This window comes from Odocoileus virginianus, chromosome 26 (assembly GCF_023699985.2).
Source record: "Odocoileus virginianus isolate 20LAN1187 ecotype Illinois chromosome 26, Ovbor_1.2, whole genome shotgun sequence".
NCBI lineage: Eukaryota > Metazoa > Chordata > Mammalia > Artiodactyla > Cervidae > Odocoileus > Odocoileus virginianus.
The window spans coordinates 10,941,751-11,518,466 of record NC_069699.1 but is presented as its reverse complement, the minus strand read 5'-3'; the positions used below and the strand labels follow the sequence as shown (position 1 = coordinate 11,518,466).

General features: G+C 43.7%; 7 protein-coding genes, 3 long non-coding RNA genes, 2 other non-coding genes and 1 pseudogene across 32 annotated transcripts; 5 read left to right on the top strand and 8 right to left on the bottom strand.

Moving 5' to 3' along the window:
- Positions 1-92,657: 92,657 nt before the first annotated feature.
- On the bottom strand, positions 92,658-197,499 carry LOC110140559 (zinc finger protein 621). Of its 9 annotated transcripts, XM_070455476.1 has the most exons (6): positions 177,024-177,109; positions 129,321-129,404; positions 121,989-122,115; positions 121,387-121,494; positions 119,538-120,244; positions 92,658-94,187 (listed from the first exon to the last, which is right to left on the bottom strand). In XM_070455476.1, the coding sequence occupies exons 2-6, from the start codon at positions 129,342-129,344 to the stop codon at positions 94,164-94,166; spliced, it is 990 nt and encodes a 329-aa protein (XP_070311577.1). In that variant the 5' UTR covers positions 129,345-129,404; positions 177,024-177,109; the 3' UTR covers positions 92,658-94,163. The 9 variants fall into 9 exon arrangements, with proteins under 9 accessions (XP_070311577.1, XP_070311573.1, XP_070311570.1 ...); XM_070455472.1 differs by lacking the exons at positions 92,658-94,187; positions 177,024-177,109 and adding an exon at positions 197,410-197,499 and having other exon boundaries at positions 116,514-120,244; XM_070455469.1 differs by lacking the exons at positions 92,658-94,187; positions 177,024-177,109 and adding an exon at positions 177,265-177,349 and having other exon boundaries at positions 116,514-120,244.
- LOC110123990 (uncharacterized) lies at positions 130,286-155,575 on the top strand. Its single transcript, XR_002309645.2, has 2 exons — positions 130,286-130,404; positions 155,196-155,575. It is a non-coding gene; the product is annotated as an uncharacterized lncRNA (long non-coding RNA).
- On the top strand, positions 150,697-151,491 carry LOC139031209 (selenoprotein W-like; annotated as a pseudogene).
- Positions 151,348-197,492, bottom strand: LOC139031208 (zinc finger protein 621-like). Of its 5 annotated transcripts, none has more exons than XM_070455479.1 (5): positions 197,410-197,492; positions 176,448-176,531; positions 158,635-158,761; positions 158,033-158,140; positions 151,348-156,662 (listed from the first exon to the last, which is right to left on the bottom strand). In XM_070455479.1, exons 2-5 carry the CDS (start codon positions 176,469-176,471, stop codon positions 155,656-155,658), a joined length of 1,266 nt encoding a protein of 421 aa, XP_070311580.1. In that variant the 5' UTR covers positions 176,472-176,531; positions 197,410-197,492; the 3' UTR covers positions 151,348-155,655. The 5 variants fall into 5 exon arrangements, with proteins under 5 accessions (XP_070311580.1, XP_070311581.1, XP_070311579.1 ...); XM_070455480.1 differs by lacking the exon at positions 197,410-197,492 and adding an exon at positions 191,651-191,737; XM_070455478.1 differs by lacking the exon at positions 197,410-197,492 and adding an exon at positions 177,265-177,349.
- Positions 184,427-205,994, bottom strand: ZNF619 (zinc finger protein 619). The gene is made up of 5 exons (XM_070455467.1): positions 205,790-205,994; positions 205,223-205,305; positions 198,489-198,689; positions 197,410-197,526; positions 184,427-193,188 (listed from the first exon to the last, which is right to left on the bottom strand). The coding sequence occupies exons 2-5, from the start codon at positions 205,263-205,265 to the stop codon at positions 191,945-191,947; spliced, it is 1,605 nt and encodes a 534-aa protein (XP_070311568.1). The 5' UTR covers positions 205,266-205,305; positions 205,790-205,994; the 3' UTR covers positions 184,427-191,944.
- Positions 205,995-208,924: 2,930 nt separating this feature from the next.
- On the bottom strand, positions 208,925-212,443 carry RPL14 (ribosomal protein L14). The gene is made up of 6 exons (XM_020894560.2): positions 212,312-212,443; positions 211,676-211,777; positions 210,768-210,862; positions 209,624-209,723; positions 209,479-209,532; positions 208,925-209,270 (listed from the first exon to the last, which is right to left on the bottom strand). Exons 1-6 carry the CDS (start codon positions 212,312-212,314, stop codon positions 208,983-208,985), a joined length of 642 nt encoding a protein of 213 aa, XP_020750219.1. The 5' UTR covers positions 212,315-212,443; the 3' UTR covers positions 208,925-208,982.
- Positions 212,444-240,012: 27,569 nt separating this feature from the next.
- Positions 240,013-274,471, bottom strand: ENTPD3 (ectonucleoside triphosphate diphosphohydrolase 3). 5 transcript variants are annotated; one of them, XM_020894562.2, is made up of 11 exons: positions 274,266-274,471; positions 273,413-273,464; positions 269,585-269,712; positions 261,385-261,502; positions 253,024-253,174; positions 250,518-250,677; positions 249,312-249,545; positions 244,386-244,658; positions 244,131-244,241; positions 243,138-243,275; positions 240,013-241,368 (listed from the first exon to the last, which is right to left on the bottom strand). In XM_020894562.2, exons 2-11 carry the CDS (start codon positions 273,450-273,452, stop codon positions 241,132-241,134), a joined length of 1,590 nt encoding a protein of 529 aa, XP_020750221.2. In that variant the 5' UTR covers positions 273,453-273,464; positions 274,266-274,471; the 3' UTR covers positions 240,013-241,131. The 5 variants fall into 5 exon arrangements, with proteins under 5 accessions (XP_020750221.2, XP_070311564.1, XP_070311567.1 ...); XM_070455463.1 differs by lacking the exon at positions 274,266-274,471 and adding an exon at positions 273,768-274,198; XM_070455466.1 differs by lacking the exon at positions 244,386-244,658 and having other exon boundaries at positions 274,266-274,470.
- A 49,078-nt stretch (positions 274,472-323,549) lies between these two features.
- EIF1B (eukaryotic translation initiation factor 1B) lies at positions 323,550-326,095 on the bottom strand. The gene is made up of 4 exons (XM_020894578.2): positions 325,793-326,095; positions 324,706-324,869; positions 324,369-324,470; positions 323,550-324,000 (listed from the first exon to the last, which is right to left on the bottom strand). The coding sequence occupies exons 1-4, from the start codon at positions 325,821-325,823 to the stop codon at positions 323,956-323,958; spliced, it is 342 nt and encodes a 113-aa protein (XP_020750237.1). The 5' UTR covers positions 325,824-326,095; the 3' UTR covers positions 323,550-323,955.
- Positions 326,096-348,568: 22,473 nt separating this feature from the next.
- MYRIP (myosin VIIA and Rab interacting protein) lies at positions 348,569-564,307 on the bottom strand. Of its 5 annotated transcripts, none has more exons than XM_020894565.2 (17): positions 563,857-564,307; positions 535,057-535,200; positions 465,723-465,944; positions 427,290-427,426; positions 420,639-420,719; positions 416,749-416,846; positions 416,443-416,523; positions 415,257-415,400; positions 407,117-407,264; positions 404,734-405,362; positions 390,969-391,208; positions 370,612-370,806; positions 362,057-362,218; positions 355,447-355,551; positions 355,274-355,334; positions 353,773-353,891; positions 348,569-350,719 (listed from the first exon to the last, which is right to left on the bottom strand). In XM_020894565.2, the coding sequence occupies exons 2-17, from the start codon at positions 535,164-535,166 to the stop codon at positions 350,687-350,689; spliced, it is 2,565 nt and encodes an 854-aa protein (XP_020750224.2). In that variant the 5' UTR covers positions 535,167-535,200; positions 563,857-564,307; the 3' UTR covers positions 348,569-350,686. The 5 variants fall into 5 exon arrangements, with proteins under 5 accessions (XP_020750224.2, XP_020750226.2, XP_020750225.2 ...); XM_020894567.2 differs by lacking the exon at positions 563,857-564,307 and adding an exon at positions 563,511-563,649; XM_020894566.2 differs by lacking the exon at positions 563,857-564,307 and adding an exon at positions 547,330-547,441.
- TRNAG-UCC (transfer RNA glycine (anticodon UCC)) lies at positions 380,106-380,178 on the bottom strand. The gene has a single exon. It is a non-coding gene; the product is annotated as a tRNA-Gly (tRNA).
- Positions 382,727-385,052, top strand: LOC139031207 (uncharacterized). Its single transcript, XR_011483614.1, has 3 exons — positions 382,727-382,934; positions 383,100-383,281; positions 384,766-385,052. It is a non-coding gene; the product is annotated as an uncharacterized lncRNA (long non-coding RNA).
- TRNAE-UUC (transfer RNA glutamic acid (anticodon UUC)) lies at positions 495,103-495,175 on the top strand. Its single transcript has one exon. It is a non-coding gene; the product is annotated as a tRNA-Glu (tRNA).
- LOC139031206 (uncharacterized) lies at positions 518,425-535,476 on the top strand. Its single transcript, XR_011483613.1, has 3 exons — positions 518,425-522,960; positions 523,053-523,188; positions 534,444-535,476. It is a non-coding gene; the product is annotated as an uncharacterized lncRNA (long non-coding RNA).
- Positions 564,308-576,716: the final 12,409 nt, after the last annotated feature.

Genomic DNA, 576,716 nt, shown 5'->3' with positions numbered 1-576,716 from the left:
AGGTCCCCTGGAGAAGGGCATGGCAACCCACCCCAGTATTCTTGCCTGGAGAATCCCATGGACAGAGAAGCCTGGCAGACTACCGTCCATGGGGTGACAAAGAGTCAGACACCGCTGAGCAACTGAGCACACACATAGCACGTGCTATTTAGGACACACCAGAGAAAAAGGAAAGGAAGAAAACGTCTTCATTCTGTTAAAGACACTGACATTGTGCTGATGGAATTTGTCCATGATATTTTTTTTTTAAAAATCACTCCAATATTTATAGATATATATATATGTATGAAAAGTCAGAATATAATAGCAATAGACTCTTAGGATATTTTAGAAATTAATTCAAATGGGATTTATTCCAGGAAGGTAAGCACAATACAAAATTAGGAAATCTAATATTGTATCTCTTCATATTAATGAATCACAGGAAATCATGTGATAATCCTGAGAGGTTTCCAAAAAGCACAACATCCAAATTTTTTTAGAAGTTCAATAGAATTAATGACATATATATACACAAAGCCAATAACTTATATCCTGCTTAATAGTGAAATAAGTATCTGATAAAAGGTCTTGAACAGATAAACATACTAAACAATAAAAAAAAAAGCATTAATATTCTAAATGAGAAACCACCTTTCCCACTATTTGTATAACTGTCATTGCATTCCTCAAAAACACAAGAAAATCAATTGAAAAACTTTTGGAAATAACGAGCAAATCCAATAAAGCGATTGACTATAAAATAAGTGCAGAAAATCAGTGAGCTTCTTTTTCACCAAGAAAAAAATTCACTTAGAAATCACAAATATAAAAACAGATCCCATCACATTAATGTAAAGTACATATGAGTAAATCCCAAAAACCAGTACATGACCTATCAGATTAAAACTATAAAATTGTATTAAAGGATCTTAAAAAAAAACATAGGAATATGGAGAGGGATGTTATGTTCTTATATAGGAAGATTAAAAGATTTTAAATGTCACTTTTCCACATCTATAATTGAACTACTGCTCAATCAAAATTCCTAGATAACTTTTCTAGAAACTTGATAAAAATGATTATAAAGTTCATCTGGAAAAACAAAGGTGTAAGGATAGCCAGAATATTCCCAAAATGACAATAATGAAGGGGATTAATTCCATCATATTAAATGTGCTATATAAATCTACAGTTATTAAAACAATGATGAACGGAAACAAAGCATTAGTTATATATTTAAAGGATGGAATTTCAAATCAGTGAGGCACTGAGGAAAATAAATATATATAACTGCATCTCTTCTTACATAAAAACAATCTTTTTCCTAAATCTGCTCCCTAATAAATCATTTCACATGAATCCTCAACCCAGAGTCTGTTACTGGAGAATTCAATCGAATCTGCATTTAATTTAATCGAACCTGTATTTAATTCTCAAATACAAACATATAAAGCAGGTTTTATTCTATTTTACAAATAAAGAAAACTGAAACTTAGAATGTTAAGAAACATGGCCAAGTTAAGTAGAAGACCTAGGAATAAAAGCCAGGTCGGGGAAGTTCCAAAGCTTATTTCTTTGGCCATTTTAAAGGCCCATTCCCATCCCAGTCTCTCACCAGCCCCACAAGGTCGAGGTCTGGAATACCCCTTCTGAAGGCTGATCCCAGTGAGTAAGGCTGGTGTGTCATGGACAAAGACAAGTCATTGCTTAACCATTGCTCCAAGAGTCACAAAGAGTATAAAAATACCTGAAATATTCACAAGTTCTGCTCACTATAAAGCAGTCTATCACCACATCACACCATTTTCAAAGAGCACCACCTATAAAATTCTCTCTGATTACACATTCTACACCTGAGAATGTCCGGTGTATTCAACTGAAAATATTTCTATTTGTCCTCTCTGCCTACCCCCACTCACCCAGTGACTCACCACTGAGCAAATGGGACAAGTTCAGAGTTCTTGATTCCACCCAAGAACCTTCCAAGAAATCTTTAAAGATTATACCACCAAGCCCTATCATATGTACACACCCCATAACAGTGTACTAGTCACCCTAATTTCTAAGGGTCTTTCTCCCTGTTTACGTATGGACTTTCTGAAAACAGAAACTCACTCATATCCCTAAAACCTACAAAGGTGCCTGACATTTAGTACATATTTAATGTTCATTTCATGAGTGAACGATGGACGGATGATGAATGATGATTGACAAGTCGATAAAGGCATTCCTCTTCAGACTAGATCAGAACAAATCTCAGAGAGGACACTGATGGTCTGACTGTGTGTGGGGCCACTTGTCTAAGGTACTTTTTTGTTCTGAGAATCTTGGTTAAACTGATTGAAAAGGGGGTTGCCATGGTGGATCTGGCCCAGGTAACATGTTGTTTAGTCGCTAAGTCATGTTTGACTCTTTGCAACCCTATGGACTGCAGCCTGCCAAGCCCCTCTATCCATGGGATTTCTCAAGCAAGAATACGGAAGTGTGTTGCCATTTTTTCCTCCAGGGGATCTTCCCAACCCAGGAGTCAAACCTGCGGCTCCTGCATTAGTAGGCGGGTTCTTTACTCAGAACATACTCAAAATATAACTTGTGTCCCATTGGTCATTTGGGATTGCAGTCAACAAAGGAAATAATGCTGTGCTGAAAGGAAAAACAAATTAAAAGGAAACAAAGCTTAAGCGTGCAACCTAGCTGCAAGCCAAGAATACTTCCTTCTTAAGCAGGAAGCTGGAGCAACAGGCATGACCCCAAACTTCGGAGGCTGCAGATGCTGTATCAGAGTGGCCATCTGGAAGGAGAGTTCTTCATTTCAAACTCAGCTGTCAGTCAGAGGAGGCCAGAGAGTTCAACCAGAAGCTGGGAGACAATTATTATTGAGCCTCTAGGAGAAATTCAACATTGTAATTACAGTAACTATTGCTATTATTTAATCTTAAGAGGTCTAACACTGTCCTAGGTCATTTTTAGTCCTTTGAGAAACACAGTCTTCCTTTGTTAATAATAACCTAAGACATTTGTGGAATTTATATGTAGTTATATTCTATTCACATTTTTCTTTATCTGCATAAAATTCCCCAAGAAATTCATTAACCAGAATTTTTTATTATAACAAACTAACCCATATTTTAAAAAAATAAACCCAAGGAAAGGTTACCCCTAGACTTTTCTCTGTAACCTGGGAAGCAGGTAACAACTTAAGACAGTCTCAAGAAATCCTTGTTCATAAATAATTTAAATCCCTTGTATCAGATAGAAAGTCCTTTGGAACAGATTCAACCCCAAACTACCAGAGTCCACTCACTTCATCTGCAGTAGCAATGAAGATGAGTCTGCACCCAAACCAATGTCAACATGACTTGATATGTACAAGGCTATTTGTGTGAATAAACACACACACACTTTTTCTATCACCATAATATTATCAATTTGCTCTAAAGGTTTTTTCTTCTAATACCTGCTACTACTGGATCTTTTAACATTTTATAGGTATTTTTCAATTCACTGATCAGCATAAATCTCCCCTAAACAAGTTCTCCTTAAGCCTATAACTACAAAATCTGACACTGAAGAATAACCAAACCATTTGCTACGGTAACAAATACAAAGGGAGAGGCAAGATCACTGGATATTTACCAACTCGAGATTTTTATCAATACTTTGAAAACATGTTAAATATTTACTCATACCGACCATCAGCTCTAAGTGTCTCCTCCCCAGGGCATGAGATATCACCATAAATGAAATTGTGTCTTAATCTCTTGTCTAATATGAGCGCTGACTCTTTTTTTCTACTAGTACTTTCACTGAACAATTTTGGATCCATCTTTCTTCGCCAAGATATATGAAAATGAGTAAGACGTTGACTTTCCACTACAGAAGTCAAAGAGGGAGAAGTGAAGTGCCGTGAAAGTCACTCAGTCACGTCCTACTCATTGCAACCCCGTCGACTATACAGTCCATGGACTTCTCCAGGCCAGAATACTAGAGTGGGTAGCCTTTCCCTTCTCCAGAGGATCTTCCCAACCCAGGGATCGAACCCAGGTTTCCCGCATTGCAGGCGGATTCTTTACCAGCTGAGCCACAAGGTAAGCCCCAAAGGAGGGGGAGAACAGATATGCAAATAAAGATTAAATGCTGTACTATGAAAAGCAACAATTACCATTAGTATTTACTATATGCTGGTCATAAAGCTAAATATATCTCCTACAGTCTTCCGCCACAGTCCTACAAGGCAGACCCTAGAGTTATTCCCATCTCACAGATGAGGGGCTGAGGCTTAGAGACACCAATCACATACTCAGAGTCCTGTAACTACACAGTGGGAAGACAGAAGAGGCAGCTCAGGCTTGGCAATGCACATCAGACTTCAAGGAGCAGGAAGTCCCCAGGTTGAGTCTTTTATATTTCGTCCTACCTTCTTTCGTAGACAATGGGCTGCTTTTCTGGGCGCCTGATGTCTTCTGCTAGCGGTCAGAAGTTGTTTTGTGACATTTGTTCAGCGTTCAAATGTTCTTTTGATGAATTTGTAGGGGAGAAAGTGGTCTCCCCGTCCTATTCCTCCACCATCTTAGCTCCCCCCAACCCCAGGTTGAGTCTTGAAGAATGAGTGGAAGGAAGGAAGGATGAGAGGGAGGAAGGAAGAGAAAAATAAAGGGAAAGAAGGATAGAGAAAGAGGAAGGAAGAAATATATATGCATATATAAAAGTCACTTTGCTGTACACCTAAAACTAACACAACATTGTAAACCAACTGTGGGGGTGGTTTAGTGGCTCAGCTGTGCCCAACTCTTGTGACCCCAAGGTCTGTAGCCCACCAGGCTCCTCTGTCCACGAGACTCTCCAGGTAAGAACACTGGAGTGGGTTGCCATGTCCGTCTCCAGGGGATCTTCCCAATCCAGGGATCGAACCTGGGTCTTCTGCACTGCAGGCAGATTCTTTACCAACTGAGCTGCCAGGGCAATTTGCCTTGTAGCAAATCAACTATATTTATATTTTTAAAAAATGAGGAGGAGGCTTCTGGGTCAACAATTGCCTGGCTACGGATTTAAAATAGACAATGTTGTAGGAGGTCAAATTTCTAAAAGGGCTTATAGAGTCAGCAACTGAAATTTCTTTTTGGTTTCCCATTTAACCAAACAAAACAACAAGATCACTAAAAAACTGAATGGTGTGAAATGGGGTATACACAGAAGATCCTCTTCTAACTCCCTCTACCCAACTTGATCTTCCTCTCTTCCTAAGACATTAAGATCAGAGATTCCTTCTTTTGGGTTAAGATGTCTTGTCTGTTCTCTAGCAGTTCCCTATTAAATGCACAGATTAGACACATGCTACTTACTACCCATTAACACTCTAGCATGAACCAGTATATCAGATCAATGTTAGCCCTGGGATGTGATTGCCAGTTACTGACTGCATAGGTGACCTTGGGCAACTCTCTGAAATATGAGGATAATTTTTCTACCAAATAGGGTTATTGCAAGGATAGGAGATGATACATGCAAAGCACTTAATACAGTGCCTAGTATACTGTAAGCACTGAATAAATGTTAGCTCACCTAATAATTAACAAGACCTCAAGGAAGGGTGGATTAGAGGGGGTAGTCTCTAGATGAGGGGAAGACCAGTTAGGGCAGATTTGGAAGAGAACATTACGGTCTCCAGAGGGTTAGCTCCACAGAGATACAGAGGAACAAGAAGTCAGAGACTGGGCAAGGGGACTCAGAGACTCAAGGGTCCCCTCCACAGTAAGGAACTGGTTAAGTCTCATATGGTTGCACTTTGGGTTCCCCAGGAAACTTATCAATCTTATTCATCACTGTATCCTCAGCACCCAGTACCTCCCAAGTGCTCAACAAGTGTTGAATGACGAAATGACTGAATGAGGAATTATCTTTTGTATTTAAAAAGACATAGAACATGCACAGAACAAAGGTAGGAGGGACACACTCTAAAATGTTCATTGTAGTTACATTCACAAGATTACAGATGACTATCTTTTCCTTTGTACTTCTCCCTTTTGTTTCAAATTTTCTGCATCCATCTTTAGTTTTCTAATTTGGAGGTGGGCAGAAATACTAACTGTCCTCAGTTTTATGCACTATTCAAGGTAAGATTGCTCATACTTTTCCCTCATAAAGGAGAGAACTTGATGAAACAGAGCTTCTCAAGCTCTTATGTGTGTGTTAGTCGCTCAGTTGTGTCCGACTCTTGCAATCTGATGGACTGTGGCCTGGCCAGGCTCCTCTGTCCATGGGTATCTCCAGACAAGAATACTGGAGTGGGTGGCCGTTTCCTCCTCCAGGGGATCTTCCCCACCCTAGGACTGAACCCAGGTCTCCCACATTGCAGGCAGATTCTCTACCATCTGAGCCACCAAGGAGGCCCTCTCAAGCTCTAATGTGCTTACATATCGTCTGGAATCTGGTTAAAATGTAGATTCAAATTCAGCAGGTGTTGGGCTGTGCCTGAGAGTCTGCATTTCTAACAGCTCTCAGGGGATGCTGCTAATGTTGGTCTGTTGACCACGGTGAGACAAGACAGGTTAGAGTCTCATGTAAAACAAACCCCTCCCCAAGCATATTCACAAAGAAAACAAAAGCAGAAGAGAAGATGCGTCCACAGCAGATGGCATCTCCTCCTGAAACCATGGCGACTTCAGGACGTTTTTCTCTTAGACTGTGCCTTCTTCAGGATTCTGTTTTGCTCACTTGGTCTGTTTGGAGGCCGTATTGTTCAAAAGAAGGGATTAGAGTCTATGAAAGCCCTGGGGATACTCATATTTTCTCAACAAAAGGAAGTGCTGTGGCAGGCCTGGCTCATTTGTTCACTCTGTCTTCCATTAAACACCACCACTGTTGCTGTCAGTCGAGTTCTCTTTAGATTAATGTCTCAGAAATTAATTTTGTGTTCAATAAACCTCCATAAATATGTTTGTTCAGCAGACCAAATTGGACCCGTTGATTTAACTAAGGCTGAGAGCACAGCCACACAACACTCGTCCCCATTCACATGCCGTTGGCCCTGTTCTTTCATTAGTCACCGTCACCAGTGGTATTCACTGGTCCCTGCTAAGCTCCTCCACATAATCAAATATTGCTTCTATTGAAATATAATCCTCCCTGAGTACAGAGAGGCATTTCCTAAATTGGCTGAAGAGGATTACAAAGCATTGGAGAAGAAAATAAGGAAAAGTGGAAGCAACCCTTAATTTAAAATTCCCTGACAGCAGTGAATCTTCACTTTCCTTTTAATCCTCATTTTCTCATAGAAATCTTAATACAATCCCCTCCAACCCACCTTGTCCCATTCCATTGCCACAGTCTGCTCCCACCCTTCTAAATCCTAATATTATAGACTCTGGAGTTGGTTCAAACTCCTCAGTGTACAGATGAGGAGTCTGAAGCCCAGGGAGGCTGGACAACTTTCCCAAACTCTCCAGTTTTTAATCCCAGACACCAGGGCTTCCTCCAGGACATCTGCTGTGGTCCTGACTTTAATTGCTTAAGACCATAGACTGGAGTGAACAAACCAGGTTTGCTGTTGTTTTGCCAGCAGAATATTCCTGGTAAACAACCTCAAAAGTCAAGTGGTGGGACTTCCCTGGCGGTCCAATGGCTGAGACTCTGTGCTCCCCACGCAGGAGGCCAGGTCCAATTCCTAGTCAGGGAACTAGATCTCATACGGCACAGCTTAAAAAAAAAAAAAAAAAAAAAACACCTGACTCCTGCAACTAAAGACTCCATATGCCGAAGATTCCACAAGCCTAAACTCGGTGCAGTCAAACAAATAAACAAACATATATATGTATGTGTGTATGAGTGCTCAGTCACTTCAGTAATGTCCAACTCTTTGTGACCCCACAGACCATTCCACCAGGCTCCTCTGTCCATGGGATTTTCCAGGCAAGAATACTGGAGTGGGTTGCCATGTCCTCCTCCAGGGGATCTTCCCAACCCAGGATGCAAACCTCGGTCTCCTGCACTGGAGGCAGGTTCTTCACCTGCTGAGCCAGCAGGGAAGCCACATGTGCACATGTGTATATAAATATAAAATTCAAGTGGTGCTTCCCTCTGTGGTTTTCAACCTTCTCACTTTATTGAGGCTTTCAATGTCTAAGTCAAAGATTTCTCTTGGTAAATGTCACATTGCACTTGAAAATATGTGAGTTATTTTCAAATATCTTTTGATATTAGTTTCTAACATAATTATACTGAAGGAGGAAACAGAACAGGCTCGATCTTGAAAGAGGGACTCCATCTTGGGCCGGGCTGTGGACTTTGAGCTCTAGGCCCAGTATCTATGGAAACGACATTCAGACTGGAAAACCAGGCCCCCCGGAAGGGAGAGCCCCAGGGCTCTCCTAAGCCTAAAAGAGTACCGTAATTATCTGTGTAACCGAAAAGAATCATACATTCTATTATGCTTATTGGGATATGACCACAGGCCTATTGATAATTGTTCACTGTTAACTACCAAGGCTTAAGGCATATGATCATGAATTAACTTTGACTGTATCTTTCTTTTTCCTTTGTTCAGACTAGTTTCAGGGAACCTAATACTTAGGGTATATAAGGTTTTCACAAAAACTGGTCGGGGTCCTTGGCTAAGAGGAGACTCTGCCTTTGGCCTGCCAGTGCAATAAACTGCACTCCACGATCTGCATTGTCCTTCTGAGTGAGTTTGTTTCCCGGAATGCATGGCTACAACAAGACAATAAGAGAACAGATTTTGTAAGATTTCAATTCCTTTAGACCATGAAATTTTTGCACCTTGCTTTATGCCCTGGATATGTTCCAGTGTCTCCTAGTTTATAGTCTAAAGGAACTTGAATAGAATTTGTATCCTACTGTTGTGGGAAAATTGTATAAATCCTAGTTATGCTGAATTGGTTCATAGTGGTTTTCAGATCTACTACATCCTTTTACTTTTCTGTATACTCATTCTATTAAGTTTTGAGAGTTTGATACTGAAACTTCAACTAAAAATCTTAATTTATTGACATAAAAATAATTGCAATATATAGTGTAACTATATGTAACTTTGTTCTATATTTTCTAAGTCTCCTGTAAATGTGTTATCATACTTTCATAATTTAAAAAATAAAAAGAGGAAAAAATAGCCAAGTGGTGCTTTAATAATAATAGTAATTTAAAGTGACCCTTGGTTTTATAATTTTTAATTAGAGACATTTTCAAACATACACAAAAATAGAATGGTATGATGAATCTCCAAGTACTTGTTATACAGTTTCAAGGATTATTGACATTTGGTCATTCTTATTTCATCTATCTCCCATTGTATCATTTATATATTTATTTCTGTTCAAGCAATCATCTTTAACATCTTGGGTTATTTTTTACTGCTATGCCTCCAAATGATACACATTTGCTGTTCTCTCCAGATTTATCAATTTTAGATATCACCTACTGATTTCCTGTTAAGGCAAATCAAGACACAGCTGTCTTTCCCAGCCCCTCATCTTATCCCCTCTGATTCAGTTTCTCCGAAGATTAAATTCTAGGTCCCTTGCAGAAATGGGATGAGAATCAAATACCTAACTGCTTCTTACATCAACTTTCAAATGACCACTGTCTCCAGTGTCCCAACTCACCCAGCATTTTGGGGGAATGGGGGGACCACACGACGCTACTTGAGGGATCCCTGTTCAATCAGGGATTGAACCTAAGCAGTGGAAATTCGGAGTCTGACCTACTAGACCGCCAGGGAAGTCCCCTCATGGAGCATTTTGAGGCTCTTGTGCTATCCATATCTGAGTCTTTCCTGTATTCTGCATGACAAAAGCAAGCAGCAGAGCTATGTGCAGACTCAAATGCACACTCATCCAAATGCTCACACACAACTTGCACTCACTCAGTTTTGAGCTTCATCCTCTTGGCAAAGCCATGAATCATTTTTCTAGATTCCAAATGCTTCATAATTCCCTATTTCTTGTTCTCTCTGTTGATAATAATTGGAGAAACTGGATAATATATGGAGAAAAGTACCAGGAAACACCTTCACTCCATCATCCTGCAGAATATTCTACTGACCAATTTTTGAAGCTGGCTCCATCACTTATTAGCTATTGCATTTTGAGAGAGTTTCTGAATCTCAGTTTTCTCAGCTTTCCCAATAATCTTCTCTTCCTGGGATGTAGGGATAGAATGAGCATGATGCCTGGGACACACAGGAGTCTTGTTACATCAAGAGACGGATAATGGGAAATTCCTTGCGGTGGTCCAGTGGTTAAGACTCCAGGCTGCTACTGCAGAGGGCATGGTTCAATCCCTGGTCAGAGAACTAAGATCTCTTAAGGTGCATGGCATGGCCCAGAGAGAGAGAGAGACGGATAGTGGCTGGTAAAAAAAGTGCTAGAACTTCAATGGGGCTGGAGAGGAGAACAGGTCCTATCCCACTACCCTGAGGAAGAACCTAGAGATCAAAATTCATGGTCGTCCTCTCAAAATTGAAATTCTGCTTTCCATTTCAGTGTTTAATCCGTGCATCTATAAAAATTATGATTTGGCCCAGCAATCGCACTTGTACAAATTTATCCCAGAGACACACTGGGAAAAATAAGGAAAGATATGTTCATATGACCATTTGCTGCCGTGTTATCTGTAACAGTAGAAAACGAGAAAAAATTTAAATGCCCATGAGTAGAAAATGATTGAATAAAGAATGGTATATCCACACATTGGAGTGCTGTACATCTGTCAAAATAAGTATTGTGTCAGGAAGTAGTTGCCAGGAGAAACAGCTAAGTAAAGATTTCGATGTGGTGAAGTTTGTATACAGCTCTTAAAAGGGGTAGATATGAAGATATGCATGTATATGCAAATACATATTTTAAAACAGAAGAACGAACCATACAATTTTTTAATGGTTACCTATAAACAGAGGGAAATAGAATAAAATCCAGGCTTCTCTGAATATACCCAGTTTTGATGACTTTACATGAAATGATGCAAATAATTTACATAAATTCAAAATGAAATTAAATTTTTAAAATGCAATCCCTAAAATCAAAAACAAAGTTAAGCAAGTGAACATAAATGTTTACATCCTTTGGCAGCCTAGTCCCAAGGCAAAGTATTCTAAGAGATTCTAAAATAATTATCTGTACATCCCTAGAAAGACACACATTGAAGATGGAAATTCAAAATTCTTGTTTCAATAATCACATTGATGGGAGTGTTGGTTTTAATATCCAAGAGTTTGTTAGATGTGCACTATTTTTTAAAAATGTGCACTTGTGATGGTGTCATTGAGAATAAGGTTACTCAGTGTGAGGAAAAAGACAGATGTCAGATCAATGAGGTTTGCTCTGTAATCCTAAATCTGAATCAACTGCATCAACACAAACATATAAGGTTTTTTAACTTCTTTTGGTTTTTATCATTCTTTTAACTTTTTATTTTGAAATAATTAAAAATTTGCAGGAACTTGCAGAAATAGAGAGATCTTGTGAATCCTTCCAGTTCCCCCCAATAGCTACTTGCCATTTGTAACTATAGTACAATACTAAAGCCAGGAAGCTGACATTGATACAATGTGTGTATATAGCTCTATGTCATTTTATCACATGTATGAATGTTTGTTAACCACCACTACACTCAAAATACAAAATCACTGTCATTACAAAAATCTCCCTCATGCTAATCCTTCATGATTGTACTGACCTCCTCCCATTCATCCCTAACTCCTGGCAAACACTAATCCATTTTCCATTATCTATAATTTTGGCATGTCAAAAATGCTATATAAATGGAATCAGGCAGTATGCGACCTTTTGACATTGGCTTTTTTCATTCAGCACAATGCCTCTGAGAGTCACCGTTATATCAATTGTTTGTTCCTTTCTATTGATCCGGAGTAATGCAGGAGACCCAGATCGGATCCCTGGGTCTGAAAGATCCCCTGGAGAAGGAAGTGGCAACCTACTCCAGTAGTCTTGCCTGGAGAATCCCATGGACAGAGAAACCTGGCGGGCTACAGTCCATGGAGTCACAAAGAGTCAGACACAGTTGAGTGACTAAACATTCATTCCACAGTATGGATGTACCCCAGTTTGTTTAGCCATTCACCCACTTGAAAAATACTTCGGTTCCTATTTTGAGCTATTACAAAAAAAAGCTGCCCTAAACATTCACATTATGGTTTCTGTATGGACATAAGATTCAGTTCTCTGGGGCAAATGGTCAGGAGTATGGTTGCTGGGTTGTCATATAAGTGTATGCTTCATTTGTAAGACAGTGCCAAACCACTTCCTGGAGTGGGAATTTTAAATTCCCGCCAGTAATTTATGGAAGAACCAGATTCTCTGCATCCCTGTCAGTGTTTGGTATAGTCACTATTTTTTTATTTTAGCTATTCAACAATAAGACAGTGATATCTCTTCGTGGTCTTAATTTGCATTTCCCTAGCAGCTAGTGATATTGAATGTCTTTTCAGGTGTCTATTTTCCATTTGTATATATCTTTTAGTAAAATATCTCTTCATGTTTTTGCCCATTTTCTAATTGGATTGTGATTTTGCCATTGAGTGTTGAGACTTCTTTTGCATCCTCGATTCATATCCTTTGTCATATATATTATTTGCAAAACTTTTCTCCAAGTATACAACTTGTCTTTTCATCCTCTTAACGGGGTCTTTTGCAGAGCAAAAGCTTAAATTGTGATGAAGTCAAATTTATCAGCTTTTTTCTTTTGTGAATCACATATTGGGTATTTTGTCTAAGAACTTTTCACCCAGCTACAAGTCCCAAATATTTTCTCCAGTGCTGTTCAGTCTCCAAATCATGTCCGACACCTCGCAGTCCCAAGGACTGCCGTGCATCAGGCTTCCCTGTCCCTCACCATCTCCCGGAGTTTGCAAAGCTCATGTCCACTGAATCTGTGATGCCATCCAACAATCTCATCTTTATCCCCCTCTTCTCCTTCTGCCTTTACTCTTCCCCAGCATCGGGGCCTTTTCCAATGAGTCAGCTGTTCACAACACATGGCCTAAGTACTGGAGCTCCAGCTTCAGCTTCGGTCCTTCCAAAGAGTACTCAGGGTTGATTTCCTTTAAGATTGACTGGTTTGATCTCCTTGCTTTCCAAGAGACTCTCAAGAGTGTTCTCCCACACCACAGTTCAAAAGCATCCATTCTTCAGCACTCTGCCTTCTTTACTGTCCAGCTCTCACATCAGTACAGAAGAGGCGGCAAGAATACACAGAAGAACTGTACAAAAAAGATCTTCATGACCCAGATAATCATGATGGTGTGATCACTCACCTAGAGCCAGACATCCTTGAATGTGAAGTCAAGTGGGCCTTAGAAAGCATCATTACAAACAAAGCTAGTGGAGGTAATGGAATTCCAGTTGAGCTATTTCAAATCCTGAAAGATTATGCTGTGAAAGTGCTACACTCAATATGCCAGCAAATTTGGAAGACAAAGCAGTGGCCACAGGACTGGAAAAGGTCAGTTTTCATCCCAATTCCAAAGAAAGGCAATCCCAAAGAATGCTCGAACTACCACACTTGCACTCATCTCACATGCTAATAAAGTAATGCTCAAAATTCTCCAAGCCAGACTTCAGCAATACGTGAACCATGAACTTCCAGATGTTCAAGCTAGTTTTAGAAAAGGCGGAAGAACCAGAGATCAAATTGCCAACATCGGCTGGATCATCGAAAAAGCAAGAGAGTTCCAGAAAAACATCTATTTCTGCTTTATTGACTATGCCAAAGCCTTCGACTGTGTGGATCACAATAAACTGTGGAAAATTCTGAAAGAGATGGGAATACCAGAACACCTGACCTGCCTCTTGAGAAACCTGTATGCAGGTCAGGAAGCAACAGTTAGAACTGGACATGGAACAACAGACTGGTTCCAAACAGGAAAAGAAGTACATTAAGGCTGTATATTGTCACCCTGCTTATTTAACTTATATGCAGAGTACATCATGAGAAACGCTGGGCTGGAAGAAGCACAAGCTGGAATCAAGATTGCCAGGACAAATAGCAATAACCTCAGATATGCAGATGACACCACCCTTATGGCAGAAAGTGAAGAGGAACTAAAAAGCCTCTTTATGAGAGAGGAGAGTGAAAAAGCTGATTTGAAACTCAACATTCAGAAAACTAAGGTCATGGCATCTGGTCCCATCACTTCATTGGAAATAGATGGGGAAACAGTGGAAACAGTGTCAGACTTTATTTTTTGCGGCTCCAAAATCACTGCAGGTGGTGACTGCAGCCATGAAATTAAAAGACGTTAATTCCTTGGAAGGAAAGATATGACCAACCTAGACAGCATATTAAAAAGCAGAGACAGTACTTTGCCAACAAAGGTCCATCTAGTCAAGGCTATGGTTTTTCCAGTGGTCATGTATGGATGTGAGAGTTGGACAGTGAAGAAAGCTGAGCACTGAAGAATTGATGCTTTTGAACTGTGGTGTTGGAGAAGACTCTTGAGAGTCCCTTGGACTGCAAGGAGATCCAACCAGTCCATCCTAAAGGAGATCAGTCCTGGGTGTTCATTGGAAGAACGGATGCTGAGGCTGAAACTCCAATATTTTGGCCACCTGATGCAAAGAGTTGACTCATTGGAAAAGACCCTGATGCTGGGAGGGATTGGGGGGCAGGAGGAGAAGGGGACGACAGAGGATGAGGTGGCTGGATGGCATCACCAACTCAATGCACATGAGTTTGGGTGAACTCTGGGAGTTGGTGATGCACAGGGAGGCCTGGTGTGCTGTGATTCATGGGATCGCAGAGTCGGACATGACTGAGCAACTGAACTGACTGAACAGACCACAACCTTGACTATAAGGACCTTTGTCAGCAAAGTGATGTCTTTGCTTTTTAACACACTGTCTAGGTTTGTCATAGCTTCCCACTTGCTGTTCAGAGCCCTTGGGACTCACCAACCCCTCTCTGTCTCACCAGGTCAGTGAAAAAATGATCAGAGTGGCAGTATTTCAATGGTGGCCTGCAAGGCCGGGGGACCCCACTGCACTCCCTCACAGTTGGCAGGGGGGCATTGGGAGACCGCTGAGGTTTCTCCTTTATCTTCTTCTAAAAATGGTATAGTTTAGCCATATTGTGTCTTAAAATCAGGTGTATTAGATGGCTAACAAACACATGAAAAGATGCTCAACATCACTCATTATCAGAGAAATGCAAATCAAAACCACAATGAGGTACCATTATATCCCAGTCAGGATGGCTGCTATCCAAAAGTCTACAAGCAATAAATGCTGGAGAGGGTGTGGAGAAAAGGGAACCCTCTTACACTGTTGGTGGGAATGCAAATTAGTACAGCCACTATGGAAAACAGTGTGGAGATTTCTTAAAAAGCTGGAAATAGAACTGCCATATGACCCAGCAATCCCACTTCTGGGCATGCACACCAAGGAAACCAGATCTGGGACACGTGCACCCCAATGTTCATTGTCCTGTTTATAATAGCCAGGACATGGAAGCAACCTAGATGCCCATCAGCAGACGAATGGATGAGGAAGCTGTGGTACATATACACCATGGAATATTACTCAGCCATTAAAAAGAATTCATTTGAATCAGTTCTAATGAGATGGATGAAACTGGAGCCCATTATACAGAGTAAAGTAAGCCAGAAAGATAAAGACCATTATAGTATACTAACACATATATATGGAATTTAGAAAGATGGTAACGATAACCCTATATGCAAAACAGAAAAAGAGACTCAGATGTATAGAACAGACTTGTGGACTCTGGGAGAAGGCGAGGGTGGGATGTTTCAGGAGAACAGCATCGAAACATGTATATTATCTAGGGTGAAACAGATCACCAGCCCAGGTTGGGTGCATGAGACAAGTGCTCGGGCCTGGTGCACTGGGAAGACCCAGAGGGATCGGGTGGAGAGGGAGGTGGGGGGGGGAACCGGGATGGGGAATACATGTAAATCCATGGCTAATTCATTTCAATGTATGACAAAAACTACTGCAATGATGTAAAGTAATTAGCCTCCAACTAATAAAAATAAATGGAAAAATAAAATAAAATTAACTAGAGACCCCCCCCCCAAAAAAAAAATCAGGGGTATTGATTCCTCTCACTTTTTTTAAAGATTTCTTTAGCTATTCTTATTTCATTATCTTTCCATAAAAATTTTAGAATAAACTTGTCTATTTCTACAAAAAAATCTTGCTGGGATTTAAATAGGAATCATGTTGACTTACACATAGATAAATTTGGGGAGAAATTAATTTTCTGTTTAGTCTTTCAATCCATGAACATGGTATATATATCTCTCCACTTACTTAGATCTTCAATTTCTTTCATTAAAATTTTGCAGTTTTCAGCATACGATTTCTGTACGAGTTCTGCTGGATTTATAACTAAATATTTTTAAGTGATCATAAATGGTATGTTTATTATTTCAGTTTCCATGCATACATTGCTACTGTATAGAAATATAATTTTCTTTTTCATGTTGATCTTTTATCCTGCAAATTTATTCAGCTCACATATTAGTTCTAGAAGTTTTTTGGTAGATTTATGGTGATTTTCTATATGGGTTATCATGTCCTCTATGAATACTTTTATTCTTTTCTAATCTATATACCTTTTCTTTTCTTTTCTTGCCTATTGCACTATAACCTTCAACTACTATGCTGAATAAGACTGGTGAGAATACTAGGTGAGTTACTCTGAGTGGGGTCTCAGCTCCCCACTCAGCCATTGCTGATGGGGATAAGGAAAATGTATGTCTAGTTTAACTGGATTAGATAATAATCTGTAATAATCATAAAATCATTTTTTTATCCTTCCAAGCTGTAACTTTCATGGTTTTTTGGCTAAAGAGAGGCTTTTCTTGCCCTATTTTTGCCTTTACCCATCAACATTTCTGGATTGCCAGCTTCTGGAAAGGTGGACTGGGTTGTATCCAGTCTGGGATATAAGGAGGCAAAAAGAAAGACCAGGGAACTAACAACGGTGCGGTTCCTCAAGCTCTGAAGTTTCTGGCTGATCCACTTCTTCATACCTTCCAGAATCTTCTGTTTATAATGTCCATTTTTCTATTAAGTAGGAAGAGTAAGAAGAAATGCATCTACTCCGTCTCATTTGGAACAGGAAGTACACGATATTTTCAAGTAGATACAAGTATTTCCAATTTTCCTTCTTTGAAAAACTCATAGAAAGGTTTTCTGAATATGTTCCTTGATTGATATGTCAATTGGTAGTCTTCAGTTGCAGTCCATAGGGTCGCAAAGAGTTGGACATGACTGAATGACTGAACTGAACTGAACTGAGTCTTCAGCTGAAAACACAGAAAGGAAAAGTCTCAGACCTACAAACAGGTGCTCCATCAAATAGAATTCTTCTCCCTGACAGAAAGAGGGCTCTGGCATATCTTCATAGGCTTTCAGAAATTCAATATCGCTCTTTAGAGAGTCACTAACACAAAGGAAACAGTTGTACCAGAGACATCTAATATAGGCAGCTGGTGAGTAAGTGCTGGAGCATACTATTCTCCTTCAGGTCTCTGGAATTCCCTCAATCCAATTCATGGCCATTGAATCACTCTGTGATTTTATGCTGAAATCCTCAATAAGATCCAGAAAGATGATCTGTAAGATTAAAATGTAAACCCCAATCTTCATTCTAACCCCTTCCCACATAATAGTTTTATTCTCTTCTATATACAGATCTCAGAAGTCTCTCAGTCCTCAGAGAACTACAAAGGTAGAAAGAGGGGGAGGAAAATCAAAAGTCAATCTCCTGGGACCTGGGCTTTAACTCCTTTACCCGATTGATGTCTCCTCATGTATCCTGAAGACTCATGGCAATTGTCTCCTCTATAGGAAGAATAATGATAAAACAGAGGAGCCCAACTGCACAAAAGAAATAAAAATGGACTCAAAGCCCACTAAGTTTTTCCAGAAAAAGGAGATGGGTGTCCATCACCTAACGCACACTGCTGCCTCAGGCAATGGGCACTGAGATGCATGATGTATTCTGCACACATTCCAGAATGGGTGCTGTATTCCAGAGTTCTACAGATGTGCACTGTATTCTACAAGGGGATGGAGCAGTCACAAAGGGCCCACCCCTGCCACTCAGCCGAAGAGGCTCACCACTCCTGGGCCTCTAGATCCCTCTCTTCTCTGGGACTTTCTATGTCAGCCCAGTCCTCTCATCATATCACATCTATACCTTAGTGTGATTTTTTACTTATTCTACCTATAATCCAGACAAGCTGGAAATCTCCTTACCCCTTGGAGATTTGGCTTGGACACTGCCAATTCCATAACCTTTGAGAGTCTGGAGTTTTCCCAGGAATTTTACTAATTTATAGGTACTAATAAAAAGAAGACACCATTCTAAGGGTGTGACACAGATGGAGAAAATGCACACAACTTTAGCACACAGCTCCATGAGCTTCTGCAATCTGAACATATCTATGAAATCAGCACCCAGGTCAGGAAATAAGTTATTCCCATGGCTAGTGATTAGCAGAGCTGAGACTCAACACAGCTATCTGGCTCCAAAGCCACAGTCCAGAACCACTAAACTGTGCTGCCAAAAACATGAGGACTGGAAAAAGAGTCTAAATCAAAGTTCCAAAGAATCACTTCCACGTGGCTCTTTGAATGTAACTTCCATGTGCTCTTTTGTTCACATCTTCTCACTTGCTGTTCAGAGCCCAGAGAGAGGGTATGAAGCATAGAGCCACAGGAGCTAGGCCCAAAGGCCACAGTTGGAAGGGCAGAGCTGGGTTTGAGTCCAGACTAAATCAATGTCTTCTCACTTCACATGGGGGAAATTGAGGCCTGGAGAGGTTGAGTTACCTTGCCCCTTCCTTCCGTAAACCTGGCACAGGATTTTGCTCATGGGTGGGGTTGATTTGTCTTTAGAGTCCATGTCTAGGTTGAATGATAAGGTCACTTGACCCTTCAGACTCCCCGGTAGAGCCTGGAACCTTGGCTGCGCTTGTGTAAGTGACAGGAGATCACTAGATACTTAGGCATAAGCTATAGTTGGAAGACAGGAAGATAAGAAGATTTGTGCAACACAGGGTGAGCAGGGCAGAGGCCTCTGCACATTAGGGGCCCAGCAGGGATGACCTGTGGGCTTGACAAACAGGGACAGCCCGTAAAAGCCTTGGCACTTACCATACTTTCCCATCATATACTTATCACACATCATTGTGGGTGCAAAAAGCTTGAACAAAGACACAGTGATGGCCATCATCTGTTCCTCCTCTGAGCCTTCAGTGCAGCCTTGAGCAGCAGTGGATAAACTATGTCCTTCCAGAAGTGGTAAGTGGCCAAGTGTCCCAGAGGCAATTCCTTGCTAGATCTACCACAAGAGGCACCATGAGCACTGAATTCCCTCAGGAACAAAGACACAGTCACTGGGGCTTGAGCAGAGAGATTTTTCTCCAAATGAAATATAATTTTAATTTGCACAATATGCACATTTATAATAATAATAGCTTTATGGGAAGTGCAATAATAAGTCCCTAATGCTAACCTGGGGCAAAAATCTAATACAAACTAAACTGGCTCTGTTCCTAGGAATTTTAGTATATTGCATGGTGATTTTTTTAGCCAAAATTGTGTAGAGTGTAGCTGATTAATATTCTAATTAAAATCAGAATGGGACAATACCAAGTTGTTGGTATTTCCCCAGTAATGAACAAACAAATGCCTTCCCAATAAAAGTAGGCTTCCAACAGACATTGAATGGACGACGCTCTATCTTCTGCAGAACCAGGGAGTAGGCCTACCCAGAAGGCTGTGAAGCCTTGAAATGCTGATGTCTCCAAAATCTACCCCATGAATTCCCTTTTGACTACAGAAGCATTTTTGGCCTTTGAAGGAAACCTAGGTAAGTGTAATCATTTTCTTCTCTATTATATCACAACATGGAGAAACTCTCCCACTCACAGTCCTGAACAGGCCACCAACTATAAGATTGTGCCTTTGGTCATAGATGGTCGAAACAGATATGGATACCTGTGCCAAAATGGGTCAATCCTAAGAGGACATGAGCCTAGGGAGCTGAGCCAGGAGGACAAGTGGTCCCTGGGTCTGAGGGAACGTGAGGGCAGCCATGATGCTCACTGAACCTTGGTGGATGAGCAGAACTGCAAGCTTGCAGGGCTGGCAACTGTAACAGGCACCACAGCAGAAGTCAGAAACCTTGAGGACCCAAATGGCAGAGAGAAATCAAAGCACATAACATCTCCCAAATGCCAAAATAAACCCTCCTTTTTGTAATCTAGTTCGAGCCATTTCCTATCCTTTGCTATCCAACAACTCCAAGAGAAAAGGAGGTAGCAGAATCGGCCATGTGATTTCTCGCCAAGATTCTTACCTTCACTCCCAGTTAAGAACTGTACCGATGCCTTGGATGAGGACAGAAGTGAGTGACAGCCTGAGGGAAACTGGAGAATGTGAAGGTGATGGGATCAAGATGAAGAATCAGTAGCCAAATAACTGGAAATACAACAAATCTAATAGGAAAACGATCAGTATGGGTGAAGGTAAAGACCCATGCTTGGACTGGAGAAAAGGAAAAGAGCTAAGCAGACAGTTCAGAATGAGTAGTAGAAGTAGACAACCGATGTAAGAGGAATGCGCATTGAAATTAACTGAGGGGGTTTAGTCAAAAAACATGTCTAACATGTTCAGGCTCATGAATTCAGCAACCACTATACACACCTACTGTATTAGGTGCTATACAGCCATACATCAAAATTTTATTATGGCCTTCCTAATATCTAGTAAACAGAGAAGCCCTCCCTTTCAGCCAAGCGCGCCACAACTGTGCTCTTTGGGCTTGGTGTAAGGATCAAAAAAGGGGCTGATTCTTTTATAGCAAGCAGAAGATGGCAGAATCTGGAGTCTAAGAGAAAGGAAGAGGATAGACAGTGCCCTGTATAAAGGTCTTGCCACCACGTGGCAGGAGAAACATGTCTGGCAGAATCCTAATGTGTATCTATTCACTAAACATGCACCAGGGGATTTCCCTGGTGGTCCAGTGGCTAAGACTCCACACATTCCCAATGCAGGGTGCCCAGGTTTGATCCCTGACCAGGGAACTAGATTCTGCATCCCACAACTAAGAGTTTGCCTGTCCCGACTAAAGATCCCATGTGCCAAACTAAGACCCGGAGCAGGCAAATCAACATTTTTTAAGTAAAATAAAACATGCACACAAGTGTCCCAGGGTCTGACCATCTAAAACTCCCTTCACGGCAGCAAATTCTAAGAAGACCATTCATTTTCTATGACCCAGTTAGTCAACAGGGCCCTGAGATGTTGAAAAAGTTGGATGAAAGTGAAATTCTTTGTTTCTTCATAAAGCCCAGGACTTCATTCTCTTTCACAGTTGAAAACAGAGAATTATGACAAACTCATTCACAATAAGGGAAGTACATGGTTTTATAGGAGAGGCAAGGGGCTTTCTAGGAGGATCAGTGGTAAAGAATCCTTCTGCCAATGTAGAAGCCACAGGAGGTGAGGTTCAATCCCTGAGTCGGGAAGATTCCCCTGGGAAAGGAAATGGAAACTCACTCCAGTATTCTTGCCTGGGAAATCCCATGAAGACAGGAGCCTGGAGGCCACAGTCCATGGGGTCACAAGAGTCAAACGCAACTGAGCACGTGTACATAACACCTAACAAGAAGCTCAGAACTAGATGGAAAATCAGAGATGAACTAGTGCACCCCCTTTATTAGACCCTAAGCCATCCAGACTCAAAGTACACAGCCTAGAATTGTTGAGCTGGCTCCAGGATACTCTAGACTATGTCTCCTGCTTGTCACTCTTCATCCCCCAACCCCCTAGCTTCTCCTTCACCATGTCCACCCCATACAACATACCTTCCATTACTCACAGAGAAGCCTAGAACAAGGGTATGAAACTCTAATGGCCGAGGGGCCAAGCAGAGGAGATCCATGAATAAAGGGGGCCAAATTGGGGCTATGCGGTTCCAGGGAAGGGTCCCCCTACATGGGAGAAGGTATCACTCAAGCAATTCTACCACACAGGTGTGCAGTCTACTGTGGCCAGATGTTCTTCAAGAGACACCCTTTTTAGGCGAAATGTCCTGGCTTGTAAATGAAGCAAATTAACTTGGATTCTTTTTAAACACCACATATAAAGCAAAGCCAGATCTGGCCCACAGCCTGAGTCTCTGCCTTGGGTGACAGACCCCATGAAGGAATGATAAGACCCCCTATCACTCACCACTGGATGGTCTGATGAGTCAGTGTCTCTGAGCCTTGGCTTCTTCATTTATAAAAAGGCTCTTGTAAGAACTAAGTTTATGTTAAGCATATAGCACAGTGGCTGGCCCAGGCAATTCTCGGTGAGAGACAGCTGCTCACTTCCCTACGCCATGGAGACACCTGCATGTGGGTGTTGGGAGAATTCTGTAATGTCTTCCACCTGCCCCTTCCCTACTGTTATGAAAAAGTGCCCACTGCTCAAGGCAGTGGCGGCAGGAGGGTGTCTTTAATTGGACATCTTTATCCTAAATCAGGATTTTTGTAAATAAAATTGTTGGTTTTACGTGTTTCTTGGCCTAAGGACAATAAGAATAAACAAATACATGATAAAAATAAACAAATAAAATTCTATCCTTACAAGTAGCATTTAAACAGAAAACATCATAGCTTTGGACAATGAAGGCAAAGTGCTCACTTCAGGCCACAGCTGCAGAAGGTCATGCTAGAACACATGTGCTCAGATCCAATTTACCACGTCCTGCTGGGTGGCCGAGGGCAGAAAGCAGCTGGAAGCTGAGAACACACTCATGTCTCCTATGCAAAGGTGAGTGGGTCACTGCCTTCAAAAGGACTGAGCGGGGCTGCATCTAGCTGTTGACAACGTAATAGCAGGAAGTGGGGCTAGGGCTTAGGGTGAGGTCAGAGGCCACTGGAACTGGGGGAGTTCTTGGAGCATCAGGCTTGTTCACAGGCGCCCTGCCTGTCCCCGCCCCAGTCGTTATGTGGGGTGTTTGACAGCCGTGGGATGCCTGAGGTCAGATTCAGGCCCAGCTTATGATTGCTCAAATTGTGTGTTTCATTCTCATTTACATTTGGTGATGATTTTCATGCCTGAATCATAATAGACAGAAGATACTCAAAGCTACATTTTCTAAAGTTAGTAAGAGTTCTGGTGCAAAGTCAAACAACTGGGGACATCTCAATTCGTGCTGGGTGAAAACACTGTCTAATTTAAAATTTAATAAATGATACAGAGAACTGATGACCCTTATAGGCCCACAAGCCCCAAGCACTAGGTCTTCACACAGTAAGCTCTCTCTCCATAGTGGTTACTGAATAAAACTCTTGACCAGAGAAAATAATGACCCATGAAATATTAATAGAACCAAAAGTAGAATGAAAATTGAAACTCTTCAAAAGCATGAATTTACTCCCATATTCTATTTCTTATTCATCAATGGTCTTTCTCCATTGGCTCATTCACTCATTCATTTACTCAGTACATGTTTACCTTGAATACTATCCTTCAAGCACACTGTTAACACCTTAGTATAAAAAGATAACCTTCTACCTGCACCCCAACATTCACTGCCAAACAATTCACAGTTGCCAAGACAAGGAAGTCACCAAAATGTCCATCAACAGATGAAGGATAAAGAAGATGCAGTATAGATACACAATGGAATACCACTCAGCCTTAAAAAAGAATGAAATAATGCCATTTGCAGCAACATGGATGGAACCTAGGGATGACCACACTAAGTCAGAGAGAGAAAGATAAATATCGTTTGGTATCACATAGATATGGAACCTAAAAAGATGATATAAATAAACTTATTTACAAAACAGAAATGGATTCACAGACATAGAGAACAAATTTATGGTTACCCAAGAGAACAGTAGGTTTGGGAGAGAGAAATTAGGTGTTTGAGATTAACAGATACACACTACTATATAAAAAATAGATCAATGACAAGGATCTAATGTATAGCACAGGGAACTATATTCAGAATACTGCAATAACCTATAATGGAAAAGAATCTGAAAAACAATATATAGAGAGATCCATATATATGCATAACTGAATCACTTTGCTGAACACCTGAAACTAACAAAACACTGTAAATTAGCTATACTTCAATTTTCAAAATAGTTTAAAAAATGTTGATTGGGAGAAAGAAAAGATGATCCTTAATTACATCATTATAGCTACTATGTGAAAACGACGAGGCATCAGAATGTAATGGCAGCCAGATCATCCACTGTGGACATCAATCCATAAAGTCCATCTGTTTAAAGCAGCAGATGAGAAACTGTCCTGCTCCCAGTTTTCCTCTGCACTGACACAGCAGAAACATCACTTGGTACGGCCAAACTGAAAAATAGCTTATAAGAGGGAGGGAGCATTTGTTTATGAATTTATCATTCTTTTGGATTACGAGTTTATTTCACATCTGAGCTGATAACTCTTGAACCAAAAGTCTTCACGTGAAATACACCAATATTGTCCCAGATCAGTTTGTCATCATGAAGAATGAATCAGAGGAGCAAATGTGACAAACACGAGGAACTTTCAGGTGTACCATAAATATCACTGAACCACAGCTCGCATAAAGAGAGTTACAGTTAGAAGAACCAATAACGCTTGCTGACTCATACAGATCAATGAACACTTACATTTACCTGGAGCACTTTGTGCCATTCACTGTGATAACTATTTTCTTTATATTATCTTTTATAATCCCCGTAACAACTTTTTCATTACCTCTCCCACTTTATAGCTGAGGAAACTAAGGTCTTTCCAAGGGACTAAACACCTGCCCAGGGTCACAAAGTTAAGAAAAGATGAAGCCAGAAATCCAAGCCCAAATGGTCTCAGTCTAGAGCCCCAGTTCTGAAGCTCACAGTTTCTGAAGCTCTGCCATATACATCACTTCCCTTGAGAGTCACTACCCATCCACGTCAGTCAGAAAGCCTCTATTCCCACAGGGAATGACAACTCAGATCTCACAGCTCTCATGCATACTGCGTTATAAGAGAACAGAGCACAGACACACCACGTTTGGCTGGCAGAGACTTGAGGACTCTGGAAAGACCATCGCTCCTACCTTGAGGAGTTCTAAGATACTGCAACCAAGATTGAGCTCTGGTCACAGACTCTGTTTAACCGAGTGCTTTGCCTGGTGGTGGCAACCTCTGGAAAAATTAAATACCAAGCACTAACTTGAATGTGCATTGGACCTTCCCAGGAACCAGATTCAAATATCTGCAGGAGCAGATATCCATGAAAATTATAAATGCATTTTACATCCTGACCAAATAATCCCATTTTTAAACATGAGTCCTACTGATATTCCTGCACTCAAGAAAAGATTACTCTTTGTTCACTGTCTGTAACAAGAAGGGTGGAAACAATTCAAGCATCCATCAAGAAGGAACAGGTTAAATTAATTATGACAAAGTCATTTGATGGAATACTACATATCTCTGAAAAAAATGAAGAAGTCATGCATTGATATGAAAAGATGTCTTAGGTTTATTGTTAAACAAAGAATATAAAATGAAGCAATCTGCATATACATGCTTATACTTATATACTAAATACACTTATTTATATAATCATAAATAAAATTTATGTTCATATAAACTCGAGAAGAATACAAAAGAAGTTAACAAAAATAGTGACCCCTTTGTGTGTTAAACGAGGTACAGATACAGGATAGAGAGGGCAAAGCTGAGATGCAGCACTGTGTGTCTTTTCATAACATTTTACTTTTTGAACCATGTGACTGGATTACCTACTCAAAAAGGATGAGCACATTGAGCCCAATGAAAGACTATTTAGATGGTTTTGGAGATTCAGCTGCTGAGTCTGGTCGTGAACAACAGTGTGCCAAAATCTATGCACACAGATTCGGGAGCATCTTTGACCGTCTCCTCTGCCCTGCCACTGCTCTGGCTCAGACTGGGAGTATTCTGTTTCTCAGTGTAAACCCAGCGGCTGTGATAAAGAGATCTATACGTGTAATGTTCTGACACGGTAAAAGTTTGTGTTGCGCACGAACCCAGAAAGGCGTTCGAAGTCTGCCGGTGGCTCCCCTCTCCGTGGTCATTCAGACACCAGGAACTTTTCCACGTGCCGCATTCCCTGAGGCCTCAGCATCACACACATCCAACTGGCAGAAGGGGATCAGTGTGGAGGGGGCACACGTGCACCCATGCTTCTTTTATTAAAAGCCTTGGCCCGGCAGCAACAAATATCACTTCCTCTCATACTCTATTGGTGAGAGCAAGTCACATGACTACAAATGAGTACAAGGTGGGCTGGGAAATACTCTATCTGGGCAACCTCTTTCCAACTCAACATCTTCCCATGGCAGTGGAGAGTAGACCATAATGCATCTTGGACACTATCTCTTTCTCCATTACTAAAGGGATTCTGAGAGAGTTCCTAGATGTCATTCACCCTGCAAAACTTTCGCAGGAACCCCTGCTTCAGTCCTGCTGATAAAAAGATAACTTTGATAGGGCTTATGGAGATGAAGAAGCTTGTCTGCAGTCAGAATGGTGAAGACAGCCCCAAGAACTAGTTGGAGACCCCACTTACCCTGAGCCTCTACATGGCACGGTATAGAAACCAGAGTCACTGTCTTTTCCTGCATCCTGCATCCCTGATTCTCTCATCAGTGTCTTCCTGCTCCCCTCAGACTTCTTCTGCTTAGTTTTTCACCTACTTGATGGCAGGAGGATCCTTCAATGACCAGCTGTGTGTTATTTTTCTTGATCCACCTGACTCATTTCCAGCAGAGTGGCTTCTTTGTTTTCCAGGAGATGCCCCTCCCAGCCCTGTCTGCCATGCCTGACACATGCCTACAAGCATGTGCACACACGTGCATGCACTGAGGCTGGGAGACAGCTGTTACTGTGACACCCAGCCCCAAGGAAGCAAAAGCAAGATGGCCCAGGGGATAACACGACCCACAGCCTGTAGAAAGGAAGAGAGAGAAACATATTGACAGGCACTTAATGGATTTTGAGCTGAAACACCTCTGCCAAGAACCTAAAGTAACACAGGTGTGATCCAGTCCATGGAATTCAGCAGGTGGAAGCAACAGATGCAGACTGTGAAGGCTGCTGCATTAAAACCAGAGCAAATGAAAGCAAAATTCAACCAGATCATGCATCTCTAGGAGTTACTCACTTTTCCACCACCAAGGGCCCATTTAATTATTTCTCTACATCACATGAGCTCATGTTTGCAAAGATTTTTTTCCTCCCAGAGAAATTACATTTATTAGAGAAAGAGGTCTTCCTTTCCCCTGTGTCTTATTAAGCAAAGACATATGCAACTACTGAGCAGGGTTTCTGATCATTCATTTGTTCATTCAACAAATATTTACTAAAACTTCACCGGATGCCAGGCACTGGGGATACAGTTGAGAACACAGCAGACAAGGTCCCTGCCTTCCGATTCTTACCGCAGGGGCAAATGTTCACCAAATAATCACATACAAGTACAAATTAGAAAGGAGAATAAAGGAGGCCAGGAGAGAGCATGAGGTGAGATTTGCATGACGTGGGGCTTCAGAGAAGGCATCTCTGCCTAAGGGACACGGGAGTTGGGACCAAGATGTGTGATTACCCTAAATTCAGTAATTCCCTCTAAAAGAGATGAAAACACAACATCAAAAGGAAGCTGATACTACATATCTACACATGGTCTACATATCTCCTCTGTGCCAGATACCGGGCTGGGCTATTTCTCAGCACTATTTCATCTCCTTCTCTGCCGAGTGCGTTCAGGTAGGTGAACTGCTCCCTAATTTTTACAGATTAAGAACCAAGACTCCAAAATTTCAGTATCCTGACTGCATCTCCTGGTTAGTAGGAGGCCAATAGAGAGGCCACTCTGGATCCAAAGTTCTGAGGAAGCAGTGAGGAGGTATGTTTAAGGGGACTCCGCTCCAGTACTGGAAGGAAAGACATAAAGAGTCACCTGCATCTCCTATGAGGAAGGGTGCAAGCTCTCAGGTAACACTCAAGTATTTAAATCCCTAGAGGGGGCATGTCACGAAACCATAACCACACAGGCTCTTGGCACCACCACATCTCATTCCCAGGCTCTGCAAACGGGTCCCCCATGAGAACAGCCCTGCCGATAAGACAGGGTCGTCCTTTTGTACAGATTTCTACAAATGAAATCTGTGATTTGACAGAATTTGACCTCTCAAGCTGAGTCTTTTACAGGGTCCCATCGTCGTTCCTGGCAGGACTCCCAATCTCCCATAAAAAGGAACGTGTGACCTATTTTAAAATTCCTCCAGGGAAAGAGTCAGCATGTTGCCTTGGCAACTGAGGCGGACTCCTGGAACCCTCCAGGAGTCCTGCGTGGTTCTTCCTTCAGTCTAACCTACTTCCGCCCTGATGTAACTCAAAGCCCACTCACCCTGTGCTGGACTCCCGGGAGAGGGAGGAGCAGACAGAAGGATTCCCACCAAAACAACCTCCCCACCTCTGCCCTGCTCTGGGAGAGTTTTGGGGGGGACAGAGAAGAAAGGAGTATGGAAAGGAGGGGGACTGGATGACCATAGGAGGGCCCTCTCACGCGGAAATGGAGGCTCTCTGAGTTTTGCTAACCCTGTCCTTCTGCCTTCCCCTCCACAGACCACTCTCAGCCCCGGACCCAACAGCGTTAAGAAGCCTGCCTCTCTACCAGCTGCTCTACCCTTCACGAGCTCCTACAACCCTGACTGTCTATGTCTCCCCGCAGGGCCTGTCTTCAGCTTTACCTGTACATGCATCTGTCGCCCTTTCCCAAAACCAAAGTTCCTGGAAGAGAGGATCAAGAGGGAGGGGACATATATACACCTATGGCTAATTCATGTTGATATGTGGCAGAAATCAAGCCAATATTATAAAGCAAATATCCTTCAATTAAAAATAAATATTGTTTTAAAAAACCCAAAGTTCCTGGAGTCAACAGCCCATATCTGAGGTCTCTCTGCAGTCACCACATCCTGGCATGTATTAATAACATATATTTCTAGTGACTTCAAAGACAGTTCCAAGACTTCTTTCCCCTGGTCCAGGCTCCCGAGCACACAGCCAACTCCCCTTCACCCACTGTCCACATGGAGAAGAAATTACAGCACCTATAGGTATCAGGACCTTAGTGGGACCCCCCATAAGGCAAAGTCCTCTGTCCTGGCTCTATTTAGAAGGTGGGAAGTAGATCTTTGGTGGAAGGAATAAGGAACTGGCACAATTGCTTTCCAGGACTACTTTGGCTGCCGATGACAAAAGCCCAAGTCAAAGTGGGTAAAGCGAAAACAGGGGAGGAGAGAAGAAACAGATTCACTTCATTGAAAATGCTGGATCCAGGAGCTCCAGCAATGCGATCTCCATCTCTTCACTTCATCCTATTTGGGCTGCATGCCCAGTAGGTCTTCCCCACATGATGACTACGAGGACCACCAAGAGAACCGGGTGTCTACCCTACTAGGCTTGTGATTTCAGCAGAAAGAAATGAAAATGAAAAAGAAAAAAAAAAAAAAAAAGAAATGCCACCTTGCCAGATTTTCAACCAAGTCCCAGGACTGATGCTCCCAAGGTTATGTTGCGGTACTGAACTATCCCCCCAGGCCAAGCCTGAGTCCTGTGTCTGCGCCCGGCAACTGGGTGGAATCACCCTCACAAGCCTTGTCACCTTGAGCAGGGGAGTGGTGGTATCCCAATGCAAACTCAAAGTGCTGTTAGCAGAAGAAGGGGACATGGAGGCGGGACTGACTAGCATAGCAGAAGTCCGCTGCCATATGCACATTCTTTTTTCATCTTTTGTCACGTTCAGAATAGTAAGACATGGAGTTGAAGTATCTACCCCTAAAGTAACATCTTTGGTTCTGAAGGAGTGGGCAGAGCCGGAGAAGAGCAGAACTGAGGGGGGGGGAAAAGTGAGTCACCTAAAATTGGCACTGACCCTAAGTTTACAGGGAAAGGAGTGAATGGGCATCTCATTTGTTCATTTTCTCATTGAAATCCCCAGTTCTGCTCCACCTGGAGACCCGTCTCACTGGCTGTTCACTGCCAGCCGGACTTCGCAGCCATCAGAATGTTTTTCTCAATTATATGTCTGTATTTAAAGAACAAATCATGGTGCTTATCATGCTGCCTGCACACGGGGACCTGGATGAGTCAGCTGACACAAAGCAGTTTCTAAGCAACTTGTAGAGCTGGTGCCTAATGCAACAGCCACAAGATTCAGAGGAAAAAGAAAATAAAGCCCAAGGAAACTCAACATGGAACTGACTGTGACTGGTTCTTCAAGGCTGCACAAGGTCCTAGGAGAGATTAATTCCATCTCAGGATGATGGAAAGGGGTTTGTTTTCACAGACACGGGACCTCTCTGGTGTGGGATGCTTGATAAGCAGGCTTCTGGAAGATTCCAATAAGCACTCTGTCCCAGTGAGACCTGATGCTAATAATGTGTGCTGATGTTCAGATCTATGAGAGGCTCTGGGCATTGTAGGCAACTCCAGGGAAGAGGCGAGGAAAGGGAGGGGGGTCAGGTCAAGGCTTCCAGAGCCTCTGCTGCCCTTCTCCTCGTGTGGCATCACTGCCCCGAAGAGGGGCTGTGCATTCCGACTGAAAGAAGTAAAGGTTCCCACCTACTGAACTGACCTGATGGCATACAAAGAGAGTGGACAATCGCAAGCAAACTGGTGTCTTGAAAAAGATCATGGGCTTTCACATCAATGAGGTCACCATCTGCAAATGGCTACAACACTCACCATCTGAATGACTCTGGAAGAGTCATTTAACTCCTCTTTGTCTAACCTGTTTCGCTTTTCCAATGGGAATCCTAAGAGGATCACCAAGAGGATCAAACGAAATAATGATGACAAAGCTCCCTGTTCCATGGAGGTGCTTAGCAGACACCTGTTTGTTCCCTTTGGGTCTTTCCCAGTACAGACTCACTCTGTGTGTCCTCCATCTGCCTCTTGTCTATAGAAAAACTTTAACCTCCCAGGCCTTCCTTGAGTTCCAAAGAGTAAATTTAATCAGAAGAGAGACAATGCACAATGCAAGGAAAACAGTCAAGCAAGACAAAATAATAGTAGTTTAGCCATTAAATAAAGTCAAGGACCTTTAGGTCCTCCTCAAAGACTTTAGATAATATTCTGAGCCATGTCCTTTGAGCCATTTTGCAGACACTGAAACCCCCACCTGATGGAAGAAGTGAAGTGTGTGCTGCCCACACGCACATAGATCCTGACTGGATCAGGATCCATAGTTGGAACCAGAAGGTTAATGGTGGGTGACTCCCAATTATCTCACCACCAACCAATCAGAAGAACGTCTATGAGCTGATCACACACCCTGCAACCCTCCTCCCTCGCCCTGTCTTTAAAAGCCTTTCCCTGAAAGCCTTCAGGGAGTTTGGTCTTTTGAACACTAGCTGCCTGGACTCCTTGCTTGGCACCCTGCAATAAATGTTGCACCTTCCTTCACTGCAACTCAGTGTCAGTAGATTGCTTTAGTGCATGTGAGCAAGCAGACTCAAGTATGGTTTGGTAAGAGTAGATGCTTAGCAAATACCTATTTCTTCCCTTTCCCTCAAAATCTTCTCTAACCTGCTCCTGATGCTTTCCTTTCCATCATTTAAATCCATGTGTCCATTCTATAGGCAGCACTTGAGGGCCAGTAGCACACCAGGTGCCAGGGCTGTGCATACAGAAGCCACATGGGCCTTCCTGGCCCTAGAGGTGCTCACAGCAGCTGGAGTGACCCGGAGACCAGATGAAGTGGTCAGAGAATCAGAGGTTGATGGATGAGTACCAGCAGGCCAGACAGCACAATGTCAGGCATGTGAGGGCAGTGAAGGGGTGAATGGGGGCAACAGGAGCATCAGGTTTGAAACTTGCAGGGCTAGGGGGCACTTGTGAACCACCAACCTGGAGAGCTGGAGCACCCCGGAGCTTGTGAGCCTTGCTAAGAGGTTGGTGCTTTATCTTACGTATAGAAAAGTGAATGGATCAGATTTTCATTTTACAAAGGTCACTCTGGCTGTTGGGAGGAAAATGAGTTAGAGGAATGGGGTAGGTCAGATTGGACACAAGGCTACAGTAGAAATGGCTGGAGTAGATATCAGTGCCCTCACTGAAAAACCTGGAGCACCCACTGGCTGTCTCTCCACTGCCAAATTTGGCCTCTCTTTGCCAGAGGACCTTCCTTGTCCTGGTTTTGACCCTACTTTGCAAACTCCGCAGTAAGTCAAAAGTGACGACTGGCTGGAGTTAGGTTATGGACTCTGGCTTTCTCACCCTGTGGGTAGGATAAGCTCTGAGATGTGTCTACTGTGGCTTCTTCAATGGGGCGAAGAGCCAGGTTCCCGCAGCAGTAGCTGGAGTGTGTCACACTCTATGTTGGCCTCCTCCCTCTCTTTGACCCACTTTCCCTCTTGCCCATCTCACCTTCCAAATAAATAGCTTATATATGAATCCTTGTCTCAGAGTCAGCTGCTGGAGAAACCCAAACCAAGGTTACCAACAGCAAAACATTTCCTAAGAAGTGATTTTGACGTTGGGAAAGAGAAAAAAGGCACTGGCATTCACAGGAGAACAGGCTTGGGGGATAAAGTTTGCCTGTACCTCCTGTCTCACTCCATTCCGCTACAGTAATATGAAGGACCAAGTGGGAATTGAGAGGCTACATCTTGGACACCACACACATCATCATCTAGCTCTACATGGAATCCCAAAGCCCTGGGATGGCGGGGAGGGTCTTTGGCTCTTCCTTACGCATCCCCTGGCATTCTCCTCCAGCTGATGTAACAGAAGAATACTTAATGCCTATTTTACCAACACCCAAGACCCTGCCATGGAACCATCTGCAGAAGCAGAAACCAAGTTCTGGAAGGAATTCAGTGTCAGAAAAAAAAAAAAAAGCTCCAGCATTTGGCAATCATTCATTTGTTAATTATAAATTCAGTAAATATTTATTAAGCACTTCTTGTGTGCCAGCCCTTATGGTAGGTTCTATGGATATGACCTTGAACAAAGATAGAGTTTCCTTTGCTCTCCTTGTGACCAGATGGATTGTCAATGGTTACTTTCCTGTCTGAGCGCTCTGAGTTATATGCTCAGTTGAGGGTAGTAAAGACAGATTCCCTCTACTTCTCAACATGAGTGTAATCTATTCCAACAACTCAAAGTAATGGAAAAACACCAATTACCCAATAGCATATAAAAATGCACAAATGACAGCACAGTTCACCAAAACAAAGTCCATAACTCTTAAACACATGAAAAGACTCACAATGTACTCACAATCATCAGCTCATCAAAGATCAAAACATTGATTATCATACTATATTGGAAACAATGTCGAACAACAGGCATTTCATATATTGCTGATAGAGGCATAAACTATAAAATCTCTGTGAAGGAAAGTTGGAAACCTCCTGCAATAATACAAATGCATAATGCTATTTCATTCTAATTCATTTTTCCTTAAGGCAAACTCACACTTTTGTGAGCAATGGCATATGTGTAAGGACGGGGTCATTGCAGCATCTGACAAAATGGTAATCAACTTAAATTAATTATAATGTGTCCATCAATGTAATAGTACACAGTTGGGGAAAAAAGAAGCTGTTTGTGTACTATAAAGAAAGTTCTCCAAAATTCAGTGTTAAACTTTTTAAAATAAGGAAACGATATGCAAAATATGCTACCATTTGCAAAATACATATGTATATATGTATATACTAGACATTTGGAATATATATATGCACTTATTTGCCCATGCACACAATAGTTCTGAAGGAAACATAGGAACTATCTAACACTGCCTTGAAAGAAAAGATTCAATGGCTAGATAATAGATGAAAATAAGTTTTTTTTTTTCATTCCAAATCTTATTATATCTTTTTAATTTTGAAGCATGTAGATGTAGTATCTAATTTTAATTTATATTGTAGTATTTACAACAAATAATATAATGAATCTCTTGAAAACAAATTTCATCAGAGCACTAAAGCATTTACTGTGCCTTGTCTCTGACTAGGTATTAGTCAGGGTAAACAATGCCAGCTGCTGTAACAAACAATTCCAAACCTCAGTAGCTTCAAAAAACATAAAATGACTTACATCAAAGTTGGATACCGCTGAGGCATCCTGTTCAAAGCAGTCTGATTCCATCTCACGGTCTTTGATGTCGCCCTGGCTTCATCCAGCTGGCAAATGAAGTAAAGAAAGACTCTGAGGAAAGTACACTGAATACTCAACGGCTCCAGTGCAGAAACGACACTCATTACTTCTGCTCACATTACATTTGGAAGGAGACTGGGAGATTCAGTACCCCTGTATGGCCAGGAAGAAAATGAAATGGTTTACAGAGCACAAAGCATTCTCTCTGCCACAAAGGGTCATACTGAGCCTCCACGGCAACTACGCTAGATTCTGGGGATTCTACTGGTCATTTCCCTAACCAACTCTTTTTATCTGTTAATTTAAAAAAAATAAAAGACTTTTCTTTTAGGGCGGTTATACATTTACACCAAAACTGAGAGAAAGGTACAGTGATTTCCCATATACTTCCTGCCCCTACGCATGCACAGACTCTCCCATTATTAACATCCTCCACCAAAGTGATACAGTCATTGCAACTGGCGAACCTACAGCAACAAGTCACAATCGACCAAAGTGCATGTTTTCTAGCAGTGTTTACTCCTGGCCTTGTACAGTCTACAGATTTTATCTGTTGACTTCTGCTATGAAACGAATCATCAAAAATGTAACAACTTAAAATGCCCATGATTCTTTGTTTTAAGGGATACATGTAAATCCATGGCTGATTCATGTCAATGTATGACAAAAAACCACTACAATATTGTAAAGTAATTAGCCTCCAACTAATAAAAATAAATGAAAAAAAAAAAAAAAAGGATTTGAACTGGTCTCAGACGATGGTTCTTCTGGTCTCACCTCATCCACGCCTCTGAAGACAGCTGCCAGGTCAGCTGGGAACTGACACAACAGCCTCAGCTAAGACGGCCTGTCTCCATTCAACATGACTGTCATTCTCTAGCTTGCTAGCCTGGGTTGTCACATGATGGCTGATCATGCACAAAACAGGCGCTGTGTCCCTGCCACCACTTTGCAGTGGTCAAATTAAGTTACAGAGCCGTCTCAGACCGAGAGTGTAAGTAAATGAACTCCACATCATGATGAGAGGAGTTGCAAAGTCACATTGTAAATATGGGAAGGAGAGTACCATGGCCATGTTTGCCATCTACCACAGTTCTGTTCAGAGCTTTCCTGGAGGCTCAGATGATAAAGAATCTGCCTGCAATGTGGGAAAGCCAGGTTCGTTCAATCCCTGGGTCAAGAAGAGCCCCTGGAGAAGGGAATGGAAACCCACTCCAGTATTCTTGCCTGGAAAATTCCACGGACAGAGAAGCCTCGCAGGCTCCAGTCCAAGAGGTTGCAAACAGTCAGACACGACTGAGCGACTAACACTTTCACCTTCACTTTTATAGTTCTGTACAAAGACCTCTGAGGATAAAAAAAGGAAAAAACAGTTGGTTCACATCCATGCCAAGGCCTTCCTGGGAATAGTTCTTGCTGAAGTTGTCAACCAAGGACAGTCTTCTGCTAGAAAAGGGCATGGAACTGCCCTTACATAACCCCTGACATCAAAGCCTACATAGGTATCTACAGAGTTAAACCATAGGAGCTAAAGTAAATCAAGGAGACCTCAGAGATGACAAAAACACAGGATAATTTATGGAGAAATTTGCTACTAATACAAATCATTCACTCAGAGTTAGAATTGGCCTTAGAGATCATTTATCCTGTTGTTTTTTTAAAATGTATGACATGAAACCAAGGGAGTTCCAAAAAGGTGATTCACAAGTTCACTGAGGAGAAAATCAAATACCAAATGGGACTGGAAAGGCACTCTCTTTGCACCCCTACTTTTACAAGGGTGACCATGATTTTTATCATGAAGAAGCCATTAGCATACTTATTGCAAAGATCCTTCTACTCACTATACAGATGTTCACCTAGAATTACCCTGAGGTTATTTGGATTCATTTGATTTTTACTACACAACATCTTTTGAGGAGCCAATATATGTTGAAGGCCTATTACACACAAAGCATTGTGTCAGATCCAATATCAAGTTCAATATCAAGTCTGTTTCTCTCTGCCTTAAGACTTGAGAGTCTTTCAAATGCCTTCTCTATGTCTGTTTTTATTCTAGGCAGATGCCTGTCAATTCACCTTCCGAGTCAAGCCTTTATTCCAAGCCAAGCTTCCAGCCTCCCTCACAGTCCCATCCAAGGGTCCTTTCCTGCTATAGTGAACATCAACCTGATTTTTTATATATAAATGCTATTTATTTCTGGTTTGGCTGTGCTGGGTCTTTGTTGCTGCCAGTGGGCTTTCTCCAGTTGCGGTGGAGGGGGGCTGCTCTCCAGGTACAGTGTGGGCTGCTCAAAGCGGCGGCTCCTCCTGCTGCAGAGTATGGGCTATAGAGCTACAGGCTCAGTAACTGCACCACACAGGGGCCCAAGGGATCTTCCTCAACCAGGGACCAAAGGAGATTCTTAACCACTGGACCACCACGGAAGTCTTCAACCTGCTTGTTATATCCAAGCACCACCCGGTTTGACGCTGCCTTTAGTCAGCTCTAGCCCACCCACATCTCCAACTGCTCTCTCAGTCTGAGTAGGAGCAGGTCCTCACTAGTCCCCCACACTCCCACTTTCCATCTATAGCCATGGCCCTTCTTTGAAAACACCTGCTTCATGTCAATCTGGTATTGAAATCATACAGCAAACCAGGAATCATTTTTCTACTTCTCTTCAAGCCTGGTCCTCTTCGACTCACATGATATCACCTCATTTCTGCAAACTCCACTGCTACATGATAAATAATAAAAAGATTAATAGGAAATGACTGAAATCTTGATTGTGAAATAAGAATCCCACACTGCAACAAGAGGTCAGTTGCTATGAGACAAATCTCTGACATCTGATCACGTAAAAATTCTATTCTTGGCCCTGCCATCTATTCTTGGCCCAGCCAGGAGAATTAATTGAGTCACTCTATCTCTCTGGGCCTTTTTTTCCTTCTCTCCCTCCTGTTGGTGAGAGGGCCACTGACTGCCTACCATCTCCCTAAATTTCCAGCTCCCAGAACAGCTGGTTGGAAGTGCTGGTGAAAAGGATGCTAAGAGTTAATGGGAATGTCCCCATCCCAAGAAAATTCTGGGACTGCTTGGCTAGCTCCATCTGTTGAGGCTCCATAAATGTCAGAAGTTAGCAGGAGAAGCTGTGTCCAGCTGGTCCATGAATTGGGATTTCCTGTGTGCATCAGAAGTACACCATTTAGGAAGTAAATTAAGAATATCTACCTCCAGGCTTCCCTGGAGGCTCAGCTGGTAAAGAATCTGCCTGCAATGTGGGAGACCTGGGTTCAATTCCTAGGTTGGGAAGATCCCCTGGAGAAGGGAACAGCTACCCACTCCAGTATTCCGGCCTGGAGAATTCCATGGACTGTATAGTCCATGGGGTCCCAAAGAGTTGGACATGACTGAGCGACTTTTTCACTTTCCTAAATGGTACAACCACCATGGAAAACAATATGAAAGTGACTGAATGCAAGTCTATGTGTCCAAAGCACACGGAGACCAAACAATAGTGAAATGTCACAGTCTGAAGCAGAGAAAGGTTTGTTGTGGGGCCATGCAAGGAGATGGGTGGCTCATGCCTTAAAATCTCTGAACTCTGAAGGCTTTCAGCAAAGCCCTTTTATAGGTGAGGGAGGGAAGTGGTTAGTTGTCACAAACTTCTTTGTGTGGAACCTTTTGTTCACAATGTTCCTTTAAACTTCAACTTCCATCAAAACAAATGTTATTCTCTGTTCTGCAACTTTTTATCTAAAGGTGTAATATTCTTAAAGTTCATAGCCTTGAGAATTATACAAATAAGGAAAAGGGAGGCACTGAATTCCATCTCCATTCCCCCTTGTGACTTTTAACACTTAACAAATCTGTAAGCAAGGTGACATCATTACCTCCCATTTCACTTGTTCAAGGTCCCAAGACTCAGCTTTCACCCTCCCAGGCCCAGGCCCAGGCCCTGGCTAAGAGGAGGGGTCCCCATGCAGGCCAGTCACCCTGCCCAAGAGCGCTGCTCCAGCCCCTAGCCTGGGTCCTCCCGCCAGTGCCCAGCCCAGCTGAGGAGGCAGATCTCAGCCCAAGACGCCCTTAGAACCAGGCCCCCAGGCCCCATCTGGCCATCATCACTGAGGGAGCCAGGCACCCAGCACCCAGCAGACCTCAGGCTCCTCGGGCTGAGCAAATGGGCCACAGCAATGCTGACCACTGGTGAAGTGGTATCTGCCAGGTGTTAACGGGCCTGTGCCCACCCCACCCCTACTACAGAAGTTCCTCAAAAAACTTAGCACTACCACATATAATCCAACAATCCCTCTTCTGTGTATTTATCGAAGAGAACTGAAATCAGGATCTCAAAAAGCTATTTGGACTCCTATGTTTACTGTGGCCCTAGTCACAATAACCAAAAGATGGAAACTACCTAAATGGTCCATCAGTAGAATGAATAAAGAAAATGTGGCATATACATACAATGGAAAATTATTCAACCATAAAAAATAATCCAGTCACAGAAGGACAAACGCATGAATCCGATTAGATGAAGTATCTAAAGTAGTCAAACTCATAGAAACACAAAGTAGAACCTGCTTGACAGAGTGTGGGGAGAGGGACATGGGGAACTGCTCAATGGGTATAGAGTGAAAAGTTCTAGAGAAATTCTACACAACATTGTGTCCACAGCTGACAATATTACACTGTGTACTTAAAACTCTGTGAAGAGGGTATACTTATGTTATATGGTCTTTACCACAATAAAAAAAAATGATAATAGTAATATCTATCCCCTACCTTCCTATTGGTCAGCGACAGAAAAATTAAAAATGGTCAGAAGTGGGAAAGAGCTATACAAATGTAAGAGATCATGGCTTTGGTTATTACCCCATCTTTTTTTTTTTTCTATTTCAGAATGCAAGATTATTCTCTAATTAAGTCTAAATTGGTGTTTTACGCCCGATCCACCAGGAGTCCTCTGGTGCCAAAGACCAGACAGGGCAGCAACATAAATGAGCTGAAGCCAGCAAGATTCCTTAACCACAGACAGAGCGGGGCTGGACAGTGTGGAGCTGAGAAAACACTGCCTTACAGAGCTTTCCTCAGCTCACGTGTATACCCAAAGGCAGAGCTGTGCTCTTCAACCAGGAAAGCAAGGGTGTTTTTCATACCCTGGTCAGAGATGTTTCAGAGTCCTGGAGAGTCAGAGGCAGGATCACACAAATAAAAATGCCACTGCATCCCCAGCTTAGAAGGAAAAAAATACCAATTTATCTTCAGAAGCTAGCAGAGAGCATAGTATTCATCAGTCTAAGTACACAGAAAATATTGGTTGTATGGGGGATGGATGGATGAATGGATGGATAGAAAAGGGGAGTGGGAATGAATGAACAAGCAAAAAAATGTTTTCAAGTTGGGCTTCTATCTTTAGGAAGAGATGTCTCTCTGCCAAAATGATCTTAAACTGCTATTTCAACAAATACCCAGGCAGGCTTCGCTCATGAAAAGCTTTTCATGACATGATGTTCATGTAGACTTAAACGGTGACTTTTTATAAAATTATAAAAAGTATTCCTTCTTATCATACACCATGACCAAGGGGATGTATTGCAGAGATGCAAGGATGGCTCATATTCTGCAAATCGGTGTGATACACCACATGAACAAAAGGAAGGATAAAAATCATATGCTCATCTCAATAGATGCAGAAAAGTACAAAATGCACTTGACAAAATTCAACATTCATTTATGATTAAAAACTCTCAATAGAGTGGTATAGAGGAAACATACTGTAACATAATGAAGGCCATATATGACAAACCAATAACTAAAATCATTCTCCATGTGGAAAAGCTGAAAGCTTTTCCTCTCAGGTCAAAAACAAGACAAGGATGCCCACTTTCACCATTCTCGTTCAACATATTATTGGAAGTCCTGAGACAGGAGATAGATGGGCTCCAGGGTGAACAGCTGGACCCATACTCCAAGATGAAGATTACAGGAGAAGAACAGGAGAGGCTGAGCCTGCCCAGATAAGAGATTAAAGACCACATATTCCCCATTCCCAAAGTCAAGAAGACCTTCCTGACTAATAAGACCCTTGGAGGTCAAGAGTGGAATGATATCAACCTTCCTATAGGCCTCTTCACTAGACTCCAACTTGGCTGAGAGATGTGCACGCACATATTGGAGGACCCCAATATATACCAAACACAGATTCATAACCAGCTAAATCAAAATGATTGGCCAAAGGAAACCCACAAGATACACTGTGTTGAACTATTTAATATCACAAAAGTGCAACTCTCTGAGCCCACCCCTGTGTCTATCCACATACTGTACTCTTTTCCTTCCAAGAAACACTTTGTTTAACTACTTTCTGTCTTTGTGGGAATTCTTTTCTGCAAAGCTGAAGGGCCAGGGCCTTATCACTGACCAATGGTCTAGAAGCTAGGATTCAGCACTCTCTGCTGCGGCCCAACCTTAATCTCTGGCCAGGAACTGAAAGCCTGCTTCAAGCTGAGGCCACCTGAGATCAGTCCCAATCATGATAAATAGGCAAGAAAAAGAAATATTAATACAAATTGAAAAAGAAGAAGTAAACCTATCACTGTTTACAGATACTATGATGCTCTGTAGAGAAAACCCTGACTAGACCAAGAAATTAAGAACTAATCACGGAATTCAGTCAAGTTACAGGACACAAAATCATATAGTACGTTCTCCTTTTTGTCTGGCTTCTTTAACTAACATAATGTGTTTAAAATTAGTCTGTTATTGTGAACAGCAGAAGCTCATTCCTTTGGGCGCTGAGGAAGATATTCCAATGGCCAGATTACATAGGGAAAAGTGTTCAAAGTCACTGATTGTCAAGGGAAGGAAAATCAGAACCACAATGCAAGACGTCTACAGACTCACTAGAACGGCTACCAACAAATGCGGACACCACCAGTATCAGTGAGGATAAGTGGGAAATGGAACTCCTGGACACCATGGCGAAGGAGTGTCAACTAGGAAAGTCACTGAGGAAGACCACTTGGCTTTCCAGTGAAATTGAAACACTCACCTCTTCCATGCACTAGCGATCTCACCCCTTGATATTTATTTACTCAAGAGAAATGAAAACATAAATCCCCAAGACCTGTACAAGAATATTCATAGCAGCTTTATTTATAAAAGTCCCAAGTGGAAACAGCTTTGTGTGTGAGTTGCTCAGTGGTGCCTGACTCTTTGAGACCTCATGAACTGACACCCTCCAGGCTCCTCTGTCCATGGGATTCTCCAGGCAAGAATACTGGAGTGGGCTGCCATTCCCTACTCCAAGGGATCCTCCTGACCCAGGGATAGAACCTGGGTCTCCCGCATTGTGGGCAAATTCTTTGCCATCTGAGCCACCAGGGAAGACTATCCAGGGGAAGAGCTTTAATATCTACCAATCAGAAAGTGGATAAATAAATTGCAGTATATCTATACAATGGGCATAAGGCTCTGGGGCTTCAGTTTATAGAAAGAATAAAGTTTATCCCTCTAACAATTTTGTGTATGGCATAATGGGGACACTGGCTTACAAATATAGGATTTTTGTTTCTGTTGTTACATAAATAAGAAACATATTAAAAAGCAGAGACATTACTTTGCCAACAAAGGTCCATCTAGCCAAGGCTATGGTTTTTCCAGTAGTCATGTATGGATGTGAGAGTTGGACAGTGAAGAAAGCTGAGCGCCGAAGAATTGATGCTTTTGAACTGTGGTGCTGGAGAAGACTCTTGAGAGTCCCTTGGACTGCAAGGAGATCCAACCAGTCTATCCTAAAGGAAATCAGTCCTGGGTATTCATTGGTAGGACTGATGTTGAAGCTGAAACTCCAATTCTTTGGCCACCTGATGTGAAGAACTGACTCATTTGAAAAGACCCTGATGCTGGGAAGGATTGAGGGTGGGAGGAGAAGGGGACGACAGAGGATGAGATGGCATCACCGACTCGATGGGTATGAGTTTGGGTGGACTCCAGGAGTTGGTGATGGACAGGGAGGCCTGGCGTGCTGCGATTTATGGGGTCGCAAAGAGTCAGACACAACTGAGCAACTGAACTGAACTAAGAAACAAACAAAAGTAGATGAAAAAAGACACAAATCAACATGCTGACTACCAACTCCTAAGCCTACTTAAATTTCTCATCTCCCTGGATCTAGCTGCCATTACTCTGACTTACTACAAGTGGGAAGTAGTCAGGAAACAAAACCATTTTTGAAAAAAAAAAAAGAAAGGTAACCATAAATCTTTGTTTTAGAGCCTTAACTTTCAAGAAAGAGCCAAATTTCCTGTTCAACTCAGACATCTTAAAGTACCTACTTCCGCATCCTTTCCGTAATCTTTATTCCATTTTATTAGCAAATGATTCATTTCCTATTCGGTTTTCATCTTCAAACCACCTCAAAACTCTGTGGAAAGAATCAGGAAAATAATCACATGCACTCATAAAGAAACACAGATGCTTATACACACACACGCACTCAAATACAGACATGCACACATGTTGCCTTCACCTACGTACCTACGGAAGTCTTCATGTTTTCTACACGGATGTACAGTAAGCATCATATCAAACAATGAGCCACTTTATAGCAAATATGCCAGATCATACATCCGAGTGAGGTTCCCTGAAGGGCAGTCTCTCTATCCTGATGCTGACAATGCTGTTCTTGCTCAAAACATTTTTGGATTTTTGGAAGCTACACAACATAGCGAAGAAATGCAAAAATATTATAGCAGAGCCTGAAGGACAAAACCTACCCTCATATATCTGAAGAGCCACTGTTCAAAAGAAGAATTACATTTATCATCTCCAATTTACAGATAAGGAAACGGAAGCTACATCACTTGCCCAAGGTCACTTGCCAATAAGGGGTGATGTCCAGTCTGTCCGTAATCTGCTTTATCACTGGCCCCCTTAGAACAGAATGGGACAGACTAGTCATGAAGAATGATAAGGAACCCCAGATGCTTCCCACTCTAGTGGGAGATTACTGGTGTACAGTGGATGCTTCAAGGGGAAAATGTTCAATCAAGCCCAGGGTGGGGGAGGGGGGAGTGGTAGAAATCAGGAAGGACTTCACAGAAGAGCTACTACTCACAGGAAGGGGCTTTAAAAAGCTGATTCAGCTCTTTGCATACTAATGGGTTTTTATTTTCTCACCTTTTTCCAAGGTCATTTCAGAGAAAAGCCAGGAGGGACTTGGAACACCCTTAATACAATTGTCTGGTCCTCAGAGGGTGTCTGACCCCTCTTGCGTGGACAGGACAATGAGACAGGCTTGGAAAATGGGACCACTATGGGGATTTAGGGCTCAGAGGGTAAAGAATCTGCTTGCAATGCAGGAGACTTGGGCTCAATCCCTGGGGCAGGAAGATCTCCTGGAAGAGGTCATGGCAACCCACTCCAGTATTCTTGCCTAGAGAATCCCATGGACAGAGGAGTCTGGCAGGCTACAGTCCATGAGGGCGCAAAGACTTGGACATGACTGAGCAACTAACACTTTCACACTTTCACAGGGATTTAAGCGGGCTCGATGCCTTCTCCCCTCTGCCTCTCGGACTCCAGAACTCCATGCTCAGATCTTCTTTAGCAGCCATGTGGCAGTCCAAGAAGTGTAGGTGTGCGCGTGCACACGTGCATGTATGTATGCTGGGCGGGCGGGGGAAAGGGGCCAAGGCCAGGGGCTGTCTCTTCCTCAGCTCAGAGCATCCAGTTCCCGCACACAAGAAGCTGAAGCTGCCTGGCCCTTTGATCGGGACCCCATGCTGTGCCTGGTTCAGGGAATTTTCAAATTCTCTTTCATTTTATTGAGCGGCTTCCCTCCCCACCTCCCATCCCCGAGCCAGGTCTCAAGATTATTGGGTCCTTCTTCTCATTGATTTGTTTTTCTGACCTTTGTAGTAGATACAGAAATATACGGATGGAAGAAGAAAGGAAGGAAGAAAGAGAAGGGGAGGAAGCCGAGGCAGCCTCCAAAAGGGAGGGCGCGTGGCGAGGGCCTTGCGTCTGCCCACATTTCACAGAAAAGAGGCAAGCAGGATGGCAGTGCCTGGTATCCAGGAAGGGGGAGCTCTGGCTCGTGGGGGCAGCCGCTGAAGACCAGGCAAGGCCACCACTCCGTGTCCCCCACAGCACCAGAGACTGACACCGACCTCTGTTTCTCTGTATACCTGCTTCCTGTTGAAAAGGCTCCTGAGCCTGCTCCGTGAGCACCCACTGCATGCAAAACTGCACTAGGAGCAGGAATGCACCTGTTCTTTCCTTTCCCTCCCTCCAAGAGTCCTGTTTTTGCATTAAACCCACGTCCTCTGGCCAACCACACCAGTGCATGTCCCATCCCTGACACTGAGGAGGAGGAAAGTGAGGATTTGTGGAGTATAAGTTGGGTCGGCACTGAGAAAGGGGTTTTATTTATATGATCAGGTGCTGGACAAGACTGTTCCTCCAGAAACAGAAGCTGGGGCCCACGGTGCAGCCACAACTGGAAGGCCATGCTGGATATAAGTGTGATTCCTCCCCCTGACCTCTCCTCAAAGCCAAGGAAGAAGGCTTCAAGATAGGGATCTGGGATTCCTACGAGAGGGTTCCTACAAGTCTGGCCCCTCAAGTCCCAGGCACGAGCTGTGCCTACGTTAGCAGGGACACGCCTAGAGAGGTGGCACATGACAGGAGCGGAGCGCCTGGGCAGCCTGTCTGCTGAGGACAGTGCTGTTAAGTCCCCCACAGGTCAAGCAGACATCACAGACTGGACTGGACTCGTCTTTCTGGGCTGTATGCCAGGCAGGGGAGGGCAGGCAGCAGGAGGCTGAGAGGTAGGCTCCACGGTGAAAGCTGAGTGGGGTGTGGGAGCAGTCGGTCTCCATCAGGGAATGACCACAGGGCCTTTCCAGACCTAAATCCCTCACAAGCAAGCCTCGCCTTTGGACTCGGGTCACAGACAGCATCAATAACCAGTCAGAGTCAGCCCAAGAAACACCATCACTGGGACTTACCTGGTGGTCCAGAGGCTAAGACTTTCTGCTCCCAATGCTGGGGGCCCAGGTTCTATCCCTGGTCAAGGAACTAGATCCCACATGCTGCAATTAAGACCTGGCACAACAAAATAAGTAAATAAAAATAAATTTCTTTTTTTTTAAAAAAGAAGCACCAATGCCCATCAAAGGGAGCACCCAAGAGGGGACTCTCCCTTTTACCAGGGACAACATCCTGCAGGAACCAGGCTCTAAAAAGAAAGTAAGGGGCTCCAAGCTTGCCTGGGGGAATGGAAGTAATAGACATGAGATTTCAATTGAGCTTGAGAGTTAGCAGGCTGTGGGAAACCCCCTGACTCCTACCTCCTTACCTCTACCTTTGGGTACACATAGGCTTGACTTCCAACTGCCAGAACCTGCATCTCTATACCTGCAGGCTTCCTCTGCACTAAACACCTCTCTGCCCTCAGGGGGTGAATCAACACCCCTGGGAAGCAGCCCGCATCCACTGACAGGTGGGCATCTCTCATTTGGGCAGCATAGACTCTGAGTCACTTGTTCTACACTGTATTCATTATCTTTGAGTGCATAAGAATTTACTCCCAAAACCTAGCAGCTTGAGATTGGCCGGTCTGGCCCCAGGTTACTCATGAGCTTGTAACCAAGACGTCGGCAGGGGCTGTGGTCAGTCCCAGGCTTGACAGGGACTGCATGACCTGTTCCCAAGGTGGCTCATCCACATATCTGGCCATTGGCAGGAGGCCTCAGTCTATCATCGCACGCACTTGCCCACATGACTTCTTGAGTGTCCTCACAATCTGCGGCTAGCTTTCCCCAGGGCTGTAATCCAAGAGAGACCAAAGTATAAACAGTAAAGCCTGTTATGACCTTGCCTCAAAAATCAGACGCTGTGTTAATCATCTACAGCTGCATAAATAATGACCCCAAGATTTATAAGCTTAAAAATGTATTAAGTCACAGCTTCTATGGGTCAGGAATCTGGGAACAGCTTAGTGAAGAGAAGGGGGTACCTTTTGGTGCCTCTGACTCGGAGCCTCTCTCAAGGCTGCAGCCAGGGCTGAAGTCATCACAAAGCTCGACTGGGGAAGGATCCCCTTCCAGGTTCCCTTGCAGGGCTAGTGGCGGATCACAGGGCCTTGGGGGCTGTTTTCTGGAGACACTAGTTCCTCACCACGTGGGTCTCTCCATAGGGCAGCTCACGGCATGGGGGCTGGTTTGTTCTCAGAGTCAGTGGAGAAAAGAGCAAGGCAAAAGCCAGAGTCTTTCTGGGACCTAATCTTGGGAAGTGAGAACTGCCGCCTTTGTTACAGTCTTTTGGTCAGAACAGTTACTTCTTCCTGGTTACAAGTGGCACTCCTCCAGGAAAAGGACTTCCACAGGGCGTGGCCTCAGGAGGGGGAGATAACTGAGGCCATCTCGGAGGCTGCCCATCATGGATGTCATCACTCCTTTCTGCCATTTCTTTCCGGACACATGGGCCACATGCATAGCTCACTGTGGGAGGGGGTTACACAGGGGACATGAACTTGGGGGGCCAGGATCACTGGGGGCCAACTTGAAGATGGCTCCCACAAAAACTGTTGCCAGAGAGCCTGAGTCAGATTAAGCATCTCTTGATAATACATTCTCAAACGTCTTTCTTCCTTTCCCTGGTCATTTCCCCACTCCCCTGCTGGTCTTTCCTGGCATCATCTCCCAAATAAACCACCTGCACATGAACCCTTATCTTGAGGTCTACTTTTGGGGGAACCCAGGTTAAGACAAAGAATGAAACTTTAAACTCATATAAAACCATGTCTCTGTGTGTGTATGCTAGGAACTGATGCAAAATTGATTTCTTATTATGGAACACAGCAAACACTTTGAAAGCCATTGCAGTAAGTACAAGATTTCTGAGCATGAGAGGCTTCATTTAACCCTGATGAAATCTAGAGAACTAGGCCTTAGAGAAGATTCAAAGCTGATAGAGAGAAGGTGAAGAAATACGAGAAGTCGGAAAGTACACTGAATATTCAGAAACAGTAACACGTGAAACGGGAGTATTCCCTCTTGAGCTCATCTCCCCTTGTGCTTTGGAGTTATATCTCATGTCTACCTGCTCATCACCTTCCTTCAACAGGGGCCTTGTGTCAAGGTGTCCATATTCTGCTTGGGCTCCAGTCAAGCCTTGTGCCCAGCAAATATTTCATACATTCATGAGGGAGACTTGCTCGGTAACCAAAAGATGTAAGGATGAAATGCAAAACACTTCAGAGCATGTTGGGGGATGGGTGGGGGGGGGTGGGGGGAGTTTCCCAGGAGTCAGCTAAGTCACTTGAAACCACTGTACGTTTTCATACATTTTTCAAAACTCACTTTGAGACTGACTGTAGATAGACAGGTATCAAATGACTCTTGACCTCTAAGTACCCAAAAAGTGCCCAGGAGAAATCAAGGCCTTCCGAAGCACTCAGTCGTGGTTCTATCAAGGGCTGGCTGGAGGAGCTTAAATCCAAATTAATTACCCAGACGTCTCTAGTTCAGAAGTTGGGCCACAGACAAACTCATCAGCATGCAACGGCAGCACCATTCCCACGGTGAGAAGAAAAGGGAGCAGGATAATGAGGGCAGCAGATGAAAGGCAGGCCACGGAGGAGGATCTTAATTGTATCTTAATTGAGTCACACACTTTCTCCTTCAGGCAGATCTCAGCCCTCAAGTCAAAAAAAGAGAGTGGCCTTTCTGCTGGGGTGCTTCCTGTGTCCCAGCCACATCCAGTGTCCAAGGTCAACATACTGTGGCATTCCATCAGGAGACAAGCGAATCCGTGAACTGTTGCTGCAGTTAATGCCAGACAGCAAACCACCTCAAGTCTTAGCAATGATCACACATTTCCCCTCACGCTTCAGTGGGTCCCCAGGTCATCTGGGGGCTGGCAGATCCAGGCTGGGTTTGGCTGAGTGTTTCTGCCTCAAGCTTTGGCCCTCCTTGAGGTTTGGCTCATCTCTGCTCCACATGTGTTCATTCCAGGGCCCACACTCAGTGGGATGCAGATACCGAGAAGGTCTTCTCTGAGCCTAAGAGAAAGATCTGACGCATCTGAGACCTCTCCAGGCCTGGGCTTAGAAGTGGTACCCACGCATTTCTGTCAGTAGACCATCAGCCCAAGGAAGTCATATGGCCAAGCCCAAATTCAAGGGGTGGAGACAACATCCCACCCACGATGGGTGAGGGTGAGAGTATCAGGCAGTTTGAGGGTGCACACTGATAATGCCATCTGTCAAAGCCTGAGTCTTCCTCCGCACTGGAGTTCCAATCATCCTGTGGTATTTCTGGTAATCAGGAAGTATGAAGGTGAGCATGGCATGCGCACACAGCTGGCCCCCACAAATCCTGGAGGACACCCCCTCTTCACTTGCACTGCAGGACTGGTTAGGGTAGACCATGGCACTCGGGAGACTGTACTGTCAGAACTGGCTATCACTGTTGTCCAGAGAGTATGACGTGGCCTCTGACTTTGGAATGTGAGGGTAATTGCGGGTTGGGCGGTTGTTCCCAGGGAAAGAAGAAGAAGGCCTTTCTTCAAAGACAGATGGGCTACTCTACAATTATGAATGTTCTGCAACCATATCGTCCCTTTTACACTGGGTTTGGCCTATGTGGTTGGCTGGCAAGGCTATTTCTGGGAAAGAAAAGGCTTCATTTATTTTCTGAAGGTAGGGTCAAAAAAGGGGGGAAAAAAATACACTTTTTTTGGCTTGGATTGACAACTACAGAAAACTACCCCCAGACTGCCCCACCCTGCATAGCTTGACAACAGTGCTTCCTCAGGTCCTGTGAGCCACCCCCGGGAATGCCCAGGGTCACAAGGCACAGACCCGCAGGCTGACTTGGCTCTAGGGTGCCTGCCCAGGGAGTGAGTGGGGACTGGATTCCAGCCCATCCTCCACACTTGGCAAGCCAACCCCCCAGACTAGGGCTGTACCATCCCGCAGGAAGGAGTACCTTTGATTGTCCATCTGCTCACAAGGGGCATCTTCTGGTAATTCACAGAAAGACAACTCGTCACCAAAGGGGCACGAATCTCCTTGGAAGTCAGATGTTCGGCAGATGGCCCAGGGCTGCCTGGCACAAGGTGGTAGACCGGACTACTGCTTCCTACTCTTCAGCACCCCCACCACAGCATTATGCACCCACATCCTTTGCCACATGACTCTGCAGGGCCCCCCCACCAGGCAAGGAGGGCCGCACACCTCCACCCACTCACAGGGGTCTTGGCTGTACGACTCGCTTTGCTTGGTGGAACGTCAGTGGAGGTGTGGTGAGCAGTGGCTTTCAGTGCACTTGCTTCATCAAACTCGGCCCCCTGAGCCTCCGCCACCTGCCATGGGAAGGGCCTGCTCCCAAGAGCCACTGGTACTAGGTGAAGGAGCCCCGTGGAGACCCACAGCCTGAAGCAGAGCCACCTTCGAGGCCCCACAGGTCAATAAGCAAAAGTAATAGATGTGTGCTCTTTGATATGCTGCACTATTGCAATAAAAACTGACTAATACACACGGTGATTCACCCAGTGAGATAAACGCCCTCAGGGCAAAAAGCCTGGGTAGTGCAGCTAAGAGAAAGCATCCAGGGGTGAAAAGAAAACAGAAAAACCAAGTTGATATTCTGCCAAAGGACTGAGCAGGGAGGCCGACTCCAGCTGGAATGGAAACTGAGGACATCAGATGAAAGCTAATGAATTCAAAAGAGGAGCTGGAAGTGACACCCTGCCAGATTCAGCAACTGAACTCCTGGGACCTCACAGAAGCACTGAGGCTTCCACTGTGACTGAGGAGGGGCTACCAAGAGTTCTGAGTGTGCTCAGATATCTATGACGTTAATCAAGGTGGCCCCAAAGTGAGTGCCACCCATCGGAGCAAAGGCTCACCATGCTGGGCACCATGGGGGTGGGGAGACAAGGATGCCCAGAACACCCTGCTTTCAGCACAAGGGCTACCCCGCACTCCAGCAGCCCTTCTGAGGACGGCAGACATTGTGTCTGCAAGAGTCTTTCCACTGACTCAGCCAGCTTTTAATGAGGGCCGAACACCAGGCGGTGCAGCCACCTCACTGCCCATTTTTTCCGCCCTGATCACAGCTCCAACCAGCTGCAGTCGATTTGGCTTCTGCTGATACAGATGCACGTCTCACCACTTGCAGCAGCGAACTACGGAACATTCAGGTTTTACTGGCTTGTGGGGACAGATGCTGGAAAGGAGAAAGGAAGGGAATTCCTCTGCTACAACGGCTTCCAAGCCAGAAACAAATACCCAAGTCAAATGCTTAATAGCCAAAGGTCATCCGGGAAAACAAGCCCAAGTGTAACGTGCGTCATACTTGGACAGAAAGGACACAGTGGCCACCCTCCAAGTGTCCTGCTTCCCTGGTACGACTGTGCCAGACTCCAGGGCCATGAGGACAATGACACTGTGGTTCACTCCTTACACTGTTTACAACAGTCCCCAGCAACAACAGCTTTGCTAAGAACTGTTTCAATAACAAGGAGATTCTAGTAGACAAACAGCAAGTAAAGGAGATTTAATAAAATGTAAATCTGCAAACTACTTTCATGTAAAACTGAGCTTTAGTAAAATGATACCTATTGAAAACCAATAACTGGGGCTTTCACATGAGCCACTGTTAATCCCCTCAAAACCTCCAAGCTAAATGTCATCATGCCCGTTTTGACACACGCAGGAATGAAGGTTAGAACAGTAACACGACCAACCGACGGTTACCCAGTGATAGGACCTGAATTCGAATCCACTGCTGATCTGACTCTAAAAGTTATTTTCTTTCCATTATACTAGACTGACATTAACCCTATATTTCACATAAAAGCAGATATAAATAAAATCTCAGTCTACTAACACACATGTCTAACAGATGTAATTTTCTAGAGTTTTCTAGTACCCAACTTAATGTCTCTCTCCAGTTCATTCCACCAGGGCGATGGTAACCCAAACTCAGGCAACTGCTGGCCCCTGTCCTCCCCAGGCTGCATAGTGGGCACTCGGGATGCTCCACATCACGTCTCCCCAGACACATGGCTTTAGCCCAGTGGCGGATGATAGGGCCACAAGGGTCCACATATGCTGCCAGAGCCCAAGCCTAGCAGGAGCCGCCACAGCTCTCTGTTCTGCTGCTTCAGTGGGGATGCCCTGGCCCCCAGGTCATCAAGGAAGACCATGCTGAGACCCGGCCATCCCAGGGTCCCCAGAGAAATGGAGCCCCAGCTCCTGGAGGGCTAACCTGCTCATTACTGCCCCTTCCACTGGCTTCTCCTCCTCCCCTGGCTCACTCCCCTGACCCCCTCACTTCCACTTCCTGGAATCTCCTCTGAGACAAGCTACTTACTTTCCCTGATGGCTCAGGCAGTAAAGAATCCACCTGCAATGCAGGAGCTACGAGAGACGTGAGTTCCATCCCTGAGTCAGGAAGATCCCCTAGAAGAGGTCATGGCAACCCACTCCAGTATCCTTGCCTGGAGAATCCCATGGACAGAGGAGCCTGGTGGGCTACAGTCCACAAGGTCATACACAGAGTTAGACATGACTGAAGCGACTTAGCACGCATGCACAGGTGAATCCTTGTCTCGGGATCTGTTTCCAGAGAAACTCACAGTAACGTGGTTTAAGTCCAGGTTCCCGGGGATTTCTGCAGGGTAAAGGCAGAGCAAGGACAGATGGATGGAGATGCTGTAACCAGTGGGCCCATCACTTGCCCCCTGAGGAGTCAGCAGGGACATCCCCAGCCCAACATCCCGGCCACCAGGCTACAGAGTTGTGGCTGAGCCGCCCCGTGTTCCTGGCCTCTGGCTCCGTCAGGCCCTCTTTCTATTTCTGTGCCAGGCCACACGGGGGTTACAGAATCCTCGGAAACATTCCATATTCCCACCTCCCCAGGGCTCCACCCAGGGAAGAACACAGAAGCCTCCTCTCAGGTCTCATAGACCTGTGCTGGCTTTGGCTGCTTCCCCAATGCTACACCGAGAAACCAGAGCTGGGGCCCCTCTCTCTAGGACCACCAGAGCCCACCCTTTCATCACTTTCCTTCTGGCTCCCTTTACCCCCTCCCAGGGAGAAGCCATCTCCCCTCAAACATCCCCCTTCCTCATGCCAGGTTCCCTAGCATTTTGTCTATGCCCAAGTCCCCTCCATCCCCTGAGGGCCCCGATTTGTGAGCTTCCAAAGTCAGGAAGAAACTGGCAGGCTATGTTCTGCTTTCTGCTTGTCACTTCTGTCCCTGAAACAATTATTTCAGGTTGGCCCCCTAGACCCTTGGAAGGTTTGGGTGTAGAAGGGAGACCACTGTGGTAAAAATGAGGGAACTAAAAATACAAATATCCATTTCTATTGTTTTAATATCATCCTTCCACCTTTATGGGCTTCCCAGGTAGCTCAGATGGTAAAGAATCCACCTGCAACTCAGGAGACCTGAGTTCGATCCCTGGGTCAGGAAGATCCCCTGGAGAAGGGAATGGCAACCCACTCCAGTACTTTTGCCTGGAGAATTCCACGGACGGAGGAGCCTAGTGGGCATGGGGTCACAACGAACCGGACACGACTGAGTGACTAATACTTTCTTCACTTCTTTTCCACCTTTATGAGACACCTTAAAAATAATCCCTAGTACAAAGCAGTCCTAGTGCGAAATCCCACTGTTTCTTCCCCAAGTGACTGGAGGAGACTCCTTCATTTCCTCCCGATCTTTCCTGTGTCCCCGCCTTCCGGACTGGCTTCCTCGTTTCCTGACACCAGGGTTTCTGCACTTCGAGAAGGGCTGCCCAGACCCTCCGCTCACACTCTGAGTTCAGGCCTGACTACAGTTTGGGAGACACTGGCGCTCCTTCTCGTCAGCCTTTCTGTAGGATGGCTACTGTAACTGGCAGTTGCCCAAGACCGCTCCTGCTTTTCTGTCCCGCCCCCCACAGTGGCGTTGTGCTGGGAAAAGCACTTTCTCTTCCTGTGGCATCTGACCCCACACCCACCAAGTCCCTGCCTCATCCAGGTCCAGTGAGGGCATGGCTGTCCCAAGTTTGTGCCCAAACCCAGGAGACAACCATGCCATCAGCTCTCAGAGAAAATGCGGTATAGTTCCTGACAGAAATGGTTTCTGACACTCACAGAATCAACACAAGGCCCACGTTTTTGACTGTCTCAGAAAGGAGAATCCCCTGGTCAGAAGGGAACAACCCTCTGCCCTTCCCCAAGTGGCCTGACCTTTCCGCCCAATGGGGGTCTCAGTGGGGTCTTGTGGCTACCACTTTGAAATATCAGCTCAAACTCTTTAAGAACCATTTCTAACTCTGGTTTTGAGACAAGAAATATCACCAAACCCATAAAACTTGCTACGTTCCATACAAAAAGTACTGGACCACCATTTTTTTTTTAATTTTTCTTTTTTTCATTTTTTTAAATGAGGAAGATCTCAATATGTTGATATGAAACCATAGCCAAGATACATCGCATGGGGAAGCAAGCAAGTGACAGAACAATGTATTAAGGATTTTAAAGCAGTTTATATAAATATTTACTGCTTCCCTGCTGGATCAGTGGTAAAGAATCCTCCTATCAATGCAGGAGACATGGGTTCGATCCCTAGGTTGGGATGATCCCCTGGAGGAGGGCATGGTAAGCACTCCAGTATTTTCACCTGGTAAATCCCACAGACAGAGGAGCTGGTGAGTACAGTCCATGAGGTCGCAGAGAGTCAGACGCGACTTATCGACTAAACAACAACAATAATATAACAATATGTAAAGAATGTCTCTTAAAAGATGTATTTTAAAAAACCAAAAATGTTAGGAGTTCCTGAGGAGGGAGGCTGGCAACTCAGGATGAATTCTCCTTTTCATCGAACCAGCTTCACCATCTCCCTATACTACGTTTAAAAGGAGGGAAAGAAAAAGGAAACGCACTGTTAAATTAAACAGAGGCTCATAAAAAACAATCTATGGGCGTCGTATTTACTCAAGGAACTTGTTGAAAATGGCAAATCCAGTTGGTCAGGGAACTCTAGGATCTGCATTTCTAATCAGACCCTGGGTGAGCCTCACATCATCGGTGGACTGTGCTCTGAAAAAACCTGCCACAAAATGCTAGCCTCGCAGGGCTGCAGGGCAGGCTGCTGAAGGCTCTGGAAGAACTGGTGGACAGGAGACAGGCAGTGCTGAGGGCACCTGGGCATCCCGAGGGCTGTCCCTGGGAGGGCAGCAACTCTGCTCACCATGACCCGACAGCGAGTAAAGTTAAGGGACACGCCGCTCCCTTTCTGCACTCACCTCTTAGATGCATGACAACCATCTCACCGGACGGTGTACTTGGCAGCAGCTTACTTTGTTTGCTTGCTCCTTTTTCTTTGTAGAAAATGCTCCCCTAACCTACCTGGTGAGCAAAATTAAAAGCAGCATAATTATACAAGAAAAGGGAAGCTGAGATTCACAAGTAGCATGAAATCTAAACTCGAACCCAACAGACCTTTGTAACAATCTACCAAAAAAAAACAAAAAACAAAACCAGAAACAAAGAAAGCAGAGGCAAACAATTCCAAAATGATTTAAAATTAACTGACACATGGTTATAAAGCAAAGAGTCATCAGGCACCCAAACCTGAGGTGATGGTGGACTTCTAATGAATCTTAAAAATTTACAAAATTGCAGTGACCACTGGGAAGTAAAGAAGTCCCCACTAAATGGTGGTGGGGTAATACAAAAAGCATTAGCTGGTCCTTTAGGTTGGTTTCCTGGGGCTGTGAAGGCAAGAGAAACAGGTGCAGAAGAAAAGCAGAGCAATCAGTTGTTTGCACGCCAATCTGGAATTTTAATTCACACAGGCTCCAGGTGCCTGGGCCAACACAGTTCTCAGCTGCTCTTAAGTGCTTCACAAACTACAGCAGGCGCTGATGATGGAACGAGCCCTGCCTAGTCCCCACATCCTGCATCTGTCCCGGAGAAGAGCAGGGAAGAAGGACAGGGTAATCAAACAAAAGATGCGTGCTGGGACTCCATGATCCAGCATGGAGCTGAACCTGGGGACCCCGTTGGACCCTAGACCCCCACCCCAGAGAAAAGGAGAGAAAAGCCTATTTTGCCTCAACCTGATAATGAGGCAGCTTCATTATAAGATTAGCTGCTGGGATGAACAACACTCTCTTAATAATGCACACATTGCTATGACAACCATCCACTTCGGTACCTAAAGATAACTTCATGGTATGGCCATGCTTCTGAGACAGGAAGGAAGGGGGCAGGGCACAACCATTAAAAGTATGACACAACCATGAAAGACCAGATACAACAGAAATCGGTTAGGACCTACTAGGCCCAAGATGGCAGAAGACTTGACTTCTGGGAGACTTTGAGCCTTATTATGTGCTCACTGTGTTATATTAGCATACACTGAACGGCACATCCCTGGGCGCCATGACAGATCCAAGGCCCACCATAAAAGGCCCAAAAGGGGGCTGCGGCCCAACTCCTAGAATCCCCTCTGCTTCTCCAAAGAGCTATAACATTCCTCCCATTCCTTAGCCTATGAAATTATCCAGCCCCTAAAAATTAGCCACCCCCACACCTTAGGGCCTCTTCTCACCTTTGAGACAGTGTGAACTCTGTCTGTGGAGCGAGTATCTCCCAGGGCCGCTCTCGCCTTCTGAGAGGACCCACACTCCGCCAGTGTCTCTCTCTAAATAAATATGTTTCACTTTACTACCACTTGCTCTTGAACGCTTTCCTGCCCAAAGCCAAGGACCCTGCCTTGGCGACTGTCTAGGCACTCAAGGAAACCTGAGACTTGACCATCCTCTTGAGCGCCATTTTCTTCCTACAATACGGCCTACTTTGAGAAGAAACGCGGTTTCTCGTGGGCTCCATCATTCTGCTCCTCACAGGTGGCTCCTGCTCCGTGCAGAGCCTGTGCCTGGAAGTGCCGAACAAGCCGGCGCGCGTGCACGGGGTGTGCGTGCGCCAAGGGGTAAGCACGGAGCTCAGGCCTTCGCGGGGGTCCTGGGCGCAGGGATACCGTCCAGTGCTCAAAGTTGTCGCATTTCTGTTGGGCCCAGACACCCGAGCGCGTTGACACCATTATTCAGGAAGACAAGCTTGGCCAGGATTAATACTGTGATTAATTACGGCGGGAGCACCAACAAGCGAGGGCGTGCAAGGGAGGGACGTGACAGCCCCCGGCGAGCTAGCCAGCTCGCCGACAGGACGGCCGAGGAGAGTGTTGAGTGGGGAGCCGCATGGGCCTGACTGTAATGAGAAATGAGAAAAGTGCTGAAAAATTGATGGCGCCTGCAGATCGCACAGGCTGGCGCGCAGCGGGGTCCCTGCAGCCCGCGCCGGGCTCCGTATGCTAATGCGGGCGCCAGGGCCGCAGCCGGGGAGGAAGAAAAGCCGCACAAAAGAGAGAAATGCAAATGACAGACGCGGAGATCAGTGCCGAGAATCCGGGATTAACTGCGTGGAGCTGGTGCTCGCCTGAGTTTAACTCTTTCTGGACTGTATTGGGGCTTCAGAGGGTGGGGTGGTGCTGCTGGGAGCTCGGGTGTGGACCTAGGTCCAGGCCGAAGTGGAGGTGCAGGAAAATGGAGATGGGAAGAACTAAGAAGCCGGCTGGTTCTTCGAGGGCGGTGACTTCTTTGGAGAAGGTCGGGGGTGCGGGTGGAGGTGGTGAGGGAGTGACCCCTGGGGTAAGAAATGCACTGGCCCAGCTATTCGCTGCCTGGTACAGTTGGCCCCACAGGCAGCCAGAAGAGATTCTCCGATGTAGGCAGTGGAAACAGAGGCCAAGAGGTGATAGCACCCAGGAGGCTGCTATGCTGGCGCCTCCACCTGGGCAGTGGATATACCGATGGTTCCAACATCAGTTATGTGTTATTGTAAATATCAGATGTGTGCACTTTCCTGCATCGCTGTTATACTCCAACCAAAAATGAAACGAGGAAGAAAAAAAAAACCGAGGCCTGAGCAGAAGAGCAGAGATCTGGTTTAAAGCTTTGCAGACTTGCCTTCTCTGGGAGAGGACAGCAGAGGAAATATTTCATGGATAGTGGGAGGCTCGAAACACAAGTCAGGGTTGTAGCGATGTGGGTGCCCTCCTAATGTGGGATATGGCAACCCACTCCAGTATTCTTGCCTGGAAAAATCCCATGGACAGAGAAGCCTGGAGGGCTACAGCCCACGGGGTTGCAAAGAGTCAGACACGACTTAGCAAGTAAATAACACCTCTATCATTGTGGTCAGTACTCAGGGAGAAGAAAACATGCTACCACAGAGACAGACTCATTCCAGCCCTCCTTCCTGGGAAAATCTGTTAGGATGAGAAGTTAGCAAGAATGACCCAAGCAGTCCGAAGGTGTGTGACATCAGGTCCTTAGACCAGCTAGGAGGGAAAAGGGGGTCCAGAATTCCAAACAACAGAATTCCATGTAAATACAGGCAGACCTGGAAAGATGATGGTGATGCAGGGTCACACAGACATCAATATATATGTTTAAAGAGAGAACAGAATCAGAGATTACATATATGTAATAGAATTTAAGTTACATTTCTATATTTTTCATGTTTTTAGGTCTGTACGAGTATATATCCATCCATTAATAGTATTTCCCTCCATGGGATAGAAGGACTTGGACTTTCTCTGTAGTGTTTGAATTTTTCATACTCTTTTAGTATTGGGAGGAAATGCATAAATGTAGTTTCATTTTGAAAGGAAAAATGGCAAAGCCAGTGGGAATCGTGGGAGTAATAAGCTCCACCTTTCCGGTGGCCTCATTCCCTGAGCTAGGCTTCTGGGTGAAGTCTTCCCTAGATTCTTCCCATTCATGAGCAGCGCAGCTGAAGTCCCTGCCTGTGAGTCTAGGGAATTCCCATCTGCTTCCCCAGGAAGCACTGCCCTTGATCCCCACCATTTTACAGATGGAGGCACAGAACTGCAGGTCCAGAGGAGATTTGGGGGAGTGCCACTGTGGGAGATGGGGGTGAGTTTACTGCCTGCCCATTGGATGCCCACACTGCACAGGACGCTGTCACACAGGACTTTTGCAAGTGTACCCTGTCGTTTTCCTGATGAGAAAACCCTTTGTGAGTAACTTGCCTTGCCTCAATAAAGTCCCTCGGGGGAGAGTGTGGAAATGACTATCCACCCCGAGATGTGGCCACACTCTTTGTGTCTAGCCCAGGGTCCGGAATAGCAGAGGGCTCACAGCTGTGTTGAGAAAGAAATGAAATCTACAGCCAAGGAGAGGTAGGCGAATGTATACACATACCAGGAAAGGAGACCACTTTGGATGTTGGTTATATTTTTTCCCCTGGGACAATCAAAATAAGGCAAATTGTCTGTGCCAGAGTTTCTTTGAACCAGAAATTACAATCTTTGCTTGAAGAGACAAGAGGATTCCAAAGCAGTTTAAATGTCCTCCTTTTTCTCCTTTTACTGCAAAGCTCCAATGAACTCCAAGCCCAGGGGTATTCACTGGAACACGACAAATTAACCAAATAGGACTGGAGAACCATTAGGGATCTTTTTTTCCTTTAATTCAAGCCCCCGTGTGAGGACAGGGCTGGGGAGGGGAGGGGAGTTTGGGGAGGACACCTTTGCTAAGGCAGACACGGCTTTGCTGGGCAGAGCAATTATTCTAAAAACATCTGGAGCATGAAATTTTAAAATGCCCAAATGACAGTGGGTCGAGCTGGTGCTAAGGGTATTCTTTCTGAGATGCCACTGGAGGGGGCGGGAAGCTTTCCTGGGAGGTGAGACCTGTTCCCTTTCTCTACCTGTCCTGAAGCAGAGGCTTGGGATTTGAATCTGTCAGTGCAGGACTCTCCATGTCCTACTGGTTCTCAAACAGGAAGGAATCCGGACATCACAGTGGATTGCTTATGTATGAGCCACATGGAAGGGTAGCCAGGTGTCTTTTTGCTTTATGTTTCTTTCATGGTGGCTCTGATGGTGAAGAATCTGCCTGCAATTCAGGAGACATGGGTTCAATCCCTGGGTCAGGCAGGTCCCCTGGAGAAGAGAATAGCTACCCACTCCAGTATTCTTACCTGGAGAATCCCATGGACAGAGGAGCCTGGTAAGCTACAGTCCATAGGGTCACAAAAGAGTAGGACAGGACTGAGTAATTAACACTTTCACTTTCACAAATATAATGCATTCTACTGACATTTAAAAACAAAACAGCCGAAAAAAGACCTGACCTGTGATTCTTTCACCAACGCCTTATTCTGAAAGTTGTTAGAAGAATTAAGCAACCGTCTGCTTTTCAGGAGTAGCAGTTTACACCTAATGATGATTTTTTTTTTAATCTTCTTTACAGAAGAAAGCCAGCTAAAATAACCAGTTTGCAGCCCTGAATGAAATGATTCAGACAATGATCAATCAATGAGAGTTAAAGCCATTAGGAGTTAGAATAGAATGAAGAGTCATTTTTAGTTATGTGAAAGTGAGAAAATTTACTTCCCATCTGTTCTTTTTAGGAATTCACTAAGATGTGAGTCCCCCAAATAAGGGAGTGGACATGGCCCCCACAAAACATAGAGCAGAAAGGGTGAGGGGAAGTCAGAGAGATGGGCAAGCAGCTAAGACAGCAACAGAGGTTAGAAGGCTGGAGTCTGAAGGTGAGATTTAAAGAGATCGTTTACCACCCAGAATTTGGACCGAAGGCAAGTAATTTAAAAACAAAAGAAAAGATCTTTTAAACTCTAGGAAAATATAAAAGCAGCCTGTTCAAGGAAGGTGCCGTGATCACAACACACTAGTTGTTTCTGCAAGGAACAGTGTTTACGTAGTCACAACAGTGCAATCACTGTTTAATGATTTTCCACTTAAAAAATTTACCTAGAGTCAAGCAAGAAGACTCAGGACGAAAGAATACAACATACACATCTTCGACCTTGACGATGTGGACATTTAAGTACAGATAATGAAGTGGAAATGGGGTAGGAGATCTGTAGGGATGTTAACACCTTCATCTCACCAAATGAGGAGGCAGAAGACGCTATTACTGGCCTAACAAGCAAGTTTTGGGAGTTGCCTGGTGGTCTAGTGGTTAGTCCTTTCGCTGCTGATTGTCCCACTTTCAATCCATGGTCAGGGAACTGAGATCCCACAGCTGAGTGATGCAGCCAAGAAAAATGTGTAAGCCTATTTCCGAAAGTGATAAATGTAACCCATAGAAACCATAAAGAGTGATATAATTATATTAGGCCATTGGAGAGAGATGGAGAGGTAGTAGAAGGGAACCAAGTCCCCATGTGCAGGAGGTCAACAATGAATGTCCAAAACTGATCAGTATCTATTTTAAAATATGAAGTAACTTTCAAAAGAAGTAGCTAAACATATTAATAAGATTCATCTCAGAAGAGTGGGGGTTGGTGGGAAGGATGAAGTAAGAAACAGTTTACAAACCTTTCTGTACAATTTGATTTTTTAATCAAGAACACATATTAACTCTCTTATAAGATCCATATTAAAAATATAGGGAATCCCCTGGTGGTCTGGTGGTTAGGACTCAGCACTTTGACTGCCATGGGCCTAGGTTCAATCCCTGGTCAGGGAAATAAGATCCCACAGGTACACAGTGTGGCCAAAGGGGAAAATACATATATACATATATACACACACACACATGTATATATATTTTAAAGAGGTGTATGAAACCACTAATTTGGAAATTACTGCCATCCCATGCATAAGTATTATATCAATTTAAAAAACATACTGACATAGAATTAACAGAATTGCAACTCAGCAATTATTATGGGAATTACTGACATCCATAATTATTAGGTCTTCCCACTCTTAAGTTGGTATGCCTCTTAAATTATTCATGCTTTTATGTCTCTGAGTAAAACTTTTGTCCTCTGTTTATATATTGTTTCTGTGTTTTTCTTGGTTGAGTTTATCCCTAAGATTTTTATATTTGTATTCCTATTTTGAATGGGATTTTTAAGGTAAAATCTATAAGTGATTATTGCCGACATAGAAAAATAATCAATTCTGCTATTTTAAAATATGACCCTCATACTGTAATCTTATATTATCCTAAATGATTTTTCAGTTGAGTCTGTTTGGTTTTTCTTTTAATAGGTGATAATAATATCTGTAATGATGAGCTCAGTCTTAATTCTGTTTATTCCTTTGCTCTATTTCCTCTATTTCGTAAGTTGTTAAGTAACAGTAGCAATGTTGAGCATCCTTGTTTCCTCCCTGATGGTAACGGGAGCCCATCTAATCGTTCTACCCGAGCAAGTTTTGAGCTGGCTGCAATGGAAAGGTAACAGTTCATAGTAGTCAAGGGGATGGGATTTCAGATCAGACTACCTGGGTCCTGGGTCAGATTGGATCCAATGTTTACTTAGTATCAGCTCAGTTCTGTCCCTCAGTCGTGTCCGACTCTTTGCGACCCCATGAACCGCAGCATGCCAGGCCTCCCTGTCCATCACCAACTCCAAGAGTTTACCCAAACTCATGTCCATTGAGTCGGTGATGCCATCCAACCATCTCATCCTCTGTCATCCCCTTCTCCTCCTGCCTTCAATCTTTCCCAGCATCAGGGTCTTTTCAAATGAGTCAGCTCTTCTTAGTGGTGTGATCTTAATCAATTACTTACCCTCTCTACACCTAGGTTGTTTTTTGGTTTTTTGACTATAAATGGTATAACAGTGTCTACTTCATTGGATGTGTGCATGCATGCTCAGTCATTAAGTCATGTCCAACTTTTTGCCACCCCATGGATTGCAGCCTACCAGGCTCCTCTGTCCGTGGTATTTTCCAGGGAAGAACACTGGAGTGGGTTGCCATTTCCTTCACCAGAGGATCTTCACAACCCAGGGATCTAACCTGAGTCTCCAGCATTGGCAGGCAGATTCTTCACCACTGAACCACCTGGGAAGCCCCTCATTGGGTAGCACTGCTCATTAAGTGAGATCTTATGTGTAAAGTGCCCACAATGCATGAGCTGGTCTAGTCCACGGTACTCGCAGGAATCTAATATATAACACTTGTGCTATATCATCTTGTTAGATCTGGCCTTTTATGAGTACTTTGAGGTTATTTGGGGCCCAACTCTGCCCTTAGTTTTCATGGTTTCCATTGGTTCAGCAGTTTGAATCTTGCTTATCATTCCCTGGGAATATAGTGGAACTTTGAAGTGCTGTATCCATTTTACACAAGGAATCCTCATTGACACTCTAGTTGCCTGTGGATCTTGTCCTCTCTCTTTTCATCTGATTGAGAAAAGAGCATGGGCTTTAATATCAGACAGCCCTGCGGGGAGATCACAGCTCTGGACTCACTGTGAGGTCCTAGACAGGGTATTAGCATCTGTCGATTTCCAGATCCTTGTCTCTAGTGGAATGAAAGTCTCCCTCAAGGGGCTATTTTGAAAATTAAAGAGCAAAAGCTCACACCTAGCATGGCGCATGGACCAACACACCCTCTTCATGGCTTTCCATTTCTCCATCCACGACCTCTTTGTCCACAATTGGAAGTAGTGAGTGGCCTGGGAAGGTGGGAGGAAACGGAGCTCCCAGGGATGATGCCCAGCTCCACCTCAGGTGAACGCATCAGCAGTTCGGTCTTTCCCGGCTCAGCTCTGGCTGAAAGGGCATGAGAGGCCTCTCCCTTGACCAGCAGCAGCTCTGAAACCCTCCACCAAGGGACTTGGTGTGCGGCACAGAGACACAGCTTCTTCCCCGGCAGAGATCGGTTCTCCCTCAGCCAGAGCCTGCTCAAAGCCCTTAGACCTCCCAGAAAGGCTCCCAGCAGCTCGATGCAAAATATTTATTAATATTTGGACAAGACAAAGGAATGCATTACCATGCAGCCACATCAGCAAGCAGCAAAGAGACGTTCGAATCGCTCTGAGTCACCCCAAGCAAATGCCACAAAACACAAAGGCCCTCCTGCTGCCTGTCTCAGTTGACAGAATACCAATTATCAGCATCTGTGGGCTCGTCCACTTGGCACCCGTGTGAGCCTCTGCCATGTCCTGTTTGCCAAGCCATCTTCACCAAGGATGCAGAGAGGAGCACAGAGATTCTGAGCGACAGTGATGCTTCAGCCTCAAATCCAGATTTTCATGAAAGCCACCCTTGGGAGGTTTTCCTGAGTGGCATCTGGATCCATCAGACCCCTGCCATGTGTTCGACATCATAGAGTTGGTTCTTCCTCCTGCCTTTCCTGTCTCTCTGGCTCTAGGCACTCACCCAAACCAGAGACCCGGTGACACCCTGGAGTCCCTCTCTGTCACCCCACTATCCAGTTGGTCACCAAGCCCTGTTGATTTGATTTCCTAAATCAAACCCAAATATCTCCATCTCTCTTCCCCTTCCTCATGACTGTTGGCTGAATTACTGCACGGCCTTCTCCTTGGTCTCAGGGCTCCAGTCTCTCCCTCTTCAATCCACTTTCCACAAAGCAGCTAAGTTGATTGTGAGTTTCCATGCCACCACTAAGGGCTTGCGGTTGGATAAGTCCCAAGCCCTTAGCATGGCATACAAGGCCCTGTGGGGCCTGCCTCCACCCACCTCTCCCTGCCCTCCAGTGCACCTGGGGCCACACCCCAGCCAGGGTGAACATGGTCTGGTTCTGTGGCGCTCATCATCTCCTCCCTGACTGTCCCCACTGCCTCTGCCCACCTCCTCCTGGCTAGCTCCCTTTCCCCCTCAGACTCAGCACCGATGTCCTGGCCTCAGGATACCTTTCTTGGTCCCACTCACACTGACCTCGCTGCCCTCCACCAAGCTCCACAGAGTGCTGGGCTGGCATACCTAATAACACTTATTGCACATCCTTGGTCACATCTCATTGTCCCTGGTTAGACAGTGAGCTCCACACTGACCCCTAACACTGGGTTCTGCAATAGGGGATGCTCAGTGAACATTTCCTGAAAATATTAATTCATTCTTCAAAGCAAGGCACTGGTGAAGCACCCGGCTCCTCCCACCCATTTGAAGAATACGTTACTGTTGACAGAGCACATCCACTGCCTTTTTTCACATGAGGCACAAAATAACCAACCAGGGGCCAGAAGAGGGAAGGTGGTACAGTTTCCATTTTGCGGGTAAGAGCAGCCATACTCCTTGATTCAAAAACTGAAACTCAAGGAAATTATCCAAGACCATTGATGAACACACCAGTGTGGAAGTAACGATGCTGGTAATGGCGCCAAAGGTGGCTACTGTTTATTCAGCAACAGCTACATGCCAGGCTCTGGCTAAGTCCCTCACAGGTAGAATTTTGTTTATTCTTTTGAACTCTAGTCCAGTGTTCTTACTACAAATCTACTGAATCTGTTTCAGTCATCCAGAAACATCTTTTGGAATGACAAACATCATAAGGATATTTTTCTGAATATAATTCACCCACTGCTACAGTGTCAAGGGTCTACCCATAGATCCATTTCAAGTTAAAAATACAGAATTTCCATGTTAAGATAGAATAGTAGCTCACAGATCCATTTCGCCCACGGTAGCATAGCACACAGCAGGCCAGCCACTTAGTTAGCTTTAGTTGGTAGCCTGTTAGACCCCAAAAGACAAGGACAAAGGAGTTGGTGGTGAGCCATGCCAGTGCTGCTAGGGTGAGGGGAGAGGCCCATCTGGAGACATGATGGTCATGACAGATTCTATCATCTTTAAGGTCAACTGAGCCCATAAATAAGAGGTGAGTGAATACCAGAAACTGTGCACATCACAGCCTTCCTCACTCTAAAGAGTAGTTTGTTCCTTCTCCTCCTCTGGAATACAGAAGGAAAGCCTGGAGCAACTGCAACTATATTAGCACCATGAGGGAAGCCCATCTGAGGATAAAGCCCACATAGAGAAAGATCTAGCCAGAGTTATCTCAGAGACACAGTACCAAAGCCACCATGAGGATACATACCTTCCTCTCTGATACCCACCTCCTCTGGACTGTTGTCCGAGAGTGTGAGGCAACATATTTCCTGATGACTTGAGTTAGCTGAGACCTGACTAAGGTATTTGCTGCAGAGAGCATTCCAACAGATATAATCCCTTTACCAAGTCAAGGATTGGGAATGTCATGGGGTCCCAAACATGAGAGAAACACAATGAAACCTTCACATCTTGGTTAAAGACATTGACTCAAACTGTATTCAAATCCAGGATATGATGTTCGCCAGCTCTGCTGCTGGACACATTGCTTAACCTTTTGAAATTTCAACTGTTTCATTTGAGAAATAGGGATAATAAGTCTTACCTCGTTGCATAGTTTGGAAGATAAAATGAGATAATGCACAAAAAAAGAAGTTTGCACTGTGCCTGGTGCATAGTAACAATAGTAAGAGTAGTAGAAGGTGAGTGGTAGAGATGGTGGAGAGTAGGAATAATTATTCCATTTAGGTAAAGTGCCCCATGAGACTTTCAGAGTCATCCCCTGCATGGCTTTGCCCCAGAGGTGCTGATGAAATTTAGAGTGTCTGTGACTCAGAGTTGGAGCTCATTGCACCTAACTGTTGAAAATTCAGCTCTTCACAAATAGATATTAATCTCTAATGAAATATTGGAGAGCTTTAATTAAGGTGATCGAGCTGATTAATGATTCCCTCCAGGCAAATGCTGAGGCACCTAGAAGTGGGGCAAAGGCTTTCTGAATCACAGGCAGAGCAAATCCATCCACCAATTTACAGTTTACTCTTCTCAGGCTGTGGGGTCTCAGGCTGTACCCCCATCCAGGATTCCTGTGGCTACTTTCACAGAGGTAAACACTCCTGCCCATCAAAAGGAAAGACTGGGTCACCCAGCCTGGGTTAGGCTTTTTACAATTCTACTCTTAATACTTCTCTGCAAGAATTGAATACACCAAGATGAGCAGTGGCTGTGGAGCTTTGGGGTAAGAAACTCCAGATTCTTGCTCCATTCCACTGCTAACTTGAATTAGATAAAGACCCAAGACATACATTGTGCTCCTACTACAGGGGCATGGGTTTGATCCCTTGGTGAGGAACTAAAGGTTCAGATGGTTCAGATGGCAAAGAATCCACCTGCAATGCAGGGGACCCAGGTCTGATCCCTGGATTGGGAAGATCCCCTGGAGGAGGAAATGACAACCCACTCCAGTATTCTCACCTGGGAAATCCCTTGGACAGAGGAGCCTCCAGGGCTACAGTCCATGGGGTCAAAAAGAGCTGGACACAACTGAGCAGCTAACACTTTCACTACTTACGCTTTTGGGGAACTAAAATCCCACACGCTTCACGTGGCCAAATAAATAAAAATGTTTTAAAGCTGTGGGAATATTTATTTCATATTCTGTATGGATCTGATAATTCTGACCTCTGAAGTTTTACTGCATCTTTTTCTAAAGTATAGTATGATGATATTGCTATTTATAAGAAATATATTTAGCTTTTATCCCTTCCTAGCACAGAATTCCTAAAGCCCTTTGAATGTCCTCAGCGATAAGAATTAGCTTCAAGTATCTTTTGTTGTTGTTTAACAAGTCCCTTTCAACCACACCCAAGTTTATGTTAATGGAATGACTTTTAGAAAGCCTGGAGGATGGGAGCAGGATGCCAGAGGAACCACGAGACCAAAAGGTTGGCACTTTCATGTATATCCCCTCTCCTCTCTTCCTGACCTCCAACCTCCAGGGAGGGGAGAGGAATTGAATTAGTCGCCCACGGCCATGATTTAGTCAATCATGACTATGCAATGAGGCCTCAACAGAAAACCCTCACCAAGGCGTCCCTGGTGGCTCAGTGGTAAAGAATCTGCCTGCCAAGGCAAGAGATCCAGGTTTGATCCCTGGTCGGGGAAGTTCCCACATGTCACCGAGCAGGGCTAAGCCCATGAGCCACAGCTGTCGAGCCTATGTTCTAGAGCCCATGCGCCTCAACTACTGAAGCCCATGCACCCCAGAGCCCGCGCTCCACAGCAAGAGAAGCCACCACAATGAGGCGCTCACGCAGCGCAACAAAGAATAGCCCCTGCTCACTGCAACTAAGAAAGCCCACACAGCAACAAAGAGCCAGCACGGCCAAAAATAAATGAATAATTTTAAAAAGAAAGACAGAAAGAAAAGAAAACCCTCACCAAAGGAGCAGGAGAGCACTTCTGGGATGGTGAACATGTGGAGGTTCTTCTGGAAGGTGGTGCCCCTGGAGAGGGCATGGATATACCACACCCCCCTCCATTCCCCTGACCCGAGGCACCCCTTCCATCTTGCTGGTGCTGAGTCCTACTCTTTGGTAATAAACCAGTGATGGCGTGAGTAGCCTGTTCTGAGTTCTGTTCTCCTGACTTCTCCCGAGCCACTCTAACACTTTCCTGAAGCCAAGGAGGGGGTTGTGGGAACCTCCAATTCATAGTCCGACTGTCGGAAGCACAGGGGACAGCCTGCACTTGTGTTTGGCAGCTGAAGTGGGGCCGGTCTTGTGGGACTGAGCCCTTCACTTGTGGGATCTGATGCTGTCTCCAAGTAATAGGGTTAGAATTGAGTTAAACTGTAGGACACCCAGGTGGTGTCAGAGAATTGCTAAGTAGAGGGGGGGAAACACATCTGATAACCAGAAGTGAAGTACTGGAGCACTAACAGTGCAGAGAAACAGAAGAGGTTTTCCCGGACAGTGGTGTCTATTGACTGTCTCAAGCTGCCTTGTTTCCTGCTAAGTTTTATAATACATGTGTGTGTGAGCCCTTAGTCATTAGAATTCCATCAGAGGGACTTCTCTGAGTTTAGAAAGGATTTCCATTTGTTTCTTCAAAGTATCAGGAGGGATAGCCATCCTGGGCCCACATTAAATTAAAATTCTCAGCTCGTTTATTTCAAATGTTGCAAATAACCAACCCCTCCCAAGGGCCAGCCTGGGTCCATAGATTCCCAGAGGGTAATTTTCCCCTCTTACTCAGAATCAAGATGATGCTGAGACAGATGCATTTCCTTGCATTTTTTCTTGGCAAGGAGGGTTTTTCCTGGTTTACTTTCTTACTAAAAGTGTAGCCCCGGTACTTTCCTGGTGGTCCGGTGGCTAAGACTCCACATTCCCAATGCAGGGGGCCCAGGGTTCAATCCCTGGTTGGGGAACTAGATCCCATGTGCCACCACTAAGAGTTTGCATGCCACAACTAAAGGTCCAACGAGCTGCAACTCAAGCTAAGACTCCGCGCAGACAAATAATTTTTTTTTTTTAAGTGTAGCCCTTTGTGAATCCTAACTGTACTGAGTGGAGAGAAGACCCTCTGACTCTTTCCAGGCCTGAAGTCTCTGTGGCTGCAGGGACCTCCGGGCAGCCAGTAATGTCACCTGCCACTCACACCCCTGCCCTCCCTCCCACATCTACTTCATCCCTGGTCTCTGATAACTTCCTTCCTTTTCTTACAAGGTCACCCATGCGTGTAAAATCGTGTTCCTTACATAAGCATTTTTAGCTAGTATTTTCAGTTGTTTCATAAGAGAAGGGTTTTAGAATTTCTAATCTTCCATTTTGCCAGAAACAGAAATCTCATCTTTTGCTGAACTCACAATGCTTAGTAAAGATGATAAAGTATCACATACAGCCCACAGCAAGCAAACTAGCAAGATGGTTTACCTCTTGAAAGGGAATAAGAGGTTGGATATTATCCACATTACAGTGTCTTGGGAATAATATTGCTCTGGAGGGCTTCGCCAATAAACACCTGCAGGAAAACCGCCTCATTAGGGAAAGATTCCATAAACTACACTCCTGGGAGAGTTTTCTCCTTGGAACAGTGACAAGAACTTGCATCCAACTGTCAGGGGGAGATTTCTCTATATACTCTATTGGAGATGAAGAAAGATGCTCAAAGGGCAATGTAATGATAGTCACTGTTACAACAGCTTGAAGTTTTTTGAAGGGCATTGTTTAACAAACTCCTTCTATGATAATTAGTATGTGCTCTTCTTGACAGATGTTCCAAAAAGGCCCGCGGGTTAAGGAGCTGTAGGTAGGAGCACTGGGGCACCTCCTTTGGGGTCAGAAACCCCTCACCAACAGTAAATGAAGCCTTTTTGAGGAAGGCTTTGACAAGCCACCTGGAATCCAAAAAGCCCCACCTTCTTCCTTCCTTGGGTTTAGCTGCATCATGTACATTGAGCTCTATATATGGGAAGATTGGGACCCTTTCGGGGTCACTGGTATCTGCTAACGTCAGAGTCCCCATGGTCCTGACCACCCAGTATATCAGCAGAAGTCCATCGGAGTTCAGGTTCTACATCTTTCTACTCCCAATAACAGCCCATCCCCCAGGTTCTTACAGCAGAAGCAGGTGGTCAGGAGACATAATCCAACAGGGAATGCTGTGAACCTCCCCCAACCCCACCATGATCCCACCCACCAGTGGGGGACTTTTCAAACTGCAGGCTCTCCACAGCCACGACGCCTCTGGTGCGGGGACAATGGCCTTGCTGGATGAAGGTCTAGCTGAAGGCAGAGTGAGGTACTTGGCCACCAGTGGCCTCCACTGTTGCTCTTTCTGAGTAGGGCAAAAGCAGAGGGAGGAGTTTGGGTTGAATCAGGAATTGCAAGATTGCTGAGAATGATCTATGATGCTGCATGTTCCACATGGCATGGGATCTTTTTTTTTTTTTAATTAAAGTACGTCTGTATGCTAAGTCACTTCAGTCGTGACTGACTCTTTGCAACTCTATGGACTGTAGGCCACTGGCTCCTCTGTCCATGAGATTCTCCACACAAGAATACTGGAGTGGGTTGTCATGCCCTCTTCCAGGGGATCTTCCCAACCCAGAGATCAAATCCGCATCTCTTATGTCTCCTGCATTGGCAGGTGGGTTCTTTACCACTAGCGCCACCTGGGAAGCTCAAACTGAAGTATACGTGATTTATAATGTGTTAGTTTCTGGTGTACATCAAAGTGATTCCGTTACACATATTCTTTTCCATTCTGGTTTATCACAGGATAGTGAATATAGTTCCCTGTGCTATACAGTAGGACCTTGTTGCTTATCCATTCCACATATAATAGTTTGCATATACTAACCCTAAACTCCCAACCCATCCCTCCCCCCAACACACTCCCCCTTGACAGCCACAACTCTGTTCTCTGTGTTTGTGAATCTGTTGTATGTTTCTGTTTTGTATATAGGTTCATTTTGTGTCATAATTTAGATTTCACATATAAGTGATATGCTATGGTAATTGTCTTTCTTTTTCTGACTTACTTTGCTTAATCTGATCATCTCTAGGTCTATCCATGTTGCTGTAAATGGCATTATTGCATTCTTTTTTATGGCTAAGTAGTATTCCATTGTATATATACACCACATCTTCTTTATCCATTCATCTGTTGATGGACATGTAGGTTGCTTCCATGTCTTGGCTATTGTGAATAATGCTGCTATGAACAATGAGGTACATGTATCTTTTTGAATTAAAGTTTTCTCCACATATATGTCCAGGAATTATCAGGATTGTTGGATCACATGGTAACTATTTTTAGCTTTTTTAGGATCTTTATTCCTTCAATGCTCTGATTCTTGACATCAAAAATGAGACATTCATTTATCTTGTTTTCTTAAAAATCTTCACTTCTTCTCAATCCTGCCCAGTATAATAAAATCTCGGGGAAGTTTTTCCGTTTTTCCTGATACCCTGACGTGATCCAGAGGTGGATACAATCCAAGACATGATTATAAATGATCATTTAAAAATTTGATGTTCAGTTCTTATTTACTTTCTAAAATCACAATTCCAGTTTTGAAAAGAACACAAATATTGCAAAAAGTGAGGCATATACAAAAAGTAAGAAAACCAACAGATACACACTACTGTATATAAAATAGGAAAGTAAAAAAGATTACTCTATAGCACAGGGAAATATATTCAGTATCCTATAACTTATAATGGAAAAGAACCTGAAAACATGTATACACAAACATACATCAGTTCAGTTCAGTCACTCAGTCGTGTCCGACTCTGCGACCCCATCGACTGCAGCATGCCCCTCCCTGTCCATCACCAAATCCTGGAGTTTACTCAAACTCATGTCCCTTGAGTCAGTGATGCCATCCAACCATCTCATCCTCTGTCATCCCCTTCTCCTCCCGCCTTCAATCTTTCCCAGCATCAGGGTATTTTCCAATGAGTCAGTTCTTCCCAACAGGTGGCCAGAGTATTGGAGTTTCAGCTTCAGCATCAGTCCTTCCAATGAATATTCAGGACTGATTTCCTTTAGGATGGACTGGTTGAATCTCCTCGCAACCCAAGAGACTCTCAAGAGTCTTCTCCAACACCATAGTTCAAAAGCATCAATTCTTCAGTGATCAGCTTTCTTTATAGTCCGACTCTCACATCCATACATGACTACTAGAAAAACCATAGCTTTGACTAGATAGACCTTTGTTGACAAAGTAATGTCTCTGCTTTTTAATAAGCTGTCTAGGTTGGTCATAACTTTCCTTCCAAGGAACAAGCATCTTTTAATTTCATGGCTGCAGTCACCATCTGCAGTGATTTTGGAGCCCCAAAAAATAAAGTCTGTCACTGTTTCCATTGCTTCTCCATCTATTTTTCATAAAGTGAAGGGACAAGATGCCATGATCTTAGTTTTCTGAATACTGAGTTTTAAGCCAACTTAAAACTTTCACTTTCATCAAGAGGTTCTTTAGTTCTTCTTTTGCTTTCTGCCATAAGGGTGGTATCATCTGCATATCTGAGGTTATTGATATTTATCCCGGCAATCTGATTCCAGCTTGTGCTTCCAGCATTTCTCCTGATGTACTCTGCATATAAGTTAAATAAGCAGGGTGACAATATACAGCCTTGACGTACTCCTTTCCCAATTTGGAACCAGTCTGTTGTTCTATGTCCAGTTCTAACTGTTGCTTCTTGACTTGCATACAGATTTCTCAGGAAGCAGGTAGGGTGGTATGGTTTTCCCATCTCTTGAAGAATTTTCCACAGTTTGTGGTGATCCACACAGTCAAAGACTTTGGCATAGTCAATAAAACAGAAGTAGATGTGTTTCTGGAACTCTCTTGCTTTTTTGATGATCCATCAGATGTTGGCAATTTGATCTCTGGTTCCTCTGCCTTTTCTAAATCCAGCTTGAATATCTTGAAATTCACCATTCACGTACTGTTGAAGCCTGGCTTGGAGAATTTTGATCATTACTTTGCTAGTGTGTGAGATGAGTGCAATTGTGCAGTAGTTTGAACATTCTTTAGCATTGCCTTTCTTTGAGATTGGAATGAAAATTGCCCTTTTCCAGTCCTGTGGCCACTGCTGAGTTTTCCAAATTTGCTGGCATATTGAGTGCAGCACTTTCACAGCATCATCTTTTAGGATTTGAAATAGCTCAGCTGGAATTCCATCACCTCCACTAGCTTTGTTCGTAGTGATGCTTCCTAAGGCCCACTTGACTTCACATTCCAGGATGTCTGGCTCTAGGTGAGTGAGCACACCATCGTGATTATCTGGGTTGTGAAGATCTTTTTTATATAGTTCTTCTGTGTATTCTTGCCACCTCTTCTTAATATCTTCTGCTTCTGTTAGGTCCATACCATTTCTGTCCTTTATTGTGCCCGTCTTTTATATATCTGAACCACTTTGCTATACACTTGAAACTAACACAATGTTGTAAATCAACTATACTTCAACTCAAAAAGACAGGAATAAAGTGAAACCAACCTAAATGTCCACCAACTCATGAATGACTAAATGAAATATGGTATATCCATACAATGGAATGCTACCCAGCAATGAAAAGGAATAAAGTACTGATACACACTATAGCATGGACGAAACCTGAAAACTTTATGCTAAATGAAATAACCACATATTCTATGGTTCCATTTATATGACATGTACAGAATAGACAATGAGACAGAAAACGGTTGTGGCTCTAGTGGTTGCCTAGAGCCAGGGGATGGGGGAGGGTAGGAGTGGGGAGTGACTGCTAACCAGTCTTTTCTTCGGGGGATGGTGAAAATGATATAAATTATATTATGATGATGATTGTGCAACTCTTAAATATACTTAAAACCATTAAACTGTGCACATTAAATAGATGAATTTTATGGTATGTAAATTATATCTCAATAAAGCTGTTCAAAAACAAAAAAGTTTTTTTTTTTTTTAAGTAAGCAAACCAAGATCTTTTACACATATGAGGAAACTGGGGCTCAAGGCAGGTAAGTAATTTATTCCAGGTCACAAGGCCACACAGCCCCAGAGTCACAGGTCAGGACACAAACTCAGGCCAACTGTACTCAAAGTCTCTACTTTGCCAGTACAGCATGCTGCTATCTCACTTTGGGTAACCCAGTTCTTTCATATAACTTCACCCTTCGAGGAAAAATGACCCTGATCTAACCGTCATGGATAGTTTGGAAAGGCCAAGATTTTACCATGATGCAATAGCTGGGGTTAACATCGAGTTTATCAGAAGAAAGAAGAGATGCATGCGTGGGGGCAGAGGAGAGGTCTCTCTGTGGAGTGATTGTTTGATTGATTTTTCTTTTGGAGTTTTTCACCTTGCAGACCTCCTATTAATCTATATTAAGACACACACACACACAGAGAACTGAATAATGTAAGAGAAATGTGTCCTATGGAGGCCAGAGAAGCTGCTCTAAGCAGAGCCACAGCCTCTCAGGGGTCAGTGCCTGTTCTGCGGGGCATGTGGGAGAGACACAGGAAGCCCCGCTGAGGACTCCGTCCAGATAGACTCATGGCCCATATAAGTAGGGGCAAAGAGCCGATTCATTAGAGAAGACCCTGATGCTGGGAAAGATTGAAGGCAGGAGAAGCGGACAACAGAGGACGAGATGACGTTGGGTGGCATCACTGACTCAATGGACATGAGTTTGAGCAAGCTCCGGGAGATGGTGAAGGACAGGGAGGCCTGGCGGGCTGCAGTCCATGGGGTCACAGAGAGTCAGCATGACTGAGCGACTGAACAACAACAGGATGTTCCCTGCACTCAGCTGCCTCCCCCAGGCAAGGTGGCCATGGGTCAGAGAACAAAACCCACACCTGTCCCCGGGTTCATCTGGCTCCCCAGCCACCCAGGCAATGGCTTATCAAGAATCAGGCCCTTTAGTTAGACTGAGTCTCTTCCATAGCTAAGCTGGTAAAGAATCTGTCCGCAGTGCAGGAGACCCTGGTTCGATTCCTCGGTCAGGAAGATCCACTGGAGAAGGGATAGGCTACCCACTCCAATATTCTTGGGCTTCCCTTGTGGCTCAGCTGGTAAACAGTCAGCCCGCAGGAATATTCTAGCCTGGTGAATTCCATGGACTGTATAGGACTCAGGGAGTCAGACACGACTGAGCGACGTTCACTTCACTTCCTCGACCTGGAGCCAAGAATTCCACTCCCCACCCTCCACTGACTCATCACAGGGACTCCTCCCTCTGTCTCCCTTCTCCACAGCCCTCCCAGAAGGTAGAGGTGTGCCCAGGGGCCTTCCTCACAGGGCCACAATCAGGCATGTGATAAAAATAAAAGAAATGGCTGACATTTATGAAGACCTACTGTGTGCCATATTCTTCGCAATCATGGTCTTAGCCTGCCAGTAAGTCTCCAAGGTAGCTAGCTATTACCTTCTCTGCATGACGCAGGAAGCTAAGGCTCAGGGAGACTTGCCCCTGGCCACACAGGTGGCAAGCAGGAAGGCTTGGATTTGAACCCAGGTGTGTTTGACTCAGAAAGCTTCTATGTATTCCCACTTTCCTCACATCAGCCTCGCTCCCCAGAGAAGAGCTGCTGCTCCGCTGGCGGCTGGCTTTCTCCCTTTTCTCTCCTTTTCTCTCCTCTCCTCACCCCTCCACCCCTCCCCCCACTAGTGGGCTTTTAATGTTGGAATCCGGGGTTGAGACCCAAATGAGAGAGTCAAGCCCATCAGTCCCTCGTTCATCCCACTGTGAGTCTGGGAGATCATGTGATTATTTATTTTTCAGGTGACACCCGTGTTCTCTGCAGAGGCACAGACTGAAAAGAATTCCTAAGAGGATTTTCAGAGCGTGTGTTTGTGATGGGTTTGGTTGTATGCACAGCGTGCAGAATTTATGAGCATTTAAGAAATCAGCCCCCACTGCAAAGCACCTTCAGTGCTTCTCCCAGATGCCAGTTCCCCGTGATGCCAAGGTGCCTCTGCCAAATCAGAGGACGTTTAGAACAAACACTCCGTGGAATATCTGCAGAATAATGTGATAGGAAGAGGAGCAGCCTAGCCTCTGCCGCTGAATGCAGAGTCCAGCTTGCCTGCTGTGCCCTCTCTTCCTCTCCTTTTCCGAGTCTGGCTACTGAGATCTTTCTCGTGCGCGCTCAGGGATCCTGGAGGGTAAGTCAGGCCCATGTGTCAGTGGCGCCATTTGTACAAAACTCAGAATATCCAAGACACACAGAGCCTCCCACTTTTGAGACTCAGAGACTTGAGTATAAATTCTGGTAAATTCTGGGAACTTTCTGGGTGGGGCAGTGGTTAAGACTCTGGGCTTCCAATGCACAGGGGGGTGAGTTCAGTCCTTGAAAGGGAACTAAGACCCTACATGCTACACAGCTAAAAATAAATAAATAGCTAAATTCTAGTAGGTTCAATGAGACAAAGTGGCTCAATGTATTCTTATGGCTGCACCATCCCTTTTATTGGGTTTGGCCTGAATGGAACCTGCCTTGGAACCCAGGACATTTTCGGAAAATAAATAGTGCTTAGGGAAGGTCTAAATCTTTGAGGGGTATAACTACAAAGAGCCTCTAAAGGTTTGTGGCAGGGTGAAAAGACTTCTTTTACCTCTGTCCTACCCTCTCACCATCCCATTCAACCCACCAGGAGAAAAACCTAGGGATTACAGAACACTTATCTGGTGCTGAGACCCTACATTGTCAATTAATTCCAGAAATCTCCAGAGTGCAGCTTGGAACAAGAAGGGATGGAATCCTAAGAATAGAATTGTAATATACAAGAAATAAAGGCAGCATTTTGTTTATGTGAGGAATAGTCATCTGTTCACGTAAAACTGAAGGAAATGAAGTCTCACTGTGGGGAAGCGTATTTGTTCTTAAGCTGCCTTAGAAGGACACCAGCAACAACGCAGGTGAAGCCCTTCCCCCGCTAACATTCTGCACTAGTCAGAGAAACAGAACCAATGGGGTGTGTGTGTACACAGAGAGAGAGTTAACAAATTAGGTCATGCACATATTAATATATACAATGGAATATTACTCAGCCTCTAAAAGGAATGAAATAGGGTCATTTGTAGACACATGGATGGACGTAGAGTCTGCCACACAGAATGAGGTAAGTCAGAAAAACAAACATTATGTATTAACGTATATACATGGAATCGAGAAAAATGGTACAGATGAACCTATTTCCAAAGCAGGAGTAGAGATGCAGACGTAGAGAACAGACAAGTGGACACAGTGGGGGAAGGAGAGAGTGAGACGAATTGCGAAATTAGGATTGACGTGTAAAATAAATAGCTAGTGGGAACCTGCTATAAAGCACAGGCAGCTTGCTTGGTGCTCTGTGATGACCCAGAGGGAAGAGATGAGGGTTCAGGAAGGGGTTGGGAGGGAAGTCCAAGAAGGAAGGGATGTATGTATACATATGACTGATTCACGTCATTGTTCAGCAGAAACTAACATAGCAGTGTAAAGCAATTATACTCCAATAATAAGAAAGAAAGAAACTGGTTTGTGCAGTTGTGGAGGCTTGGAAAGTCCAGAATCTGCAGGGTGGGCCGGCAGGCTGGAGACCCAGGGAAGAGCTGCCGTCTGAGCGCAGACGTGGTCAGGGACAGGAACCCCTCTCCCCGGGCAGCTCAGCCTTCTTCTGTCCAGGTCAACATCACTACTTCCGTTTTTCTGCCCCACCACGCGGTTCACGCGGACCAGACCACATTCCCACCTTTGACAGAGCCAAGGGACCTGGGAGAAGCGGAAGTCCGTACTGAGCGAGCGGACGTCTGAGACTAGAGTGCCGGGGGTGGGTCATCAGGGGACGAGGCACCCAGAGAACAACAGGACACGTGGCTCTTAGGGGGACATGGCCCCCCATAAGCCTAGCAGTGAGGGCTCGTGCATGAGCGGCATCCGGACAGAGCACACCACCCAATACACACTATGCTTTACATTCATGGGATCACACACTGTGGCTCTCTAACCATACAGTCAAAATTCATCTAGATCAGTTGACAGCTAACCAAACCCTCACACAGTGAGTGAGCCCAGCTAACGCCAGCACAGCCACCCAGCCAACCACCCCAGATGCAGAACAACAAACGCTCAGTGTGATAGAGGCCACCGCAGTTCTGTGACTGTGATGCTCGTGATGCCGCATTTTCTGGCAACAGATAACTGATACACCTGCTTTCCAAGTCAAGGGATGGGCTGACAGATCAAACACTGACAGGGAAAGGCAGGTTCTATAATCCAGTGAGAGGTAGAGTGGAGTTTGTATTAAACTAGGAACCACACGCCCATCTAATGTGGACAGATGGACTCAGTCCCAGCCAGTCACCCCAGCTGGAAATGTTGATTTGGTGCAGCTGCATTAACTTTTTTTAAGAAAGAAGGAGATTAGGGTTTTTATGAAATGTATTACTTTACATGTTACCAATACATTGTATTTTCCTCCAAAAAGTTGGGCAATAATAACAGAAATGCAAATTATACTGAGATACAATTTCTCACCTCTCCAAAAGATGAGCAAAAATAAAAAAGTTCAACAGTACACTCTGTTGATGAGGCTTTGGAAGAACCAGCACCTTTACATATTGCTAGAAGGAACGTAAATGGAATAACCCCTACGGGAGAGAATTTGAAGGTATTTAGCGAGATTACATATTCATTTACTCTTTGATCTAATAATCATACTTCTTGGAATCTATTTCAAATATATACTGGCAAAACTATAAAACAAGATATATGGGGCTTCCCTGGTGGCTCAGTGGTAAAGAACCCACCTACCAGTGCAGGGGACACAGGTTCGATCCCTGGTCTGGGAGGATCCCACACGCCACAGGACAACTAAGCCTGTGTGCCACAGCTACTGGGCCAGCATTCTAGACTGGGGGCCGCAACCACAAGCCCGCGCACCCTAGAGCCTGGGCTCGGCAACAAGGGAAACCACCGCAATGAGAGGTCTGCACGCTGTAACTAGGGAGTAGCCCCTGCTCACCGCAACTAGACAAAGTCCCTGCGCAGCAACAAAGAACCAGCGAAGCCCAAATAAATAAATCTTAAAAAAATCCCAGGGCAGTTGTAAATAAATATCAAAAAGAGAGAGAGAGATGTCCAAGGACACAAATTATAATAGCTAAGACAGAAAACAACTAAAATGCCACAGTCTGGGACTGGTTGGATAAATTATATACATCCTTATGGTAGAGTAATAGAGTAATACATAACTATATTGTAATAATGAGGAACGTCTCTATCCCCTACTATGAAGTAATTTCCAAGATACATTGTTAAACTGATTTTTAAGTGCAGAAAAATGCCATGTTCTTCTATTTCTATAATAAAGAGATATATAGATATAAATATATTTGGATTTAATTCTACTTTTCCATGGACAAATAAACCACAAAGATATTTTTTAGGGCTCTCTATAGGATAAAGAAAGGCATAAAGTAAATGAGACAGGGATAGATAGAAGCTAGATTTACTTACACATATTTTGCTTTTTAGATACGTCTTTGATGCTGTGTAATTCTTTTACATCTATTAAGACAACATTAAAATTTAAAATATGAATCCCAAAACATAAAAAATGAACTAAATGAATCTAACTGTGTATCCATTTTGGTAGCAAAACTACACAGAGGTAAGCTATAAGCATTTCACTGCACACTCCCAGGGGGATGCATCCTAAGTACAAAAAGGACTGTAGATGGTACTGATGAACCTATATTCAGGGCAGCAGTGGAGACACAGACGAGGAACAGAATTGTGGACACAGTGGGGGAAGGAGAGGGTGGGACAAATTGAGAGAGTAGCATGGAAACATACACATAACCATATGTAAAATAGATAGCAAGTGGGGATTTGGTGTACGATGCAGGGAGCTCAAATCAGGTGCTCTGCGACAACCTACAAGGTTGGGATGGGTGGGAGGTGGGAGGAAGGTTCAAGAGGAAGGGGTCATATGTATGCCTGTGGCTGCTTCATGTTGATGTATGTCAGAGACCAATACAATATTGTAAAGCAGTTATCCTCCAATGAAACATAAATTTAAAAAAAACAGCAACAAAGTAACTGCTTTCAGTAACGATATTACTGTGGTTCTGCTATTTTAGACCTGTCATATGGGTAATGCAATGTCAGATAAAGCTATTGAATAATCATATGATATTCTCTCATTCATGTTGTTTTTGAGAACAAAGATTCTGGGTGTGGGAAGAAGGAAATGCAACTATTAGAAGAACTGAGTAAAAACCATATAATCCAGAAACTGAAAGGAAGCATTGGTTCAAACTCATCATGTATCTCATGACTGACTAGATAGGTAGACAGATACAGACAGACAGGTACTTCCCATGCTTCCTAGTTCTGTCCACTGGAAACTGACAGTGCTGATGGCAGCGAGCACCCGTAGCACTCATATCAGGCTCTCCAGGGGCCACTGCTCATGAAAAGGAACCCGTGCTGCATGGAGAAATAGCTAATTCTGGGTCGGGAACAGGAAAGAAGTAAGAGGAGCCTAAATATCAAATTGCATCAGAAAGAAACTTATCAAAGCCTACTGGGTTTATGCCAACTTGAAAAAACTCCCACTAGCCAAAGATGGGACAATCTGAGCATGGGTAATAATAATATTAAAGATAAATAATAAAATGTATCATAATAATCTTTGCAAATGAATTCAAACATGTCAGCTAGGATTAAATCCATGGACTCATAATGATGCTTTAATAAGACAATTGGGAAAATGTGAATTTTGATGGCTATTCCATAATGTTAAGGAATCTAAGAGCAATGATGGTAACTGGGGTTATGTTTTTAAAAGAGTTCTTATATTTTAGAGATGCATACAGCCAATCTTTAATATTCATAGGTTTTATATTTGTGGGTTTCTGTACTCACTAAAATTTGTTAGTAACCCCAAAATCAATACCCTCAGTGTTCTTGTGGTCATGCACAGACGTGTGAAGAATGGCAAGAGCCTTGAGTCGCCCACCCTGCATATTCCTAGACGAGGTTGATCAAGGGGACTCTGCCTTCTTTATTCATCCTTCAGCCTATGCACAAGTGCCCTTTCTGTGGTCTGTCTAATGTCACTCTGTTCACACTTTTGTGCCACGTTTTGTTGGTAATTTCACTGCTTAGGATGGCTCCGGAGTTATGTCCTGAAGTGCAATCTAGTGTTCCTAAGAGCAAGAAGGCTGTGATGCATCTTATGGAGAAAATACATCTATTAGATAAACTTTGTTCAGGCATGAGTTATGATACTGTTGGCTGTGAGTTCAGTATTAATGAACCAATAATGCATATTAAATAATTTGTCTCTAAACAAAGCACACACAAAACAAAGCTATGAATTTACTGGTTGACAAAACTGGCTCACAGAAACCTACTCCTGTATTTTTCCTGAGAATAATTTTCCCTAATTTGGTGTTCATAGTGACTTTATGGAAACTAACTACCACAGATAACAAGAATAGACTCTACTAAAACAGTTGCAGATTATATGGAGCAAAAATACTGTGCAACGTGAATAGAAAGTGTCTGCTGGCCTGGATTTGGTTCACAGGATCCACTTTTCAGATGCTGGTCTGTTTCATTCCCTTGAACTATTGCACAGGCATCTGGTCTGTTTCACTCTCTTGAACTACTGCACAGGACAAAAATGTTTTCAGTCACATTCCCCGATTGATGGACATTTGAGCTACTTTCGGTTTTGCACTCAAGATTGGTGCTGCAGTGAACGTCTGCACACGTGCAACAGTTTCTCTTGAGAAGATGTGGAGAACTGTGACTGCTGAATCACAGGGTATGCACACTTTACATGATAACAGATGCTGCCAAACTGCCTCCAAAGTAGCTGTACCAATTAATACCCCTACCAACAGTGTGTGCAAGTCTAGATTTCCCACCCTCTTGCCAATGCTTAATTCCACAAGTATTTTTGGAATCTGGATCCTGTGCAAAGCACTAATGAGGTGATGGGGTATGGAGAAGAAGCAAAGGAAGATGTGAGCTTCATAAGACACGGCATCAGCCCAAAGGCAAGGCGCTCATCCCCTCCAGGGAGTCAACAGAGATTCACAGGACCCGATGGTGGGAATAAACAGCAAGCAGAGGATTTTCCAACCTCATCCAGGGCCTCACTTCTCTTAAACAAGAATCCATAAAAATGAACTAATTAGCTTTGGAGTGTTAATGTGTGCTATGTCTAGCCTAAGACTGTATCAAGGGCAAATCTGTTTTGTTTTTAAAGTAAATTACATTTTTTCTTATTGTATGTGGATATCTATTTGGCTATGTGTATCCAAAAATAAAGGGGGGGATGGAGAATCCTTTAAACATGCATGCTCCTTAGCCAAGTAATTCTTTTTTGCATATATCTTAGGGAAATTATCTGAAAAATTGCAAAAATTTAAGTGCAAGGATGTTCACTCATAGTATTGTTTAATATCCTCCCAAGATACAAACTGGGCTTCCCTGGTGACTCAGTGGTAAAGAATCAGCCTGATAATAAGGGGGACATGTGATCAATCCCTGGGTTGGGAAGATCCCCTGGAGAAGGAAATGGCAACCCACTCCAGTATTCTTGCCTGGGAAGATCTCATGGACAGGGGAGCCTGGCGGGCTATAGTCCATGGGGTCACAAAGATGATGGACATGACTGAACAAATAAATGAAAACAAAGATATAAACTATCCAACTGTTCAAAAACAGGGAATTCAATAGTTAAATATGTCAAACACTATTGAACTGTCAGTTCAATCAAGTGTTAAATGGACCTGTTAGGAGCTATTATGCAGCCAGTAGAAATGATTTCTTTGTCGGCATGGAAAGACATTTGGAAAGTAATATTTTTTTGTTTTGTTTTTTTAAAAAAAGCCACCAACATGCACCCATTTGTTCATTCACTCACCAGGAGTGTGCTGAGCACCTACTGTGTGTCAGGCTGGGTGCTGGACACAAAGTTATAATACGCGCAGGCAGAGTCCTTGCTCTTGGGAGACAAGCTGCCTGGTTCTTCCTGCCTGTCCTGTGAACTACACAGATCGGCTTCACCAGCCTGGTCTGAACACACAACGAATTCTTTGCTATTAAGCTCTTTGTCATTTCATGAGCACTGATGGTTTGCTTGTAATTCTTACACGATGTATATATAACTGTGCCCCACTTGCTTTAAGTTTCTCCTTTCCAATATCAAGGTACTTGGACTCGAGGCAAGATGGGCTATCTTAACTACAGAACCAGAAGAGCACACATCCCTTTTCCGACACCATTCTCCAAGGGTGCATACATACTAAGTTGCTTCAGTCAAGTCTGGTTCTTTGCAACCCCACGCATGGACTGTAGTCCACCAGACTCTTCTGTCTACGGGATTCTCCAGGCAAGAATCCTGGAGTGGGTTGCTGTGCCCTCCCCCAGGGGATCTTCCCAACCCAGGGATCAAACCCGTCTCTTACACCTCCTGCATTGGCAGGTAGGTTCTTCACCACTAGCACCACCTGGGAAGCCCATTCTCTGAGAGAAAGCATCTAAAATAGTGACAATACCATGGCTGAGGGGTGAAAACAGTCCAGGCTCAGAATTTCTATCTTGATTTCTCGGCACCTGACTTAACATCTCCTTATCTCTGAGTCTGTCCATCCGTAAGAGGAGCAGGTGGGGTTCATGTTAAATGAATCCCAACCACACAGGGCTAAGATGTTGCCTAACACACAGTAGTTAATCTCCAGATATGAGCCCTCTTTTCACCTTCTATTTTCCCATCAAAGACTGGTTTCATCCACAGGAATCATGAGTATGAAAAGCAGATGCAGCATTTCAGATGCAATGTTCTTTTCTTTCTCTCTCATGACTTTGAGGAAAATGGTGGCCTGGCTTACCCACAGATTCTCTGAAAAATGGGTCACCAATACTGTCTGATGGTAATTAGCAAGTCTGCTCTAGAGGGACAGGTACATTCAAGGCTTCTCCCTTCTACAAACAGACATCAGCAGATTGACACAGGAAAGTGTCTGCCGTCGTTTACTTCCAAAACACCAGTCCCTGGTCCCTGCTTCTGATCCCCCAGTGTATGAGGTGCTGCGGGTGGGAGAAGGAGAGGAGGAGTGGGTGAAGAAGACCTTCTCCTCCAGAGAACCACAGGCAGCTGACTCAGGGACCGGGCAATCAGGCCATTCCATCCATCTGGCCTCAGTGCTGCCTCAGAGACTGCAAGCCAGACCAGTGGTCCTCAGTTCTGAGATTTGCCTGGGGGACTTGCCTGGTGGTCCCCACTCGGAATGCAGGGAGCCTGGGTTCCATCCCTGGTTGGGGAACTAGATCTCACATGTCCCAACTAAAGAGCCCACATGCCACAGTGAAGATCAAAGATCCCACCTGCTACATCTGAGACCCAGTGCAGCCAAATTAAATAAATAAGTAAATAAAGATAAGATTTGCTAGCAGTTTCTTCTTTCTGCTAGGGTGGTTTAGTTGGGAGAATATAAGCCTGCTGGGAACCAGCATGTTGAGAAATTCTGCCTGGGAAGCAAGCAGAACCAAGTAAAGGGAGGAGAGAGAGCAAGTTCTAATGAGCCTCTGGATCCTACCCTTCCTGAAGCCAAATCTACGCCTGGGCTCCAGTTATACGAGGCTGAATCAATCTCTCTCCTTCAGTTGAGGCGCCTTCTAAAAGGATGCATATGCAAAGAGTTTATTTCACAGTCATCCCAGAACACATCACTAGGAGACTGGGGAAGTCAGACAAGGAAAAGAAGATACATTACTGAGCAGGTAACTGCTAAAGGCCAGCTTGAGCTCAGGCCCATCCAGGCACTGTGGGGGACCTTGCGGAGTACACACTTCAGAGCCATCCTGCTCGAGGGGCAAGAGAGCTGAGGTGCTGACCCACCCCTCTTCCTGTTGCTGCGTCAGGCTGCTCCTTGGAGGGGCGTGGTACCCTTCACTGCTGGCCCACCACAAGAATGGGCAAAGCAGGCTCCTTGAGCAGCTTTAGGGGCTGGTGGTCAAGACAGTCAAGACGTCTGTCCTGCACCAAGGGGATATGGGCAGAATCCTCTTGTTTTATTTCAGATCATTTTTGGCATATGGCAAGGAAAAGCAGGTTAAGCTAGGCTTTCTGCCCCTTACAAAGGAAAATCATCCTGACTAATGTATGTAACGGGCTTCCCTGGAGGCTCAGCAGTAAAGAATCTGCCTGCCGATGCAGGAGACAAGGGTTCGATCCCTGGGTTGGGAGGATCCCCTGGAGGAGGAAATTGACAACACATTCCAGTACTCTTGCCTGGAAAATCCCACGGACGGAGGAGCCTGGCGGGCTAATGTCCATGGGGTAGCAAAGAGTCAGACACAGCTTACCGACTAAGCAACAACAACAGTGTGTGTAACACTTCCACCCAAGTGAAAAATTGGCTTAGGGTGTTCCTGGGATTTCTCCTTGACCTCACTCCATCCCAGACAAGACACCAGTCTGGTTCCAGGAAGAACTCTTTCCAATGATGACTTTTGTGCCCCGCACCTATGGTGGCACAGCCAGCTTGATCGCTGAGACCTCCCTGAGTGGGAGCAGCGGTCAGCCCTCTTCCTGTCTAAGTCAACCACCCTCCAGGAAGCAGCACCACTCCAGTGGCCCCCTGGTCCAGGCCAGGCCCTGGGCTTCGGTGACCACACACGGTGACCACAACGGGCAACCAGCAGGCCAGCCGCCCTTTGGCAGCTGCCCAGAGCAGCTGTCATGAGCTTATATCTTCAAAATGCCTCTGAGAGACAAAAACCTCCCACCAAGAGAGCCAAGGAAACGCTGACCCGCTATGCTCTGAGAGGTGGGGGCCAGGAATCTGAGCTCATAGTTATATAACAATTGTCTTTCCCACCACGGTGGGGTGGCTGGGACAGAGAGACGAAGGTTCAGGATGTGTGTCTTCTCCTACAAGTTTGCTTCAAAGTGATAAATATTTTTTGTTTCTGCTGTGAGCGAGATCTTTCTTTTCCATTATTTTTTTCTGAGTAGTTATTGTGGGAAATAGGAAAGCTATTGATTTTTGTACATTTATTTTGTGACTGGCTTCCTTACTGAACTCTCATTATTTCTAACAGTTTTTCAGTTCAATACTACCCAAGGAAAAAAAAATTAGGCTGTGTGACAAAACTGACCAAAAAACATGTGAAATCAGCCACCATTCTATTTGTTCTGAAATGGATTTTAAAAAAAAGTTGGAAACAAAATCCTACTCAAGTTACCTGCGATTAGCCTGTTCTCACCCACCCTGCCCCAAAGCTTCCATGCCCCTCCCCTCAGACCACCCCTGGGAAAAGACTACTCCTATGTGCTGTGTGTGTGCACTCACACGCGCGTGTGTTTCGGCTGCATCACGCAGCATGCAAGATCTCAGTTCCTTGACCAGGAATTGAACCCACGCCCTCTGCAGTGGAAGCCTGGTACCTTAACCACTAGGCCCCTCCCTTGTGTTGTGAAGAAAGTCTTTGAGACCCACATTCACAATAGTCCTTTGTTTTGGTGACCGGTCAATCCCTAAGCTTTTCTGGACTGTCAGGCTCAGGGCAGGGGCCCTAGCCGTGAGGACAGCCGTGACCCTCCACGCCTGACCCAGCCCGTCACCCATCACTCCAGCTCTTCTGCACGCAGCCCTGAGGCCTAACTGGGCACCTACTGTGTGCCAGGGCCGGGAACGTGAGAATCCAAAGGCATAGATCCTTCCTCCTAGACTGAGCCTTGCACGCTTGGGTAAACATTCTGTTGTCGTCTCAGACTTCTCCACACAGGCGACGCCCTGCCCAGGCCCCCTCCAATGCCTTTCTCAGCTGCTGCACGATCCCCTATTTATGATGCCTGCACCTCCCATCAAGGACCGCCTTCAGCGACTAGAGCTGCTTTGCCTGCACCTGTAGAAACTGGAAATGCCTGGGAGGTGACGTCCCCCAAGGCAGCCTTGAGCCAGTGACTGACGGGTGCCAGCGTCCCAGACCCCAGGAGGGAACCCTCAGCCCAGCGCTCCCTGCAGGGTGAAGCCACCTGCTGCGGGTCCACGCCTGAGCTCTCATCCTGCCCCTGCAGACTCCCTGACCTGTCCCCCAGCAAGCCCGTCTTCAGCACATCACCAGCACCTAAGTCTTCATCTCAAGGTCTGCTTCTGGAAAATCCAACCAAAGACCCAGAGCAAGCATCTGACCCTCCACAGCTGTGGGTTCCCCATCTGTCAGGGAGGCATAATTAGAAAGTCTCCTGAGCAAAGGGTTAGAATTGTTATAGACTGAACTGTGTCTCCCCAGAATTCATATGTCTAAGTCCCAACCCCAAAGTGACTGTGGTTTGGAGATGCAGCCTATAAGCAGGTAGTTAAGGTTAAAGGAGGTCATGACTACAGCCTAGATCCAAGAGGATTAGTGAACTTGTAAGAGACACCAGACCCCCTCCCCTCCCCTCCATGCCCACACTCCGAGGAAGGGGCGTGTGAGGACCGAGCGAGATAGTGGCCTCAAAGCCAACAGGACAGGCCTCAGAAACTGAATTTGTGAGCATCTTGACTTTGGCCTTCCAGCCTCCAGAACTGTGAGAAGATAAATATCTGTGGTTGAAGCGCCTAGCCTGTGAGTATTTGTTACAGCTGCCTGGCCTGACTAATACTGATTCCTTCACCTGCTTTCTGGCCAGGATCCCAGAAGAGCTTCTTCTGCCTCATTCAAATGACCCATCACCGCAAAACAAAAGGACTGTGCCTTTGGGAACAACTCTGCCTCACTCTGGGGAAAATAAAATAAAATTGAAGCCACGGAAGCTGGAGAATTTTTTCTGTAAAGAGCCAGATAGTAAATATCTTAGGCTTAGAGGGCCACGCGGCCTCTGTCACAACGACTCAGTTCTGCTGTTGCCTTGCAAAAGCAGCCCAGACGGTATGGAAATGATGGGCTTGGCTGTGGGCCCATTAAGCCTTCCTGAGAAAAACAGGCCACTGTGGGCAGTCGTGCCCTAACCCCTGCCACAGGCTCTTGGACCTGGGAGTTTAGCAAACATCAGATCCGACCCCGGGTGGCAAGGACGAGGACTAGCTCAGAGGGTGGAGGGGACTTGCCTGAGGTTCCCTGGGGAGCTGGTGGCAGTCAGACTAGAAGTGGATAGCCCACTTCTTGTTTCTGCCCCGTGGTTCAGAGGCGAATCCCATACGAGTAGAGCTGGATCCTGAAGGCTTCTCTGACTGCCGACAGCAGAGGGTGCCATGTTGCCCCAGGAGGAGAAGGCAAGGGGAGAAGTCAGCCAAGAGCCAGGCGTGGAGATGACCGTCAGCCTGCCCCTCTGGGGTCCGCCTCTGAGGGGGCACAGCGAAGGGGCAACCCTAAGGCAGAGGATGATGCTGACCCATGAGTTCTGGGCCCCTGTTGCTCTTCAAGGGAAGATGGAAGGCCGGTCCCTCCCATTGCCGAGGTCAAGGTGAGGGGCTGAGGGAGGAGGCGTCCCAGGGGCTCAGAGTGCCGAGACCAGCTGAGGAGAGACCCCGGGTTCACACCTCCATGTCTGGACTGCTTACCTGCACGGGGGTGACCCAATCCCTGCTCTCACAGGCCTCTGCTTTAGGAACGAAGCCTATTTTGAGCCTTTTAATTTTTTAATTTTTTTTGGCCTCCCCCCAAGGCATGTGGGATCTTAGCTCCCTGATCAGGGATCAAACCCTGGCCCCTGGCAGTGGAAGCATGGAGTCCTAACCACTGGGCCACCAGGGGAGTCCCACACTGTGAGCCTATTCTGAGACACGCCAGCTCACATACTCTGACCCGTGGCTTCAGCTTTCACAGAGGCTGCCTCCAGGGAAAATGTAGGCCCACCGGTCCCAGGAGAAGATAAAGGGAACCTGGAGTCGTCAGGACCTGTGGCCTCCCCTCTCTCTCTCTGTCCCCCTCTGTCTCAATTCTGCTGCCACAGACCACTGGGCTCAGATGGAGGCCTCTCAGCATATGCAGGGAAGAGGGGACCTGGCTCACCGCAGTGACCTTCTGAGAGCAGGGAGATCCCTCCAGCCCCAGAGGCTCCCGTGAGCTGTGCTGAGCTTCGTCACTCAGTCGTGCCTGACTCCTTGCGACTCCGTGGACTGCAGCCCACCAGGCTCCTCTGTCCATGGGGATTCTCCAAGCAAGAACACTGGAGTGGGTTACCTTACCCTCCTCCAGGGCATCTTCCCAACCCAGGGATCGAACCCAGGTCTCCCACATTGCAGGCGGAGTCTTTACCATCTGAGCCACCAGGGGCTCCTTAAGAGCCCCTCAGAACCCAGGGCCTGCTCAACCCATATAGTCTCCCAGGTCAAAGTCTCAGGTTTTCAAGAAAGAAATGTTCAGGTTTGGAAAAAAGGCCATGGGGATTGTCGGGCCCTCGAGAGGATTAATTCTGTTTGGAATCCTGTGACCACCTCCAGGCTGAGTGAGGAAAAGGGACCCAAGCATGTCACCAAGACCCGAGAGACAGACTTTTTTTTAACTCTTGGTATCAACAAAATTTCCATCTTCAGTTATCTCAAATTAAATAAAACCTAAGCAGCAGGAGTTACTGGAGATACATAGGGGTAAAGAGAGAATGGGGAAAAGAGAGCTTTGCATCACGTGAATTTTTCTTTTTTTTTTGTCTTTTTTTTTATGCAGAAACTTAATGAGAAACACACCACATTTCCAGAACCCTCTTTCTAGTCAGGGCTCCCGCTGAGATAAAAGGTCACAAGAAGAGAAGGCGGGAGCGCAGGGGGGTGGCTGGGGCTGGGAGCAGGCAGGCACTTTTACTGGAAAACAGGCCCAAATGTCATACAAGCTGCTATCAGCCTGAGAGTCTAGACTGATGATTTTCTTTGGATGCCAGATGTGAAGGGCTTTCACAAAGGAATCTCAAACGTCACCCATTTAAAAACAAATCGACCCAAGCTGCATTCACTGATGCAATTGGAGAACTTTCTATCCCAGACGGCAAGGAGAACATTGCCTGATGGGGGAAGAGGCCTGAATGCGGCTGCGTGTCCCGTTGCTGCCCTCTGCAGGCCATGAGCGGCAGGGCACGCGGGAAGCCGGCCAAGCCTGGGGACCCTAAGGCGCAGCCAGGCTTCTTCTGCCAGCCGCTGGAGACTTTCTGACCACCTGGCCCAAGGTGGCTGGAGAATAGTCCTCTGTGAGGTGCCAGATCGTGGCTGGAAGGACTCCACTGGGCCTGCGCCTCAGCGTTATACACATCGTCTCATTCAATCCCTAACCCTGCAAGGTGGAGATGTTGCCTCTATAAACTACAGGTTCCAAGAAGCTGAGTGATTTGCCCAGTGGATGCAACTGGCTTATTCAGTATCAGCATTTGACACCGCTGCCCCTTCCCTGATCCTGTGTGCTGTGGCCATCACTGCCGGAATGCCCCTTCTCGGGAAAGATGAAATGATGTAACCGGACCTGCATTATCCACACCAGACCAGACCAGCAACGAGGAAGCCCTGCCTGTGAGGCCCACAGGGCCAGGCTGGGAGTGGCTGGGACTCAGGAAGGCTATTTCTGCTGTAAGGTTGGGGGAGGGGGTGTCTCCTTAATCCCCTCGCCCCACTGCCAGGGCTCTGGGAGGCTTGGTAGAGCAAGGAGCATCCTGGCCACCCTGGAATCTTCTGACAGCGTTTCTCCTCCTCCTATGGCCGTCTTGGGCTGTGACCCCCTCACACACACACACACACACACAGAGGAACCGACTCTGTAAACATCACACCAAGATGACCCCTGACCAGAGACATCCCACTTGGCTGCGGCTACAGATCACAGTGCCAGCCACTCTGGATCAGTGACCTTTAGAAGGGGCCGGGCGTGGCAAGGACCCGACGAGCGATTCATGTTTAATGGAGTGTGAAGGGACCTCTGCCCCCACCGCCCCAGGCAGCCTAGCCCTGCTCCACGCCCTCTGGCCTGCTTGCTCCCCCAGGTCACAGGGACTAGATGGGATGCTCTGGACAGCATTTGGTTTTCTGTCTGTGCTGTTGACTTAATCTAGGGCGGGGCGAGGGGGGGCAGGGTGGGGGGAACCACACCACGAGGCATGGGATCCTAGTTCCCGAATCAGGGATTGAACCCATGCCCCCTGCATTGGAAGCATGAAGTCATAACCACTGGGGCACCAGGCAAGTCCCTGGCGCTGTTGACTTCAGATGCTGTGTGTACCCCTGGGCATGCCTTCCTTTCCTGAATGTCCCTAAAGTGGCTCACTTACCTCTCAGGCTCCACCTCTCCGCAGGGTTGCTTCTGTCAAAGGCAGGGCTGTTTGCCTGGGCTTGCATAAGCAGCTCCTCTGCCTGGAAGCCCTTCTAGTCTTCATCACCTGCCTAACTCAAACTTGTCACCAAGCATCAACCTTCCCAAGATGGTTCTTCCCTTGTCTCCTCCCCCGACCCCTCAGGCGGGGTACCCCCTGCTCTGAGTTCCACCGCACTGCCCACCCTCGCCTTCCTCTGCCGGCAACAACACGTAGTCACCTGACCGCTGGTTCATCTTCCTGCCTAGAGTCCATCTGGAAAGCCCTTAGAAAATATGTGGTTGATTCCCTAACCTCTTGGCACCTGGATGTCACTGCCCTTATGCTCAGGGGCCAACTTGCTGAATTGGAAACTGGGACTTGGGACCTAACCAGGGGCTAAATATTGGCCTTTGGAGTTGTCCTGGGAGGAGAAGAGGTTTTCTTCCCAGTCCACTCCCTCGCCTGGTTATCCCGGTGACAGGGAGAGGGGTCAACTTTCCTGTACCACTTGGCCAGAGGTGCCCGTGGGGCCCCAGGGGGAGCAGCCATGTGAGGGAGGGGTCCCTGAGCCAGGGTTCCAGGCTGGCTGACCCTCTCAAGCCACCTCCTCCCAGAAGGAGGCTGGGTTACTACAGTACACGGCGGGGAGCTGGGGGAGAAATCTCCCACAGCGGTGCAACTCCTTGTGTTCACTTCTGGAAGTGCTGTCTGGAGAATGTGGCTGAAAGAGGCCTTGTTCATAGTCCCTGGGTAAAATCTAACGATTGTTGTATAACGTATCAGTCATTTACACCTTAATGAAAACAAATGAATGTGATCCGGTCATTGAATCCCAGAACCTTAGGATGAAAGGGGCGTTTACCACCAGCATCCTTTCGGTCCTGTTGCCTGCCGTCCCATCCTCAACCCTGCTGCCATAACTTGAGACGCTTACAAAACACATCCCCTTCCCTCCTTGGGCTTCCCTGGTAGCTCAGACTGTAAAGAAATCTGCCTGCAATGCAGGAGACCCCAGTTTGATCCCTGAGTGGAAAGATTCCCGGGAGAAGGGAATGGCAACCCACCCCAGTATTCTTGCCTGGGAAATCCCACAGACAGAGGGGCCTGGCAGGCTACAGTCCATGGAGTTGCAAAGACTCAGACATGTCTGGGCTACTAATACCCCTCACACCCCTTACTCTTTCTTAATGAATTTAAAATTCAGATGCTGACCAGGATCATTGTTAACACAGACATCCCTCCATGAAACTACAAACTCTGAAAAGGTACCAGGTCCAATGCCCACCTGGTACAAATACTCCCTCATCTCCTAGATGAAGCCCTGGGACCTGGGAGGCTCCCAGACACCCTGGGGCCTTTCAGAGAAGAGAAAAGCAGGAAGTAACAGCTCTAAGGTGGTGAGGAGACTGTCAGCCTCAGGAAGAATGTCCTGTATCTTCCAATTCTCTGTTCTCAGTGTGACTCCAGTCAACAGGATCTAAACAGGTCACTGAGAACATACCTGGAAATATCATTGTCGCTAAGGAAGCCAGGTGGTGCCTGGGGTGGGGAGACCCCTCCCCTCATCCACTCTCCTGCAGTGGGACATACCCAGAGCAGGGCTCTCCATCCTGCCTTTCCGGACCTCCCACCACCCTCCTCTCTTCCACTCCACCCCAGGAGGGAGAAGCTGATGGGACTGAAGTACCACTGAGCCAAAGAGGAGCCTTGAGGATGCAGTTGTATAGCCACAGAAAGGAAAGGACTTAGCAGATGGGGAAGCCTCCATCTGCTAATAAATGAAAATGTGGACAATAAAACACATTGTCTCCCACTGCAGCAATATCTCTTTGATTGGAAGAGGCCATCTCAGATATTGGGGAGGGGGCTAAGTCTTGAAGCCACAGCCTGGGTTCGAAGCTTCCTTCTGCTACTAACTAGCCGGCTGGGAGTCTAGAGGTACTGTGTGGAGGTTTCTGAATGATGAAACATTCTGCATTGTGCCTGGCACATGACTGATGCTATCCCAGAGGAGGGAGAGAAGTAAATAGCATAACAGGAGGCTTGGGACTATAGGTGGAGCCGCAGTAAGCACTTATAGCCAAAGTGTTCTTGGTTCTATTCTTTCACATGATGCTCCAGGAGGCTTGAGCTGTAATCATGCCCACATCACAGAGGAAAAAACTGAGGTTTCAAAGTGCCAAGAGCCTTGCTTGTCATCCACATGGATTGCCCAATGCTTGGTAAGCCAGGAACATCAGAAAAGGAGAGGAGGTCTGAGAAGGCCCACCAGAATTGCACCATCAGAAAACCTAGAGACACTCCTTGGTGATCTGCACCATGCTCATTTGGGGTCTTGCAGGCACAGGGCTGTGTTTACACTTGTGGGGAAGGGGAGGGGTGCCATGAGCTCTCCAGAGTCCACACCCAGCTGTGTGCCCCCTCCCTTGGGTAAATGCAGACAGGGCGGGGTTTCCTTGCTAGTCTCAGGGCATTCAGATCTCATGAGGCCGAAGGCCAGATCCTGGAAGGGCCGCACATAGATGCCATCATCTTCCACGTGTTCAGTTCTCCACGCCCGTTTCACACTTTCACATTTTCGGTCAGAGATCCCACTACATTCGTGTGCCCTCTGCGCAGGTGTAGCCACCGCCGAGTTGCCCGTTTATGCCTGAAGCTGGGCGCCACCTAGTGGCATCTTTGGGCATGGCGTCCGCGTGTGCATTTTCTTCCAGGGCCGCCTGCCTACCCCGAGTCATCACATGGGAAATGGACACTTTGGACTCAGCACACCTGTGGCCCTGGTCTTCTGTGAACTTGTCCATATATCCTGCCCTGTGCCAATTCCTCAGCTTTAACCATGCCGGGAAGCCTGAAGGCACTAACTGCCTAATTCTAAACCCAGCTCAAGACTGCCCAGAGCATCTTTCCTCTGGTTCATAAAGCCCACAGGACTCTCTAACGTCTGGAGGGCTTGGCCGGAGCTGAACCGGCAGTCACCTCGTGTGGCAAAGAGTATAAAAGTAATCAACCAAATACCTGAATTCAAATTTCACCGTCTCCACCTAGATGGACTCAGTAAGTCACCCAAGTTCTCCAAATCGGCCTGCCCACCTGTGTAACCAGGATAAGACCCAGCCTCAACATCACATCTCATCTGTCACAGTGAATGTGCTGCACAGATAAACATGTGATATTTCTCTGCAAGAATCCAATGAACAAGCCACGCAAATTTCTACATGTTTTGAAGCAATAGGTGGCAATCCTTACGCCCTGTTTTTCCTTGCCTTTGTTGATGCTGGGTTCTCAGCCTGGCACGCTCTTTGCCTCATTCCTCCTGGCTAACCCCTCCCTCATACACCCCTCACCTCCTCCAGGAAGGCCCTCCTCCTCACTCCCCTGGACTGGACTGGGTGCTCCATATCTGACTCACACAGCACACTGCTGCGGCTCCTGTCATACTTCGCTGGCATCCTGTTTCTTTTCATGCGGCGAAACTGTGTGCTCTTTCAGAGAGGGGACTGTCTTCTTTATTCTTGTGTCCCTGCTGCTCAGCACCGAGTCCAGAATACAGTAAGTTCTCAATCCCTATTTGTGTTGAATGGCTGAAAAAACAGAACAGAATAAACAAATGGGTCATGAGGATGTTCTCTGTAATCTTCCAGAAGCCTTTCTGTTCTGGATCTGAAATTCACCTGCATTTTGTGTATACATGAGGCAGGGGTAAAGCTAGACTCTTTCCCCATGTAGTTATGCAGCTAACCCAAGACTTTTATTCAAAAGACCATTTGGGGGGACTTCCCTGGTGGTCCAGTGGCTAAGACTCCACTCTCCCAATGCAGGGGACCCAGGGTTTGATCCCTGGTCAGGGAACTATATCCCACATGCTGCAACTAAGACCCGGTGCAGTCAAATAAACAAATAAAAACAAAACAAAATAGACCATTTTGTTCCCACTATATCACAGGGTCACCTCTGTCATAAATCAGAGGACTATGAGTGGGTCAGACTCTATTCTGTCCCATTGGTCAGTTATTCATTCAGCTTCCTGAAGCTAGGATACCATTTCAGACATTTTCTAAGCAAATAAATAACAAAGTTTAGGCCAATAAAAGTTTTCAGCAGTGCCAAGCCCACTTGGGAGCCCAAGGGGTGGACAGAGCCAAAGGAAGTGGCCAGGTTATGAGCTGAGGGAAGGTTGCAGCCATCTCTAGGAGCCTATGCACCTCGTGGGGCCAAACAAGGGGTGGATTGTCCCTTAACAAGAGCAGAAGCAGAAAGGCAAGCCAGGGCCCCAAGACTGAAGGAGCCAGGCATCGCCTGAGGTCCGTGAGAGGAGCCAAGCCAAGGGAATGTGTGCACACTGCCCAGGGCCAAGTCCACCGGTGCCTGCTGCTCTGGCATCTGGCTCCCAGCCCTGCAGGCAGCTCTTAGGGAGGCTCCCCTACAGAGCAACGACTCCCCTACGACTCAACGGACACGAGTTTGAGCAAACTCTGGGAGACAGTGAATGACAAGGAGGCCTGGCGTGCTGCAGTCCATGGGGTCGCAAAGAGTCGGACACGACTGAGCAACTAAACAACCACCACCACCTACAGGGTAGCTCAGTGCATCAAGAGGGTTCTGACAGCTGGGGCTGGGAAGGCGGTATAGAGCCGGGGAGGGAAGGATGTCGAGAAAGGCCCCAGTTCCTCTTTGTCTTCACTTGGGAATCTCAAAGGAGTGACGAGGCTCTGGGCAGGGGCGGGTGGGGGATTGCAAGCTGCAGAAGGGACGTGTCCAGTGACAGGACACGTGGCTTTCCTCAAGGGGCAGCCGCTGCTCCACCAAGTGCTGCCACAGGGGAAGGGCACCAGAGTTGCCAGCTCTTCCAGTTTTCCAAGAAAGGCTGCAAATTCAAACCTGTATGTCAGACTTTTAAGTATTGGCAGCTAACTATGTTTAGTTGTAAACCCGTGAGCCACATAAAACACCCCTGCAAGCTGTATTTGACTGCATTTGATTGGTATCTGATTGGTTTCTTTGAAATCAATATAGGAAGTCGTAAATCATCTTATCCTTGAGTCCTGGGTATTGTTCAGCTGTCAGGAAGAGAGTATGGAGGCAGTGTCCCTGCACACTGAGAAAATTTACTGTGAAAATGAGAAAAAATAAATAAACGTGGCCCCCTGCTGGGTTACTTTTTCAAGTATAATTGCATTTTAAAAATCTGGGGCTAATTCTGAAGGTATTAATGGTTTGATTCTCACATTGGGTTTGTGTTGATTATTTTGGAAAATGTGTTGAAGCATATTTTATTTTCTGATTTTGTACCACTTTAATGAAAATTCATTTCCAACAGAGCTTTCTAAATTGGAAAGGGAGAAATTTAATATACATATCTGTATATAAATAAACAGGTATGCTAAAGAGATAAATTCCTCTTTTAAAGTTGGAATCACATCGCTTTAAGGTTTGTTTATTTATTTATCTATGGCTGTGTCAGCTCAGTAGTTGTGGTGCCCAGGTTTAGCTGCCCCACAGCATGTGAGATCCTAGTTCCCCAATCAGGGCTTGAAACCTGTATCCCCTGCAATGGAAGGTGGATTCTTTATCACTGGACCACCAGGGAAGTCCTTAAATAAATTCTTTGTACATGAAGTATCTGGCCCATACTGATGAAATACAAATAAGGGAATACTCCAGCCTCAGAACCGAAAACTACGGCAAGTATCATTTGGGACAGCTATGTTATAAGAGACAAAGCATTAGAACCATAAGATGTGGTTTAAGTTTAGATTCTGCCCTTCTGGATAAACTAACTTCTGGATTATAAGATCATATATTCTTGCCCTGTTGGCCAATAAAAAGAGCAGAAGTGAGTCCATCTACATGTGAGTAATGCTTCAAGAGCTTGTGCAAGTTTCACTGTGCTGTCCTCTCCCTCTGAGACAGTGATCAGGAACATCCCGGGTGGTGAATACTCTGTCTCCAGAGTTCTGTCATGAAAACAATGATGCGGAACAATCTCAGAGCAATCCACCATGGGCTTGAATATGAGCAAAAAAAAATTACCCTTCACTGTCTGAAGCCACTGAAAGAGGGTGAGCTGCCTGTTACTGCAGAGCAGCCTGTTGTTGTTGACTCACTAAGTCCTGTCTGACTCTTGGCGACCCCGGGGACTGTAGCCCGCCAGGCTCCTCTGTCCATGGGATTTCCCAGGCAAGCATACTGGAGTGGGTTGCCATTTTTCCTCCAAGGGATCTTCCCAACCCAGGAATCGAACCTGAGTTCAATCTCTAAAGGAACTCTGTGAATGTACACCTTTAAAGGACTCCTTTAAAGGAGCCCTTTAAAGGTGTACATTCCTTTCTTTAGAGGAAGTTTAAAAATACCTACCTTAGAGCATAGTGATGCATGTTACCTCACCCCACAAGGAGTAGGCTGAATTATTCATTTTTCTACATATACCACATACCACATCCATGTCCTCTATTCCCCATTATATATTTTGCATATAATTATATGCTGATATTTTCGTGATATTATATTTCCTGAAGACAGGAATCCTGTCTTTTCAACTATATATCTCAAATAACAACAACAGAAAATCAAGCCATTTCAAGTTAGCATGGGCTTTTGCACCCAAAGCAAAATCCATCATTCAGGGCACCATAAGAAAGACATCCTAAGCTCATCTTCCTGCTACAGAAAGAGACGGCATTTGGCAGGGACTGGAAAGAGTCCAATCGCTGAACGGTCCAACCGCAATGCAGAACCGCAGCCCAGCTGGAAGGGCCAGATGCGAAGGGAAGACCAAAATGAAAGCTATCAACAGGATAAAAGAACACACAGGCAGGAAAACAGCAGGAGGGCTGCAGAGAGAGAGCTAGGCGCAGGGAAATAGACCAAAAACATGAAATGTGCTGTCACTGATTTGCATGTTGGATTGGACCAATACACACCATTTTTGGAATAGAAAATTAAAATGGGAGAGCATGGTTTTTAATGAACAAGAAAAGAGAGTATGCAGGCAGATTCACGATAACCTGGGAACGGGACCAACCTCTTCTAGCCAAAATCAAATCCCTGCAAGAAGAGGGGGTGGGTTATGTGAATAAAGACCCATTCTAAACAAAGAGAAGAAAAGGTATTTGGGGTTGAGAGATACTGTGTGTCTGAAGGCAGGCTCGTTGAATCTTTAAGCATAATAAACACACATAAGAAGAAAAAATGTTTCTTAAGGTATATGGCTCAGAGGCTAGGAATCCAAAACTAAAAGGCAGAATGAGTAGAAAACAGGGCATTTGGTCATCCCAGGTCACTGACGTTGCCAATCATTTATTCCACGTACATTTAGCAAGCCCGGAGCCTCCAGTGTTCATGACCCAACCTGGACCATGTGATGACATCACCCCCTCATTCTTTGTGCCTTTTTCTTCCCCAGACCTCACTAAAGGCTCATGAATGCTTTCCTTCCACTCTGCACCCCTCTGCCCTGAGCAAGTCCCACCCCCCCCCCAACTCCCTGTGTTCCTGATCCAGCCTGAATCACAACCCTCAACATTCCCCACCCCCCAGACAGAGGTTCAGAAGTATGTCAGAGCATCTGTGCTGATTTCTTTTAGATGTGATAATATAGGGTTTGAAAAACTACCTATCTTTTAAAGTTACCTACTGAGACATTTATGAATGGGATGATGTATTTGGAATTTGCTTTAACATAATGTTGGAGACTACTATATAGCAATTTTTAAAAACAAACAAATGGATGAGTCTCACAGACAATGTTAAGAACCTAGACCCCAAAAGAGTACATACAGGGGACTTCCCTGGTGGCTCAGTGGTTAGGATTCTGCACTTCCACTGCAGAGGATTGGGGTTCAATCCCTGGTTAGTGAACTAATATCCCATATGCCTTGTGGTACAGCCAAAAAAAAAAAGAAAATCCCCAAAGAGTATGGTTCTCTTTACATGAAGATTAAAAACAGGCAAAACAAACCATTTGAGAAACAAGTTAAAATAGTGGTTAGAATGCCTTGCAGGGAGAGATGGTGATAGAAATTAGAATATACCTGCCTCTGTTGACTGGAAGGGGACAGGAGGAAACGTTCTGAGATGACTGAGATGTTCTACATCTTGTCTTGCTGAAGACACACAGGTGTATACACATAACTGCCCAAACTCATCAAATGCTCCAGATATGTACATGTTATTGTATCCTAGTTATATTTCAATAAAAGTAGGCTTTAGTCTCTTGCCATAACAGTTGTTTTTTAGCTTAAAGAACTCTATCACTTTTCTTCATGACTAATGCTATGGATATTCTCTTTGTATATGAATCTCCATGCAAGCCCATAAGGCCTTAGTTTTCCTTGCCAGTGAAGAAGTGAATGAAAATAACTGTACTGTTATGTAGCTATGACAATAATTCCATCCTGGGGTCATGGATACTTAGGAAAATCCAGCATCAGTTTATCACTAACAAATCACCCCACTAGGGATCTTCATTCTGAATTATCATTTTTTTCTTAGGAGGTATGTCAAGGGCCCATACCACACATGACCAGTGAATATAAAATGAAAGTTCTCACTGGAGAGGCCAAAAGGCACCATATCAATGAAATGAATATGGTGAAGCCAGAAATGCCCAAATGAAGCCAGAAAAGCCCAAAGCCAGAAGTCCAAGTGAAGGCAGGGGACCTCTCTGCCCTTCACTGCCAAGTATTGGAGGGTGTCAGGGTGGAGGTGACCTCTACACACCCCTCACAGGTTTAAAGGTTCTTCATGAAGAGGAGAAGCTTCTCTTCAGGAAAGAACTTGAGCCTTTGAAACGAAGTACATGTTGAAAATAAACAGCAACACAGCAGAGAGATGGAGGGTCTTCCCAGGCATAAGAATACTGTGGGATCACCTAGAGGGTCATCTTAGCCAAGGTTCGCCTGGCTCTGAGTAGCAGGACGATTGTGACCTGAAGACTTAGGAGCTCCAGTCTCAACCTGAATTTATTCTTTCTTCCCCTGGGGTTGTTTATAGCTCTGTTTGAAAATACCTGGCAGCTTTCACCTGATTGGCATTTTTGTCAGTCTACTGAATTAATAGTCTGAAGTCTGCTGGCATTGTACCTGCCAAGGATAATTCAGTAGAATTATAAAACTTGATTCATGTTCTGTCTTTTGTTCCACAGATTATATACATAGAGAGATTAAAAATCAGGGAGATGATACAGACAAGAAAGGAAAAGGATATTTACATAAACCCTGAGCATCTCCTGCAAAAGTACTTACTAACTACAAAAGAAAAAAGAGGAATTTAATGGTGGAAAAAGCTGATGGACACCAGCTTCACCAAATGATCAACATTCACAGCATCCAGTGAAGTCAACCCACGGTTACACTGAGAAGGATGTAATATCATTTCTAGGCTATTCTTGGCCAAAATGTATATAATCTGAACCTAATAATGAGGAAACATTATAGAAACCAAAGTTACATAAGGTAAAGGTCACAAAAGATAAAGAAAGGCTGAGGAACTGTTCCAAATTACAGGACCACAGAGAGACATGAAGACTAAACACAATGTGTCATCCTGGCTTAGGATAAAAATAGCTATGAACAACATTAATGGGATAATTGGCAATATTGGAATGTAGAGTATAAACTAGAAAATAGTATTGGATCAATGTTAAATTTCCTGAATCTGACAACTAGGTTGACATTACAGAAGAAAATATATTTGCTCTTGGATCTACCCATGGAAGTGTTTAAGAGTGAAAGGACATGAGGCATGCAACTACTCTCAAACGATTCAGGAAAAAAAAAGTGTATATATATATATATGTATATGCATATACATACACAGGTATATACATTTATGTATGTGTGTGCATAGTGTATATATGGAGAGAGAGAGGATGATAAATGAAATACAGAAACTGTTAACATATGACTGGTGAATCTTTTTTCAAATGGGATAAAAATGAGGGTGGAGATCTGAACAGGGTTCATCCCTTCTCTGGATCATTCTCATACCAGAAAAGTCAGAAGTCTCAGTTGATCCCAATATAACCAAATTGAACTGGTTTTTGGGTCTATGTGCACCCAGCTAAGAGGACCTAAAATGACTCAGGATTTCATTTTATTCACTTCGTATTCTATGGCTAACACTGTGCTTTCTCAGACCACTTTTTCTTAGAAATATTACCAGTTTTTCTTAGAAATATCACTTGCTTAAAATCTAGGCACAAATAAAATAAAGTTGTAAACAGTCCTAATTTTGCCCCCTTCCTCATCAATAAGGAAAGACTAAACACGCCACTTCCTATGTTGTTCATTTGCCTTTTGCTAATAACAAGCACTTATCTATGTGAAAGTAAAATTTAGTTGCTCAGTCATGTCCAACTCTTTGTGACCCCATGAACTGTAGCCTGCCAGGCCCCTCAGTTCATGGAATTCTCCAGGCATGAATACTGGAGTTGGTTGCCATTCCCTTCTCCAGGGGATCTTCCCAACCCAGGGATCAAACCCAGGTCTCCTGCATTGCAGGCACATTCTTTACCATCTGAGCTACCAGGGAAGCCCATCTACAAATGTACATTTGCTTAATGTTTTAAGAAAATCTTTTCTGCATGTCCTTAAAGTAATCCTATCATTGTGGGAGCAGCTTGTTCAATTTATAAACAAACTAGGATCCATAGATATTATTTGTCTGTATTTTAGTATGTAGTGAAGGCTGTTTTACAATTTATAGTTCATGAATCCCTATATATTTACTGCTTAGTCTTTTGGTGACATTAAGTTATAGCATGAATTATGATGAAGGCAATAACTACTTACACAAAGATGCTTTTGTAATTTATTTCTTCAAAAAGCATTTATTGAAAGCCTTCAATGTGTCAGGCACTCTGTCAGTTATTTGGAATGGGAGAGCTGTATGCATTAGACATGTCAGTCAACCATAGATTATTTACTCTTTTCGTATTCTAAAAAAAAAAACAAAACAAAAAACACCATCAAAAAACCACCACAATGGCTACAAGTTCAAATGAGAACCAACAACTGATGACTGTTGATTACCATCTTTCAGCACCAAGATTACAGAGATCTACCTTATCATTCAGGTTGGGTTTCTGCATGAAGAGAGAGTTGGAAAGCCAGAAAAAGGTCCAACAGCCCCACAGCCATGAACTAGACTAGATGTACCAACCTCAGCCTCGGACAATTCATGCCCAAGCTAACTCAAGACACTCGGCTCCCACCTCTCAGTTTCCAAATACTGTTCCCCAAACCAGGGCTCCTTGGAGAAATGGTTTCTTTCAGGGCTGGGGATGGGAATTATCAGCCAGAAAACACAAAAATGATCAAGGACTAATTGGAGATAATTTAAGAATAATAAGAGGAAGAAATACGATTACAAAAAAGCATGAGTCCACAACAATACTTAAGAGTAAAAAAGGATAAAAAGATTATCATTGTTATTATTTTTTTGGCTATGCTACACAGTTGGAGGATCTTAGTTCCCTAACAGGGATTGAACCCAGGCCATGGCTATGAAAGCATGACGTCCTAACCACTGGATCACCAGGGAATTCCCTAAAAAGATTGTCTTTACACTGGCTAAATAACATAGAAGAAATAACAGAACTGGAAAAATACCCTCCTGCAATTTCTAATGAACTATTCAGGAAAAAAATCATTAATGGATTCTAAAACAATAAGACAAAAGGTTATTGGGGGATAAAAAGTTAGCATAATGTTAAAGTATCATGACATTATTGATTTCAAAGAGAAACAGGTACCTTTACAATGGAAAGATTGCGTGATTACCACTTTAACCAAGTTATCAAACTTAGCTTGTTAATAGGAAGGTGCACGTGTACATGCTAAGTCGCTTCAGTCATGTCTGAGTCTTTGCAACCCTATGGAGTGTAGCCCGCCAGGCTCCTCTGCCCATGGAATTCTCCAGGCAAGAATACTGGAGCGGGGTTGCCATGCCCTCCTCCAGGGAATCTTCCCAACCCAGGGATTGAACTCGCATCTCCTACATTGCAGGCAGATTCTTTACCACGGAGCCACTGGGGAAGCCCTAATAGGAAGGTATCTTAGCATAAAGCCTCCTGAAAGATACTGCATCACCATTACATGTTTTTGCCAGAATCTAAACAAATCTCTTGACAAACTTAAGGATACGGAGAAGAGAGGAACAAGTCAGTACCCAGAGGAAGTAACCATACATATCAAGACTGGGGGACATTTTACAAGGAAACATTTTTTAAAATTAACTATCCTTTTATTACCACAAACAAACCAACCCATCAGCCCCAGAGCCCAGAATAAATTAAGACACAGGGCCCTAGCCCTGCACAGCACAAACTTCCTGACCAAACTCCCAGGGAGGCGGAGGGCTGGAGGGTGCTGGGGGGCTTGTCCTTTGAGGTGAGGGAAATGGAACAAGGTGGGAATCCAAGAAGGGCCCTGTGGACGTGAGGACACTGGATCCTGCCTGGTGGCATCTTCCGGCCATCCCACCAGAGGCTCATTTCCACAAACGGGGCCCTTGATGGTGCAGTAGATAAAGCTCATGTTAGACTCCAGGACTGGTGACAGGAATCCCGGCAGGAAGAAGGTGGTGCTGGAGGCACATGGAGCAGGGCCATCTGCAGCCCCACAGGATCAGCACCCAGTAGCACTCTTACTTGTGACCTCACAAGGAGATAGGAAACCTCCTAGGGACATGCTTAAAGCAGACACTGGTCCTCTCCTGTTCCCCAGCCCCAGCAGCAGGAGCAGAAAGGAGGCCAGAACCTCTGGAGGCTCCCCCTGCATCAAAGGGGATTGAGGTTTGTCTCTGAAAAAATAGCAATCATATTAAATTTGGGTTTGCTGGTATTTCCTCTGCCGGCTTGTTTCTCAATGTCTCGATAACAGACCTGGGTTTGGGGGTGGGTAGAAAATCAAACAGAATGAGCATGCAATCTTTAAGGGAGGATATTTGTTGTAAAGAACATGATAAATCAGTCAAGGACAAAGCAGAAGACATTCTGCAAAGGTTCATCTGATGACCTACCAGAGCTTACTACAGCAGCTGTCACATGGGAGATGTGGCAGGGTGACTAAGAAAGTGGCTTGTGATTTGGGTTTTTGTTTTGTTTTTTTTGATTCTACTACTGTCAATCATCCAAGAGTGATGACAATTTTTTTCCTCTCCCAGGAGAGTAGCCAGATATCTCAGAAAGTAAAATCTGGATTTCCCTCTCCCTACGGGGGCAGTTAATAAGGGTTTGTGTTTCATTTCTTAAAAAAAAAAAAAAAAAAAGAACTGTAAATCAGAGTCTAGCATGAAAACAATATCTAAAAACAGGCATTTGCTACATTCTCATAAAGATGCACCAATGAGCATATTTAATACCAAGCTATGGACCTCCAGTTGTCTACTTCCCAGCGATGGCCTTGCCAGTCAGATCCATCATGGGATCTTGCTGAGAGTCAGGCCTTAACTCTCAAGAAATTAAGAGATTATTAGTGATATAACTGGGCTTCCCAGGTGGCTCAGTGGTAAAGAATCCACCTGCAAGGCAGGAGACTCGGGAGACTCCAGGCTCGGGAAGATCCCCTGGAGGAGGAAATGGCAACCCACTCCAATATTCTTGCCTGGGGAATCCCATGGCCAGAGGAGCCTGGTGGGCTGCAGTCCATGGGGCTGCAGAGAGTCGGACACGACTGAGCACAGCAGAGCGCAGGATATAATTATCATTCTAAAGATCTCTTTCAAGCCAAAAAACGTAAAAAATAAAACCAGGCATTTGCTATTAGAAACAAATTTCTTGAGGACATTAACCAGACTGGGAAGAAGATGCAATGCTTTGTGTTTTTCTGGTTGGGAGGGGAACCTAGAATGAAGACAGTTGTGTTCCCAGGATTGGAAAGGGAAATGGGAGGGATGTGGATGTGAATTGGGGGTATTCAGAGGGTCTGAGGTGGCAGGACTGCAGGTGAGTTTGTCCACCGGTTCCTGGAAGGACTGAGCTGTAAGCCCTGAAGTGTGGCAATTTCTATGGAGCGCATCGGGTAATCTGTGCTTATGGAGTCTTCTGGATCATTCTTAAGCATGTTCAAGTTTGAGAACTGGTCTCTTGAAGGATCCCATTGTGGGTTTAAAAAATTGTGTGTGAGTACATGTACACACACACGCACGCATATATATACATACACATATTTAAAAATCATACACATTCATAAACATATGCAAAGGCCAGAATAACAGACTCCATTCACAGTAACGTATGGATGAAAGATTCACTTGCTATGTGTCTCTTTTGTTAAGAGTGAAAAATGTACTCCTTGAAACTTCTGAGAAGTTCTCCCTAGCGTGTCATCAGCTAGAGCTAGAGCACACTGCCGTGCCTTGGCTGGTAAAAAGAGGGGTATAGGCCCAGCATGACCAACTTGGACCAAGCAGGGCTTACCCCTTGGAGATGCCCCTGCTACACATGGACAGCTGAAGGAGGGAATGCTGAAAACTGGGTAGAATGAAGAAAAAGATAGGCTGTTCGGTAGGCAATCAACAGTAGCTGCCACATGTTTATATTGCTTTTCACAGAGTAATTAATTTTAGACAGAATCCATTTTCTGGTCGTGATCATTAGGATGTAATTTTTTACATCTCACTATACTCCATCATTCTCCCAATATATCACAAATGTTGGTTGTAAGATATGTAGTGCTTGCTGTTTATAATAGCCAGAACATGGAAGCAACCTAGATGCCCATCAGCAGACGAATGGATAAGGAAGCTGTGGTACATAGACACCATGGAATATTACTCAGCCATTAAAAAGAATTCATTTGAATCAGTTCTAATGAGATGGGTGAAACTGGAGCCCATTATACAGAGTGAAGTAAGCCAGAAAGATAAACACCAATACAGTATACTAACGCATATATATGGAATTTAGAAAGATGGTAACGATAACCCTATATGCAAAACAGAAAAAGAGACACAGAGGTACAGAACAGACTTTTGGACTCTGTGGGAGAGGCGAGGGTGGGATGTTCCGAGAGAACAGCATCGAAACATGTATATTATCAAGGGTGAAACAGATCACCAGCCCAGGCTGGATGCATGAGACAAGTGCTTGGGGCTGGTGCACTGGGAAGACCCAGAGGGATCGGGTGGAGAGGGAGGTGGGAGAGGGGATCGGGATGGGAAATACATGTAAATCCATGGCTCATTCATGTCAACGTATGGCAAAAACCACTACAATATTGTAAAGTAATTAGCCTCCAACTAATAAAAATAAATGGAAAAAAAGATATGTAGCTTGCTTATCATGGTTTTAAATAGTTATTTGATAAGCCAAGGTATGTTTTATGATTACATGTTTCTTATTCAACTTTTTAATTTTCCTGTACCTCATAGTTGCCTAGATTTTTCTTTTGTAATTTGCTTTGTTTTGTACAGCCCCTTAATATCCTTTCCAAATTCTCCCATAGATCTGTGAAACATTTTTTTCTGAACAGTCAAACACTTCAGGTCATCTATCAGTTTCATTTTTGTTTTTTCAGATCTCTCTCCTTCTATTCCAGTCTGGACTGGTTACTGTTGCCGTCTTGAAGCTTCCTTTCTTCTTCTCCTGTGCTGGATTTCCAATATACCAGATCTTCTGTACTTTTTTCTACATAACTTTTTCTGAAGCACACATATTCTTGTAACATGATGATTAAATTACTTAGTCCTTAGATGTCTGAAAATACATTTTATACTGCTTTTAAATTTCAAACCTGTAGAACAGTTCTAAGACTAATTCCATGAAAGTCATGTTATCTCTTACCCACATTCACCTATTACTAATATTCTGCTCCATTTTCTTTAGTATTTCCTTTTTCTTTCTCTCCTTCTCTTTCTCTCTCATGGATGGATGGAGGGATAGATGGAAGGAGACAGAGTAATCTGCACACATCATGGCCCTTTATCCATAAATACTTCAGTGTGTATATTTCCTTTGAATATTCTCTTATGTAATGACAATACTATTATGTTAAGTAAATTTAATACCAATTTTAAACTAATTTTTATCCAAATTTTACCTAATTGTCTATATTTTAATGTTGTATGTCAGCCCAATAATGTCCTTTATAGCAGTTTATTTTTCCTTCAATAGAGCATCCACTCAAGTATTGCATTTAGCATCCTATCTCTACAGTCACACTTAATCTGGAATACCTTCTCAGTCTCTGTCTTTTATGACAATTATGTTTTAGAAAGAACATGGAAACTCCTTTTTGAATAGAAATACACCATACTAGGCTTGCCTGGTGATTCCCCGTGATCAGATTCCAGATAATCATCCCTTACTAGGATACTCACAAGTGACGTGCTTTTCTCAGGTCATCAAGTATGAAGGATACAATCTCCAAATGCCCCTCATTGGTGGTGTTAAGTTTGATAACCTAGTCAAAATGCTGTACAATTTGTAGAGTTTGTGATTAGTCTTGCAGCTAATAAGCTTTCCACGGGTAGACATTGAAGGTTATACAAATACTCTAATTCTCATTAAATTTCCCCCTATACCCAGCATCCATTGATGACTCTTATCTGAACCAATCTTTATTATAATGGTCACAAAGTGATGATTTTTCTAGTTTCAGCACTCTCAGTACATCTATAGTTAGCACTTGGCATTCTACTTGCATTAATGTAGAATCTACTTGCATTAATTCTACTTGATGGATAGTTTAGCTACTCAGATAGTAAATAATCCGCCTAAAATGCAGGAGACCTGAGCTCAATCCCTGGATTGGGAAAATTCCCTAGAGGAGAGCATGGCAACCCATTCCAGTATTCTTGCCTGGAAAATCCCACGGACAGAGGAGCCTGTTAAGCTATAGTCCATGGGGTCGCAAAGTGTCAGACACTACTGAGTGACTAACACTTTGGCTAGGAATTAAATTCAAGTTTGAAAATAATTTTCTTTAGTAATTTTAAGGCACTGTCTATTCTCTTGGAGCATCCCATGATGCTACTGAGAAGTCTTGTGTCATTCCAATTTCAGTTCCTTGATGTATGTGATCTGTTCCCCACTCCCACACGCCCTTTTTTATCTTTGGTGTTCTGACGGTGCATCATGATGTGCCTGGAATTAGAACGCTGTCCTCTTGGCCTAACCCCCACAGTACTTCATCGTCCTGCTCCAGTCCAAACAGGCTGCTGCCTAGGACCGGTGTACAGCTCTCCTCCCATCCCTCCACTACCCTGTGAATACTGGAGCCTTTGTTTCCTCAGCTTTGAACATTTCTCCTTTTTGGTTTACTCCCTTATTTTGCTGAATCCTCTAGTAATACACCTCAAGCACAATGTTAATGAGGGAACATGTTGCTGAGTAACAGGGGAGAGACTAATAAACCCACAGAGATGAGAGAGAACCAGCATACAACGTTGCACACAGTGTAAGTGTCTCCAGTGTTCCTGGGGCAGTCACACCAACACCAACTTTTCAATGTGAAAAGCAGTGCCACTTATTATTTATAGATTAGCTCTGGAAAAATAGTAAGAGTGAAACAAAAGAATAAAAGGTGTAATAGGGATGGGTCCCCAAGGCCTACTGGCATTGCAATGAGCCCTCCCACTTCACTTTGTAAAAGGAGCCCAAATTCTGACTGGAGGAACATGGTTCTTTGACACAAGACACCAGTCTGCTAGGCCCACTTCCTGGCCTGCTGGCTTTCCAGTTAAAGTCATTATTCCTTGCCCCAACAACTCATCTCCCAGTTTATTGGCCTGTCCTGCAGGGAGCAGGATGAGCTTGGGCTGGGTATCAAAGGGGCCCTTAGTTTAACAGAAATATTCCATTTCTTTTATTTAAAGAAAACTGGAGAGATGAACTAAAAAAAAAATAATAAAAGAAAACCGTAACTGTGTCAATCATGTATGTATTAGATGTTCATCAGAGTATTTAAGGAGATTCAAAATGGAAATATCCTAACTGTTCAATAATAAGAGACTGGTTCCAGGAAGAAGAGAAATCTGTGCACTGCAACTTTATGTAGCTATTAACATGATATCACAGATGATTTGCCAACTAGGACAGGTACATGGTATTCTGCTAACTAGATAAAGTTTATGACAGAGTATGTACAATTATAATTAATGGATGCATGCACATTCACTTTGTGTGTTTGTGTGGTCACCAAAGTATTAAAAGTGGTGAAATTCAGGCCTAGGTACTTCCAGGCAAGATTTTTGCTCCAAAGCATGTATTTCTAATTAGAAAAAAAGAAACTTAAGAAATTAAAAGTCGCTTTATATGGTCAAGAGACTGAAAGTGGAAATAATATAGATACCTCTTCTTAATTACTTATACAATAATTAGGTATCTTGTTTATAGAAATGAGAGAGCTGAGAAGGTACAATAAAACTGCCCTGTTCCCAGCACAACAGTGCTATAAAAAGATCCTCCTTCTCAGGAATAGATAGAATTTGTCTAGACACTTATGCTGCCTATACATTTGAGACTCATAATTTGCACTTTTATTGATACAATCTAATGAACGTCACTCCTTCCATAGTTAACCAATTTGCTAGTAGTCGCTGAAGAAAAAATTACAACTAAGCTGTTAAGACTGCATGCAAAACAAGGGCAAGAAAAAAATTCATCTATCCCATGTAAGTAATTATTCGATACACTGAAAATGCCTGCTATACTGGAAACTGTTTTTCTTAGAAAGTAAAAATTAAAGCTGAAAGTGGGCATTGAAATACTTCAGTTCTACCAAGGAAACCAGAATTGAAAGAGACACATGTACCCCAATGTTCATTGCAGCACTGTTACAATAGCTAGGACATGGACGCAACCTAGATGTCCATCGGCAGATGAACACATAAGGAAGTTGTGGTACATATACACAATGGAATATTACTCAGCTATAATAAGGAATGCATCTGAGTCAGTTCTAATGAGGTGAGGTGGATGAAACTGGACACTATTATACAGAGTGAAGTAAGTCAGAAAGAGAAACACCAATACAGTATATTAATGCATGTACATGGAATTTAGAAAGACAGTAACGATGACCCTATATGCAAGAAAGCAGAAGAGACAGAGATGTAAAGAACATACTATGTGAGAGAAGGCAAAGGTGGGATGATTTGAGAGAATAGCATTGAAACACGTATATTAACATATGTAAAATAGATGACCAGTGCAAGTTTGATGTATGAGGCAGGACACTCAAAGCCAGTGCTCTGGGACAACCCTGAGGGATGGGGTGAGCAGGAAGGTGGGAGGGGGGCTCATGATGGGGGGGAGACGAGTGCACCCGTGGCTGATTCATGTCAATGTATGGCAAAAACCACCACAATACTGTAAAGTAATTATCTTCCAATGTAAATAAATTAATTTTAAAAAAATAAAGAACTCAAATCTAAAAAAAAAAAAAAGAAATACTTCAGTTCTGTCTCTAGTTGCTGGGTCCTTAAGCAAGGTCACTTACCATTTCTGCAGTTTCTTTTTATACAAACCTGACATAGAGAAATATAGCTTTCAGTGCATTGTGCTTAAATATTACATGGTAAATAGCACCAGGAAAGTAGACACTTTTATCATTATTAAAATTCAAGGGGAATTCCCTGATGGTCCAGGGGTTAGGAATCCCCATTTCCACTGCAGGGGGCCCAGGACCAAGCCCTGGTTGGGGAACTAAGATCCCACAAGCCAAGTGTTACAACCAAAAAAAATTAAAGGTGCTCTTGAGAAGGTGTTTTTCAAAACAAAACAAAACAAAACAAAACAACACCTGGCCACCTGCAGTGGAAAAGAAAAAATTAAAGGTCTTCTTGAAGAAAGTAGGGAAAACCACTAAACCATTCAGGTATGACCTAAATCAAATCCCTTACGATTATACAGTGGCAGTGACAAACAGATTCAAGGGATTTGATCTGATAGACAGAGTGCCTGAAGAACTATGGAAGGAGGTTCGTGACATTGTACAGGAGGCAGTGATCAAGACCATCCCCAAGAAAAAGAAATGCAAAAAGGCAAAATGGTTGTCTGAGGAGGCCTTACAAATAGCTAAGAAAAGAACAGACGCTAAAGGCAAAGGAGAAAAGGAAAGATATACCCATCTGAATGCAGAGTTCCAAAAAATAGCAAGGAGAGATAAGAAACCCTTTCTGAGGGATCAATGCAAAGACATAGAGGAAAAGAATAGAATGGGAAAGACAAGAAATCTCTTCAAGAAAAGTAGAGATACCAAGGGAACATTTCATGCAAAGGTGGACACAATAAAGAACAGAAATGGTATGGACCTAACAGAAGCAGAAGATATTAAGAAGAGGTGGCAAGAATATACAGAAGAACCATACAAAAAAGGTCTTCACTACCTAGATAATCACAATGGTGTGATCACTCACCTAGAGCCAGACCTCCTGGAATGTGAAGTCAAGTGGGCCTTAGGAAGCATCACTATGAACAACGCTAGTGGAGGTGATGGAATTCCAACTGAGCTATTTTAAGTCATAAAAGGTGATGCAGTGAAAGTGCTGCATTCAATATGCCAGCAAATTTGGAAAACTCAGCAGTGCCCACAGGACTGGAAAAGGTCAGTTTTCACTCCAATCCCAAAGAAAGGCAATGCCAAACAATGTTCAAACTACCACACAAGTACACTCATCTCACACGCTAGTAAAGTAATGCTCAAAATTCTCCAAGCCAGGCTTCAACTGCACATGAACCGAGAACTTCCAGATGTTCAAGCTGGATTTAGAAAAGGCAGAGGAACCAGAGATCAAATTGCCAACATCCAATGGATGACAGAAAAAGCAAGATAATTCCAGAAAAACATCTACTTCTATTTTATTGACTATACCAAAGCCTTTGACTGTGTGGATCACAACAAACTTTGGAAAATTTTTATAAAGAGATGGGAATACCAGACCACTTACCTGCCTCCTGAGAAATCTGTATGCAGGTCAAGAAGAAACAGTTAGAACCAGACATGGAACAATGGACTGGTTCAAAACTGGGAAAGGAATCAAGATTGCCAGGAGAAATATCAATAGCCTCAGATATGCAGATGACACTACCCTTACGGCAGAAAGCTAAGAACTAAACAGCCTCTTGATGAAAGTGAAAGAGGAGGGTGAAAAAGCTGGCTTAAAAAAACTCCACATTCAAAAAACTAGGATCATGGCATCTGGTCCCATCACTTCATGGCAAATAGATGGGGAAACAGTGGAAACAGTGGCTGATTTTATTTTTCTGGGCTCCAAAATCACCAGATGGTGATTGCTGCCATGAAATTAAAAGACGCTTACTCCTTGGAAGAAAAGTTATGACCAACCTAGACAGCATATTAAAAACTAGCGACATTACTTTGCCATCAAAGGTCCATCTAGTCAGAGCTATGGTTTTTCCAGTAATCCATGAGAGTTGGACTATAAATAAAGTTGAGAGTCAAAGAATTGATGCTTTTGAACTGTGGTGTTGGAGAAGACTCTTGAGAGTCCCTTGGACTGCAAGGAGATCAAACCAGTCCATCCTAAAGGAAATCAGTCCTGAATATTCATTGGAAGGACTGATACTGAAGCTGAAACTCCAATACTTTGGCCACCTGATGGGAAGAACTGACTCATTGGAAAAGACCCTGATGGAAGATAGAAGGCAGGAGGAGAAGGCGATAACAAAAGATGAGATGGTTGGATGGCATCACCAACTCAACGGACATGAATCAGAGCAAACTCTGGGAGCTGGTGATGGACAGGGAAGCCTGGCATTCTGCAGTCCACGGGGTCGCAAAGAGTTGGACGTGACTGAGCGACAGAACTGAACTGAGAAGGTGGCAAAGGTGTAAAATGAAAATTGTGACCAACTGAAATTTCCTTTAACAGCACAAATCTATTGTAACTAGTGAGGAGACTGGTAGATATAACAATCATTACTGATTCATTTATGAGAAATACAAGAGCCAGTCTTATAATTGGGCTTCATGTAATTAAAGTGTCAAAATGTTTTCTTTAAGAATATATTTTTTTTATATAATATCTAGCTTTTAACACAGTATGATTTGGGGGCTTCCCTGGTGGTGCAGCGGTTAAAAATCCACCTGCTAATGAAGAGGACACAGGTTTGATCCCTGCTCTGGGAAGATCCCACATGCCACATGGCAACTAAGCCTACACATCACAATTACAGAGCCAGTGCTCTAGAGCCTGTGAGCTGCAACTACTGAAGTTGCAGAGCCTATAGCCCCGGCTCCACCCCGATGAGGTTGCCGCAATGCAATGAACCCGCGCACTGCAACGAAGAGTAACCTCGACTTGCTGTAACTAGACAAAAGTCTGAACACAACAACAAAGACCCAGCACAGCTAAAAATAAATAAGTAAATTTAAAAAAAAAATATGATTCTTAGGTTAAAACAAATCATGACTTCTTTCTGGACAGCCATGAAATAGCTATTTGTACTGATCTACTTACAGGGGTTTTCAAAGACCCACATTTCGTAAAATACTTTGAGAATCATTAATTCAAGATATTTTTGAAAACAAAATCCACGATTGTTTTCAGAAAACAAGTAGAGCAAAGGTTGGGAGTCAACGTTTGGGACTGGGTTTCTGGAATGGAGGACGGAATGAGAGAAGCAGCATCAGTAAGAGAATGGAGGAAGGAGAGGAGAGGACAGTATCTTTCCCCAGGCTGCACCACTGGTGCTGATCGCTCTAAACGTAATTTCTGTAAAATTCTGCTCTTTGTATAAATGTGCACAACTAGGGCTTCCCTCATAGCTCAGTTGGTAAAGAATCTGCCTGCAATGCAGGAGATCCTGGTTCGATTCCTGGGTCAGGAAGATCCCCTGGAGAAGGGAAAGACTACCCACTCCAGTATTCTGGCCTGGACTGTAGAGTCCATGGAGTTCTCACTACTTCACTACTTGTATAAAATGCATCTATTTCTAAACACTCTATTGTTGTTTTAACGCATATAAACCATATTACAGTGTATATTAGGTTGTGGGGTGTGGTTTTGTTTTTGCTTTTGTTCTGTTTTTGATTATCAATATATTTAATGTTTATCTGGTAGCACAAATATCTCCCATCTTCTTCAAAAATGGCTTGGCTGTTCTTTGTCCTTTGCTCTTCTGTATAAATTCTAGAATCAATCTGTAAGGCTGCTGGTGTGCGCGCACATGCGCGCGCGCACACACACACACACACACACAACCCCCTCCTCTAGTAATTTTGACTGGAATTGCTTTTAACATATAAATTCATTTGGTAAAAATTGAAATCTGGATATTCACCTTCCCTACCCATGAATATAGCACATTCATCAGAGATTTCAGTCATTTTCTATGCCTGTAAAGAGTATTTGATATTTTGTAGCTGCCCAAAATATTTTTTAAAATCCTTTCTCCTTTCTCCACATTATAAATCTCACTTTCTGAGAATGAATCCAAAAATTATTTCCCTGGAGTCCTTGCTATTTAGATGTACACATACAACCAATTTCCACTGAGCAGGTACAACTTCTTGGAAGGTGGAAATAAAGGTCATGAGACCGTATAGTCAGGATCCTACCAAAATGGATGTGGATGCACTTGGTTTTTCTCACAACAGGTAGCAAACCTCCTGGAGGTCTAGCCCCTCTCTTTGGTGCGGTGAGGGTGCCAGTCCAGTAGCAGGCACCAGCAGCTGCTGGGTTTCCACTGGAGCCTCTTGGTAGTGTCCTTGGTCCCTTTTCTGGGCATCTGCATATGTGAGAGCCCAGCTTGGTTCCTTTTTGGGAATTCTGTAAGCTGTCTAGTGGTTTGTAGCAAATCCCTCTGTGCTTAAACGTGTTGAAATGGATTCTGGGGAATTCCCTGATGGTCCAATGGACAAGACTTTATGCTTTCACTACTATGGGCCCAGGTTCAATTCCTGGTTGGGGAACTAAGATCCTATAAGCCACAGGGTGTGGCCAAAAAAAAAAAAAACCCAAAAAAAGATTCTGTTGTCTGAAACTGCACACTGACCGAGAATTAGGAAGTAGAAGCGAGTTGCTGATTGTGACAGAACTGCCTTAGTACATGAGATGAGAATTGGGTGGTAGAAGATTAGATATTGCAAGTTGAAAAGTGGAAGAGATGAGGTAGGGCCCATCTGTGTCTTCTCACTCTGGCACCAGGGATGAAGCCACAGGCACTCCCTGGAGCTCAGTTATCCCAGCAGAGAGCAGAATGTATCAGCTGAGGCTGGTGAGGACTGGGCAGGAGGTACTGGGAGGAGGTGCAGAGCAGCAGCCCAGGAACATGAAGGGAACCCTGGAGATACAGTATGACTATAGGAGGCACTCAGGGCCTACTTGAAGTTACTTGTCATGAGCCTCAAGCAGGATAATTCCACAGGACAATGTGCTTTCTCCTGACCACTTCTGGTAGCATGGATGCAGGCACAAAGAAGGCAAAGAACTGCATTCAGTCAGAGATGGGGTCCTGCCAAATGAGTATATACCAAAGCCAGAAAAGGACAAGGCCATTAAAGGGGAATGTGGAGGAACTGCTGTAATAACTGACCATGGACTTTAAGCAGGATAAAGAAAGAACAGGCATGAAGGAAGCGAAGGGCAGTGAAAGCGGGAAACAGGGGGAGCTGAGGGACTGTTAGCATCAAGATTCTAAAAGGAAGAAACTGGAGAGACAGGTCACAGAGCAAGACATTTAAAGTGCTGAGGTTACAGAGGGGTGAAGTTTTAAAATGGTAAGGTCTAGGACACAATCAAAGGAGTGGTTCAGGTAAAATGAAAGGGTAAGAAGGAAAATGAGAGGTGAGCTGCTGGCAGACTCATCCACTGAAAACACCAAGAATTAAGACTAATGCTGAACAGAGTGAGAGCAGGTGATGCACTAACACCTTCAAGGAACAAAGGGCACGTGACCCAGAGGTTCCAGCCTGATGACAGGATTCAAAGGTGGAGGTGGTTTGGGGGCTAAGTGAGAGGTAAAGAATGGCCTGAAACTGACAAAGAGAACCCAGAATATGTGATGTGAGGGATAGTGCTGGGGAAGCAGCATCCTCAAGAAGTGAGGAGGTTTTGGTCAGAGCAGGAAGGACTTAACATTCAGTGTGGTTCCCTGACACCCAAAATTCCTGCTACACTGCTAGCGAGGAGAGAAAAGTGGGGAGGTGACCCAGAATCTAAGTCTTTAAGAAAGACTTTAAGCCAATTTTCCTGTTCTTTGCCCCATTAGCATCCCCATACATTTCCAGAAGTCATCTGAGTCTTTCCTAAGCTTTTCTGCCACATGAGGGCACTGCTCAGCTCCCTGCAATGTGGCTTAGGATTTACTTTTCTCAGCTCTGCTCCAAGTCACAACTCTTTCATCTGATTTCGAGCTTCCAAAGTGTTATCATCAGCTTATTTTCACTGTCCTTCTGAGTTTATGTCTTTTAACTTTTAATTCATTTTTCTTAATGGGGTTTCAGGAGGGTGTGAATGTCAACATGTTCAACCACCATCTTTACGAAACTACACTGTGCATCTTATTTCCACAAAGTTTACTGGAGGAGGAGGAGTCTATTTGTTTGGTTTTAGTTTCTGGTTAATTTTTTTGGCTCCCACCACTACCACCAGCCCAAATTTTCTGAACTGCAAGCCTTCAAACTAGTTTTCTAAAGAATGCATCCAAGACTGTAAACCTTGCTCTTTGTTCCACCTTCTGCCACATCGCATAGACCCCGCTAAGTATCCTGACTACTGTTGTTCATTTCTAAACCATCTGCAGCATCCACTTTGTGCTCTCTTTAACTCAGGAGCTATTTTAAAGTGTATTAATTTATGTAAGAAAAAAAATGTTCTTTCAGCCAATATGCAAGTAAACAACAAAAACAGCAAAACCCAGCCACAGTCCACCTCAGGAACTTCCAGGCAGGGGAGAACTCAAGGACTCCATAGGCCACATCAGATCTCTTTCCCCTTCCTTCTTCCCTACAGACCAATTCCACTTGCTGTTCTCTCTCCTTCTAAACTGACACCACCCAAACCACTGAGAAACAGGGCAAGCCCTTTATCAATGTACACCCCCAGACAGCTTCTGCTCAAGGCAGTCTCTCAAAGTGTGGTCCACATGCAAGGGCTGGGCATCACCATGGATATCCACAATCAGACACCTTGCTTAGAGCAGAAACTAACACAACGCTGTAAATCAATTAAATTCCAATAAGAAGTGTTTATAAAATCAATCTCTGAGAGGCCAGAAAATTACTCATTTTACACCAGGTTATTCAGACATATGGCAAAATTTAAGCAGCACTGATTGCAAGGTAGAAACATGTAGATAGAAAAGCAATTTTCCATGAACATTTAAGGATTTACTTTAAGTTTGTGTTAATAAAGGCATACCTTGGAGATACTGTGGGTTGGGTTCCAGACCACCATGATAAAGCAAATACAGCAAGAAAGCAAGTCACATGAATTTTCTGGTTTCCCAGTGCATATAAAAGTTGTTTACACTATAGTCTATGATGTGTATAACAGTATTACGTCAGGGAAAAAAAAAGGAAAAACTTTAATTAAAAAATACTTTATTGCTAAAATATCTTAGCCATTATATGATAATGCAGTGCTGCCACAAACCTTCCATTTGTAAAAATTACAGTATCTGCGAAACAGATACAATGAAGCACAATAAAATAAGCTGTGCCTGTAATGCATAACTCAAGTTCTTTTCCCAGAAATTACTTCACATAGTCCTTTGCATAGTTATAAAAGACCTCATTTAAGGTCAAAAGCAAGACCAATCTAAAACTGTACTTCACTAACCTGTCACAACCTCTTGAGAGTCCCTTGGACTGCAAGGTGATCAAATCAGTCAATCCTAAAGGAAATCAGTCCTGAATATTCACTGGAAGGGAATTCACTGATGCTGGGAAAGCTTGAAGGCAAAATGAAAAGGGGGCAGCAGACGATGAAATGTTTAGATAGCATCACTGATCAGTGGACATGTATTGAGCTAACTTCAGGAGACAGTGCGGGATAGAGGAGTCTGGTGGGTTACAGGTTTGATCCCTGGTCTGGGAGGATTCTACATACCATGGGGCAACTAAGGCCATGTGTCACCATGAATCAAAGCATCCTAGAGCCCATGTTCTGCAACAAGAGAAACCACTGAAGTGGGAAGCCCACACACAACTAGATGAAGCCCACGTGCAGCAACAAAGACCCAATGCAAACAAAAATAAATAAAAATTATTTTAAAAATATTCCACAGGCATATTCAGATTTTCCCCAGATCGCCTGCTCCTATTTCTTTAGTAATTTGCCAAACTCATATTTATAATTTATGCTATCTGGAGAAAAGTGCAGAAACCAGCACTGCTTGCAAATAGGAAGCCAAAATGCCCACTAAGAAAAATTTACACAACGGATGGAGCAAAGATTAATGTCTTGGTGTACACGTACTAAAGAAACCAAATTTAAAAGGAAACGACCAGGGACTTTCCAAAGTGGTCCAGTGACTAAGACTCCGAGCTCCCAATGCAAAGGGGCCTGGGTTCAATCTCTGGTCATGGAACTAAGATCCCACATACCACGGGGCAACTACACCCATGTGTCACAGCTATAGAAGCGCCTGTGCACAGTGAAGACCTGGAATGGCCAAATAAATTTTTAAAAAGTTCATTTGCTTAAAAAAAAAAAAAAAAGAAACAACTAGGTATCAAGAGCAAAACTAAAGATAAAAAACAAGTTCATGTTTCAAGACCTGATTGCTCTCAATCATATAAATGATTGTCATCACTGCACACATTTAGTACTATTATTATTTACTTGGTTTTGACTGTGCTGGGTTTTCACTGCTGCACGGGCTCTTCTCTAGCTGCAGCAAGTGGGGGCTACTCTCCAGCTGCAGTACATGGGCTTCTCACTGCAGTGGCTTCTCTTGCTGATGCTCTAGGGCTCGCAGGCTCTAGAGAGCAGGCTCAGGAGTTGTGACGCTTGGGCTTAGTTGCCCCGCGGCATGTGGGAATCTTCCCGGACCAGGGATCAAACCCACGTCTCCTGCATTGGCAGGGGGATTCCTTACCACTGAGCCACCAGGGAAGCCACATATGGTTTCTAACTGGTTATTTCACATGATTTTTAGCAGAGACGTACAAGAGCCTCAACGGTCTGTGTCTAGGACAACCCAACTTCACCTGCATGAATACACCACACCTTCAGCCACTGAACCACCTGCATTTATTTTTAAAGGCCCTGGTTGGAAGCTGATGCCACTTCTAAACTCTGACAGATCTTACATGCCTGTTTCTCACAGGCAGCTTCTCTCACATCACAGGGGGCTTATATGGGGATGTCCTATCTCAAAGGTGACTAATTCACCACGGCGTCCTACCAGCACTTCTCAAACCAGCAGCCCCAGGATACAGATATGGCCATTACTGTTCAAGTCTGAAAGGGACCAATATGAAAGTCAAGTGTTTCCATTTTCTACCCAGAAGAAAAAAGAATATATTATACAAACACAGTCTTTAAATATATCTCAGTTACAATGGAGTTTATGCTGAGATAGTAGGAATACAGGTACAGTGTAAAAGCTACAGATTAAGCTGAAGGTAGGTTAGAGATCTGCTGTAACAGCCAGAGAAGTGCTAAGACAGAGGTCACGGAGGGTGAGGAGAAGAGGTCAGAATAACTGGGGAAGGCTTCACAGTGGGAGGAAGACCCTGGAAGACACGAACTACTTGGACAGGGGACGAAAGAACCCCAGAGGCGGGCAGCAGCATGAACACGGGCCCAGAGGCAGGAATGAGGACGGCATGTGGCAAGGCCACGGCCACAGCAGGAGCAGAGCCCGGGCCCTGGAGACACCCAGGAGCTAAGGGTGCAGAGGGGCCCTGGGGACGCAGCAGGGGTGGCCCGAGAGCCTTGATGGGCTTCTTCTCCACGGGGTGCACTTTCTGATGCTGAACAAAGCTGCCGTACCACTTGAAGGCTTTCCCACACACCTTACACTCATAGGGCTTCTCTCCGGTGTGAACTCTCTGATGCTGAATGCAGGCGATCTTCTGGCTGAACGCCTTCCCACACTCCTTACACTGGTAGGGTTTCTCCCCGGTGTGGATGCGTTGGTGGACGATAAAAAGTGACCTACACCCAAAGCCTTTCCAACACTCCTTACATTTATAGAGTTTCTCCCCTGTGTGTAGCCTGTGGTGCTGCAGGTAGGCGGCGCTCCGACGGAAAGCCTTGCCACACTCCTTACATGTGTAGGGCTTCTCCCCCGTGTGGATCCTCTGGTGCTGGGTCAAGGCAGTGTTGGAACTCAGACCTTTGCCACACTCCTTACATTCATAGGGTCCTTGACCAATGTGATTTTTCTCGTGTACGATACAGTCGTAGCTGGACTTGAAAGCTTTGCCACACTCCTTGCACCTGAAGGGCTTTTCCCCAGTGTGGCTCCTCTGATGCCGAAGGAGCTTTGAGTTGTATCGGAAGATCTTCCCACATTCTTTACATTTGTAGAACTTCATGCCGCCTCGGAGTATCAGATTGGGATTCAGACTGAAAGTCTGCCACACTGCCTTGCTTTCAAAATCCAAGTGCTGAGACACGTTCGTGAGAAACCCTCCCACGGGCCTGCCGTGGGCCTCTGTGCCCGCAGAGGCGTGCTGCTCTACCGCCGGCTCTTCTGTCTTGATGTCCCTCTCACCACCTGACCAAAGAAACCACAAGTTTCCTCATTACTGAACTGGAAGGGAAACGGGTTCCAGCAGTCCTGGTTTTTTCTTACAGGATGTGATACTTCAAAAATATACCATGAGATGGTTATGAGTTTCCATAAAGGAGGATGAGAGAGATAAGCAAAAACAACAGCATAAACTGGACAAGTGATGACACTGCAGTCCAGGAAGTGCCTCTTATAAGGAAGGGCTGGGGAATGAACCAGGGAAGGTGAGGTGGGCAAATGAGAACTTCAAGAGTGGGAAGGAAAGGAAGCAGGAGGGGAAAAAAGAATGGCAGAGATAAGAGGGAGCAGAAAGAAATTCAAACAGGCTTTAAAAGAGAGAGAGAGGGAGACCCTCAAGGAGGGAAAAGACATCCTTGAGATGAAGGGGAGCAGCTAGCAGTCCGGAAACACCAACAGAGAAACAATGGATCCCAATGCCCCACCTGGAAGCCAGGAAACCACCCCCAATTCTGAATTCTAAGTAACAGCCAGATGATTCTACTTTAAACATTTCACATAATATTCTGGGATAAAAGATTCTTTCTTTTAGGAAGTCAGAGGGAACATAAGGTGATTGGAGAACTGTAGGCCACTGTGGTGTCACCACTAAAAGAATCACTTTTTACAACATTACAGTCTGTGTGAGAAGTGAGACCTGAAAAGTTTCTTCCTAAAGTAAAGAAAACCCAAGTAATTAAAACCTTCCAGGACTGATGGGTAAGCAGACTCTGGAAATTTTAGGATGGGTGGATGTGTCTTGAGAGTGTGGTACTGGAGGAATAGTCTTGCCCTTTCTTCTATGGCCCCATTTAAAACAAATTCATGGTAAACCACAACATTATGGAACTTTAAAATGCTAAAAATGATATAAACACTAAAAAGGCAAATAAAATCATAGCTATGGTACAAATCAATCAGTCTGATGCACAGAATCACACTTTCCTTAAAGTATGGCTGAAACCTTACCACCCCACCATGAAAACCATTCTTACAGGTTCAGGATGGGAACTCAACACAGGTGAGCGAGTGTACAGTCAGCTACAGGGAGCTTTGCTCTCCAACGCAGAATAAACACTTCCAGTAAACCAGGAAGGCGAAACCAGAAGGTGCTAAGTCCCCTTACTCACCTGGACAGATGCCTCTCAAATCCTCTGCTTCCCAGGGATTGGGGTCCCATGGAGCTTCCCCTCTCTCTAGCTGGGAGATCAGATCAGGTCTGGGGAATGGAGACACTACTCCAGCAAGAAAGAGAGACAGACAGGTTGAGGGGAGACATCCAGAGCTGTTACTGAGATCCCTCTGCCCACCCCAAGGCAGGCAAGTTGAGCTGGGGGGAGAAGGGGGCTTCCTGGGGGACCAATGAGCCACACAGGGGTTCTGAGGAAGGGCTCCAAACTACACTCCGTGGAAAGATCAGGGAGACAGTGATTCTCCCCAGGGAGAAAGTGCAAGCTCACCCTGACTCAGAAGAAAGGACATCCCCTCAGGAAGGATGAGTGTACTGAGATCCTGGGAGGCTCCTGCACACAGGAGAGGGCCCACATCCACAACACTGCAAGGACGGAGGCACTGAGGCCTCCTGGGGGCACCCCAAGAGTCCTTTCCTTCAAAGCCAGAAGGAACCTGGGATTTCCCCACCCAGCATCTCCACAGAACCCTAAGGACTACTAGAACCTCCAAGACAATTGAGGAGGACGTCAACTATCAGAGCACCACTGAGAGACCTTACCCAGGGAAGCCACGTTTGCATAATTCTCCAGCATCACCTCCCTGTACAGGGCCCTCTGCGCAGAGTCCAGGCTGGCCCATTGGTTCTGGGTGAAGTACACAGCCACGTCCTCAAAGGTCACTGGCTCCTGAAACAACAGGTTCCTGCTCAAGCTCTGAGTGAGGGCGAGAGGGGGCCAGTGTGAGCTTCTGGGAAGAGGTGGACCTGCCAAGGTCTGTGACTGAGCCCCGTGGAAGGCCTGTTCTATGGACAAGAGCACTGGCTCCCACCTTCAAATGTGGAACGCCAAGGCTGTCCCGCCTGCTCAGCTCTGCGGCTTCAAACTGTCATCCCAACCTCACAGCCTGGCATCCGGGGCTCTCCAGGCTGTGACTGTATCAACCGCTTATGTCCCTGTCTCCATGGAGCTGTCTCTCTAGGACCCACTGCCCTGAGGTACCCATAACCTGTCACCTTATTCTCTCTACCCCAACTACTCTCCCCGTCTCCTCTCAGCCAAAGCACATGTACACCACCGCACGCATTCCCTGATCCAGTTTCTCCTTGGCCTTCCCCACCAGCTTCCACTACACACAGAGAAGCCACTCCTTAGAAATAGCCCCAGTACAGCTACACATTAAAAATAAAAAAATGAAATCAGAACATTCTCTGACATGATGTATAACAACAAAATCAAAATAGATTAAAGATCTAAAGGAAAACATAGTTCCGTTTCGTCTGAACTATGTTTTTTTTTTCAGTTCGTCTCCCAGAGTAATGAAAAGAAAAACAAAAATAGACAAACGGAATCTAATCACACTCAAAAGCCTTTACACAGCAAAAACCCAAAGTGAGAGAAAATATCTGTAAACAATACGACTGACAAGGGATTAATCTTCCAAATTTACAAACAGCTTATGCAGTCAATAAAAAAAAAATCCAATCAAAAATGGGCAGAAGATACAAACAGACATTTCTCCAAAAAAGACATGCACATGGCCAAGAGGCATGTGAAAAGATGCTCAGCATCTTTAGAGAGACTATTAGAGAAATGCAAGTCAAAACTGCAATGAGGCATCACACTGTTCAGAACAGCCATCACCTAAATATCTACAAACAATAAATGCTGGAGAGGGTATGGAGAAAAGTGAACCTCCCTACACTGTTGATGGGAATGTACACTGGTACAGCCTCTGTGGAGAAGAGTACAGAGATTCCTTATAAAACAAAAACAGAGCTACCAAATGATTTAGCAATCCCACTGCTGGGCATATATCCAGAGAAAACCGTAATTCAAAAAGATACATGTACCCCAGTGTTCACTGCAGCACTGTTTACAACAGTCAGGACACGGAAGCAACCTAGATGTCATCAGTGGAGGAGTGGTACATATATACAGCGGAATATTGTTGCTGATGTTTAGTAATTCAGTCATGTCTGACTCTCCTGCGACCCCAAGGGCTGTAGTCCACCAGGCTCCTCTGTGCATGGGGTTTACCAGGCAAGAATACTGGACTGGTTGCCATTTTCTCCTCCAGGCAGTTCTCCTGCGTCTCCTCCATTGGCAGGCGGATTCTGTACCACTGAGCCACCTGGGAAGCCCACAATGGAATATACTTGGCCATAAAAAAAGAATAAGATAATGCCATCTGCAGGAACACGGATGGACCTAGAGACGGTCATATTGAGTTAAGTCAGTCAGACGGAGAGAGAGAATCATATGATATAGCCTATATGCAGAATCTTTAAAAAGAAAAACAAGATACAAAAGAACTAAACAGAAACAGACTCACAGACTTAGAGGAGGAATTTGTGGTTACCAGAGGGGAAGGTCAGTGGGGAGGAAAGAGTGGGAGTTTGGGACTGACATGTGTACACTGCTATGTTTAAAAGAGATAACTGACAAAGGCCCACTGCACGGCACAGGGAACTCTGCTGTATATTCTGCAATAACCAATATAGGGAAAGAATCTGAAAAAGAATAGATACTTGAATACGTATAACTGAACTGCTGTGCTGTGTACCTGAAGCTAACACATTGTTGATCAACTATATCACAATATGAAATAAACATTTCTTAAAAAACACTCCTAATATTTCACAAATTCCTTTTCAGTCCTTCTTACCATATTAGAAAGCCAGCTCTCTTGAAGGAAACCTGCAGCCTGCCTATTCTGGCCTCTTCTCTGAACCACACATCTTCAGAGAGGGCTGGCTGTGTGCTGTCTCTAGGCACGGGTACATCCCCTGCCCCGTGTCTTGCGCTTCATCCCACTCGTGAAAGTTCACTCCTCTCTGTCTTCCCGGGCCACCTCCATCATCCCAAGAGTGACGAGAACTCATATTCATAGACTAGACCCTAGGCACCAGGCTCTTGGGTGGGTACTTCTAAATCTTGTCTGTCATTTACTCTTTACAACACAATATGAAGTCAGAGTTATTTACCCCCATTTTTCAAAGAATGAAATTAAAGTTCAGAAAAATTCACTACTTTGCCCCAAATCACACAGCCAGGAAGTGACAGAGCTGTGACTTCAACCCAAACTTGTCAAACAGCAAACCTGGGCTCCTCCCACATAGCGAGCTGCCTCTGACACAGGGTTCATGAACTTCTCCAAACACAGAGCCAACCCCTGAACCTCCTCATAACCTGGTGTCGCCCCTGTCTGGACAAGATCTTTTCACACCCACAACTTTCAAAATCAACAGTCAATCTATCTTTATCATGCTCCCTCCAGGCCACATGGGGCCCCTCCCCCAATCTAGACTGAGGGATCAGCTATTTCAGAACAGCACACACCATTCTAGAAGCCAGAGCCTCTGCATCTTCTGAGACACAAGAACAGTCTCTAATGGCGTCCACTGGCTACCCTCTTTGCTTCTATGGACAGACTGCCCCATGCAGACCACAGAGACTGGACTTCCAACCTAGAAGAGGTTTCCAGACTTCTACACCTTCTCACCTTGATGACCCCACAGATGATTCCACCTCCTGGGAGTCTCACTACCCTATGCAGTCAGCATTCTTTTCAGCCGATGAAAACGAAAACACCTACCCACTGGGGCTCAGTTAAGCCCCTGATTCTCTGAGTGTCCCAATCTCTCCCGGCAGCCCCCAGAGCAGCCTGTGCTCTGGAGACAGCACAGGGGACAGGGAGAAGGGAACACTCTCACAACAGCTGCTGGAGGAAGCAGGGAAGAAACACATCCCCAGGATAAATGCTGGTAACTGCTCCTAGCTACTGTCCTCGCTCTAAACTCAGGTCCTTACGAGGGGGTCCTTTTCAAACCAGAACTAGGGAATTCAAAAGGAGAGAGAGAAAGAAAAAGAACATATAAGAACAAATTTAGAAACTTCTCAAAAGAGAGCTGACCCTAAACTGGGCAATGACAAAGTCCACAGGGTCCCTGAAATACTTGAGCCCAAAATCCAAACATCAGATAGAACCACGATGTCCTGTGAGTAATCACCGATTCAGCAACAAGGCATTAAGGGCTTCTGAGGACAGCGGCCAAAGTCTGGTAGGAAAACCGAACTTCACTCTGCTTCCCGGAAGTCAAGTCTCACTCCCTCACATCTCCAGAGCTGCTCTCACAGCCTTCCCCACCCAGTACCATCTTCCTTGACATGCTGTTCTTCCCATCTGCTTTCAAATATTCCCAGGTATCATGAGTCCAAAAAAATGCCCATTATTAAAGGGGAACTTGGGCTTCCCTGGTGGTCGAGGTTTTAAGAATCTGCCTTGCAATGCAGCGGACACTGTTCAATTCCTGGTCTGGGAAGATTCCACATGCCGTGGAGCAACTAAGCCATTGTGCCGCAACTACTGAAGCCTGCGTGCCTGGAGACCATGCTCCACGACAAGAGAAGCCACTGCAACACAGAAGCCCTCAAACCGCAAAGAGAGAGCAGTCCCCGCTCACAACCAGAGAGAGCACCACAGCAGCAAAGACCAGTGCAACCAGAAACAAGCAAAGCATGTTCTTTTAAATAAAGGGGAACTTACTATTTTAAGACAGTTAGGTTATTGATATAATTTTCCTCCTCCTGTGGATGGTCCCTGTGCACCTCACTTATTTTTCTCCACTGTATTTTTTCATCATCTGACAAATTACACTTTTATCGGGTATCTCCCTCTCACCAGAATGTAAGCCATGAGGCAAGGATTCTGCTTTCTTCATTATTGCTTTCCTAGTGCACAGTAGGTTTTCTTAGTAGCTTTCCCTAGTGCCTGGCAATAGGTAAAAGCTAGTAGTAGCTTTTCCTAGTGTCTGGCAGATCCAAGATGATTAATATGAATTGGGGGAAAGAATTAATTTCAAAAATGATTCGATCACAAATAGAATTTTTACGCTTATGAAGAAGGTCAGAAAAGAACAGCAAATACCACTTTCACAGTGAAATGCCAGGGCACATCCATTAAAGCTGATGGCTGATAATTCACCATGCGCTGAGGTTCTACTTTTGGTAAGACTGGACAAGCAGCATAAATACAGCTAACGAAGTAACATAAATATCTTTGCTTGCAGATGAAATGGCTATCTGCCTAAAAAATATCCGAGACCCAAGAAAATAAATGAAAAACATTTAAAACTGACAAGATAATTCATTAAGTTAGCCAGATATAGGATACATGAACCAAAATGATTAGCTTTATTAAATATCACTATGAACAATTAAAAGACAAAATGGGAGAAAATAAGATGCCATTCATATGAAAAGAGCCAAGAGGAAACCCAACAAAAACCTGCAAAACCAAGATGAAGAAAACAAAATGAATCTTAAAATAAATAAAACAGGAAATGAATAAATTAGAATATACAGTGTTTCTAAATGGGAAGAATTAAACTTGTAAAGAAGTCAATTATCCCCAATTTTGCCTATGATTCCAATAAAATCAACTTCTCCACCAAAAAAAAATCAATGGGATGAATGCAGAGGCTGGGGCTCATTTAAAGTCATCTGCGAAAAGCAAGTGTGACAGACTACCTGAGAAGGTTTTGAAGGAAATACATTTTTGAAAGAAAAGATGGGAGGGAATTGAACCCTACCTGAAAAGGACAATACTTCAAGCAAATGAAAATAAAGGCCATAGATAGTGAGAAAACATTTAAAGAGACACACATAATAAAGGACTATTATCCCAAGTACACAAAGAACTCTAAAAACTCAACAGAAAAATGAAGAACCTGATTGAAAAATGGGCAAAAGACCCAAACAGAAATCTCACCCAAGAAGTTATACAGATGGCAAACAGGTATACGAAAAGATACTCTACAGCATATGTGTTCAGGGAAATGCAAATTAAAACAATGAGATACCACAACACAACTAGTAGAATGACCAAAATCAGAAACACTGACACCACCAAATACTGGTGAGGATGTGAAGCAACACGAACTCTCAGTCACTGCTGGTGAAAATACAAACTGGTGCAGTCACTTTGGAAGACAGTTTAACAGCTTTTACAAAACAAGAATAAACACATTCTAACCATATGATCCAATAATCATACTTCTTGGTATCTCCCCAATGAGCTAAAAACGTATGTCCACACAAAAACAAGCACAAGGATGTTTACAATAGTTTTATTCATAATTGCCAAACCTTGGAAACAAGGAAATGGCCCTTCAGTAGGTGAATAAACTGTGGTACAGTCAATGGGATATTATACAGCACTTTAAAAAGCTATCAAGCCACGAAAAGTCACACAAGAACCTGAAATGAATACTACTAAGTGAATGAAACCAACATAAAAAGGTAGGATACCAACTACACAGTTTTCTGGAAAAAGCAAAAAGATCGACAGTTGGCAGGAAAGGAGGGCAGGACACAGGATTTTTAGAGCCTGTGAAAAGCCTCTGTATGATACAACAATAGTAAATACACGTCATTATACATGTGTAACCCATAGAATGTACAACACCGAGAGTGAACCCTAGTGCAAGCTATGGACTCTGGGTGACTATGATGTGTCAATGGAGGCTCATCAATTTGAACTAATGTACCACTCTGACAATGGGCTATGCATGTATGGTGCCAGAAAGCATATGGGAACTCTGTGCTATTTGTTTAATTATGCTATGAACCTAAAAAAAAAAAGTCTACTAAGAAAAGAAAAGGGAGGGAGCTGAGAGAGCAATACTTAATCTCTTACCCAGATTGTAATATCCTCCAAAATGACTCATGTTCTTTTGCAACCAACTCACCACTATGGGCCAAAATCTCTTTAATATATAAATCCATCCCTTTCACATGCCCTGCTTAAAATCCTTTAGCATCTTCCTACTGAACTCAGAAGTGAAACCTGAGTCTTCATAGTGACCTCCGAGACTAGTTCTGCCTAGTTTGTCCCACCTCACAATGAACTACTTCCTCTAACCTCTCTCTACCCCTAGAATACACCCAGCTTTCTCTCCTACCTCAGGGCTGATGCATTTTCTATACTCTGGAAAGCTCAGCTTTGGCTCTCTCTCCAGTAGTTCTCCATCCTATTTCTACCTCATCCTTGAGGTCTCAAGCTCACGTGACCACCTCCATGAGGGATTCCCTGACAATCACCTTCAAAAGGAGCTTCTTTGAAGCTTCTCAAATTTGAGAGGGTGCATGAGAATCACCCACATAACTTGCTACAACAGATTCCTGACCTGACCTACCCTCCTCCCCAGTATAATTACTGATCTAGGGTGGCACCTAGCAAATTGCAATTTTAATAAGCACCCAAGTGATCCTGATGTTGCCCATCTGTGGACCTCACTGTTAGGAAGCACTGTACTTGAGCAACAGGTACTTACGATATCAACTTACTTGTTTTTGGTAAAAGTACCTTCCATGAGAAAGGAGAACTTGTCTGCATTATTCAGCCCTATGTGCCTAGCGTCTGAAAGCACATATGGAAGGAACAATGCAGGTCTCTCTGGGATACCCCTACTATTTGAGGAATAATCTCTTCAATTAAGAATTTGTCTCAAGCTGTTTCTCACCTAGCAACCTTATCTTTTTTGCTAACCCCATATTTGTAATTTATCCCCCACCCTCAATGTGTTTCCCTCTAGATAAGGTTGTTTTCTATATCTGTGCACACAACTTTTATTTGTACAACATGATCTGGATTTTCACATTCTGAGGGAATTTCTTGACCTGGGTCCCCCCTTTTCTACTAAAATCTATATATACAAACTCTTCACTCTACACACAAGACTCTAAACTCATCCACCACGTATTTACAACCTTAGCCCGGTGGATGGACTCAAGAGGGAAACCACAGCCTGGCCAAGTGAGGCCTTTTTGGTCCCTTCCTAATGACTTGATAGCTAATGTGACTTTTAAGACTGAAATGAAGGTAGGCTCACCTGAGGCCAAGTGATTTGGAGCATGGCTGATGTCCCCTGATTCTGTGCACTCTTCCCGGTTTGGAAAAGCAAGAACCTTAAAAGCTAAGAGAAGAAGAGCCATGAGCGCAATGGTCCCTTTTCTACATCATCACCCACAACCGCCCAGTCTTCCATCTCATTTCCAGCATCGGCAGGAGTCTCTACCAGCCCTCCACTGGCTGATCGCTGCCATCTTCTCATGAATTGCTCTAGCGGATATTCGGGACAATCCACCATCTGTCTCCTCTGCCCAAGAGCGCTACTGGGCCCATTCACACCGAGTGGACCGAGACACACATGACGAATTCGGCCCCTACAGTGCTGGGTCTGAACAAACTTAAAAACCTAAAAAAGTGCTTATGGGGACCATGTCACTGACTCCCAAAAGTGCCTACAGAGAGGAGACAAGGGTGGCTGGATTTGGACTGAGTGAAATATTCATGGTCATATTAGCTATCAGGGCACGGGAGACCCCAAGAGGCTCTCCACCCAAGCAAGCAGGAGACCCCAAACATCAGAAACTTCAATACCGGCCACAAGGGACTGTTGGGTCAACTTCTTTTAGACAAAAAAAAGGATCCCGCCTCGGTAGGCAAGGGACTGGACCAGGGCTCTGGGCCCGCAGCCACCTCGGCGGCTTCTGTGAGGCCCAGACGCCGGGGCATCCAGTCAGAGGGAGGCGAGTTCAGGGGCAGCGTGCTGACGAGGCGCTAAGGAAAACGAGGAAACCGGCGCCTAACGGGACTGACAAGAAGAGCTCGCCAGAATTTACCCTCTTTCCCCCATAACCCCTAAAGTGGTTCTCTCAAAGATCATGCAGAACCGAGCGCGGGTGTCCACCATCCCTCTAGGCCGCCCATCTCGGTGGTTCCGGCGGCGCGACCTCACGTAACCCGAAGGGGCTGGGCTCCGGACAGGCGCTTGCCCGTGACGTCATTGGTGGGCGCGGTAACACAGAACTAGAAGCTGGTCGCTCCGCCCTTGTGCTCCATCCGCTGAGTCAACTAGAGTTTGGGTTTCGCGGCACCCCTTAATCTACTCAGATCGCGGCCTCTGGGCCCAGGTATGTGCTATGTGCTAAGGCTCTTCAGTAGTGTCCGACTCTGCGACCCCATGGCTCCTCTGTCCATGGAATTTTCCAGGTAAGAACACTGGAGTGAGTAGTCATTTCCTCCTCCGGGGGATCGTCCAGACCCAAGGATCGAACCCGCGTCTCCTACATTTGCTGGAGAACCTGGCTGAGCCACTCAAAATAACTGGGGATCAGCAGCAGTTGCTTTGCTTGATTCACTGTCTGTTATATGGGTATGATGGGGGTACCCCCACAAAGGGCTGTTGAAGTTTAATCATTAAATGAATTCACAGATTGGCACAGTGTTTACGGTGGTGCCTGGCACGAAATAAGTGCTTGTGAGTCTGTTCTGTTTCGTAACTGTATTGTTTTTAGAGATACAAGCCCTGCTGGGACTCCAACCTGTGACAGAGTTTAGGGAAACAGCGATTAGCATTTATTCTTAGAGCCCTTTCCCACCATACACCTGTATGTGTGTTCCAGGCCCAACTTGGAGAAATTCAGCACCTCTGTCCAGAAAGGTTTTAATTACAAAGGCATCTTCAGTTTGTGCAACGACAGAGGGCCAGGATAGTAACTGAACCAGGAATGGCTTCTCTCCTGTGGCCGCAGGTACTGTGGTACCCAGGGACTTCTCCTCTGCTGTTTCAGATGCCCTGTGATGGAACCTTTAGCGCTCAGTTGCTCAGTCATGTCTGACTTTGCAACCCCATGGACTGTAGCCTGCCAGGTTCCTCTGTCCATGGGATTTTCCAGGCAAGAATACTAGAGTGGGTTGCCATTTCCTCTTCCAGGAAATCTTCCCGACCCAGAGATCAAACCCATGTCTCTTATGTCTCCTGCACTGGCAGGCAGATTCTTTACCACTAATGCCACCTAGGAAGCCCTATGATGGGGGCCTTTCACACACTGTATACTCAAATTCTCCTGCAGTTAAGCATTTGCTTCACATTGCTCCAGCCCAGCTCCCTTTTGTAATTACACATATAAATAGATACTGAAATCAAACAGAAACAGCTAGATAGCAATAGCAATCCAAAGGGAAAAACTAATATGTGTGAAAACATATGAATTTGTTGCAATCAATTCATATTCATTGTTGTGTTGCACTAGTCACTTAAACGGCCTTTGTATAATAACTAAGATTTATGAGACCTTAATATGTCGTAGAAACTGTGCTAAGGCTTTATAAGTAAGCAGCACTGCTTTTCATCTTCATTTCTTAGGTAGGTACTGTTATGTTCCCCATTTTACAAGTGAGAATACTGAACCTCAAGAAGTTTAGATGTAATATGAGGCCACAGAGCTAGAAAAGCCTATTAACCAACATCTGTACAGTTTCTCCTCGGAGCTGAAAAGCATTTTAAACACCATGGAAACATGACAGAGAATCCCCTGCCCACAGCCTCTGCTGCACTGCTCAGTCCTCCTGTGTTTCCCCAGCAATTGTCTGAACTGCCTGATGTCGTATTTGCAGTCCTCCTCCTGTCCCTCCTAGATTTATGCTCTACTCATCCTACTATCCCAACAGTGTCTTCCAAAATCTCCTAAATCCCACGGCCCCCAAAGACAGGTGTGAATAATTGGCACAGGAGACCTACCTGTTTGTAGACTTTGTCTGTAGAAACTGATGTGGGTTTCTAGCCCCCAGAAAATTGTATTGACAGGTGCTTCCACTTGATGCAATTAAATGGATCTTCTGAAAATCATGTCCTCTCTGTAGACAAAGGTATCTCCCGCTGGGATAATCTCATCTCACCTCAAACCACATTTCCTCAAACACACCCCCACCTGGGTGGACACACATCCATCCACACCTGCCATAACTGCTTGTCAAAGGGGAAGCCAAGTCAGGCCTGAGTCTGGCACTGACTTCTCTGAGCGCTCATCTAAGAAAAGCTGTCAGGAAGCTAGCATTCCTGCAGACCCACTGTGTGCCGTATTCTTCACAATCATGATCTTAGCCTGCCAGCAGCTCTTCAAGGTAGTTAGCTCTTACCCTCTTTGTACACGTAAGGGAGCTAAGGCTCAGGGCTTTGGGTGACTTGCCTCTGGTCATGCAGCTGGTAAGCAGTAGGAATTGGATTTGGACCCAGATATATTTGACTCAAAAACCTCTATGCTGTGGTAGATGTATTTCCCCACCTTCCTCACATCAGTCTTTCCCCAGAGAAGAGCTGTGGCTCCACTGGTGACTGGCTGTTTCCCTTTTCTCTCCCTTCTCTCCCCTTCCTCCCTTCACCCCTCCATCCCCACTAGTGAGTTGTAATGTTGGAACCTGGGGATTGAGAGTTTCCATATATGGGGAGTCAAGCCCATCAGTCCCTCGTTCATCCCACTGTGAGTCTGGGAGATCATGTGATTATTTTTCAGATGACACCCGTGTTCTCTGCAGAGGCACAGACTGAAAAGAATTCATAAGAGGATTTTCAGAGCGTGTGTTTGTGATGGGTTTGGTTGTATGCACAGCGTGCAGAATTTATGAGCATTTAAGAAATCAGCCCCCACTGCAAAGCACCTTCAGTGCTTCTCCCAGATGCCAGTTCCCCGTGATGCCAAGGTGCCTCTGCCAAATCAGAGGACGTTTAGAAAAAACACTGCATGGAATATCTGCAGAATAATGTGATAGGAAGAGGAGCAGCCTAGCCTCTGCCACTGAACGCAGAGTCCAGCTTGCCTGCTGTGCCCTCTCTTCCTCTCTTTTTCCGAGTCTGGCTACTGAAATCTTTCTCGTGCGCACTCAGGAATCCTGGAGGATGAGTGAGGCCCATGTGTGAGTGGTGCCATTTGTACAAAACTCAGAATATCCAAGACACACAGAGCCTCCCAGTTTTAAGACTCAGAGACTTGAGTATAAATCCTCCTAGGTTCAGTGGGATTTCCCTGGTGGTTCAGTGGTTAAAACTCTGGGCTTCCAATGCACAGGGGGTGGGTTCAGTCCTTGAAAGGGAACTAAGATCCTGCATGCCACACAGCTAAAAATAAGTAACCAAATCCTAGTAGGTTCCATGAGACAAAATGGCTCAATGTATTCTTATGGCTGCACCATCCCTTTTATTGGGTTTGGCCTGAATGGAACCTGCCTTGGAACCCAGGACATTTTCGGAAAATAAATAGCGCTTAGGGAAGGTCTAAATCTTTGACGGGTATAACTACAAAGAGCCTTTAAAGGTTTATGGCAGGCTGAAAAGACTTCTTTTACATCAGTCTTACTCTCTGACCACCCCATTCAACCTGCCAGGAGAAAAACCTCGGGATTACAGAACACTTATCTGGTGCTTAGACCACACATTGTCAGTTAATTCCAGAAATCTCCAGAGTGCAACATGGGACGAGAAGGGATGGAATCCTAAGGACAGAACTGTAATAGACAAGAAATAAAGGCAGCATTTTGTTTATGTGAGGAATAGTCATCTGTTCACGTAAAACTGAAGGAAATGAAGTCTCACTGTGGGGAAGTGTATTTGCTCTTAAACTGCCTTAGAAGGACACCAGCAACAACGCAGGTGAAGCCCTTCCCCCGCTAACATTCTGCACTAGTCAGAGAAACAGAACCAACGGGGTGTGTGTGCACAGAGAGACTAAGAAATTAGCTCATGCAGGGACTTCCCTGGCGGCCCAGTGTATAAGAATCTGCTTGCCGAGGCAGGGGACGCAGGTTCAGTCCCTGGTCTGGGAAGATTTCACATGCTGCAGAGCAACCAAGCCTGTGCGCCACGATTTCCGAAGTCCGTCCTCACGCCTGGAGCCCGTGCTCCACAACAGAAGCCACTGCAGTGAGAGCCCTCCCGCCACAACAGAGAGCAGCCCCTGTCAGCCACAGCTGGGACAAAGACCCAGTGCGGCCAAAAATTAATAAATAAAAACCACGTCTTTAAAAAGTTTTAAAGAAATAAGCTCATTCGCGCGTGTGTGTGTGTGTGTGTGTGTGTGTGTGTGAAAGTTGCTCAGTCGTGTCTGATTCTTTGCAGCCCCATGGACTGTACAGTCCACAGAATTCTCCAGGCCAGAATACTGGCATGGGTAGCTGTTCCCTTCTCCAGGGGTCTTCCCAACCCAGGGATTGAACCCAGGTGTCCCACATTGCAGGCGGATTCTTTACCAGCTGAGCTACCAGGGAAGCCAATGGAATATTACTCAGCCAGTGAAAGGAGTGAAATAGGATGATTTGTAGATACATAGATGAACCTAGAGTCAGTGATACAGAGTGAAATCAGAAAGAAAAACAAATATTGCATATTATTGCTTTTATGTAGGATCTAAAATATGGTACAGATTAACTTATTTCCAAGGCAGGAATAGAGATGCAGACATAGAGAATAGACATTTGGACATGGGGCGGGGGTGAGGGGGGGCGGGAGACTGAGATGAATTGAGAGATTAGGATTGACATATATATACACTACCATGTGTAAAATAAATAGCTAGTGGGGACTTGCTATTAATATAAAGCACAGGAAGCTCAGCTCAGTGCTCTGGGATGACCCTAAAGGTGTGGGATGTGGGAGGTGGGGAGGGATATATGTATACATATGACTGATTCACGTCATTGTTCAGCAGAAACACAGCATTGTAAAGCAATTATACTCCAATAATAAGAAAGAAAGAAATTGGTTCGTGGAGGCTTGGAAAGTCCAGAATCTGCAGGGCGGGCCGGCAGGCTGGAGACCCAGGGAAGAGCTGCCGTCTGAGCGCAGACGTGGTCAGGGACAGGAACCCCTCTCCCCGGGCAGCTCAGCCTTCTGTCCAGGTCAACATCACTGCTTCCGTGTTTCTGCCCCACCACGCGGCTCACGCGGACCAGACCACATTCCCACCTTTGACAGAGCCAAGGGACCTGGGAGAAGCGAATGTCCTTACTGAGAGAGCGGACGTCTGAGACTAGAGTGCCGGGGGTGGGTCATCAGGGGACGAGGCACCCAGAGAACAACAGGACGCGTGGCTCTTAGGGGGACATGGCCCCCCATAAGCCTAGTAGTGAGGGCTCGTGCGTGAGCGGCATCCAGACAGAGCACACCACCCAATACACACTATGCTTTACATTCATGGGATCACACACTGTGGCTCTCTAACCATACAGTCAAAATTCATCTAGATCAGTTGACAGCTAACCAAACCCTCACACAGTGAGTGAGCCCAGCTAACGCCAGCACAGCCACCCAGCCAACCACCCCAGATGCAGAACAACAAACGCTCAGTGTGATAGAGGCCACCGCAGTTCTGTGACTGTGATGCTCGTGATGCCGCATTTTCTGGCAACAGATAACTGATACACCTACTTTCCAAGTCAAGGGATGGGCTGACAGATCAAACACTGACAAGGAAAGGCAGGCCCTCCGTAAGGGCAGAGTGGAGTTTGTATTAAACTAGGAACCACACACCCATCTAACATGGACAACTGGACTCAGTCCCAGCCAGTCACCCCAGCTGGAAATGTTGATTTGGTGCAGCTGCATTAACTTTTTAAGAAAGGAGATACGGGTTTCTGTGAAATGTATTATTTTATATGTTACCAATACATTGTATTTTCCTCAAAAAGTTGGGCAATAATAACAAATGCAAATTACACTGATACAATTTCTCGCCTTTCCAAAAGATTAGCAAAAATCAAAAAGTTCAACAGTACACTCTTATTAAAATTCTTTGTAAGAACCAGCATCTTTACACATCACTAGAAGGAATACAGGGGGTTTACCTGGTGGCTCAGTGCGTACGGGATCTGCCTGCAATGCAGGAGATGCCTGTTTGGTTCCTGGGTCAGGAAGATGCCCTGGAGGAGGGCATGGCAACCCGTGCCAGTGTTTTTGCCCCAGAGACAGAGCAGCCTGGTGGACTACAGTCCCTCGGGTGGCAAAGAGTTGGAGGCAACTGAAGTGACTGAACACACAGGCTTGCACACAGAAGGCATACAAATAGAATAACCTGGATGGAAGAGAATTTGAAGATACTTAGCAAAATTATATATTCTTTTACCCTTTGATTCAGTAGTCATCCTTCTTGAAATCTATTTCAAATATATACTTGCAAATATAAAAGATATATGGAGCTTCCCTGGTGGCCCAGAGGTAAAGAATCCACCTGCCAATGCAGGCGACATGGGTTTGATCCCTGGTCCGGGAAGATCTCATATGCCAAGGGACATCTAAGCATGTGCACCACAGCTACTAAACCAGTGCTCCAGAGCTGTGAGCTGAAATTAATGAAGCCCACGGTTCCTAGAGCCCATGCTCTGCAACAAGAGAAACCACTGCAATGAGAAGTCTGGACACCATAACTAAAGAGTAGCCTCTGCTCACTGCAACTAAAGAAAGCCCATGCACAGCAATGAAGACCCAGCACAGCCGTAAAGAAGCTTTTAAAAGTCACACTGCAGTTATAAACAAATAAATAAATCTTTAGAAAGAGAGAGGTGTACAAGGACACTCATTATAATAGCTAAGACAGAAAACAATTAAAATGCCACAATCCGGGACTGGTTGAATAAACTATGTACATCCTTATGACAGACTAGTATATAACTATATTGCAATAATGAGTATCTCCATCTACTATGGAGTAATTTCCAAAATACATTGTTAAAGTGATTTTTTTAAAGTGCAGAAAAATGTGTATACTACTATTTCTATAATAAAGGATATAAATATATACAGATTTAATTCTATTTTTCCATGGACAAGTAAACCACAAAAAGGTTTTAAGGTTTTCTATAGGATAAAGAAAGGTATAGAGTGGATGAGACAGGGATAGATAGAAGCTAGCCTTGCATATATTTTGGTTTCTAGATATGTCTTTGATGCTATGTGATTCTTTTACATCTATTAAGACAACATTACACTTTAAAATATTAATCCCAAAATATAAAAAATGAAATAAATGACCCTAGCTGTGTATCCATTTTGGTAGCGAAACTACAGAGATAAGCTATAAGTATTAGACTGCATACTCCCAGTGGGATGCATCCTAAGTACAAAAAGGACTGTAGATGGTACTGATGAATCTCTTTGCAGGGCAGCAGTGGAGATACAGACAGAGAACAGAATTGTGGACACAGTGGCGGAAGGAGAGGGTGGAACAAATTGAGAGAGTAGCATGGAAATACATAACCATATATAGAACAGAGCCAGTGGGAATTTGGTGTATGATGCAGGGAGCTCACATCAGATGCTCTGTGACAACCTAGAAGGGTGGGACAGAGTGGGAGGTGGGAGGAAGGTTCAAGAGAGAGGGGACATATGTATGCCTGTGGCTGATTCATGTTGATGTATGGCAGAGACCAATACAATATTGTAAAGCAATTATCCTCCAATTTTAAAAAACAGCAACAAAGTAACTTTTCAATAATGATATTACTGTGGTTCTGCTATTTTAGACCTGTCACATGGGTAATGCAATGTCAGATAAAACTGCTGAATAATTACATGATGTTTTATCATTCACGTTGTTTTTGAGGACAAAGATTCTGGGTGTGGGAAGTAGGAAATACAAATATTAGAAGAACTGAGTAAAAATCATATAATCCAGAACCTTAAAAGGAAGCACAGGTTCAAATTCATGATGTATTTTATGATTAATTAGATAGGTAGACAGATACATAGATAGACAGGTACTTCCTATATTTCCCAGTTCTATCCACTGGAAACTGACAGTGCTGATAGCAGTGAGCACCCATAGCAGGATCTCTGCAGCCCATTTCTCATGAAGAGGAACCAATGCTGCCTGGACAAATAGAACTCCCACTGGCCAAAGATGGGACAGTCTGAGCATGGGTGATAATAATATTGAAGATAAATAATAATATGAATCATAATAATCTTTGCAAATGAATTCAAACATGTCAGCTATGATTAAATCCATGGATTCATAAAGATGCTTTAAGAAGACAGTTGGGAAAATGTGAATTTTGATGGCTACTCCATAATGTTAAGGAATTCAGGAGCAAAAATGTTAACTGAAGCTATGTTTTAAAATAATTCTTATATTTAAGAGATGCATACAGCCAATCCTTAATATTCACAGGTTCTATATTTGTGGATTTCTATACTCACTAAAATTCACTAGTAACCCCAAAATCAATACCCTCAGTGTTTTTGTGGTCATTCACAGACATGTGAAGAATGGTTAAAAACCTTGAGTCACACACCCTGCATATTCCTAGATGAGGTTGATCAAGGGGACTCTGCCTTCTTGATTCATCCTTCAGACTATACACAAATGCCCTTTTGTAGTCTATTTAATGTCATTCTGTTCGCACTTCTGTGCCACTTTTTGTTGGTAATTTCACTGCTTAGGATGGCTCCGGAGTTATGTCCTGAAATGCAATCCAGTGTTCCTAAGAGCAAGAAGGCTGTGATGTGCCTTATGGAGAATATACGTCTGTTAGATAAACTTCATTCAGGCATGCATTATGATACTGTTGGCCATGAGTTCAGTATTAATGAATCAATGATGTATATTAAACAACTTGTCTCTAAAATAAAACGCACATTGAGTAAGGTCATGTTTTTATTAGTTGATGAAACTATGGCCAGAGTCTCACAAACTTACTCCTATACTTCCCTTGAGAGAAAGGGTTGTTCTAAATTTGCTAATTCAGTGTTCACAGTTACTTTATGGAACCTAACTATCACAGATCACTTCATGGCAAATAGATGGGGAAAAAATGCAAACAGTGGCAGACTTTATTTTCTTGGGCTTCAGAATCATTGTGGATAGTGACTGCAGCCATGAAATTAAAAGACACTTGCTCCTTGGAAGAAAAACTATGACAAACCTAGACAGTATATTAAAAAGCAGAGACATCACACTCTGCTGACAAAGGTCCATATAGTCAAAGCTGTGGCTTTTCCAGTAGGCATGTATGGATGTGAGAGCTGGGCTATATAGAAAGCTGAGTGCCAAAGAATTGATGCTTTTGAACTGTGGTGTTAGATAAGACTCTTGAGAGTCCCTTGGACTGCAAGGAGATCCAACCAGTCCATCCTAAAAGAAATCAGTCCTGAATATTCATTGGAAGGACTGATGCTGAAGCTGAAACTCCAATATTTTGGCCACCTGAAGGGAAGAACTGACTCATTTGAAAAGACCCTGATGCTGGGAAAGATTGAAGGTGGGAGGAGAAGGGGACGGACAGAGGATGAGATGGTTGGATGGCATCACCGACTCAATGGACATGAGTTTGAGTAAACTCCGGGAGTTGGTTATGGACAGGGAGACTTGGCATGCTGCAGTCCGTGGGGTCACAAAGAGTCGGACACGACTGAGCAACTGAACTGAACTGATATTCTCCCAATGAGATGGACCAATGAGCATATTTAACCTAAGCTATGGACCTCCAGTTGTCTATATATATACCAGCAATGGCCTTGCCAGACAGAGCCATCCATGGGCTCTTCACTAAGAGCCAGGCCTTAACCTTCAAATATGTGCCTCTTTTACCCATGTGAAGTACCTCCAAGAGGAAATACAAGTTTATCTTGATTCTTCACCTACTAAATTTTGCCCAAGAAATTAAAAGGAACTACTAATGATACAAATGGGCTTCCCAGGAGACTCGGTGATAAAGAACTCACCAGCACTGCAGGAGACTCAGGAGACTCAGGTTCTGTCTCTGGATTGGGAAGACTTCTGGAGGAGGAAATGGCAACCCACTCCAGTATTCTTGCCTGGAGAATTCCATGGACAGAGGAGCCTGATGGGCTATAATGAGGTTGCAAAGAGTTGAACACAACTCAGCACAGCACAGCAGTGATATAATTATCTTGTCATTATAAAAATCTCTTTGAAGTGAAAAGAAAAATTTTTTAATAGGCATTTGGTATTAATATACCACTTGGGGGCCCTCCTACACTGAAGGGTATTGAGGATTGTCTCTAAAAAACAGCCTTTTCAATTCGGGTCAGCTGGTGTTCCCTGAAGATCTCTGCCAGCTTGTTTCTCAATGTCTCCATAAAGTACCTGCATTTGGAAGTAGGTAGCAAGTCAAACAAGGAGGACATTAACTAGACTAGGGAGAAGATGCAGTGCAGGCTTTGTGCTTTTCTGGTTGGAACGGAAACCCAGAATGAAGACATTTGTGTTTCCAGGATTGGAAAGAAATGGGAGGGATGGGAACATGAATCGGGAGTATTCAGAGGATCTCACATGGCAGGACTGCAGGTGAGTTTGTCCACTGGTTCCTAGAAGGACTGAGGTGTAAGCCCTCAAGTGAGGCAGTTTCTGCAGATGGCATCAGGTAATCTGTGTTTATGGAGTCCTCAGGATCATTCTTAAGCACGTTCAAGTTTGAGAAGAACTGGTCTCTTGGAGGATCCCATTGTGGGTTTAAAGAATTGTGTGTGTGTACATGTATATAAACACACACATATGAACATATATTAAAAATCAAACACATGCATAAACATATGCAAAAGGCCAGAATAACATATACTCTGTTCACAGTAACATATAGATGAAAGATTCAGATGGTGAAGACTACAATTTTTTGTCTTTAATTGTATATTATTGTATGTTGATTGTATCATGTTTTTTTTTTGGCTGTGCGCAAGGCTTGTTATCTGAGTTCCCTGACCAGAGGTTGAACCAGAGCCCTAAGAAGTGAAAGCAGTCCTAATCACTGGACCACTAGGGAACTCCCTTGATTGTATCTTTACAAGATACTTTCAAAGGAAAGAGAGGCTGTAGTGTGACCAGGGCTCCCTTCCTCTAGGATCTGGGCTCTGCCCTCTGCCATCTTGTCTGGCTCCCCTCAGGCTCACAAGATGACTCAGGAGCTCTGAACACCACTCCAGAAATGACAATGCCTAAAGGCCACTTGCTATGTATTTCTTAAGATTGTAAAATGTACTCCTTGAAACCCCTGAGAAGCCCTCCCTAGCGTGTCATCAGCTAGAACTACAGCAGACTGCCGTGCCCTGGCTGGTAAAAAGAGAGGTATAGGCCCAGCATGATCAACTTGGACCAAGAGCATTTCCCCTTTGGGGATGCCCCTGCTACACATGGCCAGTGGAAGAAGGGAAATGCTGAACAAAATCCGGAAGGAGGAACAAAGGGCTTGGCTGTTTTGTAGGCAAACAACAGCAGCTGCCACATACATTTACATTGCTCTTCACAGGGTTGTTTAGAATCTGTTGAGCTCTGATGGTGATTATTGAGGATGTAATTTTTTACTTCTCACTATACTCCATCATTCTCCCAATATATCACAAATTTTGATTATAAAAATGCAGTGTTTACTTATCATGACTGTAAATGTCATTACCTGATAAGTCATGGTGTGTTTTATGATTACCTTTTCTTTCTAAGTTTTTGGCTTTTCCTGTACTTCATAGTTGCCTGAATTTTTTTTTCTTTTGAAATTTGCTTTGTTTTGTATTGCCCCTTATTTTTTTTTTTCAAATTCTCCTACAGATTTGTGAAACAATAATTTTCTGAACACTCAAACTCTTCCAAGTAATTTATCAGTCCCATTTTTTTTTTTCCAGATCTCTCTCCCACCATGCTTTATCCTTCTGTTCCAATCTGGACTGATTACTGTTGCCTTCTCGGGGCTTCCTTTCTCCTTCTCTCCCGTGCTGGATTTCCAATTCCCTAGATCATCTGTAGTTTTTTCTGAAGCACATATTCTTATAACATGATGGTTGAACTATATGGTCCTTGGATGTCTGAAAACATGTTTATATTACCTTTTTTATATTTACAACTTAGAGAATAGTTCTAAGAATAGTTACATGAAACATGTGTTGGCTTTTACACACATTCACCTGTTGCTAGCATTTTGTTCCGTTTTAATATCTGCTTTTTCTTTTTCTGTCTCTCCTCTTTCTCTCTCACGGATGGATGGAGGGAGGGAGGGAGGGGTAGATGGGTGGGGACAGATGATCATTTTCTCTGAAATATTTAAGAGTAATGTTCATACAGTGTGGACATTCCTTTAAAAACTTGAAATAGAACTGCCATACGATGAAGAAATCCCACTGCTGGGCATACACACCGAGGAAACCAGAATTGAAAGAGACACGTGTACCCCAATGTTCATCGCAGCACTGTTTACAGTAGCTAGGACATGGAAGCAACCTTGATGCCCATCGGCAGACAAATGGATAGGAAAGCTGTGGTACATATACACAATGGAATACTACTCAGCTATTAAAAAGAACACATTTGAATTGGTTCTAATGAGGTGGATGAAACTGGGCCTATTACACAGTGAAGTAACTCAGAAAGAAAAAGACCAATACAGTATATTAACACATATATATGGAATTTAGAAAGATGGTAATGATGACCATATATGCGAGACAACAAAAGAGACACAGATATAAAGAACAGACTTTTGGACTCTGGGAGAAGGTGAGGGTGGGACGATTTGACAGAATAGCATTGAAACATGTGTATTATCATATGTGAACTAGATCACTCGTCCAAGCTTGATGCATGAAACAGGGCACTCAAAGCCAGTGCACTGGGATGACCCTGGGGGATGGGATGGGGAGGAAAGTGGGAGGGGGTTCAGGGTGGGGGACACGTGTCCACCCATGGCTGATTCACGTCAGTGTATGGCAAAAACCACTACAGTATTTCAAAGTAACTAGCCTCCAGTTAAAATTAATAATTAAAAATAAAAAAGTAATGTTCATACCTCATGTCCCTTTATCCATAAATACTTCAGTGTGTATCTTTCCTCAGAATATTCTTACATAATAACAATACTTTACCCTTTAGTAAATTTAATATTGATCCAATTTGTACCTAATCTATTGTCTATATTTTAATGTTGTATGTCAGCCCAGTACTGTCCTTTATAGCAGTTTATTTTTCCTTCAACAGAACATCCCCTCAAGTATTGCATTTAGCATCATATCTCTACAGTCACACTTAATCTGGAATACCTTCTCAGTCTTTGTCTTTTATAACACATTTTTAAAAGAACACAGAATCGCCTTTTGGATAGAAATACACCATACTGGGTTTGCCTGGTGATTCCCTGTGATTAGATTCGGGATAATCATCCCTTACTAGGATACTCACAAGTGACGTGCTTTTCTCAGGTCATCAGGTATGAAGGATACAATCTCCAAATGCCCCTCTTTGGTGGTGTTAACTTTGATAATCCAGTCAAGGTGCTGTGCAATTTGTAGATACTTTGTGATTTCTCTTGCAACTAATGAGCTTCCGTGGGAGACACTGAAGATGATACAAATATTCTGATCCTCATTAAATTTCCCCCTATACTGAGCATCCATTGATGATTCTTACTTGAACCAGTCTTTATTATAATGGTCACAAAGTGATTTACAGTTTCAGTACTCTCAGTACATTTATAGTTAGTACTTAGCATTCTACTTGCATTAATTTACTTTTGATGGACAGTTTGGCTAGGGATGGAATCCTAGGCTGAAAATAATTTTCTTCAGAATTTTTAAGGCACTGTCCATCCTCTTGGAGCATCCCATGATGCTACTGAGAAGTCTCGTGTCATTCCAATTCCAGTTCCTTGATGTATGTGACCTGTTCCCCACTCCCACACACCCGCAAAAGCTCTTAGTTTCTTGTAATTCTTGGTGTTCTGACAGTGCATAATGATGTGCCTGGAGTTATAATACTGTTGTCCTTTTTTCCTGGAGGCCTAACCCCCACAGTACTTCATCGTCCTGCTCCAGTCCAAACGGGCTGCTGCCTAGGACCGGTGTACAGCTCTCCTCCCATCCCTCCACTACCCTGTGAATGCCGGGGCCTTGGTTTCCTCAGCTCTAAATATTTCTTTCTGGTTTACTCCCTTACTTTCCTGAGTCCTCTAGTAATACACCTCAAGCATAATGTTAATGGGGAGCATGTTGCTGAGTGACAAGGGAGAGACTAATAACCCACCAAGACGAACAGAGGACCGGCACACAGGGTTACACAGGGCATAACTCTGCAGCGTCCCTAGGATAGTCGCGCCAACACTGACTTTTTCAACATGAAAAGCAGTGCCATTTGTTATTTATAGAGTAGCTCTGGAAAAATAATAAGCGAAGTAGAAGAACAAAAGGTGTAATAGGGGTGGGTCCCCCTGGCCCATTGGCATTGCAGTGAGCCCTCCCCCTTCCCTGTGTAAAAGGAGCCCAAATTCTGACTGAAGAAAGATGGTAATTTGTGATAAGACACTAGTCTGCCATCTTCCTGGCCTGCTGGCTTTCCAGTTAAAGTCATTATTTCTTGTTCCAACAACTCATCTCCTAATTTATTGGCCTGTTGTGCAGTAAGCAGGATGAGCTTGGGCTGGGTATCAAAGAGGCCCTTAGTTTAACAGAAATATTCCACTTCTTTTAAATGGAATGAGGTAAAAAATAATGATAAATCATAACTGTGTCAATCATATGTACTGGCTGTTCATCTAAGTATTCAGAGAGATTCAAAATGGAAATATCCTAAACATTCAATAATAAGAAATTAGTTCCAGGAAGAAGAGAAATCCATGCAGTGCAATATCATGCAGCTATTAAACATATTATAGATCGTTTGTTTACTAGGACACCTACATTGTATTCTGCTAACTTAAAAGAACTCTATGACAGAGTATGCATAATTATAATTCATGGATGCATCCACATTCACTGTGTGTTTGTATATTCACCAAAGAATTAAACATGGTGAAATTCAGGCCTAGGTATTTTTCCAGGCAAAATTTTTGCTCCAAAGCATGTTATTTCTAATCAGAAAAAAAAAAAAAAAAGAAATTTAAAAGCCACTTTATATGGCCAAGAGATTAAAAGTGGAGATAATGTAGACACCTCTTCTTAATTGCTTATAAAATAATTAGGTATCAGGACTTGCCTGGTGGTCCAGTGGTTAAGAATCCGTCTTGCAGTGGTTCACAGATTCAACCCCTGTGGTCAGGGAACTATGATCCCACATGTCTCAGAGTGACTAAGCCCTCAAGCTGCAAGTAGAGATTCTGTGCCCCACAGTGAAAGATCCCACAGGAAGCAATGAAGATCGTTGTAGTATGCCTCAACTAAGACTCCATGCAGTCAAATAAATAAATATTTAAAAAATAATAATCGGGCATCTTGTTTATGGAAAATGAGAGAGCTGAAAAGGTACAAGAAAACTGCTCTGTTCCCAGAACAGTGGCTATAAAGAAGACCTCGTTCTTAGGAACAGACACAATTTGGCTTCACATTTGTGCTCCCTATACATTTGAGACTCATTATTTGCACTTTTACTGACAGAATCTAACGAACATCACTCCTTCCTTAGATAACCAATTTGCTAGTAGTAACTGAAGAACAAATTATAACTTAACTGCTAAGATTGCTGGCAAAACAAGGGCAAGAAAAAATTCATCTATCCCACATAATTGTTTGATACACTGAGAACTGCTATATCTGAGACTGCTTTTCTTAGAAAGTAAAGATTAGAGCTGAAAGTGGCCATTGATACACTTCAGTTCTGTCTCTAGTCACTGTCCTGAAGCAAGATCATTTACCGTTCCTGGAGTTTTTTAAAATACAAACCTGATACAGAAATATCTAACTTTCAGTGGCATTGTGCTTAAATGTTAAATGGTAAACAGCGCCAGTAAAGTAGATATTTTTATCATTATTAAAATCCAAGGGGAATTCCCTGGTGGTCCAGTGGTTAGGACTCTCCACTTCCACTGCTAGGGGCCCGGGTTCGATCCCAGGTTGGGAAACTAAATCCCATAAGCCACAGGTCATGACTAAAACAATTCAAGGTGTCCTCAAGAAGGTGGTAATGGGGTAAATTGAAAATTGTGGCCAACTGAAATTTCCTGTAACAGTCCTGGTAGCTCAGACAGTAAAGAGTCTGCCTACAATGTAGGAGACGTGGGTTTGATCCCTGGGTCAGGAAGATCCCTTGCACAAGGAAATGGAAACCCACCCCAGTATTGTTGCCTGGAAAATCTCATGGACAGAGGAGTCTGGAGGGTTACACCCCATGGAGTCACAAAGAGTCAGACAAGACTGAGCAACTAACACACATTGTAACTAGTGAGGAGATCGTAGAAATAACAATCATTACTGATTCATTTATGAGAAATAGATGAGCCAGCCCTACAACTGGGCTTCATGTAATAGAAGTTTCAAAATATTTTCTTTAAGCAACATTCTTTTATATATTATCTAGCTTTTAAGATAATGTGACTTAGGGGCTTCCCTGGTGGCGCAGTGGTTAAGCATCTACCTGCTAATGAAGAGGACACAGTTTTGATACCTGCTTTGGGAAGATCTGCAGATGCTGCATGGCAACCAAGCCCATACATCACAACTATAGAGCCAGCGCTCTAGAGCCTGCGAGCTGCAGCTACTGAAGTCTGCAAGCCTATAGCCCGTCCCCATCCCAATGAGGCCACTGAATGAGAAGCCTGCATGCCACAACAAAGAGTAGCCTCCACTCGCTGCAACTAGAGAAAAGCCAGAGTACAGCAATGAAGACCTAGCATAGCTATAAACAAATCTTTAAAAAATTAATAAAACAATATGATTTTTACCTTAAAGCAATTCAGAAAACTAAGATCATGGCATCTGGTCCCATCGCTTCATGGCAAATAGATGGGGAAATGGTGGAAACAGTGGCTGACTTTATTTTGGGGGGCTCCAAAATCACTGCAGATGGTGACTGCAGCCATGAAATTAAAAGACGCTTACTCCTTGGAAGGAAACTTATGACCAAACTAGACAGCATATTAAAAAGCAGAGACATTACTTTGCCAACAAAGGTCCAACAAGGCTATGGCTTTTCCAGTAGTCACGTATGAATGTGAGAGTTGGGACTATAAAGAAAGCTGAGTGCCGAAGAATTGATGCTTTTGAACTGTGGTGTTGGAGAAGACTCTTGAGAGTCCCTTGGACTGCAAGGAGAGCCAACCAGTCCATCCTAAAGGAGATCAGTCCTGGGTATTCATTGGAAGGACTGATGCTGGAGCTGAAACTCCAATACTTTGGCCACCTGATGCAAAGAGCTGATTCATTGAAAAGACCCTGATGCTGGAAAAGATTGAGGGCAGGAGGAGAAGGGGACAACAGAGGATGAGATGGTTGGATGGCATCACCAACTCAATGAACATGGGTTTGGGTAGACTCCAGGAGTTGGTGATGGACAGGGAGGCCTGAAGTGCTGTGGTTCATGGGGTTGCAAAGAGTCGGACACGACTGAGCAACTGAATTGAACTGAAATCATATAACTTCTTTCTGGACAGCCGTAAAATAAGCTTTTTGTACCGATCTACTTACAGAGGAGTAAAAAGATCACATTTTATAAAGCACTTTGAGAATCTTTAATTCAAGATAGTTTAGAAACAAAATGTGTACTATTGCTTTCAGAAAAGGAATAGGGCAAAGGTGTGGAGTGTTGGACCCTTGAGGGGCAGCATTTGAGACTGGGTTCCTGCAATGTGGGACAGAATGAAAGAAGTAAGAGGAGAACAGAGGAGCAAGAAGAGGAGAGGAGGTGTATTTTCTCAGCCTGTACCACTGATGCTGATCACTCTATACTTTCTCTATAATTCTGTACTTTGTTTTTTTTTTTTCCCATTTATTTTTATTAGTTGGAGGTTAATTACTTTACATCATTACAGTAGTTTTTGTTATACATTGAAATGAATTAGCCATGGATTTACATGTATTCCCCATCCCAGTCCCCCCTCCCACCTCCCTCTCCACCCGATCCCTCTGGGTCTTCCCAGTGCACCAGGCCCTAGCACTTGTCTCATGTACCCAACCTGGGCTGGTTATCTGTTTCACCCTAGATAATATACATGTTTCAATGCTGTTCTCTTGAAACATCCCACCCTCGCCTCCTCCCAGAGTCCACAAGTCTGTTCTATACATCTGAGTCTCTTTTTCTGTTTTGCATATAGGGTTATCATTACCATCTTTCTAAAGTCCATATATATGTGTTAGTATACTGTAATGGTCTTTATCTTTCTGGCTTACTTCGCTCTGTATAATGGGCTCCAGTTTCATCCATCTCATTAGAACTGATTCAAATGAATTCTTTTTAATGGCTGAGTAATATTCCATGGTGTATATGTACCACAGCTTCCTCATCCATTCGTCTGCTGATGGGCATCTGGGTTGCTTCCATGTCCTGGCTATTATAAACAGTGCTGCGATGAACATTGGGGTGCACGTGTCTCTTTCAGATCTGGTTTCCTTGGTGTGTATGCCCAGAAGTGGGATTGCTGGGTCATATGGCAGTTCTATTTCCAGCTTTTTAAGAAAAAAGCTTTATACTTTGTATAAAGGTATATAACTGTGTATAAAATGTATCTATTTCTAAAGACTCCTTTGCTGTTTTAACTCACATAAATCATATTACAGTGTATGTTAAGGTTAAGGAGGCTTTGTTTTTGCTTTTGTTGCTTTTGATTATCAATATATTTAATATCTGGTAGCACAAAAATCAGCCAACTTCTTAAAAAATGTCTTAGCTATTCTTTGTCCTTTTCTCTTCTGTATAAATTCTAGAATCAATTTGTGAGTTTCCACACGTATACACGTGCACGCACACACAGACAACTTCCCTTGTAAATTTTGATTGGAATTACTTTTAACATAAAAATTCACTTGGCAAAAACTGGAATCTGGATATTGACCTTCCCTACCCATGAATATCATGTATTCTTCAGAAATTTTGGTCATTTTCTATATCTGAAAAGAATATTTGATATTTTATAAAAGCTGTCCAAAATGTTTTGAAAATCCTTTCTGTTTTAGGACTGCTCCACATTATAAATCTCACTTTCTGAGGCAGAATTCAAAAACTATTTCCCAGAAGCCCTTGCTCTTTAGATGTACAGATACCACCAATTTTCATTGAGCAGGTACAACTTGGAAGATGGAAATAAAGGTCATGAGACCGTATAGTCAGGATCCTTCTCAAGTGGATGTGGATGACTTGGTTTTTCTCAGAACAGGTAGCAAACCTCCTGGAGGTCTAGCCCCTCTCTTCGGTGCGGTGAGGGTGCCAGTCTAGTAGCAGGCACCAGCAGCTGCTGGGTTTCCACTGGAGCCTCTTGGTACTGTCCTTGCTCCCTTTTCTGACCATCTGCCTATGTGAAAGTCCAGCTTAGTTCCTTTTTGGGAATTCTGTAAGCTACCTAGTGGTTTGTAGCAAATCCATTTCTGCTTAAACATGTTAAAATAGATTCTGGGGAATTCGCTGATGGTCCAGTGGACAGGACTTTGCACTTTCCCTGCTGTGGGCCCAGGTTCAGTTCCTGCTTGGGGAACTGAGATCCTATAAACTGCACAGTGTGACCAAAGGAAAAAAAGATAATGTTGTCTGCAACTACACACAGACACAGAATTAGGAAGTAGAAGTGGGTTGCTGAATGTGACAGAACTGCCTTAGTATATAAGAATGAGAACTGAGTATTGCAAGTTGAAAAGGAGGTAGAAGAGATGAGGTAGGGCCCATCTGTGTCTTCTCACTCTGGCACCAGGGCTAAAGGCACAGCCACTCCCTGGAGTTCAGTTATCCCAGCAGAGAGCAGAATGTATCAGCTGAGGCTGGTGAGGACTGGGCAGGAGGTACTGGGAGGTTTGTGAGAGGAGGTGCAGAGCAGCAGTCAGGAACATGAAGGGAACTCTAGAGATATAGTATCATGAAGAGGTCTAGGACACTATCAAAGGAGTGGTTCAGGTAAAATGAAAGGGTAAGAAGGAAAATGAGAGGTGAGCTGTTGGCAGGCTCGTCCACTGAAAACAGCAAGAATTAAGAGAAGATTAATGCTGAGCATAGTGAGAGCAGGTGATGAGCTGACATCTTCAAGGAACAAAAGGCACGGGACCCAGAGGTTCCAGCCTGACGACAGGATTCAAAGGTGGAGGTTTTGGGGGAAAGTCAGAGGTGAAGAATGGCCTGAAACTTTCACAGAGAAAGAACCCAGAATATGTGATGTGAGGGATGGTGCTGGGGAAGCAGCATCCTCAAGAGATGAGGAAGTTTTGGTTACAGGGAGAACGACTTAACATCCATTGTTCCCCAACACCCAAAATTCCTGCTACCAAGGAGAGAGGGGTGGGGAAGTGACATGGAATCTCAGTGTTTCTTGAAGACTTTTAGTTTATTTTCCTGTTCTTCACCCCACCAGCATCACCTACACTTCCAGAAAAGAGAAAGTGTTAGTCGCATAGTCATATCCGAACTGTAGCCCTCCAGGCTCCTTTGTCCATCGGATTTTTCACTCAAGAATACTGGAGTGAAGACGTCGCCCTGCCTCGCCCGGGTTCGGATCGTGAGTCCGCGCTGCAGCGGGCACCGCGGTCCGGAGCGATGGCGGTAGTCATCCGAGTGGTTTATTGTGGCGCTTGAGGCTACAAGCCCAAGTATCTTCAGGTCAAGAAGAAGTTAGAAGATGAGTTCCCTAGCCGTCTGGACATCTGCGGTGAGGGGACTCCCCAGGTCACCGGCTTCTTTGAAGTGTTCGTAGCAGGAAAGCTGGTTCACTCCAAGAAGGGAGGCGATGGCTACGTGGACACGGAGAGCAAGTTTCTGAAGCTGGTGGCCGCCATCAAAGCTGCTTTGGCTCAGGCCTGATGTGCCCTGAAGGCAACGGTGAGGGGGCCCCTGCCCGAGGCCACAGACCTGACCTCTGGTTCCCAATGGATTCCAAACCCAAGGACTAGTTTCCAGCCCAGTACATTCCAGAACAGACCAGTAACTGTGGCCCAGCCCCTCCCGGCAGACGCTTCATGACAGGAAGGACTGAAATGTCTCTTGGACGCCTGGTCCTTCCCTGATGTTCTCCCGGCCGCCGGTTGGAGCAGAGATGGACACCCCTGGTCTTTGCCTGTGTGTGTGTGTGTGGGGAGTGCGTGTGTGTCCCCGCACGCTGGTCCTGCTGCCTTCCCCGTCCCTCATCTCCCTGCATCTCCCCTCACCCCCCACCCGGCCCTTGTCTTCCTTTCTACCCTATGGTGTTTGGGGTGGTCCTTCTCCAGGCTTCCTTTTCAAGGGGAAGCCGAGAGGAGGATCAGGATGAGTGAGTCTCAGATTTCAGCAGTGATGGCAACAGTTCACAGCTCAATAAATGGTGATGCGGTTAACAAAAAAAAAAAAAAAAAAGAATACTGGAGTGGGTTGCCATTTCCTTGTCCAGGGGACCTTCCTGACCCAGGAATCAAACCCAGGTCTCCTGCTTTGTAGGCAGATATTTTACTGCTAATCCACCTAGGAAGTTTGAAGTCTTGTAGTTCAGAGTTGGGGATGGTGGTAGTAGTGGGAACCAAAATAATTACCCAAAAACTAAAAACAAATATAGACCCTTTCCCCCAGTAAACTTAGCAGAAATAAGATACAACGGACTCTGTTAAAGACGGCCATTGAACATAGCATTCACACCCTCCTGAAACCCCATTGAGAGATTAAAAATTGAAAGGCATAAACTCAGAAGGACAGTGAAAATAAGCTAATTATAACAGTTTGGAAAATCGAAATTAGGTGAAGGAGTACTCGACTTTGAGTAGAGCTAAGAAAATCCTAAAGCATGTTGCGGGAAGCTGAACAGCACCTCCATGTGGCAGAAAAGGTTAGGAAAGATTCAGGTAACTTCTGAAGTCTGCTGACAATGCAGGAGACCTGGGTTGGATCCCAGGCTGGGGAAGATCCCCTGGAGAAGGGAATGGCTACCAACTCGTGTTCTTGTCTGGACATCCTATGGACCGAGGAGCCTGGCAGACTATACAGTTCATGGGGTCGCAAAGAGTCAGAACCCGACCGAGTGACTTTTCACACAAAGAATGCATCCAAGACTATAAACCTTATTCCAAGCCCCACCTTCTGTCACATCCCATAGACCCGGCTACATCTCATTCTTACTGTTGTTCAGTTCCATTCATCTGCAGCATCCACTCTGTGCTCTCTTTAACCCAAGTGTATTAACTTTATATAAGCAAAAAAATTTTCTCACTCTTTCAGTCAACATGCAAGTAAGCCACAAAAACAGCAAAAAATAGCCACTGTCCACCTCAGGGACTTCCTGGTGGTTGAGAACTCAAGGACTCTCCCTAGGCCACATCAGATCTCTTTCCCCTTCCCTTTTCTTCCCTACGGACCAATTCCACTTCCTTTTCTCTCTCCTTCTAAAGTGACACCACCCAAACTATTTTTAGAGGTCTCTTTCCTGAAGACCACTGAGTTAACAGTGCAAGCCCTTTATCAGTGTACGCCCCCAGACATCTTCTGCTCAAGGCAGTCTCTCAAAGCGTGGTCCACACGCAAGGGCTGGACATCACCATGGATATCCACAATCAGACACCTTGCTTAGAGCAGAAACTAACACAACATTGTAAATCAACTATACTCTCATAAAACATTGTTTTAAAAATCAAGAATCTCTGAGAGTTAGGCCAGAAAATTACTCTTTCTATACCAGGCTGTTGAGACATATGGTGAAGTTTAAAAAGCACTAATTGCAACGGAGAAACATGTAGATAGAAAAGCAACTTTAAAAAACGTATGGCCCCTTCCATAAACATTTAAGGATTTACTTTAAATTTGTGCTAATACTTTACCAGCTTCCATGGTAGCTCAGCTGGGAAAGAGGTTGCAATGCAATGCAATCGCTTGCAATGCAGGAGACCCCAGTTCAATTCCTGGGTCGGGAAGATCCCCTGCAGAAGGGAAAGGCTATCTACTCCAGTATTCTTGGGCTCCCTGGTTGCTCAGATGGTAAACAATTTGCCTGCAATGCGGGAGACTTAGGTTTGATCGCTGAGTTAGGAAGATCCCCTGGAGGAGGACATGGCAACCCATTCCAGTATTCTTGCTTGGAGAACCCCCATGGACAGAGGAGCCTGGCAGGCTACTGTCCATGAGGTCGCAAAGAGTCAGACACAACTGAGTGATGAAGCACAGCACAACAGTGCTAGTAAGGCATGGGTTGGAGATACTGTGGGTTGATTCCAGAGCACCATGATAAAGCAAATACAGCAAGAAAGCAAGTCACATGAATTTTTTGGTTTCCCAGTGCATATAAAAGTTATTTACACTACAATCTGTGAAGTGTGTAATAGTATTATGTAAAAAAAAAAGAGAGAAACAGCTTTAATTAAAAATTATTTTATTGCTAAAATAGCCATTTTCCAATAATGCAGTATTGTCACAAACCTTCAATTTGTAAAAAACACAGTATATGCAAAACAGATATAATGAAGCGCAATAAAATAAGATGTGCCTGTAATGCATAACTCAAGTTCTTTTCCCAGGAATTACTTCACATAGTCCTTTGCATAGTTATAAAAGACCTCATCTAAAGTCAAAAGCAAGAGCAGTCCAAAGTTCTACTTCACTAACCTGTCACAACCTCTTGAGGGTCCCTTGACCTGCAAGGAGATCAAACCAGCCAATCTAAAGGATATCAACCCTGAGTATTCACTGGAGGGACTGATGCTGAAGCTGAAGCTCCAATAATTTAGCTACCTGATATAAAGTTGACTCACTGGAAAAGACCCTGATGCTAGGAAAGACTGAAGGCAAAAGGAGAAGGCAGAGGATTAGATGGTTAACTAGCTTCACCGATCAACGGATAAGAATTTGAGCTAACTCCAAGAGACAGTGGAGGACAGAGGAGCCTGGTAGACTGCAAGTTTGATCCCAGGTCTGGGAAGACTTCACATAATATGGGGCAACTAAGGCTATGTGCCAAAACTACTGAGCCCACACACCTTAGAGCCCATGCTCCACAACAAGAGAAGCCACTGCAATGCGAAGCCCACACACCACATGTAGAGAAAGCCCATGTGCAGCAATGAAGACCCAGTGCCAACAAAAATTAATAAATAAATAATTATTTTAAAAACATGACACAGGCATATTCAGATTTCCCCCAAATCATCTGCTCCTATTTCTTTAGTAATTTGCCAAACTCATAATTTATGCTATCTGGAGAAAAGGAAATGCAGAAACCAACGCTTGTAAACAGCAAACCAGAACCACCACCAAGAAAAATGTTCACAATGGGTGGAGCAAAGACGAATGCGTTGGTGTATGTGTGCTCAGGAAACCAAAATTAAAAGGAAACAACTACATGTCAAGAGCAAAACTAAAGATTAAAAAAGAACCTTGACGACATGATCGCTATCATCGTATAAGTAACCGCTCTCACTGTGTACACGCATTGCTCTCACTGTGTACACGCATTGCTCCCACTGTGTACACGCATTGCTCCCACTGTGTACACGCATTGCTCCCACTGTGTACACGCATTGCTCCCACTGTGTACACGCATTGCTCCCACTGTGTACACGCATTGCTCTCACTGTGTACACGCATTGCTCTCACTGTGTACACGCATTGCTCTCACTGTGTACACGCATTGCTCCCACTGTGTACACGCATTGCTCCCACTGTGTACACGCATTGCTCCCACTGTGTACACGCATTGCTCTCACTGTGTACACGCATTGCTCTCACTGTGTACACGCATTGCTCTCACTGTGTACACGCATTGCTCTCACTGTGTACACGCATTGCTCTCACTGTATACACGCATTGCTCTCACTGTGTACACGCATTGCTGGGCGTGCGGGGCCTCCCTGCACAGTGGCCTCTGCCGCGGGAGTCGGGGCTGTGCTCCAGCTGCAGGGCACGGGCTCTCGGGCAGGCGGCCCAGCGGCGGAGGCACAGGGGCTGTTTCTCCGGAGCAGGTGGGCTCTCCCGGACCGGGGATTGAACCCATTTCTCTTGCATTGGGGGTGAATTCTTTACCCCAGAGCCACCAGGGGAGCCCAATACATGTTTTTAACTGGTTATTTCACATGATTTTTTTGCAGATGTACGAGATCCTCAATGATCTGTGTCAAAGATAACCCAACTTCAACTGCATGAAAACACCATGAACCTTCAACCACTGAACCACCTGCATTAATTTCTAGAGGCCCTGGTTGGAAACTCAGGCCAATTCTAAACTCTGACAGATCTCACATGCCTCCTGTTTCTCCCAGGCAGCTTCTCTCACATCACAGGGACCTGACATGAGGATATCTTCTCTCAAATGTCCGTAATTCACCACAGCGTCCTACCAGCACTTCACCCACGAGCAGCCCCATGATGCAGATACGGTCATTACTGTTCAAGTCTGAAAGGGATCAATATGAAAGTCAAGTGTTTCCATTTTCTACCCAGAAGAGAATATATTGTATATAACACAGTCTTTAAGTATATCTCGATTACAATGGGGTTTATGCTCAAATAGCTGGAACACATGTACAGTATAATCAAGCTGAAGGTAGGTTAGAGATCTGCTGTAACAGCAAGAGAAGTGCCAAGACAGAGGTCACGGGGGTGAGGAGCAGGGGTCAGAATAACTGGGGAAGGCTTCACAGCGGGAGGAAGACCCTGGAAGACACGAACTACTTGGACAGGGGACGAAAGAACCCCAGAGGCGGGCAGCAGCATGAACACGGGCCCGGAGGCAGGAATGAGGACGGCATGTGGCAAGGCCACGGCCACAGCAGGAGCAGAGCCCGGGCCCTGGAGACACCCGGGAGCTAAGGGTGCAGATGGGCCCTGGGGAAGCAGCAGGGGCAGCCCGAGAGCCTTGATGGGCTTCTCCACAGGGTGCACTTTCTGATGCTGAAGAAAGCTGGGGTACCACTTGAAGGCTTTTCCACACACCTTACACTCATAGGGCTTCTCTCTGGTGTGAACTCTCTGATGCTGAATGCAGGCGATCTTCTGGGTGAACGCCTTCCCACACTCCTTACACTTATAGAGCTTCTCCCCAGTGTGGAGCCTCTGGTGCTGGGTCAAGGAGGTTTTGGAACTCAGACCTTTGCCACACTCCTTACATTTATAGACCTTCTCTCCCGTGTGGATCCTCTGGTGCTGGGTCAAGGAGGTTTTGGAACTCAGACCTTTGCCACACTCCTTACATTCATAGGGTCCTTGACCAATGTGATTTTTCTCGTGTACGATACAGTTCTGGCTGGACTTGAAAGCTTTGCCACACTCCTTGCACTTGAAGGGCTTTTCCCCAATGTGGCTCCTCTGATGCCGAAGGAACTTTGAGTTGTATCGGAAGATCTTCCCACATTCTTTACATTTGTAGAACTTCATGCCGCCTCGGAGTATCAGATTGGGATTCAGACTGAAAGTCTGCCACACTGCCTTGCTTTCAAAATCCAAGTGCTGAGACACGTTCGTGAGAAGCCCTCCCACGGGCCTGCTGTGGGCCTCTGTGCCCGCAGAGGCGTGCTGCTCTGCCGCCGGCTCTTCTGTCTTGATGCCCCTCTCACCACCTGACCAAAGAAACCACAAGTTTCCTCATTACTGAACTGGAAGGGAAACGGGTTCCAGCAGTCCTGGAACCATCCAGCATCTCTTCTAGGATGCGATATTTTAAAGATATACCATGAGATGGTTATGAGCTTCCAAAGGAGGATAAGAAAGAAAAAGAAAAACAACAGCATAAACTGGACAAGTGATGACACTGCAGTCCAGGAAGTGCCTCTTATAAGGAAGGGCTGGGGAATGAACCAGGGAAGGTGAGGTGGGCAAATGAGAACTGAGTGGGAAGGAAAGGAAGCAAGAGGGGAAAAAAAGAGTGGGCGAGGTAAGACAGACCAGCACGAAATGCAAACAGGCTTCAAAAGAGAGAGAGGGAGACCCCCACGGAGGGACGAGACATCGGTGAGATGAAGGGGAGCAGCTGAGAAGCCCAGAAACACAAACAGAGAAATGATGGATCCCAATGCCCCACCTGGAAGCCAGGAAACCACCCCCAATTTTGAATTCTAAATAACAATGCAACAATTCTACTTTTAAATATTTCATATAATATTCTGGGATAAAACATTATTTATTTCAGAAAGTCAGTGGGAATACAAGTTGATTGGAGAACTGTAGGCCACCATGGTTTTACTGCTAAAGAAACCACTTTTTACAATATCACAATATGTGTGAGAAGTGAGGCCTGGAAAGTTTCTTCCTAAAGCAAAGAAAAGTGAAGTCGCTCAGTCGCGTCCAACTCTTTATGACCCCATGGACTGTAGCCTGCCAGGCTCCTCCATCCATGGGACTTTCCAGGCAAGAATACTGGAGTGGGTTGCCATTTCCTTCTCCAGGGGATCTTCCCAACAGAGGGATTAAACCTAGGTTTCCCACATTGCAGGCAGATTCTTTACCATCTGAGCCACCTGGGAATGAGCAAAGAAAACCCAAATAATTAAAACCTCCCAGGATTAACTCATCAGCAAAGATTCCAGGAAATTTTAGGGTGAGTGGGTGTGTGTATTCAGTGTGGAAATGGGGCAGTATTCTTGCCCTTTCCTCTATGGCCCCATTTAAAACAAATTCATTGTAAACTACAACATTCTAGCATCAGGAACTTTAAAATACTAAAAATGATATAAACACTGAAAAGGCAAATAAAATCATAGCTATGGTACAAATCAATCAGTCTGATGCACAGAATCACACTTTCCTTAAAGTATGGCTGACACCCTACCACCCCGCCATGAAAACCATCCTTACAGGTTAGGAACAGGAACTCAATACGGGTCAGTGAGTGACCGAGTCAGCTACAGGGAGTTTTGCTCTCCACTGCAGAAGAAACATTTCCAGTAAACCAGGAAGGCGAAACCAGAAGGTGCTAAGTCCCCTTACTCACCTGGACAGATGCCTCTCAAATCCTCTGCTTCCCAGGGATTGGGGTCCCATGGAGCTTCCCCTCTCTCCAGCTGGGAGATCAGATCGGGTCTGGGGAATGGAGACACTACTCCAGCAAGAAAGAGAGACAGACAGGTTGAGGGGAGACATCCAGAGCTGTTACTGAGATCCCTCTGCCCACCCCAAGGCAGGCAAGTTGAGCTGGGGGGAGAAGGGGGCTTCCTGGGGGACCAATGAGCCACACAGGGGTTCTGAGGAAGGGCTCCAAACTACACTCCGTGGAAAGATCAGGGAGACAGTGATTCTCCCCAGGGAGAAAGTGCAAGCTCACCCTGACTCAGAAGAAAGGACATCCCCTCAGGAAGGATGAATGTACTGAGATCCTGGGAGGCTCCTGCACACAGGAGAGGGCCCACATCCACAACACTGCAAGGACGGAGGCACTGAGGCCTCCTGGGGGCACCCCAAGAGTCCTTTCCTTCAAAGCCAGAAGGAACCTGGGATTTCCCCACCCAGCATCTCCACAGAACCCTAAGGACTACTAGAACCTCCAAGACAATTGAGGAGGACGTCAACTATCAGAGCACCACTGAAAGACCTTACCCAGGGAAGCCACGTTTGCATAATTCTCCAGCATCACCTCCCTGTACAGGGCCCTCTGCGCAGAGTCCAGGCTGGCCCATTGGTTCTGGGTGAAGTACACAGCCACATCCTCAAAGGTCACTGGCTCCTGAAACAACAGGTTCCTGCTCAAGCTCTGAGTGAGGGCGAGAGGGGGCCAGTGTGAGCTTCTGGGAAGAGGTGGACCTGCCAAGGTCTGTGACTGAGCCCCGTGGAAGGCCTGTTCTATGGACAAGAGCACTGGCTCCCACCTTCAAATGTGGAACGCCAAGGCTGTCCCGCCTGCTCAGCTCTGCGGCTCCAAACTGTCATCCCAGCCTCACAGCCTGGCATCCGGGGCTCTCCAGGCTGTGACTGTATCAACCGCTTATGTCCCTGTCTCCATGGAGCTGTCTCTCTAGCATCTGCTGCCCTGACACACCACAGTAAAAGTCGCTCAGTTGTGTCTTTGCAACACCGTGGACTGTAGCCTGCCAGGCTCTCTGTCCATGGAATTCTCCAAGCCAGAATACTGGAGTTGTAGCCATTCCCTTCTCCAGGGGATCTTCTCAACCCAGAGATCAAGGCCAGGTCTCTTGCATTATAGGTGGATTGTTTACCATCTGAGCCCCGAGGGAAGCCCAAGAAAACTGGAGTGGGTAGCCTATTCTTTCTTCATCAGATCTTCCCAAGCCAGGAATCAAACCAGGGTCTCCTGCATCGCAGGCAGATTCTTTACCAGCTGAGCTACCAGGGAAGTCTGAGGTACCCATAACCTGTCACCTTATTCTCTGTACACCAGCTACTCTCCCCATCTCTGCTCAGCGAAAATACACATGCACAACCGCATGTTTTCCTCGCCCTAGTTTCTCTCTAGCCTTCCCCACCAGCTTCCACTACACACAGAGAAGCTACTCCTTTGAAATAGTCCCACTACAGCTACCCATTAAAAAAAATGAAATGAGAACTTTCTTTAACACCATCTACAAAAAGAAATTCAAAATAGATTAAATAACTAAATGTAAGACCAGATACTATAAAACAGGAAAACATAGGCAGAACACTCTGACATAAATCGCGGCAGTATCTTTAAGTTCATCGCCCAGAGTAGTGGAAAGAAGAAAATGAGACCTAATTGCACTCAAAAGCCTTTGCACAGAAAAAACCCACAGAGTGGGAGAAAATATCTGCAAGCCATATTACCAATAAGGGATTAATCTCCCAAGTTTACAAATAGCTCATGTATTCAATTAAAAAAAAAAAACCCAAATCACAAATGAGCAGAACTAAACAGACATCTCCAAGGAAGACACACACATGGTCAAGAAGTGCACGAAAAGATGCAAATCAAAACTACAGTGAGGTATCACACTGATCAGAAGAGCCATCATCCAAAAATCTACCAATATAAATGCTGGAGAGGGTGTGGCGAAAAGAAAACCTCCCTACACTGCTGATGGGAAAGTAAACTGATACAGACTCTGTGGAAAAGAGTACAGAGGTTCCTTAAAAAAAATAGGCATGTTCCGGATATCCAAGATGGTGGAGGCATAGGTGGACAAACAGTACTTCTCTCTCCATGGATTCATCAGGAATACACCTTCAGACACAGACGATCTTGCAGAACACCAGCTGAGAGTGAGCAGCAGTACCTGATCACCAGAAAAGAATATACAGAACCATGCAAACTCTGTAGGATGAAAGAAGTAGGGGGGGAAAGAGGAGTGTGAAGAGGACTGCACCTGGGGGTGAACTGAAGCAGGGGTGAGATCCCACATTGAAACAACCATTTGGGACAGAGGAGAAGCACTTGAGGCTGTTGGACAGTGAGGCAACTGATCTGTGACTGTCTGAATGGAATGAGAATCACACAGACAATCCTTGCTGCAGCCATACGTACCCTGAACAGGGATACTGTATGACTTCAGGGGCTCAGTTGATCCAAAATTTTGTGACCCCACGGACTACAGCATGCCAGGCTTCCCCATCCATCACCAACTCCCAGAGCTTACTCAAACTCATATCCATCGAGTTGGTGATGCCATCCAACCATCCCGTCCCCTTCTCCTCCTGCCTTCAATCCTTCCCAGCATCAGGGTCTTTTCCAATGGGTCAGTTCTTCCCATCACGTGGCCAAAGTATTGGAGCCTCAGCTTGAGCATCAGTCCCTGCTTCATCTTCTATCCCGAAGTCAAAGTTGCCTGTTATTCCTGGTATCTCTTGACTTCCTACTTTTGCATTCTAGTCCCCTGTGATGAAAAAGGACAACTTTTTTGGTGTTACTTCTAGAAGATCTTGTAGGTCTTCCTGGAACCATTCAACTTCAGCTTCTTTGGCATTACTGGTTGGGGCACAGGCTTGGATAATGGTTTGCCTTGGAAACAAACAGAGATCATTCTGTCATTTTTGAGACTGCATCCAAGTACTGCATTTCGGACTGTTTTGTTGACTGTGAGGGCTACTCCATTTCTTCTAAGGGATTCTTGCCCACAGTAGTAGTTATAATGGTCATCTGAGTTAAATTCACCCATTGCAGTCCATTTTAATTCACTGATTCCTAAAATGTCGATGTTCCTCTAGCCATGTCCTGTCTGACTACTTCCAATTTACCTTGATTCATGGACCTAACATTCCAGGTTCCTATAGAATACTATTTCTTTACATCATCTGATTTTACTTCCACCACCAGTCACATCCACAACTAAGCATTGTTTTCGCTTTGGCTCAAACTCTTCATTCTTTCTGGAGTTTCTCCTTGGACAGGGACAGAAGTCCCCTAAAAAGCATAGCAGCTGGGAGCCGGAGCTTAGCGATTTCAGAGCAATCCCAAGGCAAGGTCTACTACTGACTGCAGGGAGACAGCTGGAGTGGACATGAGGAAGGAGACTGCAGTGGGAAATGCATGTGAAGGAAAGCCAGGCAAACATGGAGGCAGGGGATACTGCTGAGTCACACATGGTGGGGAGCCATCTCTATAGCCTCTCTCTCCCCACACATTCAACACTGGACAGATGAAAGACCCCAGACAGGGTAGCCCTTGAAGCTCCTGACGCTCTGAGAAACAGAGAAGGATCCCACCAGGGTGGCCCTTTGGTGCCTGATGTACCAAACAACAGAGAAGGACCCCAGCGAGGGTGGCCCTTTAAGTGTCTGATGTGCCGAAAAACAGAAATGAACCCCAACTGGTGGATCCTGTGAGTGCCTGACATGCCAAAAACCAGAGAAGGACCCTAATGTAAAGGTCCTGTAAGTGTCTGAACAGGCCAAGCAAGAAAAGAACCAGCCAGAGGCCCTTGATCACCAGCTGCCAGAGGCTAGGAGACTGATAGGACCATAGCTCTTTCGTCTGAGGCAGCTGGTGTCCCTGAATACACAGCGCTGCCAGAATTCCCATGATCTAAGCAAGCAGCTGTGCCACCTACATGCTCAATCCTCACTGGAGTAGAGCTGCCAGAAGCTAGAAAAAGCATTACTAGCACCATGCCTCCTGTGACAATTGCCGTCGGCACCCCTGCGTATCTGGCATTGCCAGGGTCCCCGTGATGCAAGCTCTCTTGCCACCTCCTCATGCGATCCCCACTGGGACAGAGCAGCCAGAGGCTAGAGAAACCCTGAGTAAGTGAAGTTGCTCAGTTGTGTCCGACTCTTTGCGACCCCATGGACTGTAGCCCACCAGGCTCCTCCATCCATGGGATTCTCCATGCAAGAATACTGGAGTGGGTTGCCATTTCCTTCTCCAGGGGCTCTTCCTGACCCAGGGACCGAACCCAGGTCTCCCGCATTGCAGGCAGACGCTTTAACCTCTGAGCCACCAGGGAAGCCCAGAAAAACCCTAAGAGCACCATATTTCCTGCTGTCCCAGACAGTGGCTCCCCTGAGTACCTGAGACTGCCAGGGCTCCTGCGATCCAAGCAGCTACACCACCTCCACACAGAGTCCTCCCTGGGGAAGATCCAATTTCTCCAGGGCAGCCTTGGGAGCAAACCCCTGGGGATGACTCATGCAGAGGTGGAGATAAAACCACAACTGAAACCCAGGGGCAGTGTGGCTAAGAAAAAGAACCCAAAACCTTCCCACCAGTGGTACAAGCTGCAAATTAAATCCACACAATCAACTAGTCAGATTTTGTGTCTATGGAATATAGAAAAGGTCAATGAGACCCGCAAAAGAAAACACACTAGCATTGGCAGTTACAGACAATGGAGGCAAGAACACACCATTGGAGGACCAGATTAGAGTCTGAGCTGCCCCCAAACAGATCCAGAGACCAGCCCAGCATTGGAGGGCATCCTAGGAAAACGAGATGGACTGTGACTCACAGGAAGGGAAAAGACACTGACAATTGAGATCCAAGAAAAAATTTATTATTTTTATATTTTAATTTATATGGTAGTTGCCTTTGGATTTTTTTTTTCTTTTCCTCTGTTGCTATAGTTGTTGATTTTATTAGTAGTATTTTTTTTAACCCCGCCGCCGCCCCTCTCCTTATTAGTACTATTAAATCTATTCATGCTTTTGAGAATTTTTTATTTCCTTTAAATACATCTGACTTTATGTTGGCCTTTTGCAGTTTTGAGTGGGTTCTTCCCTTTTAAAACAAACTTTTTGAATTTATTATCATTTTTCTACATACACTTTTGTCTGCTTTTCTTATTCTTTTCCTGTTGTTATTTTTAATATATATAGATCTCCTTTAGCTACCTCTATTTAACTTTGCTTTTCTAGTCTTTTCTTCCTTTCTCTCTTTTCCTCACCATGTTTATTAGCCTGTTTTGTTTTTGTTGCATTATTCCCAAGTTGGCACAGTGCTTTGGTTTTTTTTTTCCAGTTTATGCTTTAGTTAGTTTTGTTTTTAACTAGTTGATATCATTTTTGCTTTCCTTTGCTTGACGGGTGAATATCTTCTTCTTTCTTTCTTTTTTTTGGACTGCTTTGGTTTTGTTTATGGGTGTATATGTGTGTGTGTATGTATTCCATTATTGTAGTTACCATTTGCCTGATTTTGCATTTGCCATTTGTCTGGGGTTTGCATTTTTTTTTTCTTGTTTTAGTGTGCTTGTTTTAATACTCTTTAATGCCAAAACAAACCACCTGTGGAATTTCAGTTCCTAGGTCAGTACTAGGTGAAGTACTGAAAGAAAATGTCTACAACCAAACTTGCTCTAACCAGCAAGAATCTCATTCTAAATTGATGGAGAAATCAAATGCTTTACAAAGAAGAAAAGTTAAGAGAATTTAGCTTCACCAAACCAGCTTTACAAAAAATATTAAAGAGACATATATAGGCAATAAATACAAGAGAAAGGAAAGACCTATGAAAACAAACCAAAAACAAACAAATGTTTTAATTGACATTAAAAAAATGTCAATAGGAACATATATTTCAATAATTACTTTAAATGTAAATGGATTAAACACTCCAACCAAAAGACACAGACTGGTTGAATGGATACAAAAACAAGACCCATATATATGCTGTCTATAATAGACCCACTTCAGACCTAGAGATACATATAGACTGAAAGTAAAACAATAGAAGGGCTTCCCTGATAGCTCAGTTGGTAAAGGATCCGCCTGCAATGCAGGAGACCCCGATTCGATCCCTGTGTTGGGAAGATCTACTGCAGAAGGGAGAAAGCTACCATCTGGCCTTCAGAACTAGTCCAGGGCGTCACATGACATCAGACAGGACGGTGTGTGCATGCGCTGTCTCGCGAAGCGAAGCGTAGGGGGGAATTAAAAAAAAAAATGGAAAAAGATACTCGATGCAAATGGAAATCAAAAGAAAGCTGGAGTAGCAATGCTCAATGTCAGGCAAAACATACATTAAAATAAAGAATATTACAAGAGGTAAAGAAGGACACTACATAATGACCAAGGGATCAATCCAAGAAACCCAAGAAGACATAAAGATTGTATATATCCAACATGAGTGTCTTGCCCATGAGTGTACAGGTGTCTCCAGTGGAGGCATGGGTCAGTAGTGGCCCACTGCATGGTTGGGGGCACTGAGTGTGCCTGCACAAGACCTTTTGAAGGAGGTCCCCATCATCTTCATTACCTCCATCATAGTTTGGCCTCAGGTGAAACAACAGGGAGGGAACACAGCCCCGCCTAGGGACAAAAATTGGACTAAATTTGCTGAGCAGGGCCCCAGCCATCAGGGCAAGACCCAGTTTCCCACTCAGTCGGTTCCTCCCATGAATATTCCATAAGCCTCTTATACTTATCCATCAGAGGAAAGTTCAGTTCAGTCTCAGTCCTGTCTGACTTTTTGCAAATCCATGGACTGCAGCACACCAGGCTTCCCTGTTCATCACCAACTCCTGGAGCTTACTCAAACTCATGTCCATCAAGTTGGTGATGCCATCCAACCATCTCGTCCTGTCTTCCCCTTCTCCTCCTGCCTTCAATCTATCCCAGCATCAGGGTCTTTTCCAATGAGTCAGCTCTTTGCATCAGGTAACCAAAGTATTGGACCTTCAGCTTCAGCATCAGTCCTTCCAATGAATAATCAGGAATGATTTCCTTTAGGATTTATTGGTTTGATCTTGCAGTCCAAAGAACTCTCAAGAGTCTTCTCCAACACCACAGTTCCTGGGTCTGGAAGATGCCCTGGAGAAGGAAATGGCAACCTACTCCAGTATTCTTGCCTGGAGAATCCATGGACAGAGGAGCCTGACAGGCTACAGTCCATGGATCGCAAGAGTTGGACACAGCTTAGCGACTAAACCACCACCACCACAGTTCAAAAGCATCAATTCTTCAGTGCTCAGTTTTCTTCATGGTCCAACTCTCACAACCATACATAACTACCAGAAAAACCATAGCTTTGACTAGACAGATCTTTGTTGGCAAAGTAATGTCTCTGCTTTTTAATATGCTGTCTAGGTTGGTCATAGCTTTTCCTCCAAGGAGTGAGCATCTTTTAATTGCATGGCTGTAGTCACCATCTGCAGTGATTCTAGAGTGCACAAAAATAAAATCTCTCACTGTTTCCATTGTTTCCCCATCTACCTGCCATGAAGTGGTGGGACAGGATGCCACATCAGAGGGCAGACAGAATGAAAACCACAGTCACAGAAAACTCATCAAACTGATCACACGGATCACAGCCTTGTCTAATTCAACAAAACTATGAGCTATGCTGTGTAGGGTCACCCAAGATGGACGGGTCATGGTGGAGAGTTCTGACAAAACGTGGTCCACTGGAGAAGAGAATGGCAAACCACTTCATATTCCTTGCCTTGAGAACCCCATGAACAGTATGAAAAAGCAAAAAGATAGGACACTGAAAGATGAACTCCCCAGCTGGGCAGGTGCCCAATATGCTACTGGAGAACAGTAGAGAAACAACTCCAGAAAGAATGAAGACATGGCGCCAAAGCAAAAACAACACCCAGTCGTGGATAGGACTGGTGATAGAAGCAAAGTCTGATGCTGTAAAGAGCAATATGGTATAGGAACCTGGAATGTTAAGTCCAAGAATCAAGGTCAACTGGAAGTGGTCAAACAGGAGACAGTAAGAGTGAACATCAAAATTTTAGGAATCAGTGAACCAAAATGGACTGGAATGAGTGAGTTTAACTCAGATGACCATTATATCTACTACTGTGGGCAAGAATCCTGTAGAAGAAATGGAGTGGCCCTCATAGTCAACAAAAGAGTCCAAAATGCAGTACTTGGATGCAACCTCAAAATGACAGAATGATCTCTGTTCATTTCCAAGGCAAACCATTCAATATCACAGCAATCCAAGTCTGTGCTCCAACCAGTAATGCCAAAGAAGCTGAAGTTGAATGGTTCCAGGAAGACCTACAAGGCCTTCTAGAAGTAACACCAAAAAAAGTTGTTCTTTTCATCACAGGGGACACGTGCACCCCAGTGTTCATCGCAGCACTGTTTATAATAGCCAGGACATGGAAGCAACCTAGATGCCCATCAGCAGACGAATGGATAAGGAAGCTGTGGTACATATACACCATGGAATATTACTCAGCCATTAAAAAGAATTCATTTGAATCAGTTCTAATGAGATGGATGAAACTGGAGCCCATTATACAGAGTGAAGTAAGCCAGAAAGATAAAGACCATTACAGTATACTAACACATATATATGGAATTTAGAAAGATGCTAATGATAACCCTATATGCAAAACAGAAAAAGAGACACAGATGTACAGAACAGACTTTTGGACTCTGTGGGAGAAGGCAAGGGTAGGATGTTTCAAGAAAACAGCATGGAAACATGTATATTATCTAGGGTGAAACAAATCACCAGCCCAGGTTGGATGGATGAGACAAGTGCTCGGACCTGGTGCACTGGGAAGACCCAGAGGGATCGGGTGGAGAGGGAGGTGAGAGGGGGGATCGGGATGGGGAACACATGTAAATCCATGGCTGATTCATGTCAATGTATGACAAAAACCACTACAATACTGTAAAGTAATTAGCCTCCAACTAATAAAAATAAATGAAAAAAACAAAACAACAAAAAAAAGTTGTACTTTTCATCACAGGGGACTAGAATGCAAAAGTAGGAAGTCAAGAGATACCAGGAGTAACAGGCAACTTTGACTTTGGGATAGAAAATGAAGCAAGGCAAAGGCTAACAGTTTTGCCAAGAGAACACATTGGTCATAGAAAACACCCTCTTCCAATAACACAGGAAATGACTCTGTACATGGACATCACCAGATGGTCAGTACTGAAATCAGATTGATTATATTTGTTGCAGCAAAGATGGAGAAGCTGTATACAATCAGCAAAAACAAGACCAGGAGCTGACTATGGCTCAGATCATGAACTCCTTGTTGCAAAATTCAGACTTAAATTGAAGAAAGTAGAGTAAACCACCAGGCCATTCACGTATGACCTAAACCAAATCCCTGACGATTATACAGTGAAACTGACAAACAGATTCAAAGGATTAGATCTGACAGAGTGCCTGAAAAACTATGGAAGGAGGTTCGTGACATTGTAGAGGAGGCAGTAATCAAGACTGTATGTACCCAAGAAAAAGAAATGCAAAAAAGCAAAATGGTTGTCTGAGGAGGTCTTACAAATAGCCAAGAAAAGGAGAGAGCCTAAAGGCAAAGGAGAATAGGAAAGATATACCCATTTGAATGCAGAGTTCCAAAGAATAGCAAGGAGAGATAAGAAAGCCTTCCTCAGTGATCAATGCAAAGAAACAGAGGAAAACAACAGAATGGGAAAGACTAGAGATCTCTCCAAGAAAATTAGAGATACCAAGGGAACATTTCATGCAAAGATGGGCACAATAAAGGACAGAAATGATATGGACTTAACAGAAGCAGAAGATATTAAGAAGAGGTGGCAAGAATACACAGAAGAACTATACAAAAAAGATCTTCATGACTGAGACAATCACGATGGTGTGATCACTCACCTAGAGCCAGACATCCTGGAATGCGAAGTCAAGCGGGCCTTAGGAAGCATCACTACGAAGAAAGCTAGTGGAGGTGAAGGAGTTCCAGGTGAGCTATTTCAAATCCTAAAAGATGATGCTGTCAAAGTGCTGCACTCAATACGCCAGTAAATTTGGAAAAGTCAGCAGTGGCCACAGGACTGGAAAAGGTCAGTTTTCATCCCAATTGCAAAGAAAGGCAATGCCAAAGAATGTTCAAACTACTACACAAGTGTATTAATCTCACACGTTAGCAAAGTAATGCTCAAAATTCTCCAAGCTAGGCTTCAACAGTACATGAACTGTGGATTTCCAGATATTCAAGCTGGATTTACAAAAGGCAGAGGAATCAGAGATCAAATTGCCAACATACGCTGGATCATCCAAAAATAAAGAGAGTTCCAGAAAAACACCTACTTCTGTGTTATTGACTAAGCCAAGTTTCTGACTGTGTGGATCACAACAAACTGGAAAATTCTTAAAGAGATGGGAATACCATACTAGCTTACCTGCCTCCTGAAAAACCTGTATACAAGTCAAGAAGCAATGGTTAAAACTGGACAATGAACAACAGACTGGTTCCAAATCGGGAAAGGATTACATCAAAGCTGTATACTGTCACCCTGCTTATTTAGCTTATATGTGGAGAACATCATGCAAAATGCTGGGTTAGATGAAGCACAAGCTGGAATCAAGATTGCCAGGAGAAATATCAATAACCTCAGATACGAAGATGACACCACCCTTATGGCAGAAAGCGAAGAAGAACTAAAGAACCTCCTGATGAAAGTGAAAGAGGAGTGTAAAAAAGTTGCCTTAAAACTCAACATTCAGAAGACTAAGATCATGGCATCCGGTCTAATCACTTCAGGCAAATAGATGGGGAAACAATGGAAACAGTGACAGACTTTATTTTTAGGGGCTCCAAAATCACTGCAGATGATGACTGCAGCCATGAAATTAAAAGATACTTTCTCCTTGGAAGAAAAGCTATGACCAACCTAAACAGCATATTAAAAAGCAGAGACATTACTTTGTTGACAAAGTTCCATCTAGTCAAAGCTGTGGTTTTTCCAGTAATCATGTATGGATGTGAGAGTTGGACTATAAATAAAGCTGAGCGCCGAAGAATTGATGCTTTTGAACTGTGGAGTTGCAGACTTTTGAGAGTTCCCTGGGCAGCAAGGAGATCCAACCAGTCCATCCTAACGGAAATCAGTCCTGAATATTCACTGGACGGACTGATGCTGAAGCTGAAACTCCAATACTTTGGCCACCTGATGCAAAGAACTGACTGACTGGAAAAGACCCTGATGCTGGGAAAGATTGAAGGGGAGAGAAGGGGATGACAAAGGATGAGATGGTTGGATGGCATCACTGACTGAATAGACATGAGTTCAAGTAAACTCCAGGAGTTGGTGATTGACAGGAAAGCCTGGCGAGCTGCAGTCCATAGGGTGGCAAATGTTGGACACAACTAGCAACTGAACTGAACTGAACCCAATATAGGAGCACCTCAATACATAAGGCAAATACTAACAGACATAAAGGGAAATTGATAGCAACAGTAATAGTAGGGCACTTTTAACACCCTCTTACACCAATGGACAGATCATCAAAACAGAAAATAAGGAAACACAAACCTTACATGAAATATTAGACTAAATGAACCTAACTGATATCTTCAGAACTTTCCACCCAAATGCAAAGAATACACTTTCTTCTCAAGTGCACTTGGAACATTCCCCAAGAGAGGAAACATCTTGGGTTCCAGATCAAACCTCAGTAAATTCCAAAAAATTGAAATCATATCAAGCATCTTTTCTGACCAAACTCTATGAGACTAGATATTAATTACAGGGGGAAAAAACCTGTTAAAAAAACACAAATACATGGAGATTAAACAATCAGTTTCTATATAACAAGCAGGTTACTGAAGAAATAAAAAAATTCCTAGAAACAAATGACAATGAAAACACAACAACTCAAAACCTACGGAATACAGCAAAAGCAGTTCTAAAAGGGACTTTTATAGCAATACAATCCTACCTCAAGAAACAGTAAAACATTAAATAGACAATCTAACTTTACACCTAAAACAACTGGAAAAAGAACAACAACAAAAAAAAAACCCAAAGTTAGTAGAAGGAAAGAAATCTTTATGATTTTATGATCTTTATGATTGGAGCAGAAATAAATGAAAAAAATGAAGGAAATAATAGTAAAGATTAATAAAACTAAAAGCTGGTTCTTTGAGAAAATAAGCAAAATTAACAAACCATTAGCCAGACTCACCAAGAAAAAAAGGGAGAAGAATCAACAAAATTAGAAATGAAAAAAGTAAAGGTTACAACAAACACAGACACACAAAGGATCATAAGAGACTATTATGAGCAACTATATATGCCAATGAGGGCTTCCCTTGTGACTCAGCTGGTAAAGAATCCACCTGCAATGTGGGAGACCTGGGTTTGATCCCTGGGTTGGGAAGATCCCCTGGAGAAGGGAAAGGCTACCCACTCTAGTTTTCTGGCTTGGAGAGTTCCATGGACTGTATAGTCCATGAGGTTGCAAATATTCGGACATAACTGAAAGACTCTCACTTAGCTTCACTTCATATACCAATAAAATGGACAACCTGGAAGAAATGGATAGATTCTTAGAAAAGTTCAATCTTTGAAGACTGAACCAGGAAGAAGTAGAAATTATGAACAAGCCTATTACAAGCACTAAAATAGAAACTGTAACAAAAAATCTCCCCCAAAACAAAAGCCCAGGGCCAGATGGCTTCACAGGTGAATCCTACCAAACATTTAAAGAAGAACTAATCCCTATCCTTCTAAAATTCTTCCAAAAATTGCAGAGGAAGGAACACTTCCAAACTCATCCTACAAGTTCACCCTTACCCTGATACCAAAAACAAGACAAAGAAAACCCAAAAAAGGAAAATTATAGGCCAATATCACTGATGAATATAGATGCAAAATTCTAGCAAAGAGAATTCAACACCACATTTAAAAGATCATACACCATGATAAGTCAGGTTTATCCCAGCGATGCAAGGGTTCTTTAATATATGCAAAGTAATCAATGTGATACACCATATTAACAAATTGAAAGATAAAAACCTTAAGATAATCTCAATAGATGCAGAAAAAGCTCTTGACAAAATTCAACACCCATTTATGATGAAAAAAAAAAAACTCTTCAAAAAATGGGCATGGAAGGGACCTATCTGAACATAAAGGCCATGTATGATAAACCCATAGCAAAAATTATTCTCAATGGTGAAAAAATGAAAGCATTCCCTCTAAGATCAGGAACAAAACAACAGTGCCCACTCTTACCACTATTACTCAACATTGTTTTGGAAGTGCTAGCTAAGGCAATCAGAGAAGAAAAAGAAATAAAAAGAATCCAGATTGGAAAAGAAGAAGTAAAACTCTCACTGTTTGCAGATGACATGGTCCTCTACATAGAAAACCCTAAAGATACTATCAGTGAACTTAATAAAATGGCAGGATAAAAAATCAATACACAGAAATCACTTGCATTTATACATACTGACAAAGAAATATCAGACAAAGAAATTAAGGAATCAATCCCAGTTATCATTGCAACAAGAAGAATAAAATACGTAGGGACAAACCTACCTAAGGAGACAAAAGAACTATATAAAGAAAACCATAAGACACTGAGGAAAGAAATCAAAGATGACATAAACAGATGGAGAGATATTCCATGTTCCTGGGTCAGAAGAATCAATATTGTGAAAATGATTATACTACCAGATGTAACCTACAGATGCAAAGCAATCCCTCTCAAATTATCAATGGCATTTTTTCCCACTAGAACAAAAAATCTCACAATTCACACAGAAACACAAATGATTCTAAACATCCAAAGCAATCTGGAGAAAGAAGAATGGAGCTGGAGGAATCACCCTTCCTGACTTCAGACTATACTGTAAAGCTACAGTCATCAGGGCAGTATGGCACTGTCACAAAAACAGGAATAGAGACCAATGGAACAAGATAGAAAGCCCAGAGATAAGCCTATGCACCTATGGATAGCTTATTTTTGACAAAGGAGGCAAGAATATACAATGGGGCAAGGGCAGTCTCTTCAATAAGTGCTGCTGGGAAAACTGGACAGCTATGTGTAAAAGAATGAAACTAGAAAACTTCCTAACACCATACACAAAGATAAACTCAAAATGGATTAAAGACCTAAATGTAAGACTAGAAACTATAAAACTCCTGGAGGAAAACACAGGCAGGACACTCTATGACATAAATCACAGCAAAATCCTCTATGACCCATCTCCTAGAGTAACGGAAATAAAAACAAAAATAAACAAGTGGGACCGAATTAAACTTAAAAGCTTTTGCACAGCAAAGGAAACAATAAACACGGTGAAAAGACAACACTCAAAATGGGAGAAAAAAAATAGCAAATGCAACAACTGTCAAAAGATTAATTTCCAAAATATACAAGCAGCTTATACCACTCAATACCAGAAAAACAAATAACCCAATGAAAACGTGAGCAAAAGACCTAAACAGACATTTCTCCAAAGAAGATATACAGATGGCTAATAAACACATGAAAAGGTGCTCAACATGGCTCATTATTAGAGAAATACAAATCAAAACTACAATGAGTTATCATTTCACACCGGTCAGAATGGTTATCATCAAAAAATCAACAAACAATAAATGCTGGAAAGGTGTGGAGAAAAGGGAACCCTCTTGCACTGTTGGTGGGAATGCAAACTGATACAATCAATATGGAGAACAGTATGAAGATTCCTTACAAAACTAGAAATAAAATTATCATGTGACCCAGCAATCCCAATACTAGGCATATATCCTGAGGAAACCAAAACTGAAAAAGACACATGTAACCCAATGTTCATTGCAGCTCTGTTTACAAGAGCTAGGACATGGAAGCAATCTAGATGTCCATCAACAGGTGAATGGATAAAGAAGCTGTGCTACATATATACAGTGGTTTATTACTCAGTTATAAATAGGAACATATTTGAGTCAGTCCTAATGAGGTGGATAAACCTCGAGCCTATTATACAAAGTAAGGCAGAAAGAGAAAAACAATTACCATATACTAATGCTCAAATATGGAATCTAGAAAGATGGTACTGATAAAACTATTTGCAGAGAAGCAATGGAGACACAGACATTGAGAACAGACTTATGGACATGGCTGGGGGTAGGGAGGAGGAGAGGCTGGGAGGCATGGAGGGAGTCATACGGAAACATACACTACCACATGTAAAACATAGAGCCAACGGGAATCTGCTGCATGACTCAGAGAACTAAACTCTGACAACCTAGAGGTGCGGGATGAGGAGGGGGGTGGGAGGGATGGTCAAGTAGGAGCGAACACGGGTAAACCTATGGCTGACTCATGTTGATGTTTGGCAGAAAGCAATGCAATATTGTAAAGCAATTATCCTTCAATTAAAAATAAATAAATTTTTTAAAAAGACTGGAGAAGGTACATAAATATAGAAAAGCAACATAAATATCTTTGCTTGCAGATGAAATAGCTATCTTTTTAAAAAATATCCAAGACCAAAGACAATGAAAAACATTTTAAACTGACAGAATAATTCATTAAGTTACCTAGATATAGGATAAATGAACCAAAATGATTAGTTTTCCTAAATATCACCATAAACAGTTAAAAGACAAAATGGGAGAAAATAAGATGCCATTCATATGAAAAGAGCTAAGAAGAGACCCAACAAAAACCTATAAAACCAAGATGAAGAAAACTAAATGTCTATTAAAATAAATAAAAGAGGAACTGAATAAATTACAATATACAGTGCTTCTAAATGGGAAAAATCAAACTTGTAAAGAAGTCAATCCCCAATTTTGCCAAGGATTCCAATAAAATCAACTTCTGCACCAAAAAAAGAAAATCAATGAGATTTATGCAGCAGTTGAGGTTCATTTAAAGTCATTTGAAAAAAAAGTAGTCATCTTAGAGCTGAGAAAGTTTTGAAGGAAGTACATTTTTGAACGAAGAGACGAGGGGGAATTAAACACTACTTTAAAAGGACAATACTTCAAGCAAATGAGAATACAAGTCACAGATAGTGAGAAAACACTTAAAGGGACAAACATAATAAAGGACTATTATCCCAAGTACACAAAGAACTCTAAAAACTCAACAGAAAAATGAAGAACCTGATCAAAAAATGGGCAAAAGACCCAAACAGAAATCTCACCAAAGAAGTTATACAGATGGCAAACAGATATATAAAAAGATACTCTACAACTTATGTGTTCAGGGAAATGCAAATTAAAACAATGAGATACCACAACATACCTAGCAGAATGACCAAAATCCAAAACACTGACACCACCAAATACTGGTGAGGATGTGGAGCAACATGAACCCTCAGTCACTGCTGGTGAAAATACAAACTGGTGCAGTCACTTTGGAAGACAGTTTAACAGCTCCTTACAAAACTAAACACATTCTTACCATATGATCCAGCAATCATACTCCTTGGTATCTTCCCAATGAGCTAAAAACTTATGGCCACACAAAAACAAGCACAAAGATGTTTACAGTAGCTTTATTCACAACTGCCAAAACTTGGAAGCAAACAAATGGTCCTTCAGTAGGTGAATAAATTGTGGTATAATCAATGGAGTATTATAGAGCACTAAAAAGAAAATAAGCTATCAAGCCATGAAAAGTCACACAGGAACCTGAAATGAATACTACTAAGTGAATGAAACCAACATGAAAAGGTAGGATACCAACTACACAATATTCTGGAAAAAGCAAAAAGATCAACAGTTGCCAGGAAGGGAGGGCAGGACAAAGGATTTTTAGAGCCTGTGAAAAGACAGTGTATGATACGATAGTAGTAAACATACATCATTTATACATGTGTAACTCACAGAACGTACAACACCAAGAATGAACCCTAGTACACGTTATGGACTCTAGGTGACTATGGTATGTCAATGTAGGTTCATCAGTTGAATTAATGTACCACTCTGACAATAGGCTATCCATGTATGGGGCCAGAAAGCATTTGGGGACTCTGTTCTTTTTACGCAATTATGCAATGAACCTAAAATTTCTCTCTGGAAAAAAAAAAAAAAAGAGTCTACTAAAAAAAGAAAGATGAGGGTGCAGGGAGAGCAATACTTAATCTCTTACCTGGACTAAAACATCCTCCTAATTGACTCACACTCTTGCAACCAACTCACCACTGTGGGCCAAAAATATTTTTAATATGTAAATCCATCCCTTTCACATGCCCTGCTTAAAATCCTTCAGGGTCTTCCTACTGAACTCAGAAGTGAAACCAAAATCTTCATAGTGACCTCCAAAACACATGCCTAATTGTCCCACCTCACAATGAACTACTTCCTCTAACCTCTCTCTATCTCTAGAATACACCCAGCTTTCTCTCCTACCTCAAGGCTGACACATTTGCTATACTCTCTGGGAAGTTTGGCTTTGGCTCTCTCCAGTAGTTCTCCATCCTATTTTTACCCCTTTCATGATGTCTCAAGCTCATGTGACCACCTCCACAAGGGCTTCCCTGACAACCACCTTGAAAGGAAGCTTCTTTGAGGCTTCTCAAATTTGAGAGGATGCGTAAGAATCACCCACAGAATTTACTACAGCAGATTCCTAACCCAACCTACCCTCCTCCCCAGTATGATTACTGATCTAGGGTGGCACCTAGCAATTTGCAATTTTAATAAGCACCCAGGTGATCCTGATGCTGCCCAGCTGTGGACCTCACTGTTAGGAAGCACTGTACTTGAGCAACAGGTACTTATGATATCAACTTACTTGTTTTTGGTAAAAGTACCTTCCATGAGAAAGAACTTGTCTGCATTATTCAGCCCTATGTGCCTAGCGTCTGAAAGCACATATGGAAGGAAAAATTCAGGTCTCTCTGGGATACCCCTAGATTTGTGGAGCAATCTCTTCAATTAAGAATTTTTCTCACCTAGCAACCTTATTTATTTTTTTGCTAACCCCATATTCCTAACTTATCCTCCACCCCCAACATGCTTCCCTTTAGGCAAAGTTGTTTTCTATATCTGTGCAAACAACTTTTATTTGTAGAATATCTCAAATGATCTCAATTTTCATGGTCTGGGGAATTTCTTGACATGGGTCCCCCCTTTTCTACTTAAATCTATATATACAAACTCTTCACTCTACACACAAGACTCTAAACTCATCCACCACGTATTTACAACCTTAGCCCGGGGCATGGACTCAAGAGGGAAACCACAGCCTGGCCAAGTGAGGCCTTTTTGGTCCCTTCCTAATGACCTGATAGCTAATGTGACTTTTAAGACTGAAATGAAGGTAGGCTCACCTGAGGCCAAGTGATTTGGAGCATGGCTGATGTCCCCTGGCTCTGTGCACTCTTCCCGGTTTGGAAAAGCAAGAACCCTAAAAGCTAAGAGAAGAAGAGCCATGAGCGCAATGGTCCCTTTTCTACATCATCACCCACAACCGCCCAGTCTTCCATCTCATTTCCAGCATCGGCAGGAGTCTCTACCAGCCCTCCACTGGCTGACCGCCCCCACCTCTTCATGAATCGCTCTTAGGGACAAACCACCACCTGTCTCCTCTGCCTAAGAGCCCAGTAGGGCCCATTCACACCGAGTGGACCGAGACACGCATGACGAACCCGGGCCCTACAGTGCTGGGTCTGAACAAACTTAAAAACCTAAAAAAGTGCTTATGGGGACCACGTCACTGACTCCCCAAAGTGCCTATAGACAGGAGACAAGGGTGGCTGGATTTGGACTGAGTGAAATATTTATGGTCATATTAGCTATCAGGGCACGGGAGACCCCAAGAGACTCTCCACCCAAGCAAGCGGGAGACCCCAAGAGGCTCTCCACCCAAGCAAGCAGGAGACCCCAAACATCAGAAACTTCAGTACCGGCCACGGGGGGCTGTTGGGCCAACTTCTTTTAAACAAACAGGATCACGCCTCGGTGGCAAGGGACTGGACCGGGGCTCTAGGAGGCCCCGCAGCCACCTCTGCGGCTTCTGTGAGGCCCAGACGCCGGGGCATCCGGTCAGAGAGAAGCGAGTTCAGGGGCAGCGTGCTGACGAGGCGCTAAGAAAACCAGGAAGCCGGCGCCGGACAAGACTGGCATGAAAAACTCGCCAGAACCTACCCTCTTCCCCTCCGAACCCCAAGAGGCACTCTCACAGCCCACACAGAAGCGAGCGCTGGCGCCCACCGTACTCCTAAGCAGCGCATTTCGGTGGTCCAGGCTGGGCGACCTGACGTGACCCGAAGGGGCGGGCTTCTGGCCGTCACTTGGCCGTGACGTCACTAGTGGGCGCCGTTATGCAGCGCTAGGGGCTGATCCATCCTCCCTTGTGCTCCAAAGGCTGAGCCTATTAGGGGCGGCGTGTTGCGCACTGTTGACCCCTTAATCTACTTAGACCTCCGCCTCTGGGCTCATGTGGGGCCGCAGTTAACGGACAGCTTCATCAGCTGTTTGCCTCATTTTCTTTGTGGGGCATCTGGAGCTTGGGCTGTGCAGTTTGGGGAGAATGACTCCTGCTGTGTCATCTCTCAGAGGCCCACGCCTAGGGAGCCTGCTTGTGTCCTAGGCTGGGCAGCCCTTAGGAAACCATGGTTTCCACCTTTTTAAAGCCCTCTCCCTTCCTAGGACCTAGACGTGTGTGGGACGTTTTAGGGTAGAACTAGACCGCCTCATATTTGAACAACGGTGTACCAGTCCACCAGGCTCATCTGTCCATGGGATTCTCCAGGCAAGAATACTGAAGTGAGTAGCCATTTGCTCCTCAAGGGGGATCTTCCAGACCCAGGGATCAAACCCGCATCTCCTGCATTTGCAGGCTGATTCTTCACCACTGATCTGCCTGGGAATCCGGTTCAAACCGCTGAATGGTTTCAGTCCTGAGGACTACCCAGCGTTCTCTGGTCTATGCCAATTGTGGTTGCCATTCAAGGTAACTGAGGTACATTGCTCTAAATGTGCCCAGGCGACCTAGGTCCTGTGTCCACACCACTGTGGGAGAATTGGAAATGGGAAGAGTAGTGCCCACCATTTCAGTGGCCAAATGTTTATGGGTTGAGAGCATCAACTAGCTAGTTCCAGAAACCCTGCGGTAAAAAAGAAAGAAAAGAAACCTGGCGGTACCACTTAATAACTGGGGGATCAGCAGCAAGTTGCTTTGCCTGTTTCATTGTCTGTTATATGGGTATGATGGGGGTACCCCCCACAAAGGGCTGTTAATAATAAATGAAGGTTAATAATTAAATGAATTCACAGATTAGCAAAGTATTTACGGTGGTGCCTGGCACAAAATAAGTCCTTGAGAGTCTGTTGTTTTATAACTGTATTGTTTTTAGAGATACAAGTCCTGCTGGGGCTCCAGCCTGTAGCACAGTTTAGGGAAACAGTGATTAGCATTTATGCTTAGAACCCTTTCCCTCCATATAACGGTATGTGTGTTCCAGGCTCAACTTGGAGAAATTCAGCACCACTATCCAGAAAGGTTTAATTACAAAGGCACCTTCAGTTAGTGCAACTACATGACAGAGGCCCTGAATAGAAACTGAAACAGGAACGGCTTCTCTTCTGTAACCACAGGTATTGCAGTATCAGGGACTTCTCTGCTGTTTCAAATGCCACATGATGGGACCTTTTGTGCTCAGCTGTGCAGTCATGTCTGACTCTTTGCGACCCTATGGACTTAGCCCGCCAGCTTCCTCTGTCCACGGGATTCTCCAGGCAAGAATACTAGAATGGGCTGCCGTTTCCTCCTCCAGGGCATCTTCCCAACCCAGGGATCAAACCCATGTCTCTTCTGTCTCCTGCACTGGCAGGCAGATTCTTTACCACTAATGCCACCTAGGAAGCCCTATGATGGGGGCCTTTCACACACTGTATACTCAAATTCTCCTGCAATTAAGCATCTGCTTCACATTGCTCCAGCCCAGCTCCCCTTTTGTAATTATACATATAGATACTAAAACCAAACAGAAACAGCTAGATAGCAACAGCAATCCAAAAGGAAAAACTAATATGTTTGAAAACATGAATTTGTTGCAATCAATTCATATTCATTGTTGTGTTGCACTAGTCACTTAAACGGCCTTTGTATAATAACTAAGATTTATGAGACCTTAATATGTGCTAGAAACTATGCTAAGGCTTTATAAGCATCATTGCTTTTCATCTTCATTTCTTAGGTAGGTACTGTTATGTTCCCCATTTTACAAGTGAGAATACTGAACCTCAAGAAGTTTAGATGTAATATGAGGCCACAGAGCTAGAAAAGCCTATTAACCAACATCTGTACAGTTTCTCCTGGGAGCCGAAAAGCATTTTAAACACCATGGAAACATGACAGAGAACCCCCTGCCCACAGCCTCTGCTGCACTGCTCAGTCCTCCTGTGTTTCCCCAGCAATTGTCTGAACTGCCTGATGTCATGGTATTTGCAGTCCTCCTCCTGTCCCTCCTAGATTCATGCTCTACTCATCCTACTATCCCAACGGTGTCTTCCAAAATCTCCTAAATCCCACGGCCCCCAAAGACAGGTGTGAATAATTGGCACAGGAGACCTACCTGTTTGTAGACTTTGTCTGTAGAAACTGATGTGGGTTTCTAGCCCCCACATTACTACATTACCCCTACCATGGTTTGGCCTCAGGCCAAACAACAGGGAGGGACCATAGCCTCACCCATCAACAAAAATTGGATTAAAGATTTACTGAGGATGGCCCCGCCCATCAGAACAAGACACAGATTCCCACACAGCCAGTCTCTTCCATCAGGAAGCTCACACAAGCCTCTTAGACTTCTCCATCAGAGGGCAGAAAGAATGGAAACCAAAATTACAGAAAACTAACCAGACTTATCACATGAATCACAGCCATGTCTAACTTGATGAAACTATGAGCCATGCTGTGTAGGGCCACCAAGACATCATGGTGGAGACTTCTGACCAAACGTGGTCCACTAGAGAAGAAATGGCAAACCACTTCATATGCTTGCCTTGAGAACCCCATGAACAGTATGAAAAGGCAAAAAGATAGGACACTGAAAGATGAACTCCCCAGGTCAGTAGGTGCCCAATATTCTACTGGAGAACAGTGGAGAAATAACTTCAAAAAGAATAAAGAGATGGAGTCAAAGCAGAACAACTCCCAGTTGTGGATGTGACTGCTGAGGGAAGTAAAGTCTGATGCTGTAAAGAACAATATTGCACAGGAACCTGGAATGTTAGGTCCATGAAAGAAAAAGTGAAAGTGAAGTTGCTCAGTCATGTCCGTCTCTTTGCAACCCCATGGACTGTAGCCTACCAGGCTTCTCTGTCCATGGAATTTTCCAGGCAAGAGTACTGGAGTGTGTTGCCATTTCCTTCTCCAGGGGATCTTCCTGACCCAGGGATTGAACCCAGGTCTCCCGCATTGCAGTCAGACGTTTTACCGTCTGAGCCACCATGAATCAAGGTAAACTAGAAGTGATCAAACAGGAGGTGGCAAGAATGGACATCAACATTTTAGGAATCAGTGAACTAAAATGGACCAGAATGGGTGAATTTAACTCAGATGACCATTATAGCTACTACTGTGGGCAAGAATCCCTTAGAAGAAATGGAGTAGCCCTCATAGTCAACAAAAACAGTCTGAAATGCAGTACTTGGATGTATCTCAGAAATGACAGAATAATCTCTGTTAATTTCCAAGGCAAACCATTCAATATCACAGTAATCCAAGTCTGTGCCCCAACAACTAATGCCAAAGAAGCTGCTTTTGAACAGTTCTATGATGACCTACAAGGCCTTCTAGAATACCAAAAAAACAAAACAAACAAAAAAAAAGTCCTTTTCATCATAGGGGACTGGAATACAAAAATAGGAAGTCAAGAGATACATGGAGTAGCAGGCAAGTTTGGCCTTGGAGTAAAATATGAAGCAAGGGAAAGGTTAACAAGAGTTTTGCCAAGAGAACACACTGGTCATAGCAAACACCCTCTTCCAACAACACAAGACTCCACACATGGATATCACCAGGTGGTCAATACCAAAATCAGATTGATTATATTCTTTTCAGCTGAAGATGGAGACACTCTATACAGTCAGCAAAAACAAGACTGGGAGCTGACTGGCTCAGATCATGCACTCCTTATTGCAAAATTCAGACTTAAATTGAAGAAAGTAGGGAAAACAAACCACTAGACCATTCAGGTATGACTTAAATCAAATCCCATGTAATTATACAGTGGAAGTGACAAATAGATTCAAGGAGTTAGATCTGATAGACAGAGTGCCTGAAGAACTATAGAAGGAGGTTCGTGACACTATATACAAGGTGGCGATCAAAACCACGCCCAAGAAAAAGAAATCAAAAAGGGAAAATGGTTGTCTGAGGAGGCCTTACAAATAGCTGAGAAAAGAAGAGACGTGAAAGGTAAAGGAGAAAAGGAAATATATACCCATGTGAATGCAGAGTTCCAAAGAATAGCAAGGAGAGATAAGAAAGCCTTCTTCAGGGATCAATGCAAAGAAAGAGAGGAAAACGATAGACTGGGAAAGACTAGAGATCTCTTCAAGAAAATTAGAGATACCAAGGGAACATTTCATGCAAAGATGGGCACAACAAAGGACAGAAACAGTATGGACATAACAGAAGCAGAAGAGATTAAGAAGAGGTGGTAAGAATTCACAAAACTGTACAAAAAAGGTCTTAATAACCCAGATAACCATGATGGTGTGATCACTCACTTAGAGCCAGACATTCTGGAATGTGAAGTCAAGTGGGCCTTAGGAAGCATCACTATGAACAAGGCTAGTGGAGGTGTTGGAATTTCAGCTGAGCTATTTCAAATCCTAAAAGATGATGCTGTTAAAGTGCTGCACTCAATATGCCAGTGAATTTGGAAAATTCAGCAGTGGCCATAGGACTGGAAAAGGTCAGTTTTCATTCCAATCCTAAAGAAAGGCCATGCCAAAGAATGTTCAAACTACCACACAAGTGCACTCATCCCACACGCTACCAAAGTAATGCTCAAAATGCTCCAAGCTAGGCTTCAACAGCACATGAACCAAGAACTTCCAGATGTTCAAGCTGGATTTAGAAAAGGCAGAAGAACTGGAGATCAAATTGCCAACATGTGTTGGACCATTGAAAAAGCGAGAGAATTCCAGAAAAACATCTACTTTATTGATTATACCAAAGCCTTTGACTGAGTGGATCACAACAAACTTTGGAAAATTTTTAAAGAAATGGGAATAGCAGACCACCTGACCTGCCTCCTGAGAAATCTGTATGCAGGTCAAGAAGCAACAGTTACAATTGGACACGGAACAATGGTCTGGTTCAAAACTGGGAAAGGAGTACATCAAGGCTGTATATTATCACCCTGCTTATTTAACTTATATGCCGAGTACATCATGTGAAATGCTGGGCTGGATGAAGCACAAGCTGGAATCAAGATTGCCGGGAGAAATGTCAATAACCTCAGATATGCGATGACACCACCCTTATGGCAGAAAGTGAAGAGGAGCTAAAGGGTCTCCTGATGATAGTGAAAGAGACTGAAAAAGCTGGCTTAAAACTCAACATTCAAAAAACAAAGATCATGGCATCTGGTCCCATGACTTCATAGCAAATAGATGGGGAAACAATGGAAACAGTGACAGGCTTTATTTTCTTGGACTTTTCTTGCAATTAAAAAGCATAGACATTACTGTTCCGAAAGTAGTCCATGTTGTCAAAGCTGTAGTTTTTCCAGTAGTCATGTATGGATGTGAGAGTTGGACCATAAAGAAAGCTGAGCACTGAAGAACTGATGCTTCTGAATAGGGTGTTGGAGAAGACTCTTGAGAGTCCCTTGGACTGCAAGGAGATCCAGTAAGTCAATCCTAAAGGAAATCAGTCCTGAATATTCATTGGAAGGACTGATGCTGAAGCTGAAACTCCAATACTTTGGCCACCTGATGCGAAGAAGTGACTCATTTGAAAAGACCCTGATGCTGGGAAAGATTGAAGGCAGGAGAAGGAGATGACAGAGGATGAGATGGTTGGATGGCCTCACTGACTCAATGGACATGAGTTTGAGCAGGCTCCAGGAGTTGGAGATGGACAAGGGAAGCCTGGTGTGCTGCAGTCCATAGGTCCCAAAGAGTCAGACACAACTGACCAACTGAACTGTAGACAAAGGCTATCTGCCACTGGGATAATCTCATCTCACTTTAAACCACACTTCCCCAAACACAACCCCACCTGGGTGGACACACATCCACACCTGCCATAACTGCTGTTCAAAGGGAAGCCAAGGCAGGCCTGAGTCTGGTACTGACTTCTCTGAGCGCTCATCTAAGAAAAGCTGTCAAGAAGCCAGATCGCCTCTGACCACGCCTTCTGAAGTATGGCCGGAGTTCCCTGGCTTCCTGCACCTGCACAGCTCTCAGACTTGAGAAAAGGAAGTCTCAGGTCTAAGTAAGGAGAAAAGAGCCCCGAGTGAAACCGCCCCTCTCTTGCAGTCCACGTGAGCATCACTCCCCTTCACATCTCTCACCACCATCCCTGGGCTCCCTTAACTCTTAGAACAGTGACTGCTCTACCACTCCATGGCAGCCTGGCCCTCACCCATGGACTTTTAACTGCTCTGTCCACTTACTGGCAGGGCACAAGGCTTCTCAAAATTTACAACACCCCATTATCCAGAACTGAGTCTCGGCTAAAGGAGGGTCCTAGCCTCAGTGACTGCTTGGGTTGGAATAGAAAGTAATTTTTACTGAATGTGTCTGTAAGGCGAGTGCAAAGAAAAACACAGCAAATTGGGCAATCAGGCAAGAAAAGGGAAATTTATTAGAGGGAAACAAGAGGGTGACTGGCCCTTAAGGAGAACCAGTGTCCTCCCTTTCTTACAGGGTCTTTCTTATACCCCACCAATGAAAAATTCTCTGAAGGGACAGTTAATTTTTATCCTGTGGTCACGTAGCAGGAGGTCTGGAATCTGGTGGTCATGTAGCTTTGAGAAGGTAGGCGCCAGTGAGAAAACAGAATGTCGTTTGGGCAATTTGCTCAGTCTCAAGGATCACTGTGATTTTATTCTTTGTTTTCGAGCTCAACATAATGAGCCATCTTAACAATGAGATGCCATGTGGGCCCTATCCGTGTCCAGTGACCATAACCATTGATAAAGATTCTGTCCTTGACCAAACTCTAGCCAGGCTCCTCTAAGCCCTTTCTCGGCTAGGCCTTTGAACTGTCACCTATAAATGTTAAGGAACTCCAAGTCCATGTGCCAAATGCATAGTGAAGCCAAACAATACCAAAATCTCAAAGTCTGGAACAGAGAAAGGTTTATTGCACAGCCAAGCAAGGAGATGAGTGGCCCATGCCTTAAAAACCCCAAGCTCCCCAAAAGCTCTCAGCAAAGCCCTTTTATAGGAAAGGTAAGGGAGGGGCGTGGTTAGTTGCTGCAAACTTCTTGATGTCAAATTCTTTGTTCTAGAAGGCAGGTCATGATCAGGTGAAGATGTTCCTGTAAATCTCTACCAGATGAATGTTATTCGCGGGAAATACTCTCTCAGAGGCCTATTCCTTTCAGAGGCAAGGCAGTGGAAGCTACTGTAAGGGAGAAATCATGCCGCTATTTGTTTTTCTTATCAGCAACCCAGCTTCCACATTGGAATGACTGTGAAAAGAGAAGGAAAAGCAGAAGAACTATAAGCAGAAATGAACAAGATGGAGAGCTATAACCAGAGAGTCAGCCTTGCCACTGCTGAGTTAATTACACACATACATCCCAAAGAAAAAGATCTAAGAGCAACAGAGCCTCCCTCAATCCATGGCCAGAAGTACTGGTTTACCCCAAACATAGAGCACAGAAGAAATCATTGGCAGCATATCCCCGCTTCACATAAGTGAAAGTCACTCAGTCATGTCCAACTCTTTGCAACCCCATGAACTATACAGTCCACGGAATTCTCCAGGCCAGAATACTGGAGTGGGTAGCCTTTCCCTTCTCCAGGGGATCTTCCCAACCCAGGGATCACACCCAGGTCTCCTGCATTACGGACAGATTATTTACCAGCTAAGCTATAAGGGAAGCCACTTCACATGCCACTTCACATAAGCCCACCAGCAAATCTACCCCAATCCTGGTCAGCCACAAGCCATCAAAAAGGAGAATCTGAATGCACAGACTGAGCTCACTGTGAGCCAGGAAATGTTAACGGAGGAAGGTCAGTGCGTCTGGTGGAAGACTATCAAAGATAAATTGCCCAAAGCTTCCCTCCAGTAGGGGAAAAAAATCCTGAAGTTATCTTTGTTGCTAGGAGACATGGAGCTATAGGAATGACAGGAAGATTGTAGGGAATTCCTGGTGGTCCAGTGGTTAGGACTCCATGCTTTCACAGGCCTGGGTTCAATCCCTGGTTGGAAAGTAAGATCCCACAAGTTGCATGGCACAACAAAAGAAGAAAACACCAGATGGCCATCAGAGAAGTCGGCCACAGATGTCTTTTGGGTACTTGCTCCCTTTCCACAGGGTGGGGCCCCAGCAGCCTCACTGCACTGTGTGAACCACCCTACCCTCAGAGGAGAGTAGGCCAGAAGTCAGCACTTAAACTGGACAGTTCAGATTGTCTTTCCTAAGAATATGGAATCAAGCCTGGGAGATGATGATTGGGCTGGTCCCTAGAATGGAGTTATAAATGTGGGACCTGTAGCAAATTCTGCCCCGTGCCTGGGGATGAAGAAAACAGGAATTCAAAGAGGGGAGAAGAGATGGAAGGTGCAAAGCCTGCTTAGACCGAGCCTGAGTACTGCATGAGGTTCTGACTGGGTTTCCAGACTCCAGACCCCTCTGCTATAATTTCACCCTTGGGTGCCAGGATACACACAGGAGTCATAATAAATTAAGTATATCTGAGTTAATTCAAGTAGGTCTCTGCTATTCTTAAACAGATCCTAAATAACATACTTAGCAAGTCATCAGTCAATGCAAATGTCTCAGAACTGAACAACTCAGGTAAAATGATGCCCACATACCTTTCTTGGGGGAAGCAGGCAGTCCTCAAGCAAATCAGTGGGGGTGGGGGAGGTCAACTGATTATACTGTTATTTCACTTTCAGAAAAAAATGCAAAGTTGTGAAAGAACACTATGTGTAAGTGTATTTTTACACATCTATCCGTTCTGTGAGCTACATTATGCCCTTTTCAAAGAACTCCTGAACATCTATCTAATGAAGTGCCAGACACCTGACGACCCTGAGCCCTGAGTTAGAGAGAGTGGCCCATTACTCACCCTTCAGCACCTAGCAGGTGCTGAATAATAATAATAATGTTCAATTAACAACAGGGGCAAACCCTAAATGCCTGTTGAATTAACGAATAAAGGAGGAACTAAATGGGAAAACAGAAGTTACCAAAAGTCAGAAAATCATAACTCTCTTGGCTGGGAGGACTCAAAAGCCACTTCCAGCCCAGAGCAGATCTGTTTACTTTTTCCTACACTTCTTGCTTTCCTCTCATGGTATAATCTGTTTAGAAGTTCCTCTTTTCCGCTGCCTAGTTAAGAGTCCTTAGTCCCACCCTTCCTTGTTATAATCCTCTCAGGTGCCTTGAGCCCCTTCTTGCTAAATGGTGTTTTGGGGAAATAAATAGGACAAAATTTATGTACATATACATACACACACATACACATGCATATTACATATAAATATGTTATTTCCAACACACACATATATATAGGTGTGCACATGAAGAGGAAAAGTTAAAATTTTACATAACCTCCTGCTCCTTCGCGCCTCTGTAACTAAGCTTGCTCCTTGCAAAGTCTGGATCATGTAGGTCATGTAGTCTCAGAAAGTGGGGATTTACAATACTAGGAACTGGAGTTTAACTCTCACCCTTGTCCTGCTCTTTGCAAATGCCCAGCCCCTGCAAACCTGCTTGATCATGCCTGTCCATGTAAAGGTGAGGCATCCCCCTCCCCATCTTGACTGCTATTCCTGTGTGTGAAACCCCTTAGTTTAAACCAGCCTATTAACAGCTAGTGTTGCCCACTACAGTCTGTCTATAAAATCTCTGTAACCACTTTGTTCAGGGCTCAGAGCCTGGAGTGTTAACTCCTCTGGGCCCGCCGGCATAGTAAACCTGAGTTCTCCCAACTCTCTTGAGCATGGTGCTTGGTTTCTCGAGTACTGGTTTCTGCAACACATGTGTCAGGAATAGGATAATGAAACCATAGTTACTGTCATTTCCCTACATTTTGACTTTTTCTTTACAATGATTCTGGATAAGGCATCTTTGCATATTGTGGAAGCTCTGACCACAGTTCGGTAAATTAAGTTTGATTTGTGCCTGTTAGTCTCTTGTATTACATAAACCTTATCAAGAAATGAGAATAAAGAAAAAAATCCTTAACACCCTACCAACCTTTTAAATTTCTCCTGTGCTGAGGGAACTTTTTGGGGTAATAGAAATTTTCTATGTCTCAATTATATAACTATATTCATTTGTCAAAACTCGCCAAACTATATATTTAAAAGTACCAATTAACTGTCTATAAAGTATATCTCAATAAGCCTAACCAAAATCCAAACTCCATCTTTATGCCCAATGTACATATCATTTTCTTAGTATCTATCTCCATGTAATTATTTAAAAGTAACTTCTATATTGCTACACTGTCTGAAGCTGTGATTCTGAGAAAGGACAGGATGAAAACTGTGATCAAGCCAGTGAGATCATAACATCTGGTCAGATCAGCATTCTTTAAACTCTTGTGTTATCAAAATCGTTAATTAGAAAATTAATTCAAAAGCACCCCACACCCTGGACTTCCCTAGTGGTCCAGCAGTTAAGTCTCTGCACTGCCAATGAAGGAGGCTCAGGTTCAATCACTGGTCAGGGAACTAAGATCCCATATGCTGCCCAGCTTGGCCAAAACATAAGATGACAATGACAATAATCAAATTAAATATAAAAAAGCACCATCCCTTACAAACGACTGATAGGGGACATGGAGCAGCTGTGAACACGCTGAGGGCAGGCATGGTAACTGATCAGGAACAGGCTCTCTTCTAATTCAGGAGCTACAGCAAGTCACTGTTGGGCTTCTCTTCTTCCCTCCAGTGTTTCCCAGTGTGATGCCAACAAGATCACCCCATGTCTAATTTACAGACACACCCAGAGACCTGCTCTCAAAGGCACAAGCTCAAGTCACTTCTGTACCTACATACTTAAGTAGGCACTAAAGTTAAATAGTGACATGGATGGGAATAGCAAAGAAACCCAAACAGAAAAGCCACATCCCCTTTCAATCATGTTCTTGTCACTGATTATTTTCCTGCTGTATAGCTTGGTTACACAAGATCCTGATAATGGTCACTATCGAGGTAATAGAAATCCAAGGCTAGATGCCCCACAGTGAACTTTGCTACTGGCCCCACCAAAAGGCCCTCCTGAAATTCTGAAAGTAATCATTGGATACTTTTCATGGTTACTTCCTCCCACAGATTTTGCATTTCCTCTACTTTTTGAATTACGATAGCCCTTCTTGTAATGCCATCCTCCTAAAACCAAAATATTCTACCAATTCTTCCAACTCTAGTATCCCTAGAAGGCAGGAGTGGACTGACGGTAGGCCAAAACTGGGCATGATAAAGAGCAAATACTGGGACTTCCCTGGTGATCCAGTGGCTAAGACTCCGTGCTCCCAGTGCAGGGGGCCCAGGTTCAATCCTTGGTCAGGGAGCTAGATCTCACATGCTGCAACTGAGAGTTCACATGCTGCAACAAACGCTCAAAGCAGCCAGAAAAAAATAAATAAAAAAGGAACAAATACTACTGGGGTTCCCTAGTGGCCCATTGGTTAGGATTCTAGGCTTTCACTACCTTGGCCTGCGATCAGTCCCTGGTCAGGGAACTGAGATCCAGTAAGCACCATGGTGCAGTCAAAAAAAGAAAAAGAAAAAGGAACAAACACTACCATTTCATACCAGGGGAAAGTGAAGGTGTTAATTGCTTAGTCATGTCCAACTCTTTGTGTGACCCCAGGAATCTATACATGGACATCAGCAGATGGCCAGTACCAAAATCAGATTATATTCTTTGCAGCCAAAGATGGAGAAGCTCTATACACTCAGCAAAAATAAGACCAGGAGCTAACTATGGCTCAGATCATGAACTCCATATTGCCAAATTCAGACTTAAAATTAAAGAAAGAGGGCAAACCACTAGACCATTCAGGTGTGACCTAAACCACATACCTTATGATTATACAGTAGAAGTGACAAACAGATTCAAGGGATTAGATTTGATAGAGTGCCTGAAGAACTATGGATGGAGGTTCATGACATTGTATAGGAGGCAGTGATCAAGACCATCCCCAAGAAAAAGAAATGCAAAATGGCAAAATGGTTGCCTGAGGAGGCCTTACAAAGAGCTGAGAAAAGAGATGTCAAAGGCAAAGGAGAAAAGGAAAGATGTGCCCATTTAAATGCAGAGTTCCAAAGCATAGCAAGGAGAGATAAGAAAGCCTTGCTCAGTGATCAATGCAAAGAAATAGAGGAAAACAACAGAATGGGAAAGACTAGAGATCTCTTCAAGAAAATTACAGATACCAAGGAAACATTTCATGCAAAGATGGGCACAATAAAGGACAGAAATGGTATGAACCTAACAGAAGCAGAAGATATTAAGAAGAGGTGGCAAGAATACACAGAAGAACTATACAAAAAAAATCTTCATGACCCAGACAATCATGATGGTGTGATCACTCACCTAGAGCCAGACATCCTGGAATGCGAAGACAAGTGGGCCTTAGGAATCATCATTATGAATAAAGTTAATGGAGGTGATGGAATTCCAGTTGAGCTATTTCAAATCCTAAAAGATGATGCTGTGAAAGTGCTGCACTCAATATGCCAGCAAATTTGGAAAACTCAGCAGTGGCCACAGGGCTGGAAAAGGTCAGTTTTCATTCCAACCCCAAAGAAAGGCAATGCTAAAGAATGTTCAAACTACTGCACAATTGTACTCATCTCAAACTCTAGCAGAGTAATGCTCAAAATTCTCCAAACCAGGCTTCAGCAGTACATGAACCATGAAATTCCAGATATTCAAGCTGGATTTAGAAAAGGTAGAGGAACCAGAGATCAAATCACCAACATCTGCTAGATCATTGAAAAAACGAAAGAGTTCCAGAAAAACATCTATTTCTGTCTTATTGACTATGCTAAAGCCTTTGATTGTGTGGAACACAACAAACTGTGGAAAATTTTTAAAGAGATGGGAATACCAGACTACCTGAACTTCCTCCTGAGAAATCTATGCAGGTAAAGAAGTAACAGAACTGGACATGGAACAACAGACTGGTTCCAAATTAGGAAAGGAGTATGTCAAGGCTGTATATTGTCACCCTGCTTATTTAACTTATATGCAGAGTACATAATGAGGAATGTTGGACTGGATGAAGCATAAGCTGGAATCAAGATTGCCAGGTGAAATATCAATAACCTTAGATACAAAGATGATACCTCACTTAAGGCAGAAAGCAAAGAACTAAACAGCCTCTTGATGAAAGTGAAAGAGGAGAGTGAAAAAGTTGAACTAAAACTCAACATTCAGAAAACTAAGATCATGGCATCTGGTCCCATCACTTCATGGCAAATAGATGGGGAAAGAATGGAAACAGTGAGAGACTTTATTTTTTTGGGCTCCAAAATCACTGCAGATGGTGACTGCAGCCATGAAATTAAAAGACACTTGCTCCTTGGAAGAAAAGCTATGACAAACCTAGACAGCGTATTAAAAAGCAGAAACATTACTTTGCCAACAAAGGTCTGTCTTAGTCAAAGCTATGATTTTTTCAGTAGTCATGTATGGATGTGAAAGTTGGACCATAAAGAAAGCTGAGCACATAAGAATTGATGCTTTTGAACTGTAGTGTTGGAGAAGACTCTTGAGAGTCCCTTGGGCAGCAAGGAGATCCAACCAGTCCATCCTAAAGGAAATCAGCCCGGAATATTCATTGGAAAGGCTGATGCTGAAGCTGAAACTCAATACTTTGGTCACCTGATGTGAAGAACTGACTCACTGGAACTGACTCCCTGATGCTGGGAAAGATTGAAGGCAGGAGGAGAAAGGGATGAAAGAGGATGGAATGGTTAGATGGCCTCACTGACTCAATGGACATGGGTTTGAGTAAGCTCTGGGAGTTGGTAATGGACAGGGAAGCCTGGTGTGCTGCAGTCCATAGGGTCGCAAATAGTTGGGACACAACTGCACAACTGAACTGAACTGAACTGCTGGACTGTAGGCCACTAGACTCTGCTGTCCATGTAATTCTCCAGGCAAGAATACTCGAGTGCGTAGCCATTCCCTTCTCCAGGGAATGTTCCCAACCCAGGGGTCGAACTCAGGTCTCCTGCACTGCAGACAGATTCTTTACCGTCTGAGCCACCAGGGAAGCCCTGCCAGGGGACAGAAGAGGGTGATCAAACTTGGTCCTTAAGTACGCGAGCTTAAATGGAGCTGGGAGAACAATAATGACTTACTTATAGGGGACCAGAAGAGTATCATCAAAGACATGATGGAAGCCCAGAGGAGTCTGCCACACTAGGGAAGACGGAGCTGGAAACATGCAGGAGCTCACAGGGAATGAGGTAAAGGGTTCAAGCTCCGAGTAGATGACTTCCGAGGAGAAGCATGATTCTGAAAGAAATGCACAACTTGGACAGGTGAAGACTTGGCCATTTCCGATGAGGGGAACAACAGAAGAGAGGCACAGCAGCAGGAAGCAGCAGTGCCCGTGAACAAGACAGGGGAGCCCCTGGCGTGGCTGGGGCAGGTCACGCATGTTGGGGAGACAGAGAGGACAGGACTGAAGTGGGGCAGCAGGGCTTCACCGGGGATGGCCTTGTAACTTGGTCGGGTTTCTTCCTGGTGTGCACTTTCTGATGGTGAATGAAACTCGCGCTCCATTTGAAGGATTTCCCACACACTTTACACTCATAAGGTTTCTCCTCAGTGTGAACTCGCTGGTGCTGAACCAGGGTGAATTTCTGGTTGAACGCCTTCCCACACTCCTGGCATTCATAAGGTTTCTCCCCAGTGTGGATTCTCTGATGTACTATAAAGCGTGAGCTACAAATGAAAGTTTTCCAACATTCGTTACATTTATAGAGCTTTTCCCCAGTGTGGAACCTCTGGTGCTGGAGAAACAGCGAACTCCGGCGGAAAGCCTTGCTGCACTCTTTACATTTGTAAGGTTTCTCCCCGGTGTGGATCCTCTGATGCTGAATCAGAACTGAATTTGATCTGAAGCTTTTCCCACACTCCTTACATCCATACGGCTTCTCCCCAGTGTGAATTCGCTCATGGATGACGCGGTCATAGTTACACCGGAAGGCCTTCCCACATTCCTTACACTTAAAAGGTTTCTCCCCAGTGTGGATTCGCTGATGCCGGATAAGTTTCGAGTTGTAGTCGAAAGTTTTCCCACAGTCCTTACATTTGTAGGGCTTCTCTCCCCTGTGGAGTTTCTGATGCTGAAGGAGGTGTGAGTTTTGACTGAAGGCTTTTCCACATTCCTGGCAAGGGTATGGTTTCTCCCCAGTATGGATCTTCTGGTGCCGTGACAGTTTTGAGTTACATCTAAAGGCTTTGCCACATTCTTTGCATTTGTAGGGCTTTTCGTCCATGTGAATTCTCTGATGCTGGTGAAGGTCTAAATGTTGGTTGAAATATCTGCCGCACTCACCACAATTATAAAATACCTGTTCTCTAGGGAGGCCCTGCTTAGTAATAAGATGCATGCAGACACCACAGCTTCCTTGCAATTGTCTGGCTGTCTCTTCTCTTTCAGCAGTGGAGGATGGATGACCCTGTATGGGCAAATCTGTGAAACTGCCGTTCTTTGAGTATTTTTTCTTCCCTGGGTGATACAGCTGCAGCTTCTCTAAGCTGTTCTCAAAGTGAGGGTGCCTGGGAACATCCACCAGCGGCACCTCCGTTATCAACTTGTGAAACTCTGGTCCCTTCGAAATGCTCAGCTCTGTAGTCTGCCCTCTGTTCTCAGTCTTGACTTTACCACCTAGCATGATGAAAACATAACATAATATCACTGAATCACTCTGCTGTACATCTGAAACACAACACTGTTAATCAACTGTATTCTAATATGAAATAAAAGTTTAAAATAAGTAATAAAGACACACAAACACTGAAAGTGAAGGGATAGGAAAAGATATTCCATGGAAATGGAAATAAAAAGAAAGCTGGAGTAGCAATACTCAAACCAGACACAATACAGTTTAAAACAAAGACTGTAACAACAAAAAAAAATGGGTATTATATAATGATAAAGGTATCCAAAAAAAAAAAAGAAATAAAAGAAAACATAACAGTCACCTAGTTATGCTGAAAGGAGAAAGGGATTAAGCAGTACTATTAATGCCATGACCAGGACATGTACTTTTTGGAGAGAGACATAGCCTCCTGATGATACCCTGAAGGAAAAGTAAAAATACCGGAGGTAGAGAAAGCAAGCAATGCCATTAGGACAACAAAATCAGTAGAGACAGCAAAAACTATTAATGGAGACAAATGAAAGAAGAAAAAACAGAATAGGGTGGAGAAAATGCTGAATGGGAAACAATTAAGAAAAGCAGAGGGAGGGAATTCCCAGGCAATCCAATGGTTAGGACTTAGCATTTTCATTTCTGTGGCCCTGGGTTCAATCCCTGGTTGAGAACTAAGATCCCACAAATCCAAGGTGTGGCAAAAATTAAAAAAAAAAAAGAAAGCAGATGGAGCTGAGGTTGAAGAAGATCTTTAAACTGGAGCAAAAAGAGCTGAGTAAGCAGCTCTCACACCACACAGCATCCAGAGGGCTGGAAGATGCTGTCTCTAACAGCAGACCTCAAGGTCCCCATCAAGGCAAGAAACTGTCCGAATGCTTTAGAATATTCTGTAATGTTTAAAGAGATGTTTTATATTGCAAGCCTGACTGGGGAAAGGACAGTTTGTAACACTGCGGGTTGTGAGGGGTTCATAAAAGGACCGTAATTGCAAAACTCGTGTGCTGTCCAGTGGGAGAGAGACTTAGCTGTGGAAGGAAAAAAGACATGGCTGGTTCAGACCCTTCTAAGACTGGAGATGGCCACTGGTGGAGAAAGGGGACCCACACTCTTACTGGTGGTACTACAACAGAGAAGCCATATTTGCCTTTCCAGACACCAAAGATTTGACAAGTGAAACTTTTAGCTTAGTGTTTCTCAAGTTTTTTTGACCAGGACTCACCATTTAGATCCCATGGAAACAAGAGTTTTAAAGAACACTACCCTTAATAAGAATGATGAATATATGATGGATTTTATACTAGTTTGGTCTATTTTATTTAAGTCAAGCCCAAACTAGTCTAATTTTTAAATGGTGAGCACAACTCACTAATGAGTTGCAACCCAGAATTTTGAAGCCACAGTTCAAGATTCTCAGGAACAGAGGTCTTCAAAGTGTGGTCCCAGGATCATCATGGTCTGGAAACTTGTTAGAAATGCAGATTCTCAGGCCCCACCCCAGTCTACCAAATTAGAATTTCTGGAGGTGGCGTCCAGCACCACAAGTGATTTAACAAGCACTGCACACTAGGGTTTGACAGCCACTGATCTAGAAATTAAAAGAAGCAGCTGGAGGCTGTGTTTAAAATTGGTTTAGGTTGCATTGCCTGATTAGGTGGCCATTAACCACATGTGGCTATTTAATTAAAATGGAACAAAGTTAAAAATTCAGTTCCTCAGTTGTATCACCAACATTTCAAGTGCACATGTGGCTAATGCCTCCCATATTGGACAGTGCAGATACATAACATTTTCATCACTGTAGAAAAGTCCTACTGGCCAAAGCTATTGACAGGCTAAACGGACAATGTGCAGCTATGGCAAAGGGATTCACTGACAAGTGCAGGTGGGCCCCTGGGAAAGCTTTTTCCATCAAGGTGGGCTCAAGTGCTGGAGTCAGTCTAAAGGGGCTGGATGCAGACAGAGTCAGGGTGAGTAAGATAGAGGCGTTTGGTTTACAGAGGTTCTGAATAGCATTAGGGATTGAGGGGGTATAAGAACAGGGCGACTGCATGAGAAAGACTATCCACCAAATCTGTGGATGGTTCTTCACATTTAACTTCAATTCATTGTCTTTCAAGAAAGGGGAAGTCCCTGGCAGCCCAGTGGTTAGGACTCCGTGCTTCCACTGCAGCAGGGCAAAGGTTTTTCTATTCCCTGGTCGAGGAACTACGATCCCTCAGGCAAAAGGCAAAAAAGGAAACCACTCATTCCCAATAAATAAACGTGCTTTCCACAAGTCAATTGATATGAAACTTCATATGAATAGAATGAAAGAAAAGAATCAGATGATCATCTCAATAGGTAAAGGCTTCCCTGAAAGGTCAGTTGGTAAAGAATGTGCCTGCAATGCAGGAGACCCCAGTTTGATTCCTAGGTCGGGAAGATCTGCTGGAGAAGAGATAGGCTACCCACGCCAGTATTCTTGCCCTGTGCGCTTCCCACTCCAAAAATTTCAGCTGGTAAAGAATCCGCCTGCAATGCAGGAGACCTGGGTTCCATCCCTGGGTTGGGAAGATCCCCTGGAGAAGGAAAAGGCTACCCACTCCAGTATTCTGGCCTAGAGAATTTCATAGACCGTACAGTCCATGGGGTTGCAAAGAATTGGACACAACTGAGCGACTTTCACTTTCAATAGGTAAAGAAAAGAATTTCACAAAACTCAACATTCATTCACCATAAAAATTTAACAAATTAGGTAGAGAAGGAACATGGGCTTCCCTTGTAGCTCAGTTGGTAAAGAATCTGCCTGCAATGCAGGAGTTCCTAGTTTGATTCGAGGTTGAGAAGATCCCCTGGAGGAGGAAATGGCAACCCACTCCAGTATTCTTCCCTGGAGAATCCCATGGACAGAGGAGCCAGGCAGGCTATCATCCATGGGGTCATAAGAGTTGGACATGACTTGGCAACTAAACCACTGCCACAGGGAAGGAACATATCTCAACATAAAAAAGGCCATAAATGAAATGCCCACAGCTAACATCATACTCAAGAGTGAAAGGTTGAAAGTTTCTCCTCTAAGATTAGGTACAAGAGTGTCTACTCTCACCACTCCAATTTAACACAATGCTGAAAATCCTAGCTAAAGCAAACAGGCAAAAAAAAAAAAAAGGAAAGAAAAGGTACCAGAATTAGGAAGGAAGAAATACAATTTGTTCTATTTGCAGATAATAAGATTTAAAATACAGAAAATTCTTAAGACTCAACAAAAAGAACTGTTAAATCTAAATAGTGAATTCAGTAAAGCTGCAGGATATACAATTAACATACAAAAATCTGAATACTAACAATGAGTTTTCTGAGAAATAAAGAAATTGATCCCATTTATAACACCATTTATAACAGCATCAAAAACACTAAAATACTTAGAAATAAATTTTACCGAGGGGTTGAAAGATCTCTACTCTGAAAACTACAAGACATGGATGAAAACAACCAAAGAAGACACAAATAAATGGAAAAATATTCCATGTTTGTGAACTGGGAGAATTAATACTGTTAAAATGTCAATACTGAACTTCCCTGGTAGTCCAGTGGTTAAGAATCCACTTGCCAATGCCAGGAACATGGGTTCAATCCCTGTTCCAGGAAGATCCCACATGCCTCGGAGCAACTAAGCCTGTAGGCCACAACTACTGAGCCTGTGCTCTAGACCCCCTGTTCCGCAAGAAGACACTGCAACAAAAACCCTTGTACCACAAGGAAGAGTAGCCTCTGCCCGTCATAACAGAGAAAACCTGAAAACATCAAGGAAGACCCAGCACAGCCATAAATAAATCAATCTTAAAAAAAAGGTCAATACTGCCGAAAGTCATCTATAGAGTCAATGCAACCTCTATCAAGATGCCAACGGCATTTTTTAAACAAAAGTAGAAAAACACTCCCCAAAATAAACAGGATTTCTTTCAAAAGCTACTTTCTAATTTAGTGTTTAGGAACTTATAAAAAGTCCATTCTCCTGCTACAGTTTCTCTCTCTCACACACACACAAACACATACAAATGTCCTTACAGAAACAAGTTGTCTGTTTTGTGTATATTCTTATGTTAATCAACAGAAGTCTACCTCACTACTAAAGGTTTGAAATCCTTTAGCTTTACAAGGAAGAATGATGGAAAATAAAAGGCCTGGACTAGTCTTTTCCAGCTTGGGGCTGAAGCTCTATGGAGGAGAGAATGGCAGGTTCTCCTGCTTACCTCTGCAGATGCCTCTCAGGTCCTCTCCCCCGACCAGTGTCCAGGGATCCAGGCACCCTGGTTCTTCCCCTCGCTCCAGCCAGAAGATCAGATCTGGTTTGGGGAGTGGAAATGCTGCTGAAGGACACAGAAGAGGAACAGAAAGTTGAGGAGAGTCTCCTCGGACCCCTCTCAGTCTACCCCCCACTTTGCCAGGTGGAAAAAGCTGTGACATCCCAGGAGATGAAGGGAGGCCAGGGTGGAGAGACTCGGGGATGAAATGAGGGCACAAACTGTTTGGCCCAGGAAGATTATTCTGGCTCAGGAAGTCCACACTGTCACTGGAAGAGTGTACAGAAGGCCTTAGGAGACTCTCACACAGAGAAGATGGGGCCACAGTCTCCTCCAGGGAACTGAAAGAGTGAAGGAATGAATATGGAACCTTCTCAGTGCTCTGACCCCAGGGCAAAGCCCCTCCCAGGAGAATTCCCAAGGGGAAAGAAGGAAGTCTTTTCTTTTTTTGGCCACACTGCTCAACCTCTGGGATCTTAGTTCCCCAATCAAGGATTGAGCCCACACCCTTGGCAGTGTTGGAGAAGGCAATGGCAACCCACTCCAGTACTCTTGCTTGGAAAATCCCATGGACGGAGGAGCCTGGTGGGCTGCAGTCCATGGGGTCGCTGAGAGTTGGACACGACTGAGCGGCTTCCCTTTCCCTTTTCACTTTCATGCATTGGAGAAGGAAATGGCAACCCACTTCAGTGTTCTTGCCTGGAGAATCCCAGGGACGGCGGAGCCTGGTGGGCTGCCGTCTATGGCGTCGCACAGAGTCGGACACGACTGAAGTGACTTAGCAGCAGCAGCAGCTTGGCAGTGTGGAGTCCTAACCACTGGACTGCCAGGGAATATCGGGGAAGTCCTGTTTAAAACTGAAATGAACCCAGATCTTTCTCCAGTAGTTAGTTACTGCAACTGAGGATCGGGGAGCTCAGCTCATGGAGCATCAATTCTGGTCGTATTAGAGATCCCAGATACATTACAGAGCAAGCCAGGAGCCCCCAAGGGCAGAAGCTGAGTTTTAGGAAGGAAAGAGGACTCACCCAAGGAGGTTATGTTTGCATAATTCTCCAGCATCACCTCCCTGTACAGGGCCCTCTGCGCAGAGTCCAGGCTGGCCCATTGGTTCTGGGTGAAGTACACAGCCACGTCCTCAAAGGTCACTGGCTCCTGAAACAACAGGCTTCTTCTCCAGCCCAGGACGGAGGCAAAGGGAGGGGCCTGACCTTCCGGGAGGGCGTGTCCTGGAAAAAAGAGACACCAAAGGAGAAGCTGGGGACTTACAGCCATCACTATAAAGATGCGAAATCCAGGAGGAAATGTTGATAAGCAGGATATCTGCCTGATTTTAAATGTTTCCCTCGCTCCAGCCCGGGGCCGCCAGCCGGGGTGCTCTAGGTGCGGCACGGAGACCCCCTGCACCCGTGTGAACACGGCGCCGCAAGCGGTGCGGAGCGTGCGGGTGCGGTCGGCAGCCCGCGCGCCCTGCTCGCCGCGGCCCTGGGGACTGCGGGCGGGTGCCGTCCGGGCGCTGCGCACCGGCCCTGCGCTGCTGTCGGTGCGGAAATTCACAGAAAAACACGAATGGGTAACAACAGAAAACGGTGTGGGAGCAGTGGGAATCAGCAATTTTGCACAGGAAGCGTTGGGAGATGTTGTGTACTGTAGTCTGCCTGAAGTTGGGACAAAGTTGAACAAACAAGAGGAGTTTGGTGCTTTAGAAAGTGTGAAAGCCGCTAGTGAACTCTATTCCCCTCTCTCAGGAGAAGTAACTGAAATTAATCAAGCTCTAGCAGAAAATCCAGGACTTGTCAACAAGTCTTGTAATGAAGATGGTTGGCTGATCAAGATGACATTCAGTAACCCTTCAGAATTAGATGAACTAATGAATGAAGAAGCATATGAGAAATACATAAAATCTATAGAGGAATGAAAATGGAACCCCTAAATAAATTACTTTGAAACAACTTGATCTAGCATAGTTGTCTTAAATTAGTGGTGGATAGATATTTCAAAAGCAACTTTGAGCAAAAGAAACTACTTGTAACAATGTTTCCTGAAGAAAATACCCCTTAACTTTCTAATGCCTTCAGATAAACACTGTGCATCTTTTCCACAGCATCTTGTTATTTTTAGGCTAGGCTCCAGTTATAATATTCAGAATTCCTAAAATTATCTCTGGTAAAACTAATTACAAAAATTATGTAATTCAAGGATAACATGGTTATCTTATACCTTATATGACATTGTAACTTGCTTACAGCTATCCTTGGATGTGGGTCAAAATGATCTTCCCACTAGAAATAACTGCCAGTGGAGAAAAGTTTATTAGTTGTATACTGTCCAGTGAAGAATATTACTGTCTTAATTTTGCAATATACTGTGTTTGCTGGTGCTATTTTTATACAGTGAAGCAACAGCCTTGCAGGAGAATAAACAATTTAATAATAAAATATTCAACTTCTTAATCATGTAAGAAAAAAAAAGCTTCCCAATAGATTTCTAATCAGTTTCAGGGGAAAAATAATAACTATACAGTGAAGAAATCAGATAACACTTTGACCAGGAAATCTAAAGTTGGCTAGTGTGACTGATGAACTGGATTTCTCATTTTAACTCATTTTAATTTAAATAGGCACCTGTAGCTAGTGGCTCCCATACCGAACAGTGGAGAACAGACACTTGGCTGACCCTGAATGTTAATATTCTGCCTCTACTTCCTTGCGAGTCAGCAGCTGAGAACACAGTCCTGACCATCTTCCCTCACTTGAGGGCTTCCACCCTCCACACCTCTCTAATTACTTATGTGTCCTTTGTTCTTTGTGCTCCGCAACATGCAGATTCTCAACATCCAGCTCCATCTCTCATCATTCTGCTTCATGCCTTTGCTGACACTTCCTCCCTCTCCATTATTAAATTAACAGGGGACTTTCCTCGTGGTCCAGGGATTAAGAATCTGCCTGCTAATGCAGGGGACTGGGCTTCAAGCCCTGGTCCAGAAAGATTTCTCATGGCGGGGGGAAACTAACCCCGTACACCACAACTCCTGAGCCTGAGCTCTAGAGCCCATGCTCTGCAACAAGAGAAGCCACGGCACGAGAAGCCCACGCCACAACCAGGAGCAGCTCCCACCCCCTGCAACTAGAGAAAACCTGTCCCATCAGCAGACGAATGGATAAGGAAGCTGTGGTACATATACACCATGGAATATTACTCAGCCATTAAAAAGAATTCATTTGAATCAGTTCTAATGAGATGGATGAAACTGGAGCCCATTATACAGAGTGAAGTAAGCCAGAAAGCTAAAGAACATTACAGCATACTAACACATATATATGGAATTTAGAAAGATGGTAATGATAACCTTATATGCAAAACAGAAAAAGAGACACAGATGTACAGAACAGACTTTTGGACTCTGTGGGAGAAGACGAGGGTGGGATGTTTCAAGAGAACAGCATCGAAACATGTATATTATCTAGGGTGAAACAGATCACCAGCCCAGGTTGGGTGCATGAGACAAGTGCTCAGGCCTGGTGCACTGGGAAGACCCAGAGGGATCGGGTGGAGAGGGAGGTGGGAGGGGGGATTGGGATGGGGAACACATGTAAACCCATGGCTGATTCATGTCAATGTATGACAAAAACCACTACAATACTGTGAAGTAATTAGCCTCCAACTAATAAAAATAAATGAAAAAAAAAAAGAGAGAGAAAACCTGTGTGCAGCAACGAAGACCCAGCAAAGCCCCAAATAAATACAGTTTTGAAAAATCAATAGGGCTGTTGATTCCCCTACATGGGAAGTGGGTTTCAGAGGCAGCACAGATTCATGGCAAACAGCAGAGACTTTAGAGTAGAGCTGTGGTTCTCAATGGGGGGGCAACTGTGCTCAGGGAATATGTGGCAATGTCTGGAGATGGTTTTAGTTGCCACAACCTCCGGATGGGGGTGAAGCTACTGACACCTAGTGGTTAGAGGTCATGGATGCAAGTTGCTTAACATCCTAGAGAGCACAGAAGGGTCCCCAACAAAGGGTTACCTGGCCCCAAACATCAGCAGTGCTGAGGCTGACAAACCCAGCTGTACAGTCACACTCCGGAGGTCCAGATTCCACCGCTCTAGCCATTAGCTGTATGAACTTAGATAAGACACTAAATTTTTTGTGCCTCAATTTCTTCATCTAAAATACTGTGATACTAGCAATACGAAGCTAATGAGGCTCTTCTAAGGATGGAATGAATTAGTATGTGTAAAGCAAACATCACCTGGCACATGATAATATATAAATCTCTGCACTTATTACAACAACAGATGAGATTGGGGGAACTTCCTAGATGATTCCAAATAGCAAATGTTTCTCATAGAGATTGTAGCAAAGACTGACAGTTCTTAATATATCTATCCATCCATCTATCTCACTTCTAAGAGGTTTCTAAAAGAGAACAGCTGAGAGGTTTGCATTTTTAGCATCTCCACTTCTAGCTGGAATGCACGATAGTTGGAGATCAAGCAGTTGCCTTAGACTGTGAAGTACCCTTGGGCAGGAAAGCCAGTGCTAGGATGGTGGAGCAGAAAGATAGAAAGAACCTGGATGTGTGATAATAGTGGAGCCATCACACTCGCCCTAGACTGCCTCTCCCAGACTTCTCTGGTGTAAGAGAGAAGCTTTTTTCCTGTTTAAGCCACGTTTAAGTCACTGTTACTTGGGTTTGTTTGTTTGGCCACACCACAGAGCATGGAGGATCTCAGTTCCCTGCTCAGGGATTAAACGCACACCCACTGCAGTGGAAGCCCTGAGTCCTAACCACTGGACTACCAGGGGATTCGTCAGTTGGGGGGTTTCTTAGTGGAACATAATCCCCCATGACTACCATACTTTAGGCAAAGCCCCTGGAGAGAAAAGACTGACCCCAAAGATGTTAAAATTTTTCCGAACATGAAACTGATGTTGGCTTAAGTGCTGAAACAGAAGTGGATGATCCAAGGTCCAGAAAAATGAACCAAATACACACTGCTCTTAAGTTTCTGGGATGGAGCTTTCTCATTTTATGATACATCCATTACATGACACACCAGCTTTCTCACTGCATGGTCTAGGAATCTAGAGAGAAATTCACCGAAATCATCCTCTATCAGTAAGAAAACTCCAGAGGGAAAACTTCCTTCAATGCTGCATGAATTTGTGCCAACAATGAATACAGCCTTTTAACACAGATTAAACTGAAGTTTTTGCATTGGACTTAGAGGCACTGGCTTCAGTTCCAAACTCAGCACTCCTTCAAGAATTCACCTCTCTCATCAATCCACACCCTCCAATGCTCCCAATTTGGGTTTCATTGCACCCTGACTCTGTGGTCTGCAGAGCAAACTCCTTCTGGAGGTATGCCTGTTTAATCTCAGGAGGTGGCCTTCCTCTGTGTATTGCCACACAGACGCAGTTCAGTTCAGTTCAGTCGCTCAGTCGTGTCCGACTCTTTACGACCCCAGGGAAATTGCAGCATGCCAGGCCTCCCTGTCCATCACCAACTCCCGGAGTATACTCAAACTCATGTCCATCGAGTCGGTGATGCCATCCAGCCATCTCATCCTCTGTCGTCCCCTTCTCCTCCTGCCCTCAATACCTCCCAGCATCAGGGTCTTTTCCAGTGAGTCAGCTCTTCACATGAGGTGGCCAAAGTATTGGAGTTTCAGCTTCAGCATTAGTCCTTCCAATGAACACCCAGGACTGATCTCCTTCAGGATGGACTGGTTGGATCTCCTTGCAGTCCAAGGGACTCTCAAGAGTCTTCTCCAACACCACAGTTCAAAAGCATCAATTTTTCGGCACTCAGCTTTCTTCACAGTCCAACTCTCACATCCATACATGACCACTGGAAAAACCATAGCCTTGACTAGATGAACCTTTGTGGGCAAAGTAATGTCTCTGCTTTTTAATACACTATCTAGGTTTGTCATAGCTTTTCTTCCAAGGAACAAGCATCTTCTAATTTCATGGCTGCAGTCACCATCTGCAGTGATTTTGGAGCCCAGAAAAATAAAGTCTGACACTGTTTCCACTGTTTCCCCATCTATTTGCCATGAAGTGATGGGATCAGATGGCATGTTCTTAGTTTTCTGAATGTTGAGTTTTAAGCCAACGTTTTCACTCTCCTCTTTCAAGAGGTTCTTTAGTTCCTCTTCATTTTCTGCCATAAGGGTGGTGTTGTCTGCATATCTGAGGTTATTGGTATTTTTCCCGGCAATCTTGATTCCAACTAGTGCTTCTTCCAGCCCAGCGTTTTTCATGATGTACTCTGCATATGTTAAATAAGCAGGGTGACAATATACAGGCTTGATATACTCCTTTTCCTATTTGGAACCAGTCTGTTGTTCCATGTCCAGTTCTAACTGTTGCTTCCTGACCTGCATATAGGTTTCTCAAGAGGCAGGTCAGGTGGTCTGGTATGCCCATCTCTTTCAGAATTTTCCACAGTTTATTGTGATCTACACAGTCAAAGGCTTGGCATAGTCAAGAAAGCAGAAATAGATGTTATTCTGGAACTCTCTTGCTTTTTTGATGATCCAGCGGATATTGGCAATTTGATCTCTGATTCCTCTCCCTTTTCTAAAACCAGCTTGAACATCTGGAAGTTCACAGTTCATGTATTGCTGAAGCCTGGCTTGAATAATTTTGAGCATTACTTTACTAGCGTGTGAGATGACTGCAATTGTGTAGTAGTTTGAGCATTCTTTGGGATTGCCTTTCTTTGGGACTGGAATGAAAACTGACCTCTTCCAGTCCCATGGCCACTGCTGAGTTTTCCAAATTTGCTGGCATATTGAGTGCAGCACCTTCACAGCATCATCTTTCAGGATTTGAAATAGCTCAACTGGAATTCCATCACCTCCACTAGCTTTGTTCGTAGTGATGCTTTCTAAGGCCCACTTGACGTCACATTCCAGGATGTCTGGCTCTAGGTGAGTGATCACACCATCGTGATTATCTGGGTGGTGAAGATCTTTTTTAGTATAGTTCTTCTGTGTATTCTTGCCACCTCTTCTTAATATCTTCTGCTTCTGTGAGGTCCATACCATTTCTGTTCTTTATCGAACTCATCTTTGCATGAAAAGTTCCCTTGGTATCTCTAATTTTCTTGAAGAGATCTCTAGTCTTTCCCATTCTGTTGTTTTCCTCTATTTCTTTGCATTGATCGCTGAGGAAGGCTATCTTATCTCTCCTTGCTATTCTTCGGAACTCCGTAGTCAAATGGGTATATCTTTCCCTTTCTCCTTTGCTTTTCGCTTCTCTTCTTTTCACAGCTATTTGTAAGGCCTCCTCTGACAACCATTTTGCCTTTTTGCATTTCTTTTCCATGGGGATGGTCTTGATCCCTGTCTCCTGTAGAATGTCATGAACCTCCACAGACTAGTGCTCCCCAAATTTTAACCTGTCCATTAATTCCCCAGATATTGTACAAATGTAGATTCTGATTCAGTGGATGAGGTTCTGCCTTTCTAATGAGCCCTCTGGTCAGGCCAAACCTGTTCATCTGTGCACCATCCTCACGGTCTGCCTGGATGTAGATTCTCACTTTCTAGAATTTCTAGGCTGGTGCTTCCCTCTTCCCACACCTGATCCTTCCAAATTTATTCTACTCTCCCTCATTAACTCCCCTAACACACTCCTTTGCCATACTCTTTGATGGATGCAAAGCTAAGCACACGACTGGCCAAGGCACGTCCTGTAATGCCCTTGCATATCTGTTCTGAATGTGAAAAGCTGGGAAAAAGCTCACCTGAGACCATGTCTGGAGAATGGCTGATGACCCCTGGCTTCATGCACTGCCCTCTCTGTTTGGAAAAGCAAGAACCTGGAGAGCTAAGAGGAGAAAGAACCACAATGAGGCTGACCCTGTCTTGTTTCTCACACTCGCCACCTCTTCCTCCCTCAGTCTCCTCACCACCATCCTAGGAAAGATACTCTACAAATTTACCCGATGAGGACAGAAATTCCTAGAAAGACTCTCTGAAGCAAGAGTCAAGGACTGCAGAACATTTGACTTGTAAGAAAATCCCTGGCCCGCTTTGAATGCATCACTATGTAGTCTGCGCCGAATGCTTCTACTGACCACGGTTGGCAAAAATCCCAAACAAGCTTTCGCAGAAAAAGTAGGGTAATAGAGGCCTCTGGACCTCTGCAAGGCTGCAGAACAAAATGCAAGCGGAGTTCTGGCCCCGGGAGGAAAGGGTAAAATGTTTAACGTCCTAGTTGGGCTAAGAGGACCGAAGCCCGCTTCCGGATCTGAACACTCCACCCTGGGAAACAGGCGACTCTAAACGTCACCGGCCCGCACCCTGAGTACCGCGAGTCGGAGGAAGGAGGTCGAGCCGGCTCTTCAGGGCAGAAAAGTCGATTGCTCCTCTCCAGCAGAGGGCTGTGCCCAGGCTCGCAGAGCTTCGGAGGCCTCTGCTCGGCGAGCTCCGGGATGAGGAGGGCTGCGCCACGAGGGAATGGGATCCCGGAAATCCGGGTAGCTCGGTGAGCGCGAGCGCCAGCAGGTCCGCCGCACCTAGCTAAGGCGGAAGCGCTCCCAACTGGCGCTCTCGGCGCCTCTCTAGGAAGCCCGGAGGCTGGCCTTTCTCTATGGTTCCCCCCAAGCCAGATGCCGGATGACTGCTCGCGCATTAGCTCGTATCTGTGGCTGCTTACGCCAAGTTGACACTTCCTCAAGGACAGAGATTCCTCATTATACTTGTGATACTTTAAGTTCTGTCGCTTACACTTAATGTGTGTACTTAGTTGCTCAGTCCTGTCCCACTCTTTGTGACCCCCGGACCGTAGCCCGCCAGGCTCCTCTGTCCATGCGGATTCTCCAGGCAAGAATACTGGAGTGGGTTGCCATGCCTTCCTCCAGGGGATCTTCCTAACCCAAGGATCGAGCACACAGTCTTTCACATTGCAGGCGGATTCTTACCGCCTGAGCCACCAGGGAAGCCCCACGCTTGCCAGCAGCAATCTAACCTAATGATATAGCCCATCTCCCCGGCTTACTAGCTGATGGCCTGGACCGTGACCTAAAATCATTAAGTCTGGGATCTGACTAGGTTCGAATTGTCTTCACTGTATGGCCTTGGGCAAATTACTAAACTCTTCCTCAGTTTCTCAACTGAGAATGGAAATAGTTTCAAACTCATAAATTCAACGGATTAACTGAGTCGATTCATAAACTGCAAATTATCAGAGATACAGTGTGTAATACTGTGACTTAAAAATTACGTCTTTGGTATTCCCGTCCAGTTCTTGGCACAAGAAGCCTCTAAAATTCTTGGGAGTCTCCAGAGTGGTAGAACTGTCCTTTTTGACTGAGATGACCAGTGGCTAGGGTCTCCTAACTTCAGGATGGGGACTGGGGGGCTGCTCATCAGAGGAACCACCAGGACTGTGACCATCGTGGGTGACCTGGTCACCATCACCACCACCACCACCCCCCGACCTGCCTGGAGCAGAAGGGCTGGGGATCTAACTAATCACCAATAGCCAATGATTTAATCAAACATGCCTACCTAACGAAATTCCATAGAAACTCTAAAGGGGTAGGGGGCTCTAAACAGAAGGCAGCTTCCAGGATGAACATAAAGGTGCTGGGAGGGTAGCAAGCTAGAAAGGGCATGTAAGCCATGTGCCCCTTCCCTCACAACTTAACTCATGCATTTCCATTTGGCTGTTCTGAGTTACCTTTTGTGACAGGCCTGTAACAAATGTTTCTGAGTTCCTTCTCCAGATCTTCCCGAACCAGGCACAGAACCTGCAGGGATAGTCTGCTTGGCAGGCAGATTCTTTAACACTGAGCCACCTGGGAAGCCTGCAGCATGCCTTAGTTCTAGTAACAAAGGAGGCAGTCATGGGAACTCCCAATTACAGCTGCATCATGAGAAATACAAGAGGCCTGAGAGCCTTGCAGTTGGCATTTGAAGTCAGGGCAGACCCCTCTGGGGCTTCTCTGGTGGCTCAGCTGTAAAGAATCCAACTGCAATGCGGAAGCAGGAGAGAGAATGGGTTCATTTCTGGGTCAGTCAGATCCCCTGAAGGAGGGTATGGGAACCCACTCCAGTATTCGTGCCTTAGAGGATCCCATGAACAGAGAAGCCTGGTAGGTTACGGTCCATGGGGTCACACACAGACACGACTGAAGTGAATGACCATGAACAGACCCGCTTACCTGTGTTGTCCGTGGCTCACCTGGGCAGTTTCTATCAGATGTGCTTAAGTAAAAATTCTTGAGAGGGAAATAACTACTTTCAGACAAGCAAAGTGAAAACTGAAAGTGAAGTCACTTAGCTGTCTGACTGTGACCCCGTGGACTGTAACCTATCAGGCTCCTCCAACTATGGGATTTTCCAGGCAAGAATGCTGGAGTGGCTTGCAATTTCCTTGTCCAGGGATCTTCCCAACCCAGGGATTGAACTGGAGGCAGACGCTTTACCATCTGAGCCACCAGGAAGCCCAAAATATACATGTCCATGGACCATACAGTCCATGGAACTCTCCAGGCCAGAACACTGGAGTGGATAGCCTATCCCTTCTCCAGCAGATCTTCCCAACCCAGGAGTCGAACTAGAGTCTCCTGCATTGCAGGTGGATTCTTTACCAACTGAGCTAGCTATCAATGATGGTTTCAGACAAAAAAGCACTCATAAATTTTTATACTCATGAATGCTAACTGGAATACTAGAAGATGCAGTTCATGAACCTCAACACAATTTCACCAGTGACACCTTGGACCTTTACAGGTTAAGGAGTACTGCCAAGCTTGAAACCACCTGACCTTCCCAACTCTTCCTGTCCCATGTTTCAGTTCATTCAACAGGACACAATCTAACATCACTCTATTCAGAAAGGACTCTATGGCTTTCTATATACTATCCACCCACCACAGAGCCAACACCTGGCTTCCTAGTCCTGTGGTCTCTGGCAAGTCTTCTACAAGCCTGAGATTCGTACCTCCCTTCCCCCCACACCATGTTCTGGGTGGAAATTTAAGATCCCACTTTAGACAACCCCCCCTTGTACTTGTTAGAAGGACAAGTAATCCAAAATTCCTCTATCACAGCAACTATCACACTGTATCACTTGCCTATTAATGCCACTAAACAAAAATGAGAAATGACTGTGAACTGGAAAACCTATCCAAATGTAGTATTTGTTTACCTACAGTGTATTTTTATAAGAAAATTTACTCTTGAGCATAAGAAGCATCTGGGATTTTAGTTATTTATGAGATGTATATTTGTACAAGGGAACAAAATTAACCCAGTGGTCTATTATCATGATTTCCCATAAGAACATTACTTAGGACTTTGTGTGATGACTTGATAGTATCTTGAGTCTGGACAGAGTGGGACTCAGGAATTCCTTCTCCAATGAGGACAGTAACAATCCTACCATCAATCTGCCTCATAAACCCAGCCCCAGCAACAAGACTAATCCACAGATTAAATAATTTGCCAGCACATCAAAAAGAACCTTTATTCTGATTTGAATAGCCTCTTATGGACTCATGCTTTCTTGCCAGATGCCTTTGGAGCAGGTGCTTTCTGGGATGGAGCTTTCTGACCCTTCTGAGTTTTAGCAGGAGGTGCGGCCTTCTGGCCTGCAGCTTTCTGGGCAGGAACCTTCTGGGCTGGAGCCTTCTTACCCCCAGTGGTGATCTTTTTCGCTGGAACCTTGGCAGCGGCAGCAGCTGCTGCAGCTGCCCCCTTAGCAGCAAGGGCTTTCTTGGGAGAGGCTTTCAGGAGAGCTGCCTTTTGAAGTTTCTTAACTTCAATTTTGATTAGTCTGTTCCTCTGAAAAATTTCAATAAAAATGTTCATTATATATGCACACAAAACTCTTACCCATCCTATATGTATGGATATATAGGTAGAAACAGGAGACCACCCTTATAATGGCTAAGAATTCCATGAAGTCAACTTTATGGTCAATACACTTAGGCAAAAAGAATTACCGGACAAATAAATTCAGGGCTGGAATACAACAATCACAAAAACTTACCATTTTCCTTGCCTTCATGACTTTGTAACGATCAAAATCTGTCATCTTGGCTTTCTGTGTTTAAAAAAAAAAGAACTTTGTCAAACCACCTTCTAATCCTCCAAAATCAGAACATGTCCAAATTCAAATATCTCTAAATCATTACCTTTTCTCTGGCTTCAATCTTCTTGGCCCACCTTGTGGCTGCCCACTTTGCATTGATATCTGCCTTCTCCCAGGCTTTCCGGACATACTTCTGGCGGGCACTAGAAAGAACCAAGAACAAAGATTTAAGAAATCAGCTCTGACGTCACACAGATTCAAGGACAGCTTTTCATCCTCTGAAAAAGCACAAGAAAAATGCCGCAAGAACCCTTGCATTTTCTACTTCCAGTTGCAGTCGGTCTCCACAGAACACAGCACAAGGCACAATGTTATCTTCTACTTGTTCCAACAGTGTTCACTAAGCCAGGATGTCTTATATCCCCAAAACACACAATTTTTAAAATAAAAATATGCAAACCACTCCTCTTTCAGAGTTTAAAAATCACCTCTAATAATGTGCATATATCACTCAAATAGTGGATGAGTAGAAAGCAATTTCCTGTTCATAAATAACATAGTTGTCCCTTATGGTTTGCTTTATTCTGTACAGTAATGCTTAAAGATTTGTGTTCAAATGCCATAAAATGGAATTATAACCACTTTAGAATTTCTTTCAAACATCAAAATCCAGTATGCTTAGAAAGTAAACCAGTCATAGCACAGGTTACATTGCAAACAATCGTCACCACACAGCAACACACCAGTTTTTAACTTCTATAACCTACATCATGTTAAAAATCACAGAATGACTGCCTTAATTGCTTAATAGCCAGGAATAGAACCTCTTTGGTGGCTGTCATAAGGAGATGACGGTATGTTAAGTATTAGATGACACATATGAAAATTTCAACTGATGATAGTATTTTTTGTCCTAAAGCTAAAATTGACTAACACATGTTCAGGGAACCACACATATAGGAAGTTCTCTGTTGAGTGAATCCTGAAAGAAAGGGGTACAAGAGAAAAAGAATACGAAATCTGGACAAAGGCAAAGTCAGAGAACCACCGGATTGCAAGGCATTTTATTAGTAAATAATGTCTACTTTTACAATGCAAATCTCTCTTCTAAATGGCTCTCACTCTCACACTGCTTACTATATTCTCAAGAGAAAAAAAAAACAACCAACAACATTTTTAAATGAAATTAAGCAAATATTTACTAGTATTAATAAAACTATGGAAGGGGGTGATAGTTGGATAGTTACCTGTGCGGGAACTTGAGGATGAAGTCAGTGAGCTGCATGCATTTGAAAGGCATAGCTTGTCTCCTTACTTGAGTGCAAGGTCCATCCACCAAAGCCTAGAAGAGGTAAGATCAAGGATTTCAGTATAAAAATGTAACAGCATTCAAAATGCAGATATCCTACATAATATTAGTCTTTTCAGAATCATCACATTCTTATATTTAAAATCTTTCTTAAAGGTTAAAAAAGGACTTAGCAGTAATAGTTAAGCATAGAACCCAACATATAGTTTTGTCTTTACTTCTTCCACTTCCCACCAAAAAAACTATCTTTGCTCAATCCCTTAGTTTGTGGTACTCAAGTAGTGACAACAGGAAACAAGGGCTTTCTATGGGACTGGCTTTGTTCCAAATTCGCTTTGAACATAATAAATGATTTACATCTCGCCAATGTTTTAGCCCACCTTTAGTTTAAAACTGCCTAGTATCACTGAAACATGCATATTATCAAATGTGAAACGGATCGCCAGTCCAGGTTTGATGCATGGGACAGGGTGCTCGGGGTTGATGCACTGGGATGACCCAGAGGGATGGGGTAGGGAGGGGGGTTCAGGATAAGGAACACATGTACACCCGTAGTGATTCATGTCAATGTATAGGAAAACCACTACAATATTGTAAAGTAATTAAAGTGAATAAATTTATTTTAAAAAAAAGAAAACTGCCTAGTTTAAAAGACAGAAGTATTACTCAAACCCAGCAATACAGGTCAATTCAAGCCTCTGCTCTGTAACCCCTATCTGCGCTGGCTGTTTAACTAAAACTACCACCCATAGTACTATCTTAAAGAGGGCCGTTGAAACCATTACCTCTGTCGTCTACACTGCCTCCAGTGCCATGTGAAGCCGTGACACTTTTCCTTACACTTACCCTGTTCTGATCAATAACATCTACAATCGCGACCAGCTTCCCAGCATGAGGCCCAAAGGAGACGTAGGCCACCCGGCCAACCTCTACGAAGCGCCTGAACACCTAAAATTGGGAGGCGGGGGGAGAGAGAAGAGCGAGACTGATTAAAAATACGATCCAGTTTGCCGTCTTTGTAACTTAAATATAGTATGGCTAAAAACAGGAAAAAAGAACGTTGAGGAAAACACGCCGAAGTGCCATGGGACAACCAGGATGGAAGAAATCCACAGAGGGAACGGTGGCAAGTCCGGCTCCCGCTGGCCTCCAGGTCCACGAAGCCAGCACGGCCAGACCACCATGCCCCACTCTGCTTCGGCCACGGCGGGCTGGCTAGGCGACTGGCCGCCGCAACGATGCGGTGAAGGCGGCCAGAGAGCGCACGCGTGACCCAGCGAGCGCCCGGCATGCCGGGCCCTCCACGCGCTCCTCGAGCTCACATCCTGAAAGCTCCCAACTCTTGTGTCTTGCCCACCCGGGGAACCTCACTGCACAATACCTAAGATCCGCTGAGCGCCGCTGCTCGCCTCCGGCCCCCAGCCCAGGCAAAGCTGGAGCGGTATAGGGGTCAGACATGGAGCCCGCGCCGGCGATACTCACCATGTTGGCGGCGTTCGGCGAGAAGGAAGAAGGCCCGCCCAACCTTGCGCATGTGTAGAAGGCCGTCCCACCCTGGTAGTGAACGAGTCGCCGACGTGGGCACCGATTGGTTGGGACGTACGCACGTACGCGCACACATGCTCACTGGGAAAACATGGCGGAGTCTGCTGGAGCTCGGCTATGCTTTCGTGGTTGGGTTTCGTGGGTTTGGCTTAGTCGACACCGCGCGTGAGCAGCTGTTTCTTAAGACTTCAGGGTGCAGGAGAGCACAGAAGCTGTGCTTTCCTTTGTGACTGTTTGCAGTCCTTTCGACTTCATCTTTTAACGTTCTTCCATCTTTTCTTCCACTACTCGTCTAAATGTTACTGATGTCTTAGTACGATTTTTTTCTCTCCGTAAGTGACCCCATTAATTTTATTAACCTTTCTTCTTAAAAGAATTCAAACTTTACAGAAAAGTTACAAAACAAGTATAAGTAATCCCCCTAAACATGTCACTTCGAGTTCCCAAATGTTAACATTATCCTGTTGCTTCATTTTTTTTGACCCATTTGAGAAGAAACTGCAGACATGATGTTCCTTTACACTTAAATGTGATGTTTCTTTTTTTTTTTTTAATGTGATGTTTCTTAGAAACAAGGGCATGACTTTATATAATCTGTACAATAGTCAAATTCAGTAAGTTAATAATAGTCATATGTATGTGTGTATATATACACACACACTTATGTATGTACATGTATGTATGTATGTATTATTTTGGCTGTGCCTCAAGGCTTGCAGGATCCTAGTTCCCAGACCAAGGGTCCAGACTCGACCCAGAGTAAAAGCCCAAGATCCTCACCACTGGATCACCAGGGAATTCCCACCTAATTTATTAATTTGCACTCTTTATTTAACTATTAGCAATTGTTCCATTTATGTTATTGCCAGCAAATGAAAAAAGTCTTGAGGGTTTATAATCTTGTGAAGGGTTACAACCTGCATTTAGTTACGTCTGATCTTTTAAAATCTGTAATAAACCTGTCTGTATCGTTCATATTACTGGCATTTAAAAATACAGGCTAGTTGTTTTATAGGTCTCAAGTATATGCTCTGTAATTTCATTTATAGAAAATTCAAATCAGGCAAACTAATCTATGTTAGTAGTCATTTTTACCCCTGGTGCAGGCAGCAGTGGCTTGGAGGGGGAAGCGGGGTTTTTGAGCTGCTGGTGAGTTTCATCTGGATGTTGGTTACACGAGTGTGTTCCGCTTGTGAACATTCAAATCTCTACCTTTATGATTTGTGCATTTCTTTCCCCCAAACACATTTCCTAGCTCTACAGTCAGAGAATCTTGATCTGCAGGTCTGCAGAGGAGCAAGAATTTGCATTTAATAAACAAGCTCCCCAAGTCGTTCACTGAATACTTTGGGAAAGACTGGGATTGCCCAGTTATTTTTCTAGAGTTCACTAAATGATTATGTCACACTTGTTTTAAGTACTCCAAAAGTCCATTTTTCACCACATAATCCAGGGGTCCCCAATTCCCTGCAACCAGAACTCACAGCAGGAGGGGAGCGGTTATCTTCCTCGAAACTGGTCGCTGGTGCCAAAAAGACTGGGGACCGCTGACCCAATATACAGGATAAAGCCCTAACTCCCCAGCATTTCAAGGCCTCCACAGTCTAATCCCAACCCCTTGCTAGGTTTTTTCTCTCTGGGCATTCTGCCTCCTTTACCCCTAATATCACAAGTTTCGGGACTTTTCATGTAATCAGCCCCCTCTCTTGCTAGAATGTGGTCCCCATCTTTCTCTTTGAAAAATGGCAACGCATCCTTTTAAGTATTTTAAGACGCCTTCCCAAACAGCCCCAGGCAGTTTTCAGGTTTTTCGGAGCTCCATTAAAATGCAAGATAACTCTCCAAGCAAGCCTTTTCTGCATCGCGACGTCAGGGTCGTCCAGGAATGAGCAAGAGCATTTTATATAGTTACACCCTTGAAACAAGGGAAAAGAAAACGCACGTTCCCAGGTCTGGTTGGCTGGTTACGTCCCTTCCGGGACACCTAACCGGCTCGTCCGATCACCAGGAGGAAGGGCAACTCGAGGAGGATGCCAGGATCCAAGATGGCGTCCTGGCCCCATCCGGTAGTTTCCTTAGCCTCTCCCTGCGGAGCCACGCCCCTGCCGTACGCCGTTCATACTCGTCCAATCACTGAGAGGAAAGGCGGGTCAAAGCCGGCGCCCGCGAGAAACATGGCGACCGTAGAGCGTTGTAGAGCTCAGGTGTTTCGTCAGCGTGTAGTGTCTTGGAAACTATGTTTCCTTTTAAGCCGCGCGCCCTAGTGCCTATTTGTGACAAGAAGTGGTGAATGTTAAAGGCGAGGCGGGCGCCCTGCTTCGGGTTTCAGTTTGAGGCTGAGAGCAGAGGAGTGCGCTGGTCCTGGATCGAGGCCGCGGATTGCGGGGGTGGTGCAGCAGCTTGTCCCCTTCCCCCCAGTTTCCACAATACCTGCTAATGTCAACGTAGCCAGAGCTGTCTACCTGTACAGCTTCAGCTGAGTAAACGTGTCTCGAGTTTTTTATTCCTCTCAGTCATGAGGAATGGAAGCATCAGTTTAGCAGAGGAAATGTTTGGGACTAAAAAGAGGGGAAAAAAAAAATCTAAGCTTGTTCCAAGAAATGAAGTAAAAGCCACCGAGTACCGTGACAACCTTGTTCCTGTACCCTTTCTGGGATATGAACTCATCCCAATTATAATGAAACTGGCATGGTAGACTATAATATACCTACCTGGTATATTATATTTAGGGATGACAAATGCATATGACAGTCAAGTGAAAAAAACTACCAACTAACAGTTGAGAATTATGTTGTATTTGGTGGCTTTTCTGAGGACTTAAGATGGGAAGAGAGCCTCTCAGATCTCTCTGAGGGACTACTGAAGAGGTAAGGGAGGAGCTAGGATACGCAGGAGTTTTGTAATAAAACCGGCGAAGTTCATGAATTTAGTGCTTTTTTATGTATGGGAAAATGCAAGAGTGTGGGCTTTTTGCAATTATCTCTTTGATAATGGGCTCCCATGGTGTCTCAGACCATGGAGAATCTGCCTGCAATGTGGGAGACCGGGTTCGATCCTTGGGTTGGAAAGATTCCCTGGAGAAGGGAATGGCACCCCACTTTAGTATTCTTACCTGGAAAATTCTATCGGTAGAGGAACCTGGTGGGCTGCAAGTCCATGGGACCGCAAAGAGTTGGACATGACTGAGCAATAATTTAGCTATTACAGCTATAGTCCTTCTAGGGCTGTCTAGAAACGATATGCTGTTCTTTTCTCCTTCGTGATTCCCCTCTGGGGGCATAGTTGGGGTAGTTACAGTAATTGATGGCTGCAACATCCTTTGTTACTGATATGGCAGCATTTTTCTTTCACACAACTGTTTAAAAATTTTTCGTGTTTGGACCCTGGAAGCTGAACAAGACAGGGTCCAAGCCCCATCAACCTAAGACCACCAGGAATAAACCTGTAGTACAGCAAAGCCAGATCTCTTGATAAAATTATAATGAAGGACACTGCATGCCAAAGACGTTATGGGACATATAACCGAACAAAAGAATGAGGTAGGGTTGTAGGATTGTGGGGACGTGAAGTTTAGATGAAATACAAATGAAATACTGCTTTGACAAAGCAGAGCAGAATTTTCTAAAGTGATCAATATCAGCCCTAAGACAACAAGCCCATGGTCTTGTTTTTATTAAAATGTTGTCCAGAAACACCCTTTCTGAAGCTTTATCCCTGGAAGGTGAATTGAAATTGTTTCATTCTTACTGATAAAATGTAAAGCACAAGGTTTTCCAGAGGCTCTGATTTTAGACAACAGAGTTTCTCAGTAAGAAAGCAGTAGTCACTTAAAGAAGAAAGTTGACATGACTCTTCACAGATGTAGCGTTCATTGGCAGAAATATTGTTTTCCTATTTACTTTATTTGTATCTGATTTTCCTGCACAGTGAATAGTCATGCAGATCTTACTTTCTGAGACAGAGCTAATTTTTAATTAACAGAAATGTTGATGATATACAGGAAGATATCCTGAGGGTTTCATCCATGGGGAAGTTTTAAATCTTTTCTGTTGCAAAGCAGGAGGTAAACTCACAAACCACAGGAAATTACACATCCATGGATGAATAAAATGTCCATCATGAAGAGGACATTGGCCTATTAAATCACAAGAACCTAAGTCATATCAAATGAAGCTTACTTACTAACCCAGTGGTTCCTCACTTCTGAATTCCAGTTCACAAAGAAGCTGACAAGCTCTGAAGTGGGTCATGACTCTTGGGATGTAATGCCCAGTTTTGTGTTTTAGTAGTACAAGTTCGTCCAATACTCCAAATGCCTAGATGGAATATTTTTGGTCTGTCCTGTTTAACAACCAAGGAGGTAGTGTTGATTTCTGTGCCAATACAGACTGGTCCAGTGTCAAGAAATTGCTTGGGAAAATGTGATTGACAGATCAAGGGGATTGACATTTGCAAACTATTATACATAGAATGGGTAAATAATAAGCACCTACTGTATAACACAGGGAACTACATTCAATATCCTGTGGTAAGCTATAATCTATAATGATATATATATTCTTTCATTTCTAATATTTTAGTATAGTTTATTATATAAACTATATGAAGAATAGATGTCATAGTTTACCACAGGATATTGAAAAAAATGTATGTTTTTTTTTCCATTATAGTTTGCCAAAGGATATTAAATATAGTTCCCTGTGCTATACGGTAGGACCTTATTATTATACATACACACACACATACATACAAACACATATGTATAACAGAATTGCTTTGCTGTGCAGCAGAAATTAACACTAAATCAACTATATGTAAATTTCAAAAAAAAAAAAAAAAATACTTGGGAAACAGATCTATACTTGGGGAAACATATCAGAACATAGTAAGGCCACAGCAAAGCTGGAGGATTTTGTTGCCCCTGAGTATTAGAAGTTGTTGACAAAAGGTGTCAAGATCTAAAGTAGACCATTAAACTCACTTTCTGTGGGAGATAGAATATTTTGTCACATAGAAGGCTCACTAACACCAGGATTAAATATGCACTCTTACATTATATTACAGGATTGGACCCAGTATTGAAAGAGAACATTAGCTATGTACTGCATGGTGCTCTGGAAATAACTGAATAAATACAGAATGAACTGATAAGCTAGTAACCCTTCAAATCCAGAACAAGCTCCTGGAGGAGGTAAAAGCAGCTGAATTCTTGAATGTGACCGTAGATGGGAACGCTGGTATTTCTTCCAAAGAAAATCTCCCCCTCTTTGTGTGCTGTTTTCACCAGAGTAAGGAAGGTAAGTGGAGCTTTGTTAATATCTAATTGACTTTGTAGAGGCTGTTGACATGACAGAATCTCCCAACCTAACGCTTCTTGTAGAGAACAGCAGCCTGGGGTTTACCAAAGGAATTATTGTGGGGTTTTGATGATCAGAAGGTGATCTCATGAGTGGCCAGCTGGAAGAATTTGTTCTTGGCTTCTAAGCTACAGGAGCTGGACTCAGCTATTATTTGGTCCTGTGCAGTGGAGTCAGTCACCAACTTCTAGACACTATGGCCAAAGTCATCATGGTACCACTAAAAGCATTGTCAAAGCACTTTGCATCTCACCTGGGTTTGATGCAGGCATCCCTGAATGAATGGGGTGAATACTGGGAGGAGGAAGAGAAGTGGGACGTTGTAATTTATAAGGAAAATATTTATTTGGTCATTCGGATGGCTAAAACTTGGAATTTCCTAAATGTTGAGAGTGATGAAGGTGTCTCTTTTTTTTTTTCTTTTTAACTCAGCTGTATTTGTTACAACTTTTAAAGGTGTCTCTTGTTATGTTAATAAGGTGATTTTTAAAAGTAGTATAGGGGCTGGTTGCCTGGAGAACCAACTCTATGATTAGAGGGTCGGAACTTTCAGTCCCATCCTTTGATTTTCAGGAAGAGGGGGAAAGGGTATGAGATTGAATTAGTTGCCATCGTTTCCTATGCCAGCATTAATGCAACCTTCTTCATTATGGTCACTATTTTAGCCACTTTACCTGTCCATGTCCCACCTGGGGGTGGAAAGGATCAGAATCTGTCAGAGGCATTCTGGAAGGAAGCAAGAGCTTCAACTGCCCCTCACAGGTATTCCTCAGGAAACTTAATATGCATAAGGTCTTGGATGACTTTGACATATATTTACACTGACAGTTCAGTTCAGTTCAGTTGCTCAGTTGTGTCTGACTCTTTGCGACCCCATGAACCGCAACACTCCAGGCCTCCCTTTCCAGCACCAACCCCTCTAGTTTACTCAGACTCGTGTCTGTTGAGTCGGTGATGCCATCCAGCCATCTCATCCTCTATCATCCCCTTCTCCTCCTGCCTTCAGTCTTTCCCAACATCAGGGTCTTTTGAAATGAGTCAGCTCTTCGAACCAGGTGGCCAAAGTACTGGATTTCCAGCTTCAGCATCAGTCCTTCCAATGAATATTCAGGACTGATTTCCTTTAGGATGGACTGGTTGGATCTCCTTGCAGTCCAAGGGACTCTCAAGAGTCTTCTCCAATATCACAGTTCCAAAGCATCAATTTTTCAGCGTTCGGCTTTCTTTATAGTCCAACTCTCTCATCCACACATAACTACTGGAAAAACCATAGCTTTGACTAGATGTATTTTTGTTGACAAAGTAATGTCTCTGTTTTTTAATAAGCTGTCTAGGTTGGTCATAACTTTTCTTCCAAGGAGTAAGTGTCTTTTAATTTCATGGCTGCAGTCACCATCTGCAGTGATTTTGGAGCCCAAGAAAATAAAGTCTGTTTGCACTGTTTCCCCATCTATTTGCCATGAAGTAATGGGACCAGATGCCATGATCTTAGCTTTCTGAATGTTGAGTTTTAAGCCAACTTTTTCACTCTCCTCTTTCACCTTCATCAAGAGGCTCTTTAGTTCTTCTTTGCTTTCTGCCATTAGGGTGGTATCATCTGCATATCTGAGGTTACTGATACTTCTCCTGGCAATCTTGATTCCAGTTTGTGCTTCATCCAGCACAACATTTCGCATGAGGTACTCTGCATATAAGTTAAGTAAGCAGGGTGATGGTATACAGCCTTGACGTATTCCTTTCCCGATTTAGAACCAGTCTGTTGTTTCATGTCCAGTTCTAACTGTTGCTTCTTGACCTGCATGCAGATTTCTCAGGAGGCAGGTAAGGTGATCTGGTATTCCCATCTCTTGAAGAGTTTTCCACAGTTTGTTGTGATCCCCACATCGAAAAAGCAAGAGAGTTGCAGAAAAACATTTACTTCTGCTTTATTGACACTGACAGTGGCTGGAATGTTTTCTGAGTTGCTGAAATATATGGGTACTTGGAACTTGCCTCAGGGCAAATGTGTCTGCTGAGCAAGTTTCTGAGATTTGCTTGGTTTTATAAGATTGTTTTAGGAAATTCCCTGTGTCTAGTGTTTAAGGCTCAGCACTTTCACTACTGTGGCTGAGTTCAATCCCTGGTCAGGGATCTAAGATCTCACAAGCTACATAGTGCAACCAGGAGAAAAAAAAAATTGTTTTAAAAAGAATTTCCAGTGTAAATGGAGTTTGTACTTGTACCAGAAGAGGTAGTGTTACCAGCAAAATGGCAATGCCTTTGCTCTTGTGCTCCCAAAGGAAATAATTCAATCAACAGACAGCACAGTTTTAAGCAGCCAGAGTTTTATTTTAAAAAAAGCAAAAGTATGCTTCTAGAAAAGGAGAGCAGGCCAAATGGATAGTGTTGGGTTTTTTAGAGTGGTGATCCTTCCCTGTGTCCTGTGTTATTTAACAAGTTGATTGACAGCTTTAAGTTATGTAACTTTTCTCCTAGTGTGCAGGCGCTTACCCATAAGCACCCAAATGAGACTCATTTGCAAAGAAATAGAGGAAAACAATAAAATAGGAAAGACCTCAGATCTCAAGAAAATTACAGATACCAAGGGAACATTTCATGCAAAAATGGGCACAATAAAGGACAGAAATGGTATAGACCTAACAGAAGCAGAAGATATTAAGAAGAGGTGACAAGAATACACAGAAGAGCTATACAATATGACCCAGATAACCACATGGTGTGATCACTCATTTAGAGCCAGACCTCCTGGAATGGGAAGTCAAATGGGCCTTAGGATGCATCACTACAAACAACCTAGTGGAGGTGATGGAACCCCAGCTGAGCTATTTCAAATCCTAAAAGATGATGCTGTTAATATGCTGCACTCGGTATGCCAGTAAATTTGGAAAACTCAGCAGTGGCCACAGGACTGGAAAAGGACAGTTTTCATTCAAAGAAAGGCAATGCCAAATAATATTCAAACTGCTGCACAATTGCACTCATCCCACACGCGAGCAAAGTAATGCTCAAAATTCTCCAAGCTAGGCTTCAATAGCATGTAAACTGAGAACTTTCAGATGTTCCAGCTGGATTTACAAAAGGTAGAGGAACCAGAGATCAAGTTGCCAACATCAACTGGATCATCAAAAAAGGAAGAGGATTTCAGAAAAACATCTACTTCTGCTTCATTGACCATGCTAAAGCCTTTGAGTGTGCAGATCACAACAGACTGGAAAATTCTGAAAGAGATGGGAATACCAGACCACCTTACCTGCCTCCTGAGAAATATGTATGCAGGTCAAGAAGCAACAATTAGAACTGGACATGGAACAATGGACTGGTTCCAAATTGGGAAAGGAGTACCTCAGGCTGTATTTTATTACCCTGCTTATTTAACTTATATGCAGAGTACATCATGTGAAATGCTGTGATGGATGAAGCAGAAGCTGGAATCAAGATCACTGGGAGGAATATCAATAACCTCAGATATGAAGATGACACCACCCTTATGGTAGAAAGTGAAGAAGAGCTAAAGAGCCTCTTGATGAAAGTGAAAGAGGAGAATGAAAAGTTGGCTTAAAACTCAACATTCATAAAACGAAGATCACGGCATCTGGTCCCATCACTTCATGGCAAATAGATGGGGAAACAATGGAAACAGTGACAGACTTTATTTTCTTGGGCTCCAAAATCACTGCAGATGGTGACTGCAGCCATGAAATCAAAAGACGTTTGCTCCTTGGAAGAAAAGCTATAACACACCTAGACAGCATATTAAAAAACAGAGATGTCACTTTACTAACAAAAGTCCATATAATCAAAGCTATGGTTTTTCCAGTTGTCATGTATGGATGTGAGAGTTGGACCATAAAGAAAGCTGAGCACTGAAGAATTGATGCTTTTGAACTGTGGTGTTGGAGAATACTCTTGAATGTCCCTTGGACAGTAAGGAGATCAAACCAGTCAATTCTAAAGAAAATCAACCCTGAATATTCATTAGAAGGATTGATGCTGAAGTTGAAGCTCAGATATTTTGGCCACTTGATGTGAAGAGCTGACTCATTGGAAAAGGTTCTGATGCAGTGAAAGATTGAGGGCAGAAGAAGAAGCGGGCCACAGATGATGAGATAGTTAGTTAGCATCACTGACTCAATGGACAAGAATTTGAGGAAAGTGGGAGATCATGAAGGACAAGGAAGCCTGGTGTGCCATAGTCCATGGGGTCACAAAGAGTCAGACATGACTTAGTGATTGAACAACAACAAAAGTAGAGGGTTGGTTGGGATACTAGAACAAGGCTGGTGCTCCTATATCAGTGGACAGGGTCACTTCTGAAAAAGTAGAAGGACAGAGGCACATGGGATGGCCTTCAGCTCCAGCAAGAATACTCATGTTATCTTGGCTGACTTGATATCTCAGTATCGGAGTTCTGTGATCTACTGTGTCCTCTGATTGATTTCTTATGAGACAAATGTCGCATGAGGTGGGGAAATTACTCCAATAGGAGACTGTATGTGGTTGTCAAAAGACAATTTTATCATGTTCCCAATACTTACTGTCTGAATCTGGGCATGCCATTTGCCTTCTCTAAACCTCAGCTTCCCTTGTGGTAAAATAAGGATGAAAAACATCAACTTCCAAGGACTGTTAGGTCTAAAAGGAATAATCTATATGAGAAATCAGCAAACTTGTTTTGGTAAAGGGCGTTATAGTAAATGTATTGGATTTTGTGGCCATAGAATCTCAGCCACAATTGTTGATCTCATTTGTTTTAGTGGAAAAGCTGCCATAGGTAACACAAAAATGAATGGATGTGGCTCTACTCCAATAAACTTTATTTACCAAAACAGGCAGTAGCTAGAATTGACCATCCTTTGCCAACCACTTTGTATAGATAAAGTCCTTCACCTATCACAGAATCCATCTTCAGTTAGTCTCTGTAATAATGTATTCAGTATTTAAGTGTGTGCCAGATGGATGTTCTAAGAGCTGTGGGCTTCCTTGTCTTCGGGTAAATAAAAAAGAGGCCAGATTCTTGCTGGATGCTGGATGGGAGGATTAGCAGACTAGTCGGAAGTCTTCCTTGATTTTGTGTTTTGCAAATGGGGACCTTCGAGGATTGGTTTTAGAATTCTTTTGACTTTAGAATCTTTTCCTTTTCCTCATTCCTTTGTCTCCCCCCTCCTTTTTTTTAAATTGAAATATAGTTTGATTTATAATGTCGTGTTGATTTCTGCTGTACAGCAAAGTGATTTTGTTATACATACATGTACATTCTTCTTAAAATATTCTTTTCCATTATGGTTTATCATAGGATATTGAATATAATTCTCTGTGCTATACAGTAGGATCTTGTTGTTTATCCATTCTGTATATAATTGCTTACATCTGCTAACCCCAACCTCCCACTTCATCACCCCCAACCCCCATCCCCTTGGCAACCACAAGTCTATTCTCTATGTCCATGAGTCTGTTTCTGTTTCATAGACACGTTCCTTTGTGTCACTTTAGATTCCATATATAAGTGATATCATATGTGTCTTTCTCTATATGGCTTACTTCACGTAGTATGGTAATCTCTAGTTGCATCCATGTGCTGCAAATGGATTATTTTGTTCTTTTTATGGCTGAGTAGTGTTCCATTGTATATATGTACCACATCTTTATCCCTTTATCTCTCCATGAACATACAGATTGTTTCCATGTTTTGGCTATAGTGAGTAGTGCTGCTGTGAACATATGGGTGCATATATCTTTTTGGCTTAGAGTTTTGTCTGGATATATGCCCAGGAGTGGGATTGCTGGATCATAGGATAATTCTGTTTTTGGTTTTCTGAGGAACCTCCATACTGTTTTCCATAGTGACTTTACCAGGTTACATTCCCACCAACAATGGAGGAGGATTCCCTTTGCTCCACATCATCTCCAGCATTTGTTATTTGTAAAGTTTTTAACAGTGGTCATTTTGACTATATGGATCACAATAAACTGTGGAAAATTCTGAAAGAAATGGGAATACCAGACCACCTGACCTGTCTCTTGAGAAACTTGTATGCAGGTCAGGAAGCAACAGTTAGAACTGGACATGGAACAACAGACTGGTTCCAAATAGGAAAAGGAGTACGTCAAGGCTGTATATTGTCACCCTGCTTATTTAACTTATATGCAGAGTACATCATGAGAAACGCTGGGCTGGAGGAAGCACAGGCTGGAATCAAGATTGCCAGGAAAAATATCAATAACCTCAGATATGCAGACGACACCACCCTTATGGCGGAAAGTGAAGAAGAACTAAAGAGCCTCTTGATGAAAGTGAAAGAGGAGAGTGAAAACGTTGGCTTAAAGCTCAACATTCAAAAAACAAAGATCATGGCATCTAGTCCAATCATTTCATGGCAATTAGATGGGGAAACAGTGGCTGACTTTATTTTTTTGGGCTCCAAAATCACTGCAGATGGTGATTGCCGCCATGAAATTAAAAGACGCTTACTCCTTGGAAGGAAACTTATGACCAACCTAGACAGCATATTAAAAATCAGAGACATTACTTTGACAACAAAGGTCTGTCTGGTCAAGGCTATGGTTTTTCCAGCAGTCATGTATGGATGTGAGAGTTGGATTATAAAGAAAGCTGAGTGCCGAAGAATTGATGCTTTTGAACTGTGGTGTTGGAGAAGACTCTTGAGAGTCCCTTGGACTGCAAGGAGATCCAACCAGTCCATCCTAAAGGAAATCAGTCCTGGGTGTTCATTGGAAGGACTGATGTTGAAGCTGAAACTCCAGTACTTTGGCCACCTGATGCAAAGAGCTGACTCATTTCAAAAGACCCAAGACCCTGATGTTGGGAAAGATTGAAGGCAGAAGGAGAAGGGGACAACAGAGGATGAGATGGTTGGATGGCATCACCGACTCAATGGACATGAGTTTAAGTAAACTCTGGGAGTTGGTGATGGACAGGGAGGCCTGGAGTGCTGCGGTTCATGGGGTCACAAAGAGTCGAACATGACTGAGAGACTGAACTGAACTGATTCTGACTGGTGTGAGCCATTCCTTTGTCTTTCTCTACTTTCTGAGGGTTTGATGAAATGTCATCTTCCAATCCTTCTAGTTAGTTTTTAATGTCTGCTTTTAGATGATTAATTTTCAAGAGTTATTTCTTCTTAATCCCACCTGCATTTAAAAAAAATTGTTGCTGTCTCATAGAAGCAGTATTTTCTATTATCTCTCTTGGATATTAATCAATACTTCCTTTTTAAAATGTATTTATTTTTTTAATTGAAGGATAATTGCTTTACAGAATTTTGTTGTTTTCTGTCAAACCTCAACATGAATCAGTCATAGGTATACATATATGTGCCCCCCCCAGAACCTCCCTCCCATCTCTCTCCCCATCTATATCTAGGTTGATACAGACCCCCTGTTTGAGTTCCCTGTGACATACAGCAAATTCCCTTTGGGTATCTATTTTATATATGGTAATGTAAGTTTCCACATTACTCTCTCTATGCATCTTACCCTCTCCTCCCCTCTCCCTATGTCCTTAAGTCTGTTTATGTTTGTTTCTCCATTACTGCCCTACAAATAAATTCTTTGGTACTATCTTTCTAGATTCTATATATATGTGTTAGTATTTGATACTTATCTTTTTCTTTCTGACTTACTTCACTCTGTATAATAGACTCTAGGTTCATCTACCTCGTTAGAAATGACTCAAATGCACTTCTTTTTATGGATGAGTAATTTTCCATTGTGTATATGTACCACAACTTCTTTATCCATCTGTCTGTCAGTGGGCATCTAGATTGCTTCCATATTCTAGCTATTGTAAATAGTGCTGCAATGAACATTGTGGTACATGTGTCTTTTTCAATTTTGGTTTCCTCAGGATATATGCCTAGGAGTGGGATTGCTGGGTCATATTGTGGTTTTATTTGTACTTTTTAAAGGAATCTCTATACTGTCTTCCATAATGGCTGTATCAATTTACGTTCCCACCAATAGTGCAAGAGGGCTCCCTCTTCTCCACAGAGGGAGGGCTCCCTCTCCAGCAGTTTTTGTTTGTAGACTTTCTGATGATGGCCATTCTTATTGGTGTGAGGTGATATCTCCTTGTAGTTTTGATTTGAGTTTCTCTAATAATGAGCAATTCATGTGTTTGTTAGCCATCTGTATGTCTTCTTTGGAGAAATGTCTGTTTAGGTCTTTTCCTCACTTTTTGATTGGGTTGTTTGTTTTTCTGGTATTGAGTGGTACAAGCTCAATATGTTGAGCTTATAAATTGATACAGCCATTATGGAAAACAGTATGGAGATTTCTTGAAAAACTAGGAATAAAACCACCATATGAGCCAGCAGTCTCACTCCTAGGCATATACCCTGAGGAAACCAAAATTGAGAAAGACACATGTACCACAATGTTCATTGCAGCACTATTTACAACAGCTATAACATGGAAGCAACCTAGATGTTCACTGACAGATGAACAATAGATGTCCTAGATGTCCATTGACACTACATTTTGGAAATTAATCTTTTGTCAGTTGTTTCATTTGCTATTATTTTCTCCTGTGCTAAGGGTTGTCTTTTCACCTTGCTTATAGTTTGCTTTGCTGTGCAAAAGCTTTTAAGTTTAATCAGGTCCCATTTGTATACTTTTGTTTTCATTTCCATTACTCTAGGAGGTGGGTCATAGAGGGTCTTGCTTTGATTTATGTCATTGAGTGTTCTGCCTGTGTTTTCCTGTAAGGAGTATCATGTCATCTGCAAACAGTGAGTGTTTTGCTTCTTCTTTTCCAATTTGGATTCCTTTCATTTCTTTTTCTTCTCTGATTGCTATAGCCAGGACTTCCAAAACTACATTGAATAATAGTGTTGAAAGTGGACACCCTTGTCTTGTTCCTGATCTTAGGGGGGAATGCTTTCAGTTTTTCACCATTGAGAATAATGTTTGCTGTGGACTTATCATATATGGCCTTGACTATGTTGAGGTAAGTCCCTTCTATGTCCATTTTTTGAAGAGGTTTAATCATAAATGGGTGCTGAATTTTGTCAAAGGCTTTTTCTGCATCTATTGAGATGATCATATGGTTTTTATCTTTCAGTTTGCTAACATGTTGTATCACACTGATTGATTTGCATATATTGAAGAATCCTTGCATCCCTGGAATAAACTGAGCTTGATCATGGTGTATGAGCTTTTTAATATTTGTTGAATTCTGTTTGCTAGAATTTTGTTGAGGATTTTTGCATCCATGTTCATCTGTGATATGGGCCTGTAGTTTTAACTAATTTAATTAATCAAAATTTCCTTAAAAAATTTTTTTTTCTTTTCTGTGGATAGTTTCTGTTTCTTCCAATTCACTTTTTCCTGTTGATTTGTTTTGTTCTTTACCCTTATATTCCAGCTAATATATATCAGTTGGCAGGCTATTAGATATATAAATCTGAGTGAAGGAAATATGAACTTTGTCTACCTTATATAGCTATTGTGACTATGAAATGATATAATGATATAATTTGTTTAGCACAAAGCCGGGAATATAATTAGAATTCAAATGTTAGATGTTACTTTTGTTTTACTATTTAGTGATTGTATGCAGCACATGGGTGAACATAATTAATTTAACCATTCCTTTATTGTTATGAAGAACTAAAGTGTCTCTTGGTGAATGTGAGGAAGGAGCATGAAAAAGTTGGCTTAAAACTCAGCATTCAGAAAACTAAGATCATGGCATCCAGTCCCATCTCTTCATGGCAAATAGATGGGGAAACAATGGAAACAGTGACAGACTTCATTTTCTTGGGCTCCAAAATCACTGCAGATGGTGACTGCAGCCATGAAATTAGAAGATGCTTGCTCCTTGGAAGAAAAGCCATGACAAACCTAGATAGTGTATTAAAAAGCAGAGACATTACTTTGCCAGCAAAGGTTCATCTAGTCAAAGCTATGGTTTTTCCAGTAGTCATGTGTGGATCTGAGAGTTGGACTATAAAGAAAGCTGAGTGCTAAAGAATTGATGCTTTGGAAATGTAGTGTTCGAGAAGACTCTTGAGAGTCCCTTGGGCAGCAAGGAGATCCAACCAGTCCATCCTAAAGGAAATCGGTCCTGGGTATTCATTGGAAGGACTGATGCTGAAGCTGAAACTCCAGTATTTTGGCCACCTGATGTGAAGAACTGACTCACTGGAAAAGAAACTGATGCTGGGAAGGATTGAAGGTGGGAGGAGAAGGGGTTGACAGAAAATGAGATGGTTGGATGGCATTACTGACTCGATGGACATGAGTCTGAGCAAGCTCTGGGAGATGGTGAGGGACAGGGAAGCCTGGTGTGCTTCAGTCCATGGGATCGCAAAGAGTCAAACATGACTGAATGACTGAACTTAACTTGCTGTTATAAGTACTGGACATTTTTCTCACTTTTTAGTGTTGTATAAACAAGAGTGAACACCTTCTTGAAAACAGCTTTATTCATATATTTAAAACTTTTTTATGGGAAATTACAAAAGTAAAGAATGGGATATAAAGAATTCCTATGTACCCATCACCTAATTTGAAGATTTACCCATTTATGGTCAATCATTCAAACATACTCATGTTTAATGCAAAATTTTGTTTTATTGATAGGAATTCAGTCATCCCTTGGTATCCATGGAGGATTGGTTCCAGGACCTCCATAGATACCAAAATCTGCAAAGGCTCAAGTATATAGAATGTATATAAAAAGTATATAAAAGTATATAAAAAGTATATAAAATGACTTACTGTTTACATGTAACCTACACACATCTTCCTGTATGTATACTTGAAGTTATCCCTAGGTTACTCATAATACATAATACAGTATAAAAGCTATATAAATAGTTGTAAATACAGTTGACATGGGTTTGGACTGCAAGTGTCCACTTATATTCAGATTTTTTTAATAGTAAATACTGCAATACTACATGATCCACAGTTGGTTGAATCTATAACTGGTGACCTTGAATATAGAAGACTCATGGGATATGGAGGGCCAACTCTTTCTGTTTCCACTGTTCAGAGGGTTGGTACCCCTAACCCTAGTGTTGTTGAAGGGTCAACTGGGTCAACTGCTCTAAATAGTTTACAGCATATGGCAAATTCAAGTTTTCCTTTTCGAACTTTCTAGAATTTTGTTTTCCCTGAATATTTTTGATCTGAGATTGGTTGACTCTGAAGAATGTGAAACCTGCAGATATGTCGTACTGATGGTATATAGACTCTATACCAGTGCTGTCCAATAGAAATGTAATGTAAACCACAAATATTAATACAAGCCACATTTATAATTTAAAATGTTACTTAAATGTGATTTAAACTTTTCTACTAGTTCCATTTCACAAAGAGAAAAGAAATAGGTGAAGTTAATTTTAATGATACATTTTCTTTTTTTCAATATATCCAAAGTATTATTTTAATAGATGCCCCATATGCAAGTTATTAATGACATATTTCACTTTTTCTTTTTGGCATTAAGTCTTCAAAATCTAGTGTGTATTATACATTTACAGCACACTATAATGGGACTATGTACATAGTGGCTTTCATATGAGAAAATATAAATATACCCACTAAATATTATTCTGAAGCAAGTTTTAGACATTGTATCAGTATATTCATAAGCACTTCAGTATGTATTACTACTAGTAGTATTCACATCAAAAATTTTCCTTAGTATAAATTTCTAGAAATTAGATTGTTGGATTGCTCATTTAAAATCTTAGCATATTACCCATAATTTTCCAGAAAGTTGACACCAATTTACACGCCATCAGGAGTGCTTGATGGGGCCCACGTCACTCCATACAGGGTATTTTTATTCCTGACTAGGTTTCTGAAATCCAGAGAAAGGCAATGAGCCTTTCATCCTGAAGAAAGGTTAAGTTCTAAGATGATTCAGAGGTTAGTTTTAGGCAGATAAGAACAAAGGAACAAAACCAGGGGCCTCTTGGAATATTACTTTGTTTTTCTTTTCTTTTCTTTTTAAGGAAAGAATAGGGCAAAGGAAAAAAGATAGTGGGGAGGTAGAAATAAAGCAGACTCTGGGTAAAGATGTCTGATAGAAAACCAGCATCTAATTGCATTCCTTCCTGACACTACGGTAAAAGTACAATGAGGCTCTGCCTAGATACTTGGCAATCCTTGTTTATCATCTCATTTTTGAGCGTGGCTGTTGGTGGATAGGATAAAAAGCTGATGTAAGTTCTAAGTTCTTGACTCAAGTTTCACTATTGAGTGATCTAACTGGGGAACTCCAAATGTCAGCACATTTTGTCCTTTTTCCTGGGCTGTTTGGATTTCCCATAATGGAAAACTTTTCCAAAGTCCTGTCTGGAGGGAGAGTTACACAGAACCCAAGGGATGGACTTGAGATCTAAACAGTGTGTGTGCTCTGTCTGGTTCTCTAAATCCTGCTGTTCTGGGTATGATAGGTCCAACTTCAGCTGTGACTTGTGCTGTCCAGTCCTCTGCCTGTGTTGGGGAGAGATAATCATTCTTTAGCAGAATAGGAGAAGGGATTAGGGAGCTACATTCTTAAACAGCTTTAAACTGTTTAACCTTTTAACCGTCTTTATTTTATACCCACGAGCTCAGCTTCCAGCTGTATATGATACCATGAACTCCTGAACTTTTAAAAGATGCTACTGTTTAAACAGGTTGATTCTCAGTTTTCTCATTGAGTTAGGATTAGGCTTTCTTGGATAGCTAAGCCATTAACCCTGCTCCATCAGCTTTTCAGGTGCCAAAGCTGTTGCCATTTTCTTTTCTCCTCTTTCCCATAGTTGTGGATTTGTGCTGGTACAATGCAGAGTTAACTCTCTCTGATGCATTCACTGCTCAGTTAATGGCAACCCCATATTTCTAGTTGCTTAGGCTAAAATTTTAGAATAATCTTAGACTCCTCCTCTCTCTCACCCCACATATTAATAAATACAACAGCAAATCCTGGGGCTCTGACTATTGCTCAGAGTCTCTAGCACTACCAGCCTGGTCCTTGCCACTAGCATCTTTTGTCTGTATGTTTCTAATAGACTACCAGTTGATTTTCCTGTTCTGCCCTTGCCCCTTTCACTTTATTTTTATTGCTGCAGCTAGAGAGTAAACCCTCTAAACCAGAAGCCAGATGTCCCTCCTTTGTTTAAAACCACCTAATGACTCTATCTCGCACGGTCTGTTTCCTGTGAACTCTCTGACCCATTTCCCACATCGTCTAGTGGTTCGTTCTCCTCCAATCACTCTGGCCTCTTTCTGTGCCTTGAATGCGCTCCTACTTGCATATGCTATTTCCTTTGCTTAGTGTGCTCTTCTACCAAATAATTTCAAATAGCTGACTCCTTCACCTCCTTCAAGTCTTTGTTCAAATGTCACCTTATCAGACAAGACTTTCCTGACTTGTGTGAAGTAGCAGTCCCTGCGCTCCCTACCCCCTTTACTGTGCCTCCTTTTTCTCTGGATTAGTTGTAATCCTCTGCACAATATGTACTTAGTGTCTGTTTCCTCCAGTAATGTCAGTTCCATGAGAGCAGGGACTTTGTCTGTTTTTTTAATTGGTGTAGCCACAGCATCAAGAACAGGATCTGGTTCAAAACAACAAAATCCTGTAAAGCAATTATCCTTCAATTAAAAAAAAAAAAAGAACAGGATCTGGTTCAGAGGATACTTACAGTATTAGCTGAACAAGTGGATGACTATATTAAAAGAAACTGAGGTATAGAAAGCATCTAAGAAGTGTAGGCCAGGGTCACTCAGCATCTAATAGAAAAACCGGGATTCAAACCAATTTGTGTGATATCAGTGCCTGAATTATTAATCTTTTTGTTTGATATTAGGGAAGAATTTTTAATGAGGTGTGAAAGTGCTAATGAAATAAGTAATGAAATGCTATAAAAGAAGTAGATATAAAGTTGTAACTCCAGTATGCTCTTAACTATGTGAAAATATGTAGAGGAAAAGATCCAGAAGTAAAGATACCAAATATAAAGCAGTGGGTTTCTGAGTGATTTAAAGTATATTTTAAAACTCTCTTGTTGTAGAAAATTGTGACGTACACAAAGAAGACAGAACTATAGCAAACCTCCATGTACCCATCATCCCAGGCTCAAGGACAATCAAACCATGGGCCAGTCCTGTTCCATCTGCATTCTCCCTTCCATATTATTTTGAATCAATTCACAAATGTGATGGTCAGTTTTATGTGTCACCATGGCTAGGCTACAGTCCTGTGTTATTTATTAATCTAAAGTGGCTACAACCATAATCAGTTGTTTTTAAGTATGGGAAATTATCCTAGGTAATCTAGGTGAGGCTGTCCTGTGGGTTTCAGACTTGCCTCGATAGCCCATACAATCAGGTAAGTTACTAGCCAAAGCAATTTCTCATGAAATTGAAACTGTATGTATCAGTGTATCTCCTACTTGTTCTATTTCTTGGGTTAAATCCTAACTGCTATAATAGACATATCAGTTCATCTGAAATAGTTTAAAAAATTTCTAAATGGTAAAGATTTTTTTCTTTTAATTTTTATTGGAATATAGCTGTTTTACAGTGTTGTGTTAATTTCTGCTGTACACCAAAATGAATCAGTTATGTGTATACATGTATTCTCTGTTTTTAAGATTTCCTTCCCATCTAGGTCACCACAGATTATTGAGTAGAGTTCCCTGTGCTACGGAGGTTCTCATTGGTTATCTATTTTGTACGTAGAACTGCCAACATCCGCTGGATCATCGAAAAAGCAAGAGAGTTCCGAAAGTTCCAGAAAACCATCTATTTCTGCTTTATTGACTATGCCAAAGCCTTTGACTGTGTAGATCACAATAAACTGTGGAAAATTCTGAAAGAGATGGGCATACCAGACCACCTGACCTGCCTCTTGAGAAACCTGTATGGAGGTCAGGAAGCAACAGTTAGAACTGGACATGGAACAACAGATTGGTTCCAAATAGGAAAAGGAGTACGTCAAGGCTGTATATTGTCACCCTGCTTATTTAACTTATATGCAGAGTACATCATGAGAAACGCTGGGCTGGAGGAAGCACAGGCTGGAATCAAGATTGCCGGGAGAAATATCAATAACCTCAGATATGCAGACGATGCCACCCTTAAGGCGGAAAGTGAAGAAGAACTAAAGAGCCTCTTGATGAAAGTGAAAGAGGAGAGTGAAAACGTTGGCTTAAAACTCAACATTCAGAAAACAAAGATCATGGCATCTGGTCCCATCACTTCATGGCAAATAGATGAGGAAATGGTGGAAACTGGTTGGCTTTATTTTTCTGGGCTCCAAAATCACTGCAGATGGTGATTGCCACCATGAAATTAAAAGATGCTTACTCCTTGGAAGGAAACTTATGACCAACCTAGACAGCATATTAAAAAGCAGAGACAAAAACTAAAAAAATAAAAAGCAGAGACATTACTTTGTCAACAAAGGTCCATCTGGTTAAGGCTATGGTTTCTCCAGTGGTCATGTATGGATATGAAAGTTGGACTATAAAGAAAGCTGAATGCCAAAGAATTGATGCTTTTGAACTGTGGTGCTGGAGAAGACTCTTGAGAGTCCCTTGGAGTGCAAGGAGATCCAACCAGTCCATCCTAAAGGAGATCAGTCCTGGGTGTTTATTGGAAGGATTGATGTTGAAGCTGAAACTCCAATACGTTGGCCACCTGATTTGAAGACATGACTCATTGGAAAAGATCGTGATGCTTGGAAAGATTGAGAGCAGGAGGAGAAGGGGACGGCAGAGGATAAGATGGTTGGATGGCATCACCGACTCGATGGACATGGGTTTTGGTGGACTCTGGGAGTTGGTGATGGACAGGGAGGCCTGGCGTGCTGCGATTCATGGGGTTGCAAAGAGTCGGACATGACTGAGCGACTGAACTAAACTGAATGTATATATGTCAATCCCAATCTCCCAGTTCCTCCAACTCCTCTTCCCACTTGATAACCATAAATTTGTTCTCTACATCTGTGACTCATTCTGCTTTTCAAATAAGTTTATCTGTATCATTTTTCTATATTTCACATGTAAGTGATATTATACGATATTTGTTTTTCTTTTTCTGACTTACTTCACTTTGTATGACAATCTCTGTGTGCATGCTAAGTTGTTTCAGTCATGTCTGACTCTGTGCGACCCTATGGACTGTAGCTTGCCAAGCTCCTCTGTGGAGCTTGGAGATTGTCCAGGCAAGATTGTCCAGGAGTGGGTTGCCATGTCCTCTTCCAAGGGATCTTCCTGACCTAGGGATCGAATCCGAGTCTCCTGTCTCCTACATTGGCAGGCAGGTTATTTATCACTAGCGCCACCTGGGAAGCCCATGACAATCTCTAGGTCCTTCCATATCTCTGCAAATGGCACTATTTCATTCCTTTTTATGGCGGAGTATTATTCTGTTCTATATGTTTACTGCATCTCTATCCATTTGTCTCTGTCAGTGGACATTTAGGTTGCTTTCATGTCCTTGCTATTGTAAATCGTGCTGCAATGAACACTGGAGTACATGTGTCTTTTTGAATTATGGTTTTCCCTGGATATAGCCCAGGAGTGTGATTGCTGGGTCTTATTTTTAATTTTTTAAGGAACCACCATACTCTTTTCCATAGTGACTTTATCAATTTACATTCCCAACAGAGCAAGAGGGTTCCCTTTTCTTCACACCCTCTCCAACATTTATTGTTTGTAGATTTTTTTTTTTTGATGATGGCCATTCTGACTGGTGTGAGGTGATACTTCTTGCAGTTTCTTTTTTCACTGTAGTTTTGGTTTGCATTTTGGTAATAATTAGTGATGTTGAGTATCTTTTCATGTGTTTGTTGGCCATCTGTATATCTTCTTTGATGAAATGTCTATTTAAGTCTTTCACCCATTTTTAAATACTGAGCTGCTTGAGCTGTTTGTATATAAATCTCTTGTCAGTTGTTTCATTGGCAAATATTTTCTCCAATTCTGAGGGTTGTCTTTTCATTCATTTATGATTTCCTTTGCCATGCAAAAGATTTTAAGTTTGATTCGGTCCCATTTGTTTATTTTTGTTTTTATTTTCATAGGTGGTAGGTAAACAGTAAGGATTATTTTTGAAAAAGAAATCCACAATACCATTGTCTCACCTAAACAAAAATTAACAGAAATTCCTTGATATTACCAAATGTTTTAATTTCCAATTGTCTCATTATTTTATAAAATTAAAAATATATTTGAACTCTTAATTTTTTTTCAGATCTATAATTAGGGAGAAAAAAAGTACATAACCAGGAAGAGTTTTCTCCATAGCTCCAGGAGGGGGCATTAGTGTCTCATATGTTTCAAGAGGAAAATTTTCTCTTCCAACCTTAGTCTTTCAGCCCAGTGAGTGATTTAGCACCTGATAGACTTTTGGAAAATGTTAGTGCGAGCGTGCTCAGTCATGTCTGACTCTTTGCGACCCAGGGGACTGTAGCCTGTCAGGCTGCTCTATCTATGGGATTCTCCAGGCAAGAATACTGGAGTAAGTTGCCGTTTTCTTCTTCAGGGAATTTTCCCGACCCAGGTATAAAACCGATGTCTCCTGAGTCTCCTGCATCTCCTGCATTGACAGGTAGATTCTTTTACCACTGAGTCACCTGGAAAGCCCTTGGTAAATGTATGATAAGTGAATAAATAAATGGGTGAAGGAAATACTTTTTTATACTTTTATTCATTGGCTATACTCTGTGCCAGGTACTAGCTGAGTGCTATATTTTCTCTTTTTAAAATTTTTAACAGGAGGCAGATATTATCTCCATTTTATACATGAGAAAATCTAAAGGTCAAAGAGAGTGAAAGACTTTGTGAACATCATAGAGATAGCAAATCCTGAGTTAGCCCAGATCTATAATTTTATTTTTAAATGTCATGTAGGATGTACAGAAAGTGTATGAATGGTTGAAAAGGGGAATACCTGTAACTACTACCCATTTGTAGAACCTCACTGTCAGACATGGATCAACAGACTGCTTCCAAATTAGGAAAGGAGTACATCAAGGCTGTATATTGTTACCCTGCTTATTTAACTTATGTGCAGAGTACATCATGAGAAACGCTGGGCTGGAAGAAGCACAAGCTGGAATTGAGATTGCCGGGAGAAATAGCCTTAACCTCAGATATTCAGATGACACCACCCTTATGGCAGAAAGTGAAGAGGAACTAAAAAGCCTCTTGATGAAAGTGAAAGAGGAGAGTGAAAACGTTGGTTTAAAGCTCAACATTCAAAAAACGAAGATCATGGCATCTGGTCTCATCACTTCATGGCCAATAGATGGGGAAACAATGGAAACAGCGAAAGACGTTAATTTTTTGGGCTCCAAAATCACTGCAGATGGTGACTGCAGCCATGAAATTAAGACACTTGCTCCTTGGAAGAGAAGCTATGACCAACCTAGATAGCATATTAAAAAGCAGAGACATTACTTTGCCAAAAAAGGTTCATCTAGTCAAAGCTATTGTTTTTCCAGTAGTCATGTGTGGATGTGAAAGTTGGACTATAAAGAAAGCTGAGTGCTGAAAAATTGATGCTTTTGAACTGTGTTGTTGGAGAAGACCCTTGGACTGCAAGGAGACCCAACCAGTCCATCCTAAAGGAAATCAGTCCTGAATATTCATTGGAAGAACTAATGCTGAAGTTGAAACTCCAATACTTTGGCCACGGGATGAGAAGAACTGACTCATTTGAAAAGACCCTGATGCTGAGCAAGATTGAAGGCAGGAGGAGAAGGGGACAACAGAGGCTGAGATGGCTGGATGGCATCAGTGACTTGATGGACATGAGTTTGAGCAGACGCTGAGAGTTGGTGATGGACAGGGAAGCCTGGCATGCTGCAGCCCACGGGGTCGCAAAGAGTCAGACACTACTGACTGAACTGAACTGAACTGAACTGAACTGTCACTCCATAAGTCCTGTTTTTATGAACTGTCTGCTTGTGTGCCCCCAGTAGTCGTATGTTGAAACCATAAAGCCCAATGTGGTGGTGTTGGGTGTGGGACCTTTGGGAGGTAATTAGGGTTAGATGAGGTTATGAGGGGCGTTCACTAATCATGATGAGATGATTATAAAAAGAGAGAGCTCACTCTCCCTTTGTGTATAAGCACAAAGGCAAGGTCAGTGAGAGGGTAGCCATCTATAGAGCGGAGAACTCGCACCAGCACCTTAATCTCGAGCTTCTTCGCTTCCAGGAGAGTGAGAAGATAAACTTCTGTTGTTTAAGCCACCCAGTCTGTGGTAGTTTATTGTGGTAGCCCTAGCAGACTGAAATATCTGTTTATCTCTCTCCATACAAAAGGTACCAGTTTTACTTTCTTTGTTTAGTTTTACCTGTTTTTGAGCTGTATATTAATGGAATTATTCTATCTACCTACCTAATGACTTGTTTTTTAACCTCAACATTATATTTGTAAGATCCATCCATATTGAGTATATATTTGTGGTTCTTTTGTTTTAATGCTATATGGTATTTTCTAGTACCAACATGTTACTATTTATTCTTCCATTTTATGAGATGGGAGTCTTGGTTGCTGGTAAGAACATTCCTAGGCATGTATCCTGATATACATTAGAACACATATCTCAAAGATATATACCTTGGCCTGGAATTTTCCGGCCATCTGGTATGCATGTCTTCAGCATTATTAGATAATAGCACAGGTTCCCAGAGTGGTTGCACTGACTTACATTCCCACCAGCAGTGAATGAGAATTCCATTTTTCTATACTTTCATTAACACTTGGTTTGTCAGACTTTTAAATTTGCCAGAATAATGGGTATATTGTGCTATCTTGTAGTTTTAATTTGCATTGCCCTGACCTATTTAATGAAATTGAGCACCTTTTTATATTTATTGGATATTTAGATTTCTTCTTTTGTAAAATGTCTTTTCAAACCTTTTGCCCACTGAGAAAAAACTGGGTCATCTGCCTTCTTCTCACTGATTTGTGGTTCTTCATACAGTTAATCAGCTATATACTTTGCAGATACCTCTTCCCATTCTATGCTTGTTTTTTCACTCTTAATGCTGTTTCTTGACGAGTAGAAGTTCCTAATCTAATGTGAGCCATCATATCCAGTATTCTTTTATGGTTAATGCTTTTTGTGTAGTGTTTAAGAAACCCTTTCCTTATTCAAGATCTTACATTTTCCACCCTACATTCTATTCTAAAGCTTTTGTAGGCTTATCTTTCACACTTACTACCTGGGGATGATGTTTTTCAAATCCTTATTTGTTTACTTGGCTGCGTCGGGTCTTACTTTCGGCGCACGGGATCATCTTTGTGTCATGCAGGGTCTTTTGCTGAGGCTCACAGACTCACTGGTTGTGGCGTGTCAGCTTACTTGCTCTGCAGCATGTGGCATCTCAGTTCCCCAGCCAGGGATTGAATCCGTGTCCCTGCATTGCAAGGCAGAGTCTTACTCCCTGGACCACGAGGAAAGTCCCTGGGAATGATTTTTGAAAATGTGAGAGGAAGGGTTGAATTTCCTTTATTTCTCCATGTGGAAATACAGTTGTCCCACATTTTTCACTATTGCTCTGATGAGACACCTCTGTCATAAATCACGCAACTATATATGAATAGGTATGTTGAACTACAAAATTCTAAAATCAGATGCCTAACTGTCATGATATTGACTTTGTGAAGGGAAATATGATGGACATAATGTGATTTCCTTGCAGTCAAAGTGTGGAGTCCTAACCACTGGGCATCCAGGGAATTCCCCAATTTTTTTTTTTAAATTTGTTTTTTTCCAAATGTATTTTAGACTTAACCAGACTCTCAACTCACAGTCTCTATCTCCAGAAATACTTACTAGCTGGTGATGCTTGTATGTTTTTTTACCTTTGAGCCCATGTTTTTCTTGCATGGTTATTATAAGGAGTAGGCATAATTTGTGACACCTAATCGTAGTTAGTGATTTATCATCAGTACATATTTCACATGTAAGCACTTGCCCTGTTTGTAGCTTAGGGGCCTGGAGTTCTGTAGTTGTGTTAATTTTTTATGGCTGTGTAACAAGTAGCCATACACTCAGTGCCCTATAACAGCACCCGTTTCTGACCTCGCAGTTCTGGAGGTCAGAAGTCTGGGTGGGTTCTCTGCTTAGAGACTCACAAGGCTGAAATGATTGGAGGCTCTGGGGAGATCTGCCTCCAAGTTCACTTAGGCTGGTGGCTGAACTCAACTCCTTGCAGTTGTAGGACTGAGGTCCTTCTTCCATGCTGGCTGTCAGCCAGGGGTTACTCTTAGTTCCTAGGGGCTGCCCTAAGTCCCTTTCCACCTAGCCTTCTCCATCTTTAAGTTAGCAACAGTCAAATCCTCCTAATGCTTTGAATATGACTTTCTTTCCTGCAGAAAATGAAAATGGAAGTGAAAGTTGCTCACTTATGTCCAGCTCTTTGTGACCCCACGGACTATACAGTCCATGGAATTCTCCAGGCCAGAGTACGAAGTGGGTAGCCTTTCCCTTCTCCAGGGGATCTTCCCAACCCAGGGATCGAACCCAGATATCCCACATTGCAGGAGGATTCTTTACCATCAGAGTCACCAGGAAAGCCCAGGAATAGTGGAGGGGGTAGCCTATCCCTTCTCCAGCGGATCTTTCCAACCCAGGAATGAAGTGGGGTCTCCTGCATTGCAGGTGGATTCTTTACTAACTAAACTATCAGGGAAGCCTGGAGAAAACACTCTGCCTTTAAAGAAGTCATGGAAATTGTGAATTGAGATTAGATTAGAATTTTGTAGTCCAGTTACATGATTAGCAACAATATGACAATTTATTTTAAAAATAGTTTTTAAAAAGTAGCCCAAGAGATAGATCATGATGTGTGTATGTACACGTGCATGAGTGTGTGCAAGGAATATTTTGTGAAAGAAGTAGAGCTGGGATTGAACCTTGAGAAATATGGTGGTTTGGATGAGTGGGAGGATAACTCAGTCTAGGTAGTGAAAACTGAACAGTGGTGCACTTTGGGATGGGAGCAGACATTCTGGTTTGGAATCAAGAGGTGAGTGGCAGGTTGTAGCCTCACAGAAGCTTTGCAATGTCAGATAAGGTAAGGAAATGTTGAACTCAGTTATCTCAAGGAACCAAAGGTTTATTAAAGTGAAATACTTTGAACTTTCTGGAATAAAGGTGATATTGATGCATGACTTTCTTAATATACTAGGAAAGTTTGCTCAAGAAACTTCTTTTAGTTGTTTAGCTTCTTTTCATAGATGCCACTTTGGGTCCTTAGGAGAAAGAGTACCACATGCACAGTAACACACACACAGCAAGTCACAATAAAATAAGTCTCCTTTATTCTGTACTCAGTGAACGAGCTATAATCTGAGAGAATGTTGAGTTTTACTTTGTAGCCATTGGACTTGCTAGAGTCCCCTCCCACTTTGGAGTTAAATATCCCTGCAGCTTCCTTTCCCCCCTCAAAGTCAGGAACTATGGCTACTGTGCAAAGGCCTACCATCTAGGAAAGTGACTGGTAAGCAAATCAGAGAAGATGTCCTGTGACAGCATCAGGTGGACCTGTGATTCCCACAGGTGGGTGAAATATACACAGGGTGCTAATGATGGAAAGACAACCCTAAGCAAAAGCCTAGCAAAGGCAAAATGATCTGGAGCGTGAGAGCCTTGCCAGGGATAAACATTTTACAAGGGCACACAGCAGTGGGAAGGGGAGGCAACGAGGATGATACACACACAAGTGGCGATCTAATGATCAGAGCCCTGAGAGGAGATCCTACTTCAGGAATGGCCTGTAGTGTTCTGGTAAATATTCTGTGTGGCTCTGCCCTTCAGGTTCTGCTTGCGTGACAGAAGCTTGGCTGTGGCCACTGTCCTTGGGGGTGGAGGAGGATTTTCCCCCAGATACAATATTCTGCCAAGCTGAGGGAGCACAATGTTATTAACAGTTGTTAAGGAAATTCTTAGTTAAGGACCAATGAGAGGAAGCCATAAAATGAGATATTTGATTGGACCAGATGCTTACTAGACACCTGCCAGTTTCCAATCCTACTGGGAGGACTTATGACATTTTTGAAGGAGGGAAAATGCAAACTGAGCTCTGAGGTCAACTCTTCCACATTCATCTGTCATCTTCTCAACTTACTCTTCCTGTGGGACACTTGGAATAAGGATGCTGACCTTGATGGCCTGTCTCTCCCTGTTCCCCAGTAGGTCAGCTAGTGGGTGGCGGGGTCTCTGGCAGAGAAATGTGCACAGAACAGCTGAGGGACTTCCCAAGAGGTGTTCTGACATAAATCAGTATCTGAGAGGCACAGGACCTAGGCATTGGACTTTAGCTGTGTTTCCTGAAGATGGACATTTTGCTTGCATTGTCTGGTGCCCCCCAAGCTGGTTATGGGCAGCTCTCAGGCTCTAGGAACCACTCTGTGAGGCTCACTCAGAGTCCACCATGTTGTCCAAGGCATGCTGGGAGCGCCTCTGATTCCTGGACAACACACACAAGTACACGAGATACGTCAGACACAGCATGGCCACTGCCGCAAAGAAGGCGAGGGTGCCCACGAAGGCAGATGGCTCGATGGGCAGGCGGATGAGGGGGCTTTCGGCTGGGATCTGGTTGGTCAGGCTGAGCATGTAGCCGAGAGACCAGGCTATGCTGCTATTCCCCACCTGAGGAGTAGAGGAGACGGCTCAGTTCTCAGGACCGGGCTTGAGGCACAGATTATATCCCCAGGACACACCATGGTCACCCTCCTGAGACACCCCCAGGAACTGTGGCCTGAGGAGGTCAAAGGACTTGCCTAAGTTCAGAAACTGCAGAGACTGGGCTAGAACCCTGGTCATCATGACCACAAAGGCTCGAGTGTCCAACCTCCCACACTGCAGAGAACTAATCCTCACAGCCTTGTCACAGCCAGTGTGAAGAGGGCACAGTTAACAGTGGAAGTTTTTCTGTCACTGGGTACAGAAATGTCTCTAGCTAAAAAAGAGGTGATGCATGTTTTACTGAACCCAGGACCAGTTTCTAAGGAAAGAAGGTCAGTCTAAGTGGGAAGCAGACTGTGTCAGTTTCATCTGGTGGCTCCATCAGTTTTTGTTGGCATGTTTTTATGCCATTTTGGTAGATGTATGAATGTTTCACACTTGTAACCTTCCGTCCTCTCTCTCTCGCTGTGCCGTCTTCTCTTGTTGCGGAGCACAGACTCGAAGGTGCACAGCCTCAGTGGTTGTGGCGCACGGACTTAGCTGCCCCCTGGCGTGGGGAATCTTCCCAGACCAGGGGCTGAGCCCGTGTCCCCTGCGCTGGCAGGTGGGTTCTCAGCTACTGAGCCACCAGGGAAACCCCCCAAATATTTTGGATATCAATCTTTGTTTGGCAAATCTCCTGAAGTCTTTTTACATCCTCACATTTGAATACTGATTTGACTGATATTAAATTCTTTATAAATAAAAGAAAGGAACTTGAAACCTAGAATTATGTATTCGCCCCCCCCCCCGAATTGGTATTTAATGGAAAATCATAATGTGCTTTCCTGGTAATTAGATTAGTTAGAAACAAAGCTTGGAGCGGACATGCCACCAGCAGTCCTTATCTGTCTCCAGACAGCCTTATTTTTTACAGCCAACTCAATTTTATCCATGTAAAACAGTCACAAGCCTAATACTGGATATTGCTTGCTGTAATCTAATTACTGCTGAAGCTCATATTGAACAGACTGACTCCAGACATACTTCAGGCTTTACATCTGCTATTCCTGAAATGAGAAAACCCTCCAAGAAGCCAGGGAACAGAGTGCTGGATCACTGTAACAGCAAGGCTGAGTCCTGGAAGCAAAGTACAGAGGCGCCTCACCAAACAGTCAGCTGTCACTCCAGCGTCAGACCATTCTGGACACTTGAAAGTGAATACGGTGACCTCAGACTCATTCCAAGATCAAAATCTTATTTAACTCTGCTTACTTAATCCCTGTGCTCTAAAGAATAGATCTCCTTCTGACATCTGTGTAAAATGGAGATCAGTTAGTTACTATTCTCTTAACAAAACTGTTGTATCTGAAGCTTCTTGTCAGGATTAAAAGTCTCAGTTCCTTAACATATTTATGGATTCACTCAACAATATTTACTAAGAGCCTCCTATGTTCTCAGTCTTGTGTGAGTGCTAGCAATATGAGGATGATAAAGCAAGTTCTGCCCCGACAGAGCTTAGAGTCCACAGTTCTTGGCTTCCTTAGCTCACATAGAAGGTTTCTGATGACCACTTCCTCTAAATTCTCCATTATCTCTTCTCATAAGCTCACCAGGGATCAAGCCTCATTGACTCCCATTCAGCAAGTTTAAATCCCCAATTCCCACTTATCTCCTACATTTCTTTCACACACACACAAACAAACATCTATTTTGAGAGGAAGAAGAGGAAAACAATTTGTACTTTGACTTACTTCCTTTTTAAAATGTATTTGGGGCCAGCTCTCCTCGGTGAATTTGTATCCACTTAGAAGCAAATGGTAGATATAGTGGGCCGAGAAGCAGTAGGAGCGTGCATACTGCTCATCAAACCGGGGCAGCAGCAGTGGGAGCTGAAGACAAGTTCAAAACAGGGAGGAGGCAGGTTTTAAAATGCGCATTTCAGAACAGCTTAGGTCAGCAGTCATATTTTAAAGAATTTTATCACCCAGAGAATTTAATCATTAAAATTACTATAAAATAACACAATGACAAAAAATCCATATTTTATGTTCATTTGTTTCATTAGATTCCACATATACGTGATAAAATACAGAATCTGTCTTCCTCCGTCTGACTTACTTCACTAAGCATAATACCCTCCAGGTCCACTCATGTTGCTGCAAATGGCACAATTTCATTCTTAATGGCTGAGTGATATTCCATTGTATATATACACCATATCTCCTATATTTAAAAAAAAATCCCTTTACAACATAACCGACTGGTAAACAACCCGCCTGCCAATGCAGGAGACGTAACAGATGCAGGTTCAATCCCTGGCTTGGGAAGATCCCCTGGAGAAGGAAATGGCAACCCACTCTAGTATTCTTGCCTGGAGAATTCCATGGACAGAGGAGCCTGGTGGGCTACAGTTCATAGGGTCACAAAGAGTTGGACTGAAGCGACTTAAAATGCATACAATATCATGGAAGAGCAATCTTAACTTTATAGAGTGCTTGTTACATGCCAGACACTGTTATAAACATTGTGCCCATGAATAGAACATTTAATCCACAACATAGCTATGAGGTCGGGCTCCTTATTACCCCCATCTTACAGATGTGGTGAAGGAGAACAGGATAAAAGTCAAATTCAGAACATACATACACACACGTACACACACATGCACACACACAGGCGTAAATGAAATCTACCCTGCTGTACTGTTTTGTACCAATATGGATCCTTTTTCTTTAAATACTGACCTGATTCCAATTCTTTGAGCAGAAATTCCAGGTGCTCAAGTTGAAGGTGTGCAGAGAAAAGCTACCCGAAAGGTTGAAAGCATTGGCTGTGTAGTAGAATCCTGCAAAAGCCTGTAAGGAAGTTGTACAGAATGCAATATAATGGAGGTTTCAGGGCAGGGAAAAAGAAAGTGGGAAACACCTCAGCAAAGGAAAAACAGGAAGGTGAGAAATAATCAGTAGGGGGAAAAGGAATCTCTGTTGTTTTGCTCTTACCACAAATGACCCTTTAACTCTTGGCTGATACACCCCATCAAAGGAACAAGCTTCGTGATCACGGCAAGCGCTGAAGTTAAATAGGAAAGCCACCTTTTCCCTACACAGTGATGGGTCCCCAGTTCCTTCAAAAGTGATGATGTTGTTGGGATTATATCTTTCAGGTCTCAGGTTCTCTGTACACAGGCTGCCAAACACCTGTGCCTCAGTGAAGGTGGTGGTGTAATTCTGAGGGTAACAAGGGTTGGTGAACGTGGTTTCAGTGGTATAATCCTATAGGTATAAGAGTAAGGTGTTAGAAATCACTCTTGTGGAGGTCCAAATACTTTCCTTTTGTAAGTCCTCACTGTTGTTCCCCTCCAATGCCAAGAGAGAAATGGAAAAAAGGCCATTATACGTCCAGTGGAAGGGAAGTCCCAGGTTGTCTAGATAACTCTACTTGGGGTGGGGGGGATTGTCACCCTGCACCAGGCACAATACCAGGCTCTGCTCCAGCACTTAGCACAGCTCCATGAAGCAGGTTTTATGAACTCCATTTTGATGAGAAAGCAAGATATGTTTAGGTTAATTGACCATTTTGAAGAGCATGTTATCTATCCATCTAAAAATAACAATTAAAAAGGTACAAATAAATGTATTATCAAAATTAAGGCTCATTCCCACCCACTTTATCCACCCAGGTTCCCTCCCTGGAAGTAACCACTATTGCCAGTTGTAGTGTATTCTAACAGAGATTCTGTGTATACTTCTTCTATGCATGTGCAATTACATTTTCTTTTCCCCTCTTTTTCTTTCTTTAAATTTTAAATCATAAATGGTAGTGCTCTATACACACTGTTCTGTCCCGTGCATCTCTTACTTAAGAATATATCTTTGAGATTTTCCTTTCATTGTCCATGTAAGAGTGAAGTGAAGTGAAGTCACTCAGTCGTGTCCGATTCTTTGTGACCCCATGGACTGTAGCCCACCAGGCTCCTCCGTCCATGGGATTCTCCAGGCAAGGATACTGGAGTGGATTGCCATTTTCCTCTCCAGGGGATCTTCCTGATCCAGGGATCGAACCCAGGTCTCCCGCATTGCAAGCAGACGCTTTAACCTCTGAACCACCAGGGAAGCCCCTGGTGTAAGAGTGACCTCTTCTTTTTATACTAGCTTCTTTCATGCTAGCTACATAGAACTCCACTGTACAAATAAACTGTACTTTATTTAGGGAATCCCATCTAGAGGAATATTGAGCTGGTTTCCAGTCATGTGCCATTACAAAACAATGATGTAATAAATACCCTGTTACATAGAAATATTTGATCTGTTTGTAATTTATTTGGTATTAAGATTGTGGTAGGGATTTGATTTTACTTTCTCCAGATTATTATCCAGTCTTCTATCTGTGCTGAAAAATGTTCCCTTTATTTAATGCTAAATTCCAAAATGTGTTTGGTTCAATTTATGGGCTCTCTTTCCCAAGGAATTGGATTTGAACTCTGTGTAATTTCAAAGCTATTTTATCCTCTATAGTAAAATCTTGGCCCAGAAAACACTTAGCTCAGCTCTCTCATTTTACTGCTGAGGAACCTGAGGTACACATCAAAATAATGTAATCATTTAATGAAAGGCTGTCATAGGATTCTAGGCAGAATCCTACAGAAGTCCAACACTCATCTGATATAACATATGAGTGTCCTACAGAAAGATCTTAATATGACTGTGGAGGCAGCAAATGGGCCCCTTCTGCTTCAGTGGTGTGAAGAAGTCTATGGTGTTCAAAAGCTGTTATGTCTGATTTGTAACATAGCACATCACGGTCACCCTATGGCCGAAATAATCATTGAAAGAAAAAAAAGTCAAACAACTAATCATTTAGTTTCCCCCTCCAAATCTGACTTACACTTTTAAATAATTAAAATAAATCATTTCTGGCCTGGCTTGGAGAAGAAGCAAAATAATATGAATTATTTTTTGGCTAGAAGAAGCTTGGTAAAGATTAATTCATTTCTCTTTTTGGATCATGAATTATTTGTTATAGCATTGCTGAAATATAACTTGCCAATGTGCCAAGTTACTTAGTCCCTCACCATTTAATAAATCTTCCCTGAATTTAGTCTTTGCAGGGCATTAGCATGAAAGGGCCATGTACTCTCCTTTGTAGCTACATGACCAACATAGCTTTTCTTTTTAAATAATGTATTTGGAATACTGCCTGCGCTTGTGCTCAGTCGTGTTCGACCCTTTGCAGCCCCCATGGACTGTAGCTGGCCTGGCTCCTCCACCCATGGGATTTTCCAGGCAAGAATACTGGAGTGAGTTGTCATTTCCTCCTCCAGGGAATCTTCCCAACCCAGAGATCTAACCTGTGTCTCTTATGTCTCTTGCATTGGCAGGCGGGTTCTTTACCACTAGCACCACTTGGCAAGCCCATATATATACCATATGAAGCCAAATTTGTAAATACACATATTCTTGCATTTAAAAAAAAACTGGAAGAAAATGCAATAATATGTTGATGATGGGTAATTCCAAGTTTTGTTGTTTATTATTTATATTCTTTATGTCTGTATTTTCTATTTTTTTTCCCCACTGAATATGTGTTACTTTAAAACCAGAAGAAAAAAATCTTACTTAACAAGGGAGAGAAAGTGAATGCATGTCCCTAATATCTAACATGCTATCAGAGTGAGACTTGAGCCTTAGGGTCGCTGGAGACCCCTTATTAAGAAAATAATTTGCAAAGTATATATTGGTAGCTCAGATGGTAAAGAATCCGCCTGCAATGCATGAGACCTGAGTTCGATCTCTGGATCAGAAAGACCCCCTGGAGTAGGACATGGCAACCCACTCCAATATTCTTGCCTGGAGAATTCCATGGACAGAAGAGCCTGGCAGGCTACAGTCCATGGGGTTGCAAAGAGTTGGACACAACTAATTAACACTTTCACTTTTTCATATATCTAGGTGTCACTCTCACCACACTCTGTAGCCCTTTATATTTCAGTCCAGGAACTGAGACCTGGACTGTAGGCAATTACTCAGGCAGTGTTCATGACGCAATAAGCTTTGGGAACCTTTAAGTTGGGGCTTGGCAACACATCTTTGGAACATGAAAGTATTGGCTAGGCAGGTCGGGACATGCATTTGTGGGTGATCCTCATTGCACCTGGATCCTTCCCCACACATGAGTCAGAAGGCTTAGAGGGCAAAGCCACTCTCTCAGGCATCCACATGTTATCAGGCAAGTTGGAGATGCCCCCTGTCCCTGTGAGTTGACTACATACAATGAGAGGCAGGGGTGTCCCACCTCTGCCCCCAGACCTGGGCTCACACCTTGAGACCTGCATTCTCAAGTTCAAATGAGACCTCACCCAGGTGGTGTATTCACTTCTCTACTGTAGACTGTTGGGTACATAGACAGTCATTCTTTAACAAATCTTGTAGGAGTGTGTGCACAAATATACATATACACCCCCTCATGGCCAGCCAAATTTAATAGGTTAGCTTCTCAAACCTAGATTCACCCTGGGAAAAGGGTGATTTCTCCTGCCTCCCTTCTCCCATCTGAAGTTCAGAGGAGCCCTGCCCTCCCTGCCCTACCCTGCACCCCTTCTAGGGCCAGAGCTGGAGGAAGGGGCCTTAAGTATTGATAGAAATAAAAAGGGAGAGACAAGAGGAGCCCAGTTAGAGAGGGTTGACTAAGCTCCCTGCGGGGTTTGGTTTGGCCGAGTTGGGGGTTGTATTTGGGAGTCTGGCCTGGGCACCGAGTCTCCTGAGCCATGGAGAAGTAGCTCAGGGCTGCTGGCAGGGCCCCCGCTCTGTCTTTCCCAGGAGCGCCCAGCCTCTCCCCGAAATACATGTGGCATACATGTGTGCTGGGGCTCCAGCCTTTCCTGTGAGGCTGAAAGAGAAGTTTTGGGAAGAGGGCCAGACCTGGAGGGTGAATTCTCACAATCCACTCTGCATGAATACTCAGTAAATGCAGGGATCTGAAGATGTGAGTTCTACTGATGCCTCTTTGTAAACCAACCCAATTTTTCTACAGCTAGTGGCTGGGAAATACTGCATCCTTCCTCATGACCAGAGTAAGCTGCAGTGGTGGGGGTTAACCTACTGATGCTGTGTCCACTACATTCAGAGGCTGACTCAGCCCCTGTGCCCTGCCCCGGATCCCCTTAGAAGTCAGGATCTGTGGCCTCCGGTTGGCCTCATGCCCCTCCAGGTGATCAAGGTTCCCTGCCTTCATTCTCCTTTCATCTTCACCTTCCCTTTTCAGCCATGGCCTAGATGGACGTCCCCTGAGCACCGGAGTTTGGGGCCCAGGGTCACATCCATGGTGTGAGTGCTCTCGCTGCCACCAACGGTACTCATGTCAACTTTATGTTAGTGGCAGCCTAACTGATGTCTGAAGTGGCCATCATATTCAGTTACCATATAAATTACTGGCCAATGTAATGGAATTCGGCTGCTCTAAGATCCCACCATCTAAAGCGATTAAATCTGCCTAATACAGGCTCATCTAAAATAAGCCTGAGCCTGAGGAGGTCCTCTGCCCTCTCTGTTGTCAGCAAGAATTTCTCCTGTGACCAGGTATATTATTTTGTCTGCACTCAGGGGAGTCTCTGCAATGTCCAGCTTCTTTAGCTACTAGTTTAAAGCAGTTAATATCCATAAAGGGATCCCAAGTCCTGAATCATTTATAAAACCTCTGGGGCTCTGGAATTTCCCTGGACTTCCGACTCAAATACACTGGAAGTGGTCAATGTATCAGAGAGAGAGAGAGAGAAAGAGAACGCTCGGACCCCTACAAGTTAACAAGAAAATGCTGCTGTTTCCATCCACCTTCTAATTGGAGTGGAAAGGACAGACCCCAGAAGGCAAGGCATCTTCCCCTCAGCCAAGACCCCCGAGGGAACACCTGTTGCCCCCTGCCTCAGGTACCTGAACGAGGGTTGCCAGAAACCTCTTCTCAGCCTCGTTTTGGCCATAGCACTGGAAGCTGTGTGTGTAGAGTGTGTATTCATAGCCATACAAGGTCACCTTCATGATGTCGCTGGTGTTCAGCCCCACCTTCTCTTCTGCCGTGAAGGATATCTGGGTGGAGGCACCACCCAAATCCAGGGCACCTGTGGTCTCCTTTCCACTCGGATGCACCCACATATGCCACAGGCTCTTCTACACAGTTGGAAAAAGAAGCAAGAAAAAAGACCAAAGGTGCCATCTCTGACTGGCCAGGGTTCATCTCCCAGGATCCATCTCTTATTGCTAAGAAGTATGACATAGGGTGCATTCAGGGCCAAATCTCTCCTTAGTTTAACGGGTGGTGAACTCAAATGCTTTCAGGGACTGGACAGGCAACATAAATGAGTGAGTAGATTAGGTGTACACAACAGGGAATGGTGAGAGGACTGTGGCCATCTGGGGAATGCATGAGTTATATACTCTGTTCCAGTTGGTTGTTGGCATGCAGGAATGTGAGTCTACTGTGACCAGCTCTGCCAACTTTTGGGGAGTGAGGGAGTCCAGAAGAAGCTAGAATTGTGGATTTCTACGTGAATTTTCCAAAATATTAACTAAATTAATTAACTAAAAATATATTCAAGGAGGAAGAAAACAGGTCTTAGACTGGACATGGTAGGGGTATCCTCAGTTTACACCCTCTGTGACCTGGTGACTATCTTTCAGAGGCAGCTTTCCTCTGCACCAAAGGAGCAGGGAGTGTGGAGCCTGGAGTGTGAGGAGACCTGAGGACACCAGTGAGTGAGAAGAGGCGGCCTGAGGGCTCTGGAAATTCCTGACGGCTACAGGACTTCTTGGAAGGGTCCTTCTCTAGTTGGATTTCAAAAGACTCATGGCCCACTGCAAGATTTAGATCCTCCCTCCCCCCCTCAAATTTCTTGTTAGTTGGTAAAATGATATCCTCCCCACCCCCACCGCATGCATTTGTCTTATTTAGGATCCAAGGCTTTTTCCCAGCTATACATGTCTTGTCTTGGCTGTTTTATCACTGGTGTTTCCCTAATGCATTACATGATAGAAATGATGCAGGACAGATGGCCCTGTCAGCATGCACCTCTGCTTAAGTTCCCAATCCCAGGGGACAGAATAAACAGCAAGATTAAAAACCATGCATTTGTTTTCACACACCTCCAGGAAATTTCCCATTAAATAGTTGGCTGTAATCCATCCATATATCCCTTCCTCTTGCCCAGAAATGATTTGAGCATCCCTAAAATCAAAGGGCTGAGACTCGAAGTAGTTTTCAATGCTCTCAAGGACTTCATTAGCTGCTGTTTCGTTTTGCAACCTATTCAAGGCACAGAACACAAAAGGTTGAGTGCCCAGACAACAATCTTAAAATAACCTCCCCACTCCCTCAGGCAGGGACCATTTTCCAGATGTAGGTAAGACAGAGGAACCCCCTCTGCAAATTGAAGCCTTCCAGGCAACCATGAAGGCAGGCTGCACTTGTTACCTGTCAAACTGCCAAGCAGGGGAATAGCTACCAGTAAAAATATCACTTGTTCTCTCCTCCCTTACCTGTTCCTATTCTGCTGTCTAGCAACCAGCTAAAGAGCCTCCTACTCAATCACTATTGCTCTGTCTCAGATCAGCAGAGAAAAGGAGATTAGTGAAGGCATAAGGAGTAGCATAAGTATTCGCTTGGGGCACTACACAAAGAAACCCTCATCAGGCCAGAAGGAAGGGGAGCTTAGGAGGGAGGGGGAAAGGAAGAGGGGTTTTTCGCTGTCCCTGCTTTGCTCTTTGGGAGGGCTTTGGCGTGAGGGGATATGATGGCCATCACGGTTGTCACTGAATTGAAATCCTTTAGTGTGCTGACCCATGGAGGAGTAGTGACATAGCATTCGTATCACCCATGACATAGTATATTTGTATCATTCATCTGTGCCATTTGATGGAAGAAAGCTCACTTGGGACATTCTTTTCCCTTTCATCAGTGGGTTAAGAAAGTCGAGGGGCACTGGCTCACTCTTGGCTGAGGAAGAAGAAAGAGCAATGCTACAAGCTGAAGTCCATTCCAGTTCAGTAGCAATTTATCACTGCTTGGAAAATAATGAATGATTTTCCTAGTTTTATTAGTTGCCATCCCAGAGACTCAAATTATTGTTTTTTCTATATTTGACTTTTCTGGCAATTAAAATATCAACTAGTTCCTCAGAAGAAATGGATCACCATCAGAGGTTGTGAAAGAGTTCACAAAGAAGCGTCAGTATTTAATCTATTCAAATGTAACATTCACCTTCTCGCTAAGTGGCAAACTTTCTATTCCATGTTTTTTTCCATGGCTATAAATGACAGAGCCTTTGAATGATTTCTCACTGAGAGGACTGGGAGAAAAAAGCAACCAAGACAAAGTTGAGTTCTTTGCTTCCATTAGAAAGAAAAGGCAGAAGGAAGGGATTTCTATATCATTTCTATTTCAAGTAAACACAGCAATCTTGAAAGCACACTGCAGAATCCAAGAGTAAACAAAGAAATCTGACTTCCTTCTACATTCTACTTGATCAACCAGGACATAGGAATAGAAAAAAATGAGAGGAAAACTACAAGGAAAAGGCTCAATCCAACTGAAAGTGCTTCATGATCTTTTTGATGATCATCTGAAAGCGACTCTGTTTGTTCCTTTGAAATTTCTGCATGTGGTAAAGAAAATACATATAATTTTACATCCCTAGGATCATAGACAAAGTGACTTTGCAACCAAATGAGTGTCATCTTTTGGGGAGAAAGCCTTATTTTCAAAGTTTAGGGCAGCATCCGCCCTTTAATTTTGGTAGTTTTAAGCTTGATGGGTTTTTAAAAAACTGCTTTGTTTTGTTTTTATTTTAAGGTCAAGGAAATATTATCATGGAGAAAAAAAATGAGAAAGGACATTCAAAAACAATACAATGGGGCTAAAAGTCATGGCTGAAAATTTAGAAGGAACTGCTTAATTGAATGAAATGAGATGTTTATTTTTTATAGTAACCCCAAAGGCTTTGGGGCGAGGAGCAGAATTCCCATTATTTGAAAGCAGATATTTTGGTGACATTTTGTACATGGGTAGAAGCTAAATAGCTTAGGAGTATAGTGGCTTACATTTAGTGGCACTGGTTGTGCACAGGTATTAAAGTTGTTCTTTAGTCACTCAGTTGTGTTTGCTTCTTCTATGACCCAATGGACTGTAGCCTGCCATGCTCCTCTGTCCATGGAATTTCCCAGGCAAGGATACTGGAGGGGGTTTCTATGCCCTTCTCCAGGGGACCTTCCCAAATCAGGGACCAAACCTGAGTCTCCTGCGCTGGCAGGCCGGTTCTTTACCACTGAGCCACCAGGGAAACCCCAGTGTTAAAATACCAGAGGTCAAAAACAGTTTCTACTTTTTAAGAAAACTAGAGGTACATCCCATGACTAGATTCATGTTACTTTCATTTTTTTTCAGAGTTCTCAATAAAATCACCATGGGGAAGGGAATCAAATATAGAACTGTTTCTTTCTGAGTATTAAGACTAAAAGTTTCCCAACTTTGAAAGCCTAAATTTATGGCAGAATATGGGCTTCTTTCCCAGAAATAGTTATATTCTTGGAAAGATTCGACACATTCCTGGCTGTGTTGGTCCAACGGGCTTCTCTGGGCCATTCGAGCTCTTACCTCAGTAATCGCATCCCAGCTGTGGCCCCCAGGTAAACGCAGGTGGACTCATGGAGATGGACTGGAATGTGCCCCTTGACTTTTTGCATGCAATCCTCAAAGGCTTTGGGGGCATCTTGGGGGTTTTTCGCATAGTTGGAGATCCCAGAGCCTGAAGAGCAAGCATTCATCACTTCTTAGCATTATCAGGAACCAACAAGAGCCATACAACTTTTAAATAAAAAAGCAAATCAGCTCTGTAAATTAATGGGTTTTTGTAGGGCATTGAAAACAGTGTATGTGCTAAGTTCCATGTGGCCACACAGATGAGTCAATTCTCAAAATATAGAAGGAAAGAATTACAAAGGTGAAAAAAATTGAGCCGAGACCTGCTTTGAAAAAAGGTTCTCATTATGGAAATTTCAAATATATATAAAAGTAGAGAGAAGAGTACAACAAACCCATGCACCCATCTTCCAGTTTTAACAGTGATCAATCTTGCCTCATCTGCACTCTCCATTCTCTCCTAATGAAGCAAACTACAGACATGGTATCATTTCATTCTATAAATATTTCAGTATGTATCATTAAAAGATAAGACTTCTTTTAAAGAAACATAACCATAGTCTCATTAGTCTATATAAAAGTTTAAAAGATAATCACTTAATATAATTAAATATCTAATTAAGACTCACATTTCCTCCATATTCATGTTTTTTCTCTCCGTCTACCTCTCTCTATCTAGTTTGTTTGAACTAGGGCCCAAATAAATTCCATCCATTATAATTGGTTGCCATGTCTTTTAAGTTTCCTTTAATATGTAGATTCTGCCCTCTCTTTCTAATTTTTCTTTGTAATTAAACACTTTTTCCCTCGCAACTTCATTTGTCCTATAGTTTTCTAAAGTCTAGAATTTGCTGACCACATCTCCATGGTTTCATTTAATATGTTATTTGGTTTCAGTGTTTTCTATAAATTGGTAATTGAACACAGAGGCTTAATCAGATTCAGGTCTGAACTTTTTCAGAAACAGTCATTTGTAGGGATGTGCATTTCCAATAAGAGGCACAAGCATCTGGTTGCTTCTCTCTTTGTGCTGTTAATAGGCATCAGTGATCATTGCCTAGATCCATTAGCCCATTAGGGTTTGTGAAATGGTGATATTTTATTTCCATCATTCTTGTTTCACTTTTTATTTAAAATGCTTTTAAAAGAGGAAAACTTCCCCATCATTAACTACTTGGTTACCCTATAGTACAGTTTGTACAGGGAAGGTTGGATAGATATGTGCTTGATTCTTTCCCTTTATTTACCAGCTTAAAAATATTGATCGTAGACTTCCCTGGCAGTCCAGTGGTTGACTCCATGCTTCCAATGTAGGGGGTGGAGGTTCAATCCCTGGTTGGGGAACTAATATCCCACATGCCACGTGACCAAATAAATTTTAAAAATTTATATATATGCTATATGTGTGTGTGTGTGTGTGTGTGTGTGTGTGTGTGTGTATGTTGCATCTCCAGTATCTTCTTAACCAATGAGGGATTTTATTTGTTTGTTTAGTATCTTTAAGGACTTATGAATCTACAGATAAGTTTGATATATAATACTGCAGTTATTATTCTTACTGATGGCCCATCTTTATCCAGTGGTGCTTTCTTCAGTTTGGTAGCTGAGTCCTTTTGACATGATCCCAGAAACCTTGAAGAACTTCCTCTGCTTTCTGATATGAGATGTCTCAATGACCTATATACTTCCTGCCCCAGATCTGGAATCTGCCATTTCTTCAAGAAATCCTGATTTCTTTTATTGAGTAATGGTATCTAGTATCCAAAATTTAGAAGTTAGGGTGCTCATTGCAAACCTTTCCAGAAGACAGACCTAGAGAAAACTTTATTTCAAGAGAAAATATGTCATGAATTCTTAGTGGTATTTCTAATTCAGAACTTCAATTTTTCCCTTGAATTCACTGATCTTGTATCTTTATCTTCCTTTTCCTATGCTAAAAATCCTGTTCCCCAATCCCTCCAACTTAATAACTCATTTGCTTTATTTCACAACACATGCAACAGTCTCAGTATGACAATGACAATACCAGCACTACCACCAGTTGTAGGATTATTGAAAACAATTTAAAATTTTTTGAAATTCTTTTTTGTCCTTAGGGTGTATCCTATTAGGCATATACAAGTGTCCATAAATAAAGTCTTCTTGAAATACATACACGCTAATTTGTCTCCAGATGGTCTGTGGCTATTTTCATGCTAAAGTAGGAGAGTTAAATACAACAGAGATCACATGGCCAACAAATGAAAAATATTTATCCTCTAGCTCTTTACAGAAAAAGTTTGCTGTCTCCTGACTTAGATGATTTATTGGCACCTCCAGCTTAATATATTCAAAACCAGATTCCTTAATCCGTGCCATAGCCCCAACCCTCAGTGTTGCCCGTTCTCAGGAGACGGTACCTTCATGCACGCAGTCACTCAGGTCAGAACTGATGCTCAGGTACCATCAGCCAGGATGCCATACATTAAAACAATCGTAAAATGTTGTTGGCTCTACTTCCAAGATACGGCTCAAATCTCAGCACTTCTCACTCTTTCCCCAGAACCATTCTCAACCAGTGTTTCTCAGCCTCCGCACTACTGACCTTTTGGGCTGGATGCTTCTTCGTTGTGGGGACTGTCCTGCAAGTCATGCAGTCGTTAGCAGTGCCCTTGTTCTCTACCATTAGATGCCAGCAGCACCACAAACCCCAGTTGGGAAAACCAAAAATGTCCCCAGAGGGACTTCCCTGGTGGTCCAGTGGCTAAGACTCCATACTCCCAATGCAGGGGGCCTGGGTTCAATCCCTAGTCAGGGAACTAAGATCCCATATGCCACAACTAAGATGTGGTGCAGCCAAATAAATCCATTAAATAAATAAAAATAATAAAAAAAAATAATGTCCCCAGATAGTGACAAATGTTCCCTGGGGGGCAAAATTGCCCTATGTTGAGAAGCACGAGTCTAGGCTAGACCACCCACACATCACCTCCCACTTGCACTGCTCTAATAACCCTGGTCTCCACCATGGAATATTACTCAGCCGTTAAAAAGAATTCATTTGAATCAGTTCTAATGAGCTGGATGAAACTGGAGCCCATTATACAGAGTGAAGTAAGCCAGAAAGATAAAGAACATTACAGCATACTAACACATATATATGGAATTTAGAAAGATGATAATGATAACCCTATATGCAAAACAGAAAAAGAGACTCAGATGTACAGAACAGACTTTTGGACTCTGTGGGAGAAGGCGAGGGTGGGATGTTTCGAGAGAACAGCATGTATATTATCTATAGTGAAACAGATCACCAGCTCAGGTTGGGTACATGAGACAAGTGCTCGGGCCTGGTGCACTGGGAAGACCCAGAGGAATCGGGTGGAGAGGGAGGTGGGAGGGGGGATCGGGATGGGGAATACATGTAACTCCATGGCTGATTCATGTCAATGTATGACAAAACCCACTGCAATGTTGTGAAGTAATTAGCCTCCAACTAATAAAAATAAATGAAAAAAAAAAATAACCCTGGTCTCCCTGCCTCTAGGTCTCTTGACATTCTAGGTCTCATTGACATTCTACATTGACAGAGTGATCCGTTAAAAGGATGTCCTCTCATGTTAGCTCCCTGGTCAGAATCTCCTAATGGCTTCCCAATATACTGTGAACAAAATTCGTCTGAGTAAAAGTCAAACCCCTTACTGCATCTCAAGGTCCTCCCTGAGCTGGCCCCTGCAAGAGCTCTGGCCTCATTTCTCACTTGAATCTCTTACTCTGCTCCAGTCATACTGGCCTCTTTGCTTTTCCTAGAAAAGGCTGAGCTGCTGCCACCCGTGGTCTTTTCTCCTGCCACGCCCTCTGCTAGCACGTTCTTCCCCAGACACGTGCGTCCTCACCCTCTCATCTCACTGTGGTCTCTGCTTAGCTGCCACCTTCTTTGCTTTCCCATGAAACGCAGGATTGCTCTCTATCCACCTAGCTGGCTTAGTTTCTCTTCACAGCATTTCTGACTGACATCATATACCCATTTATTTGCTATCTCTCCTTCATTAGACTGTAAGTTCTATAACAGTAGAGACTTTGTACATTTTGGTTATTTTAGAATTCCCAGTGTCAAGAACAGTTACTGGCAAATAGCAAGCACCCAAATAAATATTCATTAAATATATAAATCAGTCAATCAGTGAGATTTTCAGATCAGCCCACCACACTATAGGAAGGGGATTGTATAGTTCAGTCTAGAGCAAACAAAATATATTTCTGCAAGAACTGGTTAGGAGCATTGCTAGAATGTTGAAATGTGGAGTATTTGAGCATGTCGCTCAGGGACCTATTTTCATAAGGTTCCCTGAAGCCTCCCAGAGGGAAAAGGAGATTGGGTTCACAGGCTCATGGAATACTGGGAAACTCCAACGAAAGAGCTAAAACTGTTATTCCAATCTGAGAAGAGAGGGTTGGACAGCTGGCATAAGACTTACTTGAGGTGGGACAGGAGCAAAAGACATGTTCTGAGCAAAAGACAGTTTTCAACTGTCTATCGTGATCTGGTCCCTAGAGCAACTTTTGAAGGTATTTCAGTGGAGATGGTTAAGTCTAGTCTCAGTGGAGTTGAAAAAATTTTTAACTGCTGGTGTAAAGGGAAAATATGACTGTTACCTCTGAGAGAAGGCAGCAGGAAGCCTGAGCAGTGCATCCCGCACAAGAGATGAGGGACAGGCAAGGAGCCAGTGACCTTCAGAGAATGGCTTTAAAATAAGCAGGCAGAGTAACAGACACCGGCATGGAACCCAGGAGCTAAGGCAGCACCCACTGAACTCACAGAAAACAGCAGCATCTGAGGACTGACGCCCACCACGAATGCCCTGAGAAAGATATTTCTAAGGCCCTGCGCATTCAGGGAACACGGCTAGGCAAGCAAACATTCAGTGCTCCCTCACACTGGCCAAGCCAGGGGAGTCCTGGGGAAATCTGCAGCTGAGAAACTAGAAACCCAAATTATGCTTGGCGAAGCCACTTGTCTTCCAGTGGATGACACTTGCCAAACTTCAACTCTGTTATTTGAACTGTAGTTTGTGGTCTTCTGGTCATTCCGAGAATATATGGACCCCTGAGGCTACTGTGATCAAAGAGAAGATCCATTTATGGATGTGGTGTGGGCTCCATGACCCTGCTCCTCCCCTCAATCACATCCAGGGTGGGCCAAGGGCCCCTGCCCCTGAGAGACTGCCTGGGTCCCTCCCCACGGAAGTGCCACCTCTTCCTACAGTCTGAGGCCATCACGACTGACTTGGCTAAACTGCCCTCCCAGGGCTAGAGGCAGATCTTACAACTATGTTAGGACAGCCTCTTAGCAAGAATATCCACTGGGAATTCTAAAGTGTGGTGCCACATAATTAATAGCTAACAATTATTGAGTGCCTACTGTATGCCAGGTCTTTGCTCCCTGCTTTATATGTGCTGGTGCTCAGTTGCTAAGTTGTGTCTGACTCTTTGCGACCTCATGGACTGTAGCCCACCAAGCTCTTGGGAAAATCCCCTGAAGGAAGAAATGGCAACCCACTCCAGTATTCTTGCCTGAAAAATCCCATGGACCTGCTTTATACATATTATGTCATTTAATCCAAATCATTCTTGTGGGGTGGGTATTACTGTTATTATGCTTTTTATTTTAGAGATGAGGGAGTCAAGATGCAGAGAGCTCAGATAAGTTTCCAGAGATTTCATAGTAGGGATGAGGGTGATGTCTTAATCACTGTCCTACAATATCATCTCTGCTTGGAGTGGCTGGTCTGTCTTTCCTAAAAAAGCATCCTGTTTCATGCTTCACAGTGAAGAGATAGCTCAGAAGTTAGGAGAACAGAGATGGGATCTCTGGCTGAAGTATCAGAAAGGTTGCTGCTGCTGGTAAAGTGCAGGTAATGATGCAAGCAGTTCTCAGAAGACACGAAAGTTCCCTGTTGTGAGGAGCCAAGAGAAGTGCCACACAGATGCCCCTTCAAATAAAGGCTTAGTGTTCAGATGTTAGTTCCTTCAGGGTTTTCTTTAGCTGCAGAAAACTCTTGGTCAACACCTTCTTCCCAAGCTGGCAACATCCAGTAACTGACAGTGACAGGAAGAATCACCATCCGGTCATTTTGGACCATTTATACCCAGTGCAGGACACCTCTAATTGGCTGGAGCTCTGCCTCGCCTGAGTTGCAGTCTGACTTCTCTTTCTGTGCAATCCTCCTCTTTCTGCCTCCCTTCCACTCAGCACTCCCTTGCACCCCAGACTCTGTCTGTGCCTCTGCTCCTTAAGACCCTGACTGTGACACCTATGTCCCAGGATCAGCGAGCTCCTGGCTGTCTTCCGTGGAAGGGCAGATGGTCAGAGTGCACCCTGGTTATCCAGAGACGACAACTGGTCTCTCTATGGGAAAGGCTAATTCTGCTTCCCAATGTTTTCTATACCATGATCTGCAAGAGGGTATTCTATTTGAGCAGCTTATTGAGGGAAATGAAGGAAGTTGCTTGGGGTGACTGGCCCAGAGTCTAACTCATTCTCTAGGTTGAGGGTATCCCTGTAACCTATCCTGTACACTAGTTGGAAAGATCCAGGCCAAGTCAAAAATCATAGTGCTCTAAAGAGGGTGGCACATACATATACACTCACTAACTGGGCTTGATTATGTGGCCTAAAGACTTAATTGTAAAAGGCAAATTTAGAAAACTTTTTTGTTTTGATTGTGCCACATGGCCTGAACCTGTGATCCCCAATGGACTGCCAGGGAAGTTCAAAACTTTTGATAGAAAAATATCTTTATGACTTCAAGTTAGGGAAGGATTTCTTAAATAAAACATACAAAAGAGCAAACGAAAAGGCAGAAGACTGATAACTGTACCTTCGTAAAAATTAAGAACTTTTATTTGTCAAAAGACATCACGAAAAAACTAAAAAGACAAACCATAAACTGTGAGAGATATTAGCAACAATATAATAATAATATAGCAAAGCATTCATATTCAGAATACAGACAAAGAATTCCACAACTCAATAGGAAAATGTCAAGCAATTCAGTAGAAAAATGAGCAAAAGACATGAACAGGCATTTCGCAGAAACAGAAATAGTCATAAATATATAAAAAGATACTTAACCTTATTAGTAACCAGGGAAATACAAATATCCTTCAACAGGGAAAAATGAACCAGGTACTCATAGCAACACAGATGCATTTTAAAAACCAAGTGGTAGTGAACAAAGCAAATTACAGAATAAATATTTGCTTCCAAGTATAAATATGCACTTGATTCCATTTCCAAAACCAGGAAAAACTAAATGCATAAGGACAAAACTATAAAAAAGAACAAGTAAATAGTCAACACAACATTCAGGATATATTGTGGAGGAAGCAGGAAGTGCATGGAGGGTCATTAAAGACACTGATAACGTTCTGTTTCAGAGTTGGCAATTCCCTAGCCATATACAGTTCACCACCTTCTTTTATACAGCCTATGAACTGAGATATTCGTGCATTATTTTTAGATGGTGTTGAACATTTTTTTAAAATAATATTTTGTGACATTTGAGAATTATATGAAATTCAAAATTTCAGGGTCCATAAAGAAAGTTTTACTGGAACAGAGCCACACAAGGCTGTTTTTTACAGATGGTCCGTCTCTATCTCTTTTTACCCTCCCCTCCCACCATACACAGCCAACTGGAATATAATTTTCCTATTGGAATATAATTTTCCATGAATTTCTTGTGTTTCTGCATGTCTTATGAGCAGAGGCACTCACTGCTGTCCTTCTGGACTATCTGTTCAGGGATATTTGCATAATAAACAGGCTAAGAAGATACGGATAGTGTTTCCCTCCAGAGCAAGGCAGGCGCCCATTATAAATCTTTCAAGTTCTCTAATCTCAGGGCTCCTTTTTGGTAATACAACCCACTGTGCAAGCATGTACCATATGGAGCTCTCTACATCACCCTGTGCAAATTGGGGCCCAGAGAACCAGGACAAGAAAATGCTGATCCTTGGGCTATAGCTATTTGTGTGAGTAATAAACTCTCCTTTGTTTCTGACAGAAGTTTTGGGTCTTTCACCAGCATCCGTATCATACCATTCACAGTTCTTGACACCCCCGCCTCCCATTTTACAGATGAGAAATCTGAGATCCAGAGAAGGGAAGGGGCTAGCCTAAGGTCACTGTACTGAAGAGCAGCAGTGCTAACAAGAGGTCTCATTTCCCTGACGCCCAGCCCAGTGCTCACTCCTTGCCTCCAGGCAGTATTTCAGGACCCCTGCAGGCCTCCAAAGGACATTAGGACACTCCCTTCTTCCCTTGGGCCTTACCTTTCACGTTGCATTTGAAGGTTTGACTGACCACTCCAGTATTATTTGCCTTTTCTGCTGGCCATTGATACACGTAGATTGTGGTTCTGGAAGACCCGGCATCAAGTACAATTCCATACTGAATAAAAGGGGGACGGACAGTTAATTACAGGCTCAGCCTCTCTGAGGACCCCTTTTCCCAGAGAACCCCAAGAGTTTAACCCACACTGCTTCCTTTATATAGAACCTGACCAAAAAGAAAAAACTATCTTCTCCAAACCAACTTTGTTTCTGTAGACTGGAGGGAGGGGTGGGGAGGAGATGGGTCAGGTGTTCCAGGCCACAGTTCTCAGCCTTGGTTCACAGTGGAATCACTTAGGGAGCTTTTGAAGCTCCCAATGCCAAGGCTACACCCGAGACTCATTAAATCAGAATCTCTGTCAATCATCCCAGGCACAAACAGTTCTTAAAGCTCCCATGGTGATTCCAAAATGCAGCTAAGGTTAAAGATGAGTACCCCAAGGATTGTGCATGCAAAGACAATCTCCTGGTTTCTCTTCATCCAGATTCTGCAGGGTGGAAGTGGGGGAGGTCAGAAGCCACCTGGGTCTCAGGAGGAAAATGAATAGTCAGTCACCTGCTACTGTTTCTCCTCCAAACTTACAAGACTATCCGCCTGGGAGTAAGCAGCCAATAGGAAACCATGGAAGGAAGTTCTTAAGGAGGAAAAAACCAAAATACAAAAGATTGTTGATATATCATCTCACTTTGGTGACTCATGTGTGGAAGAATGGACAGGAGGGTCCTGCCAGCCGTATCACCCAGCTTGAGGCAGTTACCAGAGAGCTTTGCTTGAAGGTGTGGCCCAGCCCAGGCCCTGGACCAGGCCTGCCCAAGACAGAGCATGCAGTAGCAGCCAACGGGCACGGGAATGAGTTATGCTGACCTAGGTCAGTATCTGGTTGGGCTGGAGTCAGCCCAGGGCATCAGAGGCTTCTGGGTGGCAGATTTTCCCCAATTCCTCTGCCACTGAGTTAGCCTAGCGTGTCTCAGAGAGGAAGATGACGTTGGGTTCTGGAGGCAGGTCAAATCGGATGGATTCCTACTTTTCCGATATTGTGTAAGAGACCTAAGCTCTCTGGATTCCATCATCTCCAGACAACTTCCTTTCGGAAGTAAATAGGAGACCATCTGCCTGATGCTTACTGGCTGTTCAATAAATTCAGGCTACACAGAAAAACTAGTAAGCAAAATAAATAAAATTACAAAGCAAGAAAAAGAGGAAAGAAAAGTGAATAACACTCCTCAAACCCAACTACTGTTTTAACACCTTGTTATATATCTTTTCCAGTGGTCTTCTGTGCATAAACTACATATACACCTATGTTTCATATGTTTTTAAATCAACACAGGATTATACTACACAGAAGCTTCTCCAGTGCTCTTTTCTTACTAGAAAAGTATATCAAGAACATCTCTCCCTATCAGTAAAAATACTGACATCGTGATTTTTAAGACATTCATCACATTGACTGTGAGACGTACAGTAATTCATTTATCCAATCCCCTGATTCTAAACTTTCTGCCATGAACACTTGCTTCATTTGAAATAGGAGCAAATAAAAAAGTGTTACTCCAGCTCCTCCATTCTATTAAGATTTAGAACACGCTGTGTACACTGGTATTTTAACTTGAACAGCCTCTTCAACCTGGCTGTTCAGTCTGATGACGTGTGTTGTTTGGGATCTTGACATGACACCCCTCTATGGTGAACAAGGGAGGCATTGTTCACAATCTGTTCCAGGCAGAGGCTCCCCATGAGATTAAAGCACAGGTTGAAACTGAAGGAAATCAGGCACTCCAGAGGTCTGAGCCTCCGTGTCAGTGCTTTCTTTCCTTCTCTCTGCTACCAGCCTGCTCACTACCCCTCCACCGGCCCCTCCAGGCCAGGTACTGATAAGAGAGCCAGCATGAGAAGGCGACCACTCCACAGGATACCATACTGTCTATTCCCAAATCTTCTTTATTCCAACTCTTCATGAAGAATGCTTAGGGTTCCTGGGCCAAGATCAGAAAGAAAGAAGAATGTTCACTTTCATTTGTAACTCCAGAAAAATGGGATTTAGTTTTCACCACAGTGGGTGCAGCCAGAGACTTTGCTCTGAGATTTGCAGGAGAAATGGCGGCCCCTTGGGTACCTGCTGATGTACTGACAGGGGCAGCCTCCAGGCCCAGGGCTACTTCTCACTAACACAATCCATCCCCACCCCACCATCTTTCACTGGCATTTTCAAAAGTGGAAAAATTGGTCTTTAACCAGTTTTCAGAGTTCATTTGCCTAGATCAGTGCAACTCAATGTGGTTCCATGGAGGAAGGTATAAGAGGAGAATGAATTTCATTCACTTCAATGAAGTGGGTGATGTTTGGGTGAAAAGCAGCAAGGCACCCTCTGTTTAATGCACTGTCAGAAAAAAACACATGGCCTGATGCAGAACTGAAGACACACTCAGTGGGTCAACTGAAAAGAAACAGTCTTCCATATTAACCCATGGTTATGGACTGTGTGAGCGTCTAGGAAAAGCAGAAGCAAAGATCACATGATCAGCTTTCTTAGATGTGTTTATCATCATCATCATTACTCTTAATATAATAATAAGAATAGGGATAGTAATGAACATTTGCTGAACCCTTATAATATGCCAGGCATTACAGAAAGGGCCTTAATGTTGCATTTATAAGGCAGGTGTTATCATCCTCTCCACTTGACAGATGGGAAAACTGAGGCTCCAAGAGGCAAAATTAGCCAAGGTCACAGACTTGGGATCAAGCTGGGGTCTGACTCTCAAACCTGTACTCACAGCCCCTATACTTTCACTGAGTTCCAAGAAAAACAAGTCTTTTTTAAAATGTATTTTTAATTGAAGGATAATTGCTTTACAATATTGTATTGGTTTCTGCCATACGTCAGCATGAATCACCCATAGGTATATATATGTCCTATCCCTCTTGAACCTCCTTCCCACCTCCCACCCCATCCTGCCTCTCTAGGTTGTCACAGAGCCCCAGTTTTAATTCCCTGAGTCATACAGCAAGTTCCCACTGGATATCTATTTTATACATGATAGTTATGTTTCCATGCTACCCTCTCCTTCCCACTCTGTTCACAAATCTGCTCTCTATGTCTGTGTCTATTTGCTGCTCTACAAATAGGTTCGTCAGCACCATCTTTCCAGATTCCATATAGATGCATTAATAGATGATATTTGTTGAAGAAAAACAAGTCTTAACACGGTGACTGATTAGTAAGAAAGTGCCTGGTATGGTATGGCAGACTTTGTTCAGACAAAAGACCCTTGAAAGCAAACTCTTAGTTAAGTGGTATGCAGGTCTGGGTGGAGAGGAGAATGACCAATGTGAATAAGGAGCCAGGGCTTTCTAGAAAGGAATAAACCAATTACCCAACTCTTGTTTTCCAAGAGGTAAACCCGGGTCGGCCACAGGGTACCTGATACTCAGGTTGATGACTGAGAATGGATGAGGGTTAGAAGGAAATGGTTTTAACACAGCCCGGTCCAGTTGTTGTGCTTTGGAGAGTTGTGTGACCCAACCTGGGCTCTAATGTGACCTGAGCAGGTCATGGCAGAAAAGCAGTGTCCCTGAAACCTGGGACTCTGCATGCCCTTCTTCTCCAGTGATGCCATGTGGGTGCAAGCGGCAGTGGCAGTGGCACTGGAATATTGATCAGATGGGATTGAGAGGCTTCAGGGCTTCCAAGCAACTGTGAGGGGATTGGGAAGGTAAAACCTCAAGAGGAAGATATCAGACTTAATGATAATAAAGTGGCAGGGTAGGTGAAAAACAAAGGCAACGTTGTCATGTGTATTCCTCAAGCTGATAGAGCAGGTCAAACCAGTAACAGTGAAAAAGGGACTGGGGATATTTCTATTGCTGCCTAAGTTTTAGATCCACTCTATGAGATCAGTCCTGAGTGTTCATTGGAAGGACTGATGTTGAAGCTGAAACTCCAATACTTTGGCCACCTGATGCGAAGAGCTAACTCATTTGAAAAGACCCTGATGCTGGGAAAGATTGAGGGCAGGAGGAGAAGGGAATGACAGAAGATGAGATGGTTAGATGGCATCACTGATTCAATGGACATGAGTTTGAGTAAAATCTGGGAGTTGGTGATGGAAAGGGAGGCCTGGTGTGCCTCAGTCCATGGGGTCGCAAAGAGTTGGACACGACTGAGCGACTGAACTGAACTTAATAGAACACTCAGATAAAACAAGGTCAGGTGGGCCAACATTGGATTTAATAGCTAGAAATCTTGACCTCTCATGTCTTGAGGAACATTCCAGGGCTCCCTATATAGGCAGACCACCATGGAGCTGGCCCCTCAGAACCACCAGCTCCATACAAAGACAAGATAAGGCAAGGCATGAGAACACAGACAGTGAAAAATTTATATATTTTTTCATTTTTTTTAATATTCACTGCCTCCACTTCCACACTGCCCTTCCCACCCCCAGCACACATTGCACAACAGAAGGACAGGTGTCTGGACAGCCTGAGAAAAGCTGCATGTGAAGGGCCCCCTTCCAAGCTGTCATTCCACTCCACTTCAGCTGGCCCACAACATCTGTCTTTTCTCACACCTAACTCTCTCAGTGAAACAGGATGAGCCCCTGAGCCAATATTCCAATGTCATAGAATTCATTCTTCTATAGCTGGGGATGAAGAAATTAAAAATCCTCTCTCTGAACTGTGTCTGCTAATGAGGATATACAGACCGATCCTTCCAAACTCTTGCCTTAGGCCACTGTTCTCTGCTTTTTTCTTCCTTCTATGCCAATTATGTTACTTCTAATCTGTGTAATCACAGGAAGCTATCTGTCCTTTCTGTTCCTCTGTTTTCTTGTTTTCAAAGTGGGAATGAAAATAATCTACCTACGGGGTGACGGTCACTGAGGGTTCCCCACCCACAAGCTCTCAGACCTCACCCCTGTGATGTCCAGTTATGTACTTTCTACCTGCCTGAAGGCTGTCTCCATTGGCCTAGCCTACCTGAGCTCACAATATGCCAGAAATACTAGAGAGCTTATGTCTCCCAGGGAGCAGCCCTCAACCGATGACAAATGGAAGCTGGTGTGTAAATACGTCCTGGACTCAGATGAGGCAGGTGTTCTGTATGCCCATGATAGATTTCATCCCTGAGGTGAGTTCCACACTGGTTCCCAGCTGCCCACAGTGGTAACCTGCTGGGTATCAGCCCCGCCATTGACTGCCTTCCCTTCTGTCTCACTTCCACCCCCCCCCACCCCCCACCCCCGCCCAGTGCTTCCTGGGGTCACCCCCAGAAGACCGTCTTGCACAGGCATCTTTGACTAGGGAAACCGCTCTGACACAGTGGAACTAAACATGTGTGGTCTCCTTCCACAGCACCTCCACACTGCTCTGGACCCACTTTTCCCTCCTCAGTTTACTCTTCAGTTCTTCTAATTCCTCCATGTCCCTCCGGTTTGAACTTACCTCTCATCTCCCCAAACAACTGTCTTAACCAGCCCATCCCTCACATTTGAAGGGCCCAAGAGCCCCTTTTGTACAAAGGAAGACTTCTGCCCTGTCCTGCCCCACCGCCTGTCTTCTTCTCATCCACAGGCAAATCCACAGTGTGAACAGCCTCATGCACTGGATGCTGACTGTAGTAGGTGGGCTAGCTCAGACTATAGACCATGCCCATGCTCTGTCTACTCCCCCTGCAAGCTGCTGCCCTTTGCCACCCCTCAGGTCAGTGTGAGGTCTGCTCTCAGGGGAAGGCCCACACAGACCCTGGATTCTGGGGTCCCCAGCATGTTCTAGAAGGGGAAGCATGGCTCTTGGTGGGCACATTCCCTTGTCCCATGGAGAGGTGTGCCTGGAGTGCAGCTAGAGCCGGTTCCTTTGATTTATGGGGTCTGAGGGCGGTACTGGGCTTCCCAGGTGGCGCTAGTGGTAAAGAACCTGCCTGCCAGTGCAGGAGATGTAAGAGACGTGGGTTCGATCTCTGGGTTGGGAAGATCCCCTGAAGGAGGAAATGGAACCCCTCACCAGTATTCTTGCCTGGGAAATCCCACAGACATAGGAGCCTGGCGGGGTATGGCCCATAGGGCCGCAGAGTCAGACACGACTGAAGCGGCTGAGCATGCATGCACAGGGTGGTACTAGGGTCTAAGAATGGACTTGCCCTCCAAGTCTCTCCTGCGATTCAGCACCTTCCTGTCTCTGTGCCCGTCCTCCCCTCCTCCCCTCCTGTGCAAAGGAGGACATGTTTTCCTATCAGAGGCCAGTATCTCCTCCTGGGCTCCCTATTTAGAACTTAGGATCAAGGAACAGTTGGAAGGAAATGAAGAGAGCCCTGGCAGTGGGCAGAGGAATGTTCAGGTTTCAGGTTCTGGTCCCACCATCCACTGAGCAAGCCTTTGTTTCCTCACTTGCAAAATGGTGGTGACAGGGCTTGTCCATCTTCCGTAGCTGGCACAAGATTTCAGTGAGATTATTCAGTGAAAAATGCTCACTCAACTCACTGGCAATTTACAAAGAGTAAGGAGATGGTATTTCCTCTAGTTGCACTCCTGATTTTATACAGTTTATAGAGGAAGGCAGTGCCTGGAGCTTGGGAAAACAGCTTCTCTAGGCCTTAGCTAATGTCTTTGGACAGCCAGATAATTTGTTTTCCTCTCACCACTGGACAGCTGCACGAGGCTTTTATTTTTCTTTTTTTATTCATGTTATTCATGGGAGGCTGAGATTCTTAAGTAAAGTATAAAAGAACAAAATTCCATTATCTCGAAAAGATTTTAGGAAATTCTCTGGCAGTCCAGTGGTTAGGACTCGGCATTCTTACTGCTGGGCCCCTGGGCTGGATCCCTAGTTGGGGAAGTAAGATCCCACAAGCTTCTTTTTGCAGCCAGAAAAAAATTTAATTAATTAATTTAAAGGCAGGCAGACAGAAAGAAACAGATTTTCCTCTACTCCTTTAGCAAAGTGGACTCTGGATGGTAGATCAAACTCAACCACAGAGTCAAGGCAAAAACTGTTCTTTTTATCTTTTAAAAACCTCTATATCAAATATAGCCTATTAACAGTCCCTAACAGCAGGAAGATATAGAAAAGGCCCAAGGTCAAAGATAAATACTAAATGAGATTCAAATAACATGGTTCCTGTGGCCCTCCATCTAAGAGTGGTTTTCATAGCTTTTTAAAGAGTCATAAGAAGAGAAAAAGAAAAGAAGATATGCAATAGAGACTATAAATGGTTCTCAAAACCTAAAATATGTACTGTCTGGCTCTTTACGGAGGAAGTTGGCTAACTTCTACTCAAAATAATTGAAGGGCTCACTGATTACCTTCACCTTTCATTTGACATTCCCTCAGGGGATCACCTCCTGTCACCCTTACAAAGGCAGATGGTGCGTACAATTCTGTCTACCAGAGTCCATCCATTGGGGGATGGTTTTGTCAAGGCTGACAGGGGTCTCTGGAACTTAGCATGAGGTCTGGAGTAATTTTGGTGGGGGGAGGAGTCAGAGGGATCATGGCATACTTCTAGACTCAAGAGAGGTAGCACAGCACAGATCAAGGAGACTTTTCAGGTCCTTGATTTTGTTTACCCAGGCTAGGCCAGAAGAAGAGCCTGGGTCTCCTGGTCTCTGCTCATGAGCAAGGTTGGGGCATCTGGGGAGACTGACAAGCTGGTAAATCTTTGGTGAAAGTGAAGGTGAAGTCGCTCAGTCGTGCCCAACTCTTTGCGACCCCAGGGACACCATGCTCCTCCATCCATGGGATTTTCTAGGCAAGAGTACTGGAGTGGGTTGCCATTTCCTTCTCCAGGAGATCTTCCTGACCCAGGGATCAAACCCAGGTCTCCTGCATTGCAGGCAGATGCTTTACCGTCTGAGCCACCAGGGAAGTTGGCAACAAAGTCTGCTTTGGTTCCAGCAGTCAGGAGTCAAAGCAAGACCACATCATCCCAGGAGAAGGTGTCACCACTACCAGTCTGTCACCTCAAACACCACAAACCTAGCATGTCCAGTCTTTCTCCTTGGGTCTTACCCCACCTTTCCCTGGCTCCAGCTGGAGGTGAGGAAGGGCAAGAATTTTCTTCTCTTCTAACTCATAGCTTGAGAGTCATTGATACCAGAGCCCATTTCTTCCCTTCAGTGCCAACCCCTTCACACCTACCTTTGGTCCTGGAAAGAGGACCTCTTTCTGGTGTGTCTGGATGAGTGTGATAGCCATAAACACCACAATGCTCAAAAACAAGACCACCAAGGCGATGATGGCTGGAGTTCGGGAGAGGACCTTGAGGCCTAAAATGAGGAAGCCCAGAAGACACATGAGGGGGAATCAGGAACAGGGCTCTGCCCTTCTTCGTAGAATCTGTGAATCTGGTGCTTAACTGGGTACTTAGCTGCATGCATAAGTCACTTCCTCTGGCTTTTTTGATACCCAAACATTTAGAACTACAACTGGGCTCAGATACCCATTTGAGTATCTTTCCTCCAAAGAGTGGACTAAAACAGCGTTTGCAAGGAGGGTGTGCGTGGTCTAGCTCTCTGGTATTTCCCAAAGTGTGTTATGCATATTACTGGTTGAGATGATTTCCAATAACATTTATTTCAATGTATATTTGAAAATTATGAGTTTTCTATTAAGGCAGGTGATACAATATTTCATTAAAAAATAATCTCAGATAAATAAGAAGAAATTTCTATTGTATTTCAGATACAATCAATGATTATAAAGTTTAGTACATGGTGACATTGTCAAACAAATGGTAATGTGTCTGAATTCCTAAGATGTGTGGGTGTCCAGTAAGAATTCAACCTCAGTCATTTTCCCTGTGTCTATAGTAAAGACATAGACATCTTTACAAATGAAGAGTAACTAGACCCCAGTCCACATGTTCCCTCCCAAAGGGGTCATGTAATCTCTGGTATTTATATTTTATATTTTAATTATAACATGTAAATGCAAAACAAAAAAAATGTAGCATATGAGTTGTCTTAAACTAAATATAGCCTCTAAGTAAATATAATTATATAATTATATGCATTGTATGATAATATACAATGTATCATAATGGACTATTTTTACTTACTAAATTTAAGCTAATATTTCCTAAGTAGATGATTGTGAGCAAATATTTACTTGGGTCTTAACGTACCAGTGTGGGCTAATGAAAATTTAATAAATAAAGTAGCAAATATATTTATTTAAAAAAAAAGAAAAGAAGGAAAGAAGCTTTTTGAAATGACCCCATTTATGTTATGCTCTAAAACAGGTGGGTGATAGAAATCAGAACAGTGATGGCACAGGGGTTTGGGGCAGGGTTTTGGCATTTCTAGAGAAATGAAAATGCTCTTATATCTAAATAGGATTGTGGGGTATATGAGTTTGTACATTTTTCAAAATTTATCAAATTTTCCAAAATCCTTTGGAAAAAAACTAAAAATCACAGCAAACCAGCTCCTTTAGATACAATTTCCCTTAAAAAATATTCTTATAAATTGTCCATTTTCTAAAAACATAATCCTTCCAGAAGGCAAGAATACCAGATTTAGGGACACAACTTAAGATCTCTCCATTTCACTATATATTAAAGCAGTGAAAGTTGCTCAGTCGTGTTAGACCCAGGTCTCCCACGTTGCAGGCAGCTTCCTTACCGTCTGAGCCAGGGAAGCCCAAGAATACTGGAGTGGGTAGCCTACCCCTTCTCCAGGGGGTCTTCCTGACCCAGGAATCGAACTGGGGTCTCCTGCATTTACCAGCATAAAGAATACACCTGCAGTCTAGGAGACCGGAGTTCGATCCCTGGGTCGCAAGATCACTTGGAGAAGGAAATGACAACCCACTCCAGTATTCTTGCCTGGGAAATCCCTTGGACAAAGGAGCTTGGTGGACTACAGTCCATGTGGTCGCAAAGAGTAGGACACAACTGAGCGACTACACCACCACCACCACCACCACTACCTATCACTATATATAACTTGTACCTAATTTTTTTAAAGAAAAAAAGACATTAGAGTAAAATATTGACTAAATAATAGTCTTGTTAGAACTATTACAGCATAAACATAAGTGGTGACACTCAAATGGCTGAACTATGATAAACACTAGCATAATAAGAAGATCACTGAATTCAGAGAATCCAAATATGTCTCACCAACTGAATATTTAAATTAATTAAAAGTAAATAAAATTTAAAAGTACAGTTTCTCAGTTGCACTAGCCATTTTCTAAGTGTTAAATAATCAAAAGTGGCTATCATATTGGACAGTGTAATTACAGAACATCTCTACCATCACAGAAAGTTCTATTGAACAGCAATGGGGTAGAACCTGCCCTATTCTGGAACATCTACTTTTAGATCATCATAAGCTATTCTTTACTACTCCATTATTTCTAGGAGATATTTTCTTGGAAGAAAAAAAAGAGCATGTATTTAATACCATATAGAGTCAGATTCAACCTCAATATCCAGTCACATCACAGTGCTCATTACTTGGGGAGGTCAGTCATGCAGTGGATCTCAATATCTCAGAAGAGCCAACTCTTAACTTACCTCACCTGATTTCCCTGCAGTATAAATACTGCCACAGACACATCCTGATGTCCAAGGTGCCTTAATTCTCCTACCTTGTCACTGGGAGTGAACTGGAGGGGAATTTGTCAAAATGTATCAAAATTGCAAATGTGTATACTATCTGCCTCATAATCCCACTTCTGGGAATCTGTTCCACAGAACTGGTCCCAAGTGTGTTAAACGACTTGTACACCAGGTTACTCACTGCGGAATCGTTTGTCATAGCAGCTGGAGGGAGGCCAGCCACTGTGGTGTTAGCCTTCAGAGCCTCTGGAGGGGTCTTGCCTCACTTTTCTGTGATTCCAGATCAAAGGGTATGACCCAGACAGAAACCAGTTTATCCACAGAGGCAAACTTTTGCATCAACTGTTAAACAGTGCACACGCCAGGTCAGTTATATACAAGACAAGGTAGACATTTAATCTGCCAAGTTAAACTTGTCCTTTGGAAGGAATGTAACAAGTTAGTCTGCATGTGTGATGTTACAGTATATGTGTTAAACTATCAAAGTGTTTTGAATACCAGTGTAGGAGTACCACTAAAGAACATCTGTCCATGGGGCAGAACTGGGGGTGATACGTAAGCAGTCTCCTGACCACAGCCACGAGCCTAGCCTCCTAAGTCCTCTGTGCTTCAGCAGTTTTCAGGTAAAAAGCTGTGATTACTTTAAGCAAAGCCTTGCTCTAGCAGAAAAGCCTGTCGTAGACCAAAATGGACTAGACCAGGTCTCATTCATTTAGGGAACTGCAGCCTAGAGCTGTGCTGTCATTAGGGCTGGACGAACACTGTAATTACCAGGTGACTCCCAACAGTGGAGAGGCCAGACCCTTCTAGGCTTCCACACAGAGCAACTGCAAAATGTGCTCCAGAGGCAGGCAGGCAGGCAGGCAGGCAGGACAAGCTCAGAAGTGTGTGTGTGTGTGTGTGCAAATTCTACGCATGTGCCTGCAGTAAAAGGTGGTAACAACACTGACCATGGGGGTGGGGTGGGGCGGAGGGAGGGGAGGGAAGAGGGGAGGGAAGAGGGGAGGGGGAAGGGATGCTGTAGGCACCAGGCCAGCAGCAACTTGGATGGAAAGAGAGACAAGCTCCAAGTACTTTACAGTTCATCACAAAATCAACAATATTCTAAAGCAGACCTTACACACAGCTGGGTAAGGGAAACCACAAGGGCCAAATTAATGGATTATGCAAACCGGAAAAACCGTTTAAGCGAAACAAGCATGCTAGTCCTTGTTTTGTGTGGCTTTGAGGAAAAGAATTACTTTATGCGGGTGGCGAAAGCCCGGTGACGACTAAGTCTCCCACCAAAGAGGTTAAACCGTCATTTGCTGGGGACGTGGATGAAAGAGCCTGCGGGCTGAAGCTGGGATCCTTGGGTGATGTGACAGAATCATACTCGCTGCCTGCTGAGTGATACCGACCTGCTTGCTCACAAGGTTGGCGGGTCAGCACCGTGAACATCTCTCCTTCCAGCTGCAGGTGAGAGAACACAGAATGACGGCGCGAACTTGGTCCCTGACTTAAGAAGTTCCGAAAACTTGCACCGCGTTAAAGCACAAACCCACTTCACTTCTTCCAAAGGAAAGCCTGCTGGGGGCCAGGTGAACCTAGAACTTCCCAGGCAGACCCAAAGCTGGGCTTATATTCTAGAGTCATCTCTCGCCAACCCCCACCTCCCCCCATTCAAAAAGGAAGAACAGACTTGCTGAAATTTTAAATTCAAAAAATTTTCGAAGAAGTCAAGCTTCTCCTGCAGATTTTCCCACCTGTACACACCTCCTGGGGCAGAACAAATCTTCCAACCTATTATCAACATTCACAGTCTGAGGCAGGGCTTTTTTCTCAAAGCACGCCAGCAAGGGAGGTTTCTTTGTGTGTTCGCGGCTCGCGAGCCCGAGGTCGCTCTTTCAAGATCCAGGACGAGTATCTGTCGCTGCTGACTGGCGACCATTGCAAGAGGATGTCGGGCCCCCAGCATCCAGCGCCCCAGGATCTAGGAGGCCCCACTCTGGACTGAATCCCCACAGAGTCAAGGCATCCAAGCTCCCGGCGCTCCTCTGGACCCGAAGAAGCGCTCGGTTAAAGACGCGTCCACCTCTCCGGGGGCCGCATGGATCACCTCCCCACGGCCCGAGGACGTGGGGCCCGCGTACTAATGTCCCTCCCTCCGGCCCCCTGAGGAATTCGATTCCGTTTCCTTCCCTCCCAGATTTTCAGCCCCACGAAGCTTCCCACTCCTTCTGCAGCGGCTCAGACGCGGGGTCCAGTCCTCACCTGTGCGCAGACGACCGGAGGAAGGCGACTGGCGCTGCCGCAGTGCCCGCCGGCAGCCAGAGCTCCAGGGGCTCCTGCGGGGGTGGGGCGGAGGCGGGGGCAGGGCGGGGCTTCCGTGTCCTGGGCCCGCCCCCTGGTCCTGGCCAAGCACCTCTTCACCTTCCCTCTTCTAGTTCACCGTCATGCGGAGTGGGGGCGGGGAGGTTTGGGAACCGCAGCGGGGCCTTGGCTCTTCACTAGCGATCCCGACAGGGCCTACCTGGGAAAAGTGGGGCTGGGGTGATGTCTTCTAACTGCTGCCCTCTTTGATGTCAAGGCCAAGAGCCTTTTGACTTAACTGTTGCTTTCCTCCACTGTTACCCCAAGCCTTAGTGGAGGGGAAGTGGGGTCAGGGCAGGGCAGAGACTAGGCACTCTGTGGGTGTGCACTGGTGCTCCATCTTTCCGTGACGTCGAGGACACCTGTAAACACCTGTAATGGTGGGGGTGAGACAAATAAGCAGACTGGTCCCTGGGTCACTTGGAGCAGGAGGGCAAAGTAATACAGAGTCTTTCCCTCTCAGATAGTTTAGCAGAACTGCCTTCACTCTGCCCAGGGACATTCTTACTAGTTACTGAGCAATGCTGTCCCTCACTGCATTTTATAGGCCAAAATTCAGTCCAAGCATTTCTTGGAAGAGGCCAAATAGGAAAAGTGACCAAAATGCAGCCATTCACATGCTCCAGGAGTCTGTTTTTAATGCACCAGTAGGTAGCCTTGTGGCCCCTCTGAGTGACCCTGCGGGACTCTTGGAATGATCCCAGCAAGATGCATAAGCAGGTTTCTGTTGAGTCATCCCTCTTTGTGGCTCCTGAATTTTTGAAAGGAATTGCTGAGACCTCGACTATGTCCTTGGGAGCTAGGTCCTGTGCACCACTAGTGTTCTGTCCTGTGCAGGTAGGGCCAAACCCTTCATGAGACGAAAGGGCCTTCAGAGAACAGTACCCCTGCTTTTTGAGACCTTTGAGCCCAAAGAGGAGGGTCCCAAGCTGGGTGTGTGTATGTGGGTGCACAAAGACACACAAGCATGCAAGCGCACCAGTCATTTACCCTAAGTCTGATGGTCATGGACTGTTGAACAGGATTTGTACAGAGTCTAGAGTGGGGCATTCAGTAAATACTTGCTGATTTGCAAGGCTTCTTTTCATTGAACGCTGTGTGTCAATGAAACACAAGGCTTAGGACTGAAAGATGAAGGACTCTGCACCTAGGGGGTCATAAATCCACAAGCAGCTGCTGATGCTGCACCTAGACCTGGGGTCAACACTGGCTCGAAGGGATGAATAGCTGACTTTAACATCCCCTAGGGTTTCCCAGCAGCTGAGAAGAGTGTCCTGGGCCTAAAACTTTGATATCTTTAAATTAGACTTTTTAAACTGAGCAGTAGCAAAGCTAAAACTATCTGTGAATGACTATTGTCAAAAAGAACACAAGAACAAATGTTGGTGAGGATGTGGCGAAAGGGGAACCCTCATACATTGTTGATAGGAATGTAAACTGGTGCAGCTACTATGGAAAACAGTATGGAGGTTCTTCAAAAAAACTAAAAATAAAGCTACCATAAGATCTAGCAGTTCCCCTAAGTTGGAAAAGATACATGCACCCCAATGTTCAGAGCAGCACTATTTATAATAACCAAGATATGGAAGCTACCTCGGTGTCCATCAGCACGTGAATGGTTAAGGAAACTGTCTGTGATGTGTATGTGTGTGTGTATGATATTACCCATAAAAAGAACAAAATTTTGCCATTTGCAACAACATGGATGCACTTGGAGGGCAATGTGGTTAGTGAAATAAGACAGAGAGAAACAAAGTACTGTTTGATATCACTTGTATATGAAATCTAAAAATACAACAAACAAATGAATATAACAACAGCACCAAAAAAGATCTATGATACTCCATGTTGGAGAAGCTGTGGGGGAAACAGGCTTTTTTGAAGCTTCTGGGGTGTGACATGCCCTGGTTTTCTTTCCACCTCCTAGAAGCTTTTTGCTAGTTTGTGCTCTTCTCCCAGGAGTTTCTCAACAAGTAGTCCTGGGCCCTCTTTTCTCCTCACTCTGTACTCTCTTCCTAGGTAATCTCATCCATGCCCACAACTTCTCTTCTATTCACAAAAGCCCCTCCAATACATGTCTCCTGCTCAGGATTCCCCCCTTGAGCTGTAGACTTAGAGAACTGGCTTTTGACTTCTTTGAATGTCTTAAAAGGCATCTCAGTTTATGAGGCTTCAAGCTGAATTCCTTATCTTCTTCCACCAGATCATCACCTCCCCAAGATTTTCTCATTTCAGTGGAAGCCACTCCCACTCATCCACTTGGGCAAGCCAGCAACCTGAGGGTTATCTTAGATGATCTTCCCCTCATTCCTCATAATCAGCCACTAATTACTGTGGATATTAACCTTTTAATTATCTCTGCAATATGTACTCTTATCTTCACCACCACCACAGTCTGAGCAAGGGTTTCCCGGTCTTTGGCTGTATTTGTATTTCAGGCCAAATAATCCTTTGTTGTGGGGGCAGCTCTCTGTATCATGATTTAGTAACATCCCTGATCTTTACCTGCTAAATGCCAGTGACATCCCTCCACACATAGTGGAACAACCAAAAATGTCTTTAGACATTGCCAAGTGTTTTCTGAGCGGTAAAATTTCTCAATTTGAGAACCACTGGTCTAAGCTACCATTGTCTCTCTCCTGGACATGAGCAGTGGTCTCACTTTCTTCCTTTCTGATCCATTTTCCCATTGCTACCACCCTCCTCTTTCCAAAAGACAAATCTCACTGTGTCAGCCCTGACCTTAACAGACAATTCTGTGCTATCCATTTCTCAACTGATACAGACTCAAATCCTCAATATAACCTAGAAGGTCCTGCTCTGTCTGGTCCCAACCTTCCTTTCTCTGCCTCTTTTAGTCTCATCCTTCTTCTTACTTTATGCCCCGAGGGCATGCCAGCTTTCTTTCAGTTTTTTAAATTTGTTGATTTGGCTGTACCAGGTCTTAGTTGTGGCATACGGGATCTTTAGTTGCAGTGTACAAACGTTTAGTTGTGGCATGTGGGATCTAGTTCCCTGCCCAGGGATTGAACCTGGGCCCCCTGCATTGGGAATATAGAGTCTTAGCCATTGGCCCACCAGGGAAGTCTCCAGTTTTTCAAATATATTTCCTCCTGCCATAGGCCAGTTGCACATCATTTCCTTTGCCTTTGCCTAAGGGACAGGGTGGTGTCTGCCTCTTCTTTTACTTTTCCCTAACTGACTCTGGTTTATACTTTCATTCTCAGCTCAGTCACAGCCACCCTTGAGTTACATGCTCCCTCAGTGGGCTTTTCTTCCTTTCAGCTATGATTTCATTACGGCAGTTGTGGAGCAAGTGATACCTGTTGCCTCCCACCAGGAGCAGCAGTACCAGGGTGTCAACCCACTGCATGGTTTGCAGGTGTCAGGGTTGCCAAGAAAGAACTTACACAGGCTCTGGATGGGAACAACACTTCCCCCCGTAAAGAGACAGAGCAAGAGCAGCTTCAGCAGCCAGCATCCATCCCCTGTGGCCAGCGGGTCTCACCCCACAGCCCAGAGTAAGACAGGGAGACGGTGCGTGAACCCCTTTTCTGCTGCAGGTGAAGCACACCCACCCAAACCCCTGTGGGTTTGAAATTCAAAAAGTTGGGGACATGCCTAAGGGCCGATGAGCCACATGCTCAAGCGGAACCAAAAAGCACGCATCAAACCTGGAGCAGGGGAAGATGTCCCAAAGCAGAGAAGTATGGCTGGTACAGGCTGTAGGGCTTTTTCTCTCCTCGTAAGGAAGTGTTCCAGGCCCAGGGCAACCCTTCTAGGCAGGAGGCAGGAAGCTGCATGTGACTGCCTTTCCCAACAATGATTTCTGATGAGTCTGTCCCTGCCTACTAGGTGGCAAATCCCATGCAAGTAAAAACCATGCTGTTTTTACTTACCATGGTATTCTTAATATCTACCACAGTCAAGCAGCTAGTAAGTTCTCAATAAATATAAGTCAAATGGACACGATGCTGTCTTACAAATGGAGGATATTAACCCTTTGACTATCTTCTATGACACATACTTTCCCCCAGTTTTCCATTTAAGACTCAGCATTTTTACAAGCTACTGCTGTCTTTCTGACTGCATGTTGCAGCTTGAAGTCTTTGAGTTGAACAAAGCATATCTAATTGGAGATAGTTCAGTGTTGCTCATAGACCAGAGGGACAACTGGGTTATCCAAAGGAGTGTTAAACTGATACTTAGGAAACCCGACTTCTTAGTCTCAGCTCTAATTACCAGCAGGTACATGACCCTGAACACATCTCTAGACTTCTTGGATCCTCAGGTTGTTGGTTTTTTGTTTTTTTTAACCTGTGAAATGGAGACAGTAGTTAGCATCTGTGTATGATTCCATTTTTTTTTTTTTTTGATTCCATTATTTTTGAAAGCTTAAGGCTAGAGATATACATCATTATTGGATGAGAATGGTTGGAATTTGGAGGGAGACTAGAGATGACCAGGAGTAAAGGTCTAATAATGGAGCCTCAGGGTGGAAGCCAGATTGCCAGAAGTCATGAAGAGTGGTTAAGGAGGAAGGGGAGCAGGTGTGTGCGTGTGAGCATATGCCCCAGATGACCTTAAGTCCTGCTCTCCTCTAAAGCAGTCCTCGCCTTCACTGTGTGAACCAAACTTAAATCCCACTGAAATTCATCACCTCATGTTTCTTAATGTTCTGTTGCTACTCTAATGAATTAAGTAAAGCAAAAGAAGCAAACAGTTTTTCTCTGAACTTATGGTATGTAACATTTCTATGTGGATGATTTAGAGCATATATATATACACATATATGGAGTTGGAGTTGTTGTGAGGAATTGGCTCATGTGTTTATGAAGGCTGAGAAGTCCCAGGATCTGCTGTTTTTGACAAGCTAGAAACCCAGGAGAACCAATGCTGTACAAGCCTGAGGCTGAAGGCCTGAGAACCAGGAGAGCTGATGGTGTAATTTCAACGTTTCAGTTTGAGTCCATGCGTGAAGCTAGGAGAAGACTAATGTCCCAGCTCTAAGACAGTCAGGCAGAAAGTACACTGTCCCCATTCTGCCAGTATTTGTTTAACCAGCTGAACATTTTAAGATCCAGTCAAGCTAACACATAAAATTAACCATTATGAAATCTAATTGCCTCTTCTTGAATTTTATGATTCTGGTCCCAGATCCAAGACTTGCCTGGGTGGTATCATATAGGGCAAGTCATGCCTTGCATTAAGTGTTCTGGGCTAGAAAAACCTCGTTCCAACATGCTTTTGTGGAAGATATTCAGGAAGATTGACAAATGTGCTTTGGGACAATGGCTCTATAGAGTCTCATTTATAAAGGAGAAAAGCAATTTAGAACCAGATGGGTGAAATTAAAACTTAAGATCAGTGCGTGATTCCAGGTGATGTAGAGGCTCAGAAGATGAATAAATCCTTCTGCTGTGGTAGCTCACTGTGAGTCTCCAACCTCCTACACCTACTCTAGTGCCAGACCTCTCTGAATGCCCCAGCTTTCATGCAACACCTTATACCCCTTTGACCCTTCTTTTTTGACTCATAAGCCCACTCAGTGGATCAGCCCAGTATATTCCACCTCATAATTGCCTCCACGCCACTTCTATTTTCCATTCATTTAAAAAATTTGACTTAGTGGCCTCGTGTTCCAAGCACTGTTCTAGTACCAGGTCTGGGCAGGAAATGAGTGACTCCTGGGGGATTGAGTTCACTCCTGTCCTTCACCCTCTCATTCCAGCTGTCTTATCACTGGTTTAGACTTTTTCACAGCCTCCAAGGATCTGCCCCACCTTCCCCTCTTACCCATCTTACTTAGTTTTCACTTTTTTTTTTTTTCCATCATGGACCCTTTTTGCAGTCTGGTGAAGCTGATGGACATTCTCAGAATTGTTTTTTTTAAATGTATAAAATGAAGTACATAGAATTGCAAGGAAAACTTTATGTTGAAATGCATTTTAAAAATGTTTTAAAAATCAGACTTGTGTTGTATGTACTTCTTTATTAACTCATTAAGTCATGAGGTCCAGTAGCAGATCTAATGCCTTGTTTAATTTCAAAGTGTGATGAGTGTAAAAGGATATTGAAGGACATCTACCACAACAGTAATGTGACATGAAAATATCTGTGATTTCTTTTGGTGACAAAATCACAGGTCTTGTCCATACCATTATGCTTTGTTGACTATATTCATAATTGAAGGAAGCACTCTGTTTCCTGAAGATAAAAAAGTATCCCCCTGCCCCATGCAAGGATGTAAGCCCCCTGAGTTTTGTCTGTGGACTCCAGTTTAAGAACCTGCTGGATGATTGTTATAGCACAACAGTGGGTTTCTGGCTCAAAATATTTTGATGACTCACTCATTCAACAATCAATTCTCACTGCCTACTGAAATGTCTATCAGCCTGACATTCAAAGATCTTCTTCTGCCAATTAATTTTTTTTTCTGCCTTAAAAAAATTTACTAATATTGTACATACTATTCTTTTGCCACTTGCCTTTTTCATTCAAAAGTTTCTCCCCCTGAGATTTATCCATGTTGTTATCTATTTTGTCGCTGTTGTTTGCGGTAAGTCATGTCTGACTCTTTGCGACCCCATACACTGTAGCACGCCAGCCTCCTTTGTTCTCCACTATCTCCTGGGGTTTGCTCAAATTTATATCCATTGAGTCAGTGATGCTATCTAACCATGGGAGTTAAAACCCATGAAAAATAAAACCTTGTTGGGGTCTGAGGAAATTGTGTTCTAGGCCAGTTCTACCTGAGTCATAGACTGGCACGTACTAAACCTCCCTTAGACTTGGGCCCTGTCCATGCCAGGGACTGGGCAGGCATGGGCAGCCCAGTCAAAACCTTTCTGTGGGGTAAGATTTATAAACAAGCGCTTCACTTGTCCTTTGGGCACCGATTTTGATTGCAATCTCTTTCCATTTTTATCACCTGATTTAGGGGAATGAAATTATACACTCCTTGTTGGAATATGCCTAACTTCCTTCTTCACTTGACCGGCTTTAAATTATCTTTTTTTCCACCTGATTGGCTCCTACATTACTCTCATAGTTTTCTTGTTTCGCTATAGCCACAGTTCTATTGTTCTTTACAATGTGCCTTTGTTTACAATTACAGCTAATTTTTTTTAAAAGAATTCCTCCTTTCTACTTAAAATTTTTTCTTGTCCTTTTTAACTTCTTGAGCAAAATGGTTAAAATTCCTGTCTTTTATATATATACTTGAGATTACATTCCAAGGCTATGCTCTTTACTTCAAATGCCGCTTCAGCTACGTTCCACAAGTTTTCATAAAGAACATTTTTGTCATTATTCAGCTCTAAATATTTTGTGATTTATATTATGATATTCTTTGACCCATTGATTTTTTTTAAAATGTCTTTTCTTAGTTTCCAAAAGTATGAGGTTTGGGAGCGAAATTTTTCTTTTTTGAAACATTTTATTTTGTATTGGAGTATAGCAGCTTAACAATCTGTGATAGTTTCAGGTGAATGGCAAAGGGACTTAGCCATACATATACATGTATCCATTCTCCCCCAAATTCCCTGGGAGCAAAATTTTTTTTTTTGCAAAATTTTTATAATTGCTTTAGAGTTATATTGTACTGTAGTTAGTGAATTTAGTGTGTATGATAGTTTTAATATTGCCTTTGTAGTCATGTACTTTGTCAAATGTGTAGATAATTTATTGGACTCCCAATGGCACTAGTGGTAAAGAACCTGCCTGCCAATGCAGGAGACATAAGAGACGCAGGTTTGATCCCTGGGTCAGCTAGATCCTCTAGAGCAGAGCATGGCATTCCACTTGCTTGGCGAGTTCCATGAACGGAGGAGCCTGGCAGACTACAGTCCACGGGGTTGCAAAGAGTCAGACATGACTGAAGCAACCTAGCATGAATAGACTAATGCTTTTAGGAATCAGTTGGAAAATGTGTTTATATGCATAACATTCCTGGTTTTGGAGTACAGTTCTTTAAGTTTTAGCAAATGAACAGAGGCCAGTGACTACCTACCACAATAGAACCAGAACCATCCTAGCAACCTCTACTGCTCTTTTCTAGTCAACCTCTCCCCTCACTGCCAAAGCACCTGGAAATCTCTAATCTGTTTTATGCTCCTTTCATTTTGCTTTCTCTAGAATGTCATGTAAATAAAATCATAAACTATGTGACTTTTTAAGTCCGACTACTTTTATTTAGCATAATGCATTTGAAGTTCATCCACATTGTTGCATGTGTCAATAAGTCATTCACTTTTATTGCCGGATTGTATTTCATTGTATGGATATACCACAGTCTGTTTATCCATTCACCAGCTGAAGGACATTTGTAAGATTTTCAGTAACACTGTATGTTTTAAGTTATTGGGAGTAGAAGATGATATAGTCCATTATATGAAGCTTTTTGTGTTGCTCAAATTTTCTGTAGACTTAGAAAAATGTCGTCTATTGGGTCTATCACTTTCTGGGAGAGATATTTTAAAACCTCCCACTGTGAGAGTATATTTGCTGTTGTCTCCTTATAACCCCTGTGGTGTTTTATTTTTATATTGAGAAGCCTTGTGACTTGTTCCTGTTACCATTAAGCAAAATTCCTCTTTATTCCTAATAAGGTTTACTGTCTTAAAGTCCTTCCTATCCAGTATGAAGATTGCCATGCTGTTTGCCCCAACCCCAGATACATTCCCCACCTTCTCTTCCCTGCTCTGGCCCACAGACTGCATCAGCCAAGCTCCCTTGCCAGCTGCCTATGGTTAGGTCACCAGTGGGAGGCAGGAGTTGTAAGAATGGAGAAGAAAGAGGTCAAGTATTTCTTGTTCTGCCCTCCTCCATCTAAGCTACATTATCTGGTGGAAGCCATGTTCCTCCATGGCTGATGGAGATCTCTCCTCTGGGTTCCAGCATACTCTGAGATCTGACAGAACTTATTCCTCCTGTCATTTCCAACCTGAGAGTAGCAACAGCTTCTGTCTGTTTTTCTTGCCTATTTATTTCCTAAATCCCACCTCCCTGCGTGGATTGTCCCTAAGCCATCTTATCTGGATTCTGCTGGGATACAGGTTTTATGTACTTCTTAAAACCACTCTATGTTTAAGGTAAATTTGTAACTGCTGATACATGTTTATTTATTTTCTATCATCTTATTTAGCGATCTTCATTTTCTGTGCTTTATCTATTTGTCTTTGCTTCTTTTTTCCCTCTTTCCTGCCTTTCCGATTGAGTTTTCTTTATTTCCTTGTTTTCCATTCACCAGTTTTGAATATATACATTCTATTTTTATTCTTTTGTTGGTTACTGTGATGTAGTCAGAAATATATATTTGGTCCCTGCTCTTGGCTCCTGACACAGAGTTCCTCAATCCCTTGGAAGTTCCTAGGTGATAGAAACATCTTTTGTTCTAATGAAGCAAGTCTTGCTAGGCTCATGGATGGCTGGTCACCAGAAAAGTCAAACTTGACTAGAAGCTTTGAACTTTTAGCCCCTGCCATTCTTCTGGGAGGAGAGGGACTGCAGATTGAGTAATCATCAATCATAGGGACTTCTCTGGTGGCTCACTGGTAAAGAATCCACCTGCCACTGCAGGAGACACAGGTTTGATCCCTGGTCCAGGATCCACACATCGCAACTAGAGAGTAGCCCCAACTTGCCATAACTAGAGAAAAGCCCACACAGCAGCGAAGACCCAGCACAGCCCAAATGAATTAATTCAAAGAAGAGTGAGCTGGGAAACATATCCATGTGCAAGGATGGTGGCTCATCCCAATTCCACTGCCCCTGGAACATTCCTGGTTCTCACCTTAAGTACTTATTTATCTGACTGTTCATCTGTATCCATTATTGTATCCTTCATAATAGATTGATAAATGTGTTTCCCTATAGCAAATTATGAAACCTGAGGAGAAGGTTGTGGGAACCCCCAATTAGTAGTCAAGTAACTCAGAGAACGTTGGGTGACAACCTGAGGCTGTGATTGGCATCTGAAGTAGAGGCAGTCTTGCAGGGCTGAGCCCTTAACCTATGTCATCTGCACTAACTCCAGGTAGTTAGCATCATAATTGAATTCTGGGACATCCAGACAACGCGAAGAATTAGTGTTGAGAAAAAACTTGCACACATTTGGGGTCAGAAGTGTTGAGATCAGAGGAAAAATGTTCTTTCCTTCCTTTCAGTTACTCTTTTGTCTTTAACATGTATGCTCTGCTATGTAAAATATATGCTTGATGAAGAAAATCTGTATCTTTATTTTACTCCTAAAGAGTACACAATCTGTAAAACACAATCACTCTGATCCCCTCTCCCATCTACCACTTTTGTTGCGATTTATCCATTGTATTAGTTCACTCAGGTTGCCATAACAAAATACGACACATTGGATGGTTTGTTGTCACGCTTAACCACTCAGTCGTGTATGGCTCTTTGTGACTCCATGGACTGTAGTCTGCCAGCCTCCTCTGTCCATGGAATTCTCCAGGCAAGAATACCAGAGTGGGTAGCCATTTCCTTCTACAGGGGATCCTCCTGAACCATGGAACAAACCTAAGCACACTCTTTTTTTTTTTGGCTACACAGCCTGTGGGATCTTAGTTCCCCAACCAGGGATTGAACTCATGACTCTTGCAATGGAAACATGGAGTCTTAACCACTGGACCACCAGGAAACCCCAAATTGGGTGGTTTAAACAACAGGGATTTATTTGCTCACAGTTTTGGAGGCAAGAAGTCCAAGATCAAGGTGCTGTCAGGGTTGGTTTCTGGTGAGAACTCTCTTCCTGGCTTACAGATGGTCACCTTCTCTCTGTGTCCTCTCATGGCCTTCCCTGTATGTATGAGAGAGAGAGAGGTTGGGGGGGAGTCTGGTGTCTCTTCCTTTTCTTATAATATACGTTTGGATAGTGTATCATTTGGTAAATGAATTTTTCAAGGCAACTGAGCGGTGACTGAGATGAACATTTCTACAGAGAGATCTGGTCTGACTTGATTTCATGGAATAGTCCCCAAGTAATAATAACCATGAAATGTATACACACATATACTCTAGCACACACACTTTAAAAATACAAAAGCAAAACTTGTCAAGTAAGAATTTCCCCCATTAGCCCCATATCCACATATTCCCGAGAAACTATTAGTTCAGTTTTCCCAGGGTGAGTCTGGGATCCATGTGGAGGTTTACGAAAATTTGGGTACATCATGAGAAATGCCAGGCTGGATGAAGCACAAGCTGGAATCAAGATTGCTAGGAGAAATATCAGTAACCTCAGATATGCAGATGACACCACCCTTATGACAAAATGCAAAGAAGAGCTAAAGAGCCTCTTGATGAAAGTGAAAGAGGAGAGTGAAAAAGTTGGCTTAAAACTCAATATTCAGAAAACTAAGATCATGGTATCTGGTCCCATTACTTCATGGTAAATAGATGGGGAAAAAATGGAAACAGTAAGAGACTTTATTTTGGGGGGCTCCAAAATCGCTGCAGATGGTGACTGCAGCCATGAAATTAAAAGACACTTGCTCCTTGAAAGAAAAGCTATGACAAACCTAGACAGCATATTAAAAAGCAGAGACATTACCTTACCAACAAAGGTCCATCTAGTCAAGGCTATTGTTTTTCCAGCAGTCATGTATGGATGGGAGAGTTGGACTATAAAGAAAGCTGAGTGCCGAAGAATTGATGTTTTTGAACTGTGCTGTTGGTGAAGACTCTTGAGAGTCCCTTGGACTGCAAGGAGATCCAACCAGTCCATCCTAAAGGAAATCAGTCCGGAATATTCATTGGATATTGATGATACTGATATTGGATACTGATGCTGAAGCTGAAACTCCTTACTTTGGCCACCTGATTCGAAGAACCAACTCATTGGAAAAGACCCTGATGCTGGGAAAGATTGAAGGCAGGAGGGGAAGGAGACGACAGAGGATGAGATGGTTGGATGGCATCACCGACTCAATGGACATGAGTTTGAGTACGCTCGGGGAGTTGGTGATGGACAGGGAGGCCTGGTGTGCTGCAATCATGGGATTGCAAAGAGTCGGACACAACTGAGTGAATGAGCTGAACTGAATAAAGGAAAAGAAAAATATAAGAACAAGAAAAATTGGGAGTTCCCTGATGGTCCAGTGGTTAGAAGTCGATGCTTGCATCCTTGTGGTCCAGATTCAGTCCCTGGTTGGGGAACTAAGATCCTCCAAGCTGAGCGACATGATCAGAAAACAAAAACCAAAGGACCAAAAAAAAAGAGAGAGAGCAGAATGGATGAATTGCTCCATGGAATTAATTTCTGCCAATGATTGTTTTCTCACTTTCTAAAATGAACGTATTTCTGTAAGGACAAAAACAAATTTTAATGGAAGAATAAAGCAATCCCTTTTGCTTGCTCCTCAAGGCTGGTTTCCTCACCTTGCACTCCCCAGGGTAACTCCCCAGGGGGTGCTCTAAGCCCTTGAATGTACTTTTTTTGCTGTAACATTAAGGGGAGACAGTAAAACTCATTATTGCCCTTTTGGAGAAAATAGTTCTGTTTTTTAGTTTTAGTTTACCATTTTTTAACATCTTTCTAGCCTCCTTGGGTAGTGAGGGAATGGGGAAATTTGCAAAAATGTTACGCAAAAGATTTTCTTTCCCTGAGGTTTTATAAATTTGAAGAATGCAAATAATTGATTCATTTTTATATGCTAAGTCTGCAGCCCTGTGTCCCTGACCTTTCTGGGCACTCTCAGAGTATTTTGCTATATCAGAGGCCCAAATAAGCACAGCTAAAGGTTTTATCAGTGTTACTGGTACTACTAGGTACGATGGGGATGTATATTGCTAACATGACTCAGCTCAGGAGTTCCCCCCTCCTCAGGTACAATCATAGGGTTTCCACCACTGTGGGTGTCCAGGATCTCAGCCAGGTTTACGTTTCCCTGGGGTATTCCTGAGTGGAGTTGAATGTGACAAGGCACTCAGATAGGGACAAAACCAAGTCCCATTGCAGTGATGGGTTTTGCTTCTGTGAGAAATCACCAGGTGAAGAGCTGAGGCATCCAAGGTGAGATTCTGACCCAAAAAAAAGGAAAACTGGAGAAGGTGGAATGTTCAGCTGGTGAGACCTCAGGCTTCTGATGGTGCCTCTCACAATGGTCCTGCCCAATACAACTGCATGGAATGCCATTCACATGGACTTCCGCCTTGATGTCATGCAGTATGCAACCTACACAACCAAACACAGTGACCTGGGCTTGACTGGACACACAGGCTTCCCCTCAGTCCCTACTTCTTTCCTGTTTATGTCCATAACTTCTACAGGGTCAGCTTCCAAGCTTGGAAATCTACGCGTCTTGAGCTGCTCAAACAGTCCTTGTGGGACTGGTGGAAGACACAATTCTTCATGCCTTTAGGAACTGTGAACAGGTTTTGAGTGCTAATGGTTCTGTCTCCCACAATGATGGGCTGTCGAGATTGTTGCCTAGGGGCTTCCCTGCTGACTCAGTGGTAAAGAATCCCCCTTGAAATGCAGGAGACACGGGTTTGATGCCTGGTCGGAGAGGATCCCACGTGCTGCGGAGCAGCTGAGCCCATGTGCCACAACTATTGCATCTGTGCTCTAGAGCCCAGGAACTGCATGTGCCACACGCAGTTCTGACCCAAAAAAAGGAAAACTGGAGAAGGTGGAACGTTCAGAATCCCCGTGTGCCACAACTGCTGAAGCCCCTGCACCTCGAGCCTGTCCCCTACAGCAGGGGAAGCCACTGCCATAAGAAGCCCATGCACCTCAATGAGGAGGTAGCCCTGGTTCATCACAACTAGAGAAAAAACCTGCACGGCAAGAAAGAGCCAACATAGCCAAAAATAAATAAATAAAATAAAATTATAAGAAAGGATGGAGGAAATAATTTTTAAAAATTATTGTATAAGTATGTATATTTAAACACATATATAAATATAGAAAATATCTATGGGTGGCTCATATGGTAAAGAATCCGCGTTCAATACAGGAGACCTGGGTTCAGTCTCTGGGTTGGGGTGATCCCCTGGAGGAGGGCATGGCAACCCACTCCAGTATGCTTGCCTGGAGAATCCCCATGGACAGAGGAGCCTCGCAGGCTACAGTCCCTGGGGTCGCAAAGAGTTGGACACGACTGAGTGAGTAAGCACAGCACAGTAATATGTGTATATTATAACATGTGTATAATACACATATAGTATGTGTATATATATGAATTCATGAATATAAGCCTAGAGTTTGTGTCTAGGGCTAAGAGAGGCATAGGTAGGAACACCCAAGGGTAGGTACTATGACTAGTCTCTTTTTTTTTTTTTTGACTAGTCTCTTTTTATAAACATTACACCTTAGAGAGGTATAATGATCTGGCCAAGAGCCCCCTAATGTGTGATAAAGGTAATTCCTAGTTTGTCTGACCCCATTATGGTGAAACTGTTCTGCCTAATTAGTGATTTCTAGTGAGGGAGGAGGGTAAAATGAGCTCATTCAAGTACACTTTACATACAGTAAAATGCACAAGTCTTAAATGTTTAGTTCAATGAATTTGGAATGTGTAAACACCACATAGTTCAAGATATAGAACATATTCACCACTCCAGAATGTTTCATTATACCTCCTCCCAGGGGTCATCACTGTTCTGATGTCTGTCATCATGAATAAGTTTTGCGTGTTTTTGAACTTCACATAAAAAGAATGGCACAGTATGTACAGGCTCCCAAGCGTGGTTTCTTACTCTAGGTGATAGGTGTGTGTGTGTGCTAGTGCACGCTCATGGGCTGCCGAGTCTTGTCTGCCTTTCTTGGTAACACATTGAATATAAAGCCAGAAATGAACAACACACACTCTGAATGGATGAGCTGAGTCACGGATGTTCTGTAGATCTTTAATAGCTGAGTTTGGGGTGAGGCAGCATCTCAAGTGAATTGGCTACATTTATATTTGTTTCAAGCACAATAATGAAAATCATTGCCTGGGTAAGGTTTATCTGTGTTTAATAACTTCCATTCTTTAATCTCATTAGATGTTCATTTGGAAACAAAATGAATTCCATTGGAAAAGCACTGCTTGAGAAAATGCTTTATCCCACTAGATCATAATGCAGACAGTAATGAGTATTGAAATCTCAAGTTTTTAAAGGCTGGGGGCCATCCTCTATTTCTTCCATTTCTTTATAGCACTGTGCTGGGTAGAAACACACCCAAAGGAAAAAGAGAACTGCTAGCTACTGGCCTTGAACTGGGCAGGAAGAGTCTTGCTTTTCCCCTTTCTTTTCTCTCCTCTCTCATTAGTGTTACCATAAGTGTTAGTACAGGCAGAAAAGAGAAAGGCTTCATGTCCTGCAAGCCATCTCCTCCTTTGTCTCTTAAAGGCAGTGTAACTAGGCGATACTGATTCAGGCATTGCTATTTCCTACTCATGTGACTTTGGGCAGGTGACACCTTTTCTGTGCCTCCAGTTCCTCAGCTAGGAACTGTGATGAACATTGGGGTGCAGATATCTTTTTGAATTAGAGTTTTCACCTTTTCCGGATATATGCCCATGACCCAGGAGTGTAATTACTGGATCATATGGTAGCTCTATTCTTAGTTTTAAAAGAACCTCCTTGCTGTTCTCCATAGTGGCTATTACCAGTTTACATTCCCACCAACACTGTACGAGGGTACCCTTTCCTCCAAATGCTCTCCAGAATTTATTAATAAAATTTTCTTTTCTCCAGTTTATTTTATTGTAAGAATACAGTATATAATACATATAATATACAAAATATGTGTTAATCAACTGTTTGTGTTATTGGTAACGTTTCTGGTCAACAGTAGGCTACTAGAAGTTAAGTTTTGGGGGTCAAAAGTTATATGCAGATTTTTGACTGTGTGAGGGTTGGCGTCCTTAACCCCCATGTTATTCAGGAGTCAACTCTATAGAAATACTATAGGATATAGGTTCTCCAAAGGTCGGAATTTTAGTTTTGTTCACTAATGTAAACCAAGAACAATGCCTAGGACAATGTATATATTCAATAAATATTTCTGATATGGGTGCAGTTTAAAAGATTTGATAAGAATACAGATGGGGCTTTCAAAAGTAAGAACGTTCAGGACCTAACAAGGTCTTAAAATAGCTCAGATGAGTTTTTGGATATGATTGGAGTGCTGGTTATGTTACATGTTGATGAGAGAACTTTGATAGATTCTTTGGGCTCCAGCTGATGACATGAAAGAGATAAAATTCAGAGGTGAATGACCACATTTCATCAAAGCCTTTCTCATCTTCTTCTATTTTAAAATTCCTCTGCTTCCTATTGTTATTTTTAGACAAGAGAGCTAAATGCATTCATTTGAATAATGTAATTTAAAAATGATTCTGGAGCAAAGTCAGGAGGTAGTAGTCTGCTAAGCTATACTCTTAACTTAAAATTTTAATTTTAAAATTTAGTTAAACTAAATTTAATTTTTAGTTTTAATTGTGAAGTTTTATGTTGTTTTTAAATATACAAATGTCAAGCTCTAAAGCCATCATAGTTTAGATGGCATCAGTAATTATAGTGACAGCCATAGATATTAGCATGAACTCAATACCAAAATAAATCAGACTATGGATATGGGAACCACAGAAGACAAGTAGTAGGATTAAATAAATGAATATGTTTTGGCTCTTTTTTCTTTGAGTTAGTTTTTATTTTGAAATTGTAAAGCCAGAAAACTTGCTCTTCTGGTATAAGAAAAAATGTGATGAGCCAAGCAAAGGTATTTTCTGACTTTTGCAAAATGGATGAAAATATGATATATGGGGAAATTAAAAGTTTTCCACCCTTTATTTTTATAGCAAAGATAGAATGTTGTAACCATAGCCAAACATTAGTAGTATTTCTAGTATCTTCATATTTTATCCTAGAGAAGGCAATGGCAGGCCACTCCAGTACTCTTGCCTAGACAATCCCGTGGACAGAGGAGCTGGTAGGCTGCAGTCCATGGGGTCAGTAGGAGTCAGACACGACTGAGGCAGCAGCATATTTTATCGGCCATTGCAGTTTTTGTTTTGGTGAACTGGGCGTACTTATAATTTATTCATTTTTTTCTATTAGGTTGCTCACGTTTTAAATAATTTTTTTTAAAGGTAGAAGATTAACAATAAATTTTGTATCCAGAGACCCTCGACCTGCTGGGGTTTTAGAGAACTTGACAACATCATGTTATTGGTTGCAGGGTCCAGGGATAGACGGCCTGGCAATGACTGCACAGCTGTAACTCCTTTTAGTCTTGCTGTCTGTGTTTGGGGCCACGGGCTTTACAGGCAAGGGCTGACCTTCTCAGTGTCTGCGTGTGTTACAGAACCAGACTTGGGTCAGTTCACCTGACGTACAGCAAAGCCAACCTACTGATGTGGGGTTGTGGGGAAACTTATTGCAAAGTACCTGACAGGGGGCCAAGCTAGGAGAATAGGCAGCTCATGCTCAAAAGATCTGAACTCCCTGATGGCTTTCAGGCAAGATTTTTTAAAGACAAAGTGAGTTGCAAGGTGCATGATCAGCTTGGGCACATCCTTCTGATTGGTTGGTGGTGAGATAATGGCATGATGTTTTGGGAATCTCATTTATCAACCTTCTGGTTCCAACTAGTCTGGCGTCTACCTACTGGTGGTCAGCATGCAGTTAGCTTCTTCCACCTGGTAGGGGTTTCAGTATCTGCAAAACAATGGATGGATATAGGTCAGAATATTATCTAAAGGCCTTGAGGAGGAATGAAAAGTCCTTGAGTTTGTTTTATGGCTAAACTATTATTACTTTGCTTGCTTGACTGTTTTCCTTTATTTCTGCATTTTCTAACTTCTCTGCAAAATTAGTTTTAATTTAAAATTAAAATTAAAATTGCTCTTTGGAATTTGAGGTTAAAGTTTCTCTACAAATAAGAGGCAGGGGACATGGTGGGGGGAGTGTGTCCCCAGGAAAGTTCCTGCAGGGTCCTGCTTGGTTTCCTATGGATGCCAGTGCACCAGAAGGAAGGTCCAGGCTCTGAGGACAAGCTGCATGAAACTGCTGTTCACGGAAGATGAATTCTGGCTGCTCCAGGAAGCCCACAAGGACATGTCCTGCCCTGACAGACTCACTTGAGCCACCATGGAGAGATGGCAAGTGCCCCCTCATCCAGGACACTTGCCTCTATGACGCTTCCTCAACCTGGGGCCTGGAACCAGCAGCTGGACCAGAGTGGGCACAGAGGGCTGCCTTGGACCTGCCCCTCTGCAAAGACAACTGTCAGCCCTCGTGGGAAAACTGCTGCACCTGCTTCACCTGGAAATGTGCCGCACAATGTAACCAGTGTCCAGTGGGGCTTCCTGTCACCCCTTCGATGTCTACTTCCCACACCTTCCATTCTACAATGAAATCAAGAGTGGTTCCTACATTATGAGCCAACTGTGGCCAAGAGAGAGGTCGCTGCACCCAGATGTGGTTTGTTCTGGCCCAGGGAGCCCCATGGAGGAGGTTCTGTGCTGTGACATTGCACTGGGGCTGTGCCCTGTGGGGCTGGCATCTCCTGCTCACTCTGCCCCTGTTGGTGCTCAGCTAAGCTATCTCTACTATCTGCTACCTGGACATCCCAATTTGTTCAGCCCCACAGCACCCACACCCTCAGTTTCTGCTCAGTTGTAGGGTCTCTGGCAGCCAATTTAAATAAATAGACACCCTTGTCACTCACAGAAGTCTTGCAAAAATATATATGATGGAAAGTAATCCTCCCTCCAGTGACAACCGCATTTAATCGTTTCTTATAAAAATGGGATGATAAAATGATAATTGAAAAATACACATGTACCCCAAAGTTCATTTCAGCATTATTTATAATAGCCAGGACATGGACAGAACCTAGATGTCCATTAACAGATGAATGGATAAAAAAGTTGTGGTTCAAACATACAGTGGAATATCAGCCATAAAAATGAATGGAACTGAGTCAGTTGTAGTGAGGTGGATGGACCTAGAGTCTGTCATACAGAGTGAAATAAGTCAGAAAGAGAAAAATGAATATCATACATTTATGCATATGTATGGAATCTAGAAAAATGGTACTGATGAACCTATTGCAGGGCAGAAATAGAGACACAGATGTAGAGAATGGACTCATGGACACAGCGAGGGAATGAGAGGGTGGGAGAGTAGCACTGACATATTTAGACTGCCATGTGTAAAATAGATAACTACTAGGAAGCTGCTGTGTAGTAGGGGGAGATCAGCTCAGCGCTCTATGATGAACTAGAGGGGTGGGAGGGAGGCTCCCGAGGGAGGGGTTTTATGTATACTTATAGCTGACTCATGTTGTTGTAGAGCAGAAACCAACACAACACTGTAAGGCAATTATCCTCCAATTAAAAATAAAAAATAAATTTAAAAAATGGAATATTGGAAATTCCCTGGCAGTCCAGTGGTTAGGACTCTGCGTGTTTTCTGTAGAGGGCACGGGTTCAATTCCTGGTCAGGGAGCTAAGATCATGCAAGCTGCATGATGCAGTTAAAAAAAAACCCATAAAAGACAAAAAAATAGGAATGCTGTTTTGAAAAAATTTCAGATTTTGCCAAGAATTTACCATTTCTTTTTTATTTTAGTTAGTATTTAAAGTCTTTTTCTCTGCAGAAAGCATGTCTTCATTTGCTTTACTATTTTTGAGTTTAGTGAACCATAATTTTTTAAATGAAATATTAGAGTAAATTGTGATGTCTATTTAGGAAGGAAAACTGCCCTAGGATGTAGAGAAGTTCAAGAAAAGATGGCCAGTAGTGATCACATTTCTCCTCTGGGATATGACATGGACTTTACTTGGAGGTCATAAAGTAGTGTTTGGGGATGTTTTGTAGAAAGAACCTTATCTGGAGGAGCCATCTGAAAAGGTTCAGGCTGAAAAGGTTCATTCATTTTCTTATGGCCAGAGCATTTTACGGCTTCATCATAGGAGATTATAGCAGGGTGTTTTGAGGCTCTCCTAGAAACAGTCCGGATTCTAGGAGACTGGCTTAGATGATTTATTCAGTGCCTGGTGGTGACTGAAGATCTCTGCTTTGGCTGAATGGTGAATCTTAAGTATGAACCAATAGCCAAGACAGAACAAACCTGCCAACATGCACGATAGAGGGAGAGAAGACAAAACAACAGCAATAATAAAAACAGGTCAGCAAAAGGAACTCAGAGAACAAATAAGATAGTGCAAGTAGCAAAAGAAAAGATAAACAGCAAACCCCAGAATCATTAAACTTCTCAGAGAGACTTGAAGATACTGTATCTATAAGAAGGAAGGAAACACAATGAAATAGGAACAGTTAGAGTGCATGGAATGTTCTGTTGGGCATTTAAAATATGACAGAAGATAAAGGGAAGAGTCCAGTTGACTGTTTGGAAAATAAACATGGGGAAATATATTAGGATTAATATATACATGTATTATAAAAAGATAAAATAGGAGAGAAATTATCAGAAAAAGAGGATCAATTCTGGAAGTACAGCATTCAGTAAAAGCTCCAGAAGTAGAGCAGAGAAAATGGAGGGGGCGAGATTATTAAAGAAGTAATACAAGAAAACCCTCAGAATTGGAGAAAAATAATGTCCAGATTGAAATGCTAAATTAAGTGCCTAGCATAATGGGTGAAAAAACAGGCAAAGAAGGCATGTTATTTTCGAAACATTGATGATGGCAAGAAGATTGGAGAGAGAGAAAGGGAGATAGAGAACAGTTCACTTACAAAGGAATGGAAATCAGATAGATATTAGGCTTCTTAATAATAACACTCAATACTAGAAGATGGTGAAATTATGCTTTAAGATTCCCTTCTGTGATCAAATAAAATGGTGTTGATGGTAAAAATTATTTCCAATATACAAACAATAGCTAATTTCTATTGACTGTTTATAAAGTGTCAGGAAGTAAGCTAAATTCTTCACATTGACCTTCATGTTTAATGCTCCCAACAAAGTTATGTTTTGTTATTATTCCCATTTTACACATGAAGAAGCTGAAGAGCAACATGGTTAACTAACTTGTTAAAGGTCAAGCAGAGAGTAAACTTTGGAGGCAAAATGAGTTTCCAAAAAATTACGAAAATACTTGGATCAGGCAGTAAGATGTTAATGTTGTATCTGTCATATAGAGTAAGAGAGTAAAGAAAAGAAAAGAATAAAAAGAATTTGACAAAGATTCCTCCATTTTAGGTGTAAAAGAATTATCAATCAAGAAGGAAAGAGGAAAAAGTTTTGTAGCACTAAGTAACTGTTTTACCTCTCTGCTAATGAGACTTGTAAAGTTTTTGCAGCTGGGGAATGTGTGATCCTTTGCATCCGCTGTGATACTGGGCACCAAAAGAAATACTCAACTACTGATGAAGCCAGCTTATATCAAAATGCGTTCTGCTGTGAATGAAGCATATTTGCACCCTGAGCCCCACTTACCTTGTGAAGCAGGAGAGGCAGCTCAAGGTGAAAGCATTCAGGGTGTTTTGGCAGCCGCTGGAGAGGCGGGGTGTGTCCCTTGAGGAAACAGAATTTAATTTACCTTTCTCCAAGTAGGACTGTGTTGGTAACAGAGTTTTGGTGAAAAGTCAGTGTGAGCAAAGAAGGTTCTCAGGAAGAGAATGAATCACCTTGGGTAATGTAGCTAGTAACCATCTTTGATAATCTTCAAGATAGGCAGAATAAAAAAAATTCTAGGGGAAATCTGATGCATTTGGGCATTTGAGAAAATTATTGTTAGACTTGTGATAGATCTTTTAGATCACTTGAAAAAAATACCATAGAAAATGAAATAAACCAAAACTGGGGGAAAATAAAAAACTGTAAAGAGAAGGAAGCAAATCATAAAGCCACTTGGCTCACCAGTGAATAATACTTACATTGGCTATTTGTTCCACCAAAAAAGCTGTGATTTAACCGTATTGCAAAGATGAAGAAGAGGAAGCAGGTGGTCATGACATGTAACAGCATGAAACTCTCAAATACCGTAACTGGAAATAAACTGACATGCTCTAAAACAGATAGACCTAGAAGGAGCAACAAGAACATCCTTCTTAGAAATGTGAGACCAAGTATGAGAAGAAGCAGCTGAAGGAGTAGAAAAGTAGACACTTTTGAAGAAGGACAGAGCGAGGGTGGGGGTGGAGATCAGTGGGGCAGAGAACTTTCTTTTAACACTATTTATTTTTAAATTATGTGCCTGTATTATTCTTTTAATCATTTTTTTTTACAATGGAACGTATTGTCACATGTTTCAAAATTCAAATGGTACAGTGAAAAGTCTGCCTTTTCTCTTGCTCTTTCCTACCTGGCTCCCCTCTGCAAAAGCATCCAATATTTTCCCTTGTGTATTGTTCCAAAAATAATTTAATTGTATTTAATATTCATTTTATTAGAGTGAATATTAGTTTAAAAGGAGCTAAGGCAAAAGAAAATCTACTGAGGTATGTAGTTGACATAATAAAATAAATTTTGTCTTAGTGCAGTGAAGTGACTTTTGCAGAAAATTAATAGACGTCCTAATTCCTTGACATCATCAATAGTAATTCACACCATTGCCTTAATAACATTTTTTAAAGAAATAATTCTGTCATTACATTAAAAATAAACAAATTTGCAGTAATGACACCTTCTCTTTCCTTCTTAGAGGCATGGGCCTCAGATTTTAAATGTCTTATATATGCTGCCACTTTTAGAAGGGAAGGATGCTGATTTCAAGCCAAATGTTCTATATCTTACGCTTGATAATAGATCCCTCTCCCAGAGCTAATGGTAAGTTTAGTTGCAGGTTTACCTAAAAGTCAATTACAAATATTGGTAAAGACAAGATGCAATTTGCAGGCAGGCTAACTTGTTATTAAGCACAAGGTGTTTTATCCAGTCTTGTTAAACACTTTCCCCAGGGCTCTAAGGATTCATTCCCAAGCATGATGTCTAGCAGGTCGAGGAGGCTGAGGTGGAGATGTTATAAGGACTGGGCTTATAACCCAGGTTTTAAGGTGAGAGAAGCCAGTCCTTATAACCCTGTGACCATCGCATCATTTGCCACATCCACAACAAAGCAGCCTCCAGATAGTCTGTTAAAATCCTGTGTGTTCTTTTATTCATTCATTCAAACATCACCTTATATTGATTGCCTACTTTGTGCCAATGCTGGGTTACATTTAGGAACTAGACAGAGGAGGAGTGAGGCAGAAGGGGCTGGTTGGCAAGATGTTCTTTATTTTTGTGATGCCAGCTAACCAAAGGACTTAATGAAATCATAAATTCTGGAGCAGGAAGCTTCCTCAGACATTATCTTTCCAGCTGGGGCCCAGTGAAATTAAACAATTGGCCCAGAGCCTCACTGGTATTTACTGAACTGAGATGAAAATCACCTTCCAATCTGGTTACCTCCATGTGATACATTAGCAAAGGTGTAAAAGATCTGTAGACAATGACATTCTATAACTCTCTTCATAGTAAGTTTTTGGAAACATGACTGAATGGGCTTCTTGACTTTTTCAGACTGAACAACTCACTTAACAGCTATGTCAAGGGGAAGGGAATTACCCTCAGGGATCAGAAACCTCCCTGACCCTCTAGGCCAGCTGCATAGCCATGGCAGTAAGAGCCCCAGAAAGTGATGGCTGGACCACAGAAACTGTGAAGGGAGAATCTGGAAGTACAAAAACCAGAGATAAAAAGTCTCTAGTAACATCCATGGATTGTGGAGGAAAGAAGGAAAAGCATGTGGAAAGAAGGGGTGGGTGCCCTTAAGTTTGTCATGCACTAAGGAGGAACTCTATTGGGACTACTGTGTCCACAGGTCCCTATGAGAAAGGAAAGCATTGTCCCCAAAGGAAAAGCATAGCATTTTATATACTATAGTTGAGGATGAGAAGCTTTCTGCTACCTCGTCAAGAGCTTCTGATCCACAGGGAATAAAGCAAGCATGCACCTTTCAGAAGTCAATGGTAGACAAATTACATTTTTGAAAGGGACAGAAAGTACATCTCACTCAACTTTCAGAAGTAAGAATTAGGAACCTGAAACTCTAGCACATGCAGTTGACAATAGAACATAGCCATTTGTTCAGCACTATTGCTAGTTCGGTTGCTGGAATGAAACAAGGGTGGGAGTAGTGTGAGGGGCGTCAAAAGGGAGAGAAGCAAATCTGAAGGGAGAAGGATAGGGTTAAGACATAAATAAATGGGAAGAACAAGGGTGGTGGGTAGAGACCCAAAGAGAAAGAGAAGGAAAGAAAGGAACACATTCTCAAGTGAGACCAAGTGAGATTTCAAAGGAAGAGCATGAGGCTTCCCCGTCTGCTGCTAAACTTCCCTCCGCCATCCCCAATAGCTGGCGAGTCCAAGATTTCTGGTTCCGCCATTTCCCACTCAGATAAATCAAGCTCTCCAACCTAACGTCCACCCCACCCCCACCCCCGTGAAATCATTAAAATCTCTATTTTCTTTAGCTGGTGTCCACATTACCAGACTTCTACTGAAGCTTTCTTTTAGCTCTTGTGCCTAAAGAATATTGTAAAACTGTCTATCCTTCACACATTTCTAAGTTAATACCTATTCTTTTTCATCTTAAGATTAAATAACTGCAAAGGATAAAGTCTCCCAGTGTACATATGTGAGCCTTAAATATATTTTTATCAAAACACTGTTGTTGCAGACTTATCTTTTTTTAAAAAAAGATTTATGTATTTATTTTGGCTGCATTGGGTCTTTGCTGTTGCATACATGCTTTCTCTAGTTGCAGTGAGTGGGAGCTACTTTCTAGTAGTGGGACGTGGGCTTCTCATTGCGGTGGTTTCTTGTTGTGGAGCATGGGCTCTAGGCATGTGAGATTCAGTAGTAGGAATGTGTTTGTTCAGAGTGGAGGCTGGCCACACCCAACAGTCCTAGGGTAGGGCTGGCCACACCAGAAAGACTAACCTTATAGGTCTTGCATTATCAGTTGACCTGGGGACTAAGTTCAACCATATAGGCAGTGACTCAATCAAGCATGCCTGTGTAAACTTATAAGAACTTTGAACAGTGGGTTTCGCTAGTTGATGATACTCGAAGTGTATTGTCATACAGCGATGTTCGGAGGGGAGCGTGCCCTAACTCCATGAGAGATAGGATGGGGGAAGCTCATGTCCGTAACCCTCCTGGGCTCTGCCCTATGCTTCTCTTCCTTTGGCTCATCTTAATCTGCATCCTTTCACTGCAATCAGCTATAATCATGAGTATAATGACTTTCAATGAATTCTGTGAGTTTTTCTAGTGAATTATCAAGCTCCCTGGTGGTTTGGGAAACCTCTGAACTTGCAGTTGGTGTCGGAAGTGAGGGTGGTCTTTGTGGAGACTATATCCTTTAAGTTTGTAGTTGGCCCTACTGCTACTGCTGCTAAGTCACTTCAGTTGTGTCTGACTCTGAGCGACCCCATAGATGGCAGCCCACCAGGCTCCACCATCCCAGGGATTCTCCAGGTAAGACTACTGGAGTGGGTTGCCATTTCCTTCTCCAATGCATGCATGCATGCTAAATCACTTCAGTCATGTCCGACTCTGTGCGACCCCATGGACTGCAGCCTACCAGACTCCTCCGTCCATGGGATTTTCCAGGCAAGAGTACTGGAGTGGGTTGCTGTTGCCTTCTTTGAGTTGGCCCTAAACTCCTCACAAGTATAAGTCCCTGTAAGTAGAATTTCTGGGTCAGAAATGTGTGCATTTGCAAATTTGGTCAAGATGAATAAGATAGCCCCATAGAGATTGTCCCAAATTATATTCCCACCAGGAACAGAGCAGAGTTTTTTTATAAGAGGGTGGGGAGAAAAAAAATAACCCTACCATGGATTGTGAGAGAATAAAATGTCATGGTGGGGAGCACCCTGGTAGACACCAGGGGGTTAAAGGCAAGGAAGTGGGGAGAGTATTCTCAGAGGTGTTTGAGGCAAGAGATAAGTGCAGGGGTTGAGGAAGTGGAGACAAATGGTGGCCACATCAAGAGCAAAGTGGAATAGGACATGACAAAATCACGGGGCGGTAGAGTGCCATCTTCAAAACCGGGTACTCGTGCTCCTGGGTGGAACCAAGGGATTTCTGAGAGAAGAAAGGATTCAAGATCCTCCACTTCTTTATGTGTTGCTTCCTGATGTAAATTTGTCTGAAGAGGAAGCTTGCGATCTTCCATTTCTCCTTCTCCTAACTTACCATGAAAAGTCTCACCTCTCACACATCCCAAACCATCCAGAAGCTGAAGGTAAAAGCCACACCATCTCTTTGGAAAGAGGCAATTTTTTTGGTACACAGTCCTACATACACATTCACACATGTACAAAATGACACACATACAGAGCTTATTAACCACAGCATGTTTGTCATAGCAAAGGTTTGGAACAACCTAAGTATTTCTCAGCAGAGTGCTAGTTGAACAAATTTAAGATATATTTACCCAAGGTAAGAATTTTTAGTCAGAAGAAAAGAATGAAGAAGCATTTTATGTATTGATATGAAACCATCTATATACTGCTAAAGAGAACTGCTGTTTTCTGTCAATGTATAAAAAATACTTACACATTTTTTTTTTTTTTTTGCAAATGCACAGAAAGATATCTCTGGAAAAATAACCAAGAATGTAATAATAGAGAGGGTATATGGGTGACTGGAGAATGGGCAGGGAGAGAGGTTTTGACTCTGTACCCTTTAATGTCTTTTGAATTTTAAGCATGAGACATTATCTACTAATAAATAACTTAACTTAAAATTTAAAAATAAAACCCCTAAATCCTTCTTCTTTGCATTCAGCTGTGTCTGACTGCTCCTCCCTTTTTTGCTGGCTGCAGATTTCTGGAAGATATCCATCATCAAGTTAAGGAAGTTTCCTTTAATATCTGTTTTGCTAGGAGATGCTTTTTTTAAAAATAATGTAAGAATAGTATTGAATTTTGTCAGCATATAGTGAGATAATGATACTTCCCCCCTTTAACCTCTGTGTTGAATTGCAGTAATAGATATCTTAATGTTCAATCATCTATTTCTAGAGTAAACCCACAATATATTATTCTTTCAATCCACTGCTGAATTTAATTTGCCAGTATTTTATTAGGATACTTTTTCATACATATTCCTAAGTAAAATAAACAGATCTCCTTCTTCTTGTTCATCGATTTTGGTATCAGATTTATGCGAGGTTCATAAGTGGGGAGATGTCCATCTTTTTCTGTGCTGTAGAACAATTTATGTAATATGAAAATCCGCTGGCTCTATTTAATTATTTAGCCCCAGTTGCCTTGTTTAGGGTAGATCTTTGACTGCTTTTTCTTTTCAGGTTTTTTTATTTTTCTTAAATCACTTTTATCATCTATGTTGTTGTTGTTTAGTCGTTAAGTCATGTCCGACACTTTTGCGACCCCATGGGCTGTAGCCCTCCAGGCTTCTCTGTCCATGGGATTTTCGAGGCAAGAATACTGGAGTGAGTTGCCATTTCCTTCTCCAGGGGATCTTTCCAACCCAGGGATCGAACCCTGGTCTCCTGTACTGGCAGGCAGGTTCTTTACCACTGAACCACTGGGTTGGAGGGGAGCCCTTTTATCATCCATGAAAGAAAGTGAAAGTGAAGTCGCGTCCAGCTCTTGCGACCCCGTGAACTGTCAGTTGTGTCCGACTCTTTGTGAGTCTATGGATGGTAGCCTACCAGGCTTCTCCATCCATGGGATTTTCCAGACAAGAATACTGGAGTGGGTTGCCATTTCCTTCTCCAGGAGATCTTCCTGACCCAGGGATTGAACCCAGGTCTCCTGCACTGTAGGCAGGTGCTTTACCATCTGAGCCACCAGGGAATTGCTGCCCTATAAATTATTTATTTGCTCTAGTTTTCGTTATTTATTCATATAAAGTTTCACATCATTGATGCATCCTTTAGAAAACTCTTCAAAAGGGTTTCCTTGGTGGCTCGGTGAGAAAGAATGGATCTGCCTGCCTATACAGGAGACGCAGGTTCAGTCTCTGATCTGGGAAGATCCCATATGCCATGGAGCAACTAAGCTGTGAGCCATAACTGTTGAGCCTGTGCTCCAGAGCCTGGAACCTGCAACTGCTGAGTCCATGCGCCACAACTACTGAAACCCACACGCCCTGGAGCCTTTGCTCTACAAGGAGAGAAGCCACCCACATGGAAGGCCCGCTCTCCACAACTAGGGAAAAGCCCTCGCAGAAATGTAGACCCAGCACAGACAATAAACAAATAAATAAAATTATAAAGAAGGATACATTAAAAAAGGAAACTCTTCCATATTTATAATTGTTTCCCTGTTGCTAATCCTAATGTGTGTGTGTGCTTTTATTTCTAATATAATAATTTGTAGTTTCCCCCCTTTTTTTTTTTTTTTGGTACTTAGAGTAGGAATTGTAGAAAAATGGACTTTAATCTCTATATGGTTCTGTTTATTTAAAAACCCCAAATAGGCAAAACTGATCTATGATGTTAGACATTAGTATATTGACTAACTTTTGGAAGGAAGAGGACTGGGAGGGGAAATAATGAAGGCTTCTGGATCCTTGCCTGCATGCGTCTAAGTTGCTTCAGTTGTGTCCGACTCCTTGTGAGTCTGTGGATGGTAGCCCACCAGGTTCCTCTGTCCATGGGATTCTCCAGGCAAGTATACTGGAGTGGGTTGCCATGCGCTCCTCCAGGGGATCTTTCCAACCAAGGGATCAAACCCACATCTCTTATGTCTCCTATGTTGGTGGGTTCTTTACCACTAGCGCCACCTGGGAAGCCCTTCTGGGTCCTTATTAGTTATCTGTTTTATGAATAGTAGTGTGTATATGTCAGCCCCAATCTCCCAATTTATTCCTTCCCCCCACACTCCCTGGTAGCCATAAGTTTGTTTTCTACATCTGTGACTCAATTTCTGTTTTGTAAATAATTTCATTGGTACCATTTTTTTTAGGATTCCACATGTAAGGAATATCATGTATTTGCCTTTCTCTGTCTGACTTACGTCACTAAGTATGATGACCTCTAGGTCCATCCATGTTGCTGCAAATGGTGTTCCATGCCTTTTTATGGCTGAGTAATATTTCACTGTATATGTGTACCACATCTTCTTTATCTGTTCCTCGTATCAATGGACATTTAGGTTGCTTCCCTGTCTTGACTGTTGTAAACAGTGCTTCAGTGACCACTGGGGGTGCATCTCTCCTTTCAGATTATGGTTTTCTCTGGATATATGCCCAGGGTTTCCCTGGTAGCTCAACTGGTAAAGAATCCACCTACAATCTGGGAGACCTGGGTTCAATCCCTGGGTTCAGAAGATCCCCTGGAGAAGGGAACGGCTACCCACTCCAGTATTCTGGCCTAGAGAATTCATGGACTGTATAGTCCATGGGGTCACCAAGAGTCAGACACGACTGAGCAACTTTCACCCATTCACTCCGGATAGATGCCCAGGTCTTCCCCTTCTTATAAGGATGCCAGTCCTATAGGATTAGGGCCCCACCCTTATGACCTCATTTAACCTTTATCATCTCCTCATAGGCCCTATGTCCAAATACAGTCACGTTGGAAACTAAGGCTTTAAGATATGAATTTTCTATGAGGAGAATACAATTTGGTCCATAGCAGAGCTATCTGTTTTATGATTCATACATTTCTCTTAATGTATGTTACACTTTAATTTTAAAAGTGTATTCAGTAAAGTAAAATGAATGAGAACATAACAAGGATCAGAAGTCCTATGCTCACAGCTGCTCTTGGAGACACAGGGACCACATAAACATCTTACACAGAGATAGACCGGCGCTCATGAGCCATTGTGAAAAGCCCAGTCCAGTCTCCAGGTGTGGGCTCTTTGCCTGACTCCCTTCTGCAGGACACATCCCATCTTAGATTGTATCAGAGTGCTCACTGTCTCTGTGCAGAACCTGTGCATCACCTCCTTGGCAATTTTCTCGATCATTGAGCCGATGAGTCCATGAACAGGCTATGGTCTGCGTTAGGGTGTGAGTGGCTGTTAGTAGAACAAAACACAGAGTATCCTAGGGAGTCACAGATTTGTTAGGAGGTTACAAGGCAGCTAAGGCAGAGGGAGAGAGAGGAAGAAGAAAAGAAAGGCATCAGCAGTATTTTAAAATGTCCAAGAGGAATGATTTTTAAAGCACTATTTAGTTATTAACTTATGATTATATTGCACTTTGGTCATTATAATTTCCACTTTTTGAAATTTGTCAACATTCCCTGTGTGGCCTAATGGTCAAAATTTGCGAATGTTTCATCCTAGCATGAAAAAGTGCATATTCATTCAACAAATATTTAGTGAGAGCCTAAGCGGCCACTCACTGTTTCAAATTCTTAGGATATTATCAGTGAACAAAATAAAGATCCTTACCCTTGTGGAGTTTTCATTTAAGTGAGAGGACACAAGTGAAAGCAATATTCACATAGAATAAATTATCAAGTAATATTATGTGTGCTATGGAAAGTGACAAAATAGTAAAGTAGGATGGGGAATCCAGGGTGGGGGCACAGTTCACAATTTAATGTAGGGTGGTCAGGGAAGGCCTACTTGAAATGTGAGGGTAGGGGAGGTGTGTATGTATATGTGTGTATGCAGGTGTGCACACTTCTGAAAGGCTTTGTAGGGTTTGGCAGGACTTGAACCCTTAGTGAAGTGGGTTTGGATAGAAAGATGGCACAATCTCAGTTTTTCAGAAATAACATTGATTACTTTATGTAGATTTGACTGTAGGGGAACAAGAGTGGAGGCCAGGAGCTGGCGAGGTTATTGTGATTGTTCAGGTGGGAGATGATGGGGGCTTGGATGAGGGTGACAGCAGTAGTATGAAGAGACATAGTTGGATTGAGGATATGTTTTGAAAGTAGAGTCAGTGGGGTTTCCTGACAGTTTGGTGATGGAGAGTCGTAGAGAGAAGTCCAGGACTGTGCCAAGGTTTTGGCTTGAGTGGCTTTCTAGAGCTGCCATTCGCTGAGAAGCAGAAGACTGTAGATGGGTCAGGTTGGGAGCTGGAGATCGGGAACTCAATTTCTGAAATGCTAAATTTGAGATGTTTTGAGTAGCTAATTGGATCCATGAATATGGGATTTTGGAGAGAGGGCTGGGAATGAGATATAAATGTAGGCACTGTCAATGAAGTGAAAGTGAAAGTGTTAGTCGCTCAGTCGTGTCTGACTCTTCACGACCCCGTGGAGTGTAGCCCACCAGGCTCCTCTGTCCATGGAATTCTCTAGGCAAGAATACTGGAGTGGGTTGCCATTTCCTTTTCCAGGGGATCTTCCCTACTCAAGGATTGAACCCAGGTCTCCTGCATTGCAGGCAGATTCTTTAGGGTCTGAGCCACCAGGAAAGCCCTTGGAACTGTCAGGAGGTGGTTGGTATTTTCAGCCGAGAGACTAGATGAGGTCACTTAGGGAATGAGCGTGGTTGGAGGGAAGAAGAGCCCACGGACTAAACCATGTAACACACACGTGTTCAATCTGGGAGCGTGGAGGAACAGGCAAAGGACTGAGAAAGAGGCACCAGTGAAGTGTGAGGAAACAGAGGAGGGGTCATGGAGGTCAAGTGTAGAAAGTGAATCAAGGGGAGGCAATGTATTATTTGTTCTGAGGTTATACTATGTACTGTATATTGTTAATTGTTATTCAAATACTCTAAATTCTTCATTTGTCTCTACTCTGTCAATTTCTGATATTTTAAATTTTGTCATAGAGATGGTGGATTTGTCCATTTGCCCATGTATATCTACCATTTTTGTTTTATATATTTCAAAGCTTTAACACTAGGTGCATAATGACTCACTTCTATAATTTTTCTACCTATTATTATTTTTTTGGTTTAAAATTTACAGAATTTGTGTATAGGTTTGCTCTTCTTTAAAAACATTTATTGGAGTATATAGTTGGTTTACAATGTTGTGTCAGTTTCAGGTGGACAACATAGTGATTCCGTTATACAGACGCATATGTTCATTCCTTTTGAACTATTTTCCCATATAGATTATTACAGAATATTGAGTAGAGTTCCCTGTGCTATACCGTAGGTCCTTGCTGATTATCTCTTTTATGTACTGTCTAGTAGTGTGTGTATGTTAATCCCAGACTCCTAATTTATACCTCTCTTCATGTTTTTCCTTTGGTAATCATCAGTTTGTTTTCAAAATCTGTGAGTCTGTTTCTGTTTCTTAAATAAGTTCACTTATGTAACTTTTTAAAAGTTAAATTCCACATATGAGTGCTATCATATGATATTTGTCTTTCTCTGTCCTCTACTTTTAAAATTTATTTATCTCCATGTTATTTTCTTTGAGGGGACTTAGAGTAAAATAGAAAGCACCACAATATTAAGGGCAGGGAAAGAAATGAGAGTAAGAGACGGAAGATGAGAGATAAGCAAAGAATAGATTTAGGCCTGAGAAAAGCTATAGCGATTAGAAGCCATCAAATGCAAGCTCCCCAAATATCGCCAACACAGTCTGTTGCTAAGACAATGCTAAACCGATCGCTCACTGTGGAAGGGAGAACACCAACAGCGCTGCAACGGGACTTCAGCTCTGTCTCCAAGGGGCAAAGGCAAAGCTGGATCTCGTTGAGAACTGAAAGTTTTATCAAATTAGTTCTTTCAGTGTGCTGCTTGATCAGGATTGGGTAAAAGTCATGACTAATGGCTTATTTTTTAAAAATTTATTTATTTTAATTGGAGGTTAATTACTTTACAGTATTGTAAAGTTTTGTCACATAAATATTGACATGAATCAGCCATGGGTGTGCATGTGTTCCCCATCCTGAACCCCCCTTCCAGCTCCCTCCTCTTCCCATCCCTCAGGGTTTCCCAGTGCACCAGCCCTGAGCACCCTGTCTCATGCATCCAACCTGGACTGGCGATGTGTTTCACACATGACTGATGGTTTAGAATTGGTGGGACAGCAAGGTGAGCACTTTGAGGTGAGAGATTTGAAGAATCTTAGGGAGTAAGCTATCTGTTGATGGTTCTTTTAGAGGCATTGCTGTGTCTTTTGAGAGGTTCACGTAATGAACTTTCACGTTACTTTCCTGAGAAGTCTCCTGGCATAGCAGTTATACTAATGCATGTGATGGAATACCGAAGTTACGTTAAGGAAGACAGTAAGCTCTGTGTGCACAGGGGATGTGGGCTGTGTTTGTTTCAGTTCATCAACACAAAACCGAGCTGGGTCATTTCTCACGGTGGTGCAGACCTCCAGCCCTCTGCCCTGACCACAGTAGGACTGCTCACTCTGGGCTCCCAAGGCTTCGAGTTGTCTTTCTAAGCAAGCAGTTAATGGTTCAACATCTCCTTAATGCTTGTAAAGTTTTTGCCGTCAATGGGACTGTGATTCCTAATGAGCAAAGTCAATTTAAATTGAAGAAAGCGTAAGATTTGGACCAATAGTGTTCATTGTTTATCCGCAATGGCTGTCCCAAAGGACATAATCTTTTGTCCATTACTGACAAATTAGTTTTGGAATTTTCAACTCCCATTTTGTTCTTTTATGTGCTTTTAGTTACATGTGATTAATGGCTGTAATTGTCCTGACATTCCATTTTTAGGATGCAAAGGTTTCCTGGTAAATGTGTCACTCTTCAGCTACCAAGCACAATTTACAGTATTCAACCTCATTCCCTTAGATTGCCTCACTACCCTGGGCATTGCTGAGAAAGATTCAGCTTAACAATGTGGATTTAATTTTCTTATTATTTTCCCTAAAAGAATCATCAAGATCCTACAAAAGGCTTAAAGATGGTTTTAATTCATCTCCCCATATGATATTAATCTTGATATTATTTTGCTGTTTGGTCTTGTCATTTAACTAATTGAATAAAACCTACCATCCAATGCATAGATAGGCATTACACTTTTCATAATGAAAAATGTAGTCAGCATCATCCTCCCTGTGGTGGACATTGTCCGCGTCACGCCCAGATGCCTCTACCCATCCACTGGACACAACCCCAGAAGCTGGGAGTGTTGATGCTTAATTCTTCACAACTGCTCCCTTCCGAGAGTTAGTCTGACAGACAGGAGCTGTCTGGCCTGTACTATTATACCCCCAGCTTGCCCAGGGCAGCCCACAGCCAGTGAGTGATTGACATGGGTATAAAAGGCCAGCCCTCTTGCCTCAAGCTGGGACTAACTGCAATACAATTCATGCTTCATCGGGGCAGAAAAAGCCTCTGGTCTGTAGTGTGATCAGCCTTGACAGCCCCCGGGACCCTTTGTTCTGAGCAAAGCTGCTGGGCCCCAGGTTCCCACCACCAGCAGCTCCCCTCCACTCCCGGACTTGAGCAACTCCCAAGATGGCATCCAGTAATTTGTTTCTGAACCCCAGAATTATAGACTTAAAAATGTGACCAACAGAGGTTGGGGATGTCAGTCTGAGGAAAAGAAAAGTGAAGTTGCCAGAGGATGGTGACTAAGAATAACTCACTGGATGCTTTCTCATATTCTCATATACAACTGGTGAGAGTGTAAATTGACTCAGTCATTGCTTCCTGGTAAAATGATCATAGCTTTTGACCTAGTTATTGCACATCTCTAAATTTATTCCTAAGATACAGATGATTAATTAGGCAAAGAATCAGCTATATGGAGACCCATTTCAGTGTTATTTATAATAACAACAGCAAAAAAACCCGGAGGCAACCAGGAGCCCAAAAGAGGGGAATTATGCAATGCGCCACTATTTAGTTATCTAACCACATCCTTTATCATCACTCATGGTTTTCTGTGGACAGAGTGGAGATGGCTCACCTCTGCTCCATGTCCATGTCTGGGCCCTCAGCTGGAGAACTTAAAGGCTGGAATGGTATGAAGGTTTTTTGCTCTCATATTGGCGGATGCTGATAATTAGCTAGAGCCCAGCCGGGTATGTCAGCTGGAACAGTCACGTGTGGCTTTTCCATGCAGCTTGGACTTCCTCACAATGTGGTGTCTTGGTTCCAAGATTGAAAAGAAAGAAGGAGAGTCAGGCAGAAGCCATATTGCCTTTTATGACCTGCTGTGCAAATCACACAGCGTCATCTATGACACATTCTACTTACCGCAGCAATCACGAAAGCCTGGCAGGGTTGAAAAGAAGGAAACACAGACTCCACCTCTTGACAGAGTCATGTCAGTGTCACACTGTAGAAAGAGCACGTGGGACGGGATATATAATATGCTAGTGCTGGCATCTATGGAAAATACAATGTGACTGTAACCAATCACATCTTAATGTCTAATGGCATAGGTAAATGTTCATGATATGCTATGAAGTTAAAAAGATCAGATTCCAAGACAGTATGCACAGTATAATCCCACTATGAAGGAAAACTCTATAGATGCAAGGTATTAACAATGGCTTCCACCAGAGATGAGATGAATTTAAATGGGTAACTGCATAAGCCATTTGTTCGAGTGTGTGTGTGTGTGTGTGTTGGGGTAAGGCTGTTTTCTGAAAGCATCTGTCTTTTTGCCCATAGGCAGCTCCAGGGGCTTCCTTTGGAAGAGTTCTCTTTGGCCCCCTGGGTAGATCATTGGATTTAATAGTCAGGAAAAGCTATTTTTACTCAGTGATGCCTCTGGGTGTTCTTTCAGGAGGCCCTGGCCTGAGTCCAGTTTACTTGGCACTGATTCCCAGCAGCATGTGGCCCCAAGGACAAAGCATTAGTGAATTAAAGTTTAATTAAAGGTAAAACTACACCGTAGATGGGGCTGCCTGTTTCCTCTGGGGTCGTTAGTGCAGATGGGTAATAATCAACCTCCTTCCTGGGCTTGAGTGTAATCAGTTTCCCTTGCACTTCTGTGGGACACCTTTCTTTTTCTCTTGCGAAGGGGATGAAAAGATGCTGAAAAACATGGTAATGAAAACACAGAGAACCAGTGTGGAGAGAGTCTGGGGTAGCAAATGCAAAGTAGTTCTCAGGTTTATAATCAAATTTGTCCCCATGCCTTGCAGACTCCCTGTCCTGGGCCCCTCACACAGCCATCTATGAAAGACCAGATGGAAAGGGTTTCTTGGGGTCACACCTGCCTCTCATGGGTATCAAGGCGCACTTAGCCAGATAACACCCCTGCTGTGGGTGTGGGCATGGGGTGGAGGGGGGTGCACCTAGTTCAGTGGCTTTGGATTTCCGTGCAGAGCAGAGACAGGGTGGACTGGTCCAGGCCTCACAAACCACCTAAAGCTGACTAAGAGCACCAACAGGAGGGGCTACATAGCTGGGAAACAAAATCAAGAAAGAAGGAAAGGCACTTTGATATGTACATGGAACCGAGTATGGAAGGTGCCACAGAGATGCTATTCCAACTGCTGCGTGGCTGTTAGGTCCACTGCCAAGCTGAACTAACTGCTCAGAAAGGTCAGTGGACCATCAGAAAGGCACCTTATAGATCAAGGGTTGTTCTGGTCATACGCTGGCTCTGGAACTCTCCATGAGGCCCAGCAGCTCCTGGAGCCACAGTCTCCTCACCTGTGAAATGGGGCTTAGCTCACCTGCCTTACCTTGCTGGAGGCGCCAGTGAGATGATGCCTGCCAGAGTTAGTCCTTGCCCTCAGAAAGATGGGAATTTATTGTTAAAAAAAACTATCAAAACCTTTCCATCGTTCCTAACACTTCCCTCTGATGGTTTCCAAAAAAGTACCTGAAGGTGGAAGATCTCAACAATGTAAGGCCCTCAACATGTAATTGTGTTAAAATGAAATTCATTCAAGTTTCATTCCAGAAAGTTATAGTGATTTACATTTGCTCCAAAGAGGATACATCTCCCTCAGAAATCATCACTCCCATGTTCAATTTCACTATAGTGGAAAATTATTCCCAACTAAAGGCTCTTTTTTTTTTTTAATTTTTATTAGTTGGAGGCTAATTACTTTACAATATTATAGTGGTTTTTGCCATACATTGACATGAATAAGCCATGGATTTACACAAAGGCTCTTTTTTAACCCTTGAAAGTGAGTTCCAGGAGGCCTGCTCCTCTGCAGTCCAAAACAAGCCAGCCAGGTGACTGTGCCAGGGGAGGCATCTCCAGGGAATAGTCACTTAGACATCACAACAAAGGGGAATAAATCCCAGGAGGGATATTTTTCTGTACTTTTTAAACCAAAGTTGTTTTTTTTTTTTCTTGAGTGCCTGGGGCATTTGAGAGTTTAGCCAGTTTTGTATAACCTCTCCATTTCTTCTGACTTTTAGGTCTTTTCTCTAAAACAAACTCAAAAACAAGCAAAGGGATTCCCTTGTGTCAGATGGTCAATAATCCACCTGAAATTCAGGAAACCCAGGTTCCATCCCTAGGTCAGGAAGATCCCCTGGAGAAGGGAATGGCAACCCACTCCAGGATTCTTGCCTGGCAAATCCCATGGACAAGGGAGCCTGGTGGGCTCCAGTCCACGGGGTCACCAAGAGTCAGACACGACTGAGCGACTAACACTACCACTAATGTGTGCTATCTGCGCTAAGTCATTTCAGTCATGTCCCACTCTTTGCGACCCCATGGACTGGAGCCCACCAGGCTCCCCTGTCCATGAGATTCTCTAGGCAAGAATCCTGCAGTGGGTGGCCATGCCCTTCTCCAGGGGCTGCAAGGGCTGGATTTAAATAGGTCAATAGCATCATCTATTGGCCATATGCAGGTACTGCAGCTACTATCCTTTTCCAACTTAATTTACAAAAGATATCCCACACTCAGAGAATTAGAAAGTGAAAAAGCAGCGCTGTCTTCAGAGAATTACATTAACACCTTATTATCTCCAAAGACACTAGTTGAGGAGAGTGACGCATGCAGTGACAGTGATCTAGCTTGAGGAGTATGCCATCGTATGTATATTTATCACATCTTCTTTACCTGTTCTGGAGAGGGAAATGGCAACCCGTTCCAGTATTCTTGCTTGGGAAATGCCATGGATAGAGGAGCCTGGTGGGCTGCAGTCCTTGAGGTTGCAAAGAGTCGGACACGACTTAGCAACTAAAGAGTAGCAGCTTTATTCATTCATCTATTGATGAACACTTAGGGTGCGTCCATATCTTGGCTGCAGTAAACATAGGTGTGCATATATCTTTTCAAATTACTGTTTTCATTTTCTTTGGATAACTATCCAGGAATGGAAATGCTTGATTGTATGGTAGCTCTATTTTTAATTTTTTGAGGAACCTGCATACTGTTTTCCATAGCGGCTGTACACATTTACATTCCCACAGTGTATGAGGGTTCCCTTTTCTCCATGCCATCTCCAACATTGTTATTTCTTGTCTTTATGATAATAGCCATTCTAACAGGTATGAGGCGATATCCCATTGTGATTTTGATTTGCATTTCCCTGATAATTAGTGGTGCTAAACATCTTTGCATGTGTCTGTTGACCATCTCTATGTCTTTGGGAAAGTATCTAGATCCTCTGCCCATTTCAAAAATTACATTGTTTAATCTATAGATTCAATGCAATCCCTATCAAACTACCAACGGTATTTTTCACAGAACTAGAACAAATAATTACACAATTTGTATGGAAATACAAAAAACCTCGAATAGCCAAAGTAACCTTGAGAAAGAAGAATGGAACTGGAGGAATCAACCTGCCTGACTTCAGACTCTACTACAAAGCGACAGTCATCAAGACAGTATGGTACTGGCACAAAGACAGAAATATAGATCAATGGAACAGAATAGAAAGCCCAGAGATAAATCCACGAACCTATGGTCACCTTATCTTCGACAAAGGAGGCAAGGATATACAATGGAAAAAAGACAACCTCTTTAACAAGTGGTGCTGGGAAAACTGGTCAACCACCTGTAAAAGAATGAAACTAGAACACTTTCTAACACCATACACAAAAATAAACTCAAAATGGATTAAAGATCTAAATGTAAGACCAGAAACTAAAAAACTCCTAGAGGAGAACATAGGCAAAACACTCTCTGGCATAAATCACAGTAGGATCCTCTATGACCCACATACCAGAATTTTAGAAACAAAAGCAAAAATAAACAAATGGGACCTAAACTTAAAAGCTTTTGCACAACAAAGGAAACTATAAGCAAGGTGAAAAGACAGCCCTCAGATTGGGAGAAAATAATAGCAAACGAAGCAACAGACAAAGGATTAATCTCAAAAATATACAAGCAACTCCTCCAGCTCAACTCCAGAAAAATAAATGACCCAATCAAAAAATGGGCCAAAGAACTAAACAGACATTTCTCCAAGGAAGACATACAGATGGCAAAAAAACACATGGAAAGATGCTCAACATCACTCATTATCAGAGAAATGCAAATCAAAACCACAATGAGGTACCATTACACGCCAGTCAGGATGGCTGCTATTCAAAAGTCTACAAGCAATAAATGCTGGAGAGGGTGTGGAGAAAAGGGAACCCTCTTACACTGTTGGTGGGAATGCAAATTAGTACAGCCACTATGGAAAACAGTGTGGAGATTTCTTAAAAAGCTGGAAATAGAACTGCCATATGACCCAGCAATCCCACTCCTGGGCATACACACTGAGGAAACCAGATCTGAGAGAGACACGTGCACCCCAATGTTCATCGCAGCACTGTTTATAATAGCCAGGACATGGAAGCAACCTAGATGCCCATCAGCAGACGAATGGATGAGGAAGCTGTGGTACATATACACCATGGAATATTACTCAGCCATTAAAAAGAATTCATTTGAATCAGTTCTAATGAGATGGATGAAACTGGAGCCCATTATACAGAACGAAGTAAGCCAGAAAGATAAAGACCATTACAGTATACTAACACATATATATGGAATTTAGAAAGATGGTAACGATAACCCTATATGCAAAACAGAAAAAGAGACTCAGATGTATAGAACAGACTTGTGGACTCTGTGGGAGAAGACGAGGGTGGGATGTTTCAAGAGAACAGCATCGAAACATGTATATTATCTAGGGTGAAACAGATCACCAGCCCAGGTTGGATGCATGAGACAAGTGCTCGGGCCTGGTGCACTGGGAAGACCCAGAGGGATCAGGTGGAGAGGGAGGTGGGAGGGGAGACCGGGATGGGGAATACATGTAAATCCATGGCTAATTCATTTCAATGTATGACAAAAACCACTGCAATGTTAAAAGTAATTAGCCTCCAACTAATAAAAATAAATGGAAAAAAAAAACAAAAACCAAAAATTACATTGTTTGTTTTTGCTATTAAGTTGTTTAAATTCTTAATATATTTTGTATATTAACCCCTTATTTGATATATGATTTGCAAATATCTTCTCTCACTCACTAGGTTGCCGTTTCATTTTGTAGATGGCTTTCTTTTCTGCACAGAAGCTTTTTAATTTGGTGTAGTCCCACGTGTTCATATTCACTTTTGTTGCCTTTGCTTTTGGGGACAGATCCAAAAATTCCATTGAGTCTGTTTCTGTTTCAGAAATAGATTTATTTGCATTGTATTTTAGATTCCATATATAAGTGATATCAAATGGTTTTTTTCTCTCTCTGACTTCGCTTAGTATGATAATCTCCATCCATGTTGCTGTAAATGGCATTATTTCATTCCTTGTATAACCAACTAATATTCCATTGTTTATATTAACGATCACATCTTCTTTATCCACTAATCTCCTGATGGATGTGTGGGTTGCTTTCATGTCTTGGCTATTGTAAATAGTGCTGCTATGAACTTAGGGGTGCATGGATCTTTTTGAATTAGTTTTGTCTGGATATTTGCCCAGGAGTGGGATTGCTGGATCATATGGCAACCCTATTTTTAGCTTTTTGAGGAACCTCCATACTGTTTTTCATAGTGGCTGCATGGTGATATTCTCCTTATTACAATATTCACTTTATTGCAGTGAATCTCTGGAGGTATGCCTGAATTTGAAAGATGGGAAATATTAGGGGATATTTGTATCTGATGAAAAGGATACAGTTGGGTGGTACATATTTCCAATGGAATATTACTCAGATGTAAAAAAGGACGCATTTGAGTCAGTTCTAATGAGGTGGATGAACCTAGAGCCTATTATACAGAGTGAAGTAAGTCAGAAAGAGGAAAACAAATATCACATATTAATACATATATATGGAATCTAGAAAAATGGTACTGATGAACCTATTTGTAGGGCAGCGATGGAGACGCAGACGTAGAGAACAGACTTGTGAGCACAGTGGGTGAAGGAGACAGTGGGACAAGTTGAGAGAGGAGCATGGAAATTTAATTGCCATATGTAAAATAGCCCGTGGGAATTTGCTGTATGATGGAGGGAGCTCAAGCCAGCGCTCTGCGACAACACAGAGGAGTGGGATGGGGTAGGAGGTGGGAGGGAGGTTCAAGAGAGAGGGGACCTATGGCTGATTCATGCTGACGTATAGCAGAAACCAACACTATATTTTAAAGCAATTATCCTCCAATTAAAAATAAATATTTTGCTTTAAAAGCGAAAAAAGAGAAAAGGATCCAGTAGGGAGGGAGAAATTGATGATTCAGAAAAAGAAAGGTAATGGCAGTGATAATTCATTGAGAAGAGGATGCGAATTGAGGGCTTAGTTTTAATGTGAGCAAGTACCCTTCATCCATTATAAACAGAAAAGAAGACAGAGAGTATACACCACTGCCTTAGATGAGAAGATTTGAAGATGGAAAAATGCAGGAGTTTCAAATACCTCAGTGAAGGATGAGGCAAAGCCTTCAGCTGTATAAGATGGAGGATGGGGATGAAGGGAAAGGGCGCGGAACATTGTTTTCCTCCATCCGCCATCAGCTGTCCTGTGTAGGTACGGAGCCAGGAGGTGAGTTTAACAGGGTAGCGTTTTGACAAATGAGTACAAAGGAAGGAGACAAGATCAAAGGAGACGAGAGTATTTGCAAGGAGATAATTATAATGGTAAGCCAGGGAAGCTATGCCGCGTCATGAAGTCTGTGAGAATTACATGAGCCGATGTACAAAAGGTACTCAGAACTCTAGGTTACAAGCGTTGGAAAGAGGTTAGACATTTTTTACTTTTGTTGCAAGGGAAGTGAGAAAATGAGGGACAATGCTTGGTTAAAATCCAGAAGTGTCAAAGGATCTATTGTTAGAGATAGTACATTTTCTGAAGTTATACCTGCCAACACCTCCCTGGGGAGATTCTCTGGTCAGATGCCCTCCTGTGATGCCGTCCTCAACTCACACAGAATCAAATCCCTGGACAATTTCCAGGCTACCACTGAGCTTCCCATTAGGCTTCCCTCACTTATGAAGGTGAGATCTTCCAGAGGCTCTCCACGTGAGCATATTACTAATGGTTAATCTGCCATGTGAGTTGTGTTCCAGGTTCTTTAGGCCTAAGGGAGTGCCATCATTGAGGATGTCAGGGCTTTAAGGGAGCCCAGACACTACTTTTCCCAGACAAAGGTTGCTGGGAACGTTTGGTGTGTGGTAAGTGGGTGTGACTCCAGTGGCCAGAAAGTCCCACTCACCTGTGTATTGGTCCAAGACAGAGGTTTAAACTGAGAGCACTATGTATTTATGGCGTGTGTGTGTGTGTGTGAAGTAGATGTAATGGTCATCTGAGTTAAATTCACCCATTCCAGTCCATTTTAGTTCACTGATTCCTAAAATGTCTATGTTCACTCTTGCCATCTCCTGTTTGACCACTTCCAATTTGCCTTGACTCATGGACCTAACCCTGGAGAAGGAAATGGCAACCCACTCTAGTACTCTTACCTGGAAAATTCCATGGACGGAGGAGCCCGGTAGCCTACAGACCATGGAATCACGGAGTTGGACACGACTGAGCAACTTCACTTCACTTCACGTGGACCTAACATTCCAGGTTCCTATGCAATATTGCTGTCTATAGCATCAAACTTTGCTCCTATCACCAGTCACATCCACACTGGGTGTTGTTTCTGCTTTGGCTCCGTCTCTTCATTCTTTCTGGAGTTATTTCTCCACTGATCTCCAGTAGCATATTGGGCACCTACCGACCTAGGGAGTTCATCTTTCAGCGTCCTATCTTTTTGCCTTTTCATACTGTTCACAGGGTTCTCAAGGCAAGAATACTGAAGTGGTTTGCCATTCCCTTCTCCAGTTTTGTCAGAACTCTCCACCATGATCCATCCGTCTTGGGTGGCCCTACATGGCATAGCTCGTAATTTCATTGAGTTAGACAAGGCTGTGGTGCATGTGATCAGTCTGGTTAGTTTTCTGTAATGGTGGTTTTCATTCTGTCTGCCCTCTGATGGAGAAGGATAAGAGGCTTATGGAAGCTTCCTGATGGGAGAGACTGACTGAGGGGGAAACTAGGTCTTGTTCTGATGGTTGGGGCCATGCTCAGTAAATCTTTAATCCAATTTTCTGTTGATGGGCGAGACTGTGTACCCCCCCTGTTGTTTGACCTGAGGCCAAACTATGGTGGAGGTAATGACGATAATGGCGACCTCCTTCAAAACGTCCCATGCACACACTGCTGCACTCAGTGCCCCCAACCCTGCAGCAGGCCACCGCCGACCCACGCCTCTGCCGGAGACTCCTGGACACTCACGACCAAGTCTGTGTCAGTCTCTTGTGTGTGTAAAACTCCAGATTGTGTTTTTCAACGGGTGACAATTTAGCAGAAGCCTTGGTTGTTTTCTAGCTTAATCATCCATTCTCTGAAGGCCATTAACAGATGTCTCTGTTTACACTTGAATTAAATTCCTTCTATTAACACTGGGATAGATAGTAGGTGAGGTGGCTTTATACGTCCCCTGGGCAAGACTATGTAAGCATTTTCTTATCTCTCCCAGGTAAAAGCAAACCGAAATATATTTCTATGGATTGCAATGATAAAGGAATGTTGGCTGGATCAATTTCAGCATAGCATTTGAGGGATGACAAAATTAATCCCATCAGCTGATGCTTTAATGATGCCTGCAACAACTTAAAGCTTCCTTTAATTTACAAATCGTCCAGAGCGAACAAATTTTATAAGTGGCCACAAGGGGGTGGTAAAGGACTGCATACTTGCTCTTACCATCTTCCTCTTTCAGTTCAGTTGCTCAGTCATGTCCAACTCTTTGCGACCCCATGGACTGCAGCATGCCAGGCCTCCCTGGCATCCTCCATCACCTCCATCACCAACTCCTGGAGTGTACCCAAACTAATGCCCATTGAGTTGGTGATGCCATCCAACCATCTCATCCTTTGTTGGCCCCTTCTCCTCCCGTCTTCAATCTTTCCCAGCATCACGGTCTTTCCCAGTGAGTCTGTTCTTCACATCAGGTGGCCAAAGTATTGGAGTTTCAGCTTCAACATCAGTCTTTCCAATGAATATTCAGGACTGATCTCCTTTAGGATGGACTGGCTGGATCTCCTTGCAATCCAAGGGACTCTCAAGAGTCTTCTCCAACACCACAGTTCAAAAGCATCAGTTTGTCAGCACTTGGCTCTCTTTATAGTCCAACGCTCACATCCATACATGACTACAGGAAAAACCAAAGCTTTGACTAGACTGACCTTTGTTTGCAAAGTAATGTCTCTGCTTTTTAACATGCTGTCTAGGTTGATCATAGCTTTTCTTCCAAGGGGCAAGTAATTTCATGGCTGTAATCACCATCTGCAGTGATTTTGGAGCCCCCCCAAAAATAGTCTGTTTCCATTGTTTCCCCATCTATTTGCCATGAAGTGATGGGACCAGATGCCATGATCTTAGTTTTCTGACTGTTGAGCTTTAAGCCAACTTTTTCACTCTCCTCTTTCACTTTCATCGAGGGTCTTTAGTTCTTCTTCGATTTCTGCCGTAAGTGTGATGTCATCTGCATATCTGAGGTTATTGGTATTTCTCCTATAAATCTTGATTCCAGCTTGTGCTTCATCCAGTCCAGCATTTCTCATGATGTACTTTGCATATAAGTTAAATAAGCAAGATGACAGTATAGAGCCTTGTGTACTCCTTTCCCGATTTGGAACCAGTTCTGTTGCTCCATGCCCTTACTTCCATAAAATCATTCCCTTGGTACCCTATGGTGTTTCATTTCAACAATCTTAATCCATTGTGTAGGTTGCTAGTGGTTCTCATAGTTTCTGAGTATCAGGTTATTGTTTCCTGAATTTTTAACAAGTTAATAGCGATTAGGTGCTTCGAGTGGACATTAGTGACCAGGGAGTAGATGGGTCTTTCCCTACTTCAAGGGGTTATGTGTGTGTGCTCAGGCGCATTCAGCTCAACTCTCTGCGACCCCATGGACTGTAACCCGCCAGGCTCCTCGGTCCATGGGATTTCCCAGGCAAGAATACTGGAGTGGGTTGCCATTTCCTACTCTGTGGGAATCGACCCAGGGATGGACCCAGAATCCCTCAAGGGATTATACCATTCTTTAAATCCTTGGTGATGCTTTCCCTGTGGAATCTGTCATGGGTGATGTGGATTAAAATACTTTATGATTTATCTCCACTCTCCAGACTATACGTGGTTCCTTGCCCAGTAACTGAGGTGGGCCTGGGGTCCTGATGATGGATGAAAGACACATGGAGGCAAACATAGTGGTTACAGCTAGCTTCCTTCTGGATCATCCTGTAGGCTCAGAGACCCTCCAGGCTAGAGCAGAGGGCTGCAGCAGAAGCCCAGCTTGGAGGATCAAGATTACTTAGATTTCTAGTAGGGGAAATTTAGCTTTAAACTTTAGTCCCCTTTGTGCATTGAATGAATGGTGCTTATCTCTATGTAATTGCTTTTGGCATGAAAAGAAGTCTGCAGGTTGCTCACCGGTTTGAGATGAAAGCACCACAATTCAGATCCTGCCCTCAGTTCATTGACAGATCTACTGCTTCCCCTGCTAGATTCAAAATCAGGCTGATGACCTAACAGGCCACCTCACACTGGCATCCTCACCGCCAATGCTGTTTAAATTGCCCTTTAAGTTCTCCATAAAGACCAGAGAGGGCTTCCATGGTGGTTCAGTGGTAAAGCACCTGCCTGCCAATGCAGGAGATGCAGGAGATGTGGGTTGGATCCCTAGATCAGGAAGAGCCCCTGGAGAAGGCAATGGCAAACCACTCCAGTATTTTTGCCTGGGAAATCCCATAGACTGAGGAGCCTGGCGGGCTACAGTCCACGGGGTCACAAAAGAGTTGGGTATGACTCAAGTGACTAAACAATAGGCCAGAGAACCCCACAGGCCACTGTCATCTGACATAACGTGCCTGGACTAGGAACATCCAAGGACAGCATGGTATTCCCTTCTCTGCTGGCACTCCTGCCACCACGAATGGTTTTCCAGGAGTGAAGAGGACAGACATTTCTCCGGCTCAGGGCTTTTCTTTTCCCAAGTGTCTACTATCCAGATGAAAAGGGAGTTAAATGCCCACATAGCCACGTGAAAGGAGCCATCAATATTGAAGGCACCCTTACATGGACTTCTTCCTGCTTGATTCACTAGCCGATGCTCTTGGCCCCCACGATCCCAGACAAGCACAATGTTGCATGTCCAGCAAGGGTGGCTGGTCGCTGTCGACCCCGAGTGAGAATTTTCTTTGGTTTTAGATACAGCAGGGCCTTGCCTGCCTCATTTCCTTCCCATGCCCAATTCTGGCTTGGTGTGGGGAAACCTCAGAGGCCCACTGAACAAGTCTGTGTAGGCAATCTAATGAGCTCAATTCTTCCTAAGCCCTAACTGCCCATTCCTTTTGCTGGAGCCCAGCTGGTAACAGAAGGCACACAGACGGCTGTTACCATTATGTACGTCTCAAGTTATCTTGGTGAAGTGTATCTGATTGGGACTAGGACTGTTCCTTCCCTAAGATGAGAGCCACCCTCTTTCTAGGGTGGTTCAGAGAACAGCTCTTGAGTTCCTCAACAGGAAGGGGGCACCCCCAACCCCCAGGTTTTCCTCTGCCTCGTGTGGGGCCAAGATTGAAGGGCAGGGGGCATCGTTGCTACAGTAGCAGTCTACTCAGGCTGTGCCTCAACCAACCAAAGGTCAGTTTCCCACTGGCTTCACCAAAACCTCTCCAGAGCGTAGAGACTCAGGGACAGATCTACTAGTCCTCTCCGCAGCGGTTCTCATTTCGCAGCCGAAGTACAGACCAGAGTCTGCAGACCACAACCTCCCCACAGAGGCACAGGAGATACCCCTTGGCTCGGTTATCATAGCTGCGTAGCTGCGTCTGGAGGCCGTTTTCTCCCACTTGTTCCACAATGCCACCTCGTCCCTTTTGCAGACAAGTGTTGCAGCCTGGAAGCAGACAAGAACACTGAGCTTTGCTCTTAGGTATCCTCAAGGCTTCCTGTCAGACAGCTTCCCCGCTAGAGGCGACATTGACTGGTTTCAGTAAAATTGTAGAAATGTGTAGCTATTTCTATTGTAGTGCTCAAAGATAAGAAGGGTACACGATACTGTTCTTGCGCCAAGGATGGGGACTGCCCTATAGGTGACAAGTCCCAGCATGTATCTGGGGCTCACAGGCTAAAGGATCAGGCCAAGAGCTTCTCTCTAGGGAAACAGTTTAACAAGCTTTCTCTTATCCGCCTATGTTCCTGTTCCATCAGTCTCGACAGTTCTTTTCCCTGCACTGCCTCACAGATCTCCCCAGATGAAGCAACACTTCAGTGTCTTAATGTGTCTACTGTATTGTTTTTTGTTTCCCCAGCACCTCTCAATGTGAGATGGAATGGTTACAAAATGTTACAGGGAGAAAAGTGAAGATTTCTAAAATTAGGAAAGTCTTCCATGCCTTTCCACCTTCTTGGTCAAATGACTGTTTTCAGGAACAAGCTCACCAACTCTGGCACCGTTTCCTGGAGTACTCCCTTCTCAGTATTCCCAGTCTCTCTCGCTTAGAGGTAGGATGGGGTGAGAAAGTCACAAAGCCTATCAGGTATCCTCCAGAGGTAAACTGGGGGGCTGATTTTCCAAAAGCTGTATCATCAAATCATGACCAAGAATTCAGCTGGAACAGAATGTAGTGACATTTTCTATATCATTACCCCACTACGTTTAGCTTAAAAGCATACGTCCATCCAACAGTTCCCTCCTCATCTGAGATTTCACCTTTTGTGGTTTGTTACTTGTGGTCCAAAACAAAATTAGATGGAAAATTCTAGGGATAAACAGTTTATAGGTTTAATACTGGGCACCATGAGATGGAATCGCAATCATTTCAATCTGCTCCATTATGGGCAAGACCTGATTCATCCCTTTCTCCAGTATATCCACACAGTATATGCTATTTACCACTTAGTATAAGAAAAAAGTGTATATAGGGTTTGATACTATCTGCAGTTTCAGATATCCACTAAGGATCTTGGAGTAGATACTCCTTGGATAAAGGGGTGACTACTGTCAATGCGTTTCTCTGTCTTGGCTGAACGCTTTTAAGGACACAGCTGGTGAAAGTGTTAGCTGCTCAGTCCTTCGAGCTCTTTGTGACTCTCTGGACTGTATGTAGCCTGCCAGGCTCTCTGTCTGTGGAATTCTCCAGGCAAGAATACTGGAGTAGGTAACCATTCCCTTCTCCAGAGGATCTTCCCAACCCAGGGATTGAACCCGCGTCTCCTGCATTGCAGGCAGATTCTTTACCATCTGAGTCACAAGGGAAGCCTTGTATAACTGAGCAAATAATGATGGCTCAATAAAAAGCATGTAAGTCTGGAATTCAAAAAGAGGATAAGCAGCAGCAATCTCATAAATAAGAACTCTTATTTCTCACACTACTCCAAGTCCCCATGCACTATTACCTGTGGTTCTTACTTCTTCTGGTGAAACAAATACGAAACCAGGATTTAGTGAAAGAACATGACTTCTCTGGTTGGAAGCCCTTGGTTGGCACCCCAACTCTGTCACTTCCTAGCACTCTGGGAAGTTAACCCCAACCCCAAACAATGTCTTTCTCCATCTGTAGAACAGTAGTACCACCCACCCACACTTACAGGGCAGCACCTCGGACTAAATTTATGTCAGGAACCTACTTTATTGTCTGGCACTTAGAGACAGACTTATGTTGGCATCCCAGTAACATAACCAATAAAAGAACCAAAAGAATTCTATGTGCTAATACTTAAGTTTAAACCATGTTTCATTTTCTTCTCAAAAATTTAACAGCACTTTCTGATAAATTCTTGGTTTTGACTGAGTTTATATTGTTTTTACTCTTATTTTTAAGTCAGTGAGTAAAGAACAAAAATTACATATAACAAAGGTTCTCCTCTAGCTTTAACAGCATCTGAAATTAATCAGAAAGAATAAACAAAATAAGAACGCCAATTATGAAAGACAAACTCTAGGTGTACATTACTTGCTTAGATCTGGGAGCCTAACTGCTCACAAAAGGACTCACAGATTTTTTTTTTATTGTTAAGCTGCAACATACATGGTTTAATACAACAAAAAAACATTTAATCAAGTGAAAAGTAATAAACTGAACAATAAACAAATAAACACTCAAAACAAAATATTTTCCATTGGAAACATGTTAAGATGAATACGGGGTTTCATTACCATCTTACTGCAATTTTCTTATGTGTTACTAGCCTACATACCCCATGTTTTCTGTAATCATGCAGATGTGAATGGAAGTTTGAATGATTAAATAAATGAAAAGTCCATTTACTGCAGAGAATCATTTCACAAGGCAGCCAAACTGGGTCAGAGAACAAAATTATTCAAGAAATTCTCCACGTATTTAGGTTCATTTTAGAATCCATGAACCTTAAGCTGTTCCTCCTTGACAATGCCAACCTGCAAAATAAAATTTAGCAGAATCACTAACATATAAATTCATTCCTAAGAAAACAGAGCAGTCATTAAAAAGTATCATTGTTAACAGGTCATTGCAACACTATTATTTGCAGCATAAACTGTTAATAAAAATTCAACACACATTTGAATATCATGACATGCCACAAAACATCCTCAGTGGACCCAGGAATGATCAGGTCATTCCAATGACAAAATAAACTGGTACTCCTGTCTTCAAAATAAGTACAACTAATGTGCTTCATCTACATAATTTTTTATTAAAGAGGATAAAGTTATAATTCATGTCACCATTAAATATAATGTCAGAAGCAATCTCAAGTCTCTACATAAAGCACCCAACCACTCACCTCCAAGAGAAATTGGCAAATGTTTTTTCTTTGGTCACCTTGAAGCTGAATAACCTCTCCGTATTCCGGATGTTCAATCACAGTACCATTACAGGCAAATTTCTGGAGAAGTAGATTCAACATAACTGAATCAAATAACAAGGATATTTTATTTTCACCCTAAGATTACCTAGATGTCAATTAATAAGAGTATGAACATAGTTTCCTTGGGTCCAATCATTTTCACCCACACTGACAGTCGAGTAAAGGTGTGGACCATAATCCTACTTAGAGGTGTGTTTCAATAGAGGTGTGCTTCAATAACTACATTTTAATCTCTCCTTCTTAACACCTTTACCTTTTTGAAAGCTTTCACAAGTTTCTTTTTGTCATAATCATCCGCAATGCCCTGAACAGTAGTCAGTGTCTTCCTGCCGTTCCGTTGCTGGATTCTTATATGAATGTAATCCTCAGTCCCTGCCGGGAGTAAGTCGTCACCCTTAGTTGCATCAGCAAAGGGGTCTGCAAAGGGAATACAAAAAAATCCAAAGCAGGAAAATATCTTTTAGTTAGCAATTTCCATATATATGGTTCGCTACAATCTAGACACTCAGCAAAGAAGGTTCTAGTGCCTCTGCTTTTTTTCTGCAGGTGGGGATGGGGAGAGGGGGAGTCATAAGCGTAGGTTATTAATGAAACCGCTAAGGCACTCTCACAAAATGAGATTTTAAACAGGTATGCCCACCAATAGCGGAAGAGAAAACGCTTACAGATGGATAATGTTATCGTTGAACATAATCCTGAGATTTTTAAGACCTTAATTTTACAGCCACTATAAAAAATGTGCGTCATCTCGATTACATTCTGATGACAACTGAAAGATTCACAGATACCTTCTAATCGTTTAACAGTAACTCTGCCTGGTAAAAAGATGCATATATCTCAATCAGGAGTACTACACGTAGAAAACTGGACCACTACCCTATAACAGATCAGAGGCCTGATCGGCCGCATCTTCTACTAGATGCCCCTGAGAGCCGCTCACAAAACAGCCCCGACCGCTAATGGACGCCGATATCCCGGCCCGGGCCGGCGTCCCCCTGGCCAGCAGCAGGGCAGGTCTGGGGGCGGCACAGGGTCGCAGAGGTGGCAGGAGGCAGAAGCGAGGCGCAGGCCGGCCCGGGAGCGGGCAGGGGGCGGCGCAGGGTCCCCGGCCGGGCTCCGGGGGCCGTCCTCAGGGAGGGGGTCGCCAGGGGCCCAGTCGCCATCTTCCGGGCGCCGAGACAAAGCCCCACTCGGGCTGCGGGGAGGGCGACCGGGGGGCCCTGCGAGGCAGGGAGAGAACTAGCGGCCCCGCCGGGGGCGGGCAGCGGCGGCTGGACAGCCGAGAGACGCGCGGAGGACGCGGGAGGGTGGGAGGAGGCGGCGGGGCAACCCGCTCTTACCGAAAGATTGGAGGTTCTGGATAGTGGACATGCGATACTAGTGTGAGGCCGGTGTGGGGGTAAAATTCCTGCGGGGCCCGCCCGGATCACCGTGTCAGGACGCTGCAGTGGCGAAAAAAACGGAAATAAATACAGAGACGCTTGGCCCCGGGGCTGGGATGCGGCTTGAGCGGCGGCGGCGGCGGCGGAAGCCGGGAGGAGGCAGGAAGAGGCGAAGGAGGAGGCGGAGGAAGAGGCGGCGGCAACGGATGCGAAGACGCGAAAGAAGAGGCGGCGCTGCGGCTTCTCCCACAAAATGGCCGACGGAGACTATTTAGCCGCGCCCGCCGCCCCTCCCACGTGACCCCGTCCGCGCCGAGCACTCTGCGACTTGTAGTTTTCTCGAGGCAAGACAGTCCTGAAAGCCTGGAACGGGTGGGCTTCCGGGACCTCAATTCCCAGCAAGGTGTGCGCGCCCCAGCGCCGGGTGGCTTGGGCAGGGAAGGGTTTAGCGGCTGCTGATCTGTCTGGCTAGAACCCTTGTAGTCTAGAGCTGTCCTCCCCGCTCTCTCGCACTCTCCTTGACTCGTCTTTTCTCGCAGTAGGGTGGCAGCGCGGAGGGGTCAGTGCTGGCGGGGCCGGGGGAGGGGAGGCGGATAATCTGGCTTCAGTCACCCTCGAGGCCTTGGGTAATGTAAGTAAAATCGGGGCACAGGAGCAAAACAAGGCCCCAAGTCCCGGCCTTCGACTCGATGGCCGCCCCTCATCACCTCCCTTCCCCACCTCCCGCCTCGTCCGGCTGGGTCGAGGTGGGGGGGCCTCCCACCCAGGATTGTGCTGCCCTCCACGTGCCTACCACGGGGGTTCTCAGACTCTAGCATTCATCTCCCCGAGGACTTAAAATACGGATTCATAGACCCCGGAGCTTCAGTTTTTGCGTCTCTAACAACCTGACAGGAGACGCTAATTCTACTGATCTGGAACCTCGCTTCAAAACCACTGCCCAGCTTCACCAAGGGCCTGGCATCCAGTGGCAGTCACGTATATTCCCCAGTTCGACCGAATGCACCAGAAAATCAACCTGTCAGCTTAACACAGAACCTTGAACAGGAAGGTTGATTGACAGAGTCAGACACCAGAACAGTAATATCTTCTGTCAAGCTATAAACAGAAAAACAAACCTGAGACTGTGGGAATGGGCTCACCCAGTCAGGTGCTCAATTGTGAAACTTGGTTGGCCTTCTGTAAGCAAAGAGATAGACTGAAAGGTAGGGATTCTTAACTTTGTTTTGTGCCATGGCAGTCTTGTGAAGCCTATGGACCCACCCTCAGAATAATCCTTTTAAGTGCGTGAAATAAAAAATGTTGGATTACAAAGGAAACTTAATATATTGAAATTAAAACCAATACATTGATAACATAGTATTGCTCCTTTACTAATTCCTTAATTGAGAAGATCTAGCAGCAGGTCTCACAAAGGTTGGGATTTCAAAAAGGTGACAAATATTTTGAGATGTCTGTAAGCATCAGAAGTGTAATATGAAAATATAAGTTACTTATACTGGTGCAAAGTTATAGATCCTTCAGATACTACTTTGATGTTGCCAGCATTCATAGTGAAGCAAAAGCTAACTTTTGTTTAGAGCTTAGTGGAAATGTAGGTGGAGTCTTATTTTCCATCCGGTTTTAGGAATCCACTCTCCTCTCCACCCACACACAGTTTTAGCTGTGGATCAACAATCTGCAGACCCCAGTTTAGGAACCTGGATTTAAAAATCTTTTGTGATTAACTATGATAATAGTAAATGGATCATTTACTGTTATAAATAATTTATTATTATAAGAAATAATAGTAAATGGATAATTTATCGAGTACATACTATTTGCCTGTTGTAAGCTATATACACAGTATATTAATCTTCATAGCCATTCTATAATATAGTTATTCCTTTGTTTATACTCACGTAGAAATGGAGGCTTTCTATTTGCCTGAAGAATCAAATTTGCAACTCTCAGAAATCTGAACTACATTTTGGGGTTTTTGGTTCTGATTTGAATGAATGACACTTTTATTATCCAAACTAAAGTGTAAAGTGTTAGAACTGGTTCAAAAACAAGGAGAAGCAAACATTTGTTGTTCATTTGTTGATTATTCCTACAGAGGCTTTCTAGTTTTGAACCTTTATCAGTGTGCTTTAAAGTAATTTTTAATACTTATTTGGATGAAATTTCAAAATAAATGCATAACCATTTCTGCTTTTTTCTTTGTTACTAGACATCTCAAACTATTTTATATTACATTTTTTCTTAGAAGGAGCCAAGAGTGGTCCAGTCAAGGAAAAAAATAACAAACAGAGAGAAGTTAAAAAAGATCCAGAAATCTTGGGGTTTTCATGATCATTACCTGTGTCAGGAGAGTGCATACTTTCTTGGACCTACTGTTTACATCAGAGATCCCCAGGAGCTCAGAAATCAAAGGCAACTATGAATACAGGTCAGATACAATTGGGATGATAGTCTGGAAAACTCTTCTGATTCCAGTCGTCATTCTGACTTTATATTTAGACCTGGCCTGTCCAATACAGGAACCACTAACCACGTGTGGCTATTGAACCCTTGCAGTGTAGCTACTGCAAATTGTGATGTGCTCTGACTCTAAAGTACACATTTGGAAGACTTAAATTGTCTCAATTTCACCTGTTTCTTTTTAGAATGTGGCTACTAGAAAATGTAATACTACATATGGCTCACATACTGTTTCTATTGGACAGCAGTGGTTTAGAGTGAAAGGATTTGACCTATATGTAAAGTTATAAAAGGAACAAATTAAAGCACTTAAAATCTATTATTTTTATTAATATCTCTAAACAATATCAACCTAGTTTAAGGTGATTATTTCCTGCCTTATTTCCAAAGGGAGTTTAGATCACTTGCAGAAAACAGTAGTATTGACTAAAGGAATCAGGGGAGATTTTTTTTTTTAATGTTAGAATAGTTGAGAAATAAAAGCCCCCAAAGCTAGAGAGAAACCTCAGATCTGGCTTTTAACTTCCTAATGGTTAAGACAAAGAGAAAATCAGCTAGAAAATCCATACATCTACAGGATGAAAACATACCAGTTGCGCAGGAGGAATGATTTTGCCTGGCTCTGAGCCACAGGTGGTGTTTTTCTTGGGCTCTCATAAAGGGGACACTGTGATGTAGTGGACAGTGTCCCCAGTAGTCTGCTGACCATGAAGACAATGGTGGATTTTATGCAGCTGCTTCTCATCAGCCAGTCAGGAAGAGATGCTAACAGGTGAGGACCTCAGGTCCTTGTCCATCCAGAAGTTGCTGGTTGCAGCAGCCTCGTGATGATGTGGCGCTCAGGTTTTCTGCTTCAGTGAGCGTAACTGACCATCTGTCTCCACTGCTGTGCTCTGAATTCAGCATCGTTGAGGTCAACTCTCCTACCAGCTGTTCCTCTTAACTCAAGAAGGATCCTGATCCAGGCCGGTTCTTTAGAGATGTGGGACTCCTTATGTAGGAGGACTTAGACCTAGTGTCTAGGTCAGAAAAAGTCACTTTACCTCCGCTTATTATCGTGAACACTTGATTGTTATATTAGCAATGTGTGATACAAAGGAAGTGCTTGAAAACATTATCAGTTAAGACATTTAATTCTTTTTTTGTCATTGAAGATAGTAGAATTGTGTTAGAGCAGAACTCACTATTATGAGTATTTGCATAGGTCAAAAGTAAAATCACATCTCCAGAAACCTACTTAACCTGCAGTGGGAACTTGAATGATAGATCATTGAAATTAATAGTAATAATCAAGGGTTATGCTATCATTAAAGAGAAGGGAATAGTAATTTGCTCAAAATGGCTAGCTTGTTATCTTTACTATCAAAAGATCCCTAATAATGTCAGAAAATAGATGTTTTGGGGAAGAATAAATTCAGCGTTGAACAATACAGGTATGTCATCAACAGATTAGACATTTCTTTCCTCCTAAAGGAAATAAAAACGAATCGGTTGATGGAGGAAATGCTGAAACACTAGCTTCACTGGATTATTAAAGATTGTAAAACATCTTTAAAATTCTGATATTATGGGCCTTAAATCCTATATTTTGGCAAAATAACATGAAAGAAGAAAAGGCATTTTTCAAAATGTTTAAAAACTCGGAAAGTTTACTCCCATGGACAGTATTGATGACACACTCCAGAAAAATTAAAACTCAGGAGAAAGATATGGAATAAAAGAACATAGGTTTATAAAGAAACCAGTAAAGATTATGGTTATGTCTAAATCATATTGGTATGTAATGAGGGTGAAATATTTTATGAGGGTGAAATATTTTATGGGTGACTTTTAGAAGAATGAAAATTTCATACTTTTTTGATCCAACAAAAGGTAAGAAAATGTAGAAAAGAGCAGCAAGAAATCATACAGTAAATTTAAAACATTAAATGATAATAAAGATGTTAAATGTACATAATTACCAGCAATCACAAGCATGAATGTTTTATTTTTCTGTTAACTAAAACTGGCTGTAAAACTTTACCTAGTTGCTATTTATGATACATTTAAGGTCAAATGACAGAGAGTGAAAAAGTTATTGCAAGCAACTGCTAGTTGAAAAGCAGCGTATAACAATATTACTATTGGGGAAAATGAGTTCAAGAATTACATTAAGCAGGACAAAGAAGAATGGTTTATCTGGATCATAGTTGTATTGGACCAAGAATATGAGTCACAAACTTTTATATTCCTTACAACTTGGCAAAATGCATACGAGGCAAAAAAAGAAAATAAAAATATTGAGAAATTGACATAATGGAATACAGTAACACATTTGTTTCAGAAACATATGTATGGTAAACAAAAACTAAGATATAGATACATTTAATAATATAATGAATATGTTTGGCACAATAGATAACATGTAAAACTTTGTACCCAGTGCAAAGCATACCAATTTTGTTCAAACACCCAGGACACCCAAATGTCTATCAGCTGATGAATGAATAAGCTACATTTGGTATATCCATAAATGGAATGCATTCATCCAAAAAAGGAATGATACATGCTACAATATGGATGAACTTTGAAAACATGAGGCCAAGTGAAAGAAGCCAGTCACAGAAGACCATATACTGTGTGACCCCTCTTAGGTGGATTGTCTAAAATTGGCCAAGCTATAGAGACAGAAAGTAGATTAGTTGTTGCCTAGGACTGGGGATGTGTTTGAGGGGAAATGGGTAGTTGCAGCTACTGAATATGTAGTTTCTTTTTTGAGTTAATGAGAATGTTCTAAAATTGATTATTGTTGTTTAGTCGCTGAGTCGTGTCTGACTCTGCAACCCATGGACTGTAGCACACCAGATTGCCTTGTCTTTTACTGTCTCCTAGAGTTTGCTCAAACTCATGTCCATTGAGTCAGTGATGCTCTCCAACATCTCATCCTCTGCTGCCTGCCTTCTCCTCCTGCCCTTAATCTTTCCCAGAATTAGAGTGTTTTACAATTAATCGGCTCTTTGAATCAGGTGGACAAAGTATTGGAGCTTCAGCATCAGTCCTTCCAATGAATATTCAGGGTTGATTTCCTTTAGAATTGACTGGTTTGATCTCCTTGTTGTCTAAGGGACTCTCAAGAGTCTTTAGCACCACAGATCGAAAGCATCTGTTCTGCAGCACCCAATTGCTTATGATGATGGATAAATTGTATGGGATGTGAATTATATCTCAATAAAATGGTGGTAAAAAAATAGGATACAAAAAAGTAAAAAAAAAAAGTTTCTCTGATTCACTGTCAATGTAGTAAATAAAATATTATCAAATCAAGTCAGCACTGTACCCAAAAGAATAGTATTAACCCAGATATGCTAAGATGACCAATCATAAGTAAGTATATTTTAATAATATACTTCAGAATTTAATATACGAAACTTTTAGAGAGTGTTGCCATCCTGTAGAAGCACAGAGAAATATTCACCAGCCAGAAGCTGAGGAATTCTCCATACCTCAATTCATTAACAAATCCAAATGACAGACTTACAAAACAGACTCAATCAAGTCCATTCCCAAGAGTTGCATTTTAGTCAGTAGGGTCGGAGGGGCTTGGGACATGGAGAAGGGGAATGGAGATCTGGTGATACTCAAATAGAATTGATAGAGACTTCCTGTCTCTCAGAGGAGATGAAACCCCTTAACAGCATGGGAAAGAAAAATGGACACCATAGTGGTGGGTCAGCTAGCTTCAAAAAAGCCTCTTTGGAAAGGTGCGTGGCATCATTTCAATGACCTTTAACTTGGAGGTACAGGCCCCATCTGAACTACCACACTGTGAAGAGACAGATCTCTCCCTTTCTCAATACCCTGGCCAATGACAGGACATGAACTCTATGGTTGTGTGAAGATGAAAACAAAATAGATTTTAGTTGATTTCCTGGCTCTATTCTCCAAAGACGCTGCCCCCTCCTGCCGTTCGGTGAGGGGAGAGCCAGGACCACAGCGTGGGAGTTAAGGCTGCATGTTATGTGAACTCATACAATTTCTGGAAGTGGACGACACAGGTTGTTGCTTCTTCTTTCAAGGATAGACCAGTGACCTTTCCAAGTCTCAAATTTATGCTGATGCTTTCATTGTAATAACAGCTTGCATGAATTCCTTTCTTAGTTCACTTTAATATGAGGATGACTTAATCGATTGCATTACTCTTTTAACTGAGCCATCAGTTATTTTTTTTTAATATTCCATATTCCCATATCATAATCTGCCCATCATGGTATGTAATCCTAGAACAACCATGTCCTTATGTCACCGGGCTGCCCAAAGCTCTGGTAATAGGTACACTGAGATATCAACCTGTAGCACCATGTCCTTATAAAATCTTATTTAATTGATATCATGCTCTTCATAGTTTGTCAGTTTCTCGGGTCTGGGGTTTCAAGACTTTTGAGTTTAATCACCTTCATTGGAAACATTTCTTTATTTAGTGAATTTACAAGGCTGGTAAAACAATCTCAGCCGAGATTCAGTTTCTTTCTTTATTCCTTTTTCTTTTTTTTGACTGGATTGTATCTCATCTAAGCAAAGAAAAAAGAAATATTCATGTGGCAATATAGTAATAGCTTGCACCTACTAAGTGTGCAGTATGTACCAGGGCTAAGTGCTGGGCTAAGTGCTTTCCACACAATACTTGTATTTTCCTTAGCCTCATTTTCAATTCTGGACCACAAATCCCAAATGAGCATTCAGTTCTTACTGCACTTACTCAGATGTTTTCCTCTTTCTCACTCTCTGCAATGATGATTTCTTACATCGGTCTTCTCAAACCCAAATTCCTTCCCCCATGTTCCTTCTCAGCTGATGACCTCACTTGTACTTTACTAAGACCATAGAAGCCATCAGATGGAAACAGACGCCAGCCACCAAATCTCCAAACCTCCCTACATTTGTCCCTGTGCTCCTTGCCTTGCCTACTTGTTACCCTGGTTGAGAATCCCTGTTTTCCTCTTTTGCCCTTTCAAGGATGTTGCTCCTGGAAGAAGTATCCACCTCTCCCTCCTGCATCTATAATGTCTCTCTCTATAGACTTAGTTCCACCAGGATGCAAATATGCTCTAGACTCTTACGTCTTAATAGATGAAACCAAAAATTCCTTTGAATATTCTTTTCTTGCCAGGAGCCATTTCTCTCCTCTTCCAGAGAGTTGTCTAAGGTCACTGTCTCTGCTTGTTCATGATTCATCTCTCCTTAACTCCTCTGTACAGGCTTCCGTCTCCACTGCTGTGCTGAGATCATCCATGCCCAAGCGTGCTTGACCCCGTATTGCCAACCCAATGCTGTCTCATTGTTTCTGACTTGGTCCTCTTTGCAGCATTTGACAGCATAAAGTACTCTTTTCTTCTGTTGGCTGCTGTGACTTCATCGTCTCTTGCTTTTCTTCCATATCATTGGTCATGCTGTTTCTAACTGCTTTGCTGACTCCTTCTCTGCGCAAACTGTGTCAGTGTGTTTATTAAGATAAGAGGAAAGAGATGGTATGTTGGAAGTCAGGGAAAGGAAGCGTGCATCCCAAAGGCTGGGTTATGAGTGGTTGTCACCAGCTGTGGACAGCTGAGCCTGGTAGACTGGCAGCCTCCTAGCTGCATTCAGTGGCATCGTGGTGTCAGGATGAGGGGACAGAGCTGAAGTAGTCGAGCTATTTCCAAACATTCATGCGACCAGGGAGGATCTCAGATCCCCTCCACTTAGGTTACACTGGTTATCATAAGCAACCAGCAAGGAGGGAATGCGTTAAAACTTCCCCTTAAGCTCAAGGAAAACAAACATGGAGAGGAAATTATTCTGCATCAAAAGCATCTGTAAAGAAGGGAAACAAATATGGACAGTTATGTAAACAAAGCCATTCAGCTTTGAGAAATGGATAGGACACGGAGAGAGGGTGAGGAAACAGATTAAATGAAAGAAAACTTACTTTTGAGTTCAGCTCACCTCAATTCCCTTTGAATATTAGGCATCTTTAATAATAATTGTTTTTTATAGAAACTTGAGAATTTGCAGAGCTGTCAGTGAAGCAATGAGTTGGGAGGGCAGTGTCATTGTTTCTTAGAGTATAATTCCTAAATAAATAAAGGACCCCAGGCAGTGTAACAGAATCCTCAGTAGCATTTTTTTCCTGGTAATTGCCAAAAGGGGTTCCATGTGGCTTTTGCTTACAGATGAAAAAGAGTAAAGACCTTCACCCTCTTAGAAACAGCTATGCATCTTTCAGAACTACCCAGTCACAAACACCAAGTCTGGCTTTCCAAAGTAAACATGTTATTTTGTATGCAATTGCTATAATTAGCTGTGGGGACATCACTGACCCATTAGCAGGAAAAACAGATGGGATGAGATTTGTCTTCATGCATGGGCTAGGATGTTGTGAAAATATTAGAAATTATTAGCTATAAACTCAGTCACCATGTTGCAGAGCTGGAATGCTCAGTTAAAAACAGTGGAGGAAGTGGTATAAGCAGTCCATGAAGGACCTCTTTCAGTGACTCAGGATGATCATTTTAGGTGTCTTTCAGGGTGGCTGATTACAAAATGTGGAGATGCAAAATCAGTTCATGTGAAAATTTGAGCAGACTCCCCAAATCTGTTTCCACATTTTCAGCTACTGAAACTGCCACTGACCCAGCAGCCTTGGCGGGAAACCTGGGGACCTTGCCACTTCTTCCCCTCTGTCCGCTCTGTCTGCTTGGTCTCTGAGTTGGCCTCCAACGCAGGAACACCTACTTTGAGCATCATCTAGTGTCTTGGGCCAGGGTGGGGCTAGAATTTTGATTAGGGACTAGAATTTTGTGAAATGTTTGGATTTTATAAGGGGGGGTGGGAATTGGCATATGTATTCTTTACTTTTTTTAATTGAAGTATAGTTGATTTACTATGTTGTGTTAGATTCAAGTGTACAACAAAGTGATTCAGTGATTCAAAGTGATCCACACACACATATATGTGTGTGTACAATATAATTTTTCAGATTCTTTTCCCTTATATATTATTATAAGAAATTGAGTCTAGTTCCCTGTGCTATACAGTAGGTCCTTGTTGGTTATCTAGTTTATATATACCAGTGTTGTCTATACTTGTATAATCCCATATTTATCCCTCTCCTACTTTCCTCTTTGGTAACCATAATTTTGTTTTCTGTGAGTCTGTCTCTATTTTGTAAATAAGTTCATTTGTATCATTTCTTTTAGATTATACATGTAAGTGACATCATAAGATAATAGTCTTTCTCTGTCTGACTTAGCGTGATCATCTCTAGGCCCATCCCTGTTGCTGCAAATGGCACTATTTCATTCTTTCTAATGGCTGAGTAGTATTGTATATATGTAGCACATTTTGTTTGTTCATTTCTCTGTCTATGGACATTTAGGTTGCTCCCAAGTCTTGGCTATTGTGAATAGTGCTGCTATGAACATTGGGGTGCATATATCTTTTCAAATTAAAGTTTCCTCCAGATATATGGCATGTGTATTCTTAAAAGGCACCTCAGGGATCTCTGAATCTCCTTTCCCCCATGGAGTTCAGAACCTCAGGATATAATATAGAGGCTCAAGATCATGGGGAATACAAGTTCTTTTGCGGCAGGAACAGGTTTTTCCAAACCCCACATGCATCATTCAGTCAAAATAAAGGGACAAAAGGCGCCACGAAGGAGCCGTGAGAGAACAGGAAAGAAAGAATGCAGACCAAGCCAGACACATGAATTTGAGATGTTGCAGACACATCTTTGACCCCTCTCCCTCCTGTCTCTGGGCAGTGCAACTCTGCCCACTTCTGGCTGTGCATCCTCCTCTAAAGGGCCTGCCAACATCATTAATTCTGTGTTTCATTTCCTTTCCTAGACTGCAAGCTTCCAGAGGGCAGGACTGTATCTTTTCTTTCTATCTGTCTAGTGCCATGTACCAGCCTGGCATGTTGCTGAATTCAGAGAGAGATGTGTGTTTATAATTTTCGCACAGATATCTCCATCAGGATGCCCCAGAAGCACCTTAAACTCAATGTGACTTGACTTGATTCTTTTATCAGGATTCTGCTCAACCTTGTGCTTCCGTTTCTATATTGGTTGGTGGAATCCAGACACACAATCAGGGAGCTGATGTTTTCCAGCCTTCGTAATACTTGACTGCTCAGTAGCCACAGACTCACTGCTTCCTCTTTAGAAGTCCTTATTTCCTGGGTCAGGAGTTTCCTTCTACCTTTCTGACTGCTCTTCCTCTGCCAGTCAATTCCACAGGGCCAGTTCCCTCGGTCCTAATCCATCCACAGGGGATCATGGCTTCCAGCTCCATCAGGGTCTCAACAGCTCTCTGATTTCTACCAGCCTGAGTTCTACAGTTGTGGATCCACTCACCTCTCAGACCTCTCCACTTGGCCAACATCTCTCATCAAACATATCCAAAAAGGAGCCTTCCTTCCCCATCCCCAGCTCAATGAATAGAGCTTACTGTTCCAGCCAGAGGTCTGTGTGCATTGTTCACGCTTCCATCTTTTTCACTACCCATATCCAGCCAATTCATAAATCCCGTTTTTGCTTCCAAAAACTTCTCCTTCCTCACTGTCTTAATCTAATCTGTCTTGATTCCTTCCTGAACTCTATAGGAAGTCTCCTAATTTGTCTGTCTATAATCTCTTTGCCCTATACAATATATTCCTTACACTAAAAAAATCAGAGCTATTAAACTCACAAGTCTGCTCAGGTCACTTCCCTCCTGAACTTTTCAGTGTCTCACCACAAATCATGGATTAAAGACAAAATGCACCACCTCAATCCAGGCATGCACATAAATGATGTATATTTGTGATGAATGGGATAACCTTAGGGAAACATGCAAAATGCTCTGTATACAGATGAAGGAGTGGATCCTATAACTAGGAGGGAAATGATATCTGAACAGTGAGTCCCAGTGCTCTATGCAAGTAGAGAATAGTCTCTGGGTGAGTTCCTGGGTCAGAACTTAGGACACTTGGACCCTGAATTTTCAGTGGGGCCAGAGCATCAGAGAGGCCCCAGGAGTTGGCCAAGCAATTCTCTAATCAAAAACAAGAAGTCAGGACACAGTAGGAGACTGGTGCCATGTGGAGAGACTGCTATTGGTTGGAAAAAAGGCTTTTGAGGAACAGGAATGTCTAAATTAGATTGTCACCTATTAAGTGATATACTGTGTGCCCCTGCCCCCTGACTTCTCCCCCATCCCCCATCCTCTGCCAGCCCCGGCTGCCCATCTGTCTTTCAGTGAGGTCTACTACAGGGCTGGTTGATCTCTTCGTTGTTGCTGTTGTTTTAAGTGCAAATGGTTGGAGGGGTTACATTTTCCTTCTGGACCGGTGCAGTATAAAACAGAGGCTTCCTTTCTCTTTCTGACTTACTTCAGTCTGTACAGTATGCTCTGGAGTCATCCTCCTCATTAGAACTGTCTCGCGTGTGTTCCTTTTTACGGCTGAGTAATATTCCACTGTATATGTGTACCACAGTCTCTTTATCCATCCATCTGTTGATGGAGATGTGCGGGAGGTTCAGGGGTGAGGGGACGTAGGTGTGCCTGTGGCTGATTCATGTTGATGGATGGCAGAAACCAACACAGTATTGTAAAGCAACTATCCTCTAATTAAAAATAAATAAGTTAAGGGAAAAACAGAGGCTGCGACAGGGATGCAAAACCGTAAGCCCAAATTCACAGGCTTTTGGGAAAGGCTTTGGGCTTTAAGGGAAATAGAATTGGGGGTTTGAAGCAGTGTAGACTGGAATGTAAATTTTTCCTGGCATAGAGCTTACTCTTACCTCCAAACATCTGGGCTACACTAGGCTTCTCCTGGGCTGGGGAGGGGTCAGGAACCATCAGAGGGGACTTTTGAACCGAGCCTTCACAAAGGATAGGTGAGGGTTTTCAAAGTCAGAGGGAGGCATTTCAGGGGATTGAATGTAATGTGGGAAGATGCAGAGTTGAGAAGGGTCCTAGCTTGAGTGGTTTGTGAGCCACAGAGGGTAAATGGGGCCCAGCAGGAGCTGTGGTCCAGAGTTATACACTATTACAGCCCAGCTCTGACGATGCCTGGAACAGGCTTTCCAACCACGCTTAGATCTGTCTTTTAACCTTAGCCAAGACAACCATTTTCCCCTGCAATCAAAGACAGAGTGGAGGCCAGGGGAGCAGAATCCTAACTGCCTCAAATCAAGAAGTGGTAACTTGTTCCTTTGTCATCAGACAGTTTAACAATCAATGGGCACCAAGCTGACATCTGGCCAAGTGGCATCAGCAGAGCTGTGGTACCATAGACAGTCAGCGTTTCAACAGACCAGGGTCACTAAGAAGAATTGCCGCTGGGCACAGAAAAAACAATAACAGTGTCATTTAAAGACAAAGAAGAACCTCAGTTCTGCCAGACCTTTGACAGGAACTCATTCATTGCCAGGATGGTTCTACAAAGACCCAAATTACAAACAGGGTGGAAGCGCTGATTCACAGTCTGTTTTCAGTGGCAGAGCATTCATGACACATGGTCTGCATCTATCAGGACAAAGAATACTTGTCCAGATTTTCCCTTTTAAAGATAAAAATCTTTTTTTTTTCCTGACTTCCCAGTGGGTTTGTCACAAAATGAATGAAATAGTAGGGAAGAATAAATCAGAAAGGACAGGCTTGAAAGTGCAAATTATTGTCCTTACCAGGAAGCAGGAAAGGGCATGCTGAAGGTAGAAGTGTGACAGAAAACGCTTACCACCACCACTGCCTGCAGACAGCCCTTTCATCTTCAATTAGGCAATTACCACATTGCTCAGGGAATGAGGAAAGCAGGTACATACCGTTTCATCCTGTCACCTTGCCACCCAGCACCTCATGGTTGGGGCGCATCCTGTCTCCAGGTCAGCGTTGCTTCTTGTCTTTTTGATACACAGCACACGGAGGAGAAGGTCCCCAGGCGCCCAGCCCCGTCTCTCCTGAGCAAGTACAAAGCTGAGAACTTGCAAACTTGGTGGTGCTGTGTAGGAATCACCAACGGCATCCTCCCCAGTTTGCTCCGATCACAGCAGAGGACAGAGTCTCCTGGACTCGTGGAAAATCTTGAGAGTGGACAGGTGGGCAGAGGGTGTTTCATGCACAAGCAGACTTCCTGGAGGCGCTCAGGTCGCTGCACTTGTAAACTCTGCTGCCCCTGCCTGGCTGGCTGGCTCTGGGCACTATGATACGAAGCAAGGCAGGGCTGGGTAGAAGAGGGGGCTGTTTCCTGGTCCACCGGCTCCATCCCAGCTCACCTGGCTCTCCAGGCAGCGGTTTAACTCGGTCCACCTCAAAGAGCCCCAGGGAAATGTGCCTGGAAATCCCCCTTCCTCAAGGCTGCCCACTGGCTTGTTTTCAGGCAACAGTAACCCAGTGTCTCCAGGAAGTTCAGTTAGGATGGCTGGATAGTGACTTAACATTTTCTCCCTGGGCTGTGGCGAGCAAAGGAAACAGATGAGACAGACAGGAAGCTTTTCCCTAGAGGGATGGAACAGCACTCATCCCAGGGCTCAACCCATGGATGGGGCTCTGTATTACCTCCTCCCCTCTGCCCTTCTCTCAGCTGCTCTTTAAGCACTGGGTTACATTTTGAGTATAGTACTGTCCTTGACAGGATGGTGGTGGAGACTGGTTGGAGGGGAAATTTGACTCATCAGAAGTTTACAAGGGGGACTTCTCTGGCAGTCCAGTGTTTAAGATTCTGTGCTCCCAATGTAGGGGGCACAGGTTTGATCCCTGGTCGGGGAACTAAGATCCTGCAAACTGCACAATGCACCAAAACAGGAAAAGCTTACAAGGTTTTCTAACTAGTGGGTGGTCTCCAAACTTTTTGGGCCACGCATCCCATCAGTAAAAACTGTTTGACAGTGCATCCCCAAAATATGTATGTTCATTTATAAATTATTACGTGCACTTGCATCTATCCATGTATTTAATATTGGTAAAGCTTACTTCCACATAAAAAATGAGTTCAAGGGTGAATATGTTCTTTCATCTGACCCCAGTGGGCCATATTCTGTACCCCTTGTGCAATCTGTCCCTCACTTTGGAAACTCCTTTCTAACGTTAGAGTTCTTCCCAAGTTCTGTTTTTTTCTGGGCAAAGGATGAAGGAGAGAAATCCACTCAGAGAAAACATAGGAACACGGGTTTTGTTCAGAAGTCAGTGAAAAAAATAACTTTTCAATGTCTTCCCTGCCTCATCATTGATGGCAGGAAGGAGTGATGGCACCCAAGAACTCTTGACCCAGCTTAGAGACAGCGCTTTAAGAGGCCCACTCAAAGTTACTGGTGTCTCATTGGGGCCTACAGACTGTGAGCATCTATGGATACAGGAGCTTGTGCTTTTGAATAATGGGTAGGTAGCCTGGACCATTTCACTGCCCCCTGAAGCTGCTCCACAGTCTTTAGAAAAGGGAGGGGAGTGAAGTAGAGGTTAGGGGGAGCCTCTTGCTTCTCCACCTTGGTGTTGAGATCACTTCTGTACACTTCAGTGTCGGAAGGATGCTCACCTCCAGCCTTGGATGGGCATGAAGGTGCCTGTGGGGTGCCATCTTCAGTTGACTGGATTGGTCATGGGGTAACTACAGGCTAGAGGTAGGACCGCCATGGCCACAATAGGTGAACCAAATTTGTTTCAGGCACCTGCTCTATGCCAAGCTCTGGGTGATTATGAATGGAACCCACTTCCTCAAGGGGCTTTCAGGTCAGTGCAGGAGAAAGATAATCACATATGTATATGCAGTGCAGGGAATGTCTTACTTGGAGGTTTCCTCGAAGGAGATTCTGCATTGAGTAGTTAATTTGGGAGGTGACCCCCAGGGTATATGCTGAGGAGGGAGAACGTGAGAGAGTGAAGGGAGAAAAAGTCACAAGAAAGCATCAATGAACAGGTTACCACTGTGGGTACCTGGACCTCAACCCTGCAGGGGACTCTCTGAGGGACTCTATCGAGCAGTGCTGCTCAAAGTGTGGCCGCAGGACTGAAAAAGGTCAGTTTTCATTCCAGTCTCAAAGAAGGGCAATGCCAAAGAATGTGAACTGAGAACTTCCCCATGTACAATCTGGGTTTAGAAAAGTCAGAGGAACCAGGGATCAAATTGCCAACTTTTGCTGGATCATGGGAAAAACAAGGGGATTCCAGAAAAACATTTACTTCTGCTTCATTGACTACCCTTAATAAAGCCTTTGACTGTGTGGATCATAACAAACTGTGGAAAATTCTTAAAGAAATGGGAATACCAGACCACCTTATCTGTCTCCTGAGAGACCTGTATGAAGGTCAAGAAGCAACAGTTAGAACTGAATATGAAACAACTGACTGGTGCAAAATTGGGAAAGGAGTATGTCAAGGCTGTATATTGTCACCTTGCTTATTTAACTTACATGCAGAGTGCATCATGCGAAATGCCAGGCTAGATGAATCACAAGCTAGAATCAAGATTGCTGGGAGAAATATCAACAGCCTCAGATATGCAGATGATACCACTCTAATGGCAGAAAGTGAAGAAGAACTGAAGAGCCTCTTGATGAGGGTGAAAGAGGAGAGTGAAAAAGCTGACTTGAAACTCAACATTGAAAAAACTAAGATCATGGCATCTAGTCCCATCACTTTGCAGCAAATATATGGAGAAAAAGTGAAAGCAGTGACAGGTTTTCTTTTCTTGCACTCCAAAATCACTGTGGACAGTGACTGCAGCCAGGGAATTTTTAAAAGACGCTTGCTTCTTGGAGGAAAAGCTATAACAAACCTAGACAGCATATTAAAAAGCAGAGACATTGCTTTGCCGACAAAAATCTGTATAGTCAAAACTACGGTTTTTCCAGTAGTCACGTATGGATGTGAGAGCTGGTCTATAAAGAAGGCTGAGTGCTGAAGAATTGATGCTTTTGAATTTTGATGCTGGAGAAGATTCTTGAGAGTCCCTTGCACTGCAAGCAGATCAAACCAATCAGTCCTAAAGGAAATCAACCCTGAATATTCATTGAAAGGACTGGTGCTGAAGCTGAAGTTCCAATACCTTGGCCACCTGATGCAGAGCTGACTCACTGGAAAAGACCCTGATGCTTGGGAAGATAGAAGGCAAAAGGAGAAGGGGATGACAAAGAATGAGATAGTTAGATAGCATCACCAACTCAGTGGACATAAATTTGAGGAAACTGGGAGATAGTGGGGGACAGAGAAGCATGGCATACTGCGGTCCATGGGGTCACAAAGGGTTGGACATGACTCAGAGACTGAACAACAACAACTCAAAGTATATGACCAGCGTCAGCAGCATCACTCGGGAGCTTGTTAGAAATGTAGCATCGTGGGTCCCACCAGGCCTGCTGAATCAGAATTTGCACATTAAAGTTTGAGAAGCACTGCCTTTAATCTTTCATCTTTATCAAACATGATAACTTTGATATAAAACATATTTTTCTATATTTGAGGACTTGATTCTACCATACCTGATCCTTCTGAATAACTTCTTTGGGATTTCCAATGTTTGAAGTGTATATTAAAGTTTTTCCAGTCCCTTGAAAGCTCTTTAAAATGCAACACCTTTACCTGCACTTTATCATAATTACAGCTCAATTGCAGTGACAGAAGGCTCACGAAACCTACTGTTCTGTAAAATGCAAATTTTGTATGGGAAATACTTCCCCTGGGAGAAAATAAAGTGGCTGTCATTCGAAAAGTTATTTTTAAAGGAAAGTACCTAGTGCCTCCTGTACTTTAAAGTTTTGTCAAAAACTTCAAGGAATAGAGGACCCTTTGTGAAAGAGCAACACATACACAGAAAGATACTTCAAAATGTAACGGAAGTTCCATACTTAACAAAATGTCAAAGACAAGTAGTTCAATAGTTGCTTATATACCTTTTATATTGGCATGTGATTTTACTTTTGGTATCCACTCATCTTCATTTCATCGCTAACACAAGGATTAATCTAAGGTTATAAAACTTAATTTTTCACATAGTATATCAGTTAGCTTTTACTCCATAATAAGCAACTCCCAAACTCAGTGCTTTAAGGGAGCAATGATTTATTCTTGTTCTTATGTCTATGTGTTGGCTGGGGTGGCTTTGATGACCTCCTGGGATCAATAGGCTTGGCTAAAGATTGGATCTGAGTCTGTTCCTCGGGTCAGTGGGCTGCCTGTGGCATGTTCTCATAGTGAATGGCAAATATAAATGGACCAGCCCAACTCCATAAACATATTTCAAGTCCCTTATGTAGCTCTTCTATTAATAACATCCCATAAGCCAAAGCAAGTTACATGGCCAAATCCAAACCAAGGGTTCATTAATGCTATTGCCTGGATGTTTGTGTCCTCTCAAAATCCATGTGTTGAAACCTAACCCCTGAAGTGGTGATATGAGGAGGTAAGGCCTCTGGGAGGTAATTAGGTCAGAAAGGCTCCACTCTCTTGATTGGGATTAGTGCCCTTTTAAAGGAGGCTCCAGTGAGATCCTTCTCCATGTGAGGACACATGAGAAGTCTGCAGCAGCCTTTCACCACAACCAACTATGCTGGCACTCTGATCTTGGACTCTTGGCCTCCAGAGCTGTGGGAAATACATTTCTGTTTATAAACTTCCCAGTATTTGGGATTTTTGTTATACTAGCCAGAGACAGAGAAGTGTGCGCCACCAACCATAAGGCAAGTGACATGACCAAGCCCAACTCCAGTGGGGTGAGGCAGTGCACTCCTCCCAGAGTTAGGGGGATAAGGGAGTGAATATTTGCAGAAAAATAATCTCTTCTACTATGAGTAGAAAAATTGAGGCACAGCATTTTGCAAAATAAATCATTGGTGCTGATATGCAAATGCTTTTCGTATTCCAAGAGAAAAAGGAGGACATTGAGGACCTATAGTCACCAAGCATTCTGCTGAGAATTTCCTTGTGTGTTACTTCATTGAATCTTTTATCTTTTTAAAAATATTTATTTATTTATTTGTCTTGCTGGGTCATTGCTGCCTCACACCAGCTTTCTCTAGGTTCAGTGAGTGGGGGCTACTCTTTGCTGCAGTGCATGGGCTTCTCATTGCGGTGGTTTTGCTTGTTGCGGAGCACGGGCTCTAGGCGTGGGCTCAGTAGTTGTGGCGCATAGTTGCTCCATGGCAGGCGGGATCTTCCTGGAGCAGGGATCAAACCAGTGTTGCAAGGTGGATTCTTAACCACTGGACCACCAGGGAAGCCCTTCACGGAACCTTTTAACAAGCCATGATGAAGCTATTTTGACTCCATTTTACAGATGAGGTGATAGGTCACCAAGCTGGCATGTGGGATGTCAGAGTAGAGCTCAGTGTTTTCTGGAAGCCTTCAAATGCTATGAATACTGGGTCACTTTTTTTTTTTTTTTGGGCATGGCAAATCAAGCTCTTATTTCTTTTTTTTTTTTTTTTTCATTTATTTTTATTAGTTGGAAGCTAATTACTTTACATCATTACAGTAGTTTTTGGTCATACATTGAAATGAATTAGCCATGGATTTACATGTATTCCCCATCCCAGTCCCCCCTCCCACCTCCCTCTCCACCCGATCCCTCTGGTTCTTCCCAGTGCACCAGGCCCGAAGCTCTTATTTCTTAAGGGAAAATACTATCTTTGCTCTGTTCCTATTTATCCTGGATACAAGAAGAGCTGTAAATTTTCTATGAGTTTAATTGCCTTTCACTCTTGACACTCAAATTGTTGATTCAGACTGGTTCTCTTGAATACTTGGAGTGTCAACACACATTGGCTGCTCAATACAAGTTTTCTGAGCTTCTGGGTCAGGGTAGCCAAATGCTTGGGTAACTGGAGTGTGTCTGAACCCTCTTAGCTGTTTCCATGTCTTGCTGTCCTATGGGAATGTGGTTGGGGACGGGAGGCAGTGTAGAGAAGTCAGGAATTCTGGTCTGGAAATGCTGCCCAGAGAATCTCTCAGAGGATCTCCTGGTGGTGTTCTCCCCGCCAGCCCCATCTGAAATGCCCCACCAACCTAAGTGTTAACTTGCTGTGAATGTTTAGCAAATATTGTGCCAGGCACATTAATGGGAGCGTTGTTGTTGTTGTTCACTCACCTAGTCGTGTCCACTCTTTGCAACCCCATGGACTACCGCACGCCAGCCCTCCCTGTCCCTCACCTTCTCCTGAAGTTTGCCCAAGTCCATGTCCATTGCATCAGTGATGCCATCCAGCCATCTCATCCTCTGATGCCCTCCTTTCCCTCCACCCCCAATCCTTCCCAGCATCAGGGACTTTTCCAATGAGTCATCTGTTTACATCAGATGACCAAAATTCTGGAGTTTCAGCTTCAGCATCAGTCCTTCCAATGAGTATTCAGGGTTCATTTCCTTTAGGATGGACTGGTTTGATATCCTTGCTGTCCATGGGAGCATAGAGGAAGGTAGACTGAGGATGGGAGGTGACTGGGTTTATTCCCTGAATCTGTGTCTTTGCAGGGGATTGTGATGCCCACTCAAGCTTGAGTACTATTGTGTCAGCCTCTCAGGCAGAGAAGGCTCTCTGCTGCTTCTTTTTGTTTAGGCCATAGTTGATTTGCAATATTGTGTTAGTTTCAGGTGTGCAGCTTCAGATTCTTTCCCATTATAGATTATTACAAGATACTGAATATAGTTCCCTGTTCAGTTCAGTTCAGTCACTTAGTCATGTCTGACTCTTTGCAACCCCATGAATCCCAGCAGGCCAGGCCTCCCTGTCCATCACCAACTCCCGGAGTTTACACAAACCCATGTCCATCGAGTCGGTGATGCCATCCAGCCATCTCATCCTCTGTCGTCCCCCTCTCCTCCTGCCCCCAATCCCTCCCAGCATCAGGGTCTTTTTCAATGAGTCAACTCTTCGCATGAGGTGGCCAAAGTATTAGAGTTTCAGCTTCAACATCAGTCCTTCCAACACCCAGGACTGATCTCCTTTAGGATGGACTGGTTGGATCTCCTTGCTGTCCAAGGGACTCTTAAGAGTCTTCTCCAACACCACAGTTCAAAAGCATCAATTCTTCAGCGCTCAGCTTTTCTTCACCGTCCAACTCTCACATCCATACATGACTACTGGAAAAACCATAACCTTGTCTAGACAGACCTTTGTTGGCAAAGTAATGTCTCTGCTTTTAAATATGCTATCTAGGTTGGTCATAACTTTCCTTCCAAGGAGTGAGCGTCTTTTAATTTCATGGCTGCAGTCACGATCTGCAGTGATTTTGGAGCCCCCAAAAATAAAGTCTGACACTGTTTCCACTGTTTCCCCATCTATTTGCCATGAAATGATGGGACCAGATGCCATGATCTTAGTTTTCTGAATGTTGAGCTTTAAGTCAATTTTTTCACTCTCTGCTTTCACTTTCATCAAGAGGTTTTTTAGTTCCTCTTCACTTTCTGCCATAAGGGTGGTGTTGTCTGCATATCTGAGGTTTTTGATATTTCTCCCGGCAATCTTAATTCCAGCTTGTTCTTCTTCCAGTCCAGCTTTCTCATGATGTACTCTGCATATAAGTTAAATGAGCAGGGTGACAATATACAGCCTTGATGTACTCCTTTTCCTGTTTGGAACCAGTCTGTTGTTCCATGTCCAGTTCTAACTGTTGCTTCCTGACCTGCATACAGGTTTCTCAAGAGACAGGTCAGATGGCCTGGTATTCCCATCTCTTTAAGAATTTTCCACAGTTTATTGTGATCTACACAGTCAAAGGTTTTGGCATAGTCAACAAAGCAGAAATAGATGTTTTTCTGGAACTCTCTTGCTTTTTCGATGATCCAGTGGATGTTGGCAATTTGATCTTTGGTTCCTCTGCCTTTTCTAAAACCAGCTTGAACATCTGGAAGTTCACAGTTCATGTATTGCTGAAGCCTGGCTTGGAGAATTTTGAACGTTACTTTACTAGCGTGTGAGATGAGTGCAATTGTGTGGTAGTTTGAACATTCTTTGTCATTGCCTTTCTTTGGGATTGGAATAAAACTGACCTTTTCCAGTCCTGTGGCCACTGCTGAGTTTTCCAAATTTGCTGACATATTGAGTGCAGCACTTTCACAGCATCATCTTTCAGGATTTGAAATAGCTCAACTGGAATTCCATCACCTCCAATAGCTTTGTTCATAGTGATGCTTTCTAAGGCCCACCTGACTTCACATTCCAGGATGTCTGGCTCTAGGCTAAGTGATCACACCATCATGATTATCTGGATCGTGAAGATATTTTTTGTACAGTTCTTCTGTGTATTCTTGCCACCTCTTCTTAATATCTTCTGCTTCTGTTAGGTCCATACCATTTCTGTCCTTTATCGAGCCCATCTTTGCATGAAATGCAAATGAAATAGTTCCCTTGCTATACAATAAATCCTTGTTGTTTATTTTATATACAGTGATTTGTGTCTGTTAATACCAAACTCCTAATTTATCCTTCCCCACCTCTTCCTTCGGTAACCATAAATTTGGCTTCTATGTCTGTGAATCTGTTTCATTACTTAGTTGATTTGCATCATTTTCTTTTGATTCCACATGTAAGCGACATCATATGATATTTGTCTTTCTTTGTCTGACTTACTTCACTCGGTATGACCATCTCTAGGCCCATCCACGTTGCTGCTCTTTGCTGCTGTTTTATTCCCTCACTCATTGCAGGTTTGTTGTGGGTTCCTACTCCCATCCGGGGATGGAAGGGGCCAGTGTGTGGGCAGGCCAGGCTCAGAGGACCAACAACTGCCTCTGAGCCTGTGAAAGACTCTGAGAGAGTCACTGCCCTGCTTCCCACTCAGCCACACAGTCCCCGCGGAGGTGGGAGCGGCTTTTCCACAGGTGTCCAGGCTTCCCTCCGGGGTCTAACTCGGTTCTCAAACTCGGCACCGTTGACATTTTGAGTTGGATGCTTCTTTGTTTTGGGAGGTACTGTCCTGTGCACTAGAGGCTGTTTATCAGCATCCCTGGCCGCTGTTGACTCTGTGCGTGTCCTGCCCCCAAGTTGTGACAATGTCCCCTGAGGCACAAAAATCACACTGCCCCTCCTCCTGCTTTAAGAATGCTCGTCTTATCTGAGTGACCCCTCAATAGAGGTGGTCCTGGGCGATTCAGTTCTCAGGAAGACAAGCAGTGGAGAGGTGAGTGGTAGAACCAGAAGGAACATGGGGTATGGGGCAACCATGGCTTTGAATCTTGGCCCTGCCAATGACTAGCCATTGACTTCCCGACCCCGTCTTCATTCCCAGTCTTCTGTAACCAAAAAAACCAAAACCAAAACAAAACAAACAAATCACACACCCACAAACATTATTTTCATAAATGACTTTTACTTCTGTATCTTTTTTCTTGACAGTAATTCTTGGCAATGTGCATATAACATGAAGGCAAGCATACTTTCAGAAGTCATCAAAGATATGGTCCTATTGACCTCATTTTCTTAAACCATTAAAATATTTTCATTTATAAAAATTAATCTAAATATAAATATTGACACTGAAGATCAAAATCACTTGATGACAAAATAATTCTTCTGGAACTATAACATATGCTTATGGATTTTAATAGTAAATTAAATCTTTGCACTTATTTGGCACAAGGAAACCTTATAAAAATTCAAATGCCATAGAGCAGGCTTCTTCTTTTTTTTTGCAAGGCTTACACAGTACACATTTTTGTCAAGGAAAACTGAATATTTTAACACTGTAACACAACAGTAGTTGCTTTTCATGCCTCTTAAAGAAAACGCTCTATTTGGAACTCAGATCTTTTTTGTTGTGTTTTTAAATTGTGTATTTGTTTGTTTTTAACCACACCAACAGAACAAAAAGCCAAAGATTTAATTTATTTCAAAGGACTCATTTCTGTTGGATAACACATACACAGCATCAGCAAGGAATATTACTGGAAGATAGGTAGACCCCCATCAGGAATGGATCATAACACATATTTCAGCAGCAAGTCAGGTCTGGAAATGTGCACAGCAGCAAAAGAACATAGAAGTTGAAAACAACACAGAATGAGGCTTTGTCAGGCATTCAAATTATACTTAGCTTAACGGTCTGATTTTGGCAAATTAATCACTCTGGCCATCAGTCTCCTCATCTGAAAAAGGGGATACCTACTGAATAGGGTTGCTCTAAGGATTAGAATGATAAGTCTATCGCCTCCTTCAGAGCGGTCCCTTAATAAACATCAGTCATGCTATTCCCTTACTTCCCATCTTGTACCTTCTTCCTCAGATTCAAAATATACAAGGAGAAATTTTTAAAAAAGGTTGCTAATACTCAATTAATTGAGTGAAATTCCAATTCCATTTGCTTTTATAAACATACTCTAAATAGTCATGCGTTTGAGACCACACAAGGGAGTTAGCTTCAACTCTTGCGTCTGTTGAATTCAGAGTTTGTCCTTGCTTTATTCAGACATGAGAGTTTTCTCAGGCTATTCCTTAACCATTTTTATCTTTAGGGTCATCTTACTACTTCGGCTGAATATTTATTGGGAGGTAAATTTTGGAGTACAGCATTTCCTTATGTGGTTGTATTCCGCAGTCATCCAGTTACCTAAAACCTCATTTAGATGCAGTCATTGCTAAACCACATCTTACTGATTCTGGACAATGCACTAAAGTTAAGCCAATGGTGGGCTTTCTCAAGCCCCTCTCCCCTTCAGAGCGGGGAGATTCAGAGAGTCCAAGGAAGAGCCCTGAATTCTTGATGAGACATTGTTTCAGACAGACCTGGGCATGGCGTGGGTGAGTGAGAGCTTTCCGTCCTGTGGCTTCTGACTGTAAAGTGATGGAAGGAACTGGTGGGGTGGTGGGCGAGAAGCCAGCAGGAACAAGGTGGCTGGAGGGAGACTTTTGACAGGTGAGGGCTCCCCGAGTTAAACAGTCCCCAGTGCTCACTACAGGGGCGTTTCACTTTTCTCCTAAGCATTTGTAGGACAGACATGCCTATGAGAGAGTAATGAGAACTGATGACTTAAATGTTAATAAGCTTCCCTCCACCATCTCCTGACCCCAGCACTGTATTTTGGGACAAATTGTTGACATGTAATTCTAGTTGAATCAAAAGGGTAAAAAAAAAAAAAAAAAGGTCTTAAAGACAGTACACAGTAGCAAAGTGAACAGGGAAAGGATGCATCTTTTGAACATGGAGCTCAGCTGTTGGAAGCCAGCGTCTTGGTTTTCTGTCTTGGATTCCCCTGGGAGCCTAAGGCAGAGCGTAGGCAAGACCTTGATACTGAAGTCTGGGTCTGCTTTCCGGCTGAGGTATCAGGACAGCCCTGTGCAGGGGCGCGCTGTGGCCTCCCCAGGCCCTCTCCTCAGGTGGAAATCCGTACAGTAATTCGATGGCTGTTGGGTCAAGGCACTGTTGTGTACGGCCGGAGGCAGTGGGTCACTGGTAGAAGAGTGCCATGGTGCTAATACATCACAGCAGACTCCAGGGTGGGCTCCTGCGGGGAGAAAGCGCGCAGGTGCAGTCAGCCCCTTGGTGAGAGCACAGACAGGCCATTAACAACGTCCGCTGCTTTTTTGTGTCATAAAAGGTGTTCGTGCCCTTTGCCCAGTGAAATCGTTCACAGTATGCAAAGAGTGATGCATTTCTTACATGTACTTCTTAATCCATCTGAAATTCATTTTGGTATATGGAATAAGACAGAACTGATTCCCTTCCGACTACATCCCATTGGCTAATTTGCCAAGCACATTTTTTTTTTAATTATCTATACCTTCTCTACTGGTTCCTAGGGCTTTAAAAAATCATAAAACAGATTTTCATATGTGTCTGTGTCTATTTCTGAGCTTTCTATTCTATTTCATTAACCCTCAATTTCTTTACAGTTTTTGATTTATTTTAAAATCTGGCAGGAAAACCATTTTAACTTTGCAAATTGCCCTTGTCTATTCTTTCATATTTATTCCTATATGAACTTTACCTCCAAGAAAACCTCACTAAGAATTTTATGAGAATTAGATTAAACTATAAATTAATTTGGAAAGAAATGAATTTTTTGTGGGATTTATTAATCATTATCTCAGTATTAAAGGTCTCGTTGCATTCCTGTAAAATTTATCTGGTAATTTATTACTTAAAGTACCCCTGCGTTTAATTTGCTAATATTTTATTTAGCATGCCTCACCTTTCTGAAGAAGCACTACTGGTGTGTGATTTGTATGTGTCTGTGCATGTGAGTGAGCATGGAGATGTGTACACACTTGCCAGCCTCATCAGGCTTTGCTTGTTGGGGTTTTAACAGTTTCAGAACATGTGAGATTATCTTGAGGATTGGGGTCACAGAGGGTAGTTTTATACTTTCTACCTGTGGGGATTTATTGAGGCTTTCTTTGTAGTTGGTATAAAATCAGTTTTTATAAATGATCCATTGATGTTTGGAAAGAAAGTGAACTCTGTTAAGTATAAAGTTAGATATGTTTTTTAGAGATATTTCTTAATTAAAGCTTAGTAATTACACTATTCCAAATTATCTAATTTGTGTGTATTTCTGGTGTACTGAGCTTCCAAGGGCTGATTAAGGGAATTTTAAAGTCATTAACCATGGCACATTAAATTGCGTTGTTTGCCAGTCCAAGAAAGGCTCGTGACTGCCTTTATTTTATCAATATCTAAAACATCCTCCCTCCCTGTTTCTTCCATGTGCTTCCTGCCTTGAATTCTACTTTGTTTGAAAGTAGCATTCCTGCCCTTTCTTTTTTGTTTCCATTTATTTAGCAAATATTGTCTATCCTTTCATTTTTAACCTTTCTGTGTTATTTAAAGTTAATTTATTTAAATAAACAATTTACTGAGGTGAAATTCACAAGCATAAAATTAACCATTTAAAAATGAACAATTCAGCAGCATTTAGTACATTCCCAATGTTACATAGCCACCAACTCAGTCAAGTTTCAAAACATACCCTCTATGGTAAAACCCCTTATCCTTACGCATTTCTTTCTATGCTCCCTCCTCAGAGCCCCTGGCAACCACTTATCTATGTTCTATCTCTATGGAAGGTAATTTATTTATTGTTTTATTTATTTATTTTTTAAATTTTAAGGGAGGGGGACCTGGAGCTTTATTCTCCTTAAATTTTTTAAAACACATTGTATTGAAGTGGAGTTGATTTACAATGTGGTATTAGTTTCAGATGTACAGCAAAGTGATTCAGGTCTATATGGGAGTTTCGTGCTCAGTCGCTTCAGTCAGGTCTGACCCTTGGGACCCTGTGGATTGTAGCTCGCCAAGCTTCTGTCCATGGGATTCTCCAGGCAAGAATATTGGAGCAGGTTGCCATGCCCTCCTCCAGCAGATCTTCCCGGCCCAGGGACTGAACCCGAGTCATGTCTCCTGCATTGGCAGGTGGGTTCTTTACCACTTAGCATCATCTGGGCAGCCCAGGTGTATGTATATATATATATATTTTTTTTTTTTTCAGATTCTTTTCCCTTATAAGTGGAGTACAGTTCCCTGTGCTATACAGTAGGTCCTTCTTGATTGTCTATTTTGTATATACTAGTGTGTATATGTTAATCTCAAACTCCTAATTTATCCCTCTTCCCCGCCCTCCAGCTTTCCCCTAAGGTAATTTATTTTTAATTGTCTTATTTATAACAGATTCCTCCCCTGGCCCTAGTGGTCTGCCCTTTTAGAGTAATAATGCATATTTTTAGGTCTTTGCAGTAATGGCCAGTAGCCAGGTAATTGGACTTTGGAAGGTCGGGGTAATGGTCGCCAGTGAAGCAAAGGCGGTGGGCAGCACTGTTGCCATATGGTGCCTAAGAGATGCAGTAACTTGTAATTCAGAAGAGCATGCCCTCCATTATGCCATATCCTGGTGTTTGTGCGCTCACGACACAGGGACAGTGCAGGGGGAGGAATGGGACCGGAGCAACAGGTGACGCATAAAAGGCAACCAAATAGGTCTGCCTGTGCTTCAGGCTTGTCACCAGCCGTCTTCTGCTCCCTCAGCATTATCAGTGTCCCTGAGGCAGTTCAGCTGGATCTTTACCTCCCATGTAAGCAGCATCGAGCATTTACAAAATTCTGAAGCACATGTTGGTGTTAGGGTAATAATCCCTTAGCCCTCTTACATGATCTCCAGGTTTATGCAAATTATCCGTTATCCCTTCCTTTGCCACATTTATGGGCAGCTGCTGACTTTTTTTTTTCCTTCAGAAAAACAAGTAATTAATGGCTAACAAGAAATTTAAGGAAGAATGAATATGAACCAAAAACAGAATAAAAACTTGCACACCTCAATCAGACCTTACATTCTGTCTACATATTTTTATTTCTATTATATTAAACCTGGTTCCTAAAAGGAGTTGGAGATAGAGCTGAGAGAATGTATCCACATACCTAGAAGTTTAGAAACATAAGGAACCCTGTCACTTGACCAACAGACCATGCAGGAAGTTCTGACTGGGGATCTACAGAAAGAATGGCTGCAGATTGGAGGTGCCATCAATAGTGAAAGTAACTGGCATTAAGACAGAGATGACTTACTATCAAATCCTTGGGGGTGCTATTCCTTTCTTTAGTCCCGTTTGTTGAGGAGTCTTGGAGAATGAAGTTGCGGTTAAATGTTTTAATGGTGGTTGTTGAAGATGCCTCAATTTTTTCAGCTAAAAGGAAACACATAGGCATAAGTATCATCTGGAAGCTGGACTGATGGTTAAGGAAGAAAGAGCAGCTGTCCAGTTTACCCAGATTTTTGTTCTAGACTTGGCGTCTCATTCTGGGTCCACAGGTCTGACTGTGGAAATGCTTTGTTCTGTTTTTTTATTTTGGGGTAGATCAAATAAACCAAGGCATCATCCATTGGTGGCTTTCTGGCAAAAACGTAGCTTGGAGAGAATCCAATACAGTCTACTAACTCTTATTTGCAATTCTGAAATATAAAAGGCTCAAAAAAAAAAAGGCAAATCTTTATGACTTTGGAGTCAAAACTGCCTAATGGCAAAACCTGACGTAAGCTGACAAGTGGCCGTTGCAGGTCCTTGTCCCACCCGCAGAGCATGAGCATTCTCATTCTTAGCTGCAGAGTTACTGATGTGTTTATCACCACGGGGAGGGGGCTGTCAGGAAGTACACAGCACACATACCACATTACCTTTCTAAGGTACAAATGATTCTGAAACACATATAGACCCAAGGGTTTCAAAATAAGAGTTTATGGATTTGCAGTATATTTTAATTGTTTAGGGCTCCGTGGAATATAAAGTAGGCATTCAGTAAACGTTTGCTGAACAATGAAGGGTGAAGCCAGAACTCAAACATGTATCCACTGACTTTCTACTCTTTTACTTTGTAGGTCTAAACTTCTAGTTTGGCATCCTCACTCTGTGGCTTCTGAATCCAGGGAGATGGTTGAAAACGACCAGTAGATAAGGGTGATGGGACTGGCATTACTGGAATCCCTCTAAGTTGGGCCCTGAGTTAGATACTTTCGGCGTGTGCTCACACCTCCCTGACAGTCACCATCCCAGCCCACTCTGACAGCATTCTGCTGCAGGCACCACCACTCTCTCTTAGCCCATGAGTGATGGGGCGGATCAGAAGTAACAGGGAGTTAATGTTCCTTATCAAAATAACCTTCAAGCAAAGATGAGAGTTGAAAAACCTCATCTTCCTAATTCTTTGAGCAGGAAAGTGTGAGGTACGGTTAATACTGTCTCCCAGAAGTCCCCATCAGGGTTTAAGTATCATTTGCACAAAGAAGCAAACTATTAATACTAATCAAAGTACACCGTATTGGCTTAATTTCCTTTCCTGAATCATTTCTCTCTTCCCATATCCGTGTTTCTTGGAGTTATCTCCCATATCACATCCTTGTCCCAGGGTCTGCCTCTTGGAGGAATCCAAATCAAGACAGACTCTCCACAAGGGTAATTCTGGGTGAGAACACCCCATTAGATCTGGTCCTCAAACTCAGAGCTCTGAGTTACTCTAGGTGAGTGGGTCAGGCTTGATTTGTGGGCGGCTCTGTGGTCTGATGGAAGCATACCTTTCACGGGCGGAGCAGGCAGTTTCCTCCTCTGCTGCCTCGATGTGTCTATGGTTTGTACCTGCAGACAGGACACAGGCATCAGCACGCCGTTGTGGAGCCACAGGGGTTTTAGCTTCTGCATTTTCCAGGTCATGCGGTTTTCCAGCAGACGGAGCGAGGGGCGGACTCACCTGGTTCCTTTGCTTCTGGGTTCGTTTTCTGGTGAGGCGCCCACAGGGTGCTATGTTCAACCCTGCATGGGTCAGGGCTGAAATCCGGCTCTCAATATCAGAAATCTTAATGCAACAGAAAGACAGAATCAGTAAGCACAAAGTCCAGGAGGAGAGAATCTTTATTAACAGTGTTATGAACCTATGGAAAACAAATCTGCTTTGACATATGCTCATTCATTCATTCAACTTCCACCAGGCACGTCTCCACCTGGTACTGTAGTGAAGAAAATAAGCCACGGCTCCCTCTTTGTAAATATAATTTTCCAGTTGCTAGCTCTCGAGCATGTCACCCCAGTCAGAGGTCCCTGAGGGATAAATGGAAGCCTGGGGCATGATGGGAACCCTGGTCCAGGGCCACCGGGCTCAGCATAGGGGTGGGGTGGGGTCAAGGAAGGTTTCCCTGGGAGGCAACATGCTGTGAGTTTTGAAAGGCAAGTAGGAGCTGGAGATCCGCCTTCCTTCTTCCATGACTCCCAGAGTCCAAAATCACACCACCAGGTCTTAGGTGGGAGGCCCAGCAGCATTTGGTTCAAGTCCGTTTCCTCTATGAAGAGGCCAAGTGGCTTTGAGAAACTCCCTCCAGTCTCTGGGCATCGGTTTCCTTCACTATAACATCGTAAGGTCAGAAGGAGCTCAGGTTTCTTCTCCAGCAATGTCTTAAGGTAGATACGGAGAACAGGTGTCCACTCAGTGCCAGGAAAGAATTCCCGTCCGTCCATGTCCCCAGGGGTGAAGAAAACACGGTCCCTGCTCTTAGAAAAGGGTATCACTTATGTGCCATCACAATGCTGAGCGCTTTAAATATGTGAACTCACTCATGCTTCGGTCACAGTCCTGTGATGCAGGCACCGTTCTCTTGGTTTTACAGACGAGGAAACTGTGGCTCAGAGGGATGAATGACGCACCGAACATCTCACAGCAGAGCTCAGAATTAATGCCAGTGCCCATGCCTTCACCATGCTGTCCCATCCTTGAGCGCCTTGCCAAGACCTGGCATGGGGAACCCTGGAGGAGGCAGGAGGATGCTGGCAGAGCTGAGGGAGGAGGCTGGGGCCACAGCCATTTCACTGCGATGACGCAGCCTGAGTGTGCTGGGGCATCAGACTGGAGACCTGAAAGCGGGCCCAGCCCAGTGTGTGTGCCCTCCACCCCGACGTCTTCACTGCCTTCCCTGTGTCAGTTGCTCAGTCATGTCCGACTCTTTGTGACCCCAGGGACTGTACCCCGCCAGGCTCCTCTCTCCATAGAATTCTCTAGGCAAGAGTACTGGAGTGATAGCTAGGACATGGAAGTAACCTAGAGGTCCATCAGCAGACAAATGGATAAGGAAGTTGTGGTACATATACACAATGGAATGTTACTCAGCTATAAAAAAGAATGCATTTGAGTCAATTCTAATGAGGTGGATGAAACTGGAGCCTATTATACAGAGTGAAGTAGGTCAGAAAGAGAAACACCAATACAGTATATTAACACATATATATGGAATTTAGAAAGTCAGTAATGATGATTCTATATGCAAGGCAGCAAAAGAGACAGAGATGTAAAGAACAGACTTTTGGACTCTGTGGGAGAAGGCGAGGGTGGGATGATTTGAGAGAATAGCATTGAAACATGTATATTACCATATGTGAAATGGATGACCAGTGCAAGTTGGATGCATGAAGCAGGGCACTCAAAGCTGGTGCTCTGGGACAAGCCTGAGGGATGGGCTGGGGAAGGAGGTGGGAGAGGGGTTCAGGATGGGGGGACACATGTGCACCCATGGCTGATTCATGTCGATGTGTGGCAAAAACCACCACAATACTGTAAAGTAATGATTCTCCAATTAAAATAAATTAATTAATTAAGAAAAAAAGAATACTGGAGTGGGTACTGAGGTAGGTACTGAAGATCTCCAGGGGATCTTCCCGACCCAGGGATTGAACCTGGGTCTCTTGCATTGCAAGCAGATTCTACCATATGAGCCACCTGGAAAACCCATTGCCTCTCCTGTCCCTAAGCTATTTCGTGCTGCGCAAGACAAATTCTAATTCCACTGTCATTGAGGGCTTCTTTGGATGAAGCCCATGGGGACAGCTGTTCTAGGAAATGCAGAGAGAAGGTCTGAAAGGGCAGCAAATAATGGGAGATGCTTCCCCTATCCTGGCAGTCTTTCTCAGAGAAGGAGGAGGAGGCAGGTAAAGGCCAGGACTGTGCAGCTGGTGAAAGAACTCTAGTGAAGCTGCCCAGCAGCCAGTCCCCAGCAGGGGCCACTGTGCAGTCCTTGTCCCTCCCTGACCCCCAGATGCCTTCCTATTCTGATTCCTTAAATTTCACACCGAGGAGGGCATTCCCTTGGTTTAGAGACCAACAGAGCCTCTTGATGAAAGTGAAAGAGGAGAGTGAAAAAGTTGGCTTAAAGCTCAGCATTCAGAAAACTAAGATCATGGCATCTGGTCCCATCACTTCACGGCAAATAGATGGGGAAACAGTGGAAACAATGGCTAACTTTATTTTTGGGGACTCCAAAATCACTGCAGATGGTGACTGCAGCCATGAAATTAAAAGATGCTTACTCCATGGAAGGAAAGTTATGACCAACCTAGATAGCATACTAAAAAGCAGAGACATTACTTTGCCAACAAAGGTCCATCTAGTCAAGGCTATGGTTTTTCCAGTGGTCATGTATGGATGTGAGAGTTGGACTATAAAGAAAGCTGAGCACCGAAGAATTGATGCTTTTGAACTGTGGTATTGGAGAAGACTCTTAAGAGTCCCTTGGACTGCAAGGAGATCCAACCAGTCCATCCTAAAGGAGGTCAGTCCTGGGTGTTCATTGGAAGGACTGAAGTTGAGGCTGAAACTCCAATACTTTGGCCACCTGATGCGAAGAGCTGACTTGTTTGAAAAGACCCTGATGCTGGGAAAGATTGAGGGCAGGAGGAGAAGGAGATGACAGAGGATGAGATGGTTGGATGGCATCACAGACTCGATGGACATGGGTTTGGGTAGACTCCAGGAGTTGGCGATGGACAGGGAGGCCTGGTGTGCTGCGGTTCATGGGGTCACAAAGAGTCCGACACGAATGAGTGACTGAACTGAACTGAACTGAGATTGCTCTTATCAGTCATTAGCAACTGGTGTGAGTGAGATGCCCACACTCTCTCCTGGAAGCAGTTTTGATGGAGGGATTTGCTCAGAGAGCTCTGCTCAGAGGGCTCCTCCCCTTGAATACAGCAAGCTGCTGATCTCCTAATTTGCTGTCTGCCAGGCTCTGGAATAAGAAGGGTTAATTTTTCCTGCTTTAGTAAACGGGAAAAGGATGAAGAAAGAGGAAAGGAGATTGCTTAGGGTTGGTTTTCCCTGCATTTTATCTATCTATCTGCCTGTCTATCTATCATTTTGTCTTATTGTGTTCCATTAATTCCTAAGACCGAATATCCAGGGACCCTTACCCTCACTCTTAATAGAGGGGGGTGACCAGTTCAGTTCTGAGTTTTCTGGGAGCCAAAGCAAAAAGATCAGTGTAGGATTCCATGTTCACAGATAAAGACCAAGTATTTAGCAGAACAGCTTTTCCTGATATTAAGAGTTAAGAGAGACTTTTCCCAGGAATGCTCACAGAGGTGACCCTGCAGGACACAGTGGACAGCTGTTCTTAGCACGCTGCCCCGTGGACTGTCCTGCAGTCTGCTTGAGCACCCGGCAAGCCTGTCCCAAAGGTTAACTCCAAGGTGAAAGCATCCCTGGAATCTGACCTAATCTAAGAACATAATTCAGCACATCTACCCTTCACGCGGACCCTCCTACCACCCCGCAGGGCACCCTCTGTGACCTCTCCTGTGAGACTCTGCTCTGCACAAGGACAGACAACAAGGAATGAGGCATCCTTCTCTGGCAGGACCTGCAGGACAAGGAGAGTCTCCATGCTAATAGAGGTTCCCACATTGAGAAGACTCGTAAAGATGGTGGCAGGGCTGACAACCTCCTATGCAAATAAAGACTCTTATGCAAGCGGATATACCTGAGGGCAGGACCAGCATTTTTTTTTTTTTTTTCCAGGAAACCACACAGCATAGACTGGTAAAGAATGTGGACTGTGAAGTCAGAAGGACTTGGCTTAAATTCCTGGCTTCATCACTTTCTAGCATTTTAGTTCAGTTTAACCATTCTGAGCCTCATTTCCTCCAGGTATATAAAGGGGAAAATAATAATACCCATCCAGTGGGTTTGCTGAGAGAATTATATACAATAATGAATTCAAAGGTTAAACCCAACTCCTGGCCCAAAGTAAGCTCACTGGTGACATTACTGATGACGTTATTGTAATATTTAACAAAAAAGAATTAATAGGCACATTTAAGGGACTTCCCTGGTGGCTCAGTGGTAAAGAATCTGCCTGCCAATGCAGGAGATGCGGGTTTGATCCCTGGGTTGGAAAGATCCCTTGGAGAAGGAAATAGCAACCCACTCCAGTATTCTTGCATGGAAAGCCCCGCGGACAGAGGAGCCTGGCAGGCTATAATCCATGGGGTCGTTAAGAGTTGGGAAAAACTGAGCTGCTAAACAACAACAGGGCGCATTCAAACACATGGAAAATAGATATTTTGGATGCCAGGATTTTCTGCCATAGAATGTGGCTCCAGTAATTTAAGCCTAGAAAAAATTGGAAGCACAAATAACTAATTATCCAATAAAACCCTCCCAGTCATCCATAAACAATATTACTTCCTGCCAAGCCATTTGAGAAATATTTGCTGCAAAATACACCCCCAGAAAACAAATGATTTGATTCTATTTTATATGATACTGACTATAAATTGATTAAATATTGAGGGGCTTTTGTGGGAAATGATTTTTATTTGGGGAGAGTTGCTCTTCAGCCATTCTTGCTGGTAATAAACAGTCAATAGGGTCATATGTGGTAAGCCCATTCCCAGGCCATTCCTAGCACAGAACTGGTGCCCTCCCATTCTCGAGAGTGCTTAATGGTATCAGCAGTTGTTGTTGTTAGGTAGTTAGAATAGGGAAAAAGAGTCCAAAATGGTGGTGGCTTAAAGACCTGGAAGGGAAAGCCCGCGAAAATAGAACAAAAGAAGGTCCGAGGACTGGAGTGAGAACCTCAGGTAAAACAAACAACGCTCTCGCCTAAGCCCAATTTACATAAGGCAGGCCCAGGGACAGAGAAACATATAAAAAGGAGCCAAAGCCGCCTTCTCCCCTTTTGCTCCCTCCCTCTCTCTCCCGCGCGATGGGGCAATCTTCTCTTCGCATCTTTTGATCGACGTGCCCTCACGCCTCAAAGATGGATTTTCCTGCTATTATCTAAATAAATAGAGCTGTAACACTGAGCTGTAACACTGATTTATTTAAGAGCTATAACACGGTCCGTTTGAGACCTGAGAGCTATAACATGGTCTGTCCTCTGAGAGCTGTGACCCGCCAAGGGGCTTTAATGTCCGTCACTCCAAATTTTTGTTGTGACGAGACAAAGAACCGAGGAACATACACTGGCGTGACATTGTGATTTTTGACTCTTTAAAATAGAAATATTTATTTAAAAATAATTATCACCCAACACTGTCATCTTCTCTGTCCAGAGATGTTTTCTACTGATGCCCATTCTCCAAAGGATGCAAGTTTTGAGATGCAGGGTCTACAGAAATATCAGTGAACCAGGGATCTACACTGAGCTTATGCTGCAGAGACCAGCATGTTTCGTGGATCCCTGAATATGCATATGTCCACAGACCCCAGTCTGAGAATCAGTTACTTAGTCCACAGGCGATTCTGATCCAGAATCAGAGGTTAAGAGGTTATCCATGGAAACTGCAAACAAGCATCTTCAGAAAGTTACAGATAATATAGTAATTAGTTCTAAAACAGCCACATTGAAAATCATACAAAGTACTGGTCTAAGAATTTTACACTTCATTTTTCATTCGTTTATTCCTCTCTATGTTATTGGGCCCCAAACCTTTGTCAGGTGTTACATTAGGCACTGGACTTACGGTGTTAAGCTAGACAGCTAGAGTCCTGTTCTCAAGAAACTTTCAATCTATCATGGGGAACACTGGCATTAAATAGGTAATCAACAGCGTGATAAAGGTTAAGGAGGTTGGTCTTGGGGTGGAGTGGGAACGTCTATAGCAAGGATCAGAGAATTTGTCAAAGAGGAAGATGGCGTAGGTTTGGAAGACATATATTATCAAGGCTATAATTGGGGGAGAAGAGGGCTGCCCTTTATTTATTTATTTATTTATTTTTTTAGTTCTACCACTTTATTGCTACCAACCCACCTCCCTCCACCCTCGTGCACACATGCTCAGTCATGTAACCCCATGGACTGCAGCCCACCAGGCTCCTCTGTCCATGGACTTTTCCAGGCAAGAATACTGGAGTGGGTTGCCATTTCCTTCTTCAGGGAAGGCTGCACTTTAAAAAGGAGGATTTGGTGGCATCCTGGGAGGACCATGTCCATGAAGTCTGCTGGGGATGGCAGGAACGGACAGACACAAAGGCTTAGAGACGACTCTTGTGGGAGATGAGGTACCCCCTCTTTTGGGGCAGAGAGGAGAGTTCTTACCTGGATCTCAGCGTGGTGGACCTGGGCTGCTGCCGTGGCCACCTGGTCCTCCAGATCTGCCAGTTCAGTCTCATCTGTGCCACTGTGGATGCATCGGGCGGCGTCCTCTAGCTCACTCAGCTGGCCTTCGAGTCCGTACACGGTGCCTGCCGCCAGGTACACCTGCAGAGGAGGCATGGCCTTTGAGCTCAGGTCTGTGGACCCGGGACTGGGGGGGCCCTTTCAGGGGATGCTATAATTCAGGGGAGTGAGAAAGAATTAGACTCGACATTGGGAAAAAGAGACAGGGAATCCCCCATTTACATTCTTTACATTCAAGTGGTAACATAAGGTCTTGCCACCCCCTCACTGTCAGCCACACACCCTCTTCCCCCAACCTTTCCTGCAAGAAAATATAGTTTGCAAATTCTAAAAATATGATAACATAGTATTAAAATACATGAGATAAGCTACATAAATGGTGAATTTGTCCAGCAGCTATAACAACCATAGTATCAAGACAGAGGAAACAAGGAGAAAAACTCATGATGTAGTTTTTCCAACAAAAATTTTAGTTGGCATTTAGTAATTGGGAGAAATTCAGAGAACATGAAAGAGGTGAAATTAATTTAAAACAATTACAAATTTTGAGTGAATTATCTCTGAACAGGTACTATTAGCTTTCTTGAATCAGGTTAAGGGAATGAAAAGGAATCTGAAATTTGTAATACTTTATTTCTGAGAAAATAGTATGATGTTGAGAAGCATGTAAAATCTGTTTAATGTAAGACAGCTAGTAAAGAATCCGCCTGCAATGCCGGAGACCTGGGTTTGATCCCTGGGTTGGGACGATCCCCTGGAGAAGGGAAAGGCTGCCCATTCCAGTATTCTGGCCTGGAGAATTCCATGGATTTTATAGTCCATGGGGTCACAAAAAGTCAAACACGACTGAGGGACTTCCACTTTCACTTTCACTGAAAATTAAAAAGAAAATAAGATAGAAGTAATTTGAGGGAAAATTAAAAGAAAAATTACTTTGGCTTATGGGTTTATAATGTGATTCTCATAAAAGTGGCAAACAAGGAAATTCCTGGTGGTCCAGTGGTTAGGACTCCAACCTTCCACTGCAGGGGGCACGGGCTTGATTCCAGGCCAGGGATCTAAGATCCTGAAGCCTGCGTACCATGTGGCGAGGTCAAAAAACAAAAATGTGGGCAAACAGAAAGTGAATCTTTCTGGAATAATTGAGGCCATTGGAATAATTCAGGCCGAGGGATGTCAGACAGGGTGAATGAAACAAATGCTCTGGAATAATTGAGGCCATTGGAATAATTCAGGCTGAGGGGATGCCAGACAGGGTGAATAAAACAAATGCTCCTTCAGCCTAATTAACAATGGGATGAAACACAGGAACCAGATGTATCTAGAGAAGGTAATTAATTAAAGAGAGATACATAAGGTTTAATCAATGTATATAAAGCTCTAAACATGTAATCGCAATCATTTTGAGTTGATCTGAATGATATGCACTGCCCCTACGTTAACAGTTCTTTTAACTTGAGGTAAAAATATAACAGTTATAACCTCAAAAAAAAAAATATAACAGTTATATTTGCAAGAGCCGTGCACATAGATGACTTGCAGTGAGTGATGCTGAGTGTTGACGAGGAGGGCAAAGGCCCCTGAGATACTCCAACTCGGTCAATTCCTTGGCATGATGCATACATCTGCGTGAAAACTGGCAATTTTACAAAACTTTCCAGTGTGGAACAAAAGCAAGTGCAGGTGTGATGAAAGCAAATTCGATTGTGCATCACCAGATACAACTAGCTGGGCTGTGGGAGCTTCCAGCAGTGACTGCCACGTCTGGAATCACTTCGGGTGATTCATCGGTCACACAGGGGTCATACATCGAATGTCCGCTGGCCATCGCCCTATTTCAGTTTGCCCTTAGTGTTCTATTTCTTTATCACATGCAAGTATTAGAGAACTTCTGTTTCTAAAAGATCTTCACAGTTTAATATAGCCATATATTCTTTATCTTCAAAATAAGAAAAACTTTTATTTTTGTCCGATGAAGAAAATGATGGCTACTTCAAAGCTATTTGAGGGGAGAAAAAGCTGTGAGGTTGAAAAATTATCTTCAGAAAGGGAGAAAAAATAAAGACAGAGAGAGAGGAAAGAAGAAGTAGGAGAAGAGGAAGAGGAGGAGGAGGGAGGGGGAGAGAGGAGAAAGATCAGAGAGATGGCCATGACAGTTTGAGTTTGGATATTGTATTTTTGGTACCCACACCCAAAATGGTGAATTTATTTTGATATGATCATTCAAAACGTAAACAGAGCTTTGCACAGTGAACCAAAATTTGTAATTATGATTTAAATAAAATGAATAATTTAAGTGTGTCCGTGGTTAAACGTGACTTGACATAAGGTCTCATAACCTTGATATTTCCAGGAATATGGAAAACTAAATGTCATTATACACTATGGCCATATCAACTTAATAGCATCTTGTTGTTCTCTTGCCAACATAGTCATCCACTAACATTCCTTATTTTCTCTGCCAAGACAAAGCAGTATGAAATCGCTGCAAGTCCTTAGCAAGGCCAGAATGTTCATCTTTGACTCTGTGTCCCCTGAAAGCCTGCTTTCCCGGCACTAGCGTGGTGGGGGGCGGTTCAGAGGTTTGGCACTGACACCCATTCTGCAGGAACTTATAGGCAAGGGGGTGGCGCCTGAAGGATTAGGGGAGGGCGACGATGGTGGTGATGCTGACGATGATCATGACAGGTATTTATCGAGCCAGAGGGCTGGTGCCAGAGTTCATGCCTTTACCCACCCTGCCCTGCGACGGTGTGCTCAGTCACGTCCAGCTCTTTGGGACCCCATGAGCTGGAACCCACCAGGCTCCTCTGTCCTTGGGATTTCCCAGGCAAGGATACTGGAGTGGGTCGCCAATTCCCCCTCTAGGGGATCTTCCTAACCCAGGGATCGATCCCCTGTTTCCCACATCTCCTGCATTGCAGGTGGATTCTCTACTGCTGTGCCACCGGAGAAGTCCAATCTATGATTACCATGATACTTAATCTCAATTGGAATGTTATTACAATTTACATTTCAAACTTTGGCATAAAGCTACCAGAGTTACCGTGGTTATAGATGGACATGATACTGGCTCTGTGGCAGGCTGAAATAACAAGAATTAACATGCTATATAATGAAAATGTTATTCTAGTCTTAAAAATAACCCATTTGAAAACTGTTAACTTGTTATTGCTTGCTTAATTACGGTGCACTTTTGGCAAGAACTATGGTTACCACATCTGAGTAATCTGTGTCCCCTCCAAATTCTAGTTACTGGTGCCTGTGTCCCCACTGACTGGCTCCTGGTTCAACAAGCCTTTCTTAAACATTTCAGTGGATGAGAATAAGTGTTTCATTAAGGAAGGACATTATGGTCAAAGCCCCTAGGATACAGAACATTAAACAGATTTCTTATTGTAGAACTTCTCAGAGACTTTAATGTGCTAACATGTATCTCAGTTTTCCTAGAAAGAGTTTATGGGTTTCTCAAGCTTGTTTGATCTTAGAGCATCTTGTTGGACTTGACTTCCATGAAATACACTTTAGGAGACTAAGGTTAGACAGTAACAGATAGCATTTCTTTTCTTTTTCTCTGAGAGCAGAGAGCTATGATCACTTCCAGAAGTTCTACCTCACCTGTGCTGTGGAGGCTGTACAAGGGCTTTGAGAAGGAAGATCAACCTCCTCTGCCTGGTCTTGGATTGTGGGGCAGAGGTGGGTGCCCCCGTGGCTGTCGCACTGTGCCTGCTACCACCAATTGCATCCCACAGAGTATTTGGTATCGGCGAAAGTTTTAGGGCAGAAGTAAAAAACTAAGATCATGGCACCCAGTCCCATCACTTCATGGCAAATAGATGGGGAAACAATGGAAACAGTGACAGACTATTTTCTTGGTGTCCAGAATCACTGCACATGGTGACTGTAGCCATGAAATTAAAAGATGGTTGCTCCTTGGAAGAAAAGCTATGGCCAACCTAGACAGCATATTAAAAAGCAGAGACATTACTTTGCCGACAAAGGTCCGTCTAGTCAAAGCTATGGTTTTTCCAGTGGTCATGTATGGATGTGAGAGTTGGACTATAAAGAAAGCTGAGTGCCAAAGAATTGATGCTTTTGAACTGTGGTGTTGGAGAATACTCTTGAGAGTCCTTGGACAGCAAGGAGATCAAGCCAGTCAATTCTAAAGGAAATCAACCCTGAATAGTGACTGGAAGGACTGATGCTGAAGCTGAAGCTCCAACACTTTGGCTATCTGATGCGAAGAACTGACTTCATTGGAAAAGCCCCTGATGCTGGGAAAGATTGAAGGCAGGAGGAGAAGAGGACGACAGAGGATGAGATGGTTGGATGGCATCACCGACTCAATGGACATGAGTTTGAGCAAGCTCCGAGAGTTGCTGATGGACAAGGAAGCCTGGCGTGCTGCAGTCCATGGGGTCACAAAGAGTCCGACATGACTGAGCGACTGAACTGAACTAAAAAGGAAGTTGAGACTGTTCCTCCACTGGCTCTGTGCCTGGGAATTATGGGGTACTCCAGGTGGTCTCTGTCAGCAGAAGATCTTTAGATGGGGGTATAGTGGTGAGGGAGCCCACTCATCCTGCCCCCTCACAACCCTGCATAATCCCACAAGGTGGCCACGGTGGATTCCCCCATTCACACCACAGGTTTGAGAATGGTCAAGCTGGTTATTCTCTGTTGATCCCTAGATCCATTTTCCATTCTTCTCTGCTCTGTTCTGTTCTCTGTGAGGCTGACCTATACGGACTTTACCATCAAGGATCCCTCGCTGGCAGGGATGGGTTTAGCCAATGAGAAGATCAAAGGCAGGAGGAGAAAGAAGTTAGAGCCTCCCCCCATCCCCTTTCCTTCCCGGATTCTGTGGCAACAGCTTCCACTAGGGGATGCTATTCCAGGCTCCCACTCTCCCTGGGCTATAATGGCCTGGGGGCGGTGGCTACTTCCTCCTACTGCTACTCTCTGGGCACTGCAGCATCCCTTAACCTTACCCAGACCTGAGTCAATACTCACTCCTGAAACTCTCTGCTCCCAGCCAGACCCCTAAAGGTACAGTAGGACCCTGTGCTTCAGAGGTCCCCAGGCATTCAGTCTGAGAAACTGAGTCTCCACTGTGTGTGTGCAGGGAAGGCTGGCATTGCTCTGAGTTTCCTCCCACCTTTAGGTGAGACAGAGCTGACTTTACAGCCAGGCAGCAGGTTAGATGTGTCAAAGTTAAGAGACTAAGGAAATTCTAAAATCCCTATTTGTTGTTGTTCAGTCGTGTCCAACTCTTTGCCACTTCATAGACTGAAGCATGCTGGCTCCCCTGCCTTTCACTATCTCCTGGAGTTTGCTCAGATTCATGTCCGTTGAGTTGGCAACGATACCTAACCATGTCATCCTTTGCCACCCCCGTCTCCTTTTGCCTTCAGTCTTTCCCAGCATCAGGGTCTTTTCCAATAAGCCCATGCCCCTCTACCCCCAATTAAGTGGATTAACTAGGCAGTTTATGGAAACAGGAGATTTGACATGTGGATGTGACATATTTCATTTTATGTAGCTCTGAAATCTTCATAAGTCTACATAAAGGTGGACATTCTCTTGAAAATCTTCTCTTTATCTCAGAGTCTTGGTCTGCAGAAGCCAATGTTCAGAAAGCAGACTAAGTGTTGCCATTTCTAGTTCTGCTGGTCCCTGGGCTCCTTGGCACAAAAGAGAAAGGCAGCAGAGGAATGAGGAGCAGGAGCGCTCTTTAGAACACAGACAGACAAAAGCCCTGCTTTAATTAAATCAGCTGCACCCAGACGCCAGTTTAAGAATCAGCTCTGCCCTTCTCCTGCTGCTCAGCTGAATTCCATCCTGGAAACAGCAGAGCAAGCGACCTGCCCATGGCTCTGTGATCTGGGGAACTGAGGAGATAAAGAAAAAAGTCATCCCCTCCATGACTCAAAGACCCAGAGAATTCAAAGGAACACAGATGTAATAATCTCTTTAGAGGTGAAATTTGAAAAGCTAGACGGGGTAGGGAAGGAGTTGGAAGTAGGCAGTTAACTCTTTGTGAACAAGAGAGGCATCTCAGAGGGTCTGTACGGGGAGCAGGGCACTGTAATCCCCAGCCTTCCACTGTTGGCCTTTCTGACATCCTGAATCAGCGGCTAAGAGGATGAGTTTCGGACTCAAAGTGTTAACGCGCCCACGAAAAGAAACGTGATGTACAATAAAAGGATCTTACAATATGAAAACTCTGCCAAGGCCATTGTATTTTTCAATACACTCCTTAGAGGAAAAGAAAAAGGCATGCTGTCTTTGCTTTCTATGTGCCATGGGGTCTGGCCGCTGTCATTTAAATCTGGATTATTTCATGCATTGTAAGTGTTTTGATATCATACTTTGTAAAAAGAAAATTCATCCCTTCCTGGTTAACCATATCTTTAATCTTTTCAACTCTGTGTGTGCAGGATTAGGGCTACTTGAGGAGTAACAGCACCTGAAAGCATTGTTACAGGCATATTTGAAGAACAGAGACCTGCACATTAGAAGTAAAACAGTGCTTTTAAAAATGTACCCTATTCATCTGATGTAGTCTTGTACTGGGCTTCCCAGGTGGCGCTGGTGGTAAAGAGACCATGGGAGAGGCCAATGCAGGAAACATAACAGCCTCAGGTTTGATCCCTGGTTTGGGAAGATCCCCTGGAGAAGGGCTTGGCAGCCCACTCCAGTTTTCTTGCCTGGAGAACCCCATGGACAGAGGAGCCTGGCAGGCTACAGTCCATAGGGCCGCCAAGAGTTGGACATGACTGAAGTGACTGAGCACACATGCACGCATGCAATCATGCATCAGATAAACATTTCTTGGGCGCCTCCTCTGTGTCAGGCTCAGGACCAAGGGTGAGGACTATCACTAGGAAAGGCAGCAGGTCCGGTTCTGTAGGAATTTATATATCTGGTTTCCAACTCGGGCATGACTGTGCCATAGTCTTATCTCATGCCCCCGCTAAGATTTGACAATGTCTGGAGACACTTTTGACTGTCAAATCTGGGAGGGTGCCCCTTCCAGTATTGAATGGGCAGAGACCAGGGATGCTGCCAAACATCCCATCCTACAATGTACAGGACAGCCCCCACAGCAAAGAATTATCTAACCAAGAATGTCATAGGTGCTGATCTAATGGGAGATATATGAGTGAACTGAAAGGGCCATGAAGTGAGGCAGACACATGCGTAGGTTTTATGGGAATCCAAACGGACAGAGTCTTCCACTTTTCAAGTAAAACTAATTTGTTTTTTTTTTTTTAACTTTGAATCATTTGTATTTGTTGTTTCAACTTCTGGCAAAAAAAAAAAATCTTGCTAATAACATGTCCTGGTTTCTGAGAACACCATTCATTAGAACATCTCCAAATTAGAGTTGATCCTGCTGAGTCTGGAAAGATGGAATCACCTGACTGGCTTTGATATTGGGACTATGCCAACTGTGATGGCAATGATGGCCTGTGTGGTCATGTCCAAATTTCTTTGTGTCACTCCTAGTTGCAATGCATTGTTGGAAATTCTCATTGAACCTTCAGTGAGGTCTTTAAAGTGACAGTAGATATCTGTCTGTAAGAATGTATTTCTTTCTTTCCTCGCTAGTTGGAAGGACAGAAAAATCCATTACAAGCAGACCTATCTGTGAGGCACTGCAGACCAGCTGCAGTAACCTAAGCTCTGTTGGCAACCACTCTTACTCTGTGTAGTGGTACTGGCAACATTCCACATGGATCCCCACGGATCCCTTATATAAGTTCTGCTCACTGCCCTCCCCACTCCCAAGCTGGGGTGTGCTTTTGGTTCTAATAGCTCAAACCTCTGCAGAAGACTACCTTTGAGCTCCTGTAGACACTTTGAAAGTGAAAGTGTTAGTCATTCAGTCGTGTCCTACTCTTTGGGACCCTGTGGATGGTAACCCGCCAGGCTCCGCCGATGGGATTCTCCAGCCAAGAATACTGGAGTGGGTTGCCATTCCCTTCTCCAGGGGATCTTCCTGACCCAGGGATCAAACCTGGGTCTCCCGCATTGCAGGCAGATTCTCTACTGTCTGAGTCGCCAGGGAAGCAGACAGTTTGCATGCATGAAGAGAGACTGAGGTACCTGCTGGCTGTAGGAAGGGCAGGTTCGTTTGTCTTAGGACAACTCTAGATGCAACTCACACTCTGGGAGTTGCCTGCAGGTTTGGGCTTACTCTCTGTCTAAGGTTATAGCTTTGCTTGACTTCTTCCCTTGTCCTATTCCCTTATAAGTCTCCCCTGGGAGCACTTCCCTAATAAATCGGTTGCATAGAAATCCTCATCTTGGGGTCTGCTTCTGGGGAACCCAATCTAAGACCCTTCTGAGAATATATATGCTACACCAGTGATGTGTTTGTGTCCTCGCCCTCTGTGATGAGTTACAACATCATCAGCTTCTCCTTTGCACATGTGTGCCCTAAGCAGAGCACATCCACATTGTCTTACATTTTCCTCCAGGGAAGTCAGCTGCTCATCCAGTCTCACTTGGTCTGTCCCAAGAGGAAATGTCCCCTTCTCTCTGTCAGGAGGGACAGGTGGGAACTCCCAGGGCCCTGCAGACTCAGCGATCAACTCCTCCGTGGCGTTGATGACTTTCAGGACTTCTGTGGAGATGTTGCAGAGAGAAACAGCAGAATACTTCTGTTTGGTCCAATAACAGAAGGGGACAGAAGACAAGAACAACATTAACAATGACATGGAAATTCTACATCATCATGGTGCTCATCATGAGATTGATTCTGTCATAACACACACAAACATCAATGTGCGGAAGGAATGAGAATCTCTAAAATATCTACCCAGTCTGAGGGGACTGAGAGGAGGCCTGAGGTGACTTGGCTGAGCTTTTGTGGCTCACAGTGAATTATTTCAGATTCTTAGGGAGAGAGGGAGGGGAGCTCAAGTGGAAGTTACTAGGTCCTTTGCCCACTGCTGATAGTTTCATATTCATCACCTCGTTATCTGGATAATATTCTCTTTCTTCAGCAGACCTTCAGTCACAGACTCTGTCAAACTACATTCATGATGTAGTTCAGTGGGTCGCTTTCTGGATGGGGAGTTGAGGTGGTCTGCGCTCTAGATCTGGCTGTAATTTCATCCAGACGTGGGACCTTGGTCAGGCTACTTCCCATTTCTGGAACTCAGTTCTGTCATCTGTACATGAAAGGATTGGAAAGACTTTCTCTGCAGCCGCTTGGTAGCCACTGTGTTGTTAGCTCACTCACATCTATTCTCAAGCCCATTCTTCCTTGCCTTCCTTCACCACTGAGGCTGAACAGGAATTTCCCAGCCTCCCCTGCAGCCAGGGGCAGTCATGTGACATGGTTCTGCCCAGTGAACCTGCAGGGAAAGCCTGTTGGGGTTTCTAGCAAAGCTTTTGTTTTCCTAATCAGGTGAACAGATACAGATGCTCTCCTGCCCTGCCTCGATCAGAGGTGTGCAGTTAGGAAGTCAACATGAGTGAGGATGATATCAAAATGCTGAGTCAGGTGGATGAGAAAGACTGAAAGGGCCTGGCCCACACAGACCCTGCATCAGCTGTCCTGCTTCGACTCTCCCTGCCTCTGAAAATGCATGAGAAAAATAATTCCCTGCCTGTTGGAGCCCTTGTGGGCCAGACTTTCTATTATTTATGGTCGAACACATTTCTGGCTGACACAATTCACTTCTAGTTTTTGTATTTGTGACTCAAAGTTATGATCAGTCCAGATCTGGGCCAAGGTCTTTGATGGAGTGGAGGTACTTCAATCACAAAGAATCATCTGCATCTTTGAGTTCATCTGAACATATAGCACCAAGTAATAAGAAGGAGATCAATGTTGCTTGGCAGTAATGGTGTCCATCTATAATCAATTTTACTTAGTCCATCAGAGGGTTTGCAAACTGGAAATTCAAATCTTGCCCATTTCCAGGAAAGCCTGGAATTTTCATGCCTTTGATACCTCCCAACGTATCCATCTGATTCATATAATCTGGACCAAATATTAATGACAGCTCTGGCTTGATCTTGCAAAGTGTGTTTCTCCAGGTAAATTCTACTACAGGTGCCGTCTCACTGGAGGAAGTTTTCAGTGGCCCTGCAACTTCTCTAGGAAATCAAAGTGTCTAAGTGACAAGTCTGTGGCTGAGTTCACAGTGTAGAAGCTGGCTCTGGGCTCTGGCACATGATCTCATACTAGAGTCTCACCCTGGCATCTGTCAGTCATCCTAGGGTTAAGGTGCATGTGCTCGGGGGCAGCTCTCCAGTCAGTCTGTTCTGTAATAGCTGCTTGACTCATCCAAGAGTTATGCTTCTTTTGGTTCAAGGGACTTCACTACATACCAAAAAGTCAGTCTGAGTTATCAGGAAACTGAGAGGGAGGGAAGGCAACGCAGATCCGCCAGACGAAGGGTGCTGTCCAAGGAAGAGTCAAGCCAACCCTTAGGAAAAACTTGCAGAGGCTGTACTCCATCATCCAGAATCCTGTAACTCAGTGTTTTAGAGACGACCTGGCCTCAAAATGTTTTTGCATGAAGTAACCACCTTCATTTGCTGAAGTCCATTTTAGAAAAGGCAACACTGTACATATGAAAACAGACATGTTACCCTTCACTTAGTAGATAAAGCTTATATTTAGAAAGTTTGCCCTTTATTTGGTAGAAGAGGTGCCTCCGTACATCTTTTGAGAAGAAAGACATGTAACTAAGGGATTCAGAAAAAAAGTTAGATGGTAGCATGATGGAAGGGCAAGTATGAACATTAACACACACCTCCCATTGCTCCAGGGTTGTTAAAGGGCTAAGGACCTAAATGGGAAGGACATAAGAGGTGCTTAATCAGAAAGAGTTATCTGCATCTTGACGCCCACAGAACATACAATATCAAAGTGATGAGCTGGACATCAGTGTTGCTTGGTAGTCATTTTTCCTTTCCATCCCTAAATAGCCTTGTTTATTCAATCATAGGAGTTGCCAGCTGGAAGCCAAATAGTGCCTAGAGGCATGTGGTTTTTTCTTTTTCCCTGACAAGAATGCCTTCTGTGAGATAAGCGCCTCCCAGTTCTCTGCAGTCCCTGCCACTAACTTGTCTACATCTTTTATTGGGGGTTGGTGATGTGCTGACTCTACCCCAGGTGCTGGGAAGAAGCAGTGAACAGTGGGTGAAGTCCCTGCCCCCATGGCGTGTCTTCGCCTCCACCCAGGTGACCTGACATGGGGACATACTTTCCTGACCCCCTGAAAGTATTTGCATTTGTCATTAATTGAGAGTGAGCAGTCACCGGCAGCTGGTCTGTGGAGAGCACCAGAGTTTTGCTCACAAGGTCTGTGGTCCCATTCAGAAGGCAACCAGCCTCCAGCTGGGGAAGGGACTGAAAAAAAAAATTACATGGAAACTGGACAAGATCACTCTGGTTGGTTGATGTCCCAGTTCAGCTCTCTACTGGGAAACACAAACTGGAACCCATGAGCACTTGGGGGGAATTTATCCCATCTCTAGGAAATCAGATGTTTCTTGCCTGTTCTACAGGAGTGTTGCTGACTTGCTTGGATGTGAGCACAGGAGTGGACGGGGCACCTACTGGGAGTGAAGATAAGTGGGATTTAATTAGTTGTGTGATAGGAGCAGGGCACCCAACCTCCTCATTCCTTAGTTAACTCACTAGCCTAAGAAGAGATTAGATTTGTCACAAGGCTCACACTGTCTTGTTATGTAAATGTCCTGTTCCCTGCCCAGTCTAGATTTAAAAGTCGAAAGCACCGTCTACAATTGTGTGAAATAAAGCTATATTTAGCGCCGGACAGGGTTTTGTTCAGCTGAAAAAGCTGGTAAGGATTCAGAGGTGCTGGCAGGGAGCCCTGTATGGGGGAGAAACGAAAATCTAAAGCAGCCTTCCTGCTTTATTGCTTACAGCCTCAAAGACACGAGCGGAATGGCAAAAACAAAGCATGATTCCAGAGCCAGAGAGGGCTTTCTACGATGGCAGCTGACGTTACTCCTCACTTTCATTGTAAGATAGATCAAATGTGACAGGTCCATGGTATCAGATAAGGGAGAGGTGAACGTGTGGAGAAAATCAGCTGACAGAATAGGGGCCACTGCAGAACAGGAAGGCTGGACTCAAAGACACTCACAGCCACGGGCCCCACAGATGACAGAACGAAAATGGCCAGTGAGCCTAAGTAGTAACCGAATTCAACCTTCTAGTAATCAAAGAAACACAAACAACAAACTTACTAAGTTCCAGGTAGATTCACAACTCCTTTTCAAAATGCTCCGGGTAGCCAGTACTGCTTTTCCTGGGTGGAACAGGGGCTTTCAGCTGTTGACCTGGCAGGGATGTATTTCTTGTGATGCACCGACACTCCCCAGTCTCTTGACCGCATGTGGTCACCACTGAGAGCCTGGGTGTCCACCTCTAGGGTTTGGTTTGTGTCGCAGCCCTTTGTGGAACACTGAGTCCATAATATCAACTTCACAATCACCAGACTGTAACCAGTAGTCCACGCTTGGGGTCCAGAAGGTGAAGAGAAACCTCCAGTGTTTCCTCCATCACTCACCAGTGAGGCAATGAAACAAGTATCCATCTCAACAAAGATTCAGCTTCCTGCTTGACCGTAACCCACAACAGGACCAGCTCAGACCTTTAAGGAGGCAATATACCACTCTGAGGCGGGAGCCTGCCCCAGTGGCCATGTCAATGGACTAGAGGAAGAAGACCATGTCAGGACCCAGTCATAAGTCCCACCTGGGTCTTTTCTCTTCTCTCTGAGGACCTCGGGGCAGAGCAGACTCTGCCTTCACTTTTTGTCTCACTACCCACAAATTTATTTTTGCCTTTTCATACTGTTCATGGGGTTCTCAAGGCAAGAATACTAAAGTAGTCTGCCATTCCACTTCTCCAGTTCAGTTCAGTCACTCAGTCGTGTCCGACTCTCTGTGACCCCATGAATCGCAACACACCAGGCCTCCCTGTCCACCACAAACTCCCGGAGTTTACTCAAACTCATGTCCATCGAGTGGGTGATGCCATCCAACCATCTTATCCTCTGTCATCCCCTTCTCTTCCTGCTCCCAATCTTTCCCAGGATCAGGGTCTTTTCAAATGAGTCAGCTCTTCGCATCAGGTGGCCAAAGTATTGGAGTTTCAGCTTCAACATCAGTTCTTTCAAAGAACACCCAGGACTGATCTCCTTTAGGATGGACTGATTGAATCTCCTTGCAGTCCAAGGGACTCTCAAGAGTCTTCTCCAACACCACAGTTCAAAAGCATCAATTCTTCAGCGCTCAGCTTTCTTCACAGTCCAACTCTTACTACATTTTGTCAGAGAAGACTCTTGGAATGTGAGGAGAGCAAACCAGTCAATCCTAAAGGAAATCAACCCTGAATATTCCCTGGAAGGACTGATGCTGAAGCTCATGCCCTTTTTCTTCCTATAAAAACATGTTTCTAGGAACAAATTCTCCCTCCTTTTATTCTTCCTTATAAACTGTTTTCCAAAGACTCACAGCACGTAAAGTGTCACCAGGCGGAGATTCTGAGTCTTTGGAATTCAAAAGAAGAAAATATCTCCATCCTAAACACTGGATATCCCTGCTTATTTGCGACTCTTGCAAATTTGCCTAAGAATGTCCCAGTGTCGTCATTCATTTCAAAGCTTTGTGTTGGACAAAGAACTACAGACTCCTTCCAAGCTGGAATAAGCGTGCATGCTCCTTGCCAGAGTGGCTCAAGCTTGTGAACATGTGGGCAGCAGGGGCTCCTCAGGTGCTTGGCTTCATAGGAAGAGAACAGGCTGGAATGTTGAAAGGCCGATCACAGGTCCAGCTCCACCCTTGGGTGTGTGTGTTGCACACATGTCTGCCAGTCTCAGCTGTGCCAAGTCAGATCCAGGGTCTGGCTGTGTGGTGACCTGGGACTGTGACAAAGGCCTGGGGTGTCTATTCATGTGACCTGATGTAAGCCTTGATATGATAGCGCCTAATACAGTGTGGGGAAAAAAGCTTTGAGGATTAAATGATATGTTCAGATTTCTGGGGCAGAAGAGGGAGTTTCCTGGTTCCACCTTGAGGATGTTTCTGACACCTATTACAAGCCCTAAACACGTAGAAGTTGATGGGGCATTGATATTAGGGTTTTTGTGAGACTTAGAAGCGGGCAACAGGGCCTTGCAATGGGCCTCCTTTACCTATCGGGCTCAACAGATATGGCACCTAGGGTGCACCATTCTTTTAGGGGGCCCATAAAAATGTCTTAACTTCTTTGAAAATCGGAAGGAAAAATGAATTCTTAGGTCTAGGCACACGTCTTAAATACATTTTGTTGTTCAGTTGCTCAGTCATGTCTGATTCTTTGCGACCCCATGGTGACTACAGCACACCAGGCTTCCCTGTCCTTCACATCTCCCGGGCTTTGCTCAAACTCATATGCATTGAGTCAATGATGCCATCCAACCATCTCATCCTCTGTAGTCCCCTTCTCTTCCTGCCTTCAATATTGCCCAGCATCAGGGTCTTTTCCAGTGAAGTCAGTTCTTTGCATTAGGTGGCCAAAGTATTGGAGCTTCAGCTTCAGCATCAGTCCTTCCCATGAATATTCAAGCTTGATTTCTTTTAGGATTGACTGGTTTGATCTCCTTGCTGTCCAAGAGACTCTCAAGAGTCTTCTCCAACACCACATTTCGAAGGCATCAACTCTTCAGTGCTCAGTCTTTTTTATTGTCCAGCTCTCACATCTGTACATGACTACTGGAAAAACCATAACTTTGACTAGATGGACCTTTGTCAGCAAAGCAATGTCTCTGCTTTTTAATATGCTTTCTAGGTTTGTCATAGCTTTTCTTCAAAGGAGCAAGCGTCTTTTCATTTCATGGCTGCAATCACCATCTGCAGTGATTTTGGAGCCCAGGAAAATAAAGTCTGTCACTGTTTCCATTGTTTCCCCATCTATTTGCCATTAAGTGATGGGACTAGATGCCATGATCTTCGTTTTTTGAATGTTGAGTTTTAAGTCAGCTTTTTCACTGTCTTCTTTCACCTTCATCAAGAGGCTCTTTAATTCCTCTTAGCTTTCTGCCATAATGGTGGTGTCATCTGCATATCTGAGGTCATTGATATTTCTCCTGGCAATATTGATTCCAGCTTGTGATTCATCCATCCCAGCATACATAATACATAGTATTAATCTTTATACTAACATAGTTGTAAAATACAGTTTTCAATGTTTTTTGTGGAGGAAAGGGTTCACAAAGGCAGAAGTGCTCAGGCCCACAGAAGTTATCAGCTGGCCCTGGTCCTGCTGATCTGAAGCCTCTGTGGAGGTGTCTGGGCAGGGCTGGTTCCTGCAGTGGTCATGAGCAGCAACAGCCTGGTGAAGGCCCTGAGCAGGCGGGCCCCTAGCAGAGGATCATGAACACGTGGGAGACCCTCGCCCTAGATTCCCCCACATAAGGGAGGGAGATAGTGGGAATGGGTGGGTGCGCTGGTCTTGTGGTTTCCTAGTGGAGATGAACCCCAAGGCGACCTCCTCACTGTGTACACACCAGGCCATGAGGCTTAGGAAATTCAGGTTACACTGTATGACTTCGGGGATATAATCTCTCTGAGCCTCAGCTGTGAAATGGAGATAACACCATCCAGCTCAAGGGGTTTTTGAGAAGATGGGATCAGTCAGAACACAGAGCTCTCTGCGTCTATTCAAACCTCTTGCCACCTGCCCTGCTGGCTCAAGGTGGGCACATTACTGGTGAAGGCTGGTGGCTTAGACACCTTTTATTAGGTACTGTGTTCTTGAAACAACTTTCCTTGATTGCTTGTTTTCTTTTTTTCCAATACTTTTAAACATTATTTATTTATTTATTTTTAGCTGTGCTGGGTCTTCATTGCTGCGTGGGCTTTCTCTAGTTGCAGCGAGTGGGGGCTACTCTCTAGTTGGCTGGCTTCCCATTGTGCTGGCTTCTCTTGTGGCTCACAGGCTCTACAGCGCAGACTCAGTGGTTGTGGCACACGTGCTTAGCTGCCCCGCAGCATGTGGAATCTTCCCAACCAGGCATCAAACTGGTGCCTCCTGCATTAGCATGCAGATTCTTAACCACCGGACCACCGTGGAAACCTATACTTGGTGTTTTGAAAAAATGCTTTTCAAAAGTATTTTTTAACAAAAAAAAGTTACACTTTGCTGCTATTTCCCAATTTTTTTTCTCTTGCTACGTAAGAATATTTCTTTAGAAAGCTGCCATGCTGTACTATTGTCTGCCCTCACCATAATTTCATAAAGAAGAGATACCTTAACACCCAAAAGTAGAAGACACAATATCAGAATACAGAACAGTCTGTCCTAAGAAACAACAGTAGGCAACCTGACACTGACACGCTCTCACACGCACACACACACACACAGGACCCTCTGTTTCCTGGCAGTCAGCGTACTGAACCATACATACTGACAGGCAAGAAAAGCCAGGTATGTCATCGCCTAGCTGGGCAACTGAACAAGCCAGGCACGCAAACGTCATCTGCCGTTTCCTATCATCACTGATTTAATTCAGGTCTTCAGGAGGCATCTGCTGTCTGCCAGGCACTGCCCCGGGCCCTGCAGGGGATGCAGTGAGTAAGCATGGTCCCTGTCCTCAGAGGCCAGAGACAGAGGAAGGGTAGGAAGACGCCCAGCAGATAGCGGGGAAGTCCCACTCTCCCCTGGGAGCCATAGGCTGAGACCTGGAGAGGGACGAGCAGGTTCCGTTAACATGTGACTTTGGAGTCCGTCCGGAAGCACAAGACAGATGAGAAGGATACTTCCGGCTGAAGGGAGTAGACCTAGGCCTTGGAGATGAGACGGCGTGACGTGCACAGGGAATGGTACTGTGCCCCAGGGTGTGCAGAGGACGACAGGTAGGAAAAGAGAGAGCGGCCTGGGTCCCACAGTGCTCTGAAGGCCATGCTCGGGGGTTTGCATTTGCATCTTGAACAGGTGGTGATTCGGCGCCATTGCAGGTTTTCACTGCTGTTATCCAGAGCTGTCATTTTTTGTTATTTAGTCGCTCAGTCGTGTCTGACTCTTTGCGACCCCATAGACTGCAGCACACCAGGCTTCCCTGTCCTTCACCATCTCCTGGAGTTTACTCAAACTCATCCATTGAGTTGGTGATGTCATCCAGCCATCTTGTCCTCTGTCATCCCCTTCTCCTCCTGCCTTTTATCTTTCCCAGCATTAGGGCCTTTTCCAGTGAGTCAGCTCTTCGCATCAGAACTGAAGAACGAAAAGCTGTCATTTACTGAGTGCTTACTGTGTGCCAGGCTCTCAGAGCCTCATTTAATCTGGGAACCTCCCTATGATGTAGGAACTATGACTACTCTATCTTACAGATAAGGAACTGTGTTTAGAGAGGTGATGTGGTTTGCCATGAAGGAGTCAAGATCTGCACCCGGGTCTGCCCCATTTCAAAGCCTAGGTTCTTAACATGCCGGCTTGAGGGGCTGAGGCTTTAGGAAGGTAATTCTGACTGCTAAAGGAAGGACAGATTTAGGGCCTGGGAGTATCAGAGGCAGAGGTGAGTGTAGGACACGGTTGCTGCAGCTTGACTCCCAGGTCACAAGGGCTGAGGTGGGGCAGCTGCAGTGGGAACAAATGGATGAAAGGTACACTGTTCTGGCAGGAGAACAGGAAGAATGCTGTGACCGTGGAGCGAACAGCGAGAGGGCAAGCTGCTGCTGTGCTTTCCAGCTGAGGGATCTGGAAGAAACTCATGTCATTCAAGGAGATTTAAACATCGAGAGAGAGAGAGAATCTCATTAGATTTTTGAAATAAGGAAAAAACATAAGATTTCAAAGCTCCTTTCTCACAGCCCAGGAAACAGAGTGATTACCAAATGTCAAGCTGGAATAACCCCCAAATCACTGATTCAGTCTATATTTTGAATCTAGCTATTTTTCTCTCTGCCTGTAGGGCATGTGGGATCCTAGTTCCCTGGCCAGGGATCAAACCCACAGGCCCTACATTGGAAGTGTAGAGTCTTAACCACTGGACCACCAGGGAAGTCCCTGAATTCAGTAATTCTGATGTTGTTTTCTGTGCAAGTTTTGGGGTAGGGGAACAATCTTTGTAGTTGGCTTTAGTAAAAACAAGAACATGGTACACATGCGGGGCTCTCCAGTTTTCCTTTCAGCCCTGTGACAAATGGATGTTCTTTAAGGGGCGATCAGGGCACTGTGGACATCCCAAGTAACAGAAAAAACTTTAACAGAACCTTCTAAAGACATGTGGGCTCCCACGAAGGAATTACAGGCAGAGGAGAAAAGTCTTCAGTGTTCAAGTTGTGTAAAATGCATACAGGACCTCACCTTCTCTCCTGGGATATCTCGCTCCTGAGAAAGCCCTTTGAGGGGAAGCGAGAAGGAAGGAAGGATGCCAGCTCAGCGTTAATGTATGTCCCCCCTGTGCTGGGTCTGACCCCAGACTGCTCAAGGCTTCATGTAACCCTCACAACAACCTGACATGGAGGCTGTTTTCATCCCATCTTGAGAGATGAAGAAACTGTGGTTCGGGGAAGAAGACTCATGGCTGGGACTGGAGCCCAGAGACTCTGGTCTCTGAAGCCCACGCTCCTTCCCACCAGCCACACCACCTCCTCCACCAGCATAATTCCTGGGACGTAACAGACTGCAGAAAGTGATGGAAGAACAGAATCTAACTGAATAATCAAATGCATGAACAACACAGAGAAGGGCCTGCAGCCTCCACCAAGTGCCACCAATCAGAATGAGCTTGTCGATTTGTATGGGCTGTGCGCCGAGTTGCTTCCGTTGTGTCCGACTCTTTGCGACCCTATTGTAGCCCACCAGGCTCCTCTGTCCATGGGATTCTCCAGGCAAGAATACTGGAGTGGGTTGTCATGCCCTCCTCCAGGGGATCTTCCGCACCCAGGGATCGAACCTGAGTCTCTTACGTCTCCTGCATTGGCAAACAGGTTCTTTACCACTAGCGCCATCAAGAAAGAAGTGAAAGTGAAAGTCGCTCAGTCGTGTCTGACTCTCTGCGACCCCATGGACTATACAGTCCATGGAATTTCTCCAGGCCAGAATACTGGAGTGGGTAGCCTTTCCCTTTTCCAGAGATCTTCCCAACCCAGGGATCAAACCCAGGTCTCCCGCAATGCAGATGGATTCTTTACCAGCTGAGCCACAGGGAAGCCCATATTGATGTGTACACCAATGAGCAAGCCGCACAACAAAACCTGAGAGCTCCCGAAGGACCAGCCCCTGTTCTGAGCCTTACTGAGCCTATCGGAGGTGCAGCCACCAGGGCAACCAGAATGAATGAGAATGTGGTCTCTGAGGAAACTGCTCCAAATGTGATCCAGACTTCCCGGCCTGCTCACTACTTTTCTGTCCCACATCACAGGTGCCGCCTTGGCTCTATGAAATGCTTCTTTCAAATCACCAGAGCAAGCAAGGAAATTTGTCCAAATGCCCTGATTTCATGTATTTTTTTCTTCCTCAAAGGTAAGAAAAGAAACTCCATATGTCATCCTAAATAGATGACAGAAATCTGTTAGAAAAATTCAGTGCAAATATGTTTCAGTTCTGATGAAACATAAGGCGCTCCGGCGATGCCTCTACCACCCGTCAAAATACATTCTCCATGAACAGACTCATGTCCACAGAGAATGACTTGATGAAGGAAGGTGGCACAGAATTGTGGAAAGAAATTGGAGCATGGACCTAATAAATTAGCATGTGTAATAAACTGAGACAAGAAATGTAACAGAGATTAGAGAATGGACCTCTGGGGATGTTTGGGTTCTGAAATCATCTAGGTTTTGATGGTCAAAGTTATATGTGAAAAAAATAAGATTATTTTTGATGGTGATGATTGAAATGAGTTTTTAAGAGTCTGCTATTTGCACATTTAGTTTAGTTACAGAGTTAAACCCACTGGTCTGTATGTCTCTCTGAGGTCATTTTCTCTCCCTTCCTGGGTGGAGTCCCCGTAGTCTAATGTAGGCATCTGAGCATGGCTGCTCCAGGACCTGGTCACAATGAGAGAGGAAGGGAATGCTGGGGCCACTGCCTTTGACCAGACCTGCCCGGGCAAGTCTTCAGCAGGCAGGACTCCCTGTCCTGGCAGATGAGGTATTCATGGTCGTCCATCTCTTTTGCTTTTTGCACACTGGCTGTTCTTCAGAAAATCAGTTCCTGATACTCACTGGAAACACTTCCCCATGGCTTTCGGTAAACAGGGTTCTTCCAGGGCACGTGCTTGGCTCTGAAGTAGCCCGGTGACACAGGAAACCACCTTCCACGTTCACTTGGAAAGGAGGTGGCACCTGGCAACCGAGGCAATCTTCATAAATATAGGATCCTCCTGCTGAAATCTTTCCAGGTTCTTCCTGTCTCACACAGAACAGAAGCCGATGCTCTCTGCACGGCCCACATGGCTGGCTTGTTCTGGCCCTACCGTCTCCTCATCTCTCTCCTTGGCTATGTTGCCCTAGCTACTCTACATCTTTAGGCGGTTCCTTGAGCTTATCAAGGTTATTTCCACCTTAGGGCCTTGCTTGCATTTGCCTGAAAAGCCCTTCCTTTAGATCTTTGCCTGACATTTTTCTTCTTGTCCTTTGGGTTTCAGTGGAAAGCACAGGCAGTCAGAAAAGTCAGGACCATCCAGGACACATCCTCCTCCCAGCTCCATCCGTGACTGTCCTGCTGAATCTTCTCTTTGGCACTGGTCACTGTGCACATCTTCTGCTGTGTGTGTTTACATACTTATCAGCTGTCACCCCTCAACAGCAGGTAAATTCCACCAGAGCAGGGACCTTTCCTCGCCAGTCCCTACTGTATTATAGCTCTTAGAATAGTTCAACAATTATTTGTTGAACAAATGGTAAATGAATAGGGATTCAAACTCTAGAACTTGTGCTACCACTTCTCACGGGAAGTTGGCATCTTTTCCATTAGTGTCTCCTGTACATAATGCTGGGCCTGCCAACCAGGGATGGCTGTCGAATTCCTTCGTTTGGGTGAACACTAAGGACCTTCCTCTCCGGCCACATCACTTCCTCCCAAAGAACAAGTGCACATATGTCTTAACACATGAAGAATTGATCTCTGCCTGACCAGGGGTAAGAGGTGGGTGAGTGGTAATTATGAGATAAATCATGAGTTAAGTTAAGAATTTAGACTATACTTCTGGACTATTTCATTGCATCCTTTACTAATAACTCATAAGTTTAATTACTCTGCCTTTAAAACAAAATGTACTATCTTAATCATTCCTCTTTCTTTTCTTTTTCTAAAAATTTCTAAGTTATTCTTTAAATTTATCAGATGATTTTTTGAATCCTTTTGAAAAGTTAAAAAACTTCTGGTTCAGATTTTTATTTGAATTGACACTAAATGTCTAGCCTCATTTTGGAAGAATTCTTCTTTGCATTGTCTTTCCTACCAGCAAACTGGTAGTTTTCTTAGAGATTTGCAGCTTTCTTGTTAAGTTTTAACTTCACATTTTTGTTCCTATTATGGATGAATTGTTGTTTAGTTGCTAAATCGTGTCCAGCTCTTTTGGGACCCCATAGGCTGTTGCCCTCCAGGCTCCTCTGTCCAGGAGGATTTCCAAGCAAGAATACTGGAGTGGGTTGCCATTTCCTTCTCCAGAGGATCTTCCCGACACAGGGATCAAACCCATGTCTCCTGCATTGGCAGGCGGATTCTTTACCACTGAGCCACCAGGGAATTTCTGTTTTATCTCCCCACCCCTCCAGTCTGGTTTGAGATTCATATCTGTACACCTTAGTTATAAGATGGGGAGTTCTTGTGTAAACCCCAGAACCCCTTGAACTGTACTGTGTATTGAGGTGGATGATCTGGACTCGTGAATAGACCTGCTCCTATTAGAACTTTTCTTTGAATAGGATGAATTTTTATTTTGCATTCATTTGCATCAAATTTGCTCTTTTTTAAAATTGAAGTTGATTTACAATGTTGTATGAGTTTCAGGTATACAGCACAGTGCTTCAGTTAAACATATCTATCTATCCTTTCTCGGGTTCATTATAGGCTATTACAAGATATTGAATATAGTTCCTTGTGCTATACTGTAGGTCTGGATTGTTTATCTGTTTTATATTTAGAGTGCAGAGTTGCTGTCTTCTTTTACAGGTTCTTTGTAACTCCGGTAAATGTTTGTGATCTCTGATTTTGCCCTGGTGGTCCTTTATATTTCTCCACACATTTTTCTCCCATTCTATGCAATAGCTATTTCAAACCCTCTCCACAATCCTGACAATCCAATTTCACCATCCCCTCACTTTCAGAAGGCAAACTTGCCTTCTAGTTCGGGGGGCTAGAGATGTAACCAAGCAGGACCCTACAGGGAATTCCCAGGACAGACTCTCCCATGTCCTCTGCCTGCCTCTTGTTTATAGAAAGACTTTACCTTCCTAAGCCAAGCCTGAGTTCTAAAGAGTAAATTTAATACATTTCGAAGGGAGAAAATGGAGAAACAAAGGAAAACAGTTAAGCAAGACAAAATAACAGGTTAGCCATTAAACAAAGTCAAAGACCTTTAGTTCCTCTCAAGGGCTATAGATAATATTCTGAGCCGTGTCCTTTGATCTGTTTGCAGACACTGAAACCCCCGTAAGGCAGACCATGTTTACTGCATGCTGACCACCACCGTGAAGGCCCCAGACAGGATGGAATCAGAGGGTTGATGGTGTTGATTCCCAATTACCTCACCACCAACCAATCAGAAGAATGTACACAAGCCGATCATGCACCCTGCAACCCTCTCCTTCACCCTGTCTTTAAAAACCTTTCCCTGAAAGCCATCGGGGAGTTCCTGCCTTTTGAGCATTAGCCATCCCTACTCTTGCTTAGCGCCCTGCAATAAACGTTAACTTTCCTTCACAGCCCAGTGTTGGTGGGTTGGCTTTACTGTGCACAGTCAAGTTTGCTTCAATAAGTGGGGCAAGGGGTTCGGGGAGGCTTAGAACATAAAACAAATTTTGTTCATCTTCCTAAACATCAGATTTACCCACTTACTTGTATCTGGACCATTCTGTCTTTGCTGTTCCAGTGTTGATACCCCACCTGTTTTCTGGACCTCATCCCCTCCATTTTCCCAAAACTCCCTTATTGTTGGACACTTAGGTTGTTTCAAAGTTTTCCTAATATAAAACTATAACACTTGATGAACTGCATTGTGATATACCCTTGGCTGCTTGTCTAGTTGTTCCTTAGGATAAATGATGGAAAATATATTTGCTGGATCAAAGGGTATGCACACTTTGATCGCTTTGAGTTACCAAGCTACTTTGTGTGTGTTAGTCTGCCTGGTCCTCTGAACTCTTACCAACATAAATTATCCTTTTTTAACCATCAGTTTGTTAGGCAAGTGGCATTTCATTATTTCAGTTTGCATTTTTATTGCTGGTCTGAACAAATGCTACACTTTGCCCTGTTCATGGCTGTCTTCCCATTGCCTCAGGGTGCTTCTGCTGAATGGAAGAAATGAATGAACGTACAAACCATATGCCAAGTTCTGGGCTGGGTGTTGCACTGAATACAGTTGAGATACAATGAAAGTTGAATCTTTTTTCATATTCTTATTGGTCATTTACCCTCTTCTTTTTTGTTGTTTTTGGTGAATTGTCTGCTTATGTATACTGCCCTTTTATCTACTAGCATTATGAGAATATTAATTCTCAAGGGCTTAGTTCATCTTTTGCCTAGAGAGGAAGATGTTCTGCTGAAGTCCTCGTGATACAAGAGAGAACCCAGAGCACTCTTCCCAACCTCAAAGGCCCCTCCCACAAACACGGAGGACAGGAGTGTGGGGATGAGGGCTGCCAATGGCAACAGGGTGAGACGAAACCTCACCTGTTCAAGCACTGTGGATAAGAGCTGTAGCTCTAAGTGGTAAAGCTTCTGTTTTCCCTACAGCCAGTTGTTTAATAGAATCTTAGAAAAGAGGTGTTGATTCCTCAATAGGCATAAGGCCTACCGAGATCAGTATAGCTTGTAAGATACAAGTTAGGATTGAACCTTACATTCGCGTTAGCACCAACTGAAGACGGAGACACGCTTCTCAAATAATGCTACCGTGAGTGAGAGACACTGAATCCTCATGTGGATGGTGAGCAATTTTACAAAGGTGAGACACGTGTGGACAGTACTTAACTTTATGTTAACACTGTGATAGCAACAAGTGTTTCACAACACATTAAACTGCAGAGATTTACAGCTCTGGGCTTTCTCAGACAACAGTCAATCTGTCTGCTTGACCATTGACCAGGACTGTGTTTCTATGTGACTTCATACTAATTTATGAGGAGTGGCTGTGGGAAGATGTACAGAATTGTCTCTTATTTGCAGAGAAAGGCACTTGTTACTCTTTGCTCAGTACTTTGATGAGAACTGTTTCATGAAACTGTGGATAGGGGAGATACCTGCTGGTCTGTGACTCCCTTGTGAACATAAAACACAATGATTCAGCTACCTGTGATAATTAATAAACAAAGACACTTAAATAATGCCTTTAAGATATTGCATGTACAGACTTGACTATAATGCAAGAATTTACTAATCTGGGTCTTCAACAAATATTCATTTTCCAAAAGTTTGACACACAGGACATCTTCTGTCATATAAATAGTGTCATAAATGACACTTATTTCAGGAAACAAAAATGTATTTAATTCATGACATGTCTAGAGCCATGAGACTTTGGAGCCAGAAGGGACCTTGGGGGTCTCTGCTGTAAGCCTGGGGGATAAGGGGTTGGTGGGAGATCCAACCCCTGCAGGTAGCCTCCAAACTCCGGTCAGGAGTTCCTGGCCCTTCTTTGCATCCTTCCCTCAGGAATGCAGCACCTACATATCTAGAGGCAGACAGTTCTAGGAAGCACTTTAGCCAGCCCTTTCTCCCATAACCATTGGCATGGTCACACTGTCTAGTAGTGGAGGAGAAGCAAATACTCATTTCTGGGCTTGAAGGATCCCAAGGTATGGAAGGTTGACCACTGAGGTTCAATGGAACCAAGATGGCTTCAGTTAAAAACATGACCCTCCAGGAGTCCAGGTTCCTGGACTAGCCCCAAGCTTTACAAGCTGGTTCTTCAGGTAGTTAAAACTCAGATGGCAGTGGTCATCCTTAACTCATCATCAGGCCCTGAACACACAGCCAAAGTGAGTCAACTATAGGTACCAGTTCTTTCTGCAGCCAAGGACTGACTCCCATCCAGAAAAAGCTTATTTCTAAAATGGTTCTTCTGCTGCTGGACAAGACTGTGAAGCCCTAATTTCTACATGGGTTGTCATACTAAGGGCACTGACCTGCTGCTGATGTCCCTGTGTTGATGGGAATGTGCACATTATTCTGCTATGGACCCCAGATTGCAGAATCCGCGGTAGAGGCAGGAGGGACGTGAAGTCTGGATGAGGCTCTGTCTGTATGAGGGATCCTCCAGGTCAGGCAGAGGCTGCTAGCAGTCAGCTAGGCTTTTAGGTTTCCCCACTGCTCAGTCACAAACACTGCAGTGAGTGTTTGTGATCTGGGGGCTCCATGTGATCTCTGGTTTGGTTACTGTCTCAGTCTGGTTTCCCCAGAAGCAGACCCCAAGGCATGGCTATGAGTGCTTGGAGTTTATTTGAGAAGTGGTCCTAGGAACCAGTGGAGGAGTGGAGAAGAGAGGCAGGGAAGGGGAGAGAGCCTGCTCGAGCTGGTCCTCACTGCAGGTGCCCAGAGCAAGGTCTACTGGGGAAGTCGGGGCATCAGTGGGCAGCATACATCCCAGGGTCATTGCCCCAGCAGAGGCAAAGGAGCTGGAGGATTTATACTCTTCCTGTCAGTCACTGGATAGGGCTCTTCTCGGGGAGGGGAGCACTGCCTACACTGTGCCTCTAGACCAGTGTGTAGAGTCTAGACACTCCCAGCCTGCCTTCTGCACAGGAAGGGGCGCGCCTGCTGTGTCAGGGACCCCCGGGCAGGTGGACCTTGGGCCAATGTGCAGCAGCACGGTAAAGAGATAAGAAGCACTAACAGCTTCTGGAACAGTCTCTTTAGCCCAGATCTACTCCCCAACCAAGATGTGTGTGTGTCTGCATGTGTGCACTGGACAGATAGTTGCGGTCCTATTACAAGGGAAGTTTACTCTGATCCTGAAGGTGGGAACCTGGGAGGTTCTGGTGCAGTATTTTCCCCATCCCATTCTTCAGAGCATGACAAAGCACCGCAGTGGTTAGGACTCTGGCTTGACACTGCACGCACGGATGGGAAATAGGCACTAACCTCTTCCTTCAGTGCTGGCACAGGGGTGTTGCTTCACAACAGTGACGTTTCTTTTCCTTGAGGTTGTTAAGGGGGCTCTGAGGTTTTTATTATTTGCTGGGCTCTGGCTTTGTGTTACCCCTGTGCCGTAAAATTCAGTTGTCTCAACTCTATAAGGGGGCATGGTTATACCCATTGTACAGATGAGGCCAAAGTGCATTTGTCCAATCAACCATGAAGACCCAGACAGGGTCCTAGGGATAGATATAAAAACAAGGTGCATATGGGCTTGTTGACATGCTGGAAGCAAGTTCAAGGGCCACAGGGCAGCTCCAGCCGCTGAGTGGAGAAAGAACTGGAGGGGCCACAGAGGGCAGCTAGGAGGCAGGTGTAGTGAGCAGACAAGAAAAGGCCTGGACTTAGAACCAAAGTCAGAGTTTGCAAACTGCATGGCTGTGTTTCACATTCTGTCTAACCCTGAAGCCTATCTCTATGCCCTTCTGATTCTAAACAACCTTCCATAGATGGACCTCTATTTCTGTTTTCCTTTAATCAGAGGAACCCATTCTTGATGGAGAAAGATATATTGATTTTCTCTTTTGGTTCGCTATCTGCGTTTTTGTATACACTGATTCATGGTTGATGGTGGGACAGACTTTAACTTTGGGAAACTGGCACATTTGGGAGTTTGGATAAAAGTGATGCCCCTAATTTCCTACTCAGTGAGGGCACAGGGCAGGGTGGACTTTCCTCCATTTCCTGCTCACATTCTGCCCAGGAGAGCCCAGTACAGACGGGTGGCTGTGCCTCCAGAAGGTGAGGCTCGCAGGTGAATGGGGGTTGAATGTGCCGGACTCATCCCAGGCTGGCATCCCACTGGCACAGCGTGAGTTAGGACCACAAGGCAGCAGAGTCAGTAGGATGTGGGGCCATCGTAAGAAATAACACACTATGCTTCAGTTGCCATCTGGCTCTCAGCCCTAGCAGGCAAAATGTGACTGTAATGGGGCATCAGATCAAGCTGCAGGGAGGATCAAAGCTCATAACCGTAGAGGAGGCAAGGGGTTGGAGCCTGCATCCCAGGGAAGGGCTGCCTGTGAAGGCCAGAATCTGCTCTTCGCCAACAGACATGCCCAGGGAAAGAGGGATACTCCATCCCCAGACTCAGGACGTGGTTGGTTTATGAGGGAGGATTCAGTGGTTATGGAGGATGGGCTGGGAATGAATGAAAGGCAGAGTGTGAGGTGTTGGAAGGTTCAGGGGCTCAGTCATGATAGCGCAGATTGCTCTATGGTGGTCCCTCCTGGGCTGGCCAGCCCCTTGCTTAGCACCCCAGCTTGGCTGCTGAGCAGATGAAGGGGGCTCATGGACTATATATATGGGTTACCCGCAGTCATTAGCTTAGAGAGCCCGCTCTCAGAATAGGGAAAAAAAATGGATCCTAAGTACAAAGAATTCAAGATATTGCCAGACAAGATCTAATCTGAGTTTCAGAAGCAGCAGCCTATAGAGGAAGCAGCCTGTGACTTGAGGCCAAGAGGTTTGTGATGCAGCCTCTGAAACTTACTAGCTGTGGGCCTCGAGTGGGGACCTCCACGACTAGTCTCAGTCACTTCCTCTGCACAGGGCTGTGTCTGCCTCAAAGGTTTTACATGAAGTGAACTAACACACGCAGAGCACCAGACACAGGGGAGACGCTGGACAAATGCTGGCGTCTCCCCTTCCACCGCAGGCAGCAGGGGTCACGTCTAGGGTGGACGTACTTAGGTAGGAGCTGTAGGGGGAACCCAGGCATGTCAGGGAGGATGGTGGGAGAGAGGCTGGGATCCCCTTCTGCCAGAGGTAGGGTCTATTTTCTGTGGTTTTCACACCACGTCCCTTGGAACTCAGTGGCCTACTTGGACTTGGAAGGAGGAGAGGACGGTGGGACTGAAGATCAAGTGATTGGGGTTTTGGGGACCCCTCGGAGCAGCAGCGTTTGTATCTGATTAGAACCCTGGGATTCCATATAAGGTCTGTTTGGGAAAGGTTCTAACTAAGTCAAGCCCAGATCTGAAAACTGCAGAGATAATGACCTAGAAGGCAACTTTCAGTGCAAAGGCTTTATACTATGAGACGAAGTTTTATCACTGGCTAATTGCAAAGGCTTTATACTATGAGATGAAGTTTTATCACTGGCTAAAAGAGGGCTGGCTAGATGCCCTCAATCCACAGGAAACACTTCTCGGGGGAAGGGTGGTGTGAAGTAACACAGCTCTTACCAGTAAGAGGCTGTGGGTACTACATCACAGACTCGAAAGGCGAGGGCTGTCTTGATGAAAGATGGGATATGAGAGGTCTTGGGAGATATCCAAGGACACGCAGGGCTGTTTTCCTGATTGAATAACTCTGCATTAATCAAGTCAAGTTTTCCTGGGCTCTCCCAAGTGCACAGGGATGGGCATTTCAGAGAGTGCTGTTTGGGGTCTCAGCACATCTCAGCACAAATACAGAGCCCCGCCCCAGTGGCAAGAGAACAGGCAGAGACGGGGCGGTCTGCTGTGACTTCACAGCCCTTACCTTCTTCAGCTCTTCCTGGACACTCTGGCTGTTGTCTTCAGAGGACAGACTTTCCTTCTGGTTCTCAGACTCGGTCTTGGGCTCGGATTCCTGATCCTCCCCAGAAGAAGTCTCCTTCTCACTCATTTTCATTGCTAGCTCGTACAGCCTGGTCCTCCGTTTCTCTTCTGCAGTGTCTGTGCCGGCCCGGGGGTGCCGAACCTCACTGCTGATGTCAGTCTCTGATAAATCACCTGACACCTGAAGGAAAGCCAGAATCATGAGCTGAAGACCCTTCTGCTACAGCCATGCTGTTCCCGATAATCTCCGGGTAGAGGTCAGTCCTTTACATCAGGCTTCCCTGTGGCTCAGCGGATAAAGACTCTGCCTGCAAGGCGGAGACATAGGAAATGTGGGCTCAGTCCCTGAGTTGGGAAGATCCCCTGGAAAATGAAATGACAACCCGCTCCAGTATTCTTGCCTGGAAAATCACATGAACAGAGGAGTCTTGTGGGCTCCTGTCCATGGGGTTGCAAGAGTCAGACATGATTTAGCGATTAAACCACCAAAGGTCAATGAAAATGAAGGTAAACTAAACTGGGAAAATGAGGCTCTTACTTGATCTGCTTTCCCTATGGATGGGCTCTTACTTTTTATCCTTACTTTCTCAAACATATGCATCTTAATACTTTGTTAAAGCTTTAGGCAGAACCAATGCAATACTGTAAAGCAATTATCCTTCAATTAAAAAAAAAAAACTTTAGGCAGGTGAGCATCTTAGTCAGAAAAGTGAATTCAGTGTTTTTCATTTGCAGAATACGTATCCAGTGGCCACTAAGGGCAACACTGTGCTGGTACTGAGGATGCAAGTCTGAGCAGACCTCCACCAGCTCCCAGTGGAGACACTAAAACCCTGCCAAGTGCAGAGAGGCAGGGGTGGGGACAGAGGCTCTGACAGCCCTGGTGAGGGGCACCAGATGGGAGGGCTGGGGTTAGGGAGAGCTGGCTTGTGGAGGTGGTGTTTGAGTTGAGATTCAAAGTGCAGCAGTTACCCAGCTAAAAGGGAGAGAGGAAAGAACTGTATTCCAGGCAGATCACAAAGATTTTGAGATGGTGTGACGTTCTTGTGCATACGTAAGGAATACTATGCCACCTTCCCTTGATAGTCACACAATTATATCTCTGGCTCCTACCATCTCCTAGAGCTTCCTCTGTGAGTAGAGCCCTGACCGGGCCTGGGGAACGCCAGGAAGACCTGGAAATTGTTAAGCCTCACTCTATTCTTCACCTCATGTTGGACAGATGTGTATGGAATTTTAACAAGATAACCCTCAGCATACCATCAGGGTCCACTGCACACAATATTAGCTTTTGAATTTCCTCTTTGAGTTGTTCTATCTGTTTAAAAGGCTTGGTCTTTCATGACTTTTATTCTTTCTTGAAGAACTCCCAAAGAACAAAGAGAAAATGTAATAATTCTGTAAATAAAACTCCTTCCATCTTGCAATTATTATTTGGGTTCATTGGACCCTTTTATAAATCTAAGACACATAAAGAGATTTTTATGATCTCATTTTCCTTATCTTTGGAAATATTTTGCTGTTTTATCATCTTGGGAATTATCTTTCATCATTACTCATCAAATACTTCCAATTATGCTAAAAAAGAGACTAGAATAACAAAAGAGAAAAATGGAATTACTTAGAAGGATGATTCAACATGGAAATAAATCATCACCATTTTAAGTCTGCTTTTAGCTCACTGTATACAGTTGGGAATTCAAAATTTTTCATAATGACAAAGGAAAATAACTGAGAGAACAACATTTCACAATTATTAGATGACTCAGAGGATGAAGTTGGAGAGCAGCTCCACAGACTCTAACGATGATGGACGAAATTGGTTGTCTAAGTAAAATCTCAGACTAAGAGTCTTCAGATGACAGTGTCCTAAGTGAATTTTCTCAAACCAAGAATCAATAAGTAAACAAAGAATCGATGAGTAAACAATGTATCTATCAGGATAAGAGAAAAGATGGTATTTTCATTTAGTTCGTCATTCGACAGGAACAGCTTCATCACACAACATTTCCCAACAAGAATCTAGACCATCCTGTTCTGCTAAAAGGGTGTGGCAGATTCTTTATGAAGTTCATGTATCAAATTTGCTTGATTCAGTTTATAATTGGACAACTGCTTAAGGGAGCTGTTTATATAAAGGCAATTAAAAGGAGACAGATGATAGAAGTGAAAAAAAAAAATCACCGGACTGATAAACAGGGTCCCTTGGATGATGATTTTTTTTTTTCTGGGCCTGAGTAAGAATCAATGGTGAGGACCTCATGAGAGGTGGCTGATGCCCCCAGCACGCTTGAGAAGGAGGAATCCTATGTTCTTAGGACTTGGGGGGAGCTGCACGGGAAGAACGGTCTCTCTCTCTTCTTGAGAGATGAGGAGCATTTTAATATGTTGACATGGGATAGGCATTGTTGATGAGGAAGCAGCAGGATGGTTAAGACCCAGGGTGCACGAAGCTGCTTGGCACAGTTAGAGGAATAAGGCTCAGAGGTGGAGAGCATGGGGAGCTTTGGGGTGGAGAAAAGAGGCCCAGGTCAGACGGCAGAGGAGTAAGCGTCTGCCAGGTGGCGCTAGTGGTAAAGAACTCACCTGCCAATGCAGGAGACGTGAGAGATGAGGGCTTGATCCCTGGATTGGGAAGATCCCCTGGAAGAGGGCATGGCAACCCACTCCAGTATTCTTGCCTGGAGAATCCCATGGACGGAGGAGCCTGGCGGGCTTCAGTCCATGGGCTCGCAGAGTCGGACACAAGTGAAGCAACCGAGCACCGCACAGCAGGCGTCTAAGGAGTAAGCTTTACCTGTCAAGTATCTCCAGGCTCCTGTGTCTCCCCAGGCTGCCGGGTGGCACCGAGGGCCCTCAGAAGCTGGCTCATGGAAGACCTTGGGTGTTCCTGGAAGGTGAGCACGCAGGAGCTCCCTAGAGCAGAAATGAGGTAGCTGCCCAGGAGCTGCACGACAGGGTGGAAGCGGATGAAAGTGAGAGCCAAGGTGGGGCCTGAGGGAGAGATCCAGGGTTCTAACTGAGCACACAAGGGCAGAGCCTTAGATGCTGGCGGGATGCCCAGGCTGGGGGGCCGTGCAGAGGATGACTTGATGAACAGGGGCCCCATCACTGAGAGACCTGCAGGGACCAGGAACACTGCTCGGCTCTCAGAGGACACCAGAAGGCCCCTCACAACCCAAGATGGTGAAGGTGGAGGAAGTGGAGGGGTTGGATGACTGGTTATTTACTTTAAAAATATAGTTTAAACAGAAAGTTGATTAAATTGCAAGCGGCTAAGTGTCTGTTGGATTGGCTGGTTTTACATTCCTGGCTCTTCAGAGTGGGGAGACTGATGAGGAAATTTAAGGCAGTTACAGAAGAACAAAAAGTTACCCTTTCTTTGCACATTTATATTTAGTGTGTGGAGTGCATGCTCAGTTGTGTCTGACTCTTTGTGACCCCATGGACTGCAGCCTACCAGGCTCCTCCATCCATGGGATTTTCCAGGCAAGAGTACTGGAGTGGGGTGCCATTGCCTTCTCTGCCTAATATGGAGATTCTGGCTAAATAAGGATGATGTTATTGTTGTTCAGTTGCTAAGTCATGTCTGACTCTTCGACCTCATGGACTATAGCATGCCAGGTTTCTCTGTCCTCCACTATCTCCCGGAGTTGGCTCAAATTTACGTCCATTGAGTTGGTGATGTTATCTAATCTCCTGCCATCCCCTTCTCCTTTTGCCCTCCGTCTTCCCCTGCATCAGGGTCTCTTCCAGTGAGTTGGCTCTTCACGTTAAGTGTCCAAAGTACCAGAGCTTCAGCTTCAGCATCAGTCCTTCCAATAAATATTTGGGGTTGATTTCCTTTAATATTTGATCACTGGTTTGATCTCCTTGCAGTCCAAGGGAGTCTCAAGAGTCTTGTTCAGCACCACAATTCAAAAGCATCAATTCTTCAGCGCTCAGCCCTCTTTATGGTCCAACTCTCACTTTCGTACATGACTACTGGGAAAACCATAGCTTTGACTATATGGAACTTTGTTGGCAAAGTGATGTCTCTGCTTTTTAATATGCTATCTAGGTTTGTCATAACTTTTCTTCCAAGAAGAAAGCGTCTTTTAATTTCGTGGCTGCAGTCACTGTCTCCAGTGATTTTGGAGCCCAAGAACATAAAATCTGTCACTGCTTCCATTTTTTCCCCTTCTATTTGCCATGAAGTGATGGGACTAGATGCCATGATCTTAGTGTTTTGAATGTTGAGTTTCAAGCCATCTTTTCACTCTCCTCTTTCACCATCATCAAGAGGCTCTTTAGTTCGCCTTCACTTTCTGCCATTAAATGGTATCATCTTCATATCTGAGATTATTGATATTTCTCCTAGAAATCTTGATTCCAGCTTGTGATTCATCCAGCCTGGCATTTCCCATGATGTTCTCTGCGTACAAGTTAAATGAGCAGAGTGACAAAATACAGCCTTGTTGTACTCCTTTCCCAATTTTGAACAAGTCAGTTGTTCTATGTCTGCTTCTAACTCTTGCTTCTTGACCTGCATACCGGTCTCTCAGGAGACAGGTAAGGTGGTCTGGCACTCTCATCTCTTTAAGAATTCTCCAGTTTGCTGTGATCCACACAGTCAAAGTGTAGTCAATGAAGCAGAAGTAGATGTTTTTCTGGAATTCCCTTGCTTTCTCTATTGCCTGATGAAGGTCTGCAATTTGATCTCTGGTTCCTCTGCCTCTTCCAAACCCAGCTTGTTCATCTAGAAGTTCTTGGTTCATGTACCAAGCCTAGCTTGAAAGATTTTGAGCATTACCATGCTAGCATGTGACATGAGTGCAATTGTATGGTAAAATTTTAAATACCTGATGACAGAATACTCGTTAAGATAAACTGGCATATCTTCTTAACCAAGAAGACCACTTTCTGTGGTCTGCAAGTTCTTTATACTAATCTTTAAATTTTGGTTTTTGTTTCATTGATACCCTCAAAAAAGCACATTGTGGATTACCGGGGCAACCACCTGACCACTGAGTGCTGCCGGGGGGTTGCCATTCCTTTGTTTGATTTATGCTTCTGGTGGTGCAAACAGGTCTCTTACATTGACAGTATTTAAGTTTTAATGCAGCCATTCTCAAACCAGATACCCTCTGAAAAGTCTTGGGTGATCCATGAATTCTCAAGATTGAGAAACACAGCTGCTGCTGCTGCTGCTGCTAAGTCGCTTCAGTCGTGTCCGACTCTGTGCGACCCCATAGACGGCAGCCCACCAGGCTCCCCCGTCCCTGGGATTCTCCAGGCAAGAACGCTGGAGTGGGTTGCCATTTCCTTCTCCAATGCATGCATGCATGCTAAGTCACTTCAGTCATGTCTGACTCTGTGCGACCCTATGGACAGCAGCCCACCAGGCTCCTCTGTCCACGGGATTCTCTAGGCAAGAACACTGGAGTGGGCTGCCATTTCCTTCTCCAGAAAAACACAGAGGTGGACATAAATGGAGCTGATGGGTACGTGAGAGGTGGAGGAAGGAACTGGAGGGTTCTTGTGGCTGAGCATGGCGTGTGGTATGGGTGAACACTGCTCCGGGTGCTGCACGCACAGAATCTCATTCAAGAGGCCCTGTCGTTCCCTCTGTATCCCTGAGGACACTAACAGTGAGTAGGCTGTCCAAGGTCATGTGGCTAGAGCGTGGCTGAGCTGAAGATGGCCTGACCCTAAAGGCCAAGCTCTTTGCATTCTTCCAATATAAAGCTAGAAGCTCCCCCACTAAACCACACTCCTTGGAAGGAGACCAGATTGCAGAACTACAGAGCCGGGGAAGAACCCAAGATGCAAAGGATTTAACCTCTTGTTCCATCAGGGGAAATTTTAAAGGAGTGAGGAGATCCTTTTTCTAGCGGCACTCTGGCGATGGGTCCTCTCAGATTTTCTCAGTCCCCCTTCCCTTCAGGCAGCCTGGTGGTCTGTCTTTATAGACCTTGGAACCCTGCCTGCTTTAGTTCAAAGCAGTTTTTCTCCACCTCAGCCTCATCACCAGCATCATCCAGATTCTCCGCACGTTTTAAGGGAGGAAAGTCAATGTCTTCCAGGCTGGACAACCCCAGTCCTAGCGTCACTTTCCCCGAGCTTGCCTTTCAACTGCCAGGTCACTCGAGGTGAGGGGGGGGTGGGAGCCCCTCTGGGTCTTCTCCATCTTCTTCAAAGGAGCCCCGCAAAAGGATTACGCTCAGGTGTCACACGTCAGCCTTCACTGAGTACACCTGGGTGTCCTGGTGGCCCTTGTCAGCCCCGGTGATGAAAGATTCTGAACCTGACCTAAAAATCAGAATTTTGGCAGCTTGCTTTTAGATATTATTTCAGTCAACTACAGAGAAAAGCCCCAACAGGCTAACCAACCCTAGAGACTCTCTACACAGCAAATGGCCATGGTTCTACTTGGAAATCCCTTGGCATTCATAGTGATCCCGAATTTGAGAAGAGCAGAAAGAGCCTGGGGCTGGCTTACTCCACCTATGTCCCGTTTCTTCTGCGGGCCTGGGAAAGCTCTGTCTCTGGTGCCTTAAGGGGGAGGTTTGTCCTCTCCTGATGTATTGATGTTAGCCCCAAACTAGATTTATTCACATGGTGTACTCTGGTGAATAAGGCATTTTTAAAAGTAACTGGTGTGATAAAAACAGTTATACCTACAAAAATATACGTCAAATTCTTGGTCAGCTTAACAGGGTGGAAATGGGAAGGTGGAACCTGGAATTTTATCAGACTTAATACTGAAATACATCTGCCTGCCTTGAGGAGCATTCCTCCCCGTGCAAGGGTCTGAGTTGGACCGGTGGAGCCATACAGAAGGGACGTGTGAGGCCCGGGCCTTGGGGACCAGTCTGATGAAGGGGGTTATGGGAGCTCAATGCCCGGGATGTCAGCTGGAAGGCTCAATTTTATCTTTTATAGTTATAGGTCGGTTGTCCTGGTGTGATTCCCAAGCTGGTCTCTGAGTCCTTCCTATTATAAAATTGATTTAAAAATAAACAAGAAAAGTGAAAGTGTTAGTCATCCAGTCTTCTCTGTCTCTCTGTGACCCCATGGATTGAATAGCCCACCAGGCTCCTCTGTCCATGGGATTCTCCAGGTAAGAATACTGGAGTGGGTCGTCATTTCCTCCTCCAGGAGATTTTTCTGATGTGGGGATTGAACCTGGGTCTCCTGCATTACAGGCGGATTCTTTACCATCTGAGGCACAGGAAACCTCAGTTAAATCTGGGGCCGAGATCCCTCTTCCAGAGCCCAGATCCCTCCGACGGGTGGGCTGTGCCCCTGGCCTGTTTCCCTTTGGAATCTCCCGTCTGGCAGAATTAACCACGCCATTTGTTGAAACAGCAGCCATTTGCTCCTGGAATTACGGCAACCTGTACAAAATATGCAGAAAAGCATTAGGCTGGACTTCTCGGGTCAGTATTTACATGAGGAATAGGCATTTACGTCACAGTTATTTTCATACTGACTGCAGTTGGCCTGTCACTTTGTGGAAGCATCTTTTAGGAAGGAAGAAGCATTAACAGTGAACTTCATCTTTTTTTTTTTCCTCTGTCTCTGACTCAGCATTGGAACTGGCTGTAGATTCAGTCACATGATCCTTGGATTTTGATAGTGATTCAGTACCTGGACAGTAATGCCAGCATGAGGGTCAGAATCTTAGAAGGGGCACGAAGAGGCTCCTAAAGAATCATGTGCTGAACTTCAGGTCAGGGGCTGGGATAGTGGGGCTGAGGCCTGTTCCCGATCCCCTTCTTTTCACTGCTAACGACCTGCTACCTGCTGTGAGTGGGCTGGATTCCAGTCCCTGCTGTATTGTTGTTGCTTAGTCACTCATCACGTCTGACTCTTTGCGATCCCATAGACTATAGCCCTCCAGGTTCCTCTGTGCATGGAATTCTCCAGGCGAGAACACTGGAGTGGGTTGCCATGCCCTCCTCCAGGGGATCTTCCTGACCCAGGGATAGCCCGTGTTTCCTGCACTGGCAGGCAGATTCTTTACCACTGAGCCACCTGGGAAGCAGTCCCTGCTCTAGAGAGAGCTCAACATTTCCGTCGTGGGGTGAGCATGCCTGTACTGCCACAAGTAAGTAAAGGCTTTAACTGACAGGTAGCCCTGCTGTTTAATATCTGCCCAAAGTACGGCCACAATTTAGCTACAGCGAAACGAAAGTCATCATTTTTGGTCCGTCCATCCTAAGTCCCTTTCGTCGTGTCCGACTCTTTGCGACCGCATGGACTGTAGCCCAGCAGGCTCCTCTGTCCATGGGATTCTCCAGGCAAGAGTACTGGAGTGGGCTGTCATTTCCTTAATATCCAGCAGAGTCCTGGTTAAAAATGTAAAGCTCTGAGCACTTGTGTTCATGCACATTTCTCTCCCCACTGGGGAGAAAACGTAGTAATTCATCAGGGCCTATGACGCAAGAATGTTAAAGAAAAACTGTTATATACAGTAAATATCTCATTGCTTTCTAGGCTTGTTCTCTGCAACCAGCTAGTCATGGAGGCACCCAGAAATTCTAACAAGGGGAATCACTTGACAGGTCGTTGTCTAAGACTTTTCTTCTGTGCAAGGGGTATTTGGTCATACGTGCTCTGAACTGTTTCCAAGTTGCGATCTGTACTTGCGGAGGCTGCTGTGGAGGTGGGAGTGAGAGGCATGAGGAACTGGCAGCCTTGTCTCAGAGCAGCTCTTTAAGTTTTCATGTAAAGGAAGGTTCTGTGCTAACAAGCTATGAAAATCAGCGGTGAAGAATTGGGGTGGAGAAGTGGGGACTCTCACCCTTTAGTCTGTGCACTGGAGGAAATTCAGATACAATTCGAATTAGACTGAAGGGCTTGCTTGGGAGTGTTCTCTTAACACACCTCAGAGGTAGGTGGAGCTGACAGGTGGCTCACTGTTCACAGTGAGGGGGGTTGTTGTCACTCCACAACCAAAAATGCATGGTCTTGCAAGACGTCTCAGAGTGCCTCTCTTTGAATTCAGAGCTGCACTGCATTCATGAACCAGGGCTTGGGGGAGGCAGCCATCCACTCCTTTACAGATCCCACAGCCTGATCCAGGAGCAGCTCGGACCAGCAGAGGTCAGGTTATTTTGGGCCCTCGTAGACCTGAGCTGACTGAGCTGTCCTTAGAGTGATGTACTGGCCCACACTGGGTGACATTGTGAGAAGCAGCCTCCAAAGTGTGTGTTGATTTGAAGCAGTTTATGGGGAGGGTGCTGTATCCCGTGTTTTCTCCATAAGGACCCGTAGGATAAATTTCTCTGGGATCTCAGCTCCCGGAGCAGCATCTTTTAAGGAATGGATTTATGATTCTAACATGGCTTCCATGGCTCAGAAAACTGCTCAGAGTCTCCTGCAGATATAAGTGTAATTATTCAATAACGATCTGATGACAAATAACAACGTTCGCTCTTACCTCATGCTGTGTGTGTGCTGTGCTTAGTCGTGTCGACTCTTTTGCGACCCTTTGGACTGTAGCCTGCCAGGCTCCTCTGGGATTTTTCAGGCAAAAATACTGGAGTGGGTTGACATGTTGTGACATTCCAACATGGCACTTCCATGTTGGAATCTTCCCAACCCAAGGATCAAACCTGCGTTTCTTGAGTCTCCTGCATTGCAGGCAGATTCTTTACCACTGAGTCACCAGAGAAGCACTTCTTACCTCCCGTTATCCCCAAAAGTAAAGTACAGATGGACTAAAGAGCTAAATGTAAAATATAAAACTATAAAGTATTAGAAAAAAAACAGAAAAACATTCTTAAAACCTTGGAGATTTAAAACTTTCTCAACCAAGACACAAAGTTTAACGGAAATGAAAATAACCGATTATTAGTAACAAAATGTTTTGCATGTAAATATACTTAAAGTTAAGGAGAAAGTGATAGACAAGGGGAGAGTATTTTCAGTGTGTGACCATCAAAGAACTAAGATCTACAGTGTAATTAGAAAATAAAACTAATTTCTAAAAACCAAGAAGAAAAAGTCTGACAAAATAATAGAAGAAACATACAAATGTGTCTTTCACAGAAGAAAAAAATGCAAATAGCTGTAAATATAGGAAAAAATATTCAATTTCAGTAGTAACTATGTCAACTAAAAAGAAATATAATTTTTTTTTCCTCACATAAAGTTGGCAACAATGTAACAGACTGACACCACCAAGTATTGTTGACAGTATGAGAAAATGCGCTCCACGGCGCAAGGCTGTGCAGACTGCTGTGAGGTTTGGAGAGTTTAATTTGGGGAGTACTCATTAAAATTAAAGATCCATTTATGCCTCAAGTCAGCAAGTCTGCTCCTGTCCTTGTATAAAGAGGTTTGCACACTGGTACTTTCTGCGGTATTGTTGAAAACACCAAACACTGAAAAAGTCTTGAATATCCATCATTATAGGAACTATTGATTGTGGATTCCTCCCCTCCTTGGAACACTGGGGAACTGAGGGAGTTGGGTGGGATGTTCAGAGCAACACTGGTAAAGTTCTTTTATCATCAGCATGACTTAGAATTGTCTGTGCCTGGTGCAAGGTGGTAATAAAAAGGCGGACTTGGATTCGATTTATTGTTGTTTTAAAATTCTCATCAGGCAATGCTTCCATATTGCTTGCGTCCTGGACAAATTGCTCCCACTCCCACACTCCCCGCCTGGGACCACTGGGATGCAGAGAACTGTGTGCTCTGACCTCTCCACCATTTACTGTTAGGAAGAAGGGGTGGAAGAATAGAGGGAGTAGGATGCCAGTTTTGCTGAAACACAGATGCATTTACAGAATAATATTTCTAAATGTGCTATACATACATGATGCACAAATATAACTGTAGGCATTCGGTGGGAGGCAGCAGGGATGTAGGGTTGTGGTCAAGGCAGACTATACCTGTGGTGGTGGTTTAGTCACTAAGTTGTGTTCGACTCTTGGAACCCCATGTACTATAGCCTGCCAGACTCCTCTGTCCATGGGATTTTCCAGGCAAGATTACTGGAGTGGTTTGCCATTTCCTTCTCCAGGGGATCCTCCCAACCCAGGGATTGAACCCCGGTCTCCTGCACTGCAGGCAGATTCTTTATCGACTGAGCTACCAGGGAAGCCCAACTATATCTGTGTCTTCATAACGTCTATGCTATTTATATATTTACATATATGCATATATTTATAAGTATGTGTGCGTGCCTACTAAGTCACTTCAGTCGTGTCTGACTCTTTGCGACCCCATGGACTGCAGCCCGCCAGGCTCCTCTGTCCGTGAGGATTCTCCAGGCAAGAATACTGGAGTGGGTTGCCACGCCCTCCTCCAGGGGACCTCCCCAACTCAGGGATCGAACCTGCGTCTCTTGTGTCTCCTGCATCAGCAGGAGGGTTCTTTATCACTATGCCATCTGGGAAGCCCTTATAAGTATGCAAATAGTTAAAAGTACACATTTATATGCCTTTTCTTTTTTGAGAGGAGAGCTGCCCTAGTAAGCTGAACAGAAGGGAGGACGAAGAGGAGGGCCAGGGTTTTGACGTCCCCAGAAGTTCAGTGCCATCGCCGCCTAGTGGGGAGGGGAGGACCCTGCCAGGGAGGCAGATCGCCTCGGTCCTGGATCCTTTCTGCTGGCCCTCGCCTTCTCCCTGTTGATGCCTCCTAAGACTCATCAGCAAAAGACAACTTACAAGTCTCCTTAGAATAAACAGGAAACTTCAGGCACCTAGTGGTGATGGACAGGTGGCATTTCATACCTGAATTTCAATCACGCAGACAACCCTCAAGAATATTCCTTGAGGCAAGTCACCCAGAGTCCCTGGAAAATTGTCTCCACTTGAGCTAGATGATACTGAATCACAGTTGAACAGAATTTTATAAATTTTTCATTTACGATCACGACAAACTCACATGGCAGATTTGTAATGCTCTTATTTTACAGAGGAGAAGGTGAGAGCCTGGACCAAACTTCTAAGTAATATATTAGCAGATGAGGCAGCATTGATGCTAAATTCTATGACCTGAGGACCTCTGAGGTCACGACTACCTTAAAGGCGGCCCCAGGATCAGGGACCTGGCTGACACATTCATAGAAGCTGATACATTTACTATAGCAGATGCTGGTGATGTCCCGGGCTGTATCCCCCTAGACCTACATCAGTTGCCCACAGCCATGGGGAACAATTTCTGACCCACTCATGGTTTTCCACCTCAGATCCAGTCTCTCTCTTCTCCATCTGAGGGGTTTCTCAGGCACCATTCATGCAAACCTGTGCATAAAGTTTATGCCCACCCTAGGTAGGACCTCTCTCTACCAGTGGGAGATAGGAGAATGGGTAACTGCTGCCTATCTTCTAGGGGGAGAATTCTGAGTTGTGACCCACATAGCTTCTCAGTGGGTCCCTGGTGGGATGGAGCCCCAGTGGCCTATGTTGTATCTTCACTGGCCTTTCTCATTTCTTGGTTTCACTCTTGGGTTTCCTGGGATTGCTTCTCTCAAACTCTACAACCAAATTTTTAATTCCAGACTTGCTTTTTGTGGAACCCAAACTGAGAAGGCAGGATACGGTAGCTGGGTACTATGGGAGACGCAATGATGTTCAGAAAGTGGGTGTGGTTTCCCCAGGAGCATAAAACGTCACGTTGATAGTAATGTGAGTGGCAATGATGATGTGCCTACAGAAGACAGAGGCAACCTGACTAGGTCTTCCACAGGCTTGCAGTTTCAAACGGTTCAAAAGGGCATTTGAACTTTCCAGGCTTCACTTGTGTCACTTTAGAGTTCAGAAAATATCGCTATGGGAAGGCCTGAGTTGGCATCACAGAGTTTAATACTCAGTCCATGGTGATCACTGTGGAAGAGATCACCATGGATGTGAGAGGTGAGGGCAAGGTCACAGCATGATCATAGACCTAGAGCTGGGGATGAGCAGGGTGTATTCAGAGAATATAAAGTTAAAGAGAGAGAGAGAGGGAGTGAGTGTGTGTGTATAGAGGAGCATTTTTCTAGGGAGAGATTCTGTAGCTTTAATCAGATTCTCTAAGGGGGTTCATGAGCTAAACCACGAGGGAGGAGGCCCTGAGGACTCTTGAGATGGCTTGTGATGGGAACCAGGAATCACAGAATGTTAGTAAACTGCACCCTCAGTTATGAGATCAAAACAACATTGACTGTGCCCTTGTTCGTGTTCTAGGAGAGAGCTCAGCTCTTTACAGAGTTATCTTCTCCACTCTGAAGAAGTGGGTTCTAATATTATTCCCATTTGACAGATGAGGAAACTGAGACCTAAGAGGATGCTTTGTCCAAAGTCACATGGCTGGATGTGAACACGGGCAGGCTGATTCTAGACCCCATCCCCTTGACTCCATGCCAGGGGTCCTCAGACTTCAATGCATAGCAGAATCACCAAGACAGCTTGGGCTCCATCCCCAGAATGTTGGATTCAGCAGCTCTGGGGCAGGGCCCAAGGATCTGCATTTCTAATAAGTTCCTAGGTGCTATGGTTGTGGCTGGTCTGGGGGCCACACTTTGCAAGCTCACTTTGAACTCTAAGCTCTCATCTCCAGAGAGGAGGGTACGCCTCCGAGAGTTGTGACCTGTGTCAGCGGCAAAACCAAGATAAGAACCTGGATTTGTGGGTTCAGAATCCAGGACTCTCCACGCCACTCTTGCTTGGAGAGGGGCACAGCCTACTTAAAAATGAGTGGGTGCATATGTGCACCCCGCTTTATTACCTGATGTGTGTCCAGCTCCGGGGGATGGCCACTGGGGGAAGGCAATTCCTTGCTTAGCTCCTCGGAGCCCCCCCGGGCCCTCCTCCACCTTCGGGCCCTCCGATCTGCGGCGTGGGGGGCCTCCTCGGGCTCGCTGCTGTCTGAGGTCTCCCTGCCAGCTGCCTGAAGGTTGAAGTTCACATCCAGCTCTCCTTGTAGGCGCATCTTCTCGGCTGCAGGGTTCCGGGGGGCCTTCCTCTGCAACCAGGACAGCCTGGCCCGGTGCCCAGCTTCCCGGGATGAGCCCACCGAGGAGGTCTCCGAGTCAGACCACATGGCCTCCGGGTTGGGTGAGGGCCCAGAGGAGGCAGAGGGGCCTTGGTCTGAGCCCAGAACCTGTGTGGGCTGAGTCTGGGGTTCCCTGGGCAGAGCCCGGGGCTGCAGGCACAGCGTGCTCAAGGCCTCCCTCCAGTCAAAGTCCTCCTCGCTGTCGGAGCCCAGCTCATCATAGGCGGATGCCACGCTGGAGGCTGCTTCCAGGGCCTGAAACGTGCCGCTCTTAGGTTTGGCCAGCAGGCGGGTTGGGGGCAGAGCCCCATCCTTCAGGGCCATCCAATTCCCATCGGGGCTCTGCAGAACTGGGGCCACAACTGTGGGCAGGAGGGAGAGAGAAGCCAGAGAGGGACCGTCAGCGCCTCAGAGCGAGGGGCCCCTCAGACAGCCCTCGTCCTCTGCCCCCCTCTTCCTAGAGCTCTTTCTGGTCTCCCCGCCCAGCCGTGGGCTCCTCCTTCCCTGAGTTGCTGTGACAGCCTTTCTGGTTCACTCCAGTATCCATCCTGGCTTCTGGCTGACCATGCACAGGGCTGGGCCCTCCTCACTGGTGACAGGGGCCCTGTGGCAGCGGCTGGGTCTCAGTCATCCTGCAGTATTCCCAAGACAGCTCGTGCGGAGGAAAGAGCGGAGGCTGGGAAGTCAACTGTAGGGACGCTGTGGGCTGAGTAAACCCACCTCCAGCTCACACCGAGAAACTCAAGAGCAGGGACTGTCCTCAGATCTTTATTTCCCCGCACTGAGCACATGTGTATACGGCAGATGCTCAGTCAAGCTCTGGGAAGTGAGAGTGTGTCTGGGGGGATATGAATGTGTCGAAGGTACTGTCCAGACTGAAGACTGAAGGTGGGTTTACTCAGCGTCCCTACAGTTGACCTCAGCTGTGGACCAATAGGCCCCAGAGCCGGCCCTTTCCCGGAGGCATAAACAGAACTTCTGAAAATAGTCCAAGGACATTGACCTTCTGGGATGACCTCTGTACCTCCTCTGTTCTACTCTTCTGCTCTGCTGAGATGGAGCAGTGCCCCCAAGGAGCAACCTGCTTCCTGCGAGACAGATCAGACATCTTTCAAGACCTCTGGGGTTAGTCTGGACAGCTTAGCATGTCAAGGGCCAAGTGGTCCTCAGAAAAACCAGCTGTTTTCTACGCAAGTGCTTTCTGTTCTTTAAGGCTTCATCCTGAGAGGTGCACGGAGTTTTGAGCTGAGTATGAAATCTTTTTTGAGTGTGGTGTTGTTGAGCTAAGTTTTTGTTTCTACACAATGATAAAATTACACATAGGTGCCTAAGTTTAGAGCAATTTATGCACAAAACATGTTTTGAAAACCAAGATCCTTTGCAAATTTATTTGGAATGCTCCTAACCCAGCAGGAACTGTTTTGTAAAATGGCCTGTCTGCTAGAAGTGCTTATAAAACCTCCTAAGTTGGTCAATTTCTTCGTCTAAATTTTGAAAAGCTCTTTCTTTGTTATTTGTTTACTGTGGAGACACTTGTTAACATGCATAGTTGAAGAGTCCTGACGCTTGGGTCACATTAGCTTGAACACTGAAATGAATGCCTGCTATGTTGGATTGGTGTTCCTGTGAAAGTGAAAGTGTCTCAGTCGTGTCCGACTCTTTGAGACCCCATGGACTATACAGTCCATGGAATTCTCCAGGCCAGAATACTAGAGTGGGTAGCCTTTCCCTCCTCCAGTGGATCTTCCCGACCCAGGAATTGAACCGGGGTCTCCTGCATTGCAGGCGGATTCTTTACCAGCTGAGCTATCTGGGAAGCCCTGGTGCCCCTGGCCTACATCTAATAAGACACCTGCTCCTGTCCACACACAACAGGCAGCTGAAGTGGGGCTGTGCAGCCAAGTGATCTGAACCCACCTGCCCACTGTCGCGCAGGTCTCAGCAAGCAAACCGCCCACATGGGAAGCATGCCCGCCTTATATACAGTGTGCTGTGCGAGAGACCCCATGACGTGATGGCCCAGCTGTCCCAGATGGGCACACCCCCCACTCAGACTGATGGTAGGCGGGGCTGAGCCGCCTCCCGACAGCATTTCTGAACCCCGCAGAACAGTTACTTGTCTGGTCCAGCCTGTCCACGCTCTTCCAGCTGGGCAACACCTCCTCCTCCCTCGGCTGCTGGCCCCTTGGCTGCCTTGAGGCAGCCTCCAGCGAAGGGGTCCTCAGGGCATCTTCTCTGCTGAGTGAGAATGCAGACTGCGACCGCTGTGCAAAGAAAAGAGGGGGAGGGGTGACCTCGTCAGACACAGTTCCCAGGGGGACTGCCTTCCGATCCGCAGGCACCCCACCGCATGGAGATGACGCAGCTGACGGTGATGGCTTTTCTCATCGTGAGGTTCAGAAGCTTCAAATCAGTACATCCTGCTGGGAAAGTATTAGCTGCTCAGTCGTGTCTGTCTCTTTGTGATCCCATGGACTGTAGCCCGCCAGGCTTCTCTGTCCATGCAATTCTCCAGACAAGAATACTGGAGTGGGTAGCCAGGTCCTTCTCAAGGGGATCTTTTCTGACCCAGGGATTGAACCCAGGTCTCCTGCATTGCAAGCGGATTCTTTATCGTCTCAGCCACCAGGGATGCTACATCATGCCATATAATGGCACAAATGGTTCCCCATTTATTCCACTGCAAGTGGCCAGGCCTCCCAGAAAGCATCAGAGATGTAGCAGAATCCAACAGAGCTGGTTCTTACAAGGCTCCTACTTACCCAGTCATTCTTCCAGCTGAGATTTCTTAGGGCCAATTGTGTGTGATGAAAATAAGAGCATATTCCCTTCAGAGACCTCCAAACCTGAGCATTGCAGGAGTGTAAGTAGAAAATTGTAGTAAAGTGTAATTGCTGAGATAGATAAGTGAGCCAAGACGGTCAGTCCACAATCCCAGAGACTCTGCAACACATTCCCATTTAGTTAAAATAAACTCTAACCTAAGGACAAGTGGTAGAAATGACTGACAAGAAACATGTTAGAACTGTATCATTTCTGTATGTTACAAATGTAATTTCGAGAATTTGTAGCTCCCATGTTCTACACAGGGAATTTCATCAAACAGAAAGAGACCAATTTTTTCCACTGTCATTTAATGAGAGAATTCTCTTCTCTTGGGGATTTACTTTGCTCTTTTTATATGGGTGAAATGGAGGAAGGAAAGGGCCAAGCCACAGAAAGCATCTCTGACTGTGATATGAAGCAAAGTATTGCTGACTACGGCTCTAGGCAGTTTGGCGCCACCTGCTGGTCAACATCAACACTAACAGGCCTACTGCCTTCTCTCCCCGGGAGAAACGAATGGGCTTTCCTCCTCTCCCAGCACAGATGCTGAGAGTAGGAGGCAAACGGGGAGCGTGTTTGGAGAGTGGTGGGCAGGGCCCCCAGGCAGCTGAGACTGGACTCGGGACTCATCTGTACCTGGGCTCCAAGACCACTTCTGGAGCAACACCTTGACTGAGTGACTTAATTTCCTGAGAAGCAGAAACCTAATCTTGTTCTAGCTTCCCAGGTGGCGCAGTGGTCAAGAATCCACCTGCCAGTGTAGGAGACGCGGATTTGATCTTTGGGTTGGGAGGATCCCCTGGATAAGGGAATGGCAACCCACTCCAGTATCCTTGCCTGGGGAAGTTCCATGGACAGAGGAGCCTGGCGGGCTGCAGTCCTTGGGGTCGCAGAGCTGAACACCACTAAGTGAGCAACTAAGTGCATACACACACACACACACACACACAGAGTTTTGCTCTGCGCACAGTAAATGTATACTAAGTGGGAGCTTTAAAAAGTCGTTTGCGAATAACAAAGGAGAATAGCAAACACCAGCTGCAGGGTATCTGGGTGGAAAAACTGAGCATCATGGCTAGGGTTTGGGGAGAGGACAGTGCACTGTATAGCCTCACCCAGAAGGATGGCTAACCAGTCTGAGAAAAGAGGGCTGAGGACCGGGGCCCAGTATCCCCTAATCACAGGCCAGCCCAGGGCCCACAGCCCTCCGACACCAGGCGTCTGCACGCTCTGCTGGAGAGGGTGGTGCAGCCTGTTCTGGCCCCAGAAAAGTCGTAGGAAGCCTCTTCTACTTTCCCTCACAAGACCCCAAGGCCGATCCAGGAGGAAGATGCGTTTGCAGAACCAATACAGAACCCTCTAAGCTGTGTGCCAAGGGTCACGACCCGACTCCTCTTTGATTACAGAGGAGAGTAGGACGGGCCTTGATGCAGCAGTCACAGGTTAATGCAGCCCAGGCGCGGAGGAGCTCTCCCCGTCTTATTGATCGGATAAGATTCTGTGTGCATTCAGTTCAAACAGGCCATGGCCTGTGGGAAACCCCGTTCCTCAAGCTGGGCTGAGAGTCCTGCTGCTTTAATACTGTGTTATATGACACTATTGCAACATCTGTTTTTCTGCTGGTGTCCCCACTAGCCTGCAAGCAACTGAGGGCAGTTTAAGGATGGTTAATGGTGACAGCTCCTGGCGCAGCAACTGGTATAGAACCTGGAAACAGTGCATGTTTACTGTGGAGCAAACGTGACTTGAGGTAGGCCACAGGATAGCTTTTCAGAAGTGCCTGTTGATGGTGATGACCTTACTAACTTCTTGGGTGACACTGGAGAGCAAGAGAAACAAAGAAGAAGCCCGCTGTCATCCTCACTCATATCATGGAGGGCAAGGTCTTACTTGGAGGAGAGCCAGGCTAACACACTCGTCCAGTGGATTTTTGGCCCAGCGTCAGTTCTGTCATTCCAAGGGCATGGCAAGCACTGATCCTGTCTCTAGTGCCCTGAACAGCTCTGATACTTGGCAACAACGAAGGTTTTCTTGGGGTTGGGCATTCAGGGAGCCATCTACAATTTTGGGAAATCCTTGACAGATGATGAGTGGCTATCATAGAGGAGAGATCAAGGCTGACAGTCTGTTGGCAGGTGAAGTTATTAAAAATGAAGCAAAAAAATCCATCCATGTCAAACTGCTATATATTCAGGGGGATACACCCTTCTTTTTAAAATCTGGCTGTGCCATGTCTTAGTTGGGGCATGTAGGATCTAAATCCCTGGCCAGGGATTGAACCCATGTACCCTGCACTGGGAGCATGGAGTCTTAGCCACTGGACTACCAGAGAAGTCCCAGGGGGACATAGCCTTGACATGCCTCCCACCTTGGACTGGCAAGACCCCCCCTTTCCTGTAATCACACAGATCTTCCTGTTTCTGCTACAGTCATATTCCAACTTGTCGTTTCTTCCACGGACTGTGAGCTCCTTGAAGACAGTCTTCTGGGTGTGACCCTCAGTCCCACGTTTGTGACTCAATTTGTAGGATTATAACATGGTCTGATTCTAAGGAACTGATAGCCTGTTGCCAGGCGCAGTATTCCTGCAGCCTTCCCTGAGCTGTTTTCTATACCCTGGGCTTTATTTTTCTATCTTCAAAACTTCACACTATAAATCACAAAATACATGTTTAAAAGAGAGGAAATGATAGTATTTCATTTTGCAGTGGCTCGAACAATATTTTATTTCTGTATGTGTGTCTGTAAGAGGTGGCTGGGTTCCACTTCTATAGGACAAAAAGGCTCCCTTACTCATAAAAGCCAAGATCAAAACAGGAATAGTCCTTCTCTGGTCCCAACAGGGAAGATGAGATCTATGTTTTTCATGAGCTAAGGATGCCGGGCTTTCATAACCTACTTCAGGAAAGCCACTGTTTCACACTAGGGGGAAAAACTACATCCTGACAATCACGAAAATCCCTAGAGAGCTGCCTCCAGCAAATCGCAGGACACTGTTGGTCTGCGGTCTCCAGCCAGGGTGGAAAAGCCCCAGTTTTGAGACCTAGACCCAGCTTTGCCACAAGTTCATTGCAATAAACATATTGCCCAGAAGATGGCGCCACCACGACACTTTTACTTGCCAGTCGGTTCAACCGCCTCGCTCTTGGGAAGGGATGGGATCACTCGGTTAATTTATTTGCTTTATTACCCTGGCTGGGCACTCTGTGCCCATCTTTCCACTCCCACCCACAGCGTCTGTTTTCCTTCCTCTTACCCACTCTGGGGTCCATGGAAGAAACAAGGCTGGCCTTGTCAGGAAGGGCCGGCCTGAGTTACAGTGTCTGCACATCCATGCTGGGAGGCTGGGCGTGGTGGGTGGAGTCCATGGGTCCAGGAGTGTTATCTTGACAGCAAGGCCTTGCAAAGATGGACTGAGAATTTCAAGCTGGCCCCACCTCTTAACTCTTGGGGCATGAAAGTGTTGGGTAAGGGGTCCCGTGCCAGCTCCTCCTCCTGGGCTCCACGGTGGCTCAGAAGGTAAATAATTTGACTGCAGTGCTGGAGACTCGGGTTTGATCCCTGGATGGGGAAGATCCCCTGAAGGAGGAAATGGCAACCCACTCCAGTATTCCTACCTGGAGAATTCCATGGACAGAGGAGCCTGGCGGGCTGCAGCCCATGGGGTCGCACAGAGTTGGACACGACTGAGCGACTAACACTTTGATTCTAAGCCTCAGGGATCAATGCCATGCCAAGCATGGCAATAAACATATTGCTCAGTAAGGGTCAGTCAAAATAGCAGCATTTATTAAGCTCCGTCACCGAGCCAGGGCAACACCTCCATTCCCTCACTCTGTCCGGCTGGGGACATGCGGGTGACCTGCGGCAGCTTGGACCAACTTGCCCACGCACGTGGTTGGTGAGGGGCGGAGGCAGGGCTCGACCTTGGGTCTATCTGACTCTAAGCCGATGCTCTGCTGTGGCCTCTTGGTGCTGCGCCTGACACCCTTTCCTGAAAGCCTGGGGACAACGCACTCCTGGCTAACAGGCCTCAGCCCAGCAGGATGTGCCATCCAAACCAGCTGGTTCTGAAGCTTTAGACAAAACTCACAGGGTGATCGTCAGTTACTTTTGTTAAAGCTTCCTCTGTGGTTGCTGGTCCTCTGTGTGGGCCACAGCATCCCGCCCTCCTTGTATCTCTTGGGATGGGATATTGTTGCTCTGACTGCAATGATTACCATCATCGCCAACAGGGCAGGCTCCCTGGGGCACTGATCATGGCTTCAAAATAGTCTCGGCTCTCAAGGAGCCCACATCAGGGGTGAACAAAGAGTGAAAGTTTTTAGTATCAAGGGTTTGTGGGCAAAGGGGTCAACAACAGTGTTCGAATGAATATCAGCTGAGACATAGCTTTGCTTTGTATTTCTGGGGTCAGGCACAGCCATTAAGTTCAATCCAATAATTGTAACAGTAATGAAAAATACTTCAGGTCTGTACTATAGTCATTTAAGGAGAGAGCAAATGTGAGGGAGGAAAATGACAAAAACACAAAGAGGACCAGCTGAGGAAAATAGAAAAGGATGGAGAAGAGACAGAGAAAGTTAGAGACACACCTCAGTCGCTGGGCACATTGCATGCCCACCCTCTGCTACCATCATTGTTATCATTAGGATCACCACATTAATACAGAGGTGACTTTTTTACATACACACGCCCAAGGAGACAGGCACTAAATGAATGATAAGCCCCTCACTGGTGCCTGTTAGGATATTGCATCTTAAGGCTTTGAGAATCAGACTGCACTGACCTCCTTCCTGGCGGAGAGCCACACAATCAGAGAGGAAATTAAAAAGAGGGGCGATCACACTGAATTTTCTTTCAAGAGAACAGATGAGAAGTCCTGTCTGACTGGAGATGGATTAAGTTTGGGTTTTACAGTTAAGCCCAAGGACGGAGTCCGACAGGGTTTTGGGGTTCTGCATAGTTACCCCCGGAGCCAGAGTATCCACATCCCTGGAGGACTGAGGACACAGGAGGGAGCACGGTCAGGAGGCCAGTGGTCCAGGGCCCTCCAGGGTCTGCAGGTCCGGGTCCCACCTCAAGATGCCAGGAAAAGGCCATCTTTCAGCCCCCAGCCTGTGCCCACACCCCCACCAGCTTTGGGTCAATGTTCCCTGGTAGTTCAGCTGGTAAAGAATCCTCCTGCAATGCAGCAGACCCCAGTTCAATTCCTGGGTTGGGAAGATCTCCTGGAGAAGGACACGGCTAACCCACTGTAGTATCTTTGCCTGGAGAATCCCCGTGGACAGAGGAGCCTGGCAGGCTACAGTCCACGGCGTTACAAAGAGTCGGACAGGACGGAGTGACTTTCACTTTCACAGATGCCCAGGTTCTGCCCCAGACCCCGTGAGTCAGCGCCCTTGAATGGGGCGCCAACAGGTGATGAAGATGAGAGTCCAGGGTGAGGACAGCTCGTGGGAAAGTGGGAGAGCCACCTGCCTCGAAGTCCCCAAGATCCAAGGCTTGGCCCGCTCTTTCGTATCCAGGTTCTGGCCTGTGTCCTGAAGCACTTCCACTTTTTCTGCTTTCTGTCTCTCCTTGCTTCTCCTTCTGTTTATCTTGCTCCCTAGACCAGAGCCGTGTCAGAAGACTTTCAGGGAGGGTGGAAATGGCCTGTAACCGCACTATCCGATTTATAAAGTAGCCACTGGCCCCAGGGCCTGTGGAGGACCTCAAATATGGCCAGTGTGACTGAAGAACTGGATTGGATTGGCTTTAAATTGTCACTTGTGTCTTATGGCCACCATATTGGACAGTGCAGACCTGGAATCTCTGGGATGAAAGGGGCCTTAGGGATCGAGTCCATTGATCTCATTGTTTATAGGAAGAAGCCACAGCAAAAGCTATGGAGCAGGAAAAAGGCATCCAACATTCAACCCCACTGATAACTAGCTATGGGTGCGTAGGCAAATTATCCTACAGTTTAAGCCTCAGCTTCTTCACCTATAAAATGGGCCAATAATACCTGCGCCTTTTGGTGGAGAGTCAAAGAAATAATGTGATGGGGTGATTTTCCTGTCTGCCTGTCCAGTTTTTTTTTTTTTTTTGGATGTACAGTTGATGCAATGGCATTTCACAGGTGGTGCTAGTGGTAAAGAACTATGCTGCCAAGCAGGAGATGAGAGTTCGATCCCTGGGTAGGGAAGATCCCCTAGAGGAGGAAATGGCAACCCACTCCAGTATCCTTGCCTGGGAAATCCCATGGACAGAGGAGCCTGGTGGGCTATCGTCCATAGGGTCGCAAAGAGTTGGACGTGATTTACAATATTGTATTAGTTTCAAGTGTACAGCAAAGTGATTCAGTTACATATATGTAGTTTTTCAGATTATTTTCCATTAGAGGTTATTATGAGATATTGAATATAGTTCCCTACACACTAAATCCTTGTAGTTTATATGTTATTTCATATATAGTGGTGCATATCTGTTAATTCCATACTCCTAATTTATCTCCCGCCTCCTCCCACACACCGCCAAGCTTCCCTTTCTTCTTCAGCAATCATAGTTCATTTTATATGTCTGTGAGTCTATTCCTGTTTTGCACATTAGTTCATTTGTAGTCTTTTTTAGGTTCCACACATAGTCGATGTCCTATAATTTGTCTTTCTCGGTCTGACTGACTTCACCAAGTATGATCATTTCTAGGTCCATCCACATTGCTGCAGATGGCATGATTTCATTCTCCTTTATTCTGCCTTTCCAGTTTTAAATTGCACCTATGTGTTGCCCCGTCCTCTGCCCCATGCTATGACTGTGGGTCCCTGCAGCTGACAGAACACAAGTCTGCCGGCCAGTCCTGCTCCTTTTCTTGCTGAGTTTCCACGCCCAGGACCCAGCCTCTATCCTCTTCCCCACACACGCCCTCGCTGGGGATGGAGGAACACACACCAAAGGACTTTACGGGCTCGGTGACCCTCCCAGACATGACAGATCTGGACGGACACTGTGCTCTGTGACCGGGGAGAAGGAACAAAAAGGTCTCTCCACATCCCGATGCCCCATCCACGTGCCGCTGTGACCTCAGAAGGCAGCGGTCATTCTCTCACTGTCCTTCGCAGTTTCCGTAAAGCAAGTGCTCGGGTTGTAGGGACACACATGGCCCTAAGAAAGCTTCTTCCCACGGGACTCAGTACTCAGACTCCTTCTTTTCAGAAGGAATTTTCAAAAGCTTGTTGACAGTGTTGTTTTTCCTAAATTGGTCTCTGCGTAAAAACCCACCTCCACATGTAAGAGAACAGCCTCCTGGCCCCCACTCCACGCTGTCTGGCGGGCACATGTGCAGACTACAGATGCTAGGCGTGGCGGCCCCATTTCTATGGGGAGCGCGGTTCTGAGCTGCACACAGCAGGGTCCCTGTCGGGGTGGGCCGGCGCGGCATGGGGGCTCACCCAGAAGGTGGTGGAAGCTTGGGGCCCCCCCGGGGAGGCTGTGGTCCCCTCGTCAGCTGCCTTCACCCTGCAGCTCTGGGGCTGCGGCCACTCCGGCTCGTCTTCCACGCGCTGCTCACTTTTGCTCTTCTGTTTCCTTATGATCTGGGGAGGAGGCAGGTGACAAAAGGGACATGTCATTGGAGAGACTTCCAGCGCTAAGTGGTGTAGCTGGGATCATCTCTGGGAAATTTTTAGTCATGGACGAGCTTAGCTTCAACAGAATACCAGCCAGTTTCAGACCCGCCCTGTGATAAAACAGCACAACCAAAGAGTTGCACATTCTACAGCACTTTACAGTTTAAAAGTAGTCCTTTTATGATGCTGACAACCTTTTCTATTAATTAAGCACCTACTGTGTGCCAGTCTCTGTGCCTGACACCATATAGTACAAGGGCTTGCCTGGTGGCTCAGATGGTAAAGAGTTTGCCTGCAGTGCAGGAGGGCAGGTTCAATCCCTGGGTCGGGAAGATCCGCTGGAGAAGGAAGTAGAAACCCACTCCAATGTTCTTGCCTAGAGAATTCCATGGACAGAGGAGACTGGCCGGCTGCAGTCCATGGAGTCGCCTGACACCATATATGCTCTGTGCTTGACACCATATATGCTTTACCTCATTTAATTCTCAGAATAATTCTAAGAGCTACCTACTATAACTCCTCCTATTTTACAGATGCAGAGTTAAGCTCAGAGGTCATCAGTTAAGGATACACAGCTCATCAACAGTGGAGCTGGATCTCAAACCCAGAATCTCCGGCTGTACTTTAGGAAGGGTCTGAAAGCCCTAAGGAGGGGGCAGATACCAAGTGTCATGAAGGAAGGCTTCAGCTTGTCTGCACCGCTTGCTATGTTGGGCACAGCCACTTGGGTTTAAAAAGTCCCTTTGTACAGAGGTCTCTGGGCCAAGTTCCTGGCTCCTCCCCCACTAGCTCAGTCCCTAAGGGCAAGCAGGTTCACACTGCTTAGTTGTTGCAGCGCAATGCAACCCCTCTGCCTTAGCCCCGGAGTACAATGACAAAAGTGAGAAGAAACAAGACAAATGACGCCCGAGACAACAGTGGTACCCACGGCGGCGCTTCCGCTGACCGAAGGCCCTGGTCCGGGCCAGGCTGGCCCACTGCCGCCATGTGGTTGCCAGGGCGCACCTACCTTCTGCAGGATGGTTGTGGCCAGCTCCTCGGCCAGCTCCTCCTTGTGGTCCCGCAGGTAACTGGCCTCATTCTGCTTATCCTGCAGAAGGAAGAAGAGAAGGGCGTGAGCTGTGGGTGTGTTCGGGAGACTCGGCAATCGGTTTCTTGGGAGTCCTGACCACAAATGCAGGGGGAGGGTGGGCTCAATTCAAGGATGGTTATATGATGATGGCGTCCCCACAAGATGCACTTTCTCTTGGCAGCCAGGACCCCACCCACACCACCTTCCAGACAGACATTGCGGGACGGGGGGCAGGTGGCATACCAGGCTGTCCCCGTAGGCTTCTGCTTTGGAGATGGCTTCCTCAATGGCCTCCTCGGCCACCCGTAGGGCGACAGCCAAGGTGTCCATCATGCTGTGTCCTGGACAGGAAACAGAACACAGACCACTTCTAAAAGGCAAGGACAAGTGAAAGGTCCTTGTGTCAAAGTCATGAGCTGACTAGGACGAGGCTAGGCCATCATCCTCTTGTGCCCGGCGCTACGCACAGCTCCAAATGTGCAGAGTGGCTTCAAGACGACTGGACGGAGGGACTTAATACAGCAGTCCTTCATCTACCTTCTCAGACAGAGATGATGCTTTATTTTGTGCATGTACTGTATCATTTGTAATGATAGGTAGGAAAACTGTGAAATCTTCTAAGGGCTGTGCTCATGGTTTAATGCAAATACAAAACCCACAGAAGAATTTTTTAGATTCTAAACCCATACTGTCAATAGCATTGGCCGACCTTGTCCCAGCTCAACCACCTGCTGGGCCACAGACCAAGTATCTCAGTTTAACAACGTTGTGCTGCAGATGAACAGGAAAGGGACTCAGCCATATGTATACCATCCAGGCTGCCACATAACATTGTTAAAGCTGAGATTTGAATTCAGGACTCTCTGTCTCCAAATCCTGTGATTTTAACCACAAAAGTGAGATAAATACAAACTAACATGATTTTTAAAAATAAGGCTATCATGTATCTAGTGAATGGATTTTTTCATATGGCAACAAACAGGAGGAAGTGTTCTTAAGCCAAAGGACTTCCACAGGTGACAGAATTCTCTTTGGAGTCAAGTGCTTGGAAGAGTTCTGCTTCCTGGAGGTACTAGATTTTTACCTCTTACTTGAAAGTGAGAGTTTCTATCATTCCTCTTAGTTCACCCCAGAAGCCCAACTCACATCAGGAATGAGAGCAGAGGTCTGCAGGGGCTGGTTGCCTACGTCTCCTCCTCCCCTTCTCAACCTCCTGTTCCCATCTATAATCTGCTAGTCATTCATTACTGAACACATGCAAATCTCCTGAAAGCTGCCTCGGGTTCTTTGTAGAATGAAATAAGGTGTAAATATATCAATTCATTAATTAATCAACCCCTAAATTAAAATACTAAATTCAAGCTTCTTAGGCTCCTGAAGACACACATGTAGACAGAAAGTGGCATTTGGCAAATATAATAAAATCTCCCAAACCAACCCGAGCATATGTGCTATGCATGCTAAGTCACTGCAGTCATGTCTGACTCTTTGCGACCCCACAGACTATAGCCCGCCAGGCTCCGCTGTCCGTGGGATTCTCCAGGCAAGTGTACTGGAGTGGGTTGCCGTTCCCTTAAACTCCAGGGCATCTTCCCGACCCAGGGATCGAACCAGCATCTCTTATGTCTCTGCATTAGCAGGCAGGTTCTTTACCATAGCACAACCTGGGAAGCCCAAACCAACCCAGTTAAAGTCAAAGCCATCTAGCCAGGCAGCTGATGAGGACGTCGCAGGCTGGCTGTGTGTCCTGACAGAGACACGCCTAGGGTTCAGCACCCCTCAAGTGTGGCTGAGTGAGCACACGGTTTCCCTGGGGTCTCCATCAGAAGAGTATTAAATTTAAGTTGTCACCACACTCAGTGCTCCCTGGAGACAGACACCGTATCTCCCATCTCTCTTCTTTAAGATACCAGGCAATGTGTTGTTCACAGAAGTAGTGCCCTACAAATTCTTGTTGATTCAAAGTGCACCATGACCTCCCCAGCGCTAGGCTCCGAGGGCCCCAGTGATGCCCCAGCAAACAGCAGCTGAGTCCACACGCTCATGGGCTTTCCGAGCCATCGGGTGATCAGACACATATGTAACAGCTAAGAAGCGTGTGGAGATCCTGTGCCGGGGCCAGTCACCAGCTTCCATAGAGCCCTGGAAAGAAGGAGTGTGGAAACATCAGAAAGGCTCTGGAGGCCACATTTAAGACTTTGGCACAAGGTGGAGTGAAGCGCTGAAGATGTTTGGTCCGAAAGTGAAGGCTCGAGTCAGTTTCAGAGATAACTGGTGGGGGTGGAGGGAGGCTAGGAGGGCAGAGGCAGAGTGGCCGCAGTTTAGAGGATCAGTTAAGTAGAGGGATGGTTACTTTTGTGTGTCAGAGTTATAGCTGCTGCTAAGTTGCTTCAGTCGTGTCCGACTCTGTGCGACCCCATAGATGGCAGCCCACCAGGCTCCCCGGTCCCTGGGATTCTCCAGGCAAGAACTCTGGAGTGGGTTGCCATTTGCCCCACCTGTTTAATCCAACACTAACCCAGGTGTGGCTATGAAGGTTTCTGTAGGTGTGGTTCACATTGTGGTTACTTGTGGTTAGTTGACTTTAGGTAAAGGATATTACCCTTGAAAATATCAGTAGGTCCCATCCCATCACTTGAAAGGCCTTAAGAGCAAAAACAGAGGTTTCCCAGAGAAGAAATCCTGCCTTAAGACTTGAGGATCAACTCCTAAAGAGTTTCTAGCCTGCTGACCTATTATATAGATTTTGGGCTTGCCAGGCCCCAAAACTGTGTGACCCAAGTCCTTGAAATGAACTTCTTTGTATGTGTGCATGTGTGCTGTGTGTACATATCATATTGGTTTTGTTACTCTGGAGAACCCTGGCTGACTTAAATGGTCACTGAAATTAATATCAATATAGGAATGTTAAGAGCAGGAAGGTGCTCAGGCCATAGAATAGAACAGAAAAAGAAAAGAACTTTCTATTGGAAAGGAAAAGTGCAACTTTCTATTGGAAAGAAAAAGAAACTTTCTATTGGAATAGAAAGAAAAGAACAGGATTGCAGACAGAACCAATAAGAACTTGGGAGACTGGGTGGAAGTGGGGACAGGGACTGAGGGAAAGGTTGAATCTTGACGGGGGACTTAAGTGGCTGAGGAGCTTGGTTAGGACACGCTGAGGGGTCACAGCTACTCAAGATCCCTGGAGGAGCTACAGCTCCCGATGGTCCAGCATCGGAACTCTGAGTCTAGAACTCTGGGGCTGAAGTGAGAGCTAGGCATTCAGACGGAGGCGCACCATGGTCACGTGTCAACCCAGGGAGAAGATTCAAGCAAGAAGGATGAGAGAGGACCAGACTTTCATGCAAAGGTGTCTAAGGAGAGAACAGGGTGAATGCAGAAGCTATGGGGGAGGGGGGACACCAGAGAACCACGGGGACTAGGAAGCACCTGTTCCAACACCCAGCACTTCAGGGAAAGAGTGCAGTGTTGGAGGAGGTTCTATTTGTAATTAGAAGTTTGTTTTGCTTTTGATCTCTGTTCTAAAGGAACGATTATATTGGTATAAAAAGTCAAAGTCAATCCATAAGTGGTACGTTCTTTCTAAGAATATTTCAATATGAATTGCACAAATGAATTTGTTGATTATTATATTCTAACTCCAGAAAAACCCACACTTAGAAGTGAAGTGAAAGTTGCTCAGTCCTGTCCAACTCTTTGCGACCCCCATAGACTGTAGCCAGCCAGTCTCCTCTCTTCATGGAATTCTCCAGACAAGAATATTGGGGTGGGTTGCCACTCCCTTCTCCAGAGGATCTTCCCAACCCAGGGACTGAACTCAGGTCTCTTGCATTGCAGGCAGATTCTTTACTGTCTGGGCCACCAGAGAAGCCCGAAACACACACTAGTTGATCGTTAAGTATCTAGTGGTTGGTAGGGAATGAATGCACTTCTCTAGGTTACACCTTAGATATATTCAACTATTTTGATGATGCATTCACACAAATGGCAATTAAAGAAGACCCAGGGAGATGCTCTTACACAATAACAGAGTTCCATCAGTGGTCCCAATGCAATGAGGGACCTGACGATCTGAAGGAGTTTCCAGTCCTCCAACCTCCCATTAGGTGTAAACCCATAAGCAACCTTACCTTCTGACTGCCTGTAAAATGTTGAGTCACTGCCTGAAACACTTCCTTCATTCTCCAGGTTTGCCTCAAAAAAGTTTCCTCCTAAGAGAGAGCGAGAGAGGATATAAGATTATCCAAGGTGTTCAGTGAACCTGGTGCACTGTGCTACTAAACTGGCAGACCACCATTACCCACTTTGATTATTTTCCTTGCAAATAAGTTTAAGGAATTCCTGGGTTTTTAGGCAATAATTTTAGGAATTACTGGGTTCCACAATAAGCTACAGATTTTGACCAGTCACATTTTTTCTTTCTCATATTAATTCCTCATGTAGCATCACTTCCACCCCCAACTTTCTTCCCGAGCCTTCTTTGGAGGTAGTATGGAATCAAACATGGAACAAAAGATTGAAGTCTGAGAGATATGAGGTCATTTCCTGGATCTGCAAGTGACTAGTTGTGTAACCTTGATCAAGTTACTTAACCACTCAAACACTTGGTCTCCTTACTAGAAAAGCTGTGATAATGACAGAATTCTCCTCTTGATGAGTGATGAGACACTGAATGCCTGGTCTTTAGCTACTGTTCATGGCATCAATCCAAACAGTTGCCTTTAGCCAGTGAATTAACTGTCATTAGCAGTTCGGGGAAACAAACCCAGAGCAAAACAAAGTAAGCCTCAGCATTTGGTCTTTTAAGGCCTACTGCCTCTTCTCTGGTCTCCGGTCAGTTGAATGCACACCCTAGTGCCTTAGTTCCAGGCTGGAAAGTGCTGGAAAGCCCTTTTTCAGTTGGGGGTTTACCATCTGTATTCACACATTAACCCATCAAATGAGATCTTTGAAGGTGTGAGGTGTGTGTCATGGCTCTTTCCTTTTAAAATTACTATATTGTATTCCCAGTGTCCACGGCAGCATGGTGATAGCAGGAGCTCAAGAAAAATTCTTGAATTGGATGCTGGTGGAAAACACTGACAGAAGCAAGAGAATAAACGTGGGTCTACATGTCTTAGCTCAAAAGGGGGAAATGCTACTGATTCCAAGTCAAACTAAGCAGTAGACCTTTGATACAAATAATAGAGCCTGCACTTCCCTGGATGGGCTGCATGGGGCTCTGGTGTGGAAACTCTGAGGGTGACTGCCATAGGTTCCTGCCGCAGGGCCAGTGGGATGTGACCTTTATGAGACATGACATTAGTGTGTGCCTGCCACAGTAACTCTGTCTGACCATGTACCATTGTCTGTATTTGTGTTTTTTGACCAGCCTTTCAAAAGACCTGAGGTCACTTATTCTAGCTCTGTGACCATAGGAAGAGACTTTATCTTCCTGTGTCTCTATCTCCTCATTTATAAAATAAGCCTTTAGGATAAGTCATCACCTCAGTTCTCAGACTACACATCTAAGTGCAAATATTTCACTTTGGCTTGGCTGCATCCGGCATCCATTCATTCATCAAGCAAATATTCCATGGGGACCTAGTAGATGCTTGGCCCTGGGCTGGGTGTTAGAGTGATTGGTGAGCAAAGCCAGAAGACCTCGCTGCCCCGACAACTTGCCAGTGTAGTGGATGAGAATTCACTAACCAAAGATTTATATAAATAAATAGAAAGCTATAGATACATTGAATGCTGTGACTGGGTGGCTCACAGAATAGGGCGAGTGTTCAGTAGGGAAGATTGACCTAGATGGTGAGAGACCAGGCAAAGGGGCGTGGGGGCGGGAAGGAGTTCCGGGGCAGAGCACACAGCTTGCATCGGGACAGGCAGTAGGGACAGTGGGGTGCACCTGAGACCTAAAGCAGAGGCTGTGTGACAGCCTGGGGTGAGATGGGTTGGGGGCAGACCTTGCAGTGTTCTGATCTTTGTCCCGACGTGAAGCCACCTGAAGCCAGTAAAGGCCGCAGAGGGATGATCTGGTCAGGTGTATGCTTCTAAAGGCACACACTAGCTGCTGTGTGGAGGACACCTTGGAAGAGGGAGAGGGTGGGTGTCTAGAGAGGAAGTGGGGAGTGCAGACTGCCCTCTGGAGTGTCCCCGTGATAAGAAAGAGGGTGGCAGGGCGGAAGCAGAGGAGAATGTGCAGTCCAGGAAGGGCTTAGGAGACAGGAGAGACTGGCATGATCTCAGATCAGTAGGGAAGAACCAGTTAAGGGAGAGGCTGAAAGGCAAGATGGAAGGGCTAAGTGACCTTGAGCCCTTCGTGGAAAGTGACAGTTAGATGTGGAGGTGTACACGGTCTGCCCCGTGAAGGAGGTGGTGAGGCTGTGTCCCGAGACAACACGGAGGGCGGTGGGGAGTGTGAGGAAGGGGGAGATCTGGAAGCATCCTTGGGAGCCTGCGCCAACCAGGCCAGGCTCTGGTTTTGCATTATTATAAACCTTCTCGCACAGCGACTCCCCCTGGGTCCCTTTACAGTCATAGGTGGGAGCTTCTGTGCGTCGTTTAGGATGATGGGGTTTTTCCAAGAGCAGAAAGTGACTGAACTGTTCCGGAGACTGAGAGCGGCAGCCAGGCACCAAGTCAGAGCTTCCGTGAGCCGGAGGAGCCTCCGAATTCACACAGCTCAGTGTTGGTAAGAGTCAGTGTTCGTCACTCAAATCCAAGGTGAAGGATGTCATAGACCCTTCCCAGAACCATATCAAAAATAGATATATCATACTAATAAATAGAAGTAGGATTTGTTTTCCCCATTTTATTTATCTAAAACTAAATAAACGAGCTTCCCTGCTGGCTCAGTGGTAAAGCGTCTGCCTGCCAGTGCAGGGGACGCAGGAGGCGTGGGTTCGATTCCTGGATCAAGAAGACCCCCTGGAGGAGGAAATAGCAGCCCACTCCAGGATTCTTGCCTGGGAAGTTCCACGGACAGAAGAGCCTGGTGAGCTATGGGGCCGCAAAAGTGTCAGACACAACTTAGCAACTAAACAACAACAACTAAATAAACATACATATTTATCAAGTTGTCTAGGGATTGAGTATATTCATAAGGGCTACTTTCATCTTAGAATAGCTGTTTTTGTTTGTTTGTTTTTCCCTTTTGGTTGCACGGCATGAAGGAGCTTAGGCATGCATGATCTCCTTGGCAGTGAGAGTGTGCAGTTGACCACTGGGGAACTCTCAAGAATAAATGTTAAAGATATCATGCTGAGGGACCTCCCTGGTGGCCCAGTGGGTTAGACTGTCTTCCAATGCAGGGGGTGTGTGTTTGATCCCTGGTTGGGGAGCCAAGATCTCACATGCATCACGGCCAAAAAACCAAAACATAAAACAGAAACAGTGTTTTAGCAAATTCGATAAAGACTTTAAAAATGGTCCACATTAAAAAAAACTTTAAAAAAATGTCATGATTAATCTATCAGATAAATCACATTGAGCACACATTCGCATTGGACATTATATTTTTTATAAATCTATTTGCTTATTTCTCTGACTTCTCCACTGCAAAGTTGGCTCTGAGATGGCCAGGTTTTGCCCATCTTGTCACCCCCAGGTTTTAAACCAGGCACTCACTAAAAGTTTACTGGACTTCCTTGGAGGTACGGTGATTAAGACTCCATGCTTTCAATGTAGTGGGCTCAGGTTTCATCCCTGGTTGGAGAGCTAAGGTCCCACACACCTTGTGGTCCTCTAAAAATGTTTACTGAAGGAGTGAATACCACTAGGATTTATCTGATAAAACAAATGTGTCATCAGTTAGGCCTAATCTGGTCACCAGTGCTTGCGACAGATGGTCATGCAAGGGTGCATATGATGGGTGATCCATAAGACTCTGTGAACTCAATGAATTTTCAATGGACTGATTGGTTTTATGGCAAACTACATTGGTTCATCGGAGAAGGCAATGGCACCCCACTCCAGTACTCTTGCCTGGAAAATCCCATGGATGGAGGAGCCTGGTGGGCTGCAGTCCATGGAGTCGCTAAGAGTCGGACACAACTCAGTGACTTCCCTTTCACTTTCATGCATTGGAGAAGGAAATGGCAACCCACTCCAGTGTTCTTGCCTGGAGAATCCCAGGGATGGAGGAGCCTGGTGGGCTGCCGTCTATGGGGTCGCACAGAGCCGGACACGACTGAAGCGACTTTGCAGCAGCAGCAGCACACGGGTCCATGCAATGGAGCTATTCCATAGATAAAAGGAATTTCCTGCTGAGAGTCCTGGAACAGAGCACCGGTCTTGCACCCTGTAGGTTATGTTCTGACAATCAATATTCTAAATACCCTCAGGTGGAGTTGAAGATGGAAACATCTTATTCAGAACCTCCAGCTGAGGTTCTCAAGTCTTGGCTGCATCTTAAAATAACCTGGAGAGCTTTTTAAAAAATATCTGTGCTGGGCCCACCTCCAGAGATTTGGAAGTAATTGGCTGGGGGTGGAAAATGACTCTGGTGCTGTGAGTTTTTTTTCAGTTCCTGAGGTGATTCTAAAGTGTAGTCAGGCTTGAGGATGGCAGATGACAACCACATTAAGGTGCTGGGTGGTAGGTAGGAGCTAATGCTGATGACTCCACAGTCATCTAATATAACCAGGAAGCCACTCACACACTGGGAGATTTCTCCAAACTTGAGGTATATGTAAGTCAATTTTCTAAGTGGTAGGTAGAACCAACCTCACTGTTTTATGATCATGACTTTACAGATTTCAGTACCGTCTCGTAAACTATCTCCTGCCTGCTTGTCTTCATGATGATCAAAAGGAAATCTTAGTTTAAATGGAGATACAGATCAAATCAAAGTAACTGATTCCAGTACTTCTGTGAAGTGTCCTGGTACCTACAAAGTGCTTTCAAGCCTGAATTGTGCAATACTGAGGACCTAAAAGGTATCAGCCACTGGACCACACTTTTGAAACACAGAGATAAAGAAGCTATAGCCTCTGCCAGGTCCAGCAGGAGAGCAGCTTTGTAAACCATCCCCTTCATGCAACGTGGTAAGCGGGGTGATTAAGGCCCAGATGAAAGAAGTGGCGAATCACAGAGGCTCCAGGACCTAAATCTGCTTCAATAGTGGCAGAGTTATTCCCAGCAAATGATTTGCCTTTGAAAATAACACTTGAACATTTCAAAGCCTCTGGCTGGCAAACTTGGAATTCACGTTTCCCGGCTCCATCTGCAGGGCCCAAGGGAGAAAGAGAAAGAGATCGCAGTTGTGCTCTGTTTATAGGATTCTCCAAATGTGTTGGCTCCGCCCCTTCTGCTCATTTTGCATGAAGCAGTAAAGAACACCCTTGAGATTTGAATGTGGTGACATGTAAGACAGATCATGGTGCTGACCTGAGGATGAGCAAGAAAGAAAAATGGGATGCAAATGATGAGCCAATGCAACTCCAGAACTTTCTTGACGCATCTCTTTGGGTTGAAAACCTGTTAACACGATTACTTTTAAGCTTCATTGCTTTTCTTTTCTTTTGGTCTTTGTTCCTTGAGAAATGTTTTTAGAAAAATCAGCAAAGAGAAGATTAAAAATAATATGTGGAAATCTTCGGCCCTGCTGTCTTAGCTACAGGCTTCCTGAGAGTGGTTTGAAAGACAGAGATTCTAACAGCTGCCACAAAAGGCCCTAATGATTCTCCGTGTTTAATGCTTCCACTCTGTTTCCTGCTCATCTCAGTGGCTCATCTCATATTTTTAGATAAGACACAACCAAAGACTTTACTGACAACACAGCAATGTAAAATAATGATGACGAAAAAGCTCCAAATGAGATGGAAGCGATATTTTTCTTCCCTCTTTCTCACGGAGAAAAAGCATTTACCTGTGTCAGCAAAGTTAAGGAAAAATCTGCTTCAAGACAGAAAAAACAGCCTTCTTTGGGGAAGACATGCTGTTCATATTCTGACAACCATTTCTTTCCACTGGCTGATCTATTAGGAATAAATAAATCCTATTTGTCTGTTTATCCTATTTATCCTTCCTTCCAAGTTGTCCCTCCTTCCTGGGAGGAAGCTGAGACTTTTCTGACTGTCCCACGACATCAAATTCTGGGCCTGGTTGGTACAAAATTTTGGGGTAGGAAGGAAGCGGGGGCGGGGCACATATCCTCTGAGAACAGACCTAGTCTACATGACCAAACAAAGATGACTTTCCAGTGTTTTAATCTTTAGGGGGAAATGGTCAGGGATCTTTCATTTCTAGGGATTTGGAATTCAAATGTCCACAGTATGCAGAAACACTTTGGTTCTCCCAACTGCTAACAAAGCCAGCCCAGTGGAGATGCCAGAATCACAGGACTTAAAACTTAGAAACTATGGGACTTCCCTGGTAGTCCAGTGATTAAGAATCAGCCTTCCAAACCATCACAATATTGTAAAGTAATGATCCTCCAATTAAAATTAATTAATTAAAAAAAGAATCCACCTTCCAATGCAGGGTACATGGGTTCAATACCTGGTTGGGGAATGAAGACCGTGTGCCTGAACTATGCGTCCTTGTGCTCTGGAGCTTGAGTGCTGAAACATGCCACAACTAAGACTGACACAGTCAAACAAATAAATATTTTTTTAAAAACTCAGAATCTTTGGTATATGCCCTTGTATTTCTGCTCCTTACCATAGTTAAGTATTTAAGCCACTTTCTGTGTCCCAAGTGAGTAGGTCATAGTGTATGGGACCTCCAAGGCAGGCCTCCTTCTATCCCACCAGCCCCCCAAGGGCCCCCAGGGTGGCAGGCAGCCAGCGTACCCACGATGTCAAAGCAGACCCCGGTCTCCAGCCGATGTTTCCTGTACAAGTTCTTTAAGACCTTGGCGCTGCCAAAGCGTTTGAAGCGACTCTTCACGTTATTGTAGAACCATTCCAGAGACTGGGTCCTGAGAACCCTGAGGACAACACAGAAGTAGGAAACAGAAAATCAGAATTAAAGGAGAGAATTAGGAAACAAGGAATTGCAAAAGCTGCCACAGTGCTTTGCAAGCTCCTTCCATCAAGACATAGAGCTTTTTCCTCTGCTCCATGGATCTGGACTGGCCCTGTGACTTGCTCTGACCACCGAGACTGGGGGAAGCAATGCTGTGCAAGTCCAGAGCCTGCCAGCTTCCTCTCTTGCTGCTCCTGGACGCCCTGCAACTCACTGCCATGTGAACAAGCCCAAAATAGCCTTTGGGATGACGAGAGACGCTCAGCCTGATCACCCTTCTTGCCCCAGCCAATAGCCAGCCGACCCTTGGACAGGAGAGCGAGGCCACTGACTGCTGGCCGACTGGAGATGCATGAATAAGCCTAACTAAGACAAGCAGAAGAACCGTGCATCTGAGTCCATCCGAAGAGCAAGCTGATAAATGCTTGCTATTTGAAGCTACTAGCTGACACATCTGTTTAGTAGCTCGCAGGCTTTATAGTTGGTAGTCTTACTACATTAACAGCATTTCTAATTCAGCTTGGGAAGATAAAAGAGCACAAGTGAGACCCTGGGCTCTATGGCAAAATTCTGCAGCCTCTTACTCATTCAGCCTGAAGTACTGCGGGAAAGAGGTTTCCTGGTCAGCGCTATCACCCTTGGTATGAAACGCTGATGTGATTCTTCCCTTTATTGCCTGATGAGAACAGGTTGCTAAACCCCTCCCATTTTAAGAATAGCTTTTGTTATTTTTCTTATTATGAATGGAAATAATGCATAAACTCATTTTAAAAGTTCAGAGAAGCAAGATGAATATAAACGCTTCTAATCCAGTGGAGGAACAAGCACATGTTTAGCTGCCCTTCTTCCCCAGATGCCAGTGAAATGTGAGCTGTCCAAAGGGAAAGAAATTTGTAGAAATGAAGAGTGGAGCATGGAGGAGAATCAGAGATTCTGACAGATTTCTAGAAAGTTCTAAGTGAGCGATAGCATAAAGGTAACAGAGAATGTTGTCCTGCAAAACAGTCAGAAGGACTGTGACTCACAGACTGGGAGGTCAAATTTAATGTTGAATGGTGAATACTCATTGGTAAAAAAGAATGAAATCTGCACAATATGGCCTGCCAATACAGGAGACATAAGAGACGCGCCTTCGATCCCTGGGTCAGGAAGATCCCCTGGAGGAGGGCATGGCAACCCACTCCAGGATTCTTGCCTGGGGGATCCCATGGACAGAGGAGCCTGGCGGGCTACAGTTTATATGGTCGCAAAGCATCAGACGAGACTGAGCGTCTCAGCACACATGCCCACAGCAGTATGGATGGACTTGGAGGGCATCATGCTGAGGGAAGTAAGTCAGACAGAGAAAGACAAATGCTGTATGATATCACTTATATGTGGAAGCAAAAAAAGGACAACAAACTAGTGAGCAAAACAAAAAAGAAGCTAGCTGACTCATAAAAAAAACAAAGTTGTTTGGTGCAGAGAGCAGGACTGGATTATGAGACGGTCCTCACAAAGCTAGTTTAATAACTGTGTTGATGACAGTGAGGCCTCTGGGCCCCCATCCTTGTTCCCAAACTGACAGTTGGTCCAAAGATGCTTGGCTCCAGTCAAAAATAGAAAGCAGTTCTCTAATAAAATTGAACAATCTGCTTGAGGAGGACTAAGACTTCAATACCGGGGTTACCACCTGGTGGTAAAGCCCTCCTTGTTCAGCACTGGGGGAGCCCCACCTGCCGGCCTACCAGACTCTGTCCATGTACCCCAGAGTCAAGCTCTCGGAGCTCTCTGCACCTATGTCACCTCCTTGGGAGGCCCTCCCTGACCCCCCTAAAAACCACCACCACCATGCCAACACATCTATCCTCTTCCTCCCATTTTCTCTCTCCAAATTTCTAGGGTGCTTCTCTGTACCTGATGTTTAATTTTATATAATTATTATTTATAAGACAATCAGTACATTAATATGCTAATTAATAATTATTACGTTGTTTATTATCTATTTTCTATTTCCAATGGAACATATGCTCATGGAAAACAGGTTTCTTCCCACACTGCAGTGTACATAATAGACAATAAAATCTAGTGACGGATGGACACAGCTTTAAATCTATTTTTTCTTTTTTTCTTTGAAACGTGCTTTTTTTTTTTTTTTTATTAGTTGGAGGCTAATTACTTTACAATATTGTAGTGGCTTTTGTCATACATTGACATGAATCAGCCATGGATTTACATGTGTTCCCCATCCCGATCCCCCCTCCCACCTCCCTCTCCACCCGATCCCTCTGGGTCTTCCCAGTGCACCAGGTCCGAGCACTTGTCTCATACATCCAACCTGGGCTGGTGATCTGTTTCACCCTAGATAATATACATGTTTCGATGCTGTTCTCTTGAAACTTCCCACCCTCGCCTTCTCCCACAGAGTCCACAAGTCTGTTCTATACATCTGAGTCTCTTTTTCTGTTTTGCATATAGGGTTATCATTACCATCTTTCTAAATTCCATATATATGTGTTAGTATACTGTAATGGTCTTTATCTTTCTGGCTTACTTCACTCTGTATAATGGGCTCCAGTTTCATCCATCTCATTAGAACTGATTCAAATGAATTCTTTTTAATGGCTGAGTAATATTCCATGGTGTATATGTACCACAGCTTCCTCATCCATTCGTCTGCTGATGGGCATCTAGGTTGCTTCCATGTCCTGGCTATGATAAACAGTGCTGCGATGAACATTGGGGTGCACGTGTCTCTCTCAGATCTGGTTTCCTCGGTGTGTATGCCCAGAAGTGGGATTGCTGGGTCATATAGCAGTCCTATTTCCAGTTTTTTAAGAAATCTCCACACTGTTTTCCATAGCGGCTGTACTAATTTGCATTCCCACCAACAGTGTAAGAGGGTTCCCTTTTCTCCACACCCTCTCCAGCATTTATTGCTTGTAGACTTTTGGATAGCAGCCATCCTGACTGGCGTGTAATGGTACCTCATTGTGGTTTTGATTTGCATTTCTCTGATAATGAGTGATGTTGAGCATCTTTTCATGTGTTTTTTTGCCATCTGTATGTCTTCCTTGGAGAAATGTCTGTTTAGTTCTTTGGCCCATTTTTTGATTGGGTCATTTATTTTTCTGGAGTTGAGCTGGAGGAGTTGCTTGTATATTTTTGAGATTAATCCTTTGTCTGTTGCTTCATTTGCTATTATTTTCTCCCAATCTGAGGGCTGTCTTTTCACCTTGCTTATAGTTTCCTTTGTTGTGCAAAAGCTTTTAAGTTTTATTAGGTCCCATTTGTTTATTTTTGCTTTTGTTTCTAATATTCTGGGATGTGGGTCATAGAGGATCCTGCTGTGATTTATGTCGGAGAGTGTTTTGCCTATGTTCTCCTCTAGGAGTTTTATAGTTTCTGGTCTTACATTTAGATCTTTAATCCATTTTGAGTTTATTTTTGTGTATGGTGTTAGAAAATGTTCTAGTTTCATTCTTTTACAAGTGGTTGACCAGTTTTCCCAACACCACTTGTTAAAGAGGTTGTCTTTTTTCCATTGTATATCCTTGCCTCCTTTGTCGAAGATAAGGTGACCATAGGTTCGTGGATTTATCTCTGGGCTTTCTATTCTGTTCCATTGATCTATATTTCTGTCTTTGTGCCAGTACCATACTGTCTTGATGACTGTGGCTTTGTAGTAGAGTCTGAAGTCAGGCAGGTTGATTCCTCCAGTTCCATTCTTCTTTCTCAAGGTTACTTTGGCTATTCGAGGTTTTTTGTATTTCCATACAAATTGTGGAATTATTTGTTCTAGTTCTGTGAAAACTACCGTTGGTAGCTTGATAGGGATTGCATTGAATCTATAGATTGCTTTGGGAAGTATAGCCATTTTGACAATATTGATTCTTCCAATCCATGAACACGGTATATTTCTCCATGTCCTCTTTGATTTCTTTCATCAGTGATTTATAGTTTTCTATGTATAAGTCTTTTGTTTCTTTAGGTAGATATACTCCTAAGTATTTTATTCTTTTCATTGCAATGGTGAATGGTATTGTTTCCTTAATTTCTCTTTCTGTTTTCTTATTGTTAGTGTACAAGAATGCAAGAGATTTCTGTGTGTTAATTTTATATCCTGCAACTTTACTATATTTGTTGATTAGCTCTAGTAATTTTCTGGTAGAGTCTTTAGGGTTTTCTATGTAGAGGATCATGTCATCTGCAAACAGCGAGAGTTTCACTTCTTCTTTTCCTATCTGGATTCCTTTTACTTCTTTTTCTGCCCTGATTGCTGTGGCCAACACTTCCAAAACTATGTTGAATAGGAGTGGTGAAAGTGGGCACCCTTGTCTTGTTCCTGATTTTAGGGGAAATGCTTTCAATTTTGCACCATTGAGGGTAATGCTTGCTGTGGGTTTGTCATATATAGCTTTTATTATGTTGAGGTATGTTCCTTCTATTCCTGCTTTCTGGAGAGTTTTAATCATAAATGGATGTTGAATTTTGTCAAAGGCTTTTTCTGCATCTATTGAGATAATCATATAGTTTTTATCTTTCAATTTGTTAATGTGGTGTATTACATTGATTGATTTGCGGATATTAAAGAATCCTTGCATTCCTGGGATAAAGCCCACTTGGTCATGGTGTATGATTTTTTTAATATGTTGTTGGATTCTGTTTGCTAGAATTTTGTTAAGGATTTTTGCATCTATGTTCATCAGTGATATTGGCCTGTAGTTTTCTTTTTTTGTGGAATCTTTGTCTGGTTTTGGAATTAGGGTGATGGTGGCCTCATAGAATGAGTTTGGAAGTTTACCTTCTTCTGCAATTTTCTGGAAGAGTTTGAGTAAGATTAAATCTATTTTTTTCACTTAATATTCCTGATGGACTTTAATGTTGTTGAACAGTCTTCCCCACAGCATTTTTAGTAGCCCCAGAATTCACCATAGCATGTTTTATGTCACTAGTCTCTTGTCTCTGGACATTGAATTTTCCCATTTCATTTGCTATCAAAGCAGTTCTGTGATGCATATGTTGGCAGCTAAATGATCAACATATCTACAGTTGTGGGTTCTCGAAGTACAATTGCTGGGTTCAAACATGTCAGTCTTTCAGAAAGTTTGTACCAATGTCCCTCTTCATCCGCAGTGTGAGATTTTGAAGTCCTCAAATTGGGGTGAGATGTGAACCCCAAGAAACCCCCGATGGAGTGGCTAGTTTTTCCATGGAAAAGCCCATGTCTGAACCCCAAGTAAAGCACAGGAAGCAAGACAAAAGGGCAGAGAACAAGCATCATCCCCTCCACTCTGGCTTGGTAGACAAGATAGCAAATAAAGGCTTGTCTTCCCTGAGGGAGGAAAGCAGCTGTAAATGGCAGAATGTACCAAAGGTGTCATCCTTTTACATAAAACTGCACTATATCATCAGTATCATTACTATTAACAAAATGAACACCATTATGTGAGTGCTTGCTCTATGTTGGGCACTGTGCCAAAAACTTCCCTTGAATCACTATGAAATTCTCATGGGTGCTGGAGCAGGCTGGACTGGCCCAGACCTCGACATGTATTGCGCATTGCTTGTGAGCAAACTACTTAATCCCCTAAGCCTCATGGGATCCTTCAGCTCCACCATCCCACCTCCACTCCCTCCTCCAGGCAATAACTGTTCTTGCCTGTTCACTGGATGCCAGCCCGCCTGCCAGCTGTGTGACTGTACTTTTCAAGGTGGCTGTCGTCGTTCAGTTTTGTTCGACTCTTTGTGACCCCATGGACCACAGTGCGCCAGGCTTCCCTGTCCTTCACTATCTCCCGGAGTTTGCTCAAACTCATGTCCATTGAGCTGGTGATGCCCTATACTATAATACTAACAATATTTTCTTTATTTTCTGTGCTTATTTTTTTCAATGTATTACTTGTATGAAATTATTTTTTTTCTTTCTTGATTAAAAATTTATTTGGCTGCATTGGGTCTTAGTTACAACATGTGAGATCTTCGCTGTGTCCTGGAGGATCTTTCATTGCAGTGCATAGACTCTCTAGTCGTGATGCACAGGCTCAGTAGTTGTGGCATGCAGCCTTTGTTGCTTCATGGCACGTGGGATCTTAGTTCCCAGACCAGGGACCAAACCTGCGTCCCCTGCATTGCAAGGCAGATTCTTAACCATTGGCCCACCAGGGAAGTCCCTTGTGTGAAAAGTATTATAAACCTATTACAGTCCAGTACTATTATAGCCAATTGTGTTAATTGTACCTAGGCTAACTTTGTTGGACTTGGAACAAATTGGACTTATGAACACACTCTCAAATTGGAACTTGTTCTTACGTAGGGGATTTACTGTACTTCAAGTGCATCATAGGATGAGCTCTCCCTTCCCTGGTTATACCAAAACTCTATGGCATTTAGAAACACTTTGATACCTCTGCTTGCTCAAGTCAGAGAGGGGAATCAGGGCTCTGCCTGGGCTCCTGGAAGGTGGCAGGATGAGAGGTACTGAATCCTTAGAGAATGACCAGCAAACCTACAGCCTCATTTGGAGACTAGAAAGCTTTTCCGTAGAACCAATGCATTTTAGATTATGTTTTGACTTCAAGTTAATGTGGAGGGCATCTCTGGAAGCCCCAGGGAATGCTCAGTCATGATTACCTTCATTTGCTATTACTGCTTTCATTTCACTTATTTTAAAATTCACGGCTCAGAGGAAACTCACAGGATACGTACGGTTCATAGGGCAGAGGTGTGGGGAGAAGGCTGTGGGCACAGCTGCACCCAGGATGGACTGGCTGAGTGCTGCAGGGTCCCCAGACTGCCCTCACATCTCTAGCCGCCTCCGGAGTAGAGGCAGCTTGAGGCGAGCGTAGATGAGGAGGAAGGAGCCCAATGTCGTGTCCCACTGGGTCACGATGCGTCTGTGTGTGAATTCCTTCATGTGTTCACTCACTCATTCTTTCACTCCTCACTGTTTATTGAGTGCTTCACGTGCAGGCACTATGCTGCCACATGCTGCCAGGTATGGGTGGCGACAAAACCGACAAAGCTCGCACCCAACAGTGCTGTCAGACTAGTCTCTTCAGCCTAGTTCCAGATGCCTCAGTTCCAGAGGCATCATGCCATGGAACCAGAAGTCAAGCCAAAGGTATCTCCAGGATGGCTGACAGGCTTTGGATTCTGTATCATTCCCACAGAGGTGTGAGAACAGAGTCCATCCTGATTTATGGCTTGGGCATTATTTTCTGGACTTAAAACCTTGAAGTATAGTTGATGAATAACATTCTGTTAGTTTCAGATGTACAACAAAGTGTTTCAGTGGTAAATACACACACATATAAATATATATCTGCATATTATTTTTTAGATTCTTTTCCACTATGATTTATTACCAAATATGCAGAACAGTTCCCTGTCCTATACAGTAGATCCTTGTTGTTTATCTATTTTATATGTATTAGTGAGTATCTGTTAATCCCAAGTTCCTAATATATTCCTCTCCCTCTCCTTTCCTCTTTGGTAGCCATGTTTGTTTTCTATGTCTATGAGCCTGTTTCTGTTTTTTAAATAAGTTCATTTGTATCACATTTTAGATTTCACAAATAAGCTATAACATATGATATTTGTCTTGCTCTGTCTGACTTACTTCACTTAGTATGATAATCTCTAGGTCCATGCATGTTGCTCCTAATGGCATTGCTTCATTCTTTTTATGACTAAGCAGTATTCCATTGTTCCACATCTTCTGACATAGACCACATCTTTTTTATCCATTCATCTGTTGATGGGCATTTAGGTTGCTTCCATGTCTTGCCTGTTGTGGATAGGGCTGCTATGAACGCTGGGGTGCATGTATCTTTTTGAATTAGAGTTTTCATCTTTTCCAGATATAGCAGGCATTTTCTTTAATGACACCCGAACTGCTCCTTCTCACTGCAGTAAACACACAGGAGAGGTGCCTTAGGAAGGATAGGGAGCCATAGTGCTGATGATGAGACTTATGGTGAAAAACTTTCCAAGTTGGAACTGTACAGAGGGACTCTGCTTTATTTCTCTGGGCTTATTTTGTAAATGATCCCAATTTGTCCCTAAGGATGCCCATACAAAGGCTCTTAGTCCTGGGTGGTTTCACAATCTAACCATGATAATTTCTTTCAACACTAAAGCTTTAAAAAAGTCAACATCCAAGCCTTCAAAATTCACCAATCACAACATAGTCGGAACTGATGACATTTAGTCCTTGGAACTACCGTTGGTTTGTCTGTAAAATGATGGTCACCCAATGAGGGAATATAGGAAGAGGATCAGGTTTGGAGGGAAGGTGGTAAGTTCAGTCAGGACACCTATATTTGGGCTGCCCCCAACATCCTCAGATGGCAATACCTGGTGCTCACTGGGTGTACTAGTCTGTAGACAGAAATCTGAACTAGAAAAATGGATTTGGTGGTCTTTGGTCCACAGGTAGCACTGAAACCAAAAATTGGGGTTAAGGGAGGTAAAAATAATTATTATCTCTAGTTTACAGGAAAAATGGAGACAAGTAATTTGCTAGTCACTGACTGAACTAAGAGCAAATCAGGGAACAGACTGTAGACTTCATCCTTGGGTCAGTGCCTTGATATCCGCTCGGCTTATTTTCCTTCCAGAACCTCTAGTTAGCATTCTTACTGCAAATGATGGCTTTTGCTTCAAAGTGTAAGCAAATAGAAAGCCCCAGGGATCAAGAATTCAGAAGGAAATGTCAAATCATTGTATCATTTCCCCCCAAACAACCTACTTATCATTCTGTGGATACTAAACACTTCAAGTCACTTGTTTGTATAAGCAGTTTGCTAATTTTTTGTCTGTGACATGAATAAACTTACAAACATGGTGCATTCTCATCAGAAGACAGACTGGAAATTACATCACAAGAGCAGCACTGAAATTACAACCCCAGGAATGCCAGACTGATTTCAGCTCATTAGACAAAATAACAGGATTGTGAAGAGGAAGGAACTGCCTACGCCAGAACTGCTCAGATCCTGCTGCTGGTGATGAAGCAAGGCCGCCGTGGCCCTCGGGTCCGGCACGGCAGGTGCTGTGCACACAGATGGGGGACAGTCTATGGATCCCCCGACCTCCTGCGCAGTCCTCGGACCAGCTGTGTGGGCACCGTACGGAGCCTCAATTAAAATGGCAATCCCAGCCCTCTGCTCTCACCCTGAGGCCGGCGGAATCAAACGGCACTTTAGCAAGATTCCCAGGTGGCTACTAGGTCCATCAAAGCTTAATAAGCACTGGCCCAGTGAAATTAGCTGGGTGTTTTCTGAGTTCACATATGGTTTTTGTTTTGTTGTTAATTTAGACCACAATCTACTTAGGTAGGACAAGTTGTCTCTCTCAACAGCTGACTTGCCTCCCTCCTTCCTATTTTCCTGGGCTCCCCTAGTGGTTCAGACAGTAAAGAATCCACCTACAATGCAGGAGACCCGGGTTTGATCCTGGAGTTGGGAAAATCCCCTGGAGGAAGGCAAGGCAATCCACTCCAGTATTCTTGCCTGGAGAATTTCATGGACAGAGGAACCTGGTGGGTTACAGTCCATGGGATCACAAAGAGTCAGACATGACTGAGTGACTAACACTTTCACTTGCTTCTCCTGCTTTCCAAGGAAAAAGAACTAAACTGGCTGATAAAAAAGTTTGGAAGAGGAATAGAATAATTACAGTGGTAGTCCCAATTTCATGTGCTTCCATTACAGAAATAAATGAATAAATAAAATGCCAAAAATACTGATGAGCCAAGTTCAAATCATTACATAAAGCAAAGTTTCCCAAACAGTCTACAGCAGACTAAATTGATAATGATGAACTAACATTACTTTGTTGGTAAGAATTAAGAAGCACAGGAATTAAACTCCATGACCATCTCAAGAGGACCCTGATGATGTATGGATAACAAAGCATCTCTCCTAAAAACTGTAAGCACAACCATGATCGGTGAGCTCTGCCTCACAGAACACAGAATGAGAAGATTCAGCACCAACAACACACTGAATGGACATAAAAGAGAGAAAACTCCAGGTCTTTCAAACAGATGGACTCTAACACAGGCAATTGGTTACACAGAGGACGAAACCATTGAGACTCCCATGAGAGGATGGTGAGGCATCCAGAGGCTAGCTTCGGGGAAGCTGCCACCACCCCAGGGCCAGAGGGGCCAGGGAGGAGGTGGCATTGCTGGGAGGAGCATCCTGGAGCCAGGAGGTGGGGCCACAAAGGAGATGCAGCTGCTGCAGAGATGCTGCCCGAGGCAGAGAAACTGATGCACTATCTTCTCTCTTCCTCCCGCCCTTTCAGGGAGTGAGGAAATAGTCATTAAACTAAGTTTTATTATAAGAAGACCATTAGAAAAAAATTAAAAAATTAAAAAATTAAATCCAAAAAAAAAAAGAAGACCGTTAGAGAAAACTCTAAGGAAGTAAAAATCGGAGAGCCACCCCTCCTCCTGTGTAGACCACAATATAGGATCAGGACCGGTAACTGACATCAGCGTGGACCTCAGCTGCTCATCACATGAGACAGCAGCTGTCCGGGGACAGACTTCCCTGGATAACAGCGTACACTCTTACTCCTGCCGACGGAGGCCCGGGAGCCCAGAGCTTTGCAGCCAGGTCTGTCACCCTGCTGATGGCCGCTCCCCCAGGGAGCACGTGTAATGAGGAAAGGACAAGAGAATGTCTTGCTGCCAGAATCACTCAGACCTCCTCTAGTGTGTGTGTGTCGCTCAGTCACGTCCAACTCTTTGCATCCCCATGAACTGTAGACCGCCAGGCTCCTTTGTCCATAGGATTCTCCAGGCAAGAATACTGGAGCAGGTGGCCATTCCCCTTCTCCAGGTGATATTCTCAACCCAGGGATCAAACCCGGGTCTCCTATGTCCACTGAGCCACCGGGGAAGCCCCTCTCCTCTGCTGAGTGAGACTCAACTCTTAGGAATCATGATTTCTACGTAAGTCCTTGGATACAATGTCCCTAAGATAAATTCAAAGTATGATTACCCAACTTACTAGAAAAGCAAAACAAAAAAACAAACAAACCTTTTTTCTCCCCCAAATCTGATCCTTGGCTATTTAACCTAACAGAGGTTTTTTTTTCCCCTCCCAGATGCAGAGGAGGTAATATTTCATCAGATTTTTCTAAAGATTAAATGATATAATACATGAGAGGCACCCGGCACAGTATCCTGCCCCATGTAAATCTTCAGGATGTGCTTTTTTAAAATTATTATCATCAATATTATTATTTTCTTTTAAGCCCTCTGCATCTTTTTTTTTGGCAGGATGTGAGTATAATCAATAGATAAAGAGTAAGAGTGGACTTGTCAGGAAATGCATTCAATTTCTACATTTCATCTTAAGCGAAAGGTTAGACTTTAGGGTTAAGGTGGTTCTTAATCTTTAGCAGTTCTTAAACTTAAAACCCAGCTTGCTGGGCCCGACTTCAGAGGCTCTGATTTGTTTGGTCTGGGCGGGCCCCAGCTATGAGCATTCCTGACGCCGTGCAGGTGATGTGGGGTGCTGCTCCGCAGTCCACACTTTGAGAATCACTGAGCCTGAGGCTAGATCTGGCATGTTGTAAAGAACACAGGACGGCATTACTGATTCCGAGCCATGGGGAAAACAACAGAATGACAGGCAGGTGTTTGGAAAAGAAGGCTCCTTCCGCCCTGACAGCACGGAGGCCCTTGAGCACGGAGGCAGAGCCGTCAGCTTCGAGAAGCCAAGAGACGCCGAGAGACTAAATGGGGAAGAGCAGCCCTCACGCTGGGAGCCCTGAGCATGCCACTGGGGATTTGCAGACAGTCGTGGCCGGGAGGCTGCAAGTGTCGTGTTCAGTTGATTCGTGACAACTGCCATTAATGTGAAGTATCCTGCTGAGGGTGGGAAGCCTGGGAGAGCAGTGAGGCCGTGTGTCTGGGGTTGACGCCCCACAGCTGCCCCTGGGCCCTCTCTGCACAGCTTCTCCAGGTCGCACCGTGGCTAACGGGAGATGGAAGAGGAAACGGGCTGAAGGAGAGAAGAAAGGGGTGGATTTTGAAGATTTTTTTTTCAGTTTTAATATTTTTTATTGAAGTATAGTTGACTTACAGTGTTGTGTTAATTTCTGCAAAGTAATTCAGTGATCCATTTATATACATTCTTTTAAAAAATATTCTTTTCCATTATGGTTTATCAGAAGATATTGAATATCATTCTCTGTGCTAGGAAGCAGGGCCTTGCTCTTTATCCATTCTATACACAATAGCTTACATCTGATAACCCCAATATCCCAGCCCACCCCTCCCCCACTGCCTTCCCCTTTAGCGACCACAAGTGTCTGTGAGTCTGTTTATCTATGTCTGTGAGTCTGCTTCTGTTTTGTAGATACATTCACTTGTGTCATATTTTAGATTCCACGTGTAGGTGATATCACGTGGTCTTTGTCTTTTTTTTTTAATTGTATTTATTTATTTTTGGCTGTGCTGAGTCTAGATGTGGTGATCAGGGGCTACTCTCTAGTTGCGGTTCACGGGCTTCTCATCGCAGTGGCGTCTCTAGTTGTGGAGCACAGGCTCTAGGACACTCGGGCTTCACAAACTGCAGCTCCCAGGCTCTAGAGCAGGCTCAATAGTTACGGTGCAAGGGCTTAGTTGCTCCTTGGCTTGTGGGATCTTCCCGGATCAGGGACCAGACCTGTGTCTCCTGCATTGGCAGACAATTATTCTTTACCGATGAGCCACCAAGAAAGCCCTGTCTTTCTCTTTCTGACTTACCTCATTTAGTATCATAATCTCTAGTTGCATCCATGTTGCTGCAAAGGGTATTATCTCCTTCTTTTTATGGCAGAATAGTATTCCATTGTACACATGTACCACATCTTCCTTATCCATGCATCAGTCGATGGACATTTAGGTTGGTTTCATGTCTTGGCTATTGTGAATAGTGCTGCTATGAACATAGGGGTGCATGAATTGTTCTGATTTATAGTTTTGTCTAAATATGTGCCCAGGAGTGGGATTGCTGGATCATATGGTAATTCTATTTTTTGATTTCTGAGGACCTTCCATACTGTTTTCCTCATTGGCTGCACCAACTTTCATTCCCAACAACAGTGTAGGAGGGTTCCCTTTTCTCCACACCCTCTCCAGCATTTGTTAATTGCAGCCTTTTTTTAAAAAAAATTATTTACTTGTTTATTTTTTTGTTGCACTGGGTCTTTGTTGCTTGTGGGCTTTGTCTAGTTGTGGCTGGCAGGGGCTACTCTTTTGTTGTGATGCAAAGACTCCCTGATGCAATGGTTTCTCTTGTTTTGGAGCCTGGGCTCTAGGCACACAAGCTTTGGTAGTTCTGGCACTCAGGCTCAGTAGTTGTGGAATACAGGCGCAGTTGCTCCACGGCATGTGGAAACTTCCTGAACCAGGGATTGAACCCATATCCCCTGTATTAGCAGGCGGATTCCAATCCACTGTACCACTAGACAAGTCTGGTAGACTTTCTAATAATGGCCGTTCGACTGCTATGAGGTGGTACCTTGAAAATATTATTGATGAGAGTGCTTCTATTAAGGCTGGAAAGTAAAATTATAAATAGTTGTGCTTTTTAAATAAAATATTTAAACTTAATATATACATGCTTTTCAACTTTTCACTATCTTTTTTCAGATACTTTAATATGCTAAAAAAATTATCATTAAAATATATAAGAATATTACATAGGGGGATAATTATTTCCTTTTGTCTCAGTCTCCAGTCAGAGGTACTCACTATTAATAGACCCTGTCTTTAGTCAAATAGTTTGCATTTTGACAGCAAATATTTTGTAATAACTATAAATGGTATATAACCTTTAAAAATTGTGAATGACTATATAGTACACCTGTAACTTCTATCATATTGTATACCAACTATACTTCAGTGAAAACACTTATATTTTATTCTTTGTGAATTTTTGCATTAATTTTGCTTTTTAAACATACTGTCATTTAAATATTTACCTTAATTATTTGGCTTTGGTCACACCCTTAAATTTTGCACCCAAGGTGAGTGCCTTGCTTGCCACACCCTAACTTGGCCCTGAGAGGGCAGCCCCATGTTGGCACTTTGACAGTAGGTTCTGTGGTGGCAGGTGAGTGCCTGGGGGGACACAGCTGTGCCCCTTGCAGGGGGAAAAGCTGCCCAGTAAAGCAGATGACCCCAGGAGGAGAAGGTGGTGCCCAGAGAGTACAGTGGTGGTACCCAGGGGGGTGTGGTGATGAATACAGTGCCCAGAATACACTAAGGATGAGGAACAGCTGGGGAGAAAGTGGATAAACATCCATGGATGTCACGGGCTAGTTGTTGAGACTTGTGCCCTTAAGAGATTCCCATGAATCCATAGATGTGGGATGGGGGGAGGAGTTTTGGAGGAGGCTGGGGTCCTGAGTTAGTAATTAGCCTCCAACTAATAAAAATAAATGAAAAAAAAAAACAAAACAATGAAGCTCCATCACCCAAGTAAGTAAGTGTTAGTTGCTCAGTTGCATCCAACTCTTTGGACCCCCGTGGAATGTGTAGCCCACCAGGCTCCTCTGTCCATAGAATTCTCCAGGCAAGAATACTGGAGTCATTCCCTTCTCCAGGGGATCTTCCTGACCCAGGGATCCAACCCGGGTCTCCTGCATTGCAGGTGGATTTTGTACTATCGGAACCAGGGAAGCCTGGGAAGGTCTAAATAAGAACACATTTCTGAGATGGTCTGGAGGCGGAAGTGTCAGGGCATGCTCTGTCCTTCCAGGACTTCCCAGCTGTCATTCATGGGTCTTGGGCACAGTGCCTCTGCTTTGCAGCCACTCTGGCCTGTCTGTCTGTCCCTACCTGTCCCTCAGGAAGCCCTCCCCAGACTCGACGCCACTGGCACTGACCTGGCCCTTCACTCTTCCATCTCTCCGGCATCTCCGTGGCTCTCGGCTCCACACTTACGCTTGATTCATTCCTCTCTGGTTCAGCGAGTCGGAATGATACTCAACCAGGCAGTTATTAAGCCTGGGGGATGGGGAACGAAATGGTTTCTTTTAGTGTTGGCTGTTTGGAGGCAGGAATAAATGTCATTGGAATACGGCTTTTCTTTTGCCTTCTTAATTGTAAAGCTGATTGGGACTTAAACATCTTTCACTTGTCAGAATCAACCTGAAGTAAGAGAATTTAACTGCATTTATTTGAAGAGCCACTGCTCTGGCTCTAGCTACAGAAATCTGCACTCTGAACCATGCGGGCCCAGAAGGGAAATCTCATATTCGTCTGGTGCTACTTTGCGTGAACTAGGGACCAAGACAGCAGAGAAAAGGCAGTCAGCACACGTGGATTCTTGCCCCAGTCACGTCACTCTATGTGTGGTCTGGAAGACATGTTTATCTTTCTACATCTCACCTCAGAATACAAATGATCACAGCTTCCTTCAGCCAAACTTTCAGGGACGCACAGTTGCATAGGATCTCGCCTCACCTCCCACATCCTGACACAATGAGGTATGCCAGCTTTGCTCTGATAACATCTTCACATTTGTATTTAAAAAAAAGTGTGTGATTTCCTTTTTGGCTTATTGTTAACATAATGTTGCCATCACTCAAACTGATGAATAAGCCAAAAAAGGAAATGACACAGTGGTTTTGGGCTTCCCAGGTGGTGCTAGCGGTAAAGAATCTGCCTGTCAACTCAGGAGACGCAAGGGACTTGGGTTCGATTCCCGGGTCAGGAAGACCCCCTGGAGGAGGGCGTGGCAACCCACTCCCGTATTCTTGCCTGGAGAATCCCCGTGGACAGAGGAGCTTGGTGGGCTACAGTCCATGGGGTCGCAGAGTTGGACACAACTGAGCAGCTTACCACCCATGTAACATTGTATCATATAGTGAGGTGTCTTTAAGTTTCCAGCTGGTTGTTGGGACAGGAAGATGATCTGCTTACTGTTTATATTAACCAATTCTGGACTTAGCTATAATAAACACACAATGTACTACTATGAAAATGAAAAGGCAAGGACTTTGTTATATTAAGTGGATGGTTAAAGATAATGTAAAACGTCACTGTTTGTTTACAGTGGATCGTAGTTGCTGGGGCTGCCATGTACTTGACAGGATCCCTCACTTGTTGAGTGCCTACCACACACCTGGCATGCGGCCAGGTCCTTTTAGTCCTCAAAACTAAATGATGAGACAAGTATTCTTTTGCGAAAACAAAGGCTAGATAGCTGGTCAACAGTGAAGCCAATATGCTCTCTTGTTTTCTGCTTGTTAATTTTCCTTAAGTAAAAAAATTGAATAGATGTGTCACAGAGTTTGAAATGTATCTCCTGCTCACCATGGTCACCATCCATCCAGTTCAGAGGCAGACAATGCTATCAGTTTCTTATCACCTAGGCACACACAAGACAATACTCCCTAAAATATTCACCTCTGCTTTTTTTCTGCACAGATGGTAGTATAGTACCTCTTTGCACTGTTCCAGAGGAGCACTTCTGGTGATCATCCCGTATCATAAACATAAAGCCTCCTTATTCCTGTCGCGGGGTGTACTATATTTTATTTGGCTTCCTTGATAGCTCAGTTGGTAAAGAATCCGCCTGCAACACAGGAGACCCTGGTTCGATTCCTGGGTTGGGAAGATCCGCTGGAGAAGGGATAGGTTACCCACTCCAGTATTCTTGGACTGCCCTTGTGGCTCAGGTGGTCAAGAGTCCACTTGCAATGCAGAAGACCTGGGTTCAATCCCTGGGTTGGGAAGATCCCCTGGAGAAGGGAAAGGCTACCCACTCCAGTATTCTGGCCTGGAGAATTCCATGGACTGTATATCCATGGGGTTGCAAAGAGTCCACTTTCACTTTCACTATATTTTATTTGGGGCTTTCCAGGTGGTGCTAGTGATAAAGAAACCTGCTTGCCAATGCAGGAGACGTATGAGACCTGGGTTGATCCCTGGGTCAGGAAGATCCCCTGGAGGAGGGCATGGCAACCCACTCCAGTATTCTTGCCTGGAGAATCCCCAAGGACAGAGAAGCCTGCTGGGCTACTGTCCATAGGCTCGCACAGAGTTGGACATGACTGAAGTAACTTAGCAAGCATATTTTGCCTGTGCCCAACTGATTGGCATTAAAATATTTCCTAATTTACTTTTACATCAGTGTGGCAGAGAATGGCCTTCACACACACACACACACACACACACACACACACACACACACACGAAGGGAGCAGAACATTTGTTAGGAAAAAACTGGGGAATCTTCCTTCTAAAGGGTCTAGGCAGGATTTTGAAGGATGTGCTACCCCCTTACTGTGAAGTGATAGGCAGACTATTAGGCAAATCATCATACCAGCTTCCATCTGTGTGTGTGAGTGCATGCTTCATCATATTCATGAGGATGCAGGGCACTCTGCTTACAGCGCACCACTGTTGATAAAGCACTTACTTAGAAAAGGATCTACAGAAAAACCAAGGGTGCTGAGGAAGGGAAGAAACTGGTTCTCTTTTGCCCACTGCCAAATAACTGCAGCCTCTGGGTGTGTGTCTTTCTTCCAGACAAATGCAGGTGCACAAAATTCTGTTTACACTCTCCTGGAATGAACTGCATCAGAAATGGGTTCTCTCCATATACGTGGGGCATAAATGCAAACTTTGAAAAGGCATAAGCCTCACCCACTCTTTTTCATGGAAAAATCGATGGCCACCTCTTACAAAAATGGAAACACATTTATATTCAGCAAATCAAAGAAGTTAATGTACTTCAAGTTAATTCAAATGTAAATCTCAAAAGAAAAAAAAAAAAGGCTGCTGTTGTCCTTTGACTTGAAAAGTATGTTGGAATCATACAGTGGTTTCCGACGGGGCCAGATGCAAGCCATCTGACCCGCCCGGTTCTTGAGACTGGTCATTTGGGGGGTAAAAGTGTGAGGAACTCTGACTTGAAGGGGGCACCATCGCGAGCTCAGATCAGAGTTGGCAGGGCTGCTGGGAGAGATGAGAGCAGCGGGGAACCGCGGGGTTCTCTTACAATCATGACTGAGTTCCTCCAGCCACATTTCTCTTCTCTTCGAGTTGACAAGCTCCTCCTGGACAAGGTCGGCAGCACTCGCACTGTCCATGCTGTCGACAGGTATCCCTAATCCCCTTTCCAGCATCCCAGTGTGATCAGAAGGGACCTCCACCTGGGTTCTGTGGTGTGCCCAGGCCTCTGCAGATTTCTCTCGACAGGGACACTCAGGATGTTCTGGGTGCCACGCTGTAGGATGCATCCTTCAGGAGTGGAAATTACGTAAAGTTGCTACCAAGCCCCACCTCCAGGGTGGGAGCCTGGCCAAAGATCTTGCACGTGTAGGTGGTGGGAAGGAGGATATTTTATTTTAGCATTATCCATCCACCATGGTGGACTTCAGAGCTCCTCCATTTACAAAGAGCCAAAAATCTCTCTCCAGGGATGCCGTGAATACATTTCATAAATTGCCTTTCGAGGGGGCTTTCAACAAAATTCTCCTCAAAATTGAAACCACTGACCAGGATTCAACTAAGCACCCCAGAATGCAGCAGATTTTTGAGTTCTTGAGAGCATCATAGCACAGAGGATAGACTGTGGAGCCAGCCTGCCTGGTATAACTCCTGACTCCTCCACTTCCTAGCAAGTGCTGGCTAAGTTCCCTGACCTCTCTTTCCCTAGTTTCTACATCTGTAAAATGGGTGCAACATATCGGCCTTCTGGCATTATGAGGAGAACTGAGTGCTCAGAACAGTAATTCAGCACAGAATAAGCTCTCTTGAGACTTCCCTGGCGGTCCAGTGGTTGGAACTTTGCCTTCCAGTGCAGAGGGTACAGGTTTGATTCTTGCTTGGGGGCTTGGATGCCACATGTCTCGTGGCCAAAAAAGTTAGGATGTGGAAGAGAGGCAATAATGTAACAAATTCAGAAAACACTTCAGAAAATGGTCCACATTAAAAAAAAAACTTTAAAAAATGATACAAATAAACGTATATAACAGAAAGAGACTCACAGACTTAGAGAAGGAACTTACGCTTGCATGTACACACTGTTTTATTTATAATGGATAGCCAACAACGACCCTGTGTAACACATGAAACTCTGCACAATGTTATGTGGCACCTGGATGGGAGGGGAGTTTGGGGGAGAATGCACACATGTATATGTATGGCTAATTCACTGTTCACCTGAATCTATCACATTGTTAATTGGCTATGCACCAATACAAAAAAAAATAAGTTTTTTAAAATCTTTAAAGAAAGATAAGCTCTCAATAATGCTTCCCTGGTGGTTCAGATGGTTAAAGCGTCTGCCTAACATGCGGGAGACCCGAGTTTGATCCCTGGGTTGGGAAGATCCTCTGGAGAAGAAAATGGCAACCCACTCCAGTACTCTTGCCTGGAAAATCCCATGGACAGAGGAGCGTGGTAGGCTATAGTGCATGGAGTCACAAAGAGTCAGACATGACTGAGCTACTTCACTTTCACTTTCAATGCTAGCTCTTATACAGAAAAACAATTTCCCTTTTCCACAGGCTTATTTTGGTGGTGCTTGTGGGGTCTGTTTGCAGAGGCAGTGATTCAAGGCCCAGCCTCTAAAGAAGCTGACAGCGTCCATGGCAACAGATGAACCTTTTTTCTGGGTTCTGGCAAGGCCACTGATACCAAGTCACAGCGATGCGGAAAACAAGGAGTCAGGCCGACGGCTGGAGTGCCTTGCTCCACCCAAGCAGCATACAGGGGGCCTTGCCAAGCAGCACAGATGCCGCCTCTCAGAGCGCCCGGATTTTTCTCACAGTTGTCGTTTTGCCTGGCAAAGAGAGCTTTCATCTTTCAAAGATACTGATGTCTTCTGCCTCGTACCCTCAGCCCCACTGCTCTGAGGTGGGGGCTCTGGGAGAATCTGCTGGGCTGCACCCCACTTTCCAGGCTGCCTACACAGCAGCTCACCTCAGGCCAGTCCAGACAGCCCTCTAATTCAGTTCTTGCCATGAAATCACACAGAAATTGTGGCCACAGGGGTGGCCAGAGGTGACGCAGACGCGGTACAATCTTTGATTCTGTTGGTCGCTCATTTGAGGGTCTTGTTGGAGGGGAGCGGAACCTACAGAGTCAGAGGGACTTACAGAGACCTTCCCACAGGTTTATCACGCTTCCTTTGTCATGTGCTTTCATCCTCACATTGCTTGCTTGCTAAGATGCTTCAGTTGTATCTGACTCTGTGACCTCATGGACGGTCACCCGCCAGGCTCCTCTGTCCATAGGATTCTCCAGGCAAACATACTGGCATGGGTTAGCATGCCCTCTTCCAGGGGATCTTCCCAACCCAGGGATCGAACCCACATCTGTTACATCTCCTGCATTGAGAGGTGAGTTCTTTACCACTAGCAGAGTCTCCCTTATTCCGGGGAGGATTCAGGCCTAAGAGACACATCTTAAGTCAGAAGAGAGACATGGGAAAGATACCAGCCTTGAGGTCCAGAGAGCCGGGTTCCTTGTCCCCCTCTGTCACGCAGTGGCTGCGTGACCAGGCTCAGATCACGTCCCTCCTCTGATATTAGTTTTCTTATCTGAGACACTCCATGGGTGCATGAGCCCCACCTTCAAGTTGGGACATGCGTTTAGGGTTTGACTGCCATGTGGGGTGTATCCAAAGGATACACAGATACAGTTAATCCCATGGATAAAACATGTGGAGGCCAACATTTGAAGGGTCAGTGGTCACAGATGTTGTCCAAGGGTTGGAGTCTCTCTCTGTGTGTGTGTGTGTTGGGGGGCTGGGGAAGAGGGAGAGGGGTGAGGTTTTGTGTTGTACAGCCTCTATGTGTGTGAGAGAAAAGGGGGAAAGTGTACATGTCAAAGACCCAGGGAGAGACACTGTGGATGTCACTTCTGTGCGCGAGGGAAGGAAGCTGGGGAGAGAAGAGGGCGGGGAAAGAGGAGGAGGGACTGTGAAGAATTCAAGAGCACATTGCAAGTGCGTGTGAGGAATAGGGAATGGGGAGAGACGGAGAACAAGGAAGAGAGGAGATGTGTGTGTGCGTGTGCGTGTGTGGCAACTTGATCAGTGGCTGGACTGTACACACAGCTCCTGCCTACACAGTTCTCAAAAACCTCCCCAAGGTCCCCAGAGAAGCTCTGTCAGGGTCTTTGGGGAATTCTCTTCTCCAACTGGCTCCAGAGCAAGGCTGGATTCTCTCAGTCTGAGGACAGAGGATCAGGAGGCCCTCCAGGGGCCTGCTCCTCTCATCAGGGCCTGATTTCTGGACCTGGGTACCTGAAAGTCTGGCTCTGCACTGGGGAAAACAATCCCCACTGGGTCCTGGGGTGCCTCAGAGCAGCACAGCCTGTGTAGGCAGCAGCTAGAAGCTGGCTCACCCTCTCCGCCCAGAGGATGAGGACGCCAGGCTCTGTTTACAGCTCCAGGCCTGGCGACGTCATCCCAGAAGGGATGTGAGGAAGGAGGAGTCGGACTCTATCCTCGTGACGACTACTCCAGTTTGGAGGAGGTGCGAGGTCAGTTTGGGAAATCGTGAAAAGAGCCCATAGTGGAAATCTTCCTTTTCAGAGTCTGGCATCCATTCATCCTCTTCCTGATAAAACAGTACCCCAAATATTTGGAGAACTGCCTCTCCCCACTCCTTTTCATAGAGTTGACCTTGGCCCCAGGAGTGGGTCTGGCTTGAATCAGGCGTCTTCCCCTGCTCCCAGCCACAGTGATTAGATCGGGGAGCGACAGGTGAACACACATCAGGCCAGTGTGAGCCATGCCTCAGACTTTGTTCAACACTCTCAAGAGGGGTGGTTTCTAAGGATATGTGATGGAGAGACGAGAAGGGTTAGAGTTCCGGCTGTCATCTTGTGATTGTGACAAGTGCGAAACTGTAGCCCACCAGCAGAAAGCAATGGAAAGGAAAGAGACAGTCCTGAAGGTACAGTTTAAGCTCTGGATCCAGCAGTACCTGAAGCCACATTACCCTTGAACATCTCTGATTATGTAGCAGATACATTCCCTTTTCTTGAAGCCGAGTTGGGTTTTCTATCACAGGTGACCCATGGCCGACACAGAGGGGAATGGGATTCCCAGCCCCCTGCTGAGAATCCACAGTGTACTGGGCAGGCACAGTGACCGGCGCTGGGGGAGGAAGTGGCGCAGCACGAGGCTTCTGTCCCTGGGGGCGCTCAGTCACTTGAGAGGGCAGACGTCTGGATAAGCTAGCACCCCAGCGACACATATCCATGTGTCTCCAAGGAGAGGAGCTGACAGCCTCCTCCAGAGCCGAGATGGGAAGGCCAGTGGGGGACAGAGGAGTCGGGACATGGGGTTGTCACTGGGTAACAAACACCAGCTTTAGAGATGGAAGGACTGAGACCTGAATTCCAACACCACCTCTCCAAGTCTCCATTTATTCACCTGCAAGAGGGGGAGTCTTATCTCCTAGTTTTGTTGTAAGAATTAAGACATTTAACCAGCCACTCAGGACATATTTGTTGAGCACCTATTATGTGCCAGAAACTGTGGACAATATGGTGGGCCAAACAGAGAAGGAGCTTATATTCCAGTGGAGGAAGCATCCAAACAAAAGCCTACCGATTTGCCTGATGGCCCAGTAGTTAAGAACCCACCTGCCAAGGCAGAGAACATGAGTTCGATCCCTGGTGCAGGAGGATCTCACACGCAGCAGAGCAACTAAGCCTGGCAGCCGCCACTGCTGAGCCTGTGAGCCTAGAGCCCGTCTCCACAACGAGAGAAGCTGCCGCAATGAGAGGCCCATGCACCGCAATGAAGAGTAGCCCCCGCTTACTCCAGCTAGAGACAAACGTGTTCAGGTAGCAGCGAAGACCCAGCATAGTCAAAACACACAATACAAGAGCCTAGAACGAGCGAGCAGGACAGGGAAGGGCGTGGATGGCAGAGAAATATCAACAAACACAAACGTTTCTTGATGACCATCTGTGGACTGTGAGGGGAGGTCTGGAAGCAGAATAGGAGGGCAGCATTCCAGGTGGAGAGAGACCCCCATTATGATGAGAGAGGGAGGGAAGGAGGTGGGAGAGCAGGTGGCACCAACCCTGTGGGCCCCTGTGGGATGCTTAGTTTTGTCTTTATCTTAAGAGCAAAAGAAAACATGGATGGTCTGCTTCTGGCTAATTACGAGTTCAAAGCAAATTACTGCACTGGTTTTGCGTTCAGTTGCAATGTTGTTGGGCTTCCCAGGTGGCGCTAGTGGTAAAGAACCTTCCTGCCAATGCAAGAGACATAATAGGCATGGGTTCGATCCCTGGGTCAAGAAGGGATGGAGGAGAGCACAGCAACTCACTCCAGTATTCTTGCCTGGAGAATCCTATAGACAGAGGAGCCTGGCAGGCTACAGTCCATAGGGTTGCAAAAAGTCAGACACAATGAAGTAACTGAGCACACACACATGCAATGCTATTGTGGCCAAGTTGAAAATACAGATTAGGAGAGAAGCAACCTGTGCTAAGCTCACTTGGTTAGACCAAGTGTCAGGTGCAGCACCTGGGACCTTCAATCTTCATTTTGGCATGAGAGATCTTTAGTTGCAGCATACACACTCTTAGTTAAGGCATGTAAGATCTATTTCCCTGACCAGGAATTGAACCTGAGCCCCCTGAATTGGGAGCATGGAGTCTTAGCCACTAATCCACCCTCCTACCCTGTGAACCGAGGCTCGGGCCTGCCATGGAGGCTTTCTGGGGATCTGTGAATTTAAGGCAGACAACCTGCCTCCTGCTCAGGAAGTGGGCCACGACTTTCACTTCTCTTCTCCAGTCCTTCTTGGGAATCTGGGTGACCAGCCTGAGCCACATGTGACAAGACAGATCCAGGACTGCCTCAGGCACTGCTGAAAGCATCCCAGGTTAGAACATCTGAGTTGTCATAAGGACTTACCTATGTAAATAAAACTCCCCTGGGAGAGGGGTCGGAGATATGCCCACCCCAGATGGCACGTGGTGAACTCCTTTCAGTCTTTCCTGGCAGCTGGCTGTGATCAAGGGGGAGACAAAAGAGAGCCCAGGAGGGGTGAGGTGGGGAGGACACCTCTGGAGGCTTCGGGGTGCTGAACATGGCCGGGCAGCAAAGGCCCCATTCCGGGTCTCTGGGTCAACAATTAGTGGCCGTGAGCATTTGCAGCAACATGGATAGACCTAGAGGTGATCATACTAAGAGAGGTGAGTCAGACGGAGAAAGACAAACATCATATGATATCACTTACTGCGGAATCTAAGACATGATACTATGAACTTCTGTTTTACTATCTGTAAAACAGAAACAGGCAGACTTAGAAAACAAACCTCTGGTTACCAAAGGGGAAGTGGGGGAGAGATGATTTAGGATTTGGAGATTAAAAGACAACACCATGCATGGACACTCAGTTGTGTCCGATTCTGTCTGTCCATGGGATTCTCCAGGCAACAATACTGGACTGGGCTGCCATTCCCTACTTCAGGGGTCTTCCTGACCCAGGGGCTGAACCCGCATCTCCTGTATCTTCTGCATTGGCAAGTGGATTCTTTACCACTGCACCACCTAGGGAGCCCCTAAAAGTTGTGTGTGTGTGTGTGTGTGTGTGTGTGTGTGTGTGTGTGTGATTTTTTACTTCGAATACACACACACACCCATGTATATAGGCTTCCCTGGTGGCTCAGTGATAAAGAATCCGCCTGCCAATGTAGGAGACACTGTTCAATCCCTGGGTCAGGAAGATCCCGTGGAGAAGGAAATGGCTACCCACTCCAGTATTCTTTCCTGGACAATCCTATGGATGGAGGAGCCTGGTGGGCTACAGTCCACTGGGTCGCAAAAAAGTCAGACATGACTGAGTGACTAAACTACAACAAATACATGCGTGTGTGTGTGTGTGTGTGTGTGTGTGTGTGTGTGTGTGTAGGGGCTTCCCCGGTGGCTCATGTGATAAAAAAGATACACATTACTATATATAAAATAGGTAAACAACAAGGACCTACTGTATAGCACAGGGAACTTTATTCAGTGTCTCGTAATAATGTATAATGGAAAAGAATCTGGAAAATACATATGTATGTGTATAACTGAGTCACTTTGTGGTACACCTGAAACTAACACGATATTGTAAATCAGTTATGGGGGGGGTCAATAAAATAAGTAAATATAAATAAAAACAACAACTACAACAACAGAAGAGTTGGTGGTAGTTTCAAAACTTCACGAAAGGGAGGCCTGGCGCCCCGAGGAACCCCCCTGTGCAGTCGCCCAGTGGCTGTGCCACATCCTCAGAACAGCGGAGGCTGGCAGGCGGGGAGAGGGGATGTGAAGGGCACAAGAGAGACGGCAAGAAGAGAGTCCACACCAAGGCTTACACAGTCTCAGATGAGCCACTGATAGCTTTGGACATGCATTTTACTGTGTCCCTTTGCAATGCCATCTCTTTCCAGGCAAATTCAATCCTTGGCGTGTTACCAGGGTGAGACTGCAAGGTACAGAATTCCCTGCACGATGTCGGCATGAAATCTTCCTTCTGGGAGCTTCTGGGAAGAGGAGAAACAATCAAGATGCAGCCTTTATCTTGTCTGAATTCCCTCTCCTCTACTCAGCCCTCAATACCACTCAGAATCCTGCAGTCTAATTTGTATATCAAGCATGTTATTAGATGTGAGAATTAGAAGTGACAACCGAAATGCCCCACGCCATGATGCTAATACTCATTAAACCATCCCTGTCTATTATTTCAGAGAAAATACATGCTCACGAAGAACATACTTAGTGACTGTCTGCTAAAATACACTCCTAGTGACTTAAATCAAACATGGGGAGGCCTGGGTTGTCCTTGAGTTGTCACATGGCCATGAAAAGCACAGTTGCAGAGAAATGCTATATTCTTTCACTCTAAAAAAGGGTTGGGGGGACTTCCCTGGTGGTCCAGTGATTAAGAATCCACTTTCCAATACAGGAGACGTGAGTTTGATCCCTGGTGGTGAACTAAGATCCCACATGCTGCAGGGTAATTAAGCCTGCACATTGCAAGTAGAGAAGCCCATGTACCACAATGAGAAGCCCATACACCACAACTAGAGACAAACACACGTGCTCGATGAAGACCCAGCACAGTTAAAAAAAAAAAGTGGCTTGCACCAGAAGGAAAGGCTTTACCACAATGAAGCATCTGGATTAGGAAGCCTGGGGATCTCACCTTAATAGACAGACCCTCCTCTAACCGGTCTCTCTGTTAGTGGCTGCCCCCTTCAGCAGCCCAGTTGGTGAGATCCCCTGGAGACCTGGCCAGAGGGCCTCACCAAGACTTGGATGAAGGTTCCAGAGCTGCAAAGCGGAGGTGAACACAGAGGGGAACTTCGACTGGATCAGCTCCTGGGAAGGACCACCCGACTCCGCGGGGCAGGTGCCACGTGCACTAGCTTACTTGGGAGCCCTTTGGCTTACCTGAACTTCACACCTGGGAAGCCATGACTGAAAGGAAAAGGAGGAGCCCCATTTAGTGCTTCCAGAAGGCTCATCTCTTCTCCACCTGAGTGTCTGAGCATTGGCGTGGCACCTGCGTAAGCCTCCGGAGACCCACCATGCTAGAATACAACTCAACACTGCACGTCGTCCACAGACATCAGACAGGAAGCCTACACAAGGCAGGTGAGATGCTGCCACTAAGCAATGGAAGGTGTAGGTACCTGTGCCACTTAGATGCCACCCTGTGGCCCTTCATTTCTGAAATGGCTCTGGGCAGGGAAGTGTGTACGCCGGCAGGTTTGATAGGTGATGAGTTAAAAATGAATGAAGCTGGTCAGCTGAGTTGGATTTTCATCTCCTAAACTTGGAAGCCTACACTGTCATACTTACAGATGACTTGCTCCCAGAGACTAGAAACCCGCCTTCAGCAGATATGGTGACAGGACAAGTCTGGCTGGTCTATAAGGAGAATGGGCTCGCTCCACCACCTTCAGCCTCATGCCCCACCCAGGTACGAACTTGTCATATGCAAAGGCAGATTCCTCTTTTCCCCAACCATCTTGGGGAGTTACACTGCCCTCTGAGTCCAGGCTCAAGATGCTGCCTGAACATAATCACCGTCCTTCACTACACTAGCAAATTTCAGCGCCGAGCATCTGGCCAGTTCCATCCCTGGGCACTCTGAGGAAGTGTTGCAGAGGTCCCTGTCAACCTCTCAGGAGGGGCCCAGAAAAGGTCAGGGATTTTGCACAAGGTTTCAAAGCTTGCCAAGCAATAAAACAGTCTGATTAGAAATAAAGCTGAGTACATTGATGAAGTTTTGAATGCAACAAGCATTCAGGGCACGTTTTTCAGCATCCAGTAACACCATACGAGGTAATTATTAATAAAGCCCAGAGAGAGAGAGAGAGATTGTCCCAAGGTCAAAAATAAAAGTGTGGAGAGAGCACTTTAATATTATCATCAGAGGTGCACACGGTGTCGGAAGTGACTTTCCTTGACCTTGTCCCATGGAAACAGATTCACAGGCTCTCACACACTCCTTGGACTGAAGATCCTGAATATAATTTTGGAGAAGAAAATAGAAATTGAGAGAAAGTGGTTTTTGCAAAGCAAGTGCAAGTCTGCATAAATGCTGCCAAGGTCTCTGTAATACAATAAGCCCATAAACATCCAACAAAGAGAGAAGCATTTCCTTTGGAACTAAGGTATAAAAGCTTTATGATTATGTGCATTCCTGAAACTCTCATAAAAATTCTGTCTCACAACTCCTTTTAGTTTGTTTGTCTTTAGCTCTTGTTAGGGTTGACTTTTTTTTTTTTTAGCCACAAACAAGTCTAATAACCACATCTAATATTTTGGCATAATCCTAGTATATTGAAGGGCTTCCCTGGTGGTTCAGATGGTAAAGAATTGGCCTGCAATGCAGGAGACCTGGGTTTGACCCCTGGGTCAGGAAGATCTCCTGGAGAAGGGAATGGTTAACCACTCTAGTATTCTTGCCAGAGAATCTCCAGGGCAGAGGAGCCTAGCGGGCAACAGTCCACGAGGTCGCAAAGAGTCGGACACAACTGAGCGACTAAGCACACATGTACTAGTATAAATGAGGACCAAAATTTTCCTGCTATGTGAATACACCTAGCCTCAGGCCCAGGAGCATCTCTGAGTCTTAAGAACCTGCATGGAGAACTACTAAGCTCAAAGGTGGCTTTCATTGAGCTTCCGATGAAAAAGGACGATTTGTAACAACAACTTCTGCAAACATTAGTTTCTTCAGCTACAAAATTGGAATACTGGCTCCACATACCTCATGGATGGCTAAGAGGTTAACATAGCATAATGCAAGCAAAAAATGCTTCTCAAATTTAATAAGGTCTGGCTGCATCCTTCTTGATGGCCTGGACTCTCGTTTGGGTTCAGCCATCAAGCTGCTCTCAGCCACAGGATGAGTCACAGGATGCCCTCTGGTCCCCTAGCTCACACCTCAGGGCCTTTGCACCGCCTCTGGGTGCTGTCTCAGCACCAGGCCCAACTCTGTATGGTTATGGTTGGGACCTTCCTGTCTTCTGCATTAGACTCTGAGCTCCTACAGGGCAGGGGACTCTTCCTGTTGTTCTTGGAGACAGCCTTCTCCACTCCAGCCGGTGCTATGCTGGGCAGGCTTGTTCCAGCTGTGGGGAGCTGACTGTGGGTACCTCTCCCTTACTCAGCATTCAGTGGTAATCTGTTGGTAGCTCAAAAACACACATGGTGGGGATATTTACACTATGGAAATTGACAAATGCTACAAATCAAGCTCTTTTTCTTTTTATCCCTGGAGAGCCACCTGTCAAAAACTTACCAGGATACTACTGACACCTAGCCAGTGCCCTCACCTCATCCTTTTAACCTGACACATCCATGCTGGACAAACGCTCTCTACAACAGAACCAAAATCTAGTGTGTCATGACACCCGCCCTTTAAAAAACAAGTATTTATTTATTTGGCTGTGTCAGGTTCTAGTTGCAGCATGTGGGATCTAGTTCCCTGACCAGGGATTGAACCTGGGCCCCCTGCATTGGAGACACAGATTCTTAGCCACCGGAGCACCAGGGAAGTCCCTACACCCTCCCTTCTTGAAACATACGTACTCTCAGTTCTATGATCTGCTTGCCTGGCTTGCTCCCCAGTGACGGCGGCAATAACCACTGCAATCAGAGCTAACATCTACTGGGACTTACTCTGGGCTGGCTGCTGGCAGATGCCTCTCAGTGAGTCCTGTCCACGGGGCTGTGACGCTGTGACGCTGGCACTGTGTTATACTCATCTGACCCAGGAGGAAAGCGAGGCTTTGGAGCCTTGTCCACGGGCAGGCAGGGCCAGCATCAGAACCCAGGCCACCGTGGCCGTGTCCCCCGCCCCCGGTCACAGCCACATTGGGTCACTCGCCCTGCCAGCCTCCCATGGCCCCTCTCCCCACGGTCACGTCCCTGTGCATGTCCAGCACTAGTCACCGTGGTTCTATTTTCACCCATGTGGCAATGATATGCAGAGATCTTTTTGATTATGCTCTGTGGCCCCTTATGATTTCCCTAACAGCCCCCAGTTTCATCCCTGGCTGGGGGAGTGGGGCTGGCTCCCTGGTCCCCACCATAGGGGGGCCTCTGAATGTCAACCAGCCTCAGAGCCCACCCTGCTACATTCTTCCCTCTGGATTGAGGCTCCCAGAGGCCACAGCTGTCCACATCACTCTCTGAACCTGGCCTTGGGAACATTCACTGGGGATCCACTGCAGTGGGCATAGGGCTGCCTCATTTATTGCTCCCAGCACTTCCCTACACCAGCGAAAGCTTGATTTGATGGATAGCAGACTAGGGAATGGAGAGCTAAGAAAGGACCAAGCCAGAGTTTCAGTCAGGCATGCATGATGGCATTTAAAAATATATATTTTATTTATTTGGCTGTGTCAGGCCTTAGTTGTGGAACATGAGCCTTCGTTGTGGCATGTGAGATCTTTAGTTGTGTTGTGACACGCACACTCTTAGTTGTGGCATGTAGGATCGAGTTCCCTGATCAGGGATCAAACCTAGGCCCCTGCATTGGGAGTGAGGAGTCTTAGCCACTGGGAAGACCAACAGGGAAGCCCCTAGGGCTGGCATTCTTTCCATAACACCAGAGATCCTGAGCATAAGACAGGGCACAGGCTTCTGGATGGCCAGGGGATTCAATTTCCACTGCTATCTCCCAGCCCCTGGCCCACAGAGCGCAGGCCCTGCCCTGGTAACCCTCTAGGTGGGCCCTGTAGCGCCTTCTCCCGTCCCAGGGCCTGGAGAGTGGGACCACACTGTAGGTTGAGCTATACCCCGTCCTGGGCTGGGGAGGGCCTGCCCAGGGCATGAAATCCCCAGGGCCACGTAGTTCTTGTCCCTCGAAAGGTAGCCTCCACTCAGTGAGAATCAAGTGGTTAACTCTGCTTAAACGTGGTCGCTAAGTTAAGGGCAGTTCAGGTGACCGAGTGTGTGTGTGCTAAGTTGCTTCAGTCATGTCCAACTCTTTGCAACCCCATGGACTATAGCCCTCCAGGCTCCTCTGTCCATGGGATTCTCCAGGCAAGAAGACCAGAGTGGGTTGCTGTGACCTCCTCCAGGGGATCTTCCTGACCCAAGGATGGAACCTGTGTGTCTTAAGTCTCATGCATTGGCAGACAGGCTCTTTACCACTAGCGCCACCTGGGAAGCCTGTTCAGGTAACTAGGGAAACACATTCATCCCTTCTGTGTTGTGGTGGACACCCTGGTTTGATTGGACCTTTTTAATTTTTATTTAAAAATTTTCTGACCTCCATGGTTTCCTTTGAGAAATCTGTTGTCACCTGAATTGATCTTCCCTTATAAAAAATATATTGTTTATCTCTGGCTGCTTTCAAGATTTAAAGTTTTTTCTTTAGTTTTTAAAAGTTTGATTTTTATGTGTGTAGATCTGAATGTATTTGGTTTTCCAAGTCATGTGTTTATATTTGGGGGGCTTCAAGGACATCTTCTGGCAATATTCTCAGAGAATGACCTTTTCTCCTCAAAATCAGCCAGTAAATTTATTTGGTTTTCATTTCCCTGGAGTACCACCCACAAGCGTTATCCAGCAGCTTCTAATTTTCTCCACTCATGCTTACAAAAATCCTCTACTGCAATAAAAAGTGTAGCTGGAATACTTTTATGAGTGTGATGAGAAGTGATGTCCTGTCACAAGAGGCGCCATCCTCTGGTATACCCACCGGGACTCAGCACGGCTTCCCAGCTGAACCATCAGAACCGGAGCTATGAGACCCAGGGGCTGTGGACCGCAGATGGTTAAAGGAAAAGAAATGAAAAGTTCTCATCACCAGAGCCTCCTAAGCATGGGACAGACACCATGGTGGGCACAAATCATCCTCTCTCTAATCCTTTAGCAGCCTGCTAAGCCCAGTGTCATAAATTCCCATTTTTCAGATGAGGAAAATGATGCTCAAAGAAGTTAATAGCAGCTGGCTAATAGCCACACAGCTGTTAAGTGCCAGAGCCAGTGTAAATGTGCCAATACATTTTAAAAATTATTTTAGGCAGCATGGTTTACCTATAGTAAAGTACACTAATCTTAAGTGTCACAGAGAATGTTTACACATGTGTGTACACACATAAGACCACTTAGTCAACATGCAGAACATTGTATTAATAATCACTCCAGATGGCTTGCTGGGTCACCTCCCATTCAGCAACCCCTCCTACCCCCAGGGGCCATCGCCACCATAGGTCAGTTTGGCCATTTCAGAACTCTACATGCATGGAACCATACAGTATGTGCCACCTGTATCTGTCTTCTTTGGCTCAACATCACATGGTGTTCATCCATGGTGTTGCATGTGTCAATAGTTTCTTCTTTTTCATTGCTGTGTAGTATTTTATTACATGACTACATCACAATTTTTATATTCATTCTCTGCTGATAAGACTTTGGGGTGGTTTCTAGTTTGGATGCATTACAAAGAACGCTGCTGTGAGTATCTTTGTGCACGTGTTTTCTGGACATACACACTCTCACAAAGTCAATGGAGACACCCCTTGCCCCAGTTCCATCATGTAGCAGGAGGTTGCAGTTTTGTTCTATTTTGTTTGTTTGCTTTTGCTATAGCAATTATGCTTCCCTTATTTTTAGCCATAGGAGATTTAGGAAGGAAGAATCTTACTGACTTAAATAGGAAGAGGTCTGAGTAAATTTGTAAAGTTCTCTCCAAGCAGTTTTTAATTCCTTCCCATTGAAACCTTGGAAGTGAGGTGAGAGGGGATCAGTTTTCCCTCTTCAGGAAACACATACAGGGAAATACACCCTCATACCTCCGCACACTTTCTGTGTCGCTCTACACATTCAAATTCCCAACATCAACCACAAACTACCCTATTTGACCTAAATAATGCACTTCCTGCCTCAGCCATACCAGTTCTGCTGTCCCCAAAGATATACTGTTTCATGACCTTTCAGTGCTTTACCCTTCCTCTCTGCCAAATTCCATCCTTCTTTCAAATCCCTGCTTAAATGAAGCCCTCCCTTTTCTTTCTGGCAAGCTAACAGAATTGTAAATTGATGGGGACATAAATTCTAAATAAATAAACCTACTGTACACACACTTTATTTATATGAGAATATACAACAGATTTTATTTTTTCCTGAAGGCCATTTTTAAACATACAGGACACAATTTAATACACAGCACATTTTTTAAAGGTGAGAAGCAAATTACTTCTATTTGATAATGACCTAATGATCATGACATATGAAACCTACTGAATGGTGTAGTCTTTTCCCAAAAGTTAAGAAATAAAAGCTAAATTGATTACAAGCAATGCAAAAAATGTTAGTGCTTTATGATTGTAACTAAAAGGCACGGCTGACAAAGATTTCTTAAAGGTACTCAGTTTATTTAGAATTCGTTACACTTCCTCAGTTTACAAGGCCATTCCTAGATATCTCTTGAAGAATCTCAATTTAGAGGTTAAGCAAATCACCTGAAGGACACAGAGTCCCAGAAGATGCAGATGTCTTTATGGGGTTTAATTCTGATGAGGCGCTGGAAGCTACTTGATTGGGGAGTTGGGGGATGCCTCCCCCAGAACAATTCTTTAGAAAAAAAAGTGAAATCCTCTTTTCTTAATTATCTCATATCCTCACTTCTACGGGTGTAAACTATAAGCCTCTTCAGTTCTTTCCTTACCAATGAATTTCTAAATACTCCCCTGACAGGGCTGCCTTTGAATTACAGAGACCATAATGTTCTCTGATGCTTTTACAGTGATTCCGAGAGCAATTCACACCTCAGGCAGGATTCCTAAGAACCCTTATGACAGTACAGCTTACACATTCCAGGGTGAAGCAGCCCATTTATATGGTAAATGCGTTGGCCCTCCCATCAGGCGATGCTGAATTAGTTTGCCTTCCTTAGGCCGCATGTTCCTGCTCTCAAATGAGAACTCCAGAAATTTAGCAGCAGTTGCTTTTGGTCTTGATTTTAAGAGCTGTTTGTAGTCTTCAGAAATGAATACAGCATCATCTTCTAAATTGGTTCCTGCTAAACTTAACTGTCTTCATACTGAATACTGCTTTGTCCAAATTTTAGGGCTTGGTTTTCTAGGATCTTTCGAAGGATTTACATTTTGTAAGATTTTTGTAAAGTGAAACAGATGTTCTTCACTGTCTATCCCCCTCTTTTGCTATGGTATCAAATCCTTCTTTTCATTTCTTAAATTGATTTTCTGTGGACTGTTTTGAGGGAACTTCACATTTTTAACCACTAGGCTCATCCTGGGCTTTCCAGGTAGCTCGGCGTTAAAGAATCTATCTGCCAATGCAGGAGACGCAGCGGTAGGTGGGGAAGATAGATCCCTGGGCTGGGAAGATCCCCTGAAAGAGAACATGGCAACCCGCTCCAGTATTCTTGTCTGAAAAATCCTACGGACAGAGGATGGGCTACAGTCCATGGGGTTGCAAAGGGTCAGACACAACTGAGTGACTGAGTATGCAGGTTTATCCGAGGCTTGTGCATGTACTATATGCATATCTGTGCTTTATAAATAAAAAGAGCAAGATTCCCTCTTCCCTCGTGGTTGGGGGGCATAGTCCTGTGAAGAATGCACACCTTGGAGTCAAAGATTTGGTTTTGGATCCTGCGCCCACCCTTATGGGAACAGTAAGATGCCTTGGTAAGCTCAGCATCTACAACTTCAACAGGAGGAGATATTCACCTTGCAGGACCATAAAGGGGAGAGTGCTGGCATCTAATTAACGTTCTGTTCTGGAAGTCCACTCTCTACTGCCTGCAGCCTAGATTCAGCCTTACCTTGCCCAAGCTTTCCAGCCTGCCCACCGCTCCCCCTTGCCTTTGTCCAGCCTGCATTTGCTTCCTCGTCCTCCCCTCGAACTCCTACCCCGTGAAAGCCCAGCTCAGGCAGCGCTTCCCTTGGGATACTGTCCCGCTGCCGCTCTAACCACCGTCCCCCCGCGGACCTCACAGCCTCCAGTACAGCGCTGCCCACTCACGCTGCTCATGTAGTGCTGAGGCCTGTGTGACTCTTCACCCTTGGCCGTTAACACAGGCCTGGGCGCTTGCTGATGTAAAGGACCAGTGCCTCTGCTTACCAGAGAAACTTCAGAAAGATAAAAATTTCTGCCCAAGATTCAGCACTTTCACTGCCCTACCATGGCCTGGGTTCAACCCCTGGTCAAGGAACTTGAGATCCTGCAAGCTGCAGTCAAAAGCAAACAAAAAGAAAGAAAGAAATAATGCTAAAAGATCAAAATTTCAGGCTGGCCTCTTCCCCATAATAACTGTCCTGCAACTTATGCAAGGAGGCTTCAGGAAGAAAAGAAAAAAGGAACATTACAAACAAAAGGAATACCAAGAACTTGTACCAAAAAATTATACGACAGACACCAAAAGTGGACATGTGAACAAACAGTTCTCCAGAAAATCAGTGACGGATGGTAAAGAGTTGATTGCTTTAGCACAGGCCTCCTGTGTGGGCTCAACCCAGTAAGCATTTATGGAGGAAATAAATGAAAAATACTTCATTTACTGTGAGATGTGTCTGTGTACATTTCCAGGAACAAGGAGACGCTCTCTTACATAACCTTGTAAAGTGATCAGTTTCAGGAAATTTAACATGAACTCAATACTATTCTACGATTATCCAAACGGTGTCAACTGTCCCAGTGTCTCTCCGGCTACTTTCCTCATCTTAAGGGTTGCCCAAGGGTTAGGCATGATAACCCTTGGTTATCATTTCTTGTTAGTCTTTAAACATTTCCTCAGTTTCTTTTTTCTTTCATGACATCAACATTTTGAAGACTTCAGGCCAGTTATTTTGCATAATACCGCTTGGTGTGCCTTTTATGTTTCCTCAAGATGAGATTTATTCTGAAATCTGGAAGGGTAGACTGTCTCTCACAGTACATGAATGGAACTTAATCACCAACACTCTCCAATTTTTTTTTTCCTTTAATTTTTTCATTCTAGTCAAGAGCTGTGTCAATTGTACAACTTTTTCACTGAACAGCCCTGGGTAAGATGGGATTTTCCAAGTACACAGTAACTTTCTTTGACTTGCTGCATCATAGCGTGTGATGACATTGCAAGAGCTCCTTATTCAAAATGAACTACATGACATTGGCACACGGTGTTGCCAACACAAATAATTCCATTGCATTCAGGTTCCTTTGTCACAAATATTCCACAACATGTACATACAGGATAAATGCTCACCATTCAAAAAAGTGAAATACTTCTTTCACTAAGAAACCATTGCATATATAATTTTTAATATAAGAATTTACCCATGCTAATACACACGATTTTAAATGTCTCATCATATTCTGTCAAGTAGAATGTGACCTAATTTACTTCTTCTGTTCTATCGTTGGACATGTAGATTATTAGTAATTCAGGATGTCTCATTTTCACTGAAAAATTTTTGTATTAAAAACATTCCATTGCCTTTTTAGGTAAAGGTTTTAGAAATTACAGGATAAAGGACTTGAACATGCTAATGGCTATTGATATATATTGGTAAAAGGTTATGCCCATTTTGACTTCACCAGCGATGGATGAGAGTGCCTTTTGCAATCTACCCTTGTCAACACTGAGGAGAATATGGGAAAACAAACATTAATAAGAAAAAAAGCTACTTGAAGTATAAATGTCTATTCCCTTTCTTTCTACTGAGGTTGAACATTTCCGCATATAATTTGTTAACCTGCAAATGTCCTCATCTCATAGTGATAATTTTTTAATATCTTATCTCCTGTAGGGATATTGCAAACCCATTGGGATATCTCTAAAACATACTGTGGAGTTTATACTAAAAGGGCAGCATGCTGATTTATGAATCATGTGGATTGTGTGAACATCAAACATTAAGTGATCAGATAGAAGTAAAGGGTATTCTACAGAAGGTGAAAAGAAATGAAGGCTTAAGTTGTCTCAGAAAAACCAAAGCCAATGCCACATGGGTAATAAGGACATATGTTTTGATTTCAGTTCCAACAGTAATTTTTCTCTCTCATTCCCTGAAAACAATCTCCCCAGCTGGTCTGCATTAAAGGTAATAGCACAAAACAACAAAAATCAGAGAGAGCATTTTTTATAATGAAGCAAAGAACTAAGAGGTCAACTTGTTTCCAAGGAAAGTAGGATCTAATCTCATCAGATTCTTCAATCAATTCGACACCAAATGATAATGGCTGTCCTGTGCGTCTAGGCTCACTCAGAAAGTTTGGTTTCCCTGCAAAGGATCTTAAATGCAACCATTATATGTCCTTATTTATAATGTTTGACTGCATCTCTGCAATAAATAGTCAAGAAGAGAAATTTATATATAATTAGAAAATGATAAAGAGAATGATTCCATAGTATCCTATTAGCTATATAACTTCTAAAATAAGTAAGCCATCATTCATTATTATTAATCTCCCAAAGCTAAACATTTTAAACTAACCTACATTTTGAGTCACACCTGTAGAACCACACCATAGACAGGCCTGGGTGCTTGATACGGTCATTCACTTCTGATGTAGTCGGTTAATATTACCACACAAAGGTATACTCTCAATTCCTAGCGCCTTAATTTTCTGAGAACAGGACTTTTTACTGTTAGAATTATTCATGGCTCCATAGTATCTCAAGAACCACATGCCTATGGTAGCTACTGGATAAACAGCTAGAAATTAAACCAATGCACCCAAAATGGGATTAATTTACACAGGAAAGAAAAAGCATGTCATGGGCAATGGGGAGTAAACTATGGGTCTAAAAAGTGGTCATCACAGCTTCACAGAGCTGTTATCCACTGTTTTATTGGGATTTACATAATATACATACAGGTGTTCTTCACGTAATTTGACATATACAGTGTCTTAAAATCTAATTGCTTGATTATGAATATGCTGAAAGAATATCCCAGTAATACCCTAAGTAAACAATTTCTAAACCAAGAGGTGAATTTCAGATTGCATGAGAGGCAGAGAAGCTGATGATCAAAGTGGATGCAGCACAAAGTGACCCCAAATACCATCTCTCAGTAAAACACTGGTTTTTGCCAGGTATTTAAAGCCTAAACAGTCCATTGTAAATTAACTGTTTTTGTTTCAAGAAACTGGGCAGGTTTTAAAAATTGTTATTTACCTGAAATTTTTCACATTTGATTCAAGTCAAAATATTCCTAAATGTTTCCCATGATGAGTTTGGCAGTGCATCCTGTATCAGGCTGAGGGGTTATACAGCTTGTTACTACTGACACATAAATAAACTCTTCTAGGGCAACCTTCAAAATGTAAAAGACTGTCAGCCCACAGGCCATATGCACCTGAGACACTCTGACTTCTCTACCAAATTGAGCCTTAGAAGAATTTCAAGAAGCGAAACCTTCCCCATGAATCTTGGACTTCTCTCCTGGACTGGTTCCAATGATGAACTTGAATAATATGGAAAAACAGGAAATGAGCTCAACTTTTCCATCTTTTTTGATTTTGGACAATATTAATCCCAAGACTCCTGGAGATAACCCCACAAGAAAGACATCATTATGAGATTAACCCAGCAAAATTCCCAACTTCTCCCGAACATCATCTTCCTTCATGCTCTGATTAAACAAGTTTGGGTGTGTTCTATCTGCATTAGACACACCAAATGTAGAAAACTCCTCAGTAACCCTCCCTTTTCTTAAGAAATAATGCTGACCCACCAACCCCTGGTGGCCCCACTCGGTTGAAGGAAGATGGTGTCACTGGTGAGCTGAGACCCTAAGGGTGCAGTCGGCCACTCACCTTGCCTGCTGGCAGACACAGCAGATCCACACCTTCTCGTGCTTCTGGTAGGAGCAGCAACTCTTGCAGACGTTGAACTTACAGTCCCCACACCGGCGCTTGGTGTTGACAAGGAAGGTGAAGGGCGAGCAGCAGCGCATACAGCAGTGCTCCACGAACTTCTGGTGCTTGGAGAGGATGCTGCACTTGCTGCCTTCCTCATCCAGCTTCTGCTTCATCTCACTGGGAGCCGGAGGGTGGTGGGGGGAGAGGGTGAGGAGAAGAGAAACAGCACATCAGCTCGGGGGCTCCCTCCCTGAAGCACCCCACCCTGGTCCCCCTGTCTGCCAAGCTACCAGGTAGGATCTTCCTGTAAACAATGCAACTCAGGAAGTCCAACGGCTTGACATACTATCCAGAGAGGAACCCTAATGGTGGATTAATTGTGTGTTCTTCCATATGTCATATCTTCTATAAGAAAGCACAAAACCTTACTACTTATATTTCAGACACCAGATTGAAATATAAGTTATTATAAAACTAAGCACATTAAAAAAGAATGCTTTAGCTTAATTAATGCCATTTTAAAGGAGCAGAAGATCATTTATGTTAAAACATTAATCCTCACAACAGCCCTGCTGGGAATATGATAAATGCAATCCTGGCCCTCAGTATCCCTGGAAACAAGCACGGAGGATTTTAAAAGCTTTCAAATCAATGTAAGTCAATAAAGATTCTCTGGATGATGGGCTAATCCTAAACACTGGTGACTCGAGAGCTGGATAAAAGTTAACTCCCCTTTTCCAAAGAGCTCATGGGTATTCTGGGCACACAACTGGTCATATTTATGCAAAACTGAATGCACTGTTTTCTCTATACTCTTGAGAAGCAAGGGAGAAACCCTGAGAGATAAGGAATCCCCCAAACACACTGAGATACCCAGGATAAAACTGACCGGAAGTAAGTAAGTTATTCTGACTTGAAAGGTTTTGAATTTGTTTTTTTTCTGTTCAAAGATGGACACCCACAAGCAGGAACAGAAAATAATTATATTTTTCCATATCCATTTTATGATCACACAGTTCATCCCAGATGAATCTATGATGTATGTGCATCATGCTAAGTCACTTCAGGCATGTCTGACTCTTTTGCAACCCCACAGACTATAGCCCACCAGGCTCCTCTGTCTATGGGATTCTCCAGGCAAGACTACTGGAGTGGGTTGCCATTCCCTCCTCCCGGGGATCTTCCTGACCAAGGGATCAAACCCACGTCTCTCACATCTCCTGGATTGGCAGGCACTTTCTCTGTTACTAGCGCCTGCTGAAATATGATGTGATGTATGTAGCAAATATTTTCCTTCATTTTGCAATTGTTTTTTCAACTTTTCATATGGTACGTCTCATCATTTAGAAGTGTTTAATTTTTCTGTAGTTAAATCTGTCAGTCTTTTCTTCTATGGCTTCTAAATTTTACACCTTGCTTATTACTTCTCCCACCCTCTACCAAGCACTTATCTACTTTCTATTTCTACAAATTTGCCTATTCTGGCTATTTAATATAAATGGAATCATACCATATGTGTTCAAAGTTCATCCATGCTATAGTGTGTATCAGAATTTCATTCCTTTTTTTACTGTCAAGTAATATTCTATTTACAGATATACCATATTTTACTTATCTATTCATCGACTAATAGACATTGGGGTTGTTTCTACTTTTTGGCTATTTTGAATAATGCTGCTATCAACATTCATGGGCAAGTTTTTGTGTGGACATATATTTTCAATCCCAGGAGTAGAATTACTGGGTCAAATGGTAATATTAAATGATTAAACTTTGAAGAAACTACCAGACAGTTTGGTAGTTTGGCTACTCCTTCTTACATCCTACTGGCAACCCATGAGGGTTCTGATTTTTCTGTATCCTCATCAACACTTGCTACTGTCCGCCTTTTTTATGACAGCCATCCTAGGAGGTTTGAAGTGGTATCTGATTGTGCTTCTGATTTGTATTTCCCCAATGAGGAATAATATTAAGCATCTTTTCATGTACTTACTGGCCACTTGCACATATTCTTTGGAGAAAAGTCTATTCAAATCTTTCACCCATTTTAAAATTAGAATATTTGTCTTTTTCATTGCTGTGTTATAAGAGTTCTTTATATATCCTGGATACAAGTACAATATCAGATATATGATTTGCAAGTATTTTCCCTTTATTATATTAAACTGTAGATTTCATTAGGATTTTCAGGTGTTCTTAGTACAAAGAAAGGCTGTGCTAGCTCATCGCAGCCTGCTACTAGAATTGGAAATCTACGTATGGTTTTATACTCTAATTTTTCACTTAACAACAAAACACTGTAAACATCTTTCCATGAAAATTCAAAGAGTATTTACAGCTTTAGCTTTCAGGTGCCCTGGGCCAGCTTACACAGCTGCCAATACATGCACAGGCTTACTACTCTGCATTGCAGTGTCCAATACTCATTTGTAGCTTGAGCATTTGGAAGGGGAGAGAGACTATATCAGGCCTGGTGATAACTCTACAGGGTAAAACATTATATATGTATACTTGGCTGAATGGGGGCTTCCCAGGTGGCTCAGTGGTAAAGAATTCTGCTGCCAATGCAGGAGATGCAGGAGACCTCGGTTCAAGCCGAGTTGGAAAGATCTCCTGGAGGAGGGCATGGCAACCCAGTTCAATAGTCTTGCCTGGAAAATCCCAAGGACGGTGGAGCCTGGTGGGCTACAGTCCATGGGGTCATAAAAGAGTCGGATACAACTGAAGTGACTTAGTGCACAGTGTTGGCTGAATAAAATATTTACAGGGAAATAGGACAGAAGGTTTTTCCTTAAGGCATGATGTTGTTACCCAGTCCCTCAGATTTAAAACAGAAGATGAGCTAAGTTATCAACACTCTGACCTCTGTAAACAATATAAGAACAGCCTCAGCAACTGACTTTCTTCTACTGACATTCCAAAGACACTAAATTAAATGGGATAAAACATCCAGGAAAGAAAGTCTTTGGGGATCAAAAGGAAAAAACTCCGTGAACTCAATGCACAAGATCATTTGAGCTTTATGAGTTTTGTTTCCTGATATACAAAATGCCAATGGCATTTTTAAAAAATCACTGAGAGTCTAATAATAAAATATACCAACTCCTCCAAAGTTTGTCCCAAGCAAATCGAGGATTTTTAATCACAGACTTGGAGGAGGAAATAAGAATGCCTTTCTTCTGGATCATCTCTTCCTTCTCAGATTTTACTACTTTATAGGACCTCCTGGCAGAAGTCCTTAAAGAGAATTATATAGGATAAACTATAGTGACTGACTACAGGGTCAACCAAGAGTCACACAAGACCGGTACCTGGCACCAAAATGTCCTGGGAGGGACCAGGCCCCCAAATGGTCAGCCATGCGGGAAAGAGTGATGGGTTTCGTCACAGGCGAGGGTGCATAGCTGAGCTGTTAGTACCAAAGACCCTTCCTACCTTTCTGAGCCTCTACCTTCCAGGCAGCAATAATAATTCCTACTTCACGGAGTTGCCAGATGTTTTAAATGAGCAAAGCGGCAATAAGCAAATAGTGCTTATTCATTTGGATTGGCAAGAAATCCAGGAGTCTCACTGCACATAAAATCTGATCACACTTGTTTCTATGTGAAGAAGGCTTTGTGATAGTATCTGGGCAGGAAGGCTCAATATGTATTTGTTGCTTGAGCACCGAGTGTGGGTGTGAAGTAGTATCTTAACTGTGGTTTCGGGTTTTTTTGTTTGTTTTACTTTTTAGCATGTGAGATCTTAGTTCCCCAACTAGGAATCAAACCCGCACCCCCTGCAGTGAAAACGTGGAGTCTTAACCACAGGACTGCCAGGGAAGACCCTAGCCTCTTCTTGATACATCACTCTGTGATGGATATATGAAAAGCTATCAACATTTCACGGTTTCTGGGTCCACTGCCATGCCAATTCTGATTCTCCCCACATGCTGAGACTGCATGCAGGCTCAGTGGGGCTAGAGTGCCATAACTTAGCAGCATCCGCCGTGGGCATAGCAGGGAGAAGTTATGGCCTATATGTCACTTGTTTGCTATCAAAAAGACAGTAATTCTAGCCCATAGCTACAAGTCTCCATGTTACAGGCACTATTATCTAGATTGCCAACTATTCACTCAGTTCACACTCACTGAGTAGCTATAGTACTATTCTAGCATGTGTGCATACCAAGTCGCTTCAGTTGCTTCCAACTCTTTTTGACCCTGTGGACTATAGTCCGCGAGGCTCCTCTGTCCATGGGATTCTCCAGGTGAGAATACTGGAGTGGGTTGCCATGCCCTTATCCAGGGGATCTTCCCGACCCAGGGATTGGACCTGCATCTCCTGTGAATCCTACGTTGCAGGCAGATTCTTTATGGTGCAGTCACCGGGGACGCCCATAATACTATTCTAGGCACTAGGGATAAGAAGACATAGGTCCCTCCCTTTCATGAAACATGTATTAAAGTAGGGGTTCAAATGATTAAAAACTAAAGAAAATATAAAACAATTTTAAGTTGTAAGACATTCAATAACAGAATAGGCAGGACACAGACTGAGGATGACATGGCAACCTACTTTAGACTGGGTGCTGACAGAAATCCTCTCTGGGGAGGTGACATTTTAGTTGAGGCTACAGGTTGAGAAAGCGCTAAGCCAAGAGAAAAAAAAACAGCAGAGGAAAAGAGCTTAACGTTGGAGAAAGGGGAGAGAAGATAAGACACAGGCCCTGGAAAAGTGTCTGGATTTTATCCTACTGCAGTGGGAGGTCAATGAGGCTGGTGAACAGGAACAAGCAGGATCCACTCTTCATTGTAATAGCACCTGCTGTTACCTTAAGGTGGACTTCTCGACAGCCAAGCGAGGAAGCCTGGAGGGCAGTGCAGTGATCTAGGTAGACGGGTGAGGTCTGGGCCGGGATAGGAGACAGAGAGGGTCGGACAGACGCATGGCACACCTGCTCAAGGATCTGATACAGAGGTGGAGGGAGAGAATGAACCAAGAACCAGTCTCAGGGTTCCAGCTTTTGCAGCAAGTGAAGCCATTTATGGATCAAGGGGAGATGACGATGATGGAAGCATGTTTAAGTGAAAACTGTGAGGCATTTAAAGGGGTTTGCCACGTGGACAACTGATAGGTATTTGTGCATTTCAGAGGATGGATCTGAGCCAGCTGTGTAAGTTTGGGAATCATCTTCACACATATCTCCATAAAGACGGGAATGGATGAGCCACCCTAGGGGAGACAGGGCATCAAGCGGAAAACAAGAGGGCCTAGAAACAAGCCAGGGACACCCCAAATGTTTAAATTCAGGCTGAAACCCTGACGAGGTGAAGCCCGACAAAGAGACTGAGAAAGACACCAAAGGAAGACGTTTCAGAGACGGAATGGCCGACTGTGTCTGCCACGAGTGTAGAGGAAGGTCCACTGGATCTGGCGACATGGTGGTCAAGGGTGGCCCCGACAAAAGCAATTTCACTGCGGGGCGTGGAGTGGTGTGGGGATAGGGCAGGAGTCACCGTCATGGACTGCAGAGTGAACAGGAGGTGAAGCAGTGGATCAATCACTGAATACCTCTGCCAGTAATGTCATAAAAGCTTTTAAGAGCCAGGCTCCAGAGGGTGAACCCAATTGATAGGATAATAACAGTCATGGTCATTTAAAAGTATGTGTTGCTTTTAATCTGTCATGGGTGATCTCACTGTGTAATTTCAGGCAGAATCATTCTGCTGCCCCCTGATGGTGTTATCAAAATTCATTCAAGGTTAATAGAGTTCAGCGTATCGCAGTACAGAAAATAAACACTTAAAGATTCCCTCTGGATGGTAGAGTTAATAGACACACACCAGGTACATGGTGATTACCAGCTCTGCAAGGAAGCAGACCATTTTAAACCGGAACTTTCGGTGGTCCCTTTAGCCCCACAAACCAGAGCATCACGTTTCATATAAGCATTGTCTGTAAGGAGTTGTGGGGCCCGAATTTCTGCAGGCCGCTTAGTAAACAGTGGCTGCTGGGGATGCTGAGCTGTGTTGGCTTTCCCCAATGGCTACAAGTTACTCAGCTCTTCTAAACCTGTTCCTTTCTTTCTTCTTTGTCAAAGCAGCAGTATCCTGAAATGTCTGCTGCAGAAGTGAGAAAAATGTAACTGAGTTGACCAGTAGGTGCCTAAAAAGTAAATGTGACTCCACAGAAGCCTGGTATTATTTCAGTTCAAACCAGCTAAGCGTCTGCCCAACAGCAGGTGCTTAGAAAAGACTCCTACTTCCCCACTGGATCTTCTGAAGTATTTGTTGTTTTTTTTTAAATATTTATTTGGTTGCACCTGATTTTAGTTGTAGCACTCAGGTTCTTTCTTTCTTTCTTTTTTTAATTGCAGCACTCAGTATCTTTAGTTGTGGCATGTAGGATCTAGTTTCCTGACCGGGGATCAAACCCAGCCTCCTACATTTGGAAGGGCAGAGTCTTAGCCATTGGACCACAGGGAAGTCCTATCTTCTAGAATATTTGACTAAAGCCCATTTGTCATAAATCAGTTAGCCCATACCAGGTCAGGAAACTAAATAATTTGTTTCAAAGTATGGTTTAAACAAAAATTAATGTCTCCAGTCACTTTTAAAAAGAACTAGTGATTTTTAAATTTTTTTTAGTCTCCCAAGGTGGTGAGGGTTGGGATGGTTAAAACCTTCCTGTATCTTGACACATTTTTGCTGGTTACCATCACCATATAAAAAAAAATAATAAAGATATTGAAAAATGTGGGATTACTGAAAAGAGTCATAGTTTATATTTAACATATTTAGCCTATAATCTATGAAGGAATTTACCATCACAATTCAGAAAAAACATTGTAAAATGAATGCACATTTATATAAACCATCTCTGTTGAATCCACTAATATAAGTAAAAAGAATGGAAACAGACAGTAAGCTCTATGTTTCATAAAATGAGGTAATTCCCACATCCCCCCCAGTTTCAAAATAGACTATGGAAGACGCTTGCTGACTTTCATTTGCAATCTGGAGGGAAGATGGTGAAATCAGACACACATCCATCCTGACCTTGAGCAAACAGAGTTAATGAAAACAAATGAAGGCACCCTGGGGGCATTATAATTCTTTTCTCGAAAAGAAGAATGGCCAGGTCACCAGAGAAGCTGAGACCTTCACGCTCCGGACTCACATCAATATCACAGTATATTAGAGTTTCATTACAAACCCAGGCTGGCTGGGAGCATGTGAAAAAGGAAAACCAAAGGGCATCTAGCTTGCAAGAGGGGTCACACCTCCATGGTGGTAGGCTTGTCAGATCAGATGGGAAATGTCTGGGAGAAACATCCCCACCTGAAGCTGCTTACTGTCCCAGCTCACTTACATTCCAGGATCGTCCCTTCACCTCCAAACAGCCCCAGCTGTGTCTGCCTTCCTAAACCTCATGATGGCTTGGGGCAGGACCCTCCTGGGTTTTTCACTCATCATCTTCACAACTCAGGGAAGCAGGGAGGGCAATCAGACTTTCCACCTCCTGGAATCAGCCATCGTGCGTGAAACAGAAGAGGCCCTCCGATTAATAGCTATGAATGACTGCTCTCAAGTCTTGGCCCAGGAAGGGGCTGAGAATCAGGGAGGCTGACAGAGAATGCTCTAGATATTAGTACAAAGTAAATAATAGAAAATAAAGCAAGCTTTCCTTTCCACCAAACTTGCCTCTTTATTGGCTTTAGAGCCACCTGGCCCCACTTTCACTAACAGTTTGGCTCCCAACGTGAGGTTACGCTCTCGTGATATCTGGCTCCCGGGAGTTTTCCTCAGGAGAGCCGCTGCCATCATGATGCCCTGGGGCGGCCGTGAGAAGCCCCCTGCTCATGGTTCGCTGACCCCAGGAGGAGGATTTGGGGGGACATTCCTAGCAGCGGCCGAAACCGATTCAGGGATTCTCCCTGTTCCTTCCATGCGGGGCACTGACTGCCATCGGGACGTGAGCTTATCCTTGGTGGAACAGAGAGACGCCTCTGGACAAGCTGACGAGCTCCAAGACCAAGTAAGTCCACCGGTGTGCTCCTGGCTACTTCTCTTTTGAGCATCAAGTACTATTTGGGCTTTCGGCCAACTGGTTCCGGCGTGTATCTGATGTTGAAGCCTGTTTGTGAGCACTGAGTGTCCTTTGGGCATTTCTGCCAGTTGGTTCTGACGTGCGTTTGATGGTGAGGGCCATTTGTGAGGACGGGGTGCTATTTGGGCATTTTGCCCATTGGTCCTGACTTGTGTCTACCCTTGGTTTGTGACTATGAGATACTATCTGGGTGTTTTTGTCAGTTGGTTCTGACATGTCTACCTTGAGGACCCTTTGTGTCGGGGAAGTGTTTATTAAGGACTCCATGTTGGTCATTATTTTGGGGGATTTGTGACAGTCCTCTCTTCTGGTATGTGTGTATTCCATTTGTGTGATTGGCATTCTCGTTGCCTTTTGTAAACTGGGAAATTCAGGTTCAGTTCATTAAGAAAAGTTTACCTATGCAACTATGACTAAGAAAGATTTAAAACAAACAAACGAATGAAAAACATTGTGTGGCCAGCAGTATTGTTCACACTCCAGAGAAAATTGGTTAAGATAAAACTCTTTTTGAAATTCTAATACTGGTTCTTTTTGCATCTGTAGTTAGAGACAGCTAGTTTGATAAAATACTGTTTTCAGAATTCTGACCAGAGAAAACAAAAATATGCCTACGAGAAAGCTTGATGTTAACTCTTATCATGTCCTTGAGATACAGACACAGCTCACTCTGCCCAAGACTTGGGTCTTGGGTTAATTAGTAGAACTTTAAAAGATGTTTGGGTTCATATACCCACATTTTATACCATATTGAAGAGAAATTGTGCTATGAGAAAAATGTATGTTATAGGTTATGGAATATGTTCTTAAGTTTGCCAACCAGAGAATGCCGATATAACGCACAGTTCAATGACTCGTTTCTTGGTTTTGTTAAGATATTTTAAAGGTTGAAAATTGTAATATGTAAAAATAATAAGGGAAGCATTTCAGTGTAAAGCAAGTAGGCTATGTGTTGATGAGAGAAGGTATAAAAAAACTGAAGTATTTTTGCTGAGGGATAAAACAATAATTTTAGCTTCAGCTGGTTGTTCTGGATGAGAAGAAAAGGGACAAATTAATATGGAGAAAGTGATAAAAGATTTATATATAAAAAGAAACTCTGAGAAAAGAACTTTGCACTTTAAATTCAATCTATCTAAATCTTAATTAGATAAATCAATTTTGCTATTACTAAATTGATACAAGACTGAGTTTGGGTTTCTCTCTATTAAGAGAACAAAGGTTTTCTAAATGAATGAGGATTATTTGGCATATTAAATTATATGGAAAACATGGTCAAATAATGATAAACATTCTTAGATTATACTGTATGGGTAAATATCATTAATATAAGTGTTCTAGAAGTTATATGATGTTTCTAAAATTTGGATATTTTCTGGCATTATGTTGTCAATCATATTTCTAGTTACAAATTGTCTAGTGAAACTGTCATAGAATATAACTTAACCACTTACGTGTAGCACTGTTGGCATTAAGTCTACTGCTTGAAGCACATGTACAATGTGTGTATGACAATAGGGTATAACTGATAAAACGTATAGGCTATCAAGTGTTTCCCCATCAGCATACCTCTGTACAGGTTTGTTACATCTGATCAGTTTTCTCCCAATGTGAATAACTAAGTCAATAGATAAAATAAACAAACAGTAGGCCTAGCACCGAGGGACATGGACAGACCCAGAGCAGGCAACTGAACCACTCTGGCAATGGTGAAAAAATATATTGATTATCAATGCTTTCTATGGAAAGATGTGCTATTAAAAGGGGGAAATGATGAAAGAAATTTTCACATATTGAGGCATGGGGAAATCATCCTGGCTTATATATATGATTTAATGTGACATTTAGGCTAACCGAAACAGGCTGTTTGTGGCCTATTAACCATAACTTGTTTATCTGCTTTAACCACTATGGGGGAAATAACACATTCAGAGAATAATCCAAAGCTGCATTTTGATTATTATCCTCATTGTAATATGTCTACTAATTTTCACATGTTTGTTTGGGTACTATGACAGTAATCAAAGAGAGAGGTGTTTTCATAATACAAAATACTGATGCTAAGCTTGAAACTCAAGATTATTTCCAATTCTGTGTCCATTCCCCAATTTAAGCAGGACTGTGCCCCACTTCGGCAGGAAGGAGCCACAGCAGTTGTTGTCCTATTCCCTCAAAGATTTGGGGAAAACTGAACAGTCTTGGAACTAACACCAAGTTCCTCTGCAAAGTTTATGATTAACCTCTCTATCTAACACTTTATTTCCTTTCTGGTTCTTCACCTGTCCCTCCTCAAGACTGAGGAGTATCAAAGAAAAGGTGGGTTTGAAATGGAGCGGGACCCTATGGTCCTTCCCCTCCATGTTCTGCACTTGTCTTTTGTCTATGGAAACACTTAAGCCAAAGAATAAGTTTAATCAGAGAAGTGAGAAAATGCAAAACCAAAGTAAAGCGGTCAAGATTCAATAATAATAGCTTAGTCATTAAGCAAAGTTAGGAGCCTTTAGTTCCTTCTCAAAGGCTATGGATAACAGTCTAAGTCATATCCTCTGAGCTGTGCTGTGGATATTGAAACCCCCACCAGTGGAAGAAGTACAGTACGTGATTACCAGACTGTAGCCGTGACATAAGCTGCCACTTGAGTCTGCACCCTGGCCCAACCTCCCGCCAACCCGTTTGCTGGCCTGCAAAGGAAAGCAAACGTCCCTTTCCAATAACTCTGCCTCTTTATTGGCTTTTGAGTGGTAAGTTGTAGAATTCCACTTTTGGTAACAGTATGTACCATATTTTAATATTTTTGAAGCCATGGGTAGGTTAACCTGACCTATCCAGGCTCACTGACCACCATGTGCTGGGCAGATTCACAAGCTAGCTGCGCCTGCTGTTTACACTGGACAGAGGCGCATAACTGAAGTGAGACAAGCTGGAAATAGGGTGACCATGTATAAGTGCCAATCCATGTATCTCCAAATCTTATCATATTATGAAATATGTATGAGAAAATATATACAAAGTAAATAGGCTATTAATATCATTACTAGACCACATCTATAAGTCCTGATTTCAGATAGTTTCACTCATTAATATGGCTTCATTTCATTAACTCATGGGCTTCATAAGTAAATATTTATACATCTGAATGTGAAGTAAGTTTATGGAAATAAAAAACCACTTTTATATCCTTACATATTAGGAACTAGCCTGAGGTTTTATTTTTCAGATGGTTCCTTTTACTTAGATTTTAAGTTGCTGCATGAGGATGCTTAAGGCTGTAGCTTTTGAGATTTCTCATTTTATGTATTTAATTGTTTTTTTGCCTAAAAGCACTTCGAACATTGGAGTGGGGATTGTTTATCTTCCCTATGCCCCAGAATTTCTACTTTCTTGCTTTTAGTTCTGTCAGTAAAGGCTGGTTCATTAAACAAAAAAGGGAGCGCGCTTGGGACAGAAACCGCAACTGCCTTCAGCTGCTGCAGTGCCTTGCCTCCCTGGGCGTAATCACAGGCAGGTGTCTGGGTCCACACAGGAGGCCTGGGCACGCACGGTGGGGGTGACACTGTCCCTGCAAGGAGGCGGGGGGTAAGATCACGGCCTGGCTATGAGCTTGGGGCTACATTGAGGTCAGACATGTGTTAATTTTCTCCCATTCTCAGCAGTCTAAGACACTGAACCCAGGAAAAAACACAACAAAACCCAAACCATGATTGATGGTGAGCGTGGACACTGCAGAGCAGGAGGGACAGAAGGAGGTAAGGGAAGATAACCACTCTTCTCTCCTTCCTCACTGACAGAATACGACTTTGAGCTGAGCCACCACCTCCTAGAATCGAGACCAGGCTTCCCAGCACCCCTGGCAGCTACATGGGCCAAGTTCTGGCCCATGAGATAAAAGAGGAAGGACATGTGGTACACAGGGCACTTGGTGCTCACTCAGCCAGGAGGGGTCTCTTTCTGATTTTCCGCTATTCTTCCCCATCTCGCTCTGTGTTCATGATGGCATGAGCTCTTGCCGCCAACTCCATCTGTGATTTGACCTTGGGAACCCGTGTGGATCAAAAACAAAGGCTCTTGGGTCCTCATGATGTGGGGGGAGCCACCACACTAGTTCTGAACCCCAGCCCTGCATCTTCTATGGGAGAAAGAAATACCGTTTCATCACTGTATCTATTGATCTTTTGGGTTTTTCTCTTATAGACAGATTGGCCTGACTCTGAGAAAGGAGGGCAGGGCCAGGTAGGAACGGGGAGGGGAGGCTGGGTGATGAGGCTGAGACTGGCAGGACTCTGGGCAGGTTGGAATAAAAAGGAAAGCAGGATGATGCAAGTCCATAGCGAAGACCACACATCCCCACAGTGGTAGCAGGGCCAGGGCAAGGATGTCAGCTTGAAGTTACCCCACTGGGCTGGGGACCCAAGACAAAGCACAGTGTTGTATGTAGAAACAGGCCAAACCCACCACCACATGGGGCTGGGTGTGAGGATGGTCTAAAAGTGACCCAGACAGATGGGCAGCTTTGTTGGCAAGAGCCTCTGATACCTCCTAGCTCACTGTTCACAAGGGGCTGCTGTGTCCTCCTCCTGGAACTAGAGGGAAGCATGGCGGCCTGTCCATCAGGACCATCACTTCATGGGCCTGTGGGGTCTGTCACTGGTCACTGCTCCTTGTCACCTCTCTGACTCACTTCTAGGATGTGCAGGGTGGCCAGGGATCCTCTGCCCTGATTCTCATCCCCTCCAGGCACTGGGTGCCAGAGGTATCTCCACCATCATCTTGGCAGCCACTTCCTGAGGCCAGCTTCCCATGAGTCCCTGGTGGCCAAACTCCTCACGTCTTGGCACTCCTTTTTCTCCTTGGCCTTGCTGTCCAGCAGCGTTCCCAGAAAGTCCCTGTCTCTGTCCTTCAAAACAGCCAACTCTGTCCCATTCAGTTCCCTTGACTGGTTTGCCCTTGAATGGCTGGCAATCTTCCCAGGACTCTTCTCCTTTGCTGTCTTTCCTTCCTAGTTGCCAGGATAGTGTTCCCTTTCCTATGCTCATCCTCCCTTGGATGAAGAAAGGAAAATCATCTTTAATGAGAAGGTACCATGTGAAGAGCACAGGCCTCGCATCGGGAAGCCCAGGAGAGAATCCTGAGCCAGTATTTCAGCTCTCTGACCTCAATTTTACTCATCTGTAACATGGGGCCAATAATGTTCACCTCACAGAATTGTTGCAAAGACTGGAAATACATTCATAGCACCGGTACATCATGGGCATGTGATAAAATCACTTGCTCTTTTTAAAAATCACTGTAATGATATTTGTAGCATCAGTATAACCTCTTAATAGGACCCCTGAGAAAGGCAGTTTTTCTAGGACAGGGCAGCTCCAGTGATGTGAGGGATTTCTGACCTCAGGAGATAGTCCTGTCTATCCAGAAGACCTCTGTCCCCTTGAAGCCCATCTCAGATTGCATCTCAGCAGGGCTGCTCAGGAAGCCCTGGGCCATCCTCCACCGTGGTGCCCTTGCCCAGGACAAGGGTCCAGCCGGCTCCACATGGGGGCTGAGCTCCCCATCTGCGTGACACCACAGCTCGTGACTCTGCTGGAGGCTTCACCCCAGCAAGGAGCCCGTGTGCTGCTGCTTCCCCTTCCATCCCACCCTCCATCGCCTTGGGTCTCCCTACAGTGAGTCCTGCCACCCCACTCCCCATCCTGGGGCCAGGGCAGGCAGCAGGAGCTTCCAGCAAGGAGACAGAAAAGGCTCAGGAAGCAGACTGGGCGGAGTCTCTGCTGGAGACGTCTGCACCCCCGAAGGCTGCCAGGTCCTATCTGAGCACAGGGAAATGAGAAGATGTGATGCAAAACCGACTGCAGAGAACCCGAAATTCTGTCCACTGCTCATTCCCTTAATAATACTGCGGGGGGCGGGTGCTGATTGGAATAAGTGTGTTTTCTGGCTGTGGAACTGTCAGACCTCCTGAGGTTGAGTGTTCGCATGGAGAGCTGTGATGTCAGGTGTCCTGCAGGGCCCGGCTGTAATTACCAACACCGCTGAAGAGCTCTCTCCCCAGCTCAGCTTCCAACCCACGCGCCTTTGTGTCTGAGCCGCCTCTTCATTCCGGAGTCACAGTGACAGTCCATTCCCTACCTAACCCGCAACCCCTTCCTACCGCACTCCCCTGTTTATCTACAGAGAAAACTGGGGACAAAGTGGGGACTCAAAGCCTGGCTAAGCCAGAGAACAGGGTCTGAAATTGGATACCCTAAAGATCATTTGGGAAAGAAGGACACTGTTAGTTTCATGGCCTGCAGAGCCTTCAGGTACACATTTCTGTTTCAATAATATGATAAAATGTGTGTCCTGAAGCCTACATCTAAATGTATCCATTACTTTAATATTTTTACTGAATAAGCTCTTCCCTTGTTGACATTTCTATTCTTTGCTTTTATAAATGAATCTTACATAATTTATGTGGCTCTTTATTAAGCATACCTGGAGATGCTACCAGGTACCATATACTATCCTAAATGCAAGGTGATTCAGACATAAAAGGAGAGAATCATGAGGTAGAGAATAGGGAGCAAGAGAACTCTACTTGAAGGTCCTTCTGCGGGTGAAACTGAGCAAGGAGAGCTGGAAAAGTCTAAAATGGCATTTCTAAGGACCTGCATGAAGGTTAATCTTAGATGGCAACTTGCTGGGTCACAGGGTACCCGGATACTTGGTAAAACATGTCTTGATGTCACTATCAAAGTACTTTTTAGAACATGTGAATCAGTAGCCTTTGGGTAATGTGGATTCCATAATGTAAGGAGGGTAGGCCTCATCCAGTTGGTTGGGTTTATTTTTAATTTTTATTTTACACTGGGGTATACTTGATTTACTATGTTGTGTTAGTTTCAGATGTCCAGCAAAGTGGTTCAGTTATTCATATACATATATCTCTTCTTCAGATGCTTTTCCCTTGTAGGTTATTACAGAGTATTCAGTAGAGTTCCCTGTGCCAGTCAGTAGGTCCTTGTTGATTACCTGTTTTATATATAATAGTGTGTATACATTAATCAGTTGACTTTTTAACAAAAAGACTGACCTCCGTGAAGGAGAGGGAGTTCTGCTAGTAGACTGCCTTTGGACTTGAGCTGTAACTCCTCCCTGGGTTTCCAGCCTGCCAGCCCACCCTGCAGATTTTCTATTTACCAAGCCCCTATAGTTATGTGAGTCTCTTCCTTAAAACCTCTCTCTCTTTACACACATACACACAACACCCACTACACATCATTCTGGTCCTGTTCCTCTGGAGAACCCATCCTGCTACAGCAAGGAGTCGTGTTAGGCTTCCTAGGCACCTTACCAGCATGAGCAGGAGGAGAAACCAAGGTCCATGCAGGTTGACTTGACCTTCTCTCGTCTCGGAGTCCATGAGGGGTTGAGAGAGGCTTCGAACCCCGGTCAGGAGCACTAAAGTGAATGGGACACCTGGGCTAGGCGGGGAGAACTCCTGTACCTGTGCCTCTCTGTCCCTTCCCTCCCCTGAGGATCCCTGTTTTAAAGATGGCTCTCTGTGCATGTTTCTGAAACATTTGAACAAATGCAGAATCAGAGCACAGCCTGCTCAGTAGCGCATAGAGGAACACTGGCCGGCCAAGGCCTCAGGACTGTTATCTCAAGATGAATTGTCCCCTGACAGCTGATCAGGTCTATTTTGAAACTGCTTTCTCCATGGCTGGATGCATTAGCTTGAGACAGAATTCTGCCAAAAATAGAGGCTGCCACTGTCTCCAAGTGACCCAGAAGGCTACACCAGTATGAATTATTTCTCCAAAGCAAACAGATTTTCCTGAAACATGTGCTGAGGCCATACACACATGCAGAGGAGAAACTGGCTCTCGTTCCCCACTCCATTTGTACATAAGGGAAACCACCATGGTGATTTTCCACTTAACCACACAGCTGTCCTCATGACTCAGATAGAACCCACAGTGAGTGCAGATGCTAGACAGTGCCTGCTGCACATGTATGACATCCTGGAGTTACCCTGTTAGTCTTCAAACTGATGGGGTAGCGTGATGAATGTTTAACAGGAAACCTTCTAGGAAGGGTGGGTGCTCAGTCACATCCCCTTCAGGTGAGTTTGTGGACATCACCTCATGGGGACCTCAGATTTAACCTGTTTCAGATTGTTGCTCTGTCCCTGCAAAGCTGCTCTCACCCCAGGCTTGCTGAGCTCACTGAAGGTCTCCTCCGTCTTCTCCAACTGCTAAAGCCAGAGAGATCTTGATCTGGCTTCTCCTTACATAAAATAGCCAGCCAAGGTTCTACACATTCAAGATCATAAGTAGAAAATAATCTGACATCTATCTTCTTGTCTCATCTTTGCCGTCACCACCCACGCCCAGTCCAACCCAGTCTCATCTACCCTGGGACCAGGGCAACAGCCTCTTTCTGAACTGAAGACCCTTCCTAATCTTCCCCTGATCTCCATCTCTAAACTACAGCAAAGGAGGACCTTTTAAAAATGAAAATCTGATTGGGTCACCCACCTGCTTAGCATATATTCACAGATTTCAGTTTTTCTCAAGATATAATAGGAGCCCACATGGCCTGTGTGCCTCCAAACACACCCCCTCCCCTGATGCTCTAAACACACCACCTGTTCAATTTCTGGCTGTTCTTTGAAAATGCCTTGGTCTTGCCTTTTCTGAGGCTTTTCCATATGATCTCTCATTTTGAAAGCTCCTTCTCCTCAGTGTTCACTCAGCCCAAGTCCATTCACTCTCTGCCATTTCCCCACTGAAGGCCTTCCCTTATCCTTCAGAGTAAACTAAGTCTTATTTTAATTCTCTCTCATAGCACTTTTCTCCTTGACAAAAGACATTTCACAATTTCTAATTATAAATGTATGTATGTGCATTATATTTTAGTATATTTTGTTTGTTTCACCACTATAGACTCAATTGCAAAGGAGATTTGCAAAGTATTACATGATATTACACATACTGTGTTGCAAAATATAGTGAAGATACTCAGCAGATGAGCATGATGTGTGTCCAACACAAGCAGCATGCTCAAACCTGGGCCATTAGGCATGAGGAGCTACACTGCTATGCTCCCATCATGAAATATTTCATTTTGATGCCCATGAAGTCAAATCATATTGTTTCAAATCACTTGCCTATGAAGCCTGTTTTCTGCATTTTAATACTCTCATCTGTATCATTTTGAAAACCGTGATTGTTCTGGCTTATTAATTTCATACATCTGCTTTGACATTGGAGCCATGAAGAAAGAGAGGGTGTACTGGCCAGTGAGGCCAGAGAATGAACATACTTAATTATAGAAATAACTCCTGATGGTAAAATGAAGTCTGAGATATAAACAAGTGTTATTTCATGCATTGAATGAGTATTGACTTGACACTGACTTTCTCATAGCACCATATCAGGTACTGTGGGCCACAGAGGTGGCCTGGTAAGACAGGCGCCAGTGATGTACAGGAGCAGATGAACAGGGAAGACCCAAAACAAGGGAGGGAGTAGGAAGAAGCAGGATGTGGATGACCTGGCCTGAGCCCAACACGGGCGGATAGCCCACAGTGGACCTCTGACCCTCCAGCAGCAGTCCCCTACCTCCAGGCTGCAACCCGGTACCTGCTGTCAGATCAGTGGTGGCATTAGATGAGAAGTAACGTGGGGGAGATGGTTTCAGGGTGATTCAAGCACATTACATTTATTGTGCCTGAAACCATCTCCCCCACCTCCGGTCATGGAAAAGTTGTCTTCCATGAAATTGGTCCTGGTGCCAAAAAAGGCTGGGGACCATTGTATAGCACAGATCCCTTTCATCTTGTCCCAACATCATGGACAGAGGGTGGAAACCCTCCTGGGCACTGCAGATTTCTTTCTGGCAAGGCTTCTGCTTTGTGGCTCTATCAAACAAACACTTTCTAACATTTCGCTGGTTCCTTTGACTAGTGTAAGACCCTCAGGTAAATGTTAAGAGTTCGGAAGAGACGGCATCAGGGCAGTGCAGCAGAAAGTTTAGGAACTCAGAGCCAGACATGCCTGCTCTGAAATCCACTGGGCTGAATCATGCTCATGGACACCTAAGGGGTTTCAAGAGGCAGAGCTCTAGGAGAGCTGTAAGCTCTCTGACATTGTCTGGGAGTTTTTGCATAATAATAAAACATGTCCAAAGGGAAAGACGGCAGATGGGAAGAGGAGGGAGTTCATAAACATCACAGTCAGATCTCAGCTGCATCAGCTATGCCGTGCTTACCTGGCCCTGGGCGAATTATTCAAGTGCAAACCCCTCCAAGCCTTAGTTGTGGTGGGCATCAGAAAAGCAGTATGAATTATACCTTGTGGCCAGAGGTGTGAGCTTTTCAGAGACAGAAGCAAAAATACAAGATTCCCAGTACTAAATGAGTGTGGTCCTGTCTTGATGGGGGAGGCATCTTCATTCACATCAGGGTATGCCAAAGATGTGAGGAGAAAGAGCATGTAAGAGCAAGCCACAAAGGTAAAGAATCTCCAAACAGTGTTGGAGTGGAGAAAAGTGCTCTAGGGAAGCCAGGCCACCATGCTTTATCCACAGTGATCACTGTAAGTCAGTGTGTTAAGTATTCAATGTCTCAAGCAGACCAATTTCTTAAGTCTGGTCTCCAGCTCTAAAGCTGTTCTGAATCAGTGAAACCCTGCGTCAAGAGTTTCAACCCATGCACAAGCAGGTCTTCAGTGCCCCTGTTGTTTCTGGGGATGCCTCAAGAGGTTCTCATTCATAAGCTTGTTTTCTTCCTTTGGTCCCACTGTCACCTGGAGATGTCCACTCTCCGTACAGTTCTTGAAGACGCCTTGCAGGCTGCCACTCGGGAGAGAGATCACCAGTTTCCACGCAGAGCGAGACAAACACACTGATACAGATTGCTGCCTTATTTCATCCTAATGTGTTGTTCTCCACTGTTACTTTGAACATTGCTTCTTTCTCACCTTCTCTGCCTTGCTCCAGTTAGCATCCGCTTTCTGATTCTACTCTTGCTGCACATTCTTTAGCTTCCAGATGCCATATGCCTGCCCGAACCGACTATATATCAGTTAAGATTCTTGTCAATTAAGTCAGTTGGATGACTTACATGGGTTAACTGGAAAACCGAGGTGACATTTTATCAGCTAGTAATTGCTCGAGTTTAGTTTCATGGTGCTAATGAAAGAAATATCTATCTAAAGGGCTTCCCTGGTGGTTTAGGTGGTAAAAATCTGCCTGCAGTGCAACAGACCTAGGTTCAATTCCTGGGTCAGGAAGATCCCCTGGAGAAGGGAATGGCAACCCACTCCAGTATTCTTGCCTGGAAAATTGCATGGATAGAGGAGCCTGGCAGGCTACGGTCCATAGGGTCACAAAGAGTCGGACATGACTGACTAACTGAGGTTGCATTGATATATGGATATAAATACATATATACATGTAAATATAGATATTTCTTTTAATTGTTTATGGCTATTGATTGGCTTTAACATATGGCCTGGAGTGGCTTTAATTTCCTTCTATGGGTTTCCCTGATGGCTCAGATGGTAAAGAGTCTGCCTGCAATTCAGGAGACAGGGGTTCGACCGCTGGGTAGGGACCATCTGGAGAAGGAAGTGGCAATCTACTACAGTATTCTTGCCTGGAGAATCCCATGGGCAGAGGAGCCTGGCAGGCTCCAGCCCATGGGGTCGCAGAGTTGGACATGACCGTGTGACTAACACACACACACACACACACACATAATCCTTCTGCTCACCTGGTCTCAGCTCTGCCTGTCGTGAAGCATGTTCTTATGTCCCTGAGGCAGAAGGGTATGGCTTCTGTTGCCTTTGCTTATAGGTCTTTATAGTGGTAGGGTAATAATGGAGTCCAGTTTCAAAATCATTTCCTTAAAATGAAATTTTAAATGGGGCAGAGGGGAGCACTCTACACCATAAGTCAACCACCCTTTTATTCTCATGCTGCAAATTCTCAACGTGTCTTTTTGTCAACATTGATCCAATGCTTTCGATGTGCTTGGCCTCATGCCATAAGAATAAGGTACCGCTTGTCCCTGTGAGGAAGAACACATACAGTGGCCACAAACTGTGGTATTTCCTAGATGGTATATTACTGCACCCCCAGAAGTGTGTGATGTGTAAGCTCTGAGGGCCTGGGATCGCCTTCCATGGGACTCCCAAAGCCAGAAACCTAGCACTCTCCCCGTCTCCTCTCTTTCTCTGATCCATGATGTCCAATCAGTCATCATCACCTTTTGGATCGACCCTGAAATACCCCTTGAATCTGCACTGGAGAGCCAGTGCCACAGCCACCATGCTGGTCCAAGTCACCTACCGCAATCACCTCTGTGAGTCTGTGCCAGCTCTGCCGCCTGTCATGGGGATAGCCAGGATGGTCTTTCAGATATGCTGACGTGATAAGTCACTCCCAGCCTTAAAATCTTATGATGTCTGGCCTTCTCCTCTAAACCCAGCACCCGGCCCAGAGCCTGACCCAGAAAGGGGCTGAGCAGTGCTAGTTGAAAGACTGACTGAAGGAATTCAGCTGTAGTTATCCTGAGGTTATTCTCTCACTCCGAATGTGAAAGAACTCAATGTTTCCTACCATTTCTTTATGAGACAAGAACCCAGTAAGAACAGCAAAGTAACCCCCAGTCTTAGTGGATAATATCACTGGCAGCTGCACTTTTCCAGAGGGAGAAACTTGAGAGAAGAAAATCTCTCAATATGGGATTATGCCAAGTTATTACTGTTTTATGGAACTGTCTCAAACAGTTTCCACATCCTGTACCATTTAACAAACTGTGTCTGAAGGCCTCTGTCCATTAAGCATACATCACTTTCTCGTTGTCAGTCTACAGGCAACCACTTTCACAATTTTTGTCAAAAGTCTGTGTCAACTTTAGTACTATCTATTTAATATTTGATAATTTTCTTTTAAGCATCTCACCTACAAAATCTTACATGTGATCATTTTGACTAATTCTCAGCATTTATATCCATGAAATACTGGACTAGATATGTATTTTAATTTTTTTATAATATACATCAAAACAAAAACCTAACTATTAATATAAACAGTGTTTAGTCCTGCACCACCCACATGCATCTGGACTACCAGACACAGTCCACATGCTGTGTACTTTGGGAAGCACTCCTACAAGAAATTTACAAAAAATATGACTGACATGCAGAAGCTTCTAATGTTTCCCAGGTGTTCAGAACCAGGGTAGGAGGAAGAAGAATGTAACCTTCCATGTTTCTAATCTCAGAGCACCATTAGAAAAAATGAGCAGGCGTGTATAATGTCTACCTGGAATACTTTCAGGACACCTGTCATCACGGCTGTGGCCTGCCCATGGCCATCTGTGGGGGTGAGCAGCCACACAAGGGAGACAATGACAGTCTTCTCAGGTTTCTTGGTTTATAATTTGGTTTTTACCCCACAAAATTAAGACTCACAAAAAACTAAGGAAAAGAAAGCAACACACAAACCATCAAGTTCAAGTCCCACAGGTATCTCCAGGGTGAGTGTGTGTGTAAGGATACACTGAGACTTCCTGTGACATGGCCTGGGGACCAGTTTTATGCATGATTGGAAAGATCCAGGGGCCATCTGAATGGGTTTTCTACTTGACTCTCTGACTTTGGAACTTAAGACACAAGTCAGCCACGCCCTGAGAAGGAAGGAGCCTTTTCTGGGAAGCACAGATGTTGTTTGTGGCATAGCCTCTACAGTGAAATGTCAATAGCAATTTACTTGGAAACACTCAGAATCATCTTTATGGGTGATAATATTTCAGATTGCAGTAAGCAAGTGGTACACAGTTATTTATAACGTTTATAAGTGTACACCTGTAAGTTCTTTTTGCTTTTTAAAATTTTGAGTCTTTGACATTCCACTTTGTTCATACTTGAAGTCAAGTCAGTTAAATTTATACTTTGTTAAAAACAGTTATAAAAGAAGTGTTTATGCTTTAAGTTACACTCAAAATCACCTTTTCAATTATTAATTTAAAAGCAGGCAGATTCAGGATTCAAAATTATGTCATTATTGTTTTATATTGGAGTACAGTTGATAAAGAATATTGTATTAGTTTCAGGAGTACAACAAAGTGCTTCAGCTATACATATACATGTATCTACTGTTTTTCAAATTGTTACAGAATATTGAGCAGAGTTCCCTGTGCTATACAGTAGGTCCTTGTTGGTCATCTACTTTAAAAATAGCAGTGTATTTATGTCAATCCCAAATTCCCAATTTATCCCTTCCCCCTTTCCCCTTTGGTAACCATAAATTTGTTTCCTAAGCCTGTGGGTCTGTTTCTGCTTTGTAAATAAGGTCATTTGTATCATTTTTTTCCCTTTAGATTCTGCATATAAGCCATGGCACAGGACATTTGTTTTTCTAACTTACTTCACTTAGTATGATAATCTCTAGGTCCATCCATGTTGCTTTCATTCTTTTTAGTGGATGAATAATATTCCATTGTATATATGTACCACATCTTTATTCAATCTGTTGATGGACATGTAGGATCGCTTCCATGTCTTGCCTATTGCAATGAACATTAGGATGCACGTATCATTTTATGTACAGAAGTGAGATTGCTCAGTCACATGGTAGTTCAATTTTTTTTTAAGAAACTCCATACCATTCTTCATAGTGGCTGTACCAACTTACATTCCCACCAACAATATAGGAGGATTCCCTTTTCTCCACATCCTCTCTAGCATTTATTATACTTTTTGATGATGGCCATTCTCACTGGTGTTAAGTGATACCTTATGGTAGTTTTCATTTGCATTTCTCTAATAATCAGCAATGTTGAGCATCTTTTCATGTGCTCTTGATCATCTGTACATCTTCTTTGTTGAAATGTCTATTTAGTTCTTCAGCTTTTTTTTCTTTTTAATTGGGTTTTTTTAAAAAAAATATTGAGTTGCATGAGCTGTTTGTAAACTTTGAAAATTAATCCCTTGTCGGTCGCATCATTTGCAAATATTTTCTCCCATTCTGTTGTCTTTTCATTTTGTCTGTGGTTTCCTTTGCTGTGCAAAGGATTTTGAGTTTAATTGGGCCTTATTTGTCTATTTTTGTTTTTAGTTCCACTACTTTAGGAGATGGATCGAAAAAGATATTGCTGCGATTTATGTCAGTGTTCTGCTTATGTTTTACTCTAAGACTTTTATAGTATCAGATCTTACATTTAGGTCTTTAATCCATTTTGAGTTTATTTTGGTGTATGATGTTAAACAATGTTCTAATTTCACTCTTTTACATGTCGCTGTCCAGTTTTTCCAGTACCCAAGATGATGTCATGATTTAACTGAAATCATGGTAGAGGAAGTAACTGGAAGGTTGACAGTCTTTGAAGACTGTCAATTTAGCACTAAGTAGAATAAAAATCTTATAACCCAAGGGACCAGGCCTGTTGCACCCACCCCTCTCATGCCCTGAAAGGCTGGGGTTACTGCATCTGCCTACAGATGCTTTATTGCCCCCCACAGTTAATGTCTGCTCATCTGCTATTAGTGGGAAGATAGAGCAGATTTGGTGGAAAGAGAAAGTCATTTGCTCTCAATTTTTTCTTACTGGATTAAGAAAAGATTTAATTTTAAAAAACCATTGGAATAATACAGATCAAAATGTTAACAGTGTTTTTCTTTGGTTAGCAAGTAGCCCCCATTCTCTTTAAAGTGGAAGTTGCTCATCTTCAAAGAGGGGCAAAGATGAGACTAATGTGACTTAAGCCTTAAATTCTCTATTAAAACAATCAGTAAAGGAGGAGAACTTTGAGTGGTGGCTGGCTGACTTTTCTCTTAGGGCCAATTTACTTCCAGTTGAAATTTCAATTACTGGTTCATTATTATTAATAAGTAACCATGTCTGGGAGGATGTGGCTCCTCTATTAATAAAACATTAGCTTTATTTCTTAGGTCAAAATAAATAAATAATGTTTGTCATCAGACTAAAAAAGAAAAGGTTTAATTAGCTGAGACTGCGGAGATGATGGGTGAGGAGAGCTGTAGAGGTGTGAATAACTGTAGACGAGGTATGAATAACTGGGATCTTTGAGAGTGGAGACTGACTAGGGAAGTGATGGAAGGATGAGCATAGTGGTACCTTTTCCCTCCATCCACTCCCAGCTACTCAGGTGCAAGGGGAGGTTCAGAGGGAGACTGGAGGTTAACCAGGTAAGAACAGGGGAAGGAACAGAAGCAAAAGAACTGAAGGTGAATGCAAAGAAAAGGATTAACTCATGGAGTCCAAGCTAAGTAAAGGTGATGTCAGGACAGGAGGGGGCCTCAACAATGAAAAGATAGAAGTCACTAGATGCCAGGGATGAAGAATTATGGGGAAGGGGTCACGACAAGACAGAAAGCAGTGGTTGGAGACTAGGATGCTTGAGGTCAAGAATTCGAAGTCTGGGCAATGATACAGATGAGGAGGACTAGAGAAGGGCCAGCGATGGGAAGATGAATGGAAGGCAGAGAACTGAGAGACTAAGATGCTGCCTGGGTCACTGAAGGGGTGCTGAAATCACCAAAGAGAAGTAGAAGGGTCACGGAAATACTGAGTGAGACTAACATGGATGTCCAAGTAATAAAAGGTTCTGTGAATGAGGGGGACTGGCCATAAGACTGACAGATGGTTGGAACAAGGAAGGGTGGTGGATATTACATTCACATGGCAAGTGCTTCAAAGGACCCAAGGTTCTGGTCTGGAGCAGTCCCAGAATTACAATGGGGAAGGAAGGAAACAGCCACAATTTGAAAACAGCTTTGGGGTAGCGGTGTCTCTGGGGGAGGGGCAGACTTCAGAGCAAGAGCCATGGCAGCTTTCCGAGGCTGGGGACAGGCTGGCTCTGCTGATGATGGGGGCAGAGCTGGGGTGGTAGAGACGGAGGCAGAAAAGAGGCTGAACTGCACTGCATGGGGAGAAATTCCGCAGACCGAGGAGGCTTTGCACATGAACATGGACATGAACATGAGAAGGATATAGGGTGATGAGAGGCTTGATGGGATGGGAACTGGAGACCTCTTTGGGGAGAGAGAATCTGAAGGTCTAAACTGGTCTCTTGGGCTAATCGTGGTGGCAATGGTGGGTGGTAGGTAGAGTTAGGCAACAATGGCCTGGTCTTTCATGAGGCATAGGAAATTTGCTCAGCTTCTCTCAGCCGTCATGTAGAGTTGAACTTCCCTGCTGGAGCGAGTGGCCCTTCCATTAAGTGACATATCTATTTTGAAAGGTTAATCTGACCCACATTTACTAAGTCCCTTTTGTGTGCTATGCACTATCCCAGGCATGTGTCCATGTGACAAAAGAGCAAAGGAGACAGATTTCCGCTGTTAGGCACTTAAATTCATTATCTTACATAATGAACACATAAATTATAAGTCGATGGTGATAACTACTATGGAAAAAAAGAAAAAGTAGACCAGGGAAAAGAGAGATCTGGAGTGCTGGTGGGAGCCTGTGTATTAACTAGGGTGGTCAGAGTGAGAAGGTGACGTCTGAGCAAAGACTTGACGGCAGTAGAGGGAAGAACGTGGTAGGCAGAGGAAACACCCAGTGCAAAGATCTGAGTGTGGGAAGCCTTGCGCGATGTGCTGGAGGAGCAATCAGAGAACAAGGTGCCCAGGGAAAAGTGAGTGAAGGGGACAGAGGTAGGAAGATAGTAAAAATAGTTAAATAAATTTCATCAAACAAATGAGAGATATTTACAGAGAAAGAATCATGTTTACAGTTTAGTTCTCATTCACCTTGGGACAGTGACCAGCTCATTTTACCTCTCTGAATTCTGAGTTTCTTCTCTAGAAATGAGAAGTAGGAGCAAAGCACTAAGTTTCCATCTCGTTTTAAAACCCAAGCCTCACGGTAATAGGGACATACATCCTGAGGACAGCTGGCTACAGGAGTTTGTCTTTAGAAGCTTGCTCAGACTGAAGCTCGGACAGACCAGTCTTCATACAGTTTGCCATTTGGCGGCAAGTTTTGTATTTTATAACCTATTATCCTCAAGTAACATTTATTCAGAGTCCACTAGAGGGCAGCCCTGCACTTAGAAATGGGGAAAGGTCTGCCACCTAGCAATCTGATTCTCATCTATTGGGCCATGATGACTAGAACAATCAGAATGAATAACAAGACACCCTGAAAGCTTTCAGCAATGTTTCAGTTTTTCAACGTTTCTTTGGTCACGGGACGTGGCCTTACATCATAGACGTACAGAAGGCAGCATTTCCTGGCACCTAATTCTAAATTAAATTTCTCATGGGTGGTTCATATTAGGGAATCAAGTGACATAAAGGTTCAAGTCCTCAAACATTTTGTAGAGAACATGTCCTCATTCATGTCCAGCAGGGAGCTCTCTTTTTTTCTTTCCCATCCTTTATCACAATCTGTAACAAATGACTTTGCATATCTATTCCTGTGCTTACTTGCTAATTGTCTGCTCCACTAGAACATAACCTCCAGAAGGGCAGGGCCCAGCCCTCTCTCAGAGTCCAATAGCAGGCTGTTGGCTATTTGTTGATTAAATAGATAATTGGAATGGGTCAAGCATCATGGTGATCATAGCAGGAGAGGAACTAGTTTTAGGAACTAAAATTGATAGAGTCAAAATAGTCAAGCATAATAAACTGAATAATTTGTGACAGAAAATATTCCTAATCAGTAACTCATATTACTGAAACTTTAGGATTAAAAATCATGTTATACAGTAAAGACGAATAAATATATACACATATGCCGAAGGAGACATTTTTGACCAAGGAAACTGATATTACCTTTTGTTTGTTTTAGATTTTCTTCTGTTGCAGGACTATTTCACATTTTCCTGACGATGTTTAGTTAAGTGCAGCATATACTGCATGGGCACTGGGAAGGATAAAGAAACTGGATCATGCAAAGACTGAAATGTAATCCAGGCCCACCTTTTCAAATATCAGAAACCTGTATTTCAGGTTTATATTTAGCAATGTTATTTGGCTATGGATTAAGCCTTGTCTAAAGTAAAATTTCAAAAAGATTGCTGAAGAAATAAGTTTCTGCGATTGCTTTAGATTTTAAATATTTCTAATCTTTGGTTAAACACTTGCTACCCATTCATCACACAATAGTGCTCTTTCATACTACTCTAGACAACTCAAACTTATGAAAAATGGAGCTATGAGTTTGACATTACTGGGTAAATAATCCTGAGGAGTTTTTGCCAATACACCACTTTATATTTTTCCTTCAAAAGCTAGAAGATGGTTTTAAGATTCCATTTTCAGAGGAAACAAGGTCTAGTAATTAGGATCATCATTTAAGCAACAAAAAAGTGGAGCTGAAGTTACTGAAAAACTGAAAAAATTTAGTATCTAGCTGCTGCTGCTGCTACTGCTAAGTTGCTTCAGTCGTGTCCGACTCTGTGCGACCCCATAGACGGCAGCCCACTAGGCTTCCCCGTCCCTGGGATTCTCCAGGCAAGAACACTGGAGTGGGTTGCCATTTCCTTCTCCAATGCATGAAAGTGAAAAGTGAAAGTGAAGTTACTCAGTCGTGTCCGACTCTTCACGATCCCATGGACTGCAGCCCACCAGGCTCCTCCAGCCATGGGATTTTCCGAGCAAGAGTATTTGAGTGGGTTGCCATTGCCTTCTCCTTAGTATCTAGAACAGATCCTAAAAAGACACCTCCCTTTCTTTAAACAATTTTTTTTAAAAAGATTGATAATGTTTACTGGTTATATGTCACCAGTAGATATTTTATGATGTTGAAATTACTAAATTTTAATGAAAATGTTTTGTGTCATTCCCAAGAGACTTGGAAGCCCCTGGACTTCTGAAATGCAATGATTAGCAATTATTGTTGTTTGACCCAATAGAGGCCACCAAGTATTTGTAAATAATACTTAACTGAAGCTGTAAGTGGTTCCTTTCATAATTTCCTTTGGTAATAAAACTGACTATTCAATTGACAAAAATGTCAAGCAATATCAGGGGATCAAACCTATCTATGTGCTCATTCGCTTCAGTTGTGTCTGACTCTTGGCAACCCCATGGACTGTAGCCCACCAGGCTCCTCTGTCCATGGGATTCTCCAGGCAAGAAAACTAGAATGGGCTGCCATACCCTCTTCCAGGGGGTTCTTCCCAACCCAGGGATCAAACTCACATCTCCTGCACTGCAGGCAGATTCTTTACCCACTGAGTCACCTGGGAAACCCCAACCCTATCTAGAGGGTCCAGGGTCCAATTTCTCATCCTACACAAATGTATATGACACCACCACCAGACATGGGTGTTGCTGCCAACACAGATTGTGATGGACGTGACAGACCCACAAAATCTTGTTCAATTCTTAAGACCAGCCTACTAAGTTTTCTCAGATACTCTTGTCCACACTACTCTCTACATAATTGGTTACTTTCACCCTGTGCTGTATATAACTTTAGTAAGTAGTGTTCTGATATCATTAAGTCTGTTGTTCTGTTAAGCATTTTATATGCAACCTTTCATTTAACACTCTCCAAAGAGAGGTCTGGCCCCTAGTTTAGAGATGAGTTAACTGAAGCATGTAATTATAACCATGTGTTTGTTTATCCTTGTGTTCTCCATCCTAGCTAGTTCACTTTTATTCAACCTAGGTATATTTTCCCAAGCTCCTCCTATGTGCTGAAGTCTCCTACCCCAGCCCCTGGCTGGCAGATACTGGGTCCCACAAGCAGAACACATCCGTTTGCTGATATGTGGTAGTATCCAGTGTCAAATCAGTCATTAGATGTATGTCTTGTAAGCAATATACATTCCTGTGATTGAGGGAAAACTGTCAGATAAAATTGTCTCTTCAGGAACTTGGCAGTGTTTCAGACCTAGCCTCTGGGCTGTTCCTGAAAATGATTCAAAACATCTCAAAGAGGATCAGATCACAGTGTCATCAAAAGAGGCATCTCTGCACCCTGACCCTAACAACAGAAACAGCTGGGAGGCAGCATTTTATTTTGACAAAGAACCAGATTTCCCAAACCTCCCTTGATTATGGAAACTAAAAATAGAACTCAGAAAACTGAAGAATGCAAGGAGGGAAAAAATTGATACCAAATAATAAAGTATGAATGTGGAAAAGGTTCTGAAAAAAGACAAGACAGCAGAGATGTTAGAGACAAATAAAGGCAGAAGTTAGGTCCCAGATAAGGAATCCCCCGGTATCCAGTCATCTTTTTGTGTGAAATTAAAAGCAAGTTTTGAGGAAACTCCCTGATGGTCCAGGGGTTAGGACTCGACACTTTCACTGTGGAAGGCCCAGGTTCAATCCCTGGTTGGGGAACTAAGACACCCCTCCCCCACCCCACCTGTATACACAGAATTTTACCTTAAAGATTCTCTATTTTTCTATCTTTAAGCCTGGGCCAATTTCAAACGGAGATAGTAATGTGATCATGTTTGGTTTGGGAGAAGAGATTTCTCTGGAGTCAGAAAAGCCATACTGTATGTTAAAAGTTTTAACTTAAAATTCTAGGACACTTATAGTCTTTGGAATAAAAATGTATGACACCCAGCCTCAGCACACAGTAATGAAGTGCAAAGTAATGCCCAAAATAAGAAATGCTGTTTCAATACCTATGGCTGATTCATGTCAATGTATGGCAAAAATCACCACAATATTGTAAAGTAATTAGCCTCCAATTAAAATAAATATTTATTTTTAAAAGGTAACCAAAAACCCAGCCAGAGCCAGGTTAACTAGACTAACGATGAGTATCATGTCGAACAACAAGTATTGACTCAAGGACATTCATGAAGTGAGGTCAGAGTGGGTACCAGTGCCCATGGGCCTTGAGAGTCTTTGCCAAGAGATTTTCTGGTTGAGATGGGAAGCCACCAGTGGGTTCTGAACAAAGAAGAACATTGCATCATATGTTCTCTCAGAATCTGTGGTGCCTCCCGGCCCCCCGCCCATGACTCAATGTACACTTTCTCTTAGTTACTGCCTTTCTTCTCTGGAACATTGCCCTTGGCCTTACAGAAGTCCCTTTGTCCGGGAGCCGTACTCACTGAACCCAGGTCAGACCCTGGTTCGTGTCTGACTAGCATGAGGTTGAGAGATTGCAAGATGCCAGCCTTGTGCCTTAAAATGAGGCAGCTCTGGTGCAGCTCATGCTCCAGAGCTCCCATGGGATCAGGCTGACACCCAGTCCAGCTGAGTCCTCACTCTTCCACGCCTCAGCCTGATCTGGACATCCACTTCTTCCAAGAGCACCCCTTCCTCCCAACAAATCAGGGGCGTTGAAATCCCTGCCTCAGGCTCTGCTTCTAGAGAACTGGTCTTAAGTAGCATAATGACCCTTCTCCTCCATAACCTGTGCCAGTCATAATTTTACACTTCCTTCTGTGCTTATTTGCCTGATTTCTACCTTCCCCCTGGACTGTGAACTCCTGTGTTCGCTTTTTTTTTCCTATTTTAACTTTATATTTATTTCGTGTGTGGTGAGTTGAACACTGTTCACAGGTTTGACGTTATTTATCTCTTCTGTCAAATGTTTTTGCCTCTATTTTTCTATAAAATTTATTCATGATTTAGTCAAAATACTGGAAATTAAGACTACATCTTTTTTTAATTTTAATTGGATGATCTTTGTTCACTTTTGTTTCCTCAGCACCAGCCACAGTGATCTTCATCCACCAAAAGCTTTACACAGATCTTGTGAGAATCTTTTTCACCACTGACATTAATTTTCATTATGAAAATATGGCACTGATGCTAATTAGAGGAGACAAAGTATTTTAATGGTGGTTGTGTTCACTGGAAAAATATAATCAATTGCCCATTTACTTGCCATTTAAAAATTACCTATTAAATGCCATGAAATCAAATGTTGCCTTCATCTTCCAGTAGAATGTGTGGCAAAAGGTGGTTCATCTGACCATATTGGGCAAGCTAGTTACTTAGTATTAATTACTAAATCCTGAAAATCCCAAAAGGGACAAACTCATTAAAAATCTGGGTTGAGCTCACCACAAACGGTATATGAAAAATTTAGAGTTTAAGTACTGGATAGCTGTTGAGTTTGCATACAGCAGTCAACACTAATGTCAAATGAACCTATGGGCATTTCTATAAAGAGCCTTTCTCTCCCCCTGTGTAACTTGCTCCTATTTTACACCTTTTAAAAAATGGGGTAATAAGCAACTCCTGCACCAAACATCATGTCAAAAGTGGGAAATGCTACAAAGTAAAAGTGAAAGTTGCTCAGTCCTGTCCGACTCTTTGCAACCCTGTGGACTTCTGCATGGAGAATTCTCCAGGCCAGAATACTGGAGTGGGTAGCCATTCCCTTCTCCAGGGAATCTTCCCAACCCAGGGATCGAACCCAGGTCTCCCGCATTGCAGGCAGATTCTTTACCAGCTGAGCCACTGGGAAAGCCCAAAATGCTACAACTTAGGACATAAAAGAGGCTGGAGATTTAGGTAACATGTGAGGATTCTGGTAACATTTTTAAAAAGTCAATAGAGTTCAATAAAACACAAAGATAACCTATAAAGCATTTTTTTCTTTCAAATTAATGCCTTTGACAAGATTATGGAGTACCCACTTAAAGATTAGAGGCTAAACTCAAATACAATGATGTGATCGAGCTGGAGCTGGAATTGATTTCTTGGTGATCTCTAAAGAATCAGCACATGGCCAGACTTCTGCCAAATTTCTGGGAAGACTATTTATGTCAACACAAACATGTAGCATTGAGAAATCATAAATCCTGGGTGGAACACAGAGTCCACAGGAATTTTTACAGCCTAAGAGAGACAAGATCTATTTAGTCAGAGAGGGCTGCAGCTCACTTTGCAAAGCCCCAAGGCCACCTGATGGCAGGCACGTAAGACAGACTGCCCTGTGAGACTTCAGCCAACCTCACAGTGCAGGCACCCCCAGAGCCACAGACCACATCATCCACTTATAACACTGTATCAAACTGAAATGCTGCCTATTCGGTGCCTTTACACCAGCACCCTTATCTAGGCAAAATCAAACCTAGAGATAATCATTTTCAATATTTAGCAATATTCCCTTCAGAACTTCTAAAATCAACACAAAAATCACACACACACACACATATATATAGACATTCTCTATTTACAAAACCAAAGCCTTGCTACACATGCATTTGGTAATCTTTACTTTCAAAATATCAAGACAGTCCAACAGTCACATTACTCCTTAGTTGAAATGAGAGATAAAATCAAGACTTGCAGAGCATGAACTTTTTTCTTCTGGTCCAAAGGAGATGTCTCACCAGTGGAACAGAGCTCTATGCCTTTGTGAAGGGAAGGGTCCATTCTTCCATTTCTTTTCCCTCTTTCTGTGTGTGTGTGTGTGTGTTTTAACCTTTTATTTTATATTGGAGTATAGCCAATTAACAGTGTTGTGATAGTTTCAGATGGACAGCAGAGCGACTGAGTCATATCCATAAACATGTATCCATTCTCCTGCAAACTGCCCTCCCATCTCGGCTGCCACATAACACTGAGCAGAGCTCCTTGTGCTATACAGTACGTCCTTGTTGGTTATCTGTTTTAAATATATCACTCTGCCATTTCCGAAGGAAAAACAGGGGAGGAAAGAGAAGTGACTGGAAGGCTAGTGACAAGCCCTGAGGTTTGCACAACACACATCTCTGTTTCCTGATCCATTCAGGTGAGCTTCAATTTCTTCTTTGAAAGGGTAATCAGAACACATGCCTATGTCCAAAAAGTAGGCAGGATATTCAAAACTAAAATACCAGAATAACAAAAATCTGATTCAGGTTTGATACTTTCTAAAAATGTATTTGTTTTCTTATTTTTTTCCCCAGCACGATCAGGATGTCATAAAAGGCAGCATTCATGATTTTGTGAGGTAACTCAGAATCATCACAAAGTTTAACTCTATGTTAAAATCATTTTATATCAGTGATACTTTAACATCATATCCCTCTGCCAATATGGTGCTATTTTCACCCAATAACAAAGAAGTTAAATTAATATGGGAATAATTATATGCTGGGAAAGACAGCGGTACTAATAATAATCACATCTTCAGTACACTCCGAATAAGAACTAAACTGCCAAAAATTACTACCTCTGAAACTAGTGTTGTTAATAATTATTGCCATTGAAACAGAAAATTCCAGGGTGCATATCCATATTTATTTCAAACTGTCTTGTGAGTCATTAAGTCTTGCTCATGTGAACATAAGATACTATAAGAAGTAACTGAAGTTTAACATGTTGCTAGCATTTTATAACTAACAATCCCAGAAATGCAGATAGCTGATATTGTCCTTCGAGGTGATTAATGCTTAGGAATAGCAAAGACCTATAACTGTCAGTCATATTTTTACCAGCATTTTATTGTTCAGAAAGGTTGTAAATGCCAATGCTGCTTTACCCCAGGAAGTAGAAATCATGCATTTATTAGAATTCCTTAGCGGGCTTTATGGTCAACAGATGACTCGTGAATTATTCATAGATGTAATATGATAAACTGTTGCCGAACCTCCGACCTGGTTTTATTCACAGCCGGGAGCTTCATCCATGCAGACAGCACAGAATGCTTTCCATAAGGAATGAGTAAGAATTTCTTTTCAAAATCAGCATGCTATTGCTGGTGTCCCCAGAACCTTGATGATCCAGATCTTTCTTGTAAAGACGATGGATTCCCTTTGAACTTCCTCTGAGATGAATTTTTAAGATGTTTCCATGTGGCTTTCTATTTGACTCATGATCTAAATCACACTGACATACAAAGCATAGTAATCTATACTATCTATAGATGTACTACCATCTGTACTATTCTATCTATATATCCTCTTTTATAATCCTAAATACCATAGAGAAGAGAAATTACATACGTGGGCACATTTATTGTATCCCAATGCTATTATTACCTGCCTAATACTCACGGTTTTATGAAATCGCTTCAAAAGGTAGCAGTAGCAAAGTCAGATAATGTGCGTTAGTCTCCGTTTCTCCCCACTGATGCCAAATTTGGGAACCATTTTCTTTGTCTCTCAATTCTCCACCATGAGGTAGGTAGGAGGGGAAAGGAATTCAAATCGGGGTGGCTTACCAATGTTCTTTTTTATTCCAGGCAGATAGGTAGGGAAAAGTGAAAATGTATGGTCATCAGGAGCACCTAGGGGAGACGGGAGTTTTGTGTTATCAGAGTTTAGGTCAGACCCAGGTGTCCTGCATTGCAGGCAGATTCTTCACTGAGGCACCAGGGAAGTTGAGGTTAAAGTACACAGTATATATAAACATATACTGTATGTAAGGTGCTATTGTTACTCTAAAACACTTTAAAATGCTCCTTGAATATCTTATCTCTTTCCCTACTGGCTTGTGAACCTCCTGCCTATAACAATTACAGTAATGGTGTCAATTATAATAAACAATAGCAGCTATTACATTAAATGCCACCTATTGTTAAAGGAAATTTACATGTACTATCTGTCCCTAAACTAACTTAGCCAGCTAATTATAATTACCCTATTTAAAATGAGAAAACTGAGACTCAGAGAAATTATACCTCTTGTTCAAGTTCATGCACCTAAAGCTGTTCATAACATTAACGGAGGGCTTGCCCCTCTGGACCTACCCTTCACTGTAACCACCAGGTAACTAATTTGGAGGGACCACATTAGAAGACTCCATGGCCCTCTGAATTTTGATGGGTTCAGTCGATGGGGAATCCACGCAGGTGACAGAGGGAGACAGGTATATTTTCAGGGTCAGAAGATTCCTGTCCCCCCAGCTCCTTCTCCTGAGGACTGGTTTCATTGCCTAACCAGGAGTCACAGTACCTATGAGGGTATCCTCTCATTCCAGGCTTGCCTTCAGACTTCCAGTATCTCTCTTCCCTTAATCCCAGACTGGGGACCACTGACAGTGGTGATTGGGTACTATATAATGTCATTTGGGGTTTCCCTAGAGCTCAGTCCTTTATAAGTAGGCCTCTTTGTTAACCCTTCCTCAAACTGTCCTAATTTGAATGCACTGTTTCCTGCTGGGATCCAAAGTGACACCTATACGATTCACACGCTCTGAGAATGAAGAGTCTGTGTCGTCAAGAAACTTTTTTCTGAGAGTTAGAGCATGCGCAGTCACTCAGTCATGTCTGACTCCTCACGACCCCATGGGCTGCAGCCCGCCAGGCTCCTCTGTCCGTGAGATTTCCCAGGCAAGAATACTGGAGTGGGTCACCATCTTCTTCTCCAGGGAGAGACGTAGAGCAGAAGAAAACAAATTTAGTAGTCATTCAGTGTTTTCAAAAGCCCAATACCTGTATCCCTGCTTTTTGGGGCAACTTCACAGGTATTCCTGCTAAAATTCAGAGTGCCTTCCCCTGGTTTCCAAAGCTTCTAGGCTTAAGCCTGGTTGTTTTGGATAATCAGTCAGCCACAGACACACTCTGAACAGCCAAGGAAAGCTCTCTTATTAGATAGAGTTCTTCAGAAAGGCTGATTCTGAGGAGCTAGAGAAGGCAGAATACACTGGGGTGAACTTACCTTGAAATCCTGTAATTGTCCAGCTGCCAGCCTGCTGCATCTGCAGGGCAGAGCGTCTCTGTGACAACCACCCACATCACCTCTCTACAGACCTATTCTCTCGGCCAACACAGGAGGGGCCGGAATTTTCACTTTTACAGTGTGCATTTCACGGCAACACTAGAGGAACAAAACTGGATTCAACTGATATCAAACAAATACAACAGCACATAAATCTGTATCAGCCTTCTTGAATTTGAAATGTTTTGTTTTTACATGTTATGATGGTCCGTATTAATTACATGTCAATTTGGTGAGGTAACAGTCTCTAGTTATTCAAACATTAATCTAGCTGTCGCTGTGAAGGTATTTTGTAGGTGTAAGTCCAGTAATCAGTTGACTTTAAGTAAGGGAGATTATTTTAGATAATCTGGGGTGAACTTAGTTCAATCAGTTGAAAGGCCTTAGCAGCAGAACTGAAGCTTCCCTGAGAAAGGAGAAATTCTGCCTGTGGACATGAGGTTCAGCTCAGGCCTGAGAGTTTCAGCCTGCCCTTCATGATGATCCACCATATGGGTTTTGGACTTGTCTATCCAGCTCTTGCAATCATGTTCTAGGTCTTTGTGATAAATATATATCCCCTATTGTTACTGTTTCTCCAATTGACCCTGGCTGATACAAATATCTACTAGGAAGAGTAAAGAGTTGAGATTCTAAAACTATTCTTAATTGCTATAATTAAGTAAACAAAAAGTTGATTCAGGGAAGAGGGAGGAGGGGACAAAATAGCAAATCATTAAGTGCTCCAAATGGGAAAATTGCAAAGTTTAAATTAACAGAAATCACATTTAGTTCATAAAATGCCTTATGCACTTTAATGCAATTCAGAGTTATGTGGCATTTATAAAATGGTCTTAAGGAATGTATAAGAATTCTTTCAAAATAAGTTCATTCCAATCCCAAAGAAAGGCAATGCCAAAGAATGCTCAAACTACAACACAATTGCACTCACCTCACACACTAACAAAGTAATGCTCAAAATTCTCCAAGCCAGGCTTTAGCAATACATGAGCCGTGAACTTTCAGATGTTCAAGCTGGTTTTAGAAAAGGCAGAGAAACCAGAGGTCAAATTGCCAGCATCCACTGGATCATCGAAAAAGCAAGAGAGTTCCAGAAAAATATCTATTTCTGCTTTATTGACTATGCCAAAGCCTTTGTGTGGATCACAATAAACTGGAAAATTCTGAAAGAGATGGGAATATCAGACCACCTGACCTGCCTCTTGAGAAACCTGTATGCAGATCAGGAAGCAACAGTTAGAACTGGACATGGAACAACAGACTGGTTCCAAATAGGAAAAGGAGTACATCAAGGCTGTATATTGTCACCCTACTTATTTAACTTACATGCAGAGTACATCATGAGAAACGCTGGGCTGGAAGAAGCACAAGCTGGAATCAAGATTGCTGGGAGAAATATCAATAACCTCAGGTATGCAGATGACACCACCCTTATGGCAGAAAGTAAAGAACTAAAGAGCCTCTTGATGAAAGTGAAAGAGGAGAGTGAAAAAGTTGGCTTAAAATTCAACATTCAGAAAACTAAGATCATGGCATCCGGTCCCATTACTTCATGGCAAATAGATGGGAAAACAGTGGCTGACTTTATTTTTGGGGGCTCCAAAATCACTGTGGATGGTGACTGCAGCCATGAAATTAAAAGACGCTTACTCCTTGGAAGGAAAGTTATGACCAACCTAGACAGCATAGTAAAAAGCAGAGACATTACTTTGCTAATAAAGGTCTATCTAGTCAAGGCTATGGTTTTTCCAGTAGTCATGTATGGATGTGAGAGTTGGACTATAAAGAAAGCTGAGTGCTGAAGAATTGATGCTTTTGAACTGTGGTGTTGGAGAAGACTCTTGAGAGTCCCTTGGACTGCAAGGAGATCCAACCAGTCCATCCTAAAGGAGATCAGTCCTGGGTGTTCATTGGAAGGACTGATGCTGAAGCTGAAATTCCAATACTTTGGCCACCTGATGCAAAGATCTGACTCATTGGAAAAGACCCCGATGCTGGGAAAGATTGAGGGCAGGAGAAGGGGATGACAGAGGATGAGATGGTTGGATGGTATCACCGATTCAATGGACATGAGTTTGGGTAAACTCCAGGAGTTGGTGATGGATAGGGAGACCTGGCATGCTGCCGTCCATGGGGGTCTCTAAGAGTCGGACACGACTGAGTGACTAAACTGAACTGAACTGAGAGGCTACTGGGATACAAACTGTGCATATAAAGAGGGTTAAATCCAAATGAGTCATAATACTAATCAATTCAAAAGAACAAAACTTAATATGCAACGTGTTCACTTGAGGGACTTATGGGAAGACATGAAGAAAATATTATGAAGAATAATTTCCACTAAACTCGTATATAAAATGCCAAATTGTTACCCTGCACCTCAAAGTAGCTGAAAATATGAGTTTTATTATAAAGCTAGAGTGTCTCAAAGGATATGGTATTAAAACATTGTGAGTTTGCAAACTGACTTTTTATTACCACATCTAGCAAGTATACCAGTCCTCTTTTTGCAAAACTAAAAATATCTCTGTATCAAAATGACTTGAAGATACTCATTCTTGGCATGGTTCTCCAAGCAGTTATACTGATCAGATATATACAGAGTAAATGAAGATTATAAGAAAAAATTTAAGCTTATTCACACATTGTCATCTCCCATAAAAACTATGATGAAATTCTATAGCAGTCTAAAGTGTCCTCCAAAGCAGTACACAATTCCAAGTTATTCTTGGACCAGTTTCATGACAATTTCTTGAAAAAACAGAAGCTCTTCTGGACGATGTTTTTTACCTGCAGCCTTACCCTGAAGCAAGGGTTTCATAAGCAGCACGCCAGTCAGGCCTCAGAGTAATCCTGTCATTAGTTTAACATCCAAACAAGACTTTGCCATGAGCAAAATTCAACCTTCATCCAGTTTTAAAGTGGTGAGCCGAAGACTTTGAATTATCTACAACTTAATAGTTGTTAATAACAGAAAAGACTCAGAGAACAGAAAAGTTGTCTCTTCTCACTTTCAAGCTAGAATAACAAATGCAGTTGTGAGGAGCCCCATGCTGCAAAGTCTGTTAAATGGTCCACTGCATAAGATCTTTTATCATTTCAGTTGGAATTCACATCAGCAATTTCTTAGCTGCTATGGTGGTTCAGTGGTTAAAAAAAAAAAATCCGCCTGCCAATGCAGGAGATGCAAGTTCAGTCCCTAGGTCGGGAAGATCCCCTGGAGAAGGAAATGGCAAGCCACTCCAGTATTTTTGCCTGGGAAATGCCATGGACAGAGGAGTCTGGTGGGCTACAGTCCATAGGGTCACAAAGAGTTGAAAACAACTTAGCAACTAAACTACCACCACCCATCTTACGTAAACCACTGAAAAACTCTTCATACTACTTAAAATACTCTGGAAACTTTTTTTTTTTTTTTTTTAAGTTTTTTCTCTTAAAGTGAAACAAACAGAACAGAACCCAAGTTGTTCGTAATGGTAGTTAAGAGTTACAAATTCATCAGGGAGAAGCCAGCTATAGGAGGATGAAAATGAATATTTTGCCATTTTGAATGTGCCAGGTGGCACACTCGGGTGAAATGTCAGGCTCTGGCACAAGAAAGGAATTTAAATGCACAGCTAAAGAAGAAATCTATAACAATGAGAGCTGCTCAGCACCACATACTGCCCCAGATGGAAGATGGTAAAGTATTTTAATACCACATTTTAAAATTAGGACTAGCATGTAATTGCCTAGACATACAATCTTTCTGGACTTAGTCTCAATCTTAAACAAATATAAAATAACTTATCTTTGAAGATGTATATTTCTAGTACATAATAGGAAGATGTAGGTTTCCAGTACACAATATGACGATTGATTGGTAAAATAAGCAGTTAACAATGAACAAATGAGATCACATGGGAAAACAGTGGTTTTTCATTTTAATATTTGTTGTTCAGTCACTAAGTTGTGTCTGACTCTTTGCTACCCCATAAACTGCAGTGCGTCAGGCTCCTCTGTCCTTCACTATCTCCTGGAGTTTGCTCAAACTCATGTCCATTGCATCGGTGATGTTATCCAACCATCTCATTCTCTGTCAACCCTTCCTTCTCCTGCCCTCCATCTTTCCCAGCATCAAGGTCTCTTATATACACACATACACACTAAATTATGGACATATATAGAACAACAAACTCCTAGTATCTTTGATTCTACAGCTAAGCTTTATATTTTTAATGTTGTCATGTTTTTATACCAACACACAAGATAGTGCTTAAGGAAGCAAGGTGTCATCTCTGCATTCATGTAATCAACTTAATTCCAAAAAGTTCCCCAAAAAACCCCAGTTCTTTCATTCATCTCTGTCTTAACAGTATCTTGCACACAGCAAGATACTCAATAGAAAAATGGCTGGATGAATGAATTAATGCACAAATGTATGACTAAATAAGGTGAATGGATAAAAAGAGACCTGACATGCCAAACTGAAAATGAAGTGAAAATTCTCCCCCCATTTTCCACTCTCATACTTCTGCAGTAGTCTTGATGAATTGTCCAAAGCTCACCCCTCACATCAAGCAACCCCTATGCCTCTCCCAACCCTGGCTGGAGTGAGGGGGTGAAAACTGACTTTGCCAGGCAGTTCACATGTGTGGTCTCATTTGGTCTGCACAACTGGCAAATCAGGCAAATACCACACCTTTAACAGATAAGGAGACTGACGTTCTCAAGAGTGACATACCCGGGCACTGGGTGCTCAGAACATGCTGAAACTGAGTTCAAATCCAGGCCTTTTCTGACACAAAGTATATGCTTTTTCTGTTCACATTTGTATGGCATTGAGAAGCTACGAGGTCTCTTTCTATAAGGGTTTATCTAAGTATTTGTACATAACTGTATTAATTTACCTTGGCTCATCTTATGCATATGTCCTCTTAGAAGACTGAAGTATAACTTTATAATATGAAACTAAATTGAAAAAAACCAATCCTCCAGAATTCTACCATTCTAACACAGAAGTTGTTTCTAAGGCAAATGATTTTGGCTTCTATAACTGAGCATCTTAGCCAGAAATGGCTGGCAGACACGCTTCCATCTTCCTACACAGTGAGTCTAAGTCACGGCCACAGTCAACAATTTTAGGGTTTTAAAACATGAGGCCTGATCTAAGACTTAGGGATGCTTTTGGTCCCTCCTCTCAGGACTGGGATGTCCTGGGCAGGGGAGTGCTCTGGGACAGTGTCTCCTGCAGAGGTACCTGCATCTGACCCCCGACCCCTCCTTCGGAGGGCAGTTGAGGCCCTTCTTAGGGAAGATGTGTCTCCTGACAAGCACACAGCATCCCTTCATCCACGTTAGAAAGGGCTTTACAGGTGCTTCATTCCCATCCCTTCACTGAACAAGTGAAAAAGCTCTCACTCAGAGAACACAAACACAATTCGTGTTTCTGGGTTCTTCCCACCTCTGTTTTCCAGCAGATTGACAGGCAATTTTATTCCTTTTACTAGTCAGTTCCTTAAACAATGAAAATGTAGAGTTACAGTGTGACAACAGCAACCAGAGGTTCAGGACTTCATACACAATAACCACTGGCATTAACCAGGGATGACCACACGTCAGTGATGCCTAAAGTTTTCATGTGCATAATCCTGCTTGACTCTCAAAAACACTCTTAGATTGGCATTATTACAGTCATCTTACAGATGGGTAAACTGAGGCTCTGAGAAATGAAGTTACTTGTTTAAGGCCATATAACTAAACAATGGTGAATCTAGAGTTTGAACCCTGATGAATAAGGAGCTTAGACATCATGTGCACGCTCTACTCCCCCGCTCATAACTAGCCTCATGAAATCTTCCAAGAAAACCTGTGCATTCTCCATTCATGAAACAGAACCACACAATGAACATTTAAACCCTGATACTCCATCCAAATGCCCTTATGCCTTGGGCCTATCTGGAACGTTTGCCTTTAGTTCCTTTAATGCCCCACTTTCTGATCTAACAGGCCTACTGTAAGACACGTGGCTGATTGCTATAAGGAAAATTAAGTATCTCCCAGCAGAATAGGAAAGTGTGTCTGACTGAAGGAGCTAATTCAAAAACTAGGCATGATGCAATAGGACTGAAAGATAGAGCTTTGTGACCCTCTGACACTACACACCTCTGCTAGAAATGGAAGGGTTCATTCAAAGCCCACCTCTGTAATCCTCCAGAGAGTGAGGCCAGGAAACAAGGGCGTTGCGGCTGGTCTTGTCCTCCAATGCCAGTTATGTCTGACCCTTGGACCCTCAACCATCCAGATGCAACACTTTCCTTTCCTGCCTGGACTCCCAGAAGCCCAGAGGAGAATGGGTTGGAGAGGCAGGAATCTCCAGTGACTCCCTTGAGAGTAATGTCAGCTGACCCCCTCTTGTGTTTCCATCATTATTTCCCTTTGCCAACTCTTCTGGAGGGAGTGTGGTGACATTAGTAAACCATTTCAAATCCTTCCTGAAGTGACTGAAGTGTAAACGAATAGAATAGTTACGGTCAGGGAGATGTGTGTGGATTCCTTTGCTCTCTGGGTCTCCTGGTATCATTTCCCCTCTACCTACAAGAACCATTCTAGGTTCTTCGGGGGGTGGGGGCGGGGTGGAACTTGAGAAAAACTGTCTGGAAAACAACACATGTGGGAAACTAGATCCTTGATTTCAGTCCTGAACACAATGTTCTAAGGTTGTTTTTTTTTTAAAGCTAGGTTTCCTTCCAGAATTCAACTTGCACAGGTCTGCCAGATAAACATTATGGTCTGAAACAGTAGTTAGGGAAATGTTTGTATGCTTGGATTTGAATGAGAAGGGGAAACTGCTGTGGATGAGAGATTGCACTCGGCGTGACATTAAAAGCACAGCAACCATCAAAGTGACACCTCTCCTCACCAGGAGGTTCCTGCCTGCACAGCCTACCCCTCACAAGGGGGAAGGCATCACTTTCCAGAAGGAAGATACAATCCACCGCTGGCTTCCTAAGAAATGCAATTGTTAGAAACCAGTGCTGACGAATGTGACTTATGTAAGCTCACATTTAAGGCAACATCAGCCTCTGTCTTGATTCCCTCGCTAGCAACCTGTTATGGCTAAACCACCACATGGTGCCCCAGAATACTCAATTTTTTTAAGTTATAATTTTGCCAAAAGAAACACAAGTGTGTGTGGTGCCAATACACACACTGAGACATAAGCTATTGCTCCTCTGCAAAGCTGGATGGATTTCTTAAAAATTCTGTTTGGTGGACGAAGGAAGGAAAGCAAGTCAACCACTTAATGAACTACGTATGATTAGGGAAATAAAGGAAATGCTATCACTAAACTTTGCCTCCCTAAGTAACATTAAATAATTGCTTTATTATCAGGGTTCATGCCTTTTACAAGAGGGGCTCAGGAATAAGTGCTCAGTGAGAACCGATTCCCACTTTTGATACGATGGACTTTTGGTAGCAAGATGGGGAGTGCAAGAAAGAGTGGAGGCAGGAGCGGAACACTGTAAACAGACTGACCATCCACCAGCTTCCCTCCCCTTCCCCCGACCGTTACATGACAATCTTGGGACAGTGTGGTTTTTGCAAAGCTCTCTAGGTGATTTTAATGTTTCACTGGGACTCAAGATTACTGTTCTAGATCATCCACAGAGCTAAGATGAGGGGACTAGAGTTTTATTTTAATACACTGGACTTCCCAGGTGGCGCTAGTGATAAAGAATCTGCCTGCCAGTGCAGGAGACATAAGAGATCTAGGTTTGACCCCTGGGTCAGGAAGATCCCCTGGAGTAGGAAATGGCAACCCATTCCAGTATTGTTGCCTGGAGAATCCCATGGACAGAGGAGCCTGGCAGGCTACAGTCCATGGGGTCACACAGAGTCAGACATGACTGAAGCGACTTAGCACATATGCACACTGAAGTCACATCGAGTTTTTAAAGTTAGTAAATAAAAGAGCTCTCGATCAGGGATATAAATCCAAACCACTGGCAGATTAAATGGGGCTATCTGTGACAAAACTACCTTGTTCTTTTGTCACCTGAAGAAAGGAGACCAATATGGTCACTGTTCCTCAATCACTATTTCCAAAGTACATTAAAGGTTTATCACTAATAACCAGTCTCTCCATGCCAAAGCATTTCTAGAAGGAGGATTTCTGCTAAGAGCACTAAGCCTGAAAAGGTATAATTGGAAATGGTATAATAGAATGGCAAGATTTTGATGACTCCACTGCTTTTACTCATTTTAGATTTACGTCATGGAGCCCAAGATAATCAACAGCTATTGAGAAAATAAGTGAAATGCATGATGAATAGCATAGATGGTAAATTAAATATGGTCACCAGTTTTCTACATGTACTTTCATTAAGAGTTGAGTCTCTTGGGGTTAGCATGTAATTCAGCAATTCCACTCCTGGACACATATCAGGAGAAAACTCTAATTTGAAAAGAGACATGCACCCCAGTGTTCATAGCAGCACTGTTCACCATGGGCAAAACATGGACACAACTGAAGTGTCCATCTACAGATGACTGGATAAAGAAGATATGGTATGTTGTGTATACACACCACAGACACAATGGAATACTACTCAGCCATAAAAAGAGTGAAATAATACCTTTTGCAGCAACATAGATGGACTTAGAGATTAGCATACCAAGTGAAGCAAATCGGAGAAAGACAAATATCATATGATATCACTTATAAGTGAAGTCTAAAAAAAGATATAAATGAGCTTATTTACAAAACAGAAACAGACTCAGAGTCTAAAAACAAAGTTCTGGTTACCAAAGGGAAAAGGGGGTGGAGGAGGGATAAATTAGCAATTTGGAATCAGCAGATACAAACTACTATATATAAAGTAAACAACAAGGCCCTACGGTAGAGCACAGGGAACTATATTCAATATCCTGTGATAAACCACAATGGAAAAGAATATGAAAAATAATGTGTATATATATGTATACACACACATATGTATATAACTGAATCACTTTGCTGTATACCAGTAACTAATGCAACATTGTAAACCAACTGTATTTCAATTAAAAAATTAGAGTTGGGAGTCTATTAGTCTAACCTTGATCTTTTATTTCAAGAGCTTTGCAGCTTCTACTTATGCTTTCCTTAAAATCCTGAGACTCCCCCACTGTAAAGAAGCTCAGGATGAAAGACCAAATAGGAGTAAGAAGCTTAGGCATCCCAGCTGAAACCTGCCATGATACTGAAGTGACAGAAAGGTGAAATAAAATAATTGTGTCATCTTGGAATCCATAACAGTGAAGAAATGAAAAATGAAAGCGACAGTCATTTAGTCGTGTCTGACTCTTTGAGACTCCATGGACTGTAACCTGCCAGCTCCCCATCCATGGAATTCTACAGGCAAGAATACTGGAGTGGGTAGCTGTTCCCTTCTCCCGACCCAGGGACTGAACTCTTTACCATCTGAGTCACCAGGGAAGCCCAAGAAATGAGAATAGTTAAATGCATAAAAGAACCTCAGGAAAGTATGTTTTTCTAAAACACTGTGAAAAAAAATATGTATTATAAAAAGGTCAAGCCCATGATGGAATGACTACAACTCAAAAAGAGACAATGTAGAAATGAAAACTGATAATGGTGAATAACCCTTATAAGGGAGAAAGGAGAAGAAATCTTAACCAATGTGGCTATATGAAAAATTCTCTGGTTCATTCTTTCATCTACTCATTCACACACACACACACACACACACACAAATTGCCAACAAAGGTCCATCTAGTCAAAGCTATGGTTTTTCCAGTAGTCATGTATGGATGTGAGAGTTGGACCATAAAGAAAGCTGAGTGCTGAAGAATTGATGCTTTTGAACTGTGGTGTTGGAGAAGATTCTTGAGAGTCCCTTGCACTGCAAGGACATTCAACCAGGCCATCCTAAAGGAAATCAGTCCTGAATATTCATTGGAAGGACTGATGCTGAAGCTGAAGCTCCGGTACTTTGGCCACCTGCTGCAAAGAACTGACTCATTGGAAAAGACCCTGATGCTAGAAAAGATTGAAGGCAGGAGGAGAAGGGGATGACAGAGGATGAGATGACTGGATGGTATCACCGACTCAATGGACCCAAGTTTAAGTAAGCTCCAGGCATTGGTGATGGACAGGGAAGCCTGGCAGTCCATGGGATTGCAAAGAGCTGGTCACGACTGAGCAACTGAACTGAACTGAACTCATTCACACAAACAAACAAATGGAAAATTGGCCATGGGCAAAGTGTTATACTCTAATGAGGTCATATTTTTAAAAGTATAAGCTAAAAGTGGAAAACCCCATATTTTTGAAAAGTATATACTAAAAGTTTTTTAATGGCCAGGGATTATAAGGATATTTACAGAAAAGTTCAGAATGAGCTAAGACATTCAAAAGAAATGGTGTCTAAAATTATGTTCCAGGGCAATAGAAATAAGAAACAAAATGTGGTATTTCTTGGAGCAGATGGTATATTGCTATTTAGCAGATGCTAGTGGGAAATTCAGAACTCTTCAACATCTTTTTTTTTCTTCCATCTTCTCCACTGAAGATACTATTCTCCAGTTAAAATAAGAAACTGGAACCCCAGACAAGAGACAAAATTAGTTAAAACGAAAAAAAAAAAAATCACACAGGTGCCTTATTTACACTGACTTCAAGATGCTCACCTTTAGGAGCCAAATCCCATCCCGGGGCCCAGAAAGAACTTGCAAATCAACCACTGTCAGCAGTCTCTGAGGCAGGCACCAAAAGCTCTGAATCAAGTAAACATGACTCTACTTTTCAAGTAAGAGAAGAAGGTGGATTCTGTTTAAATATAAAGCTTGAAACCAATGCCTGCTAAAATTCTAGAAAGACAGCTAATGAAATAGATGGCTAAAGAGCATTGGGAAACAAGGCTAAAGACATTTGACCAAGTTCTTTTTCATGTGTTATTTTAAAATTTATTTTCGTGTTTATTAGTTTTATTTTTGGCCGCACTGGGTCTTCACTGCTGCATGCCGGCTTTCTCTGGTTGCAGTGAGTGGGGCTACTCTCTAGTTGCGGTGTGAGGACTTATTGAGGCAGCTTCTCTTGCTGCAGAGCGTGGGCTCTCGGGTGCACAGGCTCAGGAGCTGCAGCTCATGGGCTCTTGAGTATGGACTCAGCAGTCGTGGTGCATGGGCTTAGCTGCCCCTACGTTCCCCTGGCATGGGGAATCTTCCCAAACCAGGGATGGAACCCATGTCCTCTGCACTGGCAGGCAGATTCATAACCACTGAGCCACCAGAGAAGTCAAATCATATATTTTCAGACAAGACAGATGGACAGAAAGGAACTGTGTCTTCTTTTGGATGTCTCAAAGCACCTCAAACTCATCCAAAAGCAAATTCATGAATGTCTCCACACAAACCTGACTTTCTTTATTCCCCTTCTCAGTGAAGGTATTGTGTGCATTCTGGGAACTTGATAGCTACTCTTGAAAAGTTTCCTCCATGACCTCGTGGTCAGTCCATCACCAAAACCTGCCAATTTTATATTGAAATAGCTCTCCACACATGTAAGGTATCATTCCACTGCTGCTGATAATCAAGAGTCAGTTTGGTTGTTAGTCTTCTGAAGTATACCTTTTACCTGTGGCTACTTTTGAGATCTTCTGTTGGTCTTTGTTGGTCTACAGCTTCACTAAATGAGTCAAGGTGTAGATTTATTTTTGGTATCCTGCTTGGGAATGCTGGGCTTCATGAATATCTTGATTGGAGCTTTTCATCTCTTCAAATGTTGCCTCTAACCCATTCTTTAACCTTAGTAACAACACTGCTTTGCTGCTAAATTTATTATCTCAGTTTCTGTGGGTCAGGAATCTGAGTGTTTTAGCTGAGGCCTCTTCTTAGGGTCTCATAAAGCTGAAAGCAAAGTGTTGGTCAGCTGTATTCTCAAAGTGATTGCACTTAACTTTTTTTTAATTATTAAATTTGAGGGCCTTTATGTTTCAATAAGTGAGTCTAACAAATTCACATTGACTGTGATAATAAATGTGATCTTCTTGTGTCATTTTATCTTGTGCTTCTTGCAGCTGCATTGTCCCTCCCCTCCAGCCCAGTATCTTTTTCTTTAGGGATCAAAACTTTGATTTTTTTCTTGCTTTCTGTGGTCATCCAGAAGTAATATGTAGTCTCTCAAAACTTTTAAGCAATGACTTGCTATTTTTAAACCATTTAATATTCCTGTCCCTATCCCCATAAAGAATAAAACAGAATCTAAAGATTTGTCCATGTGGCTTTCTCTCCTTTTTGTCCCCCATCAAGTAAAAGAATCATAACCTTTATATTCTGATTATTAATGCTTTATATACTTTTTTCTTGCTTAAGAATTATTTCTTATGTCACATTAAGTTGTACAATCATAACAATTATTTAAGATTAACTCAAATTTTAAAGGTTTGATCACTCACCATTTATTTTATATTTCATTTTCCCTTAATCTGAGGTTTGATGAATTCCCTCATTGTCTGAACAATTTTAAAGTAACTTTGAGTTCTTGAATGTCAGAGAAGTCTTTTGGTTTGAGACTGGAAGGTGTACCCCCTACCCCTGAGTTTCAGGTTTGTTGATGGAATAGCTATTATTTCAACAGGCATTTGGAAGGGGGTTAAGTGCATATGGATACTTGTGATTTCTTGAGCCAAAGACATATTCTTAAGGTAGCCAAAGAAAACATAAAAACCACCAGTGATCCCTGCCTTACACATATCCATTAACTTCTCTGAGCTCTTCTTCCTTATGGATAGGAAGGAGGCTCATCCAGACCTCCTCAGACACTTTCCCAGGTGTTCTAGTCAAGACTTTATAAAGCTCATAGAAATACCAATATTTAATGAACACCATAAAAGCAGAAGAATTAATTTCCAGCAAAATATTAATGAAGTCTACTATATGTTTAAAGTTTCAGGGTTACATAGTTCAGTTCAGTCGCTCAGTTGTGTCCAACCCTTTGCGACCCCATGAACTGCAGCATGCCAGGCCTCCTTGTCCATCACCAACTCCTGGAGTCCACCCAAACCCATGTCCATTGAGTCGGTGATGCCATCCAACCATCTCATCCTCTGTCATCCCCTTCTCCTCCTGCCCTCAATCTTTCCCAGCATCAGGGTCTTTTCCAATGAGTCAACTCTTCACATCAGGTGGCCAAAGTATTGGAATTTCAGCTTCATTATCAGTATCAGTCCTTCCAATGAACACCCAGGACAGATCTCCTTTAGGATGGACTGGTTGGATCTCCTTGCATTCCAAGGGACTCTCAAGAGTCTTCTCTAATACCACAGTTCAAAAGCATCAATTTTTCGGCACTCAGCTTTCTTCACAGTCCAACTCTCACATCCATACATGACCACTGGAAAAACCATAGCCTTGACTAGACGGACCTTTGTTGGCAAAGTAATGTCTGCTTTTTACTATGCTGTCTAGGTTGGTCATAACTTTCCTTCCAAGGAGTAAGCGTCTTTTAATTTCATGGCTGCAGTCACCATCTACAGTAATTACATAGGGTTACATAGTGATAGAAAATAAATACAAACATAAATATTTCTCTCAGTGCCCTGCTTAGAAGAAAAAGTGGAAACTCATAAACAATATTCCATTCACATATATGTACAATCACATTATTTTCGAGTGTCGGGAAAAGGAAATATACTTTTGATGAACCCTCAGTATTCATTCAGCAGTGTCAAACAAGCAATTATGACACTTATGAGTGGTTTTTAGGATCCACTTTAAAATGTCTCACTAGGTTTTATATTAACATGGTTCAAAATTTAGTAAATATAGAAAAATTTACTCTTAATTCTGTTTTTTACTACCCAATTTCCATCCTCTCAAAGTTGTGTATCCTTCCAAAGATATTTCATACATATACAGAGTATCTCTCCTTCCCTTTCCCTCCCTTTCTCTTCTTTCCATATTTCTCTTTGTTTTTTTTTTTTTTTTTTTTTTTTGCTTTTTTAAAAAATTTTGTCCCTTTTAAATTGTATTATTGTATTGAAACTGTATTATTCCACTTTCCTGAGGCTTTTCACTTAATGTATCTTGGAGATCTTTGTACATCGGTATAAATGCTTCCTCAGTCTTTTTTTTTTTTAAATAACAACTAGCATTCCATTGTTGGGATATACCATGATTTATTTTCTCAGTAACTTATTGGTGTATATTTTAAGTAATGTTACAGTTATAACACAAACATACATCACTTGTTTGTGTATGAAGTATATCTCTAGGATAATTCTTAGAAATGAAATCACTAGGTCACAGGCTATACACATTTGTAATTATGAGAGTTACAGCCATGTTGCTCTCCATAAAGGAAATAATTTATGCTCTAACCCAGGAATATATGAGCCTATTAGAGCAAGATTTTTAATAGTTCCAAAGCATGTTACATGGTACTTTCCAATTCCTATCCCCAATTTGTTTTGGTTTGGTTTTGTGGGGTTATTTGGAATGGGAGTATGAGTCAGATGAGTTCTGGTTTTTGTCCTAAATGATACTGGTTCTCTTTTCCTGGAGAATTTCATGGACTATATAGTCCATGGAGTTGTAAAGAGTCGGACATGACTGAGCAACTTTCACTTTCTTTTCCCCAAAGCACATGAATATAACAAACATACACTGTTGCTATAAAGATTCACAAATTTAGACATACTGAAATGACCAGGATCCATTACATTTGAGTGTCTCTACAATGCCCATCTAAATGCTAAACTGCATTGTAACAGCAAGAGAGAACAGGTAAACTCTTGGCCCTATGAATCAATGTCTAATGAGAATTGATTTAACAGGTTCCGGGGGACCTTATCTTATTGCTAATAAAAGAAATCCCATCTGGCACTTTCATACACTGCCTAGATATTAAATAGGGCTTATGATGATTAAGCACCAGAAAAGTTAATTAAGAGGTAATTCCAGGGGAATGTACAGATCTCAGAGGGCAATGCTCTTCTACCAGGTAACTTAAGGAAAGGAGCCAGGAGACCAGCTACAGGACTTCAAGCACTAGGCAGAAGCCCCACAACACACAGAGTCAGGCTGCCCACATCCCACCCCTGGGGCAGCCATCCTTAGCTGAGAACTTCCTCTCAACATGGAGAGGATGCTCACTTCCACTCCAACCCTAAAGACGTGATCCAAGAACAGGACCTCCACTGGGGGAAAGGGACATGAAACCGTGATGAGGTGTTTTCATTTGGTTTTCCTCACTGGATGGGGCCACCACAAAATTTTTATAATATTAAACAGGAGGACAGGATTTATTTTAAAAAAAAATGTAGACCAAAGGAGGATGTCATACATTGTGGTCAGTCATCAAACAATTATGTCCCAAGTTTAATAAGTTTATGTCATCCAAATCTGGATAAATCCCATCCAAATTCCTAGAGCATTAAGTCTGCTTCTTATCTTTAAACACAGTCTCAGTCAAGGGTGCCCTAGATACCTTTTAGAACATAAGAGTCAGGGTCATTAGAACAAAGAGTCTGTTCATACCAGGTCCATCATCATGTCCACAGCAGGAAACCTGCTCCAGAGCAAACAAGTACCTCATTTAATTTTCAAAAGATGATTTGTCTTTGTTAATTAAACTGATATACCTAAGATACAAAACAAATTATCTAATTCCTATTTCTATAAAATCCAGACACCTGGCATGTCAGGCCTAAAATGAACAACACTAATCCTCAGAGATATGTAACACGCGAGGCTTTCAGCAGGGTTCAAAGAGCACATTTTTCATTCTGGCACCAAGTCTCAAGAGCTTGTTGTTTCTTAGAAGGTCGGTGGTGGTCCCTTCTGCCTTTCAGTCCTGACACACAGAGAGTTTAAAGGAAATTCGAGTGATGTGGCTCTCTTCTGTTACTCTGACCGGTACTTAACACAGGTTTCCTATTCTGAAAGCTCAGAGAGGTACTAAGTCCATTGAGCTGTTAACATTGTTAGGTCTGACGTGGAACTCAGCTGTCTATTTGCTTAATTGACTATAAACAGAGATCCTTTGCCAAACAGTGCTTGCCATAAAGAACTCAATGTGGGGCGCATTCACTTGGATGCTGTCCACAAGTTTCAGGAGCAAACATGAAACGTACCACAAGTGAGCAAACAAAACTGGTGCGACCCTCTGGAAACTAGCTCAATGGTGTGGCTTAGTGGCCTGGGAAGGTTTTATTTCACATATTGAAGTTGGCCATCCTATTTTTAGGGATAGGTGTTTAAGGATAAAAAGACTGGAGAAGATGACAAAATTTCACGAAATACAAAGATGCTCCCTGTGCCATTCTTTATATTATAAAAATCATAAACAAGCCAAATACCCAGTAATCAAGGCATGTTAACTAGATTAAGACACATTCATATGATTTCACATGATGTGATATGAAATGATGTGATATTACTATATAGTTGGGCTTCCCTGGTGGCTCAGATGGTAAAGAATCCGCCTGCAGTGTGGGAGACCTGCGTTTGATCCCTGGGTTAGGAAGATCCCCTGGAGAAGGGAATGGCTGCCCGCCCACTCCAGTATTCCTGCCTGGAGAATTCCATGGACAGAGGAGCCTGGTGGGCTACAGTCCATGGGGTTGCAAAGAGTCAGACACAACTAAGTGACTTTCACTTCATGGTATAAAATAGCCTTATATAATGACACAGGACATTGCTTAATATAATATTAAGCAGGAGGAAACTATGTACATGGAATGCCAGTTTGCTTTATAAAACTCTTGTCTACTGGATGTACACTTGCACACATTTCATAAGGCTACATTTCCCTCATAATAGCACCTCTCACACTAAACTGCCAGAGTACTTTTCTGTTTTGTTTTCCATCCTTCTCTCCCCTGGTTCTTGTGTACCTCTGATTCCTCTGATTGGTGGCAGGCCTGGAACACAGAAGCACCAAGTGGCCCACATCACAGAGACAGGTGTGTCTCTGAGGATAAAGAGCAGAAGTGTGTCTGAAACCCAATCCAGGGGCTTCACCCTGGCCTGAGATGCTGTTAAGGGGATGCCTGGCACAGAAAAGGCACTCTGGATGTTCACCCACCCTTCCTTCTTGAAAGTTTGGAGACAAAGATGTGAGCAAAATGCATTGAATCCCTGCCTAGAAACCCTGGTGAAGAGAAAGTGTCTAAGACCCTGACTTGTAAGAAAAGAAGATTGTTTTTCAATAGGGATAATATTCCAGTCATAAGGAACACCCTTTCTGTTGTCCTGGCAAACAAGCATCTTGCCCCAAGAATGCTGAAGGCAGCTCTGTCTGTGGAAGACTAACACACCAGAGTCAGGCTGTTGTTATTAGGGAAGCAGATAGGTTCATGCACCGGATTTAAATTGTGGCTGAAAAAGGAAGCCTCAGTATGAGTGGACCAGAACCCAGCCATGGTTGTCACGCCAAGCAATGACCAGCAAAGGAAAGGGCAAGAACAAAGAACAGTCTGATCTGTGATGACCTTTTCAAATTATATGTTGATCCCTTAAGCTACACTGTTCCTTCTTAATGGTGAAAGTCAAGAAAATTTGACAGAAGGAACTGCGAGACTAGTTTCTCCTTTACGTTTTACTCTTCGGCTTTGTGCAAAATGCTAACATCTTAATCTTTGTGAATTGTGGTTTTTCTCTAGATATATGCCCAAGAGTGGGATTGGTGGATCATATGGCAGTTCTACATTCAGTTTTTTAAGGAACCTCTATAGTGTTCTCCATTGTGGCTATAAGAGTTTACATTCCCACCAACGGTGTAGGAGGGTTACCTTTTCTCCATACCCTGTCCAGCATTTATTGTTTGTAGACTTTTTGATGATGGCCATTCTAACTAGTGTGAATTGATACCTTACTGTAATTTTGATTTGCATTTCTCTAATAATTAGTGATATTGAGCATCTTTTCATGTGCTTTTTTTTTTTTGGTCATCTGTATGTCATCTTTGGAGAAAAACCTATTTACATCTTCAGCCCATTTTTGACTAGGCTGGTTTTCTGTTTATATTGAATTGAAGATTAACCCCTCGTCAGTTGCTCCACTTAAAATATTTTCTTCCATTCTGTGAGTTGTCTTTTCAGTTTGTGATTTTCTTTGCTGTGCAAAAGTTTTTAAGTTTAATGAGGTCCTGTTTGTTTATTTTTGCTTTTATTCATTACTCTAGGAGGTAGATCCAAAAAGATATGTTGCAGTTTGTCAAACAGTGTTCTGCCTATGTTTTCCTCTAAGAGTTTTATAGATTCTAGTCTTACATTTAAATCTTTAACCCATTTTGAGTTTATTTCTGTGTATGTTGTTAGAGAATGTTCTAATTTCATTCTTTTACATGTACCTGTTCAGTTTTCCCAGCACCACTTATTGAAGAGAGTGTCTTTTCTCCACTGTATATTCTTGCCCCCTTTGTTGTAGATCAACTGATCACAGATACATTGGTTTATTTCTGGGCTTTGTATCCTGTTCCACTGATGTGTATTTCTGTTTTTGTGCCAGTACCACAGTGTTTTGATGATTGTAGTTTTGCAGTATACTCTAAATTTGGGGGCCCTGATTCCTCCAACTGATTCCTGATTCTTTCTCAGGATTGCTTTGGCTGTTCAGGGTTTGGCTATTCTTTTGTGTTTCCTACAAATTAAAAAATTTTTTTGTACTAGTTTTGTGAAAAATGCCATTGATAATTTAATAGGGATTACATAGAATCTGTAGATTGCCTTGGGTAGTATAGTCATTTTGACAATAGTGATTCTTCTAATCCAAGAACATGGTATATCTTTCCATCTGTGTCATCTTCAGTTTCTTTCATCAGCATCTTACAATTTTCAGAGGACAAGTCCATTGTCTCCGTAGGTAGGTATACTCCTAGGTATTCTTTTTCTATGTGATGATAAATGTGATTGTTTCCTTAATTCCTCTTTCTGATCTTTTGTTGTTAGTGTATAGAAATGCAAGAGATTTTTGTGTATTAATTTTGTATCCTTCAACTTTACTGAATTCATTGATGAGCTCTAGTAGTTTTCTGGTAGCATGTTTTGGGTTTTCAATGTATAATATCATGTCATCTGGATTATTTTAAATGATGATGAATTGCATTTAAGCAATGCAGTGAGTTTAAATATTCCTGTGAAACTAATTGTGGAGGGGAGGGAAGGTGTAGCTCTCCTGACATTTAACTGAATATTTAACTACACTGGAAAACAAAACCTAAACAACAGATACACTGTCACAATTGAGGAAACAGGATGAGACTGCCAGTGTTCATTTGCTGTGTTGCTTTATGTAACATGCTTAACTCCTGGAGACTTAATGCTTTGTTGATAAGACAAGCAGGTTATACTTGAATTCAGGACTGATTTTTAAGTTTCACTTTAGCTCTAAAATTCCATCATCTATCCTGGGATATTCTTTCTCAACTTCAAAGTTTGATGACGTCAGTTCTGGGACAGGGTTCCCATAGTTAAAGGGGAGGCGTGAAGAACAGATCAAGTTTTTCTGACCAGAGGCATGCTCCGCCACGTCTCAGTAACGACACAATCTCCTTTGTATCGGGTAATACCGTGAGCACATCAACAACACTACGGCCTTTCATGACAGATTGGGGCAGAGTGAAGGGGCTCAAGGTAGGCCCTGGCCTATGTGATTCATGAAGCAGCAGTCCAGGAGGGAGGCCCACCATATGATGGGTCTGCGACACGCAAGACTTTGGAAACCACTTTCATGGCAGAAACGTGTCTCCAGGAGAAAGCAAACACTCTGAGTGGCTGCATCTAAGGTCAGTTAGTCCTGCTAGAGTGGCTGTGTATGTTCAGAACGTTTACCTCTATTTAAAAGTTTCCCCTTTGTGTTCATTCTGTCAAAGCAGAAAAGTGTGACTTTCTCAAAACTCACTCATCTGCCCACTGGCCCATTTTCTACTTCATACAGAAATGCTTTGTGTCTGTAATCAGGAAGAAACAGAAACCCTGAACAGTTCCTACAGAAAGACTGTGGGGAAACAGAAATGCACAGAACCACCACCCCAAATAAAAGGCATCAGAGTTTCTGAGTCTAAAGAAAAAAAAAACAAACAAAACCATCCTGTCAGCCAAGAGTCTTCTCTGGCCACAGCAGGTAAACACACAAGTGAATGTACAAATGAAGAGAGACATCAAAGGTTAAATAATTAAGCAACAGCTACAAAACAAACACAAGCATTTCTATTCTGCCTGTAGAAAATCATCTAATAGCAAAAAAAGGGGGAAAGTATCTTGCTTTAGGAAAAGCTAAACCATAAAAACCATTTGAATTTACTAAATAGATATGAATATTTAAAGAGAACTTTATTTAATTGGTGAACCAGATACACCAGCCTAGAAAAAGGCACAGAGCTCACCCTGAGTTCTCATGAGGCTTTACCATGTCCCCTGGGACTGTCCACGGGGCTTCCTGTCTAATAATTCATTTAACCTCCCCACATTCCAGGCAGATATGGGCTTCCTTTGTGGCTCAGCTGGTAAAGAATCCGCCTACCAACTCAGAAGACTTGGGTTCGATCCCTGGGTCAGAAAGATCCCCTGGAGAAGGAAATGGCAACCCACTCCAGTACGCTTGCCTGGGAAATCCCACGGACAGAGGAGCCTGGTGGGCTACAGTCCATGGGGGTCACAAAACAGTCAGACATGAATTAGCAACTAAACCACCACCACCACAGTCCAGGCAGGTACCCTCATCATCCTCACCACACAGTGGGAAAACCAGAGGCACAAAAAGACTAAGGGATGTGCCCGAGGTCACATGTCATTTCCTCTGGTTATGAAACAAATCATCATCAATGAAGCTATGGTTCTTACATGCTCAGCAAGATAAGTAGTGCCACTGAGTGTCTAGCATTAAATAACCGCTCCCGTGCCTCTGCTCCGAGATTCACATAAAGACGAAGAAATACTGTATGAAGAAAGGAAGATTAAAAATACAGTTGACAGTGAATTGACTCTGTTTCCTCACCCTACTTGGGCTGCCCTGGTGGCTCAGCTGGTGAAGAATCCCCCTGCAGTGCAGGAGACCTGGGTTTGATCCCTGGGTTGGGAAGATCCCCTGGAGAAAGGCTACCCACTCCAGTATTCTGGCCTGGAGAATTACATGGACTGTGTAGTCCATGGGGTCACAAAGATTCGGACACAACTGAGCGACTTTCGCTTTCACTTTCCTCCCCCTCCTTATCATGCATATCCCTAAGCACAGCAGGCAGTGTAGGATATTATGAGTCTAATTCAGGACCACACAAAGCTGTTTACGCTCTTACAGAAATAGAAGCTTTTAGGATCTGATTTAGGATCCACTCATTTAGATGGCAAGGGAGCTTACCCAAGAGAATAAAGGGGAAGGCAGGAAGGGAAGGGGAGTGTCAGAAGGGCAGGGCCACATGGCAAAAGCCCAGGACCTGCAGAAATGGGACTCAGAGAGGCAGACAACCCACAGCCATGGGAGGTCTGATTCCAGGCAGGGAGGAGATCTGGCAGGAGCACTCAGGTAGGCTCCAGCTCTGGGAAGGAGGGAAGTGGGGCAGGGGAACATGCAGGTAGGATCTGGGAGGCAACACAAAACCATGCCCCTCCAACCAGGCCACCTTGGGAAGTGAGGGAGCCCAGGCTCCGGGCACACACATACCTGACGTGGAATGGGGCAAAGTCACAGCCCAGGCTGTGCAGGGAATGGACCCTGGTGAATGTGAGACGCTTAGCCGGGAAGATGGAAAAGGTAAGCTGAGCAGGGCAAGGTGGGAGCTGACTATGGGTAACTGTCACAGCTACAGGGGCTGACCACACACACAGGAAATTTTGGGGGAACCTGGCAGAGGCCAGGGATACATCATTCTAGTATTAACTCCAGAGGTGGCTAGAATCACAGATCCCGCCAACCTCCTAAGATCACCACACCCGGAAACCCAGGATCCGGCTGGATATATAGGAACCAGGTACTCTGAGTAGCCTTAGGCCTAGGGGATAAGAATCAGTCAGAGAAGGAGGCTTGGGTCCTAGGCCCACACACATGCATAGCTGATGACGATAGGAGCCCATGAATCAAGCCAGCAGGGGGCAGTGAACTGCAGAGGGCTAGGACTGATGGGGCACCTGGGGCCCAGCTCTTCTGGGAATTTCAGGCATCAGTCAGATATCCAGCAAGGGAATCTCATGGCTGGAGCAGAAATCTCCCATCTCAAAGAAGGCACTCATTAAGAGTTATTCTGAGAGACAGAGTGGTTCACGAATTTCCTTCACAATATCAATTTAGAAACTGGTCCAGGAGGTGGGCCTACTTTCTTTCTTTTTCCCCCTCTATCTTCCCTGACATTTATTTTTTGGAAGTATAGTTGATTTACAATGTTGTGTTAATTTCTGCTGAGCAGCAAAGTGATTCGGATATATATATACACACACACATACATAGGCACATGCATATATACTCTTTTTTAATATTCTTTCCCATTATAGTTTATCACAGGATATTGAATATGGTTCTCTGTGCTCTAGAGTAGGGCCTTGCTGTTTATCCATTCTATATATAATAGTTTGCATCTGCTGACCCCAACCTCCGAATCCCTTGACAACCACAAATCTGTTCTCTATATCTGAGAGTGTTTCTGTTCTGTAGATAAGTTCATTTGTGTCATACTTTAGATTCCACATATAAGCAATATCATATGATACCTATGTTTCTCTGTGACTTCACTTAATATGATAATCTCTAGGCCTATCCATATTGCTGCAAATGGTATTATTTCGTTCTTTTTTATGGCTGAGTAGTACTCCATTGTATACATGTTCACGTCTCCTTTATCTATTCACATGCTGACGGACATTTAGGTGGCTTCCGTGTCTTGGCTATTGTGGACAGTGCTGCCGTGAACACAGGGGTGCATGTATCTTTTTGAATTATAGTTTTGTCTGGGTATGTGCCCAGGAGTGGGGTTGCTGGATCATATGGTAATCCTTCTTTTAGTTTTCTGAGGAACCTCCATACTGTTTTCCATAGTAGCTGCACCAACTTACATTTCTACCAACAGTATAGGAGGGTTTGAGATGGACCTGTTTTCTTCAGGAGCTGAGTAAGGAGACGAAGGCAAGGGACAAGGTCTCCAAGGGGGGGCCTGTTTCCAGGAACTGAAGAAGGTCATGGGGACAAGGAAGTTGTCATTCCAATAGCAGGGGGTGAAGGTGAAACTCTGATTTCCATACAGTCCATTTGTGTTCACCAACTCTGCATTTCAGGCCATTTCTGGCTAAGTGCCTGTGGCTATGCCTGAGTTACTGTGGCCGAAGGAAGCTGCCTTCACAATAACTGCAGAAACATTCCTTCTTACTCTCTTCCAAGTCCTGAATTCTGTGCACACTAAATGCCAAACAAATGCTTTCTGGAGCCAGAGAGCTGAGGAATGAAAGTCCAGCCAAGAATTTGTACCACAAAAGCTTTATCAGAGCCCAGCAGAGTTGAGCCTCTGACATTGGGAGTGGAAAAGTAAATAATATCAGGAACTTTGAGTTACAATCTAGAATATTGTTATTAAAGAACATGGGATTATAGGGAGGAAGTATCCAGAACTGACAAATTAGTAACTGTACATCTTGAAGGGTGACAAATTAAAAAGAGCATCAGGACGACTCTTTTTCTATGTTATAAGTATATCTGCAGCATCAAGAGAATTTAAGATTCCTTAAACTCTTGGCCATTCTTAAAAGCAGGCCCCCACAGGCAAATATGTGATAACCTATGGTTTTATGGTGCCAGAGACATTATATGAATCATGTATATGAGGCCATCCTAAGGCCACTTCATTATTTCAAAAGTCATGACATAGTCTTACTTAGTCAACCATTAATTCCAAAGAAATAGCAAAGGATTTATTCTCTCCTGGATGTGCAAACTCTCCATGGTGAATATGGCATGATCACAATGTGCTGTCCTTTCAAACTGTACAATAAATAGCAGGCAGTCATTCTGAGATCACCTGCACATGGCAGATGTGACAATTCTCCATAGCAAAGGCCAGTGCACAGTGAGGTAGTGAAGACTTTCGCTGGATCTTTGAGATACCTATAAGCCTCATAAAGAAAAGGACTAGCCTTAAACAAATTGGGGAAGAAAACTTACTTTCTACTCCTATAAATTCCAAATTGCTTAACACGGCATTCCAAACTAGTGTTGGCCAATTCACTTGGGCTCCAAAATCACTGCAGATGGTGACTGCAGCCATGAAATTAAAAGGCACTTACTCCTTGGAAGGAAAGCTATGACAAACGTAGACAACATATTAAAGAGCAGAGACAAAAACTTTGGGGAAAAAAATAAAAGGCAGCGACATCACTTTGCTAACAAAGGTCCATATAGTCAAAGCTATGGTTTTTCCAGTAGTCATGTACGGATGTGAGAGCTGGACCATAAAGTAGGCTGAGTGCCGAAGAACCGATGCTTTTGAACGGTGGTGCTGGAGAGAACTCTTGAGAGTCCCTTGGACAGCAAGGAGATCAAACCAGACAATCCTAAAGGAAATTAATCCTGGATGTTCATTGGAAGGACTGATGCCGAAGCTCCAATACTTTGGCTACCTGATGCAAAGAGCCAACTTATTGGCAAAGACCCTGATGCTAGGAAAGATCAGAAGCAAAAGGAGAAGGGGGTGGCAGAGGATGACATGGTTGGATAATGTCACTGACTCAGTGGACCTGAGTTTGAGCAAACTCCAACAGATAGTGAAGGACAGGGAAGCCTGGCGTGCTACAGTCCATGGGGTCTCAAAGAGTTGGACATGACTTTAGTGACTGAATAACAACAATACATTTTACTTAAAATGTAATTTTAGATTCATTTCAATGTGTTTTCAATAGAAAATTATTAATGAGATAGTTTACATTCTTTTTCAAGCTAAAGCTTTGAAATCCAGAGTATATTTCACATCTAGACTACACTTAGTGTTTGCATAAGCCATATTTGCATGCTCAGTGGAACCTATGGCTAATGACTAATGTGATGTCCCAGCTACACTTCCCCATATCCTGACTTAAGCCCTACTGGGTTCCCCTCCCTGGGAGTGTTACCCCAGGTTCTAGGAAGCACAGGTGCCAGATTTCTAAGACAGCCCTAATTTCACCCATTCTGTCCCCGGCACCTGGGTCTCCTTGTTTTCAGCACCAAGGCAGTGTGCTGTCCTGGTTCTGGGGTGGCATTATCTAGGTTTGATTCTACCTTTCACTGTGTACAACCTGGGCTAGTTTTTAATTTCTTTTTAGACACTCACTTTCCCCATTTTGGAAATGGGTAGACGTGGTGCTTCTCCCAGAGTTTGCTGGGAATGAGAAGAGGTCATATTCCTGGAACACCACACTCTATTCCACGTGATTAGCAGTGGTGCACAAAGAACTGTTGGCAACACAGTCACTTCACCCACTGACCCCACCATAGCTCCTGATTGGGTTGAGGAAGCATGTCCTTTTTACTATCCTGTTGGCTTCCCTGGCAAAGGGAATAGGCTCAGATGGCAAAGAACCTGCCTGCAATGTGGGAGCCCTGGATTCGATACCTGGGTCAGAAAGATCCCCTGGAGGAGGACATGGCAACCCACTCCAATACTCTTGCCTGGAGAATCCCATGGACGGAGGAGCCTGGTGGGCCACAGTCCCTGGGGTTGCAAAGAGACATGGCAGAGTGAGTAACACACAGGATGCTCCCTGCTGCCCAGACCTTTTCTCAATCCACTTTAAAAATCCTGTCTGTCTTCCAGGATCAAATCAAATGCACCTCTCCTTCAGGAAGTCCTTCCTTTCTCCTGCCTCCCACCTCCAAGATGGAAGTATTCCCATGGGTCTGTTTTTCTCACTCTGCATAGCATCCTAATTATTCATATCAGACTTAGTTCACCTTCTGGACTTTTCCTCAAGGGTTAAGGCACTTATTAATTTTGTGAACCTTTCTCTCCCTCCCCTACCCTTTCATCCCCCTCACATTTCCCCAGGAGGCTCCTGACATTCAGTATATGATTTTGAAGCAAATGAATGAATATCCAATAGCTTTGATTTAATATAGGTGACCTTTTTATTATTAAAAGTACCAGTACTAAGTAAAAAGGTGATTTAAAAAATCTGTGCGGTCCCTTGTAGCTTTGAGACTGATATGCTTTGTCCTACTCACGTCCCACTCCTGAGGTCCCCACACCTGCCCTACACAAGTCTCCAGGACCGCTCCCGGTGTCTCTGAGTTGCTGGGCCTTCCCCGTCAAAAGGGGACTCAAACAGAGCTGTGTCTGACCTTCCACTCCACCACAGAGTGCGCCTGCTTTTGGCTCCATCATTTCGGAGCCCCGCCAGGTGACCTGACCCAGCAGTGCAGAGGAAGGAACTCCGGCCTAGCAGCAGCCCCTCTCTGAGACAGCAGACGCATCACCCGGACAGGTGAACGCCACAGCATTCCTGCAGCATCTCAGGGACTACACGGGGCAGTGAGGAAATGCAGGACAGATTCACTCTGTGAACACATAGTTATCTCATAAACCACGGGGCCTATGTATTCCAACTGTGAGTGAGTACGAGGCAATCTGACCTCCAGCTTCAAAGAAGGGCATGACCAGGAGTGTTTGTTAATTCATTCCATAAATTTAAATGTCCAGACTAGGGACCCTGAGAGCGAAGGCATTTTACTTTATGAAAAAGAAACTTCTTGAAAAATTAAATTCGTGTGATAAAATTTTAATTTGTTTAAAATGAATTTTGAATGAAGAAAGATCACTAACTCATTTCATTAAAAGCTCTGTGTTCTTTCTATTTAATAAAATCAGAATTGAACCTTAAAGGGGTTTCTGTATAACAGACTAGAAACACAAAGCATTTCTAATTGAGGGAGATGCTCTGCTTTCCTGCAGTGGGCCTTCCACATCCCCTGGCAGCTTTGAGTTACCTTCTCACAACACTTAGATCTGACTTTTGGGGGATGGACGATTGCCCTCACACCCTGTCACCGAGGTGCAGAGAGGGTGCAGGCTATGTCAGCAAGTGAGTAACAGAAATAGGTCTGCAAGTGTATTAATCCTCTTCTTAACACAGGCCAGAGGAGGAGGAATTTACATACTGTGGCTGCTGGGCTGCAGGCACTGAGCCTCTCTGAGAAAGACTAGACGGGAAGTGCCCTGCCACTCACGCTGCCCTCCCCTCCCCTCCCTTCCTTCCCCTGGCCTGGCCTGGCCTGAGCCCAGCCGTCCTTGGCAGGTAGAAGCACACTCTCAGTTCAGCAAACCCTGCCAATTAATGGCCAGTCGCATTACGGGAAACCATTTCATCAAATCTAACCCCTGCTCCCCCACAGACCAAGTCCATTAGAGCAGCGGCAAATCCTTGGAAGTTATCCAGATGCTAACTAGCTTCTGGCCAGCACATTTTAAATGAGAAATTTTAAACGCTGTGGCTATCTCATAAACATCTCAGTCTGAACACCAGAGTGCCATGCAATTAACACTTATTTTTAAAGCCACTTTGTAAATGTGCCTGACAATATAAAATCACAGAATATAAATTATGCTCCTACTGTAAGTCAGGAGATATTTCCACAGGTTTCTTATACTATATGAAATGGCAGAAGACCCGGAGCCGAGGGTCCAGGCCAGGCTCCACCCACTAACAGCGTGTTCACCCCACAAATCCTTCTACAGCTATAAAGTCAAGGGTGGGGGCATAAAGTCAAGATCCCTTTCAGCTCCCAGAAACTGTATTAGTCAAAGTCATACTAGACTATGCTGCTGTAACAAATAAACCCCAAGGCCTCAGTGACTTATCCCACCAAAAGTTTCTTTCTTTCCAGCACAAAGCCCCCTGCTGGTCATCAGAAACTCCCCCATCCAGTGTTTTGGAGGTCAGGCTCCCTCTAGCTAATGATGAGGTAAACAGCGGTAGAAGGACCTTTAAGGTCCACATCTGTGTGACCCCAGGCATGCTCTGCGTCCACGCTGCACACGGGGACTGCCCTTTGTGTCTGCACTGCCCCAGGCTCCTCTGTGGCCCTGACCAGCAAGGAAGTTGCTGTGGCCAGTGAGTTCCAGATGGCAGACTTAACACTTGGTGGCCTTTCCGCCTTCCCAAGACTTATTTAAAATGACAGCAAGGAAATGCAAACGTAATCGATTCATAAGAGTAAACAGAAAAGGAGGAGACCAATCAGCCACCTACAGATTTCAGTGAAGTTCTGAAAGAGGAAGCAGTGAACATCATTTTCAATCATAATGACTATTGATTTTCAACAGTAGTGTCAACCTCTGAATAAAACAAGAAAGGCTCAAATTTATGTTTGCAGAACAGCACCTGGATGGCCTCAACCTTGAATACATAAGAATAAAGGTACCGCATGGACAGATGTGAGATGAAGAAAGTGGAAGGGGTGGTGGACAGAAGGTAGGAACATCATATGGATACTTGCACTGGCAGACCAAGAAAGGAGGGTGAACACGCATGGAACGAGACCGAGAGGTTTCTGTGTGCTATTTGAAAGATGACCAATAGAAAACCAAACCACAGATAATAACAAGCAAGAAACCATAGGGAAAGTACTCTAAGTAAGCAAGCAAAGTCCCCACTATTCAGAGCAGAGAAATGAAAGACTACCTAATATTGATACATCAAGAAACAGCAACATACCCACATATTTTAAATTTACAGAGGTAAGGCTAGGCAGACTACAGAATTAAGGACAAAACTGATTACACATGGAGCAGAGGACTGGTGCCTTTCACCTTAAAGTGTTCTTTACCATTCTGTTTTTTTCCTATTTGCATGAAATCATCTGATGAAAGACAAGGAATAAAATGAATCAAGTATAGTGTGTATTTTCTACACATTTACCTGATTCATCTAGACCCCCAAGCACCTGGAGGAAGGAGCAGGGTCAGTATGTCTTTTGTCCTCTGATGTGCTCCATCCATAGCTTTAATACTGTGGTGTGTCCTAGAAAAGGAAATCAACACTGTACATAAGTACCCTGTCCTCTATCTGCTGCTGCATGCCCACAGTTCTCAGGCCTGCCAGTCCTCTGTCTTCCCCCTAACTTGTCCTACTATACATACAGTCTGTAATGGGATTAAATGTTCGATACACCGCATCCCCAGTGCTTCAAGCATATAGTCTCAATGATACGGGACCCACAGAGTCACTTTATATAGGAAGACCTATGACTGTGTATATACGCAGGAGCTGATATACCCAACTGTGGTGTGACTCTGCTCATTAGAGAGTGTGGTGGAGAGTGGGAGACAGGACTCTTCTACTTGCACCAAAGAACCGTTTTGAAAAGGCTTGATTCAATCTATAGAATTCAGAGAATGGGAAACAGAACCCTGGCTCTATCCCAATTAACTGTGTAATTCTGAGAAAGCTCTGTAACCTGTCTGTGCCTTGGTGTCTTCATGTACATGGGGATCCTCCTTATGGGAACTTGTATGAGGAATCAATAATAATGAAATAATGAGGAATAATAATAAAGAAATAACAGTGAAAACTGTGCAGTGCACCCAGACTACTTCCTTTCTTCTAGTTAGCTCTCCATGAACTTATTTCTGTGACCTAACTGTGTTGAACGCTTCAGCCCCTGCCTGCTCTGTCTTACCATCATGTGTTCTGAGGGCATTTAACTCATGCCTTCACCACCTATGTATTTACCACACTTTATGTCAATACTGAAGAACAGATCATTAGAAACACTGTGTAACCTCTACACCTGAGACCTACCCTTACAAAAACCTAACCAGGGAAACTAGGTAAATAAAGAACAGCTGTCCAGGAGAAAAGAAACACAATTCAATTTGAAATCTTATAATAATAAAAATATTCTATTCCGAATCTTATGCTCATTGCCGCAAAAATTAAAGTATTCAAAAACACCTTCTGTAACATAGCTTCCAAGACTCTTCCACATCTCCTAAATCCAGGCGATGCAGAGAGGCAAGGAAAGGTTTGCCCACTGCTGTGGTTTTGAGTCTGGATTTACTACGAGCGGTTCGAACTTAGGACATTGCTTGGACTTTGTTCTACCACTGCACTCTCCCCGGCTCAGTCCCTCCCAGCTTCTCTGGAAACATAAAGGCGCATTCCTGAATCAGAAGCTGACATCTGTTGTTGCCTCTGCCCAGGTTGAGGTCACCCCAGAGAGCAGCCCAGCTCCCTCCCTCACCTCCGTCAAGACCACAGGGGCCTTCCCTGAGCCGCCCATGCGCTAGAGAGCCCCCTGCCCATCCCAGGCCAGTCTCTGCCCCATTTCCCCACTTCATTCTTTTTCGTGGCTCTCATCACCTAATACACACAAGTATATTTTTATTTATTTACGTCCTCTCTCTCTGTCCTCCCTCTAGGGCAGCACTAGTCAATTAAAATATAACGTGAGACATGTTTAATTTAAAAATTTCTAGTACCCAAACTAAAAAAGAAGTAAACATAAGCAGGGAAGATTAATTTTAATGTTTCTTCTTTAACCTCATCTATCCAAAAATTGGTGTTTCAAAATGTAGTCAACATCAAAATTATTAATGAGATAGCTTACATTTTTTGGTACTAAAATTTGGAGATCTGGTGTGTATGTTACAGTGCATGTCAATTCAGACTCACCCCATTATAAGTGCACAAAGCCATATGTGGTTGATGGCTATAGGATGGGTAGTATAGCTCTGAAATATAAACTCCATGGGGTGAAGGCTTGTTTGGCTCACTGTTATGTACCCAACAGCTAAAACAGTGCCTGGAATGTGGAATTTTTTAAGTATAGTTGATTTACAATGTTGCGTTAATTTCTGCTGCATAGCAAAGTGACTCAGTTATACACACACACACACACACACACACACACATCTTCCTTTTTAAGTATTCTTTTCCATTATGGTTTATCATAGTATATTGCATATAATTCTCTGTGCTATACAGTAGGACCTTGTTTATCCATTCCATATACAAGAGTTTACACCTGCTAACCCCAACCTTCCATCCCACACCATTCCGCCCAACCCCCCTTCCCCCGGGCAATCACAACTCTGTTCTGTAAGTTTGAGAGTCTCTTTCTGTTTTGTAGATAGGTTCATTTGTCTCATATTTTAGATTCCACATAAAAGTGATATCATATGGTATTTGTCTTTCTGATTTCCTTCACTTAGTATGATAATTTCTAGTTGCATCCACGTTGCTGCAAATGGCATTATTTCATTTTTTTATATTACATTATATATATGTACCACATTGTGTTTATCCATTCATCCATCAATAGACCTTTCACTTGTTTGCTTATCTTGGCTATTTTGAATAGTATTGCTAGGAACATAGGGGTGTTTGTATCATTTTGGATTGAGTTTTGTCTGGATATATTCCAGGAGTGGGATTGCTGGACAGACGGTAATTCTATTCTCAGTTTTCTGAGAATACCCCTTTCCACAATGGCTGGAACAACTTATATTCCCCAACAGTGTAAGAGAGTTCCCTTTCTGCCACATCCTCTCCAGCATTTGTTATCTGTAGACTTTCTAATGATGGTCATTGTGACCAGTGTGAAGTGATACACACTGTAGTTTTGATTTGCGTTTCTCTAATAATAAGCAATGTTGAGCATCTTTTCAAGTGCCTATTAGCCATTTATATTATTTCTTCGGAGAAATGTCTATTAATGCCTTCTGCTCATTTTTCAATTGAGTTGTTTGTCTTTTTGTTGTTGAGTTGTATGAGTTATTTGTATATTTTGGAAATATACACCTGTCAGTCACACCACTTGCAAATATTTTCTCCTATTCTGTGGGTTGTCTTCATTTTGTTTATAGTTTCCTTTGCTGTGGAAAAGCTTGTAGGTTTGACTAGGTCCCATTTGTTTATTTTTGTCTTTATTTCTATTACTTTGGGAGACTGACCTAAGAAAGCACTGGTATGATGTACATCGGAGAATATTTTGCCTCTGAGCTCTTCTAGGAATTATTATGATACCATATCTTATATTTAAGTCTTTAAGTCATTTTGAGTTTATTTTGTGTATAGTGTGAGGGTATATTCTAATTTCAGTTTACATGTGGCTACCCAACTTTCCCAATACTACTTGCTGTAGAGACTGTCTTTTCCCCATTGTATATTCTTGCTTCCTTTGTCAAAGATTAATTAACCAGAAGTCTGTGGGTTTATTTCTTGGCTCTCTATTCTGTTCCATTGACTCATATGTCTGTTTCTGTGGCACATGGTTTTTAAGTCAAGTAACTATTTAACATATTTCTTGTCTTCCATCTAACAAGCACATATTGAATATATACGATATGGGGAAAAAACATGGTAGAAATAAAGTTAATTACACAAGGGTGCTTACAAGAAATGGGGGTTACTCTTCTACAGAAACAGAAAGACTGGGAAACTCCAAGGCAAAAGAAAACAACCCATGTCAATTTTAAGCAGAGTGGGAAAGAGCATGGTTCAAACTGAAATGGGGTGCCACTCTGGAGAAGTAGAGAGGATCATAGAGAAAGTTACTGCAATGACTGGGAGAGATGCTGAGGAGGCAGAAATAACAAGGTCTGGCCCTAGCCTGTGTGAGAACCAAGTCAGGGAGGAATTATAAAGACAGGTTTTGAGCTCAATGCCAAGGAAGGAGGCAGTACCATGACAAACCTGGGAAATCCCGAGGGATAACAGGTTTGTGGGGATCTCCCTGGCAAGCCAGTATTTAAGATTTCACCTTCTAATGCAGGCATCCAAGTTTGATCCCTGGTTGGGGAACTAAGATCCCTCATGCCTTGCAGCCAAAAAAAAAAAAAAGAAACCCAAAACATAAAACAGAAACAATATTGTAACAAATTCAATAAAGACTTAAAAAAAATGGTCCACATTAAAAAAAAAAACATTAAAAAAATTCAAACATAAAAACAGGTTTATGGAGGACAGGAGCTCATGAGGACTTGTCATCAGGTTCTAACACACAAACCCCAGCACTGACCACATTTCCATCACTCTTTCTTCTTCCAAATTTAGGCAGCAACAGTACTTCCAAGAACATCCCATGAGAAAACATCAACTGCAGAGGGGTCACAAGCTCTCCTCTCTGGGTCTCAGTTTTCCCTTCTATAAAATGAGGGGGCAAGGTTGAGCCAGGTATTCTCATCCCAGCCTGCTGATCACTCTCCTTGAACCAGGTCTTCAGAGCTCTCTTTCTTTGCCATAGTTGCCAAGAGCTCTAACAGAAGAGTATGAGTCTAACAGAAGCTATGAGTCTAATTCTCCCATTTATATAACACTTCGGTTATTCTTCAAGAGTACCTGGACAAGAAAATCAAAGCCAGGAGCACGCTCAGAGCAGCGACTGTCATCACAAACTCCATCCATTCTACAGCTAACAATGTACCAGGTGAGCAGCCAAACAACAGTGTTGACTGCCAGTGAGAGCAGTCACATTTCTGAGCTGACATTGTGGTGCCCAGCAGTGAGGCTAGTCCGCCTGACTACAGAGGGAAGGACATTCTTTTTACATGTGTTTACATGATAGAAACACTTTGAACACAGGGCTGACAGCAAGGACCATCAGGAAGCCTGTTTCACTTGTCCACACGTGGTTCAAGGTACCCAGTGCAAAATAGGAGCATCTCACCTGAGACGCTCCTCCTCTTTTTTGCGGAGATTGAAGTCTCGCTGGACCACCTGGAGAACATGCTCTGTTTCATCATCGGTCAGGCCAGACAGGTCCAGCTTCCTCCCCATGATTTAACACCAGACACAGATGGTGGGACAAGACCTGAGAAATCAAAGGAGAGACCACAAATGAGGGCAAGAAAAAAGTTCTCCACGGATAAAGTCAACCAATGTTGTTGTTACATAGAATTAAACACAGTGTTTATATAAGGTGGTTTCCTGCTCTGCTCTCACACTCAGCAAATATTTAGAGACAACTTCAGCAAGGCTGCAGAGAAAAAGAGAAGGTAACTGATCATCAACACTGTTATTTACCCCGGTTCTTAAATTAGAAAAAAAATGATAAATTATTCTTTTCAATAAAATGAGGTGTACATGAGATCTGCTGTAAATTTCTGTAAAACGCCAAAAGATGATATCCAAAACTTCTCAAGTTCTGTGATTTGAAGTCTCAAATTGTAAATATTACACATAATTTCAAGATAAAAAAAATCATACTTAAAAAAGTATCCTATACATCTCCTGAAGCTTTTGTCACATGACTGAAATACAAACTAGAAATTGATAAACTCTCTTCTGCAAAAAAAAAAAAAAGAAAAGTAAAATAATACTTTTAGACATTTTCTTAGCACCAGAAAGTATATTTCAAAGAAACGCCTCCTCAGAGGTGCATACCTAAAAATTATGGGAAACTACATTTAAAAAAAATTTTAGTGAGTAGTTGCACCCAGTGGTAAAATTAAATAATTCCAGAAAAGTGCCCAGAATTGAAGGGCATCACAAACATAAATTCAAACATTCTCCACAAAAATATCTGTGGAACCAATGCAGCAAGATTTCAAAAGCATTATTACATGCCATAACCAAGTGAGTTTTATCTAAGCAATGTAAGGTGGTTCAGCATTCAAAAATCAGAGTAACCCACTACATAAGTAGAATAAAAGGGAAAAATCATCTGATTATTTCAAGAGATGCAGAAGAAGCATTTGACAAACTTCAGTGCCCATTCATGATAGAAACCCTCTGAAAACTAAGACTAGAGAATATTTCCTCCATTATATAAAAGGCATTAAAAAAATAAAAACAACAAAAACCTACAACTAGCGTCAAATTCAGTGATGAAAGACTGACTGTTTCCCCCTAAGATCAGGAAAAAGGCAAGAATGACCACTCTTACCACCTCTGCTCAATACTGAATGTCTTTATTATAAAGCTACATTAGTCAAGACTGAGTGGTATTGGCATGCACGTAGGTGTAACGGCTGGCTAGTAACAGAGCATCACAGATGAGGTGGCTTAGATAACAGAAATGTATTTTCTCCCAGTTTTGAAGGCTAGAAGTCTGAGATCAGGATGTTGGCAGAGTTGAGTTCTCCTTCAGTCCGTCTCCGTGATTTACAGATGGTCATCTTCTGCCTGTATCTTCCCATGGAGTTCCCCCCTGTGCACACCTATGTCTTAATTTTTCCTTCTTATAAGGATTACAATTGCATTGGATTAGGGTCCACTCTAATACCATCATTTTAATTTAACTGCCACTTTAAATATTCTGTCTCCAAATACAGTAAAAATCTGAGGTGCTCAGGTTAGGACTCCAACATATGAATTTGTCTCAGCCTGTAACTCTTCACCCTTTGCACCCCCTACCCCCAGATAGCAGGTCCTTCTCACATGTACATTTCAATCACTTCATCCCAACAGCCACAAAAGTCTTAACCTATTCCAGCATCAACTCGAAGTCCAAAATCTCATCTCATTATCATCTACCTTAGGTATAGGTGATTCATCCCGAGGCAAAAATCCTTCCCCCTTGTGAACCTGTGGAAGCAAACAAGTTATCTGCTATCAGAGTAGTGTAGTGGGGCAGGCATTGGAGAGACATTGCATTCTAGCGGGGAGAGGTTGGAAAGGAGAAAGAAGGCTTAGGTCTCAAGCAAGTCTGAAAGCAGGGCAAATTCCATTAGGTTTTTTTATTAAGTTATACTTGACATACTATACTATGTTAGTTTCAGCTGTACCACACAGTGATTCGATATTTTTATACATTATGAAATAATCACTGCAACAAGTCCGGTTACCATCCAAAGTTGTTACACTATTATTGACTATATTCCCCGTGTGTAGTTTTCTTCATGCATAATCTACTATTTGTTTATTTTTAATATTTTTATCCCTGTGTACTTTACATTCCCGTGACTTCTTTATTTTATAATTGGAGGTTTGCACCTCGTAATTCCCTTCGCCGATTTCCTCCGCTCCCTCCACCCCCTCTCCTTCAGCAACCACCAGTTTGTTCCCTGTGCCTACGAGTCTCCTTGTTTCGTTTGCCTGAGGCTCAAGGGTACTCTCTTTGGCTCCGTGCTCTATCCCCCAGTCCAGCAGGGCGGCGGCCTCACCCCCGTGGCCCTGGGAGCAGCCACAGCAGCGGGGCCCACTCTCAGGAGCTGAGGAGGGACAGGGCCCTCCCCCGGCCATGTGACGGTGACGCCCCTGCAGACGTCCGTTTTGTCTGCAGGATCCGTCTTCCCTTTTCCTGACGGATTATGCATGTTGGCGGCCCAACAGCTCCGCTGGCCCATCCTGTAGCCTCTCAGAAGCCCAGCAGCCTTCCCTCAGTTATCCTGGCTCTATTTAGTTTAAGCTGGCAGTGTCTCTGTCGATGTAGATTCTCCAGAACTTTGTCAGCTTCCCATGCAGTTCTCAGGGGGCCAAGCCATCAGACAGGAGGAGCCTCTACTGATCCGTCCTGGGTAACAGCGTCCCTGTTTCCGCTTTCTGCTGCAACGGTTGACTGGATCTGTGAGCCACAGTCTAATCTCATAAGCAAATGGTTGTCCACTCACACCCTGACTGCTCTCCATATACAGACTTTCTCATTTTTGCAGTATGTGTAGACCGAGAATTTTCCAAATCTGCAAGTTCTGGTTCCTTTCGTGGAACAATTCTGTCTTGTTTACCTCTCTCCTCTCACGTCTCATTATAGCAGCAAGCATAAGCCAGTCTTTAATACTTATTTTAGAATTCTCAGGTAACTATCCAAGTCCATAGTCACTGACAAATTCTACTTTACATAAAACACTGGAACACAATTAGACCAAATTCTCTGCCACTTTATAACCAAGAATGCCTTTCCTTCAGTTTCCAATTACATATATCTCATTACTTGCTGAAACCTCAGCAGACACCTCTAACATTCATGTTTCTATCAACTTTTTGTTCATGATGATATATGTGTTCTCTAATATAAAAGAAGCTTTCTCTCCTTCTCTCCTCTTTTCTTCCCAAGTCCTCACTATAATCACCTTTAACATTCGTATTTCTACTAACAGTCTCCTAAGGGAAACCTAGACTTTTTCTAACATACAGCTCAAAACTCTTCCACGCTCTGCCCTTACCCAGTTCTGAAGTCACTTCCACATTTTTATACAGAAGAAGAAACAGACATGGCAAATACACGTATACAAAGATGCTAATTTCACTGGTAGTTATAGAATTGCAGTTAAAACCATATTTAATATACACCAAAACTGTCTTTATCCAGTGTTACCAGGAGGTGGGACAATTTTGATATAGTGAGTACAAACTAGTACAGTCTCTTTGTAACACAAGTAGGCCTCATTTTCAAAATTGAAGATGCATGTACCTTAGCATTTCTGTAGGTATATTTCTCAGACATCATCTTGCAAATATGTACCAATAGACGGGAATTGGGTTGAATCATATGAAATAAATGGTGACCTATAAAAACTCGTATTTCACATAGCTCATCCTAACAGAAGAACATTAGTAACAGTAACATTCAAGAGAGCAAAAAATATAAATAAGTAAAACCTATAAACCATCTCAAACAATCATAAACAGGAAGAAGGATAAACAAATAGTGTATGCTTGTTTCATGCCAATGGAATACTCCACTGCAGTGAAAAAGAACATCCTAAAGGTATATTCCACATGCATGAATCTCTAATAAAACATGCTGTTGAGACAGACAAGTCACATGTATATGCATGTACATCATGCAAACTGTATGACTCATTTTTATGTAAAGTTTGAAAGCACAGAAACCCAAGAATACATATATTTATTTTTAAGAATGAATGTGATAATACAGAACAAAAAGGGCCCTCTGTGAAGGAGAGAGATCTGGCTGGGTATAATCACATATGGGTGGGAAGACAGCCTTGGAGCACTGCTGGTCTGAGGAAGTGAATCAGGAATAAGACCCCACCCCTGGGCTGCTCAACAGCGGAGGCTCCATAGCTGCCATCTTCCAGTTTCCCGATGAGCAGGAAGAAACACATCAGAGAGCACAGGGAAAATGCAGACTGACTTCTCCCTTTAAAACACCTCATTAAAGGTGATAACGGCACTTTGGAGTCTCCCAGAAGGTGATATGTCTGCCCCCTTCACTTCACTGGCTTTTGGGTTCTGAGAATTCAAAGTGAGATTCTAAGATGCCCAGTTTGGACAAGACAGAAGTGGCAACTTTGATCATATCAAATCTAAGTGATCAGGACTAAAGAGGCATAAATGGTTTCTGTAGAGAAATAAACAAAGCAGCTGTAAATGGATAAGACAGAGAATAATGAGAAACCCTTTGGGGGAAATAGTAAAAGCGTCTTCCCTTTTTTACAGTAAACACAATTAGATTTCCTGCATCATAGGAGAAAGGACATCAGTAGGGCTAGAAAGGCCTCAATGTCCATGAGTCAGAGGTCACACAGGTTTGACTCTTTCATTTACAGATGGGAGAGTGTAAGCCCAGAGGGAAATGATTTCCCAGACACAAAACTGGTTCAGATGCTCTGACTTTCAGACTTGGTGCTCCCACTCCTGGATTTCTCTGGTTTATACTCAAATAAGAAGGTAGCAGAGAGAATACATTTTAAAATTTAGTAATGAGAAAATTAATAAACTTCAAGATTTAATTACACCACCATTTCCCTAACAAGTGTTTCTCGGGTCACTGTTCCTGTTCTGAGTGTTCTGAGAAAGAAGAGCTCAGAGATGAAATAAACTAGAGAGGACTGCTTCACACTGTATTGCCCTCTTGGGGATGCACAGTGCATATAAGCTTATCAGAGCCTCTAAGAAGTCTGTCACTAAAGAGCCAGTCTGCATTTAACTCTGTATTTGTCAAATGCATGTGTCTGCAGATACCTGTTTCTTTAATAACAACTGCCTCTTCACATCCAAAGAAATGACTATTTGAGAACTATTGCTGTTAAGTCCATCCCATGATGACAAACTACAGTAGCTACTGTAATATAATTACTGAATTGATTTAGCTGAGGTTTTTAAAATGCAATTATCATAGGAAGCTACAGAGTTATATGAGCTTTAGAAGAAGCTGATGACTTAAAAAGGAAAGCAGATGGATACAACTTTACACATAAAAATCAAAATAAAGGTAGAATTGTCTATACTGTTCTTGAATAGAACTAGAGGGAGGATATAGATGATTCTATAGGAAACTAGGTAGCACAAACCTTGCAAATGAAAAAAAAAAAAAGACATTCCAAGAATATGAAATACACACACAATGGGAAGTTCTTCATGAAGGGTCAGGGTTTACACAAATGACATTCTAGAAAGGAACCTAGAACAGATGCATAAAGGACAAATGCATTAATGGAATCTTTACAAATCCACTGTGTGTGTGTGTGTGTGTGTGTGTGTGTGTGTGTGTGTGATGCGCCTGATACACAGAGAGAGGTAAAGAGATTAACTTGGAATATCCAAAGTCCTAAAGACAATAAAGGGTAAATAAATACTGCTGGGGCTTCCCTCTTTGACCATAACTAGATCTTGATTAGAGCTGAAGAGAAATTTCTTACTTCTACAAAGGAATTAAAATGTTAGGGCTGTCCCATTTAAGACTCTGGTTATCAGGTGGTTAAAAAAAAAAAAAGAACTTGGCCTGGGAAGGAAAGAAAGAAAAGCACAAGTGGTCTGAGATGTCCTTGCACTGCAGCTTCTTTGGAGTAAGTGGTGCTTGGGCTGTAGAACGCACTTTCATTCTTCCATCTTCAAGGGTGTTATCCCTGCCACGAATAGCCCCCTCTCCGAGACTCATTCTTTACCTGTACACAGCAAAGGCCCAGAGAAGACAAGGTCATGCCAACAAGGCATAGTTGATTGGACCAAGGGTGTTACATCTCTCTCCTGGGAATGATATTAACAGGAGGAAGAAAAAGGAATAGAAAAATACGAATAAATTATGATGGATAACTTTCCAAATTCGATGAAAAGTGTTGTTAGTCTTCTCATTCAAGAAGCTCCACAAACTCTTCATTGTTGTTTAGTTCCTAAGTCATGTCCCCATGAACTATAGCCTGCCAGGCTCCTCTGTCTGTGGGATTTCTCAGGCAAGAATACTGGAGCAGGTTGCCGTTTCCTTCTCCAGGGGGTCTTTACGACCCAGGGGTCAAACCAGCATCTCCTGCCCTGCAGGTGCCACCTGGGAAACTCCAACAAGATCCACGGAGGAAAGAGTCAAAGAACGCACATCTAGACACATCATAGTCAAACAATCAAAAGTCAAATAAAATACAGAATCCTGATGGTAACAAGAGAAAAATGATTCATCACACACAAAGGATCTTTAGTAAGATCAACTGCTGACTTCTTATCAGGAATCATTGAGGTCAAAAGGCAGAGAGATGATATATTTAAAGAACTGAAAGAAAAGGATTATTATCCAAGAATTCTATATAGAGAAAAGTATCCTTCAAAAATTAAGGATAAATTAAGACAAGACATTCCAGATAAGCAAAAACGCAGAGATTTTACCATCAGCTGACCTGCTTCACAAGAAATACTAAAGGAAGTCTATTCAGCAAAGACTGACAGAATTAAAAAAAAGAAATGGACAATTCAGCAATAATAGAGATTTCTATATCAACCTCCAGTAACAGAGCAATTAGCAAAACATCAGCTAAGATATAGACAAGTTAACCCATATTATAATTTACGTAGCTTTTACAGACATCTACAGAACACTCTACATGATAGCAGAAAATACACTCTAAAGTACACATGGAATATTCTCCAGATAGACCATACATTAGGCTATAAAATAAATTTTAATACATTTAAAGGAATTGAATAATATAAAATATATCTCTAATTACAATGGAAGGAAATTAGAAATTAATAACAAAGACATTTGGTATATTCACATGTATATGGAAATTAATGTACTATAAAGAACCAAAGGGTCAAGAGAAATAAGAAAATATCTTGAGATAAATAAAAATGAAAACACACATACCAAAACTCATGGAATGCAGCTAAAGTAGTGCTTAAAAGTAAATTTATAGATATAAACGCCTATGTTAAAAAGGAACCATGACAAATCTATAACCTCGTCTTCTACCTTAAAAGATTAAAAAAAGAAAAGAAAAGCAAACTGAACTGAAGTAAGCAGAAGGAAGTAAATAATAAAGAGAGGAAACCAATGGGATAGAAAAACAATACAGAGAAAATAAAATCCAAAGTCAGTTCTTTGAAAAGATCAACAAAATTGACAAATCTTTGGCAAGACTGATCAAGAAAAAAAACATAAGATTCAAATTACTAAAACCAAGAATGAAATAGGGCCATCAATACTGACCTTACAAAAATAAGAAGGGTTATAAAGGAATACTTAAAAGTTGTATGCCAGAAAATTAGATAACCTAGATGAAATGAAAAAAATCCTAGACAGCTCACCAAAACTGACTCAAGAATAGAAATTATATATAGATCTATAACTACTAAAGATATTGAATTAATGATAAAAGCTTCCACAAAGAAAATCAAACACTAAAAAAAGAAAAATTAACACCCAACTCTTCCCCCAAAAGTAGAATAGGAGGAAATACTTCTTAATCCATTTTAAGAAACCAGTATTATCCTGATATGAAAAGCAAACAAGGATATCACAATAAAATAAACCTATAACCCAAAATCCCTTATGAACACAGATGAAAAAATCCTCAACAACATATTAGCAAACCAAATCCAGCAACATACAAAAAAGGATTAGGTACACCATAACAAAGAAGGGTTTATGGCACGAATGCAAGGTTGGTTGAACATGTGAAAATCAATCAATGTAATGTAGCATGTTAATAGAATATAAAGGGCAAAGATCCCATAATCTTCTTAATAAATATGGAAAAGTGTTTGATAATATCCAATACACTTTCTGATATAGTAATAGAAGGGAGCTTTCTTTTTTAAATTAAGTTTTATTGGAAAATAGATGAGTTACAATGTTGTGCTAGTTTCTGCTGTAGAACAAGGTGAATCAGTTATACATAAACCTGTATCCATTCTTCTTTAGATTCTTTTCCTATACAGGTCATTATAGAGTGCTGAGTAGAGTTCCCTGTGATATATGGCATGTTCTTATTAATTAGCTATTTTATGTACAGTAGTGTGTATATGTAAATCCCAATCTCCCAATTTATTCCTCCATCCCCTTCTCCCCTTGGTAACCATATGTATGTCTTCTCTATCTGTGACTCTGTTTCTGTTCTGTAAATAAGCTTATTTGCACCATTATTCTAGATGCCACATATAACCTACATCATATGGTATTTGGCTCTCCCTGTCTGACTTACTTCACTCAGTATGACAATCTCTAAGTTCACGCATGTTGCTGCAAATGGCGTTATTTCATCCTTTTTTATAGGTGAGTAATATTCCATTGCATATATGTACCACATCTTCTCTATCCACTCCTCCATCGACGGACATTTAGGTTGCTTCTATGTCCTGACTATTGCAAACAATGCTGCAGTGACCACTGGGGTACATGTATCTTTTTGAATTATGGTTTTCTCTAGATATATGCCTAGGAATGGGATTGCTGGGTCATATGGTAGTTCTGTGTTTAGTTTTCTAGGGAACCTCCGTATGCCCTTCATAGTGTCTGCACCAGCTTATATTCCCACCAACTGTATAGGAGGGTTCCCTTTTCTCTGCATCCTCTTCAGTGCTGATTGTTCACAGATTTTTAGACAATGGCTGTTCTGACTGGTGTGAGGTAATACATTGTAGTTTTCATGTGCATTTCTCTAATGATTAGTGATGTTGAGCATCCTTCCCTGTGCTTTGTAGCCATCTGCATGTCTTTGGAGAAATGTCTATGTAGATCTTCCACCCATTTTTTTGATTGGATTTTTTTTTTTTTATATTGAACTGCATGAGCTGTCAGTATATTTTGGAGATTAATCCCTTGCCAGTTGCTTCATAGAAGGGAACTTTCTTGGATTAAGGCTGTCTACAAAAAACTCACAGCCAACATCATGCTTAATGTGAATGAATAGATGCTTTCCCCTCAAATGTCATGAACACAAGATTGTCACTCTTACCACTTCTCTTCAGTATAGTACTAGAGGTTCTAGCCAGGTCAATTAGGCAAGAAAAAGGACTAAAAAGCATCTAAATTAGGAAATAAATTGGGACCATATCTATTTAGAGAAAACATAGTCCCATATAGAAAATTCAAAGGAATACACATACACAAAACCAAATAAAACCAAAAAACTGAGATCAGCAAACTTGCAAGATACAAGATCAATATACACAAATCAACACGTATCTTTTTTTTTTCTTTTTACTAGTTGAAGGCTAATTACTTTACAATATTGTAATGGTTTTTGACAAATCAACATGTATCTTTTCAAATTACGGTTTTCTCCAGATATATTCCCAGGAATGGGATTGCTGGATCATGTGGTAGTTCTGTGTTTAGTTTCCTAAGGATCCTGCATCCTCCATAGTGGCTGTACCAGTTTACTTTCCCACCAGCAGTGTAAGAGGGAACCCATGACTTCCTGTAGTCTGAATGCCATCACTCTGAGACTGCCAGTCACCAGCTCCTATAAGCCCAACAAGCTCCATCTGAACCATTGACCCTCCTGATACCTCATGGAGGCTCCAAGTTCATGCTATTTTAGGCAAAACTTCCTTCCCCATCAAACAGAATTGACACTATAATTTTATTTCTGGCAAATGAGAGCAGTTCCAGAAGTTGAAAATTAGTGGGAGGTTGGGAGATCTCATTATCCCCCTCCATTTGAGATTTAATGGTGTTTTCTACCTATTGTATCTTGATGGGAACTTCTTCAGAAGTAAGTATGGTAAAAGTGGGGGAGCTACTTCAATAGCCTCTGCTAGCAGCAGGTATGGGGAGATGTTTCAGATGGTATTAGACGGACACGCACATACCCACCCATCTGCTGAGCACAGAGTGGATGGAGTTAGCAGGACAGATGGGTGTAGGGGACATAAAATGGAAGTCTAAATCAGCGGTTCTCAACTGAGTACCCTATATTGCCTCCCAGGAGATAATTAGCAATGTCTGGGTAGATTTTTAGCTGTTTCTAGTGGGAGTACACTACTGGCATCTACTGGGTAGCGGCCAGGTGTTGCTACTAAACATCCAGTGATGCACAGGACAGCTCTTGGCAACAAAGAATTATCTGTTCCAAAATGTCGGTAATGCCAAGGTTGAGAAAACCTGGTCTAAACTGAAAGCTGCCCAGCTGTCAGACTCTTACTGTGTGCTTCCCCGTAGCCCCAGGAATGCTCCATGGAGTTCACGGGGGACTTCACTATTGCCTGCACGCTGAAATGACACCATTGGTTCTCAGGCTTCGAGCTCAGACTGAAACTAAATCACTGCCTCTCCTGGGTCTCCAGCTCCCTGTCTTTGGATTTGTGAGCCTATATAATCATGTGATCCAATTTCTTATAATAAATCTTTTTATTTGATACACATGTACACACACACACACATATAGACACACATATCCTATTGGTTCTGTTTTTCTGGAAACCCTGGCAAATGTAGACACATATACACATTACATGTTATTGGCAAATAAAATGACCTGGTTTATATACCTTGATTGCATTTTTCTGTCCTCATCTGCAATGACCAAACTAACAGGTCTGTAGAAGAGCTCAGTGCGTTTCTCTGCCATCTTGAGTTAGAGCAGTGCCTCCAATCCCCTCCTTTTGTTTCCTGAGCCTTTGGTCACAGTGGCAGCCCTGCGATGCCTCTCTTGCCTTTTGGACTTTTTCCTCTGTCTGCTTCCCATCCTTTGGGTGTTTTCACATTGATCCCCTGCACAGAGGACAGCTAATGAACACTCGATAAAAATACGCAGCTCTTCAGCTCACTAAGAATTTCCTCTTCAGTTTCAACTAGATAATGATGCTCTCTGCTTCCTCTGTTATATAAAATCTGGTAGATTTCTTCTGACTGTAATAAAAGTGCGTCAAGATAGGAGTTGGCAACTGGCTGCATTTCAAACTTGACCACATAAGACTATGAAAAAATGGACATTAAAGCTTCACTAATTCAGACTTCATCAATTCCAAATTTGTGATCACACAGTAGGCTAAAATGTACTATTCTCAAAACAAAGGGATGAAGACAAAATAATAGTAGGTGAGAAAAGGAGAATATTTACCTTCTAAAGAGAGCAAATTATTACCAGGTACTTACTTAGAAGTATCAATTTATATCTAAACAGCACAATTACAGTGAAAGCAAATAACAGCTGCAGAGCCTGGGTCTGTAGTTTGCAAACCTCCGAGGGTGACATTGGAACTTAGTCTCAGGACCTGGGTGAGCACTGTGTACACCTTCATTGAGAAGAGGCTGGGACAAGTAGAGATAAAGGACAACCAGAGATAAAGGATAACCAGGCATAAAGTGGTGAGGGCTACCTCAGGAATGAGCTGGGAGCCACTGCTCCTGGATTGGGGAAAAGAGAGAAGGCAGGAGCCAGAGATGGAGCGACTTCCTGGTGTTGGTCTTGCCTGGGCCCGGGCCAGGACGGGCAAGGGTTGGTCAGTATCCATGCTGACGGAGGAGGACAGGCAGAGGCTTCCCTTGGCAACACGCATGCATTGGTTCAGCATGTCTGCTGCAGGGTTGCAGAGGGCTTCTGTGAAGCCATGTTAAAGAGCGTCAACTTCTCCTGGGGGCCCTGGGAGTCACTGCAGAGTCCTAAATAAGCGAGCATGCTGAGATCCAACATTTGGGCTCAGCAGTAAAGAACCTGTCTGCAAGGCAGGAGACCCAGTTCGACCCCTGGACCAGGAAGATCACCTGGAGGAAGGCATGGCAACCCGCTCCAGTACTTTTGCATGGAGAATCCCATGGACAGAGGAGCCTGGTGGGCTGCAGTCCACGGGGCCACACGGAGTCGGACACGACTGAACTGACCTAGCAGCAGCAGCAGGGCCACTTAGGTCGCGATGGGAAGCTGGGGTGGACACGGACTGGCACGGAGGCAGGCAGCTGCAGCCGCTGTAGTGGTCTAGCTGGGAGCTCGAAGTTGAGAAGAAAACAGAGACGATGACTCAAAGCTGCCTATTTACTCCCAGGTTAAACTTTTTCCTCTTGGAAAATATTCAGGCAGGTCAAAGTTCAACTCCCAGTGGGCAGCTCCTTCCCGCTCCCTCCTTCCCAAGATGGCATCTGGCAGGAGGGGCAGGCTTTACTGCTCTTGGCAATAAAGACCAGTACACACAGCCTTTCTAGGCTGGGCCCTGCCGTGGGGGTTCATCGGGCATCTGGACTATAACTATCTAAAGGGAGACCGGTCTTCTCTGTCCTTTGTCACAAGTGGCATGCTCAGTGGTTACTGATGAGTTGATGGCCTTGGTTTGTTGATTGATCTGCTGTTGTTCAGTTGTTAAGTCATGTCTGACTCTTTGTGACCCCATGAACTGCAGCACACCAGGCTTCCCTGTCTTTCACTGTCTCCCGGAATTTGCTCAAACTCATGTCCATTGAGTTGGTCATGCTATCTAACCATCTCATCCTCTGTCGCCCCCTTCTCCTGCCCTTAATCTTTCCCAGCATCAGGGTCTTTACCTCTTTCTATCAGGAGGCCAAAGTATTGGAGCTTCAGCATCAATCTTTCCAATGAATATTTAGGGTTTATTTCCTTTAGGACTGACTGGTTTGATCTCCTACAGTCCAAAGAGTCTTCTCCAGCACAATTTGAAAGCATCACTTCTTCGGCGTTCAGCCTTTTTTATGGTCCAACTCTTACATCCATACGTGACTACTGGAAAAAACCATAGCTTTGACTATAAGGACCTTTTTTGGCAAAGTAATGTCGCCGCTTATAAATATACTGTCTAGGTTTGTCATAGCTTTTCGTCCAAGGAGCAAGCGTCTTTTAATTTTGTGGCTGCATTCACCATTCGCAGTGATTTTGGAGCCCAAGAAAATAAAATCTGCCACTGTATTCACTTTTTCCCATCTATTTGCCATGAAGTGATGGGACCAGAAGCCATGATCTTAGTTGACTTAAAACTCAACATTCATATTGATTTGAGAGCAGCCTATCAAAAAGAACCCTTGCCAAATCTCACCAGGTCCTGCCACAAGTGGTGCTAGTAAGTGCCAGATATTTTTTGCCAGATTAAGATTATCCAAAATGCCTAAAGGACTCAATAAAGGACTTTGAAACTCAGAGATCTAGTCTATACATGAATGAACAATGGCCTCAATATGCGAAAGGAAGACAAAGAAATGGAGATAGCATCTTAAAGAATTTGGATTTTGAAGATGACATGTGGAAACATACGTGTATGCTGCTCTCAGCCATTTACTAAATAAATTGTCATCATCCAGTTTCAAGAGGGGCCCAGAGCAAGAGACGGCTCTGTCGCAAGGCCAGGCAGTACTGTCAGAGGCTGTCTCTTGGTTTATGCAGGACCCAACAGATCCAACGGCATCAAACAGAGATGCCATCTAGGGCCTCAGGGAAGCTCTAGGAGGAGCACCACGAAGTCTTTCAAGGGTGTCAGAGCAGAGCGCCACCCTCCTCCACAAGTAACAGGTCTCCGTTTGAGAATTAGCTCCTGCAGGCTACTGGGCCCTGGTATTGAATGCCTAACTACAGGACATCAAGTGACCATGTGCCCAGGAGAAGCTAGCTTTGAGCCTCTTGTTAGACTCTGCATGAACAGTATGGACCCACTGTCAAGTGGGAATGCTATAAGAAATCAGACCCAGTCAGTTCCGGAAGGTTTAAGTTGCATGAGTGGGTAACTCAGACTTCTCCCCATCTCCTGTGTCTGCTGCTTTGTTGCCGCCCCCTCAGTCAACACCTACATCCTCATAGGAGGTTCTTGATGATCAACCAATGTAAGAGGGAAAGCCTCAGTCTGGATTCGTGGATGATTCTATAAAGCATCACTGACACCAACCAGAAGTGGACAGCTGTAGCATTACAGCCCCACTCTGGGTGGCTCTGAAAGATAGCAGTGAGGGTCATCCTGCTGGTGGGCAGGATTTCAAGCCGTGTATCGATCCTCCACATTGTCTGGACCACGAGATGTCTGGAAGGATGGGGCTGACATCAATTCATGGACAGTAACCAACAGAACGGCAGGATAGGAGAGAACAGAATTGGGAGATCAGGGACAAGGAGGTCTGAGGAAAAGGTGTGTGGAGACCTTCCTGAGGACCTGAGTGTGACGTCATTTGAATATCTCTGCAGAAGTTCTCAGCCATCAGGTGAGAAGGCTATTCCCTAGTGTTTGTTCAGTGAGTCCTTGCACACAATGAACATGGCAGGAGGGTCCAACAACGTGGCTACCCAGGGGTACAGTTTCACAGACTTCCTCTTTGCAGGCCTAATCTGCCTGTCACCAGTGTTTGGGGACACATCTTCCTGACAGCAAAGATCAGTGCTGAGCCCCTCCCTGGATGTGGAGGGGAGGAATCCAGTCAACGGCCTGGTGACTACACTAGACCTTCCGTCATGGAGTGGGTAGAGTCCTTCCTGGAATACATATGTATGCATTTCCCATCTCTGCCTGAACTTTTACCCATCACTTACAGAATACTTGGGGGTCACAGCTCCTCCCCAGCATGTTGTGATTGACCAAGAAACTCATTTACAGCAAATGAAGTTTGGCCATGGACTTACATCCATGGAATTCATGCATCTCACTGATGTGCCACATCACCTGGTGAGCTCGAGGGAAGATCTACTGATGACTTTTGATCCACCAGTTTTCTACCTCTGAACTAGATGATCTTCAAAACACCTCTCTGATCTGATCTTTTTGGATGCTGTGGTGTCTGCAGTGACCCAAGGCCCAAGTGGAATAAATAGGTTTCTTTCTTCTTTTTTGAAGCCTCAATATAGTGAAAGTTGAAATAAATGTTTGAACTGGACTGCAGTGTACATTTTTCAAAATGAAAATAGTTTCAAATAGAAACACTTACAATGAAATATTGTGCTCAGCTAGTAGGCCTTTCAAACTGTGGTTATAGTCAAAGATATATAAGAAAAAACATTAAAAAAAGATTTGATCCTAGATAATGTCCTATTGGATAGATTAAAAAAGAGGAGAGCAAAGTTGCTCCGGGCAAAAAAAAGAAAATCTACAATTCAACACCATGGCAGGAGGGAAATTGTTTAATGATCTTTAACATTAACCTGCTCCCCTGCGAGTTTCACCAACCCAGCTATACTTCAGTAATATGTCTTCCCATCCGCAGGAGGTTCAGAGACATATACTTTTTTTTAATTAAAGTTAGATACTTCAAAGATAATTAAAGGTGTGTTTTAGAAATCTAGAGACAAGATTACAGAACTCTAAAGCAGAAGATAACCAAAATGCTACCAGTTTATTTTAAATAAAGTGGTTCAGCATTTGAAAAGGTTTACAGAAGTCAGGGAAGGTAGTTTAGCATTGAGTAGTAATGCCCATGGGTATTTAATTCAAAGTGAATAGAAATGGAAAACAAATTGTCTTCATTTTTAAAAATTTTATTGAAGTATAGTTGATTTACAATGTTGTGTTAATTTCTGTTGTATAGCAAAGTGACTCAGTTATACATATCTTCTTTTTCATATTCTTTTCCATTATGGTTTGTCACAGGATAGTGAATATATTTCCCTGTATATGTAGTAGGACCTTGTTTATCCATTCTATACATCACAGTTTGCATTTGCTAGTCACAAACTCCCAGTCCTTCCCTCCTCTACCCCTTATCCCCTTTGGCAATCACAAATCTATTCTCCATGTCTATGAGTCTGTTTCATAGATAAATTTATTTGTGTCATATTTTAGATTCCTCATATAAGTGATATGGTATTTGTCTTTCTGACTTTCTTTTCTTAGTATGATCATCTCTAGGTGCATCCATGTTGCTGCAAATGACATTATTTCATTCTTTTTCGTGGCCAAGTAATATTTCAACACACACACACACACACACACACACACACACACACACCCCACATCTTTATCCATTCATCTATTGATGGACATTTAGGTTGTTTCTATGTCTTGGCCATTGTAAACAGTGCTGATATAAACATAGAGGTGCATGTATCTTTCTGAGTTATAGTTCTGTCCGGATATTTGGCCAGGAGTGGGATTGCTGGATCATATGCCAACTTTAGTTTTTTGAGAAACCTCCATGCTCTTCTTCATAGTGGAGACACCAATTTACATTCCCACCGACAGTATAAGAGGGTTCCCTTCTCTCCACACCCTCCCAACCAAACTGTCTTCATTTATTTCTCATAAATACAAAGGTAACACACTAAAAGTATAGTGGAAATATTCTATAATGTGGCCAGTGGAATTTGCTATAGTGTCTGCCCACTGATTCTAAAGTCAGCAAACACTGCTTGTTGGTGCCTATATGGACCCAGAGAAATGCCAAAGGAGAAACCAGAAACAAAGCACGTGGCCCTACTCTAAATTCCCACAGCCAGGGATGGGACATGGGACCTCCAACAACATATACTCCTTCAACCTGGTCTGGCCAGGGCCCTTTTCCTGAGCCGTCTCTTTACCGTCTCTTGCTTCTGGACCCTCAGTTCTGCAAAACACTTATTGAAGGTGAATAATCCCAGTCAGACACTCATCAGCAAGAACCTCTAACTGCTGTCTGCCCACCTCATTCTTTTTCCTCTAGAGCTTTTGTGTAGTTTTCAGTACCTCAAATTCCCATTTATGGACATTTGAAAGATATGATAATATCATAGAAGAAAATTAATCACCTGACATCATCAAGCAAGTACAACTAGTGCTAGCCCATTGGTTCATTTAAGTCTCATTTCCCCCACTCTTTGTAAGGACTATTGTCATTTATATCTTATTATACAATCCCCTGGAGAAGGAAATGGCAACCCACTCCACTATTCTTGCCTGGAGAATCCCATAGAGGGAGGAGCCTGGTAGGCTACAGTCCATGGGGTTGCAAAGAGTTGGACACGACCGAGCTACTTCACATACAGAGAAGTATGCTATGCATACATTTCCGCTAAACTCTTTTATCTCCAGTATTTTTTTTTCATGGTAGCAAGATCACTTTCAAGTCTCACTCCTAATGGCTCCATTATATTGTATCAAGTGGATATACCTGTTGACCTGTTCCTAGTGGTGTACCTCTGGGTTAATTTCAATTCTGGACTACTTCATAGAAAACTACGATAAACATCTTTGTGCATAAAGTGTTTTCCACTTAAGGATTTTTCCCCTTCAGCTAGATTCCCATAAATAAAATGACTACATTTAAGGTTAGTAATATTAAGGCCCCTGAGACACATTTTCAGGCATCTAGTTGAAGAATAACAACAAAATAGGCCACATGAATGGCAAAATTGGCATAGATGCCAACAGGCCCACCACTGAAAAGTCTTATTTGTGTAGGTTCAGTGGGGGCACCACTTTATGTTAAAATTATGTCTATTCCTCAGAACAGAGAAGAGAGGTGAGCTGGTAGACAGGGCTGAAATAATAACTCAAATGTAGCACTGAGAAAGGAAGAAAAACATGGAACAGAGATTAAAAGATACAGACGATGTAGGAGAAAGATTCCGCATATCTAATTAGAGTTCCAGGATAGAGAATGAGGAAACGCAATATTCAAAGAAATAATGACTGAGAATTTTCCAGAACACATCAATTCTCACATGAATGAAGTCCAGAAAATCCTGAGGGAGATAATTAAAAAGCATGGAACTCAGAACAAGTACACAGAAAAGGAACTCGAATCACCCATAATGAAAAGATAGATTACTGCAAAATAACAATAATCATATCACTAGATAAATTCTTAAAATGAACCAATGAAACCTGGAAGACACGTGGAATCATATTGTCAACAAGTTGCTTACTATGTGGAAAAAATAAATAGATGGAGTTTTTAAAAAGTTTGAGTAAAACACCACACAATGTTAACATATAAATTGTGCAGAGTGATCAGAGTTTTAAGTATAAAGTCCTTGAATTGCTCAGGAGGACAGAATGACTCAGAATGACAGAAATGATTCAGTTTGTATTTTGTTAAGGTAAATATATATGCTAAAATTACCAAATAATAAATACAAGTAAATAGAAATAAGAGTGTACAGCTTTTGAATATGGAGACGAGGGAAATGTGATGTGGAGTAGGAAAGAGAATCTAAATTAATACAAGAAGCAATTAGATAAAATAACCAAGTATATTAAAAGTGGGACAATGAAGAGGGATCAAGAGAACAAAGTAAAATGGTAAATCCAAATATATTAATAGTAACATTGTAAATGAACATAACTTTCACATTAAAACTTACAGACTGGAAAAATCAAGTTTTATTGCTTTATGCTCTTTATAACTGTTTCACAGGTGAAATAAAAATGTACAGAACTGTTGATGGTGAAAGGATAATAAAATGATGCGAAAGGCAAGTACTAAGTAAAAGAAAATTGGTATAGCTATATTAGAAACAGGTCTATTTTTAATGATTTATTTTTTATTGAAGTATAGTTGATTTACAGGGTTTCAGGTAAAGAGGAAGGTGATTCAGTTTTACACACACACACACACACACACACACACACACACACATATATTCTTTTTCAGGTTCTGGTTTATTACAAGATACTGAGTATAGTTCCCTGTGATACACAGTAGATCCTTGTGGTTTATCTGTTTTATATACGGCAGTGTGTATCTGTTAATCCCAAAGGTCCTAATTCATCCTCCCCCCTGCAAGTATCCCCTTTGGTACCATAAGTTTGTTGTCTATGTCTATGAGCCTATTTCTGTTCTGTAAATAAGTTCCTTTGTTTCATTATTTTAGATTCCACATATAAGTGATATTATATGATATTTGTTCTTCTCAGATCTAGAAACAAGAACATTGCTAGAGATTAAGAGGGTTGTTTCATAATGACATATGCTTGACTGACCAGGAAAAAGTTAAACTATAATGCATCTAATAACATAATATTTCAAAATATACAAAGCAAAAACTGAAAAAGCATAAGATTAAACTGAAAAATTCTCTATATTTCTCCCTTAGTAACTGATTAATCAAACTTCAAATAAACAAGTAATGAAGATGGAAGATTTGAATACCACAATTAACTAGTTTAAGCTAATGAACATATATGGATTACTGCAAACCAGTAACTTTGGAAATATAGAACATTTGTGAAAACTATGTACCAGGCCACAAAACAAGTCTCAACAAATTTCAACAAATTGGACTCAAGTAGATCACATTCTCTAATCATTATTAAAACAGAAAATATTGAAACTAGAAAAAAAATTTAAATAAAAAATAGAAAAAAATTAAAATATTTTATCTAAAATAGAAAATTAAAGTACATATTATTAAAAATGTCAATCTAGAATAAAGATAGAATTAAAGAAAAAATAATTATTAAAAGTTTCTGGAAATTAAAAGATAAATTTAAATAAAAGCTTACAAATAAGAAAAAAATCATTATGAAAATGTTAAAAATCTATATGTGAACAGTAACAAAACACTGCATATCAAAACGTGTGGAATACAAATACAGCTAAAGCAATACCTGAAAATTTATTGTGCTAAATGCATATATGCAAAAGAAGAAAAGCTGGAATTAAATGAGTAATCATGTACATTTAAGATATGAGAAAGAGAATAAAGCAAAGAAAGTATAAGGAAGGAAACAAGGATGAGGACAGAGAATAAATAAAATGAAAAATAATGATACAGGTGAGAAGTTCCTTCTTTGTAAAAAGAGCCTGTAACAACCCAGGTGAGACGGACCAAGAGTTAGGGACGTGGTGGCCACCTCTCCAGGCCGCATCACCCCACTGGGGCTTAGAAGGCAGTTGAGTGTGGTGCCCCAGGAGAGCCCCCGCCTTCCCGAGAAGCGTTCTTGACAGCATGCAGGGCACGTCTCCGTGCCTCTCCCCATGCACCCCAACTTGATCTCACTTTTTCTGGCACCTCTTCCATCTTCCAGCCATCTCCCAAATTTGCCAAAAGTGATGTTTGGTGCTCTCATTTCCTTGTTGCTTTTAGATCATTTATGGAAGAGAAGGGGAAATATTAGCATTACTTCAGCATCCACCATCAGCACCAGTCTGAGGAGAGGGGACCTGAGGCAGAAAGCAGGGGTGGTGGCAGTGGGAAGAACAAGCCTCAGGTACCTGGAAGCTGTGGGAGGAAGGATTCAGATCTGGGAGCACAGAGGATGGTGGGGGGTGGCAGGCACTCAGACTGCAAGATCTGCAGTCCTGGGAGAGGCACCCAGCCTTCACTGAACCGTGGGTGGAGCCGAAAGGCCCACTGACGGATTTCTAGGAGGTTTTCAACAAGGATTCCATCAAAACAGCATTTAAAACTTTTCTGCTAATTAGCCATAAAAGAAAGAGATGAATCTCAAATACTCTGCTTACATGTCATTCTAGTAAATCAAAGTCCCTAATGATCAATAAATTGCTTTTCAAAGAAAGCAAAACAACAAAACCACATTTATATAACACAAAAACAGAACGTGCCAGATTCTCAGAGGCTGAGCTACACAGATAAAGTAAAATGATGATTGAGACAAAGGTTTTCATGGGGAGGTTAGGAAGAGCTTTGGAGCCGGCAGCATTGTTTATGCAGATTGGACTATCTTCAGGGAAAAAAAAAAGATTATGTAAAGGGGTTTGGGTCATTTTCCTTTTCTCCAGGAATATCCAGTCTTCCAAGCCTAGGAAATGACCCGCTATAGTTTTGGTAGTTAAATTACATATCAAAAAGGGAGAACCATGAGCCATGAGTCAGTGTGGGATTATTTGGAGACTTTGGCAAATAGCCACACTAAATCCTGGGAACGTGGATCTAGAGGGGGTCATGACCTCTGTCTTGTAGGCAACCCCCTTCCTCTCTCTCACCTTCCTGTTCTTCTCCCGTGTCTGCTCAGTGAGATTAAACTGTCCGCCCACAGGATGGATCTGTGCATCCCAGCTGCAGATCACATATCTGTCACATCAGTGGCATTATGCTGTAAATCATAGCCACAGAAGGACTTTCCATGGAGTGGGTTTCTTTTCTCAGCTGATGATACATAAACATACACCAAAAAATTTAACTCATATTTACCTAGGGAAGGTAACAGGGGCAAATAACACATGGTTGAATACAACACCAAAAGCGGTTTTCAAACAGCTTTTAGGCAGTTTCATAAAACTCTTTTGACTCTCTCTACACAAACACCGAATCGATTCTCAGAGTTAAGTCTGGAGTGAGTGAGGTTTCCAGCAGTAAAGTAATCAGCCCGTCCCCAAATAAATCTGTCTTTGAGCCTTTTCCTCAAGAACCATCTGGTGGTTTCAGGCTGTTCTGGTCACTAGTAACTAGTAATCACATAAGGTCATTAGCAACATGGTGTTAATGGTACATTATTATCTCAGGCTTACCAACCAAGGTCTTCTAAATTTTAAAAGAGGAGAGAACTAGAACCCACCCTAGAACTCCTGCCCTGGGTGGAGAAGCAAAGAGCTGGGTGGAGGTGCTTTTCTGGTTGTCAAGTGCTCACCCCGTTTTGTAGATTGCCCCGAATAATGACACTATAAAAATCACTCACCTTTTAAACTCTTACCAGTTCTCCTAAGTCAGGTAAATATTTATATCATGTTTATGACTTATATACTTAATCATATATATGATGCAGGATTCAAAATGAAAAGGTAAAAAAGAACTCTGAGATTTCTAAATGAACTTGATAATTATATATACTACAAACACATATACATACTTTTCAGTTTAGCATCTTTGTTCCTACTTCTCTAGTATTATTATTATTTCCTTAAAGTGACAGATACTCACATACACACTGCTAGGGATGTTAAGTGAGTATAGCCATTTTGGGAGCAATTTGGCACCAGATAGTCACATTTATATATAAACATGTAATATATGTATATTATATATGTAAATATGTAAGTTTCTATTATAAATATGACCCTTCAGTTCTACTTTGGGCATACATTCTCATGAATTTCTTTTGATGTGCATGAATACATTTCAAAGATATTTACTGCACACATCTGTATCATAGCCACAGAAGAAATACAGAAAGAAGCTAAAATCCATCATGAAGGAGACAGATTTATAAAATACAGTATTTTCATACAATGGAATGATGTTTAACAGTTAAAAAATATGAACATAATCTGTATAAAACAATCTGATAGTTCTCTCAAAAACACTAAGTGATAATGCAAGATTCTTTCACAGAAAGTAAAAGAGAAACCACCCTTATGGAAAATTCTGTAGCAAAGTGGGCTATGAATAAACATGAAAGTATATTCTGTCCCCCTAGAAAAGAAAAGCAAAGTAAAAATAAGGTTCTTTTTTTCCCTTTGCCTATGAAATTAACAAAGCTGATGAATAATTATGTCTCTCACTAACAAGGCCTAGGGCTCTGGCCCACTCAGACACTACCAGTAGCAATACAAATTTATACACTTTCCTGGAGGGACATTTGGCAATATGTATCAAATATTTAAAGAAAAGTAAGCAAATTTTGACGAAATAATTCATCCTAAGAAAACAAAAATGCATGCAAAGGTTAGGCTATAATTAAAAAGTATAAAGTGCTTAATGTTTTAAAAGAATGATTTTGTTGACTAAATTACAGTACACAGATGAAATGGATTATTAAGAGGATAAAAATAATGACACAGAAGAATAATCATTGACATTAATGCTGCTCACATTTTGTTGAGTTAAAAAAATTCTCATTTGTGTTTAAAAGAATTATATTCATCTGATCCTTATTATTCAAGGATCTTTGGTACCACAGAGGAGTTACTTAAAGTAAACCCACTTAAGATGGGGACCAAAATTTCAGACTAAATAATGAGAAATAAAAAAGTTTGATTAGCACTATATTTGAAGAAAAAGAAACAAGAGAACACATTTTCATTTTCTATTTTTACCAAATTGTGATAATAGTATTTTTCATGGGAAGTGATATTTAGGATAGATCCTAAAACTCATTTGAAGCCTAGAGGATCAAGAACAGCCAAGACAATTTAGGAGAAAAAGGCTAAGAACGGAAGATTTATTGTAAAACTTTAATAATTAAATGAAAGTGATATTAGCTCAGGAATCACAGAAAGATTAATAGAACAGAACAGAGTTAAGAAAAAGATCTGAAAAAAAAAAAAGTAACCAAAATTGGTATATGGTAGAGGTGGCAGCAAAATAGAAAAATAGTTAAATATTCAGTGATAATGTGGTAATGGTTTTCAACATGGAAAACATTAGATCCCTGCCTCACACAGTACAGAAATATAAATGTCAAATGAGTTTTAAGATCTGAAAGTTTTATTTACTAAAAAATGGTGATGCCTAGAAAAGAAACTCGGGAATCAAAACATTTTTAAAAGCTCTCTAAGGGAAATGCAAAAGAAAAGCAGTGAAATACATTGCATACTTATCAAATTAACCCAAGTTAAAACATCTAATTAAAGTCAGGCATAGCCAAAGATACAGGGAGACAAAGAACCCCAGAACAGTGCTGGTGGGAGTGTGAAGTGGCGCAGCGGCTCTAAAGGGCAACGTGCGAAACCTCGAAGGGCTGAAGTAACAGCAAGGAGCTGATGCAAGTATATCCTATCACCCAGTTACTCAGCTCCTAGGGATATATGCCTCAGACACACTCCTTCACATTTCTACAAGAGCCTATCAAGAATATTCCCTGCAATACTTTCTGCAGTAGCAGAAGGGACTTTCTCCAGTTGTGCTAAGCACGGCTGCTCTCTAGCTGTGGTGCGCGGGCTTCTCGTTGAGGTGGCTTCTCTCATTGCAGAGCATGGGCTCTAGGATGCTCGGGCTTCAGTAGTTGCAGCACATGGCTCACAGGCTCAGTAGTTGTGGGGCACAGGCTTGGTTGCTCTGTGGCATGCGGGAGCTTCTGGGATCAGGGACTGAGCCTGTGTCTCCTGTATTGGCAGGCAGATTCTTTACCACTGAGCCACCAAGGAAACCTATAGTTTTTTTATAATGTATCTGTTTGTGGCTTTTTATATTTATATTTATTTATTTGTTTGGCTGCACCAGCTCTGGCACACAGAATCTTTAGCTGTGGCATATAAGGATCTTTAGTTGTGGCATGTAGGATCTAGTTCCCTGACCAGGGATCAAATCCAGGACTCCTGCATTGGGAGCATGGGGTCTTAACCACTGGACCTGAGGGGTCCAAGAAAGTCCCTGTTTATTGTTTTAATTTTTAATACACCATTTTATTAAAGGATAGACATCAATAATCCTCTGTGCATTTCTCCCTTCCACCTTCAATCCTCCAGGTTAACATGGAGTTCTTCTGAGAGCATCTTTTTTTATAAATGAAGTATAGTAGATTTACAATGTTGTATTCATTTCAGGGGTATAACAGAGTGATTCAGTTATACAGAAACACACACACACACACACACATATATATATATATTCTTTCTCAGATTCTTTTCCATTATAGGTTATTACAGGTATTGAATATAGTTCCCCGTGCTATACAGTAGTAGGTCCTTGCTGTTTATCTATTTTATATATAGTAGTATGTATCTGTTAATCCTAAATTCCTAATTTATCTCCCCTCACAGTTTCTCTTTTGGTAACTGTAAGTTTGGTTTTTTACATCTGTGAGTCTTATTTCTATGTACATAAAATTTTAAACACAAAATGGGACTACACATTCTGACAGGCACACACTTAGCCTCAGTGTTACAGGCTGCATGGACTCAGCTCCAAATCCCCATCCTTCACTGTGTGGATCTCCCCCTCACTCAGCAGAGGAGTTTCTATTTATGGCAATCCCATACTTGGACTCGAGAAGCTACTACAAGAAGCTGTAACAAGAAGTTAGAACGTGCTATACCAGGTGCCAGAGAGGACAGGAGAACCATGCAAGACTCCTCTCACCCTGCAGACGGTACAACTCAGCTAGGGAAGCTGTCTGGGAGCCTGGCTGTCGTCCTCACTCTAACTCACTCAGTGTGGAAACTGAAGAGTGCTTACCTGGCAAGGCCCAGCACCTTCATCAATAGAATGAGAACATCACTCTCCTCCCGTTTGGGACAGTAAGCGAGTACATACGTAGTGGCCAGCATACGCCAACACTCAACATCTCAGCAATCAAAGGCACAGCAGCCATCACATGAACAAGGTCTTCTGAACAGAGTCTCGGTCACGATGATGGTGAAAAGGCAGTGGATGGCAGGAGGGTGCTAAACGGGTCCACTCAGGCCTCTCCACAGCGGGGCCCAACACGCCCAGCCCCGGGGGGGTCCCCTGTGACTTGGCCCCCTCCCGGTGGAACACAGGGCATTTCTTCTAGCAGCCGTTTGGCTATACTCAGGCCTATTGATTCTTCCGAGTTCACCATAGACAGTGCTCTTTGAACACAGCGACCTGACTCAAGATAAAGAACTCCTTATCTCACACCCTTGGAAGAATTCTGGGGTGAAATGAGACCAAAAGGATCACAATGCACTTAAGTTAGCTTTTGGGTTGACCCCTTTAGAATTCCAAGGACATAACGCAGCTTCACAGTATTAAAGAGAAGGCAAGAGTGTCTCAGGTCCACTCACCTCCCACACACAACTGCCTCTAACCCCCAAGTCACCCTTCTCAAAAGCTGGGATAGGGGTCTATTCAAGGTCTTAGTAGCAGGCACCAGAGAGGCCGCCTGTCTGCCAGATACAGGAAAAACCACAGTATTTGTAAATCCCTTTTGGAGATACTGAGCTGTTCAATTTTATTCCTAGGGTTCCTTCCTGGGGGTTTCAGAAGGACGGTGGGTATACAGTTACGCAGCCAATGTGGCGCCACCGTGTGGCAACAGCGCGAACAGCTCATAATTCACTCTTCAAATTCGGTGCTTCTTCACCAACTTTTTAACTTTGAGGAATTCAAAATACTTCTATTTTCATAGGTCAAATGAATTCACTCCTATCTTTCCTTCGTTCATATTTTATTATCACTATTTTGGACCCGCATTAGTCAAATACGCTCTATGAATAAACCATCCTCAGTGTCAGCACTGTTATATGTGGGGTTGGGATTGTTGCCTCACCCAAGAACTGATGATCAGACTGGGGACAACCAGATCGGATTCCACCCAGATCTTAAGACCAAATTCTTCCTTCGAGTTTTTTGGGCTAGCTTAGGTATAATTACCTTTGGTTTGCATATATTTAAAAAAAGGAGGTGAAAACCATCAAGCGGTTTTGAAACTAAAATGATAAATAATAATAGGAATAAAAAATAAAACTGATCTGACAAAACTAAGCAGGATGGTGGTTACCTTCAGGGGAAGGGAACTGATAGTTTCTGCAGGGGATAATCTGGAAGCTGGGAATATTCTAGGTCTTAATCTGTTCAGTTTGTGAAAATCTTCAGATCTGTGCAGAAACTATCATCCCAGAAAGGTCTGACCATTCAGTGAACTCTCCTTACCTGGCCTTTGAGACAAACACAATAATAACCAGGAAGGCAAACTGAGGGGCATGCCTAGTTCTCCACCAGGCACTTCAGTCTGTGTATCAATTGCTCTAAGGGCCATGGCCACAGATGGGCTCTGGATAGGGAGGAAGGAGACAGGACACAATCGATACCACTGTTAGCTTAAATTGCTGAGGTGGTTAACAGTTGACTTTCTCAGATCCTGGAGCAGACCATTCCCCCTCCGCCTCCACACTCAACACCTAGACCACAAAGAGAATCCTGCCACAGAGATACACACCATCTCCACAGAAACAGCCCCACCCACACACACACACATGCTTTGCCCCACCACCAGACTCAACTCCCAACTCCAGACACATCCCCCAGACCCACAGAGGGGCAGCCAGCTTTCAGCCCATAGAGACAAACAACAGATGTGCTGGATAGCGGGGAGGGGAGGGGAGGGTGCCTAATGAGGCAAGAGGGGGCTGTCCATGGCCAGACAAGGCATTAGCAACAGGAAGATGGAAAGTAGTATTTTCAAAGTCTTTTTAAACTGAATTTGTCAGGAAACAAGGATTTTTAGACCTATGAATACAGTCCCAAAGTTGCTGTGAAATATATTTAAATCACCCCTATTTCCATCCACAGCTCAGATCTTCTTGGACTGTCTTCCTTTTACTTTCACATCTATCAGGTACCCTGAACCCCAGCGGCTTTGGGAAGGGGGGGGGGGAATTATTCCATTGTCTAGATTTTAAAAGTTGAGGCTCCAAGATGTTTGTCAGATATCACAAAGCTACCTACGTGGTGATCTTTTCCCTGAGGAGGGGCAAGGGAGACTGAGTTGGAGGGACAGGGTGATAATGTCAACAGAGGAGGCGCGACCCTCTCCACTCAAGGCTCTGAGAACCGCCCACACTGCCTCACCGGAGCTGTGTAGTGATATTTACATACATTCTGAGACTAGGCTCCACCTTCCCCTGGGAAAGTGGGAAACATCCAGATCGAGGGGTAGGGAGTGAAGCGGCCAGAAATAATCCAGACATAAAGCATTTTCCGAGAACAGATGGGAGCCCAGTGCAGAACCTACAGCTTCTCTTAGGAAGTCCCGGGACCCAGACTGGTGTGTGCAGTTCGAGTCTCTCAAATACTTACCCTGGGGATAGGGTTTATTTGGGAGAAGGAAACGGAACAGGGCTGACCCTAGCAGGGGAATTTTCAGGCACCCAGCAAATTCCCCTACTCTGCGGGGATGTTAGTAAATTAAGTTGCAGGGAACGGAGAGGATGCTGCTAATGCTGCAGGTCCCTGGGGTTTCCAACACGGGACCGCTCTGCACTCCCCATAGGCCCTCCTCAGCTACCTCCTAACCTCTGAAGAATATCTTAGAATTGACTCCAGACTTCTCCAAAAGCAGTGGAGTTGGAGGGGAGGGAGCAGGAAGGAGAAGGGGGGCAGTGAAGCTGAAGTGAGCACCCCCAGACCTGCAACAGCCAACCCTCCCCAAGCAGTCCGAGAACCCTGCCAGATTCCTATCGACTCCGGTTCTTAGACTGTGCACTGGCCATGACCTTGAGCAAGTCCCCACTTAGTCCCATTTTACAGAAATTAAGAGTGGGAAGAATCAAGTCGGCCACACTGGGCTGCTCCCGGCGCTTACCTGACGATTTAAGGAGCGTAGTGGGTGAGCAGTGAACCGCAGCCCAAGAGCTACATGGCCAGTGGAATCGCAAACCTCGAAGGAAATGCAGAGCTGAGCTCCAACCCGGCAGCAGGAAAAAGATGGTCCCGATTCTGTGACGACCCCCCTAGCAAGTTTGATGCCCCCCCCCATCCCCCTCCGCAGAGGCTGACTGGCCGTGCCCGGGGGCCCTCGCTCAGGACACGCACGCACGGGGTGTACTACGGGGACATGAGAAACACCTCCATACACCCACCCCCGAAGTTGCGGCAACATAAGGAGCAGAATGGCGCAAATCTGCCAGAGAGGAGGGGACGGTACTCACACGGGGTGGCCGGGCTAGAGTAGGTACGTGAGCGGGGTCATCGATGGCCTCCGGGCTCAGGCCACGGTGCTTTGGGATGCCCGGGGCACCTGCCGCAGCGCGCCGCGTGGATTAGGAAGCTGCGAGCAGCCAGGCAGTGGCGCGGGTCTGTCAGCGCGGCAGATCTGAGCTGCAGCGCCGCCGCGGGGGCTCGGCCGCCAGAACCGCAGCCGCAGCGGGAGCCCAGAGCAGGCGCGGGAGGCGGGAGCGCGGCGGCGGTAGCGGGTGCGAGGGAGGCGCCCGCGCCGCAGGCAACCAGGGCCAGCGGGGCCGCAGCCCCAGGTGACACCTGCTGGCCGGGCTGACGGCCAATCAGAGGCGCTGGGAGCCGGGGCGCGTGCGGGGCACCAGGCGGGAGGGGGCGCGTGCTCGCGCCTGCGCTGGGGCCAGGGTGCCCAGCGGGCGGCTCAGGCCCCCCTCCCCGCACGCAGGCGGCACGCGCCGGAGGGGCGGGGCGGGGCGCAGCAGGGGGCGGGGCTCGGGGGGCGGGGCTCGGGGTGCGCGCCGGGGTCGGAGCCGCGCGCCCCTCGCTCACCAGCTCAGTGCGGTGTTGGGGCCTCGGCCACAGAGTTCTCAGACAGACCCCAGGTCACTCCCAACCGTGAAATAAGAGTTTTCCTGCCCCTGCACCCCCGGGCGACCAGACCCTCCCTGACCTCCGAGTGACTGGTCACCCGAATCCCGGCCCGGCGTGGCTTCCAGAGTGTGGGCGCCCTCCCTTCCCAGCCTCACCGAAGCCGGGAGGTCTCCAGAGACAGCTCTTCCTTACCTCACAGAGCCCGGGTATTGAAAGTCACCGTGGTGACCCATCCCCTGGTCTGGGTTCCTTTCGTTCTTTCCTGAATTTCCTGCGCTAGCGACGCCCCTTCGTTCAACACGCGTTGACTGGTCTGATGATTGACTCAGAGAGCTCGCAGTCCCCAGGCGTTTGCGTTCCCGAATGCCCCAGAGCCCCGTAGCTGCCGCACCGCAGGGTCAGTGAGCTCGCACTGTCAAAGGATGCCCAGCGATTGCTGCCCATGAGGACTGCATTTGGGCTCTTGCCTGGAGTTCCAGATGCCGGAAGAAAGACTGGGAGTTTAAAGGTTCCCCTCCAGCCAGGGCTTCGTTGCTTTTGCATCCATTAGGGCACAGGACCCGGAATCTTTCTAAGACGGACTGCCTCAGCCCCAACAACTCGGCTGTTACATTATGAATTTTCGCTGCAGGACGGAAGTCGCAGCGAAAGACCTTTATTCTGATAAAGTAGCCGAATAAAGCTACTTGGGTGATTCCTAAAACCCTGGGAATCTTTTCTCAGGACCATGGGTCGAGCCTGTTCTCTCCGTGTAAATTTGCGCAGTAGAAATGGACGGCTCACTTAATGACCTGTGTGCAGCAGCCCCACTAAAACACCTGTAAGAAGGGAACTTGGAAGGTAAAGGAGTTGTTTTCTCTGAAGATCTGGTTTCCTCTCTCAAACCGATTTTATTTACCCACAAACTAGTAAAGTGAAAGAAAGTTTGTGTTTTGTTTCTGTTTTATTTGCATTCAATTTTAATTTTACTTATCTGAGCTTAATTAGCGTTGGCAGTGGTACGAAAATTTAACTGTGCAAATGAATACAAAGTTAACAAGACTCTCTGTCACCCTTGTCTCCCAGCCTCTCAATTTCTCTTCCTGGTGACATCCATTGCTGTCACCTTCATGAGTACCCTCTTAGAGAAAATCTACAACCAAACGTATTTCTCTAATGTTCTTATTTTTACCTTTTGTTATACAAAATGGTAGGTCTAACTACAGGTGCAGATGAATTCAGGGGCTCTCAAGTGATGTCAGAAGTAGAACTGGAATCTCAGCCCCTACTCTTAATTCCTCTCTCCCTCCTCCTCTCCTCTCTGCTTTCCACTGTGGGTTTCACTGTTAAGCTTACTCACTCCATGGTGGCCCCTGACAGCTTCACTCTTTTCTTCCCAGTGGTCAGAATTCAAGGAGGCAGTCTTTTCTTTCCCAGAGTGCACATTAAACCACCCAGGAAGACTCGTTTGCCCTGTTTCAGTCATGCTTTACCCCTTGAATAGTCTGGGACTTGGGTATTTGCTTGTTTGCCTGGGGGATTCTGACTGTTGGTGGAGACAATGAGATGGACACTGTGTTGGGAGTAAATTCGCCCATATGTTTGCCAGTGGTTCCTGACTGGTCACTGGTAAGCCGAACGTTAATGCTTGTGTTCATTTATGTGCAGACTTTGTGAAGACCTCTGCTTTTGCATCTGGATCCCAGGCCAGCAGGGTAAAGTTTAGCATGTAGAATGTGAAAGCATTACTCTCCACATATGGCCTGCCAGGGGCTGTGTCATGACAGAATGGGGGCTGGCTTCAAAGGTTATTTGAGGTCATACAGGTGTTTGCACAACTGACCTAATATTTAAATTCACCTCTTTACAGACTGTTTCAGAATCAAGGTCCTAACGTCTTCCCTAAGTTATAAACGTTTTAAAAGAAAGACAAGTAAGTATGGACTAGTTCAGTGATTTGGTCAAGGTCACAGATAAAACAGGAAGAAAGTACAGATGGATATCCAGAGACATTATGAGTGAGAAAGAGCCCAGTTCCCTATTTGTTGTCCTTTGGGGTTTCCCTGGTGGCTCAGATGGTAAATAGTGAAAGTCGCTCAGTCTTGTCTGACTCTTTTGATCCCATGGACTATACAGTCCATGGAATTCTCCAGGCCAGAATACTGGAGTAGGTAGCCTTTCCCTTCTCCAGGGGATCTTCCCAACCCAGGGATCGAACCCAGGTCTCCCGCATTGCAGGCGGATTCTTTACCAGCTGAGCCACAAGGGAAACACTCTGCTTCCCTTCAGGAGAGCCAGGTTTGGTCCCTGGGTCAGGAATATCCCCTGGAAAAGGGAACAGCAACCCGCTCCAATATTCTTGCCTGGAGAGTTTCCACCGACAGAGGAGCCTGTTGGGTTATAGCCTACGGAGAGGCAAAGATTGGTACTTAGCGACTAACGCTTTCACTTTCAGGTCAGAAACAGGCATAGCTTTAGTTCTTCACCAGAGCAGAGCTCTTGTTGATCTTTTAAAAGCATTCCCCAAAATAAAATAAAATAAAAGCATTCCCCAGGAAAGGTTTGGCCTTTGAAGATGATTTGGCGAACAATGAACTGGTAACAAGATGACCTGGAATACGACCTCCTTGATGGACTCCGTCCTGAGCGGTCCGTTGTCCAGTAAAGCTTTATGGAGTTCCATCATTGTCTGTCTCCCCTTTACCCCTCATGGCTCAGCAGTTATGCCTGCTTTTCCAGTTTCTGCATGATCTTGACCACTGTAAGCGTTTCAATGGATCCTTACTTTATCAAGAAGAGCTCATTGACTTTTGTGCACCAAGGACATGTGTTGCATCTTCTTTTACAATGTGAATCAGAAAGTCCATTTCTTAGCCATAAGACTGATGAGTTTATACTGGCAGGAAAGGATATGTCTCAGGAAGATTCTGGGTAGAATTAAAAGAATCACAAGACCAGGATGCCAGTCTGACCTTACTATTTCCTGACAGTGTGACCTGGACAAGTTACTAACCTTTGCTGAATCCCAGATTTCTACATGTAAAGTATGGTGTAATCCTCTCCAGTGCCCTTAATTGTTATTAATTGATATAAGATTTTTATTAATTGATATAAGATTTTTATTAATTGATACAGTGTATATGAAATTGCTTTGCACATAATGAGATTTAATATATGTTAGTTATCTAAAAATTGTAATTTTTTACTTGGGTAAAAATTAGCTTATAAGGGAAATTTCTATGCTGTTTTGTGGCATTCTCTGGCATAGAAATGGAGAGACTTTCACCTACTACTTCCCTACCAGCCAAAGCATGCTATCTGATTTCCCCAAAAAAATGTATCTCTCCCTCTTCAGTGCCACTTAGCCCATGTTAGGTAATATTAGTTATCTGGGTATATCTCCAGTCTCCCAACTAGACTGGAAGTGCATTGAGATTGGGACCACATTACATCTTTGTTTCCTCTGGGCACCTAGAACATTTGACATATAACATTTGACAAAGGACTTGTACCTAGAATATGTAAAGAACTCTCAACGTTTGGCAATATAAACCCCCAAATAATCCAATTTTAAAATGGGCAAAAGACATCAAGATATTAGTATATGTAATTGGCAAATAAGCACATGAAGAGATGCTTGACATCATTAGCAATTAGGAAACTGTAAAGTAGAACTGTAATAAGATATCACTACATACCTATCAGAATAGTGAAAGTGAAAGTTGCTCAGTCATGTCCGACTCTTTGCATAGTCCATGGAATTCTCCAGGCGAGAATGCTGGAGTGGGTAGCCTTTCCCTTCTCCAGGGGATCTTCCCAACCCAGGAATCAAACCAGAGTCTCATGCATTGCAGGTGGATTCTTTACCAACTGAGCGAAGAAGGAAGCCCCACCTATCAGAATGGGTAAGATGAAAAACAGTGACACCTAATGCTGGGGGAAAAGACAGAGAAATCGTATCACTTAGGCATTGCTGGATGGAATGTAAAATGGTGCAACCAATCTGGAAAAGAGTTTGGCTATTTGTTTTAAAACTAAAATTAGTGGAGGAGGAAATGGCAACCCACTCTAGTATTCTTGCCTGGGAAATCCCATGGACAGAGGCGCCAAGCGGGCGTTAGTCCATGGGGTCACAAAGAGTCAGACACGACTGAACACCCATGCACACACACAGCCAACTTAATCTTGGGGTTAGAGCCCCCCTTGCCTGCTGGCTTGCATCTCTCACAATCATCCTATGTTAATAAATCTACATCTTGCCTATCAAAGAAAAAACGAACCTAAAATCAGACCTGTCATACAATCCAGTACTTTCACCTTGGGCATTTATCCTAGAGAAGTGAAAACTTATATCCACACAGAAGTTTACACAAACCAAGCCACACAGGACCAGCCCTCAACAGCCCCACCCTGAGATAGCAAGAGAGGAGAATACCCTGACACACATCTAGTTTGTTTGTTGAATGAGGGAACGAGATGGACCTGACTGGGCTAAGGATACACTCACATCTTTTGACAACTCAAGGCGGGTGAAAAACTTCAAACTGGAAATACTGAATTTTCTGCTCTTCAGTGATGAATTAGAAAATAAAAAACATGACCAAATGTATATCTTGAGTTATGAAACAGCTCCATACTGGACTAATAGAAGTAGAAATGCAGAGGAAAGAATTTGTTTCTAGTACAGTATTTTTCTTTTTTTTTTTTAGAACTATTTCCATTTTTTTTAGAACAATTAATGTTTTATTATACAGCTATTTGTTTGCTACTAAATAACAGCTTTTAAAAAGCTTTGCTGCTTTCTGTAGTCAAGTTGATTCTATCTTGGAAGAACAATGTAGATGTAATAATAGAAAATTTATCATTCACTGACTAGGGCATCTAATAAGGGATCCTGATGCTGATAGGTACTGATAATAACAGTATTATTTTACAAGCATATGGATGATTACTGAATCACAAAGAATTTGTGATTCTCTCCTGTTAGGATTTTTCTTACTATAAATTGGGTCCCTAAGATGAAGCCCAGAGTTGGTTATAACTTCCATAGCCAAATCAGATACACTGTTTCTCTGAATCCCAAATCAGTACAGATCCTTGGCAGCTGACTCAGCCTGCAGCTAAGCTAAGGATTAATAAAATTAGCAGCAATACCCACAAACTTAGCCTGGGTTCTCTGTGTGAACGTGCATCTCCTTCATAACAATGCTCAAACCCTGAGGGTTGGTTTAATTGTCTTGATCTTATTCACTGAGACGTAGCAATAAGGTTGCTATTGACATGGCAAAGGCAGGCATCTCCAAAGAAGAGGAGATAGCTGAAGCCACCCTCTTTCCCTCTGCCTGATCCTCCCTACCCTGCTTTGCATTTTCTTTATTCCATAGGACTTGCCACCCTTTAACACACTATTAACTTTCTTTTTCTGTTTCCTGTTTATTGTTTGCCTTCCCCTTCTGGAATGTAAGCTACAGGAGGACAGAGCTCTTTGCTTTGTTCTCAAATATCTCCAAGTGCCCTGGACAGAGCCGAGCACAAGGAAAGTGCTGGATAAATATGTACTGAATGAATGAAGATGCCAGGGAAAATTTACACCACATTCACAATTCAAAGCTGTTCAGAGACTTCTGTGCATGCTGAATATTCATACCGATGTCTGTTAATCAGGTGACCTGAATTTTCATGTATTTTAAAGTTCCTTCCAGAAGTGAAGAATCTGTAGGCTGATTGCTGTGCTGCAAGGTGCTTCTGGTCTCAGCACTCCCCCTTCCACCAGCATCACCACCACCTTTAAGAAAGAGCCCAGAGGCTTCTGACTCCATGAGACAGAAAAGTGGATCCTACTCGGAACAGGAACATTTCTCAGGGTGAAGGGAAAGAGAACTTAATGTAGGGGGAGCTCCTACTCTATAGGAAGAGAGGAAAAAAAGAAGCACTCTTTTGCAGAAGGGGGAGAGAGTAATTTGGAAGGAATGTGGATACCCTGGAAAAACACTATTTGACTCTCCCAAGGATCTCAGGCTAAATCTTTTCTTGGTCCTTTCAGAAATGTGGGAGGGTGGTAAGAAAACGGAAATGAAAGCACATTTGAGATGGACCCTGCTGCAGAAGGAGCTAGTAGAGCTGAACCCCTGAGAGACTGAATACAAATGGACAACAGCCAGACCATATATGATAACAGGACTCTGACCCTTGACTTCTCCAGCAAGCAGTGCAGGACAACAGACCACAACTTCTATAGCAATCAGTCCTCAGTGAACTTGGTCAGTGACTACCAGCTTTCGTATTTTTTAGCCCCTGTTTCCAATTAGTTCAGTTCAGTCACTCAGTCGTGTCTGATTCTTTGTGACCCCATGGACTGCAGCACACCAGGCCTCCTTGTCTATCACCAACTCCCGGAATGAGCTCAGACTCATGTCCATCAAGTTGGTGATGCCATCCAACCATTTCATCCTCTGTCATCCCCTTCTCCTCCTTCCTTCAATCTTTCCCAGCATCAGGGTCTTTTCCAATGAGTCAGTTCTTCACATCAGATGGCCAAAGTATTGGAACTTCAGCTTCAGCATCAGTCCTTTCAATGAGTATTTGGGATTGATTTCCTTTAGGATGGACCAGTTGGATCTCCTTGCAGTCCAAGGGACTCTCAAGAGTCTTCTCCAACACCTCAGCACAATTCTTCGGTGCTCAGCTTTGTTTATGGTCCAACTCTCACATCCATACATGACCACTGGAAAAGCCATAGCTTTGACTAGATGGACCTTTGTTGGCAAAGTGATGTCTCTGCTTTTTAATATGCTATATACGTTTGTCATAACTTTTTTCCAAGGAGCAGGCATCTTTTAATTTCATGGCTGCAGTTACCATCTGCAGTGATTTTGGAGCCCTCCAGAATAAAGTCTCTCACTGTTTCCATTGTTTCCCCATCTATTTGCCATGACATGATGGGACCAGATGCCATGATCTTAGCTTTTTGAATGTTGAATTTTAAACCAGTTTTTTCACTCTCCTCTTTCACTTTCATCAAGAGGTTCTTTAATTCCTCTTTGCTTTCTGCCATAAGGGTGGTGTCATCTGCATATCTGAGATTATTGATATTTTTCCCAGCAATTTTGATTCCAGTTTGTGCTTCATTCAGCCGAACAATTTGCATGATGCATTCTGCATCTAAGGTAAATAAGCAGGGTGACAATATACAGACTTGACATACTCCTTTCCCAATTTGGAACCAGTCTGTTGTCCCATGTCCGCCTCTAACTGTTGCTTCTTGACCTGCATACAGATTTCTCAGGAGGGAGTCAAGGTGGTCTGGTATTCCCATCTCTTGAAGAATTTTCCAGTTTGTTGTGATCCACACAGTCAAAGGCTTTAGTGTAGTCAATGAAGCAGAAGCAGATGTTTTTCTGGAATTCTCTTGCTTTTTCTATGATTTGATGGATGTTGGCAATTTGATCTCTGGCTTCTTCACCTTTTCTAAATCCAGCTTGAACATCTGGAATTTCTCAGTTCACGTGCTGTTAAAGACTAGTTGAGCATTACCTAGCTAGCATGCGAGATGAGTGCAATTGTGCAGTAGTTTGAACATTCTTTGGCATTGCCTTTCTTGGGATTGGAATGAAAACTGACCTTTCCAATTAAGAGAAACCCAGATATGCACTCAAACAAATCATACAGGCTGCTCTGCTCCTAGTTAACCCACTTTCAGCTTTCCCATGCCAACAGCCACTAATCAGAGTGAAGACTTTGCTTTTTCTCATTATAAAGTTTTCCTAGTCCCCTGCTGCTGCTAAGTCACTTCAGTCGTATCCGACTCTGTGCGACCCCATAGACAGCAGCCCACCAGGCTCCCCTGTCCCTGGGATTCTCCAGGCAGGAACACTGGAGTGGGGTGCCATTGCCTTCTCCGTCCTAGTCCCCTACTTGTCTTTAAATTTCTCCCAACCACAAGCTCTAAATAAAAAACTTCTATTTGTTCTCATTTGGTGGTCCACAGTTTTCCTAAAGGTCCCACCCAGACAGTCTGCATTGCTATCAGTACAGACCCCAACCTTCAGCCAGGCTCAGTACCCACAGGGGTTGCTTGTGGCTTGTCAGGTTCTCACCAATTGCAAGACAGCCCTGGGTCTGAATGCTGCCATCTCTGTGTTGAATTCCTCAGATGTTTGTTCATTGGTACCTAGCTTTGTTAGTGGTCCCCATTTGTTTGGCTTCCTTGGCGGAATCAGGTCATTCTTTTCCAACCCATGTTGCTCTCTTTTGTGGTTCTATTTTGTGTTGTGTCATCTAAAAGTGTCCCAAGTGTATGAAGGAGAATCACAGTGTAGAACACACACACAGGACCTATAAACTTAAATTTGTGGTTCTCAGCAAACCAGAGTCCAGTTAAACAAAATTTGCCAAGTTACAAATAAGACTAGTTGTGTTTCTTCTATAGCATTTACTTTTTTCTGTGAGCTTGGCATTTATCACAAGAGAATGTTCTTTTTGGTGTTCCACCTGTGATCAAAGGCAGCCAACCATCAGGTGGGGGTTAGGGGTGGGGGGGTCTAACACACAGGTACACATGCATCACTTGGATTCACTGTTGCCTGCTCTCAAAGGATCATTGAAGTCTCAATCCTCTCCCCCTCCTCCAGAAGATGCTCCTCCTTTCTGCTGAACTCTTGTTACAGTCCTAATTTTTATACCTATTGTTCTAAATAGCGTGACTTCATGATGCTTTGAATCTTCAGTAGCCACCCTGGGAACACTTGGCTTGAACAGAATTGTTCATTTGAGAGACATCTTAGAAAATAGATTTCTCAGTTTTAATGGACAGCATTTTTTCATGCAAAGGCCTCCAAATGAAATTCTGATCTGAAAGTTGCCTCACTGAAAGATGCTTTGACCAAAGCTAAAAGCAATCTGACAGACTTAAGCAACAACAAACTAGACTTGTTTCCTGAATAAAATCTCCCCTGTGTCCTCCAGTTGCTTGCTTGTATCCCGCTCTCCCATCTCCCCCTTATCCTTCTGATCTCCACACGTCTGTCAACTCCTCCCTCTTCATTCCCTTGTCCAGACCCCCTCCCTATTCTTACCAACTCTCCTAAAACCCCATATACCTATTGCTTCTAAAACTTCATCCCTCCCATGAGTCAGGTATGCCTTGGACCTGAGCTGAAGTAACAGTTATAATTCAGAGTTTCCCTAACCCAGACAAGGCCAGCTGCTATTTGTAGAATTTAGACTTCCTTTGGATACATAGGTCTCAGGGTTACTTGAACTATGTTAACTTGTACACCTGTTGGTTAAAATCTCATATGCTCAATCCTGGATGGCAAAACCTGATTGAACTAATGCAGAAAGGGATTTGCAGAATACCTCTGTTTACAATAAACTCAAGAGTCAAAAGAGGCCCCCCAATTAGGGCAAAGAGCCATACCCAAAGCATTCTTAATAAAATTCAATTAGATGATAATTTAGTCATGCACACAGAGAAAATATGAAACTAAGAGAGTATGGCCATATAATCTGCTCCCTCTGGGACACACCAGTTATCCCCCTACGATCTGGTAACTGAAAGACCCATGCCTTTAGAAATTTCACCTTTGATATTCTACCCTGCTTCGTGCAGAGACAGCAAAATGTTGCAAGGGACTCATGCACTCAATCTTATCATCAACAGGTTAAACCTACCTTCTTGCAACATCTTCCTACACACTCAGCCTCCTCATGATCTGAAACCAGGAGATTTCATGTATTAGAAGAGATGTCAGAGCAAACCTACTCGAACTTCATTGGAAAGGACCTCATCAGGTACTGTAACAACAAATACAGCAGTGAAACTCAGGGAGTCAGTCCTAATTCAGAATTCCAGATAGCTGACAAGCTGGCAGGCTGTTCCAATAAGGGACCTTACATTTAGGATTCTCAGAAATTCTCTCCTCACAGCCAACCTTTAGAAATAAACAGTTAACATAGGACCTTTGGAATTTGCAGGTGACCTAGGATAGTAGACAGCTTCTGCCCAAGATACGTGCTAAGACCCCAGACTAATTCTATTTTGTTATTCATCTGCTTGTTTATTCTTCTTCTCATTTTCTACCTGGTTGTTGTCCATCCCTCCTGGCCCCTTTTCTCTCCTCTTTATTACAATTTTTAGATCAAAGCACACTTTCTAACACCCAAGTAGTTGTCACTAACCTGAATCTTACTGGCTGCTGTATATTTCATCCATCACCATGATCATCATGATAAAAACCTCTGGACAACTCCAGTCTCATCGAGCAAGATCATAGGGAATCATGGCCAATGGCCTTTGCATCTACATAATGAAATGAACTTAAATAAATCAGCATGTGAATTTGGTAGTGTCCTCTCTTAAAGAAAAAGAACCAATTGTTACCGTTGGTTCTACATTTGCATTCAACAACCTTTATAGAATGATGAGCCAACTACTTGTCACCTGGAAGAGATTCATAGAGATCCAAACCTGTAACTCAGTCACTGATCTCCTGTTGCCAACAGCTCTTTTTCTCCTGAATTTCCACATGCCCCCTACTGGGTACCACTTCCCTTGCAACCAGGATGTCTGATCTTGTTTTCTCCAGGCTAATACCTCAAGCACTTCAGGACTTGTCTATACAGGAAGACCCTAATTCAATATATCACCAACTTAGAAAATTCCAGCTCAGATGCAAGTTCCCAAATGAGCCTACCCTTGATGATTCAAGCATTCCAACTGGGGAGATTACTGACTAATTGTTTATGTGAACAATCAGAGCAGTGTTCCCAATGGTGTGAATCATTCAAGTAGAAAGTACTCTAAGAAGCTTATTAACTTTGGCAGAAGTTATTAGCATCACCATCTTCATCCTAAATGAAATCCAGACAGATCTTAACTCATTGGCACAAGTTAGTGATGAACGGTTGCACAGCTCTAGATTTCTTGTTGGCTAGTCACGGAGGCATCTGTGCCATTGCTAACACTTCTTGCTCTATGTAGATTAATGAAACAGGCAAAGTAGAACAGGCGATATAGTGCCTTCAGGAAAAAACTACTGGGCTTTTATCATGGCCAATGGGATTCTTTCACTTGGCCTAGGTTGGGCAGTTGGGTTCTTGGTTCTGAGACATCTTGTCTTATAGGGACTGTTAATTATTCTTGTCTTTGTCAGAGATCATGATACTGGCCTAAGGCATTTTATCCAGGATCATAACTGGATAAATTGCTCTCTTGCCAGCAAATCACCATGATGCTACAACAACAGAAAGGTCAGGATGATCTTACAATACAGTTCACCATGGAGACAATTGAACAATCGCCAAACAGTGACACTCTGGATATGTAGCCTTTCCTGAAATTGGTCTGAACATCATGCAAGTGAAAGGATGACCAAAAGGGGAACTGAGAGGCTGAATATACAAATAGACAATGACTGGTGCAGTGTCCTATTTAGGACAGTAGAATATTGACTCATAACCTCTGCAGCAGCCAGTTCAGGGAGTAACAACACAAACTCTATAGCAAATGTCATAGAACAATTAGCACTAAGCTAATAATTGCCAACTTTTCTCTTTTTTGCTCAAGCTTCCAACTGAGAACCAACCAGAGAAAGCCAAATATGCTTTCCAAACCAACCACATAGACTCCCCACTTCTAGTTAGCCCGCAGCCAGATTTCCTATGCCAGGAAAACCTGCAGTCAGCACATACTTAAAGCTTTCCTTTTCTTCTTTTAGCATGAAGCTTCTCTATACTCCAGGCGTCCCTGGTAGCTCAGACAGTAAAGCGTCTGCTTATAGTGCGGGAGACCTGGGTTTGAACCCTAGGTTGGGAAGATCCCCTGGAGAAGGAAATGGCAACCCACTCCAATACTCTCTGCCTGGAAAATTCCATGGACTGAGGAGCCTAGTAGGCTACAGTCCATGGGGTTGCAAAGAGTCGGACACGACTGAGCGACTTCACTTTCGCTTTTCTATACTCCAGCTTGCCTTGATTCTACCAAACCCTGGTGGTGGTGGATTCTTATTTACATGGTCTCAACTTATTTCCACAGCCCCATCTGGAATTCTAGAGAGAGACAGCCTCACTTGGATCCCATCTGGCAACACAGAGCAGCTGCTGCCAAATAGAAATGGAGCTGGGGCAGACTGAAGGGGAGAAAGAGCAGGAGGTGGCACCCTGGTACCCCTGTGGCCCTTACCCAGGAGAGACGGAATTCGTAGATCTCTATATACTCCCTGTGAGAGAGTAGGGAAGGTACTGGGGGTTGAGAGCTAGCAAGCTT

What these genes read in the sequence shown, in the direction of transcription:
- LOC139031208 (XM_070455479.1), bottom strand. Translation starts at nt 176,471, where the DNA reads ATGCTCCAAATCACTTGGCCTCAG. An exon ending in TCCAAATCACTTGGCCTCAG is followed by an intron (nt 158,762 to 176,447) that starts GTGAGCCTACCT and finishes CTGTTGTTTCAG; the next exon opens with GAGCCAGTGACCTTTGAGGA. An exon ending in TTTGAGAGGCATCTGTCCAG is followed by an intron (nt 156,663 to 158,032) that starts GTGAGTAAGGGG and finishes TTCTTTGGTCAG; the next exon opens with GTGGTGAGAGGGGCATCAAG.
- ENTPD3 (XM_020894562.2), bottom strand. Translation starts at nt 273,452, where the DNA reads ATGTTCACGGTGCTGACCCGCCAACCTTGTGAGCAAGCAG. An exon ending in TCCTCTTTCCAGGACCAAAG is followed by an intron (nt 261,503 to 269,584) that starts GTAGGTGTGAAG and finishes CCTTTTATTCAG; the next exon opens with TATGGAATTGTACTTGATGC. An exon ending in AAATACATTTTAAAAAGGAA is followed by an intron (nt 241,369 to 243,137) that starts GTAAGTCAAAGT and finishes TCTACTCCTCAG; the next exon opens with GTGGGGAATAGCAGCATAGC.
- LOC110140559 (XM_070455472.1), bottom strand. Translation starts at nt 129,344, where the DNA reads ATGCTCCAAATCACTTGGCCTCAG. An exon ending in TCCAAATCACTTGGCCTCAG is followed by an intron (nt 122,116 to 129,320) that starts GTGAGCCTACCT and finishes CTGTTGTTTCAG; the next exon opens with GAGCCAGTGACCTTTGAGGA. An exon ending in TGCAAACGTGGCTTCCCTGG is followed by an intron (nt 121,495 to 121,988) that starts GTAAGGTCTCTC and finishes TTCTTGCTGGAG; the next exon opens with TAGTGTCTCCATTCCCCAGA.
- RPL14 (XM_020894560.2), bottom strand. An exon ending in ATGTTATTGATCAGAACAGG is followed by an intron (nt 210,863 to 211,675) that starts GTAAGTGTAAGG and finishes TACCTCTTCTAG; the next exon opens with GCTTTGGTGGATGGACCTTG. An exon ending in AGATTGAAGCCAGAGAAAAG is followed by an intron (nt 209,533 to 209,623) that starts GTAATGATTTAG and finishes TTTTAAACACAG; the next exon opens with AAAGCCAAGATGACAGATTT.
- MYRIP (XM_020894565.2), bottom strand. Translation starts at nt 535,166, where the DNA reads ATGGGGAGGAAGCTGGACCTGTCTGGCCTGACCGATGATGAAACAGAG. An exon ending in TGACTTCCCTGGAGGAAAAT is followed by an intron (nt 362,219 to 370,611) that starts GTAAGACAATGT and finishes CCTCCTCTGCAG; the next exon opens with GTGTACCTGGCGGCAGGCAC. An exon ending in CCCAGAAGCAAAGGAACCAG is followed by an intron (nt 355,335 to 355,446) that starts GTGAGTCCGCCC and finishes TCCTGTCTGCAG; the next exon opens with GTACAAACCATAGACACATC.
- ZNF619 (XM_070455467.1), bottom strand. Translation starts at nt 205,265, where the DNA reads ATGAAGCCAGGGGTCATCAGCCATTCTCCAGACATGGTCTCAG. An exon ending in TTCTCCAGACATGGTCTCAG is followed by an intron (nt 198,690 to 205,222) that starts GTGAGCTTTTTC and finishes TCTTTTTTCCAG; the next exon opens with GACACGCCCTCCCGGAAGGT. An exon ending in TGCAAACATAACCTCCTTGG is followed by an intron (nt 197,527 to 198,488) that starts GTGAGTCCTCTT and finishes TGTGTCCTTCAG; the next exon opens with CAGCATTTCCACTCCCCAAA.
- EIF1B (XM_020894578.2), bottom strand. Translation starts at nt 325,823, where the DNA reads ATGTCCACTATCCAGAACCTCCAATCTTTCG. An exon ending in CCAGAACCTCCAATCTTTCG is followed by an intron (nt 324,870 to 325,792) that starts GTAAGAGCGGGT and finishes TTCCCTTTGCAG; the next exon opens with ACCCCTTTGCTGATGCAACT. An exon ending in TTGTGAAAGCTTTCAAAAAG is followed by an intron (nt 324,471 to 324,705) that starts GTAAAGGTGTTA and finishes CTACTTCTCCAG; the next exon opens with AAATTTGCCTGTAATGGTAC.